Below are 576,716 nucleotides of genomic sequence, written 5' to 3'. Positions count from 1 at the left end.
GTGATTTTGGGCAAGTGGCCTCCCTCCTCCCAACCCCTGAAGTTAAGCAGGGGAAGCACTTTATCTAAGGCCACGTGGCTAATGTGGCACAGCTAGGGCTCTATCCCGTTCTGAAGTTCAGCTCTAGGACCCTGCACTGCCACCAAAGCGAAGCTATGAAGGGGAAAAAGTATGTACTTTCTGTTCTGAGTGTCACCCTCTTCTGTCTTCCTAAATTCCTGGTTCCTGGAATCCTTGACCTCTCTGCCCTTCACCCCATTACACCTGCTTCTTAGACAGAACCTGGGATTTGGATTCTCCAGAAATCCTTGGGCGTCAGTACCAGCTCTGCTGCATACTGGCTGCATACTAGTGGGTAAGTCTCTTCTACTTTCTGCCTCTCCATTTCTCATTTTTAACAAGAAAAGTCTCGTCTTGATGATCTGTAAATTTTTCTCGGTTTCAAATAATAGGTTCAGAGTGATTCAGAGTGAAACCCTTGCCTTCCCCAAGTCTGAAGTCACTCATGTGCAAAATGGGAATAAGGAACCACCCCCTTTATAGGTAGGGGCAGAGGAAGCGTCAGTCGGAGTGAAGCATTTCTTAGGACAGTGCCTGACAGGTAATACTCTGAACTGAAATTCTCTGATCTAAGATCAAGTCGGTCATTTCCACCTCAGCTTAAATTTCAGTCATGGCGTTTCCTTTCTCTGGGGCAGTTGCTTTGTAGAGACACAGTTAGTTGTTAAGGGGATTTCAGTCATAAGGAGGCATTTGAGGGGATTTTCATGTTCCTGGGAAAGCACACCAGTTGGGCAGCTACTCTGACAACCTATAAAAGGTATTTTGTGTGGAGCCACTAAGTAGTTAGACCAGCAGGTCAGTTTTTTTTGTTTTTGTTTTTTTCCCTGCATAAGCTCTCTGTGGAATCCTAGACACTGCGTCCCAAAGTCTTCAGTTTGAGGGTGTGTTGTGTTGCAAGATGAAGGTGGAGGAGGAGTGTGGCTGAAGATGACAACCCAGTCTCGGCCTGACGTTTTCTTTTTAGAATTTAGAAAGGCTTCCATATGCTTTTGCTTCCTCTAGGCTCTGCCGGCTTGGCATTCTTATTCAAATCAGACACCAATCAGAAGGGAGGACGCATCAGTCAGTCAGACAGGCTTGCGCTTGCTCGTTTGGGCTTTAATTACCCTGTGCCTTCCGACTGTTCACACCCAAAGGAAATCACTGCGGCAGCAGCGGATCTGGACTTTATTCCCAAAGGAAACATTCAGTGAATAGAAAGAGCAAAACCTGTGAAATGTGACGGGAATCGGCATGCAGACAGAGACAGGGGCAAGCAGGGGAAACGTGGTCAGGTGACTCTCAGAACCCAGCAGAGAACCTTCAAGCCCTCTACTCCTGGATGCGCTACCTTTTCCCAGGAATCATTTACTAACTACTTTTGCTTGTGATCTGTAAGCTGCTACAGTGGCAGTCTTTCTAATCATGGAAACAGGGCTTCATGTGATTCAAAGGCATCTTAATGGATACATGGTCTAATCATCCATTTGATGTCTGAATCCCCAGTCTGCCATTTCTGCACACAGGTCTGCTAATCTCTGCTGGAATGTGTCCAGTAACAGAACACATACCTAGTCCAGTCCAGTCCATCTTTGTTCAGCTATCTTAGAAAGTTCTTCCATAGTGAAGTATTCTTCCAGAAGTCTCAGCTTTTGCTTCTAGAATCTTTTGGGGCCGTTCAGCACATATATCTCAATGTTTCCTAAAATTCAATTATTCATGCACCACCCTTACAATTGTTCTATATCTGTGCATTACCTGTAATGTTATCAACATAATATTTTCCTTTTAATTGATTTTTTTTACTTAATTAAGTTCGTCCTAAGCAAAATGATCTGTGATCTCCAGTTTGGAGGGTGAATGTTGTCTTTTACAATATATATAGGAATAAATACACACACCTGTAAATACACACACATCTGTAGGCCATCAAGGGTAGCACACCATCCTTCTGTACTCTAAATAACAATGCTTTATCATATTTAATTAAATGAAATAAATTAGAGAATTAATGTTTATTATGTACTTATTATACACCAGGCATACAGTAAGTGCTTTATATATGTTATCTCAATGAATAGTTTAGTGCTCACAATAACCTTCTGAGTTCAGTGCTATTTTTGGACTTGTTTTACAGATTAAAAAAATAAGCTCAGGGAGGGGAAATATTACCTAAAGTTAGACAGTTAATGAATGAAAAGGTTAGGACTTGAATTCATGTCTTCTGGTTTCAAATGCCAAGTTTTGCTCCCTGGGCCACAAAATGACCAGAGGTTCTATTTATTCCAGAGAGAAGGTACTTCCAGCGGCTTGGTGCCTTTGCTTGATTGTCTTAGCCAGCATGGAAGAAGATATCTTTGTCTCCAAACAGCTTACTGCTGATTAGAACAGTTGTTTATTCTTCAGTGAGTGCTCCTGAAAGCTCCAAGTAGACAGCTAAGTTGACAGACATAAATGTGGCAGCTGTATCTTAGCCACAATTCCTTTCTTTTGAGAAACATCTCGGTCTGTAATCCATCCCAAGGCATGCTAGACAAATAACGCAAGTCAATATAAAAGTTTGAGATGGGGTGGAGAAAGGGACAAGAATAGTTTCTCTAGCATCCCAGATCTAATCCTTTCAAATTCTCTTGTGCTACTTTGAAAGGGTGTTGTGGAGTTTGTTCTCTGTATTTAAGAGTCTCTTGACGGGTTCCGGAAGATGGCGGTGTAGGAGGACGCGGGGCTCACAGCGCGTCCTGCCGATCACTTAGATTCCACCTACACCTGCCTAAAGAACCCAGAAAACCGCCAGAGGATTAGCAGAAGGGAGTCTCCGGAGTCAAGCGCAGACCAGAGGCCCACGGAAGAGGGTAGGAAGGGCGGCGAGGCGGTGCGCGCTCCACGGACTGGCGGGAGGGAGCCGGGGCGGAGGGGCGGCTCGCCGGCCAAGCAGAGCCCCCGAGTCTGGCTGGCAAAAGCGGAGGGGCCGGACGGACTGTGTTCCGACAGCAAGCGCGACTTAGCGTCTGGGAGGTCATAAGTTAACAGCTCTGCTCGGAAAGCGGGAAGGCTGGAGGACAAAGGGAGGGAGAGCTGCTGAGCCCCCGGACGGCAGAGCTCAGCTTGGCGGGGAACAAAGGCGCCAGCGCCATCTCCCCCGCCCATCCCCCAGCCAAAATCCCAAAGGGAACCAGTTCCTGCCAGAGAACTTGCTCGCTCCGCGTAAACACCCAACTCTGTGCTTCTGCGGAGCCAAACCTCCGGCAGCGGATCTGACTCCCTCCCGCTGCCACAGGGCACCTCCTGAAGTGGATCACCTAAGGAGAAGTGAGCTAAGCCTGCCCCTCCAGCCCCCGTGCACCTTGCCTACCCACCCCAGCTAATACACCAGATCCCCAGCAACACAAGCCTGGCAGTGTGCAAGTAGCCCAGACGGGACACGCCACCCCACAGTGAATCCCGCCCCTAGGAGAGGGGAAGAGAAGGCACACACCAGTCTGACTGTGGCCCCAGCAGTGGGCTGGGGGCAGACATCGGGTCGGACTGCGGCCCCGCCCACTAACTCCAGTTATACACCACAGCACAGGGGAAGGGCCCTGCAGGCCCCCACCACTCCAGGGACTCTCCAAAATGACCAAACGGAAGAATTCCCCTCAGAAGAATCTCCAGGAAATAACAACAGCTAATGAACTGATCAAAAAGGATTTAAATAATATAACAGAAAGTGAATTTAGAATAATAGTCATAAAATTAATCGCTGGGCTTGAAAACAGTATACAGGACAGCAGAGAATCTCTTGCCACAAAGATCGAGGGACTAAGGAACAGTCACGAGGAGTTGAAAAACTCTTTAAACGAATTGCAAAACAAAATGGAAACCACGATGGCTCGGCTTGAAGAGGCAGAGGAGAGAATAGGTGAACTAGAAGATAAAGTTATGGAGAAAGAGGAAGCTGAAAGAAAGAGAGATAAAAAAATCCAGGAGTATGAGGGGAAAATTAGAGAACTAAGTGATACACTAAAAAAAAATAATATACGCATAATTGGTATCCCAGAGGAGGAAGAGAGAGGGAAGGGTGCTGAAGGGGTACTTGAACAAATTATAGCTGAGAACTTACCTGAACTGGGGAAGGAAAAAGGCATTGAAATCCAAGAGGCACAGAGAACTCCCTTCAGACGTAACTTGAATCGATCTTCTGCACGACATATCATAGTGAAACTGGCAAAATACAAGGATAAAGAGAAAATTCTGAAAGCAGCAAGGGATAAGCGTGCCCTCACATATAAAGGGAGACCTATAAGACTCGTGACTGATCTCTCCTTTGAAACTTGGCAGGCCAGAAAGGCTTGGCACGATATCTACAGTGTGCTAAACAGAAAAAATATGCAGCCGAGAATCCTTTATCCAGCAAGTCTGTCATTTAGAATAGAAGGAGAGATAAAGGTCTTCCCAAACAAACAAAAACTGAAGGAATTTGTCACCACAAAACCAGCCCTACAAGAGATCCTAAGGGGGATCCTGTGAGACAAAGTACCAGAGACATCACTACAAGCATAAAACATACAGACATCACAATGACTCTAAACCCATATCTTTCTATAATAACACTGAATGTAAATGGATTAAATGCGCCAACTAAAAGACATAGGGTATCAGAATGGATAAAAAAACAAGACCCATCTATTTGCTGTCTACAAGAGACTCATTTTAGATCTGAGGACACCTTTAGATTGAGAGTGAGGGGATGGAGAACTATTTATCATGCTCCTGGAAGCCAAAAGAAAGCTGGAGTAGCCATACTTATATCAGACAAACTAGACTTTAAATTAAAGGCTGTAACAAGAGATGAAGAAGGGCATTATATAATAATCACAGGGTCTATCCACCAGGAAGAGCTAACTATTATAAATGTCTATGCGCCAAATACCCGAGCCCCTAGATATATAAAACAATTACTCATAAACATAAGCAACCTTATTGATAAGAATGTGGTCATTGCAGGGGACTTTAACACCCCACTTACAGAAATGGATAGATCATCTAGACACACAGTCAATAAAGAAACAAGGGCCCTGAATGATACATTGGATCAGATGGACTTGACAGATATATTTAGAACTCTGCATCCCAAAGCAACAGAATATACTTTCTTCTCGAGTGCACATGGAACATTCTCTAGGATAGATCATATACTGGGTCACAAAACAGCCCTTCATAAGTTTACAAGAATTGAAATTATACCATGCATACTTTCAGACCACAATGCTATGAAGCTTGAAATCAACCACAGGAAAAAGTCTGGAAAACCTCCAAAAGCATGGAGGTTAAAGAACACCCTACTAACGAATGAGTGGGTCAACCAGGCAATTAGAGAAGAAATTAAAACATATATGGAAACAAACGAAAATGAAAATACAACAATCCAAATGCTTTGGGATGCAGCGAAGGCAGTCCTGAGAGGAAAATACATTGCAATCCAGGCCTATCTCAAGAAACAAGAAAAATCCCAAATACAAAATCTAACAGCACACCTAAAGGAAATAGAAGCAGAACAGCAAAGGCAGCCTAAACCCAGCAGAAGAAGAGAAATCATAAAGATCAGAGCAGAAATAAACAATATAGAATCTAAAAAAACTGTAGAGCAGATCAACGAAACCAAGAGTTGGTTTTTTGAAAAAATAAACAAAATTGACAAACCTCTAGCCAGGCTTCTCAAAAAGAAAAGGGACATGACCCAAATAGATAAAATCATGAATGAAAATGAATGATGACAACCAATCCCTCAGAGATACAAACAATTATCAGGGAATACTATGAAAAATTATATGCCAGCAAATTGGACAACCTGGAAGAAATGGACAAATTTCTAAACACCCACACTCTTCCAAAACTCAATCAGGAGGAAATAGAAAGCTTGAACAGACCCATAACCAGCGAAGAAATTGAATCGGTTATCAAGAATCTCCCAACAAATAAGAGTCCAGGACCAGATGGCTTCCCAGGGGAGTTCTACCAGACATTTAAAGCAGAGATAATACCTATCCTTCTCAAGCTATTCCAAGAAATAGAAAGGGAAGGAAAACTTCCAGACTCATTCTATGAAGCCAGTATTACTTTGATTCCTAAACCAGACAGAGACCCAGTAAAAAAAGAGAACTACAGGCCAATATCCCTGATGAATATGGATGCAAAAATTCTTAATAAGATACTAGCAAATCGAATTCAACAGCATATAAAAAGAATTATTCACCATGATCAAGTGGGATTCATTCCTGGGATGCAGGGCTGGTTCAACATTCGCAAATCGATCAACGTGATACATCACATTAACAAAAAAAAAGAGAAGAACCATATGATCCTGTCAATCGATGCAGAAAAGGCCTTTGACAAAATCCAGCACCCTTTCTTAATAAAAACCCTTGAGAAAGTCGGGATAGAAGGAACATACTTAAAGATCATAAAAGCCATTTATGAAAAGCCCACAGCTAACATCATCCTCAACGGGGAAAAACTGAGAGCTTTTTCCCTGAGATCAGGAACACGACAGGGATGCCCACTGTCACCGCTGCTGTTTAATATAGTGCTGGAAGTGCTAGCATCAGCAATCAGACAACAAAAGGAAATCAAAGGCATCAAAATTGGCAAAGATGAAGTCAAGCTTTCGCTTTTTGCAGATGACATGATATTATACATGGAAAATCCGATAGACTCCACCAAAAGTCTGCTAGAACTGATACATGAATTCAGCAAAGTTGCAGGATACAAAATCAATGTGCAGAAATCAGTTGCATTCTTATACACTAACAATGAAGCAACAGAAAGACAAATGAAGAAACTGATCCCATTCACAATTGCACCAAGAAGCATAAAATACCTAGGAATAAATCTAACCAAAGATGTAAAAGATCTGTATGCTGAAAACTATAGAAAGCTTATGCAGGTAATTGAAGAAGATATAAAGAAATGGAAAGACATTCCCTGCTCATGGATTGGAAGAATAAATATTGTCAAAATGTCAATACTACCCAAAGCTATCTACACATTCAATGCAATCCCAATCAAAATTGCACCAGCATTCTTCTCGAAACTAGAACAAGCAATCCTAAAATTCATATGGAACCACAAAAGGCCCCGAATAGCCAAAGTAATTTTGAAGAAGAAGACCAAAGCAGGAGGCATCACAGTCCCAGACTTTAGCCTCTACTACAAAGCTGTCATCATCAAGACAGCATGGTATTGGCATAAAAACAGACACATAGACCAATGGAATAGAATAGAAACCCCAGAACTAGACCCACAAACGTATGGCCAACTCATCTTTGACAAAGCAGGAAAGAACATCCAATGGAAAAAAGACAGTCTCTTTAACAAATGGTGCTGGGAGAACTGGACAGCAACATGCAGAAGGTTGAAACTAGACCACTTTCTCACACCATTCACAAAAATAAACTCAAAATGGATAAAGGACCTGAATGTGAGACAGGAAACCATCAAAACCTTAGAGGAGAAAGCAGGAAAAGACCTCTCTGACCTCAGCCGTAGCAATCTCTTACTCGACACATCCCCAAAGGCAAGGGAATTAAAAGCAAAAGTGAATTACTGGGACCTTATGAAGATAAAAAGCTTCTGCACAGCAAAGGAAACAACCAACAAAACGAAAAGGCAACCAACGGAATGGGAAAAGATATTTGCAAATGACACATCGGACAAAGGGCTAGTATCCAAAATCTATAAAGAGCTCATCAAACTCCACACCCGAAAAACAAATAACCCAGTGAAGAAATGGGCAGAAAACATGAATAGACACTTCTCTAAAGAAGACATCTGGATGGCCAACAGGCACATGAAAAGATGTTCAACGTCGCTCCTTATCAGGGAAATACAAATCAAAACCACACTCAGATACAACCTCACGCCAGTCAGAGTGGCCAAAATGAAGAAATCAGGAGACTATAGATGCTGGAGAGGATGTGGAGAAACAGGAACCCTCTTGCACTGTTGGTGGGAATGCAAATTGGTGCAGCCGCTCTGGAAAGCAGTGTGGAGGTTCCTCAGAAAATTAAAAATAGACCTACCCTATGACCCAGCAATAGCACTGCTAGGAATTTATCCAAGGGATACAGGAGTACTGATGCATAGGGGCACCTGTACCCCAATGTTTATAGCGGCACTCTCAACAATAGCCAAATTATGGAAAGAGCCTAAATGTCCATCAACTGATGAATGGATAAAGAAATTGTGGTTTATATACACAATGGAATACTACGTGGCAATGAGAAAAAATGAAATATGGCCTTTTGTAGCAACATGGATGGAACTGGAGAGTGTGATGCTAAGTGAAATAAGCCATACAGAGAAAGACAGATACCATATGGTTTCACTCTTATGTGGATCCTGAGAAACATAACAGAAACCCATGGGGGAGGGGAAGGAAAAAAAAAAAAAAAGAGTTTAGAGTGGGAGAAAGCCAAAGCATTAGAGACTGTTAAAAACTGAGAACAAACTGAGGGTTGATGGGGGGTGGGAGGGAGGGCAGGGTGGGTGATGGGTATTGAGGAGGGCACCTTTTGGGATGAGCACTGGGTGTTGTATGGAAACCAATTTGACAGTAAATTTCATATATTAAAAAATAAAAAATAAAAAAAAAGAAAGGGTGTTGTGTACCATGAAGTGTGTTTGGAAGGTAGCAATGTGAGAAAGGTAAGGACAAATTATAGCAAACCTGTAGGAGATATTTCCATACTCAGCAGTGAGGAAATACCCATCCAGCCACCCAAGATCCTCAGGCAAAGAGAAGATGTCCTTGTACCCTGTTTTTTTCTGTTATCTCTTGCAGGTCAGTCAGAGTGCTCATGTGCAGGGTTCCCCAACAGTTCCATAGAATACTGATATTCAATGATATCTTAAAAAGAATTCCATGAAAAAAGGTCCTATAAGCCAATAAACTGGGGAAGTGGTCCATACTATATTCTTTTCATGTTGATTCTAAATCGATGTTACCCCTTAAAGGCTCTGAGAAAGGGTTAACTGATAACTTTGTTTAACCCAGTGTGTCCCCAAATTATTTGACCACTGTCAGAAAAAGTTGGAAGACTGGAATGGCCAAATGAGATTTCTGGGTGTCCTTTCAATTGAATATAGGTCATTAGCTGCCTCGTTCTTTTGGATGATTTGATTTTATAGGGATCTTGGCCTTTTATTGTCTTTGGCCAAGTGGTAGACAACTAACAGAAGTACAAATGATTCTTGTTCTTGGAAGTGCAAATTCATTCCCACCCCCCCCACCCCCCCCCCCCCCCCCGCCCCGGTGGAATTGCAAGGATGCATCTGCTTGCAAATTTATTTCAGCATTTCTGATTTTCTGTATGTGTCTGTTCTCAGGATTCTCCTTTGACTTGTTTTTTTGTTTGTTTGTTTTTTACGTCTTGTTCCCTCATTATTTAATGAGCTAAATAAAATCTTTGACACATTTTAATTTTATATTTATAGAAGTACGATTTTTTTCTTTTCTAAAAATTATGTTTTCATACCCAGAAACTCATTTTGTTTATAGTCTGTTATGAATTCTGACTTTTAACATACCTGTGCATCTAACTGCTGTGGCCTATCAATTCTGGCCCCTGGCTTCTCTTTGTCTTCCAGCACAGCACCTTTAAGTCTGAATCGTGCTCTATTGAAAGTAATCAACTACTTTCTGGTCTTAGGACTCTTTCTTCTGCAATGCCTGCAGGCCATTTAGTCTCAGGATGAACAGGATCCTACACAGTTTCTCCACCCTTTCCAGAATACATTTTTAAAATTTCCCATCATTACTTCTGGTATCATATTCTAGTTTTCTTGAGCTGCCATCTTCCAGTCTTCACTTATCCAAATCCTTTCTATCTTTCCAGGTCTAACTCCCTCCTCCATGCCCCATCCTGGGCTGTTCCAGCCTGAATTACTTTCTTCCTCCACTGAAGTGCCTTAACATTTTCTATCACTCCTATGGCCTTCATCATGTACTTCCTGATGCTATTTATGCACATTTAAAAAACCTCAACAAATTCCAGAAAGGAGAGATAATTCATTATATTTTTTTTGATGGAAGAATCATATGGTCAGTCCTATGCCTGGATTTGTTCTCACCAACTCAGTCAAAATGGGAATCGTAATGGTGTGTGTGCATGTGGGCATACATGCACACAAGTGGTGTATTAAGGAAGGGGTCCCAGTGAACCCTGGTGAGCATGACAGGAACAGGGAATGGGAGGAAGCCAGATAAAGGTGAGAGTTCATGCAAAATCTTTAGAAGCTACCTTCAACCTGATCCCACAGGGAAGTATGGAACAGGTCAGAGTTTTCCTGATCAGGGAGCACCTACGAGTTATTGGGTCAAGGCCACCCAAGCATGTCCCAGGCACTTGCGAGTGCAGAGTGGTTCAAGTATCCTGAGGGGAGCCCTCCAAAGATATGAAACAGGTGTGGGTGCTGCTTGTTAGAAGCAAAATCAGGGGTGCCCGGGTGGCTCAGTTGGTTAAGCGTCCAACTTTGGCTCAGGTCACAATCTCAGGTTTGTGAGTTTGATCCTTGTGTTGGGCTCTGTGCTGACAGCTCAGAGCCTGGAGCCTACTTCTGATACTGTGTCTCCCTCTCTCTCTGCCCCTCCCTTGATTGTGCTCTAGCTCTCTCTCAAAAATAAATAAACATGTAAAAAGTTAAAAATATAAAAGAAGCAAAGTCAGACAGAAAAAGGGTGCACAAAAATGTTAAGCAGAAATCTTACGGGATCTAAGCAGAGCACCAATTTTGCCCATGACAATGGTGTTGCTTCATAAAAAATTTTCAAAATTTGTGGCAACATATATATAACATATAACTGACCATCTTAACCACTTATAAGTGTAATTCAGCAGCATTATGTACATTCACGCTGTGCTACCATCACCACCATCTATCCACAGAACTCTTCCCTTCTTGCAAAACTGAAATGTTTGACCTAAGAAAAAATAGCTCCCCATTCCTCCCTTTCCTCAGCTCTTGGCAAACATCATTCTTTCCATCTCTGTGAATTTGGGCCACTCTACCACAGAGAAGTGGTATCATATAATATTTTTCTTTTGGGGGAACTGTAATGCTTTTAAACAAATGCCAATAATTCTTTTAAAATAGTGCCTTGAACTGTTTACATCACAGAAAATGGCCTCTCCAGGCCTCTAATATTCTTAATGGGTACTAGAGACCCCCTTGCTCCTGCCATCAATTTCAAATAATAGATCTAGAATGGGCCCTGGAGGATCCTGATTTTACCTGGACCTGTAAAGACACCCGGTCTTGGCCATGAAATCAAATCGCCTTGATACCTCTTAAAATACATACTGCAAAGTTTCTCTCCAGACTTGTGACTCTGAATCTCCCATGCTAGGAGTATATGTTCTGTTTAAGAAAGTTATTTTTCCATGTGAATTTTGTGTAGCGGGAACAACATTTCCACAATCACCAGTCTTGATTGGATTACTTTTCAGCCTTGTTTTGAAAGCACTGAATTCTTCCTAGAAATGACATTTCTCTCAGGGCCTCATTGTCCAAAACAGAAAAGAGGAGAGCTGTTCGTGGTAATGGGGAGAGAGGAGTCTCAGGATTTGGTCACATCTCACCTTCCTCTGCAATTCCTGCTATTCCGCCTCAGAGCTACAAGGCTTTTAGGAAACAGCTTGAAAACGAATGATCTCAAAATATATATTGGAAGCTTCTTTTTTCTACCCATGTGTGATAGTTGATTTCCCACCAAAGATATCCATACAAATTCCCTGGAACCTGTGAATGTCACCTTATGTGGAAAAAGAGTCTTTGCAGACATGATTAATTTAAGAAGTTTGAGAGGAGGGCATTACCCTGGCTTATTCCTGTTGGCCTTGAATGCAATCACAAGTGTCCTCACAAGACAAAGAGGAGGGAGATTGCAGGCAGAAGAGAAGACACAGTAACATAGAGGATGAGGCAACGTGAAGACAGAGGCCAGTATTGGAGTGACACGACCACAAACCCAGGAATGCTGAGGTGTTCACCAGGAGCTGAAAGAGGCAAGAACTGGATCCTTCCCTAAAGCTCCTGGAGACAGCATGGTGCTGCCAGATTTTGGACTTGTTTTAAGCCATCAGGCTAGTAGTAACTTGTTACAGCAGCCACAGGAAACTAATATACCATGTAATTAACAAATAATTTTCAAAGGTGTTAAAATAGGTCTGTAGCTACTTTCTGTGCAAACAATTGTTGATTATTATCGCCCCCTCCCCTAGCAGAAGATGGGCCCAATACTAACAACTTGGATAAGCTCTGAAGTGGAATCACAAAACTTCGTGTCTCTTTCTTCCGTAGGGGAAACAATGAATCTCTATCATTTCAGCTAGTTTGATTTTCAAGTGTTTCTCTATCAACTTAGCCTTTGGAGAAAGTCTTCTGAGAGAAATGATTCAGATAGTTTCACAGTACAAGTCCTTTTCCGAGTCAAATTTTCCCCTTCAAGGAATATATTTTGTTTCCGTGGTACTAATCCGTTTACATAAGTTCTGTCTTGGGGAGATGGAAATGTAAATGGCTCGGAAAAAAAGGACTCTGCAGTAAGAGATAATGCACGTTTTTATTTTGTGGAAATTAAACTATTACCGAGTGTACGTAATATAAATATTTAAGCCATTAAGTGGCATTTTATGCAAATCAATAAATGAGAAGGAAACAGCACCTGCAGAAAAATAAATTCAGTTTTATAGAAGCAGCAAGGCTACTTTTAGACTGTTCTCACATACAGGATAATCATTAGGATGGTCATGTTCTATAAATCCAAAAAAAAAAAAAAACAATTCCAACAGGTATTTTAAGTCCTAATAATTCCTTCTGTTTGTGTAGTACTTTACAGTTTGCAAAATGTATTCTTTTTTGTATTCTTCTCTCACATCAACTTGGCAAGTAGATAAAACAAGGATTAGCCACTGCTGAGGGTTGAATTGGGTTCTGCGCCACCCCCCACCCCCAACCAGCCAAATTCACATACTGAAATCCTAACCCCCAGTACTTCAGAATGTGATCTTATTTAGAAAAAGCATTGTTGCAGATGTAATTAGTTAAAATGAGGTCATACTAGAATAGGGTGGGCCCCCATTCCTATATGACTAGTGTCTTTGTACAAAGGTAAAAATTGAACAGGAACACACATAGAAGGAAGTAATATAAGGAAACACAGGGAGATGATCATATCTAAGCTAAGGAACACCTGAGGTCTCTTGAAGGCAGAGGAGAGACTGGGAACATATCCTTCTTTCAAAGCCCTCAGAAAGAGCTAACCGTGCTGACACCTTCATCGGTCTACAGAATTGTGACACAAGACATTTGCGTTCTTTAAGCCATCCAGGTGGTGGTACTTTGTTATGGTGGCCCTAGAAAACTAATACATCAAGATGCTCTTGCCAAGATCATATAAGAATGGATCCAGGACTAAAACCTGGGTTTTCTGATTCCTTTACAGTAATGTGAAAATTTCAATTCTATTGCTTATAGGTGCCAGGGCTGGGTCAGAGGAAATGAGCCATTATGTACAGCTGAGGAGTGTCAAAAGTAGCAGTTCAGTGGAATATCATCCTCTTCTAGAGTTGGGATGAGAAGCATAGAGGGACCTGAGTAGGTAGTATATGCCCAAACACAGTTGTGAACTCTGAATTATAGTAAGCAGGTAGGTTGGAGGGTTTGCAAGCGTATGATAAGGCCAACACATTAGCATTTTGTTTAGGAGTCAGAAAGCTGTGGTTAATGGCTGAAGAAGTCAAAGAGTGGATAAGTTAAAGCTAAGCTCACCCTTCCAGGTGCCCTAGAATTCACTCAGAATAGGGCAGGGGAGCCCTGTCATCAAGGTACAGGGATCTCTGTGGTCTGAGGCAGCTCAGGACATTCCCTGGTGATTCTATCTGGGGGCTATTCTTGGAACTAAGAGGCATCACATTCCAGAAGCAGGAGATTTCCCCAAGGATCATATCAATCATCTTTGCTCATGACTTTTTCCCATGTAGTTTTTATTTTCATAGGGACACATGATAGGGAAATAATGGGTTTTAAGGAAGGATATATGTCAGTTGGCATTCTCTGCTGGGCCTCTGCTAGAGCCCAGGTGTGTGCTCACAATTGAGGACAACTGTGTGGTTCCCTGCCTGCTGCCTTTTAGGGATTAAGTGCAAATATATTGTGTTGGTTCTCCCTGAAATTCCGTCGTGTATGTGATGAGGACAAAATGCCCAGTCCAATGGGAAGCATGTGAGCATGTGAGGTAGGTTCTTTTGGTTGCAGGGAAGAGAGACTCAGTTAGGCTACCTTAAGGATCCAGGGGGTTATCATATGAATTCATGGATGAATAAAGAAGATAAAAATATTGGCCATGCTGTTGATCCTTTCAGAGGCTTGTATGCATTCTGAATTCCAGAAAGATCCAACACCTCTTTGATGTCATGCTGTCCATTGGCAGAGTAAATTCCCAGATTCCTACTCCTATCCTCTGCTCGTTCTTTCTTTCTTTGTTAGTTTCTTTCTTTCTTTCCTCTCTTTCTTTCTCTCTTTCTTTCTCCCTCCCTCCCTCCCTCCCTCTCTCTCTCTTTCTTCTTTCTTTCTTTCTTTCTTTCTTTCTTTCTTTCTTTCTTTCTTTCTTTCTTTCTTTCTTTCTTTCTTCTGTTTCTATGATTCCTGCCACTAGAATGTGCAGAAAACAGAAAATCCACCATATGACAGAGATACCATATCCAGTAAAAGTTCTGAGGCAGAGTGAAGAGTATCTCTCTACAGAAAGGCAGGAAGTGGTAGGCACATTTAGGGAAATGCTTGGACTGATGGCTTTGGACCTCACTTTTTGATGGGCAGAAGCCAGATATGGAAAGATACAAAGCTCAGTGTAATAAAGCTGGAGAATATCCATATCCAATTTCCAAAGACAGTCCAAGAAGGACGGGCTTATAACATTATATAACTAAATCCTCACAATGAATGTGGGAGAGATACTATTGTTACCTTCATATCATAAAGTAGAAGACTGTGCACAGCAAGGTTTAGTAACCTGTCCAAGGCCACACAGCCAACTAGTGATGTTTGAATACATTCTGTTTGATGGGAAAATCTGCCCTTTTAACCATTAGGCTATATCATAACTTAGAAATATTTGTCTATTAGGAAGGCACCACAAGAGAAAATAAGTCTTTAAAACATTTTTTTTAATGTTTATTTATTCATGAGAGAGAGAGCGAGCACAAGCAAGGGAGGGCAGACAGAGGGAAATAGAATCTGGAGTAGGCTCCAGGCTCTGAGCTGTTACCACAGAGCCCAAAGTGGGGCTCAAACCATGAGATCATGACACGAGCCAAAGTCAGACGCCTCACCTACTGAGCCACCCAGGCTCCCCGAGAAGAAGATAAGTCTTTAATGTCTCCAGGTAATTTTCCACCTGGCTTAAAGAATCCAACTCCACTTTCATATTTCTAAGTGTGGTTTGTAGCAATACAACTTGCAGGCAGTCATCGTGAGGGAGACTAGAACATCATCTGCTTCCTCCTCCAAGTGAGGGTGGAACAACAACAACAACAACAACAACAACAACAACAACAACAAATGGCATCTCAACAGAGCTGCTTCCAGGCAGGCTGAGGCTTTTTGGCTTAGACTTGACTTTGTAATATTTGATGACTGAGAGAGAGAGAGAGGCTGAAAGTTAATGCTGTTTTGAGATAATGCAGTAAACTCAAATGCTTAAGTGATTTGCAAGGAAACTACTTACGAACGGAAAATAGAAAACAGATTTGGTTTAGGAAGCATAAGCTGTTTAGAAATCTTACATGTGGACTGGGCAGCCCATTGCTCATGTGGACTTGTCAGCTAATTTTAAGCTCCTTGACAGTCTTACATTCCTCAGGTCAGTGGTAGGGATGGATTGAATGTCAAATTTCATTTGTGGAGGAGATCGTGTGTTGGGCTCAAAAAGTGACAAAAATAGCTTTTAATTTGCTTCCCCTGTAAGCGGATTATATAGAATTTGATTTTCACGTTCTGAGGATCTTCTAACCCAGACACTGTTACTAGAGCTGTTAGAGGAAGGGAGGTGTCATGTTCTGTGAAACCAAACCACCGTGTTTCCTTTGAATTTACCAGCAACAGGAGACAGGAGCACTTTCTCTAGATATACTTTGCTTTAAATCCTGAAAAACCTAGAGACATTACACACCTACCTGACTCTGAAAACAGAGGGTTCCTGTGGGATGTTTATTTCTTTCATAACCAGAAGATGAATCGATAGTGCGTGTGCTAGGGTAGAGGAAACAGGCAGGCGGATTCCAAATACTTTTGCAATGAATATAACTAAACTGTCTTTAAAAAGCCAGAGTAGTCACAATAAGGACAATTATTTAAAAAAATAATACATCTTTATAGGAGAAGCAGTCTGGAAATTTTAGCTGAAGACAGCAGAGAAAGAGAGGGAGGGGGCGGAGTTACTGGGTGTCCATTTGCAAAGGCTGCAATTATCTGATGGTGCTTGCTTAAATTCTTCAGAGGATTTTTAGCTGTTACATTCATAAGAAACAGTTGGTCCCATTTAGCCTCAGTATGCACAGATAGTATCATTTTAAAGCATCCAGAATTAATAGCCACTTAAGAAAATCCCTCAGAAACCCCAAGTTTTCCAGTTTTCTTGTAGTTGTAAAAAGGTAATGTGGGCCATCAGGATAGAAGAAAAGAAAGAGAGAAAATGGAAAGCAGATCAAACTAATTGACCACTGTAGTAGCTGGAGTGCTGAGTCACTCTTTCCTCATTTCATAAATGACCTGTGTTGTAAGGTAATGTCTTTGGAACACAGTGGCTGGTCAATAAATATTTGTCTTTCTTTGAAACTGTTAGAAGAAGAAACCTACAAATTGAGTCATAATGACCATAACATTAACTATTATTTATACATAGTACCTTAGAGATTACAAGGCAAATATCACACCATTACACCCTATTGGCTATTCAGAATTGTCAAAATGTGACCAGAAATTGGGGTAGAATGGAGAGGCATGAAGGGGAGGAGTATGGGCCTTCGTTGATAATGACTCCTTATTTATTACTTGATTTGAATCATGCTTCTCTTACTATTGGTTGTTAACATTTAAAGTTAAGGACTGGATAAATGAATAAAGCTATGAGCCCATTTCTTAGAAAAATAAATGTGCAAATAATCAAGACTCTGTCTCAACTTTCAGGTGGTTAATGGGTGCCTTATCAGCTAGCCATAGACCTGCCTTAGAGATTTGACCTCTTAGTACAAGCTGGACGGTCCAGAGCAGTTAGCTAAGAGATTGCAGATAGGAATCTTACACCTTTGTTTACTACATTATGCATGCCTAATGTCTAGCATTTTGGGTGGTACATAGTAGTGTTTTTTGACATTTACATAATAAATGGATGATAGTGAGACTGAATTTCTATAATATGGCTTTCAACCAAGCATCTCAAAATATTAACATGATCATCTCTTGATTATTCAGGTCTAGTTTTGGTTTTGTAGAATATTAGCAGGAAATACTTAGTTTGGGTCAGGTTTTTATTCCTCCTGCTATGCCCTCTTATTTCCAACCAAGTGAGCACTTATGGAAAACAACTGGTTCTAATATCTATAAGTCTAATTTGAGTGAATTTTGTCTTTGCTGAAGTCCAGTTGCTAATTTAATACCTTCTCTCTTAATATCCCAGTGGGATGTTGGAGAAAGGAAGTGATATATGTATGAATTTTCTTTAAATAGAATCAAAGCATTTTCCAAAGCATTCTAACCTAACCTTTGGAGTAGGCCAGGGATAAGGGTTCACCTTATTGATCATGGTGGGAGAAACGTAGCCAAGGTTTGGCCTGCCACATAGGCAGTATCTTTTTTTTTTATTTTTTATTTTTTATGAAGTTTATTGTCAAATTGGTTTCCATACAACCCCCAGTGCTCATCCCAAAAGGTGCCCTCCTCAATACCCATCACCCACCCTCCCCTCCCTCCCACCCCCCATCGACCCTCAGTTTGTTCTCAGTTTTTAAGAGTCTCTTATGCTTTGGCTCTCTTCCACTCTAACCTCTTTTTTTTTTCTCCCCCTCCCCCATGGGTTTCTGTTAAGTTTCTCAGGATCCACATAAGAGTGAAACCATATGGTATCTGTCTTTCTCTGTATGGCTTATTTCACTTAGCATCACACTCTCCAGTTCCATCCACGTTCCTACAAAGGGCCATATTTCATTCTTTCTCGTTGCCACATAGTACTCCATTGTGTATATAAACTACAATTTTTTAACCATTCATCAGTTGATGGACATTTAGGCTCTTTCCATAATTTGGCTATTGTTGAGAGTGCTGCTATAAACATTGGGGTACAAGTGCCCCTGTGCATCAGTACTCCTGTATCCTTTGGGTAAATTCCTAGCAGTGCTATTGCTGGGTCATAGGGTAGGTCTACTTTTAATTTTTTGAGGAACCTCCACACTGTTTTCCAGAGTGGCTGCACCAATTTGCATTCCCATCAACAGTGCAAGAGGGTTCCCGTTTCTCCACATCCTCTCCAGCATCTATAGTCTCCTGATTTGTTCATTTTGGCCACTCTGACTGGTGTGAGGTGATATCTGAGTGTGGTTTTGATTTGTATTTCCCTGATTCCTTGATGAGGAGCGATGTTGAGCATCTTTTCATGTGCCTGTTGGCCATCCAGATGTCTTCTTTAGAGAAGTGTCTATTCATGTTTTCTGCCCATTTCTTCACTGGGTTATTTGTTTTTCGGGTGTGGAGTTTGGTGAGCTCTTTATAGATTTTGGATACTAGCCCTTTGTCCGATATGTCATTTGCAAATATCTTTTCCCATTCTGTTCATTGCCTTTTAGTTTTGTTGGTTGTTTCCTTTGCTGTGCAGAAGCTTTTTATCTTCATAAGGTCCCAGTAATTCACTTTTGCTTTTAATTCCCTTGCCTTTGGGGATGTGTCAAGTAAGAAATTGCTACGCCTGAGGTCAGAGAGGTCTTTTCCTGCTTTCTCCTCTAGGGTTTTGATGGTTTCCTGTCTCACATTCAGGTCCTTTATCCATTTTGAGTTTATTTTTGTGAATGGTGTGAGAAAGTGTTCTAGTTTCAATCTTCTCTATGTTGCTGTCCAGTTCTCCCAGCACCATTTGCTAAAGAGACTGTCTTTTTTCCATTGGATGTTCTTTCCTGCTTTGTCAAAGATGAGTTGGCCATACGTTTGTGGGTCTAGTTCTGGGGTTTCTATTCTATTCCATTGGTCTATGTGTCTGTTTTTGTGCCAATACCATGCTGTCTTGATGATGACAGCTTTGTAGTAGAGGCTAAAGTCTGGGATTATGATGCCTCCTGCTTTGGTCTTCTTCTTCAAAATTACTTTGGCTATTTGGGGCCTTTTGTGGTTCCATATGAATTTTAGGATTGCTTGTTCTAGTTTCGAGAAGAATGCTGTTACAATTTTGATTGGGATTGCATTGAATGTGTAGATAGCTTTGGGTAGTATTGACATTTTGACAATATTTATTCTTCCAATCCATGAGCATGGAATGTTTTTCCATTTCTTTATATCTTCTTCAATTTCCTTCATAAGCTTTCTATAGTTTTCAGCATACAAATCTTTTACATCTTTGGTTAGATTTATTCCTAGGTATTTTATGCTTCTTGGTGCAATTGTGAATGGGATCAGTTTCTTTATTTGTCTTTCTGTTGCTTCATTGTTCGTGTATAAGAATGCAACTGATTTCTGTATATTGATTTTGTATCCTGCAACTTTGCTAAATTCATGTATCAGTTCTAGCAGACTTTTGGTGGAGTCTATCAGATTTTCCATGTGTAATATCATGTCATCTGCAAAAAGTGAAACCTTAACTTCATCTTTGCCAATTTTGATGACATAGGCGGTATCTTAGGGCAATATTTTATAATGGGGTATCTCAGGGAGAGCTAAAAAAAATAAATAAATTAAAAGGGCTAATTGCCTGCCTAATACTGAACAATGACTTCCCTACTTCTTTCTCATCTTATGTCTTCATCTCCTATTATGTCATCTTCCCAAACAGATTAGCCCACATTTCCTCACCAGGAAACTGATGTTGACCAGTGTCTTTCCAAGATACACTAAAGCCTTTTTGTGTTATCTGCATTGGTGATTTGGAAGTTTAAGCTTCTCTCTACCTTCAGGGATGCCATTTAAATATTCATGACTGTTGTTCTTAAAATCACAACATGATCCTGTAAATCAGCACACCCATGAAGCGTCCCTTCTCCATTCTTTGCTCTGTCATATGATTAAAGACCTTTTCTGTGTTGTAAGATAGGCTTGGTTTAAACTCTTGCTCTTGCGTTTACCAGCTGTATGTTCATAAGTTTTTGGCCTCCTGATACTCACTGTTCTTGTTTGTGAGATGTGGCTAATAGGATATTCTCATACAGATATTGTGAAGCGTAGATAAGCAATTATCTATACAGTACCGAGTGTCATACCTGATCACAAGAAAGAGCTTCATAGCTGTTAGTTGGCACTGCTCTTGTCATTGATTCTGGTGATGTTTGTTGAAGAAGCTGTCCTGAGAGTGCTAGTTGGCTCTGAGTTAGAGTGAGCACTGTGACCTGAAGCAAGGGGTGTCCTCAAGGGGACTCCGGCTAGGTCTTCAGTCAAGGAAGAGAGAGGCTTAGCTCTCTGCCAGTGCTCATAGTCTGACACTCTGAGACTTTTTTTAAGGATGCTTAGGGGCTTTCTTTCTCCAGTCCTCAAGATGTACAGAAGCTTCATCAGGGGCTGAGTTTTCTTAATATTCAAGGAGCTGATGAAATGGGCTCTTTCTTAAAGTGGAATTTACAAAGAGCCCTAGAACTCTCTGCCTACCCTATGAGAGCTATTCCCAGACCTGCAGCTCTGCAACAAGGCTGCTTGTGGTTCATATTAAATCTGCTGGCTTCTGAGTCTTTCTTTGCTAGTAGTTCAGAGCTTCTCTGTTAGACAGATTGCAGCATTAGAAACTTAACCAATCTCCTCCCACCTATTTGATTAATCAGTGCTTTCTATACCTTATGTAAAACACACTGCCTAATGCCTAAAGAATGTGGATTGGTCCCAACTAGTGGGCTGCTCTCTGTTTCATCTTGGTTCTTCTGTTCCCACCAGTGCAGGTGCCTACTTGCCAAGAGTCAGTTGTGTTGCTGCCCATATCTGTTGATGCCAGTTCTGTTTGTTATATAATCACATATTTCAATTAAATGTTTCACGACTGATTTAATATAAGTACAAAAAGAGAGTTGTTGGCTCCATAAATGTTTTGGAAAGAGTTAGTAACTTTGTGCTGCTGAAAGTGCGGTTGAATTACATGTGGGCGAGACAAGTCTGAAAGTCTTGGGGTGGAGGAGATCATAAAACTAGAGAGAGTCTGCACTCAGATGGTTTCACAAAAGGATGTACATTCTCACTCTGCTTTATAGGAAGGAAACCTGGAAATCCTAGTAGATGAGACATTGAGTTTACACAAGACAGATGGTATGAACTCTGATCATTGGACCAATTTAAAGTTAATCATAGCAACAAAACTTGGCCTACATCAAAAACTTACGAATGGATCCAATTTTTACATTTTAAGTTAAAATAAAGGTATGTATGCAGCATTTTAAAGAATTTTCCAGTTTAATCAATATTTTTAATAAACTGACAAACTATTTTGTCACCATGGATGATTGCAGAGGGTTTCTATTGTCCAAAGTACCCACCATGATACATGACGCATCTGTTACCCACAGCACAGGCTCTTTTGGGAACAATCATAGTGGTGGGTAGTCCAAGTAGATTCACAGTTTCTTACCTGGTCTTCTGTGAGCTCACACTATGAAGCAGGCACCTAGATCTGAAGATGCAGCCATTAGCCAAAAAAAATGTATGTGGCTACCTACCTGTATTAACTAATACTTTATGGATAATTTTTTCATTCACTCTTTTATTCAATCTCCAAATAGCTCTTGGGAGATAGCAAATGTTATCACTGGTTTGTAGATGGAGTTGTTCAGGTTCAGAGACGTTGAATAACTTGGACCTATTCCCACACCAAGTAGACACAGCTAGGGTGGGTCCCGTACTCCAGATCATGTGATTTATTCATCAAAATCAATTTACCTGTTGATTCAGATGGTAACATTAGCCGATCAAGTCAGTCCTAAGATCCAGGTCCCCAGAGCATTGGCACTGAACTTTAACCAGCTTCCTCTAAAACTGTTTCTCATATTTGTAAGATTGTGATCAGTTGGACTAGTTTCAAGCAGGGAACTTAATTCAGACCAAGTCCTAAGCTTGGGCTTCTAAGTCAGGAATTGAGCTTCTAAGTCAGGAATTGGCCAAAGCAGCCCAGCTGATGAGTCCCCAATGCCCCCCACTCTGAGTCGACATGGTATCTCGATTCAGCTAGCATTGCTTTATCATTAGAATCACTGCTGACCATTTTGAGTTAGTATTGAATCAAACTCACATGTTTGCTTTTTGCTCTCTAGAATACTTGTGAAAAAGTATAGGAGAAAGTGCCTGGCTTCTGATAAAAGCCAGAGGGGGAAGAAAACACTTTGCACTTCAAATGAGAGTTTTGTAAAAAATTTTCTGTGTTCTGGAATTACCAGAGGAACTTATTAACCACACACATTTCCGACTTTACCCCAGATCCACAAAATTAGATGCTGGAGAAATGGAACCTGGGATCTGTCTGAAAGCCACTGGTTTAAATGAATTCTGTGGAGCTATAAACATCTGTAACAGTTTCCTAGGCTGCTGTAACAAAGTAACTCAAACTTGGTGCCTTAAAACACTAAAAGTTTATTCCCTTATACTTCTGGAGACCAGAAATTTGAAATTAAAATGTCAACAAGGCCGTGCTCTCTCTGCACACTGCAGAAGAGAGAATATGTTCCCTGCCTTTCTCTTAGCTTCTGTTGCTGCAGTAACCCTTGATGTTCCTGGACTTCCAGGTGAATCATACCAACCTCTGCCTCTGTGTTCACATGGCATTCTCCCTGTGTGTCTGTGTCTCTTTTCCTCTTCTTATAAGTACACAGGTCATATTGGATTAGAGCCTGCCCTCGCAAGTATGACCTCATCTTTATTTGATTATATTTGTAAAGACCCTATTTCCAAATAAGGTCACATTCACAGTTACTGGGGTTAGGACTTTAATGTATCTTTTCAGGGACAAAGATTCGATCCATAACAACCTCCCACACATTTGCTGACAGAACCTTTGTATCAGTGGAACAATACCCACTTTTTCTCCATTACTAGAATGCATTTATTAATATCAAATTTTCTGTTCATATTTTTCCCCAGATTTTTGGAGATATAACTGACATAAAACATAGTATAAGTTGAAAGTGTACAATGTCTTGATCTGATACACTTATGTATTGCAAAATGATTGCCACCATAGGGTTAGCTAATACCTCCATGCATCATATAATTACCATTTCTTTTTGAATTGAGAAGATTTAAGATTTACCCTCTTAGTAATTTCAACTATACATGGTATTATTAACCATAATCATCATGCTATATATTTGATCCCCACTATACATTTTTCATCATATAACTTGAAGTTTCCACATTTTGATCCACATTTTATCATTTCTCCCATCCTCCTGCCCAGGGTAAACACCACCATTCTACTCTCTTTCTCTGAGTTTGGATAATTCCTCATAGCTGAGGGATTTGCATTCTAATGGTAAAGACTGGTAAGTGAATTAGATATTACATGCAGAGGAGCAAATATCATGATAGAGTACAGAAAACTATGGAGAAACGTGACAGGTGGGGGAGGTCAGAAGATAAGCAAGGAAGGCTTCCTGGATGAGCTACATTTTGAGTAGGGGTTTGAAGGAAAAGTAGAAATTTGTCAAGTGTAAAGTGTGGGAAGTGTGGAAAAAAATTAATGTATCTGGAGAACCTCCAGGCGTCTGTGAAGGTGCAGCAAAAGGAATGGTGAACCATGTTGGGACACAGAAAGGTTGACAGGGTTGGACCACTAAGAGCTTGTGTGTTTTGGGTGATTTGCTCTTTCTTCTTTTTTCTGGAACAGAGTGTGCTGAAGGTTGAACACTATTTGATGTGGTAACCTATTAGAGAAAGAAAGGGTTCCTTCTGGTAAGGTGCTTGCTAAACACTGCATATTATTGCATATTCCTGTCTTGTAGATTGACAACACTGTTTCACTATTAAAGGCTCTAAAATATCCTGTAGAAAGGAACTATATTTTACTTTAACAGCATTCCGTAAACTTCCTTGATAATGAAATTCCATTATGGAACTGTGAATCTAAGTGTTTCCTGGGCCAGCATTGAAATAGCCTAAGGGGACAGGCAGTCTCAGGGAAGAGGAGTCAGTGATAAACTCAGGAGTAACTCATGTCGAGTGGTTAAAAAGCAATCTCTTTATTGTCCCAAGTCTGGGAAGCTTTATAAGGCTGCTCCTGTGAATTAAGAAATAAAACGGAAGCAGGAAGAATAACAAAGGAAATTATATTAAGAGGTGTAAATGGTCCTAAGGTTAAGGATATGCTTTGATAAAGAAAATTTTAACTTAAAAACAAGTTATTGTAAAGGTAATACATATTCATTGGTAAGAACATTTAAAACAATACAGAAGCATGTAAAGTAATGCAAAACACAAACTGTTTTTATTTATATATATTTATTTAAAAACTTGACCATGCTCTACTGTTCCCCAAGCTGCTTTTCACTCAACCATAATACTTTGACCATGTCTGTACACGGAGCATGTGATATTGTATTGCATGCCATAATTCTTTCATCCAAATCTTTAAAGATTTTAGAATTATTTCTTATGTTTGATTGTTTCAAATAGTGCTGTACTAACTATTCTTGCATATATGCCTTTGATACCTGTGCAACCAGTTTTTAGAAGTAGAAATCCGGGGCGCCTGGGTGGCTCAGTCGGTTAAGCGTCTGACTTCGGCTCAGGTCATGATCTCGCGGTCTGTGAGTTTGAGCCCCGCGTCGGGCTCTGTGCTGACTGCTCTGTGCTGACTGCTCAGAGCCTGGAGCCTGTTTCAGATTCTGTGTCTCCCTCTCTCTCTGACCCTCCCCCGTTCATGCTCTGTCTCTCTCTGTCTCAAAAATAAAATAAACGTTAAAAAAAAATTAAAAAAAAAAAAGAAGTAGAAATCCTTTGTTAGATACAGGGCAGAGATTACTGGTTGCCTCTATTCATTATTCCTTACTTCTTTAATAACATAACTTTACATTTTTTTTTTGGCACAAGTGTAGCCAACTAAAACACTATATTTCCCAGCCTCTTTTGCAGCTATGTATGGCTGTGTGACTTACTTTTAATCAATTAAATAGAGCCCAAGTGCTTTGTAATTCTTGTAAGAGTCTCTTTATTAAGAAAAGAGCAAACCTTTCTTTTGTCCTTCCTCTTTTATGCTGGATGGATTTGAGCATCCTCTTGGATCATGAGGTAGCATGCTAAGGACACAGGAAAGTAGCAAGACTGAAGAAGCCTGGATGTCTGATAACTTAAGGACACCATAGTAGCCCTGGAGAGCTTCCCTCTGGGTTTCCTTTACATAAAGAGAGCTAAATTGCTGTCTTGTTTAAGCTACTACATTTTCCTATTACATACTCTCAAATGAGATCCTAACTTAATTAAATCAGATGCATATTGAAAAATTTGAAAATAATATCCAAATGCTCTGAAAGGGAATTATACCACTATGAACTCTGACCAGCAGTGAATAAGATTGGGAAAAATTAAATTTGTTACAAATGAGGTGGTCTTTATAATTTTATAAAGAGAGTTTTTGGGGCTTTCAGAACTTTTGTTTAAATCCTCCAAACATACCTAAGTCAACAGCGTTCAGTAAAAAGAAGTGGACAATTAATCATATCTTGATTTGGTCACTTAAAAACCAAATGACTATGACTCTGAGCGAGTTTAGAACTTTTTAGAACCTCAGTTTCCAAATTTGTAAAGTAGAGTTAATAATAGGACCTCTTTGGGTTAGAATGAAGTGTAAATAAGATAATGTATGTAATATACTTGGCATAGACTCTTGTATAAGACACCCAACAAATGTTAACTATTATTATTATTCAATAAACAAAATGAATATCTTCCTTTGTAAGCTGTGATGTGGGATACAGTAATGGAGACCCAGTGCCTATAACCAACGAGCTCAATAAGGTAATTCCAGAGGGTAGAGGGGAAGACATGGTCATATGTAACAGAAACACCACCGTGAAGAAAGTAGGGATCTCCAAAAGAGAAAGTACACAATCACAGGAATTAGGGGAAAGGGAGATTAATTACTTCTGTTTAGGAATATGGTGTCAAAAAAGGCATCTCAAAGGTTTTGAAGGATGGGGAAAATTCCAATTGGCAGAAATATCAGCGCACTTCATTCTAAACCAGCCAACGTGGCAGCAAAAAAATGTTCGAATGGGAAGATGTGGGTTAACTAGTGAGCCAGGTGGCTTAGATACAGGGAACATGCAGGGTAGGCACAGAGAGTGACAGCAGAAATTGAAGGCTGGATCCCAAAGGATCTGTTCTCACTGAACATTTGAATGGATACCTAATGCACTGGGAGTCATTGAAAGACTTTAGTGTGAGTGTGAGGACAGATAGATGACAGGTGTGCTATGTGAAAATTAACCTGGCTTTGGTGTGCACCATGGATTATATAGAGGTAAGACAGGGAGTGGGGCTTGGCTGCTACTAGCCAGTGTTGCATTGTCACAATGGAAACAAATAGGAACATATCTCTGCACAAAACATCCATTGTTACAAGTTTTTCTAATTACCATTTGGAGAAACCAAGAGGTAGAGCAGCCCTCTGCCTTCCAATGTTGATAAATGAGTCAGTAATGAAACCATTAGCAAGTTGCCTTTCATTCCTGCTCCTTATCCCAGGGCAAGTTTGTCTCTTAGCAACACATTTTGAACTTGGCAACATTCAGAGCTCTCTGTGAATGAATAAAGCAAAATGGAGGGAAATGTGAAAGTTACTTTGATGTGAGGAAGTGTATGTGTGGAGTATGTGTGTGCTGGATCCCCATATCATGGGGAGCCAGTGAAATGTACAGTAGGAGATGTGGGGGATAAGCTTAGGAATCCCCTGGCTTACACCAATGGGTTGACAAGTCATAAAGAAATACAAAATCATTAAATGCTCACACCTGAGTTTGGGTAAACAGATTGGCACTCCAAGAATAGGGGGGTTCAAAGGCACCCCAAGAATAGGGAGGCACAAAGATACCAGGAATAGGGAGGTGCAAAGACACCACAAAATAGATAAGGAGAGGCAAAGGCCTGAAATAGAAAGGGCACAAAGGTGCCCAACACACAGGAATAACAAGATTAGATATTCAGGGTGAAAGCACCCCAAATTTAGTACTATAGCAGAAAGCTGCCTTCATAGAAGAATAGGGCCAGGTTAGGAAAATTGGTGAATTGGACTATGGACCGCTGCACTGCAGGCAAAGCAGCCCAGAGCAGAGATGGTTAATAAAAGAAAAGGTGCCTTGTCAACCCTGAGGTTATTCCCCCTATCTGTCTCATCCCCTAGGCTAGCTAAGATAATTGGGTCTAATCATCATAGTTATTAATCCAGGAAATGAATGAGGGAGAAGCCTTCACATATAGTTAGACTAACCAGAGTGTATAGGAAAAAACAGTGAGAGAGAGAGTTAGAGTCCTCTATATCAGGGATGACCTCTGTAAAGTCCACCGCACTATTTCAGTGCATTGGTTTGCTGACAATGATTGGAAGCTGGGCTCGCTTCCTTGGTCGGGAATCCCCTATGTCAGACAGTTGTTTAAAAGACACCAGAATAGCAGTGGCAAAGTTCTGCATAGCACTAGTCATGCAAGCAGCATGAAATTCTTGGGCACAGACAGCATACTGGGCTGGGGTCTGAATGATGTTCTTAAAAGAGCCCCAGTCCCAAGCACACATGGAACTAGTGCCACAAATATTTTCTAAAATACCTGTTGTAAAACGGTTGTGATGGACATACAGCCTAACTGATTTTTGCAATTCTTTTACTATTGGAAAGAGCAGGCCTTCATGGCCACATTGCCCATTTTGCCTGACAAGGGGAAACAGCTGGAATTTACCAGCCTTATGGGCTTTTTTAAATGTACTTTTGCATTGGGGTGAGGACTTTATCAGAGCAGGTCAGTGAGGTTTTCAGAGGCTCACCCTCTGAGCCCACCCATATCATCCCACCATTTTGTGGGGAAGCAGGGGCGGTTATCTTCTGGCTGTAAAGGAGCCGGAAGGAGGTTCAGTGTCCGGTGAAGAGAAAGTTCCCTTCTCCCTGTAATTGGAAATAGGATGTGGTTTTAAAATGTATAAATTAGGCAATTAGGAAAATTGCCTATTTTTGTTATTAGAGAAAAGGACAGCTAGGTATGAGAGATAACTTTGCTCAGCATTTTTCCTAGGCCTTCAAGTGTTCTAAGCATGGATTTCTCATGGCGAGGTTTGTTCATTTACTCTGCTTGTCAGAGATTGATGAAGAGGGGAGAGAGACTGGACAGAAAAGAAATGAGGAAGGTCTTCTTGTACCTATACAGCTCAGGCATTATCAGAGCAGGTAGAGTTTTCTATAATGCAGAATAAATTATCACAGATTTAGTGGCTTCCAACAACAAACATTTAGTATCCCACAGTTTCTGTGTATTACCCCAACCCCATGAATGGCTTGACTGGGCTCTCTTTTAGTTGGGTTGAGGGTCTCTCCAAGGCTCCAATCAAGATGTTGGCTGGGTTGCATTCTCTTCTGGAGGTTTGAGTGGGGAAGAATCTGCTTTAAGCTCTCTCACGTTACTGGCAAAATATTTGTATTTATTTGTGTTTGCAGCTGGAGTTCTGGGAGCTTCTATATTTTTGTTGGCTATCAGCCAGAGGCTGCTCTCAGCTTCTAGGAGCTTCCCTCAGTTCCTTGCCATGTGGCCTTCTCCACATGCAGTTTACAACCTCTCAGCTCACTTCTCCATGACCAGGAAAACAGAAATAGACTCCAGAGCAAGTTTTCTAGGAATCTTACACCATGTTATTATGGAGGTGACCTATTTTGCTGAATTGTATTGGTTAGAAGCAAGTCACAGATATACTCTCTTACAAACACTCCCCCCAGGGGAAGAGCTTACAGAAGGGTGTGAAGACCAGAAGCCAGGGACCAGTCGGGGGTCATGTCCACCATAGAGGGCACTGGAAGACAGATGTTCGAGCCAGGCTAGAATAGATTGTATTTACCTTTCTATCCTCATTGTCTGGTTCACAGTGATTAATGAAGGAAGTAGGCATGATTAGGTATCTTTACTGATTGGATGTGAAAAGTGATGGGAAAAATATGTAAGAAAGAAGCTTCAGAGATAATGCTGAGGTTTCTAGCCAGGGCTGAAAGCTGATGTGATTTTCTGGGATGGAAAACAAATGGAAGAAATGTGGAAAGTTAAGGGAATAACAGGTTAACTTTGAGACATGATCCAGGTGAAGAAATCTGATACAACAGTACTTAACCTTTGGTGGGATATGGGTCACTTGGGAATTTTAGTGAAATGACTCTGATTCAGCAGGTGGGGCCTGAAATCTGTATTTCTAACAAGGCCCCAGGTGGTCTTGATGGTGTCCAAGGACCATACTTTGAGTAGAATACTTCAAGAGCAAAGGACTTGAAATGTTTTTGTTTCTTCAAATGTTTTATTTTGAAAATCTACCTTCTTGCACATTTGTGAGTTGATATGTAATATTTTCCATTTTGTTAAAACAAATGATATGATTTCTAGTATGCTGTCACTATTTATATTTTAAAAGAAAATATATCTTTCTTCTAAATGTATCGTACTCCAGAACTATATACCATAGTAATTTGATCATCAGTATCTTACATAGTGAAAAAATTATACATTATTGCTTTTTCTCATTGAACTCACATTTTCATTCTATTTTCCCACAGAGTTTTATCCTAAAGTGATACATTTTTCTGTTGAAAGCTTTTATCTATCTATCTACTTAGCTACTACATACCTATGCATATAAATTCAAATTTTTAAAAGTTTAATTTTTTGTGTGTTTGTTAAATCTAAATGTTAAAAATTTCTTCTGTAGTAAATTATTTCTAACAATTAGTAGACAATTGATCATATAATACACATAATACAAATTTCAATAAACACTAAATAGAATTGTATTGGAAATGCATCTTTTAATGAGGTAATTGGGACTGATTTTCTTTTTTTTTTTTTTTTTAATTTTTTTTTTTTTTTTTTTAGCGTTTATTTATTTTTGAGACAGAGAGAGACAGAGCATGAACGGGGGAGGGGCAGAGAGAGAGGGAGACACAGAACTGGAAGCAGGCTCCAGGCTCTGAGCCTTCAGCCCAGAGCCCGACGCGGGGCTCGAACTCACGGTCCCTGAGATCGTGACCTGAGCTGAAGTCGGACGCTCAACTGACTGAGCCACCCAGGCGCCCCACTGATTTTCTTTTTTAATTAGCTCTAGTATCGTGGATATGAATTACTTATTGTTACAATGAGACATGATACAACATCAGTTCACTGCCACTTCTGTGTTTTGTTTTTTTTTTTTTTTTTTTAATAGCAATGGTGTTCAACGCTGTGAACACCTTTAGGGATATATGCCAAAAATCATATAATCATCAAACTTACTTACAACGATGTGTTAGTGAACATGTTCATTAAATTCTCCTTCCAATTTATTGAAAGCAAAGAGTTGGAAACCACCTGATTAATTTTATGATAGTAAGAATCAGGATAACTGTGAGCTATGCCTTTCTTTTGCAAAAAAGGGAGAAAATTGGGTGGAGGGAGATGGAAAGGAAATTGGCATAATGCTGACTAGTTACACTTTCTTAGGAGATGAGTTTTAGGGAAAAGTATTCTCTTGAAACTATTCATGCCCACATGGCCTTTGGAAGATCTGTGCACAGGAGGGCATTAGTACCCCAGTTTCAAGACTGTTGCAAGTGGAGACTTGGAAATGTGTGGAGCTCACTCAGGAGAGAGGCTGGGCTGAATGCAAAGTGAGGGGGAAACACAGACAGAAATTCATGCAGATTAAAACTTGCATTGCACAGACATCATTAATTCAGCATTTTAGAAGTAAAGTCTGGTTCAAGAGAGATTTTGTCCCATGTATGGAAATCAAGAAAAGTGGTTAGCAAACCCAGGGACCAAATAGGCTTATAGGTAAACTGAAAAACAAAAAGTACCTTCAAATTCCCTAGGACATCTTAAATCCATGTGTAGAGAAGTAATGATAAATGATTGGTATTATAAACCACCATCACCTATTTGCTAGAGTTGGCTTTCTGCTCAGTAACTTTGTCAGTTTAATTCTAATTACTCTGTGTACAAAGTGTGGGTGAGTTAATGAAACCGCATTACTGGAAAGAAAGGAAAAAAGGAAAGGAGGAAGGAAGGGAGGGAGGCAGAGAGAGAAAGAAAGAGAGAAAAAGAAAGAGAAAGAAAAGAAAGGAAGACTTTTCACTCAATTTGCTTATCATTATTCTTCTATCTCAAGTGGCTAAGTCTAGGTGACTTTAGACTTTAGATCTTCTCCACATCAAGGTGTTTTGATTCTATGTATCAGTCACATTTTAGAGATATATAAAATAGACTGAGTCATGCTTTTCCTTTTTACTTTTATTTTGAACAGATACTTGGGAAGGCCTAGTCAGATATCCTTAATTTATTTTCATAGAGAGGCCAGGTGTGAGAGAGAAGGTGAGAACTTGTATTACCAGAGAGGTGTGGAACTCTCTTATTTGCAACATTATGAAGTGATTGGTAAGGAAATGTTACGATCCAAGGCCAGAAATGGCTGCCTTAGCTGAACAAGTGAAAAGAAGACAACCAGAGGGTTACAAGCCACGTCCTAAAGCTAAAAGCCATTCTCAGAAAGAAAGTATTATCTATCTGTGGTATCCCCAGATCTGTGTTGTCTGTGGTGTCTATCTATGATCAAATACCTTGTGACATTTAAGCTCAAGCAGCAAGATATTCCTGAGAACAACTGTGGTTCAATATTTTCCATAAGACTAATAATAATCTGCTGCCTTAACAACTATAAAGAGCAACTGATACCTCATGGAAAATGTGGACGAGATTGGATTTTCTCAGTACAGATCACAGGGCTAGAAGAGACGTTTCTTTGTTCCTATAAATTCACCCAGCTTTGTTCCCCCACCCCCAACTTGTCATGTGAGAAAGTTGAAGGAGGCATAATAAAAGGTTCTAGGTTCTTGCCTACACATTTTCTACATCTCCTCCCCCCACTTATGTCCTATTTCTCCACTTCTGACCTAATATTCATGTGCACACTTACCAGTTAAATAGGTTACAGGAGATGCTGACACTCCAAAGCAGCAAATCAGCAGGGAGAATAATCTAGGATCAAAACTCCACTTTGCAGCAGATCTTACATGTAGAAAGGCAAAGCTGTTTTTGCCTACATCTTTTGTCTTTTCTTCATCTGCCAAAGTGTGCTTGGCATTTCATAGGGGCTTAATTCTTTTCTTTTTCTTTTTTTTTTCTAATTTCCTTGTTTTTCTTTTTCTTTTTCTTTCTTTTTTCTTTTCTTTTTTTAATTTACATCCAAGTTAGTTAGCATATAGTGCAACAATGATTTCAGGAGTAGATTCCTTAATGCCCCTTACCCATTTAGCCCATCACCCCTCCCAAAACCCCTCCAGGAACCCTCTGTTTGTTCTCCATATTTAAGAGTCTCTTATGTGTTGTCCCCCTCCCTGTTTTTATATTAATTTTGCTTCCCTTCCCTTATGTTCATCTGTTTTGTCTCTTAAAGTACTCATATGAGCGAAGTCATGATATTTGTCTTTTCTCTGACTAATGTCGCTTGGCATAATGCCTTCCAGTTCCATCCACGTAGTTGCAAATGGCAAGATTTCATTCTTTTTGATTGCTGAGTAATACTCCATTGTGTGTGTGTGTGTGTGTGTGTGTGTGTGTGTGTGTGTGTGTATATATATCACATTTTTATCCATTCATCCATCAATGGACATTTGGGCTCTTTCCATACTTTGGCTATTGTCAATAGCGCTGCTATAAACATTGGGGTGCATGTGTCACAGGGGCTTGATTCTTAAAATTGGATGCAAGATTTTGCATGTTTGTGAATTTTTTTCCATACCTTTCATCAGAGGCTTGAAGAGATGAATTTCTCCCTAAAGGTAAAGAACCACTAATACAATGGGCTGATTTTTCTCCATGGCATAAAATGACTTGTAGAGTTGCCCCAGTGAAGTGTAGAATTCATGGCACCTCTCACTCCCCAATCTTTGGAGATGTGGGAACTTCAGCTAAATAAATACCAAAGTTGGCCCTCAGGTGTGCTTTCTTAGAGCAAGTTTCATTCCTAGCTCCCGAAAATCTCACTTGCCTTATTCATCAAAAATGTAGTGGAGATTGTGAAAATACTTTTTCAAGATCTGCTGTGCAACTGAAAAATCCTGTCCATATACTATGATAGTAATTCACTAGTACCTAACTAACCACCATGTCACCTGACATTTATTGGATCTTCATTTTGTGTCGGGCACCATGCTAATCAATTCATGAGCATTATTTTGTTTAATCTTTGTAGTAACCCTTTAGGCATGCATTATTGTTATTTCCATTTTGGATATTCTCATTATGGATAAGGAAACTGTGGCACAGAGAGGTTAGGACCTTGTTTATAGCCCTACAGGTAATGCATGATAAAACCCAAATTCATACCCATACAACCTGTTTATGGAATCTGAGCTCTAATTTATCAAGCTGTTCCTATCAATTAGGGGACATCCATAATAGTGTGATCAATCTACCAAACAAATGGAAAAACGTAGAGAATTAATCAGAAGCTTTGTATATAAGATGGAGCTTTGGGTTGAGGTTCTTGGAATTTGTTTCTTAATATCCCCTTGGTTATCTACTTCTGGAGTATAGTAGTAGAATTATTTAATATTTTTGTGCTGTTTTTACTACAAAATGGAAAGTTATTATTTAAAATTTTCACTTATCATCAAAGTTAAAAATAGATATATACAGCTTCAATAAAGGAAATCATAATAATGCACCTATAGATTCAGATTAAAGGCTTGAATGCAGATTTCCTTTTTTTAAAACTTTTTTTTAATGTTTATTCAGTTTTGAGAGACAGAGAGAGACAGAGCACCAGCAGGGGAGGGACAGAATGAGAGAGAGGGAGACACAGAATCTGAAGCAGGCTCCAGGCTCTGAGCTGTCAGCCCTGAACCCGATGCAGGGCTTGAACTCACAAACGCTGAGATCTTGACTTGCCCTGAAGTGGGCAGCTTAACCGACTGAGCCACCCAGGTGTCCATCCTTTGTTTAAAATATTCCCTTGAGCATGATTCTTACTGTCAAGAAGTGAATTCTAATCTTTTCTCTAGGTTCCTCACATTATTCTCCCTCAATCTCTTCCTCACTTTTTTCTCTTCTCTTCATCCCACTCTCCCTTTCTGCCTCTCCTCAGCCCTTTTCCTTTTCCCCTCCTTTCTTTCTCTCCCCCTGCTCCCCTGTCTTGGATTACAAAGACAGTACTGTGCCTGGGAGAGTGCTGAAGGGGTGCAGTGAGAGATGGAAATGAGGCCAAATAAGTTTTAACAAACTCTGTCTCTTTTTGCAGCTGCTGTTTGGAAAGCAGGCTTCCTGCCATTCTCGGGCTGAACCTGCCAAATGCCTTAGCCTGGGCTGAGCCCCAGGACCTCAGCCACAGACTACTGTCTATGGCATTTCCAAATGCAGTCCCTCAGCTGTGCTGCAGGCAATAAATATCTCTTTCTGTAATAGGGAGATGGGCCTGTGAAATCTACCCGTTCATCCTTCAGAGCCTCCACTCAGCCACATCTTTATTTTCACCCAAATTGCATTATTGCTCTTTAAGATAGAATCTGGAGACATTTATCAAGTGCTTGTGTGCCAAAGTTCTGGGTATTAGAATATTCTTAAATTCTCCAAGGGAGAAATCAATAGAAAATTGTAGCCAGAGGACTGATTAGCAAGATAATATGGAAGATGTTTTTCTTTCCTTGGGACTAGCCAGCTCAAATCACATCATTTAAAATTTCTTAGCCCTTTGTTATTAAAATGTAATTCAGGTCTTAAGGTTTGAAATGTTAGATTTATTTTCTTAACATTAAAGAATAGAACTGGGAGCATTGCATGGTGTTAATTGAATAAAAACCAAATGACAATATTATCAATTATTATTATTTATTCATACACATTTTGTGTGCCAGAAAATGCATGGAATTTCTCTTTGTATCATCTCATTTAATACCCAAAACAGCTTTTCAAAAAAGATATTATTAGTTGACTTTTAAAAATAAGGAAAGTGAAAGTGAGTTTGGGTATAGGTTTTCTTCTTACTACTCTACATGTTAAATTTACATGCTGAAAATAGACATTTTCATACACTGTTGGTAGGAGTGTAAATGTAGCAGGTAATTGTGTGATATGAATCAAAATTAATTACAAGCATAACAGAACGTTTTTCAAAAAAGAGAATATATATCCATACTTATGCATGTGTTGTGAGTATATATGTATATACACAATCACAATTTATATCCATTTTTTATTTAGGCAAAAGTTATAAAAAAGGCACCTGGGTGGCTCAGTCAGTTAAGTGTCTGACTTCAGCTTAGGTCATGATCTTGGGGCTTGTGAGTTCAAGCCCTGCGTCAGGCTCAGTGCTGACAGCTCAGAACCTGGAGCTTGCTTCTGATTCTGTGTTTCTCTCTCTCTGCCCCTCCTTCACTCAGGCTCTGTCTCTCTCTCTCTCTCTCTCAAAAATAAATAAACATTGAAAACAAGTTTTAAAAATTTATAAAAGGACATATGTGGTTATCTCTAAGGAAAGATACTAGAGGAGTGTGGAGAGAAAGAGGTCTTCCATTTATAACTTTATGCTCATCTGAACCTTTTTTTTTTATAATAGCCAATCTAATGTGTGAAGTGGTAACTCTTATGGCTTTTCTTAACTTCTGTTTTATTATGTTTTGCCAAGATCATTTATCACCTTTATATTATAAACAGTAGTTTAAAATGAAATGAAAATGAGCATGATATTTGACTCAACAATAAAATTTTTAGTAATTTATCCCGATGGAATTACTAGGCAATTGCACGAAAATATGTAAAGAAAAGTATTTATTGCAGTGTCATTAGAAACATTTAAATAGTATCAGTAGACGTTCAATTACACAAAGTATGGTGCATTCATACAATAGAATACCATAACATGATTTTTTAAAATGAATGAATAGATATGTGAATATTGACATCAAATTCCCTCTAGCTAATGCCCACCAGGCATGCACCTGCAGTTGAACAAATTGGGATTGTTCTTCATTTCAGGGAGGAAGAACCTCACCTTGAGACATGGTGGGGCATCTCAGAGGGTATTAGAAAGGACTTATAGGGGATTTGGCCTTGTGTAAGGTTGTTTTGGTGAGGGTTTAAGGAAGCAGGGCTCTGCTGTGGTTTGGATGCTGTCAAGCAGTGGGGCAATTCCATGAAGGTATATCTTAATAAATCTTTTCTAGAAGGAAGACAGAGTAGAGAAAGGCTAAATCCGTAATTGATAAAGAAACAGCAGTCACTGATATTAGTCATGAAAGGGAAATGTCTGGTTATTTTTGTGGTGCCTTGGACAATGTTCATGTTTTTGTTTGTGTTCAGGCATGAGTACAGGTTGTCTTGTTTCTGTCTTGATCCATCATGGTTTTGTCTGATGTTGATGTTCTATGAAATTGTTTATATTTAACAGAGAACATCAAGTTCTAGCTGATAGTACCCAGCCAGCTGTCAAATGTCAGAGGCATCTTTTCTCTTTCTCAAAAGACACTCATAGTATATTCAGTAAAATAAATAAATAAATAAATAAAAGCACATCACAGGACAGTAATCCCATTTAAAAAATATCAACACAAAAGTATGTTCAGACATAGAAAAAATATTGGAGGAATATACCCCTTGTTATTGACAATTATTTCATTAAAGAGGGATACAATATGGGAGGTTTTTTACTTTCTACTTTCTGCTTCTCTGTTTTGTTTAAAAAATTTAAAAATAATGAGCACATAGTATTTTTAATCAAAAAAGGCAATTAAAATATTCCTAAATTGAAAATAAAACTGGGATGTCTATCCAAGTAGCCTATGGTTTATTCTTCTCCACCCAGAACTTACATGGTGAATGTATTCTCCTTTCCCTACTGACCCTCTCCCATGAGAGAATTTAGAGATAAAACCACATCTTCTATGTTTTAAACATATGGTGGCCACAATTTGAGTTATAATTTGTCATTAGAGGAATAGGGGTGGGGGAGGTGATTTGAGTTTCAGTAAGCAAGGCAATCTAACTCTCTTCTCCATCCCTACTTTCTCTTCCTCAGGATAAAGAGCTATATACCTGTATGAGCTACTATGAGCACATATAATGAGAGGGTACCAGCCTGTGGTCCCCACTTAATTTTTGACAGCCCTCTAGTTCTGAAAATTATCCTCATTTCGATGGCAGATTACAGAGTCACTGCAGAAAAGGCTTTCCACAGGAAAGATGATTGGGCTGAGTGATTCAACAAATGTAGAGATTAGTTGAGAAGGAAGAGAACACTGGGCATATAGAGCTGTATGCGCAGAGGACTGTGGTGAGTGTGAGTAGGGCATATTTGAGGAGCTGAAAGGCCATTGTGGCTGGAGCTCAGGAGGAGTTAGTGGAAAATATGGTAAAAGATAAAGCTGGAAAGAAGATGTGAGAGCTGAGTATATGGGGTTTGTCAAACTGATTAAGGAATTTGGACTCTTGAGAGAAATGGGAAGCCACTGACTTGTTTTAAGTGGGGTATGACATGATCAGGTTAGTATTTTTAAATGAATCCTTTATCAGTAATGAGAAGAGGGATAGTATGGCTAAGAGTTCATACATGGTGGCTGTTTAGAAAGTTGTTGCCAATGGCCAAGTAAGTAGTGATAGTACTCTGCTCTACGGTACTGGCAGTGGAGATGGTGATAAAGGGACCAAATGGAGAGATATACAGGAGTTTACATAGCATTCTTTTAAAAATTACAAACTGCATTGATTATTCAAAGTCCTAGGCATAAAGTATACATGCAAGAGCACCTAGGGGCTATGGAAAACTCAACTTGAGTATCAGCAAAAATTGACCAAGGTTGATTGCATCATCATTTTGCCCAGCATGTTTTCCCAAACTAAAACTGTATCCCACTGCCCCTCCTTTCTGCACCCATGTGGGACATCACTAATTGATCAGAGCACTTTCTCCTACTGAGTCCTGGCTGGGTAAAGAACCATTTCCAAATCAGCATTCCCAAATCAACATTCAAGCAGCCTCTAAGAATTATTCAGGATTATGATGTGTGAAAATGTCTATCTGCCATCTTGCTTATTTAGGAGAGAAATGATTTCATGGGTGTTGTTGCTGAGTAAGCAAGTCCCCTACCTCTCTATCTTTTTCCCTTACACTAGGCCATATGAGCATCTGGGTGGTACAGTTGGAAGAGCTCTGTGGACACTGCGTTATTTGGATCCAGATGGGACTATACTTATATTATGAAATTAAAATGAGATAAACCAAGGAGGATATTAAGCATGTTCATTTTAGATTGAGGACATGCTTACCATTATAATGCACCTTCAGATTTGGCATTTGCCTTGCCAGAGAATTTGGTGTTTTTTAAAATCGTTTTCTCTGCTTAAAAAAGATATATTGACTAGGAGAAGAATGGAGTAGGTGAAGCACCCTACATTTATAGTGTGCTTGTGACTGTCTTGTATGCTAATAGGCAAGGTGGGTGGAATGGAATTGCTCTTAAATAAGTAAAAAAATTTAGCATTCAATTACCTTAAAAAATGGGCTTAATTTGGAGAGTTTCATATAACATATTGTGGGTAAAATCTCATTAAAAAAACTGTCTTTTGCTAGTGCAAGGCAGAAGAGTTCTGTGCAGTAAATAAATAGACCAAGGTCTTAATAGGAAGGGTCAGAGATCTGGGATTCTTATATTTTCGAGAAAGTGATTTAATTTTTCTAGGATTTCTTTTTTTAGTTGAGAAAACTGGTAATGGTGTCAGCCACCCACAGCCTTAGGGATGGACCGAGCAGGGGTGCACAGAATTTTGCAAATATTCAACTCTATCCCAAGAGGAAAGAAATCCCCTTCCTATCCACTGCACCCGCTGAAAGAGACAACTATCCTGGGACTCTTGCTTCTTACAGAAATTGTTTCAGACAGCTCCCTTTTTTTTCCAGACTTTCTGTCTTTCCTTTGTTGTTTTATTTCCTCTGATTGTACCACTGCAGGGGAAATACTTTGTGTAGCAGAGGGTGTAGGAGCAAGGACTCTGAAGTCACATAGGCCTCCCAGCAAATTCACACACTACTATTTATGGATAGTGTGATCTTGCCTATTTCACTGAACCCCTTTGAGTCTTTTTTTTTCATGTGAAAATGGGGATAGTAAGAGTTTCTACTGATTAGAGTTGTTTGAGCTTTAAAAGAAACTGTGCATGTGAAGTGGTAAGCCTAAATGGGTATTAGCAGTTGTCATTGCTATTATTAGTAGTAGTAATAATAGCAGTTGCTATTTTTATTTTCATCTGTAGGGGTTTGATCCAGGCTGAGGACCTCGTGCACGTCCCAGCTTTCATAGCTGTGCCAGCAGTCCCACTGGGCACTGTGGCATTGGAGGTGACAGTGGAGGAGGTGGTGGTGGTCAGGAAGGGGAGAAGTAAGGCTAGGGGGAAAAAGGCATCATACAGAGGGATGGGCAATGAGAAACCTAGAATCAGGAAGCATCCCATAGTTAACACTGGGATTACTGCATCCACCCATCCGAAGGGCTTCTTATACAAAGTGCAAGATAAGTGCACTAGGATAAGAACTACTAATATGAAATTTTCTGGTAATGCCTAACCACTCTTGAAACATCATTTGACAAAGACCTTTTGGCCTTCGCATTTAGAATAGTCAAAGAGTTAAATATTAAGAGTGACCATTTTGAACAATAGTGCTTGGACCACTTGAAAAGGAATGTTGCAAATAGCCCGTCTAGTCAGAATGCGAGATGTGATTTCACTTAACTATTGGGAATGTTAACTCACTGACCTGCCTATATAGCAGCTGGCATAGCACTTATCTCCACATGCCTGATTAGACAATTGTAGTTATTTTGTTTCTGTCAAATACACCTGGATTCTTAGTAAACACCCTGGCTTATGTCTATAGGGATTCAAAATAGAACAAACTTAAAATCAAGATAGAGATATTTAGGATTCTAGGTGTATATAGAAAAATTAATCATGTTTTAGGCCTAGAATCATCACAAAATAATCACTTTAAGGTCCTATTTGCCATGGGGTTGCATGGAGTTGTATTTAATTAGCATAACCCCTTATTTAAAAGAAGTTATCACCTCCTTGTCAAGCCAGTTGGAATAGTTTTATGGACCAGAAAGCCAGCCTTTAAGTCCTGGCTCTGCCATTTACTAGCTTTCTTATCTTGACAAAATCACTTGTCTCTCTGTGCCTCTCTGGCAATTATAAAGGTACTACCTCACAGGGATGTTTTGAAGATTAAATGAGTTAATAAGTGTATAGAGGTTTGCCCTCGATGCAGACAGGAAGGGGAGGGATGCATTGTTTGTGGAGAGTTTGGAAAGAATAATGAAACCAACTAAAAGTCTGGTTGCTTTTTATTCTCATATGCCTGTAGTTCTAAATATCAGTCCTGGAACTGACTGCTCCTTCTACCCTCACCCTTGATTACACCCCTGGGGGGCAATGTTAAAAGCAATGCCTGGCACAGAGAACTCTCAAAATATTGTCTCTTGCTATTATTTTTCTCTGAAGTTCAAGCTCTCATTACCTGCTCAAAATCCTTCAATGGCTCCCTACTGCCTAGAGAAATGTGGTTGAGATTCAGCCTTCTATTCAAGGCCCTCCTTATCTGATTTGGGCATATTGTTTTCCCCATTGTATACCCATTAGACACTTTCTTTTTACTCACAGGAAAACCAGCAGAATGTTTTTCCTGAAAGCCTTGAGGCTTATGAATATAGCATATTGTTTCTCCTATCTCTTCATGAGCAAAGAACTTGTGTTCAAGACCTTACCCAAAAGATATCTATTCCAAATTCTTCCAAAATCACTGCTCTTGCTGAGAACTCCTAACATTTCATTTCTTTTTTTCTGAGGGTTTTCTTTTCCTTCTTTCCACCTTGTTACATCAATGCTTTATCTCTCCCACTGCACTCCAAATTCCCTGGGACAGAATCTAAGTCAAACTGACCTTTGATTTCCCACAGTGCCTTGTACAGCACTTTACTTCTAATGAATATTAATAAAGTCATGTTGAATAAACTAATTCTAGGAACTACTGTGGAGTGAAATCCAAAGCCAGTTTTTCTAAGGAGACGAGACTCAGACCTTGCCACCATGGTCATCACTTAACAGACACTGTACTTGGCAAATAGCCACACTGTGTATTTTATTGGGCTCTTTCTGGAGATTTAGAACTCTATTAACATGAGATAACTGTTTACTTTGATATATGAAAACTTGGTTAAAGATGGCCATTCAATTTATAAATATTGGGTGCCTGATATAAGTATAGCAAGCTTGGACTAGTGATGGCTCCAGAGGTAGAAGTCATCATCCTTGCCCCTGGGAAACTTATAGTCTTGTTGGTGGTGGAAAAAAAAGTTATACTAGAAACTAGACAACACTTATTAAGCAATGTGTAAATATGTGTACATAGGTATATTTGCTATGTATGTAGGTATAGTTGCTGAAGAAATGTCCATATATTTGTGGAGTAAAGAAGTTACCTAAAAGGCTAGTGCCATTCAGCATATCTTTGAAATGAGGAGGCAGTGATGCAGGGAGATAGTGTGCTGGATGTTCTCTGTTTACCCCCACTGGATTTGCTCTTCACCCTTGCTCACCCTGCTCTGTGCCCTGGAGTCTGACCTTGATGGATGGCAGGGACACTCTGCCATCCTCTCAGCTTCCCCGTGTAGGTTCAGCCAATGAAGTCACTGTCAGGATATTGGAAGGCTTAAAGGGCAAGGGAGGGTGAGGTTGGGATGGAGTATGCATCCCCCAATTCCTGCCCTTCTACATAAAGTCCCATATCCTGCCAGGAAGCCCTCTCTCAATACTTTGTCAGGGTTCCTGTAACAGCTCTCTCCCCTCACCTCCTTCAGGGGTAGAAGAGGGTAGTAATTCTTTGTTATTGTAGCCCCAGGATGCTTCAGAATCCCATGTGAATTTATCCTAATTCTGCCTAGACCTTGTAAATAGTGCCTCTAGTCACTCTTCAATTACCCAGTGTGAATGGGCCATCTGTTTCTAGCCAAGATCCTGACTAATGCAAGTTAGGAGGTTAATGCAACAGTTCAGTTCCAAAAATACCTATGGAACATCCTTACATGTCTGGCATGGTTCTAAGTACTGGAAATAAAATGAGATTAAAACAAAGTCTCTGCCATTAAGGCACTTCTAATCTAGGAAGACAAAGGTACAGAATAGTTTTAAATTGCGAATGGGCGTTAGAAGAATGTATTATAACATGGTAACAATGGGAGAGGCACAGATGAAAGTGATGCATAAAGCTAAAACCAGCTGTCTGACATTTTATGATAAAAATGTGTTTAGAATATTTAGAACTAGAAGGATTAATAGCTGTTTATCTGGACCAATGCCTTTATTTTACAGAGGATGGATTGCAGTGTCCTTTGATTCAAATTTCCTGTCCCCACTACTGAGTAGTGAAAAACTGGAGTGAGACCCAAGTCTTCTCCCTGCTAGTCCCCTGTCTTCTCTCCCTTTTCCTCTAGACTGCAGACAGTGCCAGTTCTAATTTCCACCTGTGTCCACCCCCCGCCTCTGCTTGGCTTCTTCCTCCTAAACCATTTTTCATTTCAAAGCACTTGAGTACTTGGAGCAAGGAGAGTGAACTTATTGATTTCAATATTCTCATTGTCACAGTCAGAGGGAAAGGTGAAGAGGGCTGAGACATATGGAGGTGAAGTGTGTGGTTAAGGACAGACCACCAATACTAATCCACCCGCCACCAGAAGCAATCTGAGTGTCGGCAGGCTTTGAAGTGTTTCCAAGCCTCCTCCCTGTGCTTGTAAGCTTACTGGATGTTCGAGCAGACTGGGCACTAATAAACATCCTGTGTGGGGCTGATTCATCCTGTCTTCCGTCAACACCAGAGACAGGCTGAAGTGCAGTGGTAAAATTTTCCACTAGGTATTGTAGTGATAGGAAAAGAAGCTTCCTTGTGTAAAATGACTTTGAATGTTGGGAGCTGAAAGATGAGTGTTATTCATTCAAGTAACTAAATGACTTGGAGTTAAATATCGGGTTTTAATAATCATAGTAACTTCCATTTATGGAGTGATTACTATGTGGCACACATTGTCCTGAGGGCATCACACATGTTGACTACTTTTTTAAAGTTTATTCATTTATTTTTGAGAGAGAGAGAGAGAGAGAGAGAGAGAGAGTGTGAGGGCATGAGTGGGGGAGGGGTAGAGAGAGGGAAAAAGAATTGCAAGCGGGCTCCTCACTGTCAGTGTAGAGCCTGATGTGGGACTCGATCCCACACACCATGAGATCATGACCTGAGCTGAAACTAAGAGTCAGCCACTTAACTGACTGAGCCACCCAGGCGCCCCATGTGTTGACTTATGCTGTGAAATAGATAGACACTATTATGATTCTTATGATTCTTATGATTCTTATGTCCACTTTATAGATGAAGAAACAGAGGCACATGGAGCAGAAGTAACTGGACCAAGTTTACATATCTTGCAAATGATGCAGCAGTCATATAACCCAGGTACCTGACCCTAGAGCCAATCTTGCCTATGATGTTAAGATGTTTATGTAAATAGTCATCCAAAAGTTAATGTGCTTTGTGTTTACTTTTCTTTGGTTTCCTTTCATTTTCTGGAGTTCTTCTATTTTTGGGCAAGAGGGTAAGGAAATTAGGGGCAGATATATAACTTCTGGGAACAGGACCTTCAGCTTACACCTTGTGAACTTTTAAGAATCAGATTTTACCTAAGTGAGTTCACAAATTTGACTCAGGAAAGGAGTAACATAGGGGCCCCTGGGTGGCTTAGTCGGTTGAGTGTTTGATTCTTGATTTTGGCTCAGGTCACTATCCCAGGGTTGTGGAATTGAGCCCTACTTGGGACTCCACACTGAACCTGCTTGGGATTCTCTCTCTTTCTCTCTCTCTCTCTCTCTCTCCCTTTCATGCACCTGCTCCCTCTCAAAAGAAAGAGAGAAAGAAAGAAAGAAAGAAAGAAAGAAAGAAAGAAAGAAAGAAAAACATGAACAGCGTATGGGAAATAAAAATGGTGGCACAATATAGAGTTTACAGGGATGCAGAGAATTGAGGTAACAATGCCTAAGGTCTTCATTGAGCACAATGGAACTCCCCTTTACACTAGAGTGACCAATTGTCCCAAGACTGGGACAGAATGGTTTCCTGGAACATGGGACTTTTTATGACAAAGCTGGGAAAGTTCTTGGTATCAAGATGGTCCCTGACTTACAATGGTTCAACTTATGATTTTAAGACTTTATGATGGTACAAAAGTGATATGTAATCAGTAGAAACCATACTTTGAATTGTGTATTTTGATCTTTTGCCTGGATAGTGATATGTGGTAGGATACTCTTCTGTGATGCTGAGCTGCTACATTGAGCCACATCTCCCAGTCAGCCACACGATCATGAAGGTGTATGACTGATACCCATATAACCAGTCTAGCTTTCATTTTCAGTATGGTATTCATTAAATTACATGAAATATGAAATACCTCATTATAAAATATGCTTTGTATTAGGGGATTTTACACAACTGTAGGCTAATAGAAGTGTTTTCACCATGTTTCAGGTAGCCTAGGCTAAACTGTGATGCTTGGTAGGTTAGGTGTTTTAAATGCATTTTCAACTTATGATGGGTTTATCAGGACATAACCTCATCATAAGTTGAGGAAGATTTGTATAGGCATGAATTGATCACCCAACTTTACACATTGCTGGGGCCATTTGAAGATTACTCCTTTCCCGGACCCTGAAATCGGCCTTACCTAAATCAGTGTTTCTTATTACACAATGCACAGACCACCTGCATCTGAGTCACGTGGGACCCTTGTTAAAAATGCTGATTCCTGGACTTCATTCCAAATTTATGGAAGTGTGATATGTGAGCAGAGTAAGGTTAGTAAGGTTAGAGCTCAGAGAAACTGCACATTTAAAAACAAGTCTGACAAATGATTTTTATGATCAAATGTTCTCAAAGTACTGACTTAGTCGATGAGGAAATGAATAAATAGTAATTTTATAGCTTAGGGGCTCTGGATCTATCACTCTCGCTACTACTCTTTTCTTTCAAGTTTTTTTACTTAAACTTCCAGCTAGTTAACATACAGTGTAAAATTAGTTTCAGGCATAGCATTTAGTGATTCAACACTTGCAAACAACACCTGGTGGTCGTCCCAACAAGTGCTGTCCATCACCAGTTTAACCCATCTTGCCACCCCCTTCCTCTTGCTGCTATTTTTGTTCTAACTTGGTGCTTCAGTTCTAGTCAGTAGGATCCTGCTCTGTCTTTCCATCCCCTTTTTGGACCACGATTTCAAGAACTGTGTTTACAGTCTCTTCTTCCTAATCTGCTTCCTTCGGGCTACCTTGAAACCTGATGCAGCCCCCATTTTCTGTAAGACCGAAGTCTCACCCTGCCCCGCTGTTCTGGAACTTACTTTCTCTCCTGAAGTCCCTTTACCTGCAGAACTGCAGGCAGTCAACCTTCAGTCTGTCTGCTTCCAGCTTCCCAATGCCACGTTCACATCTTTCAGTCAAAGCCAAGGTTGTGTTTCCTTAGTTCTCACAAGAAATTGTTGGATGGTTAATAGTTTGAAACATTTACATTGGCTTCAAAAACTGGCGCCATTGGAACCTGTATTTACCTAAGCAAAAACACATTTATATTTATTTTGGCAGTGACCTTGATCACAACTAATGCATAGGTCGGACTCCATGTTCTCTGACCTCTCTGTATTCTGGCATTTCGCTGTTTACAATTATCGTTCCCTTGTATTTGCCCACAAACCACTTACTCAAGTATCTGTTGTCCTCTGAAGTTTTCCCTGACTTACCAGGCAGAACTGGTTTATTTCCCCTTCTTGGGGACCCTCTACAATGACAGGCTTCTACAACATCATCTGTTGGTAGTACAGCCCATATCTTCTAGGCTACTTCAGAGTCTACCTGCAGCTGTGATGGGAAGCTACTCCCACATGCCAGTGGCTTCCTGCCTCAAGAGCCTGCGTCTCTCTGATTTTCTTTCTAAGGGTGTTTTCTAGCTGATAGCCCAGAGGTTCCAGAGATAACCTCCAACCAGTGAGGAAGAACATGACAGAAGACTCAGCTTACCCGTCCCTTACCAGCGCAATTCTGAGGTATGCTGTACACAGTTCCTCCCAAGGCCCTGTGGAATTGAGCCCCAGTTGCTCACAAAATAACCTGCTCATTGGTGATTCTAGGATCACTTTTCAGATAAACTGCATGTACGCATGCCTTTGTAACGAGTCTGCATTGTGGGAATTCCAAATTAAGCCACCATATTTTACATGTTACTAGATGTAAATATTTATATGTCTGTCTCCTCCTCTCAGACTAAAAGCTTCTTTACAGATGGGGTTATGTTTCACATGTCTTTGTATCCTAAGATGTAGCCTGACACCCAGCAAGCACTCAGTCAATATATGTGTGTGAAAGAATGACTTCATCTACATTTTGGTGATGTAATAATGTTTCTGAGGTACCATAAAATCTTAAAGAATGTCCTAAAGCAGCCATTCTAGTCCTGTAGGAATTTTAATGTAGTCAAATTCTTTTAAAAATTAAAAATCTACTAGGATTCTGCAGGTATCTTAATATTACCTCTCTTAGTGGATTGACCAGAATACTCCATTCCTTTTATTGAAGCAGATAAGAGAGAATGTATTATACATTTCTAATTGTTTTATTACCTTTTGCCTAAACCAGGATAAAATCTGGGTCTCCATGGTGTTTAATAAATATTAAGCCCATATTGAAAGCAAGTCTTTTAACTGTACGTGATGGTAGTAATGATGAGTGATGTGGACAACTGTTAATAAATTGAAGACTCTCTTTTTAATGTCATACTTAAATGTTATCTTTTCTTAAAATGTATTAGACTCTGAGAAAAATTCAAATTAGTTTATCCTCAAGGGACTACAGTCTTTAAATACCTTCCAGTGCAGGAAGCACTCACTCTGGCTATTGTATGTCAGTTTGTTAATATTTTCAGAAAGCTGGCAGTTCTTGAGCCATGTTATTAAACCAATAATTTATTCCAATTTTCATCTTGAGTCAGTAAGACATTTATCATCAGTGTGCTCTTTCCCCATCATTTATTTTTTTCCCTTCAAAGTTAGGCACATTCAGTTGCTTCAGCAGTGAGAAAACACAAAGCCTGCAGAATTATGACTGTGTTGCTTTGCTTCTAGCAAAAGTACTAAAAAGGACCGAAAGGAAACAATATGAACTATAATAAAGAAAGATGCACTGATTGTCCAAGAACCAGTCCTAATGAATATGTATGGCTAAAAATGTAATAATTTACTATTTATCAGCCTTGCTTTACACCAAAATAATATTATATTCATAAGAACAATGAAAAGCCTGAGCAAACGAGGGTTTTTAAATCATTTCCATCAGAAATACTGCTGTCAGGAGATAATATTTTTAATAAATCACTCTAATAATCACATATTATCGACCTTTTGGGTGCCCCATTTTTCATGAAAATATATGATGAGTCAAATCCAGGAAAACCTGATAGTCTTACTGTAGCTAAGGATCTAATCATAAAAGACTTCTCAGGAAGAGCATAAATGTTGATATAGGACTTTTCAATAAACAGGAAAAAACAGCAAGAAATTCATTTTTGTACGAGATCCAAAAAGAAAAGGCTAGCATTACAATAATATAATCAGATTTTTAAAAATTAGCTATTAAAGAATGTTATGGAAGATATTTATTGTAACAATTTTGACTGATCTTTGCTTCTTATTACATTGTAAGCTCAAGAGTGGGACCTTTACATTTCCCTTGGTGAATGCACATAGTGGAATTTCAATTATCTGTTGAGCAGATATTTTCCCTTTAAATATTGAAAATATATATCTTACAAGGTACTGTGGAGATCCTTTGAAGGGGCAAAAGTAGAAATAGGACATTATGGTTTATTTCAACAACTCAAACAAACCATCTTCTAAAATAAAATAGATGTTTGGTCCCCTCCCCCACAAAAAAAAGTTGTTCTATACTAACAGATGGTAAAACCTGAACAAGTAAAGACAAAATACTCCCCAAATTTAGATTTCTCAATGTTTCTAAAGGAAAAATAATAATTATTATTTTCAAAAAATTAATTACTATTTTCATTGTAAAGAGTTATAATCTTCTTTCTTGCAAAGTAAGCTACTGAAAAGTTTAAGTCATGTAAGGTTTAATCTCCATCTTTAGCTGGTGTGCAATACCAAGAAATGCCCCTCCTGTGATAACTCTATTAGTCTACCACATAGTTGGATACAAAGTCTTAGTGTACATTTAGCCTGTGAATTGAGATTCTTGTATCAGGAAGAAAAGTCAAACAGCTTTGAAAGAGATCGGTTTCTAAACCTACATAGTCAGATAATAGTTTGATAGTGTCTTGAGGTTCTTAACTGGAGTTGCCTTTAAATGCACCCTTTCATTGTCCATGTCTTCAAACAAATTGCTCTTGTCTCATTGAATCTTAAGTATTCATTGCCCCAGGTAAGGGGGAAATATAGCAAAAAGCAGAGAAATTACTTTGAGTACCAAAAACTAAGGCTTTTGAGTTATAAGAATCTGGGATTTGTTTCAAAATTGAAGTTCTGAAAGATTCAGGGTGTAAAATTTATGAAATAAACAAGAGATTAGATGAAATGAAATACACTATGCTCCCTGGCCTACTTAGCTTTAGGGTGAGATTACTACAGTGTGAATTGGGCTCTTTAGGATAGCTAAATTTGAGCAAAGCAATTGATTTTACATAATATCCTTGAGAAAAGTGTTTACCCTATTGTAGTGATTTGTGGAGAGTCGAAAGTTGAATGGTATTATCAGATCGACTTTGTACCAGTTGCTGGTGGCATTCTATGGGGCTTTGCTTTATTCAAGATTTTAATATTTTATATAACACATAGAAAGTTTGCCAGTTGGGTTTGTGGGGTGTCTGAAATTAGAAGAGGGTAGAAATCTTATTAGAAACCACATGGAAATTTAAAGAAAACCAGCCAGGTAGGAGAATTGAGCCTGATTTAATAAGATCCAAACATGCAAGGATAAATGCAAAGGCCTGCATTTAGAATTTTAAAAAATCTGCACAAATGAGGGGCTGGTAAGACCTGCCCAAAAAACTGTTTCTATAAGCAAGACCTGGGGCTGTGAGTTAATTTCATGCTCAAAATGAATGGGTAACATTTTTGCCAGAAAAGATAACATTTCATTGGCTTATATTTAAGGGACTGGGGATGAACTCACTGTACTTCGCTCTGGTCAACCTATTCTTGGGAGAGTGTGTTCAATTCTGATTTTTATCTTCTAGATTGGATATCAATAAACTCTGGGACATCTATGTGACTAGGATTTTCTATTCAGCAAAAATGTTTCTGAATTCCTCTTATTAGGTAGACACTGTTCTAGATACTAGGGACATAGTCACAAACAGGAGTTAAACATGGTGGAGTTTCTGGAAAGGGGATAATTAATCTGGAGATTATATGGGGCTCCTTGCTAGCACACATCTGTTGAACAGCTGACATGTGAAAAAGAATTAGCCTAATACTATGTGGCTCCAGGGGGATTAGGCAGAAGTTACATGGATGCAGCTTTCAGTTACAGCATCTGTTCACAAGTGGAGAGTGTGGCCTTGGGTTGGGGAGTAACTTGTCATTTTCCACCAGAAGTAGAAATACATCTGTCAGGGTGGATGATGTAATGCAGAAGACACTTAGCACAGTACCCAGACACTTCACAGGTGCTCAGTCAATGGAACAAAATAGTTGTACAGGGCTTTCTTATATCTTTTGGGAGTATGTAATAGATGATTCTAGAATTCTAGAGAACAGGAATTTTACCCATAATTTTTTCCTCTGTGCACACCACAGAGTTTAGGGTATGGTTGGTGACGTTTATTTCTTTTATTTTTTAAGTATATTTATTTATTTTGAGAGAGAGAGAGAGAGAAAGAGAGAGAGAGAGTACAAGTGGGGAAGGGGCAGAGAGAGATAGGGGAGAAAGAATCCCAAGCAGGCTACATGTGCCAGTGCAGAGCCTGATGCAGGGATTGGACTTTGGAACCATGAGATCATGACCTGAGCCTAAGTTGGTTGCTTAACTGACTGAGCCACCCGAGTTGGTGGCCTTCAAATATTAAATATATGAATAAGAGATTTTTATAATCTCTAAGATTGTATATTAATAATTATAATGTTAAAGAGGAATCATTTATAGTTCAGAAATCTCATTTCTAGTTCTATTTTTAGTGACAATGACATTTGACATTACATTTTTCCAACATTTTTTTTATCCTGTTACTTAAAATCTCAGTCATTCTCAGGAGCACACAGATCTTTTTGTCATTTCATAGAATGTCAACATTCATTGCCTTGTGGATTTACTTAGAATTTATAGAGGATCCATAATTTCATTCTCTAAATCAGGTAGGATTCTTTCAAAACTCAGCTCATTCTATTAAAACCTGCATTATTCTGAGCCACACAATATATCTTTCTCATTTATGAAGCCATTTTGTTTCCAGAGGTTTATGTCTGATTATTCCTTTTCTTCTGAAAATAAACTATTATTTTCAACATCCTTTCTAATCATTCTTCTTTCACCACCACCCCTAAACTCATTTTGGAAATAATTGATTATTTCCAGTTCTCTCAGAAGCTGGATAAATGCGTCAATGTTAAATATCATAAGATTCCTTTACCATATCTTGAGTTGTTACTGTGTGCCAGGGACCGTAAACAGCTTTCCTCCTTTAAGGTTCCTGACTACTGTCTCATGTGGGTGTTTTTATTCCCAATTTACAGATGAGGACATGGAGGGTCAGAGAAAGTAGATAATTTCACCAGAGTTATACAGCTCATTAGCGAGGGAGCTAGGGTTTGAACCCACTTCTTTCTCTTAGTCCCACATTCAGTGGATTCCTCATGTCAACTAGAATTTCAGATTGAAAGTATAAACATGTAAAAAAGAGAAATGGAAAATTGGGCTTTGTTTAGAATGAGGTTTATCTTTATCAAGTAAATTGCATAGCTCCTTTGTACAAGTAACTATAAACAAAGAGATTCAAAAGGCTGATAGCTCTGAAAGAGTGCTCAAGTCTTTAGGGTTAGGTGACTCACAGACCAATCAGAAAGTTTCTTCTAGAGGTTTCAGGCCAAACTCATGGTTTTGGGACAAGGAGTGGCATACTGACTTGCTCAAGACCACCTACCTGGTTAACCACACAAAGAGGACAAAAGGCCAGCCTTCTAGATTTCCGGACTATCAGACTATTTCTGGGGAACTTTGAGTGAAATCATGAACATTTTCTGGTGAATGAAAGCTCTACCCAAACATAAGACACAACAGAAAGGATACATTTTGATAGTTTCAAGCTAAAAAAAACAAAAAAAAAAACAAAAAAAAAAACCAGAAAGAAAGAAAAATCTTGGTGTAAGATCAAGCAAGTGTTTATAAAGCATTTCTGAACTCCTTGGAGAAAGGTACTTTCTAAATAAAAGTTTCATTTGATCATTTTGAAATGTTTATTTTAGGCAAGGATTCTTTTCATAAAATATTTACACATGCCCTAATACAAACATTCACATTAGTATGTGCTAAAGATCTGAAATTTACCTAGCCAAAATTATTTGCTTTTCTGGGTCCATACAGCAGGATTTCTAGAAGTCCAAAAGAAATAAAGGATCTCCTTACAAATCCTGTTAAAGCATCAAATAGGAATTTGGAAAGGGCAGTTCTAAAAAAAGGCTCATTTAGAATAAGAACTTCCTTAAGATCTTGACTTGAAGTCTACACTAGCTCAAACACCTGCAAAATGAGCAAATAAGGTATAATTTCCTCAAGACATTATGCCAAAATCTTGCTAAATTCTTTTTACTGCCAAGGACTCAGTTAATGTTTCAAAAAATGAAGCACAACAAGTTTCAGCATTTTTCCCCTGGATTTCCAAAAGAGAGAATAGATTTGGGAATTGCTGTGTTATCAAAAGAAAACCAATAAGGAGTAAACTTCTGCCTTTATTAGAGGCGATTCTAGAGGTGTCAGAGTATCCTTGATGTTGGCAGTAAGCCCTGTGGTAGGTATATTTTGAATGGAAAGCAACCCCACCTGTTCGTTTTGAACTTATTTTGAATAAATCTCCTGGGAAATCATAAAGAACAAGCTCTTTGTGATAAAAAGGAAATCTCACTGCCAGAAGTCCCATGATACAGCAGAAAGAGCATTAGGAGAATGTAGCAGGATTTCTAGGTTCCTCCATCTTTGCTGCCTACAAATCGTGTGTCCTTAGGTAAATCACTTATCTGGCCCTCAGTTTCTCCCTCTGGAAAATGAGGGCGCTGGACAATTTCTGAGTGTTCTTTCATCACTGTCCTTTTCTGGTGATTTAGCTGTAGGTTTTTCACACCCTTCTCCTGAACCCACCTCCCAGAGGCAGTATATCCTCAGGAGTTACAGTTTCTGTCTACCCTTGCAAATGGTATTTATAAAGCAAGAGGTGCATGGGTCAAGTTCCTATCCTTTTCATCACTTTTCTTCTATGTTGGAAACTATCTAGTAAAACTTCCTTTGTGGTAGCCTTATCAAAGTTTTTTTTTGTGCTCTCTTTCAGGAAAGAAAGTGGCAGTCACTTAAAACTGTGTAAGGTGGGGGCCCCTGGGTGCCTCAGTAAGTCAAACGTTGGACTCCTGATTTTGGCTCAGGTCATGATCTCAAGGTTCTGAAGATGGAGCAGGCTCTGTGCTGCTCTTCCTCTCTCTCTGCCCCTCCCCTCCTCATGTGTGCTTTCTCTGTCTCTCTCTGTCTCTCTCTCTCTCTCAGAATAAACAAATCAACTTAAAATACAAACAAACAAGAAAACTAAGTAAGGCAGGTTCATTTGACTTCTTAAGAAAATCAACTTATTCAGCTTTGCAGCCGGCTCATTCTAATGATGCAATAATGACAAGACCTAAATGGTAGAGTGGGTTTTGGCAAGGGCTTACAATCTTTTAGCCTCAGTTGGGTTTATAAAACATGATTGAAAGTAATGAGGCCCATTTATTTAAGAGTGGTCTATGATTGAGACTTTACTCTCTGGCTACACACATAGAACTAATTCGGTCTTTGGTTCCAAATTGGCTTAACAAATTGAGTTGGGTGAAAAAAAAACCCAAAAAACAATTGGTTACATTTTTAAAAAGTGCCATTCACCAAAAGAGTTGATCTGGTTGTACATGTCAATAAATGCTTTTCAGTCCATGGATCAAGACTGATTGGCACGTTGTGAGGTCAATGCATTGGCTCATGGACAGCATAAAAAATACCAGAGGCGCCTGGGTAGCTCAGTCGGTTAAGCATCTGACTTCAGCTCAGGTCATGATGTCACTATTGGTGAGTTCAAGCCCTGCGTTGGGTTCTGTGCTGACAGCTCATAGCCTGAGCCTGCTTCCAATTCTGTCTCCCTCTCTCTGCCCCTCCTGCTCATGCTCTGTCTCTCTCTCTCTCAAAAATAAATAAACCTTAAAAATTAAAAAAAATATATAGTAAAATAGACTAGAATAGGAAATATCAGGGTATATCATAACGGTATCAATTTGTGAAAATTAATTTATTCATATAGAGAGTATATATATATATACACATATATATATTTATATATATGTGTATATATATGTAAATATATATGTGTGTGTGTGTGTGTGTGTGTGTATATATATATATATATATATATATATGTATATGTATATGTATATGTATATATATATATATACACGCATATATGGTCCTGGTCTCAATGTGATTTTTACTTGTCACTCTAGGTCTGGTTAAGAAAAGATGACATTCCTGGGGTGCCTGGGTGGCTCAGTACTAAGCGTCCAACTTCACTCAGGTCATGATCTCATAGTTCGTGAGTTTGAGCCCCACGTTGGGCTCTGTGCTGACAGCTTGGAGCCTGGAGCCTGCTTCGGATTCTGTGTCTCCCTCTCTCTCTGCCCCTCACCCGCTCACACTCTGTCTCTCTCTCTCAAACATAAATAAACATTAAAAAAATTTTCTTTAAAAAGAAAAGATGACATTCCTGGGGAAACAAATTCTAAGAAGGAAATTGTTGTGCATTGGGTTTATTGGGAAATGCAGAATAAGAATGGCATATGTAAGAATGAGAGGGAGGCAGAATTGGGCAGAAGAAACTGAACAGAGATGCAATCACACCAGAGGTCTCAGTTGATCCCAATGGGGAGCTCTGGAGCTTTGCTTCCCCTGCAGAATTGTCTTAAACTGAGGAAGGAGGTAAGGTCTTTGTACCCTCCACCCCCACTGCCTCAGCCAGATATTGGATATGGGCTGCTCCCAGACAAGAGATGTTACGGTGGGTGAGGTAGTTCTCTTTCCTGGCTGAGGGCAGTTCCAACAGAGGGACTCTGCTCTGAGCAGTCAGCAGCCTTCACAGCTGGAGGAATGAGTGTCTGGGTGCCGAGGGGGGCCACCTGGGGGGGCACACACCGCCTCTACATGGCCACTACCTAGACACAGCCTGAATCAGACTACCCCAGCTACAGAACAGGGTTCTCAACCCCAACATTATTGAAATTCAAGCCTGGATGTTGTGGGGTCTATCCTGTATTGCTGGATGTAATAAAGAGTCCGATTCCATTTTTGATGGTTGACCAGTGACAACCTTCAAGCCCCACCATTCCTCATTGCCCTTTTGTCTCATGTCTGAACAAGCCCTAAGAGAACTAGGATGTTCCTTCCCTTGGCTCCAGCAGGGAAGTTCAAATCAGTCAAACCGGGACCTGTGGATGGGAATCCTTACCCTAGCTTCACCTCCTGACTACAATAAAAACCCACACCATTTTCTAACTGGCTTGGGAACCTGCCCTGCATTCTCCAAGCAGTTTCATTATGTGAGCAATAAATCTTTTCATACTCTCTTGGTGTGTGTGTGTTGGGTGCTTGTGCACGTGTGTGTGCATGTGTGTGCATGCGTGTACATGTGTGGCATCACTCTTAACATCTGAACCAAAATTTCGACCTAGGATATTCAACAGCATCCCCATTCTCTACTCAGCAGATAACAATAGTACCCTTCCCCCTCCAGGTTGTCCCCAGACATTGCCAGATGCCCCTGAGGGAACAAATCTTGAATGGTTGAGAACCACTCCTCCAAAGCATAAGTAAACTTTTGCTAAATGGGTAATTGATACCAAGTTTGCAGTGTGCTGTGTTCTAAGTATTTTTCTGTGATATCCATCAAAGACCTGTAGTAGTTCTGTATTCTCATGACTCAACAGGATGGTAAAGATATTTCATGGGTTCTGTGTGATTAGTTAAAATGTCTGATTTCCTGTTTCCAGCCTTACCATAAGGTCAGAGTGGGTGGTCTGGTGAGAAAACAGACTGGAGGCTTTAAACTTTGATTGTTTTATTCATGGGACATATTAGCTCCTTCTTTGGAAGGCACATAAAATCATTTAGGCCCAGTTAAATGGGATAATATGGTGATTTGCATTTGCCTGCCATTGAAAAAAGCCTTTCTACGAAGTAGGAGTGAAGCCGAATGGTATAGTTGGATTTAAATAACTAAAGTCTGACCTCCCGTCTTGGGAGCTATTACACAATTTTAAAGATTAGAAACTATGGAGAGCAAGAGAATAGAGGTGGCTCAGATGGAAGGAGTGACTTTTAAATGAGTATCTGCTGAATCTGCTGAGGATGTTTTTGCTAACAATTGTAGACCACAGAATCCCACACTTTGCCTTGGTTGCCTTAATTTTTAAATCATGCTTATGTTAAAATATCTGGGTTGAAATGAGGTGGAATGGCCTCACAATTATATTAGACTCACCCCATAGTTATTCCCAAATATTTATTTGGCATACCAGAAGACATCTTCCTCAGCTCTCATTTAGAAATTCGCTTTTGTTCATGGTAATGAATGATATTGTTTGCATGATTTGAAAATTAGGAACACTGCTATTTCAGTGGTGCCATTAACCAAAACTTTTAAGAGTGTAATTAAAAAAAATTAACTCATCTGTAAAGTACATTAATTTTGACACATACTAATGTAAGTTTCAGCCTTGCATATTTTGGTTTGGTCAATTCAAAGGTGATTTCATTGAGAAGAAAGTGGCTTTTATGGGGAAATTAACAACTCATCTGTGAGGAAGTCATTGCCTCAATTCTGGGCTAGTGTGCCAAGAATAAGCTGGGAGGTAGCATCAAGTCTAAAGAAAGTACAAGAGCTGGGAAACACTGTAGAAATCAGCGCAATGACCTCTCCCGTAGACAGGATTCTCTAGATTGCTAGGAACAGGGGCCACTCACATTAGAGCAAGAGAATTGGACATTATATAAGGATTTGAAGAGGTTTCATGGAATCCAATTTTAGGACACAGACGTGACTTCATAGGAACCAGAAAGATGGCAGAAACTAGGTCTGCCTTTGCTATCACCTCTCAAAATTGCCTGTGCTTCAGATTTACTTCATTTTCTTGCTATTGCTATGGATTATTTTCTTCTGGCATTCCTCAGATTATCAGTGGTCCAAAACACTGGACTAACGGCAAGAGCTGACATGACTTTTCCTAACTTCACATTGTTACTGGCCTAGAGTCCCAAAGCCAAAATCTCTAGAGGAGTCTGATTGCCTCAGACTCAGTTATCTGTCTACCTATATTCCTATTGGCTGTGGCTACCTGGGCCAGCCCCTTGTGTAGCATTTGAATGGATAAACATCACAAACCAGGTACACTAGGCTTTCATTTTAAAGATGAGAGAGCTGAACGCCCGTGAGGGCGTGATTTGTCTTTGCTTATATAGCCAGTTATTGCTTGATAGTAATGGAAGTCAGGGCTCCTTATTTCTCTCTAGTTCACATCACATTTTCCCCTCCCCTTTTTTAATCACCAAAGGTATATTATATCTGTCTTGTCTCTCTGGCCTTTCTTCCTAATTAAAGGGAAGGAGAATACCCTCAGACTAGGATACTGAGGCAAAGGGTGATTGGCAAGTTAGAGATACATCTAGGTTTTCTGCATTACTATTCTGCAATTCAGAAGGTTGTCAGTTCAATTTCTGTTAAACAGCTTTATTGAAGTATAGTTTACATACCAATACACCCATTTTTAGTGTACGAGTCAATGAATTTTAGCATATTTGCAGTTATAGAATTATCACTGCAGTCTAGTTTTAGGACATTTCCATTGCCTTATGCCCATTTACAGTTACCCCGCATTCCTAATCAGACCGTAATTAATTACTATTCTACTTTCTATCTCTGTATGTTTGCCTTTTCTGAACATTTCATAAGTATAGAATAACATAATAATATAATGAATTTTTTGTGCCTTTTTTTTCCACAAAGGATAATGTCTTTGGAGTTCATTCATGTTGTAGCATGTGTCAGTACTGAATTCCTTTTTATAACTACTAATATTCTATTATATGGATATGCCACATTTTGTTTCTCTTTTCACCAGTTGGTGAATATTTGGTTTCTGGTTACTGTGAATACCGCTTCTCTGCTTGTTTGTATGCAAGTCTTTGTGTAGATATGTTTTCTTTTCTCCTGGGAATATACCTAGTAGTAGAACTCTAAATTATATGATAACTCTATATTTGACTGTTTAAGGAATTGGTAAATTATTTCCCAAAGCAGCTCCACCATTTTACACACCCACCAGCAACAAATGCAAGTTTCATTTTCTCTATAACCTCATCAACACTTGTTATTGTATGTCTTTTTTATTTTAGCCATCCTAGTGGATGTGAACTAGTGTATTATTATGATTTTGATTTGAATTTCCCTAATTACTAATGATTTTGGATATCTTTTCATGTGATTACTATGACCATTCATATTTCTTCTTTTTAATTTTTTTTTAATGTTTATTATTTATTTCTGAGAGAGAGACAGAGTGCTAGTGGGAGAGGAGTAGAAAGAGAGGTAGACACAGAATCTGAAGTAGGCTCCAGGCTGTGAGCTGTCAGCACAGAGTCCGACGTGGGGCTCAAACTCACAAACTGTGAGATCATGACCTGAACTGAAGTTGGACACTTAACCAACTGAACCACCCAGGTGCCCTCATTCATATATCTTCTTTGAAGAAATGCATATTTAGACCTTTTGCTCATTTTTTGGGAGGGCTGCCTGGGCGGTTCAGTTGGTTAAGTATCTGACTTCAGCTCAGGTCGTGATGTTGCGTTTCTTGGGTTGAGGCCCCATATGGTGCTCCCTACTGGTAGCTCAGAGCCTGGAGCCTCCTTCTCTCTCTGCCCCTCCCCACTCACACTCTGTCTCTCTCTCTCAAAAATAAACATTAAAAAAATAAATAAATAAAAATAAACCTCTGCCCATTTTTAAAGGAGGTCTGCTACTAGGAATCAGAATAGATATTGGCTTAGTGGCAAGTGACCTATTTGTCCTTAATTATTAGAAACATTATCTTTGTCCTGTGTATCTTGTACTCGAGATGTGACAAATATCCAAATAATCTATGAAAAATGTTATATGTATGGACAAAATGCAATGGCAATGCAGAGGAGAAACCAATTCATCAGTATATAATATCAAATAATCATGTACTATAATAGTTTATAATAACTATAATACGTATATTAACTATAATAACATTATATATTATAGTTATATATCATGATAATGTAATTATTATATTATATATTTTATATGGTTTTATATATTATTTATATATTAATTATATATAACATTATATGTAATATTATATTATATATAACCATAAAATAGCTGCCAATTATGAAACTATGTGTGAGACAATGTGCTAAGTAATTTGCACATGTAATATTATTTAATTCCAATATTAATTTTACAGAAAATCTAACCCTGGATTTTCACATTCAAAAATTATGATATTGGAAATTGCATATAACTTGAAAATAATTTGAGAAATATATATTAGGTATCTACATACAAATCATCACGGATAACACTACAAAGAAGAATGTGGTCCTGTCTCTACAAGTCTAGAAAGAGAAAGGATATACTTACAAATTACCATTTTAAAAAGGCAGAATATTATCATATCCCTTTGAATAGCTAAGAAGCCATAGAAAAGAGAAATGATAACTTATGAAATTAGGAAAACCTCCCTAAAAGAGGTAGTAATTAAACTCTACATTGAATAATGTGGGCAATTTTAAAGATAAAAACAAACCTTATGTAAGGTAACAATTTATTGTTCATCCTTAGACAGTAGGAGAGAGAACAAAGAGAAAGGGGATCCTATTAATAAGTATGCTGATAGAACAGGAATAAATTGGGATGGTCCAGGGAAAATGGATGTGTGACCCTAGTCACTGGAGGGAAGTTATCATAGATTGAGGAGACAGGAGCAAAAACTCAAAGGTGGGAAAGGCGAAGGCCATTTAAGGAAACAGCATATGAAATGATGTTGCCATGCTTACCAGCACTCTGGTTCACAGGGGGCCATGTCTAATGGGTTCTGCCCTCTCCAATCTTGAGACATGAATCCATTTCTCCACCAATTCCCCACCCTCTAGGGACAACAGAGATATGGATGTTGGGAAGCATGGGAATTTGGGGACTTTCGATAATTAACGGTCAGTAAGCTGAACCCTAAAGGTCATCACCCACTCAATTGCCAATCCATTTTCTTTCTTCAGGTGGGTTCTTTTTCCTCCCTCCTACTTCAAGTACACCAGTTTCTTTACTCCTGCAGTCTAAGCTATATTTATAATCCCTCCTCCCCCTTTCTGGTCCAATTTTGTGTGTTTTTACAGAAGACCAACTCTGCAAGTTTTTCTGTCTACAACTTTTTGCCAGCTAATTAGTTGAGTCTTTGTTTCTGGTTCAGTGTGAGCTGAGGGATAAAGGTGAGTTATAACACTGCCAGTACAGTTAATCTAATCTAGTATGGTGGTTACTTACTTGTAACTAGGGCACTGGTGGTGGGACTGGAAAAATTCATGAAGGAAGGATACATTTGATTTCAATGGAATTCCCGTGGTACAGTTTCAAAATGTAGAACTTCACAGAAGTAGAAAAATTAAATTAATTTCCAACAAGGATTATAGAATAATGTCACACATGACAAAGGAACTAGGTATTTACTAGGGAGATCAAATTAAATCTCTGGAAAGTGAAGACAACTAAACAGATTTATTATGGATGAAAAATGGTGCCCCCCCCAAAAAAATTTTTAATACAATTTTGGTTAGAAGAAGTCCTGTGAACAAATTAGCAGCATTAAAAACTTGGGCCTAATTTTTATTTATTTATTTTTCTAATTTATATCCAAGTTAGTTAGCATATAGTGCAACAATGATTTCAGGAGTAGATTCCTTAATACCCCTTATCCATTTAGCCCATCGCCCCTCCCACAACGTCTCCAGCATCCCTCTGTTTGTTCTCCATATTTAAGAGTCTCTTATGTGTTGTCCCCCTCCCTGTTTTTTTTTTTTTTAATTTTTGCTCCCCTTCCCTTATGTTCATCTGTTTTGTATCTTAAAATCCTCATATGAGTAAAGTCATATGGTATTTGTCTTTCTTTGACTAATTTTGCTTAGTGTAATACCCTCTGGTTCCATCTACGTAGTTGCAAATGGCAAGATATCTTTCTTTTTTATTGAAACTTGGGCCTAATTTAAAGAAATTTGACTTAGGACATCTTGAGCTATATCTTTCATAGAAGCTGCCCATGCACCTATCTAGACATCTATTACTTGACCTTCATCTTGAGAACAATCATATTTCATTAACTCCTTTGTTCTAAGGATTACATAGGTCCTTCCCATGAAGTACCACGAGGAAAACTGAATATGAGACATGAGATGGGATATGTGCATGTGGGATTTATTCCAAGATATTGCCTGAGAATTAAAAGCCTCCTAAAATTATATCCTGAAGAATGTTCAGCTAGTTTCCCATCTATCAACATTTTACTATGCATAATAAAACATAATATTCTAAGACTTCAGAGCCTATATAACTCTTATTTTCCAAATAAAATATTAATATTAAGTAGCTTTAAAGTAAAGTAGGACTCTTGTTTCCTGTGCTTCTAGAGCAATTTAATAAAGACACCATCGTAATAAAACAACAAGATTTCAAACATACCCACTGAAGAGCTCCAAAATGAAAAGAAATGATCTTTAATGTACACTAGGCTAATTAAAAAAAGAACTTGGTAATTTAAGGTTTTTCATTTTCATTGTAAGTCAAAGTATAATCAAGATAGTTAAAACAATATAATGAGATACTGATATTTTTATTCCAATGATGATCCTATCAAGCAGGGATCAACACATTGGAGCCATCATTATTCCATTAAAAATGAATCAGCATTGAGTGTGTGTCAAAATTTATCACAATCTGATTATGAAGCCACATTAGCTATAGTTTATTTAAGCTGCTAGCACACAATAAGCTCTAGACAGATTCTTATTAAGAGCATAAATCCAACATGAAATGAATAAATCTGTAGCATTACTTTAATAAATAAAGTTCTTTCTTTATGTCCTAAAGATTGTAGAATTTTACCCAAATGAAAAGCACTGGACTTCATTTGTCCAGTATTTAATAAATGAAGAAACTGAGATTTTTTAAGTTAATGATTTATCCAAAATCACACAACTAATCAACAATTGATCTAGAACCAGAATCCATCTGATAGAATAAAAATGAAATAAACAGGAAGTTAGGCTTGCAGGTTAGTCAAAGAGCTAAGACTTGTCTGTCTGTCTTCCCCACTGGAGTGCAAAATTATGTTCATTGCTATATCGCCAGGATCTAGCATAATGTCTGGCATATTGGCAATGTTCAATAACTACTAAGTGCATACATGAATAAAATACCAATAGAACATATAGAAATAACTCTAATGTAAAGGAATAGGTAGCAGGAGTCCTAAGGGCACAGCAGGTTGAATACTCTGGGTGCTTATAAATCTTTGTTAGATTCCAAAGAGCACATGAAACTGTTGTTAACACCATTAGCTCGGACTCCACAAGTCTTGGGTCCTAGAGCCAGTCTTAACACAGTACCTATTTCTGTGATATTGATCAAACTATGTAGACTCTATTTTATTTGTAAAAATGGAAATGTTAGACCATAAAGACCAGACCAGTAATATAAATGAATCAAGTAGAATGAGGGCAAGGTGGTGAGGCCTGGGAGGGACTGTATCAATCTAGAAAGATGTCCTGTCTGATAGGGATCACCCCTTCTCAACCCAGCAGATTGTTTCCATTCAGGAATAAAGACTCAGTGCTGTCTATTCTTCACATTTTTGAGAGAAATCCAGATTTTTCCAACTTTTAGAGTTTTCTAACTTTTAAATGTTAGCAACTAATTCAAATAAAAAAATTGCCTACAAACAAATCTGTCCCTGGACCAGATCTGACATATGGATTACTATTTTTTTTTTAATTTCTTTTAACATTCATTTATTTTGGAGAGAGAGAGACACAGTGTGAGTGGGGGAGGGGCAGAGAGAGAGAGGGAGACACAGAATACAAAGCAGGCTCCAAGCTCTGAGCTGTCAGCACAGAGCCCAACTCAGGGCTCAAACCCACAAACCGTGAGATCATGACCTGAGCTGAAGTCAGATGCTCAACCAACTGAGCCACCCAGGCACCCCTGGATCACTATTATTTTATCCTAGACTGGATGATCTAATAATTAGATTCTAATAATCTCTAATTCCTTGTTTTGCTACATGTCTTATTCCTTGTTTTGCTAATTCCTTTGTTTTGCTATCTTAAACTAATATTGCCAAGTTTAGGAAATGATGCATTAATTTTGGAGTGACCCCTAATTTTCCCTCAAATATCTCTTAGTCAACTTGTACTTATGAGGTTTATGCTGACAATTTGCTATGCAGATATGGTCTATAATATCACAATATAAATATTGCTTCTGGGCATTTTCAAAGGGTAATTAATATTTGAAAATCAGGCTGAGATCTGGAATTGCTGCTAATCATAGACAGACAGACAGACAAAAGCTAATAGTTTGTCTTTATTTGGGTTTCTCTATTCAGTTTATCTTGCCATCTTTTTATGAACTGTTTTTCTGGAGAGTTTGCCTTTACTTCAATGTTGACAGCTTAGAACTAACTGGAAGAGTTTCTTGGCTTTCCCATCAGGCATTTCTTTCCCTGGTCTGGGTATCCATTTACAATGAGCTGACTGTTTTAGAATAGTAGATGTTTTTTATTATTGCTGACATAGGTCTGGGTGTTTTTTCCCCCACATTTGCACCATGTAGATTGATTTCTTTTATGTGTATTCAGCTAAAACTTGCATGCCGAAGAAAAATTGAATTTGTATGCCATTTGTCATTTTACCTGGCCATGTCTTTAAATAATGCCTTCCTTTTTTTTTTACTGAATATTTGCACAAATAATTTATTTATAGAATTTATATTAAAGCAGCTTGGTTAGTGTATAACAGTACCTCCCATCCATTGACCTTGTACTATACTTCTCCCTATTTCCTTTTGTAAGACACAATTTTTAGGGGAGGAATTCATAGGCCTCCTTTTACTTTCCTGGAATATAGTCTGCCTTCACTCCTTCACTTTTTCTAGTATTTTTTGAACTAAAAATTTAAATAAAAGTGAACATGGAATAGCATGGTACGTGCTCTGAGTTAGATTGTTTAGGTGTGACTTTCATCTATTTCTACCACTTACTGTGTCACTTTGGGCAAGTTACTTAACTGTATCAAAGCTCAATTTCCTCATCTGTAAAATGGAAATAATAACAGGACCATTTCATACAACTGTTTTAATAATTAACTCTTAAAAGTAACAGTACATATACATAATAGTTACTAGGCAATAATTATTAGCTGTCATTTTCATTATCACTTTATTCTTTTTTAAAATTTATTTATTTAGTTATTTATTTATTTATTTATTTATTTATTTTGAGTGGAAGAGGTACAGAGAGAGAGGGAGGGAGAGAATCCCTAGCAGGCTCCGCACTGCCAGCCCAAAGCCTGACACAGGGTTTGATCCCACAGACCATGCAATCATGACCTGAGCTAAAACCAAGAGTTGGATGCTTAACCACCTGAGCCACCCAAACGCTATTATTATCATTTTAAAATCTCTCTTAGGAAGGACAGCATTAAGGTACAAGTAGCATTAGGCTTCAATTTAGGGAATAACATTTATACTATACTGTCCCCTTTTCCAAAAAATCTCATCTTTACTCTCTTTCTTTCTTCTTGCCTTCCATTGTCCTTTCTCCCTGTTTTCTTACTCTTGCTCAGTCTTTAACTCATTCTTGAATATTTGAGTACTTCGTAAGTGCCAGGCATGGCAAGAAACAAGAAGACAGAGGGGATCCAAAAGACTCAGTCCTAGTTTTCTAGGAGCTTGCAGGATGTTGGGGGCAGGAGGCAACCATTAATCCAATAATGGCATGAATACACAATTCCAAACTGTGACAGCTAATCAAAATTGATGAACATCTTCAATTTATCCTTGTTTGAAGAACTGTGAAACATAATGACATTAGTAACTAATATTTAAGGTGTTTACTTTTTGTGAAGCACTTATGCTTACTTTATTTTTTTTTAACTCTATAATGGTGGTATGATGCAGATATTATCAATTCCCACTTCATATATGGAGAAACTGAGATGTTAAATGACTTGCTTATGGTCACACAGTAATCTTATTAAAAGACTTAAGGCAGGATCTTCTGTCTCCACACTCTACACTCTTTAATAATCTACAAAATAAGAATTTTTTTCCAAGATCCATTTATTCTCATATTACCCTCTCGTCAAAATGAAGGCTGAATTGCCATAGGGAAATATGGTATTGGCAGCATTTTCTAAGACAGAGACCTCTATTTTACCTGGAACTTTTAATGTTTCAGACTTAAGAGATAGAAGAAAAAATAATATCTAACATTTAATATTTTGCCCACTCTGCTTGTATACTTCAAGTTCTCCACAGGAAATAGATTTCACATTTAAACAGTGTGGATTTGAAATATATCTGAGGAAATATTTTTTTAATAATGCTTTTAAAAATATTTATTTACTTTTGAGAGAGAGAGAGAGAGAGAAATGGGGAGGGACAGAGAGAGAGAGGGAGACACAGAATCTGAAGCAGGCTCCAGGCTCTGAGCTGTCAGAACAGTGCCCGATGCGGGGCTCGAACTTGCGAATTGAGAGATCATGACCTGAGCCAAAGTCAGACACTTAACTGACTGAACCACCCAGGTGTTCCTATCTGAGGAAATAGAAAGGAAAAAACTTTTTACAAAATGTGGGCAATTAAGGGAAACCATAAAGGTTGGGTGAAGCTGTGAGGAGCTAATGCTCAAATCTGAAGAGGCAAGAGGATGAAGCAATTACTAGAACCTGGAAAATGTGACTATAGTAGGAGGAGGGGGCTCTGAGGAAGGAGCTGCCTTGTTTAATAGACTCTGCAGGAGTCAGAGGAACACGTACCCTGATCTCAATTTCCTCCTTCTATCATATCTTATAGAGGTGATTCCTGTTGATCACATCAAGCCCGAGGGTAAAGGAACTCTTTGATGTGATCTACAAAGTAACTTCCCCGGGAAACAGAATGGGGCAGGACAGGCAAGGAATGAAGAAGAGATCTAGAGAAGCAAACAAAACTATTCAGCACCATCCATCTCTTTTCCCTTCAGTATCTATTTTTGTTCTTCTTCATGAAAAATTTGTGTACCCATACAAAATATTTCATTGTATCATATTTCATTTACTTATGGGTCTATAACACTATAGATATACTCCCACCTAAAATATAAAATTTTAGCCACCACTATTTCCTAATAATACCTAAAGGGGGAGAGAAAGAAACAATATAAAACTTGGCTTTAACACTCCCGTTTCTGTAACTTCCATCTTTCAACACCCATTTAAGGCCCCTCTTTTCCTCTGCAACTACCTAATGGACTGGATTCTTTAGAAAGCAGGGTGGCCCAAACCTTTAGTCCTGGGATCTGAATCTTTTCTGGCTCTGTCTGTATTAGTTAGACTGCTGCTGTGTCCCATTCACTACTATTGAGGGGACACTAAAAAGTACTAAAAGTCAGTGAATCCTCTGGTTCCAGACATTGTCTCCCTTATTGCACGGCATAGCAGCCATCAATTTTCTCCTTGATAATGAAGATCAATCACTTTGCCAGGAGACTGATCCTCTTCTCTGAGTGAAGGGACTTCTTGATGGTAAACCCACAAAAACTTTTATTCAGTTCTGGTGGCCAGAAATCCCAAATCACGGTTTGGCAGTGTTGGTTTCTGATGAAGATTCTCTTCCTGGCTTGCAGATGGTGCCTTCTCTTTATGTCCTCACTTGGCCTTTCCTTGGTGTGTGTGCATGGAGAGAGCGAGTGAGAATGCAAGAGCACCGGAGATGCACAATAAGAATTTTTGAAATGGTCAAACTCAACTGGTAGCTCATGGAAATGACTGTGCGTCTCAAGGACTTGTATCCAAAATGCTGTTTTGGGGCCCAAACACTAGGCTGTAATCCCTGATAGACCAGTTTATCAGCCTACCTCTAGGCTGTGGTTCTGTTCTCAGCCAGTTCCATCCAAGCAAGTTGTGAATACCAAGGAAGGCCACTGAGATTATAGCCCTGATTTATCATGACCCACCATTGGTTTGGGGAAAGCCCACTTAAGGTTTAGATAAATGTGTACATTCTTTTCCACCCACGTTGGTTGCCAGCCTTTATACCAGAGTTCCTATTGTTGCTACCCCCACTAGTTGTGGTTTTCTGTCAGGCTGCAAAGACAAGAAGATAATAGTAGAAAATACCCATTTCTTTCCAGAAGTGTTGGAATTCTTAGAATACCTAAGAACAGAGTTGTAAAGCCACCAAGTATGGCTGGGTCAAGTAGGATTTCCATTCTTCCAGATGTATGTGCACATGCTTCTCTGGGCACAATGAAGCCTGTGGTGGCCTCACCTTTCAGGAAATGGACATAGCACTGGGTCACCACATGTGAGATACATATTCAGAGGAATATTTAGGGAAGGTTTACATACATTTCCCTTAAGCTACACCTTTAAACAGTCCATCATGTTGACTTGCATGCCTGATGGTAAAATGCGGCTCTAACAGAAGTGATTCTCTTTTATTATATTCAGCAGGATCATAAGCAGCTATGTAGCAGAGGGCAGGCTCAGCAACCCATTTCAGGGATCACTCCTAAGCATGCTTCCCACTCTGTCCTTGAGATTGCCTTGTAGTTACAGTCACAACATCATAACTCACTCTGCATTATTTGTCCTAGATGAAATAAACACTGTCTTTAAACAAGAGATTTTGACTTCGCTGTTAGCAAAGTTTCTCATGAGTTGTTATAGAAAAGAAACACAGGAGCAAAGCATAGATGCAAAAGGAGTCATGGCATTTTGGAATTGAAAGAGCTTAGGTTCAGTGTCTTCATTTACTCATAAGTTAACTGGGGTATTGAGGTAGGCAAAATCATGGTCCCTCAAGAGTGCACATGTTCTAATCCTCAGAACCTGTGAAAATATTACTTTACATGGAAAAGGGGACTTTACAAATGTGACTACAGTTAAAGACCTTGAGGTGGGGAGATTATCCTGGGTTATCCTGGTGTGCTCAATCTAATCACAAATCCTTAAGAACACAAGAGAAAGGCAGAAGAGTAGGTCGGAGAGTTGCAGTGTGAGAACACCACCATTGATTGGTTCCTGGCTTTGTAGCTGGAGGAAGGGACCCACCAGCCAAAAATGTAAGTCCTGACGGAGTTGTGAGTGGCCTTCCCATTACAGGTAGCAAGACAATAGGTACCTTGGTCCAGCAAAACCAGGGAACTAAATTTTGCCAACAATCTGAATTGTGCAAAGACACAAATTGTCCCCTAGAGCATCCAGAAAGAAAAGCAGCACTGTACCTGATTTCAGCCCAATGAGACCCATGTTGGGTTTCTGACCTACAGAAATGTAATATATCTGTGTTGTTTTAAGCTGATAAATTTATGGCAATTTATTGTGGTAGTGATAAGAAATAGCATACAGAGGGAAAGAGACTTTGCTAATGTCACATACTTAATCTATAGCCCAGTTGCACCCAGGACTTTTGACTACTTGTTATAGGTCTTCCCCACTAATCCCAACCCCAGTTTCTCTCTAACATATACTTGGATCCTTTCCCTTATCCTGGTGATCATCCCTCAAACAAATCTGAAGTTATCTTGCTTCCTTTCTTGTTTTCCTATCATCTGTCTCACTGTGTAGAATTAAAGTTCTCTGAGGACAGGGAGTTTGTTTTTACTGCTTACTACTTTATACTTTGTTACCAGTACAATGCTGCTTATGGAATAGGACTCAATGAAATATGCTGAATGAATGGGAAAAAATGAATAAATGAATGAGTGACTGGATAAACCTCATGTCAAAATCAATGACAATGGAACTATCAAACTGAAAGAAATTTCATAAATTTGTATTCAAATTTCTCATTTTACAAATGAGGAAGCCTAGGGCTGAGCAGATCACAGATCCAATTCTTAACAGATCCAGGACAGAGCTTACGCTTCCTAATCACCTGTACAACATATTTCTGTTTTTCATTTGATGTGTATCAAAATGTCACATTGTAAAAGCTTTTATAATATGGCAGTAAATGGATGCTGTGCAACCCAAGGGTAGAAATTGGAACTGATACTTCCTGGCTGTACATATTTCTGAAAATATTCAGAGGCAATACTTATCCTTAATTTTTTTGCCTTCTTAATCTTTCTTTCTATAATTAGCTCAGATACACCATAGACATTTAAGCTAGCATTTTCATTTGTTCTTGAAAAAAGATGGTAAAGCTCTTTAGAAGGAATAGGCTTGGAAGTTCTGCCCAGTGTCCTGATTGTGCTGAGCTGGAATAAAAGGAGTTGACTGCCTGTCTGTGCTACAATAAAAGTTTGACTTTTAAAATCCACTTCTGAAACACCTGGATGGCTTAGTCAGTTGAGCATCCAACTCTTGATCCCAGGGTTGTGGAATCAAGCCTCACGTCAGACTCTGTGCTAAATGGAGACTGATTAAGATTCTGTCTCCCACTGCCCCTCTTCCTCACTGGTGTGTTCTCTCTCCCTCTAAAATAAATAAAGTAAAATCTACTCCTAAATGGCTCATTTTTTTTCTATTTCTATTCTATTTTATGTAACCAGTGTCCAATATTTTAATCACTACCTCCATGTGTTGTAATCAAACTTTTTTGTGTTTGTGTTTTTTATGCTGGAAAATAAAGCAATTTCTTATCTCATCTATCAATTTTATCAACAAGTATCTACTGAGAAGTCTCCAGGGACAAGAGCAGAGATGCCAACTTTGAGGGGACATGGAAGCTTAGACTAAGGGCATCTCTGCTGTGACTGTCATGGACAGATGCCTGGAGGGATCTTTCTAAGAAGGTCACAGCAAGGCCACTGAACTCCTTGTGAAGGCAGACTGCAGGCCAGATTGTGGTTTGCTCTTCAGCATACATGTGGTGCTAAAGAATGAATGTTTGTGTCTCCCCCAAATTCGTGTGTTAAGACATAATCCCCAATATGATGGTATTTGGACGTGGGGCCTTTGGGGGTGATGAGATCATGAAGTAGAGTGCTCATGAATGGAATTAGTGTCCTTATAAATGAGGCCCCAGAGAGTTCCTTTGCCCCTCCCGCCATGTGAGGACATAGGATAAGACAGTCTGCGACCAAGAAGAGCGTCGTTACCAGACCCTGACCATGCTGGTACCCTGATCTTGTACTTGCAGCCCCAGAACTGTGAGAGATGGATTTGTTTGTTAAGTGACACAGTCTAGGGTTCTGTTTTAGCAGCCCGAATAGACTAAGACGCTTGGGTTGTGATTTTCTGTTGAAACATTTTCCTTTGATTTACAAACCCTTCCTCACTCTTCCCACACTGGCTTAATCTCCTTTTCTTTCCTGAAAATAACAACCCTTTCTCCATCAGGGCCAAGGATGAGAAAACCAGCACATTTGAAAATTGCAAAATAAAGAGACCAGCAGGATCAAGAGAAAAACAGGTAAAACATCAGTTCCTAGTCATGGGTGACTTGGGTCTTATGGCATCTCTCTCCTTCCTTGTCATGTGTTGCCATTTCACTTCTGCCAGGCAGTATCTTCTGTTGGGCCAGAAGATCAAGTCAGATATGTCTTCTTGGTTGTCTGGGAACACAGCTCATGCCCAGGCTGGTGGCATTTATCAGCACAGCAGTCTCTGTCTGCCTCGCTTCAGCCTCCTGACTGCAATGAGGAAGCAGCAGGCACAACTGGGCTCCCACGGGTGAGTGCCACAAATCAAATTGTTCCTTTCATAAACCTGACCGAGGCAGTCACTCCCACGAGACAGCTGTTTTCCAGGAGAGGTTTTCTATTCTGACAAAACCCATGAGACAACTGTTTGTGAAGAGATTGAATATAGCTCTCCCATCAGGATGGAAACTTTCAAAAGTACACTCTAGGCGGTGCCAAGTCACAGGAGACCTGCCCGGGGTCCAGCCTCATTTTGCTGCTCCCTAGCTGGGCCACCTTGAGAAAAATGTTTTAACTTCTCTGGGCCTTGGCTTTCCCATCTGTAAAGTGAGGGTTGGTCTAGTATCCGATATGACAACATGGAGACCTGGCATCTGAATTCAGTGTGCACATGTATTTTATTTATTAATTTTTATTTTCTTTTTTCAAAGCAAGAATTTTAAAATATTTTTAATGTTTATTTATTTTTGAGAGAGAGAGAGACAGAGAGAGTGCGAGCGGGGAAAGGACAGAGAGAGAAGGAGACACAGAATTCGAAGAGGGTTCCAGGCTCTGAGATGTCAGCAAAGAGCCTGATGCAGGGCTCAAGCTCACAAACTGTGAGATCATGACCTGAGCCAAATCTGGATGCTTAACCAACTGAGCCACCCAGGTGCCCCTTAAAGCAAGAATTTTAATTTCTTTAGCTAAGATCGTTTCCTACCAGTCTCTTAAAGTCTCCTCCAATCTATCTGGATTTAAACTGAGTTGTATTCATTTACCTTATTTGGTCCCTAAAGGCATTTCAGTTTGCACCCCTAGACTAGATGAGCTTAAAGTTTATTCTTGGCTTTAATAGTTTATGATTCCCCAATTCTAAGTCACGTGCAATGGAACAAAAGAAAGAGAGATGAGTTGGACATTTCAAGTATATGTCCATCTAGACTCTGGATTCTAGAGGACTAATGATTGTTTCTATTTCACATGTCCTCAAATTTCCATACATGGTACATATTTTCAGCAGCAACCTAGACTTTAAGAAATGTGTATGACTTGGTGCCTCATGAGAGAGAACATGAGAGGCAGTGGCTGAGCAAGGCAGGTGAGTACGTGCAACAGTTTTAGACTTGCAGAAAGGAGAAACTGTCTGGTAGATGGCACAGTGGCTATAATTCCCTCTATGCATTGCTTTGGTAATGTGACTTTGCAGCTTCTCCCACTGAGGTAGAGTCCATTTCTCCACCCCTTGAATTTAGACTGGCTTGTGACCTTCTTTGGGCAATATAATGTGGCAGAAGTGACCAAATGGCCATTCCAAGTCTAGGGCTCAAAAAGTCTGGCCCCCTCCATTCCTTTGTTGTCTCAGAACCCTGACACCTGGTAGCTGTGAAATGAATAAGCCTTGGTTGGCTTGCTGGAAAATGAGAGACATGTAGCCTTGTGGCCTGTATTGCACCAGCCAACAGCCTGCCATCCCTAGAAGCACAGTTGCCTAGCTGACCAGCAGTTGACTACAGTTGCAAGAGTGAGCCCTGCAGACACTAGAAAAACCATCCCAGCTGACCCTAGTACATAAGCTAAAAAAATGCTAGTTGTGTTGAACTGGTTTGGGGGTGGTTTGTTACACAGCAGCCACTGGTACAGACTCATGTCCAATTCATGTCAACAAACTGAACGAGTAGCATGTGAGAAAACAGATGAGTAAGAGACTCTCTCTGTCTCCAAGGAGTGTATGATTTAGCCAAGAAACAAGAAAACTGTTCAGATATCAACAGGGGAAATGAGATATGGCAGATATCATAATGAAGGCACAAAGCTTTGGAGTTTAGATTGGAAAAGACAGTAAAATAGGCACCATCAGAAGTGGATATTAGGTCATACGTAGAGTTTATACAGGTGAAGATGACAGATGGATTTGTCATTTAGGGGGAGAGGTAGGTGGATAATAACAATACAGACACTCGCAGAAACAAGAAGTAAGAACAGGTTCAAAAAGCATTTACTGCACTCCCATTTTCCTATCTGTGAAAACACAAAGACACACATGACAAATGGTTCATGATCCAACTGGGAACACTAGACACAACTACGTGAAAAAAATTATAAAGTAAGGCATGAGGCTCCTCCCCGAGCCACCGCACAGGGGGGTAGCAGATGAGATCACAAGGCTCAGGTTGTCCATCCTGAGAACAATGTAACCTTTGGGAAGATTATCTGCAAGGGAATCCTAGCCTAATTCATTTTTAAGGGTGACCAGAATCTTGCTTTCCATGATATTTCCTTTTATGTACCAACACATTTTGGGCAATATTTAAGAAAAATGTTTCTCAGATTTCTGCGGCAGAAGGTGATGATGATAAAAGGGTTTTTTTTGGACATTTTATGATTTTTGGCAAGAAATGTGCTATTGTTCTGGGCTTGGAGAAATTACTGAATGACAATGAAGGAGAGTTCAGTAGGGGATAGTCTGTCTACCTTTTTCATCCTTGTGCTACTGGAGGTCAGCAGATAAATTGGCCTGTTGGCTAAGCATGACTTAGGAATAATTTATCCTTATGTAGGAAATAATCAGGTTTGCAAGTTCCAATATGTTAAACAGTACACTTATTTTTTGCCTGTGTATGGAGAAGATGAAGAAATAATTGAAAAATACCATACATAATAAAATATGTTGTTGCACGATTTAAAGTAAAAAATAAAAGGCATGGATTAAATGACGACATGAAAGTAGCCAATTCCTCTATTAGGGCTATGAGACACCCTAGAAATAGGGTTCAGTACATTTCAGAGAGTTTTCCCGAGTCTCAGTCCTGTAAGATGGACTCAGTCCTGTGAGATGTAATAAATAAGATGCTACATGGTCCACTGAATTTAGGAAATGCTGCATGCTGTAAATTGCTCATGAGATTAATTCTTTATTTTAATGTATACATGTTCTTGAGAAGTTCCTCCTTTAAAAAGACCACTGTAAAACAAGTGTTTCTTAAGGAACAACTAAAACACCTTGGTAAAATGTGATCTAATCTGATCTTTTCCCTTGCCAGAAAGAAACAGTGGCTAAGTGATTTACTCAGTCTCGGTCCCACTAGTGCTAGAGATGAAGTAGGACCCAGATCTCACCAAGAGATTCTTGGTTGGGGATGTTCTTTCTCAGAGCTCTCATTGACTCTTACAAGGTAATCAGAGACCCTGCCTCTAAGCATCAGGACAATGAGTACAGTGATTCCACAGGTGGGAGCAAACCAAAGCCTTGCAGGTAAGAACCATAGGGAAGCTCCCTGTTGGTGTTGTGCTGGGTAGGCCAAATGACACAGAGGACATTCCAGAGAGTGCACAGAACATTCCATAGAATTCACTCTCACTACTGCGTCCCATTTTCTTTTTCTTTTTCTTTTTTCATTTTTATTTTAATGGATTTTATTTTTTAAATGAGATTTAGGTTCATAGCAAAATTGAGCAGAAGGTATAGATATTTCCTTTATACCCCCTACCCCCACATATGCACAGCTTCTCCCACTATCAACAGCAAACACCACAGTGACACATTAGTTACAGTTCATGAACCTATACTGATATATCATAATCACCTAAGGTCCATGGTTTACTCTTGGTGTTGTACATTCTAGGGATTTAGACAAATTTCTGGTGGTATGTATCCACCATTATAGTATATACAGAATGCATCCCTCTTTATATTTGCTGTAACAGATAAAATCAAAATATAAAAGCAAAATGCTTCCACTTCATATAGACAAAGCAAAATCCAGCTAGGGGAAAAAACCAAATTACCTCAGAAATACAGTTTTATAAATCATTTGCGTTTGTTTTTTTTTTGACAGTATATTCATGCTATAGCATTATAAATCACATCTAGTAACACAATAGGATAGGGTTACCCCTCTCTGTTCTCTTATTCTTGGGTATGTTATCAGTAATTGTTTCTGTCCTCTACATATGACTTTGCTTTCAGAGTATATTAATTTAGCTAAGATTGAAGAATAAGCCAAGAGCTTTTTAGGAAATTACAAGGGCAGGGTAGTGAAGAAAGGTTTGTTTAGAGGTATTAATTACACAATGTTGTGAAGATGCAGTGTGAGGGTCAGGTAGATTAGAAGTATAAGAATTACACAGAATGTCAAGATAAAGTGATTAGATGTTTGAACAAATGATTGGCGTTCCTCTGGCCATAATTCCAGTAAACCCAATGTGTCCTCTGTCCCCAGCATGACAGGTGGGCCTTTTGTTACTGCTTGAGTCTTCCCCTGAAATAAGCAGAGCGCACTTAGGAATGAAGAGAAGAAAAAAGAAGAAATGAAGGGATGAAAAATTTAGTGTATAGTAAGGTAGTACGTTTGAGAGCAAGGTGCCTTCCACAGTGTTTTGAAAATGATTTTCTTGCTCTTTCATTTATTCCCAATAAATGAACATGAATTTAGCACTGCATTGACTACTCAAGAGAGAGGGATTTTTTCTTCTCATAAGAACAGGCATAAAGTAGAATTTGTTAGAGATCTTCTCTCTTTGAATTACCTTTCCATTTTTCTCTGCCTTCAGGTTCAAGAGCAGTAGCTTGATCTTTTTTGGGCTCCCTTTCCAGTGATTTGAAGGATGCACATTTTTAGGCCATTTAAACCTTTCTGGCCAGCTTCCAGAGCTCTACCTACCTGTGGAAGAGACACATTGGTGTAGCAGGTGTACATGGTGTCCTTCTGTGGCCAGTATCTCATCTCTACTAATTTTACATGTAGTCATGAAAAACAGGTATTTTCAAAGGCCTCTTAAACTTTGGTTCCATGCTTTGAACTCGAGTTAGCTTCCAGAACTTTATTAGTCTAAATCTTACAACTGGTATCACCTTAGACATGGCAGTGTATTTCTTCAACGAGATTTCTTCTTGCCTCTAAAAACACCTGCTGCTCTCTCCCTCCTGGCTGCACCCTGCTTCTCTCCCACCCCATCCAGCAAAGCAAACTGCTTCTTGCTTCTGGGCAGAATAGAAGCATAAGTGAACTGCAGAGCTGGGTTGGTGTTCAATCTCCACGCAGAATATCTCTGGCTGACTGATTTATATAGTCTCTGCTCACAGTGGCCGTCCTGGGGCCAATAAAGACTTTTAAGGGAGCGAATTATAGAGAAGGAATGGCCCAGCCATTTCCGTGAGAATTTCTCTGTACTTCAGAGAGAGTCTGAGTTTCACATGATGGCAGGATCAGCTGGCTGTGGGTTGCAGCTTTCTAGATTATGGAGTGTAGGCTTCCCCAGGCAGAAATGGTAGGGGTAGTTTGGCAGAGAGGTTATAGGGCACTGGAGAAGGCCCTCAAAGCAATAGAAAACATAATGGCTGTCCTCCAGGAGCATAGAACCAATTCTTGCTAAGCAGTTAGGACACAAGGTTGGTAGAGGTGGGGGTGGTGATGACAAGTCATTAAAATGGAATCTGATAAATAAGTGTCATGGGAACAATTGTGAAAGAATTTAGAGAGGGAAAAATTCTTTCTTTCCAGAAGGCTCTGGAAAAGTTTCAGGGGAAAAGTAGGATAGGATTTGGAATTCAAAAGAACCAGTATTACATCAATTTAAAATCTATAAAAACAGTTTTTAATGTAAAAATTCCCTAATAAAATGAAACCATGACCTTATCATGGCACCACAGTAACTACGTATGTTTTCAGTGTATTTCAGGGATGTAATAGTATGCACACAATTATATATTATGCTCTTCTACATTTTATCCTTATGCACATGTTCAGAAAATATTTTATAGATTTGCTAGGTGTTCCAAAAACAGCAATGCCCAATAGAATGATCAAATCGTTGTCCTACCTTAGTTTCTGTGACTTTCCCAGTTTTAGCACGGAAAATCTAGCAGCCCCCTCCCTACCTTCCCAGCCTGTTTAAAAAAACCCTGGCCTCAAGGAGATTACAATGTGGTGGAAGTAAGACTGTAAGCCTGTAATTTTATGTACACTGAGTGTTATAAGGGAAGTGTAGGAGATATTATATGACGGGCCAGGAGAAGGCATCCTGGAGGAAGTTATATTTCATGAAGTCCAAAGAAGAGTTAGTTAGGAGAAAAACCACCTTAAATGCACTACACCTAGAAGCACACCCCCTGTAGGAAGTTAAATTACATTCCCAAAGTTGCTTTTGAACTTAGAATCAAAATCCTAGGAGAATATGGGGTTGACCACAATGTTTAGATCCAGTAGGGGATGTATGTGTACATGACTCAGTAGTAGAACTGCATATGGGTTTTATTCTTCTGAAATAATAATATTTATTTGTTTTCTATATTGGTAACAACTTTTTACAATTTTTCAGTTATTGAACTTTAGATAGAATGTTGATTTATGGACCACAATTTACCTAGATGATTTCTTAAATTTCTGACTCTTTTTCTTATGTTCCTGACAGTTATATCTATTTCCTCTCTAGAAAATTTGGGACATATGACCTCTACCTTCTCTTTGTCTTAGGGTGATAGTGTCAAAGGATGCCCCTTCTAACCTTAAAATGACTGTATGAAAACAGATTAGTGGAGGGCACTGCATTTCCACAGGCCTGGATGCATACTACCCAAATCTTTCCCCTGTTTTATATTCTATGTACCACCCCCCATTTCTATTGAGGTGTTCTTTTTTCAGATATGCTAATCCCATTGATTAAGCTACTGCTTTCTTTTGTAGTCAAACTTTGACTAGATTTTCAGTCTTTTTTTCTTCTTAAAATTGAATTATAATTGATATATTATATTAGTTTCAGGTATATAACATATTGATTTGAAATGTTTGTATATTATAAAGTGATCACCCCAATAGTGCTAGTTACCCTTTGTTAGTGTACAAAGTTATTACAATGCTATTGACTATATTCCCTGCGCTATACATTATATCTACTTGACTTATTTATTTTATTACTAGAAATTTGTATTTCTTAACCCCTTCCACTTATTTCTCTAGTCCCCCAACACTCTCCCATCTGCCAACCACCAGTTTGTTATCTCTATATATAAGTCTGTTACTGTTTTATTTTGTTTGTTTTGTTTTGTTTTTTAGATTCTGCATATAAGCGAAATCACACAGTATGTCTTTCTCGGTTTGACTTATTTCAGTTAGCATAATTCCTTCAAGGTCCATTTATGTTGTTGCAAATGGAATATTTCATTCTTTTTATGTATAAGTAGTATTCATGTGTGTGTGTGTGTGTGTGTGTGTGTGTGTGTGTGTGGCATCTTTTTAATCCATTCATCCCCATGCTTTTCTTTTTACCTTTGGCTTGGGAAATATTCTACAAGGGGAGTTGCTTTCTGAAGCAGTTGAAAATCAGCCATTAGGATTTTACTGGTGAGATTCTCATATATTGTAGGGTGTTTACAGGTTGTCCTATGTTTTTAAAGTATTTCTCTGTTGATGTTCTCTCTCCACCCTACTCCATGCCTTACTCCAAAAAGGGGATCATAGGTGCCCTTTGACGTCCAAATAAGGTGCAAACCCCTGAGCAGGAATAATGGGATCAGCCTCAGTTGGAAGCTTAAAGTAGAAGTTATCCCTGGCCCCAAGAAACTTGACATTTAGAAGCTCTCATAATGCATTGTTCATTTCCAAATGTAAGACAGAAACAAAATAAGAGATTTTAGTTTAGGGGAGAGAGAAATTTTTAAAAAAATTTTTTTAATGTTTATTTTTGAGAGAGACAGAGAGACGGAGAGACAGAACGTGAGTGGGGGAGGGACAGAGAGAGGGAGACACAGGATCCAAAACTGGCTCCAGGCTCCAAGCTGTCAAAAAAGAGCCCAATGCAGGGCTCAAACTCAGGAACTACAAGATCATGACCTGAGCTGAAGGTAGACGCTTAACCAACTGAGCCACCCAGGAGCCCCCAGTGGAGAGAAATTTTTGTGTAGACCAGGAACATTTAATGGAAGAAAAGACCTGATCTGTGTTTTGAAAACTAGGGAGAGTGGAGCTTCCAGCTCAAACAGCTATTTCCCTTTTTACCATATTCTCATAAATAATGATAAGATGCAGTGGTATTTTCCTTTGTAAATGTGTTTCATATAATACTTGGGGCTTCACATCACGCCCACTGACCCATAAAAGAGGCCTTGAGAATGTTTTTCAAACAGATAACTCCTTACTTGGAACAGGATAAGATTAGGATCCTGGGGTGAAAGCTTTGCTTCATTTCTGTCCAAGCTCATGAGTCTGTGGCCAGCCTGATCCCTGTGCCATTCACACTGCTGCCTCTTCTAAGGAAGGGATGATCTACGCCTTCTCAAGCAGAGCAGTGACCAGGCATGGGACTGTAGCAGGAAGCTGAGGAAAAAAGAAGGCAGCACCTCATGATGGAGAATACCTAAATAGATTTCAGATCTCCCTGCAAATACCCAGTCAGGCACAAATACAGCTCCGCTACTGCATAAAATAATAAATCATGAAGAAAAATGTGCTAAATTTTTTTCCAAATTAAATTTTCATTGATGCCATGGCTTCTGAAGAATAAGTACAGCTAAGACAGACATGTATTTTGTGAAGACTTAAAATAAAATTTCAACTGAGCAAAAAAATAATAATAAGAAATACAAGTTTTATGTCTAACAAGACATACAGTATGTAATTAAACTCAACTTTATCAGCTCCGGCATTCATTAATGGATTCTAAGCCTGAGGAGCTATGAAGTTCTTTAAAAGGCAATCAATAATCCATTACAATTGTGACACACACTCTGAACCTAATTACCAGCAACAGAATAGTTGTGGCCCATTTAATAAGATGGGGGTATTATTAGAGGTGAGCAAAGGTATGTTGGGGTTAATCGACATCAGCTTGTGTTTCACCAAACCTATACCTTAATTTTTCCTTTATAATACCATCTAGGAAAAATGCTAATTAGAACTGTTCATTAGACCTTCCTGTTCTTTCTAACCTTGTACTCCAGGTTAGTTCTTTTTAAAAACTTTGCTTTTCAAGTGCTTTGAAGAGTGGATCATTTAATTTTATGGTATTTTACAAGATTTCCCCTGAACATTTCTCGTTTTCAGCAGCCTTGTGAACTGTCTTCACCATTCTTTCTCTTAATGCTCTTTAATATATTCTGATGGAACCCCTCCCCCCCACAGGCATTTTCACTTGGATCTTTAGAATGTCATTGTCACTGAACACTTTATACTGAATCTTCTATGTGCCTTCTCTGCCAGAACAATTTTGAAAGAACCAAATTTTGTACATATTATCACCCCTATGTTACTGATATTGCCTACTTTCTTACTTTGGGATCCACATAGCAAACCCTGGACAGTATATGATAGAAGAAGTTTATTTTGGGTGTAAAGAGAACCCCAGTAGGGATTGGGGAAGTAAGACAGTAAAGGGAGGGTGGACAATAAAGAAGAATATTGATCAAGCCTTATTTACTATGGCTACTGAAGTTTAATTCTGTTGGGAAAACTCTGGAGGCCAGGGAAGGATACATACTCCAGAGTTTTGTTACCCAACAGGCCAAGGAACTGGGTAATTATAAACCAACTCTGGTGAAACATTGCTTGAAGACTATTTCAATTGTGCATTAATTTCCTGGCCTGTCACTTGGATGTCAGAGTGCTCAAGAGATAGGAGAGTGCTCTCATTGTTGGCATTTGGAAGCCAGGCAATGTGCACTGACAAGGTAAGGGCAGGAGATGTGAAGAAGTTACCCAAAGTTTTCACTTCATCAACCATTGGTGATCTTCTGCTCACACCTCCCTAAGATCAAGTGACCCTTGAACAATGTGGTAGTTATGGGAGCTGACCCTCTGTGCAGTTGAAAATCTGTGTATAATTTTTGGCTGCCCCAAAACTTAACCTCCAATTGCCTACTGTTTGCCACAAGTCTAAAGGATGAACAGTTGATTAATACCTATTTTGTATGTTATATGTATTTTATGCTATATTCTTACTACAAAGCAAGCTAGAGAAAAGAAAATGTTAACAAAATCATAAGGAAAAAAATGCATTTATAGTACTGTATGTATTTATTGAAAATTTCCATATATTAAGTGGATTTACACACTTCAAACCCTTATTGTTCCAGGGTCAACAGTACTTGAGGTCTACAAGGTCTTGACTAGAATCTTTTATTTCTAGTAATGTTTGTTGTCTTGGTAGACATTTTAGATTTACAGTGGATATTAGTAACTGGAGAAATGGGTTTGGGTGATAGTCATAGAAAAAAAAACAGGAAAGATCTTGACAGGAAAGGAAGCTAAATGTCTTGAGATGAAGAGAGGAGGGGAGAAGAAGCTTAATGACTGTCTTTTGTGATTTTACAGACAGTTACCACCAGGGAGAGAAAGAAATCACACAAACAGATCATTTGTCAGCCTCTGGGTAGTTCCCAAAGTGTAAAAATCAGGTCATAGCCTAAGATCAAACAGTGTGGGTGTACAAGATTCTATGTGGTGTGTGTGTGTGTGTGTGTGTGTGTGTGTGTGTGTTTGTGTGAGCCAAAGAGGGTATGTAATCCATGTACATATGCTGAGAGATGGACTCAAAGGACTACAAATCAGGGTTGGTTTGTTTTGTTTAGGGTTTGCATTAGACTGAACACCCTAATGCAACTCACAGTTCCCCATCCTTTCTTTTGTCTTGAAATACAACTCTTCATGTGTATTTTCAAGCCGTGACCTATTCCTAAAGACCAAATGACTTCACATAAGTACTATTATTTTAGTGATGAAGTAGAAGGACTTCTTAAGAAATTCTACTGGTTATCTTAAACAAAGTCCGTGAGGTATTTCTGTTATTGTAATATTCTCTTCAAGTGTGTTACTTTGGGGAGCAAAATCAGCATGTGTGAGGCTAGACTTCCAGACTGAGTAAGAATAAGAAAAATCAGACTTAGCTCTCCAGCATAGGTTGTTCAGTTGTCTCTCCTTGGGACTTTTCAGGTGTCTATCAATGCTTATGGTACAAAAGTATGTATGCTTACCTATGTAATCTAGATATGGACAACTATAGATTACATTGTGCATATGCATGCAAATGGAATCCCATGGAACATTTTAGAATCTGTAAGTTTCCTTTGTTTTGACTGAGCTTTCATTCAAAGCATTTTCCCCATTCATTTTCTATTTCTCAAGGACCACTAGTATATCTTGAAATGATTTTCTGTGCAATAGTCCTGTGGATGCTAATTAGAAAATCATCAGCCTTTGTAGTCTTTTGGACTGTCTTAAGAAATTAACATAATTGACTATTTATTGCATCCTGAGGTTTTACACACTTGGTGAAGGACACATTCATCTTGCATTGATCTTTCCTCAATTTCACATCGCTATTTTTGGTACCTAATGGGTGTTCAATAAATCTTTGTTGAAATAAATGTATCTTCTAAATCTTTCAAAGTCAATCCTTCCATCTTTTGTTCCGTTAATACTCTGGAATATTTCAAAATAGTAAAGCTGTTTTTTCACCAGTCCCTTTTGGCTGAGATCACCTACGGGTCCCACTGCAGGCTCAGCTCACTCAACCCCTATGAGAGTAAGTGGTATGATATTAGCCCAAGTCAAGAGTAGGCTTTGGAATTAGACTTGTTGCTTTGAATTTGGAATCTGTTCAACCTGAGAGTACAGGTCTACCTAGGCTTAGCATGCTCTCCCTGTGGTGGCCCAAGATTATGTCTATAAGTTTGCTTTGATTTCCTTTTCTAATCACACAGTTCTTTACTATAACTGCAACTTCTTTAGGATACAACTTACTCAGTCGTACCTTGGTATCTTGCTGAAATCATACTATCTCCTTCTCCCAGGAGCTGAATCATAACACAAATAACTCAATACCACTGTTTGCAGTTCTCTCATGAATATAATTTGCACCCAAAATGATTTTTCTACTGCACATGTGACTGAAGAAATGTGATGCCACTTAGACAAATGACATTATATCATGCTTATTAAATTTGATCGTCTCAGTTTTCTATTTTCCTTAGTCATTCAAACATCTACCCACACAATTATTTATTCACTAATTCTCTTACTCTTCTGTGAGGACTACTTTGTTTCAGGCACAGTTTCAAAAGTAGTTCTGTTTTGGATCTGCGCTTTGAATTGTCAACTACTCTACCAAAAGCCAGTTCTACACCTGGTCAGTCTCCTTCATCCCTTGATCTTCACCCATATTCAGCTTCTCCTCCTCATCAGCCCAGTTAGAAGTCTCTACTTGTCTTGTATCCAATCCTACTCAAATTTTAACATAAGCTCGTCTCATTTGGTCTTTATATATCCTTCTATGATTGCCAAGCACTTCTATTGTTTCTTGATATGACAGTTGGCGTTAAGAATTGACTTTTATATTCTGAAAGAAAGAATAAAATAATATAAGTTAATTAATTTGACACATATTTATTTTGTAGCTACCATGTATCAGACACACTGGGATACAGTGAACAAGACAAACAGGATGCCTACTCTCAGGAAGTTTATGATCTAGCAAGGGAAACATTCATTTAACTAGAACAGCTGATCCCTCATTATTCCCAGATTCCATATTTGCAAATTCATCTACTCGCTAAAATTTATTTATAACCCCCAAATCAATACTCACAACATTTTCGTGGTCATTTGCAGACATGCATAGAGCAGCAAAGAATTTGATTTGCCCAATACCCATGTTCCCAGCCAAGGTTAAGTAAGACAGTTCTCTGCCTTCTTATTTCAGCTTGCATACTATATAAAAGTATCCTTTTCATGGTGGATTTATTGTTATATTTTTTGTATTTTTGCTGGTGAGTTTTCTGTTTAAATGGCTCCCAAGCTTAGTGCTGAAGTGCTGTCTAGTGTTTCTAAGCACAAGAATGCTATGAAGTGCCTTAACATATTAGCTAAGCTTCCTTCAATCATGATTATGGTACTGTTGACCCTGATTTCAGTGCTAATGAATCAACAATATATATTAAATGAGGTACCTTTAAACAGATATACACATGAAACAAGGTTGTGTATTGAGCAGTTGATGGAAATGTAATGACCAGAGACCTGTAGGAACCTAATTCTGGGTTTCCCCTGGTACCCATGCTTTAGTATTTGCTACTTTAGTGATCATGGTTACATTATAGAACATAAGTACTGTGAATGACCTGAACTGACTACAATTTAATAAAAAATTCTTTAACTGTGTTATGATAGGTACTACAAATTAATGGCACTCCATACTATGAGAGTGTATAATACAGTGACTTAACTTCATATAAATGGTTGAAACAAGCTTTCCTGAGGAAATGATGTTTTAGCTGTGGCATGAAAGAGATGTGTGAATTAGCTGAGTCAAGAGGGGGAAGAAGGACACTTCAGATAAAGGCAACAGCATGGGTATGGCCCTGATAGAGGAAGGATTGTGATTTATTTGGGAAATACAATAAGGCAACTATAAGAGAATGAATGTGTTTGTGGAGGTGCAGGATAGTTCATGCAGGACCTTGTTGGCTAGGTTAAAGATCTGAACTTTACAAAAGCAGTGAAAAGATGCTGACAGGTCTTAATGGGAGGACTGATCTTTCTTTCCATTCTAGGAAAATGGATTAAAGATAGCCAATGGAGTGACCATTGAGAGTCTATTTCAGGATTCCAGACAGGGGATGGTGGTGGTTTGGACTAAGTTGTGACAATGAATATAGAAAGAAGGAAATAGATATGTAAGAGTTAGAGGTAAAAAATGGCAACACTCAGTGATTGAAGAAACATACATGATGAGAGTAAAGGAGGGTAATCATAGTAGGAACATCTGGGTAGATAGTGATATCACTTATGAAAAGGGGAATTCTGGAAGAACACAATTAGAGAGAATGTAGTAAATTTTGGTTCCAAAGATGGCTGCAAAAATATTTTCCATTTGGCTTGCTTTTTTGCAGTGTGACTTTACTATTCTTCCATTAATAGGTAAGATTTATTTCCCCTCCCCCTGAATCTGGGCTGGTGCCTTGACTTGCTTTGTCCTAATAGAACATAGTGAAAGTGAAGTGATAGTGTATAGCTTCTGAAACTGGACCTTCAGAGAACTACAGCTCCTGCCTTAATCTCTTGGAATGCTCCTTCTTGGAATCCAATTGGATTGGATTGTAGGAACCAATCTATAAGGAAATCCAAGCAGCTACGTGGAAAAATCTCATGGGAGGAGAACCATACTGTGGCTCATCACCTCAGCTGGCTTCCCAGCAGCATCCAACGTCAGCTGCCAGCCATGTAAGTTTTGGAACTTCCAGACTTCTTAGCACCCTAGGTATCCCACATGGAATAGAATAATCATCCAGATAACCTACAGAATCATGACAAAACTTAATTTTCTGTTTTAAACCATTAAGTTTGGATTCATTATATTATATATAATGTATATATACACATTGTATATCATATTATATATAATATATATATTATATATATTTATTTGTATATATTTTATAAATATGATTCATTATATAGCAATAGATATCTAAAACAGAGATAGGTAGGAACTCAGTTATGGACAGGTTCATGAAATACTGTGGAATATTCAGGTGAAGATGTCTGTTAGGGAGCTGGTTATAAATTCTAGAGCTGAGAAGTAAGATCTTGGTTGAGCTGCGAGCATATCACTGGTGTTTTTAGCCATGGAAATTGTTAAGTAAAAAACTAGTGAGAATGAAGTTGGGGAAAAAAGCAACTTGGAATTAGAACTAGGCTTTGAAGAAGCTTCCCTCTATGAAGATTAAGGAGGAGCATCCAGAAAGTTTTCTTGGCATCACAGAAGCCAAGAGAAGAGACTGTTTCCAGGAGTGTGTGCTCAATGGTGGCATCAAAAGCTAAGTTACATAAAATATGTTCAAAAAATAAACTTTACTAGTTTAAAAGCAAGGTGGTCACTTATGAGCTGCCTAAGTAAATTTCCAGAGAATTTATTTCCCATACTGCTGAAAACATTGTATTTATTTGTTTATTTATTTATTTTTTAATTTGTGTGTGTGTCTGTGAGAGAGAGACAGAGAGAGACAGAGACACAGAGCAAGTGCGGGATAAGGGCAGTGGGGAAAAGAGAGAGAATCCCAAGTAGGCTCCATGCTCAGCTGTGGAGCCTGACCTGGGGCTCATTCTCACAACCCTGGGATCATGACCTGAGCTGAAATCAAGAGTTGGCCACTCAACTGACTGAATCACCTGACTGAGCCACCTAGGTGCTCCAATATTTTTACTTTAAACATTTTAGGTATAATAGCTGACACTAAACCCTTAAGTATGTGCTAGGCACTATATTGGATGCTTCATATATATTACATCATCTCTAATTTAACTATTTTATCAGCCCTATTTATTTTTTTAAGTTTATTTATTTTGGAAGAGAGAGAGAGAGAGAGAGAGAGAGAGAGAGAGAGAGAGAGAACCAGCAAGGGAGGGGCAGAGAGAGAGGAAGAAAAAGAGAATCCCAAGCAGGCTCCACCCTGTCAGGGCAGAGCCCAATTGGGGCTTGAATTCACAAACCATGGGGTCATGACCTGAGCCAAAATCAAGAGTCAGATGCTTAACCAACTGAGCTACTCAGGTGCCCCTTTTGTTTGTTTGTTTGTTTTTGTTTGTTTTGTTTTAGAAAGAAAGAAAGTGAGAGAAACAGGCAGAGGATGAGAGAGAGAGAGAGAGAGAGAGAGAGAGAGAGAATCTTAAGCAGGTTCCATGCTCAGTGCTGACCCCAATGACGGGCTCGATCCACAACCCTGGTATCATGACCTGAGCCAAAATCAAGAGTCAGATGCTCAAAGAACTGAGCCACCCAGGCGCCCCAACCATATTTATTTTTGAAACAATTCAGGCTTAAATTAAATTTTTCATCTTCCCTTCCCATCTCCATCCCCCTGCCATCTGATTTGCTGCTCCAAGTTTATTAAAGGAGGTAAAGCCACATATACAAGTTTAATACAATTATGTTCATAATAAGTAGAAAATTAGCTGTTACTAAGAGAGTATTAATTATTTTAGGTGTAATTGTCATTTTCTTTGGGAGAGGGGTTTACAGCCCATATATTTTAGTGGTACAAACTGAGATATTGACAAATGAAATTTTATATCTTGCATATGCATCAAACTAATCTGGCTGGGGGGGTGGTGGGTAGCTAGGGTATAGATGAGATTAGATTAGCCATGAGTTGATATTTGTTCAGTCTGTGTGATGCATAAAGAGTTGAGTCATTATACCATTCTCTCTACTTTCCTATAGTTTCAAATTTTTTATAATATGTTAAAAAAATCAGTGTCTCAGTGAGGCTCTGAGGGCTTCCCAGTGAATAAAAGCACATAAGCTTTATAATACCTATTTTGGTATTTATAGCTTTATTTCTGGTGTTTTTTCTCTTGTGTTGTGGATGGATAGAGGTGCTACATAAATGGCACTGGACAAAGAAGGATTTGTTAAGTAGTCTCTAAAATCTGCAAAAAAAAAAAAAAATGAACCTCAAATTTCAATTTACTGATTAATCGTTAAATGTGACGTTCATCATCACTCTATAAGCTTAGTAGCATTTTTGCAATGACAATTAATTAGCTGGATAGCTCTAAAAAATGTATGTTGCTTTTAATTGCTATGGCCCATTTTCCTTGTTTAATACAAAATTGGAAGCTCCTAAATGCATCAGAAATCTTTCTGGATTTGCTGTTGCATGGTTCCACAGACATTTTCCCCCAGAGACATGGTAATTTTGCAACTTTTAAATATTCAACACAACTCTAATTATAAATAGTTCTCTTTCAAAAGCGATAGCCAGATTCTTGGCACAAAAAACCACCTCTTGTTATGTGAGTAAGGATGACAGCACGATGACTGATGATATGTGTTAGATTCCCTCATTTCTCTTAATTAGAATTTTCTCTGCATTATCATGCTTTGTAACTAATCAGCTTCTTCCTGACAATGGTTAATGTGATTAAGAATGGTTTTAACTTTGTATTTCATTTGGAGAAACAGCCCAACCAGTCTGTCTGGTAGCCTGCACCAACAGAGGAAGACACCTCCTCAACTCCTTCACTTTTTCAGTTCTACTTTGGATATGAAGGATAAGAGAGAGATAAGGGGAAAGGGAGAATGTTTTGTGCTCTTAGAAATAGACGAATAGGTGCAGAGGGAAGAAGGATTCAGCCTTGGGATAGAAAGCAAGTGAGGTTAGAGAAGGTCACCATATGGAGTCATAAATCAGTAGCTACTGAGGCAACAAAGCTGACCCTGGACATCTGGTTCATGACTCACCAGTTATTTATTGAGCACCTGCTGTGAGCACAACCCTGCCTCGGCCACTGTGGGGAAATACAAAAGACTCCAGAGACCTTTTTGCTGCTTTCAATGCTAGTTGGAGGCAGGGCATCTACAATTCAGTAGCCTCCTTGAAGACAGAGGCTAAGTCTCTTTGGTTCATCCCTATACCCTATATTTGCCTGGTACCAGGTAGAGCTCACAGTAATTACCTTTGATAAATGATTTGCTAAGAAATAGATGGATGAGTGAATAGTTATGGGGCCACTAACGAAATGCCAAAATAAACCATTTTAAACTAAATATGTAAATGCTGATGGGGTCACAGAATATAAGAATGATCAGAGCAGAATGAGATTTTACAAGATGTCAGGTTTCTGGAAAACCTACTCTGGATTCCATTCCCCCAAATCCCAACAGGGATAAATTAAGATGAAGACTGTGAGGGTTAAACCGCATAGGCCTGCTCATGGAACATTTGTGGCAGCAGAACTCCTGGCACCCATTTCTCAGGTAAGGGAGAGACTCTCAGGCAGTTAAAAGAAGGTGAGAGAGTCTTACCTTATAGGTTGCACAGATACTCATGGATCTGTCACCTGGAAGACCTGTGAGAGACCATGATGCTGGGGGATTTTACAATGCCCTTTTTGGGGTTTATGTTGTAGCCAGTCCTGTATCTTTCAAAGCCTAAGAAGACAGTGTTCTGAAGGTCAGTCTTAAAAAAAATGAGTTTTTAGCCTTCTACACATGTCTTGAGAGGGAGAGACATGTCATCTTTACTGCAATGCTATGGAAGACTCAAACAAGATACCAGGCTTCTGCTTTGCCTTTAGCCCATGGATTGCTTACCATCCACAAAGTAAGGACCTAGGGATCCATTGGAAAATATAAATTTTGTTTTGAGATCCTTCTCTGGCTTCAGCGAGATACTTGACTTGAAACAAATATTTGGATCCTTCTGTTGTGCTGCTTTATCTAGAAGTTCATTTCATATTTGTCCTTCATAGTAGTGACATATAAAGAAAAATACTTCAAGTAGAGAATTTATGAAGAATTCTCTCCCTCCCCACACAGATATTTGAGAACTTCTTTTCTCTTCTTCCAGTAAATGTGTGAAGGTTTTGCTAAGTGGAACATATTGATTAATTCCACCACATAGTTAGACCTCTGCTTAGGAGAGAATGTCATTTCTATGGACTGAATTGTGTCCCCCAATATTCATATGTTGAAGCCCTAATGCCCAGTGTGACTGTATTTGGAAATAGGGCTTTTACAGAGATAACTAAGGATAAATGAGATCATAGTGGTGGGAGCTTAATTCAATAGGACTAGTATCCTTATAAGAAGAAGAAGAGTTGCCAGGCATGCACATGCACAGAAGAAAGACCATGTGAAGACAAAGCAGGAGGGCAGCCATATTTAATCAAAGGAGAAAGATTTCATTAGAAACCAATCCTCTTGGTACCTTGATCTTGGACTTACAGCCTCCAAAACTGTGAAGAAACATATTTCCGTTGTTTAAGCCACCCATTCTGTGTGATTCTGTTACAGCAGCCCTAGCAGATTTATACAATAATCTAAAAGTAAAAAAATACAACATGACTTTTCTTGTCAATGAACTTAAGTTCAGTTGAGGAGAAAAAACTAATGTACATAAAATAGAGAAGATATACTGCATGCTGAAAAATGCTGACAATAATACCATAAAAATAGTAGCCTATTTTAATGGTCAGCCCACTATGTGACCATTAAACTTACTATGTGAATATGTCAACTTTATGTTAGACCCTTGTTAAGGGTTGAATTGTGTCCCTCCCCCACCACTCCCCCAAAATTGTGTTGAAGTCCTAACCCCCAGTACCTCAAAATGTGACCTTGTTCAGAAAAAGAGTGTCACAGAGATAATTAAGTTAAAATAAAGTCATTAGGGAGGATCCTAATTTTCTCTGATTAATGTCCTTATAAAAAGAGGAAATTTGGACATAGAGACAGAAACATATAGAGTGAAGATGATGTGAGAACACACAGGGGGAAGGAGCCATGAAAGTTGAGTATGGCATCTACGGGTCCAAGAGCACTAAGGCTTGCTGCCATGTACCAGCAGCTAAAAGAAGCAAGGAAGAATTCTCTGCTAAAGCTAGCAGAGAAAGCATGGTCCTGCTGACACATGGATTTCACAGCTCCCCCAAAACAATAAATTGCTGCTTTTTTTTTTTTTTTGTGCTTTGTTCTCACAGCTCTGGGAAACCAAGAGCTAGATAAAGGGTGGCTTACCAGAGCAAATTCTCATTTATTCTAAAGAGGTTCTAAACTGTCACTGGAATGATTTAGAAATTATAGTGCCAGCTAACTCAGGTTTCCTCACATGGGGTGAAATGTCCCTGCTGAAGTAGTGAAGTGTTTCTACTGGAAAGAAAATAATAACCTAAAACATTACTTTCCATAACCCAACTAATGCTGATGAGGTATTTTTGTGATGAACTCACGATTTGCAGTGACTTTCTATAAAGCACATACTGTTATTATCTCATTTTACAGCTCAGGAAATGAGGGTGAGAGAAATTAAATGATTTGCTTGATTTGCCCTTGGTCACACAGTTAGTAAATTGTAGAGCTGGCATTAAAACTAAGGTTTCCTAGAGGTAGGCACTTGAAGGTGAAAGGATTTGGATAAATAAAGAAGACAATAGGAAGTACTTTTAAACTGGGGTGCTAAACACAGTTATTTCCACTAGAGATGTTTCTGGACATACATAAAAGAAAGAGTGGAAGGTGTGACTGGGGAATGAGGAGCCTAACATGATAGGATTGGGGTGGGCAGAAGATCAAGATGGTCCTTTAGTTACATTTAAGATCAACTTATCCCCATGCTTAGGATTTTCTGCTTCCAAGAATACATCAAGAATCGATAAGCAGACAGTAGAAGTTGACCTAAATCCATTTAGCATATGTGATATGATTTATAAGAAATATATATTGGTCATCTGAAGATATATTTGGTTTTCACCCACAGTTTCTGAAAATGCTTTAGTATCATACAAGTGAAATAGGTATCTTGTTGTTAGTGAAGGTGGCTTTTAGACCCTACACATGAGAGGGGACTGGTTGCCAGGAGGACCATCCATGTGATTAAAAGTTTGGGACTTTCAGTCCTACACCATCCCCCACGTCTGGGGAGAATAAAAAGGGTGGAGGTTCAGTCAGCCAATGGCAAATGACTTAGTCAATCATGACTATGTAATGATGCCTCCAGAAAAAACCCAAGAGGATTTGCTCATTTTTTTCTGGAGAGCTTCCACATGGAGGGAAAGAGAATGTTCTCATGTGCCACTGAGCCTGACCCCCAAGCTCCAGGGAGACAGAAGCTCCTTTGTTCTGGACCTCTCCCATGTATCTTTTCATTTGCCTGTTTATTTATATTCTTTATTATATCCTTTAGTACACTAATAAATGCAATGTTTACCTGAGTTCTGTGAGCTGCTCTAGCAAATTAATAGAACCTAAGGATGAGGTCATTTGAACCCCCAATCTGTAGCCAGTAGTCAGAAGCCTGGGACTTGTGACTGGCATCTGAGGTGGGGCAGGAGGCAGTCTTGTAAGGACTTGTGTAATCTGGTGCTACTTTTGGATAGATAGTGTCAGAATTGAGTCGACCTAAGTGGAATTCTTGGACACTTGGCTGGTATCTAAGAATTCCCTGGTTGTATTTGTGGCAGTCCCCCAACCTCCAACACATACACATTAGAATTGGTCTCAGAGCACCAAAAAAGCAAACCCTTCCTAATATGAAAGTCTGTGTCCTCTTCTTGCTTCTGTATCCCCTTATCTCTTGAGATTCTATATGGTGTGGGGGACTATGCAGGTCATTGGTCATATCAATCACATAGAAAATCCATGTGTCCCTTCTGAGACTTACATAGGAGAATCTATGCAAATAATGAGTATTTTCTTCAGAGCTATTTTGCATTTTACAAACAAGTAGTAATAAGATCCATTATCTTTTAATTCTCTATTCCTTAAGCACTCTGTCGCACTAAATAATAATGATAGTAGTCATAGTGGTAACAATAATAATATAACATGATAAAACAAAATAATAACAGCAAACTTAATGCAGATGTTTCAGTGGAAAGACCATTTTGCTTCACTGAAATTCTCAATTATGGAGTGGTTAACAAAAAATGTAGCTTTGTAGCAGAAGTCTGCAGCTAAATATAGGCCAATAGAGTATGGCCAAATAAAATGTAAGAATTTAGTTAAATAGGCAAGAGCAGTTTATTATTAACAAAACAGGTTAAGGGCATAGTTGTATAGAAAAAGTTCTCATTTGTGACTGGAAGATCTGGTTTTGGTTCTGCTGCTTTGTGGCTTTGGGAGTCTCTTCTCCTCCCAGGGCCTCATTGTTCACATCTATAAAATGAGGAGATTTCATTAAAAATCACAGGTTCATCTTCAGGTCTAAGGCTAGCCTCATCATGTGTAGAAATCATTGATTCTCAAGTGCTTAATGGTACTTTCAGGTGTCTCTTTAATATTTGAACTTTGTTCAGATGGGGAAGATCTCCATACATTACCTTCTAGCTTATAAAACCTTATCTCAGTTCAATTAGAATTACAATAAATAGGGGTGACTGGGTGGTTCAGTCAGTTAGGCATCTGACTTCAGCTCAGGTCATGATCTCATAGTTCATGAGTTTGAGCCCTGTGTCAGGCTCTGTGCTGACAGTTCAGAGCCTGGAGCCTGCTTCAGGTTCAGTGTCTCCCTCTCTCTCTGCCCCTCTCCTACTCACTGTCTCTCTGTCTCTCTCTCAACAATAAATAAACATTAAAAAAGTTTTTTAAAAGAATTACAATAAATAAAATCCATTGTTACAGTTGAGCATACAAGCAAGCCTGGGTAGTTACACTAACACAATCTTTCTCTAATCAGGAACTTCATGTGCCATATTGATAATTTATTCCTTGGAAAATGATTATGTATCTTGGATTCTGAACCTAGCTTTTTACAGTTGTATCAATATATGAGCAACAGCCAACTGTTTGTATTATCCCTTCAAATATAGAATACCTACTAAAGCCACTGCAATCTCCTGGATTTCACATATTATTTACATGGGGCTTCTTCAGTATGTCATTTAGATATAAAGCAAATAATGATACATATCATTATTTTTAAAGGAAAATAGTAATATTTCTCTCTCTTAATTAATATCCATCCAGGAAGGAAGTTCTGTCCCCATAATTTTTCTCCTTATTATTTCTCACCATGGTTGGAGTAATAAATAATCTGATTGATCAGAAGTGGGGACATACATTGAGCCACATTTTCTAGGGGACAGGATATCTAAATTAAAAAGGCAATACCAGACCATCAAGTATTGCATTCTAATGCTTCTGATATTTGCAGCAAGCTCTTCTCTTCCATTCATCTGGTTGAGTGAGAGAGCACATCTCTTCTGCAGATCCAGCTATCTTCACATAGGTTGTTGACCCCAAGATCCAGGTTTCTGAAGAAAATAAGAGTCACTCACTGGTCTCAAATCCAAGCTACAGTCTCCAAAAATATTTACCACCCTACCTCCTTATATGAAGGTCATTGGGTGCTTCCCCGCCATGAGTAAAAATAATGGGTTGTGGCAGTTTCTTGCATCCATTGGTTAGGACTGTGGTAAGGAGGACAGGTAAATCTTGGTCCCCTCCCAACTTCCAGCGTTGTATGTCATCATTATAGACAAGAGCTTGCAAATTCCTGACTCTTCATCTGATTCAATCTGGCTCTTCAGACAGCCTCTCTCTCCCAGTTTTCAAGACAAGTGTGTGTGTGTGTGTGTATATGCATATATTTTAAAGTAATCCCATTTTAACTAGCATAGCTGTTACTTTTATGTGTTATTATAAAACAGTACTTCAGCTGTCAGCATGCTGTTCTCCTTCCATATGTTTCCCCTGTGTCTTCTGACACTGCCTTTCCCGGGGCCCAGAGAAATCAGAGGGAGTCTACAGCTTGCCTGGAACAATTCTTGCCTGGAACAATTGCCACGGTACAATTCTGAACAGCTATGTCTTCTCATTTAGTGCTTCTCAGTACATTTTTGCTGAGTCAGGAAGATGCACCCATATCTGCATGGGAGCTTTCAGGCACGAAGCCTAGTTCTTAAACCCTGATCTTATAACCCAATGCTGAAATTACTGTTGCTGCCATCTTATTGTAGTAGATGGGAAGATAGTCAGTGTTTTGAAATTTTATATCTTCTCAAAGTGAAAATTATCACGTTCCTTTGGGCTTGAAAACTGTTTGGGTTTGTAAAATGCTTTATGGTTCACAAGATGGTTTTGAATTATTATCTCCATTGATGCTCGCAGCATTAAATACTTTCTTAATACCTACCATATATATACCAAATAGAAAGATGACAAGTCAGCCGTTCAACAGGCATTATTTGAGCACTTACTGTACACTGGGTATTAGGAATTAGAGGGGTGAATTTATTGTTGTTATGATTATTGTTATTTTTTCTTTATTTGCCAGTTTTTTTTTAAATCTATAATTTAGTTCCACTTTATAGATGAATATGTGGCTAAGGGAAATCAAGTAAATTATTCTAGGTCATCCAGATAGTAAACAATGGAGTCAAATTCTCAGACCCAGGTGTTTTCATCCCAACTTTAGTATAGTCCTTATATACCATTCTAACTTGTCCCTCAGGTAGGTTCTTCTAACTCACCACTTCCCTTTCAGAGATTTTTTTTTTCTGATATAGCTTGAAGGTTAACAGAATAAACAATTATTTACTGAGTATCTGATAGCAATTGGGTATTAATAATTAATACTAGGTTAATGTCAAATATAAGAAGAAATGTCTAGAAAATATACAGATTTAGAAAATTCAGAGTAAAGAGTTACAGAAAACAGGAAAGTAGATTTTAAGGAGAAAACAGGTATTAGAATGATGATTTTTTTTTCTTTCCACACTGATGTATAGATTGTTAAGTGTTTTTCTGGACTGGCAAAGACACTCCTTGGGCATTTGGAAAAATTGGTCTTCATTTAAAAAAAATATGTAGTTTCTATCATAATACAGGTTTTAACTTACATAAATATTAAATAGAAGCTAGGAAATTATTTTGCATCAATAGGAAGGAACTTAACAGAAAAACTATTAGAGATATGAACCAAATTCTGAAATAAAGTGAAGTATGAAATAAATATCTTAAAAATTATGTTTCCTATGTACTAGTAATATATGTTAGACAATTTGTTACCATAAGAGATCATATTCAAAACAGCATGAAAAATACGAAAGACCTAAGAATCAACTTAGGAAGCAACATATTGTTCCTAGAGAAAAAACAAAAAAGTTAACTAAGAGATCAAATATTGAGCTTTAACACATGGATAGGTAGGTGAATATTTAAATACTTTAGTGTTTCATAAAGAAATATACCTGTTAGAGGAAGGGCTCCAAGATATAGTGGGCTAGCAAGATCCTGAACTCACCTCCTTCTAAGAACACAGAAATCTATGACTACGTAAGAATCATTTCCCTCTGAACTTGATTTGAAAACTAAAGGAACTGTTTTCCACAATAAGGGATAAAAGGACCACATCCAGAAGTAGGAGAGGCAGAGACACAGTGTTGCAAAAACCTGCCCCTGGTGCTGTGACATACAGTAAGGAGAGAGCTCACCAGCCAAGAGCTTCTCCCAGAAGAGTAAGGGGTTGGTGCCCGCCCTGAGCACCCTAACACCTGAAATCTGTATAGGACATCTGGCTTGGAAAACCAATGGGCCTGATATCTAGGGGTGCCAAAGTGCTGTAGGAAACTGAGATTCTCCACTTGGCTGGCTCGAGAGCAGTGTTGCTCACCCTGAGACCAGTAAAAAAAAAAAACAAACAAACAACAGTTTGAAAATTACCTAGACTATATGTGGGGGAGATTTATATACTGATCTTGTGGCATTGACTAAGAGGGGTGGGGGACAGCTGAGACACTCCCTAGAAAAGGAGGTGCTGGTGGAAGCCGTTGTTGCACTCTCCACATAGCTTGCCAGCACACATGGGTGAGCTTAAAGTGATACCTTCCCATTGCCTTGCTGGTTCAGGCAGGAGTGAATGGTCCTGGCACTTGCTGAGACCTGAGAGTACAGGTGGTTGCAGTACTTCCCTGCTCCCTTAATGGGATAGACAAGTACAAATGGTCATGGAGTTCTCCTGCTCTGTAGCTAAAGTCTGCAAGCATGGGTTCTTCTGACACTCCCTTGCCCCCTGGCTAAGGCTGGTAAGTGTTAGTAGTGGTAGCCTTCTTTTATACCTGGCCTAAAGCCAGCATACACACAGACAAGGAACTCTTCCTGCTGTGTTGCTGGAGATTTGGCCAGGCACAATCAGATATTTTCCTGCTGCCTCTCTGAAGCCAACAAATGTACCTTGTCCCTGACACCCTCTAGCTGCCTTTCTAAAGCCAGCCAGCACATGCAACCCACACAAGGGATACCCCTTGATTGCCTGGTTGTGGTGGCCAAGCAGGCTGACATTTCAGAACTCCACGGGACTATAACAATTAGAGAGACACTTCTTGGCAGGCTACCACCTCCAGGGTAGCATACAGACAGCAGGCTGAAACACACCTCAGTCTTCCTATGAAAAAGGCTTATTTATGTGGAGCTTCAGCTTGAGGAACAGTCTTCAGGTTTCCCATGCAACTAGGGGGTAAGGAAGTGTTCCCAGGGAACATAAGTACCCCCTTGGCCTTCCACCAAAATAGTTTATACACTCATCTGGAGCCCTGATTTTTGCAACTGTTGCCCAGGGGTCACCTGCAAATCTCTCGGTCTGGAGGCCAGGAGGGATTACAATTGTGGTCCCACAGCACTGTATAGATTTGCACATTTTATTTTTTATTTTATTTTTTTTTCATCATGGTAAGTGTACTTTTTAATCCCCATAACCTATTTCACCCATCCCCTCTTCCACCTCCCCTCTGGTAAACATCAGTTTGTTCTCTGTAGTTAAGAGTCTGTTTCTTGGTTTCTCTCTCTCTCTTTTTTCTTTACCCTTTGCTCATTTGTTTTGTTTCTTAAATTCCACATATGAATGAGATCTTATGATATTTGTCTTGCTCTGAGTGACTTATTTCACTTAGCATTATACTTTCTAGCTCTATCCATGTTGTTGTAAATGGAAAGATTTCATTCTTTTTTATGGCTGAATAATATTCCATTGTACATATATACTACAACTTCTTTATCCATTCATCTATCCATGGACACTTGGGCTGCCTCCATAGTTTGGCTACTGTAAATAATACTGCAATGTTTTTGCATTTTTTTGTTTGTTTTGTTTTTTAATTTTTTGAGGAACCTCCACACTATTTTCCAGAGTGGCTGTGCCAGTTTGCATTTCCACCAATAGTGCAAAAGTGTTCCCCTTTCTCCACATCCTTGCCAACACTTGTTTCTTGTGTTTATGATGTTAGCCATTCTGTCAGGTGTGAGGTAGTATCTCATCATCGTTTTGATTTGTATTTCCTTGATGATGAGTGCTGTTGAGCATCTTTTCATGTGTCTGTTGGCCATCTGGATGTCTTCTTTGGAGAGATGTCTGTATATTTGCACACTTTAAAAGTTGCTGCCACGGGTCTGGCTTCCAGTCAGCCTGAAAGTAGTGCTAGATGAGATTCCTTCTCTTGTATTACTAACAGGTTTTGGCACACCCTCAACAATAGGGGCATATTAAGAATAAATGATGTGATTTTATTTTATTTTTATAAAAGTTAATTTATTTTGAGAGAGACAGAGAGTACGAGCAGGGGGAGGGCAGAGAGAGAGAGAGAGAGAGAGAGAGACGGAGAGAAAGAGAACCCCAAGTAGGCTCTGCACTCTCAGCACAGAGCCCAATGAAGGGCTCAAACTCACGAACCATGAGATCATGACTTGAGCTGAAACCAAGAGTCAAATGCTTAACTGACTGAGCTGCCCAGGTGCCCCAGGAATAAATCATGTGACTTTAGACAATCATAAAGACTTGAGAGACAAACAAATGCTAAGGCAAGGTTGAATGAGAATAATCATCACTTCCACAAGACCACTCCATTAAGACTAAGAGAGGTAGTTTTCACTTAATGCATAGAAACAAACACAGAGAGCCAAGCAAAATGAGGAAACAGAGAAATATGTTCCAAATGAAAGAACAAAACAAAACTTCAGAAAAATACCTTAATGATATGGAGATAGGTAATCTACCTGATAAAGAAATAAAAGTAATGGTCATAAAGATGCTCACCAAACTCAGGAAAATAACAAATGAACACAGTGAGAACTTCAACAAAAAGATAGAAGACATAAGAAAATACCAAAGAGAAGTCACAGAGCTGGAGAATATAATAACTGAAAAATACACTAAAGGGTTTCCACAGCAGACTGGATGAAGCAGAATGGATCAGTGAGCTGGAAGATAAATCAGTAGAATTCATTCAGACAGAGCAGAAAAAAAAAAGAAAAAAAAAGAATGAAAAAAATAAAGATAGTTTGAGGGAGCTCTGGGACAACATCAAGAAGAATAACATTTGTATTATAGAGGTCCCAGAAGGAGAAGGGGGGAGGGGAGAATAACATTTATTTGAAGAAATAATGACTAAAAGCCCTTGTAACTCAGGGAAGGAAACAGACATCCAGACCCAAGAAGTCTAGAGAGTTCCAAATATTTGGAACCCAAAGAGAGCTTCACCAAGACACATTATAAGTAAAATATCAAAAGCTAAAGATAGAGAATCTTAAAAACATCAAGAAGAAAACTAGTCGTTACATACAAGAGAAATCTCTTATGGCTGTCAGCAGATTTCTCAGCAGAAACTTTGCAAACCTGAAGAAAGTAACATAACATATTCAAAGTGCTGAAAGGAAAAAAGAAAAACAAAAAAATTCTAACCAAGAATAATCTACCTTGCAAGGTTATCATTCAGATTTGATGGAGAGATAAAGTTTTCTTGATAAGCAAAAGTTAAAGGATTTTATAGCTGTTAAGCCAGCCTTACAAAAAATATAAAAAGGACTTTAAGCAAAAAAGAAATGTCATTAATTATAAAAGAACATATAAAAGTAAAAATGTCACTGAAAAAAATGTAACTGGAAATAGTAAAAGTAGTGGATTAACCACTTATAAAGCTATTAAGAAGGTTAAAAGACAAAAGTAGTAAAACTAACTAAAACTACAATAATTAGTTAAGGGATACATAAAATAAAAAGAAGTAGAAAGTAACATCAAAAACATAAAATGCATGCAGAGGGAGTAAAAATGTCAAGTTTTGGAATGTGTTCAAATTTGAGTTGCTACAACTTAAAATAGACTGTTACATACATACATACATCATGGTAACTACAGGCAAAAACTTAGAGTAAATACCCAAAGGAAAATGAGAAAGGAGTCCAAACATAGCACTAAAGAAAGTGATCAAACCACAAGAGAAGAGAGAAAGAGAAGAAAAGAACAGAGAGAGATACATCTGGCAAGAAACCAAGAACATTTTGAACAAGAAGAGTAATGAAGGGGAAGCTTGCCTTCCTAGAAATTAAAATATATTAGAAGGCACTTCAAATCAAAATATGATGCTAATGTTTTGGAATTGGACAGATAGCACAGAAATCAATTTTGGTGCAAATAAGCAATAGAAGTATAAGTGGAAAATAAAGGTGTTAAGGGCTCAAACTTCTGGCAATAAAAAATCCAACTTAAACATGAAAATACACTATTTTTCACCTATTAAGGGGGCAATTATTTTGCAGGAAATTTTAAATGATAATTTTTAGCATTATCACATTGAAGTATGATCACAGAAATAGTCATGAGAAATATGGATGGAGAAACTAGATAAGCTTTTGTACTCTTTTACTGATAGACAAGAAGGAGTATGAATTGGTATGTTAATACTAGAGGGAATCCAGGGGCAATCAAAAATCTTAAAAATATTCACGACCTTTGACACAACCATTTGACTTCCAGAAATGCAAGTAAATAGAGATGTATACAAGCAATAATCTATAGGCATATTGATTGCATTAATACTTAGTTTTAACAAAAAATTGGAAACATCTAATGGTTAATTGTAATAACTAATTAAACCATTATAAGCATTATAAGCATAATAATGGTTTAATTATACACACACACACAATGAGCAACTACTTTATAATAACCAATAATATATTTTAAAAGAGTATCTCAGAAAATGGGGAAAAGGAACAAAATACATTAGATGAGAACAGAAAAGGATCCACAATCATATATATAAATGAATTACTGACTTGAGAGACACCACACACTATTAATAATGGATATGTGTGGAAGATAGAACTTAAGGTAATTTTGACACTAGTGTTCATATTTTTTCATATTTGAAAAATTTCCACAAAAAGCTTGTATTATGGTTACACTTAAAAAATGAATGGTATTTATTATTTTAATAGTATTTCATTGTTTAGTTAAAAGTATTATTTTATGTATCCAAATCCAGAAACCAGTTAATTACAAAATCAGCTTTCCTGAATACTTCTCTTGGTTAAGATCATAATTTTACAAATTTCTGCTTAAGATTTCCCACTTTATAGTTGTAAGGAGTATTTTTGATGTTTTAATTGGCATTCTTTGGTATTAAAAACATTAAACTTAGTTTGTACTTTTAGTGGGCATTATTATTTCCATTAAATGTTTTTATATACTCAAGTATAGTTACTATGCATCTTATTCCATTCATTTCTTTGGCTGTTCTTGTGCCACATGGTATACACTTATATAATACTTAATTTTGTAATATGCTTTAATGGTCATTCTTGCAAGGGCAAAGTATTCTCCCTTTACCTTGCAGTTCTGCCTTGCTTTTTGAAAATATTCTCAGCTGTTGACTTCTTTGAGTGGCACATTGGTATACAATAGAACTTATTTCCTGAGATAAACAGGCTATGACACTTAGGGTTAAGTAATTAGGCCCCACCTTTAAATATACATATATTAGATTTGAGTTGCTGATGTAAGTTCAGCTGCTAAAAAATTTTCTCTAAAGAATTCAAGCCCATCTTGTGTTACTGAACCAAAATCAATATCACAGATCAAGAGTTGTAAGCACTCAAGAAATGATCAGATCCAAAAACCATAGATGAAGCAACCGGGCATGCAGAAGTTAAGTGTTTGATTGAAAACTTGCTTTCTCCATTTGGTGTTTATTGAACATATAAGGGTGAATAGAACATGGAACCCAAGATGAGATATAAATATGACGGTTAGGTTGGTTTCTAAGAGTACATGTATACTCTTTAGAGACTTGCAGGGACAATTTCTCTTTTGACCTAGAAGAGTGGTTCTCAACTAGTGGCGGTTTGGGGCCGTAAGGGTCAGTTGGCAATATCTGGAGACATTTGGGGTTGTTACAGCTGGTGTGGGAGTGGGTGTGTGCTGCAGGCATCCAGTGCTCAGAGGCCAAAGATTCTTTTATGCACAGGACAGCTCCCACCAACAAAGAATTATTTGGTCCAAAATGTCAGTAGTGCTGAGGTTGAGAAATTTCAGCCTAGAATGCCCAATTAACTTTTTCTTAAAAAAAATTACATATGAAAGAACAATTTATCTTATTTGGAGGCATTATTCAATATGCCATTGTAGCTATAAGCTTCCAACTTCACTGGCCATTTACTAAAAAAAAAAAAATTATCTATGCTAAAAACCAGTTTCCAGAAAACAAGTACTAGTGCTTACTAAATTATTGACTTCTGGGGTGCCCGGGTGTCTCAGTTGCTTGAGTGTCCAACTCTTGATTTCGGCTCAAGTCATGGTCCCAGAGTTGTGGGATTAAGCCCTGTGTTGAGCTCCACACTGAGCATAGAGCCTGCCTGGGTTTCTCTCTCTCTCTCTCTCTCTCTCTCTCTCTGGCCCTCTCCCCAACTTGTAAATGTGCGCTCTCTCTCTCTAAAATAAAAATAAAAATAAGAATAAATATTGAGTTCTATTAGGATTCCAGAGACTAGTGTTCTTGCCCTCACCCACTCTGTTTCCTTGTAGCCACGTGATATGAAATAAGTTACCTCATCTTTCTGGTGATCTTCATATCCTAACCTGTAACATGATGTGATCATAGAAGGAGATAATTAATATAAAAGTAATTGAAATTCTGAAGTACTATGTAGAAATATAAGGTGCTGAATATGAGATTGTTCATATATGAACATATATGTTTAGTATGACCAGCTGGTAGCCAACTTCCTTTGGTTGTGACCACAAAGTCATTTTCACAAAGGGCATTAATTTTCCCACTAATTTCCCCTTTTCTCACAGTAAATAGGAAAGAATAACTGATTGAACAAAACAAGTTTTTTTTTTTTTTTTTTTTTTTTTACATTTTAGAACAAAACAAGTTTTAAAAGTATCTGCTAAATTTGAGGAATAATTTTCCATACAGAATATCCCAGAACCATTTCCCTTACTTAAAAAGTTGTGGAGCTATTCATTCATTTATTTTTTTTAATGTTTATTTATTTTTGAGAGAGAGAGAGAGAGAGAGAGAGAGAGAGAGAGAGAGAGGAGGAAAGAGAAAGAGAGGGAGACACAGAATCTGAAGCAGGCTCCAGGTTCTCAGCAGTCAGCATAGAGCCTGATGAGGGGCTTGAGCTCATGAGCTGTGAGATAATGACCCGAGCCAAAGTTGGACACTCAACCAACTGACCCACCCAGGCACCCCTAGAACTATTTATTTTTGTTAGAGATTTATAGTTCCTGTACTGGATGGTACTATGAGCTGAATTTCCCCGCCCCACCAACCCCACCAAATTCGTATGTTGAAGTCCTAACCCCTAGTACCTCAGAATGTGACTGTATTTGGAGATAAGGTATTTAAAGAGGTAATCAAATTAAAATGAGGTCATTAGGGTAGGCATCTGCATGAGAGAGTAGGACATAGACAGGTATAGAGGAAAAACCATGTGAAGACACAGTGCGAAGGTCACCATCTGCTAGCCATGAAGAGAAGCCTCAGAACAAACCAAACCTGCTGACATCTTTTGATTTTGGACTTCTGGCTTCCAGAATTGTGAGAAAATAAATTTCTGTTGTTTAAACTACCTAGTCTATAATACTTTGCTATGGCAACCCTAGGAAACTAATACAGATGGGCCATTCTAAATGTTTCTCCCTGGAAAGCCATAGCACGTAAAATATGCATCTGGTCTTTTGACTCCAAGATCCTGGGGTAATTTCAGCAAATAAAACTTGGCTCTGGAAAAGGCTTTGTGCTTTCATTACCTGCCATACTAGGGCTTTTCATGGAAGGCAGGGACAAGGGCCAAACCCACCTAAACTCAGATAGAATTAGTTTGAGGGGACTGTTATAAATCTATCATTTCTAGTTTGTAGAGGAATTCTACATCACTCCTTCTCTCCTGTAGCCTTGGAGAACAAGGGCCTGTAGCCTTCGTGGGCAGCATCTGTCGCTCCTATGTGTGTGCTCAGCCTCAAGGCGGTGTGCCCTGCTTGTTTGTAAATGTCTAGCTAAAACTACATGTGTTGGTCTGTTCATGATGGCACTGCAAAATGATGTCTCTAGGTTGCAAATGTTTTGTATCCAGCTTGCCCAAGTTTAGCAGATGAGACCTAAAAGCATTTTGTTACTCTCCTGGGATAATGGATAATTTGACCCTGGGGCATCTTGAAAGCAAGATGCTTCTTCCTCTACTTCTGCTTTCCCTTCCAAGATAGTCTTGGAAAGTTCTCAAACATGCTCTGTTATTTGTACTTGTTTGTGCAAGATTGTGAGTCTAGGGCAGGGTTCAGGCTGGGCTGGATTACATGAGTACAAGTACTGATCAGCCATCTCCTGAATTTATGCCTTTGGGCAAGTTATTCAACCTTGCTGTGCTTTAATTTCCTTACCTGTGAAAAATGATAATCCTAGTACCTATCCTCTATGGTACCTGTAGGATTAAATGAGTTATTTCATGTAAAGCCATTAGAAAAGTACTTGGCACATAGCAAGCATTCAATAAATGTTACCAATGTGGATAGAATATAATAACTGTTGAATATAGGAGTTCTTTTTTCCCAGTACCATAGAAAGAGAATGGACCTCACAAAATGTTTGCTGTGTAAATGCTGCAATACATATGCTCCCCTAGGGAGAATGAAAATAGTACTATTGAGGCTTCTTATATGTCAGACATCATGCTGAACACTTCATATGCTTTATCTTGTTTAAATCTCCTAACAATCCTGTGAGGTAAACACTGTCAGGATGGGGTAGGTTATGCTATAGTAGCAAATAATACCAACACCTCAATACTAAATGGAACATAGATTTCTTTCTTCTTCATACTACATTTCCACACTACATTTATCTAGCAGATAAATAGCAGTATTTGCTTATCTCTATCATTCAGGAAAGTAGGCTGGTGGAAGATGATGCCATCATCTCAAAACAAGCCTTTAAGACTAGCCATGGTAGGGGGAGCGAGCCAGGAGAATGGAGTGCTAACTTTTCACTACTTCTACACTGGAATGACACATATCATTTCTGCTAGAATCAGCCATGGAAAGTCAAACAACAATGCATAACATCAGGGGGGAGTATGCCTGGATGAAGAGGAGAGAAACATCTCAGTGGGCACATACTACTATTGTTCCTGTTCTACACATGAGGTCACTTTAAGTTAAAGGGGAAAGTAACTTGTTCAGGGTCGTATAGTAAGTTGGAAGCCACAATTTCAATACTAGCGTATCTGACTCTAAAACTGATGCTTCTAACCATTGTGATGATTGCCCATCTAGACCAGTGACATTCTTCTTGAAGCCTGTCGTGAGTTTAAATGTGTCCACCAAAAAGCTATGTTGAAGTCTTAATCCCCAGAACCTCAGAATGTGGCCTTATTTGGAAATATGGTCTTTGCAGATGTAATCACGTTAAGATGAGGTTATATTACTTTAGGATGGGCCCTGTTCTAATATATAAGTAGAGAAATTATAAGTAGAGAAAACAGTAGAGAAAACAGAAACACAGGCAGAGCCCCAAATGCCAAAGATTGACAACAATGCCAGGAAGTAGGAAAAGTCAAGGACACATAGCAGCTTTGGGAAACTAATACAAAACCCATCCTACAATGGAATGTTTTGGATCTTCATTTTCACATTGTGTATTTGCCTCACAAGTACTCTCTAACCAGCTTAGAACTTCTCAGGGACCATCTCCAAGAAGTCTTCCAAGAGCGCCCTGTGCCATGTTTTACTTTTTGTGTCTCCAATGCCTCAGACAGTTTCTTACTCTGAATAGGCACTCAATAAATGCTTGTTGAAGGCATATAATAGAGTGATTTTTATTCTTTGTTTTCCTAGCTTTGTAACAAGACAGGATGTTTATTTCAGACTTTGGGGGATAGAGTTTATAGAGCACAGTTCATGCATTGATTCTCCTTATGAAATGCTTGATCACAGGCAGCAGGCTCAGCTTCATATTGTGGTTTGATCCATGCCAGTCTCTAGGTTGGGCTCTCCAAAAGCAGAAGCGAGATGGAGTTTGGGGTTCCAGATATGTACTGGAGAACAATGCCAATGAAAAGAAGGAGGGGAAGCAGGGTTGAAGAAAAGAAGTCAAACTGTGATGCAGACCTGATGTGGCCTCTGTTAACCTACCTACTGGGGGCTCTGGCAGAGTTCTGTCCATCAGTGTCCCCAGTTGGGCTAAAATCACCATGGCTTTAGACCCTGCAGGCTGAACTAGGAACAGAACCTTGGACCAACAACTCTCTGCAGTTGAGGCCCACCCTGAAGTGCAGGCAGCTGGAGTCCGGCAGCAGACTGCACTCCCTCCATTCCTTGAAGAGAAATGTACATGGTGCATCTGTACATGGACTACCTCCATCCACCTCTCTCTGGCTTCATCTCACACCACTTCTCTTTTCCCACCATCACCGTCGAAGCACCAGCCTTCCCCTACTGCTCCACTTGCAGATCTTTAAAACCTGTTTTCCACCTCCATGGCTTCGCATTACCCTTACCCTGGGATGCTACTTCTATCTCTCTCCAGCAAACTCAGTCTTAGTCTCCAACACTCCAGATCTTACTTTCTTAGGAAGACTTTCTGATCTCATGTCTATGTCTTTTGTACTCAATACACTGCAATACCATCATTACAGTGCTTATTACTCACTATCACATCAGATCCTCACTGGACCATGAATGCCCTGAAAAGGACTTCAAATTCAAACTCTGTGGCACCTAGTCTGGTGTCTGGCACATATAGGCAATTAAGAAATGTTAACTGACGATGGACTGACTGAAATATACAGAAGGAAACAGAAGGACCCTTGTGATGTCAAGAGAGGGAACATTTGACTTGATCGTAGAAGTCAAACTCAAATTATTTATTATCCTCTCCATTTGTCCTTAGACCAGCCACAGCCAGTGTCCTAAGAAATCCAGCTTTAACAGATCAGCTCCTCAAGGACCTGAGAACCCACACAGAAATGCTACAAAGACAAACAGAGAAGATGTATAACTTAGGAGCAACTTACCCATAGGATGTGTTGTGTAAACCAGACTCTAACTGCAGAGGGAAGTGTGCCCTAAGGATTTGTCCATGGAATTGGCCTAGTCTTTAAGCTGCTAAAAGGCTCCAAAGGTAGCTGCCTATGTAAAGTCAGGGTTTAAAGAGACTTCAATGGCCTAATAAACATCTTCTGTCTTTGTCTAGCCAGTAGGATTTCTCCTCTATCTGAAACAGCCCTAGTTTTTTCTTAGGGAACTATCCCTTCTCTCATTTGCATCCAGTTATGAGGAGACTATCAGTCAAGGACTCTGCCCTCTTCCCAATACAATGAATAGTTTTGCAGAGGGCTTGGGACTCAAAACAAGCCAGTCAAACCAGTAGGCATCAGTTCTGGGAAGGAGAAACTTTATTTTCCTAATTGTTAGGATGATAGAAGGTAAGATTGGAGCTGCTGGGGACCATCAGGATATCAGGCAGGGAGAGCTGCCTGGGAGGAAGCCAATACAAAGAACAGAAGAGACAGAGGATGAAAAGAGACAATTTCTGGATATCATTAGAGCTAGACTTGCTTGAATTTAGCATAATCATCAAATTTTAATTAGTGAGCCAGTAAATTCCGCCCCCCTCTTTTTTTTGCTAAATCTAGTTTGAATTGGGTTCTTATTGCTTGAAATTGAAAGTTTCCTCATCATCAGGCACAATCTTTTCCTTTCACTTTAATTTTCAGCTGAAGGGAGCAGGAGAGGTAGAGTAGGAAACAGTGTTTGATCTACTCTATCACCGACTGAACTCTGTACTTCAGGCCAAAAACCAAACCAAAACAACCCTTTTATGTCTTTTGTAAAGTGAATTTTATCCCTGGAAATGACAAAAGATACATGAGAAGTTTTCTCTATCCCCTAGCAACTCATAGTTGAGCTGGGAAAACAGGCTCAACACATATGAAAACAAGACAGTGTAAAAGTTTAAGTCTCCCTAGCCAGGCAAAGATTCTGACCTCTGAGGATCTTGGTGTTCACCCCTTAGTGGGACGGGCAGCAGGCTCATGACACTTGTATTTCTACCAACATGATTAGCAGGCAGCTTCATCTGGGTTGAGGAGTGGTGACCCCTTCACCCTGGTAATTAGGTTTTGTCAGTTTGGGGTTTAATGCACATTAATACAATGGTATATTGGGGTGCCTTGCATGGACTTGTTAATGGGAACATAGTTTCTTGGGGACAGATTGTTCAGTTTCAGTCTTTTCAGGATTGGACTGAATCATTCATTGGTGACATTGCTTCAGAAAAAAATAACAAAAATGTGGAGGCATGGAGGATGGCTTAATTTTTAGAGAGTTTTGCAATACTGTTAAAAAAAAAATTCTAGTCTTGGTTCAATAGATAACATAGCTTTTTATAGCTGCCACTTCTTGGACATTTACAACATGCCAGACTTGGTGCTAAACACTTTACATGGATTGTTTCATTTAATTCTCATAATAATCTTATGAGGTATGCAACTCATCCTCTTTTTACAGGTATGTAAACTGTGGATCAGAAAGATAAATTCACTTGCCCATCCAGACCTAGTAAACGTAGGAGTCAGGATTTGAAATCAGTTCCAGAGCCTGAGTCCTAACACTACCTATCCCATCATTCTAGCAAGGGAAATGATCTAGTGACCTCAAGGACTGATGAAGAATATCACTACACAGAGAAGTATGTGGTGAGAAGACACTGGAAACAGAAAGACCATCTCAGAATTTTCTTCAATTATTCCAAAACAAAGTAAAGAAAGCCTGGATGGTGTGATGACAAGAGAAGAGTCAAGGAGGATGACAATGAGAGATTTTGCAAAGAAACATTGCAGGATTTAGATACTGGATGAAAGAAAAAGACAGAACAATGAGTCAAAACATATCAAAGTTCACTTTAAACACGGGTATAAAATATCGGTATTCAAAATAGTAGCTGTCAAGAGATTACTTGCAGTGTATTCCGGGAATGCATTTAGCTTTTGTGGCAGAAAGCTGTGTCAAGTAAAGAACTCTTCACATACACATTTATTGGAGGCTCATTCATCTATTTAATGTATTTTTAAATTTTTAAAAGATCATTCACCACAACTGTGTCTGGGCACATATATAAGGGGGAAAAATCAATGTTGAATTTTACAAATAGATGCTTGTCTCTGTCCTCACTTTATCATATCCATTAGGCAAATGACAAATAACATTATTATGCAGAGTGGAGTTGTTTAGCAAGCTTAAGGAAAGTGGCTAAGATGCTTGTCCTTTTGTTTTTCAAACGCAAGTTCTTTATGCCAGCTTTTCTTCAATTTCATGTTCACATTGACCCACATTGTGTTTATTATTTTTCAAGGTTCATGTTGAAACAGATGAATAGGAGATATTGCAAATGGGTTTTCCAAGCCTGTAGGCAGGAATAAGGATATAACATGAAAATGTCCCACTCAATACCGGGGAAAAATAGCAATCAGGCCCTGGATGGCAGTAAACCAGCTGTTGGTAACCACAGAGACTGACTACAAAACCTGACTTAACTTGGTTTATGGATTGGAGAGCTGGTCAACCCAACTCACCAGCCTCAGCACTTCACACATTGCACCTTCCTTATGATGCTATCAGCATTTTGTACAAAGTATGTCAGACTTTCCCTTACCTCTCTTGGAGCAATTCCAAACTGGGGAAGGAGTTCACTCAAAGGTAGAAAAAGACCCCTGCACTGGAGATCAAAAGACTGAGATGGAATCCTACCTATGTGGATTTGGATGTGTCACTTCCCTGTGCTGGGTCTGTTTCCTCATCTATATAAAATGAAAGGATGGGACAACATGACCCTGAGACCTTGGAGCTCATACAATCTGATTTTATTCATATGAGACCCTTGTAACACATGAAAGAATATGAATTTGTTGGTGAAATAACTTGACAAACTTAACTCTTAAAAATAGATGAGTAGGGGTACTTGGGTGTCTCGGCTGGTTAAGCATCCAGTTTAGGCTCAGGTCGTGATCTCACAATTCATGAGTTCGAGCCCTGTATCAGGCTCTCTGCTGACAGTTCTGAGCCTGGAGCCAGTTTGGGATTCTTTGTTTCCCTCTCTCTCTGCCCCTCCCCACTTGTGCTCTGTCTCTTTCTCTCTTTTAAAAACAAATAAACACTAAAATTTTTTTTCTAATAAATAAATGAGTAAATATGAGATTATTTGATATGTGATATGAGATGATTTGGGATGTTATGCAGATAAACATTTTAAATTTTAAGTTACTCATCTCTCTTAACATATATTAGAAAACGTATGACTAGCACATTCAACCTGTGATTACGTTATTGCTTACAATAATGATAAATTTATTTAAGGCAAAAAAATGAGTTGATTTAAAAGTGTTTTCTATTAAAGAATTTGGCAGTCCTTTGTCCCTGGTTCCTGGGAGTTTAACCTCTTAATTCTTGGAGTTACCAAGTGATAGAAGTGTTTTTGTTTTTCCTTGTGGGTTTTCCAGAGTTTATGCTACAAAATATGTATGTAACCAGTATTTGGCTGGCCCTGATTGTATTTTTTTTTAATGTTCATTTATTTTTGAGAGAGAGAGAGAGAGAGACAGAGTGCGAGTGAGGGGAGGAGCAGAGAGAGATGGAAACACAGAATCCAAAGCAGGCTCCAGGCTCTGAGCTGTCAGCACAGAGCCCGTTGCAGGGCTTAAACTCACAAACTGTGAGATCATGACCTGAGCGAAAGTCAGAAGCTTAACCGACTGAACCACCCAGGCACTCCCAGTTGTATTCTTTATAGTAGAGCTATAATCATAAGTATAGAACTTTGCTGAGTTCTGCAAATCATTCAAGCAAATTATCAAACTTGAAGAGGCAGTGGGAACCCCTGAGTTTATCTGGAAGCCCTGGAGTTTGTGGCTGGTGTCTGAAGGAAAGCTAGGCTTGTGGAGGACTGTTCCCTTAACTGTTGAAATTTGACCTAACTCTAGATAGTTAGCGTCAGAATTTCACTGCAAAAGGGTAAATTATTAAGTAAATAGCGGTGTTAATTATTTAATAATAAAATGGTACCTGTGAGTATGACTCAAATTCTGTTTGTGGAATAGAAACGATCAAAGTTTGGGAAACTCTAGTACAATGTTCTCTGTAGTAACATTAACTCTTTATGCCTATTATGTATTTTTTATAATTTACTATTCACAAAAGCTGTATGAGATTGGTAGCTACTAAAATTTCCATGTTACAGATTAAGAAACTGAAGCCTAGAGAGGTGAAATAAGGTCATGTCACAGGTCAGTGGCAGTGTTGGGATATGAGTTTAGGCAGTCTGTCTCTTGGAAGTCTTGTTCTTAGTGTGTTTCATCATCACCCTATTAAAGTACCCACCTTGTAGGATCACTGTGAGTATTAAATTACATATTGTATATAAAACTCATTCAAAAGTTTCTAACACATAATAAAGACTCAGTAAATGTTATTTTTTTGTTATTCCTGTTGTCATTAGATAAATATTTCTGTATTTAATAACATCTGTCCTTAAAATAAATTATGGGATGCTTAATTTGGTCATACCCTATAGCATCATGTAGAATCAACTGAAAGTCATATGTATGCTTTGTTTTACATGGAAAAGAGGAATTTTATGTTTGTAAGGTAGTGAAGGTTCAGGACTTGCATCACAGACTTTCCCAGGCATAGAGCAATCCCTTTTCCAGGCAAGGAATATCATTAAGTCCAAAAGTAAAGTCAGCATGACAATGAACCTGGATTTTACAATCTTTTCTTGGTATTATGTAATTCTAGGTCATGTAGTAGAAGACAAAGAAAGGAGAAAATTTAGCTAACATAGCAAAGTGTGTGTTTTGAGATTCATTTAGGTGACTACAGTGCCTTAGTTAGTTAGAATGCTCTAGACTGGTAATTTATCTTTATTTGTCAGCTCCCTAGGGATGAATTTTTATGAAGGGCAAAAAGTGAGTAGGAAGCAAAAATAACTGCCGGTTTCTGACTAGTGATTGTCTTCAAATTTGGAGAAGATGCATCTCTAAAAGTCTTTTGTCAGAAGAAAGCCTAAATATTTTCTTGAAAAGTTAAATGTATAACTTAGCAGGAATTGGGGCACATATTAATAGTTCACCTATTTTCTTTCACATGAACATATGATTATATTAACAATATTGGCTGAGATATAATATGTATATATATCAATTTAAGAAAGGACACAGTTTATTAGAATGAACGGTCTGTTGACATAACATAGGAAACATTTTAATAAGAGCAGTTTTTCTGGCTGCAGTATTCAGTGAGTCAGCTATAGGCTCTATGAGAGAAGTCACTCTGTTAGTTTCCATGGAGGGAAAGAGCTTTATCTTTTACCCTGAAGGAATAGCAAAGGGAGGGAGATCCTATCTCCCTTGCAAATTCATGGACTCCATTGAAGAAAAGAATAGTAAAGGAAACTGCTGTTACCACAGTAGGGGGAAAATAAACAGATTTGACTCCAGAACCCAAAGGAAAGGATAAATGGGTTGCTATTAGCCAGCTCTATCCTAGATGCTCAGTTTCCAGTGGACATAAATTACATGTGTCTTTCTTGCTTTCTACCTAAGCCTGATCACTTAGCCACTTAATGATTCCATTGGGACAGTTGTAACAGAGAGAACATCAAGTGCAAAGGCCCTGAGGTTGAAACAAGGTAGATGGGCTTAATGAACAGAAAGACAAGTGTGGGGTGGATTTCTGTGAGCAAGGAAAGTAGGGTGGAGAGATCAACATGGTAGGCAGGAGACAGATAATGTACAGCTTTAAAACCCTGAGGTTTAAGAAGTTTGTAATTTTATTTTGTAGGGGTTGGAATGCTATTAAACCAGAGGAGTGACATGATATGGTGTGTATTTTAAAGCATTACTCTGGCAGGTATTTGTACAATGGATTGTATGGGGGGAGGTGGCTAGAATAGGCCTATCAGTGTTTCCAAAAGTCAGAGAGAATTGGAGAGAAGAAATTCCAGTATTTATTAAATGGAAGAAATTGCACCTGGAGTGAGGCCTGGCTCTGTTGCTTATTTGCTGTGCTGTCTTCATTGCGACCCTTCTCTTTCTGGGCCTCAGTCACATCATCTGAGACAGAAAAAAATTGTCTTTAGTATTAGATTCCCTTCCAAGTCTCCCCTGCACACCAACATTATATGGTTCGGTAGTTTGTGACCCTTTAAAAGTAGTAAAACTTCCAAGATTAAAATCATAAATTATCATGAATGGATGATGAAAAGCAACTGTGTAAAGTAAATCCCTGGGCTGTCATCAATCCCTATGGTCTGGGTTGTTCTCTTTGTTTCCATGAGCTCAGCCCATATTAACTTACCTTTGTTTGGTGGCTCTTCATTGTCCCCATTTTTTATGGCTATCTTTTGCATTTGCTGCTTCTTGACACTCCTTGGGCCCGGCATCGCTCCTGACTGCACCGAAGCTGGCTAGCTTGAGGACCTCTAGCAAGAAAAAGCGTGACTGATACCTTTTCATTTCTGATTGCATTAAAATATACACCATTTTGGTGAGCCTGGTGTCAGCATTGGCATGGAAAAGTAGGAAAAGTTGATGTGAAATGAACTGTGCAGTTCTCAGGACCTCCGCAGCCTGGGATGGTTGCAAATCCAGAGCAAACTGAGAAGCTTAAAATTCCTGCCTAACCTTATGGCTTCTTCTTCATGTAGCTATCAGTAGCCTAATTTAAGAAGGTGGTGCCCTAAGAGACATTACATCATTGGACCTGTTCCTTACACCCCACCCCCACAGAAAGGGATTTTTCCCCTTAAATTGACATTGTTATGGTTTAATTTATTTTAAATGCTCCATCAGGTTTTATTATTTAGTTGTTTAATTTTGAAATGCCTGTATTATCGTACTTCGTTTCTTAGCATTGAGTGACTTGGAAACTAAAACTAAAACTAAAGAAATATTGAGGTGTTTTAGAAAAGAGTGTGGATAATATACTGTACTGTTTATCCAATATTATTTGAATATTTCTTGAGTAATAGCACCTGATGTCTGTTGACTAGACATTTAAGGTGATTATCTCTGGTGTGTTAGTTTCAATTGGTAGACATTTAAGGGACTATCTCTGGTATGTTAGTTTCAATTGGTATGTGACAAATTGCCACACATTTATCAGCTTAAAACAATACCCATATTCTTCCCAGTGTCATAGGTGAGAAGTCCAAATAGGCTCAGCTGGGCTCTCTGTTCAGGGCATAAGAAGGCTGAAATTAGGGTGCTGGTTGGGTTGAGTTCTCATATGGAAGCTGAGGGGAATATCAGCTTCTAAGCTAAAGCTTAGAAGGGATGAATTCTTGAAAGAATTCCCTTCCTGTGGTGGTAGCACTGAGATCCCTGATTTCTTGCTGGCTGTCAGCTCCTGGGGGCAGCTTGCATTCCTTGCTACATCTTCACAATAGTAAGGATGCATATGTTGAACCACTCTCATGCTTTGAATCTCTCTGACTTCATTTTGTGCAACCAGGTAGAGAAAACTCTCAGCTGGTCTCATGTGATTATGTCAGGGATACTCAGATAATTTCCCTATGTTAAGGTCAATATGTCATAAAAAGTAACATAATCATGGAAGTAAAATCCATTAGGTTCAGTCTTGGGGGTTGTGCTGATCATGCATTTCATGGGGTGGAAAATTTTGGGGCTTATCTTAAAATTCTGCCTACCACATTTGATTAACACAAATTTGGTTGGGATTTTTTTTTTCTAGTTTGAGTTATCCAAAAGCAGGCTTGAATTTGGGTTCAAGTAATTTTGGAGGGAGGTGGTCCTGATTACCCCAGTGAGAGAGCAGGGAAGTAAGACACAGGAGAGAGGAAAGTCAGTTAAAGAATCAGTTACTACTGTAAACAACAAGGGGTCATCTGGGGACCCTCTAAGAGAGGGTAGTATGTCCCTCAGCACTGTTCACTTCTACCTACCCCCTTGGGTTTAAGGTTGCTGGGGGCACGGGGCATTGATGTCCCAGGTGTTTCTGGTTTGTGGTATGTGAGGGTAGAACATGGTACAGAGGCCAGAGAATGCTTGGAGCATGAGACTCAGGACAATGTTGGGGTGTAAATTCACTATAGGCAGTCTCTAAGGGCTGCCTGCCAGCTTGGAACTTCACCTTTGTCATATTTTAGTTCCTCAGCTTAGCCCAGGGAGTGGGTATTATTGTTGTCATTTTGCACATAAGGAGACTGAGACTTAGGTTACGTGGTTTGTCTAAAATTGTTCTACAAGTAGGTGGTGGGCTACATTTAACCCACTTTGTCCAGCTTGCCCATAAACTACATGAGAAGACAGAAACCTTAAGCCAGTCCCCTGCTTCTGGTGTTACTCAATGTCTCTTTGAATCCACTTCTCAAACAACTGGGGAATAAATAAATGCTGATGAGATTTTGAATAAAAGTGATCAGAATGGCAATAAATAATCCATGGAGCCTAAATGGAGAAGGTCCCCACTAATTCTCAAGGGAAAATACAGGGCCACATCACATTTGTATGACTCTCTTGTAGACTATTAGATGATGCTTCCTAATAAAATCTCACATGATGAATGTGCTTTAATTTTCACTGTTTTCTTATTCAGGATGCCATTTGCTCCCCATCTACTTTTCTGGTCCATGGGAGAGGTGTTATAGTGCTGTCATTTTGAGCTTGGGTTTTGGAGTCAGACTCTCCTGATTTAAAGCCATACTGTGCCTTTCTGTGTGATCTTAATATATACTAGGGGGATTCTTCTGTCCTCAGTGCCTTCTTCAAAGAATATGCCAAATCAGAAGGCATATTAAAAGTGGGTCGTTGGGCGCCTGGGTGGCGCAGTCGGTTAAGCGTCCGACTTCAGCCAGGTCACGATCTCGCGGTCTGTGAGTTCGAGCCCCGCGTCAGGCTCTGGGCTGATGGCTCAGAGCCTGGAGCCTGTTTCCGATTCTGTGTCTCCCTCTCTCTCTGCCCCTCCCCCGTTCATGCTCTGTCTCTCTCTGTCCCAAAAATAAATAAAAAACGTTGAAAAAAAAATTAAAAAAAAAAAAAAGTGGGTCGTATTATAAAGTTCGCAGTGTTTGGTAGCTATTGTTATTATTGTTCTTATTGACAGATGAAAAACTAATGTTCGGAGAGAAGTGACCTGCCTAAGGCCAGCTACTAGATGGTGGTGGAATTAGGGTTAGGAACCAGATCTAGGTGAAATCTGTCTTGCTGTAAAGAAGGTAAGAATTTTCCTCGCTCTTCTCCAAGATGCATGATAATACCCAAGTGAATCATCTAGTATCTTTTAAGAGCCGCTTTGGGCATCCCAGAACAGCCAGATCCTCACTCCAGGTACGGGCTTTATAACAAGGGAATGGAATGGTTGCGGCATCTTCTTCCCTTGGAAAGTCTTTTCCACTCCTTGGAGGCACGTGGCCCTTAGTGTACTATTCTAGGACTCAAAGAAAGAGAAGTGGTTTCCGATAGGTGCTGGTAGGGAGGTGACCACTTCTTTGATGGACTTGAGTGTATTTTAAGGCTCACTTCTCTACATTGTAGCCACCATGGGCATTTGATCTTATGGTGGCAAATCCTGTTCAATCAATTTTTGTGTGAAGAGTTACTTTTTTATTCAAGAACTGTTTTTGAACAAATACCCATGGATGTTTTTCCTTGCCTACCTTACTAGGCAAAGTGAAGTTCTAGATTTTTTGTAATTATTTTCTATTCACCCTTTCTGTCACAAATCTTTAATTTAATCAACATGTGTTGCCTGTCCACCATTCACCAGACACTGTTTCAGGCCCTGAGGATAATCGGCAAAATATACAGAGCCCCTGTCTCATGGAGATTATATTGTAGTGGGGGAGGGGGAAATTGGCAAGAGACAAAATGAAGTAAATTGTGTAACATGTCCAGAAAATAAGATAGGGAAAGTAGGATAGGAAGGGCTGGGGAGGTTTATATGAGGATGGTCAGGGAAAGATGATCTGAGGAGGTGACATATGAAGAGAGGGCCGGAAGAAATGATGTAGAGAATCATGCAGATATAAAGGTCAAGCAAAGCGCTAGTTGGAAGCACATTTGGTACGTGATTTGAGGAATAGTAAGGAGGCCAGTGTGGCTGGGACAGAATGAGGTAGACAATTGTAGTAGATGAGGCTCTAGAGAAATAGTCAGGAGCCAGAGTGTAGAAGGTTGATATACCCTTGTAAGGACTTCAGTTTTAACTCTGATGGCTCACTCACACTGCCCTCATGCTATGTATGGCCTCATAGTTTTCTTCAAAAATATTAAACAGCATATCTAGAAAAAAAGTTGAAGTAATGATGCTTAGATATAATGATATCCGGATACCACAAAAAAAGAAAAAAAGAGATTTAAGTCTCAGCACTAAGAATTGGAAGAAATAGATTTGGAATATTCCTTTACTACCCCATGGGGCTTCAGTAGTGAGAGCCAGGTAAAGTTGTGTTTATACTGGCTCTCTAACTTTTAGATTTTTTCTTTTTTTTTTATTCTTTTACATGTTTTGATGTTTTGAGCTAAAAAACCATCCTCTAAAAAGATCATTTCAAAAAGGAACATCAAATGTATTAGCAACATCTTAACTCTCTAGATCAATCCCTCACTTGAAAATTGGAGTTCGAATAATTAAAATCAATTTTTATGCTTTTTGCTACCACCATGATAGGATATTCCTGTCAAAAAGCTCCTGTGGGCTCTATAGTAAGTTTGCTAATGGGATGTGGCCCATCTACAGCTAAAGCATTTTCAGCAAAAAAAACCATAAAGCTCCAATTACACAGGCTATTCTTTAAAAAAAATCCCTCATGGTGATTCTATTGAGCCATATTACAAGAAGCAAAATTGCATTATTAAAATGATCATTTGATTATTTTTGTCTGTTTTTTTTTTCTCCTCTTGCTGCTAGGAAAGAAAAAAGTCTCACTTCAGACCCCCTTAGGATTTATTGCTGCTAAGGAATTTCTCTAAAATAGATGATGGCAGGACGGCTACAAGACTCTTGACAACTAATAATGGAGCAGCTTATGTGCTAACCAATATACAAATACTAAATAAGTGAACTTTAAAAAAATATACTGTAACAGCAATATAACTGTCATAAATTGCATCAGAATCACCTACAGAGTGTTGTGCCTAACCCCCCAAGTTTCTGAGGCAGTAGTGGGTCCAAGAATTCACATTTTTCACAAGTTCCCAGGTGATGATGATGATGATGCTGGTCTGGGGACTCCATTTTAGGAAACATTGTTCTAGGACCATGCTGTGCAATGCCACATTAGGTTCTGGCTTTTATTGCAATGGTTAGTATTGGTTCCCATCTGAGGAAGTCTAGAAAATAGACATTTAATAATTTAGCTTTAATGTATACTGAATATAACTAGTGTCTAAGATCTAATCTTAAAGGCTTCAGAATTTATTTGAATGCGGTTTAAGTCTTCAAAAAGAACATGATCAATTTTGGAGTATTTCTTGATCACTTTTTGATCTATAAAAACCAATTATTCAAAACTCATTCTCCATATTCACTCACTTACTTTTTGCTTCATGCACCCTCTAGATACACTATAGTTTCCTTATTCTGTTATCCCATGCAAAATACCTCCTACATTGTTCTAAACAAACCTGACCCAAGGCCTGGGTCATATCCCAACTCTTTTATAAAACCTCCCAGAATGCAGTTTCTCCTTCTTCTAAGACCTTAGAAGGTCTTAGACAATTACTCAGACAATTATTATGGAATGACTCAGACAATTAATATGGAATGACCCAGTGATCTGTTTTTGCCCTGAATTACAAGAGTAACCTTGTATGGTTATCTGAGGTTTTGCAGGAATGTGTTGTGGCCTGCTCAACAGACTGTAAGAAGAGATTGTGAGCAGAGACTGAGGCTACCAAGCAGTTGATGCCTAATATGTATTTATTCAAGTTTGATTGAAGGCATGAATTCTACCAAACTATGTATGTACTATCTCAAATATAAGGAAAATAATTAATGTGTATTGAACACTCCATTATATGGAATTTGTATCATCTCCTTGATTCCCTATAATAACTGTGTGATGTTGACAGCATTATTATCTTTGTTATACCCATGAGAAAACAAAGACTTAGGGAATGAAGTGCCTTGCAAAAAGTCACACATCCTAAAAGGGTAGAGATAAGATTGGAAGCCAGTCACACTCCAGAGCCTGCCCCTTATCCTTTGCAGTATTACTGAACCATAATCCCTTTCTTACCCTCTCATTCTCAGCAGCTCATACCTCCAACTCTATGGAGCGCGCAGTATGAAAGTAGCTTTCTTCTCTTTGTCCCAAACTCACTTGGAACCACAGAAACCACATGAAAAATGGAGTCTAGCCACCTCCAATCTATGGATCCCAGACCTCTCTACGGTAATGATTCACCATCAAGGGCTATAGAAGCCACGGCAGCAATAAAGGACTCTTGTATCGACCTACTTTGAAATTATAGAGGAAAATAAATTACCCTGAGCTTTTTTATTGGCATCAACTGCTAAGTCCAGACAGAGTATAGAAAAAAAATTAGCTTTTAAGGTTTAATTCAAAAGTCCCTTGCAACCTATGGATGCAGGAAAATGAATCATTTTGTATTAGGGGATAGAGAGATAATGATAATAAATGCCTTTTTGAAAGTTTTGGTTTCTAAGCATAAGCTCTTCCCTAATAGTTCATCAGAGTTGATTAGAAGCTATAAAAACCCCATTATGGCCCAAAGCTGTAACTCCTACTTTCTCTTTGGTAGGAAGATTTGGTTCGATAATATCCAAATAATATCCATTGATTGGGTAAGATCCCTTCTATGTCATTATACTATATACATATTAATAATTGGATACTGAATAATCATTTTACTATTTTTATTATGTAAGTAATGCATGAATCCAGCATTGTTTTAGACATTCAAAGAATACATATATATGCAGAAGAAGAAAGTTTTCCTTCAACATCCTTCTCCCAGTTGGGCAGCCCACCCCTGCCCCAGCTGTAGGCATGGCCAGCAGACAAGTATACATCCTTTATGCTTCTTGCTGCATACACGTTTGTATATGTGCATGTAAAGAAACAAATATAACTTTTTTCCATAAATAGGATCATACTGTAAAATTTATTCTGTGTATGACACTTTTTTCACTTGAAATTTTGAGATGTTGCCATTTTAATTTGACACAATGCCTCTTTTCATCCTTTTTAAAGGTTTTAAAGTCAGTTTTAAATACTCTGGTGCGGTACTATATTTGATTTAACATTGTTTTTATATGTATCTGGGATATTGTTTCTCTTTTTTGAGTACAGTTGACATACAGTGTTACATTATTTTCAGGTATATAGCTTAGTGACTTGACAAGTTTATGCATTATGCTATGTTCACAACAAGTATAGCTACCGTCTGACCCATTATAACACTATTGCAATACATTAACTGTATTCCCTATGCTCTGCTATTTATTCCCATGACTTATTCATTTCATAACTGGAAGTTTATATCTCCCTCTTCCCTTCACCCATTTTACCAAACCACTGCCTGCCTCCCCTCTGGAAACTATCAGTTTGTTCTGTGTATTTATGGTTATGATTCTGCTCTTTTGTTTTATTCATTTTTTTTAGATTCCATTTATGAATGTAATCATATGGTATTTGTCTTTCTCAGCCTGACTTATTTCACTTAGTATAATACCCTCTAGGTCCATCCATGTTGTCTCAAATGGCACAATCTCATCCTTTTTTATGGCTGTGTGAGATTCCATTGTGTGTGTGTGTGTGTGTGTGTGTGTGTGTGTATGCCACATTTTCCTTATCCATTTGTCTATTAATAGACACACATTTCTATATCTTGGTTATTGTAAATAATACTGCAATAAACATGGGGGTGCATATATCTTTTTGAGTTAGTGTTTTCATTCTCCCTGAGTAAATACCCAATAGTGGAATTATTGGATCAGATGGTACTTCTGTTTTAATTATTTGAGGGACCACCATACTTCTTCCCAGAGTGGCTGCACCAATGTACATTCCCACCAACAGTGCATGAGGGTTTCTTTTTCTTCACATCCTCCCCAACACTTCTTGTTTCTTGTCTTCTAGATTTTAGCCATTCTACAGGAATGAGGTGATATCTCATTGTAATTTGTAATTTTGATTTGTATTTCCCTGATGATGATTGATGATTAGTAATGTGGAGAATCTTTACATGTGTCTGTTGGCCATCTGTATCTGGGATGTTGTTTTTACTCAGGTATGGTGAGGTTAACAGATCAGGAGACAATTGACATTGAATGATGATGGTTTGTTACTCCACAATTCCCAAGAGGAAGGGAATGACATGCTATGCCATACAAGACCACATGGGGGAAGTACCATGTTTGGTCAGGAGGCAGAGGGAGTAGAGAAAAGCATACTCCTTATTGTTTTTGTGGGAAAGAATGGGTGAGGTGAAGTAAGCAAACTAAGCAAGTTTAGGACTGGATGGCTAGAATAATTTCAGCAGACTCTAGGATATAGGGGTGGTCCCTAATTGTCTGGCACCTGGCCCTGGAGTGGGGAAAAGGGGGAAAAGGAATGTTAAATGAAGGAGGTGGTTAGGGGTATGGGTTCTGGATTGGTTGGTTTGCACAGGAGATGCATGCTTGAAGGAAAGTTGTTAGTAGTCTCTAAAATTAGCTAACCCTTGGAAAAGTAATCCCTCCCTGGTTCCACAAGACCCCAAGATGTTAAACCATCATAAAATATAGTATATAAAAAACATTATTAATACAAAAAGTTCTCCATTTGCTGAACATTTTACTTTTTCTAGTCTGGTATTGTTTTTCTTACTCTGCCTCTATCACAAAGTGTGAAGATCCAACAAGAAAGTGGATGTGTGCTAAGACTATCAATTGAAAAGTGACATACACATGGAGATATGCTAATATCATCTATAGCACCCATTGTTGAATATACTATAACTATAATGTTTTATATATTATCATATGTTATGTGTATTTTTTCTAGATAGTTATTAAGATGTAAATGAGAATTTATATTTAAGTCATTGTTAAACAGGGTTGTGAAGAAACACAGCTTACATCCATTTTGTAAAGTCCCCATAGCAATGTTGTCTCCTAGCTCTTATCCCCATGTTACAGATGAAAACTTAGAGGCAGTGAAAAATAATGTGTCTAAGGTCTGTCAGTTCCTAAGACAAACAGCCAGCTATTGTTTTTAACTTAACTTTCTGTGACCCTAAAATTCTTACTATGCATTTCTGACCCTACCTAGTTCAAATACTTTCTCTCTTCTTTCTCTCATATGTAGCTGCTAATTGATCCTCATCTATAAGTCAGTCTAGCCTTCGGCCTCTAAGCTTGGAAAATGAAATGACACCATAGTAACCTGCATGTTACAAGAGATCCTCTAGGACAGAGGTCCTTATGAGATTTCACAATGTCCCTGCCAAAGGCCGAGGTCACCCTGAACCCTGGTCTTTCCCAGGGATCCCACTGCCCGCCCAGAGATTCCCTTTGGTGATTCTGGCCAAGATTTCCCCTTTGCCCCCAGAACTTTGGGTGACTGCTTCTCGCTTATTCCATGGCCCAGTTTTTGTTTAGCTCTTTGAATACTCTGCAGTGCCTGCCAGGCTGGATTTTTCCTCAGCATCTGCAGTAGCTTTGTGCCCCATTGTCACTCCATTTCCAGGACCAGCCCATATACCTGTGGTCCAATTGTGCCTCTAGTTGTGATCTTTATAATGCTCACTCTTCTCAGTTGCCTACAACCTCAGAAATCAGATAAAGCCTCTTGCTCTTAATTCTCATTTTAAAACATCACTTACCTGTATCCTACTTTCTCTGGAGTTCTTTTCTCTTCAGCAATCTTGGGAAAATCACGATTATGATATTGATAGCCACCATTTATTGATCACCTACCATGATTTAGTCAATAGATAAGGCACTTTTTATGTTGTGTCTCATTTGATCTCACAAGTTTTTTAGGTGGGTGTTATTAACCCCATTTCTAGTAGGAAGGCACTGTGCCTTGGAGAGGTCACCTGATCTGTGCAAAGTCACACAGCTAGCCCTAGAAAAGATGATGATTGCCCCCTGTCATTAGCTGATTCTAAAGAGCTTATTCTTTCCATTATTCTCTGCCTCTTAGTGTAGGTACATTAAGTTCTAGTCGTCATGGGCTAACTTAACCCATCTGAGTTAAACTGGGTGAGGGGGATAGGATGATCACAACAGCTAAAGCTAGCCTGTCAGGATCTGTACTCTCAGGGTAAGCAGATCTTGGTGCATCTTTCAAATCTTCATTCTCACTCTCACTTACAAGATGAACTCTGTCTTTCCTGTGAATTAAACCTACATCTGGGTTATATGGAATGTCATAAGATGTTGCAGGAGTAAAGCAGCTGAGGGTCCTCACCAACACAAGAGAGAAGAGAAGCAGAATTAAGGTATAAAGACTCTAAATTAGATTTCAGACAACTTGGACCCTAATCTTTCCTCTGTCTCCAACTCATATTTGAAATTGGGGATTATCTAGGGAAGGCATCTCTTTTTTGCAAATGCTACTGACTGGGTAATACTGCCTGCAGTAGGGAGTATCCTAGAAATGATGTTCAGGCCATATCTGGGTTTAGTGGTGAATCTCTGGATGCAGGTGTTGTGAGAGGAGTGTAAGTATCAGGGATTTCTGCTTCCCTGTAAGCTATAACATTTGAACCCCACCATTCAGAAACTAGCAGTCTTCACTTCATCTCCTTGTGATTCTCACATAGGAGATTCCAAGACATGTCCCAGTGAAGAAATAACATGAGTTTCTTCTATGCTGACCTCTCCTATGACTCTAAGAAAACAGCATACAGGTTAGCTGCTTAGTGATGTTGAATACTGCTAAGAGATCTGTTAAATATATGTTAAAAAAAGACTTTTGCTTGAAAACCTGAAGGCTTGATATCCGTAAATTCTTGAGGCACAATCCATGTTCTAATTTTTTTTGTCCTCAATCATGCCAGCACCATATTAAGCATATACTATATATGCTACTACATGGACTGGAAAGAACATCATTTCCTTAATGGGAGAGACAAAAGCAGTGGAGCTGTTGAGAGTTATTTCTTCCATGTTGTCATTAGCTAGAAGCTGAGGCCTATTTTGTTACCCTAGAAAGTTTTTGCTTAGTCCTCTCTTTCCTTTTAGCCTTGTGTTTTAGTCATATGCTTGACCTTTGCCCAATCCCCTTTCCAATTTAGGCAGATTCTTTCTTTTTTTTTAATTTTTTTTTTAACATTTATTTATTTTTGAGAGACAGAAAGAGACAGAGCATGAGCAGGGGAGGGGCAGAGAGACACAGGGAGACACAGAATCCAAAACAGGCTCCAGGCTCCGAGCTGTCAGCACAGAGCCTGACGCGTGGCTCGAACCCACGGACTGTGAGATCATGACCTGAGTTGAAGTCAGACGCTTAACTGACTGAGCCACCCAGGTGCCCCAAGGCAGATTCTTTCTGCTACAGGGAGGCAGTTTGCTTTCCATGACTTTGCATGGCATAAGAATCCCATGATATGGCAAAGCATAGGGGAGCTGCTACACTCTAACCAGCTTGAGCACCTCAGAGACCCTCCAAGACAATAATACAGCAGGAGCCAAATAGAGAAGCTAAACTGTAAGTTATAAAGCCCTTAGTACTCCTTCATCTAAATATGTGCCTTTTTTCATACATGTGTTACTCTTTTTTTTATTATTAAATTTTAGTTAACATGCAGTACAATATTGGTTTCAGCAGTAGAATTCATTGATTCATCACTTACATGCAACACCCACTGCTTATCACAAGTGCCCTCCTTAATACCCGTCACCTGTTTAACACATCCTACCATCCATATCCCTCCATCAAGCCTCAGTTTGTTTTCTATCATTAAGATTCTCTTGTGGTTAGTTTCCCTCTCTTCTCTTTTTTCTCCCTTCCCATATATTAATTTGTTTTGTTTCTTAAATTCCACATATGAGTGAATCATATGGTATTGGTCTTTCTCTGGCTGACTTGTTTCACTTAGCACAATACACTCTACCTGCATCCACATCATTGCAGATGGCAAGAGTTCATTCTTTTTGGATGGCTGAATAATATTTCATTATATATATATATATATATATATATATATATATATATCACATCTTATTTATCCATTCATCAGCTGATGAACATTGGGGCACTCGGCATAGTTTGGCTATTGCTGATAATGCTGATATAAACATTGGGGTGTATGTACCCCTTCGAATCAGCATTTTTGTATCCTTTGTATAAATACCTAATAGTGCATTGCTGGATCATAGAGTAGTTCTATTTTTAGCTTTCTGAAGGAACCTCCACACTGTTCTCCATTGTGGCTGCATGGGTTTGCATTCTTGCCAACACTGCAAGAGCGTTCCCATTTCTTCACATCCTCACCAACGCTTGTTGTTCCTTGTGTTAATTTTACCCATTCTGCCAGCTGTGAGTTAGTATCTCATCATGGTTTTGATTTCTATTTCCCTGGTGAGTGGTGTTGAGCATCTTTTCATGTCTGGTTAACCATATGAATGTCTTTGGGAAAATGTCTATCCTGTTTTTTTTTTTTTTTAATGTTTATTCATTTTTTGACAGAGAGAGAGAGAGAGAGAGAGAGACAAAGCATGAACGGGGGAGGGGCATAGAGAGACGGAGACACAGACTCCGAAGCAGGCTCCAGGCTCCAAACTGTCAGCACAGAGCCTGACGGAGGGCTTGAACCCACGACCTGGGAGATCATGACCTGAGCCGAAGTAGGACGCTTAACCTACTGAGCCACCCAGGCGCCCCACGAAAATGTCTACTCATTTCCTCTCCCCATTTCTTAACTTGATTGTTTATTTTTTGGATGTTTATTTTGATAATTCTTTATAGGTTTTGGATACTAACCCTTTAACAGATTTGTCATTTGCAAATATCTTTTCTCATCCCGTAGGCTTCCTTTTAGTTTTGTTGATTGTTTCCTTTCTTGTGCAGAAGATTTTTATCTTGATGAAGTCCCAATAGTTCATGTTTGCTTTTGTTTTATTTCCTTTGCCTTTGGTGAAGTGTCTAGTAAGAAGTTGCTGTGGCCGAGGTCAAAGAGCTTGCTGCCTGTGTTCTCCTCTAGGATTTTGATGGTTTCTTCTTTCACATTTAGGTCCATACGTGTGCTAGTCTTCATTCTAGTGCCTTCCTCTGGGTTTTGCATCTGCAAATTTATAGGCAAATGCTTCTTTCATGATAAGGAAACCACAAGTTAGCCCAGCATCCCTTCGTGACACTGAGTTTGGCTTTGTCAAGACTCACTCCCTCATTGCTGTCACCAATGGTTATTTACTCTTTCCTTGACCGATCAGTTTCTTGCAGGCTTGAGCCAGATGGAATCACATTCTTGCATACTTAGCAGCAGCAATAATAAGAGTTAACACCAAAGAACAGTTCTTTGTTGGACCATCAGAAGTAATCTGGAAGCACTCACAGATGATAAACAGGTCTAGGCTTTTGGGACAATATCTGAGTACAAGCTACACTTTTACCTCAGGATCAAGAGTCAAGACACTGTAACACTTTCTGTCCCTTTACAAAACTCCTTGGACCTTTTTGTTGAGTGTTATGGTTGTCTCCACTTTTCTCTCATTTTCTCACTTTTTATTGTCAGATGTGATTTCAAGGAGGCTCTGATTGTGCCTGCAAATTATTGGAAACATTTTCTATTGTGTTCTTTCTATATCTGGTCCAAGGTTCTCTTTTGGGTCCATTTTAGCAGTTTCTTTTATGCATTTTTCTTTCTTCTCCTACCCCCCACTCATCAACTTAAAAATTAGCCCTTCTGTTCTCCACTTGCTATTCAGGGTTGGGGGTGACCTGGGAAAGAGTCTGCAGTGGAGTCCAGAGCTGTCCTTTATGTCCTTTTTGGCAGCTCATTCCTCTTCTCAAACATGTTTCCTCATCTGTTAAATGAGAGGGTTGACCTAGATAATCTTTAATTATCTAATAATCTCTTCCACAATATACTGTGATTCTAGGTGATTCATAAGTAATTTTACCTGAAATTTATTGAATGCTTAATGAGCGCTGGTCACTGAGCTCGGTACTTTTCTTGCATGCAAATGAGATACATACAAACAGCACAACATTCGTAGATGATAATAATAATAGCAATAAGAGCAGACATTTAAAGGGCGTTTCCTATGTCAGGTACTGTGTTAAAGCTCTTTCTGTATATTACCTCATTAAACACCCACAATAATACTTTATAGGTTTTGTTACATGCCTACTTTGTAGATGAAGAAATAGAAACTCATAAAGATTTAAATAGCTCATCAAAGATCATGCAACCAGAAAGTGGGATGTGGGGATTTGAATTCCAAGCTGTTTTACTCCAGAAGCCTAGGTCTTTTCTGGGTTAAATGATTCTAGTATTTATTTTCATAGTGAGTGGCAAGGTTGGACTTTGATTACCACTGCTAAATATATTTCAGGACCATGAAGTAAGAGATTCTCAAATATTAATAATTTGGCAAGGGAAAGAATATGACACAGAAAAATAAGGAAGTTGTAGAAAGAGCTAGCTGGAGAGGAAACTCAGTTCTAAGCAAAGAAAAAGCAAACCCAGGAGGAGACTTTCCAAAAGCTTGTGGAGACAAAGAGGGAATAATTGAAATTAAGAAGATTATAAACCTTGTGGGCACTGGTGACCCTGAGCCACTCAGCAGGGACCCACAAGGCCTGACATTTCAATGGTCCATGAAATCAAAAGACAATTAATGAATTTAGCCAGTCCTGTGCCTTGGGAGGAGGTAACACAGTTCAAAGTTAGTTCACCGCAAGATACAATATAATTAGAACACTTCAGAATCAAATTTTTTATTAAAAAAAAACCTCTCAAAATAAAATATTGAATCAGGTACCGAAATAGGAGAGGCAATTAAGTTAATTCAGTGAACTTTTGAATGACATTCATTCCTGAGTTATTTAGAAGCCCATGCTTCAGGCTGAGGAATTTGGATTTAATCCCTTCACTCACTATCTATATTTAACAAATTCTTAATGTGTCACATCTGTTACCTTGATATTTCCAACTTGGGAGATGCACACAAGAGGTGAATCACTGTAGGATTTTTTGCAGTGGGGGCTAGGAAAGTAGACAAGATACTTTTAAACTTTTAATCTTAAGTTTACATGACTGTTTTCAGTTAGAACATTCTTTTTTTTTAAGTTTATTTATTTATATGCAGAGAGAGAGAGAGAGAGAAAGAAAGAGAGAGAGATAATGAGCAGGACAGGGGCAGAGAGAGGGGGAGAGAGAATCCCAAGCAGGCCCCACACTGTCAGCACAGAGCTCCATGCAGAGCTTGAACCTATATAATGTAAGATGATGATCTGAGCCAAAACTATGCTTAACCAACTGAGCCACGCAGGCTCCCATTCAGTAGGATATTCTAACAGCAACACCTAGCCTTACTACATCTCAAATCCCTTCAACTGCTTGTTCAATACCTTTTCTCTGCAGATATCCTCATTTGAGAGAGATAAGAAAAAAGAAAAGCACTAGTAAATGTATATATTAATTGTGAATTAGACCCCAAAGTTACCCTATTTTATTCCACCATTCCTCATGGATATTGAAGACCAAACAATTACTCATACCAAAAACCTGAGGAGTCCTCATGAATTTTTCCCTCTCTCTTATCTCACGCATCCAGTCAAGCAACAGATCCTGTTATTGATACTTCTAAAGTATTTTAAAGTATATTTTGGAAGTGGCTATAGCCACCATCCTTGTCTTCTGGCTACAATAGCCTCTATCACTCTTCTTGATTACATTCTTTCTCCCTTCTAGTATCTTCTCCAAAGAGCAGCCATATAAACATTAAACCACAGCAGCAGCAACAACAACAACAACAACAACATACAGGTTAACCCGTATGAGGCTATCAGATTTCTCAGAAGAAACTGAAGGCCTGGAGACAGTGGGATGATATATTCAAAGCACTGAAAGAAAACAAGAACAAAAAAAAAAAAACCAGTCAACCAAGATTACTTTCTCTGACAAAGTCTTCCTTCACAAATTAAGGAGAGATAAATATGTTCCCAAACAAAAACTGATGGAGTTAATCACCACTGGTTCTACCTTATAAGAAACACTAGAGTTTTTCAAGCTTAAATGAAAAGGCATTAATAAGTAACATGAAAACATCTGAAGGTATAAAGCTCACTGGTAGAGATAAGCATAGTCAAATTCAGGATACTTGAATACTGTAATGGTAGTATATAAATCACTTAACTATAGTATAAGCATTAAAAGAAAAAATATTAAAAATAACTACAGCTATAATAATTTGGTAATGGGTATAAGTAGAAAAAGATATATGCTGTGACATTAAAACATACAATGTCACATTTATGTGTGGGGACAAGTGTAGTTTTTGTATGTAATCCAAACTAAGTTGTTATCAGCTTAAAAGAGAATGTTACAATTATAAGATGTCTTATGTAGCCTCTTGGTAACCACATAGCAATAACATTTAGTAGATACACAAAAGATAACAAGAAAAGAATCCAAGCATATTGTTCTGGAAAATCATCAAATCACAAAGGAAGATAGCAAGAGAGGAAGAAAGAAGCAAAGGAACTACAAAACAGCCAGGAAACAATTAACAAGAGGGTACCAGTAAATCTTTACCTATAAACAATCACTTTAAATGTAAATAGATTAAATTCTGCAGTGAAAAATCATAGAATGGTTGAGTGGATTAAAAAAAAAAAAAAGGAAAAAGAAAAAGACCCAACTCTGTGCTTACAAGACAGTCACTTTAGGTTTAAGGACACACATAGGCTGAAAGCAAAAGGATGGAAAAAGATATTCGATGTAAATGGAACCCTAAAGAGAGCAAGGTAGCTTTGTTTACATAAGACAAAATAAACTTTAAATAAAAAACTGTAGCAAGAGACAAAGATCATTATATAGTGATAAAAAGATCAATTAGTCAAAAGAATAATGCATAATATATACGCACCCAACATCAGAGCACCTAAACATATTAAGCAAATATTAATAGATCTGAAGGGGGAAATAACAATGCAAAAATAGTAGGGGATTTCAATGCTCCACTTTCAACAATAGATAGATCATCTAGACAGAAATTCAATAATGAAATATTGACCTTGAACTATATTGTAGGTGAAATGGACCTAACAGACATATACAAAACATTCCATTCAACAGAAACAGAGCACATATTTTTCAAGAACATATGGATATTCTTCAAGGTAAATTATATAATAGATCACAAAACAAGTCTTAACACATTTAAGAAAACTGAAATCATATTCTTTTCTGACCACAGTGGTATGAAACTGTAAATCAGTAATGGAAGAAAAGCTGGAAAATTCACAATATGTGGAAATCAAACACCTTTATAAACAATCAGTGCATCCAAGAAAACAGTTCTTTAAATATATTGAGAGAAATGTAAATGGAAACACAACATACCAAAACTTATGGGATGTGGCAAAAACAATTCTAAGGGGACATTTCTAGTCATAGATGCCTACATTAAGGGGGGATAAAAGGTCTAAAATAAACAACCTAACTTTATATCTCAAAGCAATAGAAAAAGAGGAACAAAATATGATCAAAAATTATTAGAAGGAAAGAAGTAACAAAGACTAGAGAGCAGCAATAAATGAAACAGACACTAGAAAAACAATAAAAAAGATAAAATTAAGAGCTAGATTTTTGAAAGGATAAAAAAATGGACAAATATTTAGCTAGACTAAGAAGAAGAGAGAGACTCAAATAAAATCAGAAATGAAACTGAGGATGGAGGAATACTAAAGATCATAACAAAATGAAAATAATCATGTGATCTTCTCAACAAGATGCAGAGAAAGCATTTGACAATATGCAACATCCTTTCATGATAAACGATCTAAATGATTAAGTATTAAAAAAATGTACCACAATATAGTAAAGGTCATATATGACAAGCAGGTAACATACTCAATAGTGAAAACCAGAAAGCCTTTTTTAAGATCATAAAGAAGACAATGGTGCCCACTTTAACCACTTCTATTCAACATACTATTGCAAATCTTAGCCAGGGCAATTAGGCAAGAAAAAGTAGAAGGAAGGAAGGAAGGAAGGGAGGAAGGAAGGAAGGAAGGAAGGAAGGAAGGAAGGAAAGAAAGAAAGAAAGAAGGAAGGAAAGAAGGGAAGAAAGAAAGAGGAAAGACAGAAAGGGAGAAGGAGAGAGTGAGAGAGGGTGGGAAGGAGGGAGGGAGAGAGAATGGAAGGAAGGAAGAAAGAAAGGAAGGGAAGAGAGAGAGAAAGAAAGAAAGAAAAGAAGGAAGGAAGGAAGGAAGAGAAGGAGGAAGAGGGAAAGAAAGAAGAGGTATCCAAATTGGAAAGGAGGAAATAAAATTGTCTCTGTAGATGCCATGATATTATGTTTAGAAAATCCCAAAGCCTCCACCAAAAACTGTTAGCACTAACAAAAAAAATCAGTAAATTTACAGTATACAAAATACATACAAAGATCAGTTGCATTTCTGTGTACTAACAACAAACAATCTGAAGGAGAAATTAAGAAAGCAATTTCTCTAACAAGAGGATATAACTTTTATAAGTATTTATGCATCCAACATAAAAGCATCAAAATTATTATAGCAAATATTAACAGACCTAAAGGGAGAAATAGACAGCAATACAATAATAGTAGGGGACTTTAGTACCCCACTTATGTCAATAGATCACTCAGAAAATCAATAAAGAAATATTGTCCTTAAGTGACACATTAGACCAGATGGACTTAACAGAGAACATTTCATCCGAAAGCAACAGAATACACATTGTCCTTAACTGCACATGGAATATTTTCTAAGATAGATTGTATATTGCTCTACAAAAGAAATTGTAATAAATTTAAGAGGATTGAAATTATATGAAGCATCTTTTTCCAACCATAATAGTTTGAAGAAAAATGGACAACTAACAAATACATGGAGGTTAAACAACACGCTACTGCACAACCAAGAAGAAGAAATCAAGAGAAATAATTTTTAAAAACCTCGAGAAAAATGAAAATGGAAATGTAACAACCTCAAGGAAGAAGAAAAAGAACAACAAATGAAGCCCAAGTTACTAGAGAAAGGAAAGATTAGAGAAGAAATAAATGAAAGAGACTAAAAAGATAATATAAAAAACCAATGAAAGTAAGAGCTAGTTCTTTGAAATGATAAAATTGACAAAGATTTAGCTAGACTCACCAAGGGGGGAAAAAAGGACTCAAATAAATAAAATTAGAAATGAAAGAGAAGTTACAGCTGATATCACAGAAATACTAGAATCATCAGAGATTCCTAAGAACAATTATATACCAATAAATTGGACAAGTGAGAAGAAATGGATAAATTCCTAAATTTATTAGGAATAAATAATAATATATTATAAATTATAAATCCATAAATAATAAAAAAAGAAACAAACAAACATACAATTGACCAAAACTGAATCATGATAAAATAGAAAATCTGAACAGATCAATTACTCGTAAAGAAATTGAATCAGTAATCAAAAACCTCCCAGTAAACAAAAGCTTAGGACCAGATAGCGCTACTGGTGAATTCTACCAAATATTTAAAGAAGTGATACTAACCCTTTTGAGACTCAAAGAAAGAGGAGAGAACTCACACACTAACTTTATGAAGCCAACATTACTATGATACCAGACAAAGACATTACAAAAAAAAAGAAAACTACAGGACAACATCTGTGATGAACAATAATGCAAAATTCCTCAACAAATATTAGCAAACTGAATTCAATGATACCTTGAAAGGATCACACAATATGATCAAGTGGAATTTCTTCCAGTGATGCAAAGATGGTTCAACATCTGCAAATCAGTCAATGTGATACACCACATTAACAAAACAAAGGATAAAAATCATATGAACATCTCAATAGATGCAGAAAAAGCATTTGACAAAATTGAACATCCATTTATGATAGAAACTCAATAATATGGGCATAGAATGAACACACCTCAACATAGTAAAGGCCATGGAGCCCCCAGCTCCAATCATACTCACTAGTGAAAAGGTAAAAAGTTTTCCTATAAGATCAGGAATCTGATGCTCACTCACACCACTTTTATGCAATAAAGTTTTGGAAGTCTTAGCCATAGCAGTTAGGCAAGAAAAAGAGATAAGAGGCCTCCAAGCTGAACAGGAAGAGGTAAAAGAGTCACTATTTACAGATGACATGGTGAGATATAGATAGATAGATAGATAGATCCCTAAATACTCCTTCAAAAAAACTGTTATAACTTAATAAACAAATTTAGCAAAATTGCAGAATATAAAATCAATACACAAAAATCTATTGTATTTCTATACACTAATAACAAATTATCAGAAAGGGTAATTAAAACAACAGTCCTATTGGGGCGCCTGGGTGGCGCAGTCGGTTGGGCGTCCGACTTCAGCCAGGTCAGGATCTCGCGGTCCGTGAGTTCGAGCCCGGCGTCAGGCTCTGTGCTGATGGCTCAGAGCCTGGAGCCTGTTTCAGATTCTGTGTCTCCCTCTCTCTCTGCCCCTCCCCCATTCATGCTCTGTCTCTCTCTGTCCCAAAAATAAATAAACGTTGAAAAAAAAATTAAAAAAAAAAACAACAGTCCTATTTACAATTTCATCCCAAAGAATAAAATATTTAGGAATCAATTTAACCAATGAGGTGAAATATCTATACATTGAAAATTATAAGATATCAAAGAAAGAAAGAAATAAGATACAGATAATTGGAAAGATATTCTGTGATCATGGATTGGAAAAATTAATATTATTAAAATGTCCATACTACCAAAAGCAGTATAGAAATTCAATGCAATACCTATCAAAATTTAATGGCATTTTTTCACAGACATGAAACAATCCTAGAATTTGTATGGAACCACAGAAGACTCTGAATAGCCAAAGCAACTTTGAGAAACAAAAACAAGCAAACAAACAAACAAAAAATGCTAGAGGCATCGCATTCCCTAATTTCAAACTATATTAGAAAGCTATAGTAATTAAAACAGTATGATATTGGCATAAAAAACACCACATAGATTAATGAGACAGACTAGACAGCCCAGAAGTATATCCATGCATAAATGGTCAATTAATTTATGACAAAAAAGCCAAGAATACACAATGAGGAAAGGACTTCAATAAATGGTGTTGGGAAAATTGGACAGCCACATACAGAACTGGACCACTATCTTACTTTATACACAAAAATTAACTCAAAATAGATTAACTTGAATATAAGAACTGAAACTGTAAAACTTCTACAGGAAAATACTCTTATAAACATATATATATATATATATATATACATATATATATACATATATATATATTATACATATATATTATATATGATACATATATACACATATAATACATATATATTATATATATAATATTATAAACTTTAAGTATATACAATATTATTTGTCAATTATACCTTAATAAACTTTAATAAAAAGAAAGAGGAGAAATTCCTGGGTAATTTACAGTAATAAAAAACTATTCTTGAAAGTTGGCTCATCAAAGCATTAGAGACTGTTAAAAACTGAGAACAAACTGAGGGTTGATGGGGGGTGGGAGGGAGGGCAGGGTGGGAGGGAGGGCAGGGGGGGTGATGGGTATTGAGGAGGGCACCTTTTGGGATGAGCACTGGGTGTTGTATGGAAACCAATTTGACAGTAAATTTCATATATTAAAAAAAAAAAAAAAATTAAAAAAAAAAAAAAAAAAAAAAGAAAGTTGGCTCATTCCCTGCCTATTATTATCTCAACTCAACAAGTTTTATTTTCAGAGTCCTCTTAAAATCCTTACTCTTGCCTGCAAAATCCTATGCAATACTCTCTGCTTTCCAGTCACACTCGGTTTCTCTCACTCCCCTGACTTTGCCACCTTCTGTTTCTCTGCAGATAATTAATGTCTACCATCCTGATATCTTGAATGCTTTTGGTTGACTTACATTCCTTCAGATCTTAGCTCAACTATCACTTCCCCAGGGAAATCTTCCTAGACCTACCAGTATGGCTGATTTATTGGCTACATACTCTCATAGATACTTGCCTTTCCTTCAGAGCCCTTATCTACAGTTATGAGTTTACTAGTGCAAGTATTTCATTAATAAAAGGTCTGTTTTGCTCATCAGTGTTTCTCGAGCACCTGGCAGAGCATGGCTCAATATTGAGAAATGGAAAAAAAAAAAAAGAATGGGAGATGAGATCAGGAGGGTAATCTTCTCTTCCATTCTTCTAACCTTTCTTCCTCCTGGATCCGAGTGGGAAAGTGGAGAAGTGGGATGAGAACTTCCTGGTGGCATTTTGCAGTGTTATCTTCTGAGCATAATTGCAAGGAAAGTGAATCCAACTTTAGCTGAAATATTCCAAAACAATATCTATAGCCAAATTATGACTGATTTCTAAATGTGGCAACATTGTGGCCAACATGAAAAGGTCTGCCCAGAACAAAAGCACTGTGACTGCCTGTACTCTCAAGAATATGGAAAACTGATAAAGCACTATGATTGGCAGAGTGTTTATGTTTGGTGTGGGTGCATGTATATAAAAGTGATTATCAGGATATTTAGGCATAGGAAGTTGAGTTTGTGGCTTGTGATTACCAACTTGGTCTTCCATGTCAATAAGTTTGCTTCATTGGATCATTGATTTTTTTACTTGAGTTTAAGGAACACACACACACATACACACCCACACACAGGTTTAAGCTTCTTTATATCTCCAAATTGGTTACGGTATGTCACAGGAAAGTATTTGTGCTTATTTCTTTTTCTGTTAGCTTGTGGTATTAATGTTGCTGTGGAAATTGTTACCATGGTTGTTCCAGAAGCATTTTCAAATGTGTACATGTATTCCTCCTTGATATTTCTTTCGTCTCTAAGATTAGCATCAGCACGAACAGTTGGAATAGTCAATATTACACATTTGAGTAGAGCAGTTGGGATGATATATGAAAGTCTGTGAAGTTTTTTTTATAATGTATTAAATTTTGAGTCCTAGAGGATGTTTTAGAAAGTTAATAGATGGAAAGATGTCTAAATGTGAACAAGATCAAGTGTGGGTCACCTTGACTGGAATGTGAATTCTGTTTGGGAGAAGTAGAATCAAAAAGGCAACTATAAGATGTAATTCAAGCTGACTTTAATAGCACAACTTTGAGAAAGACTGTTGAAATCTAGGCTTGGGACTTTCTTCATCAGAACTTGAAAGCAATTGCTTAAGGAAGCTATATTATCCCTCACACTTCAGTTGGTCTTTGGGAAAAAAATTATGAAAATATACATAATGAATAGACGACCTGCCTAGCAATTGGGTTACATTGTCTCCCTAACCCAGTGGGGCCCAACTAATCTTTTAGGAAGCAAGTTCCTTAAATACATTGTTAGACCAACTGGAAAATTAACTAGGGTATTTACTGGAGAGATATCATTTTCAGGCTAAAATTTGCCAAGTAGAAATGAAAGAGGTGCCCAACTACTCACTATTCAAATGTGTTTGCTGTTGCTGGATCTTTTAATGGAAATTATCACTTTTAGGGAAAAGAGAGGAATTGAAAGAGTTCCTTAGTCATTAAAAAAAAAATCAAAACATTGGGACACCTGAATGGCTCAGTCCATTGAATGTCTGACTTTGGCTCATGTTATGATCTCACAGTTCATGGGTTTGAGCCCCACATCAGGCTCTGTGCTGACAGCTTGCTCAGAACCTGGACCCTGCTTCAGATTGTGTCTCCTTCACTCTTTGCCCCTCCCCCTCCCCTGCTCATGCTCTGTCTCTCTTTTTCAAAAATACATAAATGTAAAACAAATTTAAGTCAAAACATTAAATGAGACTCTGTTTAGCTGAAATGACAACTTCTTAAATAGCCTACCATAATGTTCCTGGCCAAAATAATTTACTCAACACTTAACTTCTATAATAGTTTTATTTCTCTTTAACCTAAGTCAAACTCATCTAGGAAAAGAAGGGGGGAAATATTGGCACATATACTCGAAAATCTCAGGAGTGACTGGTTTAGGCACAGCTGAAACCAGGGGACTGAAGGATATCAGCTGTATTTGCTTAAACTTTTATGCTCTATTTCTTCCTGTTTTCCTGCATTTGACACCTTTCTCAAGGCTCTCCCCACAGTATAGTAAGATGGCTACCAGAAGCTCTAGACTCATGGGCTAGCCTCTCAGCAATTTCTATCAGAAAGAGATCTCTCTTTCACAATAACTCCAACAAAATTCCCCCAAAATCAATCTCATCAACCTGGCTTGGATCACCTGCCTATTTCCGAGCCTATGGGCATGGCCAAAGTGGGTAGAAGGCTGTCATTGTGTAGACCTGAGACATATGCCATCCTTAAGAACTGAGAGCAAGGGCCAACCACACAGGGGCCAAAAGTGTAAGAGTGGTTTCCTAAAGGAGAGTTAAGGTGCGCTTTCCAGAAGTAGGAATGGATACAGAACAAAGAAGCAAAAAAGATGTTTGCTGTGGTAGTTTGCATTAATGACACCTTCTTATATCTATGAGCTTTGCCATAAGACTTTGCTGTTTCTCTAAGGAGAAGGTGATTCCCAAATCCATCCTTTGATACCATATTTGGCCATGTGACTTGCTTTAGCAGTGAGGTTTAATAGAAATGATGCAAGCAGAGATATGAAAAAAGAACTTACTGACTGGGTCTGCCTCTTGCACCTGTAACTATGAAGTGACTATCCCCTGGTCCTAGAGGAAGAACAAGGACATGTAGAGCACAGCTTCCCCAGCTAAGGCACCCTCAGCTAAGCCTACCCCAGAGCAGAGGTCCCATTTGACTCACACACATGTGAATGGACTCCACCAAGATCAACTGATCCATTTATCACCTGTGAGGTATAGTCAATGGCCATTATTTAAAGCCACTGTGTTTTGTGGTTTGTTAGGCAGCAGTAGCTACCTGGTATATTTATTGTCTCTGTTAATATTTAAAGGGTCGATCATCTACCTTTGTATACTCATTTTGCTATTCTGGTGATTAAAATGTTGAATTACTTTTAATTCAGTGGATAGTGTCTTCCTCAAACTTCCTGAGTAGTGCCTAACCCTGGCCCCTCTTTCAACACCTTTAGATCTCTCTGCAATTGAACAACTAAGAGAGTAATGCTGTACTAGCCAGGACCCTCCAATACCCAGATCCTATTCTATAGCAGAAATCCGTTTTGATTGGCCAGTGCTTAGGCTCTACCATTTGTTAAATATTCTGAATATCATTTCTGGTCATTTATAGATCTTACTCATCTCCTCATTAGGCTGTTTAGCCTCCTAAGGGTAGTCTCTATGACTGAATCATCCTGGGTACTACCTCTGGGCCTTGCACAAGAAATATTTGTTGAATAAATTCTGGATAGAAGTACATGCTGGAAGAAGTAGTTATGGTCCTGTGTGGGCTCACCAAAAAGGTTGAAGTCATTTGGTACACATGTTTAAGTGCCCAATGGATTAGCAACTTCTCGCTGAATATGAGAGGGAAGAGAGATCTTTCAAGACATTTAGACTTGTTCTCCTTTTGAATACAAGTAATTTCTGAGCCTGTATCTGTTTGGACTTTATTTTTCAATACAACTACAACTTGAAAAAGTCTCAAGCAGAATCTCCATCTTTCCCTTCTCTTCCAGCAACAAATTAATGCCTATGAATTTTCATTCAGTGTCACCAAACATCTCTCAACTATCCATACTCAAAAACTGGAAATAAATTTTATGCACTATACTAGGTACTGTGGTAAGATACTGAGCTAAACAGGGGTTCTGACTTTAGGGAGTTTGGAGCACAGCCTCTTCCCAGAAAATTTTCGAGATACTTGGAGACCATCTTGACTTCAATTTCTTCTCTGCCTTGTTGTCTAATCTGCCACCAGCCACCACACTTTAACATTTTGCCCCCACAAAGCATCACATCTATTCCTCCCTTTATAGTCCTGATGCCCCTAACTTAACAGAGGCCTTTCCTGCTGTGTACACTGACCTGCATTGATCCCTTAGTATTAAGACAGGCTCACCAAAAATCTCTGCAGGGTTCACTTTGTTTCCTTTTCAGATTTTCAAAGTTTTAGATTCCCAGGCTGGAGAGTAGAAAAGGTAGAGATTGATGCCAAAAGCAAACCCCCCAAATGAAAGCACTGGGTTTACTACTCCATTTTTTCTACACCCTAAGAAATGTGGCACTGATGCCCAGAGAGCTCTATGGCTTCTTCCAAGTTCTCTGAAATGCTGAGATTTCTCTACATAGCACCACCTTTCCTGTGTTCTCATCTTTCATTGTCCACTACCATCTGATAATTGGCCTGTCTTCTCTTACCCATAAAAATGTTGCTCCAGAGTCACAGAGTCTTGTTTAGAATTGCATACCTGGCACTGATTCTTTGACAAGTGTTTTAGCTTGTCTTAAGACTAAGTTTGTATGTTTATTTTTATTTTTTTAATATGAAACTTATTGTCAAATTGGTTTCCATACAAAACCCAGTGCTCATCCCAAAAGGTGCACTCCTCAATACCCATCACCCACCCTCACTCCCACCACCCATCAACCCTCAGTTTGTTCTCTGTTTTTAAGAGTTTAAGAGTCTCTTATGCTTTGGCTCTCTCCGTCTCTAACCTTTTTTTTTTTTTTTCCTTATTCTCCCCCCATGGTTTTCTGTTAAGTTTCTCAGGATCCACATGAGAGTGAAAACATATGGTATCTGTCTTTCTCTGTATGACTTATTTCACTTAGCATCACACTCTCCAGTTCCATCCACGTTGCTACAAAAGGCCATATTTCATTTTTTTCTCATTACCACGTAGTATTCCATTGTGTATATAAACCACAATTTCTTTATCCATTCATCAGTTGATGGACATTTAAGCTCTTTCCATAATTTGGCTATTGTTGAGAGTGCTGCTATAAACATTGGGGCACAAGTGCCCCTATGCATCAGTACTCCTGTATCCCTTGGGTAAATTCCTAGCAGTGCTATTGCTGGGTCATAGGGTAGATCTATTTTTAATTTTTTGAGGAACCTCCACACTGTTTTCCAGAGCGGCTGCACCAGTTTGCATTCCCACCAATGGTGCAAGAGGGTTCCCGTTTCTCCACATCCTCACCAGCATCAATAGTCTCCTGATTTGTTCATTTTGGCCACTCTGACTGGAGTGAGGTGATATCTGAGTGTGGTTTTGATTTGTATTTCCCTGATGAGGAGTGACACTGAGCATCTTTTAATGTGCCTATTGGCCATCCGGATGTCCTCTTTAGGGAAGTGTCTATTCATGTTTTCTGCCCATTTCTTCACTGGATTATTTGTTTTTCGAGTGTGGAGTTTGGTGAGCTCTTTATAGATTTTGGATACTAGCCCTTTGTCCAATATGTCATTTGCAAATATCTTTTCCCTTTCCGTTGGTTGCCTTTTAGTTTTGTTGGTTGTTTCCTTTGCTGTGCAGAGGCTTTTTATCTTCATAATGTCCCAGTAGTTCATTTTTGCTTTTAATTCCCTTGCCTTTGGGGATGTGTCAAGTAAGAAATTGCTGCGGCTGAATTCAGAGAGGTTTTTTCCTGCTTTCTCCTCTAGAGTTTTGATGGTTTCCTATCTCACATCCAGGTCCTTTACCCATTTTTTTTTAATATATGAAATTTATTGTCAAATTGGTTTCCATACAACACCCAGTGCTCATCCCAAAAGGTGCCCTCCTCAATACCCATCACTCACCCTCCCCTCCCTCCCACCCTCCATCAACCTTCAGTTTGTTCTCAGTTTTTAACAGTCTCTTATGCTTTGGCTCTCTCCCACTCTAACCTCTTTTTTTTTTCCCTTCCCCTCCCCCATGGGTTTCTGTTACGTTTCTCAGGATCCATATAAGAGTGAAACCATATGGTATCTGTCTTTCTCTGTATGGCTTATTTCACTTAGCATCACACTCTCCAGTTCCATCCACATTGCTACAAAAGGCCATATTTCATTCTTTCTCATTGCCACGTAGTATTCCATTGTGTATATAAACCACAATTTCTTTATCCATTCATCAGTTGATGGACATTTAGGCTCTTTCCATAATTTGGCTATTGTTGAGAGTGCTGCTATAAACATTGGGGTACAAGTGCCCCTACGCATCAGTACTCCTGTATCCCTTGGGTAAATTCCTAGCAGTGCTATTGCTGGGCCATAGGGTAGATCTATTTTTGATTTTCTGAGGAACCTCCACACTGCTTTCCAGAGCGGCTGCACCAATTTGCATTCCCACCAACAGTGCAAGAGGGTTCCTGTTTCTCCACATCCTCTCCAGCATCTATAGTCTCCTGATTTGTTCATTTTGGCCAATCTGACTGGCGTGAGGTGATATCTGAGTGTGGTTTTGATTTGTATTTCCCTGATAAGGAGTGACGCTGAACATCTTTTCGTATGCCTGTTGGCCATCCGGATGTCTTCTTTAGAGAAGTGTCTATTCATGTTTTCTGCCCATTTCTTCACTGGGTTATTTGTTTTTTGGGTGTGGAGTTTGGTGAGCTCTTTATAGATTTTGGATACTAGCCCTTTGTCCGATATGTCATTTGCAAATATCTTTTCCCATTCCGTTGGTTGCCTTTTAGTTTTGTTGGTTGTTTCCTTTGCTGTGCAGAAGCTTTTTATCTTCATAAGGTCCCAGTAATTCACTTTTGCTTTTAATTCCCTTGCCTTTGGGGATGTGTCGAGTAAGAGATTGCTACGGTTGAGGTCAGAGAGGTCTTTTCCTGCTTTCTCCTCTAGGGTTTTGATGGTTTCCTGTCTCACATTCAGGTCCTTTATCCATTTTGAGTTTATTTTTGTGAATGGTGTGAGAAAGTGGTCTAGTTTCAACTTTCTGCATGTTGCTGTCCAGTTCTCCCAGCACCATTTGTTAAAGAGACTGTTTTTTTTCCATTGGATGTTCTTTCCTGCTTTGTCAAAGATGAGTTGGCCATACGTTTGTGGGTCTAGTTCTGGGGTTTCTATTCTATTCCATTGGTCTATATGTCTGTTTTTGTGCCAATACCATGCTGTCTTGATGATGACAGCTTTGTAGTAGAGGTTAAATCTGGGATTGTGATGCCTCCTGCTTTGGTCTTCTTCTTCAAAATTACTTTGGCTATTCGGGGCCTTTTGTGGTTCCATATGAATTTTAGGATTGCTTGTTCTAGTTTCGAGAAGAATGCTGGTGCAATTTTGATTGGGATTGCACTGAATGTGTAGATAGCTTTGGGTAGTATTGACATTTTGATAATATTTATTCTTCCAATCCATGAGCAGGGAATGTCTTTCCATTTCTTTATATCTTCTTCAATTACCTGCATAAGCTTTCTATAGTTTTCAGCATACAGATCTTTTACATCTTTGGTTAGATTTATTCCTAGGTATTTTATGCTTCTTGGTGCAATTGTGAATGGGATCAGTTTCTTTATTTGTCTTTCTGTTGCTTCATTGTTAGTGTATAAGAATGCAACTGATTTCTGTACATTGATTTTGTATGCTGCAACTTTGCTGAATTCATGTATCAGTTCTAGCAGACTTTTGGTGGAGTCTATCGGATTTTCCATGTATAATATCATGTCATCTACAAAAAGCGAAAGCTCAACTTCATCTTTGCCAATTTTGATGCCTTTGATTTCCTTTTGTTGTCTGATTGCTGATGCTAGCACTTCCAACACTATGTTAAACAACAGAGGTGAGAGTGGACATCCCTGTCGTTTTCCCGATCTCAGGGAAAAAGCTCTCAGTTTTTCCCCAGAGGATCATGTTAGCTGTGGGCTTTTCATAAATGGCTTTTATGATCTTTAAGTATGTTCCTTCTATCCCAACTTTATCAAGGGTTTTTATTAAGAAAGGGTGCTGGATTTTGTCAAAGGCCTTTTCTGCATTGATTGACAGGATCATACGGTTCTTCTCTTTTTTTTTAATAATGTGATGTATCACGTTGATTCATTTGTGAATGTTGAACCAGCCCTGCATCCCAGGAATGAATCCCACTTGACCATGGTGAATAATTCTTTTTATATGCCGTTGAATTCGATTTGCTAGTATCTTATTGAGAATTTTTGCATCCATATTCATCAGGGATATTGGCCTGTAGTTCTCTTTTTTTACTGGATCTCTGTCTGGTTTAGGAATCAAAGTAATACTGGCTTCATAGAATGAGTCTGGAAGTTTTCCTTCCCTTTCTATTTCTTGGAATAGCTTGAGAAGGATAGGTGTTATCTCTGCTTTAAACGTCTGGTAGAACTTCCCTGGGAAGCCCTCTGGTCCTGGACTCTTATTTATTGGGAGATTTTTGATAACCGATTCAATTTCTTCGCTGGTTATGGGTCTGTTCAAGCTTTCTATTTCCTCCTGATTGAGTTTTGGAAGAGCGTGGGTGTTTAGGAATTTGTCCATTTCTTCCAGGTTGTCCAATTTGTTGGCATATAATTTTTCATAGTATTCCCTGATAATTGTTTGTATTTCTGAGGGATTGGTTGTAATAATCCCATTTTCATTCATGATTTTAACTGTTTGGGTCATCTCCCTTTTTGAGAAGCCTGGCTAGAGGTTTGTCAATTTTGTTCATTTTTTCAAAAAAACAACTCTTGGTTTCGTTGATCTGCTCTACAGTTTTTTTAGATTCTATATTGTTTATTTCTGCTCTGATCTTTATGATTTCTCTTCTTCTGCTGGGTTTAGGCTGCCTTTGCTGTTCTGCTTCTATTTCCTTTAGGTGTGCTGTTAGAATTTGTATTTGGGATTTTTCTTGTTTCTTGAGATAGGCCTGGATTGCAATGTATTTTCCTCTCAGGGCTGCCTTCGCTGCGTCCCAAAGCGTTTGGATTGTTGTATTTTCATTTTCATTTGTTGCTATATATTTTTTAATTTCTTCTCTAATTGCCTGGTTGACCCACTCATTCGTTAGTAGGGTGTTCTTTAACCTCCATGCTTTTGGAGGTTTTCCAGACTTTTTCCTGTGGTTGATTTCAAGCTTCATAGCATTGTGGTCTGAAAGTATGCATGGTATAATTTCAATTTTTGTAAACTTATGAAGGGCTGTTTTGTGACCCAGTATATGATCTATCTTGGAGAGTGTTCCATGTGCACTCGAGAAGAAAGTATATTCTGTTGCTTTGGGATGCAGAGTTCTAAATATATCTGTCAAGTCCATCTGATCCAATGTATCATTCAGGGCCCTTGTTTCTTTATTGACCATGTGTCTAGATGATCTATCCATTTCTGTAAGTGGGGTGTTAAAGTCCCCTGCAATTACCACATTCTTATCAATAAGGTTGCTTATGTTTGTGAGTAATTGTTTTATATATTTGGGACACCCCTATTCAGTGCATAGACATTTATAATTGTTAGCTCTTCCTGATGGATAGACCCTGTAATTATTGTATAATGCTCTTCTTCATCTCTTGTTACAGCCTTTAATTTAAAGTCTAGTTTGTCTGATATAAGTATGGCTACTCCAGTTTTCTTTTGACTTCCAGTAGCATGATAGATAGTTCTCCATCCCTTCCCTTTTAATCTAAAGGTGTCCTCAGGTCTAAAATGAGTCTCTTGTAGACAGCAAATAGATGGATCTTGTTTTTTATCCATTCTGATAGCCTATGTCTTTTGGTTGGCGCATTTAATCCATTTACATTCAGTGTTATTATAGAAAGATACAGGTTTAGAGTCATTGTGATGTCTGTATGTTTTATGCTTGTAGTGATGTCTCTGGTACTTTGTCTCACAGGATCCCCCTTAGGATCTCTTGTAGGGCTGGTTTAGTGGTGACAAATTCCTTTAGTTTTTGTTTGTTTGGGAAGACCTTTATCTCTCCTTCTATTCTAAATGACAGACTTGCTGGATAAAGGATTCTCGGCTGCATATTTTTTCTGTTTAGCACACTGAAGATATCGTGCCAAGCCTTTCTGGCCTGCCAAGTTTCAAAAGAGAGATCAGTCACGAATCTTATAGGTCTCCCTTTATATGTGAGGGCATGTTTATCCCTTGCTGCTTTCAGAATTTTCTCTTTATCCTTGTATTTGCCAGTTTCACTATGATATGTCGTGCAGAAGATCGATTCAAGTTACGTCTGAAGCGAGTTCTCTGTGCCTTTTGGATTTCAATGCCTTTTTCCTTCCCCAGTTCAGGGAAGTTCTCAGCTATAATTTCTTCAAGTACCCCTTCAGCACCTTTCCCTCTCTCTTCCTCCTCTGGGATACCAATTATGCGTATATTATTTCTTTTTAGTGTATCACTTAGTTCTCTAATTTTCCCCTCATACTCCTGGATTTTTTTATCTCTCTTTCTCTCAGCTTCCTCTTTTTCCATAACTTTATCTTCTAGTTCACCTATTCTCTCCTCTGCCTCTTCAATCCAAGCCGTCGTGGTTTCCATTTTGTTTTGCATTTCGTTTAAAGTGCTTTTCAGCTCCTCGTGACTGTTCCTTAGTCCCTTGATCTCTGTGGCAAGAGATTCTCTGCTGTCCTCTATACTGTTTTCAAGCCCAGCGATTAATTTTATGACTATTGTTCTAAATTCACTTTCTGTTATATTATTTAAAACCTTTTTGATCAGTTCATTAGCTGTTGTTATTTCCTGGAGATTCTTCTGAGGGGAATTCTTCCGTTTGGTCATTTTGGATAGTCCCTGGAGTGGTGAGGACCTGCAGGGCACTTCCCCTGTGCTGTGGTGTATAACTGGAGTTGGTGGGCGGGGCCGCAGTCCAACCTGATGTCTGCCCCCAGCCCACCGCTGGGGCCACAGTCAGACTGGTGTGTGTGCCTTCTCTTCCCCTCTCCTAGGGGCGGGATTCACTGTGGGGTGGCCTGGCCCGTCTGGGCTACTTGCACACTGCCAGGTACTTGTGGTGCTGGGGATCTGGCCTATTAGCTGCGGTGGGTAGGCAAGGTGCACGGGGGGCAGGAGGGGCAGGCTTAGCTCACTTCTCCTTAGGTGATCCACTTCAGGAGGTGCCCTGTGGCAGCGGGAGGGAGTCAGATCTGCTGCCGGAGGTTTGCCTCCGCAGAAGCACAGATTTGGGTGTTTGTGCAGAGCGAGCAAGTTCCCTGGCAGGAACTGGTTCCCTTTGGGATTTTGGCTGGGGGATGGGCGGGGGAGATGGCGCTGGCAAGCGCCTTTGTTCCCCGCCAAGCTGAGCTCTGTTGTCTGGGGGCTCAGCAACTCTTCCTCCCTTTGTCCTCCAGCCTTCCCACTTTCCAAGCAGAGCTGTTAACTTATGACCTCCCAGACGCTAAGTCGCGCTTGCTGTCGGAACACAGTCCTTCCGGCCCCTCTGCTTTTGCCAGTCAGACTCGGGGGCTCTGCTTGGCTGGCGGGCTGCCCCTCCGCCCCGGCTCCCTCCCGCCAGTCCGTGGAGCACGTACCGCCTCGCCGCCCTTCCTACCCTCTTCCGTGGTCCTCTCGTCTGCGCTTGGCTCCAGAGACTCCATTCTGCTAATCCTCTGGTGGTTTTCTGGGTTTTTTAGGCAGGTGTAGGTGGAATCTAAGTGATCAGCAGGACGCGCGGTGAGCCCAGCGTCCTCCTACGCCGCCATCTTCCCTCTCTCTCCTTTACCCATTTTGAGTTTGTTTTTGTGAATGGTGTGAGAAAGTGGTCTAGTTTCATCGTTCTGCATGTTGCTGTCCAGTTCTCCCAGCACCATTTGTTAAAGAGACTGTATTTTTTCCATTGGATATTCTTTCCTGCTTTGTCAAAGATTAGTTGGCCATACACTTGTGGGTCTAGTTCTGGGGTTTCTATTCTATTCCATTAGTCTATGTGTCTGTTTTTGTGCCAATACATGGTGTCTTGATGATTACAGCTTTGTAGTAGAGGCTAAAGTCTGGGTTTGTGATGCTTCCTGCTTTGGTCTTCTTCTTCAAAATTACTTTGGCTTACTCAGGGCCTTTTGTGGTTCCATACAAATTTTAGGATTGTTTGTTCTAGCTTCGAGAAGAATGCTGGTGCAATTTTGATTGGGATTGCACTGAATGTGTAGATAGCTTTGGGTAGTATTGACATTTTAACAATATTTATTCTTCCAATCCATGAGCATGGAATGTTTTTCTTTATATCTTCTTCAATTTCCTTCATAAGCTTTCTGTACTTTTCAGCATACACATCTTTTACATCTTTGGTTAGGTTTATTCCGTGGTATTTTATGCTTCTTGGTGCAATTGTGAATGGGATCAGTTTCTTTATTTGTGTTTCTGTTGCTTCATTGTTAGTGTATAAGAATGCCACTTATTTCTGTACATTGATTTTGTATGCTGCAACTTTGCTGAATTCATGTATCAGTTCTAGCAGACTTTTGGTGGAGTCTATCGGATTTTCCATGTATAATATCATGTCATCTGCAAAAAGCGAAAGCTTGACTTCGTCTTTGCCAATTTTGATGCCTTTGATTTCCTTTTGTTGTCTGATTGCTGATGCTAGCACTTCCAACACTATGTTAAACAACAGCGGTGAGAGTGGACATCGTGTCATGTTCCTGATCTCAGGGAGAAAGCTCTCAGTTTTTCCCCATTGAGGATGATATTAGCTGTGGGCTTTTCATAAATGGCTTTAGGATGTTTAAGTATGTTCCTTCTATCCCGACTTTCTTGAGGGTTTTTATTAAGAAAGGATGCTGAATTTTGTCAAATGCTTTTTCTGCATTGATTGACAGGATCATATGGTTCTTATCTTTTCTTTTATTAATGTGTTGTATCACGTTGATTGATTTGAGGATGTTGAACCAGCCCTGCATCCGAGGAATGAATCCCACTTGATCATGGTGAATAATTCTTTTTATATGCTGTTGAATTCGATTTGCTAGTATCTTATTGAGAATTTTTGCATCCATATTCATCAGGGATATTGGCTTGTACTTCTCTTTTTTTCTGGGTCTCGTTCTCTAATTCTCCCCTCATACTCCTGGATTTTTTTATCTCTCTTTTTCTCAGCTTTCTCTTCTTCCATAATTTTATCTTCTAATTCACCTATTCTCTCCTCTGCCTCTTCAATCCGAGCTGTGGTCACCTCCATATTATTTTGCAGCTCATTTATAGCATTTTTTAGCTCCTCCTGACTGTTTCTTAGTCACTTGATCTCTGTAGTAATAGATTCTCTGCTGTCCTCTATACTTTTTTCAAGCCCAGTGATTAATTTTATGACTATTATTTTAAATTCATTTTCTGTTATATTGTTTAAATTGTTTTTGAGCAGTTCGTTAGCTGTCACTACTTCCTGGAGTTTCTTTTGAGGAGAATTCTTCCATTTCATCATTTTGGATAGTCCCTGGAGTGGCTCGGAACTGCAGGGCTCTTTCTCTGTGCTGTCTGGAGTAACTTGCATTGGTGGGCGGGGCCGCAGTCACACCTGATGTCTGCCCCCAGCCCACTGCTGGGGCCACAGTCAGACTGGCGTGTACCTTATCTTCCCCTGTCCCAGGGGCAGAACTCACTGTGGAGTGATGTGGCCCCTGTCCGGGCTCCTTGCTCACTGCCAGGCTTGTGGTGCTGCTTCGATGGGATCTTGTGTATTAGCCGGGGTGGATCCGCAAGGTGCACAAGGGCAGGAGGTGCTGATGCAGCTTGCTTTGCCTTCGGGGGTCTGCTTCAGGAGGGGCCCTGCGGCACCGGAGGGAGGCAGACCCATTGGAGGGATGGATCCCCAGAAGCACGGCATTGGGTGTTTGCGCGCGGTGCAAGCAAGTTCCCTGATGGGAAGTGGTTCCCTTTGGGATTTTGGCTGGGGAATGGATGAGGGAAATGGTGCTTCCCAGCGCCTTTGTTCCCCACCAAGCTGAGCTCTGTTCTCCGGGGCTCAACAACTCTCCCTCCCGTTGTCCTCTAGCCCTCCCACTCTCTGAGCAGAGCTTTTGACTAACAACATTCCAGATGTTAAGTCCCGCTGGCTGTCCGAACTCACCCGGTCTGGCCCCTCCGCTTTTGCAAGTTAGACTTGGGATCTCTGTCTTGCCAGGCGGGCTGCCCCTCCACCTCCCGCACTCCCTCCTACCCGTTTGTGTAGTGTGCACCACCTATCCACCCTTCCTACCCTCTTCTGTGGGCCTCTTGTCTATGCTTGGCTCCAGAGAGTCCATTCTGCTAGTCTTCTGGTGGTTTTCTGGGTTCTTTAGACAGATGTTGGTGGAATCTAAGTGATCAGTAAGACATGATGAGCCCAGCATCCTCCTACACCGCCATCTTCCCAGCTGCCCTCCAAGACTTAGTTTATTTATCTTTAAAATGTGGGGGTAGTAGTAAGAACTAAATGAGATCATTTATGTAACACACTTAGTATGTTGTTTGACACATAGTAGAAACTACTGTTATAATTTTCACTATCTTTCCCTTTCATTAATTTTAGTTAGAGAAAGTCTGCCTGGGTATTAGGACTCTCTAGAGTAACAGAACCAACAGGATATATCTGTAGGATGAGATTTATAATGAGGGATTGGCTCGTATAAACTGAGAAATCCTACAATCTACCATCTGCAACCTAGAGACCCAGGAAAGCTGGCAACATAATTTTAGTCCAGGTCCAAAGACCTGAGTACCAGGGGAGCCGAGAGTGTGAATCCCAGTCCCAAAGGAAGGAGAATATCAATGTCCCAGTTCAAGCAGGCAGGCAAGGAGCAAAAAAGGGTACATTCCTCCTTCCTCCACCCTTTTATTCTATTCAGGCCTTCAGTAGATTGGATAATGCCCATCCACATTGGGGAGGACAATCTAAGTTACTTAGTGCACTGATTCAAATGCTAATCTTATCCAAGAATACCCTTAGAGACACACCCAGAAATAATGTTTAATCTGGCACCCATGGCCTGGTCAAATTGAGACACAAAATTAACCATCACAATATGTTTCCCCTTTCCCTTTCACTGGCTGAAATGGAGTTGAAAATCCTCACTGTAACAATCCATTTTCTCCACACTTCTGTTAAAATATGCAAACCGGACCTGGCACTCTCTTAAATTGTTTTGTTTTGTTTTGTTTTCAAGTTCTGCATGCTAGAGTGGTGGACATGTTCATTTGGGGCCGAGAACACCTGCCCAATCATGAAAATCACACTGCAGCCATTTCTTGTTCATTGTATATGCCTTGGCTTAACTCAGTACAAATGAACCCTTGGACCGAGACTGTTATCCATGGCCAAAACAGATCATATTGCCACCAAAATATTGAAAGGAACCTGGAAGTTTATCTAACTTCTAGTCTATCAGTCTACTGGATGTGTGATTCTCTTTCATATTCCTCAGGGCAAAAGTTTGTACCATTGGACTTGAGTAAGATCTCTTGAAGCAAAAACTCTTATTTTTTGTCAAGTCTGATGACTGTGGATCATTTTTCTGTGTTCTGAGTCCAAATTGGCCTCCCTTTATCTTCTCTTCTTCTTCTCCAAATAACTGTCAGTATGGATTGCAAAACTAGTGTGAAAACAGCCTTTCAGGTATAGTGTAGTCCTTCCATTAAAACCATAGTTCTGGGGCACCTGGGTGGCTCAGTCGGTTGAGTGTCCGACTTTGGCTTAGGTCATGATCTCACAGCTTATGAGCTCGAGTCCCGTGTCAGGCTCTGTGCTGACAGCTCAGAGCCTGGAGCCTGCTTTGGATTCTGTGCCTCCCTCTCTCTCTGCCCCAATCCACTTGCATTATTCTCTGTCTCTCTCAAAAATAAACATTCAAAACAAAACAAAAACCTTAGTTCTGAGGTCAACTATGCAGTAAATGAATTTCGGCTCTACTATCATTACTTATTCTAATGTGATCAATGGTTTAGGCATGGGAAAATTGTTAAATAAAATTACATTCAGAAAAAATCTCTGAATAGCTACTCATGCTGAAATACATGACTTTGGCATGGGTACTGAGTTCTAATGGTCCCCAATAAGAATATTTTCTCCTGCTTTGATTTTTAGTTCCTTTTCTTATTTTTCAGCAACATGACACAGTGCATCCTTGGCTCCCTCCTGGAAGGGTAGGGAGTGGTTTCATGTGGATGTGTGTTCTTGGCATCAACCTCAAGAAGGTATGAAGTCAGGTGGAAGAGAGGCAGGTAGAGAATTACTGTAGAACTGGACTCATGTGGAAAGGCAGGAGAACTTTGAGCAGAGTTAAAACTGAGGGTATATTGCATATGGTTTCACTCTTATGTGGATCCTAAGAAACTTAACAGAAACCCATGGGGGAGGGGAAGGAAAAAAAAAAGAGGTCAGAGTGGGAGAGAGAGCCAAAGCATAAGAGACTCTTAAAAACTGAGAACAAACTGAAGGTTGATGGGGGGTGGGAGGGAGGGGAGTGTGGGTGATGGGTATTGAGGAGGTCACCTTTTGGGATGAGCACTGGGTGTTGTATGGAAACCAATCTGACAATAAACTTCTTATATTGAAAAAAACTGAGGGTATATTGAAGAACCCTTTCTGAGTGTTTCACTATAAAGTTGCTGATCTCAGTGGTGGCCAGAGAGTCTCAACACCTCACCTGTGACACTCTGAGTCCAAGAGGCTGGCGTCTTGTGCCAAAAAGCTTTGTTGGTCTGAAATTCTTAGTAGACATGAGCCCATCATTATCCATCTTTAGCAGTTCATACTGGGTCCATCTGTGCCTTTCAACAGCACACAGTTTGCAGTGTAAAAGATGGATGGATCTTAGTCCTAGAGGAACTTGGCTCTTCTCACTGTGGATCTTCTTTCTTTTGGTTGTTTTATTTTTTTTCTTTTGATTTTTTTCTGCTATGTCAGACTTAGCCCAAATTGAAAAGTGGTGAATTAATGATACTTTACATGTGTGTTGCACTCTATAGATATTAAAGGGTTTCTGCACCTATTACTTGATTATGTTGGGTGTTCACAAACCAATGCAGGCAAGGCTACCTTACTGCAGTTAGTGGAAGAGCTGGCTAAAGCCCAAAGGGCTAGGCAAGCTGCTCAGTAACACAAAGTAGGTTAAATGGAGGTGAGAAATAGAACCCAGGTATTCTTTCTCCTTGTCCAATGCTGTTTCCATGTGGCTCCATCTTTAGGCTTCATCCTCTTTTTCTTTGTGGTTCTGAGCACTGCACACCTACTTAACCCTGGTTGTGCTGTGTACCCTGGCACTGAAGCCAGCCTGGACTACCAGGGCACCTAGGCTCCAGATCTTTTCCTAAGCTTATCCCTCATTACAACTTTGTGCCAAAAGATCACTTTTTTAAACAGACCTCTCCTGTCCTAATGAATAATTTCACAATATATAGAGAGATATCTAAACAAATATTTCTAGAAATAGGCCACCAGTGGTAAAGGGTAAAATAGGGTACAGACTAAAATGCTTCAGGAGCCAAGAAGGAAGTGCTAACGAGCGGTGGTGTAGTCTTGCTGTCAACACTAGAGTGATAGGAACTGTAGCAAACCAGAGAGCTTGTGCTCTGTCTCAAGGGAGTAGCTTCTACCCAGCTCCAGCTGACTGTGGCATGGGGGAATGCAGGCCTAATGCTGCCAGATCATTCCATTTACTCTTTCTTCCACAGAAAAACTGAGTCTGGACTTTGATATGTGACTTTCTATATTTTAAAACATTGAACAGTCTTCACAAAACACACTCGTGTATAATTGGGATTTTAGTTGGCTGATTTCTGTGCTCCGATATGAGAAACAGAGATGAAGTCCCGCTCTACTCCTGGCTACCAGGGCCCTTCAGTAGAATAACAGGTGGTCTGGCATCATTGTTGAAGACGGAGATAGACCAATTGGAACATATTTAGACACAAAAGACCAAGGTGACCAGGATACTTGGATACATATGAGGAAAGATGAAAGAACTAGAGACATTTACTCTGGATGCAAGATACTTGATGGGCTGCCATATAGAAGATGGTAGAAAATTATTCTACACAGTCCTAAAGGGTTACTTCTCACATTACCCCACCCACTACATTTTAGACACTAGACTTGTCACTTCCTTCCTGTGGCTCTCTCCCCTTTTTCTTAACCATCCTTTATACTCTCAGAATATATGGATTTAATTTTTAAAATATTAATCTACTCAGGCAATGGTGGACAAATGTGCCTTATAAAGGGATGGAGAATAAATGTTTTGGCCTTTGAACCACATAGGTCTCTACTGCATATTCCTTTGTGGTTTTGTTTTTGTTCTCGTTTTTACAACTGTTTACTAATGTAAAACCTTGTTAACTCCTAGATCTTATAAAAACAGATCACAGGCTAGCTTTTGTAGTTTGCTGACCCCTGGCCTAGATGGACTGAATAGTTAAACAGATCATGTGGGATAGTCTTTTATTTCTCCAAAAACAGCAATTTGTATATTTTGTCACCGTAAATGTCAATAGATGCTGTAAATAAAAGAATTCTTAGATCAAGTAAATTTGGAAAGCATTGGGTTAAGCAAAATTAGAAGGTTTTTGTTTGGGGACCTTTAACATACTGATATGAATTAAGTATTTCTAAGAAAGAGCATTTCAAAAATGAACCAGGGAACCTTTTACTTGAGGATTTTACCAACATCTCCTAAGATATTTCCTTGAGAAATATTCTCACAGGGGAAACTGTTCTTGAAAACCAACCAAACCAAAACAAAACAAAAATAATAGAACATTTTTTTTGGTTCCTCATTTACCTTTTTTAAAAAGCCACTTTACCTGTGTTATGGAAAGATGTTTATTTAGAGTCTTTCATATTCTAGAATGCATAAGAGGTGCAATTAATATTCTTTGAAGGTAAAGGGCAACCAGCTGAGTTGGAAAGAAGGAGAAATTGTTTGGATTACTTTCCACCTAAGGGTGATTTCTGTGAAGTGAATTCCTAAATGCTTTAAATTACTCTGTTTCTAACCATTAATCTGTGGAGCCCACACGGCAATCCATAGTCAATTGCTTGACCATTTTGATTAAAAACAATTAACACAGAAACTTCGCCTATTTGCAGCTAAATGCTAATTCCCTGAAGTAAAAATATCTACTTAAAATGTAAAGATTTGGGCCTAAGCTTTAGAAGGCAAAAAGAGAAACACCTTGCCCATTTTGTATAAGAAAGGAGCTAGGGTGAGTGTAGGATACAAAGGAGACACCAGGCTTGGTTCCTGTTCTGAGGTAAGTCATGTTGCTAATCGGGGACAGCACATGAACAGAGACGTGGGCACACTTTGAACAAGGCACATTTGCATTTAAGCCCAGCCCTGCCTCTTGACCACTACCTGTCCTCAGACACCTTATTTAAACTTATTTGATGTCCAACGTAATCATCTGCAAAATAGAGACAGGGAAACTTATCTGACAGGCACTTTTACCGTATTTAGAGACAGAAGATACATAAAACAGTTTACCTATCATAGGCGCTCAGTTGCTAGTAGCTGTGACAAGTGTCACAAGGCAACAAGAAATCCAGAAGGCAATCCAGCCTTGCTCCAGTTGAATCAGTTGGCTGGATCTCACTTTCCACTCCATTACTGTTAACATGAAGATTTCAGCCTCATGGCTGCAAGATGGCTGCTCTCCCTCCAGGCACTGTGTTTATGTTCCAAGCAGGATGAAGAAAAGCAGTTGAAGTAATCTGTGCCAGCGGATTACTGTCTACTTTTTATCAGGAAATCGATAGCTTTCTCTGATATCTCATGTAGTGTCTTCTGCTTATATCTCATTGACCAAAACTGGGTCACAAAGCAAGTCTTAGCTGCAAGGGAATCTGGAGAGGAAAGTATTTTTAAAAGGCACATTGGCACCTGAACAAAACTGAAAACAAAGAAAGTAAAATAAGGAAGACCCTGTAAGAAGCAGAATCTGCCCCAGGGATTTTACCCACACTTGGAGGCCATCCTCTAAATTTTGGCTAGTTGGCTCCAACTTGTATTCCAAGGTACAAAGAAGCTAACCACATTCTTCTGTCTTTGCCCCCAAAGAAGAAAATAATGACAGTGCTCCACTTGTGGGCATTCACTGCTTTATTCCAGGTCCTCATGTAAGTACTTTAAATGTATTATCTCATTTAATCCACAGCATAGCCCCAGGAATGAGGTATTATTATTATCCTTCACCTTTTACAGAGAAGAATCCTGATGCACAGAGACATTTATCAACTTGATCCAGGCCAAACAGCTACTGAAAGGCGTGATTAAGATTAATTTTCTAAGTTGTTTGGATCCACAGTCCATACACTTAGCACTATTCCCGTTTGCCTCATTACAAATAAGTAATCTTATATTTATTGTCAGTTGATTTTCAACAAAGGGGCAAGGGAAATTTAATTGGAGGAAATGATAGTCTTTTCAACAAATAGTGCTGCTAAAATTTGGTATGCACATGTGAGGAGATGAATTTAGAAACTTATCAGTATCATACACAAGCATTAAGTCAAAATGGGTCAGACCTAAAGTAAGAACTAAAAGTAAAAACTTTTAGAAGAAAATCTTTGTGGGGTGCCTGGGTGGCTCAGTCAGTTAGGCATCTGACTTTGGCTCAGGTCACAATCACATGGTTCGTGAGTTAGAGCCCCGCATCCACTCTCTGCTGTCAGCATAGAGCCCACTTCAGATCCTCTGTTCCTCTCTCTGCTCCTACCTCGCTTGTGTGCAAAAGTAAGTAAACATTAAAAAATATATATTTGTGACTATGGGTTAGGCACAGAGTACTTACGTATGGTATCAGAAGCATGATTCATAAAAGAAACTGGTAAATCAAACTTAATAAAAATTAGACTTAGGTGCTTCAAAAGACACAGTTTTGAAAATGAAAAGATAAGCTACAGACCAGAAGAAAATATTTCCAAAGAACATATCTAATAAAGGACTTGCAAACAGAAGAAATATAAAGAACTCTTACAACTCAATAGTAAGACAAACAACCTGATTAAAATTGAACAAAATATTTGAATAGACATTTAATCAAAGAAGAGATACAGGGGTGACTGGATGGCTCAGTTGGTTGAGCATCTGGCTCTTGATTTCAGCTCAAATCATGATCTTATAGTTTATGGGTTTGAGCCCTGTATCTGGCTCTGTGCTGGCAGCAGGGAGCCTGCTTGGGATTTCTCTCTGCTCCTCCCCCACCACTTGCACTGTCTCTTTTTGAAAATTAATAAATAAACATTTAAAGAAAAAAAAGAGAAGAGATACAAACGAGTAATAAGCAGATGAAAAGGGTGTTCCACATCATTAGTTATTAGGGAAAAACAAATTATCACCACAATGAGATTCTACTTCACATCCACTGAAATGAGTTTCTTTAAAAAGACAGGCAATAACATGTATTGGCGAAGATATGGAGAAACTGGATTCCTGTACACTCTGCAATGTAAAATCATACAGCCACTGTAGAAGTCAGTTTGTCAGTTTCTTAAAAAGTCAAACATATTCTTACTACATGACATAGAAATTCCACACCTAGATAACTACTATAGGGAAATGAAACTTATCTCCACACAATGACCTGCACACAAATGTTCATAGCACCATTAAGCGTAACAGCCAAGAAGTAGAAGCCAAATATCTATGAAGAGGTGATAAGAAAAATGTGCTATATCCATACAATAGAATATTATTCAGCAGTGAAAAGAAACTAAATACTGATACATGTTATAACATGAAAGGACCTCAAAAAGAATAAGCTAAGTGAAAAAAGCTTATTGTATGATTCTCTTTAGCCGAAATGTCCAGAAAAGATAAGCCTCTAGGCAGGGAATGGGATTGGCTGCAAATGACCACAAAGGATCTTTTCTGATGGCGTTTGGACAACTCTAAATTTATCAAAAGTCGCTGAATTATATACTTAAAACAGGTGAGTTTTATGTAATTTGTACACCAATAAAGCTGTTAGAGTAAAAAGTGGTCTCAAAGGAAGACAGATTATTTCCAGATATCCCTGTCTACTTTGTTTTACTAATGAATCTAGAGTGAAATGTATAAAATTGAGCAATTCCTGACAGGAGCCAGGCTCAATTTCAATGTTAAACTTTGAATTGCATTCTTTAACTCTTTACTAAGAGTATTTCAATTACTAAGCCTTTACTTTACTCAAGCTTTCAATGACACAAGACATGTATTCCAAATAAATAATTATTAGCTAGTCCAAAAAAATTACCATCGACTTTACTCAACATTCTCATCTTCTACAAATTCTTTTTCAGTAGGTGCTATGGAGTCCAGATTATCGTGGAATGGAGATCCTTGGATCGGTTCCTGTGCATATCAAAGTCTCTTGATGCCTACAGTATCTATTTTTGGAGTGGTCATTTGTCCTTTTGTGATAGAACATCGTGTTAAATTAATTTTACTTGTTTTATATAGGATTCACCATGATATTCAAATATGCCTTCTCAAAACTGATCTAACATAATTTAGAAAGATTTTTCACAATTGAAACAAATAAACCATCACAGTCTGACATCTCTGTCAGACTGAAGCTTCACCATCTCCCTTAGGTAAAAACTGTATCATTTATAATCTTGAAATATATTTGTGATGTTCCAGTTGTGAAAACTTTTGTAGACCTGGCTGGCATTATTCCAAGGATGTACCTCTTCTTGAAGTGAGTCTTTAAAAAATTTTAAAAAAACATGACACTAGCACCTGAAACTAGTATTACCCTCTATGTTAATTCCCTGGAATTTAAATAAAAACTTAAAAAGAAATGACACTACACCTTTAAAAAGAAATTAACCTGTGACATGTTTTCTCTAGACCCTTAATTTGTGTAAAAAGAATCATACTGCTTACACAAGTGTCAAGTTCTGCCTTAATGCTACACAAGAAGATGAGACTTTTTTTAAAGTTTGTTTATTTAGTGAGAGTGTGTGTCAGGGGAGGGGAAGAGAGAGAGAATCCCAAGCTGATTCTGCACTGTCAGTGCAGACTTTTTGTTTTTAATTATAGAGGCCCTGACTACATTGTTTTAAACCTTTGAGAACCGTTTACATGACACTCCACGGTTTGTCTTCAAATCCCAATCTCCACTTCAACTATATTACAGCAACATGCAATGTCAGAGTTGGAAGGACCTCGGGAGATACACAGTTCAATCCCCTTCCTTCGCAGATAGAGGAACTAACACCCAGGGAGTTTCTGTAATTTGCTTCATCCAAAACCATACAGCCTGTTGGTAGCTCCCTGCCTCCAGCCTGTTTTGCCACACTGTTCACTAAGCATCACAAAATTTCAGAGCCTGGAGAGAACTTTGAGACAATGCAGTTCAATAACTTGACCTTGTGGATGGGCAGCTGACCACAGAGATTCAGAAGATTTCTGCAATGTGGTCTCAGAGCTCTCTTCCACTTGGGTAGCTTTCCTTTAGGATGTGGTGCTGGTGTTCTTAAGATTCCTACATGTAGGGAACAATTCCAGTGCTTCAGTTTATTTTCAGCATCTTGCTACTGTGACAGGCTAAGAGAGCAAAGTGTAGTGGAATTGTTTTAGGTGATATAAATGACCGTTTAGAGATGACCATCTTCATGGTGAGAAGTTATGGAGGAGTAAACACATTTTAATTTTATTAGGAATGTAACTTATAAATTAATTTACTTTAGCATCTGTTTTCGCAATTTCTTTTTTGTTTATAGACTGGTTTCACGTATATTACCTTATCAGATCATCCTAATAGCATCGCAAAGTTGGTATTGCTATTGTGATTTAACAGATAAAAATGTAGAATGTTAGAAATCATGGGTGGATTGCCCAAGGTCATACTATTAACTAAACAAAAGAGGGATTAAAGGCTTTATCTTTTTATTTCAGAACATATATGTTCTTCCCAATCCATTTTTTTACATTTTGGAATTTAATGATATTGTTGTCCTATCTGTTTTCTGATAAAACTAACAGTTTATCACAGAGTATATCTCTAAGAGTAGTTTCAGAAAATTTAATAAAGCTCAGGGGATGCTTCTGTGACTATGTTTTTTATTTTTGTTTTTGTTTTCTTGAAGTTCCATTTTGTTGTAAGGAGAGTTTAACCTTAAGTTATTTTTCTTCTGAAATATAGAGAGACTCACTAGAAGCCTTCCTTAAAGAAGGCCAGATATTTGCAAAGTTGAAATTGCAAAGCAAAGGAATTAGGAGTGATTATTTTTTTCATATGTATTCACTTTATAAAAGATTTACCAAAAGAACCCTATAAATAATGCACAAGTGTTCTTTATGCATTTCAGATATGATTCAGTTGACCAAAAAATTTAATCATTTTGCAATCCATTTTTCTAAGAAATTCGTCTCTTGCTCTTTGCCGACTATCTCATTTCCTAAAAATTTCTTTTCTGTCACCTTTGAGTGGTAAGATTGGCCTCATCTTCTGTGTTCAAAATTATGCATGAATAATAGATTCCAAAAGGATCATGGGAAGAACTTAATATTGAACCCCTGAACATATAGCAACTGGAGCTCACTCTAAATTTCTGAATGATGGAATGTTTCCTACTCTGCTAATATTGATGTTTCTCTTGTTCTCATGTTTGTAGCCCAAGAGGCAAGTTTATGTGGCTTTCAGGATAGGTGAAGAGCAAGGAACATCCTTCCTGAAGCATGGAACAGCAACCAGGGGCTTCGGGGCCCACAGTTGCACAGCACTCTTGGACTCATTAATTTATATTTTTAGTCTGACAGTAAAAGTAATTCTATTTCAGTTATGTTTCTTGCCTGAGATGAAACAATACTGATTCTTAAAATCTTCAGAAAAAGATATACTTTTTTTTTTTCCTGAATAGTGGGGTAGGTGTGGGGGTGGGGCTGGATATTTGTGAGTTGTTCAAAGAAAAGAGGTTGGTGGAGAACAGATGGCGTCCTCCACCATACATATTCATGAGTGCATTTATTTCATTATGTCGTCCCCTGGGAAACTCTACACTTCAGCTTTTATAAGTTTGTATGGCCATCAAATTGAGCAGTCAGAAGCCCTCTGTCGAAAACCATGTTGCTGCAAAATTTGAAGGAAAGTATGTGAAAGCCTTAACTTCACACTTCTGTCTTGACTTTTCATCACTGAAACACCTGTTATTTTGAGATTTAAGACAAGAATGTCATTGAGCATAATAAATGTTAAGTGTTGATAGCTGAACTGACATGTTTCATTAATCAGATGGTGGTGTGTTATGTTTAGAGTATCACTAAGCACATTGTTTGCTAATTTCATAAGAAACATGAGATTAAAACATATCTGCATGTCTGTTGCTGCATCTCCAAAGTTCATGCCAGGACTTCCTCATTTATAGATATGAAACTGGTCATCTGATAGTTTGGAAAATGTTCATTATTGAATTCCCCTGTGTCTGATAATTGGCAGGAATCTACAGTTATGTGCTTCATCAATTTTTTTCCTCTGGAACAAGAAACAGAGAGGACTGTGAGCGGCATATTTTGTCCCCTTTACATTATGAGCAAGTTCCTGGCTGGTGATTAATGGAGGCATCTCGATAGCCTTTGCTTTAAATGATGTTATCACTGTCTCCATTTAACTGCACATCCCTTTACCTCAAACATGAATAAGAGCATTTCTGTCTTTTTTCATTGTTGCCTGGCCTTGAGAAACTGTTGATGTATGATGATTTGTTTTACGGAGCTGTCAGCTTTATTGCTTGTGCACTTCTCTATCAGATTATATGATGTCGTCTGCTCCAAAAATCCATGTGGAAATAGAGGCATTCATGAAGTCTACCCATGTGGATGAAGGAGGCCATTCATTTTCTTAAAACCCTTAAAATAATAATCATGATGGATTTAATAACAATAACAGTAACAATACATAACCTCATATTTATGAAGCAGTTACTCTATGGCAGGAACTATACTAAGACTTTTACAGAAACCTTATGATGTTGATACTATCAATCTTTACATTTTGCAGTTAAAGACGTTGATATTTAAAGAAGATTTGTATCTTTCATACATCGTGTCAGGAAACATGAGTCTTTTAAACAAAGTGTAATTCCATTTAATTCTTGTGATCTGTCATAAATAAGAGACACAAGAATTATGAGAAGCTGAAGGTCCCACAGAGCCAGGCCTAAGTAGATTTTACAGCAAGAAAAGTCATGTGCAAATGAGTTAGTGGGCACCAAAACCATGAAAAAGAAGAGGAAATTTTTTTGCAGAGAAGAGAATAAAGTAGAAAACAGAGGAGTGTGTAGTCAGCCAAGTGAGGGAGAGAGGAGAGCAGAGAAAGTAATTGGCTGGGTCTCCCATAGCTCTATAGCTCCTACCAGCGCTTTCCAGAACCTCCAGCTGTGATTCATTTACAGGTATGATCTATATTCTCATGATAAATCTTCCCTTGACTTTAGGTGGCTTCATTAGGTTTCTATTCCTCATAACCAAAAGTCTTGACTTGCAAATAATGCATCTAAGATTCAAACTCTTGCTTTTAAGCCTAAATCAATGACTTACTCTAAGTCATTCTCTGTTTAGTGGTCCCCCACATTAGAAGAAAGGCCCAGTGAACATGCCATAGAGCAAAAATCTTTCTAGAGTTCTCAAATTGGGAAAACAAAACAAATATGTAAAGGAGGAGGCTGCTTAGACAATGACTTCTGGGAGCATGGCAATAAATCCAAACAATGGATAATGTTAGTTTACAACTACCTTTATTAAACACATTTTGTGGTCTTTAAAAAAGTTATAAAAATGAAAATGCTTATTAAAAGTTATTATTATAATAAAAATTTACAACATGAACACATAAAGTAAAAATGAAAGCCCTTCTCCTCTTCTCCCCACTCCAGTCCTCAGGGACCTATGATGCACGTTTTGGTATGTGTCTTTTTAGGACTTTTCTATGGACAGACCAAATATGTGCATACAATAGGGTTGTGTTCAAGCACTTAATACCACTCATACTTTCTTCTTATTGATTGTGCTTTATTATCATGGACAACCTGACATATGAATATTCACAGATTAGCCTCATTCATATTTAGGGCTACATGGCATATTCCATGGAATGAGTACACCAGTTCTCTATCAATGAGTTTTGATCGTCTCCAAATTTCTGCTATTACAATGAATAGAAACAATTCTCTTTAAAGTGCCTCGTTTGCTCATTTTAGACCATATTTCAGAAACAGTGCTAGGAGGATTAAAAATATAATTGTCCACCTTTATAATCCTAAGGGACATGTAAGTGTAATATGTATTTACAGTTCAACTATCACCTAAAAATCAGTTTGTATTATATTTATTAAGGTCCCAGGATACTAGCCATTACTCAGAATTTTTCTGGGTTCCAGTGTGATTCAGGGGAGAAAAGTATGATTATTATTGCTCTTCCTTTTGTCTATCTCAAAAAAGATTTTAAAACATTAAACAATTGCAATGATTAACAACTAACTCTCAGGGAGGGATGGGATATTGCTCTCTGAATAATTTACCCTTGACTGCTTAGAAAACCAACTAGTGCACAAGCATTTATTGATCACCCATGAAGTGCCCAGTACAGATACAGGAAAAAATCTGGGATTTTTTTTAAATACTTCAGGTGAAACCCACACTTTGTGAGCAGATAGAGCAGGAAGAGAGAAATGTGCCTACAGTAATCTGTTATTGCTGATGTTTTAGGACTTTGTATGTATGATTTTTTTGTATGTGTATGATTTCAGAAACAGGTAGATATACAAAGCACAGGGAATATAACAGTATTGAGGATATATAGAGAAATTCTGGTAATGTTTTATGAAATACGAGGATTTTCTTACTTGGTATACAAAATACATTTAGTGAAAACTTGTATGTTTTGTGACTATTTACTGCCTTCCAAAGTCGTGGTAGATAAGGAAATCTTAAAAATTAGTGAAGCAATATTTATATACTAGCCAGCCATTTCATAGTTCTTTATTAAGAAACAAATAAGTGAAAATTCCATGTTTAACACTTTAGAAGGTGTCAAGACTGGGGGCGCCTGGGTGGCTCAGTCAGTTGAGTGTCCAACCTCAGCTCATGTCATGATCTCACAGCTCGTGGGTTCAAGCCCCATGTCAGGCTCTGTGATGACAGCTCAGAGCCTGGAGCCTGCTTTGGATTCTTTGTCTCCTTCTCTCTCTGCCCCTCCCTTGCTCATGCTCTGTCTCTCTCTCAAAAATAAATAAACATTGAAAAAAATTTAGAAGGTGTCAAGACTAAAAATACACCGTTTCTAGGCAAAAGGAATAATAAACAGAGTGCACACACAGTTTTAGCTTCAAAAAAGCAAAAATTATCATTAAAGGCCAATTTATTTCCATGTTTTGATCAATTCTTCTTTTAAAAAATTAAACAGTTGTATATGATTTTCTTAACAACACTGTTTTGTGTCTCTGTTCACCCAATGTAAGTGGTTTGCTTTCTGTTGTTGGTAGATGGGTCCTTGGGAGGAGACTTTTTATTGCATTGCATAATTACAGCTGTTATTCATTTAGGGCTTACTATATGACCAGCACACCACTAAAAGCTTGAGATGGATTTTAAAAATTCTCTGAGTAGGCCCTTTATGGGAAGGCTTTTACAAATGTAGAATCTGACAGCTATTAAGTGGTTGATTCTGCCAATGTTTACCAATCTCCAGTCATTCTCATGCCAGCTTGAAATGTTTGCCTTATTTCAACACTACCCAAACACTACATTCTTAATGTTTTTCTTAGCTAAGTCAACTCACTTTTTTGACCCCTCAGTCTGGGACCTCCCCCCCCCCCAAATTTTATCTAAATTCTAGTTAGTTAAGATACAGTATAATACAATATTGGTTTCAGGAGTAAAATTTAGTGATTCATCACTTACACAACACCCAGTGCTCATCACAAGTGCCCTCCTTAATGCCCATCATCCATCTAGCCCATTTCCCACCCATCTCCCTCCATCAACCTTCCTTTGTTCTTTATCGTGAAGAATCTCTTATGGTTTTCCTCTCTCTCTCTCTCTCTCTCTCTCTCTCTCCCCTTTCCACATGCTCATCTGTTTTGTATCATAAACTCCACATATGAGTGAAATTGTATGGTATTTGTCCTTTTCTGATTTATTTCACTTAGCATAATATGCTCTAACTCCATTCATGTCAAAGCAAATGGCAAGATTTCATTCTTTTTGATGACTGTCAACTCACTTTTCATACCAGTTACTTGTTCAAAGCATTTGGAGCCATAAAATCTGGAGGGTTATTAAAATCATTATATGCTTTCTCTAACAGGTAGTCAAATAAATAAATAAATAACAACGATAACAAAAAGTTTGTGAATATACTACCTAAAATGATTTCATTTTATTACCCGTGCCACAGGTACAAGACTTGGGGAACCCTATGTAACTATTTTTAGATTTTTCTCTTTTGTATCATCACATGTCCTCTGGACAGAGTTTCGTTAGAGATGTCCACTTCCTTGCAAAGCAAGTGAATGTGAAAAATCAGGTTTGCATCTCAACCCATCGTGAAAACTTACATTTGTATATGGAGGAAATGATCAGTCCAGAGAGTTTACCTCACACGAACTGAATACAACAGGAAATAGACTTCTGTAGGTAATCCTAACAAATATAACTTCATATTTCAAATCGCCAGCTGTCTGAAGACACCAAAATATGCCCTCAGCAGCAGAGTCATGCCAGATAGGATATTTTGTCACTCAATTGTTCTGGCTCTCTTTTAAGAGGTAACTTGAAAATTAAAAAAAAATAAAATAACACGAGAAAAGATTATGTTTCAGTATTTGGATTAGTTGATAAAGTATGTCATTTAATTGAATGAATTAAATAAGTTAATTATATTGTTATTAGCATTATTATTAGCATTATGGAAAAGCAACGGAATATATTATTCCAAAGGGTATTTAAGGATATTTAAGGGCTTTCATTTTGAGTAATGAGAAGGTCAAACATAACTTACAGAGCAATATTTTTAATCAAAAGAAGTAATTGCCATAAGAGAAAGTGTTATTTGCCTGCTTGTAATCAACCGATTTTTTACTTTATAGCCCACATAGAAAGATTAGTTGAGAAAATCATAATAATATATAAAGCTGCCCTTTCAGAGAATTAATTTTCAAGACCATGTAACAGACAAAAATTAAAACGAATTGAAGAGGGACCAGAAAAAAATTTTCACATTTTGGACTTCTCCCAATTAGGACAAAGTCCTCATTGCTTATTCTGAACAGGGAAGCCCATTAGTTTGTGCAATGCAAGGAGGATATAAAATACTAATTTTCTTTGGGTTTTAGAATTTTATAAAAAGACAAAAATTTTTATTAATTGTCTCATCCTGAGAGGTAAATACATATTACCAAGTTCACTCCATCAGTAATTTGGAAGTTGAAACAGCATGCTAAATTGCTTGGTTCTGTTCAAATTTTCCACTTTACCTCTGACTCAAGCAGGTGGGCAAGGGTTTGCATTCCAGACCTGGGATCCTGTAGCTTAAGACCTCACAATTTCAAAAATAGTAGCATCATGTTTCTAGGAGGTATCAGGAAGAATGAGAAGACTGCATAGCTCTGTGCTTAGTGTACCCAGTTTTGTACTTTGGAGAAAGGACAGGGAGAACTGGTCTCTTTCCAAAGAGCCCATATCCAGAGGAAGTGCAGCAATGTGGTACAGACACAAACTTAACTGTGTCCCTATAGTGCAGGCATTTGGCTTAGAGAGAAGAGAAGAGCAGTGTTGGAAAACCCAAGACACAAGATCTGGAGTTGGGGCCAACTCCTGATGTACTTTTATGTGAAGGTAAGGCTTAGTTTCACCCTGACTTCACATTAGGTATTACATTAAAGAACACCTATTTTGTGAGGGAACAAGGTACCAGGAGAACCCTCTGGGCATTATGAGTGTGAAGTAACAGACCTGAGAACAGATTGTGTTCTTTCTTCTGAATTCTGAATTTGTTACTGGCTATTTAGATACTAACTAAATCTTTTTTTTTCCTCATGAGGAGACATTTTATGGTAAAACAAGTTATGTACTGAGAAATGAGGAAGGCTGTTTTTGTTTGTTTATAGGGGAAATGATGGCCATACAGTGAAGAATTTCCTTTCCATTCTAGCAGATGTCATGAGTGAATCAATCTCAAACCTGGGTATCATTTTCTATAACTACTATATTGAAGTAGTCATATACATAATATATAGTATGTTAATGTGATATATCAGGGTGGTTAAGCATAGGCTATGGGGTCAGTAATTTGTTTGGCACTTTATAATTATAAAATCATGGACAAGTTAGTTAATTGCTTAAGCTTCAGTTTCATCATCTGTAAAATGAGAATAATCTTTTCTACTTCACAGGCAGATGAAATGAGATGAGAGTTGTCTGACACTCAGTAAATTCTACCTATTGTTAATGCTTTCAGTAGATTTTCTATCCAATTAAACAGAATTTTCAATTATTCACAATTACTAGTGGCAGAAGAGAAAGCCAAAGAAACAGAAAACTGTCCTTGACTACCACGAGTAAGAGAAAACACAAATTATCTGCTTTTTCATACACTGTTGGAACATATTTTGTCAGTCTATAATCTTTTTGCAATTCAGAAAGAGCATGAGTTTTAAACATGTTCACTCCAATCAGCTCATGACTAACCAACCTTCTGACCCAGAAGGACAATCTGCTTCTAGGAAATGGCAGAAAAATAACCATGTATTTGACCAACAATAAATAAATGCACAGAACTTAGCACATTGCAGGCACGGAGGAAGCACTAAAGAAATGTTTGTTCCTTTTCTTTCCTTACTCTCATTTCGTTTCATATTCCTTCTGTTCCTATCTGGGAGTTATTTACTCACAGCTAGATCCTTGCTGGATTGTGAATCCTTTTGAGGATATCACATCATGTCTTAATAATTATATAACCTCCCATTCCCAACCTCATAGCATGGAGTTTCAATGGGTGCTCAATAAATGTTAAATATATAATTGAAAGTAAGTATAGTGTTGTTAAGATTTAAGGATTACTTCCTTTATTCATTATTTCATTAAGAGGATTTAAGTTACTTGTTTGAGGAAGACTGCCTGAGGGAGACTCTTCAGGGGTGGCCTAATTTGCAAACACTTGCAAAACTTGATAGATTGACTCTGAATGTCAGGCTATTGTATATTTTTCATGGCACCCTTACTGTGTTGCTTTCCCTCTTTGGGTTGAACTTCTGTTCCTCAAACAGCTTCTTGCTTCACTATTATAGCTCTTGACTTGATTGCAAATTAAAACTCTTGAAAGGGTAGCTGGCTCCAATGATTTTTCAATGACTACATTGTCAGTGGTGATTTGTGATTATCACCACTGCTCCAAATTTCTATACGTATTTGCATTTTGAAATGATTAGGATGACCATTCACTGAGAATATATAATTTTTATTCTTTTGGTGTTTTAGAGCTTTTTGCAAGAAGAACAATGAGAAGAGAGTATATTACTATTGTATCCATTTGGATAGGAGCCCATTTCAGGGAGATTTGGGGGATATGGCTCAAACTCTGGCTCCCATTTAGCCCTTGAGGAACATTTCCACCTGAGTCACTGGAGGACTTTTAGAGCCTTACAGGTTTCTAGCAGCTATGAATTCTTAATGAAAAATCAAATTTGACTTTTAGTTTGAGGTATTATTGTAGTGCTGGAAGATGGGAAGGAATGGAGAAAGAGAACACAGGACAACACTTCTTTTGAAGGTTAAAGTTAAAGTACTTTCCTATTTACCCCTTTATTTCCCTTTCTCCCCTTTTTCTTCCCCATAATTTGATATGTCACCTAGGAGAAGGAACACTTGAACAGTATTACTCAAAGCAGGGTCCACTTACTATGCTCATTAACAGAATTAGATGAGGTGTTTATTAAACATTCAGATTCCTGACAAATCGGGACACTAACAAATCAGGAGACTCTCCACTCTATGTAAATTTTTAACAAGAACCTCATGTTATGCACTTAAAGTTTATGAATTATTTGGGCTGTGTGGTTAGATTCAGGGAAGTAACATCAAGCCAAATTTAAAAAAATCTTTTCTTGAGATGTGAATATTTTATTTCTACAAGTAATTTATAAAAACTGCATTTTAAAAGATGTCCTTTTTCCTATTGTAAAATAAAAAGGTTCCCAGTTAGCAGTTCTGTGGCAGTCCAGGAACAGTAGGATGAGTGCTTCCTGAGCTACATTTCATAGCTACAGTGGATAAATTGTTGCAGTCAAGCAACAACCCACAGCGAAAAACAGAGCATCATCGTAAGTCTTCATTATGTACGACGGCATCTCTATGGCTCCTCCTTTAACTGAGATCATACATGACTTCGTCGAGAAGATGGCCCATTTCTCTCTCCCTAATGGATAAAATGGGTTTTATATAGCAGGTAAATCATACTCCCTCTCTCTAACATCATATTGATGTAACCAAATTTAGTACTGATCTCCTGCTTAATATGTTTTTAAAAGCAGCAGGGGAATTCAAATTTTGATGCCAAAATCAATTCCTGTCATTCCACAGGACTGTTAAAAGGTTTCATTCTAAAATCATATTTCTTTCTCCCGAACTCTGACATAAGACTCTATGAAAGTGTTTACCCTTGATTTTTAAAAATCAGTTTACTTGCATGTTCTGACGGATGCTGTATAATCAGATCTTCTGTTAGCAGGTATTGTTCATACTTTTTAAATCTGATTTTAATTCATTTTGCATACATATGGTATCAAATAAAAGCCAGTAATTTTGTCAAAATCGGGTCCCATATGCATCTGGGAACAATTTTCTATTTCTTACTACAGGTTCCCTGTTGGCAACAGCACAGCCAAGTGCAACCATCAAATGTGGATTAGAGGTGAAAGTGCCTGGTAGTGAGAAAGAAGATCACCAGGATGGTCACTAATACATCTCAGGGTGATGTTAGGAATGAGACAGGAGGAAAATGTCAGATAGGTAGACTCCACAATTTTAAGTGACTATAGGAAAAGTTGAAAATAATACTGACATGGCAAGGAGAGAAAGAGATCGTATAATTAAACAGTATGAGCTTGGAGCTATGCTAGCCAGAAAGGCTCCCCAAAGATGTCCGTGGCCTAAAAGCAGAAACGTGAAAGTAGGTTACACAATAAGGCAAAAAGAACTTTGCAAATCAAATTAAGGTTAAGGGCCTTAAAATAAGGAGACTATCCTAGATTATCAAGGTGGGTTCAATCTAATTACATGAGTCCTTAAAAGTGGAGAACCTTCTGCATCTGAGAATAGGAGAGGTGAGGCTGAAGGGAAAATTAGAGTGATCCAAAATGTGAGAAGGACTCACCCTACTATTGCTGACTTTGAAGATGAAGGGGCCACAAACCGGAGAATGTAGAGGCCTCTAAAATGACTCCTAGCAAGAAAATAGGGACTATCATCCTACAATCACATGGAATTAAATTCATCCCGTAACCTAAATGAGTTGCTAAGGAGTTGGTAAGCAGATTCTCCTCCAGAGCCTCAGTCTAAGAGCTTGATTTTAGCCAAGTGAAACCAGAAGCAGAGAAATCAGTCCACTGCCCTGGGACTTCTGACGTACAGAACTGTGAAGTAATAAATATGTGTTGTTGTTAGCTGCTAAATGTGTGGTAATCTCTTATGGCAGTAATAGAAACCAATGCAAAAGGCAATGGAGTTGTTGTAGAAGAGCTACAACTCTAATTTGGAGTGGGCATAGGGAGATAGGCAAGAGTAGTGATGCATCTGCGCTTGGATATACTAAAATTCAAACCCCAACTGATACCTTCTAGCTGAATGATCTTACTCAGGGGATTGCACCTTTATAAAGCAATCAATTTGATTTTCTCTGCTACAAAATGGAAATAATAACAGCATTTCTTGTACTAGCTCATGGTTAGGCTTAAATGAAGTGAAGGATATACAAGAATCTAACAGTACCTGGAGAGAGAATTGGCACTGAATAGGGTGGTCTTTACTAAAACATAACCAAGCAGCCTCTTGTCCCTGAAATCCAAGGACAAATGACAATAGGCAGACTTTACTTGTGAGGAGTTACAAAGTATCATCAACGAGGGGAAGGCCGGTTTTCATCCAAGACCTGGAGATGGAGAAAATGTGCTTAGAAAAGGGCATGTAGCAAATGGCAAACCAAATGTGACTCAGTGCAGCCTTCTCAAACTCAAATGTGCATAAAGATCACCTAGATTCTGAGAGGGTTCTGGGAAGATGGCAGAGAAGGGAAGACTAGGAATCTGTCTTCCTACCTAGTCAGTAACTGCACTGGCAGTATCTTTCTGATGTTCCTAGTTTGGAATTATGGAGTCCATTGAAGGCTTGCAATTTCTAAGGAAAGGCTTAGGTGGTAAATTGTAGTTAATTTTGGTCAATTACACTCCTAGAACAGTAATAGCTAACCCATTCCCCACCCATGTGGCAGGCAGCTGTATATATGTTCCTGAAAAATAACCAATCTGCACACAGTTTTCAAGACCCAGGAAGGCAAAAAGGACCCTGTCCAAATATTGGGAATCTGTGATCTAAGAACTCTGATTACTGCTTCCAATCACAGAGGTGCAGACAATGAGGTGGATGGTCATTTGCTGTACATCTTCCCATTGTTATAAGCCCCTCCCCTCTGGCTGAAGTGACTTTCAGGTGATTGAAAGGAATGTTGCCCTTCCTCTCTCCCTTCATTTTACTCTTTTTCCCCTTTAGTGAGCCAAACATTAAAGATTGGGACATTTAAAAACAACTGCATATATAGGGAGAATGAGAGAGAAAAGCTCAGAAAGGATCTGTGAAGACCTTAAATTTACACCTCAGGTTGTTCCTAGGCACAGAGAGCCTACAACAATACAAAAAACAAAAACAAACCCCGAAAACAATGAACTCTGGGAAAGTGGAGAATCTGATTTCCAAAGTTATCACATTATTAGATTCAAATGTCTGGTGTTCAACAAAGAAATCACAAGGCATACCAATAACAGAAACGTATGGCCCATTCAGAGGAAACAAACTGACAAAAGCTGTCCCTGAAAAAGACCTAATGGTAGATACATCAGAGAAAAATTTTAAAACAACTGCTTTAAAAATGCTCAAGGAAGAAAAAAAATGCTCAAGGAACTAAAAGAAGATGTGGAGAAAAATCAAGAGAGTAAGATATACCAAAAGTGGAAATATCTATATAGAGAGAAAACCTTAAAATAAAACAAAAGCCATTATGGAGCTGAAAAGTACATTGACTGTTAAATGTACTTAAATAATAGAGGGATTCAAACACAGATTTGAAGAGAGAGAATCAGCAAACTTGAAGATAGGATAGTGGAAATGATCAAATCTGAAGAAAAGAAAGAAAAAAGAATGAAGAAAAGAAAGAAAAAAGAATGAAGAAAAGTAAACCATGCCTAAGGGACCTATGGCACACCATCAAGTAGTGTATCAAGTTTATCAAATATGTATGTTGATATGCATTGTAGAAGTCCCAGAAAGAGAAGAAACAGAGGATGTTTGAAGAAATAATGGCTGTAAACTTCCAAACTTTGATGAAAGGTATGAATGTAAACATCCAAAATCTCCATGAGCTCCAAGTAAGATGATTCAAAGGGAACCTACTGAGACACATTATCCTAACAATAGTATGTAATTCCATTTTTTTGTTTGTACATGATTTAATATGCTAATATACTTTTAAAAAAACAATGATCAGTCTAAAAGCTAATATTTTTGTAACTTGGTTTCTAACTATAAATTCTTCACGTTCTCCCATAATGCTGGATGGTGACATGAGCAAGAAAGGGAATGAAAAGGAGTCAGGCTTACTGAGCTATCAGAAGCAGGATGGAATGAGCAAGTTGGCTCAGCTGTGTAGGGAGGCCTACCCTCTACCACTGTGCCTGTTCTCCCTGGTGGTAATGGGCCTACTTAGACACAGGTGTGTGTGCCCATGTGTTGTTAGCACCTGCAGGCACCTGATGCTTCAGTGTTTTCTCACAGTGTCTGTTCTCAGAAAGCCCTCGCTGCAGGCTGCTGGTCAGAAAACCTCAGGAAACCGGTCCTGTGCAAAGGTTAAACCAAGTTTGCCTTCTCCATACTCCAGAATTGAGGTGGACCTCAGAACTGAGACAGGTAGGACATTTTGGACACTATTTTCTAAAAAAATTGAGCACAGTATTGGCTCAGTATGACTAATGCTTTCCTCTAAGCCTTTCCAATCATTTCATTTTTCAAGCTATTTCCACATTTGTGAGCTCATCTTGTTCTTGCTGGTGTTTTATTAAACTCTAAAGGCATTTACATACAGTACACAGGTATGATGCTTTGCATTGTCATCAGATCTTAAATATGTAGGCATGCCTGCTGTCCATGAGGTCCCAGAACCCAAGGTATTGAATATTTCATCGTCTGTTTTTCCCTTGTATTTCAAATAAGCAAGTGCTGTGCTCATTACAGCCTCAGAAAGTTAACTTAGTGGGGAAGCATCTTAAGTTCTGTGCTTGCGCTATGGCCTCTGGTCTGAGTGGCCAGGGGAAATACCTACAAGTGATTTAGGGGCATCGGTTAGGGTTTTTATAACTTGAAGCATAAATTATAACAAAAAGGATATAATGTGAAGGTGCCAGGAACATTGAATTATTTTCTAGAATTATTTTCTGGCTAGTGCTTATGCTTATATTTCTTACGAGGAATTAAGCTTTTTTTTTTTTGGTGGGGGTGTGGTTAAGTTTGGTTTTCTTTGGTAGGTGCAAAATGTATTGAACTCCTATTATAGGAAATGTTTTATGTAAGCTATTTTCACGTTCTGGTAAAGTAGAACAAAGTAATAGTAAAAGCACAACTAAGCAAGGTATGTATTAACATTTTCATATATTCATAACTGCCAATGTGTTTGTTAGTAGTTTTAAGACTGAATCATATAGTTACTGACTGAACTTTATGATCTAATCTTCAGGGATGCAATGCATGAGTGAATTTATTAACTTCTATGGGTTTAAGTGATTTAATGAAAAATGAATTTTTAAGGAAAAAGATGGCAGGTAATAAATATGAGATACTTCCCACCTGCTTCTGATATATGACCCAATGGTAATTCTGTTCAGTTATGCAAAAAATGGATCACTTTAGCCACGCCACAAAGAACCTTAAACTGAACTTTGTGAATGACAATCAGAGAAAATAGGCCAAGGTCACTTGAATTTCCTCACAACGATTATCTTATCTAAAGTGAGATTTTAAAAGAGGGAGGGACTTGGATATTATAATAAGGAAAGGCTTATTAATATAAAGGGGTTAGACTGTAGGAAAGTTTCAGGAGATTAGCCTACTTGTTTATTCAAATAAGTGAAAAATGAAGAATTCTGACTCAGTCTATGATGCTATTACTTAAAAGGTAGATTTGATATGTTCTCTTTCCATATCCAGAGTCCATTGCCTTGGACACTTGTGTAATTCTGGGCACCCAGGTCATGGAAACACAGTGGCTGAGGAAGAACCTCAGTTGTCCTTTCACAATACAGGTTATTTCAAAATGATTTCAGTCAACCAACAAGTATCACAGTGCTTAACTGCATCCCAGGTACTAGTCACTACTAAAACAATGGTAAGCCAAACAGATAATGTCTGTACCCCCCACCCATGGTTGTAGTTTTACTCAGGAAGGTGGATAATAAGCTTTCAAAAATGTGACTATTGATAGGGATAAATGGCATGAGAGAAAGAGAAGAGCATGGTAGGAAATAACGGAGGGAAGAATGAATCTCTTTTTGCTAAGAGCTCAGAGGACACCAAGATAGTCTCTGCACTGCAGAGCTCAAGTTCTCGGGGATCCGGATCCAGCCTCACTGCCGCCTCTCAACATGGACACCTGCTTTGAAGAGATTGCCAGAACAAAAGCAAGCATTTTGGGATCCCCCCAAGGTGGCAGTTATACTGAGACAATGACACCCTCAAGCCCTGGCTCTCAAAGTGGTTACACTTGGGAACTGCCTATGGAGTTTGAAAAATAACTGATAGCTGATTCCTGCTCCTGAGGGTTTATGATAAAATTGGTATGGAATACTGTCTGGAGAGCTCAAAAAGATCCCCAGGTAATGCTCATGTTTACCAGCTTTCAAACTCTAAAGCACTACTCAAATGTTTGCATGCATCTAAATCACTTGGAGGGCATATTAAAACACTGATTGCTGGCAGTTTCACCCCTTCCTCTCAGAGTTTCTAGTCCTGTTTGGGGAAGGGCTTGAGAATTTACCTTTTTAAGAAAATCCCAAGTTGCTGGCCCAGGAGCCACATTTAGAGAGCTATTCCTGTAATCCGTTTCCTCATGTTACTCAATGGGAAAGGGGCATACAGCAGAGAAAAATTCAAATCATGATAGTCATTACAGTCTGTTCCTTCCTCACCTCCCTCTCCTCAGATAGAAACATAGTAGTTAGAAATCTCAACTTGTGTTTTCTAAATAGTAATTTTACTTCCTGTTCTTCCCCCATTATTGTTGTGATAGAAGAAAACAGAGAACAGAGGCTGTTCCCTCAACATGAGACCATTTCGCTTTTTGTGTCTTAGTACTCAGAAGTTCATTTAATAAGAATGTAATTGCCCAGGTAGACATCAGGTAATTCTGTAGCAGAGTTTAAATTATCTCCTGTCCTTCCCTTGTCCTTCCCTTTACAGCTTCTCTCTCTCAGGTGCCATTAAAAATATCTAGGCTTTGTACTACCCTTGCAAATGCAAGGGAGGTAATCAGCCTTAAGTGATGTTTTCTGGTCATAACTTAGCCTATGACTTTAACAATAACGAATGATAAAGATTTGGGTGAGGAGGAAGAAATCAGCTATGAGGTGAGGGCTCAAGAGCTGGTGGAGAAAAATTAGGTTTTCTTCACCTTTTGGAGGTGGGAAAATGATTTTAAGTCTGTTTTAAATGACATCCCAACTCAAGTAAAATGATGAACTTGTGGGCTCCTTCCCTAAAAAGTCCCAGACTAGACCTAGCCAGCATCAACTACCTGGGCTCATGGTACCATTGCTGGACTTGACTTTCTCTGTGTTGACATCAATCCCTCATTAAACTTTTCCACTGTGATGTCTGAGATGGTGCCTACCAGCCTCTGTCTACATTTAACCACAGTTATATCATAATGGAAAGTAGACACCTCTCTTTCAGTGACTTTAGCCAAACTCTCAAGGCTGAGGCAGGTGACACACATCTTTGCCTTAACTAATCACTGTGTGCTGTTGACATGGAGGGCATTTTGAGATGAGGACTGAAGTTCATCTTAAAGGGCAGAGGAAAGAAGAGCAGAAGGCATTTTAGGCTGACATAGGGAGAAAATAAAGAGTATAACACTCTGAAAATACAGTATTTAACAACCTGTATGGCCTGGGTGGGTACTGTCCAATAACAACAAAGGTCTTTGGGGTTCTCAACGACCCTAATGGAAGGATTTGCTGGATCAGGGGACATTCCGGGGCTCTGAGGATAGGGATGTGAGGAACTTGCAGGGACAGCTATTTGCCAGCCACTATGCAAGTATTTCAGTATTTTACCAACCAGCACTGCTATTATTGTGTGTAACGCCAAGTATCAGCCATGGTACACTGTCAAAACAATCCCTGCTGTAGGACAGAAAGAACCCAGGAACCCAAGGACTCCTTCATAAATCTCTTTGCATAGGGTTGTGTAATAGAAGTACCTTGAACTTGCAGAATATTTATGTTTCACTTTTAAAGTTTATTTACATATTTAGTGGGCTTATTTATATATTCATAAAAGTGAATGGGTGAATATCCCTTCAGTGAAGTAGTCAGCAGTGGACTCCTGAATGTGAAGCAAGATACTGCTTTAAAGTCTCAAGTTCAAACAAACTGAGGGTTGATGGGGGGGTGGGAGGGAGGGTAGGGTAGGTGATGGGCATTGAAGAAGGCATCTTTTGGGATGAGCACTGGGTGTTGTATGGAAACCAATTTGATGATAAATTTCATATATTAAAAAAATAAATAAAGTCTCAGTTCATACATATTTTGTACTAAGAGTCCTTAATATATATTTGGTGTGTACATTGAAATATTATTTTAAGTGTCCCATTAAGAGGAATATAGTCTTTTACTTCCAGGTTAATGGTAAGATGTTGTATTAAATGTACCCATTTGGAACAATTGAGGCAAATTAGAGCAAATTAAACTGCAGCCAACATAACAGGTTAAATGTTCAGGCTATTTCTCTTGTGTATCTTGGTGTTAAGTCTTTCAACAACCCAGAATCATGTATTCAGGTAGATATGGATAAATCATTATCCATTTCTTGTGATTCATAATAAACTTATATAAGGGATCTGGTTTGTGGGGTGACTACACAAGTCAAACCAGTCTGTGAACATCAAGAAATTCCCAAGTAGCTATTCTGATGGATACTTGGGGTTCTTTCAGTGCCAGTGATAGGAGTTTCATTCATTTTCATGGAAGTGGCTTCACCAATATGTTCTTGGTGCTAAAATATTTGGCTTCCAGGAATTCCAAAGCATATTTTCCAGTCAGTCGCTGCAAATAAATTTTTTGAGTCTTGGTCTTCTACATGTTTTTCCTTATACATACCCATACTCAGATACAAACAAACAAAAGAGACTGGCATGGAAAAGCAGTATTTGGCTTATTGTGAAAAGATTTAAGTAAGCACTCACGTGCTTTGTGAGGCACTGTGTTGAAGTGATTTTTATTCTATAACTTTATGAGTAAAAAATGATACGTTTTCCCCCTCTAAATTAGTATTTAACTGCTCTACATGCCTAGCTTGCCTGGCTGGTGGGAAATTTAGTCTCAATCATTTCTGGGGTTCTTTTCCCTTAGAGCTATCTATAGGTCCCAGAATCTTCTGTTTTCCACCTGGGAGAGCCCTCTTGGTATTACAGTTCTTTCTATACGGTCCTCTGTGTCTTTACTTCGTTCACTCCACCAAAAAGAATCTCTTCCACACTGTGGAAGAATTATTATTCCTCTCCTATACCACTTAGCCTCTGGCTTGTTTAACATAGTCAAACTTAACTTGCAGTTTTTCTGAAAATGAAAGTGAGCTGCTGTTTTTGTCAAGCAATACACATACTCCTGAGATAAAGAAATGAAAATAAGACTTCCTTCTTATAATGGGGTAGGGAAAATGCAAAAAGAGCAAAATACAAGTTTTAAAAATTTTGAAAAATTATCCTCTCATGACTCTAAAAATCAAAGTCTGATATTCCCCCTGAATATTCTTGCAACATCAAACCTCTGAGGAACTGTGTTAAGTGTTTTGTTCAGCTTTATATAGTCTTAGGATTCCATAGTATTTCCCAGAGTACATGTATTCCAGCTGGAGAAATAGGGACATTAATTCTCATTTGATGCTTCAAAACCATATGGGTTGGGAGCCATTATATCCCTTTTACAGATGACAACACTGAGGCTTAAGTAATTTGGGACTTGGTTAGTGACTAATGCATTCAGCAAATTCTTTGAACAGTATATGCCAGACACCATTCTATGTACGAGGATTACATCTGTGAATAAGAATAATCAGATCCCTCCTCCTGGGGAGCTTCCAAGGAGGTTGGAGGGCAGGGGAAAAGCAAACATTAAAGTAAATAAAAAAAAAAGAATTTCAGATTATGGCAATACAAACAGCTAAGATTTACTGAACTGTCATTCTTTGCTAGTCCCAGGTATGTGTTTAACATGTATTGTTATCAAATTCCTAAAGGAACCCTGTTCACTAGGGAGTGTTACACTATTTTAAATGAGGAAAGTAAGGGAGGCCCACTAAGATTAAATAACTTGTACATAGTAAGCAATGGATTCTGTCCTAGACACCCGTGAATAACTTTGTTATGGTATGCTGAAAATAAAACAGGTCATGAGGTACAGATGGACGTGGAGTGAGACTGCTTTCATAAGGTTGTGGCTGGCCTCCCTGGAGTTACATGAGAGCTGACAGCTAAATGGGATGGAGAAGCTAGGAATGCAAACATTTAGGGAGAGAAGTGTTGCTGTGCAAAGGCCCTTGTGGTAGCATGGCTCCAGGTGAGAAATCCGTGTCTTTTGGAATCCTAAATCCACTGATCTCTCTGCTTTATAAAGAGGAAATCAGTAACTGTGGGGACTCTAACAAATCAAAACCAAAGCCTTTGTTACAAAAGGACCGCTATGGCTAACAAAGTTTTTAAAATCTGTTTGCTGAAACGTTAAGACTTCCATAACAGGCTCATTCTATTCTTAGTTTAGGTAGACAGTTCAGGATGGAACAGGCACATAGAAGTTCACTTTTCTCTCCATGATTGCTTTTATAAACATAGGCCAATTCTTATTTTTCAGATTCTTTTCTATCTTATAATTTTAAATGAAAACGTTATCGTTATTACTAACTATCGTTGGTAGAAACTGTGTTGCTGAAGCATTTTCCTTTCTGTTTTGTGAAGTTTGGAGAACAGAACTGTATTTTTTCTGCTAGATTTGTTGTGCTTAACTAAAGTTGTCAGGAGCCATCTTAGCTCTACAACTTGTGAGAAGTCTTTCAAGTGTGTTAAAAGTGTGATGGATGAGCTTCTTCCTAGACTGAAGATTGGTGCTGTGTTTTTCAAAATGCTATGTTTTTGAAAGCACAAGCATGAGAGATTTCCCACCCTGGGAGGTTAGGCACTTCAAAATATATTTTAGTTCCAAGGCTCAGCAGTGATCCCCATGGAGTGGGTCATTTCACTTGCTAACTTTTCTCAGTCTTAACCAGAATTACCCATTTTTCAACCATGTCAAGAAATTGAAATATACTCAAGTATTTCTTCATTCATTCATTCAACAGTGTATGGAGAAAACAGTGCAAAATGTCTGGTGAGCCCTGTGTCCAATTCTGCCTTGAGTCAGCAAGGTGGCCATCATTAAGCGAACTTGCATCCCTGAATATCCAGTTTCCACATCTGTAAAATGAAGGGTGATAGGGTGGGGCAAATTGAAATAATTAAGGTTCAGGATACTGAAACCTTGAATATGTCAATACCTGGCTGCCTAACACTGTTTGAGATCGAGAGAAAGAGAATAACACCAGGCAATTAATGCCTTCATTACTAGTGATGATCTTGGTCCCCAAACCAGTGTGGAACTGAGGTTGTGGCTCCTCAGCTGCCTGAGGTTCTGCTGACCTGAGAGATGCTCCTTCAACCATTGCAATAGCTCCTTCAACTGGAAACAAAATAAGTCTAAAGAGCTGGTGGGCAGCCTTTTTCCAAGTTCCCTTTGATGACCAATCTTCTGATCTTACCATTCTAGTATCAAGGAATGACCCTTCTAGGAAGAGCACATTTTCCTTTGAGGTGAAGCAAGCCTAAGGGAAGGAGGCTTGGAGCCTAGTACCCAGAATCTCTAGCCAATACCCAGGTTCTCTCAGCCCCTAAGTCTTTTCAGGTCTCAACAACTCTGAAGCAGATAGAGCCTTCTGATCTTGCCACAAGAGAACAAGATAGTAGGGCTGGACATCATGAAAGAAAATGCTTGAAATGAATTACCCTCAAATAGGCTTACTTAGGTATTTCTGCAAAGATTCTAAGCCTAGAAAATAAAACTTATGAATGCCTTTGAACTTGATCAATCATTGACCGTTGATTAGTCATCGTGGTGGTAGAGGGCATGGTAAGTGGGAAAGGGTAGGAATGGAAAAGAGCTATGTACTACAACAGACAACAAGTGGGTCAAACAATGTGATTCCTAAGGTATCTTCTACTCACAAATTGTGACTCTGAGTCCAAGAGTCACAAGTCAAGGCATGCAGGTGGCCTTTAGAAGCTGGAAATGGACCTCATTTGACAGTCAGCATGGAAATTGGGGCCTCAATTCTACATCACAAGGAACTGAATTGTGCCAACAACCTGAATGAATAAGAATACAGGTCCTCCCAAAGAAGCTCCAGAAAGGAACACAGCTTAGCTGACCCTTGGGTTTTATCCTAGTGATTTCCATACCAACTTCCGACCTGTGGAAGTGTATGATTATAAATTTGTATTTTTTAAACCACTAATTTTGTGGTAATTTGTTACAGCAGCAATAGGAAACTAATCCTTAATCCAGAGAAGATTAAGGCCAAATATTTTCTTAACAATTCTGAAAGGAAATCTAGCAACATAAGTGTGTTGAGATACCATGGCATCTGACTTAATTTTCTATCAGCGTTATGGCAGTAACAGGGAAGGCAGTTTGAGGAGTCGATGAGTAAATGATGTTTTCAGGTTTGATCCCAATGTTTGCTCTGAATCCCATCAACAAGGATGCACAGAGGCTTCATTACCAAGTGTACTCTTTCCTTATGTCCTTCTGGAGCTGGGTAAACATTTCCTTATTTTTGTGTCTATTTAACCCTGCTGAGCCAAATCTAAGTATTATTTCTTAAATAGCGTCAGCAGCAATTTTGCCTTTGGGAAATAATTCTTTGAAGCTATGGTTTGCTTCTAACAGCATTTCTGCAGAAGAGAGGACATCAATGCTTAAATTTTACCACTTTAGAGTTGAGAGGGCTCATAGCCCCAGCCCCTAAAATATCAGTGTGAGGTAAAATTCTAGCGAGGACATGAATTATGGGGAAATGAAAGGTCTGCTTCATCATGTGGTTTCAAAAGTAAACCTTGCAGGGTTTCTGTAGTTGGTTATGGGCTTACCAGAAAGACCTCATCTGTTATTTTATAATGCAACCTGCTATGTCATGAGTGGTACCATAGACATTACTTTGTAGGCATTTTGTTTATTTCTGGAAGTAGAAGCAGCAGGAAAAACAGTTTAGCCCTTTAGAGAATTAAGGCTTGAAGTGGAAAATTCAGTTCAGTCCTTAGTGACAAGCTTCCTTTAAAAGCTGTTTGAAGATGAAGCTCCCACTTAAAAATAAACAACTTAGAATCTTCTCCTACCACTGATTGACTTTCCACAGCGAACTTCAACTGCACACAATCTCTGGAGGATAATAAAACCAACTGCTGGGATGCAAGTAGTCGTTTCTTCTTTGGAAAGTCTGAATGTTGATTGGCCGCGCTTCTCCCATGAGTGACGCTCAGGATGAGTGATAAGGAAAGGAGCATCATGATGACTGCTTCCCTGCAATGACAGAACATGGTGTGTCTGGGCTTTGGGATTTCTTATCACACTTGCTGAAGCACAGTAATCAGGTCTCAGGATGAAATAAAGACACACCATTTCTTTGTGCTGTGATAAGATAGCAAGTCAGAAAGTAATGATTATTTAATATAGTGTTTTATAATAAATAGAGCATCACAGAATCAGTAGGGAACTCAGAAGTTTTTAAGTTCAACCCATAATGCAAAGCAGAAAGCTCTTTAGAGTATTTGCCAAAGATAAGACTGAACCTCACAGTGATGGAGGCTTGTCACATTTCACAAAGCTGGTATTTGTTAGAAATTAAGTCCTCAATGGGGCGCCTGGGTGGCGCAGTCGGTTAAGCGTCCGACTTCAGCCAGGTCACGATCTCGCGGTCCCTGAGTTCGAGCCCCGCGTCAGGCTCTGGGCTGATGGCTCGGAGCCTGGAGCCTGTTTCCGATTCTGTGTCTCCCTCTCTCTCTCTGCCCCTCCCCCGTTCATGCTCTGTCTCTCTCTGTCCCAAAAATAAATTAAAAAACGTTGAAAAAAAAAATTTTTAAAAAAAGAAATTAAGTCCTCATGCTAACCTGAATCTGGATCTTTTCAAACTTTCCCTAGTGGTTCTTTGGTCTATGGCCATGGCACAAGTACAGTCCTGTCTCCAGTAGAATTCTCAAACCCTGGAGGGTTCTTAAAAATAATGTTGTTCAAACCTATCATTTTACAGGTAAGAAAACCAAAGCCAAAGGTCAGTGTCTTGCTTACAGTCCCAAAGATAGTTGGTGGCTGTCAGCAACCCAAGTTCTTCGACTGCCTGAGTTTTTTCCACTACACTCTGTCCAGGAAAGGGATCCCAGTGAAGGCTCTGTTAATGTTAGCACATGGTGTCATCACCCAACCTGGGTTGCTATCAGTGTTGGGAGGAAAAATGAATTAAGGAGTGAAAAAATCCTGGATTCTAATCATGGCCTTGGAACTTACTGTTTAATCTTGGATACTTTCTTGAACTTTCTTATTCTCAAATTTCTTAATTTTGAATTAAAGCAAATTACCCTGAGGATGTTATGAGGTCATAGTGTTATAAAGTACTAATTCATTGTTTCAAATAGAGTAAACATGAATATGTTTTATGACTCTCTTTTGTTAATTTTTTCAACAAGTACTTTTTGAGTGCCCTCTAGGTTCTGGGCACTGACAGAGATGTTGGGCATGTTGAAATGAATCAAAACACAATCAATCCCTGCCTTTGTGTGAAGAGAGCTAATGAGGAAATATACGACACATTTAATTCATATTAATGTTTAAAAAAATACAGCAAGATTTAACAAGAAGAGTAACAAGGTGTTTTTTTCTACAGGCAGGTCAGGTAAGGCATCTCTGAGGAAGTGAAACTTTAAGAGACACCTGAACAAAGTCAAATTATGAACCATGTAAACCCATGTTGTAGGATGTCCCAAGAGGAGGAGCCATCAAGGACAAAGGTCTTGAGACATATACTTTACCTGATGTGTTGTGAGGAGGAGGAGGTAGGAAGTCATTGTGTCTAGGAGCCAAGGAGCACTGGGGAATGGTTAGAGATTAGGACAGAGACACAGGGGCTAGGTCACATAGGACCCTCATGGACTGTCAGAAAAATTTTAGGTTTTGGTCTAGATATGGTGGGTGATTCTGAGCACGAATGTGATATCATATAGCTTAAATTTTAAAAGAGTAGTTCTCAACCCTGCATGCACAGTGGAATTTAAGGATATTTTTAAAAATACCTGTGCTTATTGCCAGAGACTTGTGGCCAAAGATTCAGATTTAAATGGTCTGGGGTGAGGCTAACCATCTGTGCATTGTAGAACCCCTCAAGGGATGCTAATAGGTGTCCAAGATATGAAAGCTTTCTTATAAGAGGGTATCAGTAGTTAATAGGATAGGAAATATATATGATGAGTCAATGAGTTAGACTGCGTGTTGAGATAAGTGCTTCTCCAATGCTTTATGGAAGTCAAATGATCCGATATCCCTTAATGATGAATGAGCCTGGAGAGCTTTCACATCTTGGTCAAGAGTCAGGAAAATCTTGACAAAGAAAAGGAAATTTCCCACTCCCTGCTGGCCCTGTGCATTCCTTCTGAGTTGTAATAAGGAAAAAATAAAGAGGATCAGAAAACTAGGAAGTCAAAATGTATAAGAACTGGTTTCTAGAAGTTGGCTTTGTAAAAGCATTTTAACTACAAAGAACTTCTTTGTGCTCCAGTGTGTGACTGTTGAAGATTCTTTTCTTTTTTTTAATTTTATTTTTAATTTTTTTATTTTTCAAAATCTACATCCAAATTAGTTAGCATATAGTGCAACAATGATTTCAGGAGTAGATTCCTTAGTGCCCCTTACCCCTTTAGCCCATCCCCCCTCCCACAACCCCTCCAGTAACCCTCAGTTTGTTCTCCATATTTATGAGTCTCTTCTGTTTTGTCCCCCTCCCTGTTTTTATATTATTTTTGTTTCCCTTCCTTATGTTCATCTGTTTTGTCTCTTCAAGTCCTCATATGAGTGAAGTCATAGGATTTTTGTCTTTCTCTAACTAATTTCACTTAGCATAATACCCTCCAGTTCCATCCACGTAGTTGCAAATGGCAAGATTTCATTCTTTTTGATTGCCGAGTAATACTCCATTGTATATGTGTGTGTGTGTGTGTGTGTGTGTGTGTGTATATATATATATATATATATATATATATATACCACTTCTTCTTTATCCATTCATCCATCAAGAGACATTTGGGCTCTTTCCATACTTTGGCTATTGTTGATAGTGTTGCTATAAATGTGGGGGGTGCATATGTCCCTTCAAAACAGCACACCTGTATCCCGTGGATAAATGCCTAGTAGTGCAATTGCTGGGTTGTAGGGTGGTTCTATTTTTAGTTTTTTGAGGAACCTCCATACTGTTTTCCAGAGTGGCTGCACCAGCTTGCATTCACACCAACAATGCAAAAGAGATCCTCTTTCTCCACATCCTCACCAATATCTGTTGTTGCCTGAGTTGTTAATGTTAGCCATTCTGACAGGTGCAAGGTGGTATCTCATTGTGGTTTTGATTTCTATTTCCCTAATGATGAGTGTTGTGGAGCATTTTTTCATATGTCGGTTGGCCATCTGGATGTCTTCTTTGGAGAAGTGTCTATTCATGTCTTTTGCCCATTTCTTCACTGGATTATTTGTTTTTTGGGTGTTGAGTTTGATAAGTTCTTTATAGATTTTGGATACTAACCCTTTATCTGATATTTCATTTGCAAATATCTTCTCCCATTCTGTCAGTTGCCTTTTAGTTTTGCTGATTGTTTCCTTTGCTGTGCAGCTTTTTATTTTGATGAGGTCCCCATAGTTCATTTTTGCTTTTGTTTCCCTTGCCTCCAGAGATGTGTTGAGTAAGAAGTTGCTGTGGCTGAGCTCAAAGAGGTTTTTGCCTGCTTTCTCCTCAAGGATTTTGATGGCTTCCTGTCTTACATTGAGGTCTTTCATCCATTTTGAGTTTATTTTTGTGTATGGTGTAAGAAAGTGGTCCAGGTTCATTTTTCTGCATGTCACTGTCCAGTTTTCCCAGCACCACTTGCTGAAGAGACTGTCTTTTTTCTATTGGATATTCTTTCCTGCTTTGTCAAAGATTAGTTGCCCACACGTTTGTGGGTCCATTTCTGGGTTCTCTATTCTATTCCATTGATCTGAGTGTCTGGTCTTGTGCCAGTACCATACTGTCTTGATGATTACAGCTTTGTAGTGTAGCTTGAAGCCTGGGATTGTGATGCCTCCTGCTTTGGTTTTCTTTTTCAAGATTGCTTTGGCTATCCGGGGTCTTTTCTGGTTCCATACAAATTTTAGGGGTTGATGAGGATTCTTAATTTGAGTTATATGTTGGATGTTAGTTGATCAATGATTATGACTTCCAGTTTCTTGAATAGTTGTGATAAAACTTGTATAAGTATAATTTAGCCTTGTTTTAGATAGTCTGCATTCTTTCAAGCATTACGTAGCTCATCGTAAAAACCACAGGGCTTCAACAATTTAAAATGATCTAGTCAAAAGTTTTGTGGTTGTTCACTGATTCTCAACTGGGGCAGTTTTACTCCTCATGGGCCATTTGGCAATATCTACAGACATTTTTGGTTTTACAACTAGGGTGAGGATACTACTAGCATCTAGTAATCTAATCTCTACGATTAGAGATGGCCCAAAATGTGAGAAGTGACAAGGTTGAGAAACCCTACTTCATGGTCATTATCCCCTAACTTGGGAAAGAGGAAAATCTAATTCTACATTTCCTGCCACTTAATTGTATAATATTATGCAAAAAGTTTGACCTCTCTAAAATCAGGGCATGGAGGTATTTCTTAAAATAAGGTATTGATTAGTATTAATACAATGCAACAAGTTATCAGTGCCTATTATGTACCTGTTACTGTAATGAGCTGAAACATTGGTAAGTTCCTTCCCTTTTAGGAAAGTAATGATCCAGGAGGGTTTATATGTCACCTATAGACATGATCATGCTGTGTAACAAGCCATTTCAAATTTCACTCACTGAAAACACCATCATAATTCTCATTCATGAATTTTAGATTGGCTGGGGTTCAACAGATATCACCATGACTTATCTCTTCGTCATCCTTTGTAGACTAGTAAGTTATCCAGAGTATGATCCTCTTATGATGGTGGAAAAAAGCACAGAGGGGAGAGTAGAAACATTCACTACCTATAAAGACCTGATCTCAAAGCTATACCATTACCTCTTTCAATGACCATTCTTTTGGCTAAAGTATGTCATAAAACTCAAACCAAAATCACAGACATGGTGAAATATATTCTACCTCTAGTGGGAAAAATTGAAAAATCACAAGTCAAAGGATATGAGCATAAGGAAAGGTGGGGATTAGGAACAATGATGCTATCCATACAGAGAGACCTTCAGATTCAAATGTGCAGTAGATTTAAGGCCATAGCATTGTCTGTGCATCCTTAAGATTTTTCATTTATTAAGTTAAATTAAAAAATGTTGGATTTCATTTAACTTCATTTAAGTTAATTTAAGAAAAATTTCTAATTTCCATCTAAAACTTGGAGTTAAACTTTGCAACTATTTCCTTTGGTAGAAATAACTTCCAGCCAGTTTTCTGTCCCCAGTGTTATTTGGTCTATGGTCTTCCTTCCACAATGAACCTTGCTATAGAAAGGGGTAGAGCTTGATTGTTGGAAAATATAATTTATGATACTCTGGCAGTGGAAGGAAAAGGAACAGATGGCTAGCATCATCAGTACCATACAGTGTATCACTGAGTGATATGTATGATGTTCTTCCTCCTCAGTGGGTGATGGCTTCCTCCCAGTTACTGCTCCTTGAATTTGAGCTCCAGTAGACCGTATATTTCATAAATGGTTCCAAAAAGTGCTTTGAAGAATCCTATAATACTATGATCATGAGTTAAATGCTTTACAAACTTTACCTCTGTGCCTAATGACAACACCAAAGCCAGGTATTCACATAGAATTTTAAAATACGTATTGTGTAAATGTCTGTGTTTATAAATGCATAGAATATGCCCAAAAAGGAACTCATGAATTAATTAACTATTGTACCAGTGAAAAGTATTGAGTGGCTATGGGACAGTTGAGGGAAGTAGAATTTATTTCATAAGTATACTTTCTTACCTCATATATTTTGTATCATGAACATATGTTACCTATTCAAAATATTTCACTAAAAGGAAGGAGGGCACTGGTATCCACATTTTACAATTGGGGGAACTAGGTAAGTTACATTTGTATTGAGAGCCTCAACTCTGGTGGAACTGGGATTTGAATAAAAGTGTCTGTAACTCTAAAAACTTAATTTTTATCCTGCTGTAAAGTTCTCAAAGTTCTCTGGAAATGTATAGCATTGCATATGTTTGACTTACTGTTCAGGAGACTTTCCTGCATTTTCATCAATAATGTGCCCATTAGTGTAGTGATTAAGTTTCTGCTTGCCAGGAGTTCTGTTTGACAGGCTCTACAAAACCCATTAAGCAGAGTAGATTATCATGATCTCCAATCTATCTGAGTGTGGAGTCATCAAGGCATGAACCTTACCACAGCATATGAAGTCATCCACTAAGAGATGCTGAGAAGTCTAGTTTGCCAACTCATGCATTTTTATCCTCTTCGTATTAAAACAACTAGTAATAGCATTGCCCACCAATATTGATCACATGTGTCTTCTGGGATGAGTACTTCCCAGAACAACGCTTCTCAGCCCAGCCAACCTCTGTAGACCTTTTTTTTTTTTTTTTCTGACAGTAGGAGATGAAAATCCAAGAATTCAAAAGTAAAATGTCACTATAGGAGAAAGCTACCCAAAGCTCATAAACTGCTTTTGCACCAGAAATCCATGCATTTTGTTTGCCCAGGCACACATTAGGAGGTAAAGAATGATTGTGAAATAAACTAAATTTAAGAGAAGGGTAGTGATTTGGGCACCCGGGGGGCTCAGTCGGTGGAGTGTCCAACTTCGGCTCAGGTCATGATCTCGTGGTTTGTGGGTTTGAGTCCCACGTCAGGCTCTGTGCTAATAGCTCAGAGCCTGGACCTGCTCCGGATTCTGTCTCCCTCTCTCCCTCTGCCCCTCCCCTGCTTGTGCTCTGTTTCTCTGTCTCTCAAAAATAAATAAATGTAAAAACAAAATTTAAAGAAAAAAAAGAGAAGGGTAGTGATTTATCCTTCTGAGAACATTTGCACTGTTATTGATCAAGCATTTATAAAGCCAGTTATCATTAATAGTTGCTGACTGTTTTCTAGAGGAACGGCTACCAACTCTTGGAGTTCTCTTTTGGATGCCACATTGATTTGGGGCATTTTGTTGCTGTTTGCTTTAATTTGTTTTTATGGAGAAGAAAGCATGATACTATGAAAAAATCCATAGATGGGGGATTAAGGCCCTGGGATTTAAGTCCTTATTCTCCATTCAGACTGCTGTATGACCCTCATCAAATAAATCTCTTTTCTGTAGACCTCAGTTTCTTAGGTCTAAGAAGAGTCAGGCAATATTTTCTATAAGGCTTTTTCTTTCCCAAGTACGATAATCTCATGATTTTTTCCCCAGGATATGGTAACTAAAGAGCTCATATACACCAAAATTGAGAGTCAGACACTTAACCAATTGAGCCACCCAGACGCACCAGAGTGCATGTTTTTCTCTCTTGTTTTCAATTTGTGCCAGATAGTAAAGAAAAGAAACCCACCCCACAGTTCTACCACTTTGCTAGGTTAACTGTTTGCATTATCCCATGGGTTTTGGGTTTGGTTGGGCTAGGAATTTAATTCACTGTAATACTTTGGAGGAGAATAAATTTTTGTTCAGGGCTTCTACATACCTCTGTCAATCACTGTATAGGCATCTAGTTTGTTGTAAGGACAATCCGTTTTGTGTTAAAATGTGAGCCTGTCTCTGGCTGTGCCACTTATAAGATCATGGTAGAGATAGAATAACAGCTTTCAAAAGTTTTTAACTTAGATCCTCAATAAGAAGTACATAATGATGTATGAATACACACTGCTGCCATAAACACACTGCTGAAATATCTGTAAAAACAATTATTATCTTTATTGCATGCAATACAATCTGTTATTTTTAATTCTATTTTATTTCCTTTTAAAATTCACATAACTCATGACCTACTAAACTGATTTCACATCCCTCTAATGGGTCTTGACCTGCTGTTTTCAGAAGCAGTCACAGCCAATCTACCATTTAGTCAGGATGCCCTAGGGATCCAAAAACCTCTTGGCTCAGCTTTCAGCAAAGAAATAAATAGTATCCATTAAATAATGTGCACTGGATTGAATATGGTACAGTGCAGAACTTCTTAAATAGTAGTGTCATCCTCACATGCACACATAAGCAGTATCAAAACCCTGGAGGATCTTATTAGGGTTGTCATTCTGTTCTATGATACATGTTTTCAAGTTTTGTCTTGATGGAAGAATTTCATATTATGTGACAACAGGTAACTTTGCCATCCCGGAAGAGCTTTGTTACTTAAGTGGCTTGAGGCACAATAGGCATGCTGTCTCATGTCCCTGTTATGGCAGCTGCAGGTAGAAACACATATAGCATTGGTCCAGAAGAGAAAAGTCCTGAAGCTCTTACAATCTAGCTGGGATGCAAATGGGTGTCAGTACCCAATGGTGACACAAAGCAGCTGGAATAAGGTCTTGAGTGCATTCCTTTTGTCAGGCATGCTTATCAACTTGAAGTTTTCATTTGGCTTCTAGAAATCAGCCATCTCTTGATATTTCTCTTGAGCCTGAAATCTTTACTGTTTCAGTACATGGGAATTAGTCTCATGCCTCTGAGGTCAAGTTTTCAGACTGAAGAAATCTCTTTGGACAGGTTGATGTTTTCAAAAATGAAGTAGAGAATCAAGGATAAGTATAGTGATTCTCAAACTATAGAAGTGCAGCGATTTATGAAAAGATGCTTGACATCTTTAGTCACTAGAGAAATGTAAACAACATTACAATGGAAAACCACTTCAGACCCACTAAGATAGCTAGAGTCAAAAAGTCAGATAATAAGTATTGATGAGGATATGCGGAAATCAAAACCCAAACAGGGAGAATATAAATTGCCCCTTTGGAAAGCAGTCTGTCAGTTTCCCAAATGATTAAACATAGAGTTATTCTATGACCCAATAATTCCATTCTTAGATATTTACACAGGAAAAATGAAAATAAATGTCCATACACACAAAAACACCTTTTACAGCAATGCTCATAGCAACTTTATTAGTAATAGCCAAAAGTTAGAAGCAGCCCAGATGTCCATCAACTAATGAATGGGTGAACAAAATGTGGTCCATCCATATAATGTATGTTATTCAACCTTAAAAAGGAATACATTCTGATACATGTTATAAAACGAATGAACTTCCAGAACATTATGCTAAGTGAAAGAAGCCAGATACAAAAGACCACATATTGTGTTGTTCCATTTATATAAAATAGGCAAATTGACAGAGACAGGAAGTAGATCAGCAGTTGGGAAGTAGGGGTAGAGGGAACAGTGAGTGACTGAATTGGTATAGGTTTTCTTTTGGGAATGATAAAAATGTTCTAAAATTGAATACTGGTAGTGGTTGCACACCCTGTAAATATAATAAAACCACTAAACATTACACTTTATGATACATAAATTATACTTCAAAGTTGCTTTTAAAATTTGCATCTTTTATTAGTAAAACTGAGCATATTTATCTATATATATTAGACATTTATTTATTGTTTTGATGTTTATTTTTGAGAGAGACAGAGTGTGAGTGGGAGAGGGGCAGAGAGAGAGGGAGACACAGCATCCGAAACAGGCTCCAGGCTCTGAACTGTCAGCACAGAGCCCTACGTGGGGCTCAAATTCATGGACTATGAGATCGTGACCTGAGCCGAAGTCGGATGCTTAACTGACTGAGCCACCCAGGCACCCCTATGTATATTAGACATTTAGATTTTTTAAGGTATTTTAGTTCTGTTACTTTCCATTGCCCGTTTCTTTTCTAAGAAATACTAAATCTTATTTATTATTGTGATAAAATATTAATAACATAAAATTTACCATTTTAATCATTTTTAAGTGTTTAGTTCTATGGCATTAAGTACATTTACATTGTTGTGCAATGATCAGCACTGTCTCCAAAGCTTTTGAACTTTCCAAACTAAAACTCCATACCTATTAAGTAATAACTCCCCATTCCCTACTCTCCCAGTCCCTGACAACCACCATTTTACTTTCTGTATTTATTAATTTGATGACTGTAGGTACCTTATATAAATGCAATTATATAGTATTATTCCTTTTGTGATTGGCTTATTTTACTTAGCATAATGTCTCCAAGATTCATTTTGGTGGTAGCTTTTAGCAGAGTTTTATTCCCTTTCTAAGGCTGAATAACATTCCATTGTATGTATATACTACCTTTGTCTATTCTTTCATGAGTTAATAGACACTTGATTGCTTCTATCTTTTGGCTATTATGAATAATGCTGCTATGAATGTGGGTATATACATAACTGTTTGGGACACTGATTTCATTTTTTTTAGGTATATACCCAGAAATCAAATTGCTAGATATCATGATAATTTGGTAATAATACCTTTTTTGAGGAACTGCTATCTGTTTTCCATAGAAAACATTTTACATTCCCAGTAGCACAATACAAGAAAGAATTTTAATTCTTTACATCCTTACCAACACTTTTTATTTATTTTTCCATAATAACCATCCTAATGAGTATGAGGCGATATCCCATAATTTTGATTTACATTCCCATAACAAGTAGTGTGATGTTGACCATCTTTTTGTGTGCATATTGGTGATTTGTTTATCTTTATTTGAGAAGTGTATATTCAAGAGATTTTCCCATTTTTCAGTTCAGTTATGAGGTGAAAAAGTTCTAGAGATTATTGCATGACAATGTGGATATTTGCAACCCCATAAAAATTTATACTTAAAACTGCTTAAGTTGTAGATTATATGACATGAGTATTTTATCATAATTTTTTTAAAAAGGAATAATAAAAATTATTAAAGTAGAAGATACCACAAGGGAATGAAGTAGGGAACAAAGAGAATACAAATAGCAATATGGTAGGTTTAAACTCAACCATATCAGTAATAACATTAAATGTAACTGGACTACATAACCTGAGGCAAAGATTTTCAGACTGAATAAAAAAGCATGATCCACCTGTATGCTACCTATAGGAAGTACACTTTAAATAAAAAAATATATATAAATATATGAGAAGTAAAAGGAAGGAAAAAGACATACCTACAATAAAATACCATAAAAAGGAAAATATTAAAGATTGGAACATAGATACATGAAATAGAAAAGAAAAAATTCAAAATGAAAAAAAAATATATATATACCACTCAGTAAAACAGAACTGGAGTGGGTATGTTAATAGAAGGTAAACTTGATTTAAGACCAAAGTGGCTCAGTTGGTTAAGCACCCAACTTTTGGTTTTGACTCAGGTCAGGATTTCCTAGTTTGTGAGTTTAAGTCCCACATCAGGCTTCATGCTGACAGTGTAGAGCCTGCTTGGTATTCTCTCTTTGCCTCTCTCTCTGCCCCTCCCCCACTCATGCACACTCATTCTCTATCTTCCTCTCTCTCAAAATAAATAAATAAGTAAACTTAAAGAATGTTAGAAGGGACAAAATGGAGCATATCATAATGATAAAGATGATTGTTATGTTGTGAAGACATAGCAATCTCAGATATTCATCTAAAAACAGAGCTTCAAAATACATGAATCAAGTATTCATGAAAAGAGCTGCAAGAAAAACAGACAAGTTTATAGAACATAGAACAAGTCTCAATTAATTTAAAAAGGATTTTGTGAACACAGTGGAAATACATTAGACCTAATTAAGAAAAATAACTCTGGAAGAACCCTGAATATTCTAAAATTGGATAACATTTATAAATACCACATTGGTCAAAGAAAAAATCAAATGGAAAATTACAAATTATTTTGAACTAAATAAGAAAAAACAATATATCAGAATAGTTGGGATGTGGCTACAGAAGTGCTTAGAAGAAAATTTATAGCACTAAAATATCCATATTAGATTTTTAAAAATGGCCCTAAATTAATGAGTCTTACTTCTATTAGAAAGAATTTACAAAAAAGAGTAAATCAAACCCAGTATAAAGAGAAGAGAAATAATAAAGATCAGAACATAAATAAATGATCAAGAAAACAGAAAAAAAGTTCAAAAGAATCAATGTAACCAAAAACTAATTATTTGAGATAAATGAAATGGATAAACTTAGGGCTAGGTTGGTAAATTGTAAAAGAGAGGACAAGACTTAACATTATCAGGAGTGAGAGAAGTGATGTTGCTGGAGATCCTTGAAGATATTAAAAAGGATATTAGGGAAATATTAATAACTTTATCATAATATATTCTTTAAGTAAGATAAAATGGTCAAATTTTGAAGGACACAAAGTACCAAAGCTCACACAGAAATAAATGACCTATATATTCCTATATCTGTTAAATAATTAGAATTTATTCTTTGAACACAGTGTAAGTTTCTAGCCAACATGACTTATCTGATAAATTCTGCGAAAGAAAGAAGAAATATACTGCATCATACTAAAAAAAATTTTTTGAGTATAATTGACACACAATATTACATTAATTTCACATGTACAACATAGTGATTTGACAAGTTTATATATTATGCTATGTTCACCACAAGTGTAGCTACCTTCTGTCCCCATAAATCGCTATTAGAATATCATTGACTATATTTCTTATGCTGTGCCTCTTATTCCCATGACTTAATAATTCAATAACTGGAAGCTTGTATCTCTCCATCACCTTCCCCCATTTAAAATGCAAAAAATATATAGTTAATCATACACAAACTTTTCAATAATGAATAGGAAGAAATACCTTGTTACTCATATGATGAACAGTAATACCTCAACCAGACAAAAACATTATAAGAAAACTGAATAACAACTTACTTTATGAATATAACTGCAAAAATTCTAAACAAAACAGTTCCAAAGCGAATCAACAACAAGTTTTGGGGCACATCCTTTTGTTTCTCTTGGATAAATTCTTACTTGTATTTTGTGGGTCGTATTGTAGGTGTATAATCAATTTAAGAAACTTCCAAACAAAATGGATTAGTTTCAAAATAACCATGCTGAGTAAAATAAGTCAGAGAAAAAAATAAATATATATATGGTATGATTCCATTTATATAAATTTCTAGAAAATCCAAACTGATGCATTGTGAACACAAGCATATTGGAGGATATAAAAAAGAGTAAGAGATTACAAAGAGGTACAATTTTTTTTATATGCTATCTCATTTGTGGTAGTGATTTGACATGTGTAGATATTGTCAAAATGTATCAACTGCACATTTTAAATATGTGCAATTTACTTTAATTCAGTTATATCTCAATAAAGTGTTAAAATGCAGTGGATAAAATGTTTGCTTTCACAAAAGCAATACAAGTCATTAAATATCTAAAGCAAATATAGCAGTAAATGTACAATCCAAAAAATTACAAAGGACATAGAAAGATTTAAATTAATTAAAAAATATGGCATGCTTCTTCATATGAATACTCATTATTTTTTAAATTTAAATTCTCTGATTCAATGAATTCAAAGCAGTCATATTCAAACTTTTCTCTTTTTTCATTGGTTTTGGAGAGCTTGACAAATTGATCTTAAAGTACATCTGGAAAAGCAAATTTCAAATTTTACCTGAGAAAGTTTTAAAAGAGAAGAATACTAAAGGGAAGGAATGCCTTCTCACTTATGAAAACATATTTCACTCTACAACAAAAAAAATCTTTAAAAACATAATTCACTCTAGAGTGATCAAAACAATATGGCATGGAAATAGAAATTGAAGAGAGGCCCATATAAATAGGAGAATTCAGTATGCCATATTTAAGATGAATTTTTAAATAAATGGCTATTTTGTTGTTTTTGTTGTTTTGCAGAATAATGCCCAATTCTTTTTCAAACTGGTTATACCAATTTGTATGCACCAGAAATACTATATAAGTGCTCTGGTTAATGCTCACCCATACAAAAACATGATCTGTTATTGTGGTTGTAATTTTCATTTCTGAGATTACTAATCAGGTTGGGCATCTTTTATTGGTTGTTTAGATTTCCTTCCTATGAATTGTCTCTTAAAGCTTTTCCTCAATTTTTTGGTTATTCTTCCTTGTGTAGATTATAAGAATTCTCTATATTTTTATTTTTATATTGATTAATCCTTTGCCTTTTATAAGCATTAAAAACTATCATCTTCCAGTGTGTAATTCTCATTTTACTTTCTTTACATTGATTTTGATGATCAGAACTCAGAAGTTTTGATAGATAAATGTATTTTGTTAATCTTTTCCTTTGAAGTTTGCACTTTTGTGTTTTGTTAAACAAATTCCTACCTTTCTGAAGGTCATAAAGATACTGTCCATTCTCTATCTCTGAGACTTTTTTTTTTAGATTCCACACATAAAAGCAAAAACACAGTATTTGTCTTTCTCTGTTATTTCACATAGCATAATGCCCTTGAGATCCATCCATGTTGTCACAAATGGCAAGATTTCATTCTTTTTTATGGCTAAATATTTCACTTTGTGCATGTGTGTCTGTGTGTGTATATAACTTTATATATACAAATAAATGAGTGTGTATGTATCTCACCTCCTCTTTATCCATTCTTACATAAATGGACACTTAGGAGGTTGTTTGCATATATTGGCTATTGTGAATAATGCTGCAATGAATTTGGGGATGCATAGATATTTTTGAGTTAGTGTTTTTATTTTCTTTGGGAAAACAGTAGTGAAACTTCTGGATTGGATGGTATTTCTATTTTTAATTTTCTTTTTTTTTTTAATTTTTTTTTAATGTTTATTTATTTTTGAGATAGGGAGAGACAGAGCATGAACGGGGGAGGGCCACAGAGAGAGGGACACACAGAATCTGAAGCAGGCTCCAGGATCTGAGCCATCAGCCCAGAGCCCGACGCGGGGCTCGAACTCAGGGATCTCGAGATCGTGACCTGAGCCAAAGTCGGACGCTTAACCGACTGAGCCACCCAGGCGCCCCACTATTTTTAATTTTCTAGAGGAAACTTCATACTGTTTCCCAATGTGGTTGCACCAATTTACATTCCACCAGCAGTGCACAAAGGTTCCCTTTTCTCCACGTCTTTGTCAACACTTGGATAGTTTGAAATGGTTATTTGGAGCAGTTAGTTCTGGGTATGGAATTGGGAGTATGGAGTTTCAAAGGTCCTTTAGTTTTCACTTAACAACTTTCAGTACTGTTTGGAATTTTATAATAAATACAGATTATTTAAAAAACTTATAAATATATGCACCCACATAGACATATTAGCAGATGTTAAGAAGGGTAATGTGAACCTGTACATACTGCCACCTGAAGATTTTCAAGGTACATTATTGAGTGACAGAGGCAAGTTACAGAATTGTGAATAAAATTCAATCCAATGTATGAAAGAAGAATTTATGTGTGCATGTATACACATGTGCATAGTATTATAATTTAATCTATTTAAACACATATAAAAAAAAAACTCTAGGGGACAGGTGTAGAAATCCTTTGGGGAAAGTGACAAATTTTTCTTTGTTGGATTATTTGAAGTTTTCACGTTGATTATATTTTACTTTTGTAAGTTAAAACTTTGAATTGAGAAAAAAAATCAGTGGAGAAAGTGTATGACTCATGACTGAATTTGGGGATGTTAGTCTGCATTTAGAAAAGCAAGCTTAATTACTACCTCACACCATACAGAATGCTAAATTCCTCTTGGAATATTCGTTGAGTACTTATGCTCTGCCACACACTCTGTCAGGAATTATCTATTACTCATTAACTCTCACAACTAAAAGTGCATGGTTGTACATTCCATTTTATAAGACATGTGAAAGGTCACTTACAGCAGAGGTGAGCTTTATATGCACGTGCTGCTATCTCTTCCTCCTTGCCTACCTACATGTTGGATTGCATCTTTCTTAAACATGTAAGAAAAGTGTAAAGCAGTTTTGGATGAAATGTAATGCATCCTGTTGATTTTTTAAAAAATGACCTAGGAGGAAAAATTTAAACTTCCTTAGAAAAGAGAGAAATAATATTCATACTGTTTTTTCGTATTGTCGCTTCACTGTTGGAGTGCAATGTATTTCAAATACTCTGGGATTCAGTGACAGAAGATTCTGATTATCATAATCTCTAAGTGGGAGATCTAAATTTGACTCTGACATTGAAGCCTTCAATCATGGTGTTATGACATGAAATCAAAATGCAAGTTCATGCAGTGTTCTGCACATAATCCTGTAATTGTATCTTGTAGGCTCTTCTAAACTATGATTGTTTTCTCATGTGGTGACTGCCTTAGCCAGCATACCTAATTCATTTTCTTTTTTTATTATAAAAGTAACGTGTGTCCATAGTTAGGTGTTTTGATAAGTATGGTTATTATCAACTTCCAAAGTAGAAGGATTTACTTTTTAATATTTCTCCCACTAGTTAAAAATATGGGATGGCAGGGCCATGCCTACTCATCATAACTTCCACACTTAGATATAAGAGTAATTTTTCAATAAATATTTTAAATAGATAAATTAAATGACACTTTTGCTTTGTTTTCTACCCTGGATATATACCAATCATAACACACTCTAGGAAATAGTTGAATTAAACCTGTAATATCTTTTTTTATCTCGAAGGTATTCTTTACCCCTCTTGTTAAACAGTTAATACTGAAACTAATTAAGCTAATAGTGTAGTTAATACTTTTCTCATCAAATAGTTTTGAGAATTGTGTTTCCAATTAAGAGAAAATAGGATGTAATGAAAACACAAGTGTGAATCTAAAGATGGGATCATTTCTATACATCTTGCCAACTAACCAGGTGACCTCAATAGTAACAGTAATAGTCGATGAGAGCCTGGTTTGTATTTTATTCACAGTCTACCCAACACTAGTACATAGAGGTAAATTGGCAATTTTTATTGAGTTAAATTAAAAACCAATTGCACCTTATATTTCCTGTGTAAAAGTGGATGTAGTTCTTCGTGCCATACACAAGTTACCAAAGATGTGATAATCATATCAGATAACCAGTGAGTGAAAGTCCTTTGAAAAGAGATGAGACTGTAAGAATGCATCTAAGCAGACTTGGGCCCTTTTCTAGCTACCTCATCCCCATAGTCAAAGGGACAGCCATGTCTATACAGTACTGAAAGCTGTGCCCTGGAATATAGGAGAATCTTCCAATAGCTATCATATACTTTGCATTCTGAGTGCCCTGTACTCAGATCTTGTGACCTATTTTTGTTTCATCTACATCTCCCTCCTTCAGGCCTTTGGATTTAAAAGGCATTTGCCTCATTCTTAGATATTGGGTATAAGTTTAGTTCCCATTCCCTTCCCTCCAACCCCCGCCCCATTGAACAATTTTTCCCTGACAACACCCTGCCTCTCGCTCCCTTCCTCCTTAGCCTTTTATCTTACTTGGACCCAGTCTAGGTCCTAGCAGCCCTGCACCCCATACTCCCACAAGATATAATAAGTTGTTACTAAACTGTAACACCTACACCAAACTTCTGGTGTGTAATATCTCAAATCTATATGTTAGGATACATGCAACAAAGAATGATATTAAAGAATAGCATCAATTCCCTTGGACCTGTCTTCCAGTGCTTATCCAGCAGCTCTAGATACTCAGCTAACACACATGAAAATTCACAGAGCGTCCTACTGTTTAAAAATGGTAACCATTGGGGCACCTGGGTGGCTCAGTAGGTTAAGCGTCCGACTTCGACTCAGGTCATGATCTCGCGGTCCGTGAGTTTGAGCCTCGCGTCGGGTTCTGTGCTGACAGCTCAGAGCCTGGAGCCTGTTTCGGATTCTGTATCTCCCTCTGTCTGACCCTCCCTCGTTCATGCTCTGTATCTCTCTGTCTCAAAAATAAATAAACATTAAAAAAAATTAAAAAAATGGTAACCATTAACAGCTAACCTTGAACTCGAGCATGGACTCATGGGGCAGGACACAAAACACTTAATGTTTTTAGGGACTCCTCTTTTTCTGGCATTGTTACATCTTCACCACTAAAAAGATCACCCAAGTCTTGAAATGAAATATTCAGGATTCTAATCTTTCCTTCTATGTAGTCAAGTGCCTTCTTTTAATGTTAAGATTAAAAGATGGAATTAATATTCTTTCTTGACAAAACTTCACTATTTCACAATATATCCACTGTCCTGTCTCTCAAACCAATGGTGTATGACTTTTGAGTAGCAAAGATTGACTTTGAGAGAAACAAGTTCAGTAGGGAGAGGTAGAAAAAGCAGTGGTTATTTTCCATTTAATACCATGTTGGAGACCTATTCTTACTCCTTCCCTCATCTCTGTTCAGAAGTGCGTTATCACTTTCCTGTCCTCCTAACACACATCCTGGCAAGACAGTAAACGTTTGAAAGAACCCTACAACACATGGTTATTTTTGTGCAATTTCAGTATTGATGGGGTGACAGCACATGACTCGTATTATTGAAATTATCTGGTTTTGATCTGAATCAGAAGCCAAAACTGACCAGACCTATTTGTTGGCTTTTTATTCTTGAACACATATGAGCCTTTATTTATTTTTTATTAAATATGGAAATCTTTCCTCAGAGTAAATCAAATGCAGCATTAAATTTGTAATCCTGAGCTTTAAAGGTTTTTCAGAGCTTTGAAGTTGAACTGCAAATTGATACACTGACCATAGCCAGATCTACCTCAGAAAGCTATTTCCTGGAGAAAGTAGTATCACACATAGTAAGAGGAGAATGATGCTTATAACAATATAGTAAGTAAGTCAAGGGGTATAGAATTCTCCTACAATAATGGTACCATTATGCAGTAGTTCAGAACGAAATACATTGCTTTATGGATGATCTTTGAAAATTATTATAATGATGTACAATACATGTAGATATCTACAAAGGTGTGGTAATAGGTTAAATAATGTCCCCTTCAAAATTCATGTCCACCCAGAAGCTCAGAATATGACCTTATTTGAAAATAGGGACTTTCCCTATCTAATTGATTAAGATAAATTGAAGTCATTACGGTATTAGGATGACCCCCTAAATCCAATGACTGATGTCCTGATAGGAAGAGGAGAGGACATACTGAGATACAAAGAGAGAAATGGCATGTGAAGATGGTGGCAGAGATTGGAGTGGTGTAGCCATAAACCAAAGAATGCCAACAATTGTCTGCAGCCACTGGAAACTAGGAAGAGACAAGAATCGTTGTTCCCTAGAGCCTTCAGGGGGAGCACGGCCCTGATAACACCTTGAGTTTGGACTTGTAACCTCTGGAACTGTGAGAAAATAAATTTCTATTGTTTTAGTAGTAATGACTACTGCAGTCCTAGGAAACGGATATGAGTCAAATGCCTCTTTTCAACACATTTGAGAAGTGGGCATTGAGGTTGAACCTGACTCCCAAGTTAGGAGCTAGAGTTCTTGGGCAAGTCAGTCCCTCCCTCAGCTTACTACCTCATTTATAAAATGAAGATTGTGGTACAAACCTCGAGGTTGCTGTGAAGATGAAATGAGTGATATATAAAAGGCTCTGAGTGAAATGCAAGGCATGAAGTCAGGACCCGGTACAGAACTAGTAGTAGAAGCAGTTGTGGTAGCAGTTGGTACTATTGATCCACAATGTAGATGGAAAAAGACCAGAGCTTGTCATTGAGTCTTCTCACTAGGATTCAAGTGAGGCTTATATCTCTCCTTGAGGGATACAGACAACAAAAATTAAAAACAGGCCTTTGTTATCCTAACACTCATAATCTCAATCACTTGCCACCACCCATTTCAAACCCTGGATTTACTTACTTCCTGATCCCTGCCGTATGACATTGATACTTACTTCTATTATGATTTTTATTTGTCCCTGGCTTTGGACATAATTTCTGTGGTTGTGACATTTAGCTGCCCAACTTTAATGAGATTCTTCTTTTGGTATCTTCTGTTTCCATGCATTTCTGTCTCCAGCTTCATACCAATAGCAGGTGGTAGAGGCAGTCAGAAAGGCAATTAGAATGTGATTATCTGAGGGCTCAGGCAGTAGGAAATTAGGCAGCAGCTCAAGGAGGCAACTATGGAGATAGGCTACAGGAAAGGTGATTACAGTTTTTTTTTTTTTTTAAATAATCTGTAACAAGTAGATAGTAGTTAGGAAATATTATTCCTAATCCCTTAGGCTTTAAGGAAACTGAAGACCAATTAGAAAGAACAATAGATAAATAAATGGATTCTGTAGGGATATTGAGATGTCATTTATCATATCATGTAATTTGTAGAATCTTAACAGGTTGGATAGACTGCAGAAATCCTTTAGCTCAGGAATTCTTAACTGATCAAATTTAGGAATCCTTTCAACACTATATTGCTCACAATATATGCACCCGAAATTGAACATAGACTTTTTCACATGCTTCCTGAATTTGGAGACTAAATTCCAAATAAAGAACCTCGGACTAAACCCAAATATTACTATATTTAAATAAGGAAATAAAATTATAGGCAGAATAGTCTGCCCAAGATGGCCTGCAGAGTAACAATGCCAAGACTAGAATCTGAATCCCCTAAATTCTGGCAATCCAGAATATTGATAGAGAAAAAACAAAAACAAAAACAAAAATCCCAGATGGTCTTAATATAAGACAAGAGATTAGACTGAAAGAACAAAAGAAGCAGTTTTAGGTAATGAGGGGAGGGGGTTTAAGCCTTAGGTTCTAAATATATAATCTTGTGATAAATGGATTGTGTTGGCAGCTCTTGAAGGAATGTTCTGTGTAGTTGTTGTCAATCAGGAGAGATCATTAGTTAGAGTATCTAAGCATACATGCTATGAGGTGACTCAACTTAAATCCATGCATAATCTGAGGCATGAGAATTTAGTTTTTTGGGGAGAAGGGAATATTATGAACATAGAAATGGTTCCTCATCTTGATTTTCTCGCTGACTCCATGAGAGTGTTTAAACAAATTACTTAACTAAGTCATCTATGAAATAAGAGGGATTTTGCTGAGGAAAGCCTGAGGTGCCTCTTAGCACAAACACTTAATATTCCAATGATCTTTCTACTGTGATTTAAAGAGATCTGAAGCTGTGCTTGTCTTTCCCTGTTGATGCACATGAGGACTGTTCCATGTGAGAGATTGTGGTTTTTGTAGCAAGTGCAATGCCAACTGAACTTCATTTTCCCCCTACTGGAGCTCGCATTCCAGAACTCTGAGTGATGTTGCCTTGCTTATAGGTTCATATGATTATTTATACATGTGTAGCCAGATACTTGAAACTTTCTCATCTTGTGGATGTAGTTCTTTTCATACTTGGTATCCTGAGAGGAATTGTTAAAGGAAGATTTCTGAAATATTAGTCCATCTCCACGGGAAGAGTTAATAGCTCAATTCTTACACAGTAAGACTGAGAAAGAGCAGCAAAATGATCTGTAGTTGTTTTGCCCCAGAGTACAAGTGTTTTCTTGGAATTAAATCCATTATTCTAATGTCATCAATTTCCCATGAGGGAACCTCTATTAAGTTTGAACCCACAAAGGGGGTCTTAGGGGAAGCCAAAATAGAGTTGTTGGTTCACCACTTGCTATTACAGAAGCATCAAATGCATAAGATAGTGTACAGAAAGGAAACATATTACCTGAATTCTTCCGCCATGAACTTCCCTACAATGAGCTGGCAGCACAGACATAGTACAACACCAGAAGCAATGACATGAGAGGAATTTGTTGTATATGTTTCCACAGGAACTAAAACGTGAAGTAGCTCCTAATACAGTCTTCCTGTACAATAGGGAGGGATGGAAAAAGAGGTTTTCTGTTTTAAATTGAAGATGGCATAAGGTAGGATTTTCAAACTCATTGCAGGATCTACACTACATTTTTTTTCTTAGCCATTTAATGGTAAAGTTTATGAGAACAGATCAGCTGCAGAACTATGTTCCTTGGAGCATTTTACATATTGTACAAACCCTTGAAACCTGTGTTTGTGCATAAATAGGTATACTGAGACCAATGTGTGTATGGTGGGGGGAGGAGGTTCCCATACATACAACTAAGCAATTCACCCAATCAACTCAAGTATACTTCATTCTGGCACTATCTTCCTATAGATAGCCTCAGATTCCCCAGGTTAAGGGTGCAGTCTTGCAAGACTGCCTCCATTACACCCACTCTCCACTTCAGATGCCAGGTGTTTCTCACCAGATTGGAAGTTCCCATGACCCCATCTTTGGACTTAAGACACCAGTCTCAAGTCAGTGTTATTACTTATACTTCTGACTAACAACTGGTTCTAAAGCTGAAGTTCCCAGAACCTCTTTCTCACATTAACTAATTTGCTAGAGTGGCTCACAGAATTCAGAGAAATATTTTACTTACTAGATCACCAGTTTACTATAAAAGGATGTAACTTGGGGTGCCTTGGTGGCTCAGTTGGTTGTTTGTCTGACTTCAGCTCAGGTAATGATCTCAAGGTTCCTGGGTTTCAGCCCCACATCCGGCTCTGTGCTGGCAGCTCAGAGCCTGGAGCCTGGTTCGGATTCTGTGTCTCCTCTCTCTGCCCCTCCTCCGCTCGCTTGCCTGCTCATGCACGCACGTTTTCTCCCTCTCTCTCTCTCTCTCTCAAAAATAAACTTAAATTTTTTTTTTTTGAAAAGCATGTAACTCAGGAACAGCACATTTCCTCTCCAGGCATGCCATTCTCCCCAAGCTCCATGTGTTCACCAACCCAGAAATGCTCCAAACTCTGCCCTGTTCTTTTGAATTTTTATGGAGGCTTCATTACACAGATACAATTGATTAAATCATTGGCCGTTGGCAGTGGAACTTAATCTCCCATCCTTTTCTCATCCCTGAATATCTGCAAGTGAGACTATAAATTGCAAACCACTGATCACAAGGTTGGTTCTTGTAACTAGTCCCCATCCTTGAGAGTTTCTAAAAGTCAGCTCATTAACAAAACAGAAGACACCTTTATTATTCTCAACACTTAGGGAATTCCAATCTTGTAGGGAGCTGTGAGACAGAAACTGAGCAAAGGAGAAATGTATATAGGAGAAATGTGTTTTGGTCATCTAAATGACCAAATTAATGTATATTACAAATCACAACATTGCAATGGGACAATGGTATAGAAACTTTTAGGAATCAGATTGTAAAAACATGGCTTGCTAATATGCTCTGTGAAACTTACAACTTTGCATTGTTAGAGTATAAAAGGTTTTTTTAATTGTCTCGTCACACATAAATTAATTGGAGAATGGGGCTTACAGATGCATGAAAACTTTATCTAAAGATGATTTTGCATTATATAGGATATATCTATTTATACACACACACACACACACACACACACACACATACACATATGGTAATGAAGATAATTGAAGATTGACTATCTTCTGATTTTTCTTTACCTTTTTGATGCCTCAATGCAGATTGAGTCTATGAGTAACCAACCCAAGGGATACTGGAAGTGGATTCCAGTCTGGATTTGGTTTCCATGGTAACTCACCAGCAACCATAGCTTGTTCTATTTCTTTTTCTAGTCATTTAACTGACTTAGATCTTTAATATAGTGAAAAAGAATTGGATATTTGTAGGAGTTATGCCAAGTGCAAACAACCTGAGGATTGTGAAAAGGTTGATTTCCAAGGGGAAAAGATTAGAAATATTGGATTTATTGATGCTGTTCTTGCCAGTGATGCCAGGTTTATAATCCAGCAGTGCATTTAGAATGTCATTTAGGCAGAGAATGTCGGAATATCCACATCACATTTATTGCCTATCAGTGGTCTTCATAAGGCCCCTGAAAGAGAGAGAGGCACTACAGTTTCTAGTCAGCCAAAAGTTCATGATTAGAGTTTGGGTCCCAGACCAATTCAGAGAGCTGAACAGGAACCACCCCCCCCCAGCCCCCCACACCCCCCCCCCCCACCACACACTATGGAGCTGCACTTTTTCCTGAGCTGCCTCTGACCAAAGAGAGGGGAATGCCCTCATAGTCTCTATCACAGCCCTTGCCCCCAAACCCACTCATGGGTCAGACAAAGAAAATGGGTGAGTTTGTCTCCAAGGCAAGTTGTGGGACAGCACAGAAAGTCTCCACATGAGATAACAAGGCTTGAGGTCGACTTATCTTTCTAGTGTTAGAGGACAGAAGTGAAGATCAGCTTTCTATATACATTTGTGCTGATGTTTTAATCTCCCATGACTTCTCCCACCTGTCCTGTGTAGGACAGGAGTGAGAGGGGTGGATAAAAGAAGCCTAGATGCCTATGAGTAACTGAGAATGAGCACTCAACCCCCCATTTTCCTTTTCCAGTTTGCCTTATCACAAATTAGTAGGCCATCGTGAGGAGAGGCCTTTCTGCTTCAGCTGTCATTGACTCAGAAACACTTTGAATGTTGAAAGCCCCTGGGACAAATCCTCAGACTCACCTGCTTATTTCCCAGCTGAGGAAATGGAACCAGGGGAAATTCAGTAATGTCAGAAAGTGGCAAAGCCACGAATGGAACTCTGGTGCCTGTCCTGGGTTCTGTCATCCACACCTGGCCCCCTCTTAATCTACTTCTGTTGTTTCACCAGCTTTGTTGCCATCACTTTATTCTTCTTATGTTCACTAGTTTGCCTTAATGTGACTGTTTTCTGGGCACTGATCCCAGCTTGGTTTAAATTTTGTTTATTATTTGTTTAAACCTCAGATTCTGCTTGAAATAAGACTTCCATATCATTATTGTGATTGAGTTTATTCTTTTTTTAAGTGTATGGGGCAAATAAAATCTGAATTTAAAGCCCCAGGTAGCTTGTCTAATATGGATTTATATAATAATAGCACCCTATGGCTGCAAAAGAGGCAAATCATGTAATTAAGTACCAGTCATCTTTGAGGAAAACTCAACTGACCCTTTATTTGTCAAATCAAATGTTTTCTGTAACCTTCCTGACTCCACTTGCAGAGCTGTTGCATTTCCTCTGTGTTCTCACAATATTCGGCTCAATTATAGCATTTACCATATGGTTATAATTATCTGTCTCCATGTAAACTGGCTCATGCCACTCCCTGCAATGGTTTCCCATTATAGTGAGGATAAAATAGACCCTCTTAACCATGCAATGCAGGGCTCTCCGACTTAATTTAGTGCCACTGCCTTTCTTATAGCTCTTTAGCCACTGTCTTGTTATTTCTGTCAAAACCCCCTATCTTTTCATAGCACTTAGGTTAAGTTTTATATATTTAATTCTATGATTATTTATTGATGGTTTAAAAAAAAAAGAAAAAAGAGACAGGGTGATTTTCAAAACACAATCCCCACCAAGTTGGGTCAAGATGTTCTCTTTCTGGCAAGGACAGAAATGGAAGAGGAGATTATTCATAGGTGCAGGTGAGAACCTGATGGAATCTTATGTGATGGTTTATCTTGGCTCCATGAAGTGCAAGACCAAACATTAAAGAGCAAGGGCATGAGGATGGGAGAGAATGATAGAATGTTTACCCATATGTGACTCAGTTTCTTTATCCATAAAATAGGTATAATAATAGGACCTCACTCACAGGACTTTGTGAGAGTTAAGCGAAGAACAGAGAGATGGATAGAGATTGTGTGTGTGTGTGGGGGGGACAATACATTTCTGTTTAAGCGACCTGATTTGTGGCATTTTGTTATGGTGGCCATAGCAAACTAATACAGCATATAAAAAGAGCAGAGGCTTTGGAGAATGACTTGCTTGATTTGAATCACAGCTCTACTTAGTTGCTTCCCTTCACTTAGCAACCACAGAACCTTGGGTATGTCCTTTAACTCTGTTCACATTTGGAAAGTTAGGATAGCAACAGTAAACATTTGGTGACAGCTTGCTTTGGGTGCTAGTCTGCTGTATCTCACAGCATCCCATTCTGTTGTGTCACAGGTACTAATCTATTCTCTCGTATACTCTTCACAACCTGTAAGTAGGTTCTATCATTAGCCTTCATTTATGTTTGCAGAAGCTGTAAGGGAAAGGCAAAATAGGATGTAAAGGTGGGGTTCAAACGCAGCTGTCCAGCTTTAGAGTCCACTTCTTACCCACTCTTCTCCCCCTGCTTCCCTGGTGCCTTCCTTACAAGTGTCCTAGGGAGATAGAGTGAGGTGGTGCTCAGGAAGTATTAAGAAGTATTAGGAAATATTAAGAATGGGTAGCAAGAGAGCAATAAAAGTTAAGCTCTTTCATTATTTATGGACAATGAGAAAGGGATGTGACCTGTTGTGGGTAACAGGACATCTTTCCTACTAGAGAAAAACAGGAGGATAACTGGACAGTGTTCAGTGTCCACTCGAGGAAAAGGGGTTTGGTTGAACAACTTTTGTCTAGCAGTGCTTCTATTTTAGAAAGGATTTAGTCCCTACATAAGCATGGTGGAATGAGACATCAATGTCCTTTTCCTCCTGGACATCACGCTATACCATAAAGATGAAAGAGAAAACTCCTTTTTGAGTGAACTCCTTTTTGAGTGAAAGTAGGCGGCAGCTATAATATGCTGAATCAAAATGCCAAAAGCAGCTAGGATGACCACAGAAGCCACCATGTGAGGTCATATGCAACACAAGCTTCATCGGGATGATATTGGGGGGTGGGGCGGTAGCTGAAAAGTAGAATACAGGAAAAATAATGTATATGTTGATTATAATATCTGGGAGTCAAGTCATGATCGTGTTCACAGATGCTTAAGACATTTGCCAAATTTAACTATTTATGATGAGAATACATAAATAATTTCTTAACATTATAAAACTACATCTATTTCAACTCAAAGTCAGCATCAAACCCAGTGGGATATTACACTCATTCCTGACTAAAGATAGGAACAAAAAAGGGAAGCCCTCTTGTAACACTTTTTAGCATTTACTGCATGTATAATTAGATAAGTGAACATATCTTAACAAATTTTAAGAGGCAGTGTTAAGAATTTTATAAGTGAATTATAACCACATGATGTTATTCTTTAAAAAGTGGTATACAGAGGCACTCTTGATCTTGGCTCAGGTCGTGATCGCACGATTTGTGAGAATGAGCCCTATGTCAGGCTCTGTATTGACAGCGTGGAACCTTCTTGGGCTTCTCTCTCTCTCTTTGCCCCTCCGCACACATGTGCGCACGCACACTCTTTCTCAAATAAACGTTAAAAAAAGTGGTACAGAATCACTCTTTTTTAGATGATATATATAATATCACATACCTTAAACATTTAAGGGTAACTAAAATTATGACACTATCAAATTCAGTTAAGTACTAGAGTATACTATTAATGTGCAAATATTAATAGCTTTCATATATGTAAACAGCAAGCAAATGAGGCATTTCATAGTGGAAGTAGGAAGGTGGTAAGGGAAGAGATGGAATGTGCAATACAAGTGGTGAGACATAGCGATGAAAGGGTTTTCAGCCAGGCCATCCTGAAGGAGTTACTCTGCTAACAACGGTCTTAGTTGTCTGACAGGCCAACTGTTAAGCCTCTTTCTGACAGTATCAACGCTGGCTTCTCCTGGTTCCTTCTGGACATGTAAGAAGTCCGTGTTAACTGCTGCAGGGGCCGCATATTAGTGGTAACTGGTAAAAACAACAAAAACTGGGGGCTCCTGGATGGCTCAGCTGGTTAGGTGACCGACTTCAGCTCATGTCATGATCTCGCAGTTTGTGAGTTCGGGCTCTGTGTCGGGCTCTGTGCTGACAGCTCAGAGCTGGAGCCTGCTTCGGGTTCTGTGTCTCCCCCTCTCTCTGCCCCCTTCCCTGCTCACACTCTGTGTCTCTCTGTCTCTCAATAATAAGCAAACGTTAAAAAAAAATTAAAATAAAACAACAAAAACTGTAAGCCTGTGTGCCACTCTTCGCTTTAACAGTGTATCCTACTAGCAAGCCTCACCTAACTAATCCAGTAAGTTTTAACTCTAAACCTCATTCCATTTTTCTGGCCCTACCTCTTTTCTTCCTTTTTTCCTTTTCTTTTTCTTTTTCTTTTTAAAAATATTTTGTGTGTTATTAACAGGAATTCATATTTGGTGTGGCTTAACTGTATTTCAGAAGCTCATCAGATTGTGAGACTGCTTCCTTGAAACATTTTTGTGCTATTGTTTTAAAAATAATAATAATTAAAAAACAGTTGGCGTTAATAAAAATGTCAATGTGAAAAAAAAAGTTGAATCCACCTCTGTCGCCATGTATCAAGAAAAACCCCAATGCTTTCAAGATTTAAGAAAAAAAATTATACAACTATAGGAAGAAAATAGGGAAGAACTACATTGTAAGCTTGGAGTAGAGAAGGTCTTACTAAATTCTTCTCAAAATCTAGAAGCTGTAGGGGCGCCTGGGTGGCTCAGTCGGTTAAGCGTCCAACATCAGCTCAGGTCACGATCTTGCGGTCCGTGAGTTCGAGCCCCACGTCGGGCTCGGGCTAATGGCTCAGAGCCTGGAGCCTGCTTCCGATTCTGTGTCTCCGTCTCTCTCTGACCCTCCCCCATTCATGCTCTGTCTCTCTCTGTCCCAAAAATAAATAAACGTTAAAAAAATTTTTTTTTAAAATCTAGAAGCTGTAAAAGATTGATGAATTCAACCACATACATGAAAATAATGCACAGCCAAAATCAACTTGAGCAAAGTCAAAATACAAATGACTAGGAAACATTTTGTAATTCATTTATAGACAAAGACAAATTTATATCTGCCATTTATCTAAGAGCAAGGGCTATGTCAGTAAATAAAAGTGACCAAATCTCTGCTGTTTTGTACCCCACATTGTAGTTAACCATTTGTGCCTTCCTCATGTATGAAGACTTTTAGAAATTAAGACCAACAAGCTAATAGAAAAGTGAGAAAATGATACTAGTAGTTGGCAGCAAAGAAAATTTTCAATGACTCCTAAACAAGAAAACAAAAAACATCAACTCTATTCATAAGAGAAATATAATTAAAACTATATGCACTTTCGTTTACTGGTCAGACTGACAAAATCTAGAAGCTTCACACAACTTGCTGATGAGGCTTTGGAGAACAGGCTTACTCATAGTATGTCTGGGAGTTTACACTGATACAACTTCAATTAGAAGACAATTTGGAATCTCTATCAAGAATAAAAAATCAAAGACCCTTTAAGCTAAGAGTTTACTTTTGAGAAATTTAGACAGATGTATTTTTTTAAATGTTTATTGATTTTTGAGAGAGTGACAGAGAGACAGAGAAGAGCAGGGGAAAGGCAGAGAGAGAGAGTGGTGGGAGAGAATGTGAAGCAGGCTCTAGGCTCTGAGCTGTCAGCACAGAACCTGGTTCGGGGCTTGAACTCACAAACCACAAGATCATGTCCTCAGCTGTGTTCAGACACCAAACCAAATGGGCCACCCAGGCGCCCCTAGACAGATAGTTTTATAGGTGATAAATATCATATGTACAATGTTCTCTATTCAAGCAGTGTTTCTTATGGCATAGGTTAGAAATGACTCAGGTGTCCATCACTAGGGGATCAAATTATGCTACATTTAGCTGAGAGGTCAGCCAACTATAGCCCACAGGCCAGGTCCAGTTCAACACCTGTTTGTGTATGGCCCACAAACTAACAATAGCTTTTACATTTTAGGTGGTTTTAAGAATAAGAAGGATAATATTAAGTGACACTTGGAAATTACATGAAATTATAGCTCTAGTGTCATTAAAGTTTTATTGGAATATAGCCATACTTGTCCATTTACATAGTACCTCCGGCTGCTTTTGTCCTGTGGAGTTGACTTGTTGTGACAGAGACCGTATGTGCCACTCTGGTTGCTTCCCACTGATGGTTGGCTCACTGTAAATTGCAATGACACAGTTAGAATTTGACAGTGTTTCAAGTGCCATACAGCTAATACATAGAATTTTAGGACCTAAATATATCCATAAAGATGATAAATATCCACATATGCAAGAAAAGTTTTTATTTCGAACTAATTCATACTCAGTACCAAAGACTTTTGGGAAAAACCCAAGGATAAGACATCCTTTCACCAAACCATTGATTTCCAGACTACCATTTCAGAGATGTGTAACACACTCAGTAGAAAATGAGAAATCTGAGATTTCCCCTTGATTGGAGAGAGACTGTTACACATTTAAAGGATGTGTGCACTCATTCTCAGGATTTAAACACTTGAGTGACATTTCTTACAGTGCTGAAATTTACAACTTACGGTTATATCTACTGCATCCCAAACTTTTTTCCATTTTCTGCCAAAATAAACAAGAGTTCGAGTGTATCCTACCATGGCATTTTTATTGCACTTTTAGCCTTCATCAGGATTTTTCATTTTACTTCTACTCTGTGGTTTGCATGGAAACCACTCCTAATCTCTCCTGAATCATGTAGTGTCTGCCTTCCAGGTGTAACTCAATTAGCACCCTGCCAATTTATCACTAGATCGGGTAATTATTAAATAATTTTTATCAAAAACTGTCCCAGGGGTGCCTGGGTGGCTCAGTTAAGTGTTCAATTTCGGCTCAGGTCATCATCTTGTGGTCGTGGGTTTGAGCCCCACATCAGGTTCTGTGCAAACAGCTCAGAGCCTTGAGCCTGCTTCAGATTCTGTGTCTCCCTCTCGCTCTGCCCTCCCACCTTGTTCGTTCTGTCTCTCTCTCTCTCTCTCTCTCTCTCTCTCTCAAAAATAAATAAACATTAATTTTTTTAATTGTCCTGAGGAGCCTGGGTGGCTCAGTTGATTAAGCGTCCACCTCTTGATTTCAGCTCAGGTCATGGTCTTACGGTTGGTGAGGCTGAGCCACAAACTTGCACTGACAGCGTGCAGCCTAAAGATTCTCTCTCTCTCTCTCTCTCTCTCTCTCTCTCTCACACACACACACAGACACACACACACACACACACACACACACACACCAAACAAAAAAATTTGTCCTGTCTTCTCTCCCAAAAGCAATGTAGCCAGAACCATTTACTGGCCTCAACACATCCATCTCTCCATGTGTTTGTTGTTAGGAGGATGTAATACTTTGATTGGGGGGACCAAATAAAATTTGAACAGGATACTTAATGAATCAAAACATATACTGAATGATTAGAAATTCTCAGTTAACTTACTAGAAAGGAAAATAAATTACAATTCAGCTTTCCCATGGGTTACTGGAGTGAATGTTAAGATGGGCCCTTTCAATAATTTTTCTATTAAAAGGAAGCAGAGACCTTGATAAATGTAATTTTTATTTTTTCACTTTTTCCAAATTATATTATTTAAATTTTTATCTGTGCCTCAGTTGCTTATACAAACATCTCTGTATAATGTTAATTGGCTTCTGAGATGAGATCTTGGCTTATGTATACACAAAAAGCACTAGGAATTTCTAAGTAAACATTCAGGTTAAAATTTGTCATCACCTTGGTTTCCTGGTTATATGGATTTATTTGAGAGTATGTTAGAACTTATACTGGAATGTGATCATTCTAAAGGGCACTTTAAGATATTATGTGCTCTTGGGGCACCTGGCTGGCTCAGTTGGTAGAGCGTGTGACTCCTGACCTCACGGTAGTATTTTGAGCCCAACTTTAGGTGAAGAGATCACTTAAAAATAAAATCTCTTTTAAAAAAAGACATTATGTGCTCTGTAGCTATAGGAATAATCATAGCTATACCACAGTTTTGTTTTTTTTTCTTTTTAATTAGAATTTAGGGAAGAAGTTTTGTTTTAAACTTTGGCATGAAGTTAAGTCAACAATATTTATCCATCCACCCTTTCAATCTTGCCATGTTTTATAATGATTAAAGGAAGGAAGGGGAAAATGAAGGTAGAGGGAAGTAAATGTTTTCCTACTGAAATTAACATAGTTGTAGGAGAGAAATTTTCAGTACTCTGTACCAGGGTCAGTCTCAAATATGAACCACAGGAGTTTCTCCCCTATTACAGAATGTGAAGATACATGACAGATACCCCCAGTCCCAGAATTAAGAAAAAAAATTTTATTGGTCATTAATTAATTAAGTGTGCTTTCTTTAGCCGTCCTCATTAAAGTGTTAACATTTTTAGGAGGGAGATTAGATTGTCCTTGTCAAGATGGGTAAGTGTGACAGGAACGCTGGCTGTGTAGGTGGAGAGAACTAGAAAGAGAAGATGGGAAATTAGGGTGGCATTCAGCTGTATTCTTAGGCCCCTTTAGGTCCACCAACAAGGTGAGTGGTATGAGTTAGTGTGTGGTATACTAACTATATGAAGAGGTTCTCAAACTAGCTCACATCAGAATCACCAGGGAGTCCTCTTATTCATAATGTCCCATTTCAGGGTTTCTGACTTAGCAGGTTTGGGGTGAGGCTCATGGATCTGCAGTTCAAAGAATTTCCCAGGAGATTCTGATGCTCTCAGTTCTGAGGCCACACAGTACAATCACTGTTAGGGAGGCAACTGATATGCATTTGGCGGAAAAAAGGAAGAGGGGTGCACACTGTACCGAAAAAGGTAAGGCCTATTGCTGACATCAGGTAAGACTTCAGATATGTTTCATTGCATGAAGCTTAAATTGAGAGAAAAATGGGGAAGTTGTATTTGTGAGAATATTAGTAACTTACAGAAAATGTTTATACTTTACCAGTAGGAAAGTTACGTTCCTCCTGTTTTGGGACCATTTAACTGACTAATATCAAAAGGTTTTCTGTGTTTCTGATAGTACGTCCTATTAGAACATGGTTCTTATTCATTTTGCTATCCAAATTACAACTAGTGTGTGAAAAGACCACAGTTAGTGATAAACTAACGTCTGTCATATAATCAAAAATTCTTAATCCAATAATAGGCCTTAGACAGCTTGGTTAGTCAACTCTGTCTACCGTGTAGCCTTTAATGAATGGAACAAGGTTAAGCCAGAATTCTGAAAGTTAAATTGGGATTAATTTAGTGATTGATTCTCAAAGTTTGTGTGAATCAGAATTACCTAGGGTGGGAAAAAACATAAAGAGTGCCAGGCTTATTGAATTAGGATGGGACTGCATCTTGCTTTATACCGAGTTCCTCAAATGAGTTAACAGCACATTTTGAGGACCTCTGGTTTAGAGCTGTGCTTCTCAAACAACGTATAATGAAGAACCAGATTTGTAAAAATTTCCAGATATCATAGGCCAATACTTTTGTAAAATTCAATACAACTAGTTTCTAAAAAGGAAATTTTAAAACAAAGAGAAAATACAAACCCTAGGGAATGATAGATTCTAAGATCCTACCGGAGGGCTTTCACAGAAAACAACTATAAAACTCAGAGGCAGTGAAGAGTGAACAAAAGCAGAACAGTTTCTGGTAGGGAGTATGTGGGCAGAGAAAGTACAGGAGGGAGCTATCTGAAGTACTCCACTTTTGTAGCTCTTACCCTTGTGCTAAGCATAGTTGTATCACTGAAACCCAAGTCTGGCTTCCAGGAGCTCCACAGGCCAATACTCAAGAGTTCTGATTGGAAGGAAATTTGAGCTTTATCCAGGAGGCCAGCCACCTGGGGAGAAGGTGGACTCTGAGGTTTCTGCCTGGCCCAGGATTTTTTTAAAGGGGTTTAATCACTTCAGGGAGTGGAGTGGTTGGTCTGTGACATTTCTTGATTACCTGCAGAGTCAATGATAACTACAGAGCTATCTCAGTGCTCAGAGGTTGTGTAAGAAGTTCTAGCTCCTTGGTGCCCGGGGAGGTCATGCAAGAAGGTCTAGTTCCTTGGTACCTAGGGTACTGTACAAGAGTATTCTGTTCTTTCTGCAAAGGAGGGCAAGATCTACAGATGCATAAAGGGAGGTCAGTAAAACCTTTTGTGTGACCTTCAAGAAGAAAAATATATTGCTGAAAAAATCGCTGAGCTAATCAGAAAGCCAAGATGGCTTCAAACAGACTTGCTGACCTCTGTGGCCTGGGAACAGTTCTGGTCCTTCATTCCCCAAGGCCAGTGGTCTGCAAATGTCAAAGAAAATAAATTAGTTCTGCTACAGATCAAGGGCTTTAGGTTAGCAAGCAAGGAGGAGGTTGTTAACTTGAAGCAAGTTAACCCTCCAGACTGGGTGGATTGCCGTTAGAGTTGGGTTCTCATTTTTGGTGGAGCTTACGTGACTATATCCAACCACCAAAATTCATCAAACTATGAATTTCATACACCCTACAATGAGTGTATATATTACTGAATGTAAATTAGACCTCAATAAAGGTATTTAAAATCCATATAATAGATTTACCTTTAAAAATGAAACATTCTAAGGAAGTTATAAAATGACAAAGAACTTGAAAGATTTCCAGGAAATACTAGCTGGCTTTTACTACATTTATTTTCCACATTGCAAATACAATAAAATGTCAACATAAGAAGATAGATCATCCAGCATTCTGATGTTTACAGTGTACGTAACTGAATGCTGGAATCCTTGCCAACTGACCAGTGTTGTGAAGAGAACTAATGTAGAAATTGGTTTACTTTTCAAAGTTTTCCAGAGCTGATGAATGAATGGAAGTATATAAAATATCCATAATTCATTGTTAACATCAATTAATTTAGTAATACTAATACAAGCCTCAATGTTTTATTATTTAACAGAAAGAATTACCTTATCAAATTTTTATAAATATTGCTAAATGCTTACCCTAATTTTTTTTCTCTGACTCACTGAGGACCAGTCTCACACACTCTGTTCTATAGACCACACCTTGAGTAGCAGTGATGTAGAGACCTGGAGTCAACTAGTTGTCCCACACAGAGTAACTTAGGGTGAATTTATAAACTTTGCTTTGGGGTATTGCAAGGAATTCACTGTAACTGGCCTATATCCAGTTTGTTATTATAAAGCTAAGGCAACCAATTAATTTTTGTGATGCCTTCTATTAGTTATGTATTTGTCTCCATTAAGTAAACTGTAAGCTACTTGAAGTAGACCTGTGATCTATTCAACTCTCTCTTGAAGAATTTAGCACAGTCTTATAAGTAACCACTCAGTCTAAAACTTATAGATCTTAATTTTTGTTGAAAGAACACCAAGTGTGTTATGTTTTAAGCTTTCTTTAATTCCAATTAGTTAACATAGTGTTACATTAGTTTCAGGAGTATAATATGTAATTCAACAATTCCATATATCACCCTGTGCTCATCATGACAAGTGCACTCCTTAATACCCATCACCTATTTAATTCATCTCTCCACCTCTCTCCCTTGCAGTAACTGTCAGTTTGTTCTCAATAATTAAGTCTGCTTCTTGATTTGTCTCTCTCTCTCTCATTTTATTTTCTTCTGCTGGTTTATTTCTTAAATTTCACATATGAGTGAAATCATACGGTATTTGTCTCTCTTTGACTGTTGTATTTACTTAGCTTTATATTCTATAGCTCTCTCCATGTCATTGCAAATGGCAAGATTTCATTCTTTTTTAATGGCTGAGTAGTATTCCATTGTATATAAATACTGCATCTTCTTTGCTGGACACTTAGGCTGCTTCCATATCTTAGCTATTGAAATAATGCTGCTGTAAACATAGGGATTCATGTACCCTTCGTGTTTTTATATTCATCGGGTAAATACCCAGTACTGCAATTACTGGATCATAAGGTAATTCTATTTTTAACTTTTTGAGAAATTTCCATACTGTTCCCCACAGTGGCTACACAAGTTTGCATTCCCACCAACAGTGTAAGAGGTTCCCCTTTTCCCACATCCTCACCAATGCCTTTTGTTTCTTGTGTTGTGTATTTTAGCCATTCTGACAGGTGTGAGGTGATACATCATTGTGGTTTTGATTTTTATTTCCCTGATGATGAGTGAGCATTTTTTTCATGTGTCTGTTGGCCATCTGCATGTCTTTTTTTTTGGAGAATTGTTTGTTCATTTCTTGAGTCCTTTTCTTAATTGGCTTATTTGGTTTTTGGGTATTGAGTTGTATCAGTTCTTTAGAGATTTTGGATACTAACCCTTTATCAGATATGTCATTTGCAAATGTCTTCTCCCATTCTGTAAGTTACCTTTTAGTTTTTTGAACTATTCCCTTTGCTGTGCAGAAGTTTGTTTTGTTTTTGTTTGTTTGTTTGTTTGTTTGTTTGTTTTGGATATAGTCCCAATAGTTTATTTTTGCTTTTGTTTCCCTTGTCTCAGGAGACATATCTAGAAAGATGTTGCTACAGCCAATGTTAAAGAGGTGACTGCCTTGCTCTCTTCTAGGATTTTTATGATTTCAGGTCTCCCATTTAGGTCTTGAATCCATTTGGAATTTATTTTTATGTATGGTGTAAGAAAGTGGTCCAGTTTTATTCTGTGTTGTTGTCCAGTTTTCCCAACGCCATTTGTTGAAGAAACTTTTTCCTACTGGATGTTCTTTCCTGCTTTGTCAAAGATTAATTGACCATATAATTGTGAGTTCATTTCTGTTTTTTTTTAATTCTGTTCCATTGATCTACGTGTCTATTTTTGTGCCAGTACAATACTTTTTTTTTGATTACTACAGCTTTTTAATATAACTTGGGGTCTGAAATTGTGATGCCTCCAGCTTTGCTTTTCTTTTTCAAAATTAAGTTGGCTATTTAGGGTCTTTTCTGATTCTACACAAATTTTAGAATTGTTTGTTCTAGTTCTGTGAAAAAAAACACTGGTGTTACTTTGATAGGGATTGCATTGAATATGTAGATTGTTTTGGGGGGGTATCAACATTTTAACAATTATTTGTTCTCCTGATCTATGAGCATGGAATGTCTTTCTTTGTGTCTTGAGTTTTTTCATCAGTGTTTTATAGTCTTCACATTATGGGTCTTTCACCTCTTTGGTTAGGTTTGTTCCTCAGTATCTTATTATTTGGGATGCAATTATAAGTGGGATTGTTTTCTCAATTTCTCTTTCTGCTGCTTCATTGTTGGTATACACCAGTAGTGAAACAGATTCTGTACATTGATTTTGTATCCTGCGAGTTTACTGAATCCGTTTATCACTTCTAGCAGTGTTTTTTTGTGCAGTCTTTAGGGTTTTCTATATATGGTATTATGTCATCTGCAAATAGTGAAAGTTTTAACTTTTCCTTGCCAATTTTGATGCCTTTTATTTCTTTTTGTTGTCTGATAGCTGTAGCTAGGACTCCCAGTAATATGTTGAATAAAAGTGGTAACAGCGGGCATCCTTGTCTTATTCGTGACCTTAGGGGGAAAAGCTCTCAGTTTTTCCCAATTAAGGATGATGTCAGCTGTGGTTTTCTCATATATAGCCTTTATTATGTTGAGGTATGTGTCCTCTAAACCTATTTTGTTGAAGGTTTTTATCATGAATGGATGTTGTACTTTGTCAAATGCTTTTTCTGCATCTATTGAAGTGATCATATGGTTCTTAGCCTCTCTCATATTGATGAGATGTATCACATTAATTGATTTGCAAATATTGAACTACCTTGAAACCCAGGAATAAATCCCACTTGATCATATCAGCTGTGTTTTAGGTGTTTATAGCATCACCTATAAAACTGATTTGCATTTAAAGGAATGTGATATTTTCAACATGACCTAAGATTTTGATGGAGATGGAACAAAACAGTCATAGTTTTGACATTAATTATCACAAGTAAGTAGTAAACAAACTAACCCTCATTTGATAATATATGTGAACGCTGATATTAGAAGATAGTGGAATATAAAATTGAATATTTTGGGTTTTTACCACAGTATCTTCAACTCGGTATTATGATTAAGAAACCCAGACTATGTCAGTGGCCCATAAAAGTAAGTTTTGTAACTCTTTAATAGAGTAGTAAATTCTTGTCACCAAAGCTGATAGTTGACTGTTTCGATCATGTCCATTCCTCATCTTGTTCTTTTATTCACAAGATACCCTTCAGGAATATACACCAAGAAGATCAATACAAATTGTAATTCAGACAAACCTAAATCAAAAGTGGAAATTGAAGACGCATTCAAGATAAGTCCAGAAACTCACACATTGGAAACTATCTTGTAACCAGGATATAATCTCAATAATATGGAATGATAATGCTGATTGCTGTTTATACTTCATTATTTAAAGCAAGATCGGTCATCTTTGACAAAATACTATTTTATTGATTCCATTTTGCTTCAGGAGGCAACCATGAGGGCCATGACCAGGATGGGATTGGTAACCGGGGGGGGGGGTACCCTGAAGCTAGCTGGAGTAGGTTTCTATAGAATGTGAGAATGAGAGAAGGGAAGAGATATTCCCAATAGGGGTGTATGAAAATGCTAGAAGGAAAAAGGTAGCGTAAAGGCAAGCAAACTAGTGAGGAACTGTGGCCGAAGACATCAGAACAGTAGTCCTGACCCATGTAGAGTATTAGGAGCAACTGCATGCTTCACTCCTTCTGTTCTTGATTCATTTCCTAGGCAAGTTGCTTAACTCTGTAACTTAGTTTCCTTATCTATAAAACAATTTTTTAAAGGTGAAGGCTAAATAGAATAATACCTGTAAAGATTTGATGGGGTGCCTGGGTGTCTCAGTCAGCTAAGTGTCTGACTTCGGCTCAGATCATGATCTCACGGTTGGTGGATTTGAGCCCCGTGTCAGGCTCTGTGCTGACAGCTCAGATCCTGGAGGCTGTTTAGGATTTTGATCTGCCTCTGTCTCTTTCCCTCCCCAACTTGAGTTCTCTCAATCTCCATCTCTCTCTCTCTCAAATTGATAAATGTTAAAAAAAAATGTGTAATATGTAAAAGAGTATCTGGCTCATGATACAAATATTCACTTCTCTTTCTGATACTTGATAGTTTTCATGTATGCCATTCGTCCTTTTCCTGTGGTTTGCATTGCAAATATTTTCTCCCACTTGGCCAGCTGTTCTTGGATTTTGTTTATAGTGGATTTTTTTCTAAATATTAAAGAAAAGTTCATTTACTCTTTTTTTTTTATATTGCCTCTAAATTGGTGTAATAGTTAGAAGACTTTCCCTGTACCAAAGTTAAAGAGAAATTTACTCATGTTTTCAAATGCTTGTTTGGTTTCACTTTTTTTTTTTTTTTTGCATTAGATTCCTAATCCTTTTGAAGATTATTCTTCCATATGGTGGATCGCTACGCAGTTGTCCAATCATGCTAATTTTAATTTCATTTTTGTTGGGCACCTATTAGTTGCCAGGCACATTCACTAAACAAATAAAATTAGTAGACGGTCAAGTCCTTTATATTTTTGCAAAGGGTACAAAGGAACACAGGATGCTAGGAGAAGACACAGGGGGGCATAAAGTCATCTGGGGCTCATCTGGAAGAGAACAACCTCCTTTCTCTAGCCATAAAAAGGGGGAACCTGGAGAGGTAATGGATGTTTAGGTATTGAATAAGAGGTAATAGTTTCTGTGAAGGAAGAGACCTTTTTCCATAGAAGTATAACTTAGAACCAGAAACATTAGGGCAATGGGGTGCCTCATGAGCCCTCTCATCCGGAAGTATGTGAGCAGTGTCAAGGCTAAATGAGCAGTCAAATGTTCATGAAAGGGATTCTGACAGTGGATCAAATATTATACTCTGCACTCTCATCCATCTTTGGTATTCTAGGAGTCTTTGTTCTTGTACTCCATTTATCTGCTGTCTTTTTAGCCATACCTCTTTGAATTATTTTTAGTAGTTTTCTTGGGGTTAAAATATGTATCTTTACCTTATCACTATCAACTCAGATTTAATATTGTATCACTTCACATAAAATGAAAGAACTTGGCTACTGTATAGCCCTACTTACCCATTACTGCTCATTCCTTTCCCTAGTTGCCATATGTATTTATTTCTTCTGGATAGATTATAAATCCCAAAGTACAATTTCATGAGCCTCGTGTAAAGAAAGTAAAAGGAAAAACAATCTTTTATATTTACTCACATATTTAACATTTCTGGTACTCTCAGTCCTTTCTAAAGATCCAAGGAACATTTTCCTTCATCTTGCAGATCCTGCTGTAGCATTTTGTATAATGCAGTTCAGCTAATGACAACTTCTTTATTTTTATTTAGCTAAAACTCCATTTTGATTTCATTCTTGAAGAATATTTTTGATAGAGATAGAATTCTTGGAGGACAGTTTTTGTTTTCCTTCCAGCACTTCCTCCTACTGTCTTTGGACTGTCTTAGGACTCATTTTTCTAATGAGAATTAATGAATAAATGATATTGTAATATGTTTGCTTCCTCTGGCTTTGAGATTTTGACATTTTTGTTATTTCAGTAATTTGATTATGGGTGTGTAGGTGTGATTTTCTTTGCATTTATTCCTCTTAGGATTTGCTATGTTTCTTGAAAGGTGTAAATTTAGGCTTTTGACCAATTTTGGAAAAACTTTGCCATTATTTATTCATTATTGCCATTCTTCTTCTTCTTCTTCTTCTTCTTCTTCTTCTTTCTTCTTTCTTCTTTCTTCTTTCTTCTTTCTTCTTTCTTCTTTCTTCTTTCTTCTTCTTCTTCCTCCATCCCAGTGTTTACCTTCTCTTCTGGAATCTAATTACCTGTATATCAGATCATTTTATTTTATCACACAGTGCTCTGAAGCTCTGCTTATTTATTTGTTTTATCCCTCCCCCATTATTTTAGCAACTGTATGCTTTTGATCGATTGGTCCCCAAAGGCACCCCCAATCTGCTATTAACCTCACCAAATTAACTATTTTCACATACTGTATTTTTAATGCTCAGATTCACATTTGGTTCTTTCATATACTTTCTATTTCTCTGCTGAGATTTTTCTTTTTGTTCATTTACTAAGTGCATATTTTCCTATATGACCTTTAGCATAGTTACATTAGCTATTTCTAAAATAACTTATTTGCTTTAAGCCTTAAAAGCATAGTTTTGCATATAGTTTTCAGTGTTATTGATGTGAAAGTTTAAGTAGAAGCATACAGTATTTTATTATGTGGCTTAATTTACATCTTTTAAATATTTAGATATATGGAATTATGTCCTTTATTTTTTCCGAGGCCTAGAATAAAAGGGGTTACAGAAGATAAGGTTGAAGGCATTAGTTAGATTGCAGATCAATAGAATTTTATACATTCAGTTTAGAATATTATTTTAAGAAAAACGTGTTGATGAATAAAAAAATTGAAGTTCTTTGGAGCCGTATTTTATAAAGAATGATCTAGTGAGAATATGAAGGAAGGATCTGAAGAAGATAGGACAAGAGAAGGAGCACAGGAAGACTCTGTTTGTGAAATGATAAAGGCTAAAGTGGTACCAATGTAAAAGTGAACTTAAGAAATAATAAGAACAAAACACGTGAAAGGAAGAATTTACATGTTGTCCTTTGGAGAATGCTGTGGAACTTGGATAGTTAGGGGTGAAGATAGTGGCTTTAAATGAGAAACAAGGGAAATGCTTCAGACCATCACCTTGTGGTAAAGGCATTGCATTTGTAAAGAAGTCCCTCAGTCAACTTTGAATCTATTTTATAGCTGAGCATGAAACTTTAAGTATATCATTTGAATTTTTCAAACATGAGTGGTTTTTTCCCCAACCTTATTGAGACATAATTGACATAAAATGTTGTGTAAGTTTAAGGTGTACAGAATAAGGATATGATATGTTTATATATTGCAAAGTGATTTCCACACTAAGTTTAGTTAACATCCATTACCTCACATAGTTACCACTTCTTGTGTGTGTGGTGAGAACTTTTGAGATTTACTGTCTTAGCAGTTTTCAAAGATAAAGTACAATGTTGTTAATTGTAGTTATGCTATACATTACATTCCAGAACTTATTTATAACTAGAGCTGTACCTTTTGACCTACTTCACCCATTTCCCTGATTTCTACCCCCACCTCCCCATCTCTGGCAACCATCAATCTGTTCTCAGTTTCTGTAAATTGAGTTTTTTCAGATTGCATATGTAAGTAAAATGATACAATATTTGTCTTTCTCTGTGACTTATACAGTTAGCATCATGCCCTCAAGTTCCATCCATACCACACAGTAACATTTCCTTCTTTTTTATGACAATAATATTCGTGTGTGTGTGTGTGACATTTTCTTTATCTGTTTATCTGTTGATGGGTACTTAGGTTGCTTCCCCGTCTTGGCTATTATAAGTAATACTGAAATTAAAATGGGAAAAAAAGAAAAGGAAATGGGGGTGCATGTATCTTTTTAAACTAGTGTTTTAACTTTGGATACATATACATAAATGTAATTACTAGATCATATAGTAGTTCTATTTTTAATTTTTTTAATGTTTATTTTTGAGAGAGAGAGACAGAGCGTGAGCTAGGGGAGGGACATAAAGAGGGAGACAGAATCTGAAGCAGGCTCCAGGCTCTGAGCTGTAAGCACAAAGCCCTATGTGGGGCTCGAACCCACAAACTGTGAGATCATGACCTGAGCCAAAGTTGGACATTTAACCAACTCGCCACCCAGTTGCCCCTATTTTTAATTTTTAAAGGAACCTCCACACTGTTATCCATAGTGGTTGCACCAATTTACATTCTCACCAAGGATGTACCAGTACACCCTTTTCTTCACATCCTCACCAACACTTGTTACTTCTTGTCTTTTTGATAGTAGCCTTTTTAGCAAGTTTGAAGAGATTTCTCATTGTGGTTTTGATTTGTATTTCCATGATGATTAGTGATATTGAGCATCTTTTTACATACCTTCTGGCCATTTGAATATCATCTATGGGAAAATGACTATTCAGCTCCTTTGCTCATTTTTAAATCAGATTATTAATTTTTGCTCTTGAGTTGTACAAGTTCTTCATAGATTTTGGTTGTTAACCCCTTATTAGATATGTAGTGTGCAAATTTTTCTCCCTCCCTCATGTCTTTTTATTTTGTTGATTTGTGTGTGTGTGTGTGTGTGTGTGTGTGTGTGTGTGCGCTGTACAGAAGCTTTTTAGTTTGATATGGTCTTGGTACTTTTTATTTTTGTTGCTTATGCTTTTCGTATTAAGTATTTTAAAATGCTCTTCTGCTAATTCAGCATTTCAAAGTCAATCTGGAATACTTTTTTTTTAATTTTTATGCCCAAAACACATGTCTAAAGTTTGGATTTTACCCTTGATTTTTGTCAAGTAGACACTATATTCTTTTACATTCTTCAAATACTGAAAAAAAAAATAGCAATTAATTTGGCTAAACCTAGATTGAAAACTCCTGTCTCCTTTGTGATTGTAATAAGCTAGAATCTCTGTGCAGTGTTTTTAGTCTTAGTTGGACTGCTTAGGGTCTGTCCTACTCATGGGATTAGCCAAGGACTTGGACAGAGTTTGTACCATGATATGAGTTTTTCCTCTCTGGCTATTTCCTTTTCAGTATCCTCACTAACTTTCCACTTACTTTGGGCACTTGAAACTCTATGGTCTGGGTTTTTAAACCAGTAAAACTGCTGCTTTGTATTTGAGTTGTAGTAACTCCCATGTCATTGATGGAAGCCTTACTCTGCCGTTACCTTTTCCAAGTATACATTACCTCCTGCTCCAACATGGTGTCTACCTTCCACACTGTATCTTCCTATTCTCTGCTCTGTCTTGCTTTCCAGTGCCTTCAAGTAATTTTATTGAGAGTCTATACATTTCCTCTAATACAAAGTACACCACTATAACTAGAAGTGAAACTCTTTCAATATATATGAAAAGATGCGAAGGATGTCAGATTACAATGTTGTTTTAAATTAATGTATAAATCTGTGATTGAAACAAGATTTCCCTTGTTATGAAGTTAGTAGTACTACTTGGAATAAATATTCATGTATCCTTTAATCGAGACTGATCAAGAACAAAATGAAAGAGCAGTACATATACAATGATAATGTATTTGACATTATTTATACAACTTTCTAAGTTTGTGATTTACTTCAATGTTATTGACCATATTTTTCATAAAATAATTACAACCAAATCTAGCATTCTAATAAAAATGGTGTATAATATGGAACTCACACAAATTTCAGCAGCTAAGAACAGTATAAACTAGTTTAGCATCATTTACTCTGCCTTATGAAAGAAAACGCATCTTCTCTTAGGATTTTTTAAAATTTAGAATGTCATCTTAAGAAAATAAATCAAGCTCAAAAATATTCCTTGTTTTACTCAGGAATGTAGTAAAGAAATTTACTTTAAAAAGTGACGGGGATTAGAAAACAGTTTTTATATTTGCTTGATTGAATCAATTATTTTAATTATTAGAATATAGCATGGTAGCTCCCAAGCTGTATTTAGTTTAGAAGTTGCCATTTTCTAGAAAACCCAACCAGCCTTCTGCTCTGCACTACTTAGAATGATGACAGCTGAGAAGTAAAACTAGTGCAAAAATGGGAAATCTTCTGTTATAAATGTTGTCTCCTGAATCTCCCCAGTTTTCTTGGGAGAAACTCAGGAATTAAATGGTTGAATTGGAGGTCACTGATTCTTAAAGGAAATACCTTTATTGATAAGCCTACAACAAAGTCTAGGGCAAATGTTTTCTTATTTTTGTTTCTATAGTCTACTTGATGCCAAAAACCCATTTTGGAACACGAGAGAATAGAAATATTTTTTTTTAAAAAAGCCACATTTCTGCTCTAAAGTAAGTGGTGGTAAGTGGTCCCACTGCACTAGCGAAATAAATGAGACTATAACAATGAGAAAATTGTAGCTCTTCCTTTTATTTTAAACAACTACCTTTTGAGAAAAAGTGAAGCTTTTTTTTCTTGTTTTTCATCTTCTCAGTATAATTTGGTATGTCCTTAGAACGGATTATTTCAAAATTGCACAAACAGATTTGTAGTAAGAATGTCATGATGGAGAAGGGAGTCCAAAATGGCGGCATAGGAAGATCATGAACTTGCATTCTCCTGTGGACACACCAAGTCTACAACTTCATAAAGATCATTGCTCTCTGAAAAAGATGTGAAAACTAGATGAACTGTTCTTCACAACAACAAAGGACAAAAGTACCACATCACAATGAGTAGGAGAGACAGAGACAGGCTTACACACATAGACACACACACAAAAGCCCCTATACTATGGCAACACACAGTATGGAGGGATCTCACCAGACAGTGCTTCTACTAGAAGAGCAAGAAGAGCGAGGGGTTTGCGCTCCACATCAGGCAGCACAACACCTGACATCTGCACTGGAGAAATAAGCCCCCAGAATATCTGGGATGATATTGATGTCCAGAGGTCTCAAAGTGCTATAGGAAACTGAGATTCTCCTCTTGGAGGTCTTGTGGATAGTCTTGCTAACCCCAAGACCCAGGAAAAACAAAAACAAAAACAAAAACAAAAAACGAAAAACAAAATATAAGAAACCCAGAAGTTTGAAAAGCATCCAGACTATTTGTGAAGGAGATTGATGTACCAATGTTCCCTAGAGATGGAGTCACTGCAGATAACATTATTTACTCTCCACATGTCGTCCAAGCACAAGCAGCCAAGCTCAGACATGGTACCCTACCATGCTAGGATGGTGGGATGAGCAGTTGTGTAACTTGGTAATCTAGGTGAGTAAACAGACCTTCAAATCCAGGAAGCCTAGAGAGTTCCAAATAAGAGGAAACCAGAGAGACCCATACCACGGCATATTATAATTATAATGGCAGAAGTTAAAGAATTTTAAAGCACCAAGAGAAAAACAAATCGTTAACCTTATAGGGTTTCCCTTGTACCTATCAGCAGGTTTCTCAGCAAAACCTTTACAAGCCAGAAGGTAGTTGTATGACCTCTTCAAGGTGCTTCAAGGAAAAAACTTCCAACTAAGAATACGCATCAAAGCTATCATTCACGTTTGAAGGAGAGGTAAATAGTCTACTACACAAGAAAAAGCTAAAGGAGTTTGTTGCTACTAAATCAACATTACAAGAAATAATAAAGGACTTCTTCAAGCTGAAAAGAAATGGCACTAAGTAATAAGAAAAGTTGAAAATAATAATCTCACTAGGAAAGACAAATATATAATAAAGGTAGTAGAAGCGTGCCTGGGTGGCTTGGTCAGTTGGGCATCTGACTTCGGCTCAGGTCATGAACTCGCTTTCGTGAGTTCGAGCCCCGCGTCAGGCTCTGTGCTAACATTCTGTGTCTCCTTCTCTTTCTGTCCCTCCCCTGCTAGCACTCTGTCTCTCTCTCTCAAAAATAAATATTAAAAAAAATTTTTTACATAAAGTAGTAGATAAACCACTTATGAAGCTACTAAGAAGTTTAAAAGACAAAAGTAGTAAAATGAATTGTAACTATAATAATTAGTTCAGGAATATATAAACTTAAAAAATGTAAAAAGTGATGCCAAAAACATGAAACATGAAAGAAGGGACTAAAAATGTAGACTTTTGGAATGTGTTCAAATTTAAGGATGCTATCGACTTCAAACAGACTGTTAGATTCATGGGATAATATATGTAAACCTCATGAAAACCACAAAGCAAAAACTTACAGTAAATATACAAAATGAGAAAGGAGTCTAACCAAAACATTAAAGAATTAAAGAAACCACAAGGGAAGAGAGAAAGAAGAAAAAAGGAACAGAAAGGATCTATAAAATCAGCCATAAAGTAATTAACAAAAATGACAGTAAGTACAAGCCTGTGAATAATTTACTTTGATTGTAAATGGACAAAAACTCCAAAAGACTTAGATGGGTGAGTGGATTTTTTTTTTAAAAATGCATATATACACTGTCTATAAGAAACTCACTTCAAAAGTAAGGACACACAGACTGAAAGTGCAGGAAAGGAAAAAAAGACATTCCATGCAAATGACAACGAACAGAAAGCTGGTATAGCCATTCTACTATCAGACAAAATAGATTTTAAAACAAAGACTGTAGTAAGAGATGAAAAAGGGCACCACATGATGATAAGGGGTATATCCAGCAAGAAAATATAACATTTATAAATATATTTGCACCTACCATAGAAGCCCCAAAATTTGTAAAGCAAATATTAACAGAACCAAAGGGAAAAAAATGAATACAATACAATAATAGTAGGGGATTTTACATCAATAGATAGATAATCCAGACACAAAATCAGTAAGAAAAGATTACCCTTAAAGAACATGTTAGACCTAATGGAATTACCAGATATGTACAGAACATGGTTAATATCCAAAATAGACAATGAACTCCTACAACTCAATAGCAAGAAAAAATCATTTAAAAAATGGGTGGAGCATCTGAATAGACATTTTTCCAAAGAAGACATATAGATTGACAACAGGCATATGAAGAGATCCTCAGCATCACGAATCATCAAGTAAATGCAAATCAAAACCACAAGGAACTAATACTGTACACCTAAGAGTAGCTAGTGCAAAAATAAAAGTATTGGCAAGGACACAGAGAATATGAAACACTCATGCACCATTGGTGGGATGTAAATTGGGGCAGCCATTATGGAAAATGATATAGAGGTTCCTCAAGATACTAAAAAAAAAGAGCTACCATATGATCCAGCAATTGTACTGCTTAATATCTCTTTGAAGAAAAAAGAGACAGTAATTTGAAAAAAAAATAGGCACTCTAATGTTCACTGAAGCATTATTTATAATAGCCAAGATATGGAAGCAACCTCATGACCATTGATGGGTGAATGGATGGAGAGGTTGTGCATACACACAAACACACACACACACACACACACACATACACACACACACAAATACTACTCAGCCATAAAAAAGAATGAAATCTTATCATTTCCAACAACAAACATGGAGGACCTAGGGGGTATTATGTTAAGTGAAATAATTTAGACACAGAAAGACAAATACTGTATGATTTCACTTGAGAAAGGAAGGGTGGGTTGGGGGATGAGGAACAAAACTGGTGAAGGTCATTAAGAAGTATGAACTTCCAGTTATAAAGAAGTCATGGTGATGTACTGTATAACATGGGAAATAGAATCAATAATATTATATTAACTTTGTAGTGTGATGGATGGTAACTAGCCTTACAGTGGTGACCTTTTGGTGATCTCTATAAATGTGGAAATGTTGTACACCTGAAAGTAATATAATATTATACATCACTTATAACTCAAAAGAAAAAAAAATGTTACTACAAAAAAATGCATTGCAATCGAGGTTAATTTTTGGCCTTCAATTCTCCATTCTGAATGGATTAATGACTTCATATTGATTTTTGTGTGTGTTGCTATAGTTAAAACATGATAATCTACTGTTATATTGATCATCTTTCTTCATTAAAGATGGGAAATTACTTTCTAGACAGTTACAGACATAGACGCTTTCAGTATCTTCATGTAAATGCTAAATCTTAAGACTGTTAAATAAGATTTGGAATTTCTCACAAGGAAATGTTTGCTGTTATTTTTCTGGGTTATTTGCAAAGCTGCCAAACTAAATGCTTTTATCAAAAGACTTTTTTAATCCATCTTCAAGACAACTACCCCTTAGGAAAAGAGTGAAAACCAAATGAACAAGTTTTTGTTGGAAAACAGTCACCAAACTATACAATGAAAATATTTAATTAAATGTTATATTTACCATTTGACTTTTAATTAGATGATTGTGAAACATTGGGAAGCAGACCAGAAGCAGTTCATCATGTCGTTAGGGGTACACACTCTGAGTTATTTTGTTCAGTCCTGTCTCCGCCACTAAGTGAATACCAGTGATCACGTCCCCTAACCTCCTGTACTTGGGCTTATTCATTTGTGAAATAGAATTAATAATAGTCTCAACACACAGAGCCATTCTGAGGATTAAACAAATTAATACATGTTGGGAGTGTAAAACATGGCAATGGTCAACATATGTTGGCTTTTATTAGAGGCAAGTGCAGAAGACTTGCACAGTAATACTGTTCGCTTAAGGGTCAGTTACCTTTGTAAGGAAGAATTAAGCTTGGAATCTCCTGCTTTGTTGAGTGTGTCTACACATGAGCCAGAACTAACTAGCAGTCAGAACGCATCAGGTTCACCTGGATCAGGGGGAAAAAATCATCACACAGGCTCACTTATATTATCTTGGCTAGATTTCCTGTTTACTTTGTGTATTACTATTGATTCTGCTTTGTTTTGACCATGAATTTCAAGATGTAGATTCTTTGGGGGAAAATTGAACATTTTTCTTTGACTTTTTTTCTTTATTCCATTCCATATGTCCTGAAAACTGAAGGACAGTAATCCTAGGTAGTTCAAATAGGTGTGGTATGAAGCACTTATTTAAAACTTACCATATGAAATTCAAGGAACAACATTGTACTTTTAAAAAATCTATTCTTTTAGAGAATAAACTGATGAGTAGATAAAAGACAAAGTGATAAGAAGGAATTTTGAAGTTCTACCTGAAAGGATTTGTGATTGTTTAATGTTTAAAGAAAAAAAGGAAAAGTAACTGTGTGCCAGGTCAAGTTAGGAATTGATAAAAGTGAGACCCAAGCAGCTCTCCGGATGCAATTGGCATTTGCTGGATTAGCTGGATTTCCCTAGGGCCATTTCATTACTTGGCATCCCATTATTATGTATTGAATGTGTACTGTGTGATTTCACACTTGTCGATATATTCATTTGTTCTCAAGTGTATGGAGAAATAGCTTGTCATAGAGGAAAAACCATGAGTGAGTTGTGGAATCTGAAGATTTTTAGTTCTCCTTCTCATTATAAGACTTTGTACTTGTTTAATACCAGTCTCTTCATCTACAATGTGAGAAAATAATACCCACCTATCCCAGGTGGGAGGTCTCATGCAGAGTAGGTACTCAACAATGGGGCATCATTATTTTATTCTATTATCCCAGAGGTTGGCAAACTTTTACTGTACAGTGCCAGATTATAAATATTAAAGGCTTTCTGTGCCAAATGGTGTATGTTGTAACTACTCACCTTTATAGTTATAGCATGAAAACAGCCTTAGACAATACATAAATGAATTAGCTGTATCCCAATAAAACTTTATTTATAGATAAATTTCATATCCTTTTCAGATGTCATAACAGTATTCTTCTTACGGTTTTTTCAAACATTTAAAAATTTTAAATCATGCTTCACATAGAGGCTGTATAAAAACACATGGCACGATGTAGTTTGCTGACCCCTGCATTACAATGAAAACTATAGAGGGACTACATAATGAAATTCAGAAGGGCTAGAAGAATGGTATATTTTTGTGACAGTGTAGAAATTAAAAAACACATTTTGGGAAATAATGATAAATCATACTGTTTTAGAAAGACCTATAGACTGAGACAGATGAGTTTCTGATTAGATATGTAGAAAATAGGAAGCTCCTGAAAGCTTTGACTGAGGACCTTCTCTATGGTATTTGGGAGAGATGAATCTGGTACTTGGCGAGAGAAGAGATGACAGCAAAGCCAGCCAGACATTGCCATTGTTTTGGGTGTGAGGGTAGGAGGCAGTAAGCAGTTGGAATGGAGAAGCAGATACTTTTTTTTCAGAGAGCTTTGCTTTATTTTCCTCCAGAAGATAGTGTAGGAGAGGTACTCAATTAATACTGCCTTTTCACTCACTGACTACTGACAGTGTCATATGGGTAGGCAGTACCCATGGGATGGGCTAAAGCTGAAGCCCCCTCTGAATTGAAAGTATTTGTTCATTCTTTGAGTTCCTCTAACATGTCTAATACCTTGCCAAGTCCTGAGATGCAAAAATATATACAAAGCATGTACGCTGTAAAGGTCCCATGCTTAATGGTTAAGAGTATGGGCCCTAGAATGTGACCAGCTGAATAACAATGTCAGCTCTATCACTCTCAAGCTGTGCAAATAAGGGCATGTGTACCTTTCTGTCTCCTCTCTAATATAAGGATAATAAGGATAGTAGCTGCTGTCATGGAGGCTTGGACAAGATTTTGATCAGGGAGGTAAAGGGGATGAGAGGGCCTTAAGATGCACAGAAAGCGAGGACAGTCTTCCCAGAAGATACCCAGGCACCTTTCAGGGAGGATTAGTGATTGTAGCTAGTAAGAATGACCAAGGGGTAGGACGAAGAGTGTTCTAGACAGATGAGAGGAAAACCCCTCAATTACTAGATTTATTATTTAAACGATTGAAGTTATTTGCACATTTACATATTAACAAATAAAATGTAGTTATGATTCTAAATTTTATTGAATAAATTATGCAGAACTGATCTCTTACAAAGTTCACAAAGTCTGAATTACTTCAGTTTGAGAGTTGAAGCAGTGCGTCATAAATTTTTATTTCCACTAGGGTTTCAACAAGCCTTATAGTAGTTATAATGTTAACTACGAGTCCACGGGTAGTAGGCTGCTTGTTAGAGACATAACGTGTGATGAGATCACATCTTTTCATCTTTTGAAATAGCATCCCACTTATCCTTGATGTTTCTCCAAAGATATTGGTAATTTTATCAAAATGCCAATGAAACAGATTTTCATCCTAGATTTGCATTCATCAGTATTAAACTACACATTCAGATTTGCTAAATATTGACATCTCTATTTAAGTATAAGGTCTGTGAAGTGTTCTGACACACTGAAGGTGGATTTCATATATCTTCATCAAGTACTAAAGCACTGGAATCTTACTATAAACTATATAAGTCTCTGAGACACTTGTATTATTCTCCAAATGAATGACAGAGGGGGAGGGGGGGAAACACTGTGTCACAGACTTAAGCCTGTGTTCAAATCCAGACTATGTTGTCTTAAAAGTTGAGATTTTGAGTAAATCATTTAAGCTTAACAGTTTCTTCTACAAAATTGAGGTAGTTCTGTGTGTAATTTATAAGGATCTTGTGAAAATTTGAGACATTGTACTTGAGATGCCTACGAGGCTAGGTTTTCAGTATGTAATAGGGTTTCTCTAAATGGTGAGCATTGTTGTCATTGCCATCATTATTGTCAATTACTAATACTAATAGTAATCTATTTCTCTTTAATTCAGTACACATTGACTCAGGTTCATGGCCCCTGAGGATCAATTAGAGGATTAAATTTTATGGATTCCTCTACACATACAATTCTCTTAGTCATTTTCTCAAACTCTCATTATCTTGTCTGATGTTAAATGGCAATGAAAGAGGGAGTGAAAAAAGAAAATCTCCTTCTTTCTTGTTTCCAATTGTCAAAGTTTGCTGCAGCAATGCTATGGTAATACCTAGGTTCCTATAAATATCCACCTGTTATGAGTGAAGGAATTCAAGGATGAGGTGAAAACCAGCATAATATTTTATTTATCTACTCTTTTATTTTAAATTTTTTAATGTTTATTTATTTTTGAGGAAGAGAGAGAGGGAGACACAGAATCTGAAGTAGGCTCCAGGCTCTGAGCTGTCAGCACAGAGTCCAATGTGGGGCTTGAACTCATGAACTGCAAGGTCATTCCCTTAACCGAGTTACCCAGGCACTCCTCTACTCTTTAAAATTAGAGCCTTGTCTAGACCATTTTATGGTTTGGAAATAAGAACTACCACCCCAGAAAAAAGCTTTACAGCAGTTTTTGAAATAACTTCTCAGTGTGTCTCTATCCTCTCCCATACCTCTGCCAGGCCAACCCCACACACATGCCAGAACAATCTCCACAAACATTTCTCTTTCTATTTAATACCTCTTCTTCTCATACTTTATATATAATTATTACTTCATAAAAAATAAGTTCTAGATATGCCACCCAATTTTCTATCCCCCAAAAAACTTCCTAAACCCACCCTGCACCACGCCTTTGTAACTGTCCTAACCTTCCCTTAGCCTATATCTAGAATCAAATTACTTGTTATTATCTATGAAATATGAGCCACAACTCAAACCTAATAAGCCATTTTGTTAATTCTTCTCATTTTTTTTCACAACTTGAGCCTCAGATATTTCCCTGAAGGTCCTCATTGGAATATAGATTAATTAATCTTTCCTCTGGAGGATTGGTATGGGGTTTTGAGCTGATAAATATATGCATTTTACTCAATTTCAACTTTGTATCCTCAATTTCTAGTACTTTCACTCACTCCCAGGGGACTTCAAAGAATATTTATTGATAAAAGGGGGTGACAAATTGATGAAGGTAAATGACTTCTCATTGCCAACACTGTGCCAGCCTGGGACTATTGGCATAGTTACAACTGCTAAGCTTCCAATCTATTTAGAGTCTTACATGTGTAAGAGACCATTAAGCGAGTGTTAGTTCTAGGGGGCTGAGTAAGTTGTTCACTCAGCTTTTTTACTATGTATTATGTTGGGTCTGATGATAGGACTGAAATCCTGCATAGCCTCTACTCCTTATCTCCTCTCATACACACATCCCAAGAGTGAAGTTGTGCCACGAACTCTGGTTCTTACTGCGATTCCAGAACTTAGAACTAGTATTGCTCATGTTCTTCCTCGTTGCTAGAATCCTACCCCTTGGCCTTAGCTTAGTGAGCACAGTAGTGCTTAGATCCTCTGCTTTCCTGTGAGTGTGTGTGTGTGTATGTGTGTGTGTGTGTGTGTGTGTATTAAGCTTTGTGCTGTTATTAGCACTCTCTTCCCAAAGTAATGAATCTTTGAGAAGTCACAGACCACATAATTTATAGATAACACTGCTGAAAATCAGAAAAGTTTCTTTGCCTATTGATTTGGAATGTATATCTAAATTTAGGTTTCTTACAATCACCTCATAAATTGTTCACCTTCATTTAAAATGTACATCACATCAGTAAGGTATCTTGGAGATAAAGAACCCTAGGCATATGGGGTGCCTGGGTGGCTCAGTCAGTTAAGTGTCCAACTCTAGATTTTGGCTCAGATTATAATCTCACAGTATGTGACTTCGAACCCCATGTCCTGGCCTGTGCTGAACAGTGCAGAGCCTGCTTGGGATTCTCTCTCTCTCACCCTCTCTCTCTCTCTCTCTCTCTGCCCCTCTTCTGCTTATTCTCTCTCTCTTTCAAAATAAATAAACTTAAAGAAAAAAAAGAAGAGACCCCTAGGCATTGATTCATAGACAAAGATCCTCTACTTCAAGAAACTTTGAAAGTACATCTGCCCTTGAACTCTTGAGTCTCTTCCCCAGAAGCTGACATCCATCAACTGGTTTGATGTGTTAAATTGCTTTCTCCTAGAGGCGCCTTGGTGGCTCTGTCAGTTAAACCTGACTCTTGATCTCAGATCAGGTCATGACCTTACAGTTCATGGGTTTGAGCCCTGAATCAGGCTGTGTGCTGTGCGATTCTCTTTCTCAGTTTCCCTGCCCTTCCCCCCTTTGTGTGCTCTTGCTCTCAAAATAAATAAATAAACTTTAAAAAAAAATAATAAAATGGTTTCTCATAGAAGATAAGGGGAGGGGTGCTTGGGTGGCTCAGTCAGTTAAGTGACCAACTCTTGATTTCATCTCAGATTGTGATCTCACGTTCATGAGACTGAGCCCCACAAAACATGTGGGCAGCATGGAGCCTGCTTGGGATTCTCAGTCTCCCTCTTTCTGCCATTCCCATGCTCTCTCTCTCTCTCAAAAATAAATAAATGTTAAATAAGATAAGGGGAGATAACTTAAAAAAGATAACTTAAAAGATAAGGGGACATCATTCATTTATTCAACAAATACTTACTCTGTACCTACTATGTGTAGAACTGCATTGGCCCCATTAGGAAAAAACTCCCTTTGGGTCTAAACCAGAAGACTGTTAGCTATTTAAGGGCCTTCTTAGTTTTTAATTCTAAATTATAATGATTTTACTAATAGCTTTGGATTCTGGTAGCCCCAACAGACAGGTTAGTTTCCCTAAACATTGTCTTTCTTTTCTCTAGCAGGTCTCCAGCGAGTCCTGGTTTCCCATTCTCTGCACTGGCTATGTATTGTCTCAAGACTAATAAGTAATAAAGATTCCTTAATTGAATTGCTGATCCCAAACTATTTCATGTTTCCGAACACAGAACCACAGAATTGCAACCCTGGAAGTCAAACCCTCAAGGGACAGTATGTGAAATTGATACCTAGTCAAGGGAGGTGATGTGGCCAAGAACAAGCAGCTTTCTAAAATCTCATGTTCTACATGTTCCTTTGTCAAATGCCAGATAATTATTTTTTTAGTGTAACTTAATTAAGGAATACTTATTTTTAAAAGACATGATAAAAATTGTCAAGGTATTTCAAGTACAATTTTAAGTGTGGTTAAAAAGATAGTTAATGGGGATGCCTGGGTGGCTCAGTCAGTTAAGGATACAAGTCTTGATTTCAGCTCAGGTCATGATCTCATGGCCATGAAGTTGAGCCCCCTGTGTCAGGTTTCATTCTGGGTATGGAGCCTCCTTAAGATTCTCCCTCTCCCTTTGCCCCTCCCCCACTCATGTTTTCTCTGTCTCTCTCTCTCAAAAAAAGACTGTTAATTCACAAAATTATTATATTTAATAATGCATGACATCATACATCATGTCTTTTTTCAAATACTGATTCAAATCAGTACTGATTAAAATCGTACTGATTCAAAATATTTAAATCATGAAGGCACTCTGGGACAGATGAAAGAAAGCTTTGTGGCTAATGACAAATAATCATCCAAGGAAACATTCATTCATGAGATACTTTCTGGGTGCCTGGCTTGTGTCAAGCAGTGTTCCAAGTACTGAACGTTATACCATTGTAATTAAAACTCTTGGCTTTTCAGTCAGGCAGAACTAGGTACAAATCTGAACTTGCTGGTTGTATGATTCTGAGCAAGTAATTCAACCTCTCTAAGCTTCAAATTCCTCATCCAAAAGATGAGTATAATAATAGAATTTACCTCCTAGCTTTGGAGATTTATGTATGCAGAGTGTTTAGACTCATTCCTGACATTTAATAAACATTCAAACTGTACCTTTTAAAAAATGTGCATGCCAATAGGAAGTATCCAGGTTGTTTTGGAAAGCTTTTTGCCGTTTTGGAAATGGCTTAAGTTTCTATCCGGTCTGACATGTTCTATTTTCAACACCATTTGCACTTGTTGGTAGTCAAGAAATTGTGATGTGTTCCTTTGGAAGTATTCTCCAATTGGTATATGGACATATGTTTTGCCAGCACAATCAGACTTGAATCTTCCTAAAGGCCAGTATTATGTTTCTGGCTCATTTTCCCTTTCTTTCTTTTATGACTTTTTTTCAGTCAGCACTTAATAAATGCTTGTTGTTTGTCCAACTGGCTATTGTTGTGGAGAAAACATGTTCTTCTGCCCTTTTATATCCTTCTAGCTTGTCTAAGAAATGCACATGAGACAGATGAACAAGGGAGAATCGAACAAAATTTGAGAACATGTATTCTTTTTGTACACATGAGAAAGACCTGGGAAAACTGAATAACTCCCCCAAATGGCCAAAGCTATCTACCAAGGTCAAATAAAGACAAAAGAAGACAAAAGAATATATTGGGGGTGGGATATCAGTTGTGGAAGGTTACTAGAGAAAGCACAGTAAACAAGGGTCTGGTTGTTATGCAGGTTTAAGTGCTTGCCTTCTCCATTGGTAAGAATTTCTAGAGATTTAGAGTAATCCTCTCTTCCTGGTACAGCCAGAGACAGCCTTACAAATGGAGATTAACTATTAGAGGTTCTCAGAGCTTCTCTTTTGTTTACAATTTCTTAAAAAATCACCAGCTTAAAATAATCATTATGCCAAAGAGGTATATCTTGGGGTGGCAAAATTTGCTCCCCTACACCATCTTCAGTAAAATAACCCCCTAATAATTCCCTGCCTTTCCACAGAAAACTGAGTGACCATTAACACAAATGTAAGATAACTCAAACATGAAAATACAGGAACCACTTGAATTATTTCTACACTTGGAGAAAAAGTTATTCCTGAAGGAAAATCTATTTTTTTTTAATGTTTATTTATTTTTGAGACAGAGAGAGACAGAGCATGAATGGGGGAGGGGCAGAGAGAGAGGGAGACACAGGATCGGAAGCAGGCTCCAGGCTCTGAGCCATCAGCCCAGAGCCCAACGTGGGGCTCGAACTCACGAACCGTGAGATCGTGACCTGAGCTGAAGTTGGACGCTCAACCGACTGAGCCACCCAGGCGCCCCTAGGAAAATCTATTTTAAATTACATGTTTGGAGCATCTGGGTTTCTCAGCCGGTTAAGCATCCCACTTCGACTCAGGTCATGATCTCACGGTTTCTGGGTTTGAGTCCTGCATTGGGATCTGTGCTGACAGCTCAGAGCCTGGAGCCTGCTTCAGATTCTGTGTCTCCCTCTCTCTCTGCCCCTCCCCCACTTGCGCGCGCGCGCGCGCTCTCTCTCTCTCATAAATAAACGTTAAAAAAGTTTATAAATTAAACGTTTAATCTCACACAAGCCAATTCAAGTACCCCTAAGTCATGTATATCCATGTACCGGCTGCTTTAATGTAGGAATTTAATATGCAGTCAAACAGTGAACAGGATGTCAGTTTCTCTATATTTCTGTGACATTATGAATGCATTCATGTTTGCAATGAAAAAAGCTAGTAAACTGTGAAATTGGAATTTAATTGTGATAAGATACTCTCTCAAAAAATCACTGCACAGGGAAGGATATGCAAGAAGGTTCCCTCCTACACTTGGCTCTTTAATTAATCACATTGACAAACTCCCAGCAGATAAGCCACTTAATATATGTGCTTGTCCTGGCAGCCATAAGGGGGTGAAATCATTGTGGGGAAAGGGTGAAGAGTTAGGTGTGTTTAAGTCAACCACAAACGCAAAATGAAATTTTGTCCATTTCCTTTGTCCTAAAGTATGCCATTATTTGGCTGAAATTTGAAACCTGGCCCTGAGAATTTGAGGAAAACTAATCACTAATTTGTAAAAAATTGTTTATCAAGCATCTAAACTAAAATTTGAGGACCAGTAGTGCCCAACATATGCTTTTAATTTAAAATAATGACCTGTATTGGGCTTCCTGACATTATACATTAGTTGGTACCTCCCTCCTCCAGATGATATCCTGTATAAAAGGGAAATTTGGTTTACCAGATTTTTATTTCTGGTAAAAAAAATGGAGAACTTATGATACAGGACTTAAATTTTTCTATGTAATCAGGTGGCATGATGTGAGGAGCATTCGTTAGGACACCAGTGTGCAGTTTTCTAGTCCTCACTTTATCCTACTGTGTACATATTATTGTGTTGTTTGCCATTTATACGAACATGCATTGATTTTTTTTTCTAGTAAAGTGAATTGTAAAAAATGATTCAAAATACAATATAGACTAGAAAAGTTGCATGTTCTCAGAAAAATGGAGTACAAATTTCGGGAGTTAAAGTAAATGACCTTCCAGGTGTTTTAAAGACCAGAAGGGAGCATGTGCCAAAATGTGCATGAGACTTTTGTGTATTTTTCTTCCTTGTCCCTAGAAAATCAATCCCAGGGGGTGCCTGGGTGGCTCAGTTGGTTAAGCATCTGACTCGATTTTGGCTCAGATTTTGATCTCAGAGGTTCATGAGATCAAGCCCAATGTCTGCTTCTGCTCTGATAGCATGGAGCCTTCTTGAGATTCTCCCTCGCTTGCTCTATGTACCTCCTCACCTCATACTCTCTCTCTTTCTCTCAAAAATATGTCCCCGGTATGATTTTTTTCTTTGTTTTATTACTTTTAGGTAGTTGACTAAAACAGATTTTTTTTTAGGGAGACAAAGAGTACATGTGCCCACATGCAAGCAGGGGAGGCAGAAAGAAAGAGAGAGAAGCTTAAGCAGGCTGCATTTCTAGCGTGGGGTTAGATTTCACCACTGACCATGAAATCATGAGCTGAGCCAAAGTCAAGAGTTGGACACTTAACCAATGAACCATCCAGGTGCCCCTAAAACAGATTATTGTGATATTCTATACAAAGCTGTGTAGAAATTATTAGTTAACATTAGCAGCTCTCACCAGAGATTTGATTTTAAGTGACTTGCCCTTACCCATGCATGTTGTGCTTTCTTTTGCTTCTTCTAATGAAAACTCTTTGGCCCTACTTTTCACCTGCCTAATTCTTCTCCTTCAGAATTTAGCTGAGATACAAACCTTTCCAGGAAGTTTTTCTGAATCCCCTGCCTATGTACAAACTCGGGACAGTTAGCTTTTTATTCTTTGTCCTTTCATAGTACTATGTGTTGCACTGTAGTTGCTTAATAATTGACTGTCCCCTCTTTTATTCCTACCACTATCACCAGATGGGGTGGAGGAGAACTCTGCTCTATTTGTCCTGGTAAACCTAAAACCTACTATGCAGCTGGTGGCACATAGTAAGTGGTTAGAAACAGTGTATCAGATGGATGGATGGATGGATGGATGGATGGATGGATGGATGGATGGGTGGATGGATGAAGAATATTGATGTTTTAGAATGTAAGAGGTAAAATGAAGATTCACAATGTATTTAGCCACTAAAAAATAAGTATTGACAGTTCCAGTGTTTTAAAAAATTTGTACAGACCTCCTCTCCATCAGCTTTTATCATTTTTCTTTCAGCAGTCCCCTAAAAATTTGAACATTGTGTTAAGAGGAATTGGGGGGCATGGATCTTGCTATGTAGGTGTATTTGAGATCTATGGCCACAAAAAGAATCCCTAATTGTAACTAGTCATGTAGTTACACTTGAATTAAGGTGTCCTTGACTTATTTGTGGATTAAAAAGCCAAGTGAGTTGGGGAATATACTGGAGGGCAGAATGGGAACACTAATGTGGCAGTAAGCCAGAATTATAGACAGAATCTAACAAGATAAACTCCATCATCGGCTTCTGACCTTGAGTCTGTAACACCAACTGCAAAATGCAGGATGGGGAAGAAATAGTGCATAAAAGCACAATAGTGACTCAAGGAGGTTATGTGGTTCTTACTTGAGAGTAAACTTAAAGGTTTGTCAGCTGTATGATGGAGCTATTCAAGATGATAATTCATTTTTGGATTACTTGGACACAAGCATAATTTATGGAATGAGAGAGGGAATATATTATTCCTTGTTCCACAGAGGGAGAAATCTCACACTAGAGCTGGGCTTTTGAAGTAGGTTTTGTCCAAGAGAACCTAAAAATGAGATATAAAACAGCAAGAACACTTTAGAGAAGTGGGCCAACTTGACTTGAGCATCAAACCTTATCTTAGGAGGAATAATTGAAGGAGGAAGAGATACTTAGGCTAAGGAAAGGGAAGACTCAGGGGCCCATGCAAGTTGAATGATACGTGGAAATTAGAAATTTTTTTCTGTAGCAGGTGCCAAAAATATTGTCTCAAGGTGTTTTTCAAACAAAACCTCTTGCTCTAGAAATTTTCACCCATTTCAAGTCACAGGACATAGGACATTTTCTTCACAAAAGATTCCTGTCCTTTATGCAGATTGGTTGCTTTACCATCAATGACTAATACAGTGTACTGTGGGGGTAATTTAGGAACTTACCTTTGTCATGATATATAAGACATCTTTTACTCAGTTTCAGTTTTCATTTACATAGTTGAAGGAAATCACTATGGGTGAATCTTCCTTTAAAATGGTAGGTCTGTCCAAGATAATGTTGTATGCCACATGGGCAGGAAAATGGAGAGAACAGCTTCTGATACTCCATTACAGTAAGAATAATGCAAAGATGAAATGAATGCCTTGGAAGACTTCTGAAGAAGCTTGGTTGGAATGATGCTTGGTTCAAGCATCAGCAGTTACTGGACTTGGACTTCTATGATCCTTTTGTTCACAAATCATACTGAAGTTCAGCACAAATAATGCCCAATCTCTGGAAAAATACACTTAATACCACATGTTTTGAATGACATCACCTCATACAATAAGAAATGCCAGTTTATTGTCCAGTTAACTTTTTCCATTGTATGGGGTTAAGGTGATTGTTACTTGAATGTAAGAAACAATGTAGTATGGGGCGCCTGGGTGGCGCAGTCGGTTAAACGTCCGACTTCAGCCAGGTCACGATCTCGCGGTCCGTGAGTTCGAGCCCCGCGTCAGGCTCTGGGCTGATGGCTCGGAGCCTGGAGCCTGTTTCCGATTCTGTGTCTCCCTCACTCTCTGCCCCTCCCCCGTTCATGCTCTGTCTCTCTCTGTCCCAAAAATAAATAAAAAAACGTTGAAAAAAAAAATTAAAAAAAAAAAAAAAAGAAACAATGTAGTATAGCCCCTGTATATGATGCCAAACAATCTTGGAATTTAATTCTGGCCCCTCCCAAAAATATAGCTATTACTTCCTAGCTTCACATTCCCAATCGATAAAATATACAAAGTAACGGCCCCCTCATGGGGTTGCTGTGTAGATTAAATGAAAAAATGCATATGGCACACCCAGCAATATACCTATCATCCAGCTGGCACTCAGTAAATGATAATTGCTACTACTAGGACTGTAATAGTAATAAGAATACTTGTTAGCATTATTAACATTATTCATACAGTTGACTTGTCTCTATTCATTTAATTTACATCATTTTTCTTTGCAATCTCCAGACCACTGGTTTATTTACTCAATATAGAGAGACTGCTCTTACATTGGATCACCCAAAGGGAACACAGCTTAGGCAAACATTTGGTGGTTCTCATGACTGAACAAGAAAACACATTTGCGTGTATAGTTCTTGAAATTAAAAATGACATTTATGAGTCCCGTAGTAGGAGAATAAATTCCTTTTGTTCTAGTGAAGAAAAGTAGAATAAGAAACTGGTTGTTGGTAGACACAAGAGGAGGGGAGAACAGGGCTCTCTACTGTATCTTTAAATCATGAAAATATACAATTGGATATTAAACATGACTTTGCAGATGGGAAGTAGGACAAAAAACAAATCCCCCCCTTTTTTTTTTACCAGATTGCTATGACAATACATTATCATTATCTTCTGTCAACAGACATAAGAGTGAAAACTCTCAGCTATCATTAAAAATGTAATATGTAGAGTTGGAGTGGAGTGCATGAGAGCTCAGATGGCTGCCTAATTTATGAGCTTTTGAGAAGCTAAGCTAAGAATGGGGAACGTGGTCTTCTCATTTGAAGAACATCCCAGTAGTAAGCAAGACTTTGGGTGTTCTGCCATCTCCAAGAATCAGCTAATTACTGCTTTCAAACAGAGCCAATACGTTATTTGATAAGCAGGCACAGACATTTTCTTGATCACAAGTAGCAATATTCATACATTTTTTTAAAGTACAAACTAAAAATCTTCAATCCTGTAGCTTGATTTCCTTGTCTCATTTCTTTTATTTTTACAACGACAGTTGATAACCTAGATGCATCTGTCTTATTCTTTGTCTTACCTCATCTTCATAGCTTCCCTCTACCCCTTACCCCTTACCCCTGGGACTGCTTCAGAAAGATACACTGTGCTGTGCTGCTTCCCAAGAGCTTGTCAGAGAGAAGTTTTGTCATTTGAAGAATGTGTTCACGATGTCATGACAGATTTGCCAGCATCCTTCCAGTACATTGCCTAAGATGTAGCATATTCAGCACACCCTTTCCTCTCCCAGCTTTTCTCTGCATCTCCCCCTTATTTTAATCTCCTCATTTGCCTTGGAAGGGTTACCACATCTGAAAACTTTGGTTTAGGAAGTGACTTTGGGGGAATATTTAAAACTTTAGTTCCCAACCTCTTCCTTTTAATGGAAAAACTCCTTTCGCCATATAAATTTCTTTGTACCACTATGTCAGCAGGCTGTTTAACACATTTTTAAATAAACTCGGTGGTAAAGAGAGTCAAAATTTATAAGCATAGAGCTACTAAAGACTTCTAATTCTAATGATTTATGATGTTCGCAATCATAAATATACTGCACTCGGAAGAAAATGTATATGTATTAAGCCTATGCATAAAAGTAAAAATGAGGTGTCACCTACCTAAAATTGCAATACTTAGTGTCAGGTTTCAATCTGGAAATAGAGATCTGGCTCAATGTTAGAGTTGTTCATGCTCTGCTTCTCTCATACCTATCACCCACCAGGTGGGGTTGTGCATAGTACATCTGGTCACTCTTTATGGTTACCATCTTGCCCATGACAATCCACAATTGAGGGAGTACTTAGCAAGTGTTAGGTGAAGCTCTATTTAAAAATGTTCTCATCTCCCTCCCCCCCATCCCCCCGCCCCGCCATTCTACCATTCTACAAGGTAGGTATTTTTATTCCTCTATTACAGAGGAGGATTTGAAGGCTGATCAACTTTGTCATGTGTCTCATGTCCTCCTGGTAGTGGTGGAGTCATTATTCAAATCTCTGATTGTATGAATTCTAAGATTATTCTTCTAATTCTGAGATCTGTGAATAGCTTAGGGATTCTTAAATGGGCTTCAAGTCTTTATAGAGTCCATTGAATCCCAAATCAAATCCTAAATTTGGTTTACATGTGTATTTTATGGGAAAAGCAGTCACAGATTTCACTTATCATTCCTTCAATTAGCCATTGACCTCAAACAATATGAATACATGTATTTTGTATCCCCCTTTTTATTTTGCTTATATTACATGAAAACTCTATACTTATTTCACATGTTAGTTCTCCCTCTCTCATTTTGTAGATTTTCTCTTGCTCTCCTTATTACACCCAAGCGTATTTCTGTTTCTGCTGTATTTAATCTTATCAAGTTCAATTTTTTCATATCAGCTCATTTCAAATTCTTGGGGATCGTGATTGTGCTATCTAGTATTTTTATTTCCTATCTCTATTTCATGTCATCTGTCAGTTCATATTAAAAAACTAAAACATATGCACATATACCCACAAGACAGTTTTCAACAATTCTGGACTGTGGGCTATTGTTAACCTCTAAGGAAACAAGATGGAAATACTATCTCTCACTCTCAGGCTTCTGACAAAATTATTCCTTGAAAATAATCTCTTGAAGATAATAACCTCTCTGGGTGTTTTTTGTCAAGGCTGCAGTGCGTGTCCCAGTACCTACCTCAAAGACCGGGCTGTATGGAGGCAAATGGGCTCCTCAGACAGCCTAACAGAATAGGGATACATTAGAGGCACAGAAAATGTGTTACATTTTATTCAGGTTATATCTCCAAGTTCTACTTGTCTAGCCTTCAGGTTGATAACTCATTTCCTATGTTTCACTGTTTCCAGTCTCATTTACATTTTAGTTTAGTTTAGTTTACTTTTTATTTTTAGAGAGAGAGGAGTGTGATTGGGGGAGAGGAGAAGAGGAAGAGAGGAAGAATGAAAGAGAGAGACAGGAGAGAGAGAGAGAGAGAGAGAGAGAGAGAGAGAGAGAGAGAGAGAGAATGAATCTCAAGCAGGCTCCAGGCTCAGTGCAGAGCCTGACCTGGGGCTCAGTCCCATGACTCTGAAATTGTGATCTGAACCAAAATCAAGAGTCACATGCTCAAATGACTGAGCCACCCAGGCACCCCTCACTTACATTTTGTATTTAAAATTTTGAAACACACTGTATCTTGGGAGCATATTCCAAGGGTTGAAATTCAGATAATGAACCAAATCACTCATTTTTAGATTAAAAAGAAGGCCATGCCTTACTCAGTTTTACAATGTCAACTTACAGTCAGCAGGCCAGTCTCAAGGCTACTGGAGCAGCCTGTAATTGCAACATGCAATTTGCAATTATGCCTTGAAAAGTAAGTCAACAGAGCAAGTTCACCACTGGGAGAAGTGTTTTCACAATTTCCACTTAAACGTGTTGCCTCTTTTTGCCAATTATGTTAGTAGTCTCATGTGGAAACCTAAGTTAACTAGCACTGTATTTACACTTGATTCTAGGGATTTTTTAATGTGCTTTATGAACTGATGTCCCAGGCAGCCGTCCAGCTGACTCCCTCCTTAATTTAGCTCTATAGACAAGAATGCAATAAAGAGTAAGCAACGACAGCTCTCAGACACTCGAGGCATATAGTAAATGCAGGCAGTAACCAAAAGGGAGGTCAGACTAATTTGAATAAGCCCTTTGTTTATTTGGAGAAAAAAAATGTTAGGATTCATCACATCCTCAACTTTTGGCCATTTTTGTTATTAAACAGTGTTGATGTAGGAAATGATTTATCAGCCTGATAGGCCAGAAATGTAGAGTTTAGGTATTTTTCTTGACTAAAGTAATCCTGAATATAATCTTTAGTAGAGCCATGCCACTTTAAGAGGATAGTGATGGAGAAGATTGTTAGGAAGGAGAAGTTCCTTGGGGTCAGGAGACCTAGCCCTTCAGTTCGGCAGTAGTTCATATGTAAAGGATATGAACTTGAATTGAGATGATAGTGAAGACAGAGTTCATCTCAGGAAGAACACTTCCCTGGATTTTCCCAATTAATGGTTCAGTCTCACATTTTCCAGTAAGAGTCATGGAATAGGACATAGACAGTAAGGATAATAGGAAAAAGCTTTTAATTATGCTTCAATATGGAAAAAGACCCACCACTCTTCTGACTGCACAATGAGAAATAAAAAGACACTTTCCCCAAGGTTTACACTGGGGAAGTGACTCATCAGTTAATTTGACTCCCTATCCTGGGTGATGGCTGGAATAGCATATCATGTCATACATCAGACTCCAAACTGGATGACTAGTCTACACAAATACTAACTTTACTCATATACCTGAGCACACAGGGAGAGAATTCATTTTAATTCTGCCATGGTTTAATGATATTTAAAAGACTCAAATGGTTTTTATAAGCGAATTTATTATAAGATTCATGTTCAAGAAACAGTGATAAACCGTAATGGACTTTACAGTGCATTAGTTTCATAAATGTCACCTTGTTATTAGCAACACAGGTAAAGCAACATTACAAAAGATTACATTATTATCCATTGAACAAAACATTGAATTTTTTGAGTTGGAGTTATAGGTGTTCCCATTTTGCTCTCATAATTCAACTTTATAGTGAAGTTCACATACATAACCAGTATGATTTTTAAAACTCTTCAAGATTCTATTTTCATATAAATAGAAAATTTCTAAATTATGTATTGAGAATGGCCCTTGAGAAAACTGACATGGCCAGAGAGAAGTATGGAGACCACATACAGAAGCCAATGGCATTACCAGCATTTACTCTTCATGGGTGTCTTTTGGGAGCCATGATTTGCTATTCTTCTCCCAAATATGTAGAACAAGCACATCCTACTGCATTTTAATCATTTAAATCGGTATAAGAGAAGGGCTACGTGTTGTCAATCTTCTGCTTTTACAAAATTTGTAAAAGGTCATGTTTAGATGTACATGAAATGCTCTGTAAAATATTGTAGTTCTGTAAATCCTTAAATATTATCTTAGAAAAAAATGTTACCTTTAGTTACAGAGAGGCTTTGCCTTGGGAGGCGCTAATAGATATTTGGAAAATGTAGATTTCAAAATTGTCAGGACTGTAATTTCAAAAATGCAATGAAATTTGTGATAGACTAATGCAGCTCTCTGCTAAATGTCCAATTGTATTTTTTTAAGAAGGTAATTCTGGAATAAAGTTTAACAGAAATCCGTGATTCAGCTTTCTGAAATAACTAGACTTTTAATTAGCAGTGGCCATAGCTGTGTACCCAGCATTGGGGCCTTTGCCTTCTTTATGGTCCCACTGCCTCCTACCTGCTTACCATGTCACATGGTCCTCATTAACCAAAGTTAAGTTTGTAAATCCTAGATGCCAGGTGTTGTACCAGGTATTGGAGTGGAGCTATGAGTAAGTTAAAACCCCAGTAAGGGAGACACACATTAAAGAAATAATTACAAAAATGATTACAATTTTAATGACAGCTATGAAAAAGAAATACCCTAGGCTTAGCAACCATAGTGGGGTTCCAAATTGTCCAGGAGAGAAAGGGAAGACTTTCCAAGGAAATAATTGACTTTGTTTTAAGACCAACAGAGATATGAATAAATGTTTATTGAGTAAAAAGGGGCAGTAAAAGTGTACAAGCAGTAGGAACTGTGTGTGTGTGTGTGTGTGTGTGTGTGTGTGTGTGTGTGTGTGTGTAAGCCTCTGAGATGAAGTACTTGATCATGTGGAGAAATAGAAAAAAATGCAGAGGGGTCAACCATAGATAATAACAGAGGGGGTGTGGGAGTTCTAGACGTAGCTCTCTTTTCTACTCTTCTTCAGTCTTACTAAGGCTTTTAAGGATTTGGGGCCACATTCATCAGAAATGGATAATCACTGAAGGGTTTAAGCAAGAAAGGGACATTCTCAGATTTGTGTTGGTTATTAGGTAGAAGGAATATGATTTGGCTTCCTACAGTACATGCCTTCTTGAGAAATTTGTTCTGATTGTAGAGCTACAAAGCAGACCGCAGTTTCTCTTTAGAGCTAATGAATGATTTACTTTCAACCTCACATGATTTCTATTGGAAGCCACTTAAATAGACCATAGGCTATTTTCATGTCTGTTTCATTAGGCAATCCTAAAATAACCCAGACAGTGTGGACCAGGAAGGAATTAAACATTTTTTAAGTGCTGAGTCAGGCTTTAAAAAGAAACCCACACACACATTCTTGAAACACTTTTTATTTGTATTTGTTGTTTTGCTGGCACAGGTAGGGTAAAGTGTGGAAAAGTCTCAGAATGTTGAACGCAGTTTTATTCACGAGAAGTATGGGCATTTTCTCACTTATGGGTAGCAGTGAAAGTAGAGGAGCTTTTGGAAAAAGCAGAAGTCCTTAGAGAAAGGGTATGCACTTCGAGGGAATACCAAATTTGTCTTTGTTCTTTACCACACAAAGACTGCCACCTCCACACTTCCTTTCTCTGCCTGGTCAATCTTAACCCAAACCGTCTGTTTGTCAGCTTTTAGCCTAACATTCACCATCAAAGTAACTGAGATTAGGTCTCAATTAGAATTCTCAATAATCAACTGTACCTCTTGAGGCCATATGTTTGGGTAAAATGTTTGAAGATGAGGAGGCATGTATTACCCTGGCCACATGCACTCAAGAACCCCATCTGGGCATTGTTGGGATGCAATCCTTTTAACTCAGATGGGCTTATATTACCATCTGGTTGCAATTTTGGTGACTGGGCCAAAAATTATTCCTCCATACTTGAGTTAACTCAGAATAACGAATTTTTTTAAGGGAGCCAAAAACATGTCAACACATATACTTAATTTGATTATTTGGCCTGTTTTAATTTAACTTTTAAAAGGACGTGACTGTATTCCTGGTTCTAGAATATAAATATCAAATTATGTGTCAAACCTCTTGGCAAAAGATGGATTTTTTTTGCTCTTAATTTATTAGGGCTAATTTTGATCTGTATGAATAAGATCAAATAAGATACATTATGACTTTTAAGTTCAGCAATAATTGGCTAAAGTCTGAAAAATAATTTCCTTCTTTATCAAATTTTATTTTATTTTTAATATGGAATAGTTTGTGTGGGAATAGTTTGAAAAGTATATATCTTTTCCAGTGCATTTTAACCCATTTTTAAAAAATTTATTCCTGTCAGCACATAATCACAGGGATAGAGATGATTTCATGAGTTGAAACAGAGTAGGATTGAAGGCTAAGTCTTAAATCATTTTTCACTCAAGGACATGCTGGGGAAAGCTGGTGGACAGGAAATCAAAGCCCTCTTCTACCCTCCTTCCATAAGCTTCTTGGATTAAACTGAGATTAGCAACACTGCGCTCATGATAGCCCCACTATCTTCATTTCCTCTGCAGCCATTTCTGCTGACAATATTTAGAATGAGTAGTGGAGGTAAGAAATGGAACAGTGAGTATATAAGCTAATACTTCAGTAGTATTAACATATTCCAGGCACTGTCCTAAGCACCTTAGATATCCTGTATTAACTTAATTTTTATAAAAATATATGAGTTAATTATTTTTATTACCCCCATTTTACAGATAAAGATAATGAACAGTTTGAGTGGGAGAGATTGAGAACATCTCCTTTATTTCCTGCATTTCATACCCATCATTTCTTGAAGCTGCTGCAGGAGTGTTTCATCCTGCTGACAATGCGTCATGGGAATAGACACAAGCTCAGTTTCCACTTGGCTCAGAGGAAATCAAAGATTCTTTTCCTTCTTACCTGCCTCTCTCCAGGGAGCCTTTCACAACATGCCTTGACTGCCTCTCTACCCCCTGCATCAGATAATCTGGTTTACTCCATGTTAGCATTGAGTATGTTAGGTTACTTACATGTTTTTCTCTCTATCATAAAGTTGACTTCAGGTTTATTGCAAAATTGTATGAAAATAAAAGATGTTTATAATGACCATCCTTAAATAGTATAAAATGAAATTATTCATTTGCTCATTTTCTTATTTTATTCATTTTCCATTAGTAAGCCATTTCTCTTGGTTGAATGTTAAATTCACTGGGTATAGGAATGATATGACCAACTGCACTGGCTTGTCCAGGACTGAGGGGTTTCCTGGAACTTGAGACTTTTACTGCTTAAGTCAGGAAAGTACTAGGCAAACTGAGGTGAGTTGGTCTCTCTTTGCAGGGACCAGGTCTTTTTAGGTTTGCTCTAATAGTACCAGCACTGGCAAACTGCTTGATGCATAGTAAGTGCTTCATAAATATTAACTGAGTAATGAACATATACTAGTCTCTGTTTTAGGGATTAAGGCCAGAAAGATTTAAATCCAACGGAAGACATTTCAGGCAGAAGGAATGGCACATGTGAAGTTCTAGAGATGGGCGCCCTTTGTATATGGTTGTATAAGCACAGAAAAACCCATGCAGTTCATGAGTAAACCGAGTAAATGGAAAGCTTGTGCTGTAAACAAGAAAGGTAAGTGTGATCCAGATCATGGAGGGCCTTTTATTTAATGCTAAGAAATTCCTTTTTCATAAGGGTGAGAAACTCAGTTATTTTAAGCTGGGGCACTATATGATCATATTCCCACAAAGGTAGCTTTGTTGGCAAGAAGGAGGGTAAATTAGAAGGATGGAGGGAAGATAGGAGTGTCATGTATAGAGGGAATAGGATCAGTCAAATGCAATAATCCTGGCAGGAAATGCTGAAAGCTTTCACTTGGTTGGTGTAGATGATGGGGGAGAGAGAAAAGGCAAACAGGAGGAAACCTTGAGTTTGAGAACCAGGTAAGTGGTAAAATGGAGTTTGTTGAACTTCATCTGAGGTTACTCCCTCTATTCCCTTTTGGATGGCACCACTTATCAAGAAAGGGAATGAGGACGAGAAGAAAGGCTGGTGAGAAGATGGATTTCCATCCACTTGGAGCTGGTTAACTTTGATTTGACTCTGTAAGATGGTCAACAGGATAAATGAATCACCAGAAAGGAATGTGTTCAGAATATAAAACATTTTCCCCAGAATGACAATAGCTATTGATATTTATTTCCTGATTATAAAGATATCTGTTTTCACCGAGAAATATTTATATTTTTAAATGGCAAAATGGAGAATCTATCCATTGAGGAATCCACTCATTCATCACTTGATTGTCTCGGTCCTCATTTTCCTCATTTATCACATGGTAATTGGTATCATCTGTAGAGTGAGGATTACACGAGTTAATGAATGTAAATCATTCAGAACAGTTCCTGGCCCAGGGGAAGTGCCATCTAAGTCCTAGCTACTATAATATACCATCTTTTTAAAATGAATGGATTATATCACATGCTGCTTTGTAACCTGCTTTATTGTACACCATTTTTAAAGCTTAGTCATTTATTTTTGAGAGGGTGAGAGAGAATCCCAAGCAGCTTCCACACCGTCAGCACAGAGTCTCATGCAGGGCTTGAATTCACAAACAGTGAGAATGTGACTTGAGTCGAAATCAAGAGTCCGATGCTTAACTGGCTGAGCCACCCATGTGCCCTGGTATACTATTATTTAATGGTCATGACTCTTAGTTAATGAAATCATCTTTCTACCCCATTCCTTAACACTTTAGTCCACAATTGGTTTTATTACTAAAGCCACAACAACAAAAATGAAAACAAAAAGGAAAACAACCACCACCAAAAAACATTTAAACAGGTCAGGAATTGAAAATGTTTAGACTTGGCCTTGAAGAAACACTGACAGTTGCAACAGATAATTCATTACACATGGATCATTTTACATTGTGATTTATAAAAGAAATGACCAAAAAACATTTTTTTTTTTTGGTTTTACAGTCTTTTCTATTGTCCTTTGCTCTTTTGCATTCACATTCGTACTTCTTCTAACCTTTACTGTCTCATTGATCACCCATCACGTGAGATTTCTACCTTTCATCCTGGCACTTGGGTGTGGTGCTGGATTTTCATTCATCTTCTCTATGTGCTATACAGATCTAAATTCAGTTCTGTAACTAAAAAGGTGAATTTATACCTTTAGCCCAAACCACTTCTTTTTATTTCTCTAAAAGACAAAAAGCAACAACAACAACAACAAAAAAACAACTAAAACCCAAATGACTGTAATCTTTTACCAGAGGCACTTGAAAAATCAATTTTTCTCAGGGCTGTGAGTGAGGGCACAGAGAATTTTGTCACTGTATTGGAATTCTAACAAACTCTTCTGTCATCCTCTAGAAGTGGCTCAGTTAAAAAAAAAAGTTGTGTTTTGATAACCTTTAGAAAGTCAAGTGATTGAAGTGCAGACGTCTGAGAAAAAATATAACCTCTAAAATATAGGATGTGGGTAAAGCAATTTTTAAATTATGTGGTGAGAAGGCAAAAGAAATTAGCATTTCTTTTATAGCATTTGATGTATCTTTGCAGGCATGCTGTTCCTTCTGTTAACGGGGGAATACCTCTTTTAGCACAATTTATATTGATACTTTGCATTTATATAGTGTGTTTTGGGCCCTGAGCATTTTACTAGCATTAAGTGTAAATAGTGTGCCTACAAGCCAGGTAACTGAATATTCTGATGTCACAGATGGAGAAGCACCAGCACAGAGAGATGTTATTACTCTGGGGCTTCTAGTCACTGTGAAAAACTGAAATGGCAACTCTGAATATTTTTCCATGTTGAAAAATAATTGACCTGGGCCAAAGGTCAAGTTGTATTTCTGGCTGCTCAGAATTTGGTCTTTAGGAAGCAACAGCCTGAAATATTTGGATTCTTGTTTTCTGTCTTCGTATTTTAGATGAGGTTGAATCCCTGGCTCTAAGGGTGAGAATATGACCCAAATGTGGCCTCTTGGTATAGTCTATTTTTCTGACTACTCTAAACAGAGCAATCCCAGAATAACAGTGTAACCACAGTTAAAACTGTTAGTTAGACCTTGTTTTGCCACTGAGGTTGCTGAAAGAGTGTGCCATAGACCTGGTGATACAGGAGTCAAGCAGTGAAAAATATTCTCAACAAAACCAACAGAGGTAAGAAGAGTCAAAAATGGTAAGTCTTGAGGTTATCTGTTGCTTCCTGTATTAAAGGGTATCTGAAGCTAGAACCCTGGAAGTAGTTGTATTAGTCACTGAATTATCTGTATTTCACCTCATAAAAGTGAATTTTTTTAAATCAGTGAACTAAAATAGTCACTACATAAGGTTCTTGGAGTCCTTAAAAATTGATCTTTTAAGTTAGATGGTAAAATAATCCTTAAAGCTTTTGTACTCTAATGTGCATTTCAACAAAGTATCAAAAGTTATGCCTAAGACGAAACTCTGTTGAATACATACGGAAGACGAGTTTGGAAATACTAACATTGGGTTTTTTTCGTTAATTTCTGAAAGATACAGAAAAAACCTGAAGTATATTTTTGTCAGTGTTTTGTTAGACTCTTTTTGTGGATTCATTTTGAGACATTCATATTGATTTTAATCATGTTGTCCCCAGTGATACAGCCGTCGATTGCTCTGATGTTAGACCTGGAGCTTCCATTGTTTGTGTTTGATACTAGGCCTTGTTTTCCTACACGTGTTCCTCAGACGACCTGTTATTTTATAAAGTCATGATGTAAGTTCATGTACCGCTTAGTCACATGCAGGTATTTGGCAGAAGAATTCAAATGTTTGTGTTTTAAAGGTCAAGGCTGGACAGGGGTAAGAAATGTAGTCTGATTGCTTTCCTGAGGTAACTTCCTCCCTCTGTGGTTTCTGGGCCATACATCAGTGTCTTCCCAAGAAACCTAGAAGTGATGGAGAGTTCATGTTCCTCATTAATCCTAATCAAGTGTAAGACTTATTAGGCTAATGATTGGGCTTGAATAGCCTCGAAAGTATGAGAATTGAGTTTTCCATGTCAGTCATTGAATGGACTTCAGTCTCGGATAGCCTCTTTCTCATCTCTTCTGTGTGAAAATTATAAAAAGGTGTAGTATTAGCTACGTGAAGTTCGCTCAGCATCTCCCAGTCAGATCTTTGTGCTGATGCTACTCTCCCCTGAAAGTTGGGGAAAAGGTCTTGAAAGGGGCAGCAGTTAGTAGAGAACTGGTATGTTCTTGCAATGCCAGAACCAATACGTGAACAGTCAGATGGCAAACAAGATTTTTAATTGTGAAGAAAGGCAAAGTGAGAGGAAAGATCCTAACTTTCAGAGTAGGACGTTGAGGTGACTTGAAGTGCAGTAGAATGGAGTTACACAGAGACTCCCCTGTGGATGCAGGTATAGCCAGTCTGAGGATGTGGTGATGGCAGCGTTTGGAAAGTGGGGGAGGTGTAATTAATGTAGCTACCACTAATTGGATGCTGATGACATGTAAGACATTGACATTTTATTTATTTTTTTTTTGTTTACTTATATTTGAGAGAGAGAAAGGGAGAGACAAAGTGTTCTCAGAAGGATAAATCACTACCCTTCTCTCCTTTTTTTAAATTTTGTTTTTACATTTATTCATATTTGAGATACAGAGAGGCAGAGCCCAAGTGGAGGAAGGGCAGAGAGAGAGGGAGACACAGAGTCCGAGGCAGGCTCCAGGCTCTGAGATGTCAGCCCAGAGCCTGACATGGGCTTGAACTCAGGAACTGCTAGATCATGACCTGATCCGAAGTCAGATGCTTAGCCAACTGAGCCACCCAGGCGTGCCCCCACCCCTGCCTCATCTGCCTGTATTCATAACCATTCTATAGCCTCATTCCATTTAAGGAAGTGTAAGAGCACTGTCACCACTAAGAGAATGGGGGACATTATGCTACATAATGTAGTAAACATTATGCTAGGTGAAGCCACCCAGATTCAAAAAGACAAATATTGCATGAATCCACTTACAGGAAATACCCAGAATAGACAAATTCCAAAAGACAGAATGTAGAGATTATCAGGGGTTAGGAGTTGGGGTAATGGGGAATTATTGCTCAGTGAGTACAAAGTTTCTGTTTGGAGTGATGAAAAAGATTTGGAAATAGTGATGATGTTTGTACAACAATGTGAATATAAGTAATGCTGCTGTATTGTACATTTAAAAATGATGAAAATGACAAATTTTATATTTTACTACAATTAAAAAAAGCAATCACTGAAAGACTAGATGCAAGGGATAAACTTTTTTTAAAAAGATGAGTGATATTTATATATGACACAGTAAATATTTATAACTGGCACAACTGAGCAGTAACTAGGCAGCATGGATGCCAGCTGCAAACACGCACTCAGAGCTACTGGTGAATTCAGTTTAATTACTACCTTGAATCTGGCACAAAATTAGTAAAGCTCATCTCCGAAGAAGCAGGGAAGGAAGACTCAGCTCATTATAGTGTCATAGTATCAAAGCACAGATTGTTTGAACAAGAGCCCTATGTCCTCAAGGCCCTTGCTTCACTGATGACAGAAAGGAGGCCTGCAGAGCTGAAGACTGGCCAGAGTTCCTGTACACCACGCATACTTTCTGCACTGCAGTCCTGCTCACATGACATCTGTCTCCCTTGATCCTTCCACAATGCCTGACGTCAGAGGGAAAGCAAGAAATTCCACTTGTATGCTAATGAAACAAGTGTAAAAAGGAAACCTCAGTTACTGTGATCGCAATGAGAATACGCGGAACATTTCTGATTTTCTTCCTTCTTTCTCATCCAGGGTGTTCAATGATCAGCTCAGTTGACAATGCCACTGGCTCCCATTCTTTTAGTGGTGACAGTGCTCTTATACTTCCTGAAATGGAATGAGGCTATAGAATGGTTAAGAATACAGGCAGATAGACCCATGTTTGTTGCCAGCTCAGCCATGTACCTCTTGTATGAACTATAGAGTATGGATTGTGATTATGAACTAGAAGTCACGAATTAAAACCTTGCTAAACCTATTTTTTCTCTCTGTCTGTAAAATGAGTTTAAAAATCAGAACTTCTTTTCTTAAAAAAAAATTTTTTTAATGTTTATTTACTTTTGAAGGAGAGAGAGAGAGAGACAGAGCAAGAGCGGGGGAGGGGCAGAGAGAAGGAGACACAAAATCCAAAGCAGGCTCCAAGTCAGCACAGAGCCTGACGCGGGGCTCAACCCACAAACCGTGAGATCATGACCTGAGCCGAAGTTGGACGCTCAACCCACTGAGCCACCCAGGAGCCCCGGAACTTCTTTTCTCTTTAAGGCTGAATAATATCCCATTACACATATAATATCATATTTTGTTTATCCATTCATCTGTTGATGGGCACGTGGGCTGTTTCCATCTTTTGGCTATTAGGAATAGGGCTTATGTGAAGATGTCTGTATATGTATTTGAGTCTCTGTTTTCAATTCTTCAGAGTACATGACTAAGAGTAGAATTGATGTGTCTTACGGTGACTATTTTTAACTTTTTAAGGAACTTTTTAACTATTTTTCACAGCAGCTGTACCATTTTGCATTCACATTGGCAGTGCACAAGGGTTTCATTTTGTCCACATCCTTGCCAATGCTTCTTAATTTCTTTTATTATAGACATCATAGTAAATAGAAAGTGGAGTCTCACTGTGGTTTTGATTTGCATTTCCCTCATGACTAATTATGTTCAGCATCTTTTCAGGTGATTATTGGTGATAGGTATATGTTTTTTGGAGAAATTTATATCCACAGCCTTTGCCCATTTTTGAATTGGGCTGTTTGTTTTTATTGTTGAGTTGTAGGAGTTCTTTATATACCCTAGATAGCAAATCCTTATCAGATATGTGATTTGCAAATATTTTCTCCCAGACTGTAGGTTAGCTTTTTATTTTGCTGATAATGCCCTTTGATGCACAATTTTTTTTTAATTTTAATGGGGACAAGTTTATCTTTTTTTTCTCTTGCTACTTATGCTTTGGTGACATGTCTAAGAATATACTGCCAAATCTAAGTTTGTAAAGATTTAACATTTTTTTTCTAAAAGTTTTATGGTTTTAGCTCTTCTCTTTAGGTTATTGATATATTTTGAGGTAATCTTTGTATATGGTATGGGATAAGAGTCCAACTTTATCATCATGCATGTTGAAATCCATTTGTCTCAGCACCATCTATTGAAGATACAGCTCTACTTATTAAATAGACTAGGCACTATTGTCAAAAATTACCTGAGCAAAGACATATGGGTTTATTTCTGGACTCTCAATTTTATTCCATTGGGCTATATGTTAATCCCCGTGCTAGCACGAGAAGTGTTTTGATTATTATAGCTTTGTATCAGTGATTGATTTTAGAGATAATAAATGTGCCTACTGTCTGTATTTTGCTATCCCATCTCAGATTTGCTTCTTTGGATCTATGTAAATTAAAAACGTTAGTCAACCAAGTTTATAATATCTGCAGATTACTAGAGTTCTGGAACCTCCTTTAAGGAACACTTTGGATTTGGTGCACCTGTTTTTCTCTTTTTTTCTAATGGTATTTTTTGAAGTTTATTTATTTTTGAGGGAAAGAGTGGGGGAGGGGCAGAGAAAGAGAACCAAGCAGGCTCTGCGCTGTCATTGCTGAGCCCAATGTGGGGCTCGAACTCACTCACCATGAGATCATGACCTGAGCCAAACCAAGAGTTGAATACTTAACCAACTGAGCCACCCAGATGCCCCATGGTCTACCTGCTTTCTAACATATGACCTAGGTCAGTGATCTACTCTCTTATTCATTCTCTCAACAGAACTTTAGATAATTCATTAGGTAAAACAGAAGTGTTCAGGTTGAAGGGCACGGAAGTAAAGTCCCATGGGTCCAGTCTCTGCTGAATCTACATGTTCTAAAAGCTATTCAGGCAGAGGTGACACCATTTAAAAACTTTAAGCATCAAGGTATTTTTATTTAATTTTCCCATTATGTTTTGTATGATTGTAATTTTCTAAAAATGACACTCCATATAACGTAAGAATTATGCTAACTTAAAACCTACATTATTGTTGATTTCCCCCTTTATTACTAGCTTTAGAAAACCATGTTTGTCTATGTGTTTACAGATAGTTACAATCTAATGGTTTATATGCCACACAGTATTTTCAGTCTTTTACTGAAGCATCTCAAAAGAGTGAACAATTCGTGTTTGACTCTGCAGACAGTCGCACCACATGGATCACCTTGAGCATCATGTGTTAAAATCAGAGTACAAACCGCCTACCATGTAACCATGGATGCACTCAAATTCATCTTTCCTGAGGACATGCACTTTAAGTATTACTGATATACAAAATGACAAATCAGACCGTGGTTCACGCTACTGCACAACAGGACCAAAATTACAGTTGTTTGAAATAATGTTACGGTACGCTCCATAAATTCACTAAGGTGACCCAGGAGTGTTGATTTGAATTTACTTTAGCCTCACTTATTGTCACTTACCAGAGTAAACGAGAACTGATGGTTCTTCAAACACTAATAGTAAATTATAGTTATGGAGAACACAAATGCCTAATTACGTCTAGTCAAGGTCTATTTCCCTTTTATAGAGCTAACTGGTGGAAAACATTGTTTTAAATTTATGAATGAATATGCACAGGAATCTTAGTTCTCCTATTTACATAAACCTGATAGACAATTAATCTTCAGGAAAGTACCTAGAGAAGGTTTAGAAAATGCAAATCACAGCTAAAGTAAAACACATTCCCCAAATAGCAAATGATTTAAACAAAAAAATTCCACTTTTACTAGCCTTTATTAACTCACTAGTAAACACTCAAAACTGGTAACAGTTGAATGAGATTAGAAGGCATATGTGCAGTTGGGTTAAATAATAAATGAATTGATGTTGATTAATTCAACACTGGAGAGGGCATTTAAATATTTGGACCATGAACGATGTTCTATACAGTTTTATAAACTAACTTGAACTTTTCTTGAAATTTGTGCTGTTAGGTCAATAAAACTTAGGAAGATTTTGTCCACATGAATGAGGAATGAGAATTTTGGGGGGTAATAGGAATTTCACTTATCTTGGTTAATATGTTGAGTACTAAGTTATATATATTTATTAAAACTCACTTAATTGTATGGGAAAGACATAAATGAGTCCGTGAGAATGGGGCAGGAGCCTGATATTTTGAGATGGAGTTGTGCTGACTAGCAATGTTAGCATTAACTTTATATTGGACAAATCCTGTCTGTCTGAGAATTGAGGTTATACCCTTTACACCAATAAATACTTCACACTCAGAGGGTATTTTATGCACCCATGGTTAGGTGGAATCTCATAAAATTCTAAGTTTTAGAACAGTGTCCTTTACTTGGGCCATTCCATCTAGAGATAGACCTTAAGGCTACTTACAGAGGCGTCTTTCTGCATGTCATTGGGAACATACTATGATGCCATAGCTGTAGGTATTTTTCCAAGTAAAATAAAAGCTTGTTAAAGTGTTAGCACTTTGCATTTTTTTTCAAAAGCCATGCTTTTACTCTAGGTGCAATAAGGCCAACAAAGTCCTACAATTTCTGTACAGGAAAAGCACTCGCTAGCAATTCAGTCTGGTACTTCTGTCAATTTACCTTTCTTCTGCTTCTTCTGTACTTAGGCTTGGACTTGTAAGGATGAAGGAAGACATCAATAGTTGCCTTGGTTTCATAACTCAAATACTGGTAATAACAATTTAGAAGCATGATTTAGATTAAACTAAACTGGAATCAATAGCATTTGATATCTACCCAGAAGTAGTAAATGGAATTTAAACAAATGTCTACTTATTATGAGCTATTAATTTTCACAGTTACTCTTCAAGAGTTTGATTATTATTCACTGTTTTGTAGATTGTAGTTCCCATGAGAGCAGGGGATATGTCAATTTTTCCAAGTAGGTCTCAAATATAATTTGTTAACTGAGTGTGTCCGAGAAGTTAAGTAACTTACCTGAAGGTCATGGCATCACACGGACTTCCAAAGATGCTACCATATTAGTACCTATTAACTTTAGGTTTAATTTTAAAAGTAAAATGTTGACTTTGGCCCCATCAACTTTCCTTTTCTTTCCCTTCTTACATGTTTACATGCTTTCTCTTTCAGATCAAGGATTTGGGAAATTAGTTGTTGGTATGGGGCAAATTAGCCAAGGTTACTGAAAACAGGCTAATGCAGCAGACTTTTAGCTCTTAGCCAAAAAAGACTGGTCACAGAGGAAAAAGTTGTGATCAGAAAATAATAAAGAATTTCTAGAATAAAGGATCCATGAGGACAGAAAATAATTAAGATGAGCCACAATTATAGCCACATAGGAAGAAGGTCAGATTGAATGTGAATAGGAACCCAGAGAAAATATTACATATTTTAAGGACATTGTCTTTGAAGTCAGAACACATTATAATGGGTTCACATTATAATGCTGTCATTTCAAGTTAAGTGGTATAAGATTACTCAGTTGTCTTGTCTGTAAAGCATGGAGTATATACCTACCACTGTTTTAAAGATTAAGTAATATAATCTGTGTAAGGTAATTGTAGAGTGCCTGGCATATAGTAGGTGCTCAATAAATTAGTAATGATGCTTGGATCCATAAAGCCATAGGCAACTAACAACACAGGAGGAAGCAATGATTTTTAAAGAGATAGGTTAGTTTTGAGAGTCCCCATTTTGTATCTCTTAGCTTCTTAGGTGGTAGGTGTGCATACCTCACCTTAGGAAATTCATCTGATATATTCCTCACTGGTCTGTAGATCCTAAGAACTGTCAGGGTTCCCAAAGTACCCCCTACTCTACTGACCCACTCAGTCTTGCTACCCCAGAGTGCCTCCATGCTCTTTTTTAGCCCTATTAAAGAAGTCATTCCCTCATTGCAGGTAGGTTCTCAGCTAGGTGTTAGGTGTAAAGTTCTCATTAAAGTAAACTCAAAGATAGGAGTGTTTAATAATAATCATTCCTTCTAGCTTTGTTTTTTTTTTTATTTTAGAGGAAGTGAATTTATTTAAATGTCCTCATATATTTCAAGTGTGCTTTAGTGAAACAAAGTAGTGGTTTCCAGATAGCATATGGAAAGATTTTCATAAGGAAAGCTGAAGTCCTTTCTCTTATATTTACAGCTAACTAAGCATTAGTAACTTTTATTTCAAGGTGTTCTGAGAAAACAGCTGCACATATTTTTATTACTATCTTCTTTCCAAATTATTATGAAGTCTGAAATATTTGTGTTTTTTTCTTATACAGAGACAGCCAAATCTCCTGGTTAATTAGAAGTTAATTTCTTACTGCAAAGTTATCCTGTCTATGTAAGTCAAGGCTGAAGGAGACTTTAAAGAGTAAGTAATTCTCCTTTGGTGATGAGTTTACAATCTAACTTAACCTGATACTACTCTAGAACTAACTAACAGTATAACTGCTTAATTAGACATGCTAACTATCCATCTTGATCACTGTATGAAGTTGGCTGTATGGTCCAAGAGAAGAATTGTAGGTTTAAGCTGTGAGTCTTCAAGACTGGGTTAGGGTTCAGCCACTGGTCTGCAATACCATGGAGAGAGGCAAGAGACCTTTTCTAGGTAATTCTTTTTCTTCTCCATATTTTATGAATTGTCGCTCTGGAATTGTTGCTCTACGTGTGATTTGAGCAAATGCCCTGTATCTTGCAAGCAATTTGATTGTTGTGAAAACTGACCTACTTCATCTGCTTATTGTGTGTTGAAAATAGTTTCCCTATTGATAGCACATTTGTTCCCTGTACTTCCTAAGAATGCTTTAGAAGCATAATTGAATATGTCTTCGAGACAAAGGTAGTCTAATGTGTTTCCATTTCCTTTTCAAAAAGCTATTGTTTAAATGAAGAATTGTTTTCCCTTTTTAAGCTAATGTGGATAGTACATATCTGTGAACTGTTTGGTTGTCCGCATCAAATCATCATCCTAGAAGATGCAAAAGAAGCTTCTAAATCTGCCATGAGCAAATGACAATTTGCTTTAATATTTCTAGTTACTCTGCTGGGAAACGATTTTTCTTTTTCAAGTTTCCATAATACTTGGTTCAAACTTCTTTCATGAAATTTATTAATAGCTTACGTTTGTATTGAGGACCCTTGGCATTTATGGATTTGATGTAAGTGGTTTTGACTGTTTGCAGATGACCCTGATAGTCCATGACATGCTTTGATTTGAAATTTTGCTGAGGCATATATTCAAATTGAACACATAGACAAGCTGATGTGTGAGAACAAGTCATGTAACTAATGGGTAATTCTAGCTCACTGGATAAATAGTAATTCCTCTGCAGTAATTGAAACCTTTAGTACTTTGTGGAAAGTGGCCATAAATCAGAGAAAAATCTTCAATAAATTTTAAAAGGTCAATATGCATTCTGAGTACTTACAAAAAGAAAACCAAAATAAAACATAATTCCAGAGGAATACAGATATCTGTACAAACTAGCATTCACAAAGTGACTATTTCTGGTGGTAACATATCCATTCAGAATTACAAGGATTTATTTCAGGAATGGAAGGCATGATTCACTTTTAACACCAAGTGACTGATGAAGATGTCTACTTATTATATTATGTCTTATGTTATAATTGTTTGTAGGTCTTTCTTACCTTCTTCCCTGCTACCGTGCAAAAATAAGTAAATTGCAAAGTCATAGAAGACATTATTATTTCATTACCTAACATCTATCTCTTTTCTTCTTACTTTCTAAGAGAAGTCACAATTTTATTTCTTTGTCCTGTCCTCCACTAAAGATGCATATTCTTTGATATGGAGGTGGGGGCCAATGAATCACTGAATCTTCTAAGCCAATACCTGGCATTGCTGTTGCTATAGATTCTTAGTCTAGGACAGCTGTATTAAGTTGGCCCCACCGAAGAAAAAAGAATGGCTTACCTTCTAGAATTAGGCAAGAGTTTCACTGAATGTTTCTGTGTTCTTGCCTTCTTTCCCCACAGTTTCTTTCTTTCACTAGCTCCCCTGATCTCTCCCTCCTCATTCACATATTCACTCACTCATATTCATTCAAATACTAGATATCAGCAAAACAGTATATAATTATAGTTGTCTTAACAGTCACCTTGTAACCAAAAGAGGAACTTAACTTAGGGTGGATCTCATGTTGAGGATATCAGAATGAATAATACCAGAAGCTGTTGTTGCTGGATGTACTAGGGAGAACTTGGGCTCTGGGGCCTTGATCCAGCCCATCCCAAAGATGTTGTTGAAGGGTCTTGGTCTCCTGGCAAGAGGGAAGAGTTCAAGGATTGACCAGACACAGTAGTTGAGTGGGGCCAATAGGAAAGTGGATTAAAGTGAGAGTGCACTCTCAAGGTGTGAGTGCAGGTGAGAGAGAGAATGAGCGAGAGAGAGCACACTAGCAGCAGGCAGCATGCACAGGCCAGTGAGTGGTGTCCCTTAGGGTTTGAGTTTCTATCTTTTTTTGACAGCTATGAACTAGGGGTGGAAAATTCATTACTTGGGGCAGGAATTTCTTGGAAGAAGGATTTCTGTCCTTCCTTATTTGGTCAGGGGTTTCCAGTCATGGCACCCACCATCTTGGGCCTGTCTGGTTTGATCTGGCTTCTTGTGACTTGCTGCCAAGATAGGCCTCTGACTTAACCAGTAGCTGGCCATGACTTCCTCTTTTCTGGCTATCAGGTATTTTGTTAGAACCTAACTAAACCTACTCTAGGATGTTGTCTTTTGTGTCATAATTAAGTCATTTATTAAATCACACACAAAAAAACTACCCTCTCTCAAAAAGTCTAGTCATGTGAAATGATATATTCTTTGTCTTTTATAACTGTTTAAGCCCAAACAGTATATTCTCTTTCTAGCAGATAGAAGTTTCTTAACTGGTATTCTCACTAAAGGTAGAGAGTGTCATTTTCATCTTGGGTGCACTTGTAGTACTTAGAGCTGTGTTTTACACTAAAAAGCATTTGCATATAAAATATCTATAAATCTTGATGCAGGTGCATTAATTTCTATACGCATAAATTTACGTCTTCCACCAAGCCTATGACAAACTCACTCATTACTCCACTCCCACTACCTTATAATAATACTCCTGATCATTCCTCCAAAATATCCAGCACATTTTGAGTGGAGCAAAGCCCCACAAGGATAAGAAACTTAGCCAAAATTTAATTGCAAGTGGGAAAAATTTTTTCATTCAAATTGTTTCATCTATATGGTCACACTGAGCCATTGATTTTCATTGTGGCTTTGTGCATGCATACCCAAGAAACCTATAAATCTGTTCAGTTCAATTAAACAACTAATTATTTCACCAGAGAAAAAAACAGTAAACCACTTATTTGACTGGATTGGTCAGCTGGTTCAATGGAAATAGCAGTTATTCCTCAGGGGATAAAATTGACTGCCCATGTTTTCCCCTAATGATAAAGGAAAGCAGAGGATTTTACAAAATTGACTGAATCCACCAATTACTATGATGTTCTGGAGATGCAGCCTTATTTAACATTTCAACACCTGTGCCATGCTCCCAAGCATGGTAAAACTGAAACTTGGGGTTTTTTTGTTTTTTGTTTTTTAAGTTTCTAAAGAAGATGAGAAGGGAATAGATTTGAAGAGAACATTGATGAGACCTGTCCAGAGCTGGTGAGAAGATAGCTTCTTACACACTCATGAAATTGTAGAAGCAGATCTTGTTTTTATGAAGGACAGGACCATCCCCAGGTTTCTTTTCAGATAAGACCAAGGAAGACTTTACCTAGAGTAGCCTAAAAAGGACTAGTACAAAGCATAATTTAGGAGGAAATCTAGAAATCAAAGAAATAATGATAAACATCACACGTGTGGAGTGAGGTAAGATTACAAGTGGGAAAAAGAAACTTGATATCAGGAGGCAGAAAATAAGAAATTGGGACAAAGTTTTCAGGAAAGATTCTTTTGACATACGGCCATACCAAAGACCCATTTGTGTGGTGTTTTAAGATACATATGTGTTTTCTCCATTTATATCCTCATTACCCTTTTTCTAAAACTTTATTCTTATTAAAAGCCTTGCCTGCTTTAATTACTCTATTTAAGTGTTAACCATCTCTTCTCTCCTTCTCTGCCCTCTTTGATGAGGTATTCCTCTTTAGTTCCAAATCTAACCCTCTGTCTACCTGCTTATTTCATTCTTTTGCAAGGATTTCATACTCAGAAGTTTTTATAAGCCACATAAATAAACAAAATGACCTGGTGGAAGACACAAAGAGTTTGTGAAGATTATGGTGAAATAGATTGTATATAAAAATATATTTATATACACACACATATGCGTATAAAACTAATCAAATCTGAAGAGTTCTGTGCTGGCTGAATATGCACATCTGATGGCTACATTGGGCTCACTGATCAGTTAGTGACTTCACCTTTCTCAGATTTGAAGGTTACTCTCTCTCTCCTCCTTTCTCCTGCCTATAGAGCTCTTTGAAAAGTACATTCTTCCTTCAGTCACTACTCACAGAATATTTCACTTTCATGGCCATTTCTCCCCTTACCATTTTTCTTTCACAGCATCTTTTTTCTCTTCTTCTAATAGCGTCTTTTTTTTAAAACTGAAATATAGTTGGCATGCCATGTTATATTAGTTTCAGGTGTACGACGTAGAGCAGACATTTCTATACATACTGCTGTGCTCCCCACAATAAGTGCAGTCACTATCTGTTACCATATAATGTTACTACAATATTAATGACTGTATTTCCTACACTGTACTTTTCATGCCTGTGACTTATTTATTTTATAACTGGGAGTTTGTACTTTTTAATTCCCTTCACCTATTTTGATCATCACCCCCTACCCCACCCCAAACTTCTCCCTTCTCCCTTCTCCCTTCAACCACCAGTTTGTTCTGTGTATTATGATTATGTTTGGGGGGGTTATTTTTTATTTTTTTAATCTTTATTTATTTTGAGAGAGAAAGAAAGGACGAGTCAGGGAGGGGCAGAAAGAGAGAGAAAGAGCAAGAGTCCTGAGCAGGCTCCACACTGAGCTTGTGGCTCCACTCACTGTCTAATCTCACAACCCTGAGATCATGGCCTGAGCCAAAAATCAGGAGTCAGACACTCAACTGACTGAGCCATCCACGTACCACTTACTTTGTTTTTTTCAGATTCCACGTTTAACTAAAATGTGATCTTTGTCTCTGACTTATTTCACTTAGCATCATACCCTCTAGGTCCATTCATGTTGTTGTAAACTCTTTTTTTTGTGACTATTAAATATATATATGTATATATACATATAAAATCCATTTTATATATTTTATATTTCTATTTTAGGTATACCTTTTGCATATATTATGCATATATATGCATATATTTTTTGAATTAGCATGTTCATTTTCTTTGGGTAAATACTTAGTAATGGAATACTGGAATGTATAGTATTTTTATTTTTCATTTTTTGAGGAATCTCCATACTATTTTCTGCAATGGTTGTACCAGTTTGCATTTCCCACAGCAGTTCACAAGGGTTCCCTTTTCTCCATATCTTCACCAACATTTGTTATTTCTTGTCTTTTGGCTAGTAGCCATTCTCATAGTTGTAGGATGATATTATGGCTTTGATTTCACTTCCCTGATGATTAGAGATGTTGACCATCTTTTCATGTGACTGTTGGTCATCTGTAGGTCTTCTTTGGAAAAATGTTTATTGAGTTTCTCTGCCTGTTGTTATTATTATTATTTATTTTGGTGTTGAGCTGTATAAATTCTTTATATATTTTTTTTTTTCTGTTTTTTTTTTTTCCTGTTGAAAATGTTTATGAAATGATATCCTTTTGAAACTTGTGCACCTATAATTTTTCATATTTATAATTACTATAATCATTGCTTCAGTAGATATATTTGTACAGTATTTCTTGTCCTTGTACATATGAGAGCATCTTCAAAGTATAGTTCTTGAGTTAGAGAGTTTATAATTTTTAGACTATCCTGTGACAATAAATTCATATATTGAAAAAAAAAAACTATCCTGGATGTCAGTTGTATATTTATAAAAAAAATCCCATTTGTTATATTTTACCAATGCTTGTATTTTCAGACTTTAATATTTTGCCAGTATTATGGATGTGAAACTGTATGCATGCTTTAATTTGTATTTTGCTCACTAATAGTTAAATTGGGCAAGTCTTGATATGTGTTTGAGTTTCCTCTTTTTTGAATTACATGTCCACAGCCTTGTTTTTTTCCCATTGCATTATTCTTCTTTTTTTGTTTCAGTTTGTAGGAGGTATTTATGTAACCTAATTCTTGCACTTACTGGCCTTGTGATCGTGGATGATTCACACAATCTACCTATGATTCAGTTTCCTCCTTTGTAAAATGGGGGAAATAATAGGACCTGAGAGTTTGTTGGGAGGATTAAATGAGTTTGATGTAAGATTCTTTGAACAGTGTCTGGCATATACTATTATATAACTTTCCTACCATATTGGTTGTTGTTGTTGTTGTTGTTTGTTTGCTTTAAATGATCTTTATTTACTGTATTGTTGTTATTGCTATTATTACTATTATTATTATTAAACCTTAGTTGCCTGGCAGTGTTACAAGTAACTGTCCTAGTTAGCAACTTGTCATTTAACTGAGTTTTGTGATAGCTTTTTTTAATAATAGCTTTTTTCATAAACAAAATTTTAATTCTAATATAGACAAACGATGTTTACCTTTATGGTTTTTACTTGTGCCTTACTTAAGAAAATGCTTCCTAGACTTAATATACAAAATATCTTCTCTTGTATTTCTTATAAATTATTTGCATTTGGCAATTCTAATTCTAATCCATGTGGAAATGGGGTGAAATAGGGATCTATTTTTATTGTTTCCCACCTGAAGAACAAATTTCCCTGGTATCATTTATTGAATGGGTCTTCCTTTCCTCACTTATTTGCTATACCTCTCTCTTCTGTCATATTCCATATTCCCGTCTATATTTGGAATTAGTTTAAGCCTCTCTATTTTGTGTCATTGATCTATTTGTCTTTTATTACAAATCCTCAACCCTTAATACTTGGAATTTTCTTTCTTGTGAGTCTTGAGAAATCTCTCTTTTAGCAGTTCTGAAACTTTTTTTTTGCTTTCCAAGTAACACTGTTACCTTCTTTAATATGTGTTTCTTGAAGCTAAGAACCATTTATATATCCTGTGTGCATACACTCTTATCTTGCCTCTTTTAAATTTCAAATACCTGGGGAAAGAAATTTTAATGAAAATCATATTTGGTTAAAACCTACAGTATTTATGTTTAAGCCTTTAAAATATTCCAGATCCCATTAGTTGTCTGGGAAAGATAAAAAACATAACTTTTTGGTAGTAGAAATTAAATATTTTGAAATGACCATGCTACTTTTGTTGTTTAGGACAAATGGTACCAATCTATCTCTCAGTATCATTTACAGCATCACATTCCCATTCCTTTCTGGATATAAAAGAATATATCACATTTCACAGATTTGAGTCTGCACTGGATTGATTTGTTGCCATGGACTTTAAAAATCCATTAGCAAAGGAGTCAGAAATAGTGAATTAATTTGAAATCTTTTGTTGGTATGGATGAAGTGAGAAACGTATTTATAAGGCCATTAATCATACTTGAAAATATAGTTGCAAATGAATCAGAAGACAGATGTAATAACTGTATTCTCATTTTGCCATCCCTTTAGAAGTCTTAGCACTTTGGAGAGCCTTATTTAAATGTTGCTGAATATTACTTGTTTTTCCATTTCCTTTATTTTGACAAATGTATCTTGTCCTGGAGCTATCTGTGCCACCGTGAGGAGATTGTTACCTAATATTAGATCTGTACCTAGTTTAAATGAATAAAAAAAAAATAAAAAAAAATAAACTGTATAATCATAAATCAGGCCATAATTCAAAACATTAAAAAGATGTCTGAGATCACCGGCCCCTATTAGGTATTAGAGTTAGCTTTATTGCACACTTGCTACAGGAGTCATTCTTTGACTCTTCAAACTATAGTTTAAAGCTGTCCTTAAAATAAGAAAAAGTTTCAAAATGATATTTAGTTGGTATTTGCCTGAAGTAAATAAAGAAGAAGCTGTGATGTTTGTATTTGAAAATGAAATGATGAAAAGGGAAAAAAAAATCAAAGCAAAATAGGAATAGAAACTTCCTAAATGTGACAGCATATTGAATAAAATCCAAGAGTGATTGTCTTACCAAACAGCATTCTTGTTAAAATGAGGAATATGATATAGTCACTATTATCATCATTACTCAACATCTTTTTGGAAATTCTAATTAATGCATTAAAACAAATTGCGTTAAATGATACAAACATTTGGAAGAGCAAATATTTTTTGTTTTTTCACACGATATGATCACATACCTTCTATATAAAAAATTCTATTAAAACCAATACAAGAATTCAGTAAAGTAGCTAGATTCAAGATAAATACAAAAAGAAGCATTATTTTTTCTTTGTTAACTATAACCAGTTAGAAATTGAAATGGAAAAAAATCATTTATCACACACAAAAATTTGAAAGAGTTAAAAACAAATTTAACAAGAAAGGTACAAGATCTGGTTAAAAGCATAAAATCCCATTGGTGAGTTAAATAAGAGTTGAATACTGGAGATGTATATATACTCTGAAATCACACTACTATAGATCAATTCTTTTCAAATGAACATATAAATGATAAATATTTGGCAAATCACTGCATGCATGAATGTGTTGACTGTCAACTACAGCTTTTTTTCATTCAAGTATAATTAGCATGCAGTGTTACATTAATTTCAGGTGTATATAATGACTTCACAGTTGTATACATTACTCACTGCTCATCTCAATAAGTCTACTCTTAATCCCCAGCACCTATTTCACCCACCTCCCCTCTGACAACCACCAGTTTGTTCTCTATATTTAGAGAACAGTGTGGTTTTTTGTTAGGCTTTTTTCCTTTCTTCATTTTTGTTGTTGCTTAAATTCCACATATGATTGAAATCATATGCTATTTGTCTTCTTCTGACTAACTCATTTCACTAAGTATTTGTGGGGAACAAGCTTAGAAATTCCCTGGGCTTACACCAATGGATTAACAAGGCATAAAGAATTAAAGAGCCATAGGATGCTCACATCCTAGTTTGGGTAAACAAGATAAGGACTACAGGATAGAGCAGGGGATGCAAAGGCACCCAGGATTGAGGGGGGCTTCAAAAGCACCCAGAATAGAGAGGGGGTGCAAAATCCCCCAATACAGAGGTATATGAGGTAAGCAAGATTTGGCATTCTGGGTGAAAACACCCCCAATTTAGTACTATAGCAGAAAGCAGCTTTCACAGGAAGGAAGGACCAAATTAGGTAAGCAGGTAAATAGGGCTATAGACCAGCTGTACTGCAGGTGAAACTGCCCAGAGCAGAGCTGATTAACAAAAGAAAAGGTGCCTTGTTAACACTGAGGTCACATGTCCTACCTGTCTCATCCCCTAGGCTAGCTAAGATAAACAGAGGTGGTGCCTCATGTCCACTGTAAACAACCTTCTGCCTGACTGCCCAGCACCCGGATTTCATTTTGTATTAACCCAAAACCCTAACCCCAAATATCTTCAAGACCTCTTTCCCTCATGTCCTCCAGTTAATGTTCACAGTTTCATTGTCTCTTTGTGCACGTCCATCACCATGTTTTTAAGCCTCTGATCCTAATAAAAATGGGGTAAGGACCCTTATTCTGGGCTCTTGTCTTTTCCAAGACATTAACCATCTCTCACTTTTCATTCTGCATCCCTCTCTCTTGCTGGCCAAGAGAGAACTTTAGACTTAGAATCTACAACAAGTATTATACTGTCCCGATCCATCCATGTTGTTGCAAAGGGCAAGATTTCATTTTTTTTGACTAAATATTCCATTTTATATCTATACTACTTCTTTATTCATTCATCAATGGATGGACATTTGGGTTGCTTCCATATCTTGGCTATTTTAAGGACTGCTGTACTAAACATAAGGGTACATATATATTTTCAAATTAGTGTTTTTGTTTTGGGGTATAAATAGCCAGTAATAGAATTACTGGATGATATCGTATTTCCATTTTTAATTTTTTGGTGGAACTTTCATATTGTTTCCCACAGCAGCTATACCAGCTTTCATCCCCACCAACAATATATGAGTATTCCCTTTTATCCATACCCTCTCCATCCAGTTGTCATTTCTTGTGTTTTTTTTAATGGTAATTTACTTTTGGGGGGCAACTGGGTGGCTCAGTCAGTTAACCATCCGACTTCAGCTCAGGTCACGATCTTGTGGTTGGTGAGTTCAAACCCTGCATCAGGCTCTGTGCTGATAGCTTGGAGCCTGGAGCCTGCTTCAGATTCTGTGTCTCCCTCTCTTTCTGTCCCCTCCCCACTCATGCTCTCTCAAAAATTAATAAATGTTAAAAAAAAATGTTTAGCTGGTGAAGGGCAGAGAGAGAGTGGTGCTGAAGTGGGTTCTGTGCTGAGAGCAGAGAGTCCGATGTGTGGCTCAAACTCATAAACTGTGAGATCATGACGTGAGCTGAAGTCAGATGCTTAAGCAATTGAGTCACCTAGGCACCCATCTTGTGTTTTTTATTTTAGTCATTCAGAGGGGTATCAAGTGATATCTCATTGTGGTTTTGATTTACATTTCCCTGATGATTAGTGAAGTTTAGCATCTTTTCATGTGTTTATTGGCCGTGTGTATATGTTCTTTGGAAAAATGTAATATTCATGCCCTCTGCCCATTTTTAATTAAATTACTTGTGGGAGAGGTTTGGTGTGGAGTTGTATAAATTATTAATATATTTTGGATATTAACCCCTTATCAGATATATTATTTAGAAATATCTTCTCCAATTCAGTGGTTTTATTTTTGTTTTGTTGATTATTTCCTTAACTGTGCAAAAGCTTTTTATTTTGGTATAGTCCCAATAGTGAGGCTTTGGTTTTCCTTGCCAAAGGACACTTATCTAGAAAAACATTTCTATGGCCTGGGTCAAAGAGATTGCTGCCTATGTTTTCTTCTAGGAATTTTATGGCTTCAGGTTTCACATTTAGGTCTTTAATCCATTTTAAGCTTATTTTTGTGTGAGGTAAAAAAAAAAAAAGTGGTCCAGTTTCATTCTTTTGCATGTCGTTGTACAGTTTTACCAACAGTATTTGTTGAAGAAAATGTCTTTTTCCCATTGTATACTCTTGCTTTGTTTGTTTTAAATTAATTAACAATAAAAGCATGGGTTTCTTTCTGGTCTCTCTGTTCTGTTCTATTGATGTATGTGTCTATTTTTGTGCCAGTACCATACTGTTTTGATTACTACAGCTTTGTAGTATATCTTGAAATCTGGAATTGTGATACCTCCAGTTTTGTTTTTCTTTTTCAAGATGGCTTTGGCTATTCAGGGTCTTTTGTGGTTCCATATAAATTTTAGGATTAGTTTTTCTAGTTCTGTGGAAAATGCTGTTGGCATTTCAATAAAGATTGCATTAGGGGAACCTGGGTGGCTCAGTCAGTTAAGCATCTGACTCCTGGTTTCAGCTCATATCATGATCTCACGGTTCATGAGTTCAAGTCTCATGTCAGGCTCTGCACTGACAGCATAGAGCCTGCTTGTGATTCCCTCTCTCCCTCTCTCTCTCTGCCCCTCCTCCACTCACTCTGTCTCTATTTCTCTCTCAAAAGAAGTAAACTTAAAAAAAATAGGGATTGAATTAAATTTGTAGATCACTTTGGGTGGTGAGAACATTTTAACAATATTTGTTCTCTCAGTCCATAAGCATGGAATACCTTTTAATTTATTTGTGTCCTCTTCAACTTCTTTTATTATTAGTGTTTTAAAGTTTTCAGAGTACATGCCTTTCACATCCTTGGGTAAGTTTATTCCCTGATATTTTTTTGGTGTTGGTTCAGTTGTAAATGGGACTGTTTTCTTAATTTTCCTTCTGCTACTTTATTATGAGTGTCTAGAAATGCAACAGGTTTCTGTATATTAATTTTTTAACCTCTGAGTGTACAGAATTCATTTATTGGTTCTAGTACTTTTTTGGTGGAGTCTTTAGGGCTTTTCATATATAGTATCATGTCATCTGAAAATAGTCGAAGTTTTACTTCTTTCTCACCAATTTACCTGCTCTTTATTTCTTTTTTCTTGTCTAATTGCTGTGGCTAGGACTTCCAGTATGATGTTGAATAAAAATAGTAAGAGTGGACACCCTTGTCTTGTTCCTGATCCTAATGGAAAAACTTTTTTTTATATATTGAGTATGATCATAGCTGTGTGCTTTTCATATATGACATTTATTGTGTTGAGGTATGTTTTCTCTAAGCCTACTTTGTTGAGAGTTTTTATAATGAATGGATGTTGTATTTTTTCAAATGCTTTTTATGCATCTATTAATAGGATCATTGGTCCATAGTTCTCTTTTTAGTAATGCCTTTATCTGGTTTTGGTATCAAGGTAGTGCCTGCCTCAAAGAATGAATTTGGAAGTTTTATTTCCTCTTCTATTTTTTGGACCAATCGAAAAGAATAGGCATTACTCTTTTTTAAGGGTTGATAGAATTCACCTGTGAAGCCTCCACTCCTCGACTTTTGTTTGTGGGGAGTTTTTTAATTACTGATTCAATTTCAATACTAATAATTGGTGTATTCAAATTTTCTATTTCCTCTGGATTCAATTGTGGGAGATTATTTGTTTCTAGGAATGTATCCATCTCTTCTAGTTTGTCCAATTTCTTGGCATAAAATTTTTTTCAGAATATTCTCTTATAAACATTTGCACTTCTGTGGTGCCAGTTGTTACTACTCCTCTTTGATTTATTTGAGCCCACCCCTTCTTTTTTTTGGTGAGTCTGGTTACAGGTTTATCAATTTTGTTGATCTTTTCACAGGACCTGATCCTGGTTTCATTTGGTCTCTTCCATTGGTTTTGTTTTTGTTTTAGTCTCTCTTTCATTTATGCTGTCATATTTTTTATTCCCTTCCTTCTGTCAGCTTTGGATGTTGTTTTTCTCATTCCTTTAGGTGGAAGGTTAGGGTGTGTTTTGGACATTTTTATTGCTTCTTGAGATAGGCTTGTAGGTCCTTTTACCTCTTAGAAGAGCTTTTGATGCATCCCAAAGATTTTGGCTCATTGTGTTTTCATTTCCATTTGTCTCCACATATTTTTTTTAAGTTTCCTCTTTGATTTCTTGATTGACCTATTCATTATTTAGTAGCATTATTTAAACTCCATGTATTTGTGTTCTCAGCAGATATTTTCTTCTGATTGATTTCTAGTTTCATACCCTTATAGTCAAAAAAGATGCACGATATAATTTCAAACTTGTTGAATTTGATGAGACTTGTTTTGTGACCTAACGTGATGTATTCTGGAGAATGTACCATGTGCATTTGAAAAGAATGTGTATTCTCCTATTTTTGGTAAAAATGTTCTGAATATATCTGTTAGATACATCTGGTCCAATGTGTTATTCAAAGCCACTAATTTCTTAGTGATTTTCTGTTTAGTTCATCTATACATTGATGTAAGTGGGGTGTTAAAGTCTCCTACTATTATTGTATTGCTATCATTTTCTTTTATGTCTGTTAATAGTTGCTTTATGTATTTGGGTTCTCTCATATTGGGTGCATAAATATTTATAATTGTTATATCTTCCTGTTAGGCTGTCCCCTTTATGATCATATAGTGTCCTTCTTTGTCTCTTACTACAGTCTATGTTTCAAAGTCTATTTTGTCCAATACAAGTATTGCTACCCCAGCTTTCTTCTCACTTACAAATGTATAAATATTTTTCACCCCCTTCACTTTCAACCTGCATATGTCTTCAGGTTTGAAATGAGTCTCTTGTGGACAGTGTATACAGGAGTTTTGCTCTTTTATTCATTAATCACCCTATGTCTTTGGATTGAAGCATTCAGTCCACTTACATTCAAAGTAATTTTTGATAGGTATGTACTTAGTGCCATCTTGTTACTTGTTTTACAGCTGTTTTTGTAGTTCTTGTCTATTCCTTTTTTTATCTTGCTCTGTTCCTTTGTTGTTTGATGACTTTCTTTAGTCATATACTTGGATTTCTTTCTCTTTATTTTTTGCATATTATAGGCTTTTTATTTGCCCTTACCATTAGGTTTATATATAACATCCTCTGCATATAGCAGTCTATATTAGAATGATGTTAGCTTAAGTTTGAACCCATTCTAAAAGCACTACGTTTTTACTGCCCCCTCCATATTTTATGTATATGATGTCATACTTTATATCCTTTTGTGAGTTCCTTGACTGATTTTTATAGGTGTAATTGATTTTACAACTTCTGTGCTTTAACCTCCATACTAGTCTTAGAAGTGTTTAATCCACTACTTTTATTATATTTGTTACTACCTGTGAAATTTTTTCCTTTCCTAATTTTCTTATTCCTAATTATATATTTTTCTTTCTACTTATTGAATTCAATGTTTCTTGTAAATTTGGTTTAATGGTAATGAATTCCTTTAACTTTTGTTTGTCTGCAAACTCTATCTCTCCTTCTATTCTGAATGATAGCCTTGCTGGATAAAATATTCTTGGTTTCACGTTTTGCTTGCAGCACTTTGAATATGTTTGCTATTCCCCTCTGGTCTGCAAAGTTTCTGCTGAAAAATCAGCTGATAGCCTTTTGGGGTTTCCCTTGTATGCAACTGTTTTCTGCTTTTTCTCCTGCTGCTTTAAAAATCCTGTCTTTGTCACAACTTATTGCCATTTTAATTATAATCTATCTTGGTGTGGACCTCCTAGGGTTGATTTATTTGGTTCTCTCTGCTTCCTGGATCTGAATGTGTATTTCCTTCACCAGATTAAACAAGTTTTCAGCAATTATTGCTTCAATTTAATTGCCCCCTTTTTACCCTCTTTTTCCTCCAAGGACTTCTATGATGTAAATGTTATTATGCTTGATAATGTTGCTGAGTTCTAGTAACCCAGTATCGTTTTTTAATTCTTTTTTTCTTTTTACTATTCCATTTGGTTGCTTTCAATTACTCTGTCTTCCAGCTTTCTAATCCTTTCTTTTGCTTCCTCTAGTCTACTCTTTATTCCCTCTCATGTATTTTTTTTTATTTCAGTTGAGTTCTTCATCTCTGATTTTTTTGTGTTGATTTACTTATTTTGAGAGAGAGGAAGAGAGAGTACAAGCAGGGGAGGGGCATAGAGACAGAGAGTCGGGGGCGGGGGGGAATGCCAAGCAAGCTCCACACTGTCAGTACAGAGTCTGATGCAAGGCTTAAGCTCACTAGCCATGAGATCATGACCTGAACTGAAATCACAAGTTGGATGCTTAACTAATTGAGCCACCCAGGCACCCCTTCATCTCTGATTTTTTAAAATACTTTCTTTATTTAAGGATTCACTGAGATCCTCCACTCTTCTCAAGTCTGTTAAGTATCTGTATGACTTTGATTTCTCTATCAGACATATTGCTTATCTTTATTTCACTTAGCTCTTTTGCTATGATTTTTGTTCTGTACTCTCATTGAAGACCTGCTCCTCTGTCTTCTCATTTTGCTTTACTCTCTGTGTTTGTCTCTGTGTATTAGGAAAGTCAAATACATCTCCTGTTCTTGAAAGTAGAGATCTTATGAAGAAGAGGTCCTGTGGTGCCTCAAGTGAAATGTTCTTTACTCACCAGGTTCTGGTGTATCTCCTATGTGTGTGTGTGTGTATGTGTGCCCTACTGTTGTGGCTGAGTCATGTTTGCCTTCAGTCCAGTTGGCTGCAATGGCTCTCTTTGTTTGTTTTAGGCAGTGTTTGGTCTCTATGCTCTTATGGAGCCAGTCTGGAGCCACCTTGGCCTTGTAGTTGGATCAGACCAGATGCCTGCCCTCAGCCCATTTGCCAGAACTGTCATCACCCTGAACTGCAGGGCACTCTCCCTCCATTGTCCCATGAGAGGCTTTCATTGGTGGGCAAAGCCTGCAGTCCCACCAAATATCTGGTCCCAGTCTGTCCATTGGGGCTACAATGACACTGAACGACACAGCTCTGTCTTTGTGCTGCCTGCTGTGAGCTTTTTGTTGGTTGGTGGGGTCGGTAGTCACATCACATGTCTGCCCACAGAACATGGTTGGGGCTGCTTAGCTATAGCATCTTTTAGGTTGTGTTCACAGACTTCAGATGATGTCATATTATAATTAAAGAAATTTAAATCTGTAGGAAAGTTTTCATGGTAAACAATCAATGGTTTTTGATTGCAAGGCAAACATCTATTGTGACCTTTAGCTTTCACTGACAATAGAAATCTTTAATTTCTTCAAATGATTAAAATAGCAAGTGTTTTAAATAAATTAGCTATAGATTAATTTTCTTTGATAGGGTGTTAGCACATTAATCATCTTGAATTAATCTATTAGTCCCTCCCACCCTGGCCCTAAATTTGGTTTTATATTTCTAGTTCCAACTTCAGTTCCCAAAGCTAGAATCAGGTCTCATAATTACTTCATGACAAATTCCTTGGTATCAGCACAGCTCCAAGAAAAGTGTGCCCATACAGTATATACTTAATAAATGCCCTTAGAAGAAATGAATTCAGTGTAAAATTATTGTTGTTAAAGATCAACTGTGGTTTTTAAATAGCAATATCTAAAAGACTAAGTGGAATGTTCACTACTGCTGTGATCAACCCATAGGGTAGGATAAATCTCTACTCAAAATTTTGTTCAGATGTGAAGACTAAAGGTGCCACATGTGCATCAAAAGAATGTGAAAATGTTTATTACTCACATAATTAGGCTTTATTGGGGATAGGACAAGTTCCTAAGCTTGAAAGAACAGAACAGAAAAAGAAAGAAAGGCAAGAAAAGAAACAAAGAAAGAAAGAACAGGACAGAGAGACTAGTTTGGGATTTTATGAAGGTTAGAAACTGGGGCTGGGTTGAAGGTTTGCTTGCAAGAGGTAGGACTTGGGAGCTTAGAACTTTGTACTGGTGCTAAATATGCTTTCCTACTGGCTTTCCCAGATGAGGCGCATATGGGGTGAGAGGTGGTGCTTGAAAGCTGTCAACAGTCAACATAAAAGGAGTTAGTATCTTGACTATAAATGTGTTTTCATAGCTTGGAAATGCAAGCTTTCACTTGAGCAACGATTCATTGTGATATGTACTATGGAAATTTAAACATCTTTGCCCTTTACATTCTTGTAGTAGACATGGGTTAAGAACACAAATTGACAGTTTGGCTTAGCAGTGAAGCCTTCTGATTTCCAGGCAGATATACCTGTTAGACACTAGCTAACTTTTCAATTTGGGAAAACCCATTTACCATCTCTGAACTAAAGTTACTTGTCTAGAAATAGGCAATTCCCATATCTTACAGTGTTGCATTTGGCTGAATTTTGTAAAACACTTAGCACGTGGTATGGAACATGGTAAGTCTTCTCAAATGAATGACATTTAATTTATATTACTATTACAATTATTTCTACTGTTACTCAAAGAAGATGTAGAAAGAAAGCTATTATGACAATAAGATATAGGTAAATAGAAGAACTAAAATCACAAAAATGTCAGTACTTCTCAAATTAAAATATATATTTCATACATTTTCAATAAGAATCACAATCAGTTTGGGGAGAGAAAAAGTGGTTTTAGCGTTATATTAAAGAATAAACAAATGAGAATTGCCAAGAAAATAATGAAAAATAATAGTTAATAGAAACTTGCCTACGGGGCACCTGGGTGGCTCAGTCGGTTGGGCGTCAGACTTCAGCTCAGGTCATGATCTCATGGCTTACAAGTTTGAGTCCCACGTCAGGCTCTGTGCTGACAGCTCAGAGCCTGGAGCCTGCTTTGAATTCTGTCTCTGTCTCTCTGTCTGTCTGTCTGTCTGTCTGTCTGTTTCTGTCTCTGTCTCTCTCTCTCTCTCTGCCCCTCCCCTGTTCATGCTCTGTCTCTCTCTGTCTCTCAAAAATAAAAACATTAAAACTTTTTTTTTAAAGAAACATGCCTACCAACTACTAAAACTTAACATGTATCTAATATAATCAAAACACTCTGAATCTGGCACAGTAACTAAAATGTACTTGAATGGACTAAGTGGTGTTTTAAATGTGGATTGCAGTATATGTAATTTGTTTCCTTTGTACTCCTATGTATCTCATTTTATTCATTTAAAAAGATTATAGGGGCGCCTGGGTGGCTCAGTCAGTTAAGCATCCAGCTTCATCTCAGGTCATGATCTCGCAATTTGTGAGTTTAAGCCCTTAAGCCTGCTTCAAATTCTGTGTCTCCCTCTCTCTCTGCCCCTCCCCTGCTCATGATCTGTCTCTCTCTCAAAAATAAATAAACATTTAAAAAATTTTTTGAAGATTATAATGAGGTTTCTGTGGGCTTCATCAGACTGCCAAAAGTGATACCTGGCACAATAAAATTAAATTTAAGAGAGTAAGAACCCTCAAGAAACACCAAGTAGAAATTGATAAAGGAATGAGTGGTGTAGCTCTGCATAATAAATTACTTTAAAAGTTAGTGGCTTAAAACATTAACATTTATTATCTAATAGTTGAGGCGCCTGGGTGGCTCGTCAGTTAAGCGTCCGACTTCGGTTCAGGTCATGATCTCACAGTCTGTGGGTTCAAGCCCCGCATTGGGCTCTGTGCTGACAGCTCAGAGCCTGGAGCCTGCTTCCGATTCTGTGTCTCCCTCTCTCTCTGGCTCTCCCCTGCTCATGTTCTGTCTCTCTCTGTCGCAAAAATAAACAAAAACATTAAAAAATTTTTTTTTATTATCTAACAGTTTCTGTGGCTTGGCAGTCCAGGGCAGCTTGGCTGGGTCGTCTTTCTCAGACTCATTCAAAATGCTGTGGTCTTCTCTCAAGGGTTATCTGGGCCTGGATCCACTTCGAAGTTTACTCCAGTTGTTGCTGGCAGGACTCTATTCCTTCCAGACTCTTACACTGCATGCCTCCCTTCTTTACTGGCTGTTATCCAGAAGCTCCCCTCAGTTCCTTACTACCCAGGTCTCTCTATAAGACAACTAGCTTCATCAGACTGTGCAAGCAGAAAGAGGGCTACCAAAAGGGAGTGCTTGTAAAACAAAAGTCTTAGTCTTTCGAATTTCATCTCATAAGTGTTGCCCTATCACTTAATCCATATTCTGTTTATTACCTGTAGATCACAAGATCTGGATCACATTCAAGACAGGAATATCAGGAGGTGGGGATCATAGAGAATCACTTTAGAAGATGCCTCGCCTCGCACAGTGAAATTATCATTCCAATCCAGAGTGGATAGAATGATAGATTATTCAGTACATAGGTTTAGGAATATCTTTTTATTTTACTTTTTATTTTTTTAAATTTACATCCAAATTAGCATATAGTGCAACAATGTTTTATAGGTTTAGGAATATTATAAAGCTGTTTCCTGTCTTACCCATATATAAAGACAAGCTCCAGAAGAACAAATATCTCAATTTAAACAGTTAAACTTTTTAAATATTAGAAGAAAATGTAGAATAGTAGATTTGGAACTTTGTCCTAAGAAGGCCATCCTAAGAAAAATAAGAAAGCCAGGAGATTTGATTAGAAATAGACTATGGGAGGGGCGCCTGGGTGGCTCATTCAGTTGAGCATCTGACTTTGGCTGAGGTCATGATCTCACAGCTCCTGAGCTCAAACCTTGTGTCAAGTTCTGGCTGACAGCTCGGAGACTGGAGTCTGCTTCAGATTCTGTGCCTCCCTCTCTCTCTACCCCAACCCACTCGCATTCTGTCTCTGTCTCTCTCAAAAATAAATAAGCATTAAAAAAAAATTTTTAAAAAGAAAGAAATAGACTATGGGAAACATCTGCATAAGTGAAGTCAAAACATAAATGTCAAAGCAGGAGAGAATGTTTAGGATATTGTAACACAGGAAAGATTAATATCTTTATATATATTAAAATCCTGTAAATAAAGGACAACCACTAAAAAAAATGAAAAAATGTAATTAGCTGCTTATAGAAGAGTACATATAATTGGACCACAAGACTTATCTTCATACTTATCTTCATTCACAGTTACATAAGTTGAGATAGAATTTTCATTGATCAAATTTGGCAGAAGTTATCAAACTAGTAACACATAGTAGTCGACAGTCCATGGGAAATATGCTTTGTGGGACTGTAAAATTTAAAAATGCATTTACCCTTTAACTCAGCACTTGCATTTGCAGAAATGCATTCTTTAGCAGTACAATGGTTTTACAGTGCATCACTATTTGAATAAAATGTTTTAAAATTATCATTGCCCAGTCATAGGCAATTCCTGAATTATGATACCGTGATAACATGAGGTATATATTTTAACATATATATGGAATGGCTTAATGGTTATTATATTGTGAAATTAAAAAAATGTAAGTTTCAGCTCAGTATCAATAGCATGATTTTGTTTAAATGCATAAACCCTCATATGTTTACATATTTGTTTGTATATTATATTGAGAAATTAGGCTGGTTGCATGAAATTTTTAAAAAGAAAACAATTTAGAGCATCAAATTAATGAGAAGTCTCACTGTTTACGTCTTGGTGGAAGTTGGCAGAGATAAGCAGAGTGTATACAGTCTCCATCATCTCATCCTTTAGATAGTTTTTTAAGTTGTAGTTTCGGGGTGATAAAAACACAATTCAAAATACAGCCATGGTAATAATAGAATATATATAGCCCTTAAATTTTCTCTGGAAGAATGGAGACTATAAATAAATACATATATGCCTCAGTTTTCCAAAGCCTTTATTTTTTACTAAATAAAATGCTAAAATATCCCTTAATTATAAAGTTTATTTGTAATAATACTACCAATTATTATATCCCTTCCATTTTAAAACTTCTAACCTCATCACCATAATACCTATTCATTTGAATACAGTTTAAGGTGGGTATTTCATGGCATGATTTGGAAGAAACTTTCAAATTATAATTATGTAATATAATTCATATTAATTGCCTAATGTATTAGAGTTTTGTTGTTCTTGGGGTTTAAGAACCTTTTGGTTGAGATTCCTAGGACCATGCTCTATTCAACTTCCACTTTCTCTTTGATTATCTCACCTTAATATTCCTAATAGTTGGAAAGGTAGGAACTATATATTTCCAAAATCTTTATTATCATGAGACCATTTATTAAAACCACATGTAACATCCAACTTTGCCAAACACAGATTCTCATTTCTTTTTCCCAGGTCATGTGAAGCAAAAGACAGAGAAAAAGAAAGGAGAGTAATAAATCCATGAGACTATTTTCCCCTGAAGGTTCTTGAAAGTGGGTCTTTTGTTAGACATCACATACGCTAATTGTTTTGATATAACTATCCAAAGTCTGCACAGTGTCATAATACTTGGACTGATTTCCTACTTCCAGATATTCACTGAAATTACTTGGTAAAACTTAGCCTTCTGCTCATGAAATCAGATTGTTCAAATGCCTGGTTCTTATAGAGTCAGAGAACTTACAGAACATTAGTCATAGTACAGAAACTTACTCTTCATCTTATCTAGGCTCCATATTTTATCTATGGGGAGACAGAAGCCCAGAATAGGAGGGGGCGCCCTACCCTGGAATGGAAGAGGGAACACTTTCAAGTCAGTTCTTCTGACTTTAGTGTTGCTTTCACCATACAACTTCTGGTATGGTACTATTTTTTTCTCCCTAAGAAATAGATTAGATGAATACGTGTAAGTGCAATTTAAATAACAAAACAACGCAAACATCCGTGTGCCTACCAACCAAGAAATAGTTCATGATCATATCCCAGAAGGCTCCAAATTTTATCACCCCTCCTAGATACCCAAGCTAATCACTATCATAAAATTATGTTTCTCTCTTGGTTTCTTTATAGTTTTTACCAGTTCTGCATATATACTAACATATGTCTTTTTGTTTTGAATGTTGAAAAATGGAATCATAGGATATGGGTATGATATGTTCTACTTCTTGACTCATCAGTGTGTTTCTGGGATGTATCCACATTGATTTGTGTAGCTGGAGTTTATTCATATTCTTTACTGAGTAATATATACTTCATGTATATAAAGCAACTTATTTATTCCTTTGTTACAAGACATTTGGATTGCTTTCAATTTGGGGGTTGTGTGTGTGTGTTATTTTTTCAGGGTCAGCTGGAATAGCATTCTTCAACATGACTTCTTATACCCATGGGGAAGAGTTTTTCCACCTTACATATGTAGTATTGAACTAGCTGGGAAGTAGAAAGTACGTAGATTTCATTTTAATCAGTAATATTAAAAGTTTCCAAAGCACCACCGTCTTTTTGATGGTTTCAGTTGCTCCACACCCTCAATATTAAGTACTGTTAAATTCTGTAATTTTTGCCACTCTTCTGGTACAAAATGGATTCGTATTATGGTTTCAATTCACCTTTACCAGTAACTTAGAAAGTTGAAATTTTTATATATCGGTGAGTCACTTGTACTTCCTTTCCCTTACATTTTTTTACTGATTTAGAGAAATTGGTTACATTTTCTATACAGTAATCTTCTGTCAGTTATATGTATTGCTAATATCTTCTCCTGTTAGTTGGTTTTTATTGTAGCAATATATGTAAATAATTTTTTCCCAGTCAAAAAATATCAATACTTTTTTTTTTCAGAGCAGGAACGCTTTGTATCAAATGAGAATGTGATGCCATGAAAATATTTTGGGGAAAGTAATGTTTCAAGTTGAGGAAACATTAGGAAGTACAAAACCCTTGAGGCAGCTAAAAACAAAGTAATTTTTAAAACCATTTTGTTGTGTAATAGATCATTTTTTTTTTGCACAAAAGAATCGTAAATTCTGTTTGGTTTTCTCTTAGCATTTTCTTGCTCCATAAACATCTTTGAAATAACCACAGATTAATCATAAGGAAACCATTATAAGTGTAGTTGCTGTAACAATTTAGTGCTAACCCACTGCTTTCGTTCAGTACAAGTTACTGAAATCTACTGGGTTGATTAAAATTTGGGATTTATACATTGAACAAAAATATTTAGCATTGACTCTATCACATTCTTTTAGATGACTCAGATAAAATGGCAATCAAAACAGGCAAAGTCCCTGCTCCATGAATTGTACAGTGTAGTGAAGGAGATAAACATTAGACAAATATACAAACAACTACATAATACTATAAATGGTTTTATAATCAAATATTTGTAAATATAATCTCTTAATTTGTGGCAATGTTAAGAATAAGATCTCGGGGTGCCTGGGTGGCTCAGTCGGTTAAGCGTCAGACTTCGGCTCAGGTCACGATCTCACAGTCTGTGAGTTCGAGCCCCGTGTGGGGCTCTGGGCTGACGGCTCAGAGCCTGGAGCCTGCCTCCGATTCTGTGTCTCCCTCTCTCTCTGCCCCTCCCCCATTCATGCTCTGTCTCTCTCTGTCTCAAAAATAAATAAAAAAACGTTAAAAAAATTAAAAAAAAAAAGAATAAGATCTCTAGAAAAAGTTAATGATATTGATAGGGTAGTAAGGGATTGGAGTGAGTGAGTAGCATCATAGGCATGTCTGGGAAAGAATGTTCCAGGTTGAGGATGCAACAAGCACAACGACCTTGAGGCAGAAGCATGGCATACATGTTCTCAGAACCGAGAGATACGTAAAGAGTAGACGGAAATGAGGTGTGTGGTTGGGTAAGTTGTGTGTGCATGAGTGTGTGTGTGTGTGTGTGTGTGTGTGTGTGAGAGAGAGAGAGAGAGAGAGAGAGAGACAGAGACAGAGAGACCAGGTCCCTAGGGTTATGAAATTATGTACCTTGTCACTTACTGTGACTTTATTGTAAATATTATGGAGCCAATTGGGGAATTTTAAGTTGAACAGTGTTGTAATCTGACATGCATTCCTAAAAGTGTCACTTTGTATGTTGTGTGGAGAATTTGTGGCAGCATTAACAATGACATAAGGCACTAATCAAAATCAGAGTACAAGAAAAAGATGACACTATTAGGACCAGAATGGTGGTAAAATGGTGGCAAGTGATATTTGCTGAGGTAGAGCCAATTGGATTTGTTGATAAACTTGATGTAAGCTTTGAGAACAAGAGAGAATCAAGGACAGCTCCTCAGTGTTTGAGCTGAACAATTAGTCAATGTTGGAACCATTTAATGAAATAGAAAACCCTTAGGAGTAAGTATAGTTGGTGTGGGCATGGGAGTGAAGAGTTCAATATAGGACATACTAACTTTGAAGTACTTACTAGCAGGTGAGTAAGGATACTGAGTAGGAATTGAATATGAGTGTGGAGTTGAGGGGAAAGCGGAGGCTGGAGATTAAATCTGACATAGATTAGCATAGAGTTAGCCTTTAAAGCCATGGGGCCCAATGAGACAAGGGCTAGTCTCTGGGGGGGGGGGGGTATTCCTGCACATAATAATGGCAAGAAAAGGAGAGCTCAGCAGAGGTGAATGAGGGAGAGCAGGCTTCTTACTATGTCATAGGAAAACAGAATGAGATGGTATCCTAGTATCCAAGGCAACAAAGTCTTTCAAGAAGAAAGTGAACAATGTATCAACAGCAAATGCAGGTGAGAGGTTGAGGAAAGTGAGGGCTGGAGAATGGTTTCTTAATTTGGCAATGTAGAAACTGCTACTGATTTTGGTGGGCATGAAAGCCTGAGTGGAGTGGATTGATGAACAAATGGCAGAGCGAAGAAGGTGACAACACAGGGACTGCAGTACATGTAACAATTTTGCAGTTTTACCCTAAAGGAAGCAGATAGTTGGTGCACATTTGGAAGAGGATATAGAATCACAAGGTCATGACAAGAGTTACTACAGCCATGGTGTATCCCATGGTATCCCATGTATCCCAAATCGCCATAGTGATGGGAATGACAGGGATTGGGGATTAATGGCGCATAAAAAAGGATAGCTGGAACATTGTCCTTGAGTGGCAGAGAGTGGGCACTAGTGGGTCTCTTGTACAAATGGAGGGGCTGTTTTAAGTAGGAGGATGAGTGGTAAATCCATTGTAATGGGGGTGTGGTAGACAATATGGTTAGAGATAGGGTAGGTTCGGACATTTGGTAGTGAGAGGGTGAGACATTTCTATTCTAACATCTTGTAGACAACGCCAGCTTGCAAACCTCATTTAACAGAATTGATAAGTTCTGAATCTCTTCTTCCCTTACTCCCCAAACTGGGGTGGTAACAGAACTGCGAGACTAAGGCCTCCAAACTTAGAGAAGACGCTTCTGTGTATCTTTCCACTGGCCCATGGCATCACATGTTTGTTTCACACATGATAGCACTGGTGAGGGCTGCCCCCCCACTGACAGTGGGGCTCTGCTTCTCACCCCAGCAGCCTCTTATCGTGTTTTGTTTTGTTTTCCCTGATCACAGCAGCATCAAAGCCAACAGGCTCAGCATCCAATCTCAGCATGTATCCTAAGACCATACATCACCTGAAGTTTTGGGCGGATGTCCTGGGAGTAGGGTGGTGTCTGCCCTTCCCCGAAAACACATCTCCACCAATTGTCTTCTGATCAAGCCTCAGAGTAAGGAAACTTTTCATCAGTGCTATAGCCTCCATTCTGTCCCATCTGTAATGGGGAGGAGATTAACACTTGTTACTTTCGCTGACCCAAGAGGTAGGACCATTTAAAATCTATCTTAATGTAACTTTTAACTATGCTTTTTAAAATTTCTCCTCTGGGTAAAAGTGTAACCTGGAGAAACTTAGATTAATAAATCTAGGTGGGTGGTCTGAATGGTGAAGGAAGGGGGGTTCCTGGCATCCCCCAGGAATCTCAGGCTGATTTTATAGGGAGCAAAGAGCTGGCATTGTGTGCAGTTGCAGTTTATGTGGAAAGGAGGGAGAGAAAATCAGCAAGGGATGCTCTGTCAACCTATAGAGCATTAAATCTCTAATAACTCTATAAATGGAAGTGGAAAGACATATTCTAAAAGTCAGCAGGAACCATCTGTAAATGGTTCCTCTCTGTTAGGCTTAAGGAAGAAACGTGACCCCCACCCCTCTAAGATAAGTCACTTGGACCCTCTGAGAAATTGCTGACATTCGTCTCAATAGACTTACCAATGTTTAGCATAACTTCCCTTACTTCTCTGGTTTGAGAAGATCCAGTCATGAGTAATATCTTGGGGGAATTTCTTGGTCATCAGCATTCGTTTTTTTCCCCCTCTTATTCTAGCGAATGATAAAGCAGTTGCTTACACATAAGCACTGCATTGTGGTATGCATTGTGAACAGAGGCAACAAAGCCCTTGTCCTATCAGATAACCACAACTTTACTGCCCAAGCCCTGGATATACCATGCCTTGTATTAGGATATTAGCTCAAGGTAAGATGGTGATAAAGGGTCATTACTTTGAATTCTTTGATTTGTTCCTGGACTTTGACTTTAATGGATAATGTAATAAACACAAAAAATAGAGTTAAAAGATATGATTTTAAAAAAACTCATTGTGTACCCAGGCTTTTCTCCGTTTGTTCTATGAACCCATACTTTTTGTGACAGCAAAAAAGATACACCTATTTCCTCTTGTAATTTGAGTTAATAATTTGAGGAGTGTATTTATGTTGGTACATTGATTGGATAGATAGATGGATAGATAGATGGATAGAGATGATAGATAAGTAGGTAGATAGGTAGATAGATGAATTTGAGGCATATAGAGTGTAAATCTGGAAAAAAATCTGAATATAACTTTCCGTTTTATACCCATGTCATCCTCTTTAATCTCCTCCTCTTTCCCCCCACAGAATAGCTGCTCAGGTTCCGTTACTAACACACCCCTAGTCACAGCCTTCCCAAATTCAGGCTATCTGGCCCCCTTCCTCCTCCTCCTATGCTCTTTTCCCTCCTCTTTCCTCCTCCCACATATTATCTTCTGATTCTCAATTTAAGAAACAAATAAACAAAAAACCAGAGATTAAAAAAAAAAAAAAAAACCACTTTTAAATACAGAGAAAAAAGCAGATGGTTGCCAGAGGGAGTTGGGTGGGGGATGGATGAAATAGATAAAGGGGATTAAAATTATGCTTATCATGCTGAGCGCTGCTGAGTAATGTACAGAATTGTTGTATGCCTGAAACTAACACTGTATGTTAACGGCACTTTAATAAAAAATGAATAGGGGCGCCTGGGTGACTCAGTGGGTTGAGCATCAGACTTCGACTCAGGTCGTGATCTCGCGGTCTGTGAGTTCGAGCCCCGTGTTGGGCTCTGTGCTGACAGGCAGAACCTGGAACCTGTTTCAGATTCTGTGTCTCCCTCTCTCTCTCTCTGACCCTCCCCCCATTCATGCTCTGTCTCTCTGTGTCTCAAAAATAAATAAACGTTAAAATTTTTTTTAAATGAATAAATACGCATAAACAAAAAATATCAAGGAACCAGGCTACTCAAAGAGAATGGTGGGTAGGGGAAAGGGGGTGGGCATAAAGAAATTTTATTCAACAAAAAGAGAGAAAGTGAAAAAGCTGAATACCCTCATAAGGGCTGTGTACCTTCAAGCATTTTAGTCCTGTCACACATGCGAACAATAACTGTAATAAAAGGGAATTACAAACTCTAGAATTTGTCTACAGAGGAAGGGGAAAGACAGAAGTCCTTTCCGGCTAAAGGCAAATAAATAAATAAATAAATAAATAAATAAATAAACAAACAAACAAATAGAGGGATGAAGGGGAAAGGGTAGAAAAGCAGGATTAACAGTGATGGTAGTAATGATGGTCATAGATAACATCATCATAATAGCAGCAACTATATATTGTGCACTTCCTATATCCCAAGAGCTGAACTGGTCACACTGTATATACTGTTTCACTTAATTTTCACAACAAATTTAGTATGAGGGGAGAGGAAGCTCGTGTCACCTCCACTAAGCAGGTAAATTGAAGTTCCTAGTGGTTGTTCAATTAGTTTATGCAACCAGGAAATAATAGCACTAGATTTAAACTTGGCCTGTCTCATAAATTCTGTGCTCCTCCTGATAAGGCTATACTGCTTCCTGAAGTAAGATCCTCCAACAGGGCTGATGTGGCTGATAGTTGATGGTGGTGGTGGTTATGGTTGCTCAGAATCCCTTTACACCTTTTGATAGATTCCTTTCCCTTTCTTTGTGGAAAGGAGTCTTCCTACCGAGGACAATGTAGCTGATATTTGGCCTATCATATTATCCTGTGCCATAGCAAATGATGCAAGTTGGGCCAATGAGAGTTATTTCTGACACATTTTATTCCTAGATGCTGGAAGTAAGAATGTTCCTTCCTCCAGGGTCACTAAGCTAGGATGTACTTCTGGATCTGCCTTGCTTTCCACATTCCCCTTGGCTGCCCCTGTCCTCCCCTACACACCAAGGAAGTAGGGCTACAGAAAGACAGAATGAGGCCAGTCTACAGGCAAAAAAAGTAAGTAAAACACAGAGCTGCAAGAGTCAAGTAGTTCCAGTCCTTAGGGCTAGACTTCAATTACTGAACTAAGCAATCTCTGTGTTTTAGTAAAGCTCATTTGGGTTGGGTTTCTACCACTGAGAACCGAGGCATAACTAACACAGCTTTTAAGAAGGGGGAGGACTTTGATGAGATATTTGAGATAAGAGGGAAAGGAAGAGAGTAAAAGGAGGAAACAGAAAGGCCCAGGATCATTTCAGGGAACAAAATGTCTTAGTTCAGCATTAGTGTAAGTTAGTGAAGTGGATGGTGGAAGCGACCCCTGGAGAAGGAAGTGGGGGGTGCTGGGAGTTCCAAGTTGAGGCCTCAGGAAAATGGCACTGTTCATACTGAGTGTGTGGAAACACAGGTTGAGGCAAAGCACAGCCCAGAGGAATTAAGAATATTGTTGGAGTTTAGCAGTGACCCTACAGTTATGTCACCTGTAAAACACTGTTATTATGGTGAATGCCTTTGGGCTAGGCACATGGTTTCCAAAACAGCCACCACTGTTTATTGTCTCCATCAAAACCTGCTCCCCTCCTTTACATTGTCTTCTTGGCCCCCTTAAGAACTCGAGAAGCCATCTGTACATTTTACATTACATCATGTTGTATGGTGTTTCTTTGCTTGGGGGGGTCTGTCACTCTTGCACATCAATAGATGTAGTCAAACTTTTAAGGTTGTCATGTTCAAGACTGAGGAGTGCGTTGCACTTGCCTCTTTGTATTTCTAAGTCACACCCAAACGTGAAAGCATTTTTGAGACCCCAGGCCCACCAAACACCTTTTCTGATGTTTTTCTTCATCACCCCAGCCTCCCCTGACAGCTAGTGAATTCCTTCAGTAAGTCAAGGTAATTCACAACCTTACTTTTTAAAATTATTTGTTTAAAATTTTAAATTTCTCTTAAAGGTGACTGTCAATTCCTTCAGAGCAGAGATCATTTCTTATAATTTGTTGTATCTTCGGGCTCCTGGGTGGCTCATTTGGTTAAGCGTCTGACTTCGGCTCAGGTCATGATCTCATGGTTCAAGGGTTTGAGCCCCGTGTCAGGCTCTGTAATGACAGCTCAGAGCCTGGAGCCTGACTTGGAGTCTCTGTCTCCCTCTCTCTTTGCCCCTCTCTTGCTCGAGCTCTGACTCACTCTCACTCTCTCTCTCTCTCTCAAAAATAAATAAAACATTAAAAAATAGAAAAATGAATAAAAGAAATAATTTGTTGTATCTTTCCAGAGTCTTGAGGACACCGTGGGAGCCTGAATAGACTTAGTGGCTGGTGACAATAAGCCATATAACTTCATCTGTTATTAAATTTCAAGTGCACACATTAATCATTGAGGGAAAATTCATCTCCTTCCATCTTTTAGTGTCTTATCATAATGTTCAGCCATAATGGTCAAGTCAAATTTTGATCATAGTTCAAACTTCTTTTCATGAGGCTGAGATAGAATATTAAAGTAAATATATCTGACTTCTAACTTGGAGCCAGCTCCTCCAAGTTAGGAAAATGGAACATCCTCAGCGTCTGAGAGGGCAAAAGCCTTGGAGTTGGAGCCACAGTGAGGCATAGCTTTGATGTTGCCTTCTGTACTCAACAAGCAGTCTTTGTACAAGGCTTTTTAAAGAGAAGAACATGAGTTTTGATCTAACAAAATCCATTTTCCCTGAACTTCTATCTGTTCTTTTGTAGGAAAACCTTTAGAAACTAAGCCATTTTCAATTTTAATTATCTTCTAAATGAAAAGGAACCTTAAATAAAACATCTTCCAAATGAAAGGAAAGATTGTGTTTTAGAAAAATCACTCTCCAAAGCACTTGCTCTCTCAATTTTTTCCTGTTCATCCATATTCTAATTGTTAGAGTCCTTCTGAAATCACTTTCCACAGAGTCTTTGCAGCTGTGTCAGACTCTATGTAAAGCAGATTCATGGCTATGACCTTGTCCATAAGGGCGGAAAAACATTCTCTGATCAGTTAATTCCCATTGCGTGGAAAGCATCCTGCAGTATATTTATCTTCTAAATGGCAGGATGTCTCAAGAGGGATTGTGTATTGAAACTTCAAGCACTTTTGCACATGCACAGAGAGGACATTTGTTGGCAAGATGAGCCTTCATGACACTGTCTGAGAATCACATGGTAGATAACCACTTCAGGGAGCCTCACTCAAACACTTAAACACAGAGCCCGGTGGGGGTGGTCACAAAGCAAGCAGAGCTCAGCTCCTGTGCAACCATCACCCTCCTAAGTCACTGAGTCCATGCAGGTGTCGAAGGGCCCCCAGAGGGCTAAATCAGACTGCAACTTGCAGACATCTGCAGACCCTTGCCTGAAGGAAGCAAAGCTAACTTCTCACAAGTCAGTAATAAGCTTCTTACCTCAAAGCATTTGCTTCTGCACTCCACCTATTTTAACAAGGGCCATCATTTCACACATCATTGTCCCAAAAATGTGAGAGTGTTTGCCCTGCATTTAGATGGAAAGAGCTCACAGCTCGTAAGTCCTTAATAGGATACTGTATTAAAACAGGAGTTTCAGCAGTCTGGTGATTGCAGCCCTTACCATCATTTCACACACTGTTGTCGTGGAAACACGCTGGTGTCTGTGGAGCTTCACTGCATCTACTTTGCAACCCAGTCTTGCCCTCTAACTAATAGGGTGGGAGTGAGATGGGTATGTACTTTCACTAAAGGTTGACTCATAATGGATTTTTCAAAACACTGCTTGACTGCCTCCTGGGAAACCTTCTGATGCTCTTACAAGACCAGTTTGCCTTACTCTCCTGGGCAGTCTGAGGTCAAGTAAACAAGAGCCTTAGGAAGGCCTTGTGGATATTAATGTACTTCCACAAACTGGGGTGAGGAATGTTTAGATGTGGGGACAATCAGGCAACATGTGATATTCCTCTGCCGATAAGTTACTTCCGAGCCTCTTGTCATTACAGTTCATGAATTCCTACTGTGTGCCAAGACCTTCACATATAATCTTCTCAAAAATACAGGAGAAAAGTGTTAGTGTCCCAACCATCTATGTAGCAAGGTCATTCCTTTAGAACCAAGACTTAAACCTGGGGCTGAGTCAAAAGGCTCTCTCTCTATTGCATTGCCTATAGCCATTTATGTTGCTTTAAAGCACCAATTCCTTCCAGAATAGAATCTCAAAGATAATCACGCTTAAAGGAGAAACATCACTTAAATTGTTGGGGAAACAGCACTGAAAAGGCAGCCAGACAACCTGGTTTTGCTCCCAACTGGCTTTATCATGGTGGACATGTCATTTAACCTCTCAAAATCAATTTCCTTAGCGAGGCCTCTCTGCCTCTTTCATAAAATAAATAAGTTCAATTAGATGATTTTTAAGTTTGCTCCAACCTCTATGAAGGGTCATGATTCTATGAGGTAGTTTTAGTTTTCTTGCTAAGGAATGATTTTTTTTTTTTAACTTGTTGGATTCCTGAGAGGAGGCATTTTAAAGATAGAGATCAATACAGTTTGACTTAATTTGCCACACTCCACACGGCTATTTCTTTTCCACCATTTTTTCTCATTGGCACAGAGACTTGGGTTTTGACCTCGGAGAACTCATACAGGCAGGAGACACACAGTGCATCTACCCCCAACCCCACCGCCAGAGGTGTTTGTTGACATCCAGCCAGTTTTCTGCTTTAGGGGCACATCTTTTTATGTTCTGGTCTTCAGTCAATACTTCAGATCCATCAGTTGCCAACGGGTGCCCTCAGGGCTCAGGAACAAGGGAAGAAATAAGAAAAGGAGGTCTTTCGCAGTGGTCTGACCTTAGCAGATAGCATCTGCAATTTGATCACTATAATCAACTTATATTGCCCTCAGTAGACCCAGTTAAGTTCCTGCCTCAGGACCTTTGCATTTGATATTCCACCTACAATTATCCAATCCAGATATGCACATGGATCACTTCTTTTAGCTTTTAACCCAAATATCTCATTAAGACCTATTGTGGTTGTTCAACCTCTCAAAAATCTAAAGTGTCTCTTCTCTTCCCTTACCCCTAACATCTCTTGTCCTTGACATCACTTTTTTGTAGTATGCGAGGCATTATATACATATATATATCTTACATGTATTTTTTAGATATTTTTAAGTGTTTATTTATTTTTAGTGTTTATTCTTGAGAGAGAGAGTGACAGAGTGCAAACAGGGGAGGGGCAGAGAGAGAAGGAGAAACAGAATCCAAAGCAGGCTTCAGGGATTGAGCTGTCAGCACAGAGCCCGATGTGGGGTTTGTACTCGTGAACCATTGACATCATGACCTGAGCCGAAGTTGAATGCTTAACTGACTGAGCCCCCAGGCACCCCTAATGTTTTTTTATTTTTGAGAGAAAGAGACAGAGCACAAGCAAGGGAGGGGCAGAGAGAGAGAGAAAGGGAGACACAGAATCTGAAGGAGGCTCCAGGTTCTGACCCCTCAGCAGAGTTGGACATGGGGCTCGAACCCATGAACTGTGAGATCATGACCTGAGTCAAAGTCAGGTGTTTAAGAGACTGAGCCACCCAGGTGCCCCTATCTTACATGTATTTATATTTATTCTCCTCCACTGTATAGTATATGTTTTAGGTAATTTTTTTTTTATCACATGTGTCTCCCACAAGTATGCAAATCCCGTAAGGGGATGGGTCTTTGTGTTTTGTTTGCTGCTGTTATCTCCAGTGCTTAGACCAATGCTTGGCACATTGCAAGTACTCCATAAATATTTCATAATCGAATGCTCAGAAAATAACGCCTGTGGAGATCTATTACTTCCCACTTTAAAAATATCCAACTCCCTCAAGCCACCCCAAAGAAAAATATATAAGCAGTTGATATCTTCTCAATATAATGTATAACACAGGAATAAAAACATCTTTAGTGAACTTTGTGCTTACTATATTCCCTTCAGTAAAAATAAATAATAAATTTCCTTAAATAAAAATGAAAATAGCATGCTTGTGAAGCAAATACTGACAAAGACAAGCCCCTCTTTCTATCCAGAACTACAATCATTATGGCCCTCTTCCATAGAAATTGAGGGGCCGCTACTGTGAAATAGCATTTGTTTCCTGTTTTATACTTTATCTTGAAAGGAGAAGGGGGAATTAGGGGGGAAAAACCCACCCTGCCAGTATAATACCAACTATGGAGTGAAACAGTGGATGAAATTCAGTTTCCTTTATGGGGGGGGGGGGGTGGATTCACTGAAATTACATAATCTGAGCAGAAATCTTACCCTTTAATTTCCTTATTTGAATCTCTGAGATGTTAGCAAGGTTGTTACTACCCTAACTTTGATAAAGTGTGTTCTTCAACACTACATGCTCAATGTTGAATAACGAATGGTCTTGGTGAACTCCTCACAGTGTGAGCTCCAAATCTTACTCATTCCAAGCAAGAAATTATCTTTGGAAAAGTGAAAGCTAAGAGACCTATAGGTTTTATAAATTTCTGAAGAGCTTTAAATAGATAATGAAAAAGGGCAGAATAAGTGTCTCCTTGGTAGTAGGCTCCCTCCACCCCAACAATTATAAAATAAAGAACTACTACCCCAAATTGTAAACCAAGTTTTAACACTAAAACAGCCATTAAATTTTCTGAGAAAATTGTTAACATTCTATGGAAACGTAATCATTAATCTTTGCTAATTTTACTGGGAAATTCATAAAAATCTTTGCCCCCTCCCAACTGATATACTTGATCTATTTGATCTAATACAGAGCAGGTAGGTCTTTTACAATAGGCTTTCTGCCTTATAAATGACTCCAAAATCTTAGTGTTTAGCATAGGACAAGTGTATCATTCTCTCACGTCACTGTCCAGTGTACCTAGCTGGGTAAAGGGGGAGGGCTGTGCTCCTTAGAGTTATTCTGGTCCCCCAGCTCTTTCTCTTTTGACATGTTCAGGTTACAGATAGGGCTCCAGTGTAACCAAAGAAGATGACAAAGGAGGAAGGTTATCCAAAGAGCTATTGTGTGGTCCACACCTTGAAGGGGCAAATATTCCACTGACCAGAACCTAGTCACATGACCCCACTTAACTGTGAAGGGCTGAAATGAAGCTGAGCCAATGAATGAGGCAAAAGAGAGAAAAATGGGCCCTAGTGCTCCCCAGCGGTCTCTGCAACAGTGAGGTCTCATTTATGTAGTTCTAAAGCTTTGAATGTCACACAGAAGTCCACAAAGCCGTCTTCCTCAGCCTCTATCAATCCTTCAAGTAGCCTAAAACTCTGATAAGAAGAGGTGCAGCAGTCCTTCCTTACCTGCGGGGAATACGTTCCAAGACCCCCAGAGGATGCCTGAATTGCAGATAGTACCGAACTCTGTATATAGTATGTTTTTTCCTGTATGTACGTATGATAAAGTTTAATTTGTAGATGAGGCACAGTTAAAGATTAACAGTAACTAATAAGAAAATAGAACAATTATAACAATACACTGTAATGAAAGTTATATGAATGTAGTCTCTCCCTTTGAAAATATTTTACTGTACCTAATTCGGTCATCTTGTGATGGTGTAAGATGATGTATCAACTATGTGATGTGATGAAGTGAGGTGAATGACATAGGCAGTATGACACGGTGTCAGGCTACTCTTGATTTTCTGACCTTGTCTCAGAGGGAGCATCATCTACTTTAGACTGCAGTTGACCATAGGTAACTGAAACCTTGGAAAGCAAAACCACAGATAAGGGCAGGACTGTTGTACTATATTTAATATTGTATTGCCTTAACACAGGTCGTAGTAGTAGAAAGAAATAATTTTAAGTAAAAGAAAGATGGTTGGATTTAGAGTCAAAACCCTAGATTCCACTAATTTCTGTCTGGGTAAGTCACTTACCTTCCCTGCAAAGTTCTAAAACTAGGATGAGAAGCCTTTCCATTCTGTGACTTGTAAGAGTAGCCCTTTTTTCTCCTGACTGCAAATATAGGTCTGTTTGCGTTTGTTGTGACACTTGTAAAATAGGTCTGTGACACTGTTGGTTAGGATCTGGCCTAAATACCAGTATAACAAAGTATTCCTCTGCTTAAATTTCTCCATTTTATAGCACAAATCATTTCATTGATATGGGAATAACCACTGTGATGAATGGGAACCTGTGCTATTCCCAGCTCCTTGTAAGTTCTGAACACTTGTCCCTCTGCTTCTTTTGAGCGGTTCTGTCCAGGAGCCCGGGGTAGGTAGTTCTCTCACACACGTGCACTGTTGACTGTTCTGTTCAACACTCAAAAAGGACTCTGCAGATTCCCAGAATTTCTTCTCTCACTGCTCTCTTCATCTTCAGTACTCTGTCCTGTGAACTCCCACCATCTTGGTCTGCCCTGAATGTTAGCTCCATCTCCTTAATCCAGTGTGTCTGCCAGACTCTGACTCAGTTTCCCCATCTTGTATTGTGACCTGGAAATCTTTTTGGGCTGTAAGCTGACATGGTCATAGGGCTCAGCTCATTCATTTCCTGTCTTTAAGAAATCATTGCCCTTCATTGCCAGATGTCCATTGTCTTGAAAACCACTTTCATATGTTTGGTCCAGTTTTTTTATGGTTTCCAGCAAGAAAGTAAATGCAGTACCTGTTATTTCCTTTTGGATGGAAGGAAAAATCCCCCAGGTGCTATTAACATGTGGCGAGAAAGTTACCAACCCCTTCAGAATTAAGTGGTTTTTTTTTTTTTTTTTCTGTATACTGGATATAATATTACTTTGTAAGCCTGTATATATTGTCTTCTACCTGGCAGGCTCATCATTCTCATTGACTTTCTTCACACATGAAATTGTCAATTTTAAAGTAAAACATGTCAAAGCAGTTACATTCTCTTTTACTCGTTTTTCTTTTTAAGAAGCAGTGGCTATCATTTCTCAGCATATCCTTTAGCTACTAACCCATCGTTTGAACATATTTGTGAGAATAATCCAATAAGCATGTGGATTCTTAAATGCACTGAGCAAAAGGCAATATGATACACCAAGTTTTCTCACTCAAGGACACCCCATGTGCAAGCACAACAGCCTAATGTAGTTAATTCTCTCTGTCTTCAATCTGGACAGTGAACAGAGGCCAGAAATAGCCTTAAAGTCTCTTCTGAGCCAGAGAAAGTTAAAACTGACTGGAGACTGTGATCTCTGATGAGCACTTTTTGCCTTCATCACCAGCTGTTTGGCCTTACACCCAGAGAAATGTGTTCTTGACGTAGACAACCTGGCAGACAGACCATCTTGATCAAAGATGTAGTCATAACATTTACTGCCTTCTTGTAGCAACTTGAGACAGTACTGACAGAGAAAAGTCCCAGTTTCCCATGACAGATAGAAACCCGGTCCTGAACAATTTTGAAATCATCATACAAAACACCATCTTCGCAAAATGCATTCAAGGAACTTGTTTGTTTTTTTTTTTAATGATAAAAAATTTTAACTCTGGCCTTTTGAACATAATCTTTAGACTCAGAGTGATTTCATTTCTGCCAAATCAAAATTGCTATGGGACTCATTTAGTTTACTTAGGAAATTGTTGTGTTAGGATGGTTCTCATGTTGCTAACCAGGGAAACATGACAGTTCCAGACACTGAACTCCATACAGAATTTGAGTCCATGTTGTGTGGCAGAAGAATTCAAATACCTATCAAGGAACCAGCTCTTTAGCACAAGGGTAGAATGCTTTGACACATACTTGTTTTGCAAACAGCTTTTCCAGAAATATGTCTATGATCTACAGAACATTGTACTCATTCAAGGTTTTTCACACCTGAACCCAAACCTACCCAAAAGCACATCTAGTAGAATCAGATAGAGATGTAAAAATGGCTTTTGTTGTTGAAAATAGAAAATCTGGCTATGACTGATTTTGTCTGCCTCCCCCCATTTCATACATCACTTCTGCTAAGAAACAGTTTCCCTCCCTAGTCAAGACCAGGGCTAGTAACCTTTATACCCATTTCACAGAAAGTAGTGATTGGCTTGTAGGTGGACATGTGACCCAGACTAGACTAACTGGGGTCTTTCCTCAGTTCCTTCTAAAGGAAATGTGAGAGCATTTTTCTTCTCTGTCTGGTCAAAGATTTAATAAAATACCCTTTCACTGAGGGACACTGTCCACAGACTGATTGATAGAGTGAAACTGGCATGTTGAAGAAAGAGAGAAAGAGATGAAGAGGGAAAAATGTGTACCAATTGTAGTTTGGTCCTTATTTTCATACCTTATCATTTTAGAAGTTTGGAAATATGAAACAGCAACTTACTGACTCTTACACTGTTTGACATTGAGTATTTGTCATTTGTCTCTACGTGAGAGTTCTGAGTGATACAAGCAGATGAGTTTTAAGATAGTAATTTATTTTTCATCACAATTAAAGGCATCACTAATACTTGACAAATATGTTTTAAGCAGAGAAAGGCTACTTATTGCTCAAATATGAGATTTGATGTGGCAAACAAGAGAGATGGCTAAACAGGTTTAATATTTTCTTGTAAAAAAAAAATAAAACATGTGAAAAATGAATAAAAGCCAAATATAGTATTTTCCTCATTAACAAAAGATAAAATAAAAACATTAATATCAAATAACTTGTTATCACATACTGTGGTCTAAGTCCTTTTCTCTTCTTTTGGTGAAAGGCCAAAAATGGTATAAGATATAAGAAAACAAAAATTGCTAAGAGAAATTCTCCTTGCCTGAGGTAGAAATAAATATAAAATGAAGAGCCATGCATGTGAAAGCTCTCAAGGAGGAGAAACACACCCTGTGGGCATTTCAAGGTCGTCTGAGATGTCTCAGTGATTTTCAGGGCTGCGTTTCCAATTTTTCTCTTTTCTTTCCTTGCAAAGCCCCTTTACTCCTATGAGCCCCGTCTGCTATACCTCCAACAGCAGCCAGTGCCTTCCAGGACCACCATGGCGGTTGTTTCTTCAAGTCTGAGAAGTCAGTGATGATGGTCTGGTGCTTGGGATTACCTATAAAGTAAGAGTGTGTGTTGAGGTTTCCCATGATGGATGGATGTGTGTGTGTGTGTGTGTGTGTGTGTTGAGAGGCAGAGCACGTGTACAGATGCATGAGTAGGGGAGGAGCACAGGGAGAGTAAGAGAGACTCTTCAGCAGGCCTCCATCTCACCACTGTGAGATCATGACCTGAGCTAAGAGATTTCCCATTATAAAAGCAAGCTCAAAGTATACAGAAGCACTCAGAAAATAAGTAGAAAAAAAATGAGTCATTCACAGCTCCTTTCCCAGTGGCAACTGTAGCAGTTTGGTGTGTGTACTTGGTGCATATTACTTGTTACTGTTTTATGTTGCCATGATCTTACTGTAATACAAGTGTGTACCCCTCCATTCACTGTGCCTTTCCTCTGAACATTGAAACAGAAGTATTTTCTTATGTTATCCTTAGCTCTTCATGCCCATATTTTATTTACTGGCTGAAGAATAATATTGAATAATATTTCTACTTTTTATGAGTATAAATAATAACATAGCTAGATAGTTACCTATGTACATAAATGTCTTCTGTTAATATTACCTCCTAAAAGTATATATATAAACCTTAGAAATAAAATTGATACAGAGGAAAGCCTCATAAAATCAAATTTCTTCTTCACGGTAGAAAATATAAACAGAACAGAGTAAATGAAAGAATTACTTTAAAAATACTATTAAAAATTTTCTTTGGGGTTAAAAAAAGGACAAGAAACTTAAAAGAAAAATATTGGCCAAGCTTCCCAAGTGCTATGTAAATGAATGTGTTCTTACTCTAGTAGACTTTCTGAATTTCAAAATTAAAAATAATAATAATAATGATGTTATTAAAATAAGGGAAAAATCAGAGTGGTATCAGACTGCTAGCATTTTGTGTTTCAGGTAAGGCACTATTAGAAGACTCTTCACTAAATGATGATTAGAAAATTCACATTTTATTTAAAAAACAAATATGTCAAAAAAGTTTTTAGATTGGTTTAGATTTTTTTTAACGTTTATTTATTTTTGAGAGATGGTGAGAGACAGAGCATGAATGTGGGAGTGGCAGAGAGAGAGAGAGGGAGGCACAGAATCTGAAGCAGGATCCAGGCTCTGAACTGTCAGCACAGAGCCAGATGAAGGGCTTGAACCCACAGACTGCGAGATCATGACCTGAGCAGAAGTTGGGTGCTTAGCTGACTGAGTTACCCAGGTGCCCCATTGGTTTAGATTTTTTGACTAGCAAGAGAGAATATAAAAGAATGACTTTAATATTGGGCCCAGGCAGGGAACCTGGGTGGTTCATTCAGTTAAGTACCTGAGTCTTCATTTCAGCTCAAGTGATGATCTCATGGGTTAATGAGATCAAGCCCCATGTTTGGCTCTGTGCCAACAGATTGAGATTCTCTCTCTCTCTCCCTGCCCTACTCATACTCTCTTTCTTTCTAAAAACATAAAATTAATTTTTAAAAAAACTTAAAAATATGTATTGGGGTGGGAATTGGAGGAGAGCTGGGAATGTCAAGAAGACTGAATGATTTTATTATACAAAAATTATAAATTATTCCATGGTTTAAGAAAATGCCATCACACAAGTAACAAGAATAAAAACACATATTTATAGGCTATATTACTTGGAGAATATTAATGTCCTTAATATATAATAAGATGATAACAATCAAAAAATGAAACCCCATCCCAGATAAAAAATGGATAAAACAAATATGCTGATAGTTGGGACAGAGAGAGAAATAATCAATAAATATTTGGAAAGATATATCCAGATAAATGTACTTTAAAATTTGAGAATATATCTTTTACCATCTGTGTAGTAAATGCCTTTTAAAATAATATGACCAGGATAGTGTTTCTCAAACTTACAAAAATAAAGATTCCTAGGCTCAGTCTATTTCATTTACTATCTATTAGGTTGGCTGTGAGGCCCGCTGATGTCTCTGTGTATACATCTAAGGCTGGTGGTTATCCCAAAACCATATTTTAAGGAACACTGGCCTAGAGGTTTTAATAATAGAATAGGCCCTCTTGTACAATCTTGGTGAGGTCATAATTTCTTAAAACTTTCTTGGAGGGCTGTCTGGCAATATGTGTTAAAATTTTAAACATGTTTACCCTTTAATCCAGCAGTGTTTACTTAAAATTTTAAAACAGTGTTTGCTGAATATTTAAGGAAATTGTGTGATAATTGGGTCAAAATATGATATAGTGTTTTCAACACATTATTTATATAGCACAAACCTAGAACTAACCTAAATGTCCAATAGAAGTGGATTGGTTAGATTAAGGTACACAAATCCAATAGGATACTAAAGCTGTCATATAAGGAATAAGATAAATCTTCATGAATTAATACTGCAGAAATAACCACGATATGCTAACTGTGTGTAACTTGGTGGTGGGTGGGCAGTGTAGAACAGTATGTAAGATTTGATTCAAAGTATTTTTATATGTTTAAATATGTATAGAAGTCTGGAAAGTTCCACACAGAACTTAATGGCCCTTTCTTGACATTTTTGGTATACATTTACATGCTTGAATATTAGATTATTTTTTTAAAGTATGAGTATATGAGTATAAAAGTGATGCAATATTTGATTTGTTTTAAGTATTTCCATTTAAAGATAAAGTAAACCCAGACTCTATTCACATTTGAAAAGAAATATTTGGATAATTAACAAGTTTGGATAAATATATGTAGACAAACAAGTCAAATTTATAAGGCATGATATAAGCTTGCATTGGATAGAGTAGTACTGGACAGACTATATCACAAAGTAAGCACCTCACAAATTAATATGATTCTTCTAGAGATAGACTTCAAAAGATTTTTTTGACTGAATTTAGAATGTCTCAGAGGGGAGAAATACTCAGTTAACTAGAATTGTAAAGCTTAAACCAAAGTTTGTCAGAGATGAAGTTAGAATAGGTATTATGAGGAAATACCTAAGCAGAAGAGAAGTTTCTCTATGATTCTCATAAAAAGAACATCATAATAAAGCAAAATTAAACATTGATTATCTTTTTCAGGAAAAAGGCTGCATGGTAAGATATAGAAAATTTATTAAAATTTTTAAAAAGTGCAGTAGATTTCATTAAAAGCTACAACTCTAAGCTCAAGAGCAGAAAATGTCTTTAGCTTTTAAAATGTAATTTGGTTTATTATGAAGAAAATAATTAAAATGTAATTTGAAATCACTAACTTTCATTTTCTTAAAGTCAAACAGGAACAAGATGGCTTGAGGGAAATATCAGGGCTGAGAGGCACACATCGGATAAAAATTTATTCTAAAGGCTTACGAACTCATAAAAATTAACCTTTCTGGGGAATTAGGATGTAACTCCCATTCCAAAGATGAACAGTATTGAATTTAAAATGACAACTAAATGCGCAGGATAATGTGCTTATTTCAATTATATTACTATCCATTACAAGTAGTGTTGGGGTAGTAAGTTCTCATTTAGTTGCAAGTGACAAATAGTCATTCTAAAGCAAATAAAAAATGAGGAAAGTAGAACTTAATGTTTCATATAAGAGGACAGAGCTGTGGCTTGTAACAGGTAGATTTTGGTACTCACATGTCTTCTAGATTCTTTGCCTTGCCTCTACTTTCCATCCTGCTACTTTTATTCTCAGATGGACTTTGTCTGTGGGAGGAAATCTATCAGCAGCTCCAAGCCACATTGTATCCCTGGCTGGTGTTCTAACAGAAATGCTTTTTCTCAGTAGCTTTGACCAGTAATCCCAGGAAGAGTTTGTATTGGCCCATCTGAGTATCATGTTCTGATTTAATTTATAATAAGAAATATACATTTGGTCTGCATATCTTTTTCTCTGGCACAGATTTCTCCTAAAACCCTTGAGATTTCCTAAGTAGCAAGGGTGGTAAAGGTGTCTTTTGTTATGTTAACGAGTTGACCTTCCTAAAGCACAGAATGCTGAGGGTGGTTGCCAAAGGAACCCACCATGTGATTAGAAGGCTGGAACTTTCAGTCCCTAACCCACTTGCCACAAGTTAGAGATGATTTCAATCACCTATGACTAATGATTTATCAACCATGCCTGCTTAATGAAACCTCCATAAAAATCCAAAAGGACGGGGTTTGTAGGGTTTCCAGGTTGGTGAACAGGTTGGAGAGTCATGCATCTGGAGAAGGCATCTATTCATTTTGTCCTTTCCCAAACCTTGCTTTATGCATGTCTTCTATTTGGCTGTTCCTGAGTTATTATCCTTTTCTTACAAACCAATAATCTAGTGGGTAAAATGTTTCCTCTGAGATTTGTGAACCTCTCTAGCAAATTAGTCTAAGCCAAGGAAAGGGTTGCTGGTACCTCCATTCTCTGCCTTGTTGGTCGGAAGTATGGGGTTGTTACTGGCTTTTGAAGTCGGTGGTCGGGGGGGAGGGCGGGGTGTGGGAGCAGTCTTATAGGACTGAGCCCTTCACCTGTGGGCTCTGATGCCATCCCTAGGAACATAGTGCCAGAATTGAGTGAACTGCAGGACAGCAAGATGGTGTTGGAGAATTGTTTGATATGGAGAAAAACCCACACATTGAAACTGGAATTGGAATCGTTGTATGTCCAATCCTGAGTTAAGAAAGCTGGGACCACAAGAATGACCAGCTCTCACCAGGCAGAGAAGGAAAAGCTCCCAAAATGAGAACTTCCTAGGTATTCCAAAAGGAGTCCACCATATCTATCAACTTTTATGTCTTCTCAGGGCAGTTACAGCAGACAATTTATCTCCTCCCATGCAAGTCCCTTCCCTGCTTCCTCCTTGGCTGAGTACTACAGAGGTTACAGCCTTACCCAGAAGTTGCCTATGCCCGTGGAAGGCAAAAAGTAGTCTGATTGGACCAAATGTATACTCCCTGAGGTGACACAAAGATTTTAAGTCCCTCCTCCCTTTGTTCTTTGGTGCATGCTCACTGCAAAGCCTGTGAAAATAAGCCCTCAAATTGGAGAGGGGAAGAAGAACCGGGAAGTGAAGTGTCTAAGGGTTTGGGACTCCATTGTTGGGGAGGGGCGGGGGGAGGTTTCATACATATTTCCAGCTGGTTGTAAACCTATTGTTAGACAGCACAGCTTTTATTTGGTATTTTTGAAATTGAACCATCTCCCTTCTCATAAGTACAGAATGGCAAGAGCCAAATTTAGGAAGTAACAGAAAATACTTCCATTAGCTTTGGTCAACAGCTTTGACCATTGAACTTGCTCTTGGGTAATACTGCCAAGTTTACAGATTCCAAGGTCAGTTATACTACTCAGGACCATTCAGGGACAAACACTTTAAAATAAAGAATTGCATGCTGGTATAAGAATAAACTTCTCTTCTGGAAAATATTGACTGTGTGTTTCAGGAGGGGTTTTCGTTTGTTTGGCTTATGTTTTTTCCCTTAATCCAGTTATGCTACTTTTAGGAATCCATCCAAAAAAGAATCCTAAATGCAGACAGCTGTTTGCACATTTATTGCAGTATTATTTATATTTTGAAAAATTTTTTAAACCTTAAGTGGCCAATAAAGGGGAAATATGTAAATTATATTACATTTCTATAACTAGAGCATGCAGTTATTTAAAAATGCCTTTCACCAAAAAAGAAAAAAAACCTTTGAAATGGTAAATTGTTCATGCTCTGTTACCTACAAAAAACAGTATGCAAATTTTTATGGGCCTTAGTGAAGTTTTATCAAATGAATTATGATCATAATTAAGTAGATGCATGGATGTGTGTGTGTGTGTATGTGTGTAAAGAGACCTGGAAGGAGGGGAGGGGGGAGGGAGGAGGGAATGGGGGCAGCAGGGAAGAGGGGAAGAAAATGACAGACAGTTATAATACTTATTCTTTGCACAACCATTTATCAAGCATCTACTTGGCAGGCATAGTGGGCATAGTGGTTGGCGCTAGAGGTCAGAAGAACAACAGCATCATAAGGAAAGACATAAAGGAAAGAAGTAATTAGAGAGCTGAGGTGTACAGTCAAGGAGAAATACAAGGTGCTCAGCAGTTGCATAAGGGGAAGCTAGGCCAGCCTGGGAGAGAGGGCAGCATCTCTGAGGAAGCCATGATTCTGTCAAGAAAAGCGTGGTAGCTGGAGGAGGGAGACGTGGAGGGTGGGAGGTGGGAGGACAAAGATTAGGGGTGCCTAAGGTAGGAACTGGAGGTAAGTGCAAAACCCTTGGAAAGAATTGCAACAGTACTCTTAAGCCCGAGGCTTAGGCAGTGAGAGCCCTGTGAGATGAAACAAGAAATATGGGCAGGGGCCAAAGCATGTCCGAGCCCCACATACACAGTGTGCTGATTGCTGCGTTGTGGGATTATTGATGTATTTCTCTCCTTGTTTTCATACTTTTAGTGTAAAGTATTTCACAATTTCTATAATTAGGGGGGAAATTACAAATTGGGAGAAAAGGGCCCTGAAACCTGAGGAGAGAAGAGTCCTTTGGGAGACTGTGCTGAGCCACTTTTACCTCCCTGGGCTCTTCATCCATCAAATGTGGGGGCTGGATGCTGATTTCCCAAAGTCCCTTTGTTTCTGCAACTCTTTTCTCTTGAAGATGCCAGAAGTGAACAGTGCAGTAAGCACACTCTGGGAGCTCATGTCCAAACCTGCCTCTGTCTGTGGTGTCACTGCCCCGACCCCAGCTGAAGCAAGGAGCCCCGGCTGAAGCAAGAAGGAAGGAGCATTTCCTTCTCACCCTGTGCTCTTGACACTATAGCTTCCTGTTTTAGACAATGGGCCCTCTTTAGCTGTTTAAAAGAGTAATCAGTCAGGCAAACCTGGAGTTGAATGAAAAGAGAACAAAGGGAAAAAACTCAATCAAGCAGTCATTTTTTGAGCATTTTCTATTCATTTATTTTGAGAGAGACTGAGAGAGTGAGTAGAGGAGGGGCAGAGAGAAAGGAAGGCAGAAGCCCAAGCAGGCTCCATGCTATCAGCACGGAGCCTGATGTGGGGCTCGAACTCATAGACTGTTAGATCATGACCTGAGCTGAAACCAAGAGTTGGACACTTAACAGACTGAACCACCCAGGTGCCCTGAACGTTTTCTATTTAAAGGGCACCCTAGATATTGTGGGTGATAAAGGTTTGGAAAGCTGGAGGTACCTGCTTCAAAGAGATTGATAGTCTAAATAGCAAGACAAGTCAGAGACATATCAAACATTAAACATACCAGGTGGGGATAGGAGGCTGTAACTGAGCAAAGCAGAAAACAAGGGGACATCTCTAAAGGACATGGACTTTAGAAATAGAATTAAGTGGCTAGACCACTCCCAGCTGTACTAAAATAAGGACAGAATGGCTTTTCTGACTTCTTTTTTGTCTTCATTCTAAACAGAATAATGCCTTCCTCTCCTGGAATGAGGTTTAAATTAGATAATGCATACTCAAACACTTGGCTCTTAGTGGATATTTAGTAAATGTCACCTCCCCTCCCATGGGACATCAGAGAAACTTGGGAGCTGGACGGAAGTTAAAGTGTTTTTTTGTTTTGTTTTTTTTTTTTTGTTTTTCTGTTTTTAATTTTAGATGGATCATAAAGAGGTTGGAAGATAATGTCATCGAGGATGGGGCAAAGAAGGTGGGGAAGAAAAAGGCAGAGGTAGGAGAGGCAGCAAATATCGAGAGGAACGTTTTGAGGACAGACTGTGCAGAGTGAAATTTTAGTTCTTTGCATAGTGGGTGGGAAATGAGGCAAAGGTTTTGGCTCCATGGAACCCAAGCTTTCATGTAAGATGGCCCATCAGTGGAAAGGTCTATTCCCTCCCTCTATATTCAACTCATTACTTTTACTGGTCCAGGTGTGATTTGTATAGACATTCAGGTGAGTCTCCTTTCTGCTTCCAGAGGAACATGCTTAAGTAGCATGGTATCTGATATATGGAAATAGGTGTTCCTCACATGTTTCAGCTGCATTGAAACAAAGTTTAACCAATTTGTTGATTTAAAAAATTTTCATTAAAGGTGCAATTAAGGGGCACCTTGGTGGCTCAGTCAATTAAGAGTCCAACTTCAGCTTCAGGGCATGACTTTGGAGTTCGTGAGTTCGAGCCCTGTATCAGGCTCTGTACTGACAGCTCAGAGCCTGGAGTCTGCTTTGGATTCTGTGTCTCCCTCTTTCTCTGCCCCTAGCCCACTTAAACTTTGTCTGTCTGTCTGTCGTCTCTCTCTCTCTCTCTCTCTCAAAAATAAATAAACATTAAAAAAAGCACAATTAAATTTTTAAAAATTCAGTTAGAGAATTGGTAAGTGTAGTTGAAATTGTAAAAACTTATTTCATTTTAAGAATTTAATGGATAACCCCTACTTCTTGGTGCTTGCATATTTAATTCTTCACTTTTTGGAAACATATTTATATTTATTTAAGAGAACAGGACTAAAGAACTGTTGTTAGCCCATTCATTTCATAGGGAGCCTTCCAGAATATTTAATAATGAGAGAAATATACTAGAGCTGCACACCTTTGGCAGCATTCCCTAGCATTAATTTCTTTTCAGGCAGCTTCTCCACGTACAGAAGAGTTGTGACATTATATAGCCTTTTGTGAAATTGTTTGCTCACCATCTTGCTTTAGATTACATCTAGTAACTACAGAGCATTATGGCTCTTCCCAAAGGGTTTCCTTGGAATGACAGTAACTCCCACTGAACAAACTAGAAGTGCCACAGTAGTGTATACTCAGAAGCTAAAGTTTTGTTTTGTTTTGTTTCAACCCACATTTTTGTAAGTTATTTAAGGAATCATAAACCACATCTACTTTGGGGTAGTGTGTGAACCAGGCTATGTGTACAAAGGTCTCTGAAGCATCTTTGTGGTCTCAACTTTCAGGATATTTCCTCTCTTGATTCCTCTCTTGATTCTGCTGTGGCCAGAGGAGGACCTGAAGGAGAAATGCCTAGATTGCTTTTCTTCTCTTTCTTTTTCCCTCTTTCTAGCATGAACATGCTGAGCTCTGGGGCCTGAGAGAAACATACATTAATCTTTTCCTTCTTACTGTGCTGGGCCAGTGACAGGTTGGGGACACTAAAGTAATAAAGAAATTTGAAATCCATGAGATGGCTTAGCTGTAGGGTGAAGTTCTCTTTAGAAATTTTTAAGTGGAGAATGTGAAAGGGAGAGCAGCAGAGAAGGAGACGAAAGTTTGTATGGTAGGAAATATTATTGATTATAATCACCCCCCACCAAATACCCCAAAATACAATTAAGCTTGTTTTCCTCTAAGGAGAATACTGAACTTATGTTTTCAAAAAAACCCTTTATTCTCAAAGTGACAAAATTGGAGTGATGGAGAATACATCAGCAGTTCCCAGGGGTGAGGGTTCAGGGCCAAAGTATAACTATTAAGCAGTAGTATGAGAAAGATCCTTTGTGGTGATGGAACAGTTCTGTACCCTAACTTTAGTTATGGTTAGCAGAATCTGCATATATGATAAAATATCCTAGGGCTGTGCATCCCTGGGGAAAAAGTGTCTGCATAAGCTGACAAAACCTGAGTCTAGTCTATATTTGAGTTAATAGTATTTTACCACTGTCACTTTCTTGGTTTTGACAACTTACTGTGGTTCTGCAAGATATTATTATGGGGAAACAGAGTGAAGGGTACATGGGAACTTCTTATGAGGCAAACTATTTCAAAATAAAAAAACATTTTTTACTTACCTTTTTAAGTTTATTTACTAATTTTTAGAGCAAGATAGAGTGGGAGAGGGGCAGAGAGAGGGAGAGACAGAATTCCAAGCAGGCTCCACACTGTCACCACAGAGCCTGACATGGAGCTCAAACTCATGAACTGTGAGTCATGACCTGAGCCAATATCAAGAGTTGGATGTTTAACCAACTGAGCCGCCCAGGTGCCTGTCAAAATGAAAAGCATTTTTTAGAAGTCCAGTCTTTACCTATGATAAAATATAGAGCTCAGTTGTCACCCACATTTTTTTAAAAATTTTATTTCTACTTAGTTAACATAGAGTGCAATACTGATTTCAGGAGTAGAATTTAGTGATTCATCACTTACATACAATACCCCGTGCTCATCACAAAAGTGCCCTCCTTAATACCCATCACCCTTCTAGCCCATTACCCCACCTGCCTGCCTCCATCAACCCTCAGTTTGTTCTCTGTCATTAAGAGTCTCTTTTGGTTTGTTTCCCTCCCTCTCGTTTTTTTCCCCTTTCTTCCCCCTTTCCATATATTCATCTGTTTAGTTTCTTAATTTCCACATATGAGTCAAATCATATGGTATTTGTCTTTCTCTGACTGACTTATTTCGCTTAACATAATACTTTGTCATTCCATTCACATCATTGCAAGTAGCAAGATTTCATTCTTTTTGATGGCTGGGTAATACTCCAGTGTGTGTGTGTGTGTCTGTGTGTGTGTGTGCGTGTGTGTATTATATACATGCATACACCCCACTTCTTTTTTATCCATTCATCAGTTGGTGGACATGTGGGCTCTCTCCATAGTTTGGCTATTATTGATAATGCTGCTATAAACATTGGGGTGCCAGCACCCCCTTGAATCTCTGTTTGTATCCTTCGTCACCCACATTTCTGATAAGGAAACTGAACCCTGTTGTAGATTCAGCTGTTTGGAATCCCTTAAAGTTTTCAATTAATGCCTGCATCAGATGAATCTGTCAGCTCATTTTTGTATCTTGGGAGATCGACCTCTGACATCAGTAGGACCGATTCTGATGGTAATATTTCCTCCACCACCAAGGGTTGGGGATGGGATAATAGACAGAAGGCAGTTGCTCTCATTTGACAAAAGATAAGAAATACTTTTTCACATACATTGCGAGGAGACCCAGAATTGACAACTGTAGCTGCTGTTTTAGGGACTTTGGGTGATTTAGCCCCCAGTCAACAGATTATGTTCACTCCAGTTTTTCACAAAACAGTGGACAACACTGCTAAGCAGGATTTGCCAAAGGCCCTTGTGAGCTTCTCCTGTTATGTTCCATTGTGTGGCATGATGCCTGACAAGCAGAAGATGCTTAGTAAGTATTTGAAAGACTTGTGTAATGGAAGCTCCATGGGGTCAGGGGATATGTGTTCTAGACTCCAGAATCATCAGCATCCAGAAATGGGTCTGACCCATGGAAGGTACTCATAAACATGTTTTGTATGAATGATTGTGTTCTGTTCTTAAGGCTTTATCAGCCAGACTGCTTTCATATTGCCTTTGGAATGGTTCTGAGAGAGACTGGTGTTTTAACTTCAGGGCCCTGCAAAAGAAATACACCACAGGAAACAGCCAATAATCAATGAGTAAGTCATGGCTGTGATTTTTCATTAAAACTTGGGTATACATATTAACCACACTGACCACAAGGTAGGAAAAGAAAAGAAGAACTTGAAGCAAGTACACAATGCAACTGTTCCCAAAACCTGAAGAATACACCTGTAGTCAGACCCCCATTCTTTGTCTTACTTCACTGTTATAAGATCTGTCCTGTCTTGATAGCCCCTTCCATTCTCTCCTATCCTTACATTCTCAAAATGGAAACTTCAAAAGCCAAATCTCAGTGACTTTTTTTTTCAGAGGAAGGTAGCTCCTTTTTTGCCTAGCAAATCAACACTGTGTTTAGGAACATCATTTCATTTGTCCAAAATGTTCATCCAGGTGTTGTGCTAAGCAGGAGAGCTGCCCAACGAGGTGCATGCTGCCTCTACCCTAGAATGTAAAACAGGTCATATAGAAGGTATTTCAGTTGTAGAACAACATGGGAAAGAACACCATATGGTTCAGAGATAAGGATCTTGAGTTGATTCAGGGGGAGAGTGCTTTGTGGGAAAAAATGCCAAACAAACTTGATGAAATAGAGTTGGGTTGGAATATACATCAAAAGATGCCAGGAACTATATAGTAATGCAGACCAGCAGCAGGTAGTTAGAGGAAAAGAATGTCAAACTCGCCATGAGGCACTGTCTGGTCTGAAGCCTCCCTTCTTTCCAGTTTCCTTGCCCATAGACCCTTGGTTCTCTGCTCAAGCAACACTGGGCTTCCTTCTACTTGCCAGGCTGTTCCCACTTCATTTTTCCATTTTCTCGTGTGTGTGTGTGTGTGTGTGTGTGTGTGTGTGTGTGTATGTGTGAGAGAGATAAAATTTACATACCATAAAATTCATCTACTTAAAATGTATTATTCAGTGATATTTAGTGTATTTACAAAGTTACCCGACCATCTCCACTGTCAAATTTCAGATCATTTTATTACCCCCAGAAGAAACACTATTGCCATTAGCAGTCACTCCCCATTCCCTTTTATCAGCCCTGACAATCACCCACCTACTTTCTGTCTCTGTGAATTTGCCTGTTATGGACTTTTCACAAAATGCAGCCACGTGATATGTGGCCTTTTGTGCCTGGCTTCTTTCACTTAGCATAATTTTTTTAAGATTCATCCATGTTATAAGAGGAATAAGTACTTTATTTCCTTTTATGATTGAAGAATAGTAACATTCCATCCAGTGGCTATTCAACACTTGGCTTATTCATTCTTCAGGTGATGGACATTTAAGTTATTTCCACTTTTGGCTCTTAGGAATAATGCTGTTATGAATATGCATGTGTAAGTTTCTGTGTGGGCATATGTTTTAAATTCTCACGTATTGCTTAGTTACCTCTTAGTTACTCTGCAAAGTAAGCCCAAGCTCCCTTTCCTCATCCTCTGAACCAGTGTACTGTATCACTCCTTCCAATTATGTGGTCTTGTGGTACCTTATATCTTTTCTGTAGTTATCTGTCACAGCTGTGCTTTACATTATTTAGTGGATATATAATCAGTACAATCAATATTTGTTGGAAGCATGGACACTGGCTTGCCCTATTTTATAGACTCTTATTCACATGAATTATTTCTTCTGATGATGTCTCCCAAGGACATGAGCAGTACTCCGCAAAATTGCCACCAATGTACAATTACTTGTCTGAGTCCATCTGTAATCTACAGTTTCACCTACTTTTCTCTGGCGTTATTATTTTTTTAATTTTTCACCACTTAGAAGGAAAAAGCTTATAAACGGGGAAAATTAACCACCTACATAGGCTTTTCACACTATTGAATTTATTTTAAAGAAGATAGAGAATTAAATGCTATTGTAATGTGTTCTTGACAAAGGCATTTATAATGACAGCACATTGTAACTTTAAACATTCACAATTCTCTTGGGTTTGGAACAAAACCATCAGAGAATGTTAACCCTAGTAAAAATAAAATAATTTTTTCTATAAATTTTATATGTCAGTTAAGTTCTGCATAATATAATTGAGCAATGAAAACTTTCCCTAAGTGTTCTGAATATAAAATTAACTGCAGATATAACCACTGTCTTTTCATTTGGGTCGTATCGTAGCTCAACTTACTGATCATGTGAAAGAACTAGTTAACATTTTTTAAATATTAAAAAGTATGGGGCGCCTGGGTGGCGCAGTCGGTTAAGCGTCCGACTTCAGCCAGGTCACGATCTCGCGGTCCGTGAGTTCGAGCCCCGCGTCAGGCTCTGGGCTGATGGCTCGGAGCCTGGAGCCTGTTTCCGATTCTGTGTCTCCCTCTCTCTCTGCCCCTCCCCCGTTCATGCTCTGTCTCTCTCTGTCCCAAAAATAAATAAAAAAACATTGAAAAAAAAAAATTTAAAAAAAAAAAATAAAAAAAAAATAAAAAAAAAAAAAAAAAAAAAAAGTAATCTGTGTGTCACATGTAATTTGATTTAGCAACTATAGGTATCTAAAGCCAAAAAAAAAATTCTTCAAAGTTTTCTTTTCCTGTTAATTATTACAAAGCATGTATATGCATGTGTATGTATTGAGTTGTTCTGTTTTGTTTTCTTTTTCTCTCTTTCCTCTCTTCAGGCCCTTTGCATCTGTCCTGTTCAGGCAGCCGCACTTGTTCTAAGCCACAAATCCTCACATTTTTTGAGGCTTAGCGCATGTGACAGCTGATGTTCTCTTCAGAGACATTCCATGGGAATACCTCCATTTTGCTGAGACTCAGTTTTGTTACTATTGCTTTGAAGTTTTTATTTTTAAATGATTGCAAATTCACAGGAACTTTCACAAGTAGTACTGTATTTTTCAGTCAGAAATTTGAGTTTGAAGTTCCATGTTTCATTGATATCATTTGAAACTCTCTTTTTCTAAGGATGTATCTATGATTTTGTAACCATTTAACCTATGTTTTAGAAGCATCTACTTTGTGCCAGGTGCTTTTCTAGTCAATAAACGTATAAATAGTGAATATTTTAACCTCCACCACAAAACGCTATCAAATTTCAATTTCTTCGGGGTAGATTCAATTGGTTCTCAATAATCTGGTGAGCTACCCAGGTAGGATCATCCTTTTTTTTAATGTTTATTTTATTTTTGGGAGAGAGAGAGAGAGAAATCACAAGTGGGGGATGGCAGAGAAAGAGGGAGACGCAGAATCCAAAGCAGGCTCCAGGCTCCAAGATGTCAGCACAGAGCCTGATGCAGGGCTCGAACTCAAAAACTGTGAGATCATGACCCGAGCTGAAGTCAGACACTTAATCAACTGAGCCACCCAGGTGCCCCTAGCATCATACTCTTTTTAAAGGTGAAAAAATAGGGGTCTGGGAGGTTAAGCGGCATGTCTACATTCATTACCTAAGTTTGGACAGATTCAGGAGCAGGACCCAGATGTTTTGACTTTCAGGCTACAGTCCCTTACACAGCTGAGGCTGTCATCTCCACAAGCACTGTTTGCTCAGCAGAGGAGGAGTGCAAGAATATTTAAAGATAAACATTTCCCTAATTGTGAGGAAGAAACAAACCAAAAATTTCCTCTGTTTTCAAGATTTTTAGGAACACTCTTTAAATAAAACAAGTGAAAGATGATTTAAAAACTATGCTGTTCTATTTGTTTAAAAAAACAAAGTGTCCACGTCAGAAAATATTTTGTTTAACCCAGTCCCCGTGGATGTGTGTGGAATGTATGGATACACACACAAGGATTTAATCTGGTTCAAACTTTGTGTACATTTATTTATTTTCCCAGGATTTTTACTCATTCAGACTGACCTACCTCCCAGTGATTTGAGAAATAGTAATGCTTTGTACCTTTCAGAAAAATTGAGCGCCTCACTTGGCTTGCCCTTTTATTTGACATTAAGAAATCGGTGGACGTAAGAATAAGGCTAAGCCAAATGAATTCATCTAGTGATACGGCAAAGTAGTGGACTGCAAAATAAGAAAGTCTTAGCAAAAAGGCTGAATTACAACCTGATCACCAGAGTGAGACACTTTCTGTTCAACTTCGGAGAGATAGTAATAGCTTTATGATAGTCACTTCCCCAGGCCTGGCTGAAATACTCTGGCCTGGGAGCTGTCAGGGAGTTGACAAAATCATGAAATTCATGGGTAAGAATTTAACTAAAAATTGAAATTTGCCTCTGTTAGGAGTCAAATTGTGTCCCACTAAAAACAATACATCGGAGTCCTAATCCCCATTACCTCAGAACGTGGCCTCGTTGAGAGATAGAGGCTTTACAGAGGTAATCAAGTTAAAATGAGGTCATTCTTGTGAATTATCCCCCACAGAACTGGTGTCCTTTAAAAGGAGGAAATTTGGACACACCCACACCCACACATGCACACACACACGTGTACATGTAGACAGCCATGGAGAGAGGCCCTGAACAGATCCTTCCCTCACAGCCCTCAGAAGGAACTAACCCTACCAATACCTTGATTTCAAAATTCCTACCCCGAGAATTAAGAGACAAATTTCTGTTGTTTAGGCCATGAAGTTTGTGGTACTTTGTTACTGTAGCCCTAGAAAACGAAGACTCCCAGATCTTCACTCTCCTTGCTGCTTTCCGTCTGATAACCCATCAGTAAGCATGTATTTAATGAAACCCTATTATATGCACACCTCTGGAGTAGTATCAAAGAAATATTAAATGTACAACCCTTAGTGCCCTGAAGCTTTATTGTCTAGTTGGGGCCAGAAGATACCACCTTAGGAAACACAAAGTAACAACACAAGATGATAGTTGATTAGGTTAATGTGGTAGAACTGTATACTAGTATCCCTCAAACCCAAGTGATATAGAGACCTCTTTATTTTTTTGGTAGATTTTCTTCACAGCTTTGTTGATATATAATCCATATATCATAAATGTACCCATTTAAAGTATACAATTCAGTGGTTTTTCATCGTGCAGAGTGTAACCTTTACCACTACCTAATTTTAGAATATTTCAAGACCCCAAAAGAGACCTTGTTTGTACCCATTAGGAATCACTTCCATCCCTCACTTTTCCAGCCCCAGGCAACCATTAATCTACTTTCTATCTCATTGTCTATTCTGGACATTTCACCTAAATGGAATCACGTAACAAATGACCTTCTGTAACTGGCTTCTCTCACTTAACATAATGTTTTTGAGGTGCGTCATATTGTAACGTGTATTAGTACTTTGTTCCTTTTTCTAAGCAAATACAATCTGCTCTATGATTATACCACATTCTCTTAACCATCCATCAGCTGATGGACATTTGGGGGTGTTTCCACTTGGGGCTGTTATGAATAATGCTGCTATGCACATTCGTATATACATTTTTTTATGAATGCACATTTACATTTCTCCATGTATATATCTAGTAATGGAATTGCTGTGTCATATAGTAACTCTATGTTTACCATTTTGGAGACCGCTTTTATTTATTTATTTATTTGTTTGTTTATTTATTTATTTATTTAAAATATGAAATTTATTGTCAAATTGGTTTCCAGACAACACCCAGTGCTCATCCCAAAAGGTGCCCTCCTCAATACCCATCACCCACCCTCCCCTCCCTCCCACTCCCCATCAACCCTCAGTTTGTTCTCAGTTTTTAAGAGTCTCTTATGTTTTGGCTCCCTCCCTCTCTAACCTCTTTTTTTTTCTTCCCCTCCCCCATGGTCTTCTGTTAAGTTTCTTAGGATCCACATAAGAGTGAAAACATATGGTATCTGTCCTTCTCTGTATGACTTATTTCACTTAGCATAACACTCTCTAGTTCCATCCATGTTGCTACAAAAGTCCATATTTCATTCTTTCTCATTGCCACATAGTACTGGAGACCCCTTTTAAAAGAAAAAAAAAAGCATTGCTTGCTCCTGGTGCTGCATTGTTATTTTTATTATAATCTCTGCCTAAATATGTTTAAATATCATATTCCTCCTGTCTAAAGCAGCCTCCTCCTGCCACAGACCCTGTAACACATGGCCCTGCTTGATCATTTTCATGGCATTTATCACTATCTGAAACTTGCTTATTTGTTTATTTCTTTTTTTAAATTGATTTATTTATTTTTAAGAGATACAGAGAGCAAGTGCCAAGAAGGGGCAGAGAGAGAGAGAGAGAGAGAGAGAGAGAGAGAGAGAAGGAGAGGGAGAGAGAGAGGGAGACAAAGAGGGAGAGAAAGAATCCCAAGCAGGCTCCATGCCATCACCACAGAGCCTGATGCAGGGCTTGAACTCATGAACTGAGATCATGGCCTGAGCTCAAGTTGGACACTCAAATGACTGAGCCACCCAGGTGCCCCTTGTTTACTTCTATCACCAGATATTTGTTTGTTTACTGCCCATCACTCATCCCTCACTAGAAAATGAACTACATCAAAAAATTTGTCTTATTCATTTCTCTATTTCCAATACTTAAGATTGAACCTGGAACGAAGTAATTGCTCAGTTAACAGTTAACAGAAAATAACAAAATAAGAACCTTCCCTGGATAACTTGAGGATTCTAGAGATTGTTGGATTCTAGTTTGAGAAATTCTTATTTGTATAGTATGTGTAAGAAGTTTCCAAAAAAAAAAATGAAGAAAAGAAGCCAATGGGCTAAATGGGACTTGAATTGGACCATAAGACTTAAATGGGCAGAGAAGGGTTTCAAACAGGGAGAGTAGCATGACCAAAAGGTATAGATGTGGAATATTCAGAACCTCACTATTGCATCCTTTTCATAAAATAGGCAAATATGGATTATTGATTAGACTTCTTTGTGTTGTTTATCACAGAGTAAAAAATCAGATTTACTTAAAAGATAATATTTTGGGTGACATAACTATGAAGTACAAGGGTTAACTACATCTCAAGTCTCTCTGGACACAGAGACCTCTATGCCATCTTCACAGCTTGGACTCTTTCTCCATTTCTCAATTCTCCTCACCTCTATAGGTTGACTTCATTTCTGGCAGATTATTTCCATTTTTGGAGGGATATGGCACTGCATAATCCCAAACCTACATGATTATGGTCAATTGTTAAAAGGAAGAAGCTAGTGTTTCTCTAAGTATCCATATTGCAAACATAAGGGAAGTTTATAACTGGGAGTGTAAGTCATTTGCCCATCCCAACAACCAGAGTAATAGGGTGTTCTGGTTGACTGGACCTGGGTCCCATTCAGGTTGGAGCATATCTTGCATGGCACATGACATTGAGGATTTAGCCTCACCCAAACCAGATGGGATAGATATCGTATTGAAAAGAAGCATTCTTTTCTCAGGAGAAGGGTAGAGGCTGCTGGAAAACTAATAACAACAAAAATAACAGTGACAGGAATGATAACAGAACAATTCTTTAGTGAAATAGGCATACAAAAATCTTCTGGATTGGAAAAGCTAGATTTTTAAGAATCATAGATGATGACATTTATATGCGTGGCAGTGCTAGGAAACCCTTCTTTAGGATTTCTCTTTAAAAACAAGGATATTTCTGAAATCCAGCAGCAAGGTTTCTTTTTTGAAGATGAAAAACCCTGCATATGTGCTGCAAATTTATGATTAACGGAGCACAGGATTTCATAAGGAATTCTATATTCATTTTGTCTACACATTTAAAAAAAAAATGTAAGTCCCCCTAAAAGGATTCATTTTTTTTTCTCTCTGGGCCCTTAATACAGGAACATCTGTTTCTCACAGGAAGGGTTTGTGACTGTCCATAGTTACTTCCATCTGAGTGTTGCTCCCTGGAGGAAGCTGGCGTCTGAGAATCTAGACGGTTTTTCACTGTGTGTGTCTATTTTAGGATGTTTGTTTTTCTTAGAGAACCAAAACAAGAAACACCATTAGTGGGAGCACCAATTAAGAAGTCCCAGTGAACAAAGGGAGATGACATAAAATAATACTCATTCTGAACATTTACTTCCATTAGCCCAGTTCTTCCTCCAAACCTTTCTCTACTGGAGGTTAAATAAAAAGCCTGATATGTTAGTTAGCCCAGTGAGCAGATATTCATAAAAATTTTTCAAATATGTAAGTAAACAAGAAGATATGAATGTTTTTCCTAAAGCTTGTGTGACTGGTTGTAGAATTCAGTACATTTAGTGATTCACAAGTTAACAATGCTTTGGTTATGAATATGTCACTGTCTTTATTTCAAAATGCATCCATAAAATTATTTTTAAAAAACAGGTATTGAGGGGCGCCTGGGTGGCTCAGTCGGTTAAGCGTCCGACTTCGGCTCAGGTCATGATCTCACGGTCTGTGAGTTCGAGCCCCACATCGGGCTCTGTGCTGACAGCTCAAAGCCTGGAGCCTGCTTCAGATTCTGTGTCTCCCTCTCTCTCTGACCCTCCCCCATTCATGTTCTGTCTCTCTCTGTCTCAAAAATAAATAAACATTAAAAAAATTTTAAAAAACAGGTATTGAGCTTTCCATATTAAGGAATGGACAGAGTAAACTTAGTTCATTATTCAGACTTTGTCTCAAGGAGTATACCAGTAGCATGGAAAACTGACAAGAAAATAACACAAGTGCAAGATAGAGTTCCTACAGGTGTGTTAATAGACGTAAGCACAACATGATATATGAGTGTATGAGTATATAAGAATGAACAAAATAATTTTCTGATAGGAATTTAGGGTAAATCTTGGTGTAGAAGGTTGCATTTAAGCTGGGGTTTTAAAAGATGAATAGGTTTTTAGGCAAGTAGTGACTGTGTTCTACTTTTCAATGTTCTACTCATTCATTCCTGGTTTTCCCTAAACTATTAGGTGCAATCATTAAGGAAGTTTTTCTCCCCTAAATCCTTACAAATGTGTTTTATTTACTAGAAGTGCTGCTTAATCCCTGGGTGGCTCAGTAGGTTAAGCATCAAACTGTTGATTTCGGGTCAGGTGGTAATCTCACAGTTTGTGAGATCGAGCCCTGCATCGGGCTCTGCACTGGCAGCAGAGTCTGCCTGGGATTTTCTCTGTCCCTCTTTCTCTGCCCCTACCCTGCTTGAGTCTCTCTCTAAAAAAACAAACAAACATTAAAAAAAAATTTTTAAAGAAGTGCTGCCCCATCAACCTTGGTGACTGTTCTCTTGGTAGATCAAGTTTCATTGGCAGCATCTTTCAGCCTTTGTGGAATTTGAGAGTCTTACCAGGTGTCTTGATCTACTGCAGCTTTTCCCACATTTCAGGCACTAGCAACAGAAGTGAGTCAAGGAACCATGCATCTTTGTGGAAATGACCCTCCTCATTTGTCATTACACTGCAGGAGTAGTTTTTGACTTGCAGGTCACAGGGTGAGGTCAGTCTGTTTGGACTCAAAGTTCTAAAGCAAGCGACCGAGCCCCATGCACAATGTCTTCCCTCCTCCTCCATCATCTCCAAGAGCACAGGTGAACTGGGCTGGGGGATCTGTACCATAAGCCAGTTGTCAACAAATCATGTTAGAAGTCACCCTTAGCATCCCCTTTCCTGTTGTGTTGCTGCAGCAATGTTGAGACTCACGGTGGGGAGAGAATCAGGCTGAGGTAGTCCAACTTGCACTGAGAGGCTTAGGCCTTGAGACACATATCACTGTGCTGGAGAGGGATGTACCTCAGAGATCATTTTCAGCCCAACAGTATATTCCATCTGAGCCACGTTGAATTGCATGAATGAGGCTTTGTGCTATATAATCTCATATTGTTTACTTGTTTCATTATTAAGTATGGGAGCTCACAACTTAACAAAATTTAAAATTCTCCATCTCTGCCACACTTGAGCTTGTCATCTCTCCTCTACTTAGGTCTGTCTACACATGAATTTTCCTCCTCATTGTTCATACGCAGTGTGTCTTCTGGTTGTGCAAACATTTTCTTGTGTTCCTCATGATTAAATTGCTCGCGTGTGCCCGATAGAGTCTATTGAATTTCTAAGGTCACGGTAATTGGCAGATGGAAGAAGTTCCATCCTATCAACTTTGAGAAAGGCTCTGGCTGCCTTCCTGCCTGATGGAGCAGTGAGAGAGATGAGTGCTGCTGAAAATGACAGTGGGCTGCATAACAAACAGTGCAAGTCATCACTCTGCATTATTTTTAAGTAACATGCACTATTCCCTTTGAAAAGCGAATTTCCTCTTGATAATTTTCCTTCTCCAAAGAATGCACTTTCCTCTCCCTGGAAATGGCTCCTCTACTCCTCCTGGACAGTCAGTGTGGACAGTTACTGCCCTAAGTGATGGATGAGCTCACTCTCCAGCAGCTCTTCCTGGCCTCTCATCAGCATCTCTAGACAGTCTGGCAAATCTCTTCTGGTCTGTAGGGCTCTGTCAGACCTCCTGCTGGCTCCTCACAGCTCAGTTGGAGTCTGTCCTCTTGAATCTACTGACCTGGCCTCAACCCTTCTCTCTCCCTGGCAATTATTTCTCCTTAGATCATTTCTCTGCAGACTCCATTTCTTATGAAAGGATGGGTGCCCACTTTGTGCCAGTTACTGCTTCCATGTGTTTGCTCATCAGAATTGTGGGTTTTCACAGCTGGCTCTACCAAAGCGGACATTCTTTGCATCACTGGAACTGCATTCTGTAAAGGAATTGTGCTCTCAGTCCTTACATAAAGAAGAAGTACCATTTAGAGTCACATTTAACTTTGAAAATCTCACATTGGAGACCACATACTGCTCCAATAGGTCCCAAGCAACCAGATTGTCTTCTGGGGTTGGAACACATTGCCATTTCCTCATTTGGACACCAGATGAATCAATTAATTTTTTTATTATTATTTTTAGTAGCCACTGTGTAATTTCACACCTGCCATAGCAAGAAGCTCATAGTATAAGAAACAAAGGGGAATGAAACTCAGCTGCAATGCCAGCCTATGGATGTTTCATCTCTTGTGTTCACCTAGGACATGAGCTCTCACGCTGGGGTGGCCATTGAAATTACCTACACTAATATCTCTCTCAATCTCTCTCTCCCCCTCCCTCCTTCTTCTCTCTCTAGCTCCATCTGGCATCTTCTCTTCTTTTTTTCCCCTCTCTCTCCATCTTCATTTTGTCCTCTTCCCCCTCCCAGCCTCCTTCCCTCTGCTTTCCAGCACACATACAAGAATCATTGGATTTAACTGTAAGATCTATTCATGTGCATGTATGAAAAAGCCAAATCATCTTGCTGTCATCCATCTTGTGTTCTTAGTGACTACCACTGAAAGGTTGGCCTTTACTCTTTCCTGTGTTTCCCGGTTGTTTCCTTCATTCCTATAGTCTCCCCCTTCTCCCTTTGATCTACTGACCTCAATCTTACTTATCCTTATTTATACTTTCAGAGAGCTCAGTTGATGATCTCCATTTCCATTTTTTTTTCTCTGAAGATACTTGACTTACAAACCTGAAGTAGGTTATTAAATGATCCCAGAGGACAATTTGTCTTCTATGCCCCACTATCCCCTGGTTAGATTCTATTTGACAAATCCTGGCTGAGCATCTGGAGTGGAGGAGGTCTTTCTTTAGTTGCTACTCCCTTGGTAGTCTGTCAGAAAAACATCCTTCCTGCCTTCACCACCTCCATCTGCTTCAGATATGTCCCACTCTTCTATCCCTTAGGACCTAGCCCATGTGTGGTGCTTCACAGATCATCACTTCAAAAGATGACCTTCTATAGGCTATCGTGACAATGTCTTTCTTGATTTTTTCCAACTTGACCCACTTAGTCTTATTTTCTTCATCACTAGAAAGATGTCTTGCTCATTCCTGCTAGTCAGACTTTCATCATATACATATTTCTTCTGGCCTGAAATACCCCCTTTTATCTCTGCCTATTTAACTGCTACTCATTTCTCAAGGCTCATCTTAGGTACTAACCTCTTTTACCAAACTGTCTCTGAAAAAAAAAATCATTAATTCGTCTTCTCAACTTCTTCAATGTGAACTCTATATTTAACACTTAGTGATAATTAAATGGTGTCATTTACCCACAGATCTCATTATACCCATGGGCCAGATTTGCTTATCAAATATGTATAGTTTCCCAACACCGTGTTTTAAATAACACCATGTTTGAATAAGTTCCTTTTATTATAAAATGGAGTGACTGCATATTGAAATCCTGATTTCCTATTTCTGTGTACCTCTCAGAAAGGCAGCTTTGCAATACTGGATCTGCATTCCCCAGTGGGCAGAATGGTGGCTGCTCTCTACCTCAACTCAGCTGAGGAAAAGTTTTCCAGCACTCATCCATCCCATCCACCTGCCGTTTCTCATTTATTTATCTGTTCCCAGCCATGAAAAGCACATAGCACAATGCCTGGCAATAGCTGTTGGTGTGTTTATGGCCATGATTATCATCTATCTTGAATTTGTTACTGATTCAGGTCTTATTTTCCAACTAGATTCTGAGTTCCTTGAGTTTGAGTTTTTATATATATATATATATATATATATATATATATATATATGTATATAAATATATATAAATATATAAATATATATAAAATTTTTGAGAAAGAGCATGAGCAGAGGAGGGGCAGAGAGAGGAAGATACAGAATCTGAAGAAGGCTCCAGGCTCTGAGCTGTCAGCACAAAGCCTGATGTGGGGCTCCAAAACATGAACCATGAGATCATGACCTGAGCTGAAGTCACACACTTAACCAACTGAGCCACCCAGGCACCCCTAGATTGTGAGTTCCTTGAGAATAAGGACCATATATGAAGAGATGATTAAATACTATTTTTATGGAGAAATATTGGGGCACATTTAGATTGATAGGAGATCTTCTAAGGGGAAAATAATGTCCCTTGGGCCTTTATGAGGGAGACAAGGATGAAGAAAGTAAATGTGCTCCTGAGGGGAGGGATTTAGGAGCTCTTGTTGCCAAAATAAGAGAAAAAGCATATCTACACGACACTCTTTCTCAGAATGAAAACCTAAAATGTAAGTGAATTAATGTGTTTAAAATCAGACTTAGTTCCATTCAGTTTCAGGCATCCAATCAAATAAGAATGAGTCTCTGTTAAGTGGCATTATATGACAGTCATCGTGCTGAGTCCTGGAGATGAAAGGGTACATAAGACTTAAAGTCTTTATCTCTATACTAAAAGTTGAATCAAGGAAAGAAGGAAAAACAGGACTTATTTCTCAAGCTTATTAGAAATATCCCTTTTGTTTATATTATTCATTCTCATTTCCTTGGTTACTCCCGGTGGAGGAGGGGGGACTTCAAAATTAGAAGAAATAAATAATATGGAAGCAAGTAGATAATCTTACAGTTTCAGAGGTGGAAGTCACACCAGGAATCACTGAGTACCCCTTCCTCTTCTTACGTATGAGGAAACGAAGACTAAATATGGTAATTTGCCCCTCACATCTCCCTCTGAGGGAAGCATAGTTGATGGATATCCCCAGCCACCATCCCCCAGATGTACTCCATATTCATGCTAAAACCATGCTTCCCCAGGCTGCTCCCAGTCAATTTCTGAGCCAGGAGGTGATACTAGTAAGGGTCCATTCATCTGGGGTATAGGACCCCTCTACCAAGTGCCTGGGCTCCAGGACTCCACATCAACCTAGCCTAAACTTCGTTAGAAACCAGATGCAGTCCTCCTTCCTTTCCCCTATCCTTTTCAAGATGTCAGACTTGTATTGAAGACTCTCTGTACCTACTCATGCTTCCTCCTCCTTAACCTGTATAGGCATTTTCCTCAGTAAACCTCTTGCATGTCCAACTATGTCTTAGTGTCTGTGTCTTGGAGAGCCCAATCTGACACACCGAGCAAAGTCACATCTCTTGAGCATGTTCACACAGTTGGTGGTGAACCCAATTTGGTGCCTGGACCCACTTTGCTGACACTCACTCTTGTGGTCTTTCCATTAAACCTCAGTTCTGCCATGATCCAGGCAGAGAAACATCTGGGGGGAAAAGAAAATACTGAAGGAAGGAAGAAAAAATAGCTTAACTAGAAGCTGCTATTCTTAGGAGAAAATAAAGCTGGATCCTGAGGAAGAGGTTAACCAAGAAGCATTTCCTAAGCTATGAACTAGCATTTGGCCCCTGTGTTTTGCCCACCATGACCTATTTCTTTATCGGGGAGTGGGGGGTACAAAGTTTGTTGGGAATCGCACCAGCTTTTAGAGATGAACAGACCTTGATTAGAACTCCAGTTATTATCTTCATTGGTCATAGTTGAGATGATAACTGAAAGTGATGGAGGAATTGACCAGGGGAGGGGGAGGGGCAGGGTATTTGTGACAGAAGAATCCATATGTGCAAAGGCTCTGAGGTGAGTGCGAGTTCCTTCAGGAAACCTAAAGAAGGCCATAGTCACTGGAGCACAGAGTAAAGGTAGAAGTGACATGAGATAAAACTGTAAGAACAGACAGGAACAAGAACCTGCAAGACCAACAAGACCTCATGGGGTATGGTGTGGGTATTTCTTAATCTAAGAGCAATGGCATAACATTGTAGGGCTTTGAACAAGTGCTAGCGGTGGGTAGGGAGAGGCAAAACGATCCAACTTACCATTTGACATGTTACTTAAGCTTCAGTGAGGAGATCAGCTGGACAGAGCCAGAGTGGATGCTGGGACACGTCTTAAAAGACAGAGGCAAAGGAAGATGGTGGCTTGGTCTTGGATAATGATGACAAAGACAGGAAGAAGTGGGTTGATTGGCAAGATTTCCAGGAACTTAAATCAACAGGATTGTTGATTGATGGTATATGGGAAGAGAAAGTTGTATTGCTAGGTTCATAACTGATTTAACTCCATTGTCTGGTGTGTTTTGTCTTTTGCGGTGCATGTGATAAGTGATTATTGAATACTTGCCATTTGATGGAGGTATGAGGAGTTGGAGGCTTTCATCCCACCATCCCTGGGAAGAACATTTATAATTTGCATTACCTCACAGAGCTGGCAGAGAAGGAAGAAGCAGGTGTGTGCCCCAGAGCAGAAGCAATCCTTTTGGCGAGCAAAGACATTAAACTGGGGCTCCAGATCCATGTTACTGACCTTATACAATATGTTCTCCTGAGTAGAGGGGAAGAAATAAGGTCATGGGATAAAGGCCAGAAATGATGTAATGACAAAATCTCCTCAGACACCAGCTCTACTCTGGCTGAATGCCAATGATCAGAAAGTAAATTTGAAAGTCAAAGAAGGATTTCTTTTTTATCACATTCCTATGTCTAAAATTTGGCTTAACCACAAGCCAAGCTTTTTTATTCAGCTATATTTGTTGAGTACCTACTCTGTGTGCCAGGTACTATGAATTTATGGAACAGAGTACTTTTTGAGAGAGAAACATTACTCAGATCTTCACACAAATAATACATAATTGCAAATTTTGATGAATGTTAGGAAGGAAATATATATGGTACTATAAGAGTATCAAGGGGAATTCTTGACTTAGACTGGAGGGCCAGGGATCTGAGTTCTAAAGAGTAAGTTGGCATTAATTAGGTGAAAGGGACTGAAAAGCATTTGAGGAGAAGGAAACACTGTGATCAAGACTCTGTGGCATGTATTATTAGAACTTGCCTTTCTAGCACTCTTCCCCTAGCTCCAAATAATCCTCCAATTATAAAGGCAGCTTAGTGAGGATGAGGTGAGACCATAGAAAACTGTAAGTGAATAAGAGTGTAGGATCAAGGCTATGAATGGACAGTAGCTTCACATTCTGCAAAGTGTTTCCATGACTAGTGAGAACATAAGAACATTATGCTTCATTCCGTTGGGTAGTAAATCAGCAAAGACTAAACTTATGGCTTATTTTCTTAAGAGGGCACAACATGAGTGACATGAATATTAATAATGAGTAAAGGCAAATGTCAGCAGACTTTATTCTGTCGTCCACAGTGATAAAGCTGTTTGCTGGCTAATTAGTAAGCTCCCTGAGGAAGGAGACCATATTTGTTTCCTTGATTTGTGACTCTCAGTCACATAGCAAAATACCTGACCCATAGTTGGTGTTTAATAAAAGTCTGCTGTATTGATATTCTGAACTTTTGTTACGATTTTAGTACAAATGAATTAAAATCTATAGGACCACTAGAAGTCACTTCTCACTTCCATTCTCTTTGTGAGGTTATTGTCGTGGGTGTACAAGTCTTGCATCATTCACTCAACAAATATATTTTGAGCATTTGATATGCACCAAATATGATGCAGGGCACATGAATATGATATAACAGCTGAGATAGGAATATAGGTAGATAATTATAATAAAACTGATGAGGCTTTCACCAAAGGAACAAAGAAAGGAAATTTTCTTTTTATTTATTTTTTATTTTTTATTTTATTTTAGAGAGCAAGAGTGCATGAGTGGGGGGAGAGAGGCAGAGACAGAGGCAGAGGCAGAGGGAGAGAGGGAGGGGGGGAGGTTGGGAGGGAGGGAGGGAGGGAGAGAGACAGAGAGAGAGAGAGAGAGAGAGAGAGAGAGAGAGAGAGAATGAATCTTCAGCAGGGTTTACACACAGCAAGGAGGCTGATATGGGCCTCGATCCCATGACCCTGAGATCATGACCTGAGCTGAAATCAAGAGTTGGACGTTCAACCCACTGAGCCACTCAGGTGCCCCAAGAAGGGAAATTTTCTAATTACAGGCAGTCTTTGTTTTGCATAGTTATAATATGCACAAATTATCAGGTTGACTTAAATAACAAAAGTCCCCTAATGTTTTACATTTCAGTTATCATTGTATGTTAACAATGAGTAATTGCATAAAGTCCAAATTTTGCTGTTAGTTCTTTTGTCCACTGTGTAAATAACAGATATGCAACATGGTCAGTGACCAATCATGTCACTTTCTCAAAGGCTGCTGGTGATTTGTCACTGAGCATCTGTTATTCGGTCTGTGCACAAACAGCAAAACATGTAGTTGGGTTGCCTCCTTGCCTTCAAGGACATTTGTGACATTTTATAAAAATGTTTATTTAAAGAGAGAATTGGCCAACAAAAAGGGGAGTGTAGAGAGTAACTAAAAGTGTTAATGCTAAAAGTAAAATTCAAAATAAATATCAATGGAGTTATAAAATAAAGAGCTGACCGTGGGAACATTGAGTCTAGAAATTCAGCCAGAGGAAATCAGTGAAAGCATATTGTCAACATAAATAAGAAAAGGAGTTGTGATGAAAATAAAGATGTTCCAGGAATGGGAGAAGATGTTTATAAATGATACATCTGATAAAAGTTTAGTATTCAGTAAAGAACTTAGAAAACTCAACACCCAGAAAAAAAACAAATAAGCCGATTAAAAAATGGGCAGAAGACATGAACAGACATTTCTCCAAAGAATACATACAGATGGCCAACACATATGAAAAGATGCTCAACATCACTTATCATTAGGGAAATGCAAATCAAAACCACAGTGAGATATCACTTTACACCTGTAGAATGGCTAAAATCAAAAACACAAGAAACAACCAGTATTGGAGAGGATATAGAGAAAGGGGAACCCTTTTGTACTGTTGGTGAAAATGCAAACTGATGCGGTCACTCTGGAAAACAGTTTGAAGGTTCCTCAAAATGTTAAAAATAGAACTACTCTATGACCCAGCAATCACACTACTGGGTATTTACTCAAAGAATGCAAAAGCGCTGATTCAAAGGTATGCATACACCGCTATGTTTATTGCAGCATTATTTACAGTAGCCAAGATATCCAAGCAGCCTATGTCCATTGACTGATGCATGGATAAAGAAAATATAGTATGTATGTTTATATATACATACAATGGAATATTACTCAACCATCAAAAAACAATGAAATCCTGCCATTTGCAACAGCATGGATGGAGCTAAAAGTATAATGCTCAGTGAAATAAGTCAATCAGAGAAAGACAAATACCGTATAATTTCACTCATATGTGGAATTTAAAAAACAAAACAAGGGCGTCTGGGTGGCTCAGTTGGTTAAGTGTCTGATTTCAGCTCATGTCATGATCTTGTGGTTCGTGAGTTTGAGCCACTGCCATCTGCTGTACTGACAGCAGAGAGCCCACTTCACATCTTTTTACCCCTCTCTCTCTGCCTCTCCCTGCTCATGCTCTCTCTCTCTCTCTCTCTCTCTCTCTCTCTCTCTCAAAAATAACATAAGCATTAAAAAATAATAATAAAAACTAGCAAAGGGAAAAAAGACAAACCAAAAAACAGACTTTTAACTACAGAGAACAAACTGATGGTTACTAGAGAGGAGGTGTGTTGAGGCTGGGTAAAATAAGTGATGGGGATTAAGGAGAGCACTTGTCTCCTTAACGAGCCCTGGGTGATTAAAATAAAAACTTAAAAAAATACATTCCATAGAAAGTAAGGGAGACAAAAAAAAACCCCCCCAAAAAAAACCCAAAATAACAAAAAAAAAAACCCACACAAACAAAAACATGAAAGAAACTCTTAGAGATATTCCACAAGATACTTGGAAGCTGATCTGAACTTGGGAAAAGAGTAGACATTTCACCAAGCCATAAAAGGTGTCAAGCAGTATTCAAACTATTCTTGATAAAATTTTTTACAAACAAGTAAAACATTCATTTTCTCTTGTTTTAAGTTACAGTGTAATAAATATATATTAGTGTTACCATTTCAAAATTCTCTTATACATTTACAGCCAACAGAGAATGTTTCATGTTCTGGTAAAAAAAAAAAATGAAAGTCAAAACTTAATTGTAACTTTTTCCATTGATTATTTTCATTGATTATACAGTTTTAGCTAGCACTGTCATTTTTATAATCCTGCACTATCACATGAAGTAAAAAGTACCTATAATTTTGGCTTTCTTTATAATAAAGTATATAGATGCATATCACATATACAAAGTATATCACAGATAGAATTATTTTAAAATACATTATACTGATAACCACTGTAACATTTTCATTGGGGAGGGTTTAAATAATGCTGCAGTGGACATTCCATTGCACTGCTTTTGCTGTAAATATGTACACATTTCTTTTGTGTATATACTTAGGAGTGAAATATATGAGTCAGAGGTTATGCACAAGGTCAACATTTAGCAAATACTGACAGTTTTTTTCCAAAGTCATTATACTAAATTTTACTCCCATCTGAAAAATATAATTGCCTCACATCCTTCCCAACATTTGGTACAGTCAGGAGACATTCTTGTTTACTTACTTTGTTTCTGCAGATTATTCTGGTGGATTTAAAGTGTTAAGTCATTGTGGTTTCATTCGCACTTTTCAACGACTAATGAAATTGAGTATCTTTTATTTGTTTATTGGCCATACTCCTCTGTAAAGCACTTTTTCACATATTTTCTCTATTTTTTTATTGGGTTAGATGTTTTTCACTTAGGTATTCATCGGGTTCTTCATACATTATCCATGTTACTTCTTTGTTGCCTGTTTCATCTTGACTAATTTACTAGGACTACCATTTTTATTAAGTTCTTTCAAAGAACCATCTTATGAATTAGTTGATTCTAACAAATTAATTATTTTAATCGCGCCTGGGTGGCTCAGTCTGTTAGGCATCTTACTCTTGATTTCAGCTCAGGTCATGATCTCATGGTTTGTGAGTTTGAGCCCTGTGTTGGGCTGTGCAAATGACAGTGCAGAGCCTGCTTGGAATTCTCTCTCTGCCTCTCCCCACCCCCCCCCCACCTCACAATAAATAAATAAACTTAAAAAGTAATTTTGTAGTTTAAGTTAATTTTTGTACTTGATTTCTAATTCCATTCTTTCTACTTTTTGAGGAGTGTCAATTTGCTATCTCTTACATAATTTCTTAGTACGTATTTATATAATCAATTTTCACTTTTTCTTCTATAAATAGGCTGTGTATTTTCCTCTACTCATGACTTTTACTGCATATTCTTTTTATATTTTGCTTTTATTATCCAATTAAAAATATTTTCTAGGTTTTGTCATTTCTTGTTTTACTTATTCAAGTGTAAGACTTACTATCTATGCATTTAGAGAATTCCTCATTATCTTTATTATTGATTTCTAGTTTAATTCTTCTGTCGTCTGAGAAAAAAATGCTGTAGCTTTTAGTCCTTTAAAGTGCATTGATCTTCTAAGGGGTTAGTATCCAAAATCTACATAGAACTTATTATTTTATTCTTCTTTTAGTGATCTCTCTGAATATTAGAACATTAATATTGACTTATTAGAGTCTGATATAAATTGGAAATTTGTCAGTTAACAGTGTGAGGGCCTGTACCCTTTCCTGACCATTTGTACTATTTTTATGGACTTAATTCTAGAAATATTCTAAACCCCATAAGACATTACACTTAATGTTTTATTATACAGGTTACCCTCATGTTAGATTTACCCTCATATTTACCCTTTCTGTGTCTCCTCATTCCCTCCTATGTGTTTGTTTCCATCTGAGTTAATTTTCCTTCTGTTTGAAGAACTCACATTAATATTTCCTTCATCTGTAGGCCTGAGAGTGACAAATTATTCCAAGTGTTGTTTGTCTGAAAATGTTTTTTATTCATTTTCATTTTAGGGTTTAAATTTCTATGTTGAGAGTTCTTTTATTTTAGCATTTTTAAAATGTCAGTCCATTGTCTTCGAGCATCTTTGTTTCTGTTGAGAAGTCACATATTAGTCTTATTGTTTCCTTTTTTTAAAGGTTAGATTTTGTTGCTTTCTAACTGCCTTAAGATTTTTTCTTTATCATTTTTAGCAATGTTATTGTGATATGACCAGGTATTTATTCTCCTTTGGGTCCCCAGCACTTCTAGGAGCTATGGAGTTACTAGAATTTTTTTGAGGTTTTTTTATCTATTTTTGAAAATCTGTCATTACTCTTTTCATATATTCTTTCTGCCCTCATGTTTTCTTCTAATAAAATTCTAAAGATACATGTTGCATCTTACTGTATTACCTCTATATTTTACACTCTTTTCTATGTATTTATCCTTTATCTGTGTTCTATCTAGGCATTTTCTTGTAACCTATCTTCTAGTTTACTAACCCTTATTATCCTGTGTCTAATCTGTGAAACCACGCTTTGAGTTTTTAATTTCATTATTTTTTACTTGAAGAACTTTTATTTGACTCTATTATACATTTTAGTTCTAAGCATATTTTTCGTTTTTTCAGTGTTTATAAACAAGTCTTTTTCCCTGGTATGCCTAGTTATTTTAGAATAAATGTTGAAGATTGCATATGAAAATGACAAAAGTGCTTTGAGGTTTTGAGTGATGTTATATTAATTCAGAGAGGAAATAAGAAAGGGCCACAGGAAAAATACCAAAGCCAGAGAACTTTGAGTAAAATATCTTGCTAAAAATGATGACAAATGTGTGATTAAAATAATCTCTTAAGATAGAAAGATTTAAGTGGTGTCTGATAGATTTCCTTAAGATCCTTAGAAAAAACGATCTTTGCAAACCCTTTTGTTAAACAGTAGGGCTCCCAGGGGTACCTGGGTGGCTCAGTCAGTTGAATGTCTGACTCTTGGTTTCAGCAATTAAAAACAACAACAACAACAACAACAACAACAACAACAATAGGGGTCCTAAGAAAATTTATGGTGTTATCCCATGGCATTTCCACAGGGAGCCATGGATAGAGAAAGACATTTATTTCAAAGAGATTAGTGAGTGTGGTTTTTGTTAAATGGAATGGTTTATAAATGTATACACAGAAAAGACATCATGCTTCTAAAGGCATTATATCAGCTGGTGTTGAAAAGGACAGAGATGCCACAAAATAAATAGCAGAATGTACAGGGAGAATGATACTCAAGTATAAACACAAGCCATTTCTTTTTAAAAAAAATTTTTTTTTCAACGTTTTTTATTTTTTATTTTTGGGACAGAGAGAGACAGAGCATGAACGGGGGAGGGGCAGAGAGAGAGGGAGACACAGAAGCGGAAACAGGCTCCAGGCTCCGAGCCATCAGCCCAGAGCCTGACGCGGGGCTTGAACTCACGGACCGTGAGATCGTGACCTGGCTGAAGTCGGACGCTTAACCGACTGCGCCACCCAGGCACCCCTAAACACAAGCCATTTCTTATAGAAAGGGAAAGATTTCTAGAAAGGTGAACCAAGAATCCAGAAGGAGAGTGAAGATCCCTGGAAAATAGTTGAGCCTAATTCAAGAAACAGGAAACATGTGCCTGGTTGAATTTCAAAATTGCTATGGACCACAGACTCCTTCTACCTCCTATTTTCCCTCTTTTTAAATAGGAGTACTTGTAATTGTTATCCTATGCCTGTCCCCAATTATATGTTATATCAGAAGGGAAGAAAAGACAGATAATATGTATGTCCTAGGTTTTCAAGTCAAAAATAGCCATACTCAAGGAATCGTATCCAAGAACCCATACTCTAGTCCTGACTCACAGGACAAAATCCTGGACTTGAAGTTGAGATCACAATAAGAGGAGACTTTAGGAGTATAGGTAAAGAGACAAGTATGTAAGTGGGAGGAATGTAAATAATTTATCTCAGAGGGAAGTCTATTTTTATTTTAAATAGTCACAGATTCTTTGATAATCCTACCATTGAATGGTAGGCTCTGTGTCCCCTCCTCATGAGTCTGGGAAGGTCTCTGACTACTTCAAAAGATTTTGCCAGAAGTGACACTATGTGATCTCTTTGGATAATGCCAGAAAAGACTTTGCTGTTCCCACCTGGTTCTGTTGGGAGAACATTCACTGTGGCAGAAACTAGCTGCCATGCAAATCTGACTACTCTGATGACACTATACTGGTAAAGTCCATAGAGGACTTCTGCTTAAGAGCCCCAGCTAAGCTCCCAGCTAGCAGTCACCCTCAACTGTTGGCTATGTAGGTGAGCAGTACTGAATGTTCTGTACACTTGATTTTTCAAATAAGTATAGTCTCACCTGATTCCAGTAATGCAAGAAACTCTAATTGAGAATATCCTATTTGAGCCCTTCCTCTATTTCTGATCCACAAAACATCAAAATAAAAATTTAAGCCACTGTATTTTGTGATAATTTGTTACGCACACCATCACTAGGTGTGGCGCCCAGAAATCTGCATCTTAATAAGTACATATAAATGATCCTTCTGCACATAAAAGTGTAAAATTTTTACCAATGGTTATCATGTGCACTGGCTCAAGTTTACTTCCCTTTTCCTCCACACCCTAATGGAGGTGGTCAGTGAACAAAGACATTACCCCAACCTCACCTCTGGAGGTGAAACACAAACCACCTAAAACTGGCTGAGGAATGAACTCATGACTAATGGAGAATGTGACTGTAGACATGCCACACTTCTTTGATTTAATGTTCTGGGAAGAGATGGTTTCCTCTCACAGATTGGATCCCCTGCTGTTATCTTAAAACTTCTAGAGCGTAAAAAACTGACTTTATTTCTTTTCACTCCTGCTGCTTCCTTCAGCCAATGAGAGGGCAGGAAGCAAGATTTGTATCATTCATTATCCACAAGCACTGCTGTGCCTGTCTCTGAGGAAAAGGCATTCATGAATGCAAGTTGGCATTAACATGGTCTCCCAGAGAATAAGAACTTAAGTTACATTAGCATTTGTATGCACAAAACTCAATATTTTTCTAATGTTTTATGATTATATGTTGGCTATTTACAATCATGAATTGTGTGTTAGAATACTTCGTTAGTTCTTTTTAATGAACTAGCCCACCTGGTACCTTTCAGCCCCAATCATTGCTCCTATTTGTTTTCTGCCAGTCATTGGAGATAATAGGGAAACTCAAGAAAAAGAAAGTGTATGTGAAATAAAGAGGGACCAAATGCAGGTGGTAATAAGATTTGAGTTACACACCTGGGCTCATTCATCTGCTTCCTTCTGAAGTTTTTTGAGAGCAGGTTGGGGGGCAGGGGCAGTGGTTGGTGGAGCTGAAATATTAAACGTAGTGCTTCTTTTCTAAATCTCTTCTCTAATTCTCTGAACAAGTGATGATTTTCCTGAATGACAGGGGAGGAAACAGGAGGGTAGGGAACTGTGGATGCTAACAATATATCCTAGCTTCAATCTAATGTCCTCGTAGTGAGTAATTTGCTACATTTAACTTTCCATCTGTAGAAACTTGAGTATGTATGTATCTACCAAGCTACTTAAGGGCTCAGCAAACAATTTAGGTTCTTTTAATAGCACTGATCATTTAGTTTAACATTTAGTTTAACAACTCAGGTGTGGTTGAATTTGTTTTTTTTGTTTGTTTTGTTTTGTTTTTTATTTTCCTTTTTTTTTCCTGCCCCAAATTTAGATTTGTCATAATTATACAGAGAAAAAGGACATGACGTTGGATATAGAAAGAAACAAATATGTTTGTGCAGAAATAAGCTTTTTAATCAGTCCTATGTTCAGGAATAACCCTTCACTATCTGCCTTATTTGACCTTGAGAATCCTTAAACATAATTTTGTGAGTCAAAAGATTTCTTTAAAACTCTTTCTCATGTTTACATTTAAAACTTAGGATAGATCAGAATCAAAGGTTGAGGAAACCATGCTAAGTTTAGAATTTCTTTTTAAAAATGTCTTGTTTTTCATTGTTTTTAAATATATAAATTATATATAATATTTAAAAGATATATAAATAATTGAATATGTCCAACATAGTCAAAATATCAAGTCAAGAAATAGGTGACTTTGGGGTATCTGGGTGGCTCAGTCAGTTGACCATCCAACTCTTGATTTCAGCTCAGGTCATGATCCTGGGATTGAGCCCCATGCCTGGCTCCACACTATGCATGAAGTCTCTTTAAAGATCCTCTTTCTCCCTCTCCCTCCCCCTCCCCCTCTCCCACTCCTTCCCTCCCACTCCTTCCCTCCCACTCCTTCTCTCCCACTCCTTCTCTCCCACTCCCTCTGCCCTTCTCCCCTGCTCATGTTTTCTCTCTTTAAAATAAAATAAAATAAATGACTTTGAAAATTAATTATTAACCAATAAAGAGAAGAGAATTAAAACTTTTGGCATTTTCCCTCCTTTCCATAACTTGCATTTTCTTACTAATAAATATGTTTGTCCAGGATTTTCCAGATCACAGAGTTACCTAGTGGGCTCCAAACAACACACAAATCTGCCCATTTGTATGAAGTTATTAAAAAAAATTTGCTTTCTTCCCATTGAGATTTTTGATCTGCACCTGTAATTATCTATTTGAATCCTGCACAAAAATAGAGAAAATGAAATAGTAATTATGTTTTGGATAGACTAATTAAAAGTAGAAGATAGGTCCGCATATACAGAAAGCATGTAATATATGAAGAATAACCCTAAAGTTATAGAAAAAAGGAAATTGGATCAATGATAAATAGAAACCCCACCTGTTTCTACACTAGTGGTACAGGTAGTATGCCCTAGGTGGAAGACCACTTGACTGGGAGTCAGGATGCCTGAATCTATCCAGGTCTGACTGAGTGACCTTGGACAAAGTACTTCAATCCCCTGAACCTTGGAGTCTTTAATATGAAACTACCAATTTCAACAACATAATTTCTTCAATAGATTATTGTAATACTGATCCTGAAACATGAAAGTTTAACTGTATAATTAGTTTGAGGACATTTTGTAAATAGTTATAGAAAGCCAAATAACAAGTCCCACTTGGATATCCAGATTGAAGCCAGCTGAAACAGAGACCCTAAGGATCTGACTAGACAATGATTATAATCGGTAGTTATTTTCTGTTTATCTCTTGATTAGTGTTGGATGGATGTATAAGCCAAGTTCACCGCCAACATAAGGTTAGGGACATATGGCAAGGAAGTTGTTGTTGGGGATGCTATAGTTATATATCTCATTCGTCTATACAGTAAAACTGCATATATTTAGACTCTCAAAAATTTAGAACATTAGATAATAAGTATATAGGATGTTATCCATACTTGATATCTAACAAAAACCCCACTGTAGGAATGAATAGTGTAAGAAAATACATTTATAAAAGGTAATATTTACATAAAGGAACTGATTTTTATATACTTTAAAACCATCTATTTGCTTAGCCATAATGATAAATCTTTCTTAATCATAATTTCACTCAATTTGTTCAAACAGAATGGAAGGTCTATTGGGCCAGGACCATGATCATTTAATTGGAACATTCTTGGCACCTAGCAAAACACTTGACCTAAAAATGTATTGTATGTATTGAGAAGGATTAATTTTGCATTTCTTAACATTACAGTTTAAATTTATTAAAACACTAATAAACTGTAAAATTAGAATTGCATACAGTATATAAATGAAAAAATGAAAATTCTCCCCCCATCTTTATCCATGTTTCATGGAAAATAGGACTGTTTGCACTTCTTAGTGTAATTAAATGCAAATACGAGTACACACACACACACACACACACACACACACACACACACACACACAGATGTACATCTATATATACCCTTATCAAAAATGGAATTAATCTGTTTGTACTTGGCTCTCACATCTTAGAGAACTCTAAGAATATATATGGATCCACCCTGTTTTTTGTGATGGCTACAGAGAATTCCATTGCATCAATATACTTTATTTAAATATTTTTGATTCATTAATTCTTTTAAATAACAGAAAACTGAAAACAACATTGTGCTAAACACAGTTGCATATTTTATCCTGTAGACGTGAGGATAAATGTCTAGCAATGAATTTTTTTCAGTCAAAAGGATAGGAATTTAAAAATTGTTTTAGTGTTAAATTGCTCTCCAGAAAAGTTTCACCAATTTGTGTTATCTGAGAATGCCTGTTTGTTTTCAGCTTCACCAACTCTTGGCTTTATCAAACTTTAAAATATTTTTAGTCTGATATTTAAAAGAAATATCTCACAAAAATTTGTGAAGTTTTTGTAAAATTTAAGGGAACTTTCCCTGTAGATACCTGGGGTTGGGGTGGGGTTAGAGAGGTTCACTTCATGTCATTGTTACCTGAGTGAATTACCTTTTGGGGAATCAACCCTATTGCCCTGATCTTTGATCACACTACCCTAAACCCTGTAAAGCTGTCAAAAATCTGATCTGTACTGCTTAGGTTTGGCACAAACTCTCAGAACGAATGGTATCAGTGTTCTGCTCATCTCCTGGGATTTCTGCCTTCGCTTAGAATTAGGCCTGATAATTCATTAATTTCTTGTCAGCTCATTTCACAAATATTCTTAAAATAGTAATTTAAAATATTTTAATATTTGAATTGTTAGGGAAAAAAGTTGATCCAAATACCTAACTGATCAAATTAGCAAAAAGAGAACATATCTTCTATGAGTATTGATCTTCATATTATATTATCCTTTTTTTTGCTATATACTTATTTTGTGTAATTTCCTCTGATCTAGCTTCCAGATCTCAAGTTTTCTCCCCGCTTTTTACCTCACTGCCACTAGCTCAGCTGCCTATCATTTGCACATTCTTTTCTTCTGGCACTACCTCTGCTTCTCTTCCACCTTCCTGATTTGAGATAATTTTGCTTTGCTTGCTAATTTTCCTAATAGCCTTTCCTATTGTTTACATTTCCCTTAAACATTAAAACATGCTTATTTTATACTATTAGTTTTCATCTATGAGATCCTTGGTCATCTAAAAAAAATCTGTTGTTTCTGCTAAAGAAAAAATAATATATTATTGTGTTATCTTTTATTTTTTAAATTATGAGTGACTTCATCATATTTTTATGTGATCATATTTTTATTAATTCATTGGACATTTCTATTCTTTTTCTGTGACATTCTTCTTTAATATCCCATTTATTCATTGGGCTCTTTGCCCTTATTGGTTTGTAAGAATTCTTCACTGAAAGGGAGTTGGTCCTTTGTCCTGCCAGGCTGCCATTGGTCTTTTTCATTTATTTTAATTTTTTGCCACAAGAATGTAAATTTTTTAGAAGTTAATGTGTCAAATGTTTTCCCCTTGAATTTAATTCATTAGTCAGCAAATGCTTTTTCAAAGTGTCAACTGTGTGTAAGGTACTGCTTTTAGGTGTTTATGATACCTCAATGAACAACAAAGACAAATATCCCTGCCCTCATGGAGCTTATCTTCAAATATGTACAGCAAATGCCTGTAAATAAGTTCTATGGTATAGTAAAGACAAGTGCTATGGGAGCAGGAAATGTAGAACAAGGTAATGGGAATTAGGGGTGTGGGATGGACATCATGGTAAAGGCAGATCAGAGTATTAAATAAGGAGGTCAGGATAGTCATTGAACAAGTTATACTTGAGCTGAAGTCTGAAGGATGTGAGAGAACTGACCATGTGGACATTTAGAGGGTTTTAGTCTATTCACAGGAAAGGCCTGAGAATAGGACCCAAGGCTGCCCGGCAGGTCCCAGGAATACTAAGCAGGGGGTTTTACTGGAGCTGAGTTATCTAGGAGAAGATGGTTAGGAAATAGGGTCACACAGGTAAAGGGCTTGGGAGAGGCCACAAAAGGCCGAGTAAACCTGTGTATGATTGTATTCTGGGTGAAATCAAGAGCTGTTAACAGAAATTATATTTTAGTAGCATCCATCAGAAGTGGAAGCAAATATAGGGAGACTATGGTAGAAGCTGGATATAGTTAAGAGGCTATTTTAATCACTTACATAATGACTTGAAATATGGTGGTAGCACAGAATCCAATGGATTCTGGAATATAGTTTGAAGATAGAGCTAATTTGATTTCTTGATCAATTAATTATGGGGTATGAGAGAAAGAAAAAAAAGTCAAGCAAGATTCCATGGTTTTTGGCCTGAACAAGAAGCAAGATGGACTTAAAATCAACCAACATGGTGAAGGATGTGGGTAGAATGGGTTTGGGTGTAGGCTCAGGAGTTCAGTTTTAGACACAGTGAATTTTAGTCATCTGTTAGCCCTATCATTAGGGGAGATCCCATATATACTGGTAGACTGATGAGTCTAAAGATGAGGAGACTAATATGGGCTGGTGAAATACATTTTGTAATAGGTTGCTGGATGATGTCACTCAGAAAGTGAATGTAGACAAATATAAGACAAGAACTGGAATCTGGTTAGTCCAGCATGAGGAAATTAAGGAACAGTTGAAGAAATATCTCAGGAGACTAAGAAAAAGCAACTAGCAAGCTAGGATGAAAACCAAAATCAGGTGGTGGCCTGTAAGCAAAGTGAGAAATGTGTGTCTGAAAGGAGTTATCAGCTGTGTCAAATGCTGGTAAAGAATATGATAAAGACTGAGAATTGTTCAGTGAATTTGGCAACATGAAGGTCACTGGTTACCTTGAGAGAAGTTCAAATGGAATGTTGAGGGCAAAAGCCTGATTGGAATGGGTTGAAGAAAAAATAAGAGGAGAAGGAATGGAAACAGCAAATATAAACAATTATTTCTAGGGATTTTGCTGCAGCGAAGGCATAAGGAAATAGCTCTCTTGGCAGAGGAAATGGGGCTGAGATAGTTCTCTTTTTTTTTAAGATGGGAAAAAATAATGGCATTTGTAGATGCTAATGGAAGATACCTAGTGGAGAGAGAAAAAAAATCTATGATGTGAGAAAGAGGGAAGAGGAAATCACTGAAGTCATCCTTGAATAGACAAGGGGAGAAGATTTGACATTGAATAAGATCATGGGCCTTTCATTTGAGTTTGGAAGGCAGAGGCTTGAAGGTGGTTACTGTTGTTTTGGAAACCCGGAAGTTTTCATGTGATGACTTCACTTTTCTGAGGAAGTAGGGAAAGATCTTCAGCTCTGAGTGAAACTGATAGATGAAGTGCAGAGTGTTTGAGGAAAAAAAAAAAGGTCTGAAATGAAGCTCCAGTACAGGGGGGAAGCACATGCACCAGAGAACAGGAGCCCTAAAAATGGTGGCCTAAAACCACACAAAGCCTGGGAGATATGGGGATATCATTTAAAGATCTCAGGAGACCTAAAGAAAAGCACAATCCAATGGAAGGGGTGAAGAGTGTCAGCTAACAAGCTTTTTGGAGGAATACAGCCTCATCACAACTTGAGAATTTAATATTGGATGACTTGAATCTCAGAGATGTTGGCTGCAGACCAACTCATTTAGAGAGGGCATGAACTTAGGTTTTCTTTTGGCCTAAACATTTTTGCACTGGGCTTCATTTTTTTTTTTTTTTCTTACTATCCTAAGAAAACTTGCTTTGGTCTCTGCAGCTCAAGATCTCCCAAATCTCTGGTCAATATTCATCTTCAACCAGCTGAAATAATGTTCCCTAAATTTCTTAGTTAGGCTATCTCAAAAGTATTGGGATTGACACATTGCTTCCCTAATAGAAAACTGTGTTTCAATTCTGTGGAAATGTAAAATTTAATGTAGAGATGATGAAGTAAATATATTCTAGAGTAGTAATGTTTCTGTTTTAAGGACTCACTTGGAAGAATCTGGCTTATTAGAGTCATAAACTTTCCTTGCAATAAAATGTTCAGTTGGGTCATCCATTGATCTGGAATTTTGATCATCAGAAATTATAGTGAGATCATTTGGACCATTGGTAATAGCATATGATTTTACACACTTAAAAATTTAATTTATATTTATAGGATTTAGTTAAGAACTCATGATGATTTCATCTGGTAATAAGACTTTGAAGATTCTAAAAATGTACTTCAATATATCAAACTTATAAATGCAGCTCAAAATGTTATAAAGTTTAAGCTTGTAAGCAAAAGCTTTATTAAAATGAATTTAATAGGCTAACAGGATTATTTTAGGTTGATCTTAAAAGTTTCAGGAAAAACTATGTTTTACATCATTTTTAAAATCAAAGGACTCATGATTCAGTTATTCTGGAAATCATATTTACTCTGAAGGCCATCTTAAAATTCACATTGACATTTTTATTTATGTCTTAGGAGTTTTTCCCCCTAATATCTTTTTGGTTCCTTGGAATTTATTTTGAAATAAAGTCAAGGAGACATGCACTTTGTTTTTCCACTTGTTTAATCAAAGACCACACCCATCTTTTCACACCTGATTTGAAATGCCACTTTAATCATGAGCTAAATTCCTGGATATGTGTATCTATTTATTGACTCTCTTTTACTGTTGTTGTTCAGTTTGTTCCTTCCATACTACATAACTATTTTAATTATCCCATTCTATAATGTTGTACTTTCTTGTAGGACAAAGCCTTATTGTTTATTTTACAGAAATTTTCTGGATATTGTCACATGTTTATTTTACAGATGATCTTTAGTATCACTTTATTGAGATAAAGTATATAAGTGGTAAAAATTTGATTGGGAAATATTAAATTTATAATTTATTAAACACACACTTAAATCAGAATGTGAATTGAAATGTATCAATCAACTTTTTGATATTTAGTGAGATGATCATATATTTTTTTCCTCTTTTGGCCTGTTAATACAATGAAATATACCATTAAATTTCTTTAGGTTGAACTAACCTTGCATTCCTGAGATAAAACTGCTTGACTGAGAATCATCATTCTTCAAATTTAATGTTGAATCCTACTTGCTACTAATTTGAGATTTTTGCATCCTTGATAGTTTTCTAAATTGTATCCATCATTATGGGTCTGTTAAACTTTATCTATCTCTCTTGGCATTAATTTTGTATATTACATTTTACTAGAAAATCATTCATTTTAACCAAATATTTTTTTTTTTTGCTTAGAAGTAATACATGTAATTCTCTCTCATTGCACTATATGTTAAGCCATTTCTATAACTGATACTTTCTCTCATTTTAAAACTTCTGTGTTCCCAATGGTTTATTTCATTATTACTCCTTAGCTGATCATTGCTATTGGTTTAGTTTAAAAAATCATTCTTGGATATTTTAGAAACTCTGCTCTTTTTGAGTTGTCTTCCTCTTTAGTTTCTTCTTTATATTAAAAAAAATTGTTTATAGCTCCTTTACTTTTACTTTAACTAGGTTTAGTTTTTACTACTTTTCCTGAGTTCTTTAATGCTGGAAACTTGAGGTTTTTATTTCTTTTTATCTAATAATATATCTGTCTCTAATTTTCTTCCAAGCATAGCCTTATTTGTATTCATAGGCTTTGTCTTCTTTATTGTCATTAATTTCTACATAGCCTTTGATTTTATTTCTATTTCCCCATTGAATCAAGAGTTAAGTGAGAATTTTTTGCATTTGTTAAGTGGTTGTTTGGTAATATTTTACTCTAAATAAGAGACCAATAATTAAACCTTTACTGATTTATGAACCTTGGTCCTAATTAATGAATATTATAGTACGCACAAAAACTTGTAAATTAGTAGCCCAGATTTTATGTCTACATAATACCAACATGATTGTGATTTTCTTTTAAAAAAAAAAACTTAGAAGTGAAATATATTCTTCACCTGTGCAGCATACCCTGAGTTAAAACCCATTCATATAAATTGGCTGCTCTTCTTCAGAATTTAATTTAATTTTTCAGTGTAAATACAGTTTACAGTTCTACAGCAGTTGAAGGATAAAAACACCTATCATTGGTCACAGGGCAATTATGGAGATTGCACTTAGCAACTAAACTACTGTTTCAGAGAGACCATACTTGACATTTGACTTTATCCTTCCAGAGTCCTCAACAGAGTAGAAATCTAATGTGACAGCCCGAATCCTGTTCATTTCTAATTTTTAGCACCACTACCAATTCTTTTCATTTAATGTTTGAAATGCTACCTCCCAGACTTGTATGTTAAAATATCAAAACTTGGAAGAAAGAAAAGTAAATTCCCATTTTTGTCCCATCCAGAGGTAATAATTTTAGCATTTTAAAGATTTAATGAATAACACCTGCAAAATATTTCCAACAAAGAGGGGAAAAAATCTCTTAAATCTTTTTCTCTTTATAGTTTTCAAATCCAGTTACCTTGCTCCTCCTGGATGCTCCTAGTCACCATCTTCTCAGCTAGAAAAATAAATTATTGTCAATGTTTCCATGCCTCTGGGACTTTATTCTATGGGCACATGGTAAAAAGCAAAACTTCCCTTTCTGATTAGTAGCTGCATCCTTTGTGCCAACTTCACTGAGCCTTTAGAAGAAAGAGTTCTGAGGACACAGAAGCAGGAAGATCAGAAAGCATGAAAGGACTAAAATATTTTCTCTGACATTCTATCTCCTGAAATAATGGTCATTTTGGCATTTTTATCTAAGCTTCTTCTGACATTACTAAAATAGGTTACAAAAATTAGAAACATGTTTTAGTAACTAAGGCTCTTGAACAATGTTCCAGCACAGCCAGAGAGATATATTTGGAAATATTCCACAGTGGCCAAGTGTTCCAAAAGCAGTAGGCCACTTCTCAGAAGTCAGGGTCAAATCACAGGAAAAATGCTCTATACCAAGGTGAATCCTAATAAGACTTCGTCTCCTGTGTCCAAACTACTATCATCTGCTTAATACATTTAGCCATAAATTTTGATCAGTTCAGGTTGGCCACAAGTAGAGGAAAAAACTCTGCTTAACTGGGCTTGAAATTGATCAACAATAGAATGAAACAATAAGGCAGTTTGCAAAAGTAAGTTTAGTTAGTATTGAGTAAAGTTGTTTTCATTAGCAGATGCAGTTATAGATGATTTTTGGAAGGCCAGACAATTAAATAGGTAAAACCCTTTTGCATATCTAACTCCATATGTTGAAAGAGGGCAGAACCTTCTCAAGAGGAGAGTGGCAATGATGATGGTAATAACCCTGTGTATGACACTATAGCTTATTATATCTGTGCTTTTACTATGTGCTGGTATCATGCTAGGTTTTTCATCTTAAATATCTCATTTAGTTGCACAGTCCTGTGTATATTCTCCCTGAGGTCCAAAGGTGTTACCATATAATTGAATATCACACAGTGGCAATGTGTGAAATATTGAATAGATAACACAGATCAGTATTCTTCAAAATATAGATTAGAGCAAAGGCACAGTGCCTTCAAAATTGCATCTCCCATATGGTGTTAACACATTTGCATTCCTGCCACACTGTCTTTGTCAGACTGTGTTAATCTCAGTCCTTTAAGAAACATGCACCATGATACAATTAGACATGCAAGATATTTCCCAGGGTAAAAATCTATGAGGGAAATGGGAAGGGAGACTAGAAAAGACAGAAGGTCATGATTCAGGTCAGACTTTTGTGAAAGACAAAGGGAAGAAAATTTGGATGGTAGTTTGGCAAGGCCAATGCATCCCTCCCTCCTATAAGAGGAGCTCTCTGCATCTCCCAGGAATGGGGCTGCCTTTGTGTCCCTGCCATTCTCTGCCAGAGAACTACCTGATAGAGGCATGGCCTGGATGCACACATGGTGAGGGATCTCAGAGCCCAGCAGCTAGGATCTTCCATCATTTGTGCTACCTATTTACTCCTAGTCAAGAGACATGTTTTCATGGTGAATATAGAGACCAAATGTAGAGATCAGCTTCAGTTTGGTATTTACCATAGACTGAGAGATAGCACAGTTCATTCATGCAGGCATTCACTCATTCTCTCATTTGTTCAACAAACATTTGTGTATGTCTATAGAGGCAATGATAATAGGAGAGTCAAACATAAATAATGGTACAATGTAAAATTATACTGTGATAAGTGCTAGGAAGAAGTTTCAGAGATATAACCATACATAGAGAGAAATCTAGCCTAGACACAGAATTGGGAAAGGCTTCTCTGAGGAAAAAACATTTAAGCTGAGGGCTAAAAGACGAGTAGGCATTAAGTGAAGGAGGAACAAGCAGAGGCCAGAGGGAACAAAGTTCTTGTGGCAAGAAAAAGAAAGACAAACATGAAATGTGTGGCTGACCTTGAGTCCAGTCTTGAACAAATTTAGTCAGAGGCATCTTTGAGACATTCAAGAAGAAATGTAGAGTAGAATCTAGTTATTAGAAGAGCATGGAGACCGTAGATAAAGATTTTCAAGTCATCTGAACATTGGTGGTAACTAAAGATGATAGGATAAAACATAAAAGTTGAATCAGTTTATATATATCTATATAGATATATATAGATATAGACCTATATAGATATCTCTATAGATATATATAGATATATAGACCTATATAGATATCTATATAGATATATAGATACATCTTTGTTTTTCAACTCTCTGTTGTAAAACCAAAGCCTCTTGTCCTGTCTTGGGATGGAAGTCTCCAAACTTTCCAACTGTTTTCAATTTTTTAGGCAAAAAATAATACAGAATTATTTTTAAGCTCCTCTTCTGGAGCTCAAGCCATCAGATACCTCTTCACAGATATTTCATGAATATTTTATGGTAAAGAAATACTCTATAATTCTTAAATAGTACTTTATCACTTTACTTTTCTATTTATACCATGTAATTTATAATAACCTTTTGGAGTTTTTTTCTATATCAGAAAAAAATGTGTGATTCACAATGTGAATAAAGAGCAGCCCAATGAGAAATACTGTATTTAAGAAGTTGGTGGCAATTTCATCTTGGAGCCTTGGTTCTCTCGAAGTTTGGTTTTATTTTGAAATTTCCTATGTTGAGTTCACACATGGACTCTCATTCTTGTAGGTAAATAAAATGTGAATGACTACTACTTGTACTTTGATCACTTATCTACATCTAGGAATTTCATAATGAAAGCCACTGTCACTGTTTTAATGTATTAAGGGACAGTTAGGTGTAGATGGATGCATAGTCATTTCCTGAGTGTAGAGGAGCCTGGGGTAAGTTGATTCGTGATTTAATGATTTTCATCAGGATGAAATAAGCTTTTGATCTTTGGATTTGATCAACTTCTCTCTGCAGCTGCGCCCCAACCAGCAATTACTTCCTCCCTGGGCTCTTTGCCCAGGCAAATGGGGTTCATCCTTGTTTCATGTCTCACTGACTTCCCTGATAATAGACATAGTAACTGCTTGAGCTATTGCCTGCCTCTGAACTGCATAGCTTTGAAAACTTGAGAAAAAGGTTTTTCTCCTATTACATTTTTTCCTCATCACAATAAAATGATTTCTGTAATAATACACTTTTGGGGCCAGTTAATTTTCTTACCATCAAAACTTAAAAGCAAACTTTTGAGAATGATTCTTTATAATGGGATAAAACCTACCGCAATAGTTTTATTTAAAAAGAAAAATTCAAGATCATCATGGTGAGGATAACACTCACACCTGCTTATTTGCCTCTTCCTTACTGAGATTATTCCAGTAGGTATGTTATATGTGGTTGGCATCAAACATTTTTTCCAGCTGCCAAGCATGTTTTGCTTAAGGCAGAAACCAAAAGAATTTTCCTACTCTTATTCCTTCCATGATTTCTTCTTATTTACTGCTCAGCAATTAAGAGTATCATTTCTATTTTACAGTGTACCATTTTGTCCTTCTGTGATTGTTTCAGTGCAATTTTGAATGAAATAGAGCCTATAACCCAGCATTTTTCATGTGTATGCAGTGGTTCCTGATTTCAAATGGAACATATTGAATAGATTTAGCTTTGCTGATGGAAAACTTAATAAGACACATGCGCTATTTATCTTCTCTACCCATGTTTGCTAAAGCCCATCTATATTCTGAATAGTATAATTTCCCTACCTTCCTCATTAAAAAGATAGCATAATTAAAGTGGTAACTACGCAATCACAACAGATATATTTGGTGCCAGTTTAATTTTTTTTTTCCTGCCAGCATAAATCTTATGTGTAGTTAGTAAAATGATTCTCTTTACCAAATCTTATTAGTTATCTGGTAAAATGACTCTCTCTGCTCTCCTTATCTCTATATAGTTAGCAGATTAAGGACTGGGATCTTTAATATCAGAAAATTAAAACTGCCTTTGATTGTCATATTGATGGACCGTCTGTGATTTCCGGTGTTTCCCATGTTTTTAAGACCCGCAAAGTGAGTGGTCTCACAACTCACCTGCATAGTAGGGAATCTTCATAGAGAAGTTGTATTTGAGGCTCCAATTTCATATATTGGTGAGACTTGGAAGGAGACTGTGAGACACCTGGATATATCATGTGTCGGGACTACCGGTGTTTTAAATATATGCAAGGTTAGTTGTCACCAACTCAAACAAAATGGTCATTTTAATATCCCAACAGGCCAGTGGTAAAATACAACTGGAGGACTAAGGAAACGTTTCATAGATACAAAGCTAAACCTCTGATCAATAAATACTTGATTATGCCTGATACATTTTATCTGGCAAAGGGCCAACTTGTGAATATTTTATTAAATAATAAAAGGTCTGATGAGTGTCATTTTGTTTGGAGGTCTTATTAAGGACATAAAGATTGAAATTTCAGATTCAAGTACTCCATCATTTTAATATAAAATTTCTCAAGTTACATACACACACACACACACACACATACATGTAAAAGTACATACATCATAAGTATGCAGCTCAATGAATATTTACAAAGTGAACATATCCAAAGAAGCTCTGCTCTCCTTAGGTCCCCTTAAAGTCACTGTTCCCAGCCATAATGTTAACTCTGTCTGTACTTCTAACAGTTGATTTACTTGACAAGGGGAGGAGGCATAGAAAAAAATTTGAAACATTGTATTGAATTATAAGTATATGAAAGTACACAAATTATAAGTATATGCCTTGTACTTTCACAAACTGAAAACACCTACAAATCCAGGTCAGGAAATAGAGTGTTACCACCATTCCAGAAGACTTTTGTGCCCCTAGCAACTACAGTTCCTCATTGAGGGTAACCACTGTCCCTGACCTCTACTAGTCTGGCTTAGTGATGCCTATTTTTGAACTTCACATGAACTGAATCACATGGTATGCGCTCTTGTGTTTGACTTACACTTCTGAGATTAATCCATATTGTTGCACTTTTTTAGATAATCATTGGTTTATTCTGATTCCACAATGTGTCTATACCCCAATTTATGACCTGTTTACTGTTGGTGGGCATTTGGGTGATTATAAATAGTGAAAACTCAATTTCTAATTTTTCTCTAAAGTCAGTATGAGTTTTACTCTATTATGTAATAACAGAGGAGAAAAAATATTTTCTTGCCCTTAAAGCGCTCCTGTCAAACTGAAAGCTGTTGTTTATCCTCTATACAGTATCTGATCCCTTGCTCCCTGCCTATAAGAACGTCTGCAATTCTGATTTTAGGGTTTGAGAGGAGTTAAATATATTTCTCTGGATATTTAATTGATGAATTATCAAAGGACTATAACATTTTTGAGTAATTATAACTTATTTGTTGAATTAGTTAAATTTAGTAGAATTAATCAGGAAACATCTTGAACTTCTCAATTATTATCTTCAGTAATTGGGTCTTTCTTCCCCACTCTCAGACCCCATGATTTTCTCTCATAGAGATATTAAAAATTCTGATCCAGTCTAAACCAAAACTTTAATCTTTCAATGAAATCTTCTCCCCTCCCCCCAACACCCAGAGCAAAGCTGGATGGCATGTTACTTTCTCAACTCTCTTTTTCTAGCCCCTCATCTTCAAAGATTGGTTTAATAAAGTATTTGGAAAGGAGAAAGGAGAAGGCAAAGAGGGAAAGAAGGATGAAAGGAAAAGAAGTAAATATCTATCTACTCAGCTAATTGTGTCTATAGTTTTCTCTCACCTGTCAAATTCTGTCTTGGAAGTCACCCAACTTCAGGCTCTTTGTGGGATTCCTGAGTGTGTTCTTTGGAGATCCCAAAGGCGACTTGTGAACCAACTGATTCTCCATTTGACCTTTAAAATACCCCCTCCAGTGGTATACCCACAGTTTTTATCCTCTGAGGTCCCTACACTTGGACCGGAAGCTATTAATTTTTTTTTTTTTTCAGCACAGTTGAGTTCACTTGGTTCTCAAGAATTCACTTTGTTTGCCCCCCAAACTGTGGAATATACTTGCTGACTCCTCTTCCTTCTACCAGATATAATGGACAGGTCTAGTCACTGAGTAAGTTGTCCTTCTCACAGATGCTTCAAATAATAAGGAAAATGCTTCAGGTACTAAGGAGGGTAAAGTTAGCCAGTAACTACCTCCATTCTGTCTCCCCTTACACGAATTTATTTCAAAAAACCCCTTCCATTAGTCTCTAGCCACCCCCTCCCTTTTTTTTCAGCTCAGATGGGGAGGTAGTCACTAGACTGATTTTGCTATCTTTTGTTTATTTCTCACAGAGTATTATCAAACATTTCTCTTTAGGATGTATGCTTATTATCCATTGATCTACGTTTTGAAGACTTATCAAAATTTGTACAGAAAAAGACGTAGGTGACATCTTGTTATCTAAAAGCAGAGACTCTCTTAAATTAATACTCATGGAACATCTACATGGCCTGGAGTCACCTCAAATACTCTTGGAAAATAAGATTGGTCTAGCTATCTGGTTAGAGAGGTAAAAAATTCTTTATTCCCAACACTGTTCTAGGCCATATGGCAAATACAAAACTTTTGAGCTTTCCAGGAGCTCCTGATCAAGCTAAAAGGCAAGATTTGCATTCTTAAAACTATTAGCTCATCATGATTGTGCTCTGTAAAAGGGAGCATGCGATGCTAACAGATAAACCATTATCCAGAAGTTAAGTTGAACCCAGGGGAGCATTACCATCTTGCCTTCTCATTACTGAGGAGCTGCCACTTTGTACCATGAGTATTGTTCCAAGTGGCCAGAACAGCTGACTGGGAACCATCCCCCATCAGGGCAACACTGTTTCCTGTATTGAAACATCAGGAAGCAAATGATCAACACACCAGGAGAACTGCAATATTGAGTTCACAGAGGAGAACCTTCCTGTTTTTCTGATTTAACCTATACCATTTGGGATTGTTCCTTTTGATCATTCATCTGCCGTACCTCAAACTTATTCACCAAATAATCTATAAGAGCAAAAATGTACAAAGAATTGATTATCCCTCACAGTTCTGGTAGCTTAGCTTATAGTAAGCTAGCATAAATTTGAAATGTCTTTGATAGTATCTATTTTATTTTAAAAAGTCATAAACTTTAAATTCTTTCTACAATGTATTTTGAATTGCTTTAATTAAAAAAATGACTTAAATTGTTTGCCATGAAATAAGATTGTAGCTTTGCATGCTATACCCACAGATACACTCCCACATAAGGATTTTGCTTATTCTAGATCAAGAAGACAAATACTTTTTTCTTGGGATAAGGATAAATTTCTAAGCTGCTTTTAAATCTAATACACTGTATGAGAGTTATGAACTTCTTTGCTTTTAAAAGTTAGCAAAGGCACCTCAGTCCATATATTGTGCCCAGAACAATTTAATAACAAGACATGTAAAAATGAATATCTGGTGAAGAATAGTACCATAATATCATCTGACATTAAGTTTTTTTTTCACCTATATTGAGATACAAGTGATTAATGGGAATGTAAGGTATTTAAAGTGTACATTTGATACACGTGTAAATTGAAAAGGATTCTCCCATCTAGTTAATTAACACATCCATCACCTCACATATTTATCTTTTTAGGTGTATGTGAGAACATGTAAGTCCCTCTTAGCAGATTCCAAGTCTTCAATACAGTGTTATCAATTACAGTCACCATCTTACACATTAGATTCTCAGACTTTCTTAATAGTTGAATGTTTGTACCAAACTGTCCCTATTCACCCCACCAGCTCCTGACAACCATTTTCCCACTCTCTCTTTCTATGAGTTTGACTTTTTTTTAAGTTCCACTTATAAGTGATACCATGCAGTCTTTGTCTTTCTCTAACTTATTTCACTTAGGGTAGTACCTTCAAGTTTCATCCATGTTGGCACAAATGGCATGATTACATTATGTCTCATGGCTGAATAATATTCTATTGTGGGAGAGTGCTGTACATAACACAACTTTATCTGTTGGTTCTTTGACAGACACTTTGGTTCTTTCTTTATCTTGGCTATTGTGAATAATGCTGCAGTCAACATGGGAATGCAAATATCTCTTTTATCTCCTGGTTTTATTTTCTTTGAGACAAATAGGTAAAGATATTAGATATATATTATCAGGTTAATTCTTGCTTAGTCCTTTAAGTTTGAAGTATTCCCTCTTCTTCCATTTTTTGCAACAGTTTGAGAAGGATTGTTATTAGTTTTTCTTTAAATGTTTGGTACAACACCAGTGAGGCAATGTGGGCCTAGACTTTTGTTTTGGGGGAAGTTTTTGATTACTGATAGAATCTTCTTACACGTGAATGACCTGTTCATATTTTCTATTTCTGCATGATTCCACCTTGGTACTTTGTATGTTTATAGTAGTTATCGTAGTCCCATATGATCTTTTGTATTTATGTAGTGACATGTAATATCAGTGACAATACCTCCTCTTTCTTCCTTCATTTCTAATTTTATTTGACTTATCTAGTTTAGCTAACAGTTTGTCTATTTCGTTTACCTTTTTAAGAAATTAGCTCTTAGTTTTATTGATTTGTCTCTTGTGGATTTTTTTTTTTTTTTTGAGAGAGAGAGAGCATACAAGTAGGGAGAGGGGCAGAGGAAGAGAGAGAGAGAGAACCTCAAGCAGGCTCCATGAACAGTGGGAAGCCCAACAAAGGGCTTGATCCCATGACCCTGGGATCACAACCAGAGCTCAAATCAAGGGTGAAATGCTCATCCAACTGGGCCATCCTGGTGCCCCTCTGCTCCCTTTTTAATTTCTATGTCATGTATTTCTCCTCTGATTTTTGTCATTTCTTTCCACCTACCAACTTTGGTTTGTTCTTTTTTTAGTTCCTGGAAGTATGTAGTTGTTTATTTGAAATCTTCCTTTTTACTTTTTCTTTTTTTTTAAGTTTTTATTTAAATTCTAGTTAGTTAAGATACCAGTGTAATATTAGTTTCAGGTGTACAATAGAGTGACTCAACATTTCCATACATCACCCACTGCTCATCACAGGTTTACTCTTTAGTTCCCATCACCTATTTTACCCAGCCCTCTGACCATCCTCCCCTCTGGTAACCATCAGTTTGTTTTCTGTTTCTTGGTTTCCCATTCTTGCTTTTGTTTTTTTTTCCCCCTTTGCTTGTTTGTTTTGTTTTTTAAGTTCCACATATGGGTGAAATCATATGGTATTTTTCTTTCTTTGACTTATTTCACTTACACAATATTCTCTAGCTCCATTCATGTTGTTGCAAATGGCAAGATTTCATTCTTTTTTATTACTGAGTAATATCCCTTCTGTGTGTGTGTATACACACACACACACACACACACACACACACACACACACTACATCTTGTTTATCCTTTCATTAGTCAATGGACACTTGGGCTAAACAGTATGGAGCCTCCTCAAAAAATTAAAACTAGAACTACCCTATTATCCAGCAATTGCACTACTGGGTATTTACCCAAAGAATATAAAAATATTAATTCAGAAGGACACATGCACCCTAAAATTTATAGCAGCATTATCTATAATAGCCAAATTATGGAAGCAGCCCTTTTTCTGAGTATAGGCATTTTGGGCTGTAAATTTTCCTCTTAGAACTGCTTTTTCTTTATCCCATAAATTTTGGTATGTTGTATTTCTGTTTTCAATTGTTCCAAGATATTTTTTAATTTCTCTTTTGATTTATATTTTGACCTATTGGTTGTTCAGTGGTATATTGTGTAATCTCCATATTTTTGTGAATGTTCCAGGTTTATTCTTATAATTGATTTTTAGTTTCATACCTTGCAGACAGAAAAGATGAAAGATGCCTGATGTGATTTCAATCTTCTTAGGTTTATTAAGGCTTGTTTTGCATTCTAACAAGATCTGTCCTGGAGAATGTTCCATGGGCATTTGGGAAGAATCTGTATTCTGCTGCTTTTGGATGGAATGTTCTATAGATATTTATAAGTCCATCTCATCTAATGTGTCACTTAAGGCTGATAGTTCTTTATTGATTTTCTACCTGGATCATTATTTCTTGTTGAAGCTGTGGCAATAAAGTTCCCTATATTATTGTATTGTTGTTTACTTTTTTCAGATCTGTCAATATTTACTTTATATAGATAGGTTCTAAATAATATGTAAATAATATTTACACATTATTTCTTCTTGCTGGATTGACCTCTTTATCATTACATAATGACGCTCTTTTTTTTTTTTCTTCTGTTTTTGAGAGAGAGAGACAGAAAGAGAGAGAATTCCAAGCAGACTCCATGCTGTCAGTGCAGAGTCTGATGCAGGCTTGAGACCACGAACTGTGAAATTATGACCTGAGCCAAAATCCAGAGTCAGATGCTTAACCGACTGAACCACCCAGGCATCCCCCTCTTTGTCTTTAAATACAGTCTTTATCTTAAAGCCTATTTGTCTGATAAAGTTATAGCTACCTCTGTTCTATTTTGGTTTTCATTTGCATAGAATTTCTTTTTCCATCCCTTCACTTGTAGTCTGCATGTGTTTCGCAAAGCTGACATGAGTTTTTGTAGCCAGCATTAGTTGGGTCCTGATGTTTTTAACCATTCAGTCACTTTTTGCCTTTTGATTAGTGAGTTTAGTCCATTTACGTTTAAAATAATTATTGATAGGTATGGACTTACTATTGCCATTCTGTTCATTGTTTTTTGACTGTTGGATAGTTCCTTTCTTCTCTCTTTGTCTCTTCCTTTTTGTTTTGATGATTTTCTGTAGTAGTATACTATTTAGATCGCTTTCTTTTTATCTTTTGTGCATCTACTATATACTGAGAGTCTTATAGGGATTCCCTTGTGCTTCTTTTTTCTTCTTCTTTTTTTCTTATTACTTTTACTTTTAAGATTCTGCCCTTGGCCATAACTTCTGACATATTAATTATGTGTCTCAGTGTGGGTCTCTTTGGAGTCATCTTATTCGGAATCCTCTCTGTGTTGGCTTCTATGCATTAGATAAAACAGCCACTTCTCTCAGTCTTGACAGAGTGTTCTTATGTAAGATATGAAACTTATCTATCAACCCAACTTGAGTTCTTGGTTGTCTCTCAAACCTTTGTGAATTTTCAAGCCACTCTCTATGTTATTAGTGGTTCCTACTAGTGACATTATGCTAAAATCTGTCTTTGACCCAAAGGTTCGCATTCAGAATCTAGGTATAGACTGGTTGGAAGCTGGATCCTTCCAGCTTCAGGGTATATACTGACAGCGTTAGTTTGCATAGATCAGCTGACATTTACTAACATTTTTAAATGTATTTAATGGTGAGATATATATATTGAAAATGCATAAAAATACTTAATGAATTAATATTAATAAATACATAAAGGAAAAACTCATATAAGTGTGACTTACATCAAGAAATGAAACATTCATTCTTTGCAAGGGGACTTGGCCTGAAGTTGTGGCAAATGAACAGCTGCAGTTGCCAGTGTTGTGTCTTCTGCTTCATGATGTTTCCCATTGCCAAAAATGCTCTAAGCTTTCTCTGAGTTCAGAGCATTCAGCAAACAATGGCAAGACAGTGCCACTATAAACAGATAACTTGTTTCCATGACAAATAGGGTAATGCTGTATTATATCATGAAATTTAGAACAGAATGGGAGCTGTCCCATGTTGGAAGGAGTGGATAAATCAGTAATCATACCAGCTGGCGTAATATTGAATTATTTCAAAACCTACTCATAATTGATGCCAAATGAAAGCACTGTGCACCCATTAAAATATGGCATGACTGAAGAATTAAAATACATTTAAAACCTTCAAAAAAAAAACCAGAAATGGAATATTGCCACCACTCCAGAAGCCCTTTACTTTCCCTTATTACTCTCCCCAAAGATAATCACTATCCTGATGTTTATTGTAATTATCTTAATAGTTTTACCATGTAATATGGCATCAACTAAACAGTGTAGATTTGGTATACCTGTTTCTGAACTTTATGTAAATGGAATCCTATATAATATTCTTGTCTGGCTTCTTTTGAACATATCTATGAGATTCATTCAGCTGTTTGTCCTGGACCTGTACTTTTTTTCCCCTGTATATTCATTGTAGACCTATATCACCCTATATTTATCTATTCTACTGTTAATGGACTGTACAAAAGAATTACAAAATATACTGCCGTGAATAGCCTTGTCTCTGTCATTTATTACACATATGCATGTATTTCTGTTGAGTATATGTTTAGAAGTGTAATTGCTGGGTCTATAGACATGGATATGTTGAACGTCAGTAGGTATCACCAAACTATTTCCAGAGTGGTAGTACCGATTTATATTTCCACCAGTGGTATGTAAGAATTTCTCTTGCTACACGTCAATTGGTATTCTTTTTAATTTTAGTCACTCTGATAAATTGTGTAATAGTAGCTCACTGTGGTTTTTATTATTAATGAGGCTGAGTAGCATTTTATATGTTCAAGGTCATTTGGATATCCTCTTTTGTCAATTTCTTCTTCAAGTGTCTTGCATAGTTTTTAAATCAAGTTGTCTATTGCTGTGTGACTGAGCATCATTTTGTATTTTGTTTATTAGTCCTTTTTCAGTTATGTATTTAAAAAATATCCTCTACCACTCTGGTAGTCCTCTTCTATAAAATCATGAAGATAGTGATCTGAATTAACTTCTAACTACTCTGCAGAGTAATGGGGAAAGATGATATTTTTCAATAGTAGTGCTCGGATACCTGGTTACAAGGTGGAATAAAAAGAACTCTTGACCTTTCCATACCATACACACAGAGAGAATACAAGTATAGTGGATTGCTAATATAAATTGAAAGGTAAGGGGCGCCTGGGTGGCTCAGTCAGTTAAGCGGCGGACTTCGGCTCAGGTCATGATCTCACGGTCCGTGAGTTCAAGCCCCGCGTCAGGCTCTGTGCTGACAGCTCAGAGCCGGGAGCCTGTTTCAGATTCTGTGTCTCCCTCTCTCTGACCCTCCCCCGTTCATGCTCTGTCTCTCTCTGTCTCAAAAATAGATAAACATTAAAAAAAATTAAAAAAAAATAAATTGAAAGGTAAAACAATAAAGATTTTAGAAGATAATTTAGATGACTATCTTTATGACTTCACAGAAGGGCACTATTTTTTTAAAGTAAGGACAGAAAAGGTACTAACCAAAAAGAAAATATTGGTGAATTATACTACATTAAAATTAAGAAATTAACTTCCTCAGAAGACACTAATTCCCTTTTTAATTGGGTTTAATCTGTTAAGACTTTCCACTGAGTTCTTCAGCACTTCAGTTTTTTCATTCTAGAATTCTATTTAGTTCTTTTTAGATTAACTCTGTCAATTATATAATATTTAATTATCTGTCAGTATAGTTTATCTTATAGCTCATTGCAATAATAAGCGTAATTTTTAAAGTATAGCTCTAATATCTGAAGATGCTCTGGATTGCTTTCTGTTTTCTTCTTTGCTTTTTCCCCTGGTTAAGCTCTTTCATGCCATTTGATTTCCTTGTATGTCTTGTTATCTGTGCTTGTGTGCAATCCATTGTTTCTAATAATTAAAACAAGAATTTGTGACCTATAGTGATATTATCTTCCTCCATAGAAGATTTTTGTTTGTTTCTGCTACTTGTGGTGGGGCTCTATTAATCTGGGATTACTTTAATTTATTTTCAAAAGTGGTTATTTTTCTAGATTACCCATTTATCTCCTAGCTGAGACCAGCCTATGTGAAAAGAGCTTTTCTTCCAATTTAGTCTTCCTCCTACAATACAGACATCCAGGGCTTCAACACAAATTTCAGGGAATTTATCCTGAGTCCCTCCTTAGCAAGCCTGGACTTTGGTCCTTCCATATAACCTTTTAGAAGTAATGCTCAGACTCTTCGTTTCCTCCATTAGAATAGCAAATTCTTGATAATACATCTCTTAAGGTACTACCTTCTCCTAGGTTTTGCCCCAATAACTCTTTCCTCCTTTATTAGCATCCCAATACCCTTATTTTATCTTTCTATAGCTTTAATAGTTATCAATAAAAAATTTGGTCCATATTCCCCTGTCAATACTTATCAGAAGTAGAAGGCCCTGTTTCTCACTTTTCATAGAAAACAACTAATTTCATGAAGGGAGTTCTATTACATATTTTCATGTTTTCTGATTTCCAGGTGAAAAATCCATTAGGTTCTGTCCAAAAAGAAACTTGGAGGACCATTTCAGATTTAGAATTCAGGGCTCTAAATTCAAGAACCCAATCAATTTACTTTTGTCTGTATTAGTTAAGATTCTCTTTATTATAATAGAAACCCAATTCAAGCTGACTTTTTAAAAATTGGGAATATTTGTTCCCTTAATCCAGAGGCATCCTAGCTTCAGCAGGAGCTTCATGCAGCTGCTCGAATAATCTCCTCAGGACTGGTTTCAGTCTATGTCTCATTTCTATCTTCTGCCATGTTGGCAGAAGTTCTCCACTGTAATGGGTCTTTGGAGACTTGCCATTTATACAGCTACTATCTTGAAGCCATCAAAAAACCAAATATTTATGAATCCTTGAAATTGTATTTATGTCTCCCTGGCTCTCTTGGGTCATGTGTCCCTTCGTGAGCCAATCACTGTGACCTGGGGAATGAGCACCATACCTAAAGTCAAATCACCCCACACTAAAAATAAGTCTGAAGCCCAATCAGAAGCATAAGATCTGAAAGTGGCAGAGGGCATGCTTTGCTGAGAAAAAGTCAGAAAACTGTTTTTGATAGAAGGGGAATGCATTCTGGATAACAGAAAACAACAGAATGTCCATTAAAGCAGCCCTCTGGAAACCTATATTGTAGTTTTCCTCTATGGACTACATGTCTCCCAGTACCTTAGAAAGCATATTATTTTTTAATTTATTACGCTGTCACAAGTGCATAAAGGACTCCCTTTGCATCTCAGATGTGCTTGATGTGAGTCTCTTTTGCCTGTTAGTTTCAAAAGATTAAGACTTTTGTGCATCTGGGCAGTGGAAAGGAGGAGTGCTCTGCCACTAGCTGATTTCCAGAGAAGGAGCTTAATCTAAACACAATATGCCACCTTGATGAGTGTCCTATGGGAATAAAAGGTTCCAATGGAAAACAAGTATAGGCGGTCAGTTCAGGATCATGCCTCAGAAAAAGGCCTGGTGTTATCTGTCCTGAAACTCAGTGAAAATGAATTGATGAGCAGACAATAGCCTGGGTGTCCAGCTGATTGATCTGTGCAGCCCTGAGCATCCCCAAGCCGTTTGGCAGCAAGCCATCTTTCTTCTGTTCTTTCCTTATTAATTCAGGCTATGATAAATGGTCACGCTGACAGCCCACTACAATGAAAATAAAATCCTTGTCAGGGAGTCTTTCATCTTCTAAGAGGCAAAGAAAAACTTGTCCGTAGCCCTCTTGTAGTGGAATTTTCTCACACAATCTTAACTGCAATGTGTCTGTGACAGCATATATGCATGTGAATATGTATATCTGCTGAATGCTGTGAGCTCACATCTAGGTAAAAAGCACAAAGGTTCATTTAAAAAAAAAAGACCCTTGCAAACAGAAACCACCCACTTATACTTTATGTTTGTCATAAGCAAACTTGAGGAAATTTAGAACTCTCAGAAACACCTGGAGTTCAATAACACAAGGAAGAAGAAAATTAATGCTTTTTTCCCCCTTTGTGGTCTTAAAAAGGCAAATAGCAATTGAAACGTGGAGAAAGAAGGGATGTAAATGCTTATCATCTGTGGCTGGGGATATTTTACACTAATCACTTTACCTTCCCTAACTTCATAAACATCTCTCGTCCTGATATGTATTGTGTATTTCAGGACACACGGCAGAAGCTGACACACATTTAGTGAGATGTTTTCTTTATCAACAAAGGTTCACATCTTCTAATGGTGCTGAAACAGGAGGCTGTGTGAAGAGAGAGCTAAAGTCCACAGGGTTATAATGGCTCCTGGAAATCATCAGATGAGGGGACTGAGGCAAACGTGTTGGCAAATACTGTTTGCATATGTTTATCCCACAGATATATTCACATGCATATTAAAGGATATCTTTTGTAGCATTGCTTGTAATAGCAAAACTCAGGAGCAACCTGTATGGGCACCAGTAGGTAAATTAAAATAAGAAAGAAAGATGAGTTCAGCAAAGCAACTATTAGGAAGAACAAAAAACCTCTGTATGTGTCAGTGGCAACAATTCTCAGGGAAAAAATGTCACAGAAGATTATATGATACAATTTATTTTGTTAAAGCAGGGAGAGAATAATAAATAGGTATAGAGGTTTGCATAGATTTCTGGACACAGTAACTGAGAAATGTAAAACATGGGTTGTTTCTAGGGAAAGAGAGTGGGAGCTTTGGAGTAAGTGGAAAATATTTGTAGGTATTTTGTGCACTTTGAGTTTTCTTTTGCCATTGTGTGTGTTATGTTTTCATAAAAATGTAAGAACATTTTTAAACCATTCCTCTGGTTCCAAGGCCACACTATTTAACTTTGCCAGTCTGCCTCCTGAAGATATATACAAATGCTACATGGTTTCAGGCTAAGATCCTTTGCCACAGACACCTCCAGATACTTTTCTACATGCTGATACTTGTTCTGGGGCCACTGAGCCAGAAGGCCTGCACTTGTCATCATTGACTCTCTGAGCATAGGGTACAGTGTACCCCACTCGTTCTCAAGTTCTAGCATGAATAATAAGCACTTGGAGATCTCAAGTAAACAGATTCCTAAACACCTTCTTCAGAATCCATAGGTCTGGGTAAAGCCTACAATTCTGCATTTTCTGTGGGTTTTTTCTTTTTTAATTTTTTAAAGTCTTTTAGTTTTTTAATTTTGATTCCAGTATAGTTAACATACAATGTTACGTTAGTTTCAGGTGTCCCATATAGTGATTCAGCAATTCTATTCTATTCCATTCTCCTCTTTTACCCATTTTCCCACCTAACACCCCTCTGGTAGCTGTCAGTTTCATTTTCTATAGTTAAGAGCCTGGTTCTTGGTTCCTCTCTCTCTATTCTCTTTTCTTTTCCTTTGCTCATTTGTTTTGTTTCTAATTCCACATATGAGTGAAATCATAGGTATTTGTCTTTCCCTGATTGACTTATTTCATTTAGCACAATACTCTCTACCTCCATCCACGTCATTGCAAATGGCAAGATTTCATTCTTTTTATGGCTGAGTGATACTCTACCGTGTGTGTGTGTGTGTGTGTGTGTGTGTGTGTGTGTGTGTGTATTTTTTTTTTTTTTGTCCTATCTTCTTTATCCATTCATCTGTTGGTGGACATTTGGACTGCTTTCACAGTTTGGCTATTGTGAATAATGCTGCTACAAACATAGGGGTGCATGTATCCCTTTGAATTCATGTTTTTGCATTCTTTGGATAAATTCCCAGTAGTGCAGTTGCTGGGTCATAGGGTAGTTTTATTTTTAATTTTTTTAGGAAACTCCATACTGTTTTCTACATTGGTTGCACCAGTTTGCATTCCCACCAATGGTGGATAAGTGTTCTTTTTTCTCTCCATCCTTGCCAAAACGTGTTGTTTATTGTGGTTTTAATTTTAGCCATTCTGTCAGGTGTGAGGTGATGTCTCATTGTAGTTTTGATTTGCATTTCCCTGATGGTGAGTAATGAGCATCTTTCCATGTGTCTGTTGGCTATCGGTATGTCTTCTTTGGAGAAGTGTCTTTTCATGTACTCTGCTCATTTTTAATATGATTATTTGTATTTTGGGTGTTCAGTTGTATCACTTTTTTATGTATTTTGGATACTAATCCTTTATCAAATATGTCATTTGCAAATATCTTTGTCATTCAGTAGATTGCCTTTTAGTTTTTCTCTTTCCTTTGCTGTGCAAAAGCTTTTTATTTTGAGGCATTCCCAATAGTTTATTTTTGCTTTCATTTCTCTTGCCTCAGGAGACATATCTAGAAAAATGTTGCTATGGCCAATGTTGCAGAACTTACTGACTGTGCTGTTCTAGGATTTTAGGGTTATAGGTCTCATATTTAGGTCTTTAATCGATTTTGAGTTTATTTCTATGTATGGTATAAGGAAAGTGGTCCAGTTTTGTTCTTTTCCATGTAGTCCTGTTTTCCCAGCACCATTTGTTGAAAAGTCTTTTTCTCATTGGTTATTCTTTCCTGCTTTGTCAAAGTCTAATTGACCATATAACTGTGGCTTTATTTATGGGTTTTCTGTTCTGTTCCATTGATCTGACGTCCTATTTTTATGCAAGTACCATACTGTTTTGATTACTACAGCTTTGTAATAAAACTTGGAGTCTGGAATTGTGATGCGTCCAGTTTTGTTTTTCCTTTTCAATATTGCTTTGGCTATTCAGGGTCTGTGTGGTTCCATATAAATTTTGTTTGTTCTAGTTCTGTGAAAAAGGCTCTTGGTGTTTTGACAGGGATTGCATTAAAAGTATAGATTGGTTTTTGTAGTATAGACATTTTAACAATATTCTTCTAATCCATGAGCATGGAATGTCTTTCCATTTCTTTATGCCATCTTCAATTTCTTTCATCAATGTTACAGTTTTCAGAGTGAAGGTCTTTCACCTCTTTGGCTGTTTATTCCTAGATATTTTATTGATTTTGGTGCAATTGTAAATGGGATTTTTTTTCTTAATTTTGCTTTCTACTGCTTCCTTAATAGTGTATAGGAATGCAGCAGATTTCTGTACATTGAGATTGTATCCTACAATTTAATTGAATTTATCAGTTTTTTGGTGGCATCCTTGGGATTTTCTATATATAGTACCATGTCATCTGCAAATAGTGAAAGTTTTACTTTTTCCCTACTGGTTTGTAGTTATTTCTTTTTGTAGTTTGATTACTGTGGGTAGGACTTCCAGTACTACATTGGATAAAAGTGGTGAGAATGAACAACCTTCTTATTCTGGACCTTAGGGGAAAAGCTTTTGGTTTTTCCCCTTTGAGTATGATGTTATCTATGCGTTTTTGTGTAAGGCCTTTAGTATGTTCAGATATGTTCTCTCTAAACCTGCTTTGCTGAGGTTGTTTTTGTTTTTGTTTTTTTTTTAATTCATGAACAGATTTTGTACTTTTTCTCATACGAATGTGATGTATTATGTTGATTGGTGTACAAATACTGAGCCACCCTTGAATCCTGGGAATTAATCCTACTAGATCATGGTGAATGATTTTTTTTAATGTATTTTTGGATTTGGTTTGCTAGTATTTTGTTGAAGATATTTGCATCTGTGTTCATCAGAGTTATTTGCCTGTAGTTCTCTTATTTAGTGGTGTCTTTACCTGGCTTTTGTATCAGGGTGATTCTGGGCTCATGGAATCAATTTGGAAGTTTTCTTTCCTCTTGTATTTTTGGGAATAGTTTGAGAAGAATAGATATTAACTCTTCTCTAAATGTTTGATTGACTTTGCCTGTGAAGCTGTCTGGTCCTGGACTTTTATTTTGTGGGGAGTTTTTGTTTTGTTTTGTTTTTGATTATTGATCCAGTTTCATTGCTGGTAATCAATGTTGTTCAAATTTTCTATTTCTTCCTGCTTCAGTTCTTGTGGGTTACATGCTTCTAGGAATTTACATGACTCTGCACTTTTAACAAGCTCCCAGGCTGTGCTAATCCTACTTGTCTATAAACTATATATTCAAGTGCACAGGTATGAAACATACATGTGACTTGAATGTTTTATAACAGTGTTCTTCCCTCCAAAATTTTTTCTTATTTAATGATCCATCATCAGTGCTCGATATAATTCTGGTCTAAAGGAGAAACAATGAAGATGAGTATGAGATTTATTTTGGAGGCAATAGTAATAAAATTTGCTATAGGTTTCTGGTATGAGCAATTGAGTGGATGATGATGATAATGTCAAAATGCTTTAAATAAGTGAGGTAAGGAAGTGTAAAGAACATGTTTAGGTTGAAAGTTAAGAGTTCAGTTTGAGATTTACTTATTTTGAGATACCAGAGGCCTTGAAGAGTAAATATTACCCAAGCAATTGGAGATGAGAATCTGAAGTTTAGGAAAGAGGTCTGGGATTAGGGATATACATCTGGGAGTGGCCAGAATATAGGCATATTTAAAACCGTGGGAAAGGATTGATTCACAGTGACAACATAGAAAATTGAGGAACCTTAGCAGAACACTGAAAAACTACAACATTTAGGGGTCTTACAGAGGAGGAACAGCACTAAGGAGAATAAAAAGGAGCATCCAGTGGCATAAAGAAAAAACTGACAGAGCACGGGATCACACAGACCAAGAGAAAGGAAACATACTATTCACCTGTTTCATTTGCTGCTGATAAACTAACATGAAGATAGGGAAGTATCCATTAGACTTGGCAAAGTGGAGGTGAGATACTATTGGTGAGGGAAGTTTCTTTAGAGAGGTTAGGACAGAGCCCAGCCTTGAGTGGGATGAGGAAAGAATGGAGATTAGAAAGTGGAGCCAACGTGTATAGGGAACTCTTTTGATAAGTTTGATTCTGAAAGGGTGTGGAGAGGAGGCAGGAGCTGGAGAAAGACATGGATTTAAGGAAGGAGTTTTAAAAAAGATGGGAGATACTAGAGCCTGTTGATATGCTCACAGGAGTGATCCAGTAAAACTGATGGTATCGTAGAGTGAGAATAAATGCATGCTAGAGAAAGCCAAAGGGGTGTGATCCACAGCCTGAGAAGGTGAATGGAATTTGTTTAGGAAGAGCCACACTTGATTTATTTTATCAGATGGGTCCAGATATAGGCAGTGTGGGAGTGTGGTGTAGAAAGGTGAGGAATGCCCTCATTAGTGAATGTACCATGATGAGAAAAAATGGAAGAAATGGAATTTTTGCAGTGAAGGGGGAAAAATGTGAGAAAGCAGATGTTTTAATAAAGAGGCAGTGGATACCATGGGAAAACATAGGATTTAAGTCTTGGCTTTAGCCCAGTTTGGCATAGAGGCCCGGTGGTGAATCTCTTAACTTCCTTTGAGCCTTAGTTTCATTTTGTAGACTGGGAAGAATACCCACCTTTTTGTGAGGATTTTCATGAGACTCAAAAAAAAAAAAAAAGAAAAGAAAACATTAGTAGAGATAAATTGCAAATTATAAAGCCCTGTACAAACGTTTGTGACTTCATTTTTATATTTTATCTGCAAAATGGAAACAGTATTCATACATACGGAACAGGATTATACTGAAGATTAAATGAAATAATACCAGATGAAAAAATCCTTCTCTCTGGTTCATAGTAAGTTTTCATAAAGGTTAGCTATTCATATCATTTTGGCACAGGCCTGGGAAACCACTCTGCAATGACCCCTGAAATGTCTTCCTGATTCTGTTACAGAGAATCCTCAACAGGGGCCCTAGCCAGACTCCTGTCTACTTCTGGGACCCCTTAGCATGGCCTGGAAAAGCTGAACACCATGTCTCATACTCCTAATCAAGGAACCCATTGGGGTTTACTCTGATGTGACTTATCCCAAGTCAATGTGCAAAGACCCCTGAGGTTCCTCAACCATGTTTCCCGTGCACTTAAACTGTCCTTATGCTTCTAACAAATTAAATGCGTAACTGTGGTGAACTTTAAGTTATCTTAAGTGTTCCAGTGCCATATAAAAATGTAGTAAGATTTTACCTTAAAATCCCAATTCTCTATCAATTGCTCAATTGCACATATGATAGGAAAATTATAAGGCTACCTTCATAGGACAAATTCTTTTAAACATTACAATGACGTCAAATACCAAATCATACAAAATACCAAATGCAGACTCTTTTACTAAAGAATATTACTACTTTGGGTCTTATAAACATTTCTGTACTTAATTCACAATCTTTCAAGAGTTGAAATAAGTGTTGAAGAAGTTGAAATAAGCCCTCTAAAGAAACTATAATCTTATCTCAGGCTTTTTGGAAATTACTCACGGTAGCATAATGATCAGTGATTTCAACTTATACTACTGACTGGGTTCTGTGGGCAAACACTATTGATAACTGCTCCATTAAGGACACTAAGTCAAAAAGGAAAATGGACATGTAGCCTAAGTCAAAAAGGAAGCCTTCCTACGTCAAAAAGGAAGAATGGACATGTGTTTTAATTTGGGTCATACCTTACCTGACACTTTGACAGGTAAGTCTGGAGCCTACCCAAATTGATCACTTCATTAGTTTTAGCATTTCTCTGGTATTCGTTTTATTGGTGTTTTCTATCCAACTCCACAAACTGTGCAGCAGGTAGAACAGTACCTTTTCTCATATTAAGATTGTACAATTCTTTTGCATGTCCTAATACCTAGAAGATTTTGTCTATCTTGTGTGGGTCCACTTGACCATTCGGTCACAGTTTTCAAGGGTTCCAGGCAGGTGCCATCTGCTCCAAGCCACATGTTCTTGCAGGCCCTCTAACTGCCATTACACATTATTAAATCTTTACCCTGCTGACACTGTTCTTTCTCACCTGGGAGTCCCCTGTCCCAATCAAGAGTCATAGAAGTGTTTCACGAGAATCAGAAGAGAAACTTTTTGAAAAAATACATTCTGATCTGGTAACTCTGAACTTAAGCTCAAATTGTTCATTGTATATTTTAAGATAGTTGTGGTTGGTGAAACCAGTGGTCTACACAGACTCACTTCATGCCCAGCACCCATCAGCCTAGAACAATGGGAAACTATCATAGTCTAGGAATGAAGAGATGTGGTTTCTAGTGCTCCTCCCCACCCCTCAGCTGTGTGACTTTGGGTAGGTCACTTCACCTTCGCAGACATATGTTCCTGCAAAAACTCTTTTTATTTGCTTGTTTTGTTTTGTTTTTCCTGAAATAATCCTTACTTGCATTTATGGAGCATATACTACATGCTAGGCACTGCACTAAGACTTTATATACCTTGTCTCACCTAGTACTCACAGCAATACTTTCAGCACCATGCTTTTTAATCGTGTTTACAGATGAGGAAACTGCACCTCAGAGAGTTTAAATAAGTTGTCTTAAGGTTAGCTTTCTAGCTGATAAATGGTCTAGACTAAATTCAAACACAGATCTGTTGACTCTTGGCCTACTCCTGTTGGCAACTGCCTCCTATCGGGCTTTGAGATATAATTTTCTCTTCCATTTCAAGCGAAATATGTTTAATACCTGCTGAATCATTAGGATCCCTTCCAAATGAGCTACATTTATTTTCATTGTGCAATCCTTGCTCAGGATCTGGAATTGCTATGGAAACTTTAGGTAGAACACTGTAGGTCCTTTATGTCTTATTTAAAGCTGATTGGATCATCTTTGATATTTGACTCCATAACGCTCAGAAGGTAAAGAAAGTAGTCACCTTAGGCTTTTGAGTTTAGGTATGTATAAGAAACACACAACGAATCACATTGACAAGAAAATGACACCTGTTAATCCCCAGCCCAATCCCAGAGCATCACAGTATATTGTACTATACTTTCTGTTATCAAGGGCAGGGACGATAACAAGAGATTCATTTAGTAAAATGGCCCAACAGTTTTCCAGCTGAGTTGAAGTGAGTTTTTGTTTTGTTTTCATTTCCTTTTCTCCTCTTTAGTGCAGGCTATAAACTGATGGTGTGGGATGTCTTAATTCCTACCTGTGTTAAATTTTAATCACATTTCTATATTTCCTTGCTGCTCATTTTTCAATGAAATAAGGTGTCCCTCTTCACACTTCAGCACTTGAAAAGGAAGAAATTGTTTGGTGAGGATAGAGATGCACTTTAGTTTACAGAAAATGTTAGCAGGCTCAGGAATGGTTCAGCCTCATTTACAGACAAGGGTGAGAACTTCCACACTGTTTATATTATGGCTTCGGGGACTATGTTTTCAGAGATAAAACAAGACTGTATTGTACCACAGCTAAGCAATTACCACAGCAGCCCACCTGCCCCCTGGGATTTTCCAGGACAGAGTGAAGCAGTCCACTGGGAGCAAGAGGAATGAAATTTGGCTCTTCTTTTCCACTCAAGTCATGGGCAGCCAGAAGCTTGTGTGAACCTAAAAACAAAAATTCTTGAGTTGAAGTTATTTAAGAACAGGACTGTGTTGTTTCTTGCAACAAGACCAATACACATGGATACCACCCTCCTACTCTTCTCAAAAAGTCAGGGGAAGTTTAAACTCTTGCCTCCACTGACGCTAATTCCTCTGCAGGTGAAAGGGGCCATGGCATTGTTTGGATCCATAAAAGAGAGATAAAGAAGCAGACCAAAGCTGTGGCTGTGAAAACAGCCCAGTCGAAGAAAAGGCACAGCATTTAGGTGTTTTAGGAGAACTGACCTCCTTGACGGCTGAGAATTATATTTGAATCTTCAAAGAATTAACCATTGCTTGGGCTTCAAAATCTGTTTCTGAGCCCCTGTGCTCATGTATCATGGGAAGAAGTACTGAGGACTCAAGAGAAGCTGGCCTTGTACAGTAAGCCCAAAGGACACAAGTAAGGACAATGTCTAGCTCACAACTAGTAGCATTAGGATCAGCCATCAACCACAGTGACTACAGAGATGGACACTAGTGTTTGAGTAAACCTTTTTAGCATCAGGCCTAAAAAGTGGTGATATACTTAGGTGTTCTAAGTGGGTTAATTTCAAGGTGGTGGCATAGGGCCCTGTGAACTCTATCAACCCTTTGACCTTGGGCACACATAGCTGTATAAAACTGTAAGTCAACCCCAGAGCTCAGAGTTCAGATGATTTCAGACAGATCATTTGCTCCTTGCTCTTTCTGGAACCCATCACTCTTGTCCACACTTGCTCCCTGATTTCTTTTTCTTCCCCTGGGGACTGAATATCTTTTCTATCAAGCCTTCAAAATACAAAGTGTCACCAATCACATTCTATTCTTGGAAAACAGGACCAATTCTTCTAGGCCTACCTGTCAGAGGGAAGCTACTTCTAGGATTATAAGTTGCTTTTTACCTAAGGGTTACCATCATCAATAACATTAGAATGAGGTTTATATTAGTGTTCCACATGTTTTTCTGATTCCTTCCTTATTAAAATAGTGGGGGAGGGGGGGCGGAGGACAAAGTGCCCTCTCTAGAAGAGCACACTTATTAAACCAGGCTCAAATTAGGGTCCAGGTTATGGATAAGAAAGAGAAAAACACAGTGAACACAGCATATCAAAGAGCAGGGTTCAATTTTGGCCCTTCATCTAATTTGCTGGCAAAATCTGAGCAGGTTAGTTCATTTCCCTGAGTCCTAGTTTCCTGATTTATGAAATAAGATAAAAATGATACTTCCTACTGCCTTAGAGCAATAATGGAAGATTAAAATATAATTATTATTTTCTCTATGTTTCTCTTTGTATTTCTTTTTTGTTCTCTCTCTGTCTCTCTCTCATTAAGACTCAGAATACATTGGCAGGGACAGAGCAAAGTATATTACTTTCTGGATTAAATTAAGGAAGGGCCTTGATGTATGGGCAAGATTTAAGGAGTGGCCGTTTTTAGCATGAATGACTAAGGTGTACAATTCCCAAGTACCTCTCTCCACTACCAAATTAAGGGTACTTGTGTTTGGTGGTATGGGTTAATCTCCCACAAGGAGACATTCTCTGCTAATTGTCACAATTACCATAATGCTAAAGTCTTTGGTAAATAGATGAGACTAATAACAGTAATATTGACAATGTTTAATAATAATTAGGCGTTTAAGTTCTCATAATGGAAGAAGGATGAAGATCATATTTATACTTAACCACTAATGGAGCCCTTGTCGTGTACCAGAGATTAGGTTACCCAGTTTGTGTGCAGTATTTTACTTAATTTTTACCATAATAATGAGATTAGCCAGCCTCCAAGATTCCACAGTGATTCCCACATCCAGGTGTTGACTTCTTTGTGTTCCCTCACCCATAGTGTATCAGGATTGGTCCATGTGACCAACAGAAAATGAAAGAAGTAGGGGAGCCTGGGTGGCTCAGTTGGTTAAGTGTCCACATTTGGCCCAGGTCATGATGTCACAGTTTGTTAGTCTGAGCCCACATCAGGTTCTCTGATGTCAGCACAGAGCCCACTTCAGATCTTCTGTCTCCCTCTCTATCTGTCCCTCCCCAGCTCATTCTTTCTCTCTTAAAAATAAATAAACATTAAAATAAATGAAAAATGTAAGGGTATAAGACTTCCAAGACCAGATCATAAAAGGCCGTCTGCCTTACCAACTGCCATGTTGTGAGGATGCTCAAGCAGCCCACTGGGGAGATTTTCCTAGTGAGGAACTGAGTCCTCCAGCCAGCAGCCAAGTGAGTGCACCATCATGGAATTCGATCCTCCAGCCCTGTTCAGCTGACGATAGCCCCAGTCTACCTCTTGACTGCAGCCTCATTAGAGACCTTGAGGCAGAACCACCAGACTACGCTGGTCTAGAATTCCTGACTCTCTGAAACCATATAAGATAACGGAAGTTTGTTTGAAACCACCAAGTTTAGGGATAAGTTTTTATATAACACTACACAATACACCATATTTTACAGAAATGTAAACAGAAGCTTAGAGAAATAAAATAACTTGTCTAAAACCACAATCCTACGAAATACCAAACGAAACACAGATCTGGCTCCTGGGTCCATGATGTCAATCATTGTACTACTATTTGCTTTTCACAGGGGAAAGAATGACCATAAGAGTCTACTGCTTACACTTGAAACACATACCAGGAGCCTACAAAAAAATTTACAATACTGGTAAATTGTTGACAATTTTTAATAACTATCCTATTTTTATTAACAAAAATATATTTGAGCTTTTGTGTTATTTTTAAAGCAGAACCATTTTCAAACTTTGGGGTATGCAGCTTATTCAAAACATAACTCTATCATAGATTTCTCATCTTGAGGTTGCCCCTTTTTTCCAAATTTGTTGACAAATTCACTTTGAATCTCCTCAACTATCCTTTCTCAGCAGGGCTCACTCTGGTCTTCATATCCAAGGTAAACCTTGAAAAACTTCAGAAATGTCTTGAATGAGTTCATAAATAATGTTCTCTCTTGGCTACTACTCCCTTATCATTTTGGAGGTCATTTCTTATCTTTTTATCTTAACAATTTACTCAAAACTCTCTAGGTGAACTTAGCATACATCAGATTCTCACATAGAATTGAAGATTGGTCTATGAACTGGAATACTAGTGTTTTAATTTACAATGACGACCCCAAAATCAAAATATTATACCCTACTCTTATGATACTTGACTATGTGTATAAACCTACCTAGTAAAGGAAGTTAGTTTTCAAAAAGCTTCATAGAACAAAGCAAAGTTTTGTGTTTTTTAATGACCTGAAGGATTATCTCACTGGGCCATGTAAAACCTTTATTGTTATTATAATCCTATCATCTTTTACCCTTGGGCAGAACTTGTTATTATCTTACACATTTTAACTCTGTTAGGCAAGTTTCAGAACACCTAAGTACAGCTACCTGTACACCTGTTAGAAACCAGTCAACACAAGCTGATGATGTGCCTTTGTTATTTTGACTAGATTTGGGAGACCCTGAAGGTTCCTAAAAACCATATTTACAAATGTGCTGCTTACTCCTGCAGTTAGCTGATCTCTTTGGTTTTGTGTTTGGCCCTTACTAGTTGCTATCAAAGTAGGTAACCATTTATGGTCTGTTTCCTAAAATCAGGATCTAGAAAGGATCTTTCGGGCACACTGTTGGTTCATAATGCTCCCAGGAGCTTCCCAAGAGTAATCAGAAACTAGTTTCCTTACTCAGAGGGCTGGGAGAGACCAAAAAAGAGGCAGATCAGTCCAGGTTGGTAGGTGCCAGTTTGAATAAGCAAAGGGAACTTACATGCAGGGCTTGTCTTGGGTGGCAGCAAAATGAATGACTCCCCACACCTGCCCAGTACGTCTTAAAAGTTTATAGAGACCATAATTGGCTTCAGTCATATAAATCATGCAGGTGATCTCAACATCCCATCTCAAGGCTGTGTCCTTGCATCAGCCTCTGGGAGTAGGAAAAGCAAGCAGAACCCACATTTCAAGGACCCGGGAGAGGGTGAGGAGCCTCTAGGTGCCCAGGTGTAGCTCATGGATCAGTCAGTGGTCAGGTCTTTTTGACAATATTCCCCAACAATCCCATTATCAGCTGATTACGTGAAGAAGTATCCTGTCTTCTACCAACTTACCTCAGTTGTAGTCCAAAGGGAATCAATTGTATACTAGCTTTCATGAGAAACCCAAAACTGTAAGCAAAATCTCAACTTGCATGTCGATAGGAAGTGCAACACGTGGCTTATCAGTAGAATTATTCTGACACCCTATTGCCCAACCTACATATTGCCTAAACTTACTATTTTGTACCACTCGCTATGCTAGTGGTTTTACACACATCCTTGCATTTACCCTTCACAAAAATTTGCAAAGGCAAAGAAATGTGTCCACAATCACAATGATAGACAGTAATGGAATTAGAAGAGTCTATGTTGATCTGACTTGAAGAAGTAGGTCATTTCCACCATACCACAAACCTATATTATCAGCATAGGGCTTTATTGAGCATTTTTACCAGGCTAAGACACCAGTCTACCTAAAAAGTAATCAAGTCCTAGCTGACAATAATTTCCCAGTTGATGCAGCATTTGTTATACAGTGCTTTATATTTACAGAATGTCATATCATCTAAACAACAACCCTATGAGTTAGGTAAAATGACTGCCATTTTGCAAATGAGGCTCAGGCTTAGCATGAGGAATCAAGTGGTTTGTCCAAGGTAGTTCAATTGTCCAAGTCACTCTGGGCGGTTCAGTAACTGAGTCTTCCATTCATTTCAAAATACTATTCTGTGTTCCATTCAAAAACCTCTACCACCCATTTGCACTTTAAACATGAAATATACTGTGGATGTATATCAGAAAAAGATAGAGAAACATTTATGTGCACAGGTTATTTACTGGGCATCCTGAAAAAATATTAAGAAGTAACATGAGACTAGAGGGTTCTGGTTCAGATGGGTAGGAGAGTTGAGTAGGCAACTGTCCACTAAGACACAAGTGATGCTGTCCGGCAGACGGTAAAGTTCTTTGCTTTCACTTATTAGTTCTCTTATAGCTCTTTGAGGTGGATATAACTTCATCATTTTGTAAGTAAAGAAATGGAGGTTCAGAGAAGTTAAGTAACACATTCTTGCCCAACTTCATAGACTTTTAAGGCAAAATCAGCTTTTGAACCCAGGTCTCTGTGTGTCTAGAGCTCATGCTCCCTCCACCACACCCTTGGAATGAGAGGAAGACTGGACAGAACTCTAGCTTCTCAATTTCACCACAAATTGTTTGTGGTTAGAAACACTGTGTTCCTTCTTGGAAGCACTTAGTCATTTTTTCTCTTGCTCTGTGAGCACACTTTCAGAAAGTCTGTTTTAAAAGTTAAGGAAGAAAGTAGAAGAAAAGTTACAAAACTTGGTTGCTACAGAGCAGTTGCAATAAAAGTACTCCATCCTATTCTTTCAAGGGAAAATCAAGTATTGTGTTTGATACATTTGAAGACACTTTTGTACATCAAGAGACCCTTCAATTCTGCTTCAAATAGAAGATGTATTTTTTTTTCCACATTAGTAGAAACAGATTCTGATCACAGATCTTTTCAAGTCTTTAGTTTCTACTTCCTGAACCATACACAAACTGATTTTAAAATTCTGAAAGCATTCCAAATAGAGGTCTCTGTTGCACATAAAGTACAAGAGAGGCAGATTTGGGTTCTCAATTAACTATCAAGATGAGGATATAAGAATTGTCATCTTGCAGGAAAACAGGCCTGCCTTTTCAACACTGACTGTTGTTTGGTTCTTTTTTCATCTATCAAATATTGTATTTGTTGTCATATGGCAGTATAACTTAGCATTCATTATGATATATGCAGAACTTCACAACTAATGGTAGTATATTAACATAGTATGCTATCAAGCACAACATAAACCTAATTCTCTTTTATACAATGAGTAATTGAAAATATTTACTCAACTTACTATTTATTCTGAAATTGGAAAGTTAAAGAAAACCTGAATGCTTTTATTTGTATTGACATATTTAGGTCCTGAACTTAGGATGGGTGGGTGGATGGATGGGCAGGCAAGAAGGAAAGAAATAACATTTGTTAAGCATATTTTATGTCTCAAATATTCTTAGCATTTTACATTTTTCTTACCGAATTGGCATATTTATTTATAACTGAACCTTAGGTTGTAGCCCACAGGTAACGTTCTATTTGAGATATGCATCTCAAATAATCTTGGCACTCAGGATGTGAAATAAGGTATTCTTGTGGTGCTTTATCACTACAATTTTCATGCATGTAAATTTGATCCCCAAAAGAATGAACTTTAAGAAGTGGTATTTTGAAAGGTTATTATATTTTTGTAATACTTTTAGAAAAAAAAAGTTATTTTCTAGCAACCATGCTGATTTTCCCTGCTACAGTTAGGAAAGAAGATACTTCCGTGTGTGTGTGTGTGTGTGTGTGTGTGTGTACATGTGCAATGAACTTTTCTGTGTGATTTCCAGTAAATTAGGGTATCTATTTCTTCATACAATTGGGAAAAATAATTCTGTCCTTGGGCTTCTTTGAGGCAACTGATATCCTCAAAGTCAAAGTAGGATGCTCTCATCAAGGTTGACAGTAGTATGGGGAGGAGAAGATACCTATTGCTATTATGACTACTGTTACTAATTCATAAATGGCAGCAATAGTAAAGAAGCTATCACTTATTGAACACAATATATGCTAGAAATCGTGCTAATATTTTGCATCCATTATTTCCTATTTATAAAAACAAAAGCTAAGGCAAAGAGATGAAATGATTTACCTAAAGTAACATATATAAAAGAAAGGGTGAGAAAGCAAAGAATAATTCCAGCATGTTCTTTATCCTAATCTTGAGCTTTAGAGTCAGGAATATTTTAGTTGAAAGTAACTGAAAATCCAACTCAAACTCGTGTATGCAAAAATGAGGATTTATTGATTCATGTATTTGAAGAATCACAGATCACCGTATCTGCAGGTAAGGCTGTATATAGGAGCTCAAATAGAGTCTCATTCTTTGGACTTTGTCTCTCACTCCCCCCATCTATCCATATTTTGGCTTTGTTTTCTTCTTTATTGTCTATTTATTCTCCAATAGAAAAGATAGCCACCAGCAAATTGAAGCTTATATTTTTATCAGTTCAGTAGAACAATAAAAACAATATTTTACCCCATTGGTTACAGGGACAAGTCCCAGAACTGAATACCATTGGCCTGTCTTGGCTCACATGCCCATCACTCAGTCCTAACTGGACTGGAGGTAGAATGTTCTGATTGGCCAAGCTTAGGTCATGCACCTAACCCACCCCCCTGGATTGTACTATTGCCACTGGCACCAAATGAATTAAAGGGTGGGAGAGGGTTGCTTCCCCAAAGAAAACAGCATTGTTTTATCAGAGGGGAAATGGATGCTGGTAAACAAAGATCACAGATGTCTACTACTGTCACTTACACTTGGAAACTGCCATCTCAGACTTGAGACAGAGGGATCAGCTCCATTTATGAAATTGGGTGGCTCAGTCACGTTCAGTCTGGAGTCATCATCTCAGTAGGTTATCTACTAACTCTTTCAGAAAAGTATTGAAAAGCTTCCAAATGGCAAAATGTACAACTGGAAAGCATCTTAATTATATAAACTGACTCGTTCCCACAACTCACTAACGCTTCCAGAATCGTGACTATGAAAGGATGAGGACTGAGATTAGGGTAGTTCCCACCAGTGAACAAACCAATGATTATAATTACAATGGTTATTTGGCCAGTGCTGAAATGTTTAACAGTAGAGGTTCAAGTCACATTCAAATATCAACCAGCATAAGGGCAGAATTTATTTAAAGGGTCAGAGTAGTAGCTAGTGATGAAAGGATAATGGAGATGTTAAACAAAAGTTAATCTACTTATATCCCATTTGTTTATCTGTATATTTATTCTCCCTGAACTGACTCACTCCTAAAATGGCTGCTTCTGGAGTTAATAATGGCACGCAATGGAGAGAGAGCGTTGGCAGCTAAACAGTTGAAAGAATGATTAAATGGAAAAACATCTGAGTGCTGTAATTTACAGATGATGTGACCACATCAAAACGAGGGAAATGAACTCTCTCTATTTAATAGTCTCCAGACTTCCATCTCTGGTGGCCTATTCTTGTGACTTTATAAGCCAGCTCTGCCACATTCAGCCAGAGAGAAATGGAGAGAAAGAAACTTGCTCTACTTTTTTATAAACTGCTCTGAGATGGCTCTGGCCTCCCCACTTGGGAGCACAGGTGATGCCAATATACCCACAAACAGACCAACTTTTGTGCCAAATCCCTCCTAGACAAAAAAACAAAAAATAAAATAAAATAAATAAAATAAAATAAATTAATTAAAAATAATTAATTTAAAATAAAAATAAAATAAAATAAAATAAAATAAAATAAAATAAAATAAAATAAAATAAAATAAAATAAAACAGCTCAAAGCTGTTAGTTACTTTGATGCTTCATCCAAAAAAAAAAAAATCTTACTCCTGGGGAGTAGTGAATGTTAATAACCAAAGACTCTGACATCCTTGAAAAGCCAGAGATGAGGTACCTTCCTTCAAAACCTCCATGTCACTGCAGTTGTCTGGTTGAAAGTCCCTCCTTTGTCACTATTTCTTCACCTACTGTAGGGACACTTACTGCCACAGTGTAATTTTTTGTACTTAAAAAGCTGGAATTACTCTCTATTTAATACTACTAGAGCTAACGTAGCTGCCTCAAATTCCACTTTTATTCACTCTCAGCTTGAGAACAAGATGCTTTCTCTTTGTGTCCCTCCTGGCAATTTCCAGTCATAGACAATTTTAATATTTCATGGTTGTGTCATTATGAAACTGGTAAGCCCAGCTGCTGCCTCTTGGTGAGATAACTAGTTGTGTGTATGCTTGAGTTATATTTTATGCTTGTCATAAAAGACACATTTAACATTTCTTCCAAATTTTCAGGAACATAGCTAAGGCAAAATTATGTACTTGCCACTCATAATTTCATTTAATTCAGTCTTCCTAGAATTCTTAGGAAGTGTGCACTCTTTCCTATCTCTCTCTCTGACACATAGGGAAGGAGGAAAGTGAGACCCCCAGAGGTTAAGTAACTTGACCATGGTTATATAGCAGAGGCAGAGAAGGATTCAAACTTGGTTCCTCCTCAGGACAAAGCCCATACTTTTCTCAGGTCTGAATCCCAGCAACCTCCTTCTTTCTAGTCATTTATACTCTGAATGCCTTCAAATTATTTCCATCCATCCTTGGATCACAACCTGCTTTCTGGGTCTTTCTTGCACATTGAGGTGGCCATTGCTATTAGCACAGAATGGAAATGGGACCTATCTTGTTTATTCCATGGATATCTATAATTTAATATTACTCAAAGTATTGGTTCAAGGTAATAGCTCAAAGCTGTTAGTTACCAACATGGATGTGCATCACAATGACCTGCAGAGAGATTTCTGGGTTTGTTTTCATTAGAGATGCTCAGCTTCATCCCTGTGAGATTGCTAACTCACTGGCGCTCTCTAGAGAGGGTCCAATTTCTAAAAGTGATTCTCATGCTCAGCCAGAGTAGAAAATCACTAATTTTAAAAGAATAGAGTTCACTCTGTTGATTGTTTTCTTTGCTGTGCATAAGCTCTTTATTTTGATGGAGTTTCACTTGTGGATGTTGGCCCTTGTTGCCTGTGCTTTGGGTGTTATATTCATGAAACGGTTGCCAAGACCGGTGTCTTGACATTTTCCCCTATAATTTCTTTTCTTGTCTTGTTTTTAATTTTCTTCTAGGAGTTTTACAGTTTCACTTCTTACATTTGTCTTTAATACATTTTGAGTTGATTTTTGTGTATGGTGTAAGATAGAGGTCCCGTTTCATCCATTTGCTTATGACTATCCAGCTGTCTCAGCCCTATTTGTCCAAGTGACTAGTCTTTCCCCATTGTGTATTCTTGGTACCCTCCAATATGCACTGATTTCTTTCTGGGCTCTCCATTTTGTTCCATTGGCATATATGTTTGTCTTTATGCCAATGCCAGTACCACACTATATTTTTGTAATGTGTTTTTAAATCAGGAAGTTTTTGGGTCATTTGTATACAGCACTGCTTGTCAATGTGTGCACTGCCCCCCCCCTCAAAATAATACTACTTAAACAAAATACAAAAAGAGAATGGACTTTCCGGTCAGATATATTTTTAAAATATATATTTTCCCTCCATTGTGAAGATCCATGGCATAATAATTTTTAAAAGTAACTTATTATTATGTATGCATAATAAAATTACAAAATTTTTTGAAGTAAAAATATTGGGAAACTTAGAGTTTATCAATTTTCATGAGCACTGAAACCTTTAATACCTATTAACATTCCCCAGATGTATGTCACAAATACACTTTGGGAGAAAATTAATAGTGATGGTTGTGTATCTAAAAGAGAGAGACACGAATGTACTACAAGTATTATAAACCACATTACTTATATTCTTTCTGCATAAATAGATAATATTCTCATGGACTCTAAAAGATCAAGAGGAATTTTGATGTTTTCTTGTAATTATGCATAGTCCTTCTGCAGTGGTCATCCAGTATCTACATTCACACTGTCTTTGAATATCTCCCTGCCCAATACCATCATTTTTCCTGCTAATCACAATAATGGTATTTCTTACAACAGTTTTATTTTTTCTGACTGTAAAAGTCATACATAGTTATTGCAGAAAATTTAGAAATTCCAGAAAAGTTAAATTAGGAAATCAAACCACTTAAATTCAATACCCAGAGAGCATTACTATTTGTATTTCATTAATGCTTCCATTTCATACACTCATGCACAGACAAGCAAATCAGCACAAATGTGCACCCATATAGGAAACATTCACTGTTATAGGCTGCAGTATATTCCCCAAGTTTATATTTAGAAGCTCCACCCCTCAGTGTGCCTATATTTGGAGACATGGCCCTTAGGGGTATAGACAAAGAGAAGAGGCTCTGTTGGTAACAAGAAGGTGGCCATCTACAAACCAAAGAAGAAAGCGTCAGGATAAACCTTACCTTTCAATACCTTCACCTTGGACTTAGATTTTTCAGAACTGTGAGAAAATGGATTTCTTTTGTTTAAGCTACCCACTCTGTAGTATTTTGTTATGGGAGCTACAGTAAACTAATACAGGTACACACTGTATATAGCTCACTTTTATCAAATACTTACATATACCTCATCTGAGCCTGTCAGTAGCATTGGTACAGTGAACCACTCCTTTTATCTCCTGGGGGACAACTCTTTCCAGCCCTTTTCCTTCTTTTCTGACTCTTACTCCATGTTCCCTCCTGCTGTCTTCACTCTTTTCCCCAATATCTAAATATTTGGAGGGTCCTAGGGCTGTTTTTTTAATATCTTATCCATCTATTCCCTTCAAAGGTAACCTTATCCATGTTGCTGGCTTTTTACACCACCTATATGCATATGACTTCCCAAATTTCTGTCTCCAGTCTGAGCCCTTTCTCTAAAGTCCTGACTTGTATCATGTCATTCAATGCTTAAAACACTTTGCATTTTATATATGAGGAAATGAAAGCTCAAGGAGGTGAATTCACTTACCCCAGGCCAAAGAACTAGTAAGTGCAGGAACCTGAATCCAATTCTAAAGCAATCTGACTCTAAGACTTCCTGTATTATATCTCTTCTGTAGTAAGAGTATATGTATATATAGAAATAGTATATGTGTTTCCAGTCATTAAGATACATGATCATTCTGTTAATTGAGTTTGTTGACTGAATTAATAAAATGGTCTGTATTGAATCATCCTCAACATGCCAGACTTCATTCTAAGTTCTGAGGCTATAACAAAAAACTAGTCAGATCGAGTCCCTGTTCTAAGGATCTTAGATTTTAATGATGGAGACAGAACTAAAACATCATCAGAAAGTTAGATGTCAGGTGATAATAAGCAGTGTAAAAAAAAGTAAGTAGGAGATTGGGTATCAGTGGGGACTAATATTTTATAGCAGGTGATAGAGAAGGCATGTTGATAGAGAAGGCATGTTTATTTTTTTTTATTTTTTTTTAACGTTTTTATTTATTTTTGAGAGAGGGAGAGACAGAGCATGAACAAGGGAGGGTCAGAGAAAGAGGGAGACACAGAATCTGAAACAGGCTCCAGGCTCTGAGCTGTCAGCACAGAGCCCGACGCGGGGCTCGAACTCACGGACCGCGAGATCATGTCCTGAGCCGAAGTCGGCTGCTTAACCGACTGAGCCACCCAGGCGCCCCAAAAAGACATGTTTAAAAAGGTAACATTTGAGTAAAAATCCAAATGAAGACAAGACAAGCAATCTAGATCCTTGGAGAAAGGGGTTCCAGGTACAGGGACAGGCAAATGCAGAGACCCAGATAATCCAGGTCACAGTGAGGCACTTAGATTTCACTTTGCATGAGTTAGGAAACTATAGGAAGATATGAACAGAAAAGTGGCATGTTTGATATTTTAAAAGGAGTGAAGTTTGATAAATTAGATTCTAAGGGGAAAAGGAGGAAGAGGGGAAACCAATTTGGAGGACGTTGCAATAAGATGAGAAATGATGGTGGCTTGGGAAGTTGTAGAAGCATGGTAGTGTTGAGAAAGGACAAAGTGTTTGGATTTGAGTTACATTTTGAAGGTAGAGCTAACAGAATTTGCTGATGAGTGTGAAAGAAATGAGTGTGAAAGAATCAGAGATGAGTCCATGCCTTTTGCATTCGGAGCATGAAGTATCCATTTGCTGAGAAGGGAAAGACTGGAAAGATCAAGTCTTAGAGGTAAGTCTTAAACTTAATTTTTATGCATTAGATATTTATGTAGAGGTGGCAAGTGAACAATCTGAAGTTCAGAGGTAAGATCTAGGGTGGTGAAAAGAATAGTTGAAGATAACAGCTTTCATTTGGCTGTATCAGCTTCCTATTGCTGGTGTAACAAGTACTACAAATGTGATGGCTTAAAACAACATAGATTTAGTATCTTACAGTCCTGTAAGTCAGAAGGCTGACAGATCTCGCTGGGCTAAAATCAAGATGTGAATAGAGCTATGTTGCTCTCTGGAGGCTCTAGACAAAAATCCACACCCATGCCTTTTCAGCTTCTGAAGGCTGCTGCCTTCTTCAGCCCACTATGTAAAGTCTTTCGAGGAAGAGGGAATGCCACACTGTACCACGCTGCAGATAGGTTAAATAAATGTGGGCTGAGAATGGACTGTTGGATTTCGTAGTGTGCAGGTCATTGGTGACTCTGATAAAAGCTGTTTGGGCGTTTAGTTTTGTGCAGGTCTGTTTTCTGCCCTGCTTGCCAACACCATTCATAGAATCAGTTTCCCAAGTTCCTGAATGCAGTAAAGTTGTCCATTCCTTATGACCACTGTCTTCCCTCTTTAAAAACCTTCATTTCCACCATCTTATTTTTCATTTCCTCTTCTAGCGAAACTTCGTTTTAGCACTATCTTTGCTTCCTGGCTTCCCATTCTTCCTTGCACTCATTTCAAGAAGGGTTTTGTCCATACCTCTCCACCAAAACAAGTTTCTGAGAGTGGAAGATTGCTTGGTGTTTATTCAGTGTTATTAAGACACACACTGTTGCAAATAAAAATCTGGCTGTGTCTGTGATGGAAAAGCCAAGTTGTAAAGAAACGAGCGAGGTTTGTCCTCTTGTACCATAGCAAGGTGAAAAATTTTATCCGAATAGAAAAAAAGAAAACAATAAAAACTTGGTTCTGAGGTTTTTGCACTTCTTAGGACACTTCCTTGCTTTGTGACTATTGTACCTATGGTCTTGCTTGGTAACACTGTGCAGAAGGAAAGAAGTCAATATTCTGAAGACATGGAAGTGAGAAAGGCACAATAGCTTCTTTATGATGAACTTGGAAGACATAAGGGCACTCTTGTTGGAGTAACTTAAATTATTGACTGCTGAAATGTGAGGAAGCTCAGAAGGGCTTCGATGCCAAGAGCCTATGCCCTGGACCATGTGCCAGATTCCTAGTGGCCAAATTCCCGTGTTTTTGTGGTCTGTTTTTCTGAATTCTTTTACATTTAAAATAAACTTTAAAAGCTCAGAAAGAAAAATCATAGCAAAACTCTTGCAGTAACATTGCCACCTCATACAATATTTACATTACCTGCTTTACAGCGTACCAAGATATTTTGCAAAACTAAGGGGCAGGAAAATCACTTAATTGTAATTTGCATTTAGTAAATTACAATTAGTAAATTTAATTATAAATTGCATTTAGAGGAGACAGAGAGTTTTTGCCCCACATTGCACAGCTATTGGGTAACCACCTTAAACAGGTACACAATGCTCCTTGAAGGCTTGAAACTAGCATTGAAAAGAGAAATAGTAGTTGTTGAGCTAAGTCAGAAGAAGTAATCAAGGTGGCATGATGTTAAACGTGCTATTAAAGAAAAATGATCACTAGTTTCACTAGAAGAATATGGCGGCAATAGACTGCTATGGAACCAAATAGCCCTTTTCTCTGATTGGAGAAAATCATCACATAGGGTAATATTTGATATATGTCTGGATACCACACTTAGATTCTGTGTCTTTCCAGACCAAAAGATTCTCCCATCACATCGTTAAAAAAAAAATACCTCAAATTGGAGCATAGACCTAAACCTAAGACATAAAGCCACAACATTTCTAGAAGAACAAAACAGAAGAAAACTCTTTCTAAGTTTGGGTTAAGATTATTTTTACATAAGACTAAAAAGCATCAACCCTAAAGAAAAATATTTAAAACTTCTATTCTTAAAAACAGTGTAAATTAAATGACCCAGACAAACCTCAGAGTGGGATAAAATATTTGCAAAATAACTATTTGGTAAAGAACTTACGTCCAGGATATATAAGGAACTTTTAATCTCATTAAGAAGACAAAGAACCCAATAAAAATGGCAAAAGGCTTGAATGAACACTTGCCGGGAAGACATATATGGATTGCAAATGAGCATGCGTGCACACACACACACACACACACACACACACACACACACACAAGCAAATGTAAAAAATAAAAAAACGTCTATATCATTAGTCATTGGGGAGATGCAAATTAAAACTATGATGAGATAACCAGTGTAACTCGGAGTAACTGGAGCTATGTATCGTACATTGCTGGTGTGAACATAACATGATACAGTCACTTTGCAAGAGGGTTTGACACTTTCTCATAAAGCGAAGCATACACTGAGCATACGATCCAACAATTCCAGTCCTAGGTATTTGCCCAAGAGAAATGAAAACATATATCCAGCCTATAGCTGAATGTTTAGAGCAGCTCTATTTACAACAGCCCAAAATTAGAAATAATAACAAATGCCCATCAACTGGTAAACTTCATAAATTGTGTTACAATAGAATATTGCTTCGCAGTAAAAAGAAAGAGACTACGAATAAATTCAACAACATTCTGGAAAAGGCAAAACTATAGTGACCAAAAGCAGATGAGGGTTGACCACGGCTGAGGGTCTGCGGAGTAACTGACCATAAAGGGGCACTGGAAGCTTCTCGGGGTGAAGTAAGTAAGTGTCCTATATTTTAACAGTAGTGGTGATAACATGACTATTCACTTTTGCCAAAATGCACCAAACTGTACATTCAAAAATGATGAATTTTGCAGTCTATAAATTCTATTTTAATAAGAACCAACTTAAACAAGTTAGGGGGAGAATGAATTAAAGTGAAGGAAAGTTAACCCAGGGAGACAAAAAAGGATAGTCTCTAGCTGAGAAGTCTTTGTTTTAAAAGTTTTCCAAATGGCTGTGTCTCAATTAAAACACAGCACATTGTGTCAGGCCATTTTGTCAGCATAATATTGGCCCACGCTATATATAAGTGAATGCTTTTAAATTATTTGCCAGCATCTAAAACACACAAGAAACTTCACATAAAAATCTACATTTTTGACCTTTTGTAAAAATGATATGATGATCTGTCCCATTGGAATAAAATTCCAGTGGGGCAAACCTGGCTGAACTGAATGGCCCTGGGCCTGCTTCTCTACTTTGCCTGTCTGGACCCCATCGGCATTTTCGTTTTCTATATTTTTAATGTGTTTAAGTTTATTTATTTATTTAGAGAGAAAGGCGGGGGAAGGGGAGAGGGAGAGGGAGAGAATCCCAAGCAAGCTGCACACTTTCAAGGCAGAGCCTGATGTGCGGCTCAAACTCATGAACTCCCAATTCATGACCTAAGCCAAAATCAAGGGTCAGATGCTTAACCAACTGCACCACGCTGGCACCATGGCATTTCCATTTTCAATTGTGGTTTTGAATCTCAAAACAGCCCAACTAATGCCAGTCTCTAGAGACCTCCATGTTGAGTAACTGAAGATGGTAGGTTTAGCATATGCCAGCTAAAATGCTAAGCCTTTACACTTCCAAGAATCTTGACTATGCTTCAAGTTTTAAAATCTACCTTAGTTACAAAGTACTCAGTTGTACGTAAATAGTACTCCTTATTTAAAATATGTTTTGAATGGTATTCTAATGTTAATAAAGCTTAGTCATTTCGTTTTTTTTCCCCAATATATGAAATTTATTGTCAAATTGGTTTCCATACAACATCCAGTGCTCATCCCAAAAGGTGCCCTCCTCAATACCCATCCCCCACCCTCCCCTCCCTCCCACCTGCCATCAACCCTCAGTTTGTTCTCAGTTTTTAAGAGTTTCTTATGCTTTGGCTCTCTCCCACTCTAACTTCTTTTTTTTTTTTTCCTTCCCCTCTCCCATGGGTTTCTGTTACATTTCTCAGGATCCACATAAGAGTGAAACCATATGGTATCTGTCTTTCTCTGTATGGCTTATTTCACTTAGCATCACACTCTCCAATTCCATCCACGTTGCTACAAAGGGCCATATTTCATTCTTTCTCATTGCCACGTAGTACTCCATTGTGTATATAAACCACAATTTATCCATTCATCATTTGATGGACATTTAGGCTCTTTCCATAATTTGGCTATTGTTGAGAGTGCTGCTATAAACATTGGGGCACAAGTGCCCCTATGCATCAGTACTCCTTAGTCATTTCTAATGCTGATATTTTAACAAATAAGAGAGAAGGGGAAAACCTTTCCAGAACATCCCTTATCAATGTCTACAATAATTCTAGCTACAGAAAAAGAGTTCCCATTGGCAAATCCACCTGAAGGAATCCTAGCCACAATGCCTCAGAATACTTAAGCAGATTATAAGCGTACACCTTGCAAAATCAACATTTTTCAATAATAATGCAAGTCACAACTGGAAGTCACAATTAGGAAGGTTTCAATTAAAACTGTAACTGTAAATAATTAATAACAAAAGATGTGTGAGAAAGCCACAGAATTTTTACCTAAGTTTTTTTTTTTCTTTCCCCTTCATCTCTCTTTAGTGGTTAAACTTTTGTTAAAGTTTGGATGTTTTGATACAGATGTGTGTTTACAAAGTTTCACAGCAACGTCAATCTGAGTCACCTTACAGCAAAGACAACTAATATAGGAAAAGTTTCCTTCTGATAGAAGGAAGAAGCAGCACTTTATTTTTTTTATTTATTTTTTTAATATATGAAATTTACTGTCAAATTGGTTTCCATACAACAACCAGTGCTCCTCCCAAAAGGTGCCCTCCTCAATACCCATCACCCACCCTACCCTCCCTCCCACCCCCCATCAACCCTCAGTTTGTTCTCAGTTTTTAACAGTCTCTTATGCTTTGGCTCTCTCCCACTCTAACCTCTTTTTTTTTTTTTTCCCTTCCCCTCCCCCATGGGTTTCTGTTACGTTTCTCAGGATCCACATAAGAGTGAAACCATATGGCATCTGTCTTTCTCTGTATGGCTTATTTCACTTAGCATCACACTCTCCATTTCCATCCACGTTGCTACAAAAGGCCATATTTCATTTTTTCTCATTGCCACGTAGTATTCTATTGTGTATATAAACCACAATTTCTTTATCCATTCGTCAGTTGATGGACATTTAGGCTCTTTCCATAATTTGGCTATTGTTGAGAGTGAGAAGCAGCACTTTAAAGAAGGACAGCTCATCCCATATCACAATATAGAATTTTTTTTCCTGCAGGGATATAACGTTCATTTGTGGGTGGAAAGCTTGAGGATTATTTCTACGTTTCTTTACCTTGAGCCCATATATGCCTCTGGCCATTGTCACACAGCTCTAATAATTAGGGGCCAAACCTAAAAAGGAAGAATGTTTTAGGGAAGGCATAGAGCTTTTGCCAGATTTGATTCTAAAGTCCAGAGCTAAATGTTACAACTTTTCTGATAGGGGAGGAAACAAAGTTGTAGTCTATGTACCCAACCTCCTATCTCGGAAGTTTAAGCCAAGTTGTCCATTAAACTCTGAAGAGGTTTAGTATCCGGCAGTATCAGCCTACTAATGCAAATTCTGCTTTCTGGTTTAAATCCTGCTGTTTGTCCCACAGAGCAAATACATACCCTGTGAGTATTATGAGCAGTGTTATTTTCAAAAACTGAATTATTTCCAATAGACAAACTTAGATGTTCATAGTTCAGGCTATCTGCTTTTTTATCATCTTTCTGACATGGTACAGAGTCACTATGCTTCATACAAAGATAAATGCATATATGAGGCTTGCAATTATTCCTCTATCTACCAGCATTTTATTTATACTTGTGTACCAGAGCACAGTATAATTCATATCTGTCAAATGTTGCTGAGAGCCATTTTAAACCCATGAGGTAGATGAAAACAGGAGGACACCAAGATTTGTTACTGAGATCCTGTCTGGTTCACAGAAGTCATCGCCCTTCCTAGTGGATAAGGTGTTGCAAACATTAATAATAATGACTAACAATAATAATAATAAAATTATTAGCCATGACTACTTTTCCCCAATTTTTTTTATTTTGCTAAAATAAGCACAACATAAAATTTACCATTTATGGTTCATTGGTATTAAAACATTCATATTGTTGTATAAACACTGCCACCATCCATCCAGTTAGAACTCTCTTCATTTTCTGGAAAGCTGAAACTGTATATTCATTAAGAACTAGCTCCCCATTCCCCACCTCACCCCCATTGCCTGGCAACCAACCTTCTACTTTCTGTCTCTATGACTGAATACCCTGAGTACATCACAAAAATAACATGACATAGTATTTGCCTTTTTGTGACTGCCTCATTTCGCTTAGCATAATGTCCTAAAGTTCATGCATGTTGTAGCATATCTCAGAATTTATTTTAAGGATTTCTAAACATCCCATTATATGTTTAGAGCATGTTTTGCTAATCCATTCATCTGTTGATAGACATTTGGATTGCTTCCGTGTTTTACTTCTGGTGGATAATTTGGCCCACCTCATTTTTAACCTACTGAACCACAAGTACCCATCAGTCTGTCAAAGGACATTTATCAAACACCTGTTTTGTGCATAGAACTAAGACATGAACAAATCATAAATAGCTGATCTTGAAAGTAATAATTTTTAGAATTCTGATACACTTTTGTGTATCACATCAAAACTCCTGTGTTTGGTATCATCTGAACTGGTTTTGCTTTGTATTTTATTTGTATTCATCAGAATCACTAAAGTGTTTGTGGAATTGAATTAGATAACACTATAATACTTACCAAGTATTTTTCTATATCAAAGTCAAAGTCTGATTCCTTTGGTATGCTTTTATGAGAGCAATGCAAACATAATTTTTAAAATGTGTATACATGTATAGTGCACATCACATTTAAGGTGACTCATTTACATTTATCCTCCTTTTTTATAGGAAGAGAAGGTGGAAAGATTGTGTATAATGAGCAAATTTGCTTTGAAAGAAATAGTTCTATTACCCACAAATAAAATTTACTGCAAAATTATACATGAGAAATTGTAAGGAAAGTGTTCACAATTGAAACTTCACTGTAGGCATCTATTAAAGAGAAATGTTAGCTAGAAACTCAATTTTCTTATACAGTAACAGCAAAAGCAACTGGCATTTCTAATAAGCCAACTCACAAAGTTGCTAGAAGCTATATTTTGGTTCATGAATGCAAATGTAGGCTGTTTTTTAACTGCAGGGAATGTTTACGGAACAGAAGGGACAATGTTTTAAGCAATTTAGTGTATAGGGAGAGATTTTATTTGCAAAGAGGAATATATAAGCCTTGATATAAACAGGCATTAAAATATATTAAATGATTGTGGTGACTCTGGAGAATGGTATTTATTATGAAAAATTTCCTCTTTTGTTCTTGAAAATTGATATCCAAAGTGTCTTTTGCTGAGACACTTTCTTACACTAGAAAATCCATGCTCATTCTTTACTAGAATGAGTGAGCATTTTATGACAGTATTTTTATAACTGAGTGTTTTCTATGTCAGAAGGTTCTTCCTCAGCATCCTCCACTTGGCTGCAAGTCATCGGCCCATTAATCTCAGAAACAGAATCTATGCAATAAAAATAAGCTCCATGGCTTCATTTATTGATGACATCATCTAAGTGTTTTCTCCACAAGGTTATAAATGCATTGCTTGGCCATGTTAAATATTTGCTGATGGACGGGTGAATTGAAATATGATAATGTTCCCCTCTTGTCTCCTTAGGATTTCAGCACACTTAAAATCAAAGCATGGGCAGTCAAGTCAGCTTTACTGGATTCGTCTTTGGTTTTTCTTCTCCTCCGAGATTTGGTGGAACAGATTCTCTGTGTGCCCAGGAGTCATACCAAAAATCACTTCAGAGAGGACACCAGAGTAGGGAAAGAAATGCCTTAAATAATGAATGATGTTGTGGATACCTGTGTTAATCATTTGAATGAGATCATTAATGTTTTTAATCCTGAAAGGACTATCAATATATACTTCAGCTGTAAGTTCATAGCTAACAGAATCCAGAAAAATCTGGAGACAGTCTGGTAGGAAAGATCCACTCACGTAAGGAGTTGTATCAAGCCTAAAAGGCAACTCAGCTCCAAGAATCCCTTTCTCAGGCCACAGGTTGTAAGTAAACTCACCTCAGACCTGCTGGTCCCCTTGATTAATACACCATCTGGTTTCCCAGAGAGAGGATCCCTAAGTGTTGGAGCTGGAACACAATTTATTGATTTTTTTAACAGACTAATTACAACACAGCTATGAGGGAGCCCCCTTCCTTTCTAACTTGTTTGCTCTCTGTCAGAGTTTACATAATTTCAGGCAATAAAAATCATACATCTTGGCAACTGTAGTCCATGTGTGTACCTTCCTAGGCAGGTGTGATTTCCACTACAAGCCCTAAGGACTTGTTTTCTTCCTTTTGACAATTCACCTTACATCCCCTTCCCGCAAACCTCTTGACAGTTCTGCTAATGTTCCCTCCAACTCTGATCCGTTTATTTAATGTTATATCAACATGTAAAGCTTCGCATACCTGGTGCACAGAGAGATTTCAGTAAATGGGGAGCAAATGCACATCCTGAATACGATGGAGGGGGAGGTTACTATGGTTACTTTAGATACCAGGCTTCTGCTTATGTAAATTGTCTTCTGTGTAAAAGTGCAAAAGAAAGGGGCCTCTGAGGACACTTACACCAAAGTTTTCCAAAGACTTCATTCAAAGCCTAATTTGCAGCTGAATAAAAACCTTGCCTTCTTTCTCTGCTTCCCCAGTTATCTTTTTAAGTCACTTTGTTTATATTTGAGCATCCTCCTTCTATTGCTTCTCCTTTAATCCCTTGTGGGAACATGTGAGATGGGTATGATTGAATAATAACCAGAAGTCTTTTTGTATTTGACAGAATGTTACCAAAGTTGACTGACAGCTGACCATTATGAAGCCTTGTAGTGGGCAGGCAGTATATATGAAATGAGTACCCAAGAAAGAGCCCAAACATGTACATTACTGAAAAATAATGTGGCCACGACTTCTGATTAATTAAGGGAAATTAATTTTACTGCTCAGACTGTCAGAAGTCATACCACTTAATTCATTTCCATTAAAAACTGTGTTTCCATGTTTGCCAGAATTGTAGAAGAAAGACTATTTGAAGGCTAAGAGCAAAACCACCCTTTTAACAATATATAGACCGTTAATGAAGACATCATTAAGAGAAAAGGCAGGCCACAGAGCAAAAGAAGATATTTTATGGATAGATAATCTGACAGAATTCAAATTCAAAATGCTTGAAGAATGCCTCTAAATCAGTAAGAAAAGTCAGGCAACTCAGTTGAGAAATGGGAAAAACACCTGAACGAGATGTATCAAAGAGAGTCACTAGGAAATACATCTTGAAACCACAATGAGATATCATTACACACATATCATGGTGGTTTCAATGAAAGAGCCAGGTGTTAACATGAATATAAAATACGTGGAACATTCACACACTGTTAGGAGCATACAGTATCTGGCATTATCTATTAAAGCTAAAGGTGAACAGGTCCTGTGACCCATCACTTCCACTCCTAAGTGTATTCTGAACAGAACTTCCTGTGATGGTCACCAAAGTCCTTGCACAAGGTTAATTGTAACAGTGTTATTTCTAAAAGTCCCAAACTAGGAATCACCCAACTATTTATCAACAATTGAATGGATAAATAAATTGAGATATACCTATATATTGAATACTATGTAAATACTATGTAAACAATGAAAACAAACTCCTGATACTTTCATGAATTAATCTCCTGAACATAATATTGTGTGAAAGAAGCCAAGCACAAGTGAATACATACTGCATGATTCTGTTTATTTAAAGAAAGTTCAAACATAGACAAAAACAATCTAGTATTAGGAATTAGGATATACTTGCCCTGTAGGTAGGGCTAATTCCTAGGAGGAGATAGGATATAACCAGAATGCCAGAAACTTGCTATCTCCTTATCAGATACTGCTAGCTTGGAAATTAAATACTTACATTAACTCACTCCATTAATAAAAGACCCCCTGTGTTTTAATTCCCAGTCCTACCATTCTACCCAAGAGGAGCTGGTTAGAAACCATGGTGAGTCCTTGAAGTTAAGGGCAGCTGGCGAGGGTTGTGGAGTGGGACCAAACAGAACCACTTAAAACAAACAGCTGATGTTCTCACTGCCTCTTGGTTTTCCTGGTTTTGTATAACCAGACTGTTGAATGCCCTGCTATGGTAGCTCTTCAATCCAATCTTGATAGTTTTTTTAAGGTTTCCTGGATGGCACCTCAGATCTGAGTTGTCTTTTCTTCCTCCTCACCTTGTTACTTGGTTTCTTGGTCATAGACATAACTGACCTTGCCCATAATACATTGGATTTGTGGTATTAGCCAATCCCACAAGTGAGGATTTTGCCAATTGAATCTGAGAAACCTTAAGAATCTGGTTATTTTGGCTACTTTTCAACTTCACCAGAATGCCAAAACAAACTTGCCTTACTGGCAAGTGAGACAAAATTTATCATTTTGGCAAGAGACTTTCTAAACTTTTGAAAAGCAGTCTGAAATGACAGTAACTAGGGAAATGAGGATCAAATGAGAAGAGAGCAATCAGTGATGCCCTTTGGCTTATAAATTCTACCACTAAGTGTAAATCTTAATTAGAATGAGTTAGACTAATGGTGTATGACAGAAAAGAACTGTATTCTTTTTCACCACTGCCTCTTCAAAACCTTTATGAAAGCAATTCTCAAAGTTGGGTCCCTGGACCATCAGCATCACTTGGGAACTTGTTGGAAATGCACATTCTCAGCCCGCAACCACACCTGCTGAATCTGAAGTTCTAAGGTAGGGCCTAGCAGTCTGTCTGTTTGGTTGGGTTTGTTTTTTTAATGTCTATTTATTTATTTTGAGAAAGAGAGATAGCTAGCGCGAGCCCAACAATCTGTCTTTTAAAGCTTCCAGGTAATTCTGATGCATGCTCAAATTTGAGAACCAGACATCATGTCAACTTTATTCTCCATGATATTTATTGAAATGGAAAGGACATGTGGCTTACATGTTCTACACTTTGGGCTTTAGGGGAGAAATGTCTAGTAAAGAAAACAGTCGAGATTTTTCAAATAGTGCTCAAATCACCACAGGGTTGAAGGAAGCCTCTGCTGGGAAGGTCAGCAATTCTTAATTTAGGTTCTCTCTTAAGGTCACCAAAAGAAGTTTTTGAAACTACTGTGTTCAGACCTCATCCCCAGAGACTGATATTTAATTTGTGTTGGTTGAGATCTCACTCTTCAGTATGTTTTTCTAAAGTCCCCCTAATGCTAACATGCAGACAAGGTTGTAAACTAATAGTTTAGATCGCTAAATCCCTTATGCCTGCTGGTAACAATGATTTCTGTTTTTGAAGAGTTGCCTCCCTAGGTTACAGGTTCTTCTAAGTTTTATGTTAATCTTAGTGTCTAATCAAAGTCTCAGTTGAACCAAAATTTGAGTTAAATTTGAATTAAAATATTTGTCAAGTACCTAACATGTAGCCCATGTGGTTCTTGTCCTTCAAAAATGTTAAAATGTTTCTTTGTGTGTAGATGAGTAGTTGGGGCTCTAGGATCAAGCAATTCTGAGTTTGAATGTCAGTCCCACCCCTGATTATGCAAGAAGCAATCTCAAGCAAGTATCTTCATCTCTGGGAGACCTGCATTCCTCATCAGGAAAAGGACACGAGTCTGATGCCAGTCATAATATGTGGTTGGGAGTATTAAATGAGATAGTAGTACAAAGTAACTGCTTCACATTAGAGCCTAAAATATCAGTAAGTCCTCAGTGCACAGTCTCCATTACTGAGCGCCCATTTCTGACCATCTCTTAGTTTCTCACTCACTTCTCTGGAATTAGACTGTGTTAGTCCCAGCCCACACAATCTCCACCTGCTAGCTGTATGTCTTTTGCCATGTTATGTAATCCCTCCAAGCCTCAGACTCTTCATCTGTTAAATGGGGATAATATTAAAAATTCATGTGGGAATTAAATGACATAACCCCTGGATATTATTTAGCCTAGTGCAAGTCATAATTTGATCTATAATGGAGTCAGTTGTACTAAGCACACTTCATCAAACTCAGACTGAATACCTAACCTAATTACATTTCAACCTGTCCCAGGAGTGGAATCTTAAAGCCATCAATCTGTAATTCCCCCATCAGCGCTAGTGAGGTAATCTGCCTGATAGACCCCTTCTGACACCCATAGGAAGGTGACCTTGCCTGAAACAATCTACGCTTGGGTAGTAATTTCCTTGTTCTGTTCCATTCTGCCTATGAAAGTCTCATTTTGTACAGATCTTGGGAGCTCCTTTCTGTCTGCTACATTGGATGCTGCCTGATTCATGGATCATTGAATAAGGCCAATAAGATCTTTAAAATTTGTTCAGGTGAATTTTGTTTTTTCACAGTTATTACTGTAGCATAATTTTATAGATTAATACTGATCTAAAAATCATTTTAGGGCAATTTTTTTTGTTTAAGAGTTTTCAGAATTGAGACTCCCAGATAGGTGGTCTTCCATTAAGTTAGTATCTGGTTTAGGAATGGAGTAGGGGTTATTGTTGGAGTTAGTATAAGTATGAATTTAAATATGATTAATTGTGTGTCCAGAGCATTATGGTAGAAAGGAAATAAGGTGGCTCTACCTCTTTCCAGTTTCCCATTCCTCCTGGATACCTCCTACACTTCCTTCCAGGGCATTTCACCTCACTTCTCCTTCCAAGAGTCCTCTTTCCTTTCCTCACCTGCACAGCTCTTCGCCGCAGGAATGACAGACAAAGCCTTTGTGGGCAAGTAACTCTCCTGTCAGCAGCATCAGACAGACTGGATCCATAGGCTGACTCCAGCCCCTTCCTGTTCCTCTCAACAGGAACTAAATCCTTCTGATGTTCACAACACTTCCCTCGAAAGGTGGATAAATTCTCTCAAACTTGCTAAAACTCCCGCTTCCTAATGGCTTTTAATTTGAGAGTGAATACCAGCCATTCTTTTGTCTCTGGTACTTAGAAACTAAAATATCCTTTAAGCCCATCTGTGAAGCAACCAATTCAATTACATTTTGAGATAAGTGCACATGAAGCATAATTGAGAAAAGACAAGAGAAGTTTGCCTTAAGAAAAGATAAGGAATTCTTGGTGACTGTAGGACTACATGCATTGTGATTTTCTTCCTTCCAAATGTTCCTGCTATTCATGAGTCATCTTGTCTTATGCCAGTTTGTACGTACTTTGTCAATGCTGCCAGGCTGATTTCTCTGTATCTATGCACAAATGCCTGTTCAGGAGAGTTAATGGGCGTTCCATGTGTTCACTGATTGGAGAAGCGCTGAGAGAGGAATTAAAGGGATTATTCTAAATGCATCCATTAAGAGGATTTGAACGGAGTCAAAAGTCTTATGTGATTCAAACAGAAGCCAACATTTTTTTTTTTTTATTCCCAAGGCTGACTAGCAATGCATTATGAGGTATTTCATTGAGAATCAACTACCAACTAATCTAGGTGGGTAGTGTCAACTTCTTGGGTTACTATCAAAAACTGTTATGTTTTACAGCAGCTTCTCCCAGTAGTCTAGCCCTTCCTAGGCTTCCTAAATTAGTTTTATTTCTGAGTTTGAAGGAATTTTGAAGGTCAGGAAGCCCAGCTCTTGGCTAGTCATGAATTCAGTCGATCACAGCTCTCTAAGTGAACATCTAGGCCATTCTAGAAACTTAGTATGACCAGCTCTATTTGAGGTCTTATTAAGAGGTAAATGCCTCTACTCTGAGAATATTTGTGCTGATTAAATATAGTGGCTCTTCTCAGTCAACAGTTACACCTTATCCTTACTTAACCATTAACACTTCCATGTTCCATGTCTCCCAACTCTGAGCTCACTCCAGTCCAAACCCCAGCACAAGCCTCTGATACCTCTGTGGAATGACTTCTGGATGCTATCCATTCCTGCTTTGGTTCCCTGGCACCCTGCTCAAACTGCTTTCTGCCCTCAAAACCCACCTGTATGGAGGAATTCGTAGACCTGATTGTGTTGTGTCTGCTCTGTCTCATCTTAGGAGGACCGGCCATATCGTACCCCACAGGTCACCTGTCAAATCTCAGAGAATTCGCAAGGCGGGGGCAGGGCAGCCGATTACTTCTTCAACCCCCTGATTGTTAAATATTCTTCCTTACACTGAGCTGACAGCTGCACAGCTGTGTTCCCACGATAGCACAGTGATTAAGGGTACAGATGTGGCACTGACCAGATTAGCTTCGCCACTTCCTTGACTGGGCCTTTACCAAATTGCTCAATATATCCAAGCATCACTTTTCTAGTCTTTAAAATAGAAATGATGGCAGTAGGCACTTTGTAGGGATGTTGCTAACATCAATGAGGATTTGTATAAAGTACTTTTAGCAATACAGTGACTGGCACACACAAGTTCTTAATTTATTATGGTTGTATTTATTCTGTTTGTCCATTTTAATTTTTCTCACCAGAATGACATGTAATGAGTCCACATCATCTAAATAACAGCGCTTCATTTGTTTGAAGACCTCTTTTATATCCCATCAAAGGATTTTTTTTCCATAATAAAGATGCTTACTATTTTAATAATTTATTTTGTTAAATAGATTTGAATCCATTCCTACAGTGTAGAGGATCAGAGGATCAGAGCATACGGCTTAGAGAAGGTGGGTTAAAATGTAATCTCTGCTTATTAACTGCAAGAATTTAGGAAAATCATGTGCCCTCTTGTTTGATAAAGGCAGTCTGATATTGAGTTGTGATTTCAGGGGCAGTTAGATCACAATGTTTGTCACATTAAAACTCCACGTCTTCTCCATTTATGTGACGCACTTTTGTAGTTGGTGTTTATTTAAGAGCCTGGGAAGGGGAAACAAGAGTGTCAGATTGGAGGGGCCATCTTAGCCTGGGAACCCATAAATGGAGTAGAAGTAGAGAAAGCAAGAGAGCAGGAAGCAAAACAAACCAAAAAGTGCAGTTCCCTGCTGAATTCTGCAGAGTACCCAGCAGAGTGACGGATTGATAGACCTTGCAGGTCTAGCAGCTTCTGAGAGGCTTTGTAATTGACTGTTCCTCAGGACCATGAGGAAAGGAGGTGTATTGGTTTTTTCATGTCAATATCCATTTTCAAGGGCTTGCTCCACAGGGAAATCATCCTCCCGTACCTCCAAATTGAACACACATGGTCACTGGGCAGACTCTTAGATGTCTCACTTGCAGAAGAAGGCTAGAGGTGTCGGAGGCAGGTATGAGGTAAGATAGAATCAGTTGTGCCCATCCAAGGTGGGTCCTCTGTGCAATAGCTGGGGCCTGAAAAAATGGTTGAGACCCTGGAGACCACTGAGGTCAAGAGGACCCAGAATGTATCACTGTGTACAATGGGTTATGTGACACTCAGGCAATTTTAACCTAGTGTTTTTAACCTACAGTAGGACTTTTTGTTTGTGCCCATTACAGGTTCCCTTGTTATTTGGTCCCTCCTCCCAACTTCATGGTGTCCTATTGCTTCTCTGTCATTTACTATAGTCACTATAGCTAACATACTCAATTGTCATGCCCAATTCATTTGATCATTGTTTCATCTGAGTTATCAAGATACTGGGAAAAAAGAAAAGAATGAGCAAAGGCCCCATTGTGCATTTCAACTCTTTGTTTTTCATCAGACCTTACTACATCAATGGGAATCTCTCCTTCCTTAAATTGATCCTAAACAGAATTGACAAAAATCACTCCTTTTCCCTCTTAATTGCCTGCATATGCAGCACCTGCTTTAATAGAAAGAAATAGCTATTAAGCTACCAGAGTATAAATATTTCAAAATTGATTTGTCTATTGACCCAATCATGTATCCTTTGCCTTCCAGTCCCATGGATCAACTAAAGTTTAAGTTGCCTGAAGTAGTTCCTTGCAAATATGGCAGCAAACTGAATAGACAATAATTCCTCCTTCATATCTTATAGATCCCCTGTGTTTGATCTAATCCCTTTCTTGAAGCTTTATCTGCAGAAACAAAGAAACTAAGGTTCACACAAGGCTAAGTGTGTTGAGAGACATTTAAATATAAAAATCATCTATGACATTTTATATTTATAAATACTTCCATTAAAGTTATACTGATGTATTCAAATAAATGTTTGTTAATTTATTAATCTTCTAATTTGTCACTTTGAATAAAAATTTTCAAGGCCTAAGTATTATTGGAGATCCCATTTATTGAGACTATATAGTCAGGCAACCCTAAAATAGAATCAATGACAATAGAAATAATTTTATTCACTGCATCTCATAAACATTGTGACTAATTTGACTTGATTATTTCACATTACTATTTTTTCCTCCTCATAGCTTAACTTAGTTTGAATTAAAATAGAGAGGCATCTTCTGCAATATTGTTTAAAAGCTAAAGGCAAAAATATGGTATCACAAAGCAGTATTCCATCTTTATCATTGATGAAAAGTCAGATTTCTCTCCAGGAAGAAGGAAGTGTTAAGGTGAGGAAGGTAGTAAAGAAATAACAAGGCATTTTCTTACACTTCTCTTGCATATGATAAATATAAGTCGTCACAGAGTCCTTCCAGGTTAATTTCCATAATGTATCATCATATTATGCAACTCTAGAAAAGCAGGACTGTACCAACCTGATTGACTCTGAATGGTATCTGGCCATCCAGAAAAATGCATTAATGAATCTTTTGTATGTCACAGTCAATGTAGTGGCTGCTCATCATTTTATTTCATATCTGTAAATATTTTTTTGTTTTTGTTTACAGTTGTCAAAGCACTTTTGTGTACATTATCTCATTTTATCTTCACAATTATCTGGTGATGTAAACAGGAAAAATAAAATGTCTGTTTTACAGATGGGTAATCTGAGGTTAGAAGAGGTTGTATTCAGTGGATTATTCACTTATTTAGATAGGAGTATTGCGGGTATTATGAATATGAGGAATTTCACAAAAATGTGTAAGTGCATTCTGAGATTTAAGACTGTGAGATTATTTAATTTTATATTTCTTTAATACGCTGGACAATAGCAGTAAGCTACTCAACATTTTCAGTGTGTGATAGCTGGTCAACACAGAGTGAACCATGTAAGTGGAACTGTATATATACTAATCATCTAAAAATAGCTTTGATTAATAGAATATAACCCCCAAAAAAGCTTTGAATAAAAAATATTTCTGAGACTTGAGATAGACTGTAAGATGTCTTGGGGGGGAAATAATAAAGGTATAATCTCATTTGTAAATACAACCTCACCCCTCAACTCTTAGACCTAATGGAGCACTGGTGAATGTTTAACAGCCAGCACTCTGGGGTGGCTGGGGGAGAGAAGCCCTGACATGAGCATCTGTCAATTTTCAGGATAGAACTAATCCCACCATTGCTGATTTCAAGATACCATCAGTTTAATAAGTAGTTTATAAAACTTCTAAAAATTATATAATTGGTTCTCACAGCTGGTGCATCTGACTGCAGCATCACTGAGTATAGTCGTAGAATTTAACTTCTCAGTATCTCCATTCACCTGTCTCCTAATCACCTCAAAGTGATTTTGCATTTTGCATGCCCAAAGCTGAACTCCTGATCTTGCCCTGTCTCACAGCACCCTCACCTACATACCTCTTCCTCCTGCGGTCTTTCCTATCTGAGTCAGTGACATCTCCATACTTCTAATTGAGCCACAAGTCTTCCTGTCATCTTTGCCTTTCCAAGTCTTCCAGAAAATCTGGTGGTGTGTGCTACCTTCAGAATACATCCAGGTTCCAACCACTGCTCACAACTTCCACTACTCACCGCCAAATCCAAGTCATTCTGATCTCTCACCTGTTATTGCACAAGGCTCCTGTGTTTGTGAGAGTGAATCTCTCTAAATGCTGTAACAAACATTCCCAATTCTCAGTGGCCTAGCATAGTAAAAGTTTGTTTCTCACACACCTCACCTATCTTGTGAGCTCTCTGAGAAAAAGGGCTTTTTCTACTCCAATGGTATCTGCCACAGAAACATCTCAGACAGGTTGGGGCACTGAAGTACCCTATTTGTATAAACACAGACCAAATCATGGCATAAAAGTAGTTCAGACAGTGAATGCCATACCAACTCGTTTATATCTCAGAGGTGCTTCCTTGTTGTGATTAGCACATCATAAAATAAATGTTAGAGCAGGAGGGACTCTGAATCACTTTATCAGGATTTAAATGCTCACATGTGTAAGTTCATTTAATATTTAGAACCACCATGGATCTAGTCTTTCATGAATACCACTTTATAAATTAAGGAAACTGAGGCACAAAAACATTAACAGTTTTCCTATAATTATAAGATGAAGCACATCTTGAATCCAGGGCAATCTGTCTCCTAGAAGCCTAGCTCTTAACCACTCCCCTTACACTTAATGTGAATATATTGTTGTGTATCTGGGAGGAAATGGAAACAGAACAGTGAAAGTCAACAGCATTGCTGCATTTGATCACATGAAGCCTTTTTCCTCTGTAATAACACTTCTTTTATTTGTTCTTCATATTATTTTCTTTGTATTATTTTCTATGTATGATTATGCTTTTTTCTTTGTATTACATGAAAGACACCCTGTTTAAAAATTCATACATGTCCAAAGACATGGAAACTCAGTGGAAAACACACAAAGAAACTAGTTTTATGATGATGTCTTGCAGACATAGCCCATGATATTTAATTAATTATTTATTTAATTATGGGGGGGGGGGTTTCAATAACTACATTTTCCTGAAACTGGTCACCTGATTTCAGAAAACTAAGGAAAAGGGAAACATGGGTACTGGAGCCCAGATACAAAAGATATTGCAGTTGGAACTGCTTTGGTAGTCAACCCCCCACTCAGATTCATCTCTACTTGTGTTTTCTGAGCATTGTATTTCTGGAAACTCTTAAATGATAAACCAAAAATTTGAATATCATGTGTTACTAAGATCCACGGGGTGAAGACAGTGTCATTCCTCATCATATCCTCAGTATCTATCCTTAGCAGGTACTTCATAACTACTGAGTGAGTGGTGGACAGGTGGATGCTTGGATGGCTAGATGGGTAGATGAGTGGATGGATTGACAAATGGATCAACAAAAGAATGTATGGATGGATGGAAGCATGTATATAATTAACATTGGATAGTGGTCAGGAACCCTGACTTGTAAACTTGCCTGTGTTATTAGGTAAGACCATCTTCATTTCTAGTCCTCAATATCCTCTTTGGTGAAATACCTATGATTCCATTAGATTCAAAACATGACTGAATATATGACTCAGCTCCTTCCAGGTGGTCTTTAAACATGCTCTCACCTGAAAAAAAAAAGGTAAAGTTCCCATTTTATGTCTCTATCTCTTACCTCCATAGTAAAAACAACCATAGCAACTAGTCACATTGACTACAATTGTTTACCATGAGGCAAACAGTTAATTGCAGAAATTCCCTACTGTAAAGTTTGTTATTTGCTTTCTTCTGATGAAGTGCGTGGCCATTTGCTTGAAAGTTCTAGAGTCACCTTCAAGAAGTAGGAAGAGAGATTGAAGCAGGAAAAGGGCACACTGTAAGAGTTGTGAGTTTGGGATAATCTTCTACCTCATCATTATCATTGGGAGACTGTTGAGCGTAGCTATGAAGTGTATGGGCCCTGTTCTGAATTAAAAGAAAAAAAAAATCAAACCCTGCCTTAGCCACTTGCTATGGTTCCTTGGGCAAGTGAGTATAGAATAAAGTTGGCAAACATACCTCACAGGATTGTGATGAAGATTAAATAGAACAGTCCAGGTAAAGGACTTAGTGTTGTGCTTGACTCATAGTAACTATATGGTAAAAGTAAGCTGTCAGCATCACTGTCATCATTGTTCATTATAAATTAGGATGGGAATGTACTAGTTTCCTGGGGCTGCCATAACAGATTATAAAAAAACAGACTGGCTTAAAACAACAGAAGTTTATTATCTCACCAAATTTAGTGTGGAGGCCAGAAGTCTGAAATCAAGGTGTTGGTAGGGCCATGCTTCCTCGGAAGACTCTAGGGGAAGATCCTTCCTTGTCTTTTGCATCTGATGGCAGTTGTTGAAAATCCTTGGTTTCTATGACTTATAGCTGAATTATTCCAATTTCGCCCTCCATCCTTCCATGGTGTTCTCTCGGTGTGTATCTGTGTCTCCACATGGTTTTCTTATAAGAACAGCAGTTATTGAATTTAGGACCCACCCTAATGGGTATGGGTATGGGTATGATCTCCTCTTAACTAATTATATCAGAAAAGACCTATTTCCAAATAAGGAAAAGAGTCCATTCTCAGGTTCTTGGTGGACATCAAATTTGTGGGAACACTAATCAATCCAACATAGGCAATTCATATTCTTGACTCAATCTGTTTTTCTCCTTTCCCCAACAAAGTCTCTGTTCATGTCTCATGTGTCTGCTAGGACATCCTATCATCTTGGAAACTTCTAGTACTACTGAGAGTTGAAGCAGAAATCATAGCATCAGTTTTGTGATTTCAAGTTTTCTTTCCTTTTACAACGAAAGTGTTGAATCTATAGCCTGAGATCCCCCCCAGCTAGCCAAGTGTAAAAGGATCTTTTCATCAAATATTTGTGAGTGTTCAGAGGGACACTAATTTGAGTAGTGTTGACCACGTGTGAAAGGAACAAGATTGCAAATACCAAGTAAGCATTTTCAATATGTTGATAAATGTGCGAAACTCCTATGGCAGGTGCAAGAGAAAGTGCCAATTAAAAATTAGCTGCCATACACATTTATCGATGGTGTTGTTGACTCCAGCATTTTGCTGTTGCCTATTAAAGCAGGAGTTGACAGGTAAATTTCCTCTGCTGAATTCTTCCATAGGTCAGGAAACAGTCTTGCACAGCTTTTGGAACCCATCCAAACTGTTTAATGAGCCCTTCCTTGACTGTAGATGCTGTAATTCAACCCTTTTGCTTTGTTAAAAAGCTGTTGCTAAAACTGTGAATATGATTTTAGATGGTGTTCAAGAATCAAAGAAGTACAAACTTTTTACTGAAAGAGATGGTAAAGGTCACCTGGTCACTCTAATCACATTTAAATCTGCTATATCCCTTCTGTGTCCCCCACCCCACTATGTGAAGCTCATTTCTCTAGGGATGGCTGTGGCTTTCACATATTTCTTTCTGTTAACTGGTAGAATAAATGAAAAATGAGTGTTTTTATGATGTAGATAGTAGAATCATTTTTAGGTACTCACGCACCATCTTAAAGAATCTTGAAATCCTGCCTGATCCAGCTTCAAGATAATTGGCATTTACACATTCCTTCTTCTGAAGGTGTGTTGAGATTACAACTGAGGGAGAAATTTTACCTGAAATCTAGGCTTGTTGTCTGCTTTCATAAGACTCTCACCAGTCTGTTAATACAACATCTACCCTCCACCAAATGGTGACCTCAAGCCTTTCAAGTGAGAAGCAGCTCCTCACCAAAAGGCTGCAGAGTCATTTAGAGCAGTCATTCTTGAACTTGAAAATGTATCTGACTTACCTTGTATCTCATTAAATTGCAAATTCTGATTCCAAAATTGGGTCTGAGATTTAGCATTTCTAACAAGCATTCATGCAGTAGTGATAAGAAATCATAGACTGTATCATGATTTGAATTCAATGTGAATAAAACCAAAATTTTAAATTTGTATTAGTTTTCTGTGGCTGTTCTAACAGATTACAACACATTCAGTGGCCTCAAGTGTCAGAAATTTATTCTTATAACAGTTCTAGAGTCCAGAAGTCTGAAATTGGTTTCAGTGGGCTAAAATCAAGGTATCGGCAAAGCAGTGCTACCTCCAGAGGCTCCACAGAAGGATTTGATCTTGCTTCTTCTAGTTTCTTGTGGCTGCCAGCATTCCTTGGCTTGTGGCCACATAACTGCCCTCTCTCTTTCATAGTCATTTTGCCTCCATTTCTTCTGTTTGAAATCTCCCTCTGCCTCACTCTTACAAGGATATTTATGATTGCATTTAGGACCTACCCAGATGATCCAGGATAATCTCCCATCTCAAGTTCCTTAACTTAATCACATTTCCAAAGATCCTTTTTCCATATGAGGTAATATTTAGAGGTTTCAGGAATTTGGACCTGATGTTTTGGGGTAATTATTTAGCCTCCCACAATATTCCTCTGGAAAAATGCAAACCTCCTGGATGGGTCCCAAGTAATGCTGGTAAAAACCTCAGATACAGGTAGGTTCAAGTCATACCTAGAACCCTGTCTCATTGCAGATAATGGAGGATGTTTTTCTTTCTTGGAATGTTTTTTGTGGACACAGTGCTTTAAAGCAGCTTTCTTGTAAGCGTCTTTTTTTTGGTAAATGGGGGGGGGGGGTACTTAGAAGGAAACACTTCCAAATCTGCTTTGTTTAATTTTAATCCACATTAAGGTATAAAAAGACAACACCAATAAAATTAATTCTGACAGGAAGCCCAGGGGTTGCACATTCCACGCATATTTTAAGTTCTCAGAAGCCAGCCCCATATCTGAGTACTGTGATAAGAAAATTTCAAGGAGGAGAAGACCAATTTCTACTTGGACTCCAGAGACAGATATCTTATATTAATATATTAATATTATGGAATAATAATTCTTATGTTTATTAGCATGCTTAAATTTATATTGTTGTATAATACTCATTTATTCACTTATTTAATCATTCAAGTATCATTAATTCAGTCACATTTGTACTAGATACTGTGATGGGGCATTGGGAGCTGGATATTGGTCAAGATCCAGTGCCTGCCTTCAGAATGCACATGCAATGTATAGTAAAATGAAAGAAAGGAAGGAAAGAAAAGAAAGTCAAAGAAATAGAGAAAAAGAACAAATTCCATGTAGATAGACATTGGAATTTTTAATTTTTGCTTTAAAATATTGATTTGACATGGCACTACAATTGCTGCCTACTATGGAAAGCTTGGAAAACATATAAACCCTTCAAAGAGAAGAGGGATATGTCAATTCAAAGCAACCATTCAAATAAATCACCACATGACATTGATATCAAAATTCTACCAATAGGTTCTGTAGTTCAAATCTGCAATTTTCACAAGGCATAGATTTTCTCTTTTTGACCAATTATTTGGAACAGCAAAAGGTATGGTCTAGTAAAATATATCCTACCATATGTATCTTGGAAAGCAGGAATGAAAGAATTTTCAAACAGGTTGTGAGTTTATGCTCCTGTGTGTTTTTTTTATCAAACTCATATGATGTCCTCCTCCCTGCCCTCTAGTTTGATTCAGATAATTATTTGAGGTCTGGTAAACTTCAGTTCATCTTGAAAACATGGATAGTGTAATCTAATCACCATTTAGCAGCAATTAGCAATCCATCCTTCCAGGGATTCACAGTCCAAATCCACTCAATGGATAATTGCAACAATTAACTCCTTGTACCTTTCTGTAGTTTTGTACAAGACAGTCTTGTTTCATTAGCATAAAAGCTAGGCTTGGTGGAGACCTCCTAGTGCTGAAAGCTGAGGCAGAGATTTAAAAAAAAAAAAAGTGTTTTCAAATAGCCAGCATCCACAAGATATGACATGACTAGCTGATGATATTACTTATGTTGCAGAAGTAATCTGTGGGAAATGTGATGTATCATAATTCAGTGTTACCACTGAAAGAACCATCCAAGGGATGGATACTCTAAAGTGCATGCACGTAATACAAGGGCAACTATAAGATGAGAAACTGAAAACAGGAGAAATCTCTCTCTGAAGATTTGGATTGTTTATTCTCCTTTTTAGCAGAATAAAGCAATGCTAGAGGTCTTCTGCATGCTGTAACCAAATACAGAAAAATGGGTTTAAAACCATCAGTTGAATGACCTCTAATGTAAGTTCATACATTTGAGATATATATAATGATGACGATGATTAATAGATGGATGATATGTAGATGATAGATGGATAGATATAGGTAGGTAGGTAGGTAGGTAGATAATAGGTGGACAAATCAATAGATGGATGATAAATAACTGATAGATACATATGATATATATGGATAATGGATAGATAGCTATAGATGATAGATGGATAGATAACTGATAGATATATATGATAGAGGTGATAGAGATTAATAGATAAGGATACATAAGTGTAGATGATGGATGATAGATGATAAATGATTGATATATAGACAAAGATGATATAGATAATAGATAGGTATATGATAATAGGATCGGGATGAGAAAAATAGATGATAAATGATGGGTGGATGTTAGATGACTGACAGATACATACACTAGAGATAACAGACAGAAAAAAAAATAGATATTGCTAGTTTTCTTCTTACTATTTCATAGGCACTGTGCTAAGCACTTTACATATGTTATTGTCATTTTATACTTATGACAATATTTTGAAGCAGGTTATGTGCATTTTACAGATTAAAAAAAACAACAAAGCTTAGCAAGTTAATTGCCCAAGAAAGGTTAAAAAGTGGGTTTCTGGGATTTAAATAAAGGCAGTGTGACTCAGGAAACTAAGGCCTTGTTTGTTCATTCAATAAATATTTACTGAGCACCTGTTATTTTCAGTTACATGCTAGACCATGGAGATAAAAAGCAAATCTGTAGATAGGGAAGGAGTTACAAATCATGATAGTGTCAGGAAGGGAAAAAAAAACAAACATACTGAGATGCAGAAATGGGGCTGGGTGTTCTATTGGAGTGGATAGAGAAAGCCTCTCTGAAGATACGGTGTTACTGCTGAGAACTTGAAAAAAAAAAAAAAAATTAGAAGGGATTAGCCGCAAAGAACATTCCAGGCAGTGGGAACAGTTTACACAAAAACTCATAGGATGAGAAAGCTTCATGGGGAAGAAGAAAAATGATTTGTCCAAGCCTGGAAAGATCTTCAACAAGCAGAGAAGGTTTACCAGATGAACCGAGCTATAGAACTAAGACATAGAAGGTGAGAGGGAAGTCGTTGGAACATTTCCATTTACAGCACTGTGGCTGGGCCTTCTCCTGAGCATACAAACCAATTGCAGAAGATTTTAAAGGATTTAAAGCCCTTTTAATGTTCTCAGGCTTGTACTGATATTGTGATTTTCTTTCTGTGTGCGCGGAGGGCAAAGAGAGCTTCGCGTTACTTAAATTCAATAAGTCGTTTTCTCATTAAACATTGTTGTGGTCCTGCCCACTGGCCACTCGAGGACCAGAGTGGGGCAGAGCAGATGATTAGTAATGCATTCTTAAGTGGGTAAAGCTTAACCTCTACCACACAAGCCAGGCACCCTGTTAGGTCCTACATTTGCCAAGATGGAAAGTTTCCAAGGGAAATTTTTAATGCAGTGAGATTAAAAAGTCAACTAAGCAAATAAGGGTTTCCAGCCCACCACCTCTTTTTGTACTTTGCAGCTAAGAATGCCAGAAAATTTAAATTAATGGCCAGAAAAAAATCAAAAGATGAATAATATTTTGTGACACATGAAAATGATATGAAGTTCAAATTTTAGTGTTAATAAAGTTTTACTGAAACACTGCCACACCCACAGCTGCTTTTGAGCTAAATCGGCTCAGGTTGTAGTTGAGTAGTTGTGACAGACTTTATGTAACCCCCACAGCTGGAAATATTTACTAACAGGTACTTTATAGAAAATAACATTTGACCCCTGATATTGGTATTGGTAGGGGTCATGAAAGTATCACAAAGGGGCATATAACTCAGATTTAAAAATTAGGGATATCTTCCTGAAGGTAAATTTGGTGCTGACTTTTCAATGATGAAAAGTTAGCCAGACAGAAAAACATCCCAAGGATGAGAGTAAATAATTTTTTTCTGTGTTTGTGAATCAAGATAATGGCCTTTAAAGAGGAAACAGTTTGCCAACCCAGGGGGATAAAGATAAGCAGAGATAAAGATAGGAACTTTCAGTATGTAGCAATATTCTAACACCCCAGCTATACAACTGCCCCTTTCACCCAGCATGCATACACACAATGTTGGTGACATCATATGGCCAGACTCAGGTTATTAGCAAATAAATGGGGCAAGGAACATGGGCTGTAAATTTGGATTTCAGTCTTAGAAGCTAGAGAAATCTGGGAAGACTCCATAGAGGAGGATGAGGGATTGGTCCAGAATCTGAAAAATCTAAACAAACAGGAAGGTGTCCCAGATCATCAGAGCTACCTGAACAAAGACTTCTTCTCCAAGTAACCAGGTTATTTTAATTATCTGGGGACTAGCCTCTCAAGCACACAATCAACTGAAGAGAATTTAGAAGGATTTAAGACACTGAATGTTCTCCAGTTTGCACTGAAATTGTGCTTCTCTGTGTTGTGAAGGTGGGATGAAGGCAGCCTTCAAGTAAATTAAACCCACTCTTGGCATTTTCTCATTAAATACTGGAGCAGCTTGATCCCAGAGGCCCACATAAAGACCACAGTGGACAGAACAGGTGATTCAAAGTCTTAGAACCATCAAGAAGGTGCCCACAGTTCTGACTTTTAATTAATGACTACTCTGCCTCTAGACATTTGTCTCACACCTCTTGGGGGAGGTTGAAAGTATTTCCCTAGATGAACTCCAAAGTCCCTTCCAGCCTAACACTGCAAGCACATTTTATTGGAGCGGGAAAAATATGAGACTTTGCAGGGAGATAGATGTTAGTTTTCATTCAGGCGCTGACCCCATCTGTGTGACCTTAGAAAGTCACTAAGTGACTGGAGGATAAGAGGCCTAGACAAATGGCCTCGCCTCTCCCCATTGCCTTATTTCTGAAATTGGAATAATAATAGTACTAACCTCAAAGGGCCACTGTGAGTATTTAGAGGAAATTCCATAAAGTGCTTAGTCTACTCTTGATGATCAGTATTATCTCCCGGCCCTTTCCCAGTGATTGGTGAGGGAGCAGAACCACAAAGAAGATGAAAAAAAATTTCCATAAGGCCCGATTAGTAATCATTGTACAGAGTGTGGAAAGGGGGCAGTAGTGGGCACATATTTGCAAAGCAAGATGAGAGACACAGGACTTCAAAATACCTTCTAGTCCTTTGTCCTCTGTTTTTTTACTTGAGGGACAATGTTGACACTCTTCTTCAGCAATCAGAAATTGATTTGGCCAGAAAGGGCTTCTATCCTTGAGCAAGGAACCAGCCACTTCATATTTTGGCTTTCTGCTTTTTTTTTTTAATTAAGCACATTATGACTCACAATGGTATAAATTTAAATCTAGAGATCCCAGACAAGTTTAGGGGCTTGGATGTCTAGACCAGAAAACTCAGGATCCTTTTTTCCCCAAGAATTTCAGAGTCTGGCTTCACAGAAGTTGGACCTCTGACATATGGGGGAAACCAGGATTTGGGGCAAACTGCCCAGAGAATGTTAAAGTCTGTGTTGACAAATGAGCACAGTCTCCAAAGAGAAGAGGCTTAGTAGATACTGTGCCCAGTCAAAGCCTAAATGATTATCAGAGGAATAATGGGCCTGTAATATCCATGTGTCCTGCTGCTATAGCTGGTGACTGTCACTAAGAGATGGACTGACAGCTCTTTCAAAATTGGCAAAATAAAGAAAGAGAGAATATTAGTAAAACTAAAACCTGATTCTTTGAAAAAAAAAAAAAAAACTAATGGAGAGAAACAAACAGAATGCAATCCAGAAGAGGCAAATCTATAAAGGCAGAAAGGAAATTCATGGATGTCTAGGGCTGAGAACAGGGAATAACTGGCCCCTGCTCCCAAAGGTGGGATCTTTTTGGGGTAATGGAAAGCTTTTAACACTGGACTGTGATGACAGTTGCACAGCCCTGTAAATGTACTAAAACAATCATTAAAGTTAAAACAAGTGTGTTTAAACAAGTGACTTACAACAGGTGTATTTAAACAAGTGACTTAAAACAACTGTGTTGAAGCAAGTGAATGTTATGTATGTGAATTGTATCTCAAGAAAACAGTTTAGAAATACAGAATATATATTCTATTGCACTGTATATTAACTAACCAGAATTCATTTATTTTATTTTGCTAATGTTTATTTATTTTTGAGAGAGCAAGCAAGACAGAGCATGAGTGGGGAGGGGCAGAGAGAAAGGGAGACACAGAATGCGAAGCAGGCTCCAGGTTCTGAGCTGTCAGCACAGAGCCCACCATAGGGCGTGAACTCACAAATCAAATCTTGAGATCATGACCTGAGCTGAAGTCGGATGCGTAACCAACTGAGCTGCCCAGGTGCCCTTGTGTTCTTAATTCCAAGTAAAGATAAAGACAAGAGTAGAAAACAAATCATAGAAATTATAGGCACATTTCATTTATGAACATAAATATAAAAATACACTAGCTAACAGAATTCATCAGTGTATGAAAATATATACTAATCAAAGGAAACATCTCTAAAATAACGTTAAATAGTAAGAAACTCGTAAGTTAATGACTATCGATGCCAAAAAAATTTTTCAAAATAATTGACACATATTCCAGGATGAATCTTGAAGGTCCCTATCTGGAATGCATCCCAGGTGACTCAGACCCAGATCCCAGATAAGGGGACACATGTGAGCAATTATCTTGCCAGTATATTTGAATTCCTGAGGAGTTAAACGCAACATGGGTGTGCGTTTCTAGAAGAGTGGTGGGTAGATCATGGTGGGCACACGTCCAGGAGGATTATGTACCAGAGGAAGCAATAGAACAACACGGACAGATTTTTAAAAAGTAGTAAAAATAGAGAAAGAAACAGAACAGGACATATAACACTGCTGTGTACATAGATTAAAAATTCACACAGAGCAACAATACACATTCTGCAATAATATATCAAATAGAATGCACTTTTAACACATTAAAATGTTGAGGGAGAGAGGGATGGGAGTGGGTAGACTTAATGAATCTATCACTCAAGCAAACAGCCCGGACAATCAACAGTCATTTAGCTTGAGCTAAAGAGCATGATTAACTCAGTCCCTGCACTGGATCTTACAGAAATATATCTCTTTCTGGAATTCTTTCTGGGACTGAGGTAATTCCCTAATAAGCTCTCCTTGCTTTGTTTCATATCTGACAAGACTCACTTTGCACATAGTAAGAAACTCGTAAGTTTCTTACGAGTTTGCACATGAATTGAGTAGTCCATTGTTCAAAATAGTGGTTCCTAAACTTTTGGATTTCAGTGACCAGAAGCACTTTTTTTAAATGTAGACAAATACCAACAGAGTTATCTAATATTTAATTTGTGAAGAAAAATCTCAAAGTCAAGGCTTTTCTAAAAAATTCCTATTAGTAAAACTGAATGGATTATTGATCTCATCTACACTATGCAGACTTATATACATATATATATGATAGCATTCACAACCCCTTTTTCTTTGAGCTAGGAAAAATATTCTCATAAACCAGTGAGTGTTCTTTAACCTTGCTTTTATTTTATGTTCGTTTTAGACACTTTTTCCCCATATACCCCCATGAAATTTTAATATCACAAAAGGACTGTGTATGTATTGTGGCCCTTTAAAGGGTCATAAACCATTGTCATATTTAACAATTCTTGAGCCCTCAAGAACCAGTTTTCCCCTCTTGGGGATGATAACACCACCACTGAGAATGCATGCCATACACCAAAGACCAGGACTTGAGACCACTCTTTTAGGAAGTAAGATTCAAAGAAGTATTTCTCCTATCTTTGTACCTGAAACTCTCCCTCAGCAATTCACTCTTTTGTGTTCAGCATTTTCTATTCTCATCCCATCTCTCTTCTAAGTAGCAAACATTTCTAAGACACAACACAGTAAGCATATAAAACAATATTTTAAAAATTAAAAGATGTAGAACACCTGGTGAGAATAAAATGCTTTGCAAGCATTAGGAAAGAGTGAAAGTTGACTCAGCAACAAGTTCATCCCTCAGAGGAGTTGTGACCTGGTGGGGCAGAGAAACAGGTACAAGAATGTGAGTGTAGGTGTGAAAGGGAGGTGATTTGTGTGGGCTGGAGGTAGAGAGACCTAGCCTCACAGTGAAAACCTGGAACACTCTATTATCATGTGATTAAATTTACTCAGTCTTTTTTTTCCTGGCAAGTGGAGAAGAGAAAGGAAGGTGCTAATAAACGTGGGTAAGAGGGATGTTCATCCATCCATCCATCCATCCATCCATCCAACAAGCATTTATTGAGAACATACCGTGTGCCCGGTACTGTGTTAGGGGCTGATGCAGAGACCTAGTTTTCCCCCTCAAGCCAGTCCTTCTCCCAGGGTGAATGATCAGACAGGGGAAGAGCCAACATTCTAACAGTAGTGAGAGCTCCTCTGGTTTGTCATTCACTGCCACACTGGCCCCTGCAACTCTACTCCTGAAACAAGTGTTGTTTGCTTTCCCAGCCTGTGGGCTGTCAGCAACACGGTAATGAGACAGGCACATTGTATAGCAACCCAGTCTCCCCTGCGACTGCCTGACAATGCTTAGAACCATTTGTCACACAGCTAAACAATGAGCTCGAAGCCTTAGCAAGGTGGCAATTAAGAAAATTCAAGCATATCTTCATTTACCCCAGTGGAGTTCTTCATTCTTGACAGTTTGTGAAATTACAGTGTTAAGTAAAGACATCACCAGAATGTTCTTAGCTTATTTGAAAACTCGTTAACTAGAAAATAACGAGGTAAATTTATACACCTAAATGATGTTTACAATTCTGTGCAGTGTCTAAGGTTTTTTTTTCTTTTTCCTTTCTGTCTTTCTGTCACTGTGTATTATTTTTTTTTTTTTTGGTTGTTTGATGTCCTCTGAATTTCAGGAGTTTTTCTAATGTTTTGGGTTTATTTTTTATTTTAAATAGCGTATTATGTTTGGTACTGTGTAAGATGCAATTTACCTTCTGCAGTGTGAAATAGAAGTTTATGGAAAGTGTAAACTTTTAAGCTATGCCTTGCTGAGGAATCTGCCCTTAGTGATTCCCACAAATGCAACTTATCCATGGTGTGGGTAATCCTCAAAGCCTTTCTAATTTGTTATGGGATACAAACTAACTAAAAATATCAAAACCACAGTCTCTCTGCTCAAATGTTGGATGTTATTCTTTTGGTAGCTCATTGTAGCTAATATATGCTCTGTTCAGTGTGGTATGTTGGAAAACTGGTGTAGGAATAAGGACTGACCAACTGTTATTAATTTGCTTGGTGACTACACCAGTCCGTATAAGCTATGTAATGGTGCAGTAACAGATGACCTCAAGGGTCAGCTTACAATAATACAGGCTTATTTCTCATGTACATTGCTCCAGGTTGACTATGGTCCTGCCTTGTTTCATCCCTAATGTGGAACCCAGGCTGAGGGAACAATCCCTATCCAGGGCATTGCTTGTTGTATAGAAAGAGGTAGAGAACATGGCAGAACATAATAGCTCTTAAAATTCTTTCTTGAAAGTAGCCTAAAATTCTACTCATTTTCCTTTGACCAAAGCAAATAAGTTAGCCAAATCTGCTGGCAAAGGAGTGAAAAAACAAAATCATTCCACAGAGAGTAGCATCAAATACCTTGAAGAGTGACAATCTACAAGGTAACAGTGGACAAGGCAGTGAGCCTTTAGTTTCTTCATCTGTAAAATGCGAGGACAGAACTAGGCATCTCTGAAAGTTCTGTGCTTCTAGTAAAATGAGTGTAATATTTGAGAAGCTGGGAAGGTACCTGTTGAGGAGTTCAGGCAAAGATTAAATAATGTCTCTGGAAAAAAATGTATGGAAATGGGGAGCCTTCCTGGACAATACAATACAATACAATACAATGTCTATATCACTTGAGGTAAAGGAGTTGCAATAGTCACTTGATTTTGAAAGGTTTCACAGAGTAGCTAAGTAGGCAACCCAAATGGCATGATCTGAGGCACGCTAAGCTAAAATCCTCCTCTGAGAAAACTGCATGGAGCCAGAGAGCCCCACAATTAAAGACACACCCTTCTGCTTCACCTGAAAGCACCTCTAACGACAATTATGGGATGGCCTGATGCTAATGCCACCTAAACAAAGAGCAGGTCCATAGTATTCAAGGTGATAGACAAAGGGACAGGTCTCAGACATTACAGGGAGATTCACCCGAGTCTCAGTGGGATATACTCTGGGCATCCAGATGCTGTAGGCGATTGGAATGCCAATAAGAACAGCTTGGACTATGAGCAAAGAAGAGAAGGTAGCCGTGTTACAGATTAAACTGCATTTACTTTTTGATTATTCCTAAAATAGCTGATTCGGACAAATATTTTATCCCAATTTTACTTTTTCTAGTATAGTAAAAATAAACTTTTCTAGCACTGTGAAATGGGAGCGTACATTTAACAAAAGGAAAGTAGCAAGGAAAAGCCATCTTCAAGATCTTTGGTAGGAAATTTGCTGTATTGTTTTGGTTACACTGCAAAGTAGTCACTGTCAGCTTTGCATAGCATAAGGCAATCTGTGTATAGGATTACTTGAGGCATAAACGTGCAATTTTGGGGCATGTGATGCAGACGTACTTAGTGTATCTGTTCAACCATCTCATCCTTTCATATATACCTATACCTTTTGTACCTTGGAAGCTGGCTCAGTAAATATTTTGAATAGTAAAGGTCAAGTCACTTCCAAATGACCAACGTCTAGGGACTCAGAAAAAAGAGCCAGGTTAAATTTTCCCATCGACCTTCCTGTTTGCCTGCTGTGTCCAGAGGGGCCCCTTCTTTGATACATTGAGCTGTCTGATCCCACAGCAGCGTCTTACAGCCAGCAGCCAGGTGGCTGTGATATATGCCCCTGCACTGGAGAACACATAGACCTAGAAGAAAAAGGAAGGGATTTGTCAAGTCTTTTGTGCGGAATAGAGACTTCAGCCAAGGGAAGCAGGAGATAAGCCATTCATCTTGGACCTATCATCGCTGCTCCTTTTTTGGGCACTCTCATGACCTGCCTTGTGAACTGTGTCTCAGGACAGTTGATGACCCTGAGACAGGGCATTGGGCCTGGGTATCTCAGCCTTGGCACTGTCCATATTGGGGGCTGGGAAATTCTGCATCCTGGGCACTCTCCTATGCATGGTAGAATATGTAGCAGCATCTCTGGTTTCTACCCTCTGGATGCTCGTAGCACCCATGCCCCAAGTTGGAACAACCAGAAATGTCCCCTCCTATTGCCCTATGTCCCACTGGCAACAAAGTCATCTCCAGTTGAGAACCAGTAATCTCAAGGATGTGAGTTCTGAGCCACCTGAGCCGGTTCATTGTTGACTGCAGCAAACAGGCATGTGCCTTGCAGTGATGGTTTGCTGTGTACTTCATGTTTAAAAGTATTAAAGAATGATCAAGAGTCTGACTCTCCCAGGTTAGTAATTACCTCTGTTGTTATTAATTTTCTAAAGCAACCCAGGCAAATAAGTCATTATTATCTCAATCCCTCTGCCATGGCTGATTGATTTTGCTCCCCTATTGTTTCTAATTTCATGTAATGTCTGATTACAATAGAAAACTACTCAATACAATTCTCATGTAAGAGTCATTACAAATAGGCTTATTCCTCAGCTCTAAGTAGGAATGGATGAAGGGTTTTATATCATTTTATTGAAATAAATGTCTAACTAGAAGTAAAATGCTTGAACACTTCACAAATTGATAGTGTAGTATAAAAAGCTAAAATAGGTCAATACAGGGACCTAATCGTTTTTAAATATGCTAAACATGCATATTTATGATTTTCTTTCATTTATGTTGTACAAATTAGAGCATCAATTCAATGAAAATCACCCTTCAGTGATATCTACCATTCTTCTCTCTGGAATTCTTGAGATGTGTCTGTTGGATTTGTATGGTGTTTGCTCGTATTTGAAAATCTATCAGGAGCTCTCTACCAATCTGGAGAACAAGTCTTGACAGATAGAAAATAGTACAAAAGGACTGGCCTTTTAGCCTAGCAAGTGCCTGGGTCCCTGGCAGTAAATTAGGCTTGTGGGCGGCATAGCCCCTTACTCATCTCCCATGGGGCCCTACCACTTATTAGGTTGCCAGGAGAGCACCTGGCCAAAGAAAGAGTCTGGGCAAATGTTGGTATTGTGTACTGTGATGCTGGCTTTTTGCTGTGTGATAGAACCATAAAATGACAATTACAAGCCAGTCAGGGAGGGACATTAGTGGCCATCAGGGGAATTTTGAGGGGGTGGGTGGAAGGTACTAGAAGGTGAGGAACCAGTAGGCTACAGCCAGCTACTAGATGGTGTCCAGACCGCATAGAGGGATATCTGGAGTTCTCTTCAAGATTAGAGCAATGTTTGCCCAAGGACTGTGTTTTTGGTTTTGAGGGCTGAGCCAATAGTTAAACTCTGTGTTAAAAGAGCCATGATGAGGTGTTTTTCTCCCTCACTGTGTGGCCACAGACTTTGCCTGTCATAATTACCTGGTAATTAAGACCAAAGATTATTTTGTTTGTTTGCTTGCTTTTTATTTAAACATTAGTTAACATACAGTGCATTATTGGATTAAGGAGTAGAATTCAGTGATTCATCACTTACATACAACACCCAGTGCTTGTCACAACAGATACTTCCTTAGTACCCATCACCCTCTAGCCCACTTCCCACCCACCTCCCTCTCTCAACCCATAGTTTCTTCTCTATTATTAAGAGTCTCTTGTGGTTGATTTCTGTCTCTTCTCTCCTCCCCCTTCCCATATACTCATTTGTTTTGTTTCTTAAATTCCACATGTGAGTGAAATCATATGGTGTTTGTGTTTCTCTGATTGACCTATTTCCCTTAACGTAATACATTCTAGCTCCAACCAAATCATTGCAAAATGGCAAGATGCCATTCTTTTTTATGGCTGAGTAATATTCCATTATATATATATCACATCTTCTTTTTCCATTCATCAGTCAGTGGACATTTGGGAAGAACACAGATTCTAAAGCCAGACTGCCTGTGTTCAAATCCTGCCTCAGCTCTGTGCTTTCCCCTTCTCTCTGTGCCTCAGTTTCTTCCTCTGGGAAAAAGAGGATAACATCATGATCTGAACCTCATAGGATTTTATAAAGATTTAATGAGTGAAAAATGTGTAAAGTGCTCAGAATAAGACATGGCACATAATTAAGTGCTATATGGTATTGATAGGAATATCTTCAACACTTGCTTATCTCTCTTTAAAAAAGAGAAAACACAATCTTTGACTTATGATCCTTTTATATAGAGCTTCCACATTTAGTCAGTGAAAATACAGGATTTCCTGTTAAATTTCAATTTCAGATGAACAAAAAAACATTTTGTTTTTGCTACAAGTAAGTCCCATATAATATTTGGGCTTTGGGCATACTTTCACTAAAGAAGACAAAACAATTGCTATTGTCATTGTCGTTAGACATCACTTCTTAAAAGAGATGCCCTATTCACTTCATTGATATTTTAGATAGTGTAAAGTGACATATTTTTCAACCAGGCCACTTAATACTATTTTCTGGTCCTCATTTATAAACTGTCTGCCTCTGCCACTCATAAAAGAACATGCATCTTTTCAAATACTCCCAAATACTGATATATCCCCCCCACCTTCTAGAAAATCTCATGATAATAAAAAAAGTAGAAAAAAATAGAGAAAATGTCTAGATAATTTCTTGTCTGCTTTTTTGGCATTAATTCCATCTAGCTCTCTCTGCAATTTTTATTCTTTTTGGCATATCAGTTATCAGGTAGTTAAATGTTTCCTTGGAATGTTTTCCTGGTGTCTCTCATTGACTCCCACAACTTGCTTTATTACTTGAAGCAAGAACTCTGTCTGTTTTACATTTTCCACTAAGAAAATATGTTAATAAACTCTGCACAGAGTAAATGTTCAAAAATGGCTAAGTAATGATGACACAAATTCGCTATCTGTCCAGTGGTGGTTTATTTGCTCATGTTTGAGTTATGTTGGTTCAAATGGCTTTGAATAAGGTGGCATAATACAGATCATCAGTTGAGTTATAAACCTTTAAGAAGTAATGATTTAGATGTATTTTTTTTCACAAGTGTGGATCACATAAACTCATCCTTCTCAGAGTCAGATTTGCTTTGGGGAACTAAGAAGATAGCTGTAATTCATAGCTTAACTCTTGGGCATATTATCCTGGCTAATGCTGCAAGGTTTGTGGTAAAATGACAATGTTCTTTTCCTATGGAAGTTCATAGTAAAATACAGCAAGTGGATCTCTTGAAACTGCTTCAGTTTATCTTTTCCTTTTAGATAAGAGATCAGTTAGGAAGCATGAGAGTATTTTTTTCATGCTTCTGAGTGACAATGAAAGATTCTGATGTGACCCAGAATGTGTTTTCTGAGAACTTACTTGCAGACACTAGTGTTCAATATTAACGTTTTATTTTGCAGAATCCTGCAGTCATGATTTTGTTTTACTTTGTGTTGGAGTCTCACCAAATGTCAAATCTAAAACTCCTGCCTCACCACCCTATCCCTCTTTTTAATACTTTAGAATATTGACACTCCCAGAGGTGATGTAACTGCCCAGGGTCACACAACTTGGGAGAATCTGTTTTTAGTTCTCTATTACAGAAACAATATGAAGAGAAAAGAAATATATACTGGATTCTTGAACTCTTTGGAAGAAAACTCCATCGAAATGAAGGGATTGTTATTAATAACATTTTCTGCAATGGTGTGTGGGCATCAGATTCACAGTAGCTTGAGTGCAGTGTTGTGGGTGGTTCCAACTGCCTTTGAACTAGGTGTTGACAGAAACATAACACAGCACAGCAGGACTATTCAGGGAGGAGTCTCATAAGGACATGTGGGATATGCTGGATCCCTCAGCACACTTTCAGCTGTAAGTGACAGAATGTATCTTAAATGTGCTTAAGTACAAATGTAAAATAATGTATTCACCCAAGTAAGACATTCAAGTGTTAGATTCAGGCACACCTAAATCCATGGACTAAACCTTTGTGGTCCAGCCTCTGTGTCTCTATATCTAGATTATGTTTTATTCCCAATTAGGTTATCTCCATGTAGTGACAAGGTGGTTGCCAAAGTCTCCAGTGGTTTCTCATGATTGAGGAGAGAGTGTATTTCCTGACAGCACAAGGACAATTCATAGATGGGACTCTAATTGGCCCTGGCATGTTGCACTTGTGTATACCTTGACCAATCACTGTGAGAAGAATGGAGTAATGTTATTGGCCTGGTCTGGGGCACATGCCCAGCCATTGAGCTGGAGGCAAGGAAATCTCCACCAGATCCTCAAATACTGAGAAGAAAAGATTGACATTTTGCCTAAAAGAAGATAGACCACAGATGTTTTGTCTCTATATTTATTTACACACACACACACACACACACACACACACACACACACACACACATCTATAGCCACTGCACCTGTTCATGAGTATAGCCCTATCCAATCTCTGAAGTCAGCAACAGAGACTAAAGGTATTTACAGATAGTGCTTGGAGTCAATTTCTCATCTCTTTCAAGATTCCGTAGCTCCTTAAGGATTTCGTTTCCTGCTTTAGTCATATAGTGAGGAAAATATGTTCTTTAGCTCTACTTGTCACTGTATATATGACCTACAATTTGTTTTAAACTAGCATCGCTACAAGGTGCCCTTAGTCTCATATAGTGTCCATTTCTCCAAAGGCAAGGAAAATTATAGGTATAATGGAACTGATTACTGACCCTCAGAGATTCAGAAGGTATGAGACCTGGGATCTCACCTGGATTCCTAACCGGAAGGATTTTGTAGGTTTTAAGAGAATTTTGGAGGGGCGCCTAGGTGGCTCAGTGAGTTAAGCATCCGACTCTTGATTTTGGCTATAGTCATGATCTCACAGTTTGTGGGTTTGAGCCACACATTGAGCTCTATGCCGGCAGTGCAGAGCCTGCTTGAGATTCTCTTTTTCTCTCTGTGTCCCTCTCCTGCTTTCTCTCTCTCTCAAAAATAAATAAGTAAACATTAAAAAAAGAGTTTTGGAGGCTCCTTCATTCATTTATCAAATGTCTCTTGAGTAGCAATATGCCAAACCTGGTTTTAGGCACAGAGTTCAGAGAAGTAAATAAGGCAGACAACAGCTCCGTTTTGACAGAGTTTGCATTCTGGTGGTGGGAAAAGAAAACGATGAAATAAAATAGAAAAATAAGAATGAACTGATAGGATAGTCACTGGGAAGGCAACTCTTAATAAGAAAGTCAGGGAAAGACTACAGAGATACTCACCTTGAGCTAACACTCAAATGACAAGGAGGAGCCATACTTTCAGAGATTTGAAGTGGAATATTCCTTTCTGAAGGCTCTGAGGTGGGAAGAAGTTTGAGAGATGAGCAGCAGAAAGAAGGCTCAGTGAACAGGGAGGAAATTAGGATGGAGGGATCATCAGGGACCATATGAAAAAGGGCCTCATAGGCAGGTGTGAGGGATCAGGTTTTTATAATCAGTATAAGTAAGAAGGTATTGGAAGTTTGTTTGCAAACATGACATTTAAACTGATTTGAGTTGGGGAAATATCACTCTATTCTGTGGGAAATATATTGTGTAGAGCACAGTCTTTTTTTTTCACTTTTCAATTTTTTGTTTAAATTCTAGTTAGTTAACTTACTGTGCAATACTAGTTTCAGGAATAGAATTCAGTTATTTATCACTTCCATATAACACCCAGTGTAGAGCACTGTCTTTCAAAGTCTGTTGCCTAGGACGAGCAGTAGCATCATTTGGGCACTTGTTAGAAATGCATATTCTCAGGCCTCATCCAGACCTACTAAATGAGACTTTGGGGAGGGACCCAGTAATCTGCACTTTAATAAGCCCTCCAAGTGATTCTGATGCACATTCCAGTTGGGCATTGCTGATGTTGAGGCAAAAGTGACAGGAGGAAGATCCCTTAGGAAGGTGGATAGATTAGAAGGAGCCAGATGACATGCCATGTGCTGGCTCTGCACTTTGTAGTTCTGTTTCCTTAGTAAAGTCACTTTGCTTACTAAGCCTTAGTTTTCTCAACTGAAAAATGGGATTATTGATAATCTACCTCCAAAAAAAAATGACATTAGAACTAAGCATTGACTTTGTGAATAATTAACCGCAGTATAAACAGAAATTGTTGACATTAACATTGTTCATGCTGGAAGGTGGGAGGGATGGACAGTTAATAGGCAGGGACATGTATCCACACACCATTTTGTGGAGCTCCATTAAACTACCCCCATCAGTGGTATTTTTTAATCCCACCTAACTGAAATTCAGGATAGTGACAGCTGTAGTTATAGAAAAATCACCTTTTTACCTTGAGGGATATATGTGATTAATTTCTCTCTTTAGAATATATTCTTTCACACGCAAAAAAAAAATGATTACTTTTTAAGACCCCATGCTAAACATTGTGTAGACTACAAAGATGAATAAAATCTATTTGCTATTCTTGGAGACTTTACAATGTAACAAAAGGTAAAATGTATACAGAATAATAGAAAACACCTTCTGTAGAATTTCAGAAAGGATAAAGATTTCCAGACCTTTCCTTCCTCCTTAAAACCTGCTTACAACTTCTAATGTATTACCAACTCTCTGCAACTCCCATTTGTGTTCCACATGAGAAGTTCCATTTGAGAGAAAAGAATCTGAAACACCACAAGGTTCAAAAGAGAACAAACAACGTGGAAACTCTTCAGAAGCCTAAAGATTAGCAAATCTAGTTCTGAATTTTAAAGGAGAAAGTGGATTCTCCCACTTACCAATGTTAATTATAATCTTAGGCAATTTATCTAAAGTACAATATCAAAAGAAACCTAAAGCAGGTCTGAAACTTGGCTGTGCAGAAAACTATACCTGAGAAATTTATCTTAGATTCACCTAAGCCTGGCAGTAAGCACTCAGGAAGGTGTTAAGGATGTTTTCTACTAATTAACTGTACCTGGTGAGTAGGTGGCTCACAGCCAAAATCTTAAGGGCAGTTGGACTTATGAGGACCTTTGAGAATAACATAGTGCAGACTTTTTGCGTGGACATTCCAACCCTGCATGAACGGACAACCAGCCATAGGTTTCCATGGGGAATTTTGGGACATCTAAGCCAAGAGCATGCTAATTATCTCCTGCTTGGAGTAGTCATTTCTAAACTGGCAAATGTCCTGATCATTGGCCATTAAGGAAAATGTCTGGGTCTCTTGATGTCTTTCACAAAGCATATACATTGCCACGATCACAGAGATGTTTCTAAAAGTGTTGTAAAAGGAAAGAGGAATCACAGGAACCAACCACTATACCAGACCAAACTCATTTTCCTTTTTCGAAAGTTTCTGTAAGAGAAGAAACATGAAGAAAGGAGAAATCGTATATTGAACTTCCAGAAAGGCATGGATAAGTTCTCTCATAATGTGATTATAGACAGATACAGCAAAGTGGGAATTGGAGGACAGTACCCACTAAGAGGCTTCATAAAGTGGTTAAGAAGCCAGTACCTAAGAGTGAAGATAAATTAATTTCCAGTGATTTTTAAACCCATGTCTGTGACTTGGTACAGGGTGACTGATGTCAGAGGACAGAGTGGAGACAGTCTCTAGGGAAATACCAACTCAGCACCAGGAAAGCACAGATGAGTTCTCTTTGTGATACCGGATGCAGCATCTTGCAGAGGTAGATGGATAAGAGAGGGGCCAAATCAGTTTTATAATGAAGCAGTTAAAGCTAATACTGAATGAGCCCAAATCTGAAGCCAAGGCCATAGCATTAAAGACACCAGTTATCAGAAAGAAAGAAAGCTCTGATCAAAGAGTGGCTCTTACTGAATCCCCCAACACATTTTTTTGGGATTTTAAGTGGACTCTCCTATGTGGCAGGTCATTCCAGGGACATCTTTTTTTTTAAGTTTATTTATTTATTTTAAGAGACAGAGGGGAAAAAAGAGAGGGAACACCCCAAACAGGCTCTGCACTGTCAGTGCAGAGCCCAATGTGGAGCTCAAACCCACGTACTGTGAGATCATGACCCAAGCCAAAGTCAAGAGTCACGTGCTTAACCTACTGAGCCACCCAGGTGCCCCTTTCCTAGGGACATCTTAAGGCTACTTTATATGAGGCAGAAAAATCCTGAAGTGAGTAACCAATACATTTTGAATAGGGTGATAAATCATCCCAGTTGCCTGGCATTCCCAGGATGTGTACATTCACTTTTAAAACCAGGACAGGCCACAGCAACATCTTACTTGACATGTCTCTGGAGGCAGGGAAACAAAAGCAAAAATGAACTATTGGGACCTCATCAAGAGAAAAAGCTTATGCACAGAAAAGGAACAATAAACAAAACTAAAAGGCAACCAATAGAACAGGAGAAGATATTTGCAAGATATCAGATAAAAGGTTAGTATCCAAAATCTATAAAGAACTTATCAAACTCAACACCCAAAAAAACAAATAATCCGATGAAGAAATGGGCAAAAGACATGAATAGACAGTTTTCCAAAGAAGCTTATCCAGATGGCTAAGAGGCACATGAAAAGCTGCCCAACATCACTCATCATCAGGGAAATACAAAATCAAAACCACAATGAGATACCACCTCACCCCTGTCAGAATGGCTAAAGTTAACAACTCGGGCAACAATGGATGTTGGCAAGGATGCGGAGAAAGAGGATCTCTTTTTGCACTGCTGGTAGGAATGCAAACTGGTGCAGCCATTCTGGAAAAGAGTAGAGAGGCTTCTCAAAAAACTAAAAATAGAACTACCCTATGACCCAGCAATTGCACTACTAGGTGTTTATCCAAAGTATACAGGAGTGTTGTTTCGAAGGGGCACATGCGCCCCAATGTTTATAGCAGCACTACTGACAACAGCCAAAGTATGAAAAGAGTCCAAATGTCCATCAACTGATGAATGGATAAAGATGTGTATGTATGTATGTATATATACATATATATATATATGTGTGTGTGTGTGTGTGTGTGTGTGTGTATACACGTGTGTATACACACACACACACAACCATCAAAAAGAATGAAATCTTGCCATTTGCAACAACATGGATGGAACTAGAGTATATTATGCTAAGTGAAATAAGTCAGAGAAAGATGAATATCATATGGCTTTACTCATATGTGGTATTTAAGAAACAAAACAGATGAACCTAGGGGAAGGGAAGCAAAAAGTAAGATAAAAACAGAGAGAGAGAGAGAATCCATAAAAGATTCTTAAATACAGAGAACAAACTGAGAGTTGTTGGCAGGGTGTTGGGTGGAGGGAGGGGCTAAATGCATGATGGGCATTAAGAGGGCACTTGTTGGGATGAACGCTGGATGTATAATGTAAGTGATGAATCACTAAATTCTGTTCCTGAAATCATTATTTCACTATATGCTAACTAACTTGAATTTAAATAAGAAGGAAAGGAAAGGAAAAATGAAAGGAAAAGGGAAATAGGAAAGGAAAGGAAGCTTTAGTTAGGGGCTGGAAAGGGTAGGAGAGAGGGATTACAGAAGGGCATAAGGAAACTTTTTGGAGTGATGAATATGCTTACTACTTTGTGTTGCCAATTTCATGGGTATATACATGTACAGGTTATAAAATATGCATGTATAAAATATGCAATTATCATATGTAAAATGTTCCTCAATAAAACTGTTTTTAAAAAAATAGATAAATAAAACCAGGACAAGTTGGTCACCCTAATAGTGAGAGGACCCAAAATTATGTCATCTTCACACCCATCTTCAGGAGGCAGAAACCAAGGCTTACTTACGATGGCTACATAGGTGTTTAGGGACACTTCTAATAAGTGACAGAATCCCGAATTGAACCTGAGCAGTTGGATTCCAAAGCCTGCAATCTTAAACCTTTCAGAAAATGTAAAAGGCCTCAATAGCTGCTTCATCACTTAAATGGCTATCATGGGAGAAAGACTGAGCTTATTTTATGAAACTACGGTGGTCAGTGTGTATGTGAAGTCACGGAGAGACAGGGTTCTAAACTTTTCCACTTTCCAGGATGGAATAGGCTGCTCCAGAAGAGAGAATTCCCTGAATTTGGTAGGAATGCTTGGAGAAAATTCAAGCATTGCATAATTGGCCAATCTCTAAAATCACTCCTGACAATGAGATGCTATTTTTTAAATTTATTTTTCTGGCAAGGTCAAAATTAGGAAAAGACTCCCCCACACATACTCACAAAACTGACTTTAAAAGCACAATAGAAAGGCAAATTATTTTATGGCAAAACTTATGATTCATCATAAATCCCCATGCTTCTTTAATAAATGCTGATGCACCATATGCCCCCTTCAGTTCAAGTTTGAGTGTAAATCATAAAATGTCCATAATCCAAAACGCTTTATGTGTTTTTATGATCACAGAAGGCTGCCTTGCCTTCCATTCATGATTAATTTTTTCTGATGGCTCCCTCTAGATCTTAGAAAATAATTAAAACTAATGAACAATCCGCAATGGCAGTAAAGCAAGGAGCATATTGTTTCCTGTCTGGGCTCAAAGCTTGATCAAAGGGAAGGCTCACTGAGACACAACACGCTTCTGTGTTGTACTTCACTTCCTGACCACCCACTGAGACCAAATGACAGCTTCAGGGAAAATCATGAATTAAGATTTTTTAGCACTTTATAGAATAGAGTTTGCAAAAATACAATTAGTCGCTATAACTGCTGATTCCCCAACAGAGGATTCTAAGATAAGCACTTTTTATTTTCTTTTACTGCTTTCCTGTATCAGTGGACCCATGTTTTTGTTAAACCAGATCTCTTTCTCACAAATATCACATAAACCAGGGTGACGGCAGCAAAAAAGGGAGGAAGGAAGGAAGAAGGAAGGGAGGATGGGAGGGAGGGAGGGAGGAAGGAAGGAAGGAAGGAAGGAAGGAAGGAAGGAAGGAATCACAAATTACCATTTAATCATAATTTTCCAAGTTTGATGATATGTTTTCAACAGATAATATAGAGAGTATTTTATTTAGAGGTTTACCCAGTGAAAGAATAAAAGCAAAGCTTCAGGTTATATCAGTCCTTTCGAGGATAGAAGTTAAATTGTGAGGTGTTTCTGTAGAAAGAGGGGAGTGGAAATTGAGGGAGGATTGATTACTTCCATATTTTCTATTATCTATTCTGTGGCTCCATCTATGGAAAAGTGCTTGAGTTTTTTGGCTGACTTGATACTTAACTCAATTTAATTTGACCAGTCAAGCAATTAACAAATCGTAGTCAATCAAAATAGAAGCTTTGTCTTTTTTTGCTTTTCTTCTGCAAATGACTTTTTTTAATAAGTCCCATGCATTAAAGATACAGCCAAAGTGAATTAGCTTTTATCATCAACCTCAAAGGGGATTTAGATGATAATAAAAATATAGTCGATTCTTAATTGCTTTGAAGCTGATTACATTTGGGGCCTTCTGGAGAGTTTCTTCCTTCTTTCATTTCCTGTCTTTCTGTTTATTGGCTCCAAATGGGGAGGAAGAAACCACAGATGGTCCAGAAGCACTTGTTAAAAGACTTTATATGAAAGTTATCAGGAGTTGTTTAGATTTCCATTATGCAGGCTTGCTCCAATTGTCTCACTGGCACAGCATATTGAAAGTTGGCGATATAATTCCAGAACTAAATCAGGAAGCTTCTGTGGACTTGTCCCCAACATTGGCCCAGAGCAAGGCCTTCTGAATGCCCTCGGGTGCCCCCACCTTCTTTCTCTGTCATATAATCTTAAAACCTCCAGAATGGAAAAGCTTAGCTGTTCCCTCCTAATCTCCTTGGGTCAAACTTTACTCTCAGAAAAGGATGTCACACCTGCAGAATTTAAGATGGGGTTTTAAATCTCCTTATTTATTGTGGAATAAAAGAGGTTATGAATTGAAAAGGGCAGCATATACCTGAGTTGGTAGAATAAAAACCTTAGCAGACAAGCGGCAGAATTAAACCACCTGCAGTGTTTTATAGACTACATGCCCATTTAACACATGTCTGAAACCATCCCTGTTCTATCATACATGAGCAAGGCCAGAGTTCTTAACCAGGATCCCTTGACAAAGGTCTAGTGCAGGGCTCAGCAATCTATAACCCACAGGCCAAATCAAGCCCATCACCTGTTATATGGCCTTTGAGCTGGGAATGTTTTTCACATTTTGAAACGGGTGAAAAAAATTAAGAAAACATTTTGTGACATGTGAGAATGCTATGAAAATCAAACTTTAGTGTCCATACTAAAACTAAAGTTTTATTGGAACATAGCCATGCATACTTATTTACATATTGCTTATGGATGCTTTTGCTCTACAGTGGCAGTTGAGTTTTGGTGAAAGCCCGTGGTGCCTAAAATACTGTACCTTTGAAAAAAATGTTGCTGACCTTTGGTCTGGGACAGGGTTTTTAAAACAATTTCCTAAGGATCCTAATTGTTCAGAAGAGCTCACCTGAGAACAGAGAATGGGATGGAAATGCTCCAGAAAGAGACCACATGGAAATGTGTCATATTCCACTACAACTGTTCTGCTTTTACCTCTTATGCTTCAGAAATCTATGATTGAGCAGAGGTTTCTCTGGAAGAAAGCTAGAAGTGGGAACTGGGAACTGGAAACTTGTTAGGACCAAAGCAGTGCTAGCTACATCTACCTTCGTCTTCCCTGTGCTACTCATCTCAGCTCTTAGGGTCTTTGCTTCTTTTTTCATCTGTTATGTTCTCATCCTATCTCTCCCTATTAACTTCTTTAACCTCTACTTGATTTCTTATTCTTTCTTAAACATGCTTTCTTAGTTTCCTTCTTTATGTGGATATGGCTTACCATGGCATAACTTCCTTATAACTTCTGCTCCACTACTATTTTGCAAATTCCTTCTGCTTTTCTCCTAAAGAGAAAAATCTCGTAGTTAAGCCTATGAGCTTTGAACCCAGACTACTTTGGTTTGAATCCTGACCCTTCTACTTACCAACGTTGAGTTGCTTTGTTTCACTGTGATTCAGTTTCCTCCTAATTAAAATGGGGATAATAATTGTACTTCTAAAATGTCATGAGAATTGAATAATGTATGTAAAGTAGATAGAACTGTGCATGATATATAGTAAGGATGATATAGGTGTTTGTTGTTACCAGTAGCTGATTGACTCCCTTCAGCCATGGATGGGCCCCTGATAAACTTAAGAGATGTTTTAGTGCTGATCTTTTGTCAGCTCCCGCCCTAGGTCAAATCAACCAAGGTTGGGTTATAAGGTATGGTAGATTGCATTGAAGGTCCCAATTCTTTATCCATCCTTGTATCCAATCCCTGTGTTGTATAATGTTGTATTACATATACTTCTTATGCCTTGACTCTAGGCTTTGTGTGTGATTTGCTTTGGCCATTGGAAAGTTGGCAGATATAATACCAACAGCAGCTTGAAAAACACACGGTTGAGTTCATGCTCTCTCCCATCTCTACCATTGTCCTGAGAAGGACATGCCCAATTCCAAGAGAAAGATGAAAAACATGTGGAGCAGAGCCATCCCTGTGGCCCAACCAGCCTAGAACCTTTAGACTAAGGAGAAATGAAACATGATTTTAGGCTTAAAATCCTTCATGTTTTCTATGCCATTGGTTTGCCACACAGAATAAACCATATTAGGAAGAAAAATATCTGGTTAAACCCAGTAACAGATCAACTTTTTAAATAAATAGGTAATCACACTCAAGCATGTATGTATAAAATATTTTTGACTGCATACACCAAGATTTTTTCTTTTAAACTATGTTATTCACAGTTACTAACCAAAACTCCTAATTCAGAATTCTAAATGTTTTTTCTTCTTCCCTTGATTCACCTGGATTTAAATTTTTGTAAGCCATTTTTCCCAAAAACTCCACAAGTTATCTCTCAAACGTTGAAACTAGTTGTTTTGCCTTACCAGTGCAAATTCTCTTTGGGATTCTCTTAAAACTCATCTGCTGTCAAAGGGCACTGTAGGTGGTTTGCATAGCCATGAAGGGTGAAATTGATTTCCAGATGTCCAACTCAGTGGGGTTTCCTGTGGAATTTGAGGAGAAACAAAATGGAGATAATGGGAGTGAAGGAGCAGGCTGACTTCTACATATTTGTAAAATAGAGGTATTTTCCTTCAAGGGAAAAATAGAATAAGACGGATACAGACATACATGTATTAACAAAGGTTAACTTCAAACCTAATTTTCATTTTAGAAATCCATCTAGTGAAGCTGAGACTAGAGATATAGGGCCAAAATAGTGAACATAAATTGAAAGTCAAGATTTTTAGCCTTTGATCCCAGACGTGTTTACTGTCCAAATGGACCAGGCAGACTGGGATCAGGATACAATTTATAGTCAACGGAAGAGAAAATGAAGAAATGCCTTTCCAAGAAATGATACTGACCATTGTCTCTTTTTATACCCTGCCTTCTAGGGTGACCTTTTAGGTTTTATTTCCCCATGTGTGTGAAGCAGCAGCATTGAGCAGTACTAACTGCAGTAATTCTGGAGCCAGACTGCCTAGGTTCAAATATTGGTTCTACTGCTTATTAGCCATGTAACCTTGGGCAAATTACTCAACCTCTCAATCCTCTCATGAGGTTATTATGAGGATTAAATTAGTTTAAAATGCCCAAAAGAGTGCCAGGCACATACTAAAACTCTGTAAATGTCTATTGTTGTTAGCATTCTTGTTGTTAAAGCTATTACGACTTTTTTGGTGAAGAACCCAGAGTGTGTTCTGGAGAACCACCTCTTCCTTTACTTTAAATGATAGTCTGCAAATATTCACTCTATCCTCCTCTTTCACTGGATATCAATTCGTAAGAAATGGGCTAAGAATAAAGCCCATTACAAAGACTAAAGCCAAGATATGAAGCTAGAGCATGTCCTAATGACATTTAAACCTCCAGATTGAGCCTTCCTGATTTTTTTTAAGTAAGGCTATAAATTTCCTCTTTTGTTTAAATAGATTCACATGCGTTTAACAGAAAGAGATCTTACATCCTTTCTAATCATTTGTACAGAAGATTTTATCGAAACTTTGGCTCATTTTTTAAAGTTTTTTATGGAGATCAGGCCATTTCAGCTTAAACTTGAATGAGCAAACATTGATGAATCAAAACATAGCAATCTTATTCAGATTGGGCTGCCAAGAATTGTAATTTTAGGGGATATTTACTTTTATTTGGGGGGAATTGGGTACACAGAAGCTTATAGCAGAAATCCCCACCTTGTACTTTTGTCCTGAATTGTGGATAAAATGATGTCAAATGTAAGAATTTATAGAATATAAAAAATGGCAAATAGAAGAAAGCAGCTTTGATCTTCCCCCATCATGAGATTTACTCTGACAATTTACAACTAGATGAAATAGATAATGGAAGTCCCTTGACACAATAACTCAGTTTAAATGTATTGTCAGATTAATAGACTCATTTATCTGCTTCATCAAGAACTATGACTCAAGGTTTGACATCATCCCTTCTCATATGCATCTAAAAGGATTAAAAAGGATTTCTAAGTAGGTAAAATTATCAAGTAGGTAAATTTTGCCTTCAGTGAGCTGTTCCCTTCTTCCCTTTCCTCTGCATGGGCTATTTGTCTTCCTTTTCCTTCCTATATTCCCTTTTGTAAAATGATTTGTCTTTATGCCTAGGAGGAATCACCTATCTTTTCTGGCAATGGTCCCATCTTTGTGGTCCTAAGGGTAGGCATATAGTTCAGGCCAAACCAGTCATAACCTCTCCCCTCTACAGCTGCACTGATAGGTCCAAGCTGTGGGCACATGAACAAGTGAGCCCATTACAATCCTTCTACAGATTTTTTTTTTAATTTGAAGCTAAAAAGGAAGATTCTTTGCTTGTGTGGTAACAGCCATTAGGGTGTGAGTGCAGAGTTGCCTGCAGCCATGAAGAAAACAGATCAGCAATCAGCAATAATAGTGATGCTATAATGGAGAGAAATTAAAAGGTAGAGAATCAGTCTTGGCAACATTCAAGGCCTTAGTCCTGGTAATTCCTGAAGCCAGCTCTGCCTCTGCCCATCCCATGAATTTGTTATAGAGTAAACAAATATGTCTTCATTTCTTGAAATAGAGACTCTGGTATCAGCTCTGACATGTTAAGAGCTTATGAAATATATTCCCATTGTTACAACAAAAAAAGTGGGGGAAACTGATAATCACTTTCTTGAAAATCTTGAGGGCTACAGACTTCGGGATACCCACATTTCCATGAGCATTAGCTCCAGGAGCCCCACTAGATGCTCATGATGCAGATCCCAGAAAGATCCACTCAAGGCTCTGGCAGGGACAGAGGAATAACAGTCATTGTAAAATTGACCCAAAGCCTTCCCCATAACAGAGACTTATTCTTACAGGAAAAAGACTTTATCAGAGGCTTATCTGAGTAATGGAATGCCATTCCTCTAGTTCTGGTCCTTCAAGCCTTTCTGTCTTACCTCAGGGGACAAAAGAGATTCAGGAGGAGTCAGAGCTTCCAGGAAATAGATTCAGAATGCTAAAGTCAGGGAAATGAATAAAAGGCAGCAGGGAAAAGTGATACCACTGGAGAAACACTCATTAAGGTCACAACCCCAAGATTCAGGCCCACGAAAACACTGAGATTTAATCAGATTATAACTCCCTTCCCCTAGTCTCAGCATTACACCAACAGGACCTCAGTATAACACCAGTGGATTATAGCAGAAAGAGCTATGGGATACAGACTCTATGTAAGGAAGTATATTTGGGGAAACCAAAAATCTAAAGGGGAGACAAAAACAAGAATACTAGAAGAATGTGAACCTTTTGCCACCTAAAGCTACAAAAAACATTAAACACAGTCTCATAAATCCTTATGATAAAGTCCTCCTTACCTCAAATTCCATTAAGTGATACAACAAATGCTTGCTTTCAAAAAAAAATTAGAAGGCATGCCAAAGGCAGCAAAAAAGACAGTCTGGAGAAGCAAAGCAGCTGTTAGTAATAGGCTCAGATATGACATAGATGTAGGAACTAGTAGAGGGGATATTTAAAGTAACTGTGATTAATATAACATGGGATTTAATGGGAATAGTATAAACTGTGCAAGATAAGTCACATAGATCAAAACTCTGAGACAACAATAGAAAATGCTAGAAATAAAGGTCATAGAATCAGAAATGAAGAAAGTCTTCATTGAGTTCATTAGTAGGCCTGACCCATTTCGAGGAATGGGAAAGGAAAAGAGAAAATATAACAACAACAAAAATAACAACAACAGCAAAAAAGAACAGAACATCCAAGAACCGTGGGCAATTTCAAAAGGTGTAATAAACATCTAATTGGGATGTCACAAGAAGAAGAGAAAGGGAACAGAAGAAATATTTGAATGTAGTGACTGAGAACTGTCCAAAATTAACAACAAACACCAAACCTCATATCTCAAAAGCTGAGAAAACACCAAATAGGATAAATGCAAAAACAAAAACAAACAAACAAAAAAAAGACATCTAGGTATATCATATTCAGACTGCAGAAAACAGCAAAGAGAAAGTATTGAAAGAAGCCAGGGGAAGAAAACCCCTTACCTGTAGAAGAATAAGGATAAGAATAAAGCATACTCCTTGTTAGAAATCTTATGCAGGAGTGTGGAGTGAAATATTAAGTGTAAAAGAACGCTTCCCCCAAGAACTTCGAGTTTCCTATCCAACAAAATTAATCCTTAAATAAAGGAGATAGAGACTTTCTTAGACAAACAAAAAATGAGGGAATTTACCACCAGCAGATGAAAGAAATATTTTAGAAAATTATTCAGATAAAAGGAAAATAAAGTGTTGAAAACTTAGATCTGTATGAAGGAAGAACTTAAGAGAAGGAATAAAGAAAACTAAAACAAAATCTTAAATATTTCTTACTCTTATCTACAAGATAACTGTTTAGGGGCACCTGGGTGGCTTAGTCAGTTAAGCATCCAACTTCAGCTCAGGTCATGATCTCAGCTCAGTTCGTGGGTTTGAGCCCTGCATTGGGCTCTCTGTTGACAGCTCAGAGCCTGGAGTCTGCTTCGGATTCTTTGTCTCCCTCTCCCTCTCTGCCCCTCCCCTGCTCGTGCTCTGTCTCTCTCTCTCTCTCTCAAAAATAAACTTTAAAAAAAATTTTTTTAATAAAAGATAACAGTTTAAAGAAAGAATAGTAACAATGTTTTGGTGATTAGAGACACCTTTGGCTCAGTGAAATGAATGACAGAAATGTCACTCAGGACCGGAGGGTATATTTGGAAATACCATGTTTTAAGGTACCGAACTGCAAAAAAAAACAAAACAAAAAAAGAACAAAAAAAAAGTATAGGGTTATTTGAAGGTGAAGTTAGATTAGTTTAAAACGTATATTTTTAATGGATACAGAGCTTCAGTTTGGGAACATGAAAAAGTTCTGGAGATATTTGGTGAGATGGTTATTCAGCATTGTAAATATAGCTGATATCACTGAACTTTACACCTAAAAATGGTTAAAATGGTAAATTTTGTTATGTATAATTAACCAAAACAAAACATTTATAGAATGTATATTATAAGCTCTAGGCCACCAGTAATAATGCTTTTTTAAAAATATAGTTGATCTTCTAAATGATTAATAAAATGGAATCATATAAAATGCTCAGTTAAAACCAGGGAAGACAGAAAAACAGTAAATTATCAAAGAACAAATACAGTGAATAGAGAATAGTTATATACATTGTAGAAATTTTATCAGTGATCAATTTAAATGTGTTTTAAATATACCACTTAAAAGACAGAGATTGTTAGAGTGGATTAAAACAAAAACAAAACAAGACCCAACTATGTTGTCTATAAGAAATCCACTTACACTGTAAAGACTTAAATAAGTTAAATTTTCAAAAGCTGAAATAGCTATATTAATTTTAAGCAAAGCAGATTTTGGAACAAAGAAGATTATCAGGGACAAAGAGGGGTATCATATAATGATAAAGCCATCAGTTCTCCAAGCAGACATAACAATTCTCACTGTGTATGCCTGTAACCAGAGTGTCAAAATACATGAAGCAAAAACTGATAGAACTGAAAGGAGAAATAGACAAATCCATTATCATAGTGGACACTTCAATACTCTTCTGTCAGAAATTGATAGGTCAAGCAGGAGGAAAATCAGTGAGGATATAGATGACCTGAATAGCACTATCAATCAACTTGATCTAATTGACATTTATGGAATACTCCATTCAACAACAGCAGAATACACATTCTATCCAAACTCACTTAGAACTTTCCTCAAGAAAAGCCATAATCTGTACTGTAAAATACACATTAACAAATTTACACAACTCATACCAAGTTTGTTCTCAGACAACAATGGAAATAAACTAGAAATCAATAATAGAAGCTTAACTGGAGAACTCCAAAGTGTCTTAAAAATTAAACAACACACTTCTAAATAACACATGCATCAAATAAAAAGTATCAGGAAAAATGTGAAAATGTTTTGAACTAGATGAAAATGAAAATACAACCTGCCAAATTATAGAATGCAGCAAAAGCAGTGTTAAAGAAAAATTTACAGCAAAAAATACATATATTAGAAAAGAAGAAAAGATCTATAATCAATAACCCAAGCTTCCACTTAAGGAATTGAGAAAGAAGAATAATTATCCCTTGTTTAGCAGAAGAAAAGAAATAATAAAAAATAGAGTAAAAATCAGTAACATAAAAACACAGTAGAGAAAATTAACAAAACAAAAGCTAGTTCTTTGAAAGGGCAGTATCTTAAGATCAGATTGTTTTGTGTTACCTGCAGCTAAAAGCTCTCATTAAACTGTACCAGTGATCCACAGCGGCTAAATGTTTGTTTTTCCCTATCCCACCTGTTGCTCTCCACCCTTTACAGAGGACATTTTTGGGATAAACAGATTTACACTAGGGCATTCATGAGATAATATGCTAATCATCCTAGGATTATTGCACATTGCTGTATCAGCAGCACTGATATGGTGCTCATACCAGCAGCACTGGTATGATGAAGGTGCTCAATAAACACTGGTTTCAAGGAGAAATAAATTATATACATTTTCAACAGGAATAACTGAAAGTGATAAGATCATCCTTAATGCTAGAAATTTGGAAGCTGCAGCGTCTAGATTGGGTAAGCTACATGTGACAGATGTCCTTCAACCCAGATTACATATATTGGGTCACCTCCTGAAACCAGTTCTCCATAATTAGATTCGCGGGCTCATCTTCATGATTAACATTTGCTATTTCCTCTCTAATTCCAGACTAGAATTGACATTTAATACCATCTGTGGTAAGCAAATAGATAATATATTTGCCAACTAAGGCTGTTCAAGCCAGGATTGTGTATATGAGAACAAGGACACAGTTGGCCTATACCCATCTAGTGCACCACAGCAAACAGAAAACACTCCATCTAATAGTCAGGGAGAGTGCTGCTGCTATTTTAAGTAGAAATGGCCCATCCAAATTATGTGATTTTGTTACAGTGAATATTTGGCACCCAGGAAGAGACAAGCCACAGCACTCAGGGAATCCGAAGACTTTGTTGCGCACAGGTGCCAGCCCAGCGGAGTCACCTCCAAAAGGCTGAGCCCCGAACCTTGGCATTGGCCTCCTTTTATGGCTGGGATGGTAGGGAAGTGAGAGATGAAAGAAAAAGGCGAGGGGGTCCTCATCAGTGGTGCTACATGGGTAGTTGGTGGAGGCAGGAGACAAACAAAAGGAAAAGGGGAGGGGGCACTTCTAGGTGGGCTATCCCAGCAGTTGGGGGACACAGGAGGCAAACAAGTTTACAGAAGCCAAAAGTATGCAAGGGGAGTATCCAGCTTCAGCATCTGGCTGGCCCCTTTCATCTCGTTTTTGTTTTTTTTTTTTTTTTTTTAACGTTTATTTATTTTTGAGACAGAGAGAGCATGAACGGGGGAGGGTCAGAGAGAGAGGGAGACACAGAATCAGAAGCAGGCTCCAGGCTCTGAGCCATCAGCCCAGAGCCCGACGCGGGGCTCGAACTCACGGATCGTGAGATCGTGACCTGAGCTGAAGTCGGATGCTTAACCAACTGAGCCACCCAAGCGCCCCTCATCTCGTTTTTTACTAGCTTTTCTTCTTACTTTAGCTCAGAACGCCCCAGTTCCTTTATTCTGCCTGATGGCATGACCTTGTTACTAGTCTTATATGCTTTTTTTGTTGTTATTTATTTAATTTGATATATAAATGGTAAATCTGTCCTATAGAAATGGTTCACAGTAGTTCTTTTTATAGGTAGATCAACTTAGAAAATTGGCTATCAAACCTGAGGCCCATCTGTTTTCTTTGAATGGTAATCATAGAGTATCTGGTGGTATTAGTTAATGAAGATGACCTTAATATAGAAAGACCAAAGAACATTTCCATTAAAACAGTATACTTACTGAACTTTTATTCTCTCTGTAACCAAAAAATTTTAAGGTGTCTTTGACAAGTTCTTTGTCTTTAACTATTAACTATATAGGGTTAAATATAAGAAGTAGTTTCTCACTATATGGACTATTAATTGTTGCAGTTAAAATTTACAGTTTAAAAAAATGTGAAATGCTATATTGTCAAAACTGCGTTTATAATAATCTACACTGCATTACTATCGTGCATTTGGTAAAGTACATAAAATTGAAAGAAATCTCAATTTCAATCTATGAAAACTATAGCTGCCATTTATTAACCCCTCTGTGCAAAGTACTATATTAATGTTCTTAGAGTACTCTTAATTCTCATTACAATGCTATCAGGTAATTTCTATTGCCTCAATTTAACATATGTGTGAATCTATTTTGAGACATTAAGTTCTTTGACTAAGGTAGTAAGCCAAGATCAAAACTAGGCGTACTAAAAACTCATTCCATTTCAAATATGGTGCTTCTACAGAACTTCAGATTCAATGGACTTATGTTTATTAAGCACATACTAGGCCTCAGTGTCAGGCCTCAATGTCAATGCAGGGGTACAGCAATCAATAGCACAGAGACCTTGCTTATATTCTCATGGAGATTCTAAAAAATTTACCCAATGAACAATTGAGGAGACCAGAGGAGAAAGAAGCTGTCAGAACTAAGTAGATGGAAGAGAGACTCTATTAACATTGCTTCACTCTTCCCTCTTCCCCAGATACCTGTTCATTTTTATGTGGCACAAAAATTTTGGAAGTTACATACGAGAAAAAGCAAAGAGTTGAAAAGTCCATTTCCGTTTGGTAACAGGAAATGAGAAGTACAGACAGCTAAATGGTTTCCCTTGGCTCTTCTCATATGACTGCCTATGTGGTATCTGTTAATAGACAAGTCATGATCCGTGTGGTATCCAGTTTGTAGTGTGAAATTTTAAGAAATGGTTTAGAGATTCTCAGTCTCTGAAAAGCAGATATGTTCCCTCACTAAATTGGAATAATTGCTGGGTTTTTGCAATTTCCAGAAAATATAACTTAATGGATAAAATTTTCTCAATTTTAAGCTTTTCTTTGCCAAAATTTTTCAGCCTTTCTGCACCTGCTACTGCTCATCTGCTGGTGAGTGGTAGCTGATAACAAATCAAATGAATAAGTATCAGGCAAAAGTTAATGCAAACAGCCAATCACTCTTAATTCAACAGCATGTTTTTTATGGATGTGTGTTTGTGGTTATGATTTTATATTGTGACATACAATAGAGCCATATTTTCTGCCTGAAATTGTTCCTAGAATTAAGTGTATCAATATTTCATGGTGTTCTATGAAGCATATAATAACTTCCAAGTGTTCTGTTATTATGAACTTTTTAAAAAGATCAAGAAGTATTGCTTTTGTGGATCATAAGATAGATATGGAAATCACACTTTCTGGCATATGTACCCTAGTAATTCCCAACCTCAACTTAATCAAACTGCCCAGAGAAGGAGGGACAGAGTCGGGTGTCTCATATTTCCTGCACTATCTATATAGTGAAATCATGAGGGAATACTGAGCCCTCCCAAAGGAGGAGGAACCGTTCATGTAGGGTGCTCATTGAGCCATATTTTACTAGTGAGCAGGTGTCTTAGCTTGGACTACTATATAGCAAAATATCATTGACTCAGTGGCTTAAACAACAGACATTTATTTCTCACCATACTGGAGGCTGGAAGGTCCAAGATCAAGGTGCCAGCTGATTCACTCCCTGGTGAGGGCCTGCTTCCTATCTTGCAGACGGCTGTCTCTTCTCCTTGTGTCCTCACATTGCAGAGACAGAGAAAGTTCACTACTCTCTTATAAAGAAGACATTAATGCCATCATGAAGACCTTACCTTCCTGACCTCATCTAACCATAATTATCTCCCAAAGGCCCATCTCTAAATACCATAATGTTGAGGTTACGGCTTCTGCAAATGAATATGGAGACATACACTTCAAACTGTAGCAACAGCACACCTGCACCTTGTTAGGAATGCAATGACACCACTTGTCCCTCTTCATTTCCTATCTCCATTCTCTGAAAACACTCTTCCCACCTGCTTTTCAACTTCTTCCTTATGATGAAGATCAGAAGCTTAAGTCCAAGGGTTGGGCCAGATGTTCAGGTTCATGTTCCAATTTGGTTTCACCAAAAAGGTCACCCATTGGAATTCAGTGTTTGCCACACAAGTACTAAGCTCTTACCTTCTTCCCTGTTCTGTGAACTATTCTTCTTCAGATACATGCTTCTTGTATTAACAGCCTGAAGGGAAACAGGTATCAAGGCAAGGTGCAGTTTCCAGAATTCTTGACACCAACCATTGACTTTCTTCCCTAGCAGAGGATATTACATAATTTTGCACCAGGCTGTGACCTCCACCCTCAATTCAGGTATTTCTGTGCTCTAGTGAATGTTACCAGTGACATCCTAATTATTCAATTTAGTAGGTCCCTTAGTCCCTTGTATTATTTGAACTTCTTAGGTCATTTAGTATAATGGGACACTCCTTCTGTTAAACATTTGCTCCTTTCTTAATTTCCAGCACGCCTCATCCCTAGCATCTTCCTAATTTCATGACCACTAACATTTGTTTACTGATGCCTTTTTATATTCCCTTATAAGACATTGCCCATAACTCCTGTCTGCTCACTCCACCTGCTGCCCACCTATCCAGCCCCCACATTCATCTGTACACTAGTGGTTCCCATACAACATCAGCAGCCTAGGTGTCTCCTTGGAGATCTAGGCCACTCTTCCCAATGACCTTCTAGTTGTCCCTACCTAGTTGTGGATGTCCCACAAATACTCTAAAGTGAATGCTCCCCAAATAGAACCTTTCAACACTATACCTCCCTTCCAAAAATTCCATCCCCTACACTCTTGATTACAATAATGATGATACTAATGAAGATAAAGGAAGAGAAGAAGAAAGTACATTATTATAAACACTGTCCTCTAGCACAGTTATAAGTGCTTTATGTGTGTGAAATCAGTGAGTCCTTATATCAGTTCTATGAGATAAATGCTATTACTATCTTCATTTTAAAAATAAAGAAATGGAGACAGAGAAACTTTCCCAAATTTACTTAGCTCGTACTGGCAGTCAGGATTCAAATCCAGAGAGAATTGCTCTCAATACCACCTTGAATACTACTTTTACCTCTCTGGGAATATGACATTACCTCCCATCCAGTCACCTAAGGGTAACCTAGATGTCTCCCTCTTCCTTGGTATGCCATCAGCCACCCCCACATACCTTTATTTATGTGCTCAGCAGAGACAGTTGTAGAGAAGGGAGAGAAAGTCCTTTATTCTGCTAGCGTCCTACAATGTGGCAAATCTATGAACAAGCATTAAAAATCACTCATAATTTTTTAAAAAAATACTCATATCCCAGTCTGGGATTTCATGTCCTACTTCTGAATATTGTTCAAATATTTATTCTACACAGCATGACCGGTATAGGAAATGACATGAAAAGAGTGTTTCAGTTAACAGTAGAATTGAGAATGTGTGCCTATGTGAAGTGAGACATGTTTTCTTCTTCCAAGGAGAATGCACAGAATTCAGAAAAAAGGATGGAGTCTTTTGGGGAACTTCAAATTCCATCACAGGTAGACTCAGCATAATAGGGTTAAAATATAGATAATATTGCCTTATTAATATTTTTTGGTCCATGGATAATGGATTCCAGGAGGAACTTATTTTGAACTGAAATGTCTTCTGCATGAAGACTGTTCAGTATACATCACAATTTTCAAACCTGAATATTGAAAGCCTGTTACAGATGTTGATTCTACTAAGTAAATGTTATAGATAGGAAGGCAGAAGTGATTTTTGTTTGAAAGTTAAGATGTTAGTAGAGACTATTTCATAAAGTTATCTCCAGTATTTGAGGACTATAAACTAACATAACCGCTATCTCTTATACCCTGAGCTTTTTTCCATCCAAGAAATATTTGTTGAGCAAAGGTGCTATACCAAGTACTGATGTAGCTGCTATGAGCATAGCAATAGAGAGACAAACATGAACTTTGCCTTCAAATTGATGGATGATAGAGTTAAAAGGGGGGAAAAAGGAAGCTAACAAATCAAATAATTATAAGTCATAAAAGGATATATGAGGAAAACAAAAAGCAAACCTAATATAAAATATAATTCATAGGATCTCTCTAATAACAATCAAGGAAGACTTCTTTGTGGAGGTGACATCCAAACTAAATCCTGAAGATTGAAAAGATGTATTAACATTCATCCCCTCTACATCCATCAACCATACCTCTTGCCCTAGGAGGGGGATGAAATACTTCTCTTCTTTTTTTCTATCCCCTTCCATGTTCATTTTCCGGTTTCCATTTGTTATATATAATGTATTTCTCAGCAGTAGGTAAAGCCGTTCCAAAACCTTAGGGCAAGTGCTGTTCACCAAAGTGCTCTTGCCACTGCTATCAGATAGGACCCAATTAAAAAAAGGACTAATAGTCCCAATAGACATTTCTCCAAAGAAAATATAAAAATGGCCACCAAGAGCATGAAAAGATGTTCTACCTCATTGGCCATCAGGGAAAGGGAAATCAAAATCACAATGAGGTACCAGGTCACACCCACTAGGATGGGTTTAATCAAAAAGACGTGTATTTTTTCTCCATGACATTCCTTTACCTTTAAAGACAACCCTTTCTGCCTTCGTCCAAGAGGAAATTGTGTTATAAAACTGGGCCTGTTAGGGCAATGATGGTAATATCCTAGCTCTAACATTTAAATACAGTCTCTTTCTATACCTAGGGGGAAAAACGGCCTCTTCCCTGAGTTTACCTCAAAGTGATTTTTATCTCTCCTCCTTTCTCTCTCTCTCCCTCTCTCTCCTTCTGTCTCCCTCTCTCTCCCTCTCTCTCTCTCTCTCTCTCACACACACACACAGACACACACACATACATACACAGTGCTACAAATAATCATTGCACACACTCTAGAATCACTAATATAGAATAAGTAGTGTCTGGACACAGGGCATGATAGAATGAGCTATGGAAAAGTTTCACTGATCTCTTCATTTAAATTGCATTTTTTAAGCAACTGTATCAGTCAGAACTCTTTATTTCAAATAACAGAAACCCAACTCAAACCATGTGCATGAAGAAATAGGGAAAGTGAAATTGGATACCTGGGGTATCCAATTGTGGCTTTCACTCCTGGCTGCAGGGACTCGGGATCTGAGTGCTCTCTGGCACACTTTCCATGTGTGGCCCTACTTTTCTCTGGTCACTCACCTTGTTCTCTCCTGCCTCAGGCCAGCTCTTAATACATGATGAGAAAGATGAGTGGTCATAATCCTGGCCTGCATGATCACAACTTTTGAACCAAAACCAAGAACAAGCTGTCTCTCTGACTAATTTGGTAAAGTCTGGAGATAGAATCTGATTGGTATGTCTTTGGTCACATGCTTGTCCCTGAGCTAGTCACCATTTCAAAAGGGGAAGTGCACCACCTGGCCCACCCTGGTCTACATGGCCACTATAGTCACAATTGGGGGTAGAAGTGGGGAACTACTGTTGACAACCCCCACAAAGTTCACATGTGCTGGTGAAGGACTTTCACAAAGGAAAAGAGTTTCTGTTATTAGAAGAGAGATGGGAATACCTGCTGAGCAGACAAAACCCCAGTGCAGTGCCCATTGGGTGCAGAATGTTATACAGCTGAGTTTTGCAGAAGAACCAGGAAAACCTACTCATTGAGAGGGCTGACCAGCCTGGACTCCAGTGCCATCCACCTGGGACTGCCAACTTGAAGGTGCCCCTGTTGCTTTTTGACAGTTTCCACTACATTTTACCCTGTGCCCTCCCTTTCCCTTCTGGAATCATTTCTCATCACAGGATAATGGCAGACACTTGATGAACTGCACTACAAATGGGAAACATCAGCCATGCTGCCGTTCAAGAACAACTAAATTAGATATCACAATACACTGCATCAAACATTTTTAATGGCACAATGAAATGAGTGGTTTATGGTTACAAAAACACTAATGATACATCTATACTTGTTGAAAATTGTCATTTTATGCAAAGAGTTTGTAATACCAGCTGCCATGTTGTATGAACTGCTCCTTTTTATCTTTGACCCAAGTACTTCGATCAAAGTTTCATTGTAATATAAACAGTGACATGCTGCCTGCTAAGTTAGTTGCATAAGCCTTGAAAAGTACATGTAGGGGCGCCTGGGTGGCTCAGTCGGTTAAGCGTCCGACTTCAGCTCAGGTCACGATCTCACGGTCTGTGAGTCCGTGAGTTCGAGCCCCGCGTCGGGCTCTGGGCTGATGGCTCAGAGCCTGGAGCCTGCTTCCGATTCTGTCTCCCTCTCTCTCTGCCCCTCTTCCGTTCATGCTCTGTCTCTCTATGTCTCAAAAATAAATAAACGTTAAAAAAATTAAAAAAAAAAAACTACATGTAAGAATAATTGCTTGAATCAGGTTTCTTTGGGTCCCAAAAATGCTTTGTTAGTCAGATTGAAGAGAGAAGTTCTTTAAATTATCCTCAAAGTCCAGATGTGTAGGAAAATGGCAAGTGTTTCTTCAAGGCAGACTTAAATATCTAAACATTATTAATTCGGCACAGAAGTATTTCTGGTCTTTAAAAGTGAACTCACTGTCTTGATCATTAACTGTGAACTATAGTACAGCGAGCCCAGGTATCAGGAGTCAAGGAAAAAAACTATGCTTAGATGTGTTATGTAACAGTGGGAGTTACATAACAAATGTTTATTGAGGGCCTAGTGTGTTTGCGCTCTGCTCACAAAAAGGTGTTATACAGGCCGGTTTGGTAAAGGAAGGTCCATTCTGAATTGCCTAACTATATACAGGCCTGAGTGCTTCTGGAAGAAATGAGGAAACGTAGGCATACCAGTCTCTGTCATGGAGAACTTCTTGCTGCTATAAGAATAGTTTGAAGAAGCTACAAATGCAAGACCTCAGGGGCTGTACCAGAAGATAGGATGACCTCAAAGACATCCATGCATGGGATATTCCCAAATGCCATCTACTTAAAGCTGAGCCACCTTGAGGTCTTTACATCATACTTCGAGGGAAATGGTGGCCTCGGCAGGACAGACACCATCCTACATTACTTGATCCACCAGAGTAGCAAGTGGTCATTCTCCATGTAGAACCTCTAAAAATTCATCTCTCAAGGGTCTTAATGATCCTCCACTCCTTAGATTCTTGGAGCTGAGAGAACTGGACAAGGCTTACATAGATTCTTTATGTAGGTGGGAGTTTTCCCTTTATAAAGCACTGTAGAGTTATAGAATACTTCCATATATGCTCTCATTTAGTCCTGACAAAACCTCTGCAAATTAATTGTTATCATCCACGTGTTTTAGGTAAAATGAAACCTACAGAGATAAAAATCATGCTCCAACCTAAGAGCAAAACTAAGATTAGCAGGAGCATCATATGTTCTAAGTCAGTCCTCTGCCCCTTCCATTCCCATGTTGGCATCTATCGCTGGCTCCAGCTGTATATTTCTTTTTTTTTTCTTATCTTCTCACCATCACATCCTTCCACTTCCCTCTGTTGCCATTGCCTCTTCATTCATTTGGATCACTGTTCCCACTTACCTGGATTAGAATATTGCCTTTGCATTGGTTATCCACCTTCAATCTTATTCTCTGACTCCCCCACACAGCACTCAAAATTATCTTTCAAAAACCCAAATCTGATTATAATCCATTAATCTTGCCCTTTGGATCAAGTATAAAATTTAGGCCTTGCAGATTTCTCTTAGCTCTACCCCTGTCCTCCCATGTTATTGAACAGCCTTCAGCCAGTCCCTACTCATTATCACCTCCAGGACTTTTCACGTGTTGTTAGCCTCTGCTTGAAATGCTCACCTTCTCTTAGTCACTTTCTCCCCACCACTTACCCCCCTTGTCCTTCTATGTGCTCTTCACCTTGGTATGTCTTCACCTTGGTATGTCCCCATAATATGTCTTCCTTAATCTTCTTCAACTCTCCTATTCTAGTATCCCATTGCATCTAACACTTTGGTAACACTATATTCCATTGAATTTGACATTTGTGTTCAATAAGAAAACATTAGTTTCCATAAGATATGAACACAAGTGTTTTAATGATTATTAGAGTGTAAGTTTTCTTTTTGGCTGAAACAACAGCTCATTTTAGAGTGCAGGAGTTTTAGAGCAACCTTCCAGTGAGGATTCAGGGACCTGTGCTCCTTCAATTTTGTGGCTTGGCCATTTTCCATAGTCATTGCACAGGAGAAACAGAGTGGAGAGATTAGATCTAGTTCTTAACCTAGTCAGCTCAAAAGTGACACACATTACATCATTCACATTGTACTGGCAAGAACATTTTATGTGGCTAAACTTGGATGCAGAAAGGGTTGTGAAATATTCCTGGCTGGACAGCTGTTCCAGACAAAAGTGCCTCTCTATGAAAAAGGAGCATACAAAGTTGGTTAACTGACCAACTCTGCCATTGCTATGTTTTCAGTCTTCCCTGATAGCTTGAAAGTAGGGGCTGTGTCCCTATCTTCTATCTCCTAGATTATGTTTATGAAATTAATGATTAGGCAAATCTATATCTGCCTATATCTATAGATACAGAAATATTTGTAAATATAAATAAGTAACTTTAATATTTTGTAAGTCACAGACACCATTGAGAATAAGTCATATAAATGTAGATAAAGTCATGTACATTTTCTCCAGAAAAACACAAATTCATGAATTTTATCTGTACTTTGGTATCTTACATGTCACAATATTACTTGTCCTTATATAGAAAGAAACAAAACCCAGATGACAGTCAAGTTCACTCACAAAATCCCTAGGGGAGCCTTGGACTCCATGTTAAAATTATGGTACAGGCATATCCGGGGGCTCAGTTGGTTAAGCATCTGACCTCAGCTCAGGTTGTGATTTCATGGTTCCTGACTTAGAGCCCCACATCAGGCTCTCTTTTATCAGCACAGAGCCCACTTCAGATACTCTATCCCCCCCCCCACCCCTTCCCTGCACTCTCTCTCTGTCAACACTTTTTATGTTTATTTATTTTAGAGAGAGTGAGACAGAGTGAGAGCAGGATAGGGGCAGAGGGAGAGAAAGACACGGAATCTGAAGCAGGCTCCAGGTTCTGAGCTGTCAGCACAGAGCCCAATGCAGGGCTTGAACCCATGAACTGCGAGATCATGACCCGAGCTGAAGTCAGATGTTTATCCAACTGAGCCACACAGGCGCCCCTCACTCTTTTTTTTTTTTTTTAAAGAAAGAACTGTGGTGTAAGATACATGGTATATCCGAACAAATTCTTTGTGTCTTTAGTTGCTTGGTTTGACCATAGGTTTTTATCCCTGGGAAATCCCACCTACTTAGGCACTCCCTCCTCTACATTCTCACAGCATTCCTTACATACCCTACCAGTGCCTAATGTATTTAGAAGGTGGTCTCCCACTTAAGCTGATTAACTCACGTTTAGCCCCATACCTAACACATAGTCACATGCCCTGAACATATCTTGAAAGGAGTATACTAGATTACTTGAGCATCAACACTCTACAATATGTCTCAAGGTAAATCAGCTCAACATCTGCCCTAGAGAGAAAACCCAACATAGCCCAGGAGTGACAGAGGGGACAGTTACATACCAGAGTGACTAATTCCCAGCTACAGGGGGAAGGCGGGTTCCATCTGGAAAACAGATGGAATGTTCTCTTTTAGTGCTAAACATAAATTAAATTTCACTATCTGCCAAAATGGAAAGTTAACATTGATTTTGTGGGTTTTTTCCTCCTTAAGGAAGAAAAAAAAAAAAAAGCCCTTTGTTTATGAACTAAAACTTCATGACAAATTTTGCTCCATATTGTGATTATAACACCTAATTTCCTAATTAAACATGCTAATTGTGAGTTACCTCACATAACTACAAAGCACAGAAGTATAATTATCTAATAAAAAGCTTTTATGAAACTTTTGTGGGAAAGAGGGCTGGCTGAGGAGACAGCTGTTTAGCAAGAACAAGTGCGGTGCCACCTAGGGGCCCACTGTGTCTGAACTGCCAATGGGTAACAATTGAGCTCCGTGCTTGAGCTTCTCACATAGTAAATCTGAGAAATCCTCTTTCTGTAGCTGAGGCATGGCAGCAAAGCCACTGCATGGTAGAAAATGAGGAACTCCTGTATGGACAAATGGAGATTCTGCTCACTTCCAGGTTGAGACTGCAGCAGGCGAGAACCTTCCATGCAGGGGTTCATTCTCATGAGTTTGTTTTCAGTACCACCCCCTAGTCCACACTCAAAACCCTCTATCCTCATTACCCACTGCAAGAGGAGCTTAATGATTCCACTGTCCTGAGCTTTTATGAAACAGAATCACAATCAAGAAGCACATCAGATGCAAGTGACACTTGGTAGAATGGACTTCCAGAATGAAGAACTGGGAGAAAAGGAGTAAGAATGGCGGATGAAGTGCCATTGAACTCAGATTTAAGAGAGGTTGGTATCTTGGTGTAAGAATGAGTTGAACAATGCAGGAAGGAGCTTGGGAGAAACCTTACTGATCTGTACAAATGGGGTTCCTGTAAATAGTTTTTCAAAACGCATGAATAAGGATTGGGATTTTAAAAAAAATATCCTTCAATGGCAATTCTGTGCTTTTTAGGTACTGTGTTTTGTGTGTGTGTGTGTGTAAATTCCAGCTTTTCTTTTTCATAAATCATTATTACCATAATACAACCACAATTATTTCCATTTCCTAAAAGATCTCAGATTCAAGCATCCTTTCCTAATCTCTTGGCTCTTTGGTTTGTCCTTCCTCCCCCCCACCTCGGTTACCACCACCAAATCTATCAAGTGGGTCTTTATCTTTCCAGTCAGTAGTCCAAAGTTCAAGGCAAGTAAACCCTTAAGCTAAGGCATACAAAAGAAATTGATAGAAAGGTTGAAGCTATGTCATGTCAACTGACTGTGTTACAGCCATGGTAATGTCTCATATCATGTTCTTCTTACTCCCTGAAAGATGTTATGTAATCCTGTCATCAAATTGTGCATTAAAAATATTCTCTTTGAGCAAAACTATCAGATTAGGTTGAGTTTCCCCTTCCATGTTATGTATATAATTGAAACTGTACCCCAGGAGCCATAAATTAAGTTGCATCATATTGAAGTGACAGCAGATTTCATGGTGGGGTATGGAAAAGACACTTTGATAGCACCCTGTCCTTCTGTGAGGCAAGAGACCAGCTAGGCCTGATGTTTTCCAGACTGGAGTGATAGCATGGGTCCCATCTATTTGCTGAGGGAACTTATAGGCACTATGATTTATTTTTCCAGAGTGGGATACAGAAACATTTCCCAAACCCTCACATAACCAGCAGCATCCAGAGTAACACAAGAAAACAAATAAAATCAACCACTACCTAGGGCATTTTTGGTGGCACACCTGACCAGAAACCATTCCTTCAGAGAAAATAGACAGGCTCATGTTTGGAAGATTATACTTCATAGGTCAGGAAGAAAGTTTTTGAAGTGAAGGTTATACAATATAGAAGAAAACTATAGTATAATATAGTTTATAATATAAATAAAACATGCTATTATGCTATTCATAATAGCATAGTACCTTACTCATAGTAGAAAATCTATGAAAATTTGTTGAATAGATTTTTTAACATAAACAAATGTTCCTATTGGTGGTCATCGGTTCAGGTTTTGTTCCAGCTTTGTGCTTATTTTGTGAAATTCCATATACTATTCCCTAAGTTTTGTGGAAGAGAGGGAAATGTTTCCTTGGATGCCATGATGTGGAAAAAATCTCTTGGGTTTTGATTTGTACATTCATTTTATTTTGAGATAATTTTAGACTTAGAAAAAAGTTTAAAAAAATGGTACATGGAGTTTCCACATACCCTTTACTTGGTTTCCCCTTGTGTTAACCTCTTTAAAAAACAGAAAAATTATAAAAGCTAAGAAATTAACCTTCTGTTAGCTAAACTGCAGAACTTATTCACATTTCACCAGTTTTCCGCAAATGACCTTTTCTCTTTTTTTCTGATTCTATTTGAGAATCTCAAATTGTACTGAGTTGTCATGTTTCCTTGGTCTCTTCCAATCTATGGCAATTTCTTTTTATGTCTGTCTTTCTCTTAACACTTTTGAATTGTTCTTGTCAACTGTTTTGTAGGAAATCCCCCTATTTGTGTTTGTCTGCTATTTTCTCGTTATAAAATTGGGAAAACGCATTTTTGGAAAAGATACCATAGAAGTGATGTGCCTTTCCCTGTGTCAAATCAGAGGGTATGTTATCATATCCACATGATGCCATATGATATCAGTAGGTACAACAGAAGATGTTAACTTGAGTCACTTGCCTAAAATGCTATTCCAGGATTTTTCCACTGTAAACTTGCTTTATTCCCTTTGCAATTAATAAATATTTGGGGGATGTGAGAAGTAAGGGAGATGATTCATTTTTCAGAAATAGCAAAAAAAAGCTCTGCTGTCTAGTTAACAGTAGATTTATAGCCTATTAGAAATATGTACGAACCACCTCCCACAGTGGAGTTCCAAACTTTTAGACACTTCACTTCCTGGATCTTCATACCCTCTCCATTTCACAGGATCATTTTCATGGGCTTATTCTCTTGGGCTTGTTTTCAAGGGTTTTGCAATGAGCATGTGCCAAAGAACAAAGGAGGAGGGACTAGAAGTCTCTGCGTCTTGTCAGGGAATGTACATTTGTTCGAACCAGAGTACTTTTTGCTTTGCATGGGTATAGGTGGATGTCTGGGTAAGGCTGTAGCCTCTGTAAATTCAGCCAATGATGAAACAAGGGAGGGACTTGCATGCTAGGAAACAAATTGTTTGCTGTAACTGCCCCAAGTGTGCCTGTCCATCAGACACCTGCTCTTCCAAGAACATTGATTAAAGCCTCGCTTCACTATATCCAAGTCCCTGCAACCCTCCTTTGATTGGGTCAGTGGGCTTATTTCTCACAAGGGAGATCCTGTGAGAGTATGCAAATACTCTCTTTCTGCTTAAACTTTTACCCACCAATTTTTGTATCCATCATTGGATCTTGCCAGACCTATCATCTGCAGATGATTTTCTATGTAACTTCGGCTTTTTTCCCCTCATTTATTTAGTCATTTATTTATTTATATTGGTATGGGAACATGGATATTTATTTTGTTCTTTGGGTTGTAATCCAATACTCTCATTTATATGTCCCCATTCTTCTTGTTCTCTTTTGGGTTTTGAGAAATTCCTTACTCTCTGGCACTCCAAGGTGTTCCAGGCTTGTATTTTCCCTGCCCCAGTCTTGAAGTCAACCAATTCACCAAAGGACCTTTGTTTGGTGTTGTCAGAGGATGGTGTTGAGAGTGATGCTACTAAGGTGTTACAAAACCATTGTTTTTAATATTGTCATTGCCAGATAAGAACTTCAAGAAGTCTCTGTGGACTGAAAATTTGTGTCCCTCCAAAACTTGTAGGTTGAAATCCTAACCCCCAATGTGATGGTAATAAATGGTGGGGTCTTTGGGAGGTACTTAAATTATGAGAGTGGAGCCCCCATGAATGGGATTAGTGCCCTTATCCCCGAGAGCTCCCTCATCCCTTCTGACATGTAAGGACACAGCTAGAAAGCAGCATCTGTGAACTAGGAAGCAGGACCTCACCAGACACCACATCTGCTATCACCTTGATCTTGGACTTCCCAGACTCCAGAGCCTTGACTAAATGTTTGTTCTTTAGGCCCCCCAATCTATAATATGTTGGTTACAGCAGCTCAAGCCGACTAAGATAGTCTCCCATCCCAACCATTCGCATCCACCCATAAAAGAAAAATACAAACCTTCAGCCCCAAAACAAAACACATTGGCACATATTCCTGTTTATCAAGAGCAGTATTTTTTAAATTCATACTCATTATGGGCAATAGCCAGTGTAATTAGTTGCCAGCCTTAACCCTGGGGCAGGGCCCTGGGATACAGTCATAAACTGCTGCTAGGTCTTGAGAAGATACTTGGAATGTGGCAGGTATAAGGGGATCTGTGGGAGGGTCCACAGCCACTTGAGACCAATGGTCAAGAACTCAGGACAACAGCAATATCTATCCAATAGGACTATTTCTGTATTTTAAGTACTGGTAGAGACATTGTGATCATGTGATATATATATATTTATTTGGTCTTCATCCCTGTTTCTGGCACAGAGTTCCTGAAACCATTGAAATTTCCTAAGTGGTGAGAGAAGTGAGGTTAGTGGGGTGGATTTTGGAAAGAACCTAAGGATGGAGTTTAGTTAGCAATGCACTCAACATTGTGACTGGAGGCTTGGAACTTTCAGTCCCACCCTCAACCTCCAGGGTGGAGAGAAAGGCTGAAGTTTGAATCAATCACCAATGTCCAATGATTAAATCATTTATGGCTATGTTATGAAGCCTCCATAAAAACCCAAAGGACAGGGTTCAGGGAGCTTCCACGTGGGTAAACATGCAGACCTTTGGGAAGGCATGGAAGTTCCATGCCCTTTCCCCTTGCCTTGCTGTATGCATCTCTTCTATTTGGCTGTTCCAGAGTTACATCCTTTTACAATAAACAAGCAAACTAGTAGTTAAAATGTTTGTGTTCTGTGAGCCACTCCAGCAAATTACTCAAACATAAGGAAGGGGTCATGGGACCCCTTGGAACCTTCAGTCAGTCTATAGCCATTCAATCAGAAGATCAGATAACAATCTGGACTTGAGATTGGTGTCTCAAGTGTGTGCGTGTGTGTGTGTGTGTGTGTGTGTGTGTATTCCCTCCTTAAAGGAGGGAATGTGCGCATGCTTATAGGACTGAGCCCTTAACCTGTTACATCTGGCTGACTCTCTTTCCAGGAAGATAGTGTCAGAATTGACTTGAATAGTAGGATACCCAGCTGGTGTCAGAGAATTTATTGGATGTACAGTAAAACCCTCTCCCCCATTGGAATTGGATGACAGAATTATCAGCCATACATGTACATAGCAGCTGAATGCCATCTTTCTTTTGAGTACCTTGTAGAGCCAGTCCTCTACAAACTGGATACTAACCCTAATTAGTGATATTATGTATGAGTCAGTGTAACCTTCTAGCTGACAGCCACGATTCTGGAGTCAGCTTGACCTGCATTTGAATCCCATTTCTGCCATATACCATCTGATAATCCTAGTCAATTTATTTGAGCTCTCTGAGCCTCTCTTTCCTCAGTAGAAAGGGATAATGAGAGCACCTACCTCATAGCATTGTGTGCATAATGGAATCCATATGAAATGCTCATCATAGTGCCTGATGCAGAATACGTTCTGCAAATGTTAACACTGTTACTGCCTCTGCTATTATTACCACTACTACCACTGCTAATAATAATAATAATAATAATAATAATAATAATAATATTATAATGCTAGCCTTTGCTTGAACTGTCACCAAGTTTTTGTTTTTTCCATCCTCCACAGAACCAATGAACATTTAGAGAATTGTGTGTGTTCCCTGCAATAAGTGGAGGGACTCTGGTTTTTGTCAAAGGGATGCTGCAACGGTGAGATGGAGAGTTCTACTTCCAGTTATTAATTACCCAGCATGTTCGGCAGAATCAGTCAAGTTTGCGTAGAATGGTAAGATTCTTGATTTACTTTGTCTTTATGAAGACAGAAATGGTAATTACATATGAGAAATTGGATCTCTGTTGGCATGGTTAGCTAGTTTATTAATTAGTTTTAATGCTATAAATAATTTGATCACAATTTTAAGGTTTGCACCACCTGTAATTATATTCATAAATTTCTGTAGGCAAAAATATTCTTAACGATAATTTAGTTCCATAAACTTATTTTGCACAAAAGAAAATTGAAACTCAGAAAAGTAAAGTGACTTTCCTGAGGTCACACAGCAAGATAGTATATCTACCTCAGGACCTTAATGTTTTCTGTCAGACACAACAAACCATTCTGCAGATAATTAATTATACTTGCTGCATGGAAGTGAAAATTTTGTCCTGATGACTAATCTTAAGCTGACTTTTGTGTTCGATCCTATGTCTTTATGCTGGCAGCATCTTAGTAGGTAAGCAAAGAAACTGTTTTCCTAACAGGATAATAGTATCCTTTCAGTTTCCCCCCAAATTAACTCATTTATCATCACCAAAGCCCTGTGATCACCATACTGTCCACAAGAAAACTTAAGCTTCTGGAGCTAAGATTTGGAATGATGGACACTTCTGACAATCAAGGAGGACTTTATAGAAAATGTGGTATCTTAGCTCAGGCAGCTTTAATAGAGTATCACAGAGTGTGGGAATTCAACAATAAGCATTTATTATGCATAACTCTGGAGGCTAGAAGTCCAAGATCAGCAAGATCAGGCTACCAGAATAGTCGGGTTCTTGGTGAAGGCCTTCTTCCTTGTTTACAGATGGCTATCTTCTCATTGTATCTTCATTTGGCAGACAGCAGAGAGAGAGGAAGCAAACTCTTTGCTCTTCTTATTAAAGGCACTGATCCCATTCATGAGGTCTTCACCCTCATGACCTAATTACCTCCCAAAGGCCCAACCTCCTAATACCATCATATTGGGAGTTGAAATTTTAACATATGGATTTAGGAGAGACACAAACATTCAGTCCATAGCAGGTGGCAGCCAAGCTGGGACTTGAAGGATAAGTAGAATTCTACCCCTTAGAGCAGAATAAAAAGGGGGATACATTCCAGGTAGAGGAAACAGTATGAGCAAAAACAAGTGGCATATTGGGGTGTTCGTTAATAAGCTTCCTCTTGTTCCTTGTTTTCATGTATTGAATACTACTTGGGAGGTAAAGAACAATAAAGGTATTTTTATTGGTTGTGCAATTTCAAGGGCTTATCAAGCAGTTAATGAGAAAGGATTGTGTACATTCTGTAATTACAACTTTAATAGGCAGAAGGAGAATCTGAATTCATCTTCCAGTGTCCATAAAACAGTGCTGTCGTACTGTAATTATTAACATAATCATTAAAAAACAGGTTAGTTAAATGTAAGAAAACTTAGACATATGAAGACACAGTGTCTTCATCAAAGCACCTCGAGTCCAGATAAAGGAAGCCTTCTAAATTGACTTTGATGCTTTGAAATAAAATCCTTGGCTCACTAATTATAGTGGTGTCTGAAAAGCAATTATTATCAGCCACCACTGGTTTCCACTATGAATTTTAATTTAATTACATCTTCTCTGTTTAAAATATAGCTCTGTACTGTAAGGTACAGCAATGGAAAATGAGTTGAGGTTACTGACCAAAAAAAAATTGTTTTTTATATGGAAGGTAATTAGTCTTGGTCATAACTGCTTCCAAAAGAGACATGGGATTATGAACTCATTAATTTCAAGTGGTCATTGCTGCAAAGGAAGTCTAATCTTCAGAGTTGGGGGACTCATAATCCCTGAGTGAACTGGATCTAGACTTTAAGGGACAGAACTTGAACATCCCTTTTCCCTGCTAATCTGCCCAGTGCCTTCCAGAGATGTCTTTCAGTCAGGATCCCTTATTCCAAGAGAAATTAAATTGACAGACTTGTTTCATTGATTGTGAATATTTAACAATTCCTTTTGGCAAAAATTGTGAATTCAGTTTTCACATTTAGAATGCTGGAGAATGAAAGTGGATATGTACTTTCCTGGCAGAGAACCAACCCATATTGACTTTTTTCAGGAAAGGCTTTTCCCATCATTCTGTTCATTGCCTACCTGGTGGCACTAAAATTCCTCCTGTTTCAACATCTACCATCTCTCTGGATAGTGTGAATAATCGTTGCATTTTCTTCATGGGAAGAGTCCTTTTGATTACAAGCCCAGTGATCTATTTTACATCTGAGGACATTGAGAGATATGGTCTCTCAAGGTTACCTTAGATAGTGGCCTTCTCAAGGTTACCGACATTCCAGGCAGAGCAGAGATCAGAATCCATTTCACCTGCCTTGCAATAGCACTGAGGCAGGGAATATTCCATGGGAATGAAATCTGCATCTGTCCTTGACCTGTAGAATGAAGTAATTTTCACCTGTTCTCTCCCATTTTCTTAAAACTCTGGTTAGTCATTGTCTCTCAGGGTCCTCATAACAGTGTTTCATATCCTTTATGTAAATAGTCCCTTAAGAAAAAATATTTAAGTGCATATGTCTGGACCCTGTGTCAGACCTACTAGGTCAGAATGCATCACACTAAAGTTTTAAAATATTTCTCATTACCAGTAATTCTCAATCTAGGTGGATGAAGTTGAAGGCTCATATAAAAATCATTAAGGAGCCTTTTCTGAACCTACCTAGTTTCCTATCTTGCATCACTACTCAAGGTGATATCCCTAAGAATGGACACTTAGGGGCACCAGGGTGGTTCAGTCAGTTAAGCATCAGACTTCGGCTCAGGTCATGATATCACAGTTCATGAGTTAGAGACCTGTGTCTGGCTCTGTGCTGACAGTGGGGAGCCTAGAGCCCACCTTGAGTTCTGTGTCTCCCTCTCTCTCTTCCCCTACCCTCTCTCTCTCCTCTCTCTCAAATATAAAATAAAAATAAAACATGAAAAATGCTTTTAAAAAGAATGGACACTTAAAAAGAATATCCCCCAATAAAAAAAAATATTGCTCTAAAAATACCAGGAACAAAGATATACCAGGTTAAATATTCTACAGGTAGAATATATGGATTCTGTGTGCTTTCTAGCTGCTTATACTGAAAGACAGAGATATAGTAGAATGAGCAAAATCAGTGTATTAAAGATTTATTGGCAGAGAAAAACTGTACAGAAAACTGAGGTTAATGAAACTTACTAAGACATAGTATATGATGGCAACTTCTGAGCTTCCTGGCAGCCACTATAAAAAGGGAAATGCAGGATGCTACAGTGCTCTCATAATCTAAAAGCACTACAAAGGATGTAAATTTAAAAAAATAAAATTAAAAAAATAAAAAAATAAAAGCACTACAAAGGAGTATTGGTTTTTCCTAAGCATGAAATTCTATGAAAATTTAATGAGGTGACATTAAATTCACTTGCAACTTTTAAATATGTAGAAAGATTGTTTCCATGGTTATTCTAGCACTTATCAAGTGCATAGGCCAAAACAGTAAGACTCTGGTCCCTGCAGAACCCTTGGTCTCATCTCATCGTGCATTGTGGGGAAACAAGAGAACCAAACGCAGAAAAGGACATTTTGGAGGAGTAACACAACATACCTGGGTTTGCCTGCATCAAGCAGGTAAAGGTTTTTTCACACAAAGCAGTTGTCAGGGACAAAGAATTTGGCAGCTGCCATAACAACTTCAAAGCTAATGATTCCTGTAGGGATCCAGTTAGGACATCTTCACATCAGACATGCTACAATTCACCAATGTCACAATGTGGAGAACATGGTCTTAAAGACTCATGGATGTTGGGGCGCCTGGGTGGCGCAGTCGGTTAAGCGTCCGACTTCAGCCAGGTCACCATCTCGCGGTCCGTGAGTTCGAGAGTTCGAGCCCCGCGTCAGGCTCTGGGCTGATGGCTCGGAGCCTGTTTCCGATTCTGTGTCTCCCTCTCTCTCTGCCCCTCCCCCGTTCATGCTCTGTCTCTCTCTGTCCCAAAAATAAATAAAAAACGTTGAAAAAAAAAATTAAAAAAAAAAAAAGACTCATGGATGCAACCAATCATATGTTTTGAAGAATTCTAGAATTTGAGTTTTAGTTGAACTGCAGGAGCTCACTGCAGTACCCCTTAAATTACTAATCTCAAATGCGTCAGCATAAAAATCGAGCTGTTCCCTTCGGCTGAAAATTGTATAACTTGAGTGGTGTTGTGTCACAATATTTCTTAGAACATTTCTTGAGGCTATAACACAAAACCAAACAAAAAAAAAAAAATCACTTACCTCCAGGTCAGTAACTCTCCAGAGAGCCATAAAAATATTTGCTTTTTGTTTATGTTAAGGTAAGAAATTATTAAAAAACAAAACTACAAAACCTAGACTACAGATTTTATCAGACTTCTTTTGAATGGTGTAATGGAACTCTAAAATACAGTAAGACTGTCCTCCAAAGGAAGAGGCTACCAAAAGTAATGCACATATTCTATTTCAGAAATATTTAATTGAACGAGAGGATTAAGACTTATTTCACTCTTTCCTAGTGAGTTGCTATATGTTGTTCTGTCTTGTTTTTAAACCCTGAATCTATCACATCAAAGATATTATCAGACCTATCACTCTATCACCTCCCAGGAGGAAGCAGCCTCAGAGGCAGCAGCTAGTTTTGTGTGACCTGCCAAGTGCTCTGGAAAAGAGAAATGTTGCTCCTTTACCAAGGAGATTTCACTCTGGCCATGACTCGTATTGCTAATTGCTCAAGTGTCAAATTATTGGGTCATGCTTGAAATCCTCCAACTCAAAGGGGAATTTCTAGGAAAGTATTTCGCTTTTGCAAAGTTGATGCTCAGATTAAAGGATGGAAGTTCCAGGTCTCCATGCCTCACCTGTCTTTACTGATCTTTACGAAGACTCCTCCTCTGTTGCTCCATCACACCCAGAGAAAACTGAGATCCTATGTCAGTCTCAACTTGAAGCGCTTAAGATTTCTCCATTAGAAATTCATACCTGAAATCTAACACTGACTTCTGCTACCTTACTCTGAGTTGGACTGAGCAGAGAATTGGATGGTTAAATTCAGACAGCTGTCAGTACCTTTGGGAGCCAGGTATAAAGAAAGTGTTATCCACTTAACAAGGAAAAGTGGAATTTAAGACCTAAACTCCCCCTCCCACCACCACCTCACAGATTCACCTCTTGCCTTCCACTCCCTCACCCCGTTGTCCCAGATATGAACTTTTTGCTCTTGGACAGCTCACATTGCCTCTCTATTAGAGATCCTTCTGTCATTCTCTTACTCTCATAAAACAGTCTAAAGCTATGTAGGAGGGTGTAAAATGTCTCCCTAAATCACACAAGAATTTGCAGATTTTCAAGAAGGCTAAAAGCCCCAAAGATGACACATCCCATAAAATCCTCCTGATGGGACCAAATCTAGAATAACTGTAGCTTTGAGCATCCCCTAACTCCAGGGCTGGTGACAAGTAGAGGAGAAGGCCCAATCCACACATACTTCCCTGCTCCTTCACCTAGGGCTGAAAATGCAACTTTTGACATTCATGTTAAAGTACAAACAATTTCTGTTTTATCTCTTCTGAAGAGCAGGAGGACAAAGGGCATCAGCGTAGCAGAACAGAAAGGGGGAGATCTCAGCGGCATAGAAATCAGTTTGCCTAAAGAGAAACCTCATCATTTCAGTATTTTGCCCTAGACCAGACTAGTTCGTTCAATTTAGAGACAAAAACACACAATTACTCTGTAGAGCTAGATATGATCATCTTACTATATATTTTACAAAGAAGGATTTCCAACTATGATATTTTATTTAACCACTCTGATAATGAGACTAGTCAGTAACATTATCTTCATTTTCAGGAGAGTTCTAGCACCATTCTCATGTGTTGATTTAGGGATACTAACAAAATGTATCCCACCAACCCACTGTTTACTTGAGAATATTAAATTTACAGTAGGTTGGAAGAAAAATGAAATGCATAGAGATCAGGGGGATGAAAGGAGAAGTTAAGGCACTGAGAGAATAAGAAAAAAACAACATACATGCTGTGACCTCTTTGCACCTTCTAGCTCAGTGTTTCCTACAGGAGTGTCCCAGAGTGTTCCACAGGTTAATAGGTGTGCTGAGAACACCAGCGTTCCGTGCTCAGACACATTCCAGAAGGTAATTAAATAAATCCAGTTTACTTGATGTGGGACTTTTTGGAGTTGTTAACATGTATAATGTTTCTCCTAAAGGGAGGTAGTGGGCATAGCATGCCAAATGTTTTTCAAGTTTGTGCAGACCACTTCTTTACCGTTTTTCCCATCAGGAGTCTGAGATCAGTTGCTCTCAGATAGTTGATAAAGTATCTCAGAGCACCAACCTTGAGTCATGACATCCTTGCTCTTCCCTGCCCTGAAGGATTGTGGATAAGTAAAACCTGCAACTAATGCACCAAAAAATAACAGCCAGTCACAGCTCTGTTGACTAAATCAGTGCTCACATCCATCCCCCAAAATGAAACTTCAATCTGATTCAAGAGTTTTATGATTTCATATTCAAAACAAAAGAATCTGTATTGTGATCAGTCTATGATTTTGGGTCTGAGGCAATCATCATTGGTTCCTTATCAAAAAAGGCTATTTCTAATGATTTCCGAATCAGTAGGCATTTGTAATCTTCTTTCCTCCATCCACTTTGCATCAACAGAACACAATGCTTATAGTGAATGATTATGAAAAGCAAATGTCAGAAGTTTATTATATGCACACAGATGTAATTTCAATAATGTATGCTCCATGGACCTCCCATGCTTTTATTCTTGGCTTAAGTAGCTTCCCCAAAGTTCTCTTCTCAAAAGCAATCATGGGACTCTAACACTATTGTGCCACTGAAAGCGACAGGAGGTAAAAAGCAGTAATCAGACCAGGTGGGAAAGGGAGTTTGAGAGTTCATCATACTTTCTAGGTGAGGTTGAGTGGTGGTCATCAATACAGTGTTAATGAGCAAAATTATATCAGGCAGACCAAATGGAACAATCCTTTATACAAGAACAAACTGTTTGCAGGTGCAAACAAGCATGAAATAGAATTCTCCTAATGAGTGTCCATTACTAGCTAAATACATAATCAAATTATTTAGATCTTATGACAGTAAGAAATCAATTATTCATCATAAATCTGGGGATGTGTATTGACCATCTTGGTGTGTGTCTAACTCAGTCTGTAATGAATGAATGTTTCAGTTTCAAGATTGTGTTGTCAGATGTAGGTAATAAAAAATGAAAAAATAACTGAAAAGCTTTGAAGTAATGAAAAATCAAAAATGTTGAAAAGTTTTCCTTCAATATTTTTTAAATAAAAGAAATATATGAAATGAAAATTAAGTTTCTTCTTTTCAATAAATGGTTCTAGAACAACTAAGCATACTGTTAAAAATAATAAACTTGAGCCAACAATTTGTACCTATAAAAATTCAACACAAAATGGATCACTGATCAAAATGTAAAACTCAAAACTATAAAATTTCTAGAAGAAAACTGAGAAGAAAGTGTTTGTGACCTTGGGTAAGGCAAAGATTTCTTAGGACAAAAAAAAAAGCATGAATTATATAAGAAAAAGAGTGATTAATTGGATGTCATTAAAATTAAAATCTTATTTTTTTCAATGTTTATTTTTGAGAGATAGAGACAGACAGACAGACAGACAGACACAGAGCAGGAGCAGGGGAGGGGCAGAGAGAGAAGGAGACACAGAATCCGAAGCAGGCTCCAGGCCCTGAGTTGTCAGCACAGAGCCCATAGCGGGGTTTGAACCCACGAACCATGAGATCATGACTTGAGCTAAAGTCAGACACTTAACTGACTGAGCCACCCGGGTGTCCCTAAAATCTTCTTTTTAAAAATAACACTAAAGAAAAAAAGATAAGCCATAGACTGGGAGAAAATGTTTGCCAAATGCATATCTGATAAGACTACAATCAATAATACATAAAGAATTCTCAAATCTCTAAAAGGGAAACAAATGACCCAATATTTTTAAATGGGCAAAAGATCTGAACAAAAATTTCAACGAAGAAGACATTTGATGGCAAAGAAATACATGTAAAAATGTTTGACGTTATTAGTCCTTAGGGAAGTATAATTTAAAACAAGAATTATCTGCTATACAACCACTAAACTAACATTTGTTTTTATTTTAATTTAGCATATTATGTGCCTGGGGGAGGCAGACTGGTAGACAGAGAAATGCAGCCCACTCCCCCACCCTCCAAAAGATGTCGGTCCTAATCCCTTCTACCTGTGAATATTTTGTGTCATAAGGCAAGGGGGAGCTAAAGATGCAAATGGAAATAAATTTGCCAATCAGCTGACTTTAAGATTATCCTGGATCATCCAAGTATTCATTGTAGTCACAAGCGTCCTTTACATGTGGAAAAAAGAAGCAGAAGAGAGCATCAAAGTGATCCTTTCTAAGAAGGATGTGTGTGACCAGCCATTGCTGGCTTTGAGATGGAATAGGACCACAGGCCAAAGAATGTGGGCAGCCAATAGAAGTTGGAAAAGACAAGTAAATAGATTCTACCCTAGAGCCTCTAGAAAGGAACACAGCCTGCCAACACACCTTGGTCGTAGCTAAGTGAGATCCATTTTGAATATCTGACTTCCAGAGCTATAAGATAATAAATTTGTGTTGTTTAAAGCCAATGGTACTTTGTTGTAACAGCCATAGAAAATTAATAAAGAAATTATCTGGAACTCTCCTAAATTTCTCACGAGCATGAGATGGTCCAGCTACTTTGGAAAACCAAGTTTGCTAGTGTCTAATAAAATTAAAAATACATCTAACATATGACCCAGTAATCTCATGCCAAGATACTTAAACTTATATCCCCTCAGGAGTTTCTTGTGACTTGTTTTTTATAACTCATCCCAGACTAAAAGAGAAACAAGTTGTAGGATAGCACATGATGGCATACTCCTCAAAAATAAGAAGGGGTAAAGTACTAGTACACGCAGGACCGTAGATGACGCTCAAGTGTACTAAAGTACAAGAACCCAGACTCAAAAAGCTATATACCACATCCTCTATATGACTTTCTAGAAAAGATAAAAACACACGGACAGAAAACTGACCGGTGGTTTCCGGGGGCTAAATGAGGGGAGGAGACAGTCTACAAAGAGCCACCTGGACACTTGGGCGGCGCCGGGGGGGGAGGGGGGGAATGGAACTATGTCTTGATTGTGGGTGTATGTGATTATGAGCTGAATACCAAAAATGGGGGAGCCTTACTATAAGCAAATGCATCTCATTAAGCTTGAATAATCTCCATGTAAGACAAGCTGCGTTTGAAATCAGACAGTTTTAGCAATCCCATCTACTGATGGTTCCTCCCTGCTGTCTTATAAGAGCAACTTTTTAGAAAAGGCAATTTCAGAACTGGAAGGCATTTTAAAGATCGTTGACTTTTAAAATCATTTTCAGGCTTCAGAATTCTTCCCCCACATGTGATAATATTATTAAATAGATCTTGTATGCCAGACACTATGGCAAGCACTTTGTATTAGCTCTTTTAGCCCCACAACATCTCTATAAGGTGATATTGTTAAAACAATGAATAGATTAATAAGTAATAATGAAGAATCTATTAACAATAATAATGATAATAATTATACAGGTGGGAATTATATTATACAGGCTTATATAACTTCACATAGCTGGTGAGTCGTGGAATGCACATTCAAACTCTATCAGTTTGATTCTAGACACCTTCCTTCAACCATTATATTGTACAGCTTCTTTTCTGTGAAGTCCCTACATTAAATCTCTAAAGAACTAGTACATGTAGAGCTGGTTGTTGAATGCATGTGCTTGTATGTGTATAGTGGGAGTGAGGGTCTGGATCCTGTCATTGGTTTAACAGTAATAGTATAATTTGAATTCTGATCTGGTTGAATGATAAGATTATATAAGGAGGAATTTGCAGCCCAGGAAGGTCAAGTGACTTGCTCTAGGTCACCCACCCAGCTAGTGACTGAGGCAGATTTTCTGACTCCTAGCCAAGTGTTCCTTTCTCAACCCAGGGCCAACTCATAATACAAAGCCCATTTTTAATACAATATCTATCCTCTTAGCCTATTCAAGGCAAATTCTGACAGAAAATTTAACCTGTCAGTTGGATTCCCCCTCTTTGTACCATATTTTTCCATTTAAAAAATAAATATTATTATACTCAAGGGAGTAATAGTGATCCCAAAGAGATGGATTATAGAAGCATAAATAAAAGCCCATCTCTTTCCACAGTCTTGGATTGTGCCATCCCACAGTCTTTTGACTCTCTTTTTGAATAGCGTTTGGTACGTGTTTTGTAAGCCCAATAACGTAAACTATATATTATAAGGGACAAATAAATTTAGTTTGTATTTCATACACAATACTTCCTTGCATTCCCTGCTCTGATTTCAATGCACATTCTCTTTCTGTTTCCTCGAAGTCTGCACTGTCTTGGAGCCCCCTGCACACGCCATTTCCACTGAGAACTGCACACCCAACCTGGCTAGGAACAGAAAACAAGCTGGTCTTGCTCCAAGTAAATCCTGGCAAAATACTAGAGCAGTCGATAAAGTAGTACAGACCAATTAGGAGCTCAATGTAGTAAGGTGCTAAGAACTGAGGTGTGTGAATTATACTGTACACATTCTCACATAAGACAAGAGCAAATGGATTTCTATATTATCTCATTACAGAGAATAGAAATAAGATTTGGTGGCTTTCAGTAGCTTTCAGTAGAAGGTAGGCAAAACACAGTCTTTGTTCATTAATGAGTCTGATTCTGTTAGTTCCACTGACCTCCCGTAGATACTCTGGGATCTAATCCAGAATATCTAGTTGGCTTGTCTTTCATTAAGCAGTGACTGTGTAAAGGACATGTACTTGCTTCATTGCTTCAGTAAATAATTTGCTGAGTGACTACTATTTGCCAGAACTGTGCTCAGTTGTTTTCCATCCTAACATTCCTGGGTGACCATTGCTGTTACTCTTGTTTTTGTTCTTTTATCTTTTTACTTTGACTTGTTAATTTGGTTTTAAAGATGCTGAACAGATTAAATAAATTGTTCAAGTTCACCTGTTAAGTAGTAGAATCAGAGCTGTCTGTTTCTGTATTTCAGGTTCCTTTCTGTAGATCACACTACCTTCAGGGGAGGAAGTAATGGCAGAATAGCACTTTCAAACTAACCTAATCAAGAATACCAACTTTGCCACCCAAACCTGAACCTGTCTACTCCTCAGAGACTGTCTACTGTGTGTATTTTGGCTAGGCTGAGACATTAAAGATACAATAATTTCCAAAGAATACTAGAATTAGCAAGAAGCTTAGAAACCATCTGACCTTCCTTTTCTTACTCTCCCTTTCTTTTTTTTTTTTTTTTTAACACATGAGAACCTGTTGTATGCTATGCAATGCTGAGGATACCCAAGTCCCCATGCTCTTATGGAGATGACAGTGTAGTGGTAGTGAATGACAAGAATATAGATCATAGGGTCCTGGCCATGTGAGGGTTGGGTTGTAGGAGGCTGAATGGAACACAGTGAATGGGCACTCCATCCAGACTGGGGACATCTCAGAGAAGGTGATAACTTTGTTGAGCCCTGAGAGAGATACAAAGGAAATAGAAGATAGGAACTCAAAAGGATGTGAGTTTATACCTCAAGGAAAAGAGACTTGAATTAAATAACTAGGAACTATGCTGTTCAAATTTCAGCTCTCTTTCTTCCCACTTCCATGGAGGAAAGGTGGATAGCGGCATTACACCTGTGCAGCCAGAATCCAGGCCAGTGCTATAATCAGTTTATAATCGCCCAATGACTGGGTGAGAAGGGTAAACATAGACAAGCAACAATTGGTGGGTCCTGCTGTGGATTGTATAGAGTAGTCACTCATTGCCATAGGAATTCAAAAGAATAAGCTGCTCTGGATGCAGTCCGTGAGACTCAAGGTTCCTGTCGTTCATTCAGTTTTCTGAGTGCCCGTCCAGTGTCCCTCCCAGCTGGTGAGCCATTTCATCCTCTTTTTGTGGGTTGATTTGTTTTAACCCAATTTGAGATAGGGAATTGATCATTGCAAAAGCGTCCTCCCAAATAGAAAAAAAAAATCACAAAAGGAGAAATCCAAATGTCAATACCTACATCAAAAGCTATTTACCATCCTTAGAATTAGAGAAATTGAAGTGAAACAGTAATATCATGAGCTCTCTATCAAACTAACGAAGACCAAAAGACACGATGATGCCCAGGGCTGGTTAGGGTACAGGAAATGAATCCTCATGTATTCTTGGTTGAAGTGCATATTAGAAAGCCCTCTGACTCTATGTATCAACATGTGGCATGTACCTTCCTGTTAATCTGGCAATTCCTCCTGTAGTAATTGACTCTAGAGAAATAAATGGTATAAGGTTACAAATGTGTATGCACAAGAATGTTTACTGAAGACTTATTCATAATAACAAAAAAATGGAATAACTCCAAATGTCCTTATTTAGGGGACTGATTTTATTCAATGATGGTATGGTAATGGAGTAGAATACTATTCAGTGGTTTTTTTTAATGTTTGTTTATTTTTGAGATACCATGAGCAGGATAGGAGCAGAGAGAGAGGGGAACAGAGGGTCCAAAGCAGGACAGCAGTGAGCTTGACACAGGGCTTGAACTCATGGACTGTGCGATCATTAGCTAAGCTTAAGTTGGATTCTCAATCGACTGAGCCAACCAGGTGCCACTAGTGTTTATAATTATAGCAAATCCATATATGATGATATGAGAATGTCTACAATATACTGTTGTGATTAAAACAAGATAGTAGCAAATATAGTGTGAACTATTTTTTATTTAAGATGCATATGCATATCAGAATCTGGAAGGTCTGGTTATCTCACAGGGACTCACAATAAGGAAGTTTTACTTCTGAATTATTTAAATATTTCACAAAGATTTTCTATTACTCAGAATTCAAAAATATTTTGCCATATTCTTCTGGGAGGATAGGATGTAAGAGAAGGATTAGACCGGTAGTCTTGGGACCCATCACATCATGGAAGAACATGAGACTCATTAGGCTTTACTTAAGCATTCCTCAAATGAAGGATAGCTACAGATTGATGAACAAAACACTGATGAAAGAAACATGTGAAATTTTTATATGGTCCAAAAAATAGAAGCTAACCTAGAGCTGGGTTCGTTTTCCACACCTTTTGCTTCTTTTGTGCCCAGCCCACCATCATTAGGAGCAAGCCTGCACACCCAGCCCCTACCACAGCTAATGCCATTTTTGATACACGAAATTCAGTGACATGACTCCACCACTGGAATTTCTAGAATGCTATCAGTATTTACTGCACTGGCAGAGAAATTTTACTTTTCCCCTCTTTTCAGGTGGAACCATTTGAAATTGCCCCCACCAAACCACTTTGACTTATAAAAAAGAAAAACTAATTGTATATGATTGGTCATAACACACTCCAACACATCAATTCATATTTTATGTGATCTATATGAAATGGTGTCTCCAGCAATCCCTAACTATCAATTGAGAAGTAGTGTATATTCTTCAGTCTGAGTGGGTATTTGTCCTCCCAAGTTTGGATGACATAAAAAACTCTGGCTGTACGATTTGAACTGTGTACGTTTGATATCGTGATTTTACAACTGTTGGTAGAAACTCACTTGAAAGCCCTGCCCTTCACCTCCCCTGTCCCACATGCATGTCTATCCCAGCCCTCTTCTTTCACACTGACCAGCAGAAGCTTTTAGCATTATCGTGTTGTTTTTACTTCAAAGAGCTAAGAAGCATAGAGGCAAAGCGTGAGAATCAACCTGTAGACGTTCTCTGAAGCTAAAGTGTGCTCTGCCATAGAAGTGAGAGCAAAGCTACCTGAAGTAATGCTTTGTGCTTTTTTAGGTGATTCAAGTTATGAATTGCAAAGTAGCAAAGATAATTAAGAATAATGTATAAAAAGTAGAATCAACATAACTCCTATAAAAAGGTTAATAAGGTTTATCGCCTAGACCAATTTTAAGACAGGTTTTAACTTATATGTGTTTGGAAGCCACCAAAGCAGGTGATTAGATACAATATTTAGCTTGATGTGCAGGAAAAGCAATTGGGATGAAGCAAATCAATTTCCTAGACTCTAATTCAGGGAACCTGGAAGGTTTTATTAAATATAAGGTTAAATTTAGATTTATGGCTTCTGTTGATCCACTAGAATAAACGGACATTGTCCTATCATTATTTTTTAATTTCTTGCATTAGATGTTTTATCAAACAAACAAAAAATAGACTGGAAGAAAAACTCAGCACCAGCTTCAGAATCATTTTTGCCTTTTCCCGTAATTATTTCAATCTATACTCATTTATTGCCTGCATTGGTGTCACAGCACACTGCCAGGGTAGAACATTATGTTACAGTGTGGAAGAGACACAGGGGGAGAGACATTTTCTAATATTGACCTTTTTATATAAATGAACCAAGTTATTAACATTTTAAAAAATCCTTTCCATGACTGATGATGCTAGAAGCAATAGAATTTGTCCAGACAAAGTACCTCTGGGTTGCCTTTTTTCTCAGAAGATGGTTTCCAGGAAAAGTGAGATGCACTGAGGCATGATGGACGAGCACAGAGGATAGATGGAGGGCTTATATGGGAGAGGTTCCAATTACCCAGGTGATGAGAACATCAGCTATTTCATTCCATTCCAGGAGGTACTTCTGAGTCCTGAGTGTGACACAGGACTGCCCACATTTCTGCTGCTTTGGTGGGGAAACCTAGCACAGAATGCAGCTGAAACCAGTGTGAGACAGAACCTGGAGAGGGATGTGCCCGAGGGTGTTACCACTTAATAGGAAAAACAACAACAATAGCTACAAAGAATTTGAAATGTGATCAGATCACGAATGTGGAGTTGTCTGAAGAAATTGTGGGGGGAAGAAGTAATAAGCCCTATTCTGGAATAAGCCAGACGCTGAGGGTCCATGAATGATGAGTTTCTTTTCCAGAATTATCTACCAGGACCCCTTCCACAGCTCACAGCCACCAAAAGTCCCAGATGTTTCATTCCCACCCTGGAACAGAGACAGGCCCACCTTTAGGAATCTGGCTGATTCCTAAATCCTCAATTCCCAGGTGTGAATATAAAATGAGGCGGGGCTCCAGTGGTGCTGCTCTTATGACCTTTTTCAGATTTCTTGCATGGCCTGGCCCTGCTATGCTTGCCTGCCCCCACTCTGCCACGACTGAACAGTGAAGGCTTCACGCCTTAGCTCTCTGAGTATCTACAGATTCCTCCTGGTTAGCCAAAGTGTACTTATTGCCATCTCAAGGGCACCCTACCCTTTTGGCATTTACAGCCTGTCAAGGAAATAACTCCATCCCTGCTGCTCTCCGGGATTGGAAGACATTTTTTTTTTCCCCTGGAAGGGTGGACTGTTAAGAGTTTAAGACAGACAGGTAGAGACTGGGGTTCTATCTTGACCATTTGTTAATTTTGTTAACACTAAGTAGAAAAGGAGCTTCTCATCTCTTCCCTCGGACCCAGCTCAGGGGACCTTCATATGCCCCCGTGAGCCCCAAGCCCTAAGTCCCCTGTCCACAGTGGCAGTGTCTGCCTCCCAAGTGTAAGTACAATATATAGTGCTAGGCTGACTACTGAAGACACCCAGGATAGTTTTCAACAGTATAAATATGTCCATGATGACTCTGTGTAAGAGAATTGTCACATTATTACGTCAAACTCATGAATTTGTGGCCTGTATTAGCCTGAAGCTAAGATAAAGTGGTGGGTTTATTTAAAGAATGGTAGTACCAAACATACAGAAATACAGAAAAAATTAATGAAGGGATACATAAGTGACTAGGGGGTTAAGAAACCTTAAAGTAGAGGCTTTAATGAGCAGAGGTGAAACAAGTGTAGCAGCTGCCCTGGATAGTTTTATCAGGGACCTTGTGCCCATCCGGGTCCTTGATTCCACACACTCCCCTAGAGATAGATGTGATGGCAAGTTGAAGCAAGATTTCCCCACCTTCAAGCCTTGGCATGCCCCAGTCCATGAGCCAGTGCCAGAATGCATGGTAAAGATGAGCTCCAGTTGTGTTTGCCAGCTTTGGACACAGGCATCAACTGTTTTCATTGCCCTCCCCCACCCCCAAGGATTAAGGAGCTTCTTCTTTCGACTCTCAAACATGAGAAAATTGATGAGATTCCTGCCAGTATCATGACCGTTCGGGTCCCTCCTTCAAGGGATGGCTCCACTGACCTGCTAAAGAAACCTAAGGGGGTGGAAAATTCACTCAGTGACTCACAGATGTCTCCCACCCATCCCCACTGGGGACCAAGGCACTTTGGGCGTACCATCCTCCATGGAGCCAGGAGAGGAGAAATTAATTATTTCTATTAGTATCTATAATAGTAAGGATCAACATTCAGAGTGATCCCCTGAATGAGAATCTGTGGAGAAATGTGTCCATTTGCTTTCTTCCTGGTTCTGGTGTCACATCTCTACTTGAGGTTTTGTCTAATGAGTAAGAAGATACTGAGTACTAATAGAAAACACTTGTTACAGTAAGTGTGTTTGTTCTCTAAATCTACTGTAACAAATTACCACAAAGTTGGTGGCATGAAATAATAGAAACATATGCTCTCACAGTTCTGGATGCCAGGAGTCTAAAATCAGTAGATCAGCTATACCACATGTTTCCTCAAGAGACTCTAAGGGAGAATCCATTTCTCACCTCCTCTAGTTTCTGGGTGGCTTTTGGCATTGCTTAGCATTCTTTGACTTCTGTCCACATCACTCCAGTTTTTGTCTCCTTCTTCATATGACCTTCTTTGTGTCTGTCTTTTCTTTTATCTGTCTCTATAAGGACATCTGTGACTAGCACCTTGATGATCTAGGATAATTTCTACCTCAAGATCTTAAGTCACATCTTCAAAGACCCTTTTTCCAAATAAAGTAGCATTTATAGGTTACAGGGTAAATTAATCAGAGTTATTCATAAAAACAGAGCCGAGAGAGAGAGAGAGAGAGAGAGTATTATAATATATATGAGAGGAAGATAAGAAAAGAGAGAAATTTATTTTAAGGAATTGGCTCATGCTGTTTTGGAGGCTTGTTGAGTACAAAATCTGCAAGGTAGGCTGTTAGGCTGGAGACCTACAGAAGAGTTTTAGTTCAAGTCCAAAGGTAGCCTGCTGGCAGAATTTCTTCTTGCTTGGGGAAAGCCAACCTTTGTCCCATTAGTCCTTCGGCTGATTGTGTGAGGCTCACCCACATTATGGAGGATAATCTGTTTTATTCAAATTACTTATTTAAATCTTAACTCATCCAAAAAACACTTCATAGAAACATCTATGGTAATTTTTGACCCCAAATTGGGTCACCAAGGTCCAGCCTAGTTGACACATTAACTGTCACATAGGGATTCAGACCTAACTTTGGGAGCCCATATCAGCTTACCATGACAAATCCTAGGTGCTGTTTTCAGCTTTTATATATATTACCTACTTTAATATTTACAATAATTTTGGGGGTAGAATTTATTTCACAAGTGAAGAAGCTGAAACAGAGAGGATACAGGATTTGACTAATGTCACATAACTGGCAAGTTATGTGGAACGTGGATTTGGACCTAGGTAGTCTGGCCTCATCCAATTAAGTTTGCATTAAAGGGTCATATTTCTGGTAAATCTCCATCTTCACTGTGTCATTGGCCTTTAAATTACATTCAACATTTGATATTTCTTCCTGAATAATGTTTACTTGCTGATTGATTATATGAGAATGGTAAAAACTAAGGGCAGGGTAGTTTCTGTAGTAATTACTCTTTTCTCCTTTCTCTTCCTCCTGCTGTAGCATTTTGACTTTGTGTACATATCCTATATAGTGGCCTCTTTGTCTGACATTGGGTAAACACTTACGTGGTCCTGGCTCAGAACCCACCCTATTCCAGGTGCTGGGGGTACAGTGAAGGACCATACTCAGTTTCAGTGCTAGTAACTTCTTCCTGAACCCGCATGTTATGACCTTGTCTTTCTCTGATCAGATGCTGGAAATTAACTCAGAGGAGCTAAGAGGAAGACTGTCCTCTGATTCAGTTCCAACCTGAAGAGGTTGCTAAGATACTTTGAATATCTAATGATCTTGGAAGACATAGCAAGTGTGTTAAAGCACATGTAATCATCCAGGCCTTTTGTTATCTCGAAACCTGGGCATGGCCAATAAGTCTAGCACCTTATAAGAAGGAACCAGACAGATGTAAATAAAGACTCAGGTTAGAATTCAAGCAGCTTTATGTTGCTTCTTCCTCTCAGGCCTTCAGCAAAACACAGAGAATGTCCATCTTCTTAAACGGAACCTGAAATATCATAACACAAAGGTGTTTTCAGTGCTGGTTTCCCTTCTCCTAAACACTTTACAATGCCATATGGAAAGATTGAGATTTTAGCAGCTAACTATTTTTGTATTTTCTATTATGATTAAAGTTTAACGATAATCCTGCTTTATCTCAGTAGGGCTTCTGTTTTCTAAGTGCTTTCATGGATGTGACCTGGTTCAGCCTCACTGTGACCCCATTGGATAGACAGGACAGGAAGGTGCTTCATTGTACAGATAACGAAATTCAGACTGGGAAGAGTTAAGTACCCCCCCTCAAATACACACATAGTGAGTTGACCTGTTCACCTTAGTTTTTAGATATTCCTGAGTGAAATTAGGAGAGAACGGTAGGAAATATAAGACAGCATTATATATTGTATCTTCTTCTGAACTGTAGTAGCTGTTGTGGTCCCTTAGACTGTCTCTACAATCTAAATGAGGCAAGGCTAGGCAGGTGCTAACAGTTCCTTGAATAGAGTGATTTTTTTTCAATGACCTAATAAGTTATATGTAAAATTTTAAGTACTCTATGTATTTTCAGTCCACTATAACCCATTATAATATACTAAGCGACTCTTACATTAATTTTTACTGCACTTATTTTACACAGTGAAGTCCCGATGGTAGAAACTGAACTATTGGATAAAATTTCTCCAAACTGGCCTGATTTATTGGTTAATCTTTCAGTCATAGCTACACATGAATATAAAATGCATCCTTTTGCCTGAGACAATGTGAACACATATTCTCAATGGAGTGTTTTAAAGTGGTGTTTTTACTCTTTTTTTTATTTATACTGAAAGTTTTCTAAATCAAATTTTATGAAAGCTTCTAGAGTATATGGACCCCACCCACGGAGATACCTATGTACACATGTATGCAGTTAAAAGCACAAACTGTAGGGACTCCTGGGTGGCTCAGTCAGTTAAGTGCCCAACTCTTGGTTTTGACTCAGGTTATAATCTCACAGTTTGTGGGTTCGAGCTCTGCCTCAGGCTCTGAGTTGACAACGTGGAGCCTGCTTGGGATTCTTTCTCTCTCCCTCTCTCTCTGCCCCTTCCCCACTCTCAATCTCTCTCTCGAAATAAATACAAGTAAACATTTAAAAAAAAAACATGAACTGTGGTATTGTACCACTTGGATATATCAGTAATAAACTGTGTAACCTTACAGAAATGACTTAATCTCTGTAAGAATTGTCTTCGTTTTCCATATGGGATAGGAAATGAATGATCTGACCTATCCTATGGGCTTGTTTAGGAGATTACATGATAAAACAATTGGAAAAAGTTTCAGTCACAACTATATCCTGCCCATAGTTAACACTCAGGACGTATCTATTGTTATTATTATTCAGTGTCATTTACCCAAAGTGGCTTAGATGACAACATACAAGAGAATGTAAAAGAGAACCAGGGTAAAAAATCCAAAGACTTGTATATTACTGTCCATCTGCTGCTGTAATAAATTACCACTAATCTGGTAGTATAAAACAGAATGAATTTATTACCTTACAGCACCTTACAGTGTTATAGATCAGAAATCTGAAATCAGTTTCCCTGGGCTAACACCAGGTGTGAGCATGCCTGCATTCCTTCTGGAGGCTCTAGTAGAAAATTTGTTCCTTGTCTTTTCCAACTTCTAGAGTGATCTCTTCTTCCATCTTCAAAGCCAGCAATGGCTGGCCAAGTCTTACACTGATGTTCCTCTTCTGTTGTCAAATATCCCTCTGTCTCCCTCCTATAAGGACCCTTGTGATTACATTGGGTTCTCCCAGATAATCCAGAATAATCTCAAAATTCTTAATTCCATTTGCAAAGCCCCTTTGGCCATGTAAGGCAACATATTCATAGGTTCTGGGGATTAGGATGTGGATATCTTGGTGGAGGCACACTAGCCTATCAAAGTTTATGCCAAATATATGCCATCATAACCATGTGTTAAAGTTCTTGGACTCCATTTATTGCAGAGTTCCAACTCAGAGACTTCTTTCTCTTACCATTAGTGCTATTCGAATTAACTTGATTCTCTAGTTCTTAGTAGCCCACTGCCAGTTAGAAATAGTCATTGTGTGCCTGGGAAAGGCCTGGAAACTGGGATCTCACTTTAGCTCACATTCCAATGACCAAGACATGGTCACATGCCTGCACACAGCTCAGCTGAAAGGATCTGGGAAATAGAAGCTGAGGCCCACAAGAAAAAAAGAAAGAGAGGTTCATAAATCCATACCAGTGTCTATCACATTCTGCAGGCATTATAATCACACAGGTTAGATATAAGGGCAGAGTAGGTCCTAGAGGGAAAAATCACTGAAAGGGAATAGAAAAACAACTAAGATAAGCTCCCACTTCATAGTTTGCCACAGACACATAGGGAAGAGAGTGAGGAAGACCTGAGCGTCTAAAATCAATGACATATGCTGACGTGACTTCGTGAGCCTTGACTGCTGAGCTGAACCATCTCCTAGAAGATCTCAGAATTACTATACTAAGTCCCAGACCAGATTACAGACTCCAGTGAATAGAGCCCCATCAAATACAAATAGAACTGTTTCCCCAGTGCAACAAGAACAATCCAATGTTTAGGATACCAAATAGATGCTTTCAAAAAGTAAAGGGCATACCTAGTGGTACCTTGTAAGTGGAGGAAAACAGTTTCCTTTTTTGCTTTCTGTAACTACTTACTAGATGTTGAAAGCAGAAAGAAATTAGAGAATCGAAAAGTAGCCTCAAAGCACAGAGAGTCCAGTGAACTCAGGGAGACTGATCGACAAGTTGAGTTTTTCCGGCACCTCCCCTCTCTCAGAACAAAACCTCCCTGTTGCTCCTATATTGCGGCAATACTCTTCTTCCCATTCTGTTGTGATTTGTTTTAGATAGAATTGGGAATATAAGGTTACCTTTCTCTGGATTGAGGAATAGAAAAATGAAGCAGGAATGCAAAGTCACCACCAAGTTACTGGTAAAGTCCTGGTAAAGTAAAACAGTTGGTGAGAAAAGAAATAAACCATGCTCTTCCAAAGAAAATAAAACATCAGGCTAGGTCATGGGTTTTAAAGCCAGATGTCTAATATCATGTCATCTGCAAAAAGCAAAAGCTTGACTTCATCTTTGCCAATTTTTATGCCTTTGATTTCCTTTTGTTGTCTGATTGCTGATGCTAGCACTTCCAACACTATATTAAACAACAGCAGTGAGAGTGGACATCCCTGTCGTGTTCCTGATCTCAGGGGGAAAGCTCTCAGTTTTTCCCCATTGAGGATGATGTTAGCTGTGGGCTTTTCATAAATGGCTTTCATGATGTTTAAGTATGTTCCTTCTATTCTGACTTTCTCGAGGGTTTTTATTAAGAAACGATGCTGAATTTTGTCAAATGCTTTTTCTGCATCAATTGACAGGATCATATGGTTCTTATATTTTCTTTTATTAATGTGATGGATAACACTGATTGATTTGAGAATGTTGAACCAGCCCTGCAGCCCAGGAATGAATCCCACTTGATCATGGTGAATAATTCTTTTTATATGCTGTTGAATTCGATTTGCTAGTATCTTATTGAGAATTTTTGCATCCATATTCATCAGGGATATTGGCCTGTACTTCTCTTTTTTTACTGGGTCTCTGGTTTAGGAATCAAAGTAGTGCTGGCTTCATTGAATGAGTCTGGAAGTTTTCCTTCCCTTTCTATTTTTTGGAATAGCTTGAGAAGGGTAGGTATTATCTCTGCTTTAAATGTCTGGTAGAATTTTCCTGGGAAGCCATCTGGTCCTGACTTCTTATTTGTTGGGAGATTTTTGATAACTGATTGAATTTCTTCGCTGGTTATGGGTCTATTCAAGTTTTCTATTTCTTCCTGCTTGACTTTTGGAAGTCTGTGGGTGCTTAGGAATTTGTCCATTTCTTCCAAGTTGTCCAGTTTGTTGGCATATAATGTTTCATAGTATCCCTGATAATTGCTTGTATTTCTGAGGGATTGGTTGTAATAATTCCATTTTCATTCCTGATTTTATCTATTTGGGTCATCTCCCTTTTCTTTTTGAGAAGTCTGGCTAGAGGTTTATCAATTTTGTTTATTTTTTCAAAAAACCAATTCTTAGTTTCATTGATCTGCTCTCCAGGTTTTTTAGATTCTATATTGTTTATTTCTGCTCTGATATTTATTATTTCTCTTCTTCTGTTGAGTTTGGGGTGTCTTTGCTGTTCTGCTTGTATTTCCTTTAGGTGTGCTGTTAGATTTTGTACTTGGGATTTTTCTTGTTTCTGGAGATAGGCCTGGATTGCAATGTATTTTCCTCTCAGGACTGCCTTCACTGCATCCCAAAGCGTTTGGATTGTTGTATTTTCATTTTCATTTGTTTCCATATATTTTTTAATTTCTTCTCTAATTGCCTGGTTGACCCATTCATTCTTTAGTAGGGTGTTCTTTAACCTTCATGCTTTTGGAGGTTTTCCAGACTTTTTCCTGTGGTTGATTTCAAGTTTCATAGCATTGTGGTCTGAAAGTGTGCATGGTATGATCTCAATTCTTGTATACTTATGAAGGGCTGTTTTGTGACCAGTATGTGATCTATCTTGAAGAATGTTCCATGTGCACTCGAGAAGAAAGTATATTCTGTTGCTTTGGGTCTACATGATCTATCCATTGTTGTAAGTGGAGTATTAAAGTGCCTTGCAATTACCACATTCTTATCAATAAGGTTGCTTATGTTTGTGAGTAATTGTTTTATATATTTGGGGGCACCCCTATTTGGTGCATAGACGTTTATAATTGTTAGCTCTTCCTGATGGATAGACCCTGTGATTATTATATAATGCCCTTCTTCATCTCTTGTTACAGCCTTTAATTTAAAATCTAGTTTGTCTGATATAAGTATGGCTACTCCAGCTTTCTTTTGACTTCCAGTAGCATGATAAATAGTTCTCCATCCTCTCACTCTCAACCTAAAGGTGTCCTCAGATCTAAAATGAGTCTTTTGTAGACAGCAAATAGATGGATCTTGTTTTTTTTTATCCATTATGATATGTCTTTTGGTTGGCGCATTTAGTCCATTTACATTCAGTGTTATTATAGAAAGATATGGGTTTAGAGTCATTGTGATGTCTCTAGGTTTCATGCTGGTAGTGATGTCTCTGGTACTTTGTCTCACAGGACCCCCCTTAGGATCTCTTGTAGGGCTGGTTTAGTGGTGATGAATTCCTTCAGTTTTTGTTTGTTTGGGAAGACCTTTATCTCTCCTATTCTAAATGACAGACTTGCTGGATAAAGGATTCTCGGCTGCATATTTTTTTTCTGTTCATCACATTGAACATTTCCTGCCATTCCTTTCTGGCCTGCCACATTTCAGTAGAGAGATCTGTCACTAGTCTTATCAGTCTCCCTTTATATGTTAGAGCATGTTTATCCCTAGCTGCTTTCAGAATTTTCTTTTTATCCTTGTATTTTGCCAGTTTCACTATGATATGTTGTGCAGAAGATTGATTCAAGTTACGTCTGAAGGGAGTTCTCTGTGCCTCTTGGATTTCAATGCCTTTTTCCTTCCCCAGATCAGGGAAGTTCTCAGCTATGATTTCTTCAAGTACACCTTCAGCACCTTTTCCTCTCTCTTCCTCCTCTGGAATCCCAATTATGCATATATTATTACATTTAATTGTGTCACTTAGTTCTCTAATTCTCCCCTCATACTCCTGGATTTTTTTATCTCTCTTTTTCTCAGCTTCCTCTTCTTCCATAATTTTATCTTCTAATTCACCTATTCTTTCCTCTGCCTCTTCAATCCGAGCTGTGGTCACCTCCATATTATTTTGCAGCTCATTTATAGCATTTTTTAGCTCCTCCTGACTGTTTCTTAGTCACTTGATCTCTGTAGTAATAGATTCTCTGCTGTCCTCTATACTTTTTTCAAGCCCAGTGATTAATTTTATGACTATTATTTTAAATTCATTTTCTGTTATATTGTTTAAATTGTTTTTGAGCAGTTCGTTAGCTGTCACTACTTCCTGGAGTTTCTTTTGAGGAGAATTCTTCCATTTCGTCATTTTGGATAGTCCCTGGAGTGGCTCGGAACTGCAGGGCTCTTCCTCTGTGCTGTCTGGAGTAACTTGTGTTGGTGGGCGGGGCCGCAGTCATACCTGATGTCTGCCCCCAGCCCACTGCTGGGGCCACAGTCAGACTGGCGTGTACCTTATCTTCCCCTCTCCCAGAGGCAGGACTCACTGTGGAGTGGTGTGGCCCCTGTCCTGGCTACTTGCTCACTGCCAGGCTTGTGGTGCTGCTTCAATGGGACCTGGTATATTAGCTGGGGTGGATCCGCAAGGTACACAAGGGCGGGAGGTGCAGATGCAGCTTACTTTGCCTTCGGTGGTCTGCTTCAGGAGGGGCCGTGTGGCCCTGGGAGGGAGGCAGACCCATTGGAGGGATGGATCCCCAGAAGCACGGCATTGGGTGTTTGGCGTGGTGCAAGCAAGTTCCCTGACAGGAACTGGTTCCCTTTGGGATATTGGCTGGGGGATGGGTGAGGGAGATGGTGCTTCCCAGTGCCTTTATTCCCTGCCAAGCTGAGCTCTGTCCTCCAGGGCTCAACAACTCTCCCTCCCGTTGTCCTTTAGCCCTCCCACTCTGAACAGAGCTATTGACTTATAACCTTCCAGATATTAAGTCCCCCTGGCTGTCAGAACACACTCCGTCTGGCCCCTCCACTTTTGCAAGTTAGACTCGGGGGCTCTGCCTTGCTGGATGGACTGCCCCTCCACCTCCCAGGCTCCCTCCCACCAGTCTGTGTAGCGTGCACTGCCTCTCCGCCCTTCCTACCCTCTTCCGTGGGCCCCTCATCTACACTTGGCTCTGGAGAGTCTGCCCTGCTAGTCTTCTGGCAGTTTTCTGGGTAATTTAGGCAGATATGGGTGGAATCTAAGTGGTCAGCAGGACACAGTGAGCCCAGCGTCCTCCTACACTGCCATCTTCCTTCGAGAGTTGGCACTTCAAATTTTTTTTTTTAACGTTTATTTATTTTTGAGACAGAGAGAGACAGAGCATGAACAGGGGAGGAGCAGAGAGAGAGGGAGACACAGAATCTGAAACAGGCTCCAGGCTCCGAGCTGTCAGCACAGAGCCCGATGCGGGGCTCGAACCCACGGACCGTGAGATCATGACCTGAGCCGAAGTCGGACGCTTAACCGACCAAGCCACCCAGGCACCCCGAGAGTTGGCACTTTAAATAAAAAGAGCAAGGGGAGCGCCTGGGTGGCTCAGTCAGTTAAGTGTCTGACTTCAGCTCAGGTCATAATCTCATGAGTTCAAGCCCCACTTCGGGCTCTGTGCTGAGTTTAGAGTCTGGACCCTGCTTCAGATTCTCTGTCTCCCTCTCTCTCTGTCCCTTCCCTGCTTGCTCGCTCTCTCTCTTTCTCTCTCTCTCTCTCTCTCTCTCTCACAAAAATAAACATTTCAATAAAAATTAAATAAATAAAATGAGAAAAAAAGTTTTCAAAAGGATTGTGTGCCAACAGCATTCCAAGCATGCTGATTACTTTACATCACTTACCTCATGTAATCCTTAAGTGACAGCTTTACTAGGGGGAATTACCATAGTTAGTCTCCTTTGCAAGGCACCTGACTCTTGCCACACAGACCAGATAAATCCATTGATAATTTCCCATAGTGTGGGATAATACTGCCCTGGTTGTTTGAAGATAATTTTAGTTGTAAACGACATTAAATAACATTAATTAAGTTGGTGAAAAAAGTGACTTGTCGACCTTTTTTATACCATAAAGAGAACCTCTCAGCATGTTGTTGGCATGTCCTTAACTCCTCTAACACGTTTTTCTTATGTGTAAGTTTTTTTTAAGCTTATTTATTTAGTTTGAGAGAGAGAGAGAGAGAGAAAGAGAGAGAGCTTGGGAGTGGGGGAGGGGGAGAGAGAATCCTAAGCAGGCTCCATATTGTCAGCGCAGAAACTGATGTGGGGTTCAAACACACAAACCGTGAGATCATGACCTGAGCTGAAATCAAGAGTGGGATATTCAACCAACTGAGCCACACAGGCTCTCCTTCCCTCTTCTAACACTTTTTAGTCTCCCGGAGAGCAGACCTCAGACTCTGATGAGATTTCTTTAACCAATACCACCTAACTAGAAATTCATAACTGTTTTTGCTTTTAGTGTATGTTTTTTTTAATTTTTTAAATGTTTATTTATTTTTGAGAGAGAGAGAGACAGAGCATGAGGGGGGGTGGGGAGCAGAGATAGAGGGAGACACAGAATCCAAAACAGCCCCAATGCGGGGCTCGAACTCACAAACCATGAGATCATGACCTGAGCTGGAGCCGGGCGCTCAACCGACTGAGCCACCCAGGCGCCCCCTTTTAGTGTATGTTTTTAATTGCTTTCTAGTTACTGCTGCACTTCATTTATGGGAAGAGAATACATATTTCCTCTTAAAATAAGCGTATGTCCACTTATTATAACTTTATTTCCATTCAAAATAGCTTTAAGGTATGTACCTGAAACTGATGCAGTGTTATATGCCAGTTATATCTCAGGCAATCAATCATTCAATTAGAAGAAGGGGTAATAAGATAGGAAAGGGGTTCCTGTGAGGCAAGTAAGAGGTAGACAGAATGTTACTCAGCACATCTACATGGGAGTCTCCCCCCATGTGATGTCAGGGTGAAAACTAGGGTTAAGAGGACAACTACATAGTGGAGTGAAGGAGATGGGGCTGTCTCAGGTGGTTTCCAGGTTTCAGATTAGACGTAACCTTTCTCAACCTGGATTCTTGGAAGAATCAATCTCCAATGTACAGAGTTATCTACTGTATGTTGTGAATCAACTGCTCTCTTAATAAGCATCTAGAATGGTTCTACATATGTGCAAAGGAAAAAAAATAGCTTCCAGGAGTATTAGTAAATAATAGTACAAGTGGTGGAAAATGATCAAAGTTCTTCAAAGTGGTACACAGTGATGAGCAGAAACATAAACATCCTAGAATGATCGAAACTTAAGACATTCTCTACTGAAATACAATACGGGAGCCCTTACAGGAGCCACTGTGAAAGGGACTACTGCCCATAAGAAAGAGCCACAGTCCAGCCATTTTCCGGGGTGGGGGGCAGTTTTGTCCCCCCTGGAGATATTTGGTAGTGTCTGGACACATCTTGGTTGTCACAATTTTGAGGGTGGTTGTGGGGATTGTGTTACTGGCATCTAGTGCCTAGAGACCAGGGATGTTGTAAAACACTAGGACAGCCCACAATGGGAGTCGTCTATCCTATCAGCGCCAAGGTGGAGAAAATGCTGTATCCTGACTGTGCTGGGGGTAATTCAGCTGCCGCTGCTAGTGTTGTCTGAAGGCCAAGTCCCTATTTGATAAAGTTCACATGTCACATTAGAGCTGGCAATTCTTGGGTGTTTGACCTTTGGATGAACTTTTCTGCTTGTTCTAGACAAATTATTTAATTATAAAGTATCTTCTATTTTAACTTTTAATTCAGAAAGTGTACCAGCAGTGAGCTGCATTCTTGCCCCTGGTCCTTTTATAACTAGATGCACAGACCTTTTGCTACCCATTTTTTAATTGTTTCAGCTTTAAAAAGGAACCTCGTGTGGGTGATTCTGATCAAAGGAGTGTGGCAGTTTTTATTTCATCTGTTTGGACCATTTCATTGCAAATGGTCCTACAATTTTTGTCCCTTAATTTATCATAGACTTTAATTTGTAAATCTACATTTTACTTTGAAAATATTTCTAGTCTGCATGGCTCTTTGGTGTTACATTAGTCGTTTCTCTCCATCTGCCTTCTCTCCCACCTAAGTGCGTGCCACCACCCCATGGAAGATTCAGTGGACACAGACATGAGCCCCCTAAGGCTCCAGAACTATCTTTTTGGTTGTGAATTAAAGGCTGACAAAGATTATCACTTTAAGGTAGATAATGATGAAAACAAGCACTAGTTATCTTTAAGAACAATTAGTTTAGGGGCTGGTGCAAAGGATAAATTGCACATTGTTGAAGCAGAAGCAATGAGTTATGAAGGCAGTCCAATAAAAGTCACATTGGCAACTTTGAAATGTCTTTACAGCTAACGGTTTCCCTTGCGGGCTTTAAAATAACACCACCTGTGGTCTCATGATTAAAATGTGGTTCAGGGCCTGTGCATATTAGTGGACAGTGCTTCATAGCTGTGGAGAAAGATGCAGAGTCAGAAGATCAAAAGGAAGAGGATGTAAAACTCCTTAGTATATGTGGAAAGCCTTCTGTCTCTGGATGTGGTAGTAACATTCCACAGAAAAAAGTAAAATTTGGTGCCAGTGGAGATGATGATGATGATGATGATGATGATGATGATTTTGATGATAAAGAAGCTGAAGAAAAGCCTCCAGTAAAGAAATCTATATGAGATACTCCAGCCAAAAATGCACAAAAATCAGACCAGAATGGAAAATACTCAAAACCACCAACACCAAGATCAAAAGGTCAAGCATCTTTCAAAAAACAGGAAAAGACTCCCAAAACACCAAAAGGACCTAGTTATATGGAAGACATCAAAGCAAAAATGCAACCAAGCGTGAAAAAAGGTGATTCTCTTCCTAAAGTAGAAGTCAAGTTCATCAGTTATGTGAAGAATTGCTTCTGGATGACTGACCAAAGGGCTATTCAAGATCTCTGGCAATGAAGGAAGCCTCTTTAAGACATTAGTTTAAACAGTTTGTTTACAATTTTCCATCTTATTTCATTTCTGTAACAGTTGATATCTGGCTGTCATTTTTATAATGCAGAGTGAGAATTTTCCAAGTCCTAGCAATCAGACAACACAAAGAAACAAAAGGCATACAAATCAGCAGGGAGGAAGTCAAACTTTTATTCTTAGTAGACAACATTCTTAGTAGACAACTCTATGTGGAACACACAAGAGACTACCAAAAAAACTGTTAGAACTGATTCATGAATTCAGCAAAGCCACAGGATATAAAATGACTGTACAGAACTCAGCTGCATTTCTATACACCAATAATGAAGCAGCAGAAAGAGAAATCAAGGAATCGATCCCATTTACAATTGCACCAAAAATCATAAAATACCTAGGAATAAAGCTAACCAAAGCGGTGAAAAATCTATACACTGAAAACAATAGAAAGCTTATGGAAGAAATTGAAGAAGATACACACACAAAAAAAGGAAAAAACATTCCATGCTCATGGATTGGAAGAGCAAATGAGCAAATATTTTTAAAATGTCGATACTACCCAAAGCAATCTACATATTCAGTGTAATCCCTACCAAAATAACACCAGCATTCTTCACAGAGCTAGAGCAAGCAATCCTAAAGCTTGTATGAAACCAGAAAAGACTCCAAGTAGCTAAAGCAATCCTGAAAAAGAAAACCAATTGTGATGCTGGAGGTACCACAATTCCAAAGTTTAAGCTCTATTTCAAAGCTGTAATCACCAAGACAGTATGGTACTGGCACAAAATCAAACACATAGATGAATGGAACAGAATGGAGAACCAGAAATGGACCCACAAACATATGGTCAACTCATCTTTGACAAAGTAGGAAAGAATATCCAGTGGAAAAAAGACAGTCTCTTTAGCAAATTGTGTTGGGGAAACTGGACAGCGACATGTAGAAGAATGAACCTGGACCACTTTCTTACACCATACACAAAATAAACTCAAAATGGATGAAAGATAAATGTAAGCAGAAAGCCATCAAAACCCTAGAGAAGAAAACAGGCAACAACCTCTTTGACCTTGGACTCAACAACTTCTTACTTGACATATCTCTGGAGGCAAGGGAAACAAAAGCAAACATGACCTATTGGGACCTCATTAAGATGAAAAGCTTCTGCATGGCAAAGGAAACAATCAGCAAAACTAAAAAGCAACTGACAAAATGGGAGAAGATATTTGCAAATGACATATCAGATAAAGGGTTAGTATCCAAAAATATAAATGGCTTATCAAACTCAACACTCAAAAAACAAGCAATCCTGTGGTCAATAGATGTGAATAGACACTTTTCCAAAGAAGACATCCACATGCCTAACAGACACATGAAAAAATGCTCATTACTCATCATCAGGGAAATACAAATCAAAACCACAATGAGATACCACCTCACACTTGTCAGAATGGCTAAAATTAACAACTCAGACAACAGCAGATGTTGGTGAGATTATGGAGAAAGGGGAGCCCTTTTGCACTGCTGGCAAGAATGCAGACTGGTGAAGACATTCTGGAAAACAGTATGAAGACTCCTCAAAAAATTAAAAATAGAACTACCCTATGTCCCAGCAATTGCACTACTAGGTATTTATTAAGAGGATACAGGAGTGATGATCCAAAGGATACAGGAGTGATGATCCAATGTTGATAGCAGCACTATCGACAATAGCCAAAGTAGGGAGAGTCCAAATGTCCATTGACTAATGAATGGATGAAGAAGATGTCATGTATAGGCGTGTGAGTGTGTGCGTGTGTGTGTATGTGTGTGTGTGTGATGGAATATTACTTGGTGATCAAAAAGAATGAAATCTTGCTATTTGCAACAACATGGATGGAAGTAGAGTGTGGTATGCTAAGCAAAATAAGTCAGTTAGAGAAAGACAAATATCGTATGATTTCACTCATGTGGAATTTGAGATACAAAACGGATGAACATAAGGAAAGGGAAGCAAAAATAATATAAAAACAGAGAGGGAGACAAACCATAAGGTATTCTTAAATACAGAAAACAAGCTGAGGGTTGCTGGAGGGATGTTGGGTTGGAGAATGGGCTAAACGGGCAAGGGGCATTGAGGAGGACACATGTTAGGATGAGCATTGGGTGTTACATGTAAGTGATGAATCACTAAATTCTATTCCTGAAATCATTATTATACCATATGTTAACTAACTTGGATTTAAATTCATAAATAAATAAATAAATAAATAAATAAATAAATAAAAATTAAAAGTTAAAATATTTCTATAATGACATGTACTTTACCATACGCAATTAAACAACATTCTGAGCCTCAATTCTATTATAAAAGAATACAGGGGTGCCTGGGTGGCTCAGTTGGTTAAGCATCTGACTTTGGCTCAGGGTCACTATCTCACAGCTTATGAGATTGATCCCTGCTTTGGGCTCTGTGCTAGGCCTGGAGCCTGAAGCCTGATTGATCCCAATCTCTGTCTTCCTCCCTCCCTCTGCCCCTCCCCTGCTTGTGAGTTCTCTCTCTCTCTCTCTCTCTCTCCCCAAAAATAAATAAATAAACCATTAAAAAAATAAAGAATACATAGGGGCTTGGTCTGAAATTGTACTAACCTTGGTCCATACCTAAAATTTGGATTTTCAGACTAATTACATGAGGTTATTTTCTTGCCTCTTTCTTCTAAATACAAACTTCAAAAAGTAAACACTAGTTTGTTGAAGATTTTGATCACTGGGGAGATGGAAAATCAGAGTTTTGCTATAATGAGATTGACCTGTATTTAGTGAATAATACTATTGTTACTAAAGTGGAAAAAAAAATCATGTAGGATATAAATTCATTTTTATAAAGGGATGAAAGAATATATAATTGTTTGGTGTTTATCCTAGAATTACTTGAAAGCAGGCTATCTTGGAAGAATAAAAATATTTACTAATAATTGACCCCTTATAAAATTAGCTCCTCTCCACAGACTTGGAAGCTATTCTCTATGTTGGGTAATACCACATTGATTGGTTATTTGTCAATTCTGTGCTTCAGCAGTGTAAAACAAATGCAAAATGTAATTGCAAATCCAACAAATCTTGCCCCTGAAATGCAGGATTTCAGAAAGCCTTAAGAGAGAGAGAAGGAAAGGTCTCTAATTGAACACAACGCCATTCACAGAGAAGGACCCAGTAGAGAAAAATTAAGAGAAAATTGACAAGAATGTTTGTAAAATAAATTCTTTAGAAGAGAAAGATTTCAATATCAAAGATAAAGACAGCCTCTTGGGAAAACTGAGGAAGCCTTTGAACACTTTTGCTGAAGTGACCCTTTTGATTATCACACTGTGAAAGTCAAACACGAAAGAAAGGACATTGTATCACTCTCTACTGCCAAAAATACAAAAAAATTATTCTTGTCCCCTAATAATCAATGCTTGATTTAAGTTCTGCTCATTCTTACATTTTATGCAAAGTTGCATTCAAAAATTACATATTAACTTTGGAATAAAATTTTGCAACTTTGATATAATTTTTCAAGATAAGGTTCCAATCACACATTTCCTTATGTACTATGAATTTTGGGTTCCCATTTTAATAGCATTCATTTTAAATTATCTTTTTCTACTACCACTTATCCCTGGACAGCTATGACTTCTTGTTAGAGAATCTCATAAAATAGTAGAGTTTAAAGAACAACTATCAGAAGCCATCAGGTCCAGATAAAGAAATTAAGATTCAATGAGATTGTCACCTGTCTCAAGGTTACAAATTATATAAAACACTTTAATGGAATGTAAAATTACTATAAGCCAATAAAATAATTTGCAGATAAGGAAAGTAACCCTTTTGAAGACACTTCATTGGTGCTTCCAAATTTGAAATCATTTGATCAAAGAAGAGCAATAAATATTACTATTTTTGCCCATATATTTCTAAGTCCCCTTCATATTTTTGGTAAATGGTGAGAGAATAGGAATTATGAATCCCACATCTACCACTTCCTCTTGATTAGTCATTCTCTGCTCCTCCTAAAAATCTGTTCCAGCTCTGTGTTTATTTTTGTATTCCCTTTCACTTAGTGTAATCTGTGATGGATCACTATGCAATTAATTTAAATTACCAACATATCATTATGATAATCTTTTTAACTACCTTGAAATGAATACGGTCCTGATTTGACAAGTTCTCACTGCCTGGTATAGGAAACCATGTGGATGCATGCATTTTCCTCATGTTCTGAGGATGATGAGTCTCTCATTTCTCATGTTCTTACTGTGTTTTTTTTTTTTCCTCACTTCTACCCTTCTCAGCATCCTGCGTCCCCATTAACTGGAGTCTTCTCACACTCATGATCCATGAGCCAGAAATGGCTTACAAACATGTTTGTCCCCACACCTATGTGATGTTTTAAATTTGTATTAGGGGCCAGGTTCAAAAATTGGGTTGTTCACATAAAACAGGTATCTAGCATGTCTTAAAACAAAGACAAACAAAACAGATCTTGCTGAACTGCTTTGCCACCTGCACCAGCCAGCTAAAGCTTGGTAACATTCAGCCTCTTTTTACGCAACACCCGCTTTACACTATGCCGCAGTTCTATCAGGTCCCGCTGTCCTATGAAGACAAACTATCAGTTGTTGTGTTGTATCTGTGCTAGTCTTTTTCTTAGAGGGAAGTTAAGGTGAAATATTTCATGTGTATGTGTCCCTAGAGAAAACAGGAAAATGAAAAAGACACAGAGGGCTGCATGTTTCACAGAGAATGGGAGGCAGACTTCCTATCTTCTCTTGTTTTCCCCACGGCACGTGAGTTGGCAGTCCCTGATTTAGCCCATTGTTCCCCCATTATTTAGTGTGTGTGTCAGTTAAGGTTCTCCAAAGAAACAGAATCATTAGGATGTATATCTCTAGAAAGAGATTTATTGTAAGGTAGTTATGGAGGCTGAGCAGTCCCATGAGGTACCATCTGTAAGCTGGAGATTCACACGGGCTGGTGGTGTATTTCCAAGGCCTGAGAGATGTGGAGCCTGTGGTGTACACACCAGTCTGGGTCTGGAGGCCTGAGAGCAAGGGAGCACCAAGGGCACAAGAAGATCAATGTTACAGCTTAAGCAGTCTGGCAGAGCTAATTCAACCTTCTTTCACCTTTTTGTTCTATTCAGGCCCTCAACACATTGGAGGATGCCCTCCCACACTAGGAAGGACCATCTGGTTTACTCAGTACACCAATTCAGATGCTAATCTCAAACGTAAACACCCTCACAGACACACCCCAAGTTCTGTTTAACCAGCTATCTGGGCATCCGGTGGCCCAGTCAAGTTGACAAATAAAATTAACCCTCCCAGTGCTCTTGTGGGGATGAAAAGTATAAATCACTACATGAATTAATGCAGATGAAAAGTGTGTATATGCTTCACAGACCAGGGAGGCTGTCATGGGCATATTTCATCAACGTTTGAAAGTGCACACCACAAATCTTAAAACCAAGAAATTTCATACTGGAGTAGTGGCTATATAGATGATTATCAGATTGTTTATTCCTAGTCCTTTGCCTTTTCCCAAGAAGTTTGAGGTCTGCCAGAAATTTACATGAAAAGAGAACAAGACAGTGCAAGTATTTTTCTTGTATTTGCTACTTTAAAATCATCCTGAATTTATTTATTCATTTTTTACTTCCTCCCCTCCTCCTTCTGTATGCTCATCATAAGGAGGTCTTATGATATCTCAAGGTGATATAAGCTTAAATGGAAATGTTTGCCTGCTTGTTTTGATAAGGACAGACTAATGCCTTTTTCCTCTTCCCAAGTAAAGAAATCTCTAGAATGTGTGAAACTGTTGATAGCAGGTCCCAATTCCCAACAGAGAGACTGGTCGTTTACTTAACAGTCTGCTTTGGGGGCTACTCTGAGGAGCTCAAAGGTCAAGTCCCTAATCAACAAAACTCTAGTGAAATATTTTAAAATACAGCCAGTAACCATCCAGATAATGGCCACACAAGAGAGTTAAAAGCTCTTTGGCATGTTTATATCTGACCTTTGTCTATTAACCTCAAGGAAAGGTAATGAAACTTACACTCAAGAGAGATGATATTATATACTTCAGGATAAATCTACTTAATGAATAAGTAATAAGCAAATTTTTAAAGAATATGAAATTCCTGGGGACTCTTTGGAAAAAATTTAAAATCTCAATCCGGGAGTGTGTTTACCATATAATTATGTAAATGATAATTAGCCCACAATTTCTGAGCCTGAAAGTTTCTTCATTACTAAATAATGCACTAGAAAGAAAACAAACCACTACCACAAAATCTGCAATGGCCAACATCAATTAAATATGGATTTCTAGAGTCTTATTTTAGCTATACTAAAATGCCTTTATAACAATAACAAACAGTAACACAGACACTTGGAAGAAACATTGAGATGGAAAGAAATGAAGCAGCTATAATTTAAAAAAAATACCTTTATCTTGAGTGATCTGCCAGCTCTCGAAGGAAATGGGACATAGTTAACTGTGGTGGGGAGATTAATTGGTATTTATTTGCCTATTTATACTGGGTAAGGCAAAGATTAAATAAGAGAGTTTATTAATTTTTAAGACCCATCCCCAACCCCAACCATTACTTACCAAGGAAATTTAAAACTCCTTCTGGTATTCTAGACCCCTCACCATCTGGTCTTTGCTTCTGTGTTTTAAATAGATTTCCTACTACTCTCTCAGAAAATAGTAGAGCCTAGGGTTATGTATGGGTCTGGATTTAATTTCTAATTCTACCATTAACTGTCTGTGTGACTTTGGGTAAGGTTATTCAATTTCCTTTAGCCTCCATCTCTATTTGTAAAAGAAGTCATTCATCAGAGGCTTAAATGAGGATTAAATGAGATAGTCTGTGTTGTGGACTTGGCCCCATTGTGGGCATGAGGTAGGCATAGCAGACATCGAGCTTGCTGAAGGACAAATTTAACTTCTCTCTGTGCCCTGGCAGTGGCCACCTTGAGGCTTCTTCCCACTCTATCTCTTCCAGTCTGTATCCACCTTTCAGGTGCCTCCCATAAAGCCTACTGACTCCCCACCTTTACTGAATGTTGCCTCTCTGGCTTCCTATTCTTTTCCCTGGAAGATACAGACTCAGCAATTGACCACAAGCTCCGTGGGGACAGGAGGCATATCCCAGTCATCTTTGTTTTACGTCAGTATCCAGAGGAAATTGGGCACTGTACAGGCAGAGAGAGGAAAAGGTGAGATGAGGGGAGAGGAATGGGAGCCAGAGAAAGAAAAGGCAAATGGAAGGTGAGAACACAAATACTCCCACCAGAAGAAGCCCCCCCCAAAGAAGGCCTTGGAATGAAGGGCTGAGTGGGAGAGAATAGAACACAGAGCAGGGGTGTGTGGTTCTGTTTTCCCATCTGCAGTTTCTGCTGCCAGCCAGTAAATGGCTCCTACAGCTCTTCAGTGGGATCTCTGCTAGAATAAAGCAGCTCTGTGTAAACAATATCCCTGTGTGGTCATCAAAGAACGCGTAATAGGCTCTCTGTGTGAGGGAATATATAATGGACTCTCTGATGAGGTTGCTGCTTCACCCCCTTGCCATTTCTGTACGCTGCTCTGATAACATCTCAGAATATGTTAAAACTAAGACCACTGGAATTACAACATTGAAGGGGATATATTGGGGAAGGATAAGTCTTTCTGAGGTGCAGGGATTCTAAAATGATGACCCCCTCCACCATCACCTCTGACCTGCAGTCAGCTTCAGAATCCATGGAAATAATTCTCATGGTGATGCTTGCTCACAGTTCTCTCTCTTCCCTCACCTGTGTCCTATAGCTGCTGCTGCCTCTTTTCTCTAAAGGGTAGATTTGAGGGGTTTCTCTTTTTATTCATCTGGTTAAAATTCAATAATCCTCCTCCAGGGATATCTCTGCCTGAGATCTTCATTACTTGATGTCAAAACAAACAGCTGGAGAGGTCCTGATAAGGCAAGTTGAGGCTGGGCATTGCTGGGGACAATGGTGTCACACCTGGAGTCTTCTCCCTAGAACCCTGCTGTCTGGAGCTCAGGGCTGACCTTATAGACCACAGAGACAGCTGTTCATGACATGTGGCTTCAGGAATGTCTGAAGGGGCCTTACCCCTAAATTCTCCCATGTCAGCCTCTGTTATTTGAAGAATCATGGACAAAAGTAAGGCTCAGTATATCTTGAGATAGTAGATACAGTTTCTTTTCTTTTTAAGTTTATTTATTTATTTTGAGAGAGAGAGAGAGAAAGAGGGCACACGCACACACAAGCAGGGGAGGGGCAGAGAGAGAGGAAGAAAGAGGGAATCCCAAGCAGGCTTTGTGCTGTCAGCATAGAGACCAACGTGGGGCTCAAACTCAAGAGTCATGACATGACCACATGAGCCAAAATCAGGAGTCAGATGCTTAGCTATCTGAGCCAACCAGGTGCCCCAGTACAGTTCTATCTTCTACTATATGCCTGGCCTTGCTCCACACATTTTATAGACATTTTGAGCTTTAAGTTATTCCTGTATCAAAGGTATTGATTCAACATATTCATTTACACAATAGATAATTACTAGGCATCTATGATGTCCCCCCCCCCCAAAATGGAGTAAAGCAGTTAATAAAACAGTCTCTGCTCTCCTAAAACTTACCAAAATAAACTAAATACATAACATGTCAGGTGGTTGCCAGTGTTCTGATAAAAATAAGCAAATCACAGTCAGCAAATAAAGAAAATGGGAGAGGACAGGAACATTCTTTACATAAAGAGGTCAGGGAAGTCTTCCCTGATGAGGTCACCCTTGAGCAAAGATCAAAAGGAGAGAAGGAAGAAATGCTTCAGGAAGAATAGCATAAGCAGAAGGGCTGTAAGTACAAAGGCCCTGAGGCAAGAATATTGCTGACTTTCTCAGGAGTAGCATGAAGGTAGATATGGGAGTGGACTGAAGAAGAAGATGAAGTGGTATAGGTAAGTTCAGGGAGGAAGCAGGTGTCCTGGTCATGCACAGTCTCACTAGGGTTAGAATTTTGGTTCTCCCTGAGTGAGATGGAGAGCTTTGAGCAGGGGAATACCATCATGTGATTTGTGTTTCCCAGTGTTCATTCCCACTATTGTAGGAAGGTGGCAAGAGTCAGCAAAAGATGATGGCATGGGCTTGGGTGGTAAAAGTGGTGAGAGGTAGTAGAATCCTTGATATAGTTGCTAATAGATTGAATGTGGTATGTATGTAAGAGAAAGAAAAGAAGGCAGACATATCTGTAGAGATCTTGTCCTCAGCAACTGGACAAATGGAGCTGCCATTTTGTGACATGGGAAAAGCTAAGAAAGGAGATTTACTTAAATATATGAAGTGAGTACTGCTGCCCCATTTTACAGATGGGGAAACTGAGACATAGAGCTTATATAAATTGCCCAAGGTCATATAAACAGAAGAAAGTTAAGTGGATTTGACCCTAGCCTTATTTGATTCTATCAACCCAGCTAATCCCACAAGACAAATATAAACTATAAAATGTATATTATATGATAATATGTGTTATATAGTAAATTCTATTAGGGTTCTCTTGATCATAAGTGAAGAAATTCTTTATGATGCTCCCCAAAATATTTGAAGATGAAGCAACTGAGGCCAAAGTTATATTAAATCTGTATATATACTTGGGAATTTGGATATTTCAGTCATTAAGGTTACATATATTTCTGTACTATTTTAAGTATTTTACCATATTTTAATAAAATTTTATAATTTTCTCATAATAAAAAATAAGTGACAGAAGTTCTAAAGCTAACTGAGGCAAAAACTGTAGAAAATAAAAGGAAAAATGAAAAGAAGATAGTACCTTGTTGGCTCATATGCTGGGAAGGATACTGGGATAGGTAACTCCTAGAACCAAGGAATGAGCTATGGGAACGAGGGTCTCAGAACTGGAAATGAGGCTCTAAGTTCATAGAATCCTCTCTCTCCCTGCACTTGGAATTCTTTTTCTTGTCTTCATCTCCTGATCATCGGACTTGATGTCTCCAACAGTATGTTGACAAGCCAATTTCACAAGATAGCAAACATGAATATTAGTAGCCATCATTGTTAATCCCAGAGAAAATAGAGTTTCTCTCCCTCCATAGTCAGGCACCAATCCAAGGTACAAATTATTATTCAAAATAATTTTCTCCCCTCTTCCTCATAAAAAAGACTGTACCTCCCTACCCTTGGCCATGTGATTTGACAAGCCTACTCTGGGACAAGTGTACATCACTTTGGCTGTGTGACATTCTTTGGTCCATGTAAGGAAAGGGAGCACAGTGTGTGACATATTTGAATGTAAACTTGAGGAGACATCACAGTTTTCCATGAGCTTTTGCTTTTCTCCTCTGTCACAAGTCAAGGTATGCCCTTTATGAAGATTGCTCTGTTGGTCTGGACCCCAGAATGAAAAGGTACATAAGATGCACAAACCCAAAAAAAGCTAATGTGTAACATGAATGAAAAGTAAATGTTTGCTGTTTTGAGCAGCCACTGAGATACTGAGAATGTTTGTTGTTGCAGCAAAGCTGCCTGATATGCCACCCAAAGACTGTATTTGGCTATCTTTGTGTCATGTGCTCTCCTTGAACCAATTACCTAGTCCAGAGACATTCCTAAGGATAGCATAGGCTATACTGTGCTATTAATTCACAAACATTTGTGATTTGGCTCATCACACTTTATTGCTAATCATACAAACACCCGTTATTAGCAGGGGCTCTCTTCCATCAGGTAAGCCAAGAGTCTAGGCTCTCTTCTTCTCACCCGAGACCTAAATACCTGGCATCCAAGGTCCTGTGACATGGGAAGAAAGCTTGAAGTTTATAAAGAATGTTTTCTACTCTGAAATGTTTTTATACTTGGGCCATAGTTGGAAACTGCAAACACTATTTTCATCCCTATCCCACCAAGTAACATGGCCCCACCTAACAGTAGAGCCAGCTGGAAAATAATGAAATTTTCCTGTATGCCTAAGAAGAAGAAGATTAAATTGAATTTGGTTACCCTATGGTGCAATCTGTGCTGTAATAATTATGTTTGACCCAGCCTAAGCAATGTGCCCACCTCTGTGGTCTTATTTACAAAAGGAGAATAGGAAAAATGAATTATCCTGAGCAACCATCATTCACACTGGGTGATTGGTTATGGTGAATCACTAAGTTCATTGGCTGAGGAACCAGGAGTCTTGAGCTCTGGCCCTAGATCTATTACTTTCAGAGAATAACAAGAGACTCTTTACTGGGGGTCTACTTCCCTTATGTATAAAATGTCAACTAACTTCAAAAATTATTTTGGAGGCCATGGGCCCTTTTAAAAATCTTGTAGAAGCAATGTACCCAAAAGATGCATATACACAAGAAAGTTTTAGGGTGGTTCAACATCCTTCAAAGCTCATGTGTTTCAGGTCATAATTCTGGAAAATGATACATTGAGCCCCTTCCAACTTTGACATTTTATGATTCAACTGGATGGATCTAAGGAGGAAAAAAAAGGAGAGGTATTCGGCAGTGGAGAGGAGACATAATCTATGGGCTCTGTGCTCTGCAAACCTGCCCCATGGGCTGTCATCCTCTGCTTTTCATCAGCAATAAAATTTACCCAGAGACATTTTTATCATGTCCCACTGGAACAGATCAAAAATATATATATCAGGTAGATTTATTTTCACACATTTTCAATGAGTTGACAATTTCTTATTCTTAACTGAAATATGGCTTGGGCAATATCCTCTCATTTGCAATACAACCCACTTTGTACATGTGAATGACAAATGGCTGATCTACAGGTTAGTAAACAAGGAAACAGACATCAGCTGTGCCTTGTTCTCAATAGTTAACATGAACCAGTTTTACATGATGCATTGTATATCTTAAAGGAGAGAAAAGAGATGGAATGCACAAATTGGAGTCCACCTTGATTAAACCAGGTATTTTGCCACTTATCCTGTCTGCTCCTCATTTGTCTATCAAGAAAATGAGTATCAGTCCCCTTTCATTAAAACATTATTTTCAGGAAAAAAGATAACTTGATGTACTTACAGGATGCAGTGGGAGAAGAGGGGAGAGGCTAGCCTTACTCTATTCTGTGGCCATACCTAAGATCCTTCCCTTATAACAACCACTTTGCAAATGCCCCAGTAGATTTTGTGAAAGAGAATGGATGGAGCAGTTAATCCTGGAATTAAACAAACAAACCAACCAACAAAAGCTAAAAGGGTATACCTAATGGTAGCATCTTTATATTTCAGGGTTTGTTCATTTTCTCCTTCAACAGGCACTATTAAAAGTACCCAAAGTGCATTAGGTATCATTCTGAGATGACAAAAGCCTGGTTCTAAAACTTAAAAGTCATACTTAAGTTAGAGGAATAAAACATATCATGACGTCACCTAGGGCACTGAGACTAGAGTCTAAAGCCAGCATGAGAGACAGAAAATGCCCATAGTCCAGATTCTTCCTGAGGTCCCAAAAAAAGGTGTGGGCCATGTTGAAGAGCAACATATCTTGTTCAGTAAGTCTAATATAGTCTGTTGTTTTCAGTAGTTGGAATAGATCATCAGTTCTTTGGTGGAGTACTGTAGAAAATACTTGACAGCCCAGGAAGAGGAAGATTAAATCAAATTTGATGATCCTTATCACTATGTCTGTCTTGGGAAGTCCATTTGGTCCAGTCTAAGCCAAGTGTAGTCGTAGTTTACTATGTGAACATCTCAGTAAACTGTGGCACTCATGTTGAAAGATACATGTTAATATTACAGCATGCCCTGAAAGCAAATCTATGGGGGTTGGGACCAATTGAGGAATAGCAAATTATTTTTACCACCCACCTTGGGCTCATTCAATGGGGATATACCCATGGAATGGAATGCCATATAAAATATTCTATCTAAATTTAGAATATATCATTTATGTTCCTTCTTTTATAATTTGCTAAATGCATCATTTTAAGTTAAAACAACTTTTTATTTTACTCCATATGGCTAAATATAGTTTAAGCTAGTGTGTGAAACTGCCATAAGAGAATGACAAGGACATGCTGTTGATCACTTAAGACAAGGAGGTCATTGAGGTCACCTTCAATGGAGAAGGTGGAGTTTGAACTAACAATGCAGGAAGGGGAGATTTAAATATTTAGTGACTGGGAGGAAGACACTCCACTTAGAGCCAACAGTCAGAAAGGAAATGGAGATGGCCATGCATTGCATGTTTCCAAATAATATCACAGAGGACATCCATAGGTAATAGCAGAAAATAATTTGAAGCAGAAAATTTTAAGACTTGCATGCCCATCTTAGAGTTTGGGACTTCTTTGAGGAAGACGTAGGAAGTCAGAGTTAGTTTTTCAAGTAACATGATCAGAGTTGGGAAGGCACGGTGTTAGAATTAGAAATGGCAAGTTCAGAGATTTGAAGGTCATTTAGGAGGCAGTTGGCCCAGAGGTACAAGTCTAAACTAGTCAGGATGTAAGAGGAAGGAGCCAAGAGGAGGAACATCTATCCTATGGGGACTGGCTTCGTGATTTCAGAAGTTAGCTTCATGAAAGGATAATGAGAGAAGGAAGAATTAGAAATAATTCAGCTTCCTGCATGTCTGTCTGTCATGTCTTTGAGGGAAAGTACTCTGTTCATCTCTTCAACTCCTGAAGTGTCTAACATAGTCCTTGGCACAGAGTAGAAGCTCCGTAGAAGTTTGCTGAATCTCATCCTGCCTCTCAACATTTTTGCTGGCTGTTGCTGGAAACCCTGCTCTCTGGAGGGTAACAAACAGGTGAATGGTCCCCACAGTAAAGCAGTACAGGCCTTTCTTCTTTCTTGGTCATATTATCATGGAGTTGTACATTGGTGTTGGATTAAAACCCTCACTGTATGGGTAGTAGCTAGAACTGAAAATCTACACTTTCTTTGTTTTTATTGTTTGATGATTGATTGTGAGTGATTTGAAATAACAGGAAACTCAGAAACCATCCAAGAGTCCTTTTCTTTCATGATAAGTCTCCTCACCCAGACAGCTAGCTTTCCAGGCTCCTTGCTTGAAGATTTCCAGGGTTAGAAGGTCACCACTGTGGCATTGTTAAATGATTCTAATTGTTTAAAAGTTCTAGAACTATTAACTTCCTCCTCAGTGATTTATGTGTTACAACTATGGACTCCTACATACACATACGCACCAACCTGCCCACTGCCATTTTCTTGTGATCCTTTCTGGACCTAAGTTTACTTAAAAAATAAGGTAGAAAATAGGGGCGCCTGGGTGGCTCAGTCGGTTAAGCGTCCGACTTCAACTCAGGTCACGATCTCACGGTCCGCGGGTTTGAGCCCCGCGTCGGGCTCTGGGCTGATGGCTCAGAGCCTGAAGCCTGCTTCTGATTCTGTGTCTCCCTCTCTCTCTGCCCCTCCCCCATTCATGCTCTGTCTCTCTCTGTCTCAAAAATAAATAAACGTTAAAAAAAATTGAAAAAAAAATAAGGTAGAAAATATACAGAAGGATCTTGAGAGACTTTACTATCACATAGTATTGCCATGTAGTAGAAATCATGCCAAGTTCAAATCCAAACCCAAATGGGGAGGAAAAACTTTCACAAATACTTTTAAGCTGAAATTGTAGGATATTTACAATCACTTTTCCTGTTCACTATAGCCATCCACATAGCAAAAGGACCTTGTAAGGAAAGTCTGATTGGGGGCTTTATCTCATTCTTTGGTTTTCCTAGATTTGTAATACCAGACTAATTCTGCTTGCTGTGATTTTCAATCCAAATTTTGCTTATCATTGGAATTGTTGGAGATAGAAGAAGAGAGATAATGTAGAAAATACAGAGATACTCTGAAACATTTAGCTGAAGCAACGGGAAGGGGTGGGGAGGGAGTCACAAAAACCATTATGTAAATTTACATCAACTCATGAAAATCCATTTAAGGTCCTTTTGCCTTGAGAAATAGCACAGGTGCTTGACAGACAATAGAGTGAAGGCAAAGCATGGAAAATTTTCGGCTAGTCTGAGTTCACTTCTAACATTGGGCATTATGATTAAAACATAATAATATTCTACATTATCGCATAGCAATAATCTGCAAATACCAACCCAATTTCTTTCCCCTAGAGAAAGTCAGCCTTTTAAAAATCCCATATTGTAGCCATCTGTCATTTCTCCTTTAAGTTCTTCAGGGGTCTTTACAGTGTCAATTCTTCCCAGCTACTTGGGGATACAAAAATGATCAAGACCCAGCGTCTCCTTTAGAGAGTTCTCAGTCTCCAAGTTATCAGGATTTCCAAACATTCTTCTCCCACTCTCCTATCAGCATCTTCTACATACTCCAATTTACTACTGTTCCTAAGAAAATAAAGCATTTGGGAAAAAACCAGTAGTATTTATCCAGAGTGACCAGTGTAGAAGACATGTTTCTGTGGGACAGAAACTGCCTATGTGTGTTAAATATTGTACTTTTATTAATAAAACCTCAGAACCTGCCTAATCACAATGAGCATATGGATAACTCAAAGTTCTTTGGTCCACATATCCATGTATCTGTGACTTCTTTGAACTTTAGGAAAAAACTATATATGCATTCCCAGCAAATTTTATGTTAATGGTCTAGACTCTTGGCTTTTAGTTTATTAGTATCAAAATCCTTTTTAGATGCTAGATCCATGTCTCTTGCTAAGCAGAGTATTCCCCTGGTGTGCCAAAGGGGAACTGATGGACTATAAGCAGTCATGTGCCGTCAGCCCCAAATCCCTCACCACTGAGCGCTTTAGGAGTGGGCACAAGAAGAATTGAGGTTCAACAATGAAAAGAATACCTGCAGCCATCTCTGCCTTTGTACAAAAGGAAAAGAAAAGAAAAATTCTTCTATATGAAGAATTCGCATGTTCCTATTCAGACTGTTTTAAAGATATAAATCTAAGTTTATCTGTATAACCCTGAATGGTTTGCTTAATATCTGGTACATTTGGCTCAAAGGCTAACTCCGCCATGCCTGCATGTTGGTGTCACATCATCTGGAAGGAAATGGCATTTCCATGAGCTCTTTGAAGGAATTTTTAGTGCTCCAGAAGGAGCTATATTTTTCAGGGGCTCCCAAATTCACCCCTGAGGAACCATAAAGGATTAAGCTTGCCTCGTTCATAGGAAATAGATTTTTTTTAATCCTGATTTATTTCAAATTTATGTAATAAAGCATTCTGATCGGCCCCACGTGAATAAGAGAAACAAAGAGGATGGAAATCATGACACAGAAAATATTTTCCTGAAATTGTTTCTTTCTCCCATCAAGATGCATTTCAACAATATGCAAATTGGGTGGTGCCGTTCTGCGATAATTATGTTTTCTTAATGTTTCCACAACAGCTCTGCTTTTGCCAGACTTCACTATTTTAGCAGCATAATGGTCACTTTGGAAGGGATGAACATGTATTATACCTAGAAAAAGAAGACCTTGGAAAATCAAATTCAGATAATACAGAGAATATACTTCCCATTGCTAATTTGCTGCATAGTTATCTTAGCAATGGAGAAAACTAGAGTGCTCTCTGAAGAAAAAAAAAATGGATAAAGTGAAATGAATTAATTAGAAATATCCTGAAATGCAAATCCCTCCAGTTCTAAATGTGTGCTTAAAACCCTTCACAAAACCATGGAACACACAGGTTGGATGGATCCCGATATAGTTGTGACTCATCAAAATGTGTGCCACAAGAACAAGTCTGAACACTGTTAATAAAAACTATCTTTTGTCAAGTAAATTTACACAATGCACCAGATTAAACAAAGGTAACCAAGTTTTATTCCTATAGGAACACTCTTTAATGTGGCAGTAGTCAAGGGTTGTCTTCCAAAGCCAAGTAAAAGATTCAGTAATCCCAAACTATTTGGAAAAGGAACCGTCTTTTCACAGAGACTCAGGATTGGTATACCAAGAAATGCTCTTTGGGGAACATTAGCTACACCAGTCCCTAATTATAGTAGTAAAACTGCAGTCTAGGAAATGATTGACTCTTCTGAGGTCACCCAGATGACTCAAGGCTAATCTAGAAATGCAGTTTCAGGCTCCATCATTCTCAGTACAGCTTTCTGCTCCCTCTTGAATATTCACTGTTTCCTCATTTGATAGAAGCTCATCTGATATTGACATGTTTATAAATTTCCACTTTTTAGAAGATTCCAGAATTTTTCTATAGGGAACGGCAGATCTGTAATATCCTAGTTTGTTCTTTCCACATCCTAAATGATTTTTATCGTTTAAAAAAAATGCATATCAGGGCATATGGGTGGCTCAGTCGAGTAAGTGTCCGACTTTGGCTCAGGTCATAATCTCATGGTTCATGAGTTTGAGCCCCGCATTGGGCTCTCTGCTGTCAGCACAGAGCCCACTTCAGATCCTCTGTCCACTCCCTCTCTACCTCTCCCCCACTTGTGCATGACTCTCTCTCCCTCTCTCTGTCTCTCAAAAATAAACATTAAAAAAAATTTTAATGCATATCTGCTCCTAAGTAACTGTTCAAATAGTTGCAGCCCTTTATAACAAGGGTCTCAGGCTTCTCATTGCTTCTGCAACCTGGCAGGTAATACAAATGAAACAGCTCAGCTTTAGCCAACTACTGCTTTGTGGAATTCTGAGCCCTTGGTTGCTGGTTTTTGTGGAATTCTGAGCCCTTTGTTGCTGGTTCTGACTATTTTAAAGGGAAAGCCAAAAATAAAAGTTTTTACATGAAACACAGCTTTAAATTTTAGTGAATAGTTTAAATTAAAAAAATAAAATAAGTTTCTGGCCAAGAAAATACATCTGCAGGCAGAATTTGGCCTATAGGCTGCCAGATTTCAGTCTCTGCTTTACATTTTGTAATTAGTTCATTTTCTCCCTTGGCTCTGTGAGGGTGCAGTGGTAGGAAAGAGACTCCTGGTATCCTCAGGACAGAGTCACACATTCAACAGGCCAGAGCTATGGCTGATTTCCATCTTCCCTGGAAATGATGCAAAATGAGAGAAAGTCAGAGATAAAGAGAAGTGAAGATCCTGGGTACTTTCCTCTCTGTCTGTCTGTCTCTCTCTCTGTCTCTTTTAGAGGGGCAGCACAAGCAGGGGAGAAGGGCAGAGGCCACAGCATGCAACCCAACATGGGGCTCTATCCTACATCCCTGGGATCATGAGATGAGCCAAAATCAAGAGTCAGGCTCTCAACCAACTGAGCCACCCAGAGGCCCTTTATTTTTTAATAGACTTTATTCTTTAGAGCAGTTTTAGATTCACAACAAAATTGAGCGGGAAGTGAGAGTTTGCATATTCCTGCCCTCACACAGCCTCACCCGATATCAAGGTGCAGAACCAGAGTGGCACATTGTTACAATCAGTGGATCCACACTATCATTAATTCATAGTTACATTACGGCTCACTCTTGGTGATGTACATTCTATGGTTTAGGCAAATGCATAATGACATGTATCCATCATTATAACATCCTGAAGAGTATTTTCATTGCCCTAAAAATTCTGTGTTCCACCTATTCATTCCTCCCTCCCCGTTAATCCCTGGAAACCACTGATCTTTTTACTCTCCATAGTTTTGCCTTTTCCAGAATGTCATATGGTTGGAATCATAAAGTATATTGCCTTTTCAGACTGGCTTCTTTTGCTTAGTAATATGTATTTGAAGTTTCCCGTGTCTTTTCATGGTTTGGTAGGTCATTTCTTTTTAGCCATGAATAACATTCCATTGTATGGATGTACCAGAGTTTATTTATCCATTCACCTACTGAAAAATATCTTGGCTTATTCCAAGTTATGGCAGTTATAAACAAAGCTGCTATCGACATCTGACACAGGTTTTTGTGTGGACATAAGCTTTCAACTCATTTGGGTAAATACCAAGGAGTAAGATTGCTAGATCATGAGTGTGTTTGGTTTTGTAAGAAACCACGAAACTGTCCTCCAAAGTAGCTATCCCATTTTGTATTCCCACCAGAAATAGAAGCTCCCTTTGCTCCATATCACTTACCTCTTTTAATGCCTGGTATATCTTGCCTGTACTCAGCTGACATGGAAATGCACTAAGTGACTTAGAACACAAAGTTTTTTTTTTTTCCCCAGGGGACTGAGCCCCAGAATACCTGAGGGAAGGGGAGCTCTTCTTTCTCTTGTATATTTGGCTGATTTTCAGATTTGGACATTACCTGGCAAAGCAGCCTCTCATGGGGGTCTGGCCACAGGCACAGGCCCTCATGGGTTTGTTCCCTGCATTTTCATCGAGAGAAATCCCCTTCCTCACTATTATTCCTAGGAGAAGTTGGACAGCATAGATTGTTAAAGATTTTATTCTCAGGCTTTTAAAATAGCCTAAGCTCTAGTCTGAGAGCTGAGTTGAGGTCTGGATAAAATTAGAAAGGCCTAAAAGGGGGATGGTAACATACTTCAGTTCTGTGACCATTTTCTTATGCAGGTGACATCAATAACAGGCAGAAGACAAATTTATTGTGTTCCATGATATGTTCAAATTTACCACTCAGATGAATTCTTTGTCAGGGACCATGCTCAGATAATTATAAACTCTGCCCATTAGTCTCCATTTCAAAAAAGTTTCAAATCAAGGGATTAAAATCTCCATTCCAGTGTAAGAATCAAAACTCCAAACTCTACCTGATAGCAGTTTCTCAGCCCCCAGCCTGGTTCTGCTTTGAGCCTTTTGGTTTTGCTGAACCCCGTGAAGACGGAGGGGAGCCCTGTGGACTCCTTCTTAGTTTCCCAGTATTCATTAGCTGATTTATTCTTCTATGCACAGGACAAGAGGGTGGCAGGCAGGTGAAAAACTCATATTCTCATGTGGCTGGTGCTGCCATAATTTAGCATCAGGACCGTGCACACTTGGAGGTTGTTCAAAACTGTCTCTTTCTCTTGGGGGCATTTTTTTTCTAAAGGGTTCCTTTCGTACGTTTCTTAGAAATTCCCTTCTAGGAAACTCCAGCTTCCCTGTGGAGTTATTTCTCTTCATCCAGTCTCATGGGATTCCCTCCTTTAGGCTCTGAAGTCAGACCACAGGAGTTTGGGTCATTAATTGTGAGTAAATCACCCAAACCTCCATGCGTCAGTTTTCCCAGCCTCAAAACAAGATGATAATAGAATTGACCTCGAAGGACCCTGAGAAGAATTAAACAAAATTGTCAATGTTAAGTCTTGATACTAGAGCTCAGTATATAGCAAGATTTCGTTATAAATATTATTGTTAGTACAGTACCAGTAGTTTGAAGACAGTTTCTAGAAGACCATTCCCAAAGACACAAATTTAACATCAAAGAAGATGGTAAAGGGGATATTTCTAGAGAAAGAAGAAGTATGTTCTAAAGTTAAATATGATGTCATGGTGAAGTAGAAAAACAGTGGGTTCACCTTAAGGAGCCCTGGGTTCTAGTTCTAGATCTACTACCCACTGCTGTGTGTTCTTAAAATGTAACAGAACCTCTCTGTTCTGTGCCTCAACTCCTTTGCTAAATTTAGATTAAAAAACATGGTCTTAAATTAATCTCTTAATTTTGCTAGTTTGATATTGACTAAATTGTATAATCCTAAGTTTCTTCATCTTTAAAATGGAATTAGCCCAGCCTACCAGAATTGTGGTAAAGATCAAGTGAGACACTATGTAAATTAGCTCACCATGAACTGTCAATCCTTCATTCACTCAGCAAACATTTATTGAGCAACTACACTCCCAAATTCTATGAAGCTGTAAACTATTGCTAACATCACCATGAAGGAACCATGTAAACTCCAGTGTTTCTTCTAGTCCTAAAACTTTTGGGATCAAATTGTAAAAAAATAAATAAATAGAAATCTTTCCCATTGTCCATGACTGGTTTGCCCCTGCTAGCATAGAGAAACAACACAGGAAGCTCTGTCCAGCAGAACTTAATGAGGTGGTGAAAATATTCTGTCTGCACTGACCATTACGGCCACTACCAGCCCCATATGACTATTGAGCACATCAAATGCAGCTAGTGCTACTGAGGACCTGAACGTTTCATTGTATTTGATTTTAAGTAACTTAGACTTAAATAGCCACACTTGGCTAGTGGCTACCATATTGGATATCACAGAACTTTAGGACACTCAGCAAAAGGTGGTACAGGAAGAAAAGAGAAAATGAAGGCCATGGAGTCTAATTTGAGAGATATATTTCCCACTTGGTGGAAGAGTATCTTTGACTGCAGATATTTGGTTTTATAGTTTTTTTAATATCGCATCCTGGAGCTTAGATAATCATGATTTGTCTCGATGAGACTCCAGCTTATGTTGCAAAGCCTTGCCCTGAAAATGGAGCAGGGGAAATCCTCAAGCTCTCTGTTGTTACAGAGTATAATTATGTGTGCTTCACGAACTATGAAGAATGAAAAATTTATTAGAAATATTTTACTCATTGGTCCTTAAAACAGGCATAATTTAAGAGGAACTGAACATAAACAAATGCATTTCCTCCTCAGTGCACTATTGATGGGAATGTAATAGTGAATGATTTTGAAAACATACATTCAGTACATCTAATTCTGTAAATTCTGTAAATCAGACATTTACTGAATGGTGTTGGGGGCAGGTGGGCTTACACATTCACCCAGTGAGAAGAAGGTAGGCATGTCTTTATGAAAACACATACCACAAAATGCCTGCTATGGTGAGAGGAGTGATAGACTCCAAGTTCATTCTCATGCCAGCTTTTCCCTGCTTCTACAAAATGAGTGAATTTTCCCACATCTATTAAAATGAGATAGAAATGAGAGACAATGTACATATAAAAACTGTTGTGTTTTTTCTCTACTCACATAGGAATTTCTGTGGCCTGATGTGTCAGTTTTTCCCCAAACCAACCAATTCTCTGACACCAACTGGGTGTCCTACAGTTTAGTTCAGGTCTAATACTTTCTACCTAAAGTTAGGAAGACCCCAGAGGTTAAGACCTCAGTCCTACCAGACTGCCACCACTTTCACATGCTACTCCTAAGTCCCAGGTTGTCACCTGTATTTCTGACCAACCAGCCACAATTTGAGGTTCCCACAACCCCCTTTTCTTGAGCTTAGTAATTTTCTAGAATGGCTCACAGAACTCATATAAACATTTACGTTTACTGCTTTATTATAAAGGATATAATGAAGGCTAGGAATGAACAGCCAGATGGAGAGATACATGTGTCTTAAAGAGTCTGAGTGCAGGAGCTTCTGTCTCTGTGGAGGTGGGGTGGGGCACCCTTCTGGCACATGGGTGTGCTTATCAACTAAGACGCTCTCCAAATCCCATACTTTGGGGATGTATAAGGCTTCATCACTTGGGCATAATCAATGTAAAAACTCAGTTTCCAGCCCTTCTCACCTGTCCAGAGAATAGGGGTTAGAACTGAAAGTTCGAAGCTTCTTATTATGGGCTGGTCTTTCCAGTGGCTAGCCCCCATCTAGGAACCCACCAGGAGTTGCCTGATTAGAAGAAAAGACGCTCTGATCACTCAGGAAATTGCAAGGGTTTTAGGAGCTCCATGTCAGGAACTGTAGCAGAGACCGATATATGTATTTCTTATTACTTCGCAGTGTGACAGAGTATTTAAGTCTGCTTGGATACGAAACCTGCTCCAATCATTTATTGCCTTTGCAACTTTGGGCAAATTCCTTAACTTCTCTGTGCTTCAATCTGTACTCTAAAGCAAGGACAATAGTGCCTAATTCTCAGGGTTATTGCAAGAATTTAAATAGTTAACATACACGAAGCATTCACATCAGCACCTGGTACAAAGACAGTCAAGGAATGCTGACTAATTCATTGTGCTTAAGAGCTCTTCATGACAAAAATAATAAAAGAAAATATATACAGTTTATAATGGGACTATAGATCCTATGTATTCATCAGTTCAGAATGATAGAAAAACCGTAGGGGCAGAATCACAGAATTTATGTTTCTGTTACATTCTGGAAGTTGATTTCAGAGCTGTGTACCTTCTCTTGTCTGCACACCTTCACATGTTCTCTAGCAGATCTAAAAAGGAGAACCTACCAACACGTGGGCAGACAGGAAACAGGGCCTACAGCGTGACAATGTGACTAGATTTCCCCACATTCCAGAGTGAAAAAAGGATAAAAACAAAAACAAATGTGACAAAATCAAAACAGAGACATTCTGTTGAATACAAGCATACTTCTGAAAATGATCAGTTCTAAGAAGCAGAAGAACAACACTGGGCATCTTTGAAAGGATGCAGGAAGAGTCTCTGTGATCTGAGAAGTCTCATGGAAAAAACAGACTGATGTAATAAGACTACGGGACAGATGCAAAGATAGCAAGCTGGCAATGGAAAGGGGACTAGCCCTGTAGTGGAAGCTCATGGTAGAACTGGCCTTGTGCAGACCAACCTAAGAACCTTTCTAGAACGCAGAAGGAACACAAAAAGGGCAAAGTGATGAGAGGCGATCAGGAGGTTGAACACATGGAGGACAAGAGGAGAACATCTCAACTAGGTATTCCTGTAGAGGGAAGCAGGGCATTTAGAGGAAAGTGGTAAAGACTTAACTGGAAACAAATAAATCCTCCTGAAGAAGGACCAGGGATAGGGCATGTTACTGAGTCTGTAGATGGACAGGTTTTACCCTATTCCAGAGAAAATCAATAGGAAAACACCAACACATGATGTCTATGAGCCTTCTTCTCCAGTGTTTAATGCCAGAAGACTATAGAAGAATACATAGAGTTTTTTGGGTACACACACACACACACACACACAATATGCTAATAATGGGGAACTTGATGTTCATCTGCAGAATTAAGGGTTGGATTAAATAATTTCCAAGTCCCATATGCTCTAATATTTTGTAATCCTTTGACCCCCTTCACCCCTTTCTGCCACTCATCCCCATCCCACTTGTTGGGTAATCACTAATCTGTTTTCTGTATCTATGAGCTTGATTGTTGTTTTTGTGTTTGTTTTTGATTCCACATACCAAAAGTATTGTATGGTATTTATCTTTCTCTGACTTACTTCACTTAAGCGTAATGCCATCAAGGTCCATCCATGTTGTCACAAAAGGGAAGATTTCATTCTTTTTTTTACTGCTGAATAATATTCCATTGTGTATGTATGCTACATTTTAATTATCCATCCATCAGTGGACACTTAGGTTGTTTCCACGTCTTAGTTATTATAAATAATGCTACTATGCACATGGTAGTACATGTATCTTTTCAAATTAGTCTTTTCATTATTTTTTGTATATTTTTGTATAATCCAGAAGTGGAATTACCAGATCACATTAGAGTTCTATTTTTAATTTTTTGAGGAAATTCCATACTATTTTCCACAATGGCTATACTTTATATTCCAACCAACAGTGCACTTGAATTCTCTTTTCTCCACATTCTCACACTTGTTATTTCTTGCATTTTTGACAATTGTCATTCTGATATGTGTGAGGTGATATCTCATTGTGGTTTCAATTTTCATTTCCCTAATGAGTAATGATGCACAGTGTACTTGTTGGACATCTGTACCTCTTTCCTCAGAAAAAAATGCCTACTCGGATCTTCCCATTTTTTAATCGAATAGTTTGGGTTTTGTATATTGAGTTGTATGAGTTCTTTATATATTTCAGATCTTAACACCTTATTAGATATGTGATTTGCAAATATTTTCTCCCATTCAGTAGGTTTGTCTTTTTATTTTATTTCTCCCATTCAGTAGGATGATTTCACTGTGTGTCTTTTCAGTCTGATGAAGTCCATTTGTTTATCTTTGCTTTTGTTGCCTTTACTTTGGGTGTCAGATTAAAAAAAAAATTCATCATTAAGGTTACTGTCAAGGAGATTACTTCCTATATTTGCTTTTAGGAGTTTTATTGTTTCAGGTCTCATGTTCAAGCCTTTAATCTGTTTTGATATAATGCTGGTGTATGATGCAAAATACTGGTCTGGTTGCATTATTTTGCATGTCGCTGTCCAGTTTTACCAACACCATTTATCGAATAGACTGTCCTTTCCCCATTGTATATTCTTGACCCTTTTGACATAAATTAATGACCATATGCCATAATCTATTTTTATGCCAAAACCATACTTCTTTGATTACTATAGTGTTGTAAGAGAGTTTGAAATCAGGGAGTGCGATGCTTCCAGCTTTGTTCTTCTCTCTCAAGATTGCTTTCATTATTCAGGTGTGTGTGTGTGTGTGTGTGTGTGTGTGTGTGTGTGTGTGGTTTCATAAAAAATTTAGGATTGTTCTATTTCTTTGAAAAAGTCTGTGGCATTTTGATAAGGACTGCATTGAATCTGTAGATCACTTTGGCTAGTATGTATATTTTAATAATATAAATTCTTCCAATCCATGAGCACAGAATGTTTCCATTTATTTGTGTTTTATTCCATTTCTTTCTTAACTGTCTTATGGTTTTTAGTATATAGTTCTTTCACCTCTTGGCTAAATTTTTTCCTAGGTATGTTATTCTTTCTGATGTAGTTGCAATGGGATCGTTTTCTTAATTTTTCTTTCTGATAGTTTGTTATTAGTGTAGAGAAATACAACAGATTTTTGTGTTTTGATTTTGTATCCTGAAACATTACTGACTTCACTTATTAATTATAACAGTTTTTTGATGGTCTTTAGGGTTTTCTTTATACCATGTCATCAAATAGTGACAGTGTTACTTGTTCCTTTCCAGTTTGGATGCCTTTATTTCCTTTCTCTTGCCTTATTTCCCTGGCTAGGACTTCAATACTATATTGAATAAAAGTGGTGAGAGTGGGCAACCTTGTCTTTTTCCTAATCTTAGAGGAAAAGCTTTCAACATTTCACCTTTGAGAGGTCAGGCACCTGTTTTTCTGGGGCATTGGTTCTCTGAGTGTGCTTCTGGATTAGCAGTGAGGAACATTCTTCACCTCAGACCTGCAGAATCAGAAACTTGTAGGGAGGTAGGGCTTGGCAGTTGGTTTTAGCAAGCCTGCAAGATGATACCGACGGACCGCTGAAGTTTGAGAATAAGTAGCCTAGGAAACATTGTGAGGAATCAAGGATGGCTATCCTGTTTATGCTTTTGCAAGTGACTGGTCTTTCATTTATTCTTTTTCAAGGAGAAGTTCCTGTAAGTTCTTTGAAGGTTAAATTTCTGGAAGTTTTATTATTATTACGTATTTGTCATATTTGTTCCCTTCATTGCTCCAAATAAGGTTTAAGATGGCCTGCAGAAGCCAGTAAGTCTTCTTCAGTAGGTGAGGTTTTAATTCTCTTTCTGTTACATCTAGGTTAATTTTGTAGGGGAGACATGATTTGGAAGAGAGAGCAGTGAAGGGCCTTGCCCCCTCCTCTGTTCCCCCTACTTTCCTTTTTATCGTCCCCCTGCCCCATCCTCCCCTTCCTCTGCCAAGACAGCCTTGCATATATTAATTAAGGGTCAGTAAACACTGTGTCAGAGAAATTTGGGTGAAGTGTGAAGCCATCATTTGCAGAATTTAAAAAAAAATGTTAGAGATAGAAGAGATCTCTAAGAGCATGTTTCCAAGGCCCTCATTTTACAGAGGACTCTGAGGCCCAAAAAGGTCATGCACAAGGTCACATGTGTAGCAGTCAGATCTAGCTGCCCAGATTCCTGATTTCATGCCAGTAAGGTAGACTCCAATAAGCCAAGTAAAAAGTATGAGCAATTTTCACAAAAAAAAAGGGGGGGGAAGAAAAGAAAAGAAAAGAAAAGAAAAGGAAAGAAAAGAAAAGAAAAGAAAAGAAAAGAAAAGAAAAGAAAAGAAAAAAGAAACTTGACTAAAGCAAGGTGAATGTGACTTGTTCTCATTTTCATTAAGGTCCCACACTGTGAGGAGAATCAGTTAGGAAAATGTGAGGATCAGGTTACTGGCTTGAATGCCAGGGCAGAATGAAATTGAGATTTATCTGAGGTGTGTCCAGAACAAGAGTAGGCATGAGAAATCTTTGCAGTTGCATAGAAAAGAAAATCTGTTGAAGGCAAAGGTGAAAATTTTAGAAAATAAGATCATCAGGGTAGATGAGTTTTACAAAGCCAGTGGCTAAGGTGAGGGTGGTTGAGGGGGTGAGGAGGGATTGTACATACAAGGGAGAGGGCCATGGGAAAGGGGTGATTTGAAGAGAAATGTGAGGGATGGCTAGGAGGCTCAGAACGTTAAGTGTCCAACTGACTCTAGATGTTGGCTCAGGTCATGGTCGTGAGATTGACACCCGTGTCAGGCTCCATGCTGGCCATGGAGCCTGCTTAAAATTCTCTCTCTCCCTCTCTCTCTGCCCCTCCCTCCTCAAAAAAATTATGAAGATAAATGTGAAACCCAAGTGCTAAATTATAAAGCTAATCTAAGAAGTTCTTGAAGTTTATTTACAGAAATGAAAATATACAAGCAAAGTGTTGTTCACCATTGCAGAGAACTAGCTGAAGTATGGAGAACAGAGATTTCCTTGTCTTTAATCCAAAAGATGAAAATGGTGATGATTTAAACAGGAAAGTGTACAGAGATACATTGCAGGAAGGGCAAGGAGAGGGGTGGTGATGAATAAGTAGAAAGTTATAGAAATTTGTCATGATGGTCTGACACACAAGAAGAATCCACCAAAAAAAAGTGAAGGTCTTAAAATAATCAAGGGGGTATTTTCTCTTTTGTCCGTTCGTTCTCTTTCTTTCTTTCTTTCTTTCTCTCTTTCTTTCTCTCTTTCTCTCTTTCTCTGTCTCTCTCTCTTTCTTTCTTTGTCTTGGTGAGAAGAAATAAGGTTATCCTAGTAGTAAATACATTTTGAGAATTGATGAATTCAAATAATTGGCATCAGTATATAGAGTCAGACCACCTAAGAGGGGCTGCAAACCCAGTCAGCTTTAGTTTTCAGAGACAAGTTTAAGGGAAGATTTTTCCATTTAAAAAAAATAGTTGAACATTTTTTAACGTGTTTCTTTTGTCATCTGCCTTCATCCCCCTATTCACTAAGTAGAAGGAAAGTGTGTTTGTATCTGCGTGAGCAGTTCTCCAAAGGTGTAATGCCCTTCCTGCAAGGGATCCTCTGTAAATATCAACCACGCCATCTTGTGGCAGATACATATTTGTGCACCAGGCTTAAATTTCACTGAAAAATGAACACCACGTTTGAAAAATAGCAACATCATGATTTCTCATTACCTTCAGTCATTAAATAAAATATTAATTATGAACCCATGAGTATAAACTAGAATGGGAAGTATACATTAACTAGGTACTTGTTATAAAATATCTGTTGTGAAATGAAGGACAATTAAAAAGTTAATAGATACAAAACCCTTTGCCCGAATCTTACACAAAAAGCTCGAGAATTAGGTCAGCAATTACAGTTGTAAAGACTCATTTTTCATTGAAACTAAAGTAGGTGCCCCTCCTTCTCTACTGCCGCCTCTTGTATTTCCTTCCGGTTATTTATTACATTTTATTATTATTTTATTTGCTTTTCTCCACCAGAATGACTTTTTTTTTTAAGTTTATTTATTCAGAGGGTTGGGGAGGAAGGGGCAGAGCAAGAGAGAGAATCCCAAGCAGGCTCTGTGCTGTCAGCTGTCAATGCAGAGCCGGATGTGGGTCGTGTTCTAAGAAACTGTGAGATCAGGGGCGCCTGGGTGGCACAGTCGGTTAAGCGGCCGACTTCAGCCAGGTCACGATCTCGCGGTCCGTGAGTTCGAGCCCTGCGTCAGGCTCTGGGCTGATGCCTCGGAGCCTGGAGCCTGTTTCGGATTCTGTGTCTCCCTCTCTCTCTGCCCCTCCCCCATTCATGCTCTGTCTCTCTCTGTCCCAAAAATAAATAAAAAACTTTGGAAAAAAAATTAAAAAAAAAAAAAGAAACTGTGAGATCATCATAAAAAAACAAAAATTTAAGAAACTGTGAGATCATGACCTCAGCCGAAATCAAGAGTGGGACACTTAACCCAATGAGCCACCCAGGTGCCCCTCCTCCAGAATTATTCTTAGGATGTAGTAAATTTCATGAGCTTAGGAATTGCCTTTGTGTTTTTCACCCTTCTATGCCCAATGCTTCGTATTATTCCTGGCAGGTAATAGACACTGAATAAATATGTGTCAAGTAAGTTTCAATGAATTGAAAATACTTAATAAATAAAATAAACCCCAATAGAAAAGTAGCTATATGAACACACAGAAATTTGAAAAATCCCTCTGACTGAAGTGAACTACCATTTTTCAAGGAATTCTGTCACTCTGGTTCAAATATACATCCCTGGTACTTTCAAAAGCTGCAATGTTTGGGGCCACACTGCCAAGAGTAAAACTTCTAGAATGCATCCTTTTTTCAGTGATAGCTCATTAGTAATGAAAAGCCCTCTTATTTAGGCTGGGATCTTAGCAGTAAACTGGTGCCTTTCAGAATCAACAATCAACTCAAAGAACAGCTGGAAAATTCACATCTTGATGTTTTCCAGATTTCACTGGCTCATCAAGTGACATGTAAATAATTGATTTCAGCCCCAATATTGGTAGCATCATAACTTGGAAGCAAAGTGCCAGGGCTCTGCCTTCTTGGATATGAACTAAGTCATGTCACATCAAGCATTCATTTTAAATCCTAGTACCACATATGTAGTTTGACTTCTGACAAATGCCAAGTGTTTTCCAAACATATTCTTATCATGGGCAAAAGCTATTTGAACACCAGCAGAATAAATGGTGGAAAGGTAGAAAACTGAATTGCACATGGCTTTGAATGTGACACTGTGTAGATTTTGTGTTCACTTCTCTTCATTCAATGTAGAGAGCAATCTTGTGCACTCCCAAAAGTTTATCAGGGGGCATGATTCACTTTATTGAAAGTTCATGAACCTCCCAAAGGAAAATGGGGTGCAGATGAATTAATGATCATAGTAAATCAACATCCTAGACATATCTGGGGAAGGGGATGTGTTCTGGTTGGCTCTTCCTCCTTCCCCTACCCCCACCCCCAACCCTCACCAGAGATCACAGTAAAATTTGGAGAGAGTATGGATGTGGGACTCTACCAGCTGAATTGCTTTCATTTACTTCAGTAGGAATCAAAATTTAATGTGTATTGAAATCACCTGAGAAACTTGCTAAAATGCAGAGTCCTAGGCTCAGCCCCTTCTACTTCCACAGATGTGCAGAAGCCAGGAATCTGGTTATCAGGTGAGGCATACAACACTCTTGGGGACCCCTCAAATTACTACTTTCAGCCCTGGATGTGTGGGGACAGTTTTTTCTTCACCGCTGTATTCCAAGCGCCCCTGGCACGTGGTTGGTTATAATGAGTAACATGTAGGCTGGGACGGTGGATAGGTGAAATGATGGATGGAATGATAGATTGATATGTAGATCTAGGAAGTCAGAGTAATCAAGAGTCAAATTTCCAAGGTCCAAAGATTCTTTGAATTTATCCTTAAATTTCTAATATATCGTATGTTGCGTTTGCCCTGATTTTGTGAGACCTTTATTTAAATACCATCTCCCTTTGGCAACAGAATAATTTTGTCACTTGGGATTAAAAGTGATATTTTTTGCAAAATGGCAAACTGTCTTGACATTTCATTAAGAACCTTTTAACAAATTTCTGTTCTCATTCAAAAATGTTCTTCCAAGTGGAACAAAGAGGACCCCCGCCCCCACTGCCAATCAGTGGTTTTATAAAAACAAAATGCTTCTTTGCAGTGAGAATGTGATCCAAGGGCCATAGGGAGTGGCTATGAGCCAGGAGAGCTGGATTCCACATGTATCTTCTCTGCTAATCAGACCTTGTGACCTTGAACTGCCTGGGCCCTAGTTTTCTCATCTGTAAAGTGAGACATTTAACCAGATGGTCTTTTGTGCCCTTTGGGCTGTACATAGTATTTCGTATCACTTTGTGGCTTTGAAATTCCTCACATTCCTCTTCCTTGGGTGCAAAATAATAGACTTTCTTAAAGGCCTCCATTGATTATATTGTGGGAAGCAGAATAATAGCTCCCCACAAGATGTTCATGTTTTAATCCCTGTACCTGTGAATATGCTGTCTGACATGGAAAAAGGGACTTTGCAAGTGTGATTAGGTTAAGGACTTGAGAAAGGGAGACAATCCTGGATCATTCAGGTACACACATTATAATCACAAGTCTTCAAAATCAGAGAACATTTCCTGGCTGTGATTAGAGAGAGATGTGACCTTGGAAGAGGGGTCAGAGAGGACATTGGTGGCTTTGAAGAGGGAGGATGGGGGTATGATCCAAGGACTGTGTGCAGCCTCTAGAAGCTGGACAAGGCAAGGTAACAGGTTCCTCTCCAGAGTTTCTGAAAAGGAGCCCTGCCAACACCTTGATTTCAGCCCAGTCAGACCTGAGTTCGGCTTCTGACTTGAGCTGTAAGATAATAAATTTGTACTGTTCAGTCTGCCAAATTTGTAGTAATTTATTATGGCAGCAGTAGGAAACAAATATGCCCTAATAATACAAGTAATATTCAGAAGTCTGGCACTTTGTACAGCCCATTGGCCTCCTATAAGCGAATCGAGGAGGGTCATTTAGCCTTGGGCTCAGACTGAACACATATTTGATATTCTTAGAAACTCCAGTTTAAGAATCCTCAGATTTAGACTTTTTGACACTGATCTCCAAACAATCCCTTTAAAAAGTGAATATGTAGTATGTATAAATACACATACATTTAGTCAGATATATTTAGCCAAACTAATTTTTCCACACCCTAGAAAGACCACTCACAGGATGCTCTAAAAACAGAATTGATAACTTGTAACAAATGCCACTGGGGGTAAGCCAGTTGCACTGGGCATGCCCAGTGTAAATCATAAAAGGGCTTTCTGAGGCAAGTAGCCTGTCTCATGCAGCTCTTGATCGGAAAGGTAGTCTGGTTCTGAGAAGCTTGGAGACTAAAAGTAGCATTTGGAGGGGTGCCTGGGTGGCTCAGTCGGTTAAGCATCCAACTTCAACTCAGGTCATGATCTTCTGGTTCATGAGTTCAAACCTCACTTACGGCTCTGTGCTGACAGCTTAGAGCCTGGACCCTGCTTCAGATTTTGTGTCTCCTCTCTCTATCCCCGCTCACGCTCTCTCTCTCTCTTTCTCTCAAAAGTGGATAAACGTCCAAAAAATAAAAATAAAAAATAAAAGTAGCATTTGGATACATGTAAAAGTATAAAATAGAAGGAGACCATGGCAATCTCCCAGGCCTCCTCTTCCATTTCACAGACAACCAAACTGAGACTCAAAGATCCAGAACTGTCCCCAAACTGAAGTATAATATGCCTGAAGTAGTCTTTCTGCTATAGCAGATTGAAAGGAATGCAGGATTGCAAAGTAAACTTATATCACAATATCCTAGAATCTGCACTACATGAGCCTATCTTACAAGTCACCTGGCACATCAGATTTTGAAGTTTTGCTTACTCCAACCAGGAAGTTGATTATGATTTAAGGAGGCAGGCAGGTGAAGGAGGAGACAGCTGGCATATATAAGAACTGACACACAAGCTCTCAACTCCTGCTGGCTAGAAATAGGCACACACATCTCAAAATAATAAGAATCTCTAGAGTGGTCTGCAATCCACCTTAACTTAGATTATCTGCATAATTTTCATATGAACACTGGTTTGATTCCACCGCAAACATTAATGAGCACCATCTCGAATGTTAAAAGTGGGAGAATCCTTACAAGCACCTCATTTATCCCCAGAATTATACAAACAGGAACAGGCCCAAGAGGTTGAGGGATGCGTCTGAGCTGCAGAACCAGGATTTCAGCCCCATTTGTCAACAACCAGGCACTTGCTCATCCCTTCTTGCTCAGTGACTCTTAGACAATGCTTTACTGTGAGGACCCTCATAGCATCATGAAAGGGATGTTCCATCTCAGCCCCACCTACTACCATGTGCCTGTCACTCTGCACAGTGTACCTCCTGAATTCTGAATTCATGAGCTCTGATAGAGAAGAAAAAAATGGGCTTGTAATCCCAACTTTTTGGTGAAAATGTAAAGGATTTCAGCTGTAGGCTGAGGTCACAACTTCAGAGATTGGAATGGGAAGCATCGTTCACCAGAGATCAGATGCTGTAATCACCACAGTGTTTGGGAAAATCAGACTTCACTGTTCCTTCCTCTACCAAGTACTACTGTGTTAACAGGCTATCAGTGATTACCCAGACATTCCACTTAATATATTTAACATTAGATAAAGATGTCCATCCAGAGCCATTAGACGAACTCACTTTTGATAATAAACCTAATTTGACAACATAATTCTGGTACTTCAAACCTCACGCTTTGTTAGGGCAATGACATCTTTATTCTTGATTTCTCTAATTCACTCTCTGAATGAAGAAGCACACAGAATAGTTACCTGTCAAGTGCTACTGTTCTAGGAAAATTCATTTTACTGTTAACACTTATGGGACAGTAGGATTTCAGACTTGGGATATCTTCATTCTACTGGGATACTTGATATGTGTCCCTGTGCCAATTTCAAATCCCATCCTAGAAATTCATAGGTAAGAAGAGTTGTGTTAAGTGAGCACTCTACGTGGATTATCCATTTGAAAGATTGATAACTCAATAAAATACTCCTAACTTTGAAACTGTGAATAATAAAATGTAATCTTTCTCTGATAGTTCTGAATGCACTTTAGAATTATGCAGTGCCTTAGAGTCATTGCAGAGAATATTACTTTTTATAGATCATAGGACCATAGAACTTCAGAATTGAAAGGGACTTTTTGTGTCATCTTGATGAGAGTTGACAACTAGGTTTTGTATAGTTTCCAACTACAGTTAATCGGTATGGGTGTGATGTGCCATGCTGAGGTTAGTTATGGGCCAGTAGACAAGTATAATATGATTGATTAGCAATGTCTCCCATGGACAAGAGACAATAATCATTAGTATGGCACGTATTTGCTATCCTTAACAATTCCAACATTTTCAATTTAGTTATTGTTGTTGCTGTAGTTGTTGTTTGAGAGAGAGAGAGAAAGGGTGGGCATGAGTGGGAGAAGAGAAAAGAGGGAGAGAGAGGATCTCAAGCAGTTTCCATGCTCAATGAAGAGCCTAATGTGCGGCTCAATCCCATGACCATGACCTGAGCTGAAATCTAGAGTCAGACGCTTAACCCACTGAGCCACCCAGGTGCCCCCCAACATTTTCATACTAAACATGAGTGGCCAAAACCTAAGCATAGTTCAAATATTTAACACAATCAATCAGCTGGCCTATGGTTGAGCAGGACTAGCCACTACTATTTCTGTCATAGCATGCTAGCTCTCTAATACCAACTCACAACTTGCACAAAATAGAAAATTAAATAAGAGTTTCTTGAGTGTCTAAAAACTTTGGCAGGAAAAAAAAGCAACAAGGCAGAAAACATCTTTGGATGGTGATGTACATTCCCTAGGAAACTGTTAACATTTCACTGAATAATTCAGAACGATTCGAGGTTAATTTTCCAGTGAGGCATCATGTAGTTTAAACTATAATCATGCTTTCAGAATTCATTTTTATACAGTCAGTAAATATGTTTTAGAGTCTTCTCCATGCAAGGTACTGTAGTAGAGTCATGAGAATAGTAATAAGACATTCTGGGCAAAGATCCCCTAGCATTTATTCAGCAGACATTTACTGAGCACTTGCTCAAGTCAGACAGTGTACTCTGTCCCAGAGACTCAAAACCAAGCAAGTCTCCCTTAAATGAGTTGTTTTCCTAGTAGTCAGTATTTGGCACCATAACCATCGGGGTCAACCAAATGCAAACCAACTATGTTTTGTGGTTGGATCCACGGGAAATTGCAAGAAACCGAAGAGAGAGATAATGTTCTGAAGAAGAAGGTAAAGTAAGGGAGGGGCTGACGATTTTTCAAAATAAATTTCCAATGAAGATGGGAAACTTCAGGTGTTAAATCTCCCTTCTGAAGTGTAGCACAGGTACATCAGTCACAAAGCACAGCTCAGTGAATTACCACACAATGAATGGAGTAATTACATCCATGAAACCATCACCCAGGTCAAGAAATAGAACAAGATTGGCACAGAAACTTTACTTGTCCTCCTCCCCAATCAGTACCCCTTACATCCACCCCGAGGATGAAAAGTGTGCTGACTTCCCACACCGGTTTGGTGTTATCAGTTTTTGAACTATATATCGATAAAAATCACATTATGTTTATTGCTTTGTTTCTGGTTTCTTTTATTTTTTAATATGTATTTATTTTTGAGAGAGAGAGAGCAAGCAAGGGAGGGGCAGAGACAGAGGGGAACAAAGGATCTGATGTGGCCCGTGCTGACAGCAGAGAGCCCGATGCAGGTCTTGAAATCAGGAACCGTGAGATCATGACCTGGGCTGAAGTCTGACGCTCAACAGACTGAGCCACCCAAGTGCCCCCTATCTAGCCTCCTGTATTCAACAATACTTTTTGTAGGAATTATCCATGTTCTGGTGTAGTTAGAACTTGTCCATTTTTGTTACTGTAAATACACTTCAGTTTTTTGGTTTTTGTTTTGTATCCATTCTATTGCTAGAGGATATTTGTGTTGCTTCCAGATTGGAATTATTACATAAACTGCTTCTATGGACATTCTTTTACATGCATTTCTGCTGGAAATATACCTAGAATTGTAATTGCTGAGTCATAGGGTACATTTATGGTGACCTTTATATTAATACCTCCCAACAGTTATCCAAACTGGCTGGTAATCAATTTAAACTCATACTTGTAGTACCAGAGGGTTCCCATGGCTACACATTCTCATCAGTGTTTGGTATTTTCAGTATATTTAATATAATCGGTCTAGTAAGTGTTTCATTAGAGCTTTAACTTGGATTTCCTTACATTACTAAGGAGGTTGAACACATTCTCATGTTTGTAGGGCACTCATATATCTTTTGTGAAGTACATGTTCATATCTCTTGCTCATTTTTTGTCTGGATTGCCTATTTTTTTTTATTTGTTCAAGTTTTTGATAAGTTGGATTATATTTAAAGTAAGAATTTGTGTTCATCCAAAGATGTGGGTGTTTCTGTCAGGATTGAGTCAGGATATATAATCCACCCCAATTATTTGGAAAGAGAGGGTTTAATAATATAGAATTATTAACTAGATACAAAACTGTTAACCATAAGACATCACATTCGGTAGCAGTTGCAGTGAACAGCTAGCTTCCTGGAACTGGAACAACAAAGGGAAAGGTCGACTTTATTAAACTCAGACCCTGGGGAAGGGGCTTCACCACAGCTTGATTCTCTGTGGAAGATGCACTTGTCAGCTGATACTAGGGTCTCTGAGAGGGACGCAGCAAGGCTTTTGTGTAAGTGCTGGAAAAACTACAAACTGGATGTGATTGCTCCTGTGAGAACAAACTGTGGCTAGCATGGACCTTTGGGAACAGGACTCAGGCAGAAAGGGGCAAATCCCATCCTCCTGCAGCCTTGCTGTGTCCCTTGAGCGCCCCCTACAGAGCAGGGCCATGGTTTGCAGCGTTGAGGCCCCAACATCACAAAGCCAAATAAAGCATTAAGGGGTTGGAGCTGAGAGAGGATATCTTGATACCCAGCAAGAGCAGCAAGAGAACAGAACAAGCCAAAGAGTGAGGCAAAACACACATCCGACAGTGGGTTCAGGTCTAGATTTGAGTGATGTCTGGCAGTTAATGATAGCTACCCCCTGAGGAAGTGCTTACATGTGCCAGCTTGTGTGACGGCTTCAGCCCACTCTCATATCTCTTCTCACACAGCCTTTTCCATGAGAACTCTCTCGCTATTCCCACTTGAAAGACAAGGAAAGAAAGGCAAGAGAGCAAGGAAGGAAGAAAAGGCAAGGAAATAAAGGTCATAGCGCCAGGAGATGCCAGAGAGCGTAGATAACAATTCAGATCAATCTAATTCGTTTTTATCTTCATACTCAAGTTCAAAAATAAAGAGGATTTACTGTAAAAAAGCTATAAAGGTTATGGTAAATGGGACATGAAAATTAATAACAGGTCTCCTGACTTAAGGGAACTTCTACAGTAATCAATATTTTTCTGGTCATATTAGCTCATAAAAATATGGCAGATGGCATCAATGTCTCTCTCTTTTTTACCTTCTATGGTCTATTTTCCTCTAGTTGGCCTTTTAGGAATCCTTGTCACTGTGGTAGAAAACCACAGATTCTACTGACAGCAGTTGTTTAAAATTACGTTTACTGGCAGTGGCTTTGATTTCTTACTTTGTTCTGAAAGATGAGAATTGTGTTTGGGTGAGGACAGTCCTTCTTTGTCTTCTCTAAAATCAAAGCTTAGGCCCAAGTTGCTCTCAGAGCCGTAACCGATGGGAAAGCTCTCTCATGTTGGGTGTACACAATTGTTTGGACGCATTTGAACCACCTGCATATGGACACTGCCTCAGTGTGCTGAGATGTCAGAGATTTGGAGAAAAATATCAGAACTCATTTATTATTCATTTTCAGGCTGAAGTGTAGGGTGAGCTGAAAATCTCACTTTCTGTAAAAGACAAAACAGCATGGCTGTCTCCTAGAATTATAGGTGGAAGATAACATTTATTGGGCACCCTCTGGGTGTGGTGGCAAGTACTTCCACGGCCTCCTATTTGATGTCTGCTTGTCTGTCCCCCCAGTTCAACTGACCCTCCGCCCTGCAGCCAAATGCCAAATGCAAACCTGATCACGTGACTCATTGCTGTGGGGAAGATTAAAATTCTTAATTCTGTGCACCGGGCACTGCTTTCCCTGTAGCCTGAACTCAGTCGATTTCACCTTTACCCCCTGACCTCCAGCCCACTAGGTCCCTTCTGCTTAAGAACTCTTGCATCTGCCATTCCTGCTATTCTCTCCTATTCCCCGCATACACCCCTTTCCCATAGTTGACCCTTACTGATGCTTCAGGCATCATTTGCTGAGGGAAGCTTCTTTGACTTCCCTTCCCAGACAGGTGAGGTCCTCCAGTTAGAGGCTCATAGCCACCTGGACTTTCTTTTTATGGCATTTGTCATTTATGGTGTATCTATTTAAGCCTTGTCTGTTTTTCACACTAGACTGCAGGCCCTAGGAGAGCATGGGCAGGCCTGCATTGCTCACTGTCGTGTGTCCACAGTGCCTAACACTATACGGGAACATGGTCACCATTCAAAAAGTTTGTCATAAAAGAGTCCTTAACATCCATGATCACAGCTGGTAGGGTATGTTGAGCAACCTGTTTATTCTAGATCTCGTCTGAATGTTTCCCTCCCCAAAGGCCAGTGCACATTAATATTCTCATGTCACCTGCTTTCATTTATTTCTTTGGGTAGGCTATACTTGATTGTCACTCTTCTGACAACATTGAGGGTCACTGCATGAGCAACTGGACTGTGAAGTTCTAAGGTGGGGCCTGGGGATGTGCATTTGAGCAAGTGCTCCCAGTATCCTGGGCCCACCTTTAATGGCACTGCCTCGGCCCCTCACCCTCCTCCATCCCCACCCCCAGACCCACCTGACCTCAGAAATCCTTTCTCTGCTTCAAGATCTCTGTCTCTTCACATTCTGCCCTGCATTTGTTTCCTTTCCCCCACTGTACCAAACTACCACAAGCTGCATGGGGCTTAAAATGCTGTTGGGGCTTAAAATGACCCAAGTATAACTACTCACAGTTCAGGAAGTCAGAAGTCCAGAATCAGTGTCTGGGCTGAAATCAAGGTGTTGGAAGGGCTGTGTTTCTTCTGGAGACTCAAGGGGAGAATTTGCTTCTCTGCTTCTGTTGTCTCCTTCTCTGACTCTGACGCCATGCATTCTTCTTATAAGGGTCCTAGCTGATTACACTGAGCCACCCAGGTAATCAGGATAATTTTCCATCTCTGGATCCTTAATGAACACATCTGCAAAGTCCCTTTTGCCACGTCATATATTCACAGGTTCCAGGGGTACGATGTGGACATCTTTGGGGATTATTATTCAGCCTAGCACACACCCCAATATATGCCCCATCATTCTTCCTTTTCTACTGTTTCTAGAAAAGAAATGTCCCTTGTATTTGCCAAGGTTTACACCATAACAGCCCCTCAGCCCCCGCCCCCCACACTTCACATCCTCCCACGCTGCCTGCCCCTCTTATTGTCAAATATCGCCTCCGTTGTCTTCAACTGTAGGGAGTAAGTTCTTTTTGGAGACAGACTGGTCTGGGTTTGAATTTCCAGGTCTGCTGCTTCTGTGCTGTGAAGGCTTAGACACAGAACTTCAATTCTGGTTCCCTTCTAGTAGGCTTACAAATGCCTCCCTTCAGGGGTGCCTGGGTGGCTCAGTCGGTTAAGCATCTGCCACTTGATTTCGACTCAGGTCATGATCTCAGAGTCTGCAGGGTCAGGCCCCATGTCAGGTTTTTGCTGACAGCATGGAGCCTGCTTGAGATTATCTCTCTTTCTCTCTCAAAATAACTGAATAAACATTTTTTTAAACACCTTCCTTCAAGGCCATTGGGAAGATTAATGGAAATAATGAATGAAAAGTTTCCTTCCCCACAGCCTGTCAGGTGGAAAGCATTAAGCTAAAGTAGATTTTTGCCACCATGATCTTCAGTGTTTTCCATTTCTGTCTTAATTTGGAGTCTGGAGGTCTACACTACTTTTAAAGATAGTTGTGTTCTCTCTGAAGTCATCACATTCCATGAGTGGACATTCCATGACTGGACAGATGTAGGCTGGACTTCTCTATGTGCCACATTGTTTTCTAAGTTGAATTCAGTCCAACAATTATTTATCAACCTCCCGTTCACCCCTGGGCTGCTTGCTGAACATACACAGGTGAGCGAGGCGTGGTCGCTGACCTCAGCAGACACTCCTCTGAGCTGGGAGATGGAATGTATAAAAAATTTCTTTCAAAATAAAGTGACAAATGCCATAGTTGCCTGGAGACATTAGGAAAGGTTTCTGGATGAAGGGATACTTGAGCTGAGTGAAGTAGGAAATACTTTTTGCAGGAAAAAGGTTATTGCTCTTTGTATTCATCAATTCTATCACTGCCCGAGGCTCTGGGCCAAAGTCTGTCATCAGCAAGATTTATGCTTGAGTGTTTCAGAATAATAAGAGTTTCACTGTTCTGTTCTTTCAAGCCCAGGCCTGGCACAGAGAGAGCTTGTGGTGTGGGCCTGGTTAATCCCAGGATTCCCCCCTTTTCCAGGGACAGGCATGATATAAATTTAAAGCGGCACCGTCAGTTTGCCTGATTGGAATATGGTGGCTGCCCAAGCATCTTCAGCCAGCACTGAGAGGCCCCTGCCAGCAGAAAAATGGCCATGTGATAAAGTACAAAGAACATCAGGCTGGGCTATAAATCAGTGGCTGTCTGACTTTTTAGATCTTGTCTCATTCCAGCAAAGCAAAAAACCTATCTCCACACATCCCGTGCATTCCAGCTTTCTAAAGCAAAAGAATTCTGTGATAGCATTGGAGTGAGCACGTAACAATAAAATCTCTGAAAACGCATCAGTCAGCCAACACAAAAGCAAATCTCAACATAACTTCTCAACTAAATGCAATAAAAAGAGCGACAATCTAAAACCAAACCAGCTGAAGGCAACACCGATGCTACACAGCACCCTTCCAGAAAGTCATGGGAATCCCTTCGCTTCATGCTTCACTTCGTGCATGCTTCTCAGTAGAAGCTTTGCAATATTGCCAAAGCATTGGGTGGCTGCCGGACTTATTGATAGAATACAAAATGGAAGTTTTTAGTAAACTCTAATAATGTCTTAATTTTTTTAGGTAAGCTTTACATCCAGCGTGAACCCCAACATGAGGCTTGAACTCATGACAATGAGGTCAAGACCTGAACAGAGATCTAGAGTCAGACGCTTAACCAATTGAGCCACTCAGGCACTACTACTAATGCCTTAATTTTAATTTATGAAAACCAAGTTTTAGTTACCTATTTTTTTAAGTTTATTTATTTTGAGAGAGTGAAAGTGCATGGGAGGGGGAGAGAGAGCAAGAGAGAGAGAGAGAGAGAGAGGAGAGAGAGAGAATCCCAAGCAGGCTCCACATGGGTCAGCACAGAGCCCAATGCAGGGCTTGAACTCATGAACTGGGAGATCATGAGCCAAAATCAAGAGTTGGATGCTTAACCAACTGAGCCACCCAGGAGCCCCTAATTAACCATATTTTTGAGCTTTATTAATAAACAGTCCTTAGTTGTACATCAGAGTGAAAACTCTATGAGCTTGGGTCTGCTATCTGCAAACAAACAAAACAAAAAACACTTACATTCTCAGATCCATTTACAATCTAATCAGAAAGAGCCTTGTAACCTACAGAGGACTCAAGCTATATGCAGGGATACTCTGCTCTGTGAAATCAACATGCATTCCTCATCTCCTAGTCCCTTTTGTGTGGTTCTCTTTTCATCTTTCTTGGGGAAAGCTAAGGAGTGTCACAGGGCCCTGGCAGAAGCAAGAAAACTACAAATCTATGTTAAGAGCATGAATCTGGAGGTAGAACCTGGCACTGGCAGGCCGGGGACCAAGAAGATAGGACAAAGGTTAAGGAGCACACAGTAAGCTAAGATCCGTGGAGACTTAAATTGATGAATGTGTGGAAAATGACAGCCGGTTGTGACATAGAAAATCATTCATCTTGAACCTTTCGTTTCATAGGGGAAAGTGAGTTTTGATCATGAAAATTAGAAATGATAGCATGGATATCTCAAGATTGCTATACATTCAATGAAGAGACACACATAAAGCATGTGGATTGATTGTGGATCAGAGTTAAATATGTGTGACAAATGTTTGCTCAGTCCTGAGTGACAGAACCAGAACTGAGCCTTCTCATGGAGAGGAAGTGTTTGGTCAGGCTGCCAACAATCCCAAGCATACAGGAAATTCATATTAAAACAGTGGTAATCCCAAGAGCCAGGAACTTCATTCTGAGGAACTTCATATGTTTCTATTCAGACAGGCATGAATCTCAAGTTCACTGTATGATTCTGTCTGGTAGAGTAATTCTTTAGATGCTATCCTCCCATGGCAGGAAGTTCTCCTACATAGCTCCTGCCACATTGTGTCTTATGCTATTATTTATATGCATCTCAGCTGTTCCTGTGACTTCTTTGGGAAAAATATACACCTCCTTTTAATTTTTTTAATCATGAAACTAATTACCTATAATTTCATTTACTCATAAATGACTTAGAATTATGACATATGGAAGAAATATAAATGTTTTAGAAGCCACTTGGCGAAAAAATTCCCAGTATCCAGAGGCAGCCACTTTTTTTAGAATATTTCATTATTTATGTTGTACATTATTTTGTTTGTGTTTTTCTTTCCTTAAACATGTCAGGGCTTTCAGGCATGGATAGAAACTGGTTCTGGCTCACATAAGCAGATAATATTTTACCTGGAAGATAACCGATAATGGTGAATCCGTTTAGGTCATGAGATCCTTATTTCAGGGTCCTTAATTTTGGTTAGGTTCTTGGATGGCCAGTATAAATCTGTAAGTGATTTTTATGAAGGAACATGAGTGCTACATCTCTTAAGTGCTTTGCTGTCTAAGATTCATATAACGTAAGGCCTACCAACTGCTCTTTGTCCAAATTGTGCCTATCGCTGCAGCCAAATAGAGAGTTCTGATGTCATTGTTGAGCCTTGGACAGTTGGAAGAGGGCATCCATGTGATGCCACTGGCACGCTAACTGACCCTGTGTCAGTGCAGAATGCAGCAGTTGAGAGAGAGTGGCTGAGGCCAACCTTGTACTGAATCCTTTTCCTCTGAGAAGGTCCCTGTACTTCTAGAGAAACATGCCTCGTCCTTCTCCTTCTCCAGAAACCGTCCTGGTTCACATATCATAGAAAAAACATATCATGTGACCCACTGCCCTGGACACACTGCTACGTCATTTATTTGCCTGCATCCCCCACCTCCACCCTCAGACTATAACCCAGCTGAGGAGAGATTCCATGTTAATCCTCTTTTTTCTCTACCAGCTCATTATCCTCTTTCTCCTAGTGGAATGTAGGCTCCATGAGGACAGGCACTTCTGTCTGTTTTCTTTCTGGAGGTTTCCTAAGCTCCTGTAACAACACCTGGTGCATGAGACAAATGCAATGAATATAGTTATTAATCTAGTTGGAAGAATAGCTGAGCAATATAGAGTCTAGAGTCTTAGTGTGATTTTTTTTTTCTTTCCAAACACATCTGGATTTGTTTCTCAGCTCTGGTCCAGGCTTGCAAATCATCTTAGCCTTTTTTTGTCTTCCTGTCTCTCCAGTTAGCTACTCTCCTGAGCATATTATTAGACTCTGTTTTATCCATTGATTTTTTACTAATCGAAATCCACATTACTCATGCATCTATTAATAGCTTCATATGAAGTATTTTTCCCAGTGATCACCTAGGTTATAAATTTTCCTGCTGCTTCACAGTACAAATGATAAACTGATGTCAGCTGCAGCTAAGGGTATATGTACTAGAACTGGGGAGCCCAAATTCATGTCAGGCATTGGGAGTTATATTTATTTAGACCCTAATCTGATTGGTTTTCCATCTCTCTTCCAATTTCCCTCATAAGTTGCTGGACTTTCTCAAATATGGATGTGATGAGATACATTATCCTGGTTACGTCTGAAATTGGTCATTGTGCTGGTCTCTTATTTTTAAGCCAGTGGCTTATGAAGTTGTTATTTCCTGACCGTTGGATAGCATCACAGCATGTTAGAACATCCAGGGATTGTGGAATTTTGTTCCCCTTCAAGGGTAAAAAAGTGGGGAGAGTTGAAAGCGTCAATCTCAGCAGTTCCAGTTTTCTTTATTATAGTTGTTTATGCATCCATGTGAAATTTTGTTTGAGCGAGGTATTTTGAAACCTATGTGTTTATGAATATGTGTGTGAACAGATGTGCGTATACAAATTTACACATTCATATATGCCTACAAACACACACAGGTGCACACACAGGGAAACCACTGATAGTCCTCCCCCCCTGTGGTAGATTTGTCACTAACAGAACCAAAATATTATCACTCTTACCTGACCCCTTCATATCAGGCTTGGTCCTCAGGTTTACACTGGCCAGTGAAATCAGAGTGGAGGTTGTGTGTCACTCGCAGGCAGAAGCATTTAGGTGGCAGTGCTTAGTTCCCCAGAAGTATGTCCTGATATGGAAGTACCCTGGATTGAAGCAGCCTAGACCAGGGATGCATCTCAGAGAGTTACCACACCCACAGCTGACTTGATTTGAGCAAAAAATACACTCGTCCTGTAAAGGCACTGAGATTTTGTTACTTGTAGCAAAACCTCCTGCAGGCTGGCAGTTGTAAACCTTTGCATACAAGGCCAAGAGGGAGGACATTGAAACAACCCAGGTGTGACCCAAGATCACCATGGGAAACAAGACAGGGGATAGAAACTTGGACTCCTCCATCCTTGCCTTGTGGTCCTCTCCCTGCAGTACTCAGTACTCCTTTGCTTCCTTACGACGGTGGAAACACCCCGTGGCATCAGGAAAAGCTGGAGGGTGAATCATGAGACCGTTTTGTGCACAAGTTTAAAAACATAAATTGCTCACCGCTTTACTATCTTGCAAAATCTTCCCTACTTTACCTGTCAAATCAGAGATGGATGTGATGGCAAGAAGTCTCAGTAAATTGCAATAGTAAGTATCGTCACAAATAATCATTCTTGCACATAATCCAGCATGCCTGAGACTTGAATAGGCTCTGGGGTACCTGAAAATATTACCATAGCAGTGAAAGATGTATATAAAGGCCTTTTTTTTTTTTTCAAATCCCAAATTATTCACCAATATTACTGAAATAAGGAAGTGAGTAGTTAATAAAATTGTCAACATTTTGAAAGGGCTATGAAATATCCTTACTTGATCTAGTTTCTAGGCCTGCTCACATAGCTGCTTTCTCTCCCCCTGCAGGTCTGCATAAAGCAGACAAGATCCATCTTTCATTCCCTTGGAACCCTGGGATTTACAGGATCACAGATGCTGAAACACACATTCTGAGGCAATGGCTGCCAGACTCAGCACTTGAAGGTGAGGAGTAGACTAAGGAGGTGTGCCTGGGTGGCTCAGTTAGTTAAATTTCCAACTTTGGCTCAGGCCATGACCTCATGGTTTGTGAATTCGAGCCCCACATTGGGCTTACTGCTGTCAGCGAGGAGCCTGCTTCACATCCTCTGTCCTCCTCTCTCTCTGCCCCTGCCTGCCTCTCTCTCATTCTCAAAAATAAATAAACATTAAGAATTTTTTTTTAAAAAAGAAGTAAATTAGGGGCTCCTGGGTGGCTCAGTCGGTTGGGCATCTGACTTCAGCTCAGGGCATGATCTCACAGTTTGTGGGTTCAAGCCCCACATCGGGCTCTTTTTTCCTGTTGTGTAGGTTGCCAAAAAATGTAAATAGATTTCTCCACTTGGACAAGTTTAGGAAAGTATTTGTGGTTTCTAGAGACTAAAGACATGAGAATTGACTTTATTCAAAAGATTTTTAAGTTAGTAACAGCACCAGAAGAACACTTCAAAAGAAACTTTGTGAAAGTGATCCCCTTTATGTCAGAATCACAGAGCTACAAACTCTGACCCTTTTGTCTGGGGAGGCCTACTGTGATTGTGAATCCTCGATCAGATGGTTGTATAAGCCCTCATAGCCCCGGCACAGCGCTCTGAGCTTGTTTGTGGGGCATATAATCCATGATACAAACTGGCACACTTTGGAGAGTGGATGGGAGATGCAGAGGGGGCTCTGGTAATAATTATACATCAGACACATGCCAGGGCTGTCTGGGCAAATCAGGATGTGGTGTCACTCTATCTGTACATGCTCACATGAGAGGTTGCAAATACAGTGCCAGCGGGGTCTGGGCAGGACTGGCTCATTGGGGTGTCTGTCCAACAGAGGCTGTCCATTTAAGTGGGGCAACTGCCACATACCTCAAGACAGTTGTTCCTGTGGACAAGCCCCACCTACAGCTGCCAAAGCTTCCTAGTTTTTGAAAAGAGATTAATATTTGTGTGTGTACTTTTCAATTTCCACATGTTGCCAACTAATACCAAAACTCAAGACATCACAAGGACTAAACAGACCCTCATAACTAGCCAAGAGGTCACCAGTATTTGACCTCTTTCTTTTTTATATATATTTAAAACAAAATTGTTTTAATGTTTGTTTATTTTTTAGAGAGAAACAGAGACAGAGACAGAGCATGAGCAGGGGAGGAGCAAAGAGAGAGGGAGACACAGAATCCAAAGCAGGCTCCAGGCTCTGAGCTGTCAGCACAGAGCCCGATGCAGGGCTTGAACTCTTGAAGTGCGTGATGATGATGTGAGTCAGTTGCACAACCGACTGAGCCACCCAGGCGCCCATTGACCTCTTTCTTAAGAGTGGTAGAGAGAGCTACTACCATGCATAAGGAGGTAAGGACTCTTGGAACAAGGTAAAGGTGTTACTTACATGTGCTTTTGCACCAAACAGTAAAGAACTAGAAGGTGTATTCAGTTCCAAAATTAACAAATTAAGCTCTTAATTATAAATAGTAACAGAAGAAACACCACTCTTTTTCTACTGCCTCAGAGGGCAGCATGGAGCCTCCCTGGGGTCAGGTTTCCCCCGCCTCACTGCCCTGGTGGCTGGGCCTCTTGCCTGGGAACTGAAATGTAAGCTATGGCCCCTGCCTGGAGAGGCTCCATACTGCCCACCCTGCTCTATGCAAGACTCACCCTTGAAAATGGCAGAAACAGCAGGAGGGAAGAGGGACAGGCAGGAAGAAATCTCTTGAACACAGGCCACCAGTGAGGAGGCTGCCCATCCTATCAGCCCAATGTCAGGTCTCCAGGCTCTGGGGCTGCTGTGGAGAAAGGTGGAAGGAGGAGACACAAACCTGCAACTGCCCCTTGGGTCACCGAGGCCTCACCTTCTAGCTGGTAGGACTACCCTCCCTCTGGTGGGCACAGCCAGCCCTTGTGTACCCTTGAGGCTGCTGTCCAACAGTGGAAGGCCACTTTGGGCGTTGCCTCAGAGATTTAGCAGCAGCTGTCACCCAGGGGGCACCACTGAGCCATATTTGTGGGCTGGGACTCTGGCTTCTCCCACTATCCAAGCACCTGGGGCCAGCAGACTCTAGAGCTGTAACCCCCAGGTGACCTTCGGAGGATCCAGCACAGGCCAGAGGGGCTGGAGCTGAGAAGCAGGACATGTGTACCCCCTGTCTCTCTTTCCTACCTGAGCACCCCAGCTGCAAGGCCCCAGTCACTCCCCTGGCATCCACTGGTCATGAGGGAAGGGCCCAGAGCAGTGCTTTTACACAGAGTGAAAGAGTTAAAGTAAAAAAAATCTCAGCAAACCCCAAATAGTGCCTGCTCATTCAGACTGTGTCAGGAGAATGGACAGAAAGTTCCAGTACAGTTCCTGTTCCCCCAGGCTTGTCATCAGCAACCTGTACAAGATTCCTTCCACTGCTGCCTCACAAAGGGGAAGGGGCAGAGAAGCAGGAGTGAGGAAAAGACCAGCACAGCAGAAGCCCAGATTCAAAAATCTTCATTCACTGCAGACTCTTTTCCCATGTTGTAATTCCAGTGTTCTGAACATTAATAAACAGACATTTGTGAGGCACCTGGGTGGCTCAGTCGGTTAAGCATCTGACTTCGGCTCAGGTCATGATCTCATGGTTGGTGGATTCGGGCCCCAAGTAGGATTCCAGGCGCTAAACACAGAGCATGCTTGGGATTCTCTCTTTCCCTCTCTCTCTGCCCCTCCATGCTCTGTTTCTCTCTCTCTTTCAAAAATAAAGAAATAAACATTTTTTTAAAATGCTAACAGAATATATCTACAAGGAAATCTAGCTTTGGTTTTTCTAAAATCTGTGATTTCCTTTCAAGACTCTTTTGGCTGTTTGGCTGGTTTTATTAATCAAACCACTTGGAGCTTAACCTCCATCCCTGCAGAAGTGAGAAGGAAATCTTTTCCTTTAATCATGAAGGGAAATCTTTGCTGGAAGCTGTCCTCTTCTCAGTATTCCCCATGGCTGCCCAGCAGACTTTCTCTGGGTCACATCAGACAGTCATGCCGTATGACCATCACAAGCTGCAAAGGATCATGGGGAATGGGAGGGGGCTCTGGTGGCCTTGGTGCAAACATGACCCCACAGGGCCACATACACTGTTGCCCCAAACAAAATGAGGGTTTTTAGCAAGGAAGAAGAGAGGAATTGATGTTAGGTCGGTCAACAATGTCATGGCAGCATGACTGCATTTCACTCATTCATTTGTTTACTCACGAATAAACATTTTTTGAGCACTTATTAAGTGTGAGGCCTTGAGCTAGGCATTTGGGACACTTGAGTAAACAAAAGAGACAGAGATGTCTGACCTCCCAATGAGCGTACATTCTTGGAGGGGTAAGGGCAATTTTTAAAATTAAGTCTTACAGTGATTTTAGAAGTTGACAAATGCTTTTAAGGGAAAAATACAGCAGACAAAGGGGAGAGAGAATGGTGGGAGACTGGGGGTCTGGTTGCAGTTAGATACTAGCTAGTCTGGGAAGGACTTCACAAGGAGAGGACATTTGATCAAAGACCTAGAAGATACAAGGGAGCAAGCCATGCATCTATGTGGGACAAAAGCATTCCAGGAAAGGGCAACAGCCAGTGCAAAGGCCTTGAGGTGGGAATGGCCCCTACTTGGTTGTGGAATAGGAAGACCAGTTGATGGAGAGTAATGAGAGCCTGGAGAGGGTAGCAAAGGGGAGTTAGAGCAGGATGTGGAAGCCCGCTGTGCATTACTAGGGCCTTGTGGGCCCCTATTAAGAATTGGCTTAGAGCACCTGGGTGACTCATTTGGTTAACTGTCCAACTCTTGATTTAGGTTCAGGTCATGATCTCACCGTTCATGGGATCAAGCCCCACATCAGGCTCTGCACTGTCAGTGCAGAGCCTTCTTGGGATTCTCTCTGCCCCTCCCCCACTCATGCTTGCTCTCTCTCTTTCTCAAAATAAATAAAAACTTAAAAAAAAATGTGATGGGGAGTGAAGGGAGGGTTCTGAGCAAGGGAGTCACATGATCTGACTTGTGCTTTCCTGGGATCATTCTGGCTGCTTTGTTAAGAATAAGCTGTAGGGGTGCCTGGGTGTTTCAGTCAGCTGAGCATCCAACTTTGGCTCAGGTCATGAAGTTTATGACCTGGTTTATAAGTCCCACATCAGGCTCATTGCTGTCAGCACAGAGCCCACTTCAGATCCTCTGTCTACCTCCCCTCCCTTCCCCTGCTCACGCTCTCTCTCTCAAAAATAAATAAACATTAAACAAAACAAAAACAAAACAAAACAAAAAAAAGGAATGAGCTATAGGGGACAAGGGTAGAAGGCCAGAGACCAATACTGAGGCTATTGCAATAATCTAGACAAGAGATAATTGACTGCTTAGACCAAAGTAGGAACATTCTTTAACACATTAAAAAACTAGAGAGAATACAAAAAAAAACAGAAGGGAGCCAGAAATTTCTCTTCCCAGTGTGTGTATCCCTTGCTGCTAATAAAGTGCAGGACCCAGAAATTGAAAGAGCAATGGGCTTTTAATTTTCATTTTCTCTTATCTAAAACCAGCCTTAATTATGTCCTATTAAAGTCACTTCTCAAGCTGCCAGGAAACCATCTATGAACTTACATATTTCAAAAATATTATATATTTCCTTCCGTTCTGGTTTTCAGAGCTCTTTATCAATGAAACACATTTCATGTAAGCAAGAAGAAATGTGAGGAAGTCAGTATGATACTCTTTTCAGGATAAAGTTACTGAATTAAAAATAAATGGTGAGTGATCATGTTTTCCTTTTTGGTTTTAATAACCAGGGCTTAATCCAAGAAACCCGCTTGCTTAGATGTTTTTGTTCAGTGATCATTTGTTACTATCCCTATTGAAAGAGGGAGCTTTGGATGACTGGGTAGACTCTGGAGCGATGAAATGAAGGAGGGAGCAGATGATGAATGTGAACAGTCAGAGAAAAAAAGGAGGAGAATGGGGAGTAAAACATATGCAGATGGTAGCCTCAGTGACCCTGGAACAATGCACAAAAGAAGAAAGAACCAACTAATGCTCTTGGAGCCACATCTGCTGACCTTGTCAAACTTAAAACCTGTCCTTTCTTGTCCACAGGGTTTTTGGTGGACCTAGGGTGCAGGTTGCAGTTCGGGTGCCACCTCTGGGAAGGACCGTGAGCAGGTCAGGGCTTCCTTATTTAGACATCAGATGCTTGATGTGTAAAGAGATGTCTTCTGCAGGTAAGCACAATTTAGTCAAATTCTATAAATTACAGTGAAATTGATAATGCTACCACATCAAACGTGTATATGTGTACATTTGTTTTCACCCTCTTCCCCCCCCCAAGCCCCCCCCCACCGCCTTCTCTCTCTCTGACACCCATACCCCACCCATTCCCTCATCATTCTGTCATTCTTTTCTGCATTTTTCTTCTCCTTCATTTTGGCATGGATTCCCCCTTCAACTGGCCAGAGTGATCATCTCAACCTCACTAACCGTCAACATAATGTATTATACGTAACTGTCATTAACTCGAACGTAATTAGTACCATTCATTAATGTCATTAATATTGCAGACATTAGTAACTAGGACAAATCTGAGGCAGTATTTGGTCCGTTCTCCTTTTGCAAATGGAGAAAGTGAGGACTGAGGCCATAAATGATTCTCCCAAGGCCACAGAGTGATTTGAGGAAAGAAGGTAGGATGACACAGAATTGGGTTCATGTGAGTCTCACACATTAGGAGGTTTTAGCTTTTAACTTTCTGTTGAGGCCCATTTTCAGAACATTTATTTAAATCTCAGATTTATTACTGTTTTCTCTAGAGCAATGTTGCTGGTTTCTCTTACCCCTCCCCTTGCCACCATGTTGAAATATTCTACTTCATTTAAAGCTCTTTTCAGCTTTCCTCCTTTGCTGGAAAAATGATGGTGAAAACACACTATGAAAATTTTTGTCCATTGTCCAAAACAAAAATCATACCCGTCACAACGCCAGTACTGTAACAGAATTATGCTCCTTTTTGCAAACCTTACTTCTTTTGCCATATAATAACTTATTTTTATTTAGTTGAAGTCATCATGAGTCGGCTCTTTCAGATTCAGAGGATCTTACTTCACCAGTCAATCATAGGCCTTTTTCTATTCTGTGGAATCATTATTTCAAGCATTTGCTTCTGATTAATACGTGTTAATTTTGGAATACATATGGGAAAGTACTGAAAATTGTTGGAAAGAATATCAGCTATAATCTAACTACCTTCGGAAAAACTGATGCATTTTTCCAGCCTTCATTTGTGTACTTTTACAGAATTGGAGTTTACGCTGTATAAACAGGTTTCTATTTGTTCCCCGCCTGCTTCGTCAAGAGCGAGGTGGAGACAAGCACCTGAGCCTCAGTTCCCCCACAGGTGAAATGTCACGCCGGGGGGCTGGAACCAGGCCAGGGCTCCGCAGTGTGTGCGGCAGACGGAAAGTCACGAGGTCACGGGTGGCAGAGACAGCTTTCAGCCCCCGCGGCCAGTCAGTCTTCCAGCCTGCAGCGCCCTTTCCCGGCTGCGGCCGGCAAGCTGTGGACCCTGGGGGCCGCCAGAGGGCGCTGTGGCCCCCGTGCGCGGCTGCGGCGGCGCGGGGCGGACTCTCCTCCGGCTGCCCGGGCGCCGCCCTGTCCCAGCCTCCTCTGCGGGTAAACAGACATGGCCGACGAGAGGGATCCGCAGGACGCTGCGCACGACATGGGCAACCACCTGCCACTCCTCCCTGGTAACCTCCCGGGGCCGGTCCTTGGCGGCGGGACGGGGCGAGGCTCGAGCCGTGAGCGGTGCCGCAGGGCTGAGGAGACGGACGGGGTGGGGCACCGAGGCCTGCAGGGGCGCCCCGGGAAGCGGCCTCACCTCAGGCCTTTGGCCAGCGACCTAGTCCTGGCGCTTCTGTCTCATGCTGGATCGCCTCAGGCTATGAGCGAGGGTTTTGGATCGGGGAGGGGGTTTGCTCCTAAGGACAGGGACCCTTCCCTCTCCGTCCGTTTTGTGTTTAGAACTTGAGTCCTAGGAAATGGGTTAAAACCAGGGGGATGGAGGGAGGGGATATAGGGGACCTGGTCAGGTTAGTAACCGTTACTTTTTCTGGACTTGTTCCGTTCAGTAAGAGTGACAGTTAACAGATGTTAAGCGTTTAACGTGTCACGGGCCCTGCGGTAAGCGTTTTGCGTGCATTTCTCTGTTTAATTCTCCCCACATAACTTTTCTGATTCCGGTTTGGTAAGTGAGAAATGGATGAGCAGTTTAGTTCAGTGACTTGCCCAAGGTGACACAGTAGCAGCCCCAGGACTGCAGTTTGAGTCTTTTTGTCAGCATAGCCAATGTCGCTTACCCACTTCACTGACAAGGAAGTACTAGCATGTTTTTCTCAAGCATGTATTTCATATACTTGATTAGAGAGACTTATAAGTGTGATGTTAAATTCAATTTTCTTTTTCCTTTGTTTCGTGAAAATTTGGACCTTGGCTTTATATTGGAATCCTGGGCAGAAAAAAATGCATGGAATAATTGTACAGATTTATCATGGAAGGCTGTAGAGGATATGCTTTCCAAGAGGTTATCCGACAAACTGGGGCTGTTAGCTGAGTTCCTTCCCTGTGTGCCAGTTAGGTGTTGTGGACCTGAGAAGAGGTATGATACACAGTCTGGAACTTGAGGAGGTTTATAATCTGTATGAGGCAGAAGTTTAGGGCCAGATAAGTTGATGCTCGTATCGTCCTTCAGAGAGATTGGGGTAAAGCATTGTGAGATGGGTCTGGAGACATCCAAAAGCACATAGTTAGGATGGGGTTGTGGAAGAGAAGGCCTAGGAGGTAGGTTGTGTTTCAGTTCTGGGGGAGCTTGTGTCTCTTGCCAGTGGGGTTGGGGCTTTTTTCTGTGGGTTGCCAAGAATCAATTGTGGGTTATAGGGAGTTGCCCAAGGAAAGCTTTGCTTGGAGGATTAATTTCTCCACTGGGAGTTGTGTGGATTGGAGAAGACTGATTGCATGCCCACCGTGTAGGAGGGACCTTTTATATAAAAATAAACCACAATGGTTGTTCCTGAAGCCAACCTAGCTGAATTGACATAAAGGTAAGTCTGTCAGCCTTTGACTGAAGAGCTGAGCTGTTTATTTCAGAGACATCAGCCCCACTCTGAACGTGCCAAATCCCGTTTCATGGAGGTTACTGATGTTCTGTTGGCATTCATATGCTGCTCCTGCATGAGATGAGTCATCAGACTTCACCCTGATAGTTGTGAACAGTCAGTATGTGTTTTGTTGAAAAGAATCAGGAGTGAGAAGGCCCAGAAAGGTTGTAGATATAATAATTAGGCTTTTGTAAATCATAGGTGAGTTTTGTGAAGAAGCATTGGATTGTCCATAAATTCATGTAGTATGAGGTTTTTTTTTTTCCAATTTTTTTAATGCTTATTTATTTTTGAAGGAGAGACAGACAGAGCATGAGTGGGGGAGAAGAGAGAGTTGGAGACACAGAATCCGAAGCAGGCTTCAGGCTCTGAGCTTTCAGGACAGAGCCCGATACGAGGCTCGAACTCACAAGGGCTGAGGTCAGAACCTGAGCTGAAGTCGGATGTTTAACCGACTGAGCCACGTAGGCTCCCCTATGTAGTATGAGTTGTTTTGAAGAGTAATACTCTTTAAGTGAAAAGGAAGTACTTTAAGATGCAAAGAATCTGTGTTGGCCAAGGGAAACATTAATAAATAAACAGCTGAGTAGGGGGAAGTGGGTTTTAGCCATATTTATGAGAAAGGCTACTGTATATAAGGAAAGCGCTTGAGATTTTTGTTGTTGTTGTTATTGTTGTTATCTTTTGGTGAAACTTCTGTGTTCTTAGCAAAAATTTGTATGAAGTGTTAGACCACTCACCATTTAAATATAAGTTTAAATAAGTTACACTACCCTCTTTGACAAATCCTAATATCTACGAATTTCTAAGAATTAATAGAAAGTCCAAGGCAATTACTGCATTGGAAAACATTTGTTTTTTTCTTGTCAGAAACCTAGCTGGAGGTAATTTGATTTAAATAGTCTTACACCCAAAAGAAAGTGACAATTTTGCATTGACGTTTTATCTACTCAGAAGTGTATTTGGGGCATTTGAAAATACATGAAATATGAGGTCAAAAACGAGCTTCACTTTGTCTATGCCAGGATTTCTGAACCTCAGCACTTTTGGGTTTTCTTTGGCTGGAAAATTCTTTGTTGTGGGGGACTGTCCTGCAGCTTGTGGGATCTTCAGCAGCATCTCTGTCCTCTGCCCACTAGATGCCAGTAGGGCTCCCTAGTTGTGACAACCAAAAATATTTCCACACATTTCCAAATATTCCCTGAGGGGTAAAATCAGCCCTAGTTGAGAACTGCAGATCTAGGATAGGAATTTTACCCACTGGCATTAACAAGACAGACTTCCATTTAGTAGAATAGTGCCTATTTAGTGTAGCCTTTCCTGACTCTCATTTCTATTATCAGTAACATCAGGTTTTTAAAGTAGATAAGTTTAGTTTTCAGAATTTAAATGTGTGTGGAGAAAGTTTTCTAAAATGTTTCCTTTAAAATACATTTTATGTTTCAAGTGAACTTTATTTTTGAATTTAAAATTCCAAAGCGAAATTCCTATGAAAATGATGACAGACATTTCATTTTTTAATAGTATAGTGACAGCCAGGGAATTGATGTCACTGCTATGAAAATGTTTTTGCTGGGTACTAATGTTATCTTTTCCTATTTTAATTAAAGGATCTTTCTTCCTTCCTTCTTTCCCTCTTTCCTGTCTTCTCCAAGAATTCTGTAAAGTTAAGAGTTTGAAAGACATTTAGAGATTGTCTTGTTCCTGCCTGTCATTTTTCAGATGCGGAATCTAAGGCATAATCAGGTGAAATGAGTTGTCTAAGTCCTTTTAGTTACTGGCAAGAGAGAAGAAAGGAATCTCTCATCCATAAGAATTTAAATAATTTATGTAGATAGTTCCCCTTCAAGGAGTGGGGAGCATAATCCCTCACCTTGTTAAGTGTGACTTTTGCCTAGTAATTGGCTTCCAAAGAGTACAAAGTGGAAAGGAGGAAAATAGTAACTTTACAGTAGAGAAATCTGACAATACCTCAGCTAGGTGATCACTGGCAACATCAGCAGTGATAAATCATATTAATAGTATGCACCCTTGATATATGATAAACACAGCCTTTAGCCTCTTGTGATGTTCTCCCCAAAGTACATAACCCCATTGTAATAATGAGAAATATATCACACAAATTCTGTTTGAGGGACACTGCAAAATGCCTAAGCAGTACTCAAAACTGTCAAGGCCATCAAAAACAAGGAAAGTTTGAGAAATCAGCCCCGAGGAGGCTAAGGGGATATGACAACTAAATGTCATGTGCTACTCTTGATGGGATCCTGAAACAGAAAAAGGATATTAGATAAAAATAAGGGTAGCCAAATAAAATGTGGAGTTTAGTTAATAGTAATGTGCCAACACTGATTTTTAGACAAATGTACCATACTAAGAAGTTAGAGGAGAGAGTGTATGGGAGATAAACAGGAAATCTCGATACTATTTTTGCAGCCTTTATGTAAATTTTAAACTAGTCTTAAAAAAAAAAAAAATAGTTGATTTAAAAAAGATGTAGTTAATGGGAGAGCCATACATACATCCAGCCCTCCAGCTGCCTTTTCACAGTACTATAGAGATTACAATATGCGAGTAGTGTTTAGAAGAAGCCCTCTTCTCCTGGGCTCGGAAGCCTCATGAAAGAACTCTGCATTTGAAGATGAATATCACTTTGACATTTTCTTGCATCCGTTTTTTTCCCTCAAAATCTTCTACTTTTACAGCAGAGAGTGAGGAAGAAGATGAAATTGAAATGGAAGTTGAAGACCAGGATAGCAAAGAAGCCAAAAAACCAAACGTCATAAATTTTGACACCAGTCTGCCAACATCACATACAGTATGTAATTTAGTAGCCGATCTTTTCTAATAGATCCATAAATATAACAGTAGATAGAGGTTTCTAAAAACAAGTAACTGAGTTTAGCATCATTGGATATTACCTCACGGTAGACATTGTGGAGGAGGACGTGCACTGTTTGCCCGTTGATACCCATACTTAATTAACTCTTATTTTCCAGCAGTTTCATACTATGTCCTAGATTCATACTATGTCCTCATTCTTTGAAGAATTCTCATCCTTCATACGTTTCCTCTAGTGGTAGGGCTACAAAAGTACTTTTTACTCTCTATAGTACTTGTTACCAGGGTGTTAGCTACCATGCTGACATTTTATAGTGGTCATTTGTGATATTTGGACATATGAGTTTTCTTATCTTAGTCAAAATAAAATATTTTGAACTAAAAAATGCTCTTGAATTTGTGTGTGAGACAATCTTCACAAGATAATGGAAATTCTACTCATAAGAATCAGAATGAGATTTTCACGTGGGATGCTGATACACCAACTTTACTATTTAAATAAATGTTGTAGCTATCGTTTATATTTCGTTTAATCTGATTTGTTCTTTGGTCTGTTGAGCTTGTCTTATTATGACATATCTCTGACCGTGTATCATTGTGTTCATTCTTAAATAGTATCTGGGCTCTGATATGGAAGAATTTCACGGCAGGACTCTGCATGATGACGACAGCTGCCAGGTTATTCCAGTTCTGCCACAGGTGATGATGATCCTGATTCCTGGGCAGACCTTACCTCTTCAGCTCTTTCGTCCTCAGGAAGTCAGCATGGTGCGGAATTTAATTCAGAAAGACAGAACCTTTGCGGTTCTTGCATACAGGTAAAATATTAGAGTGGATTTGCTTAACATACTCTCTTTCATGTAGAGTCACAGCAGAGGTCAGTGTTAAAGCCAAAACTGACTATTATTTTGTGTGCACAAGAGATTGGAAATGAATGTGAGGTAAGAAATTGTGATGAAAAGACTGAAGGTACAAGTAGGAGTATTTTTATTGTTCTCATTACCATCCAAATCAGATATTTCCTGTCACACACATTAAGCTTTCTGGTAATTGAAATTTTTAAAATCATTAATATTTAATAAAAATTTCTGGAATTGGATTTTCAGTAACTTTCATTATTTAAGGAGAAAGAGGGCTTTTCCATTTTAATGTAAAGGGTTACCTTTACAAAGGAGTGGCTTGTTCTTTTCTTTCTCTCAAAATTCATACATTGTCACAGTATAGACCAGTGGCAAACTGAAGCTGAATTTCAAGTATCCTATAGCACCTGGAGGAAAGCAGCAGTAGAAGCAAGAAATGAATACAGGAATTTCCCACCCCAGTACAATGCTGCTAATAATAAGCAGCAGAAATGATGGTCTACTGAAGTAAAAGAATTTCTGGTTTGGGAAATGAGACTTTAAACCCCTACCGATCCTAGATCGTCTTTAGTAACTGGAAATCTGTTATTTTCCTGAAGTGCTCGAATTGTTATTCTGAAGTTTTATTATATATCTACATTCTCCCATGTGATTTTACAATAAAATTAGGATAGCTTTGCAATAAGGGCTACTTGCTGTACTATTTTTTTCATCATGTGTATTGCTTTTGCCAACTTTGCATGTTTAAAAATTAAATGTTCAAAACTATTTTCTTTTAAAATTTACCTTGGAAGTAATGTACAGGAGAGGGAAGCACAGTTTGGAACAACAGCAGAGATATATGCCTATCGAGAAGAACAGGATTTTGGAATTGAGATAGTGAAAGTGAAAGCAATTGGACGACAAAGGTTCAAAGTTCTTGAGCTAAGAACACAGTCAGATGGGTAAGAAATACCATATATCTTAAAATGTGTATCATTAAATGAGATGGTTTTCTTAGATTTTTTTCCTATTTTACTGACCCTTGACATTTTTTAACTTTTGATTAGTTGTTCTCTTTCCCTTTGAAGGTATAGCCTAGTGGTTTCCAACTTGGGTATGCATCAGAACCACATGGGAGGTTTTTAAAACTATAGAGGCTTGAGTTTCATTCTCATCTCCCACCCCTAGAGAGTGGTTAACCTGGGGTGAGTCTGCAGCATCTTTTGTCCTGATTTCCAGGTGATTCTCATGTCCCTCCACATTTGAGAATAGTAGCATAAACCCAAAGAACAATGTCTTTGGGGATATGGCTTCTTTGAGATTGAAGGCCTCTCTTCAGAGTGAAAAAGGGTGGGGAGGCCACAGGCTTCTTAGCTGTCTGTGCGCTCACCAGGACAGCTGTGGTGTTTGCAGCGTTCCTGTAATAGTGAAAGCCACAGTGGTTGCTCCTGCAAAGTGCGCCATCTGAGGTGTAGGAACCATTTATAGTTAGCGCCCATCTCTGGTGCGAATTTTATATCACTTACAAATGTATTAACTATGTAATAAGCGATCAGTAAATTCTTGTTGTCTCTATACCTTACAAAGTTTAGAAATTCTCTAAGTATAATTGTTTTAACAGTGTGGCATAGCTCTCACGGTTTGAGCTTTTTCACAAGTTAAACGACCACTAACCTCACTTAAAAAAAAATCCAATTCACCTTGTTTTATCCTTTTAAAAACAAAGCAAAACAAAATATGCATTTGTCCTGATGATTGCATGTTACCTCGTATGAGAGTGGTTCTTAACTCTGGCACATAAGAATCACCTGTGAAGTATTGCAAAGATACAGGTTCTTGGGGTTCACCCAGTCCTAGTGAATTGGTCTCCTAACCAGAGCTGAAAATTTTATCTGACCTCTGTGTTGAACAGATATGCTCTGAACGTGTAGAACTTCAGAGGTTTTGTCTTGTTTTGTTCTCATGGTGGGCATTTACAAATATCACTGAATTATGGAAGTACAGGTGGGTGAGGCATCCCTTTGGGGCTAAAGAAATGAGGGGTGAGGTGCCAGAGCTCTCAGTGGTGCCCGCCCCACCCCCGCCCCCAGAACATTTCACGGTGCAGACTCTCATGGTGTTAACATGTTGTATTGTCATTACAGGATTGTATGTCTATCTCCCTCAATAGATGAACTGCCTGAGGACAATCAATGATTAACACTTCTGTATGTTCTGTAGTTAGGACCCTAAATGCCACATGAATGAATCAAACAGTGTCCTCCTGACGGCTGTGTATTGTGATAATTAGCAAACTGTTTTGTTACTACAGATCTTACTAACAGTTCCATATTTAAAGTACTTCCTATCCTCCTGCTTTTAAATCTTTGATTATTTGTGTGAATACTATGTTATAGGAACTATAAAAGAAACTTGACTTGGGAGAAAAGTTAGGTTTCTGAGACTTTCTTGACTTTTGACTGTGGGAAGACTGTTTTGAACACAAGATGGCAGTAGACGATTAACTCTGAAAACAGGTCAAAGACTATGTGTTTGATAGCAAAGATTAACATGAAACTGATAGGGTTAAACAAAACTTGGAAAGGGCACGTTCTGCTATTCTGTAGCCCGCTGCTAAGACCTCTCACAAAAGTGAGTCTTTTTAGTGTAAAAAGGTTCCATGGAATTAGATTTCTCTGGTTCCACTGCCCCTCTAGCCCTGTAGCTGCCTTCAGTAGAAGTGGTGAGATGGAAGGCACTCTGGAGGTAGATAATCTAGTGCATTTTGTCTTTTTCCAAACAAGACAAGTACCAGAGAGGTTAAGTGATTTGCCTGAAGTGATGTGGGTAGTAAGCTACTTTTGGTTGGTTCTGGGCCCCCTCACTTCCAAACTCATGCTCTTTCCACTCTACCAGAACTCCTCCATAGCCCCTTCGAAACTCAAGCCAATTTCCCTTTCTCCAGTCAAGTAGTGTGAGATAATAGTCATTTGTCTTTTACGTAAGTGACCCTTCATTTATAAAAACTATACGGTTGCCTTCTAACCTTTTCTAAGAGCCTTTATTTCTTTGGCATTTTCTGAACACACAAAAGGGTTTTTTGGTTTTTTTGAAAAATTAAAAAGTGTAAGTATGTCATTGAATCACTGTAGAACCCTTCAGAAATTCCTGAGTATTCCTTTGCATATTGAGAAGAAGAGGAGATTAATACCCTATTTGGAATTATAGAAGTTCTCTTACTTGTGGTAATTGAGACCATTAATCATCAGAATTATTCGAACTGTCTAAACCTAATTTGAAAGCAGTTTTTATTGCTCAACTTCGTTTCTTATAGCAATTTTTCTTAAGTCACATTTCATTGGTTTTTGTAATATTTATATAAATTATGTAACTATAATAACAAAACAACTGCTATAAACATGTTGGGAAGAAACAAAAGTAGCTTATGTTAAAAACAAAGAACCAGCCCTGTGTGTGCAGCTGACCCCAGGCGTGTCTAACAAGAGGAGCAGACAGTGTTGCTCAGGCCTGCAAGGCAATTCAGACAGCTGGTACCACAGACTGATTATTAAAATGATGAGTAAACCAATTTTTCAACAGCATTAATGTTTTTATCCATATACAACAAAATCTTATGTGATAGTTGAGTTAAACATCATTTTTAATTTAGTTACTGGTGACCTTAATTAAAGAAGAATTGGATTCCTAAACATTTCTGTAGAACGCCACACACTTTTGTTTTAAAAATATGATAACCAAGTATTTGTGTTCATGTGACAGGTGAAGAAAATAAAGATGTTATTGTTTTTAGGAGTTCTAATATAATATTTGAACACAGTTTGAACATGTTCGTTTGTTTTAACATTCTGAGAAATTGTGTAGACATATCTTTGATCTTGCAGGAAAGAAAAGAAGCTAGTGAAATGAGTCTAACCAAGTTAGCTAGTTTCATTCAGTAAGCAGAAGTATCAAAATTTCATTCCTCACTTTTTGTAGGTCAGGACCATGATTAATATGAAAAACCACGTAAGAATTTCTAAACATACTTAATAATGAAGCAGAGACCTTTTATATGTTGAACTTTGGCAATCTGACAGATTTTTGTTCCAGCATTTGAATGTATAATACAGTCTACATTTCAAGAGCTGTACTGTAGGAGATACGCTTCCAGACAAAATAGCTCATAGGTATGGTGTTCCTATTGGCATTTGCTCATGATTAAGATGTTTGCGGTTATGATATTCTCAAATAGCATTCTGGAAATGGTGACTTCACTCTCATGGGAATTTAAGTGATTTTTAGATTAAAAAAAGATAATATAATGCATATTTTGATTCTTTGCATTTCAAGTTAAATGTTTGAGAAGGAGAAAAAGAATGCACATAGAAATACAGACTACATGTAATTCTGTAGTCTTATTTTAGCTGTTCACATAAATGGGTTCTTGATTTTCTCTTTCTTTACTTGCCTACTCCTCCAGTGAGATTAGACTTAAGGGACAAGTGTAACAGCCAGGGAGCAGGTGGGAGCTGCAAGAGGTGGAGTGTCCAAGAATGTCTGAGAAACTAATTTAGAAGTATCAAGTGGTAATAGATGGTTGTATATTGATTTTTTAAATTTTGTTTCATTAATAAACTCTGTGTTTGTCTGACATGTACCAATCTCACTTTCCATTTTACAGTGAGATTGAAAATCTGTATTTGAGGTTATCTTTGCTATGATTTATGAACTACAGTATTTTCTGAAAATTCTTGCAATAATATTAATGTCGGCATTTGACGAATACTGAAATTTAAGAAAAAAACTGAAAGTCTTAGTATTTAAAATTACCCATAATGTTTAGAAACTTAGTAGTTTGAGTTAGTTTATTTTAAAAATGAACACCATGCTTGGTTCTCTTTATTTTAGAATCCAGCAAGCTAAAGTGCAAATTCTTCCCGAGTGTGTGTTGCCTTCAACCATGTCTGCAGTTCAGTTAGAATCCCTCAATAAATGCCAGATATTTCCTTCAAAACCTGTCTCATGGGAAGACCAGTATTCATATAAATGGTGGCAGAAATACCAGAAGGTGAGAAACTAATTTTTTGTGCATCTTCAGAAAATGAAGACAGGTTGCTTTTTTCCTGTATTTGAGAAAGGAACACAAGTCTCATGATTCACTCCCCAGACACCTTCTGTGGTAATACTCTGGCTGCATTTGATCAAAGCTAGAGCTTCTAAAAATTTCATAGGCAGCCATTTACATAAAAGCAGTTTGCAAAAATAGTCAAATGTCACAGTACTGTAAGGTGTTCTTGCTTTTATGCCTATCAGCTGTGTACTAGTTAATAGTTTGTGATTTTTAGTTCTGTGGAAATCTTGCTAAACTCTAATCAGATTACATGTTTGGCTCTTGAATCATAAACACATCACCTTAAGGAGAGGAGAGTTCCAAGTGGTAGTAGTATGTTCCAAATCTTTTAGACTTCTGAAAGCATTTTAGCTCTCTTTTTATATAACACGGTTGACATCACAAAAATTGGCACAGTATGTGTGCTCTGTGAAAGCACTGCTTGTTTGGGCATTAATTCTCACACATAATCCTTTAGGCTATATCACTCTTTATCCCAAAAAAAAATTTGATGAAGCCTGTTCCTACTCATTTTTCAGATGTATCAGTTTTGAGTATAAAGTAGTTAATAGTGGAGCACCTGGGTGGCTCAGTTGGTTAAACGTCTGACTCTTCTCTTCCGCTCCGGTCATGATCTCACAGTCATGAGTTCAAGCTTTGCGCTGAGCACAGAGCCTGTTTAAGATTCTCTCTTTCTCCCTCTGCCCCTCCCCCACTCGTGGTCTCTCTTTCTCTCAAAAAATGAAACCTAAATAAATTTAGAAAATAGCTAATATTTATGATTTCTGCATAAAGGAAATGATCACTTGTCTTTAAACTTAGAAAAAATCGGCTCTTTGAGGTTTATCTTTTAAAAATATGGAGACATTTCCATTTTAATCTGAAAAGTCTTACATTGATCAGTCACTCCTTTCTCTTTATGAAGTGGTACAGGTTTTAATTTTGAATAAATTTTCGTAGGATCCTAATTTGATATAAATTAATATAGATAATTGATAAAGGAGTCTTATAAACTAGCCAGTGTACCACCACTTGTAATGTTCCTAAGGTAGAATTCATCCAGTTTTCAGAGAGGACTTTGTGAGGATGGCTCCTTGGGGGACAGCAGGCTTATAACCAGGTGTCTGTAGGCTTCTTGTTTTTAGTAATCTGTACCTCAGTTGGACAGTCTGAGATATGGTTTTGTGTGTTTTAACAAGCATTTCTAAAAAGAATCCAAGAGGAAATGTAGAAATAGATTGCTTAAGGATTCCCACACAACCTTGAAACTAATATTTTTGAAGATTTAACAGATACGTATGCTTTAACTTTGCAGACAACTTTTCTATAGCTAGGCAGTACTTGTTTCACAACTGATACAGACACTTCAAATACACTTTTACCTTTGTTTAAGTTTAAGGGTAGAACAGTGGAAGATTTTGCTGTCATGTAGTCATTTTAAATGTCACCTTTGAAATAAGTACGTCAGAGTCAGCTCTGATGTACATGGGCTCCAAGGGAATGGTTTTCGAATTTTTTAAGTCATTCATGCCCGATAGTGTGTTCAGCACTGGGTGCTGCTGAGATGTTATGTGGCAAGGAAACTGCATCAAGGTGCTGCCTATGTATTTAAATAATTATATATTTCAATCTCAGGATTGGGTTTTAGGCGATGTAATGTATTTCGATTTATATCATAGTTCTTCCACACTAAGACTGGTTGCTAAAAAGCAACAGTTAAAAAACCCTAACTTAACTCTTGTTGTAAATTTGTAAGCATAGGGTGGGAGTGATTGTAGTTGATTCCTGACTTAAATGCTCTGTACTGGTTGTGTGTCCTGTCTGTGGGTTAAACAAGTAAGACTGGTTTTTTACTTCTTGTGTGTATTACTGATTGAATTCTTCTATTCTGTGGTTAAAGAATCTTAGCTTGTCAGGGCGCCTGGGTGGCTCAGTCGGTTGAGCGTTCGACTTCGGCTCAGGTCACGATCTCGCGGTCCGTGAGTTCAAGCCCCGCATCAGGCTCTGTGCTGACAGCTCAGAGCCTGGAGTCTGTTTCGGATTCTGTGTCTCCCTCTCTTTCTGAACACCCCCCCCCCCCATTCATGCTCTGTCTCTCTCTGTCTCAAAAATAAATAAACATTAAAAAAAAAAAAGAATCTTAGCTTGTCATATTAGTTCTGAATTAAGCCTTTGCAGCTCAATTGTCACTGGCAGACCAAGAGCAAGAAAGCCAAAAATGCAAAGACCAAGGAAGCATATGTTTGTTTGGAACCAGGTCCTCTTTCCCCTTTGTGATATTTCTTTAATAATAATCATATTTATTTCTCTAATGATAATAATAATATGTATATAATATGTTATTTTCATATTCAGAGTTGCCAAGGACTAAACAGAAGGTGCTAAGGAAGGAGAGAGGTATGAAAGGTTTAAGGAAATACAATTCCTTCATCCCATGTATTTTTCAAATTGTTTAATGGGTTTCCTTCTTTAAAATTTGAGTAAAGTTGCTTAGATTATGAAATTTGGGTCTGGATCACTAGGCCAAGACAAATGGCTAGCTGATCTATTTTGGACTGCACATGACCTAAAAACTCTGTTCTACTTTAGAGAGGCCGCTTTGAGCCACTCACCACGTGAAGGAAAAGGGGTAGGTGCCATTGGCCGGAACCCCATGTGCGTTGATTGATACTGTCTCAGTGGTTCAGCTTACTGTGCCTTTAGCTGGATGCTGACTTATCAGGGACTGGATTACATAACACTGCTTGTCCTAGGACAGATCTAAGGGTCGATTCACTTTATTCAGATCTGACTCTTAAACATCTCACCAGGATATGAAGCAGTGCATCCATTTGTCTACACGTCTGAGAGGTAGTTAAGGTAGTCAGAATTGGGAGATGCTTAGATGATTCTAAGCCAACTCAAGCTTATGTGGTTGCCAAATACTTTTTCAGCAGAAACGATACTTAAAGGGTATGGCAGTGTAGCCTTCCTGAGATGTATTCAGTTAACCTTGAAACTGTTTGCACACACTTTTCTTAACATTTGCCCTTGAGAACTGAACATTCTAAATGACAAAATTAAGCTTCCACAAGTATTCCTTTGTAATCTTCCATTCTGACAAGGGTGCCTCTGACAAGATGTCCCTAATGATTAAGAAGTTAGGCTAGTATAATCAGGGAACACTCTTCCAAAACTCACTTCCATCTGGAAACATTCCTTATTCTGTGATTTGATCTTTGAAACTAATACTTCTTTCTTTCCTTTCCTGTCACAGTGCCTTTCACTCTTGGCTGGGTTGATTGTATTGGGATTCTCACAATAAAGAAACTTTTCTTTAACGTACTTGGGAATATGACATACATTTTTAAGTGCGCCCCCTCCTAACCCAGACTTTCTCTTTGTTATATAGTCTTACTGTGTTAATGAGAAAAGAGTTGCATATGAAATGTAAAAAGAAATGAAATGTGGAAACCAATTAAGAAAGTGATTGATGCTTATCTTTCTAGTCTTGCTAAATTTATAAATGGTGCTCATAGGGAGCGGGAGCAGGAAAGAATTGAACACTGGTTCTGGCTCTGAAGAGCAAAGCTCTTGAAAGTGGGCTCACATGTTAGTTTCTCAGTCTTCGAGAATTTCTCTTTGAAGACACAAATATGTTCATTTCTTTCCATTTTGTTAGGTGAAAAGATACACTACTATCCTAGACCTTACTCTCTCTTACAGGAGATTATTCTGTATCAACTTTTGGAGCACTGCTTCCTTGTTTTCAAAGTTGCCCCGGTGTTCCCTTCTATGGCTAAGCTACAATTTACATGACCAGTCACCTCTGGATGACAGACCTGCACTAAGTGTTGTATACAAATGACCATGCATACAGGCAAAAATATATAATAAATTTTGGAAGTGGGATTACTGGATGACAGGGAATCTGCATTCGTAATTTTGACAGATGTTCTTGGAGTACCTTACTAAGGAGGTTGTTCCTGTGTGTAGTCTGACAGCAGTGGTCATCATGGCTTCACAGTGTAGTATCCAACTTAATTGTTGCTGATCTGATAAGTAAAACACAGAATCTTTTTGGAGGTTTAATTTGAATTTCTTTGGATATGAAATGAGGTATAACATTTTGTGTTGAATAACAATTTGTATTTCCTTTATTAGGAAGTGCCTGTTCATAGTATTTGCTCTTTGTGGATTTTTAGGAGTTTTTCATATGTTAGGAAACTTACCCTTTGTCTGGAATTAGTAAGTTCCACACATTTTCCCTTTGTGATTTGTCTTTTGACTTTGTCTTTGGTGTCCCACAGAAGGGTTTTTTTTTTCCTTAGGTAGTTAAATTTACCTTTTTTGTTAATGCTAGAAATTACTTCCTCATACAAAGGAATTTTTATTTTTTTAAATGTTTAGAATGTAATCTTTTACTTTTGACTTTGATTTCATTGCTTTTTAATGTCATCAAAACTTTTTAAGCTTTTATCCACATATAGTTTATCCTGGTATGAATTCAACTCCACTTTTTTTTTTTCCAGATGGCTCTTCATTGTCCTATTACCATTTTCTGAAAAACCCCTATTTTCCTTCACTGATACAAGGTGCCCCCTTACCAAAGACCAAATTCATGTTTTTTATTTTACTTTTCTTCTGCTTTGTTGTCAGTCTCTTTATGTACCTCCATTAACACTTTTCTAACTGTTGACAATTTTTAATTTTTGTAAATAAATGTATGACTGGTATATATTACTGGTCTTTTCTTTTTTCAAGGTCTCGCTGGCTACTATTGCTTAACCTTTCCATAGGAACTTGTCTACAAAGACAACTTTTTGCTTTGTCCCAGAATAGTAATAGTAGCAGTAAGACAGTAACATTTGTTGGCTTTTTTTATGTTAGAGAAAAAAAGGTCTTGAAAGCTTAGGCTGTGTGTAGTCAGGGACTTCCTTGGACAGTGCAGTGATTTCCCAGGCATATGTCGTATCCTTGTAGTTGTGTACCTGCCATTAGTAGTTTCGCAGTCTTGGAGCAGGAAAGAGCATACCCTTGCATTCCTGGGATAAATTATTTTTATTATTTACATTGCTGATGCTGATGGGATTTAATACAACAAATGACCACCTTTGACCACTGTGTATATCAGTGGCAATGATGTATTATTCATGTTTCGCCTTTTACATTGCTTTTCCAATTTTATTACTCTTCAAAGAGCCATTGAAGTGGAATTTCACATTTGTTTAACATTCCACATTGTTGGAAGGCAAATCTGAAGCAGGCTTTACAATGGAAGAATGTGATGGATTGCCTTCAGGGAACAGATTCATTTTCAGGGCGTTTCTGCTTTCCATAGTAAATCCTGTTCCCAGAGTGAATACTTCTTTACTAGAGAATCACACTTCGGTCACTTGTAAGCACCTAACTTTTAGGCTAGTACTAAAAATTTTTTTGAAGTGTAGCCCTTTTATGAAGTAAATTGTGGTGTTGATACATGTGAAGAATGCTCATAAATTGCCAGAACTTGCCATCAGTGTTACCCAGATGAAGACAGGAGCCATTGACATTGTGCCAGAAGTCTAAACTGGGACTCTTAAACTTGAGATATTGAAATGGCTTAAATTTGGGCGTTGGCTCTGTAAAAGCTAGCTGTAGTTTGCATAGTTGACTGTATAAAGCACATCACAAATATTAAGGATAAACATGTAATGGATCTGTAAGTAGAACTTTAGAATCTGTCAAGATAACCCTGAAAAAGAATTTTATTGATGTTCTCACTTTAAAAAGTTACAGAACTGAGACACATGAGTTGCAGTGTGTTCACATTCACAAAGGATGCAGGGTGGCGGGCGAATGGTAAGGATCCTGACCCGCTGCATTGCTCTTAATACACTAGTGTGCCACATTCTGTTCTCTGTTACAGTGGGAAGTCATGTTTACAATATGAATAAATTACTTTGGTTTCTCTTTATCTTGACATGGATGCCAAGTAAAATGCTACGCTTTTGTAATATAAAAATGATCATTCTGATGTGTAAAGTATATACTAATAACTGAATTGGGAGTGTGTAGTGTGTCAGTCTGCCAGACCGAAGCTTTGTTGGATTTTTGTCACTTTGTAATTCTAAGTATACTGCTAGAAAGTAAGCTGCTCTGCAAGAAAATGTATGCTCCAATGATTTTGGCCTTTTTTTCTTTTAGTCACTGGTATGTATACTCCCAGTGTGTAAAGATAATGCCTGACACCTACGTACTGGGTGCTCAGAATATTTCTTGAATGAATAATGGTTACAGTCAGACTCCCTGGATGCACAGCCTAGCAGCTCCCCATGTACTGTGACTTTGGGCAAGTTTTACCATCCTTCTTTGCCTGTTTCCTTCTTTTTCAAATGGGGATGATAATACTACCAACCTTAAAGAATTATTTTAAGACCAATAAAGTGGTTGCCATTGCTATTACTACATATTCACAGTTACTTGAAAGGCTGTTGTAGTTCTTTATTCTGTGTGCTTATTCTGTAGCATTTATTTGGAGTGTGACAAAATTCTTTAGCCTTAGTTTTTGGTCTTAGAAGTAAAGAACTGATTGGAGAGTAACTTAAGTGCCTTACAATCTGGCTCCTCTGGCTTAAATCACTTTTTGAACATGTACTTGGAGGCCATCCCAGACCCGTCTTTTGGTAGATTCAAATATAAGAAAGATGAGATTGAGCCGAAACTTCCTCTCATTAAAGAATCCATTGGTTTGAGTTTGAGCTTTAGTGGATGAGCCTTGAGAAACAAGTCCATCCTCACCCACGTAGTAGTTCCCTAAAATATTTAAAAGAAATTACCACGTCCCCTTGAGAGGCAGCTCCAAACTAAACATCCCTAATGCAAACTGTTGACCTCCTCTTAGCATCCTTGCCCCTGACAATTAAAGTTCCCATTTCTGACTGTCACAGAAGGGTAACATTATTGTCTCTTCTTAGATTCTGGACATCTTCTAGCATAAGATTGCAGGGAGAGTAGGATGTGAGCTCTGCAGCACATTGGTTAGTTCATCTATCAGCTGAGTCCCCCAAGTCTTTTTCACATGTGTGGTGTACCCATGTTTCCTCATTTCATGCCCATTCGTTTGGTCATGCAGGTGCAAGCACAGGATTTCCCTTTCATTCTGTTAAATCTTACAGCTTGCTTTTCTTGTTCTATTCTGGGACAGTCCTTTTTGAGCCACCTTACTCCTTTCCCACCCACTTTTCATGTGTCATGCCCCACGTTAACAGTTTACAAAATTATGAATGTCTGTACTTACATAGGTTTTGTTTTCTTTATTGAGGAAGATGTAATCATTCTTTATGCTCTGTAGGTTTGATATGCCTTGTTTGATCAGGTGCAAAGTATCCCCTAGTGTATTACATACTCTAATGTACTCATTGTTTGTTGACATTTAGGTTGTTTACAATTTGTTCCTATTAATAGCACTGCTATAGTGCATTCCCAATCATATTTTTGTGTCCTGTAGAATACTTCTCTTCCCAAACTTTTTTGGGAGTTCTTACTTCTTCTTCCAGGTGAACTTTAAGTTATGCTTCTAAATTCCAATCTCATTGGTATTATTACGCTGAATATGTGCTTTGAGGACTCACATTTTAATTATTGAGTCTTCCCATCAAAAACAGAAATTCTACTGGAATTTAACTCACATTTTTCTTTTTTAAAATTTTTTTTTTTTCAACGTTTTTTTATTTTTTATTTTTGGGACAGAGAGAGACAGAGCATGAACAGGGGAGGGGCAGAGAGAGAGGGAGACACAGAATCGGAAACAGGCTCCAGGCTCCGAGCCATCAGCCCAGAGCCTGACGTGGGGCTCGAACTCACGGACCGCGAGATCGTGACCTGGCTGAAGTCGGACGCTTAACCGACTGCGCCACCCAGGCGCCCCTTAACTCACATTTTTCTATGGATTTAGGCATGCTTGCATTTGGATTCTAAAATACAACAATTGGAAGAGCTACCCAGTGGTTTTTCCCTTTCCCGGAGTTCTATGAAATGGGGGACTTCATCCTGGACTCTCAAGTTATGATCATTTTTTTTCTTAGAATGGACTCATTTATTATATGTGTCTCTACAGTAATTCACTTTAAAGCCATTTAAAGTTTTACACAAAGACAATTTGGATTATATTTTTAGTTTCCCTGCATATACTGAACAAATGATTAATAGGCATATAATGTGATATGTTATGCTGTAACATAACTATGTTTAGTCACTCTTCAAGTTCACCATAACTTCACTAAGTTATCCTCAGCATTAAAATGTTAAACCATCCCAGTAAGAATGAGGATTCTACTTGCAGTACAAACTGAAAGCTGTAAAACCATGATTGTCACATTTAGTAGGTAATGAATCATCTGTTAATAGTGTTATCTACAAAATTTTTCCATATTTTTGAATTTAGAACATATTTTCCAGGGCCAAAATCAGTTTTCAAACACTGTTCTTTCCACCATAAGAATCTACATAGAGTTTAAGTGACTTTTTTTCTGTTTTCAGAGAAAGTTTCATTGTGCAAATTTGACTTCATGGCCTCGCTGGCTGTATTCCTTATATGATGCTGTAAGTATTACCTTGTACTTTTTTATCTCTAGGGTAAGCCTTGTCATAATAAAGGGTCATTAGAATGAAACATGGGCTTTCATACTCAGCGGTATCTCATTTTCAGAACTAATGCCCTTCTTTACATTTAAGTAGAATGCAAAGGAATCAAATTCTGCTGGATTTACTTCCCCTTTATAGAATTTTTCATTTTCCCAGTTTCTAGTGGCTTATAAATTCAGGATAAGGTAATGAGATGTTTTAGGGTCTGTTAAGGATTTGAAATGTGTTAAGTGGTAGGTAGGTTTCGAAAATTAAAGAATCCCATAACAGTGTTTTGTTGTTTTTCCTAAACAAGTAGATGAACTTAGGTCTCTTGACCCCAGTTAGTCTACTGCATCCACCAGTGTTCTTTCTCCTCAAATTGTCGTACTTAGGCATCACCATACCTTGCAAAACTTAGTAAGAGGCAGACTGGAAGTGTTCAAAGAATCTGGGTTTTAGACACAAAGACTTTTAAAAGCTTGATTTCTATCATTTTCCATATGGTTTGAGGCAAACCATTACCTATCTCAATAAATTCAGTTTTTAAAATGGGGAGAGTGATAGTTATTGTATTTGGCACACAGTAGGCATTCAACAAATGTTAGTCATTTCCCTTAGTGAACCCCCTAAGACTTGGAATCTTAGGAAGGGTAAATACTGAAATTTGAGCACTTCTCACAAGCACAACAGCAAGAAACTACAGTTCACTCTGCCCTTCAGCACTTTGGGCCATTACAAATGCACAACAGACAAGTGTTTTTTGCAGACATCTGTGAAAAGACAGGAAGCACTCTTGTGTACTAAATGGGTGCCAAGTAAGGTGTAAATAGCAAGTGCTCCTGTAATTTATAGGGGCCGCTATCCCTGTGGACAGAGTTAGGAAAGCCTTCCTAGAAAAAGGGGGAAGAGAGGCCAATTGCACACAGTTCGTAAGAAAACACCTAGAAGGTAGCAGGTCAGGAGCACGTGCCACTACAAACACAGTGCAGGACAGAAGCCTGGAAGGCCACCGTAGTGCCGGGTGGAGGAGCCGGGGCCGTGACCATCTGTGCGCGAGACAACAGAGTTGAAACTGGGACTTGGATTTTAGTACATAGAGTGAGAACTTACATTGAAACTCTAGCTGAAAATCTGGCAGTAAATTGTAAAAAGTCTGTGAACCTTATTATGGCTGGTTTTACTTTAAACAAGGAAACTTTAATGGATAGAATTAAGAAACAGCTCCGTGAATGGGACGAAAATCTAAAAGACGATTCTCTTCCTTCAAATCCAATAGGTACGAAAAGTCTGCTTCCTTCCTGTGGCTTTTGTTTTACTAAAATTACTTTGTTTTCTGTGTAATGAAACCAAAAATTTTAGTTTCATAGTTTTATTCTGAAAAGCATACACATTTGTCTTGAGCAGTTTAAAAGAAAGTATTTTAGTGAATTGTAGCAAAGCTCTTAAATTCTGTGAGTACTCTAATTTTAGGCAGTTTTCCTATTCTGCACAACTTGCAGTAACTAGCTCTTATCGAAAAACTTGAGCATTAACACTTTCCCTGTTCTTTAAGGTGGCATTAAAAATGACCCTACCTAGTTCTAGGACTTATGTAGCTTATGTATATACTGTTTATTAGGTAGTTACCGTAGCCATTTTTCTAGTCTTTGAGGAAATTCTATTAACATGGGCTTGATTGTCATGTTTAAAAGACATTTATAAAACCAATTATAAGACGTTAATTTTAGAACTTCCTAAGAGTATATACTTGATAGCTAGTATATTTTAGTATTGTTTATGTGAAATATGTTCTTTGTGAATGCTATAGGGAGGGTTTATTTCAAAAAGACATTATTTATTTTCTGCTTTATAAAACTTGAAAAACCACCATGTCTTTAAGATTTTTCTTACAGAGTAGCTGCTTGTCTTCCTATCGATGATGTATTAAGGATTCAGCTCCTTAAAATTGGTAGTGCCATCCAACGACTCCGCTGTGAACTAGATATTATGAATAAAGTAAGTCACCATGTTCATGACACCTGTGTCTTAGGCTAGATTATCTGTGGGATCCAGTCATGCAGCTAGAAAACTAATTGTTTGCTAGTTTTATTTAATTTACATTTTTTATTTTTTTAATATTTATTTTTGAGGGAACATGAGTGGGGGAGGGGCAGAGAAAGAGGGAAACAGAATCTGAAGCAGGCTCAGAGCTTTCAGGACAGAGCCTGACACTGGGCTCGAACTCACAAGCAGTGAGATCATGACCTGAGCCAAAATCAAGAATCAGATGCTTAACTGACTGAGCCCCCCTCCAAGCATCCCTACATTAAAAATATTTAAAGGATAATTTAGACATTTCATTTGGGATCACACATACATTCAGATTGTTTTTACATCCTTTAAACGTTTCAAGTTTGATTTGTATGTGGAGCATATGTGGTTATATATATATATATGTCACTGTCCTATAAAGTCATTAGTTTTAGAAATGAGTATGTGTCACTTTCTCTAAAAACTATAGTTTTTAATGACTGGAAGGAAAACGTTATTCAGAGGGATCAGTACTTTCTGTAAAGTTTCTTGATGAGCTATGTAATTACATAATTAAACAAACGTGAGTTTTCCCCACTAATTTTCCCTTAAACTTTTTAGTGTACATCTCTTTGCTGTAAACAATGTCAAGAAACAGAAATAACAACCAAAAATGAAATATTCAGGTGAGAGCTTTATTACATTTTTAGTGTACTTCTGGATATATTTTCCCAACTCCTACAACAGAATTATAGTCAAGACTATATATATCCATTCTCCATAGATTTCCCTCCATTAAATTACAGTCATTTCAGCAAATGAAATAGGAGGGGGTTAAGATACCCTTCCTGATTGGGTACTCAGCAGCAATAGTTATGTAAGGTATTAATCAGCATGGTCAAGTCAATTATAAGGGGGCAATCCTTTCTTCCCCATTCCTGCTTGAAAATCTGTGTATCTTTTTAGTGAATAAGGATAACATGAATGCTTTAGGCTAGTATCTTACACTCAGGGCCAAAGGTAAAGTAGGACATGCTTCTGAACATGAACTGCTACTGCAAATAGGACACTATTGTGTAGGACAATAGAGAAATTGTTGTCTACAGAGTAGTCAGCAGCCCAAGGATGACCAAAAGGACATTTTCACTGTACTCCCTCTGTGAAAGACTCCTTTAGATGAAGTTTAACTCCCTATTTTACAAACGTGTAGACTGAAATTGGGCTGACTGCCAACCTTCTGTTTTCATAACGGGATTCTAAGCTGTTCCCTCTTATAACCTCATTAGACATTTCTTTCTTCCCATTTTGACTTATCCTCTGTGATTCTCTCTTGTAGTTTATCGTTATGTGGGCCGATGGCAGCTTATGTGAATCCTCATGGATACGTGCATGAGACGCTTACTGTGTATAAGGCTTGCAACTTGAATCTGATAGGTCGACCTTCTACAGAGCACAGCTGGTTTCCTGGGTAATGTGGTGGTGGTTACTTTTTTTTTTTTTTTGGTTTTGCTGCCTTAACTGGGCAGAAAAATCCAGAGTTGTTAGAATTATAATCGAAAATAGACACTAAGATGAATAATTCTATTTAAATGCTGTTCGTTTTGAGAATGGCTAGTAACAGTATTTTTGCAGTCTCACTAAATGTATAGTTGGAAAGTTGGCAACTGCAGTTATCCTTAAATTAGCTATACAGTTAACCCAGACCTCTTTCATTTTCCTTTTAGCTCATTCTGAAAATCAGCTGGCTTATGACCCAGCAATACTGTATCTGAACCAGTATATTCCATAATGTGTCAAACCAGAGAATATCCCAAGCAGTAATAGACAAAACAGATGCAGAAACCATTTAGTCCTGGTTTTGCTGAATGGCCTTCAAAGTATGAGCCTGATACAGCACCACCTGGAAACTTGTTAGGGTTGTTGAAAATACTATTAAGGCTGAGGAAAGTATAAGTAGTCAGAGGTAAGCTGAGTATGGATTAGTGGTTATACTTGCCATTTTGGACTTAGGACCATGTGACTCGAACTGTCCAATCTTATTTGATACAAAACTAGAATTAAGAGATATACCCTAGGGACGTAAGAAATGGTTTGGTTGATTTTTCTAGTTACAGTTTGACTCTTCTGACAAAATCATTCTTACTGTAGACGAGTAGGTCTAAAATACAGGTCTCTCTCCATCCCACCCCCCATTTTGACTTGACACCAGTGTATTTATGGAGGTGGTTGGTTGGTGTTTTCTAACATGACTGCAATATGAAACCGCCAGGGAAAAGTACCTGTGAGTTAATCCACATTAACAAGATTAGTTTTACACTGCTTAAGAGCACAGTCAAAACTACAGAATTTGGCTCTGTCTTCCTAACAGATTTACCGTGATAGCTTGGGATACAAAAATGTGTTTCCTTACCTGATACCTTTCTTTAATTGTGTAGGTACGCCTGGACTATCGCCCAGTGTAGGATCTGTGCAAGCCATATTGGATGGAAATTTACAGCCACCAAAAAAGACATGTCACCTCAGAAGTTTTGGGGTTTGACTCGATCTGCTCTGTTGCCCACAATCCCAGACACTGAAGATGAGATAAGTCCAGACAAAGTAATACTTTGCTTGTAAACAAATACATTAGGGATAAAGTTATTTATCAAGTTGGTCTTCTAAAAATCAGATCTGCTTTGGAAATTCCTGCTTTTGATGCATACCTAAGTAAAAAGCAACATTACATGGAAGGTTCCAAATGGTATTTAAAGATTTAAATTAAAATTAGGAATATCTACTTTAGTACCTTGGTACCATTATATTCTGGCTTGCCAGAATGTCCCTGATAGGACATGAAGACCTCACTGAAAGTGATGGCTTCCTGCAGAAAACATATTTGAAATTCCTCTTTTTGAAAGAGGCAAAGAAGAAAGGCTTTAATTTTCTTTAGTTTCTCTCATACTCATTTGTAAATTTTGAAAATATTAAAGAGTTAAAATATGCAGTTTGAGCCCCAAAAAAGTGTTCATTTCCTTATGTATTTGTTAGTGAAAAACGGTAACTTATGTATTTACTCTTTAATTTGAACCTAAACTACTATGGAGCAGGGATGCTAAAACATACCCTGTTCAATAAGGCTCCAAGTGACAGTGACTCTATTTTGTAAGCAATTTTGTTCCATGTAACTTGAAAAAAATTGTAAGTAAACTTTAAGAGCAAACAATATTACACATCCTCATTGTTTAAATAATGTAAAATATTTACTCACAAGCCAATAATTTAAGATGAAGTTCTAGATAGACTGATTTGCTACCTACCTCTTTGCTTATATGTTCAAGTGTTTTTTGGATCCTTTCACATTTGTGTAATTTTGATATTCCTTCACTGCTTTACAAAATTAACTGGGAAAAAAGTTCAACCAATGGGGGAAAATGTATGAGGCCCAGCCAAAAGCAGACTGTTAAAATCTGTGATGTTGTAATATATTATTTTCTTTTACCAAACATGCCATGGCTGTGACTGCCTAGACTTAAAACATCAACTGAATCTCATGCTGCATTATTTATATACAGGAAGTAAATGAAACCCAACTCAAGAATGCTGTCAGTTCTTTAAGAGTATATGCCAAGATTGTAGTTTTTTTCCTAAGCTATTACTACTACTGAGAACATTGGGTTTATAGGACTGTACTAGTTCTTCAGTCTTACACTAAACTAAAACTTATTTCCAATAGCAAAGCACATCTCTACACTGAAACCAGTCACAGAGAAGGAACACTGCTTTTACTTTTGCCATCTGAAAGGTGTAACCTCACAGAATGTTCTATTTTGTTTACTGACACTTGCAAATAAAAGTTTCTGATATTTAAAAAAAAACAACAAAAAAAGCATATAACACTATTTTTAAGTGGGACTTAAATTACTGACCTGTCTGGCTACACAAAAGTAAAATGTCACAATGCTGAAATAATACGTTGCACCCATTTACCTACTGAAAACATTTAGAGCTCAAACCTTTTACTTTAAAAGACCATGTGTGCAGGGGCACCTGGGTGGCTTAGTCGGTTAAGTGTCTCTCACACCTCATGAGTTCGAGCCCCACGTCGGGCTCTGTGCTGACAGCTCAGAGCCTGCTTCGGATTCTGTGTCCCTTTCTCTCAAATATAAACAAAGAAACATTAAAAAAAGAAATTAAAAGACCATATGTACAGGCCTGTTCACGGACATTATAATGTAGGCCACATCTTTAAAAAGTTAACACTGACCTTAATTTGTCAGTATGTAGAATATGTGTGTATGTGTAATGATATATACTGTCACATACCACACACATTTCCCTTCCAATTCCAAAGGGAATGTTTATTAAAATAATAGGTTCAAGAGTAACTGTCAAGCCAATCTTTCTCAGGCCTAGCATGCATAAATTATGACAAAAGTATCAACTACATACTAAAACAGCTTGCTAGAACAAGCTTTGGGTATACGAATGCCAGCTACTTGGGACACATCTGGTCTTCATTATTTTATATAGGCCATTTTGTCAACTACTGTGTTATCAACACACTGTTGTAAGTTTCACTTCTTACCTGGATTCCAGAACGATAAAATAATGCAGTTATTTCAATTACAAACATTAAGAAACACTTTTATCGAGTTACCACGTTTTAAGATCAATCAGTAACACGCTATACCAAAAAAAAAAGAAGAAAGCCTAGACAGATTACAACAGGGGGAAACTATACTATTTGCAGTAGGAACTACTCCAAAAGAATCACAGGGTTCAGTGATATAAATCAAATTAAGAGGAGGTAGACTTCAGTTTACTGCCTAAAATATAATTAGATCTCACAAAATAAGACCTTTACTCATCTGAAGAGGTCCTCTACGCTGGCTTTTATTCTGCTATATATTCAAGTCTCTCTTAAATCTAAGAGGGAAGGGAAAAAAAAACGAACTAGTTTTACCAAAAATTTTCTGCTATTTAATATCCGCTCTCATCAATTTTCACCCTTCTTTATGTAACTTAGGAGTTCATCTTTCTCCATTTGGTAACCGCTTTTTTTCCACTGTTCTCGTAACTGCTGCAACAGAGCCCCAATTTCTTTTCCTGAAGAAATGCCTACTTTTCTGATGTCATGGCCACTCACAGGAAATGGAGGAATGCACCATTGCTGCATTTGCTCAAGAAGACGATGCTCTCCTTGGTACTTCAGGAGTTCACACACACGGGTCGTTGCATCAGATTCCCTAGACTGAGTGCCACAATCAAACACTTAGTTTCACCACACATTAGAATGCTTACTAATCATCTTATCCTAAAAGGTAAATAACCAATGTGAAATTTTTCACTTAAAATAAATGAAATCCACAGAACACACTGGGTCTTAGTATTAATAAATTAGTTCTGACCAAGCCTGTATATACTTACATCTATAATGAAGTCTTGATAGGGTTTCAATGGTTCTGAACTATCTGCTGCTTTAACCAAATCTTTTCTGTTTTTAACTACAAATATACCAAGGTTTTTCTCTTCTTTTGAGATCTTCAACCTCAAATCCAATTTTGTGACATCATCCTGTACTTTGAATAATGAGGCCAAGACAGTCATTGGCTTTGGTGAAAAACCTTCAACATTTTTACTGACTTTGTTAAATTCTTCTAAACTTGCATTAGTAGGTAAGCCTGTAGGGACAAAAACAATTTTTCACCTATTTTTATTTTTTACAGTGGATAAATTTAATAAAACACATTAATCTCCTCAACCAATCACGGCTATAGTATACTAAATGTCCTGCCACTAGAACTCACTGGTTCAGTGTGATGCTCCCATTTTACAGGTAAACCACTGATAAACTGTTGCTATTCTTTCCTATAATCCCCCCAAGACCTACAGTAAGGAGCCCTAAAACATTAATTTCCAGAGGCGGTGGTGTCAGACGCACAAGTGATACTTACTACTGACTTCTCACCGAGCTACTGTCACACAACATCCACCCCCCACCCACCATTCAATAACTATTTGAAATACACCCAAGTTTCCTTAAGTATGCGGTAGCATATACCACTGTTCTTTCTGAACATTATAACATTAATTTCCATATGTTACCCTTTAAGTGCCTCACATGTATTAATTCACTGAATGTCTCAGCCCTTCCTTTAGATAGATGCAACTATTTTCACACCCCTTTTTTAGATTCAACAACTAATGATTAAAGAACTAACCCAAATCACAAAGCTGATATGCGGCAAAGCATCAGTCAAACCCAGGTCTGATACCAGAGGCCACTGTGTCCTACTTCAGTGCTGTGCTGTCTTTCAGCTGTGTCCTCCTACCTGTGATCTCAGTTTATCCTACTTTAAAATACTCTCTTTCTCCTTTTGGAATTAGTCAAACATTCTTATGAAATTGTAAACCAGGTATCTCTTTGTCAAAATCTCAAATATTTTATAACTTCTTCTCACCTATGTAAGGAGCCACACCAAGATCATAGATGAGGTTAATCAAGTGATTTACATGGTTACCAATAAGAATTTTTTTCAGTTCCACCCAAATTCTCTCCCCTGATATTCCAGCCAAGCCTTTTGCATTTTCTGCAATCGCTTCCAAAGTCTCAGGATCGTGGTCACCAGGCTTGTCTACAATTCTCCCATAAAACCTACAAAACAAAATTTTCAGACGATGTTACCTCTAGTTGGCATATCACTAGCAAAAATCTAGTTTTTCATTTTACTGGTACTATTCCATACATCTACTACAAGACAACAGAATTAGGGGCCTTAGAAATCATCTGGTCAATTCTCTCTACCTTCTCTTTGTTCCCAGATGACAAAACTGAGATCCAATAAAATGTAAATAACATTCTGTAATTAGCAAGAAGTAAAACCCTCTGCTCAGTCTGATTTGCAAATCACTGAGCCACTTAGAATGGCTATCAAATGTACTTCTTGGAACTGGTACCTATACTGAATGAATAAAATAGCATTCTTGGAAAGGCACCAAAACAACACCAGAATGCCATCAATGGAGCAGGGTACAAAGTATGCCTGTCTGTGCCCATCAATACTTTTTAAAAAAATTTTTTAATGCTTATTTTTTGAGAGAGAGTGTGTGTGAGTGGGGGAGGGAGAGAGAGAAAGGGAGACACAGAATTTGAAGCAGGCTCCAGGCTCTCAGCTGTCAGCACAGGGCCCAATGAGGTGCTCGAACCCATGAACCATGGGATCATGACCTGAGCCAAAGTCGGACGCTCAACTGACTGAGACACTCAGGAGCCCCTAGTACCCCTCAATACTTTTAATAAAGAGTTTCAAATAGGACACATCTAGTTGCAGACACAGGAGTGTATTTCTTGTAATCTCAGAAATAGAAGCCTTAAAGTATACCTGTATGAACACATCTTTAAAATTCATTTATAATGTACATTAAATGACAGTAACTATGGATGTCAGCCTGTGTTCTATTATTTGCAAAGACAGTCTGCAAATACTGAAATTTAAAGAACATTTACTAACAAAATATGTAGGCTCTGTTACAGAATACTCCAGATGTGATCCTAAGCAGTAAAAAATATTACTACACATAAACTAGCCACTTAGAATAATTTAAAAAAAAAAATAGAACTATCCTACGACCCAGCAATTCCACTACTAGGTATTTATCCAAAGAATAGAGGAGTGCTGTTTGAAGGGGCACATGCACCCCAGTATTTATAGCAGCACTATCAACAATAGCCAAAGTATGGAAAGAGCCCAAATGTCCAAATGATGAATAAAGAAGATGTGGTTTATATATACAATGGAGTATCACTTGGTGATCAAAAAGAATGAAGTCTTGCCATTTACAACATGGATGGAACTAGAGTGTATTATGCTAAGCAAAATAAGAGAAAAACAAGTATCATATGACTTCACTCATATGTGGAATTTAATATACAAAACAGATGAACATAAGGGAAGGGAAGCAAAAATAATATAAAAACAGAGAGGGGGACAAACCATAAGAGACAAATACAGAACAAACAGGATTGCTGGAGGGATGGGGGGGATGGGCTAAACTGGCAAGGTTGCATTAAGGAGGACACTTGATGGGATGAGGAGTGGGTGTTATATGTAAGTGATGAATCACTAAATTCTATTTCTGAAATCCTTATTACACTATATGTTAACTAACCCGGATTTAAATATATAAAAAGTAAAATAAACATTAAAAAAATTTGAAAAAGGTTAGAACCCAGATTTTAAAAATCATTTCTATCCACAAAACCATGGAAATGCATTTCATGCTTACTAAATTCATCTAAGGGATTTCCCATGACCACCTCAAACTGTAACCCATGTGAAGGCAAAGACTTTGACCGGTTACTCCGTGTTCAAAGCACCCACCACAGTGGTTGGCCTGTGGTGAGCATTCAATTATCTGTGAAATGAATGATGAGTGCAGAACATAAAAAGAACACTGGACACAAGAAAAATGATTTAAAGCTGAATTATATAAAACCATCAAAGAATGCAGTAAATATCCTTGGGAAAGAAAATACGAAGCATCTAAGTAATCTCTCACAGTAAGTCACATTTTACTAAATCTATCAGGGACAGACATTTGGGATGTCACCATTTTGTACACTCACCTGTGCATTTCACATGCTCAGAATTGTGCTCCAGGGTATTAAAAACTATTACCATTATTTAAAAAAAATTCTTACCGGAAATATCTTAAAATTCGAAGATAATCTTCTTGTATCCTCTGTTTAGCATGTCCAACAAATCTAACTTTCTTATTTTTTAAATCTTCAAAACCACTGAAGTAGTCAAATAAGGTACCATCAAAACCTATTCATTAAAGAAGCGGGGAGAGATATCATCACTGTTAACAAGTAAGACCTAGAAAACAAGAAAGTCAGCTAAAAACTATTATAAACAGTAAAAATTAAGTGAAGAGTTACAAAGTTAAAATAGACATGAATAGCATTCATCCATATCCATAATGGAATAAAAGGCTGTATTTATAACACCAACTAAAAAGATAATATCCAAGAATGAACTAAATAAGAAATACGCTAGTATGAATTGGGGTCGAGACACCAAACAAGCTGATTTTCAAGTAAATATGAGAGAATAAACAAGAATAGCCAAAATAATCTGGGGGAAAAAATAAAAAGCAAAAATAAAATGGAAAAACTAAACCATAGGAAAAAACATTTATGATCCTGGAATGGGGAAAACCTTTAAAAATATACAGTTAACCCTTGAACACAGGTTTGAACTACATGGGTCCACGTAGAGGTAGATTTTTACAGTACTGTAAATGATTTCTCTCATTTTCTTAACACTTTTCTCTACCTTGCTTTACTGTAAGAACGCAGTGCATGATACATAGACCATACAAAATTTGTTTTACTTGATTGTTTCTGTTATCAGTAAAGCTTCCTATCAATAGGCTATTAATACTTAAGTATGGGGACGGGGGAGTCAAAGTTAATATGCAGATTTTACACTGCATGGGGATTTACCAAGAAACTAAAATTAGATACACACACACCCACAACACCAGAGCCTTAAGGAAATAATTCAACCACGCAAAAATCAAAGGTGCCTTCATGGCAAAAACCACCATAATGAAAAGCATACTGAGAAAAATACTAAGTTAATAGAGTCAAATACCAAGTTTCCATAATATACAAAAAGCTTTTGTAAATAAATAAAAATACCACATATAAATAGAAGAAATCAGTAGAAATAAGCTAAGGAAATATTTTTAAAAACCTTAAAAAATGAATATTTTGCAACCTTACTCATAAAAAATTATAAATCTTTGAGGCAACATTTTTTCACATTTCTATCACGTGGCAAAAATCCAAGTCTGACTGCACTGAGCAAGGGTATGGTGAATCAGATCAGGAGATAACTCTGCAGCCTTTTAAGCTTCATGAATTCTGAACCATGTGAACCTGATACCCATTCAAAGAAATGTAACCAAAAAAATTCCCACTATAATATGTTCTTTCATATGTAAACAAAAAGAAAAAATTAACATAAGGCATATAAAACCTCAAATAGTAGAGTGCCCAGTTCATTTCAGTTATCCTTGAACTTTTGCTAGTTTTAAAAATTAAAAATCTCCTGTCCCGGGCAAACAGACAGCTGGTCACTCTAGGGACTGAAAAAAACAGCAAAGACAGGTACCATTCAATCATCCAAATGGTGGGGGGGGGTGGTCAGTGATCCCGAGAGATGCTTTACCTTATAAAGGCACTGCCGCTACCTCTGAAGAACAACTACTTGTCAATTTATTTGTTTGAACTGTAATGCTCTTTGATTATCCCAAATGCAATACTGGTAAGCTCAAGCATAACACTTCCCAAACTTTTGATTTATATAGCATTTTGATATATATAGAAATTTGAAAGGCTCAAAATTCAAAGAAATAACAGAAAATGGGAAAAAATATGATTACGAAGTAGCAAATACATGAGGTCTATCGGTCTCTTAATGTAATTTCTCTTAATGAAGTGACGGCTCTCCCTGGTGAGCATGGAAATACTAAAGTCCTTTTCACTAAAGGAAAAATCAAGGTTGGAGGCAAAAACAAAAAACAAAACAAAACAAAACACAGGATAAAACGAGCAAAGTGTGAGACACAAAGTAACCAGAAATGGCAAAACTAGGAATGCTTCACCCAGTAAGGCTTGAAAAAAACCTGGACAGAAAAAGTAAAAATTAGTGACAATACACACTGATAGGTGTGCACTTTGTTTTTTGCTCTGAATATCACTTTCAAAATATAATGCATAAAAGTAAGAAATAAAGCAGAGTTGCTAAGAACAATGTAGTGGTCAAGAACGTGACCTCCAGAGCCAGGACACTTAGGTTGGAATCCTAATTCTACAGTTTACCAGCTGCATGACTTTAAGCAAATTACTATAGGTTAAATAGCAGTATCTGCTCCATAGGGATGCTGGGAAGATTCAATTGCTGTGATGTGCTCAGAACCATGCCCGGCACATTACAAGGGCTCAGCAAATGGTAGAAAACAGTAGTACAGGGCACCCGGGTAGCTCCGTTGCTTAGGTGTCTGACTCTTGGTGTCGGCTCAAGTTACGCTCTCACAGCTTATGAGTTCAAGCCCCGTGTGAGGCTCTGCACTGACTATGTGGATGGAGCCTGCCTGGGATTCTCCTCACTGTCTCTCAAAACAAATAAACTTTAAAAAAAAAAAAAAGAAGAAGAAAGAAAGAAAAGAAAGAAAAAAGAAAGGAAACAGTGAAACAGTAGTACCAGTAAGAACAGCTTTTACTTTTATAAAACAGTATACTGAAAAAGAATTATTAACTTCTTTTAGTTAGCTATGCTTAGGAGAAGCTAGTTACAGATTTTATACATTGCAGTAGTTGCAGCAGTTTACCCTAAGTCAGAATGAGGTAAAAAGAAAGCGGGGGGGGGCCTGGGTGGCTCAGTTGGTTAAGTGTCCGACCTCAGCCCAGGTCATGATCTTGGGAGTCCATGGGTTCGAGCCCCTAGTCAGGCCCTGTGCTGACAGCTCAGAGCCTGGAGCCTGCTTCAGATTCTGTCTCCATCTCTCTCTGCCCCTCCCCCACTCATACTCTGTCTCTCAAAAATAAATAAATGTTAAAAAATCTTAAGAAAGAAGAAGAAATGAACACCGGGAGTGTGATCACATAACAGAGGGACAACATGCCACCAACTGGACTGATAAATCATGTAGGCTGTGGAAACCCAAGGTCCAATCATGGTAGTCTGTGACCTGAGCTAAGTTACTTAACATCTCAGTCTGTTTCCTCATAAAATGGATTTTATCCTCAATGAAGTTTTCCTGACAGTTAAATGAGATAAAGTGTATCAAGTGACTCAGAACCTAGCAGGTGCTCTAAAGACATCATCTTTAATGTAATTAGCAGGAGATCCCACCTACAACCCCCTTCTCCATCCCATGAAGCAAATACTATTACAGGTTTTCTCCACTATCTGAAAGTTCACTTTAGGCCACGCTGCCTTTACAAAAGACCTACTCTAAAAGCTGTTTTCACTACCTGAAAGAAATCTGGAAAAGGATTTTCATTTTGATGAAATAGTAATTGCTTCCTCAACTTACACCATTTCAACTTAAGAAAGGTGACACAGAATACTTTTGGATAGTGAGGAAACCTATACTTCATCCTTTCACTATTACTCCTGCCACAACCAGGTTATGAAAAGTGGATGCTTCATCTCTCTTTTCTAATCCAAAGTGTTAAACATAAAGGGCTTGCCTAAAACTTAAAGTACAAAAAATAATGCTTCAATTAAGCACTAACTTAATTCACCTACTATGAGTCTCACTGGTTTCATTCACACAAAAATCAAGCTGAGATGATAAACAGGTTTTCTCTTGCATGAAACTCTGATTCAAGATGATTCCTAAAATGCAATGCCATGAAAGAGTCTGATGTTGTGCCGAGGCACAGCAACAGAGAGGCTGCTGAAGTCATTTATCAGTCTGCATCCAGGCACCAGAAGAAGAAGAGCTAGGGTGGGAACCCACGAAAGATGTGCAGTGGAGAGTGACATGGGGGACATGCATTTTTCTTACCTGAAATGTTAACCATTTTTAGATGCAATTAGTAAGTTAACACTGAATGTGTACATGTGCCAGTCACTGTTCTAAGGACTTAAAACTGTTAACTTCTTTAATCCTCACAACAGCCTTACAACGGAAGCTAATATTAACATCCTCCTTTTATAGCTAGTGAGTCATGGAGTCAGAATTTGAACCTGGGACTTCTGGCTCCAGAATCATCTTTTAACCCATATGCTACACTGTTTCTTAGATGAAACTAATGCAACTTCCCAGGTTGGAGGACATTTCCAGAATGCAGATTCACTTTAAAAGGCAGCTTTCAGACAGAATGGATTAAAACATGATCTCCAGATATTACCTAAAAACATAGAATTTATAGTGAGATCTCTGCGTTCAGCATCTTTCTGCCAATCAGTTGTGAATTCTACCTCAGCGTGTCTTCCATCAGTGACAACATCAATCCGCAGTGTAGTAATTTCAAAATTTTCTTCATGAAGCTGTAACGAAATTTTTTTTAGTTTTTAGAACACTGGATGAACTGAAAAAAATGAGTTCTGACACATACATCTTTCTTTTCAAAGTCACCTACTGCACATGTATCTTGAAATAGAAAGACAACCACAATATTCAAAGACAGAGCCAAAGAATATTTTTAAAAAATAAATGCATCTTAATTTGAAAAGATGAGTTTGGGACACCTGGGTGCCTCAGTCAGATAAGCGTCCAGCTCTTGATTTTGGTTCAGGTCATGATCTCATGGTTTGTGAAATCAAGCCCCGAATTTAAGCTCTGCACTGACAGCAGAGAGCCTGCTTGGGATTCTCTTTCTCTGCCCTCCCCCTTCTCAAAAATAAGTAAATAAACTTTAAAAAAAAAAAAAAAAAGGGAGTCTGATGTTTAAAAAAAGACAACTCTAACAAATGTTGTGGCAGAGGAGTGAGGAGGCCTTTAAAACAGTATATTCTAGTTCTTCCAATTTCAATTCAGGCTACTTTGAAATATTTTATAATAACTCTGGTTTGCAAAGAGCTGATTATCAATTTACAACATATACCACTGAGCAAAGGATTGAAAGAGGAAAAAACACAAACCCTTAACACATCCTGCAACTCACTTACTGGTAATCAATGAAGTCGAAATAAAGTGCTACATATGTCATGGGAAGAAAGATTACCTCAGCTGGGAAAAGCTGAGTAGCTTCAAGAACGACTGACATGTGAGCTGAGCCCTGAAAACTAAGTAGGATCTGCACATGCACACGTAAGAATAACATTTCAAATCAAGAGAAAAGATGACCAAAGGCACAGTGGAGAGAAAGAAGGGATATTATCTGCGCAAAAAAGTATAGCTGACAAACAGCATGTTAGCACTGAGGGGTAGACAGCAAAGGGTTTTACATGCCATGCAGGAATTTGGAATCTCTTCATTAAGAGCTGAAAACCACTACTGATCATTGGAAGTCTGTTCTGGCATTCCTCTCAATCTCATTTCTTTTCTAGAAACAAGTTAGCTCTAGAACTCAAGAATTTAAGGCACACGTTTTCTCTCAAGGCAAGTGGTAAGTAAAAGGTTTGAAATATGAAGACTGAGGCGCCTGGGTGGCTCAGCCAGTGAAGTGTCCAACTTCGGCTCAGGTCATGATCTCGCAGTTCATGGGTTTGAGCCCCACGTCAGGCTGTGTGCTGACAGCTCAGAGTCTGGAGCCTGCTTCAGATTCTGTCTACCTCTCTACATACCCCACTTGTGCTCTGTCTCTCTCTCAAAAATAAATAAACATTAAAAATTTTTTTTAAAAAAGAAATATGAAGACTATGTGAAAATCACTGTAAGAAATAGACCCCTGGAATGCCTACCTTACCCAGGCAAAGAACCAGAGATTACCTCATTAGAAAGGCTAGCCTAAAAATGGTTATACCTTGGGACACCAGATACAGTGGGAATGAAGCACCCCAATAAAAACAAGATTAAGTGGGGAAAAAAAAAAAAAAGAAAATCAACATGACCTTTATTTATTCCCTTTCCCCACTTGGTTTTTCAAAATGCTAATAACCAGATTTATTCTGGAATAAGGAATAGGCCTACTCATATGGATAGTGATGGTCCCACAACTGGCTGATGTTTCCCACACAAAACTAGAGTAAATCTCTCAAGTCACTTTACAAACACCAGAGGATCACACAAACGTAAGGAAAGAACCAAAACCAGTTAAAGAAAGCCAACAGGAAAGACAGAAAAAGCTCAGAGGAAAGAGAGACATTATCCAAGTAACTATTAACTGGTATCCTAAAGGAAATAAGATACTGCATCTGAAACAAGAAAAGGAAGTTTTCAAAAGAAGAAAGACCTCTTGGGGTGCCTGGGTGACTCAGTTGGTTAAGCGTCCGACTTCGGCTCAGGTCATGATCTCATGGTTTGTGAGTTCAAGCCCTGCATCGGGCTCTGTGCTGACAGCTGGGAGTCTGGAGCCTGCTTCAGATTCTGTGTCTCCTTCTCTCTCTCTGCCCCTCCCCCACTTGTACTCTGCCTCTCTCAAAAATAAATAAATGTAAAAAAACAAAAAAACCTGGATGATCAAGCTAAGGCAATCTCATGGAAAGACAAAGATAGGAGAATATAAATTAGGAGACAAAGGTAAAGATAGAAGCTCAGACCCCGTGATCCAATATCCAACATCACAGGAGTTTCCAAAGCTGAAGATACTGAACAAAAGGGATGAAATGAGGAGAGGAATACAAGAAGGCCCACTAAGTGTCCCCACACAATGAATGAAAAAACACATACAAACCAAGCACGGCATCTTGGAACTACAAACACCTGATAAAAAGATCAGAAAGGCTTCAGGGCAGGCAAAAAATCTGGTCTCAAACAGAAGAGAAATGTGAATGAGCTCAGACTTCCCAGTGGCAACACAGGCAGGTGGAAAACAGTCTTTACAGTTCTGAGTGAAAATGACTGCCAGCCTCAAATTCTACAACCAGTAAAACTATCAGACCAGTGTGAAGGTAAAATAAAAATATTTTCAGACATGTAAGACTTTTCCAGGTTTCAAACTATTAAAATGAGAGCAAAAAATCAGAGCACCTGGGTGGTTCAGTCGGGTAAGCGTCCGACTTCAGCTGAGGTCATGATCTCAAGGTTAGTGAGTCTGAGCCCCACATCAGGCTCTGTGCTGACAGCTCAGAGCCTGGAGCCTGCTTCGGATTCCGTGTCTCCCTCTCTCTCTCTGCCCCTCCCCTGCTTTCTCTCTCTCTCTCTCTCTCTCTCTCTCTCTCTCATAAATAAACATTAAAAAAATTTTTTTTTAATGAGAGCAAAACCAAGAAAGAATATCACACAGGACTCAGGACCAAGGCAGTCTAGTAAGGAAGAGGCTGGGAAATTCCCAGAATCTGGTGCAGGGAAATCTCGAGATGAGGAATGAGGAGCCCGCCCAGAACATACAGATATGAGAGGAGAGAATGCACCAGGTGAGGTGGCTCAAAACAAGGAACTGAAACTTGACGGGTTTACTCTGGTTTACTCTACTAAGAATTTTACAGAGTAGAGGAATGAATCAGTGGCACACAGAAAGCTACGTAAAAGAAAAATGTTATTAACTGCAGGGAAACCAAAATCACCCAAGAAAGGTAGTCACAATACACTTTACAATCCAGCAGTAAACCATAGTTATAAATGTAAACATTGAATATGAATTCAACCAAAAATGATGGTACATGTACACTGAGAAGACAAGGGAGAAGTGCCTGTGCTGCTGCTAAGAAAGCTGAGCTGCTCTCCTGTGCAGAAATCAGCAGACAACATCTTACACCCGGGAAATTTGAAACAAAGACAAACACTGCAGCAGAGAAAGGTCTTTTTTAGAACCGTGGGGCTAACAGGTAAGTACCATAACAACTAGCTACAGCAGAGGAGGCTACAGCAAAGGAGGATGCAGGGTTTAAGAGGGAGATAGAAAATGACTTTTTTTTTTTTAATGTGTATTTATCTAGAGAGAGAGAAAGACAGAGAGCAGGGCAGAGGCAGAGAGAGGGAAAGAGAAATCCCAAGCAGGCTCTGCACCGTCAACACAGAGCCCGACGTGGGGCTCAAACCCACAAATTGCAAGATCATGACCTGAGCTGAAACCAAGAGTAGGATGCCAGACGTTTAACCCACTGAGCCGCCCAGGCACCCCAAGACTGACATATTTTTTTAGTTTTTTGTTACTTGATTTTTTTTAAAACCTAGAAAAAAACATAAAAATTATAAAAATTAAAGGAGAGGCAATGCAATTGCTGTCAAACCTTTCACTCACCCTGGCAGTAATTGTCCCATGCTTTTCCCCTTTGTTGTTTATCATGCGAATACCAGCAGACTGAAACATCTCCTTCATCTGAGCAGGGGTAGCAGTGGTAGCAAAATCCACATCTTGAGGCTTTACTCCACTTAATAAATCCCTCACTGCTCCTCCTGCTATTCTTAATTCATGATTTTCTTTCACAAATAAATCTGAGAGGAGAAAGAATATTTTTTACTTCACTGTATTTAAGAATTACATAAGTACAAAGTTTTTCCCATCTATTAGGAACAGCAGAGATTATTTAACTGAACCTTTTCAGATAAAAATTAGGAGAACAAGGCCCACAGAAATGAAGTGACTTACCTATAGTAGAATGCCTGTCACAACTGTGAGAACAGGGAACTTGCAGAAATTTTCTTGGCAGATTTGGAAGATAATTCCGAATTCCACAATACCCCCAATGTCACCGATACAGATGTGAATTACAACCAAAAAGTAAAGTGAATAACTGCTTTTTCTATTTCAGAATTGTGAGGTGTTCTTACACCTATTTCTCTTTGGGTACTGATGCTGAAACTGTATGTTCATGCATAAAACTATGTAACTGTCAAACAACATTAGTCTACCACACCAGGTATGATAATGTTACAATGAAGAATCCGCCAAGAAAAAAAGTGCACATGATGTTATGTCTGCTCCTATCTGTGTTCTAGAAAAGCCATATGAACGCTGGAACTACTGTAAGGAACTCAGTAGAGGAAACCCAGAGTGGACAAGACAAAGTCTACTATAATTACATAATGACTAAAGGACATCATATGGTACCTAGTGAGAATGACATCCAGGAAATGGCCATATATGACCCCCTAAGCCTTGGTTTTGACACGAGCTGGCCTGGCACCCACAACTGGGCCCCAGCGCTCTCCTGCTGAACATCATCTCAGAGAACATCCACGTCAGACAAGTCCACTCGGTGACCATGATGAATCAGTTAAGACAAGACAACTAGTAATCATGTCTGAACACAGAAGAGACACAAACACTGTCAGAGGCACCACCTTATGACAATTAATACATGGGACTGCTCCTTATTTACCCATCGGTTAACAGAGCAGAGTGCTGGGTTCTCGTCTCCTAGGTAAGAATTAAGACACGCATCAGATTTATCCTTGCTGCCTGATACCACCTAACCCACAGCAAAGCCCCACTTCTTAACACCCGCCCCAAAACACGAAACAAGCACAAATCCTACAAGAAGTTCTTTCTAAAAACCTTTTGCTGAGATACTCCAAGGTTCTCCTTGGTTGGTGTTCTCCCTCACTGCAGTAACAACGCACCTGGTGTGTTCCTTGTGGTCTCTGGCTGGTGGGCACTCTCACCTATTTAGCACTGAGGGAAATCCATCAGAGTTGTGGCATCCCTAATCACAACCCGGTACGTTAACCTCCATCCCTACCCCTCATCTGGTCTTGCTCCTCCTCCTCCTCTACCTATTCTTCCTAAACCTTCCAGCCCCACTCTCTGCAGACTATCTAAAACAATCTGCTACAAAGCAACAAATGCTCCCACCCTCTGCCTCCTGGCCTTACCTTAAAAGCTCTCCCAGAGCTAAGTCCTTCCCAGGAGTATGTGTTCTTCTTTCACTCCATATTTATCAAGTCCCATTATCTGTCGCTATTAAGGGTTCCTTTAATATGGGGTTCAGGGCCCCTAACTATGTTACTCCAGTTTTCATGAGATTTATAGAGGTCCAGGACCCAAAAAGTGAAGGACTGCCAAACTATTTCTGGACACTACCCTCATTTCTCCCTAGTTCACAGTCTCTTTCCTTCCTGAACAAGAGGGCTACACCAGCCCCCTTAAATCCAGCTTCCACAGTCCAGACATAGGGCTCTAAATTATCAATGTGATTAAGCTATGCCACTGTTCCTCTGACTACTCCCAGCGCAAGATCCATATTTCGTCAGTACATTATACAAGGGCCTCCTGACCCATTTCTGTCTCATCTCTCACTAATCTCTGCATCACACTTTACATTCACCAAACTCTCCTGGTAGTTTCCATCTAACTGCTCGTACGGGTCACTTCACCCAAACACCTTCCCCACTTACTGATCTAGCTGAGCAGCTGGCCATGAAAAGTCTTGGTGCGCAACCCACACCAAGAAAGGCATTTTGCATGGCAATCACTTGTACTTAAAACGAAGTTTCACAAAATACACACCACACAATCTCATCTACTGTATCCTCTTTCCCTGTGTTTTAATGCTGGTCATGACCACTAAATCGATTTTATGGTTCACTAATGGGCACCACCCAGAGTGGGAAAAAACACTGATCTATCTCATCCTTATCCTTACTCATCTTTTTTGATTCAGTTTAGAAAGCCTCTCCTGATGGCAGAGTTGACTGAATTTCTTCTAAGCTATCACAGTAACCTAGTTTTATGTGTACTAATTATACAAAAATTTCCTGTTCATTCTCAGGGTAGAAAACCTATCTTACTCATCTTTACACCAACATGGCTCACCAGAGAACTTAACTGTGATATCCTAGATTCAAAAAAATTAAAAAAAAAAAAAAAAAACTAGAGTGGCCTCGTTGAAATGTGTATTGTTTACAGGTTTCTTCCTTCAAATTAACACAGTAAGAAACCATTTTGAAATCCAAAAAATGAGCAAGTTTTACTTTCATTTGAACTTACTTTAACAGGATGAAGAAGGTCAAGCCTGAATACAAGATAACCTCTGTTATAAGATTTTCATGCTGGCTCACTAAAATAAAATTTTAAGTTCAAAGTCACCTAATAAATTAACTGCATTATAGAAAGAGATCCAGAATTGAAAATAATCTAGTCATCATTTTGATTAGCCATATGGAAATAGATAACTATCTCCAAAAAACTCACGATTCTAACATTATGATACAATTGAGAAAGGCATATAAAGGCATATGTATATGCTTGTGTGGAACAGTCATAAAAACTGTAAGAAACCAATGATTTTATACGGACCTAAGAGTAGGGATTATCAGGCTTAGACACTCCTTTTTCCCTCAATTACTGTTGTATTCAATCTTACAGAAATCCACATTCCAACAAGTTTTATAAACTACATACTCAGTGAAATACCTAATGCAACTGAATTTAATTGTAAATTTAAGCCTGAGACTCAAGAAATGCATAATTTCATCATTCCAAAGCTATTAATTTGCTTCAACTGCCACATCTGATAATAAACGATTTTTAATTATGGCTAGCAATACAAAAGACCATGGGACATCATGTGTCAGAAAACTTCTATGTGTCTGTATTTTAATTTTATGTTAACTTTCAAAGTTTTAACTTCTGTGCTTTATGTTTTGAATTCTGAGTTTTGGAGGCTGGGGGTACAGAAAGTGAGTCGAAGTGTAAGACCATCCCATGGCATGACCACATACCACCAATATACAGAAGCTCCCAAATTTCAAGAGTGATTGGGTGTTCCTACTGTCCCAAATGTTACTTTGATGGTTTTATGACCTCATATACCTAAGCAGTTAAAAGCTAACTGCTGAGTACTTATCCCCAGCATTGCTTATGGACTATAGCCAAGTGACCACAGAAGCTCTGGCTTGTCCACCAACCACGTAATGTAGGCAAAAACCACTATGTATGGAACTTCATTCTCATGTACAGAATGAAGAAAAAAAATCTTATATGCCCCTAATATACCTCTACAGTGTTGTCCTCAAGCAACAGGAAAAACAAATTACATGACATAAACTGACAAATAATAAAATCCTATATAGGGTACAGAAAATCTACTATCCTAGTTTCCCAAATTCTTACATACTGGAAACTAATTTCACATGTGGCAAAGAAGCTATTAAGATCTGAGAACTGATATGGTATTTAACTGCACGGTATCACCACACAATAACCATCATTAGTGTGTGTGTTTTTGAGTGTTGTTTTCATGGAGAACATCTTATTTTATTTACCAGGACACCCAGGTCTTTAGAAAGTAGCAAAAAACAAAACCAATTATTTGATTTTCTAACTGACTGAGCTTTGCACTAAAAGATTCCATTCTTGCTACTTCCACTATAGCCTAAAAATGTCAAGTCTAGAAAATGTCCATGCTCCCATCTGCCAGTCTTTCAAGGACAAGACCCTGTGGATAAACTACCTGTATCTTTCCACCCTATTTAGTTTCTAAATCCTTAGGATTTCACCTCTTAAAGTGGAGACAATTCAACTCTTGAGGTGACAGTAAGCCAAATGAAATTGTTAAAATAAAAGACGTTCAAGAACTTATAGCAATCAATATCCAGAGTCTTGTTTCCAAAAGAAAAATGCAGAAGGACCTGAAACAGGCCACCAACAGTTAATTACCTACATCCAAGCATTTGGCACCTTTCTTCCAAGAGGCCTCTTGCAATTGAAGATGGGAAGATTAGGAGCTGGGAAAGGCATATAAAGAAAGAACAAGCTTGAATTCAACTCAAATTTGGAGCTTCTAAACTCGTGTTGCTCAAATAGCAGGCACATGTGGTTACTGAACTGAGCACTTGAAATGTGGTGAATTAAGATGGTTAGTATGTGCTAACCATCAGATTTCAAAGACTTGTTACAAGAAGGATGTGAAATGTCTCCTTAATAATTTTTACACATATTTTATATTAAAATTATAGTATCTTAAGTAAAGTTGATAAAATGATTACTAAAATAATTTTCATTTTATTATTAATTTATTTATTACATAATTTATTAATTTCACCCATTTCTTTTTACCTTTAATGTGGTTACTAGAAAACTTTACATCACACGTTGTGACTGATACTTCTATTGCACTGGGAGTTTCTAGCATTTTTCACTGTAATTAAAACCCACAGGCAAGTATCAGCTTTAGGCCCTCGACTTCAAGACCACGTGAAGAATCTATATGAATCAACAAGCTCTGGACCACTGACCTCTGACGTGTATCTAAAAAATCATCTGTGTGACAGGCTCTGTGCTGACAGCTGGGAGCCTGGAGCCCGCTTCAGATTCTGTGTTTCCCTCTCTCTCTGCCCCTCCCCCATTCATGGTCTGTCGCTGTCTCTCAAAACTAAATAAACGTTAAAAGAAAAAAGGGGGGGGGTGCCTGGGTGGCTCAGTTGATTAAGCATCCGACTTCAGCTCTAATCATCTCACGGTTCATGGGTTTGAGCCCCACAATGGGCTCTCTGCTGACAGCTCAGAGCCTGGAGCCTCCTTCGGATTCTGTGTCTTCCTCTCTCTCTGCTTCTCCCCCATTCATACTCTGTCTCTCTCTCTCTCTCAAGAATAAATAAACGTTAAAAAAAAATTTTTTTTTTAATCATCTAATTTCAAGAATAAGAAAGTAGCTTTGGGAATAAACTGATACAAGGAATGAATATAATGCCATGGTTCCTCCACCTTTTGTGCATCAGATTAATAGAGTGGAGCTCTTATAAAAATATATAGATGCCCATCCTCCCCAGAGATTCCAGTTTAGTGGGTCAGGGTGGGATCCCAGCATTTGTAGATCTTAAAAGCTTCCTAAGTGAATCTAATAGACAGCTAGGGTTGCAAACCACTGTATAAGCCATGCTCCTACATACATCTACCTTTGTGAATTTCTTATGGGCCACTAAAATACCACAGGTTTTGAAATACATCAGGGTGGCTGCTTCGGCAACAGCTGGGCTGATATTCCAAGATAAGGAATGAGAAAACTGTGACAAGCAATGGAAGCTGCTGTAATCAAGCACTTAGCTAAAGTCATTTCCCGTGCTCCTTCCAGGTAAGTTTTGCACATGCACAAACAGAAGGGACTCCTATTTCCTTCTGCCTCCTCTGCCTAGGCAGGAAATGCAGCTTGGTGGTTACAAGCTGGGTTCTGAAAACAAGGCTGCACAAGTTCAAAATTCAGCTCCCCAGTTATTATAAAAATGTTGGCACATTCCTAAGACTGTCTCCTCATCCATAAAACAAAATATATCTACACATTAAGCTAGTAAGCCAAATCTTGTAATGTACGTGAAGTACTTAGCACAATATACGGAAAAGCCGTGCTTTGTAAATGAAGTCACTGCTGGACTCTTACATTTTGGCTACTTTTGGATTACCCATGGTAAACTTTTCTTTCGTTAGGTCAACAGCAAAACAAAAACAAAAACAAAACGAAACAAAACCCTCGAGTGTTGGCTAAAAAACTTTAACCCTATGCTTCTCCATTCACATGGGCTTCCAAAGCAAGAAAGCATCCTAATCTCTCACCTGTCAGACTCTTCAATCCTTCTGTGAACAGTGACTGGAATTCTGGAGACTGCAACTTCATTGTAAACAGATACTGCTTGAAAAGGCACAGCCTACTCCAACTACAGCTCAGTAGTGGCCTGCGCCAGGAATTCAGGCACCTCAGCATCTGGGGACAAAGTCACCAACTATACATCTAGGAGAGAAACATGCATGCACAATAATGAAATCTCCAAGCCAAGGGAAACAAAGGGATCTACTGCAATTTTATTTAACTGAGACTCTCATCTCCTGTTCAGATGAAAAAACTGAAAAAAGTGACAATATGAGAGGCAGACACCTATACTAGATCTATGCTTGTAGCTGTCCACTTTTGTACTCCTGAAGCACTTACTGCTATACTCGCGTCCTCACATTTTACTGCTACAATACCCTCTGGAGAGGTGGGTTTCGGTTAAGGCTTGAGGGGAGCGGTCTGCTAAGGGCAGATGGCTGCAGACAATGTAACTCAAACACTTGCAGGAACACTTGGCCTCCTCCAAAACATGGGACAATCACTGATGTTTATCACTGTACTTCCCCACCTGCCCCTGAGATTTATGACCCAGGGAGATTTCCTAGACACTATAATACATGTTTCCCCAAGACTTGTCTTTGCTTCCCACTTTTTCCTCATTCACCATTCCCTCCCATTATGCCAGCTCCTGAGTCCCACCCACACCGTTTTCCATGTAAAGTGGGCCTCTTTGAGGGACCAACAGGATTCCAATTGACTCCGAAAGAAACCACTGGAGAACCATTCCTTTCCTTGGGAAGCAGCTTTCAAAACGCGGCGTTGCCCACCGGGAGGTGGAGCGAGTTCCGCTCATCCAGACCACGTGGGGAAGAAAAACAGTCTCCATCCAACTCCGCCTCAAATCAGAAAAACCCGCTAAGGACCCTGGCCCTGAAGTGGTATGTGCCGTGTCCCACACCAGGTGCCGGACCGAAAAAGCTTAGTGAGACCCTCTGGGGCCCGGCCTCGAGGAAGGGAAAGTTCCCGGGGAAGCCCGGTGAATCAGCCTGCAGTCACTGGAACGTGGCAGGGACACGGCCGCACGACCTCCACGTTAGGCTCCGTTCCGCGGTGTAGAGGAGCCCTCTCACCACCTCAGGGTCGCCCCAGGTGACCCTGCGTGGGGGAAGGTCGGCCGCGGCAGTCGCCCAGCAGCCCCCCCTGTGGCGCGCGTCCGCACGCCTGCCGCACGCCCCCCGCGCGCCCACTTACCAGCCCCGCCGCAGCCTTCGTCGTCATCGCAGCTCACGCACTTCCGGACGGCGTGCGCCGTGACGTCTCCGCCGTGCGTCTGTCGGCGGCGAATGGGGAATGGCAGCAGGGTGTGGGCGGGGGCCAGCGGGCTCTCTCTCTCTGCCTCTCCGGCCTCCTTAAGGCGCCGCCTGTGGAAGCGCGCAGTTTTCCTGCGCCCCGGAAGGCGGCCCTCACCCGGGACGTGCTGCTGGGGGGTCTTGAGGGGCGAGGGTCTGTTACTTACTTTAATCCCATCTCCCCACACCTTTCTCTTTCCCTGAGGTGGTCAGACGCCCATCTGCATTGCATGCCTGTGTGTCCTTGGACAAGTGTCACTGTCTTGTAAAATGAGACTGTCAATAAAACCTGTTTTAGGTTGCCAGGCTTACATGTCATGTTACTCTCCAGCAAGGAGGAAATGCTCAGTTAGTATTACTATTCCTGCCTGAGACATTTCATCAGGACCTAAGCACAGGGTTCGAGACACACTTGTTCTAAATGTAAGCCCTCTGGTCAAATGAAATGACTGCTCATGTTTTAATTTCCCACCTGGTTTATGTGAAGTCAGAAAGCTGTTGCAGGTGCAAAGTGAAGAACTTGGATTGTATTCTCTCTTGGGTTCTCTCTTGGATTTTCTCTTTTTTTCCAGGGCTGAGAAGAGTAAATAAAGCGGCAAAGGAGTGGGAGTTTAAGTCCCAAATCCTTCAAAAAGGACATTTCCAAGAAATTTCCCAATTATGTTTAAAAATGAAACATATGATGCAGATTTTACTTAAGCATAGTCTTTCTAACATCACTTTAAATAACTTAATTTCCGTAGAAAAATTCATATGCCATGGTATTTCTGTGGTTTCCAATGATCAGACTTCTTCAGGGGTGTTAACTATCCCATTTTGAGAAGCACAGAACCAGTTTTCCAAGTTGCCATTCAAAGGCAAAGCATTGATTTATGCTCCTTAACATGACAATAAATATATATATTCATATATCCTAACTAGGCTGAAGAAAAAAATACAGAGAATTCAATGTGAAAGAGCATATCGCTATAGAAATGTAGACATTAACAGGATAATAGAAGAGATTATGGACAATTTTATGTCAACACATTTGACACTGGATGAAATGGACAAATTCTTTTAAGCATGCATCAAAAGTGAAACAGGATGAAATTTAACATCTAAATAGTCCTTTACTTTGAAAGAAATTGAAGTTTGTTCAACAAACTTCCCACAAAGATAATTCCAGGCCCAGATAGTTTTAGTGGTCAGATTTATCAACCACTTAAGGAAGAAATAACACCAATGTTGCACAATTTTTGTTCAGAAAATAGAGGGGGAAACACTTTTCCTCTTATTTGGG

At 38.3% G+C, this 576,716-nt stretch overlaps 3 protein-coding genes and 1 long non-coding RNA gene across 9 annotated transcripts; 3 read left to right on the top strand and 1 right to left on the bottom strand.

Annotated features, from left to right (window-relative positions):
* Nucleotides 1–260,411: 260,411 nt before the first annotated feature.
* Nucleotides 260,412–528,804, top strand: LOC128775684 (uncharacterized). The gene is made up of 4 exons (XR_008420614.1): nucleotides 260,412–260,504; nucleotides 449,211–449,369; nucleotides 523,350–523,466; nucleotides 528,575–528,804. It is a non-coding gene; the product is annotated as an uncharacterized LOC128775684 (long non-coding RNA).
* Nucleotides 477,591–478,435, top strand: LOC128775683 (nucleophosmin-like). The gene is made up of 3 exons (XM_053898270.1): nucleotides 477,591–477,648; nucleotides 477,942–478,146; nucleotides 478,231–478,435. Exons 1-3 carry the CDS (start codon nucleotides 477,591–477,593, stop codon nucleotides 478,433–478,435), a joined length of 468 nt encoding a protein of 155 aa, XP_053754245.1.
* A 1,293-nt stretch (nucleotides 528,805–530,097) lies between the features above and the next one.
* Nucleotides 530,098–571,181, top strand: CRBN (cereblon). Of its 4 annotated transcripts, none has more exons than XM_053898267.1 (12): nucleotides 530,098–530,220; nucleotides 534,333–534,445; nucleotides 535,084–535,286; nucleotides 536,123–536,272; nucleotides 540,198–540,357; nucleotides 548,899–548,961; nucleotides 550,177–550,261; nucleotides 550,865–550,980; nucleotides 551,617–551,681; nucleotides 552,332–552,463; nucleotides 553,431–553,593; nucleotides 568,353–571,181. In XM_053898267.1, exons 1-12 carry the CDS (start codon nucleotides 530,154–530,156, stop codon nucleotides 568,392–568,394), a joined length of 1,359 nt encoding a protein of 452 aa, XP_053754242.1. In that variant the 5' UTR covers nucleotides 530,098–530,153; the 3' UTR covers nucleotides 568,395–571,181. The 4 variants fall into 4 exon arrangements, with proteins under 4 accessions (XP_053754242.1, XP_019284288.1, XP_053754243.1 ...); XM_053898268.1 differs by having other exon boundaries at nucleotides 530,117–530,220; nucleotides 534,336–534,445; XM_019428743.2 differs by lacking the exon at nucleotides 568,353–571,181 and having other exon boundaries at nucleotides 553,431–554,515.
* TRNT1 (tRNA nucleotidyl transferase 1) lies at nucleotides 555,312–575,400 on the bottom strand. Of its 3 annotated transcripts, none has more exons than XM_019428746.2 (8): nucleotides 575,337–575,400; nucleotides 574,091–574,265; nucleotides 567,842–568,035; nucleotides 563,906–564,044; nucleotides 559,676–559,802; nucleotides 557,436–557,629; nucleotides 556,402–556,655; nucleotides 555,312–556,225 (listed from the first exon to the last, which is right to left on the bottom strand). In XM_019428746.2, the coding sequence occupies exons 2-8, from the start codon at nucleotides 574,236–574,238 to the stop codon at nucleotides 555,971–555,973; spliced, it is 1,311 nt and encodes a 436-aa protein (XP_019284291.2). In that variant the 5' UTR covers nucleotides 574,239–574,265; nucleotides 575,337–575,400; the 3' UTR covers nucleotides 555,312–555,970. The 3 variants fall into 3 exon arrangements, with proteins under 3 accessions (XP_019284291.2, XP_019284292.2, XP_019284294.1); XM_019428747.2 differs by lacking the exon at nucleotides 575,337–575,400 and adding an exon at nucleotides 575,056–575,322; XM_019428749.2 differs by lacking the exon at nucleotides 575,337–575,400 and adding an exon at nucleotides 572,205–572,268 and having other exon boundaries at nucleotides 574,091–574,204.
* Between the last annotated feature and the right edge of the window lie 1,316 nt (nucleotides 575,401–576,716).

Source organism: Panthera pardus, unplaced genomic scaffold, assembly GCF_024362965.1.
Source record: "Panthera pardus isolate Hobbes unplaced genomic scaffold, ASM2436296v1 HiC_scaffold_8, whole genome shotgun sequence".
Lineage (NCBI taxonomy): Eukaryota > Metazoa > Chordata > Mammalia > Carnivora > Felidae > Panthera > Panthera pardus.
Note: the sequence above shows the minus strand (reverse complement) of the source record. Positions and strands in the feature narration are given on the sequence as shown.

What these genes read in the sequence shown, in the direction of transcription:
- LOC128775683 (XM_053898270.1), top strand. Translation starts at nt 477,591, where the DNA reads ATGGAAGATTCAGTGGACACAGACATGAGCCCCCTAAGGCTCCAGAAC. An exon ending in GCTCCAGAACTATCTTTTTG is followed by an intron (nt 477,649 to 477,941) that starts GTTGTGAATTAA and finishes AGTGCTTCATAG; the next exon opens with CTGTGGAGAAAGATGCAGAG. An exon ending in GAAGAAAAGCCTCCAGTAAA is followed by an intron (nt 478,147 to 478,230) that starts GAAATCTATATG and finishes AACACCAAGATC; the next exon opens with AAAAGGTCAAGCATCTTTCA.
- CRBN (XM_053898267.1), top strand. Translation starts at nt 530,154, where the DNA reads ATGGCCGACGAGAGGGATCCGCAGGACGCTGCGCACGACATGGGCAAC. An exon ending in AACTAGATATTATGAATAAA is followed by an intron (nt 550,981 to 551,616) that starts GTAAGTCACCAT and finishes TAAACTTTTTAG; the next exon opens with TGTACATCTCTTTGCTGTAA. An exon ending in GAGCACAGCTGGTTTCCTGG is followed by an intron (nt 552,464 to 553,430) that starts GTAATGTGGTGG and finishes TTAATTGTGTAG; the next exon opens with GTACGCCTGGACTATCGCCC.
- TRNT1 (XM_019428746.2), bottom strand. Translation starts at nt 574,238, where the DNA reads ATGCTGAGGTGCCTGAATTCCTGGCGCAGGCCACTACTGAGCTGTAGT. An exon ending in TATAAATTCTATGTTTTTAG is followed by an intron (nt 559,803 to 563,905) that starts GTAATATCTGGA and finishes TTTAATGAATAG; the next exon opens with GTTTTGATGGTACCTTATTT. An exon ending in ATCAAGACTTCATTATAGAT is followed by an intron (nt 556,226 to 556,401) that starts GTAAGTATATAC and finishes TGTGGCACTCAG; the next exon opens with TCTAGGGAATCTGATGCAAC.